Source organism: Lissotriton vulgaris, chromosome 3_1 (assembly GCF_964263255.1).
Source record: "Lissotriton vulgaris chromosome 3_1, aLisVul1.2, whole genome shotgun sequence".
NCBI lineage: Eukaryota > Metazoa > Chordata > Amphibia > Caudata > Salamandridae > Lissotriton > Lissotriton vulgaris.
The window spans coordinates 921,591,445-922,168,160 of record NC_141689.1 but is presented as its reverse complement, the minus strand read 5'-3'; the positions used below and the strand labels follow the sequence as shown (position 1 = coordinate 922,168,160).

The 576,716-nt window shown below is 44.9% G+C and overlaps 2 protein-coding genes and 1 long non-coding RNA gene across 3 annotated transcripts; 2 read left to right on the top strand and 1 right to left on the bottom strand.

The window, feature by feature from the left end:
- The first annotated feature begins 60,552 nt into the window (after positions 1-60,552).
- Positions 60,553-63,669, top strand: LOC147727216 (uncharacterized). The gene is made up of 2 exons (XM_086963590.1): positions 60,553-61,454; positions 61,520-63,669. The coding sequence occupies exon 2, from the start codon at positions 61,735-61,737 to the stop codon at positions 63,667-63,669; it is 1,935 nt and encodes a 644-aa protein (XP_086819716.1). The 5' UTR covers positions 60,553-61,454; positions 61,520-61,734.
- A 208,417-nt stretch (positions 63,670-272,086) lies between these two features.
- Positions 272,087-543,171, top strand: ALDH1A1 (aldehyde dehydrogenase 1 family member A1). Its single transcript, XM_086961266.1, has 13 exons — positions 272,087-272,246; positions 310,144-310,248; positions 328,193-328,333; positions 347,826-347,955; positions 358,065-358,126; positions 367,822-367,950; positions 380,464-380,577; positions 384,977-385,079; positions 393,580-393,764; positions 432,100-432,264; positions 450,683-450,840; positions 494,512-494,586; positions 542,954-543,171. Exons 1-13 carry the CDS (start codon positions 272,160-272,162, stop codon positions 543,024-543,026), a joined length of 1,527 nt encoding a protein of 508 aa, XP_086817392.1. The 5' UTR covers positions 272,087-272,159; the 3' UTR covers positions 543,027-543,171.
- On the bottom strand, positions 336,339-341,115 carry LOC147727215 (uncharacterized). Its single transcript, XR_015309459.1, has 3 exons — positions 340,969-341,115; positions 340,460-340,527; positions 336,339-336,413 (listed from the first exon to the last, which is right to left on the bottom strand). It is a non-coding gene; the product is annotated as an uncharacterized LOC147727215 (long non-coding RNA).
- Positions 543,172-576,716: the final 33,545 nt, after the last annotated feature.

Sequence of the window (576,716 nt, the reverse complement as noted above, 5' to 3'; positions counted from 1 at the left end):
ATCTATCCCAAGGCATTGTTAGTTTGTAAATTGTACATGGAGGCTTGAGGAGCCCAGATTGAATCAGTCATGAGTATAAAAAGTAAGCCAGAGCAAAAGAATGAAAGATATAAAGTGATGTCTTCATGTAAAAATAAGTTATGTTTTAGATGTGGATTTTCATTTCCATACAATTGTAAATGTCCCGCCATTGGACAAACATATAAAGGCTATGGAAAACAGAACCCTTTTGTTACAGTTTGTAAAGTGAAGAACAAAGTAAATGCATCAAGGCGCAAAGACAAAATGCCCACCAGAACATTCCAGAATCAACATTCGGCGCACACCTACAAGACCAAGTGGCGATATCTATTGAGGCAAATCATCACTGAACGAAGTCGATCATCATCCATGTCATCGTCAAACAGTTTGTCTGAGTCAATATCGAGAGAAAGTGAGGAAGATGGTTGCGCCATGTCGATGTTTACCTCAGGGAAATTGTTGGACTGGCTGCATGAGAGGTAAAATGTAAGTCAAAGAAAGGATTACATGTCAAAGCACCCAAGTCATACAAACATTGTCCGAAGATTATATTGAAAAGAAATGATTGCACGATAACTTTCATTGGCAGTTGTGCATCAATAAACATGATGCCTGAAGAGAAATACAATGAATTATCTCCATTACCCCAACTTACACCATCAAAAAACAAATTGTACACATACATGGGCTGCATCGACACCCATAAAATGTCAATGTTCATTTAAAGCAATACTGAAACACAAGAAAATGAAGGGGCAAGCACCCATCCATGTGCTTTAAGGTACAGCGGCAAGTGCTGGTCTGCTCAATTTCAGTACCACCGCTGGTATGGGCCTGATTTCTGTGAATTACAATATGAATGCTTACCACAAAATATTAAGTACGTTTCCTAAATTGTTTCATGGGTTGAGAAAGCTTATGACTATGGGAGTAAAGTTACATATTAATAAAGATGTTGGTCCTGTTGCTCGTAGGCATAAATTAATTTCTTTTCATTTGCAACTATTGAAAAAGAACTTGAATCATTACTTAAGCATGACATTATTGAGCGTTCAACTGGTCCGACGCCATGGTTTTCTCCCATAGTGGTAGTACTCACACATTGCTGATATCATAATGCAATTAAATGGTGCAACGGTCTTCTCTCGCCTTGATTTAAATAACGGTTATCATCGGTTAGCACTCAAAGACGATTGCAGGTATATTACAACCTTTTCTACACATTCTAAAAATAGGTGGCTAAGCACTACTGTTTTCTTGTTCCAAAAATCTGAAAATCAATTCTATATGATTTAGTCAATCGTTCAATACAATGCACATGCTTCATTGTGTTTGTTCAAAAGAAGATATTTCTTTTTGAAGTATCCACCGTAAAACTTAAACTACGACAACTTATGCCCACTTCTTCACTTAGAAGAATCTCCATTAGAAGCCCTGAAAAAGTCCTTTGGGAGGAAACGTGGTGACAACATTTGAATCTAAGAAGAGGATATAAAAAAAAAAAAGATGAAAATATGAATAAAAAAATCTCTTCTTTTGGACAAACACAATGGAGTCTGTGCGTTATGTTGAACAATGGAATGAAATTGTGGAGTTAATTTTCAGATTGTCATTGCAAAGAAGCAGTAGTGTGGAGCCACCTATATTTGGAGTCTCTCTTATGTGGAAGACGAAGGGGGCTGGTCTTCTGGACTCATGCACTATGCTGATCTCTTATAATCCTTACCCACTAAAATGTTAGGTGCAATGCTCTGTAGTCTCTTTACCTAGATTATCTACTTTTTCTACACATGCCGGTCTGTTTCATTATATGAGATTCAGTTTTGGTGTGTCATCAACTGCAGAACTTTTCCAAAATGTCATTCAACGTGTCATACAGCCTGTTGTGAATGCATTCAGTTATAGAGATGACATATTGATTTTTGGAACTACTCAGAAGGAGAATGATAAAGCTCTCACCCAAGTATTTTGTTTACTTACTGATGCAGGCCTGACTTTGAATGCAGACTAGTGTGAGTTCCATAAGACACAGTTAAAGGTCCTTGGCCATATATCATCAAGCCTTACTGACTATCATTGCCAAGATGCCTTGAACAGTGTGGTCTACAATTACAAGAGTACAGTTATACCATTTTGCATCATCTAAGGAAGGATCAAAACCCTGTTGACTACCTTTTCAGAGTGCCTATACAAGGTCAAGGTACTCCATCCAAGATGGCTTAAGACTACATTAATGTCATTGTAAAATCAAATATGCCAGCTGCCATATTGTTAGCCCAGATCATCAGTGACAAGAGACATGATAGTGACATCCTGACGTTGTAAGATTTATTCACATATCAGTCATGGAGCCGACACACTTGACCTCTCAGCAGTCATGTTGAATACCAAACATCCCCAAACTTTAAAGACAAACTGTCTATAACTAAGGAAGGAGTTATACTTCTGAGGTTGAGAATCCCAATTCCGGAGAGTTTGAGTGTGAGACAGAACATAATTGGCTCATGAAGGACATTGTGATATTGTTGCCACCAAAACAGCTCTCAGAGACTTTTGGTTTCCATATTTAGAAGAGAGTGTTGAAAAAGAACTCAAGGCCTAAAATCTATGTAAGTGCCTCGCTATAATCATTACTCAACATACTCTTACCATGTTATGTTATGTTATGTTAAGTTAAAAAAATGTATAAAGCGCACGTACACCAAACGGTTTTATGGCGCTAATGTCAGAACTCCCTAAGCATGCATGGAAGACAATAGCTACTGATTTATTTAGTCCACTCTATAATGAACATCAACATCATCTGATGGTAATTGTGGATGAGTACTCATGTTTTCCATTAATAGAGCATCTCTCATCCACAACTCATAAGCAAGTCATTGAGAGTCTAGATGGTATCTTTGCGAAGTGGGGTGTTCCAGCTCTTTTGAAGTCTGATAATGGCCTGCTGTTTAACAGTCAAGAATTCAAGTGTTTCTTGGAGCATCTGAACATAAACATTGTGGCTGCAGGCTAAAAGACTCATTGAGCACTTTATGAGTAAGCTAAAGAAAGCAGTAGAGCATGCAACTCTTGAGAGGCTCAGTCTATAACTGCATTAAATTCCACCCCAAGAGCCTACCGCTAAACACCTTCCTCAACCACAGGCGAAAGTCCTGCGACTTTAATATGCAGGAGAGCAATGACAACCATGTTCCCTCAGTGGACAAACAAAAGAGAAGGGAATGAGAGTACAATTTGAACAAAGGACTTAGATTACTAGAAAAAAATGAAAGCCTATACAGACAAGAGGCTACATACAAAGTATCTATGCCTGTCCCATGCGAAGGAGGCTAGCAGATGGCCATGTTGGTCAGTGGGAGGAGGAGTTTCAACAGCAGGCTGAGGTGAGGCCATAGGGGCTACTCTGTCACACATGTCAGAGGCATTGCAGGACATGTGCCAAATCCCTCAGGTGTTGGACAGACTGACCCAGATGTTGGATAGGATGGATAAGTCTTGGCAAGGCTTGTCCAAGAACATATATGACATCATATCCATCCATAGGGAGGAGAGTGCAAAGCACCATTCCTTGGCCATGATGATGATGGACGCACGTTGAAACTGATTCCTCTTAAAGACAACTCATGGAGAGGAGCCATCACTACCACCCACCTGTACCACATCACACCCACCCACCTGTACCACAACCTGCACAGGCTACCCACAAAAGGTCAAAGCCACCACCACCCTTGCACACCCCCACTGCATATCCACCATCACCCCCTGTCCAGGCACCTCCCCACCTGAACAGCCACCATCAACCCCTGTCCAGGCACCTCCCCCACCTGTATAGGTAGATGCACAACACCAACATGCACCTCAGCACCAACACAGCAAACACACTTACTCACAGTGATCTTCACCACCACATTTGCTAAATCGCAAGCAGGATACCTCATGATCACTGTAAAATATGTTATCCACAATATATCTCAATAGAAAAATATTCCTCACAAGTCAAGACTAAGTTGCGTATTATATGTTGACGGTCAATTGTTTACCCTTGTGGTAGACTATAAATGTAATGATGAATGTGTGTGAGTGAGGCATGTAAAAGTTTAGACCATCTGTGTAACAAGATATCATGTGCAAAACATTTAACAACTCCCAAGGTATATTTCCATAATTTGAATAAAGCATTTACAATAAAGTAAATGAGATGGAGATAGTTTGATCCAAAAAATACTTTATGTATAATTAAATGTTGAAAAAAATGTAATTCCAGTTGAGAAAGGAGAACGGAAATCAAATAATGTTCTTTACTCAGAATGGACAAAGGGGCTTGGAGGGGGTTGGGCAAAATAAATATAATACGTCAGGAAGTGTCAGGGGAACCAGTCTAAATACAAGGGGCAAAGAAAATCTCAAAATTCAAAGTATTGTCCATCAGTCAAGTGTTCTCCTGGTCATCCCATTTTTGCACAATGTGGAGATCCTCTGCAGTGGAGGCAGGCTCCTGGCTGGCCGGTGTAGGAATAGACACCGCAGTGGGTTGAGACACACGAAAGGTACAGGGATAAGCAGTATGGGATGACATGCAGGGTGACACATTGAGGGTGGTTTGGAAGGGACGTTGGGCAAGGCTAGATAGCATGGCTGCACCCAAGGAAGTGATACTGGAATTGAGGGTGGCCATGGATCTTGCATGTTCCTCTTGGAAGCTCTGCACTTCATCACAGAGCTACAGTGTGATCCGAGAGGACATGTCTGGCTGACCCTCACATGCCCCCATCAGTTCCTGGGAGGGAGAGACACAGGAGTGAAAATACAGGCAGGGGTTTGGGTCTCACATGAGAAGTGTGGTGTTTCGGGATCAGAGTCTTCCCTCGGTTCTTCCTGGCAGCCACTTGGAGGGGGACTAGGGGCAGGGGATGTAGCTGGAGCCCCCCATGGAATGGGGCCTCAAGAGTCAGGGAGGGGTTGGTCGCAGGTCTAAGTGGTGATGAGGCCTGCTCCAGGGACACCTCATCAAACAAAAGGTCTTGACTGTCAAGATGAGAGTCGATTTCCTCCCCTCCCTGGCTGGAGTTGTCCAGTTTATCGCCCCCCCTATAATAGGCTCCACCCGGTCTGTAGCATCTGATCTTAGTTCTGCCTGTGTCCGGGTGGGCAATTTACCCCTGCCTTCTGATGTTATTGGTCACTCCTCCTCTTCAGTGCGTTCACTGTGATGTCCAGATTTGACTCACACATTGACATCTTTCTTGAATTTAGAAGGTAAACACTTCAGTACTGACCAACCCTCACTTTTAGCATTCTCGTAATCTGTGCTTCTTGTCATTGCTACATAGTCATCTTCCAATGCTTGTCTGCGACAGGAGATGGGAGACAGTCAGGATGGATATATACACACCTAAGCATGGTTGCGGGATGATCCTGTGATATATAGTCTCAGCAGTCTTACACTTACTAACAAATGTCATCTGCTGTGTAGCATTGCATGACACAACACAAATGCTTTTCTTGCATATTAGTGTTGCCAAGTTGTGAATCTAAGTATTTGCTATTCCCTTGCAACACCAAACACTCAACATGGCAAGTGTCACATTTAGCCTTTCAAGACAGCTTAGTTGGTGCTATACCCTGGTCAACACATGTGGCTAGTTGTAACAGCTCCCGTGACTGGACAAATTCCAAATGAGCCACTGTTTGTAAGACGTGTATATATGGACCCCCTTGCAGAAGGTGGTATCGCTTTAGAGACAAAGCTCACAAAATCAGGTGTTACTCCATGGCACATAATAATCTATCTTATTCTGAAATCAAACACACAAACGAATTCCAAGGTACATCATCCAATACCCAAAGTCCTCTAATCCACACACTGAATAGTGTCTGTGCCATTCCTTACCCAATGCATACAGCAGTTATAAGGCCCTTGGTTCCCTAGGAATGGTGCTACCAGTGCTATTTTTCATGGAAATGCAAGTGTGAGGGCCATTTTCCCACAAGGGTTCCAAACACTACAAGTCCCAAAATACATTCTGGTCAGTACATTCTATGTGCTACAATAAGGTGTTGACCTCATAATAACTACTGCATTTGCACAGAATATGTGAGAGGAGACATAGGACATCCCTCACATCATACTAACAGACACATAGTTCAGTTAATGCACTTACCAAGGTTTTGCTGCTCATGCTCCTCCAGCTGTGCATGGAGGGTCGGCCAGGCTGACCTCAGGACCCTCATGTACAGTGGTGAGAGGATGGGCTGATGCACATGGGCCAGGGAGGTCTTCCTGGGCCTTCAGCTGGGCCCGGTGTTTCAGGTCCTCCCAATGCTTACTTATGCCCTGCCCCGCCAGTCTTATACGCCCACAGCACTGCAGTGCTCTGCGATGCTGGCACAGATTCAGGTGCATGCTGCATTGCTCAGCTGGCGCTCTGCCCCCCCATTTAGCTGAGGGTACTTATCTAGTACCCCCTCAGCTAATTTGTCAAATTCCCTTTCGCTGAAAGGGGGTATCTTCTCCTCAAGTCCCTCAACCATGTTGGAGTTAGTTTGGTTTCACTGAGCAGCAGGATGGCAGAGGCTCTTATCTGGTTCTGAGGATGACTCAAAAAGAAGATAAAACGGGTCCAGCAACTTCCTGTTTTGTATGTCCTGCCTAGCATTTCCTGTCTGTCATTTCCTATTTGAAATTGTTGGGTCGTTTTTGGAATCTCCGGCCCATTTTCGGATTCTCCGGCTAGAAGTATACTCTCCGCACATGGAGCGAAGACTCTGCATATGGAGTGGAGACCCCAAAAACGACCCGGAACCCAACAATTTCAAACAGGATTATTAGAAAAAAGTGATAAATATAAGAGCAGGGCATGAAAATCAGTTCTGGAAGGTAAGAGTGTGTGGCAAAACATAAGATCACATCCCAGCAGTTTGCTCCTTTGCATCATGGTACATGCAGTCCACAATGTGTGCACCCTTCAGAGTTGACTGTAGTGTTACACCAAAGTCAGGGGAATCAGTGTTGTGTATCCCTAGACATATAGGGACTGATTCACAAAGGGGCTCATCACTCATGGTGAAGGCCTCTTAGTCATAGGGGGGGTCTTGCAGTTGGGGGCAATTCCTCCACTGTGAGAATGCAGAGTGCCTTGGGAAACAGGACCATACATGTGTTTCTGGATTTCGTCCTTCATCAGTAGGGAGCAGCACTCCAAAACTCTTTCATTAGAGAGGTGCAATCAGCAATGTTATTTTATTTCCGAGTAGTACAAACCTCCAAGCATGAATATCTCCCATCCGGCTACACGTTTGTACCCACCTCCACCAACACGTCTGCTGAACCTAAGGACAAGACCGCTACACAATCTGTGATACTAATATTTATATACTACCTGAGTGGTACCCTGTGCATTATGTCAGGCCACACAAACTGATGAGTACTGCAGCACTCAACGAGTTATGGTGTCAATTGGCTGCTTGGTGCAGGGTAGTTTGTCTTTGTACGAGTGATGAGCTTAGATGTCCCATGAACGCAGAGTGTGTGGGTTAGTACAACATTACCACCTCTGACAGTGGCAAGTACTCCATGTCATACATCACACATTGAACCTGTTGATATTACATGAGATTATAAAATATGTTCATAGGGGTACAAAACACCTGTGTGATGACAAGACGGAGCAACAAAGGGAAGCTCTTGGGTTTTAGGAACGCAATCAGCGAACATCCTTTTTGCATATTTTACTTTGGGGAGACTACTTAATATCTTACCAAATTAGACGGAGCTGCCTACAACCTCCTCGGCAATGAAATGGTCCCAGTAGTGGAGTGAGGCTGTTGCGATTGCTGGTCTGCACTGCAGGCTCCTTTTTCAGGCAAGAACTGAAGACTGATCAGCTGCGGTTCCCCGACATGACATCAAACTGCTGACCCTGTCCGGTGAGGTGAGCCAATGCTTGCAGATGCCTGTTTTTGCTGGGGGGGGGTGGGTGAGGGCTTTGTCGGAGCGGCATCCCGCTGGCCCGCCTTTACCCTTTCCCGGCGATGCAGACTTATATTGAAGTCCTGCACAGCCTTTCAGGTGGCCTGCATGTCAGCAGATCAGCATGGTGTGTGGGCTCTGCTAGGGACGAATGATTAAGGACGACTCCGATGAGTGTGGACGGGACCATTGTGCCTGTCGCCTAGGGAGGCTGTTTGGAGATCAGAATGAGCCCTGCCTGTTTGCTCGGAATCCCACGCCACTCTGAATTACACTCTGGCTTGTGGGCTTGCCCTCCCTCATACACATGAGAGAATGGAGTGCACAGAAGGGTAAGGCAAAGTACAGAATGGATTGCAGGATACTGGCTATGCTTGACGCGATCACAGTTATTGATTCACTGTAGAGGAGTTTATCTGGATTAGAGGATTCACATTGCACGGCTTCCTGTGGGCCCATTTCTCCAGATCAAACAGCCAGCCTGGTGGCAAGAAGGCTTTCTGCCAGATTACTCTACATAGACAAAGGACTACTGTTGTTGCCCAAGAAAGTCACAGAAATTAAAGGAAGACTCTGGCCCACCTGAATTTTCATGTAAAGAAAGGTAGGACTTTAACCCAAGGAAGTCATAGAAGTCAAAGGAGGACTCTGAGCCATTTGACGTGCATGAAAGTAAAGTAGGACTTAAGTCCAGCTATGTATGGAAGAGGCCATCTTAGAAGGGTGTCTCTATAATTCATTGGCAAGCCTTATTCAGATCTCACTTTGCACCTTCTTTTGGCGATCGGGCACACTTATCACCAATTAGTCACTACCAATTTTACCTACTATTCATCATTAGAAATTCAACAGTGGAAGCCGATGCCTGTTATCCCTAGACTACATAATGCCCCTTGATTAGTGCCCATAATTTGCCCTGTTTGAACTCTCTGCTTGGTCTCCCTTCCCGCCATGGCTCCAACTATCACCGGTCCTAACGATGACCTTCTTTCACGGGTTGGCCACATGACCTTTAAGATTACTTACCCTCCAAACCTATTGAAAAACATTGCTAAGAACTTTAAATATAATCTTCTCAAAAGGCACCAGGAAATACTTATCTCTGATGCATATATCAACACGTCTAAAGTCATTGTTGTTAACAAGCTATTCTTCTTTACGAAAAGAAGAGCTCAAAGGAGAAAAGCCTTAACGTCCATGCTCAGTGTCAAATAAATAAAGAAAACACCTCATGGTTTTAGACTATCTATTATTCCCCCTCCAATCTTCAGAACTGACCTTGCCATTTCCTTATGCAAAAATAGATCATTCTTATTTAATCATCGGATCAAAACCTAGAACAATTTGACAAACTTTTTATGAGGATTAAAAATTCAATGGCTAACAATATAAATCCTCTGCTACAAGATCAATCTCTATCATCTTCATTGAAACCCCAATGCATTGCTACCAATGCTACTTCCTACACGCCATCTTCATCTCCTACCAGAGATTTGGCGGACCCTACACAATGCTCCATCAGGGAATCCTCTGGGGTTGAACCAAGGCTGCATATAGATTCGACAATATGCCCATACCACAAAGTGAATTGCCCTGATCCCTCTAAACATTTGACAGTGAAACACACCACTATAGTTTGCAATAACAACAATTTAGGGAACTCGAGGGCTACTACCCTCTCTCCTTCTAATATAAAATCGCTCATAGGTGATACCCTCTCCTGTAACTCGGCCTCCAACCCATGTGTCTCATCAGACCTACAACCCAAGTCACCCAGTGAAGGTCTCAATTTGACACCTCTTACTAACCATCTCTCACACCCACCTCAAATACACCTTCCATGATTCAAATACACCTCCCAAGATCCATCAATTGCATGTCAACTCCCCAATACATATTCCCTCTCGTAAAAGGATTCCTCTATTCCTTCTTCCTCTCTAACTTCAGATGGACCACATTCTCTACCTGCCACCATACCTCCCATAAACACGATAAACCCTCTATACAGTGAGGATAATCTCTTTGGCATCAAGAATGATCTAAAACTAGTTAAAGAGAGCCTCCAGATCTTATTGCACTTCTTTTTAAAACTAGAGAAGTTGGGGATCTCAGATCGACTTCAGAGATCAATCATCTGAAGCTCTATGCTCAATTGCTTCCAAAGGGAAATCTTGGCCAGGGATAACATAAGGAATCCTCACTGGAATTCTCGACCATATCCTTACAATCACTCCAGACCTAATTGGGTTACAGATCACCTGACTGATGCAGACATTTATACCCTATTACTATCCGAAAAATCAGTTCATATTGAATCTGCTCCCTCTTCTTTCAATATACAAACTATTACCTGCAATCCGTTTAGAGAACCCAGTGTCAACCTCAGATCTATGAGCAAGAAAAACTTACTACAGGTCCAAACATTACCCCACAAAAGCGTTGTGACCAAATCTCACATCAAATTGATGCTTAATAATTGCGGATCAGCGGTAAGACATGCAGCTGGTATTGCAGACCACATACTTTCACCTGATCTAGACCTAATGATCCTAACTGAAACTTGGCTCAAGGAGACCCTAACACCAATCTTGGACATTCTAGTTTCCCCAGTCTACGACATAATTAGAATGGACAGAATAGTTAAAACTGGAGTTGGCATTGCCTGCATCCATTGATCTAGTCTCTGCTTGAGACAGATGCACTCGGCTCCGATGTCCTCCTACGAACACCTGAAACTCAAAATCTTGAACGATGACAAAATAGTAGGTACCTTCCACACTATGTCCCCCCCCCCCTGAAGATAACCCTCTGTTCACTGAACAAATGACGGAGATCATATCAGTGAATGCGGATAAATCTCACAACCATATCTTGGGGATTTCAACCTGCATTGTAACAATGATAATAATCCATTATTATGCACCTTCAAGACCTTCCTAAAGGACCTGAATCTCACCCAATTTTATAACAAGCCTACACATATCAAAGGTTCCACCCTAGATCTTGCAATGCACTGGTGATGACGTCACATATTACATGGTCAGTGAATTTCATAGGTTTTTTAAATGCTAATTCCTAACTATAACTGGTGATGAAAACTATGGTTTTTTCAGTGAATTTCATAGGTTTTTTAAATGCTAATTCCTAACTATATATAAGGCCCCAAACCTATGTTTTTATCTTTGAATTTCAAAATGTTGTTAATAGCAAATGTCTATAGCTATGAGATGTAATATTTTTGAAAATGAATGAATCCTATATTTTATTTGTATTTAAAACAATTTTTTAATGTATATATATATATATATATATATTTTTTTTTTTTACCCTGGAGCGCTCCCGGGGCGCGCCCCGGGAAAGCGTAGTCTTTTGAAGCGCCCCAGGGCGCGCTCCGGAGAGCGTCCCCTTAGCGCTATTGCCGCGAACGAAAACATCATTGTGACGTATCGCGTAGCCGCGTCCACGTGATACGCACGGCGTAAGCGCCCCCGGAAGCACTCAAGCGAATACGATCGTGCAACGTAAACATCCGACGGGCTTACGTGACGCGACCCGGGGCGCGCCGCGTAAGCGGGTCGGTCATGTGACCTGAAAATAACACTTTTTATTGGTGCAGAACAGTTTTGGTTTCATAATGATGAAATCCCTGGTCTTGTGACCTGAAAATAACACTTCTCATTGGTTCAGGCCTTTTTTTTCCCAAATTATGAAAGACCCCACCTTTTTTCCTTATTCTGGCTTTGTCCTTTGACTTAGGAAGACCTGTTTTGCAATCTTTGAGGTATATTTTGTACTTTGAAATGGCTCCAGTAGCAGCAGCAGCTGGAGCATCTGCACCACCACCACAACCACCAAGAGGACCACCACAAGATTACATTGGTGGTCAACAAGAGGAGGAGGAGGAGGAGGAGGAGGAGGAGGGGAGGATAAGGTGGCTGCAAGAACACAATACCCCATACCAGTCAAGACAACACATTGTATGGGAGTTTTTTTCGATCCCAGAGGGCAAGAAAAAAGTCAATGCGGACAAGGTGACTTGCCTAATCTGTGGCATGGAACTTTCAAGGGGGAACCCTAATAAAAAATACTCTTTTGGAAGCAACACCATGATTCGCCACATGCAGCGCAGGCATCCGATCAACTATTCTGCTGCAGAGATGAGGGAACTGGCCAGTAACCCTCCCCAATCTTCAAGCACCACCTCCAAAAGAAAGCAACCCACTCCATCGGGACCAGAGGCAAGGGAGACGATCCCTTGCATTCAGCCACGGTTTGCGGATTTCCAAATAACATGTATTCATTGTGGTAAGACCATCTCCTATGGTGAACTGAGCATAAAGCTCATCGTCCTTGCTGGGGACAACCATAAATGCCCCAAAAAACCCTCATTTTTTCTTAGTTTTTTTTTTACTCCAGTTGAGCCATTTTCAATTCCCTGTTTTTTCGTTTCTCCCCATAAAAATAACAAAAAAATATAAAATAGTTCATAAAAGCCAAAAAAAGTACAAAATGTTCCAAAAACACTAAAAAAATATAAAACAACAAAAAGAAGAAAAAAAACAGTTCTTTTTAGAACTACCTCCAATTTATAAAAAAGGCTACATTTTTTAAAAACTCTGTCATTCTTCTTTCCCCATGTGCCGGGCGCTCCCCCCGCACAAATCAAAAAAAAATATATTATTTTGCACTGCAAGCCCTTTTATCAAACCTAGGGGTTCAGGGGGGTCTACCCTGCCCCCTTATGGTCATTTCCCCTTTTTTTTCCACCTCTTGTGTCTCTATCCTACCGAGACACAAGATGGCGGCCGGTCCGGACTGTTTCGAATGTTTACAGACACCCGAGAGCCAATCAGCTTTCCATGCGCACCTCGCGTGTCGCGCTCGCTGCGCTCCCTGGTGCGCGTACCGGGGCGCGGCCATAGATATATATATTTTTTTTAACCTAAATTACTCAAAATCCACTGGAGCACATATCTTGAGACATAGCAAAGGCACATTGGGATACCAGTCCCTACAATTTTGCCAAGTTTGGTGGAAATCCATTCAGCCGTTCGGGCTAAAAGTGAGTTTGACCGCCCTATGGAAATTAACATGGAGAAAACACGTTTTGGGACCCCCCTTTTATCTCGGCCCCCGCTTGACGAATTCCCCCCAAACTTTCAGGCAAGGACCGGAGCGCCACGAGGCAAATTTGAGGAAATTTTCAGGCAGATTCCTCAACCGGCGCCAGCAATAATTATTTCTTGCCCGACGCGTTTCCAGGATTCATTCCTTTCGTCAGGGGCTTGCTTCACAATGTCAGGAGGATCTGGCCAGTCCTTCTTTTATGTTGACTGGCATGTGCACGTCATTTTCACTGCTAAGTGCAGAACGGCATGCTGGGATGTGTAGTCATATTGTCTTTACCCTAAGTGGGTTCAGTAACTCCTGATCTATTTTAATAGCGTAATTGATTTCTTTCGTAGGATCGTGGCATTTCTGGCAAGCCACCTTTAATTGAGGTCATCTGTACTGCATGGCGCCAAAACTCATTTTCAGCAGCAGTCTCCATTCACTTTGTTTGGATGGTGCTCCTCCGCAGGACAGGGCTGCCCTGCTCGAAATGTTTCACCAAAATGCCCGAAGCGTTTTTAGAGGGCACACACAGAGTTCCAACCATCCGGCTTTCTCACTACTTGACCTACCTTTTACATCACGCAATAATTATTTCTTGCCCGACGCGTTTCCAGGATTCATTCCTTTCATCAGGGGCTTGCTTCACAATGTCAGGAGGATCTGGCCAGTCCTTCTTTTATGTTGACTGGCATGTGCAAGTCATTTTCACTGCTAAGTGCAGAACTGCATGCTGGGATGTGTAGTCCTATTGTCTTTAGGGCAAGAAATAATCATTGCGTGATGTAAAAGGCAAGTCAAACAGTGAGAAAGCCGGATGGTTGGAACTCTGTGTGTGCCCTCTAAAAAACACCTCGGGCACTTTGGTGAAACATATATATATATATATGTATAAATATATATATATATATATATCGCCAGTAGTTATATATAGTTAGGATTTTTTTGAATGGGGATTTCTGAAAATTCTATGTTGAATAACTTTGACGTTGATGGATGGAATTGGCTGAAAATTTCAGGGAAATGGCACATTTTGTTTCTGAGCGTCCCCTGAAAGTTTGGGGGGGGTTCGTCAAGCGGGGGCCGAGAAAAAAGGGGGGTCCCAAAACATGTTTTTAACATTGAGTTTTCCATAGGGCGGTTGGACTCACTTTTAGCTCGAACGGCTGAATGGATTTCCACAAAACTTGGCAAAATTGTAGGGACTGGTATCCCAATGTGCTTTTGCTATGTCTCAAGATATATGCTCCAGTGGTTTTTACGAAAATTAACTTTGAAAAATATATATTGGGCTACATTGGGCTATATATATGTTAGAGCCCAAATGTAGCCCAATGTAGCCCAATGTAGCCCAAAGATGGCCACCAGAGACAAAAAAAAACAAATGTAGCCCAAATATCAGCCAGATGTAGCCCAACTATAGCCCAGTGACAGAATGTCCCAGAGTGTTCTAAAGAACAACTAGAGCGCTAACAGTCTTACTTATGACAAAAGTATGGCACACCTGAAGTCATCTTGATTAGAATAAAGTGTTAACACTTAAAACATTTAATTTGCAAAGGAACAAAATGAGCGGTTTCATTTTGCCATAGAAATGTTTATATATATATATATATATTACCTACTGGCGGTCGCCAGTAGGTATATATAGTTAGGATTTTTTTGAATAGGGATTTCTGAAAATTCTATGTTGAATAACTTTGGCGTTGATGGACGGAATTGGCTGAAATTTTCAGGAAAATGGCACATTTTGTTTCTGAGCGTCCACTGAAAGTTTGGGGGGGTTTCGTCAAGTGGGGGCGGAGAAAAAAGGGGGGTCCCAAAACGTGTTTTTAAAATTGAGTTTTCTAAAGGGTAGTTGGACTCACTTTTAGCTCGAACGGCTGAATGGATTTCTATGAAACTTGCCAAAATTGTAGAGACTGTTTGCCCGATGTGCCTTTGCTAGGTCTCAAGATATGTGCTCCAGTGGATTTTGAGAATTTAACGTTCAAAAAAATATATATATCTGTGACAGCGTCCCGGTTAGCGCCCCGGTTTGCGTACCAGACGCGTAACGGAACTTCGCGAGGAGAAGCAGATTGGCTCTCCGGTGACTCTCAACATTCTAACCAGTCCGGAGCGGCCGCCATCTTGTCTCTCGGTAGGATCGAGAGACAAGAGGTGGAAATAAACAAAGGGGGAAATGAATGAAAGGGGCAAGGTAGACCCCTCCTGACCCCCTAGGATTGATGTGGGGGCTATTAAAGGGCCCCACGGGGCAAAAAATAAAATACATTTTTTTTCGATTTTTCGCGGTGGAAGCGCTACCCGGTACGCGAACCGGGTAGCTCACCGGTAGCGTAACGGGAGTCCGCCATCTTGTGTTTCGGACGAATTTAGTCACAAGATGGAGGATAAGCAATGTTGGGAATGGGTATAAGGGGGCACGGGAGACATATCCTGACCCCCTAGGTTTTCTGAGGGTGGCTGAGGAGGCCCATATATGTAAAAAAAAACCTTTTTTTTTCAAATTTTCGCACGGTTAGCGCCCGGTCCGCGCACCGGGTAGCGTTCCGGAAAGCGTAACAAGGGGAAAACCAAGGGAAACAGTAAAATAATATTTTAGAGTGCTTTGAGGTAGGGTAGCTCTGAATAGAGCTGTTGTGTTGTGTGGGTGATGTAAGTACCAACATGTAGGTACCAATGAAGAGTCTAAAATTCAATGTACACCTCTGTAGATATTTTGTATGTTCTAATATGGGTTATTTAAATGTAAATGTGTGGAAAACCACTTCATGCTTTAAAGCAATTGTATTTTTGAACTGATTGTTCTTTCCTCTTAGTCCTCCTCTTTGGTTTTTTTTCCCCACACTCTTCTTCAGCATGATAGTTGATAAATTTGTTCCCTCAAAAAAATTGTATACATAAAAAAATTATATTAAATACATATAAAATATATTTTTCCTTTAAAAGAAGAATACATTTTACAGCTTTTGATATTTGCTATTAAAAAAACCATTGAAATTCACTGAAAAAACCATTGGTTATAGACCATGTATAGTTAGGAATTAGCATTTACAAAACCTTGAAAATTCACTGACAAAACCATAGGTTATAGACCATATATAGTTAGGAATTAGCATTTACAAAACCTTATTTTACTCACACAAAACCATTGAAATTTGCATATATAGTTAGTTGCACTAACTATATATCGTGCACCCGCAATCCACTGCTGATCATGTCACATATTACATCATTCATGACATGGTCAGTGACATCACTGATGACATCACTGATGACATCTCAAATGACATCACTGATGACATCTCAAATGACTGATGACATCTCAAATGACATCACTGATGACATCACTGATGACATCTCAAATGACATCACTAATGACATCACTGATGACATCTCAAATGACATCACTGATGACATCACTGATGACCTGCTGTGAGAAGCAGTGGGCACCTTCCACAACCTGGGTCAGGCTGTTAATAAATCCAACCCTTGCAGAGCCCAACTTCGGAAGGAACCACACGGAAGAACATTCCAGCTCAAACATGATTTATTGACAGCATGCCAGCAGAGAGTATTTCACGAAGGCAGTCCTTCTTTCCATCTTGCCAGACGTGTTTCAGGAGATTCCTCCTTTCTTCAGTGGCTTTTCGGAATTGACGAGGGGAAAGCATTTTTTGGCGCAGACTGTTAATAAATAATCACTCCCGTCCCACTGGGCGTGGCCGCACGGCATTCTGGGTGATGTAGTGTGCACCATTTGAAACCCCAGTGGGTGCATATTCCCCAGTCACAAATGTCCTTAATTGAATTTTGCAAACATTCATGAAAGTCTCTGCCCCGCTATGTTTGCTGCCAATAGAGCTGTAAACAGACTCCCATCTGCAAAGGAGCCAGTTTAAATCCGTTCTTGTGAAAGGCAGCACTTGTAAATACCACCACGGACCTGCTGTGAGAAGCAATGGGCACCTTCCACGACCTGGGTCAGGCCGTTAATAAATCCAACCCTTGCAGAGCCCAACTTCGGAAGGAACCACACGGAAGAAAATTCCAGCTCAAACATGATTTATTGACAGCATGCCAGCAGCGAGTATTTCACGAAGGCAGTCCTTTTTTTCATCTTGCCAGACGCGTTTCAGGAGATTCCTCCTTTCTTCAGTGGCTTTTCGGAATTGACGAGGGGAAAGCATTTTTTGGCGCAGACTGTTAAAAAATAATCACTCCCGCCCCACTGGGCGTGGCCGCACGGCATTCTGGGTGATGTAGTGTGCACCATTTGAAACCCCAGTGGGTGCATGTTCCCCAGTCAAAAATGTCCTTAATTGAATTTTGCAAACATTCATGAAAGTCTCCGCCCCGCTTTGTTTGCTGCCAATAGAGCTGTAAACAGACTCCCATCTGCAAAGGAGCCAGTTTAAATCCGTTCTTGTGAAAGGCAGCACTTGTAAATACCACCACGGACCTGCTGTGAGAAGCAGTGGGCACCTTCCATGACCTGGGTCAGGCCGTTAATAAATCCAACCCTTGCAGAGCCCAACTTCGGAAGGAATCACACGGAAGAAAATTCCAGCTCAAACATGATTTATTGACAGCATGCCAGCAGAGAGTATTTCACGAAGGCAGTCCTTCTTTCCATCTTGCCAGACACGTTTCAAGAGATTCCTCCTTTCTTCAGTTGCTTTTCGGAATTGACGAGGAGAAAGCATTTTTTGGCGCAGACTGTTAATAAATAATCACTCCCCGCCCCACTGGGCGTGGCCGCACGGCATTCTGGGTGATGTAGTGTGCACCATTTGAAACCCCAGTGGGTGCATGTTCCCCAGTCAAAAATGTCCTTAATTGAATTTTGCAAACATTCATGAAAGTCTTTGCCCCGCTTTGTTTGCTGCCAATAGAGCTGTAAACAGACTCCCATCTGCAAAAGAGCCAGTTTAAATCCGTTCTTGTGAAAGGCAGCACTTGTAAATACCACCACAGACCTGCTGTGAGAAGCAGTGGGCACCTTCCACGACCTGGGTCAGGCCGTTAATAAATCCAACCCTTGCAGAGCCCAACTTCGGAAGGAACCACATGGAAGAAAATTCCAGCTCAAACATGATTTATTGACAGCATGCCAGCAGAGATGGAAAGAAGGACTGCCTTCGTGAAATACTCTCTGCTGGCATGCTGTCAATAAATCATGTTTGAGCTGGAATTTACTTCCGTGTGGTTCCTTCCGAAGTTGGGCTCTGCAAGGGTTGGATATATATATGATGATAATGATCATGAAAAAAGTGTATTTTAAATGTTATTTTGGCAGACATAGCATTAGAATACTACAGATGGTTGTAAATTGTTGCCACAGTATGATTAAAATTATTAACATCTAGCAATGGACTAAAACATAATGTCTAAATTTCCTTTCCAACATGTCCGCTGCACTTATTTCACTTGGGGGTGTGCACAGGAAGTACTTCGTTTATGATTATTCATTGAGAATGTAAAAGGACTATTGTTTTGAGTTCAAAACAAACGTGAGCAAGCCGTGAGGTGAAACGCGTTGTTTGTTTTTTGCTGCCGATTAAATTCTTGAAGCACAGCAACTCCTGGCGTGTCGTTGTACGTTTCTTCATATGGGAGAATCCTTGGATACATATATATATATATGTCAATATTTGCACGCTTGTCCTTTTTCCTTCTCACTTAACAGGAAGTGAAATGTATATATGGTGCCGGGTAGAATGGCACACACTAACACTGACGAAGGACTAGAGGTCCGAAACGCGTCTGTTTGTTTTGGTCAGAACGCCGTATTAAATTTCCTTTGCAACATACCCCCGTGAGTGCGTTTTTCGTCTCAGGAGAATGGGTCGAATGGAGCTACAATATATATATATATATATATATATTCGGCTCCACGGGGTGTCCATACTTCAAGCAGCACTCAGACGCGGTTCAGCTCTTTCCCCGTAAAGCTTTATTGGTATGCAGGCAGCTTTCCTCGGTATTTCAAAGCACTCGACCAAAGCCTGACGCGTTTCGTTTTCAAACTTCCTCAGAGGCACGGTCGAAGGAAGCATAGCGGGGCCACACCCCCCTCCCTCCTTTTCACCATGTCATGCGCTGATATGCAGCAGATGAGCAGACATGTAGGTTTTGTGGGAGGTGTAGTCCATTTCAGTCCACAAATGGATGCCTCGTGTGATGGTGCCAAATAAAGCTCACCAGGAGCCCCAAGGAAAGGAGCACCGCTCATCCAGGAACCGCCCTCCACACAATGAGTCCCAGGTAGGACCCGTGGCCCCCTCAGGTTCGGGGGTGGTGCCCGCTTCGCGGCTGGACCGCCGCGTCTTATATTCGGCTCCACGGGGTGTCCATACTTCAAGCAGCACTCAGACGCGGTTCAGCTCTTTCCCCATAAAGCTTTATTGGTATGCAGGCAGCTTTCCTCTGTATTTCAAAGCACTCGACCAAAGCCTGACGCGTTTCGTTTTCAAACTTCCTCAGAGGCACGGTCGAAGGAAGCATAGCGGGGCCACACCCCCCTCCCTCCTTTTCACCATGTCATGCGCTGATATGCAGCAGATGAGCAGACATGTAGGTTTTGTGGGAGGTGTAGTCCATTTCAGTCCACAAATGGATGCCTCGTGTGATGGTGCCAAATAAAGCTCACCAGGAGCCCCAAGGAAAGGAGCACCGCTCATCCAGGAACCGCCCTCCACACAATGAGTCCCAGGTAGGACCCGTGGCCCCCTCAGGTTCGGGGGTGGTGCCCGCTTCGCGGCTGGACCGCCGCGTCTTATATTCGGCTCCACGGGGTGTCCATACTTCAAGCAGCACTCAGACGCGGTTCAGCTCTTTCCCCATAAAGCTTTATTGGTATGCAGGCAGCTTTCCTCGGTATTTCAAAGCACTCGACCAAAGCCTGACGCGTTTCGTTTTCAAACTTCCTCAGAGGCACGGTCGAAGGAAGCATAGCGGGGCCACACCCCCTCCCTTCTTTTCACCATGTCATGCGCTGATATGCAGCAGATGAGCAGACATGTAGGTTTTGTGGGAGGTGTAGTCCATTTCAGTCCACAAATGGATGCCTCGTGTGATGGTGCCAAATAAAGCTCACCAGGAGCCCCAAGGAAAGGAGCACCGCTCATCCAGGAACCGCCCTCCACACAATGAGTCCCAGGTAGGACCCGTGGCCCCCTCAGGTTCGGGGGTGGTGCCCGCTTCGCGGCTGGACCGCCGCGTCTTATATTCGGCTCCACGGGGTGTCCATACTTCAAGCAGCACTCAGACGCGGTTCAGCTCTTTCCCCATAAAGCTTTATTGGTATGCAGGCAGCTTTCCTCGGTATTTCAAAGCACTCGACCAAAGCCTGACGCGTTTCGTTTTCAAACTTCCTCAGAGGCACGGTTGAAGGAAGCATAGCGGGGCCACACCCCCCTCCCTCCTTTTCACCATGTCATGCGCTGATATGCAGCAGATGAGCAGACATGTAGGTTTTGTGGGAGGTGTAGTCCATTTCAGTCCACAAATGGATGCCTCGTGTGATGGTGCCAAATAAAGCTCACCAGGAGCCCCAAGGAAAGGAGCACCGCTCATCCAGGAACCGCCCTCCACACAATGAGTCCCAGGTAGGACCCGTGGCCCCCTCAGGTTCGGGGGTGGTGCCCGCTTCGCGGCTGGACCGCCGCGTCTTATATTCGGCTCCACGGGGTGTCCATACTTCAAGCAGCACTCAGACGCGGTTCAGCTCTTTCCCCATAAAGCTTTATTGGTATGCAGGCAGCTTTCCTCGGTATTTCAAAGCACTCGACCAAAGCCTGACGCGTTTCGTTTTCAAACTTCCTCAGAGGCACGGTCGAAGGAAGCATAGCGGGGCCACACCCCCCTCCCTCCTTTTCACCATGTCATGCGCTGATATGCAGCAGATGAGCAGACATGTAGGTTTTGTGGGAGGTGTAGTCCATTTCAGTCCACAAATGGATGCCTCGTGTGATGGTGCCAAATAAAGCTCACCAGGAGCCCCAAGGAAAGGAGCACCGCTCATCCAGGAACCGCCCTCCACACAATGAGTCCCAGGTAGGACCCGTGGCCCCCTCAGGTTCGGGGGTGGTGCCCGCTTCGCGGCTGGACCGCCGCGTCTTATATTCGGCTCCACGGGGTGTCCATACTTCAAGCAGCACTCAGACGCGGTTCAGCTCTTTCCCCATAAAGCTTTATTGGTATGCAGGCAGCTTTCCTCGGTATTTCAAAGCACTCGACCAAAACCTGACGCGTTTCGTTTTCAAACTTCCTCAGAGGCACGGTCGAAGGAAGCATAGCGGGGCCACACCCCCCTCCCTCCTTTTCACCATGTCATGCGCTGATATGCAGCAGATGAGCAGACATGTAGGTTTTGTGGGAGGTGTAGTCCATTTCAGTCCACAAATGGATGCCTCGTGTGATGGTGCCAAATAAAGCTCACCAGGAGCCCCAAGGAAAGGAGCACCGCTCATCCAGGAACCGCCCTCCACACAATGAGTCCCAGGTAGGACCCGTGGCCCCCTCAGGTTCGGGGGTGGTGCCCGCTTCGCGGCTGGACCGCCGCGTCTTATATTCGGCTCCACGGGGTGTCCATACTTCAAGCAGCACTCAGACGCGGTTCAGCTCTTTCCCCATAAAGCTTTATTGGTATGCAGGCAGCTTTCCTCGGTATTTCAAAGCACTCGACCAAAGCCTGACGCGTTTCGTTTTCAAACTTCCTCAGAGGCACGGTCGAAGGAAGCATAGCGGGGCCACACCCCCCTCCCTCCTTTTCACCATGTCATGCGCTGATATGCAGCAGATGAGCAGACATGTAGGTTTTGTGGGAGGTGTAGTCCTTTTCAGTCCACAAATGGATGCCTCGTGTGATGGTGCCAAATAAAGCTCACCAGGAGCCCCAAGGAAAGGAGCACCGCTCATCCAGGAACCGCCCTCCACACAATGAGTCCCAGGTAGGACCCGTTGCCCCCTCAGGTTCGGGGGTGGTGCCCGCTTCACGGCTGGACCGCCGCGTCTTATATTCGGCTCCACGGGGTGTCCATACTTCAAGCAGCACTCAGACGCGGTTCAGCTCTTTCCCCATAAAGCTTTATTGGTATGCAGGCAGCTTTCCTCGGTATTTCAAAGCACTCGACCAAAGCCTGACGCGTTTCGTTTTCAAACTTCCTCAGAGGCACGGTCGAAGGAAGCATAGCGGGGCCACACCCCCCTCCCTCCTTTTCACCATGTCATGCGCTGATATGCAGCAGATGAGCAGACATGTAGGTTTTGTGGGAGGTGTAGTCCATTTCAGTCCACAAATGGATGCCTCGTGTGATGGTCCCAAATAAAGCTCACCAGGAGCCCCAAGGAAAGGAGCACCGCTCATCCAGGAACCGCCCTCCACACAATGAGTCCCAGGTAGGACCCGTGGCCCCCTCAGGTTCGGGGGTGGTGCCCGCTTCGCGGCTGGACCGCCGCGTCTTATATTCGGCTCCACGGGGTGTCCATACTTCAAGCAGCACTCAGACGCGGTTCAGCTCTTTCCCCATAAAGCTTTATTGGTATGCAGGCAGCTTTCCTCTGTATTTCAAAGCACTCGACCAAAGCCTGACGCTTTTCATTTTCAAACTTCCTCGAGGCACGGTCGAAGGAAGCATAGCGGGGCCACACCCCCCTCCCTCCTTTTCACCATGTCATGCGCTGATATGCAGCAGATGAGCAGACATGTAGGTTTTGTGGGAGGTGTAGTCCATTTCAGTCCACAAATGGATGCCTCGTGTGATGGTGCCAAATAAAGCTCACCAGGAGCCCCAAGGAAAGGAGCACCGCTCATCCAGGAACCGCCCTCCACACAATGAGTCCCAGGTAGGACCCGTTGCCCCCTCAGGTTCGGGGGTGGTGCCCGCTTCACGGCTGGACCGCCGCGTCTTATATTCGGCTCCACGGGGTGTCCATACTTCAAGCAGCACTCAGACGCGGTTCAGCTCTTTCCCCATAAAGCTTTATTGGTATGCAGGCAGCTTTCCTCGGTATTTCAAAGCACTCGACCAAAGCCTGACGCGTTTCGTTTTCAAACTTCCTCAGAGGCACGGTCGAAGGAAGCATAGCGGGGCCACACCCCCCTCCCTCCTTTTCACCATGTCATGCGCTGATATGCAGCAGATGAGCAGACATGTAGGTTTTGTGGGAGGTGTAGTCCATTTCAGTCCACAAATGGATGCCTCGTGTGATGGTGCCAAATAAAGCTCACCAGGAGCCCCAAGGAAAGGAGCACCGCTCATCCAGGAACCGCCCTCCACACAATGAGTCCCAGGTAGGACCCGTGGCCCCCTCAGGTTCGGGGGTGGTGCCCGCTTCGCGGCTGGACCGCCGCGTCTTATATTCGGCTCCACGGGGTGTCCATACTTCAAGCAGCACTCAGACGCGGTTCAGCTCTTTCCCCATAAAGCTTTATTGGTATGCAGGCAGCTTTCCTCGGTATTTCAAAGCACTCGACCAAAGCCTGACGCGTTTCGTTTTCAAACTTCCTCAGAGGCACGGTCGAAGGAAGCATAGCGGGGCCACACCCCCCTCCCTCCTTTTCACCATGTCATGCGCTGATATGCAGCAGATGAGCAGACATGTAGGTTTTGTGGGAGGTGTAGTCCATTTCAGTCCACAAATGGATGCCTCGTGTGATGGTGCCAAATAAAGCTCACCAGGAGCCCCAAGGAAAGGAGCACCGCTCATCCAGGAACCGCCCTCCACACAATGAGTCCCAGGTAGGACCCGTGGCCCCCTCAGGTTCGGGGGTGGTGCCCGCTTCGCGGCTGGACCGCCGCGTCTTATATTCGGCTCCACGGGGTGTCCATACTTCAAGCAGCACTCAGACGCGGTTCAGCTCTTTCCCCATAAAGCTTTATTGGTATGCAGGCAGCTTTCCTCGGTATTTCAAAGCACTCGACCAAAGCCTGACGCGTTTCGTTTTCAAACTTCCTCAGAGGCACGGTCGAAGGAAGCATAGCGGGGCCACACCCCCCTCCCTCCTTTTCACCATGTCATGCACTGATATGCAGCAGATGAGCAGACATGTAGGTTTTGTGGGAGGTGTAGTCCATTTCAGTCCACAAATGGATGCCTCGTGTGATGGTGCCAAATAAAGCTCACCAGGAGCCCCAAGGAAAGGAGCACCGCTCATCCAGGAACCGCCCTCCACACAATGAGTCCCAGGTAGGACCCGTGGCCCCCTCAGGTTCGGGGGTGGTGCCCGCTTCGCGGCTGGACCGCCGCGTCTTATATTCGGCTCCACGGGGTGTCCATACTTCAAGCAGCACTCAGACGCGGTTCAGCTCTTTCCCCATAAAGCTTTATTGGTATGCAGGCAGCTTTCCTCGGTATTTCAAAGCACTCGACCAAAGCCTGACGCGTTTCGTTTTCAAACTTCCTCAGAGGCACGGTCGAAGGAAGCATAGCGGGGCCACACCCCCCTCCCTCCTTTTCACCATGTCATGCGCTGATATGCAGCAGATGAGCAGACATGTAGGTTTTGTGGGAGGTGTAGTCCATTTCAGTCCACAAATGGATGCCTCGTGTGATGGTGCCAAATAAAGCTCACCAGGAGCCCCAAGGAAAGGAGCACCGCTCATCCAGGAACCGCCCTCCACACAATGAGTCCCAGGTAGGACCCGTTGCCCCCTCAGGTTCGGGGGTGGTGCCCGCTTCACGGCTGGACCGCCGCGTCTTATATTCGGCTCCACGGGGTGTCCATACTTCAAGCAGCACTCAGACGCGGTTCAGCTCTTTCCCCATAAAGCTTTATTGGTATGCAGGCAGCTTTCCTCAGTATTTCAAAGCACTCGACCAAAGCCTGACGCGTTTCGTTTTCAAACTTCCTCAGAGGCACGGTCGAAGGAAGCATAGCGGGGCCACACCCCCCTCCCTCCTTTTCACCATGTCATGCGCTGATATGCAGCAGATGAGCAGACATGTAGGTTTTGTGGGAGGTGTAGTCCATTTCAGTCCACAAATGGATGCCTCGTGTGATGGTGCCAAATAAAGCTCACCAGGAGCCCCAAGGAAAGGAGCACCGCTCATCCAGGAACCGCCCTCCACACAATGAGTCCCAGGTAGGACCCGTGGCCCCCTCAGGTTCGGGGGTGGTGCCCGCTTCGCGGCTGGACCGCCGCGTCTTATATTCGGCTCCACGGGGTGTCCATACTTCAAGCAGCACTCAGACGCGGTTCAGCTCTTTCCCCATAAAGCTTTATTGGTATGCAGGCAGCTTTCCTCGGTATTTCAAAGCACTCGACCAAAGCCTGACGCGTTTCGTTTTCAAACTTCCTCAGAGGCACGGTCGAAGGAAGCATAGCGGGGCCACACCCCCTCCCTTCTTTTCACCATGTCATGCGCTGATATGCAGCAGATGAGCAGACATGTAGGTTTTGTGGGAGGTGTAGTCCATTTCAGTCCACAAATGGATGCCTCGTGTGATGGTGCCAAATAAAGCTCACCAGGAGCCCCAAGGAAAGGAGCACCGCTCATCCAGGAACCGCCCTCCACACAATGAGTCCCAGGTAGGACCCGTGGCCCCCTCAGGTTCGGGGGTGGTGCCCGCTTCGCGGCTGGACCGCCGCGTCTTATATTCGGCTCCACGGGGTGTCCATACTTCAAGCAGCACTCAGACGCGGTTCAGCTCTTTCCCCATAAAGCTTTATTGGTATGCAGGCAGCTTTCCTCGGTATTTCAAAGCACTCGACCAAAGCCTGACGCGTTTCGTTTTCAAACTTCCTCAGAGGCACGGTCGAAGGAAGCATAGCGGGGCCACACCCCCCTCCCTCCTTTTCACCATGTCATGCGCTGATATGCAGCAGATGAGCAGACATGTAGGTTTTGTGGGAGGTGTAGTCCATTTCAGTCCACAAATGGATGCCTCGTGTGATGGTGCCAAATAAAGCTCACCAGGAGCCCCAAGGAAAGGAGCACCGCTCATCCAGGAACCGCCCTCCACACAATGAGTCCCAGGTAGGACCCGTGGCCCCCTCAGGTTCGGGGGTGGTGCCCGCTTCGCGGCTGGACCGCCGCGTCTTATATTCGGCTCCACGGGGTGTCCATACTTCAAGCAGCACTCAGACGCCGTTCAGCTCTTTCCCCATAAAGCTTTATTGGTATGCAGGCAGCTTTCCTCGGTATTTCAAAGCACTCGACCAAAGCCTGACGCGTTTCGTTTTCAAACTTCCTCAGAGGCACGGTCGAAGGAAGCATAGCGGGGCCACACCCCCCTCCCTCCTTTTCACCATGTCATGCGCTGATATGCAGCAGATGAGCAGACATGTAGGTTTTGTGGGAGGTGTAGTCCATTTCAGTCCACAAATGGATGCCTCGTGTGATGGTGCCAAATAAAGCTCACCAGGAGCCCCAAGGAAAGGAGCACCGCTCATCCAGGAACCGCCCTCCACACAATGAGTCCCAGGTAGGACCCGTGGCCCCCTCAGGTTCGGGGGTGGTGCCCGCTTCGCGGCTGGACCGCCGCGTCTTATATTCGGCTCCACGGGGTGTCCATACTTCAAGCAGCACTCAGACGCGGTTCAGCTCTTTCCCCATAAAGCTTTATTGGTATGCAGGCAGCTTTCCTCGGTATTTCAAAGCACTCGACCAAAGCCTGACGCGTTTCGTTTTCAAACTTCCTCAGAGGCACGGTCGAAGGAAGCATAGCGGGGCCACACCCCCCTCCCTCCTTTTCACCATGTCATGCGCTGATATGCAGCAGATGAGCAGACATGTAGGTTTTGTGGGAGGTGTAGTCCATTTCAGTCCACAAATGGATGCCTCGTGTGATGGTGCCAAATAAAGCTCACCAGGAGCCCCAAGGAAAGGAGCACCGCTCATCCAGGAACCGCCCTCCACACAATGAGTCCCAGGTAGGACCCGTGGCCCCCTCAGGTTCGGGGGTGGTGCCCGCTTCGCGGCTGGACCGCCGCGTCTTATATTCGGCTCCACGGGGTGTCCATACTTCAAGCAGCACTCAGACGCGGTTCAGCTCTTTCCCCATAAAGCTTTATTGGTATGCAGGCAGCTTTCCTCGGTATTTCAAAGCACTCGACCAAAGCCTGACGCGTTTCGTTTTCAAACTTCCTCAGAGGCACGGTCGAAGGAAGCATAGCGGGGCCACACCCCCCTCCCTCCTTTTCACCATGTCATGCGCTGATATGCAGCAGATGAGCAGACATGTAGGTTTTGTGGGAGGTGTAGTCCATTTCAGTCCACAAATGGATGCCTCGTGTGATGGTGCCAAATAAAGCTCACCAGGAGCCCCAAGGAAAGGAGCACCGCTCATCCAGGAACCGCCCTCCACACAATGAGTCCCAGGTAGGACCCGTTGCCCCCTCAGGTTCGGGGGTGGTGCCCGCTTCACGGCTGGACCGCCGCGTCTTATATTCGGCTCCACGGGGTGTCCATACTTCAAGCAGCACTCAGACGCGGTTCAGCTCTTTCCCCATAAAGCTTTATTGGTATGCAGGCAGCTTTCCTCGGTATTTCAAAGCACTCGACCAAAGCCTGACGCGTTTCGTTTTCAAACTTCCTCAGAGGCACGGTCGAAGGAAGCATAGCGGGGCCACACCCCCCTCCCTCCTTTTCACCATGTCATGCGCTGATATGCAGCAGATGAGCAGACATGTAGGTTTTGTGGGAGGTGTAGTCCATTTCAGTCCACAAATGGATGCCTCGTGTGATGGTGCCAAATAAAGCTCACCAGGAGCCCCAAGGAAAGGAGCACCGCTCATCCAGGAACCGCCCTCCACACAATGATGCTGCTTGAAGTATGGACACCCCGTGGAGCCGAATATAAGACGCGGCGGTCCAGCCGCAAAGCTTTATTTGGCACCATCACACGAGGCATCCATTTGTGGACTGAAATGGACTACACCTCCCACAAAACCTACATGTCTGCTCATCTGCTGCATATCAGCGCATGACATGGTGAAAAGGAGGGAGGGGGGTGTGGCCCCGCTATGCTTCCTTCGACCGTGCCTCTGAGGAAGTTTGAAAACGAAACGCGTCAGGCTTTGGTCGAGTGCTTTGAAATACCGAGGAAAGCTGCCTGCATACCAATAAAGCTTTATGGGGAAAGAGCTGAACCGCGTCTGAGTGCTGCTTGAAGTATGGACACCCCGTGGAGCCGAATATGAGACGCGGCGGTCCAGCCGCGAAGCGGGCACCACCCCCGAACCTGAGGGGGCCACGGGTCCTACCTGGGACTCATTGTGTGGAGGGCGGTTCCTGGATGAGCGGTGCTCCTTTCCTTGGGGCTCCTGGTGAGCTTTATTTGGCACCATCACACGAGGCATCCATTTGTGGACTGAAATGGACTACACCTCCCACAAAACCTACATGTCTGCTCATCTGCTGCATATCAGCGCATGACATGGTGAAAAGGAGGGAGGGGGGTGTGGCCCCGCTATGCTTCCTTCGACCGTGCCTCTGAGGAAGTTTGAAAACGAAACGCGTCAGGCTTTGGTCGAGTGCTTTGAAATACCGAGGAAAGCTGCCTGCATACCAATAAAGCTTTATGGGGAAAGAGCTGAACCGCGTCTGAGTGCTGCTTGAAGTATGGACACCCCGTGGAGCCGAATATAAGACGCGGCGGTCCAGCCGCGAAGCGGGCACCACCCCCGAACCTGAGGGGGCCACGGGTCCTACCTGGGACTCATTGTGTGGAGGGCGGTTCCTGGATGAGTGGTGCTCCTTTCCTTGGGGCTCCTGGTGAGCTTTATTTGGCACCATCACACGAGGCATCCATTTGTGGACTGAAATGGACTACACCTCCCACAAAACCTACATGTCTGCTCATCTGCTGCATATCAGCGCATGACATGGTGAAAAGGAGGGAGGGGGGTGTGGCCCGCTATGCTTTCTTCGACCGTGCCTCTGAGGAAGTTTGAAAACGAAACGCGTCAGGCTTTGGTCGAGTGCTTTGAAATACCGAGGAAAGCTGCCTGCATACCAATAAAGCTTTATGGGGAAAGAGCTGAACCGCGTCTGAGTGCTGCTTGAAGTATGGACACCCCGTGGAGCCGAATATAAGACGCGGCGGTCCAGCCGCGAAGCGGGCACCACCCCCGAACCTGAGGGGGCCACGGGTCCTACCTGGGACTCATTGTGTGGAGGGCGGTTCCTGGATGAGCGGTGCTCCTTTCCTTGGGGCTCCTGGTGAGCTTTATTTGGCACCATCACACGAGGCATCCATTTGTGGACTGAAATGGACTACACCTCCCACAAAACCTACATGTCTGCTCATCTGCTGCATATCAGCGCATGACATGGTGAAAAGGAGGGAGGGGGTGTGGCCCGCTATGCTTCCTTCGACCGTGCCTCTGAGGAAGTTTGAAAACGAAACGCGTCAGGCTTTGGTCGAGTGCTTTGAAATACCGAGGAAAGCTGCCTGCATACCAATAAAGCTTTATGGGGAAAGAGCTGAACCGCGTCTGAGTGCTGCTTGAAGTATGGACACCCCGTGGAGCCGAATATAAGACGCGGCGGTCCAGCCGCGAAGCGGGCACCACCCCCGAACCTGAGGGGGCCACGGGTCCTACCTGGGACTCATTGCGTGGAGGGCGGTTCCTGGATGAGCGGTGCTCCTTTCCTTGGGGCTCCTGGTGAGCTTTATTTGGCACCATCACACGAGGCATCCATTTGTGGACTGAAATGGACTACACCTCCCACAAAACCTACATGTCTGCTCATCTGCTGCATATCAGCGCATGACATGGTGAAAAGGAGGGAGGGGGGTGTGGCCCCGCTATGCTTCCTTCGACCGTGCCTCTGAGGAAGTTTGAAAACGAAACGCGTCAGGCTTTGGTCGAGTGCTTTGAAATACCGAGGAAAGCTGCCTGCATACCAATAAAGCTTTATGGGGAAAGAGCTGAACCGCGTCTGAGTGCTGCTTGAAGTATGGACACCCCGTGGAGCCGAATATATATATATATATATATATATATATATACCAATAATCAGTTGCAACGTATAAAGGTACTCTTTTATTCACATTTTACATTCATTCTTCAGTTTCTTATATAAGTACACTCATGTATTGGTAGTGCATTTTAACTGCTAACTTACCTTAGCCTGACTAAAAGCCTCAGCTGGACTGCATTTTGCCCTGCCAGCACATTCTCTCTTTCTTTGAAGGTGTACTATCATGATTCTCGTTAGTTAGGGAAAGCCTCATTGTTTATATTAGAATGCCGATAATGAGGACTGGAGGTAAGAACTTGGCAGTGAACTTTGAGAGTTAATGATCAAAATAGGCCTTGTGTTCATTATGTACCAGAACCGAAAGATTCCCCAGGTTGAGAAATACTGTTCAAGTATTGATGCGATGGGAAAATGAAGGGATGTTGCAAATGCACACAAGTGCAACCTTAGAATTCAAATTCAAATTTTGTTTCATAGAAAGTTAAATACCTGGTTCCTCAGGCAATCAATAGTAATCTAATTGAAATGACTGGCTCTCTAATTGCTATTAGGAGAAAACCTGGCGCAGGGACACTCTGTATTGAAGTAACCAGGCGTTTTACAAATTTCTAACATAACACATTACATAATGATTTTTTGGTTCCTGGTAGTATGAAATGAGATAATGATGTTTCTGGATGCCTGTTACTTTTAAATTGGTGTTTTCACAGTTGAAAGAGAGAAATTCCCTTTAGACTTCGAGGGGTACAGAACTCTGCTTGCCTTTTTCTTGCAAGTGGGAAGCTTTATGCTAAACACATATTTCCTTTTCCCAAAACTTCTATTGAAGTCTGAATATGATAACACCTTCTATGCTCTCTAATTAGACACTCTTGTTAGATTATCCTATTTTTGATTTATATTAAGACAAGAGAAAAAAAGTTGCTTTGTGGAACAACTGTTTGCTTTAATTTGTTTCTTTATTGTTGTGGCTATCACAATTCTGTAGGCTATCACAATTCTGTATCTCATTTTATTGGGTCTCCATCTACTAAGATATATCAGCGTATCTGCTGTATTGTTATATTTTTTGAATGTGTAAATTTATCTTCTGGAATCAGGTCCCTAGTGGTGACTGCCAGTGGATAACATATGCATACATATGTGTATGTATGTATGTGAATATTTAGTCATAGTATATGTAGTATATGAGGTAATAGCATCCCAGTATATGGCTTCTAGCTGTAGAAGAAAAAAAACTAGTAACTGCATAGACATGCATTTGCTTGTTAAGTGCTGCCTCACTTGCATGTTTTACATTTTTTCTCAGATGTCACTTGTCTTATAATGGAGCTGCTATGGTCACAACATGTCTTTTTAGCAGCATTGTTTCCCATGACTTACTTAATTTGAGGATTCATATTTAATTCAATGACTTTATCTATATTAGATGACTGGTTCTTCGGATACTTACACATACATTTGAGATACTTGGTGAATAAGTCCCAAGGAAGTAATGTTATATATGTGGCTGAATTATCCAGGTTCCTTGGCTATACAAGGCTGTCCTGGGTTATTACTACTAGTGTCCTACAGTCACAACAGTTATGACATTTGCAGTTAAATTGAAGAAATGTATGCTGTCTTCGAAAGCAGTGTTCTGGAACATGCATATCGATCATTGCATGCATTAGCTATTCTCAAGAGGTAAAGTAGAATTTAAATGCAATCTTTACTACTATGAAAATATAACATGGACAGTTGTGGGGCTTGTCATTATGACCTGTGCACAATGGAAACCCAGCATTAGACTTTTGAAAAAAGATAACAAACACCACTGTGAGGCCATAGTGGGGTAATCGAAAGCAGTTGGCACCTCATATTCTGCGAAAAAACATTCTGGGCGACAATGAAAAAGAGGATATAAACATATACCATAAATACCTGTTCCTTTCTTCAAGTAGACATACTTTTCCAGGGACTCCTAATCCTGGTACAAAATGCAAACCCTCAACAACTAAGTCATCAACCAAGATCCAAATAGATCCATGGACTTAATTCACCACTGGGATGTTATCAGATTAAACATCTGGCAGCCTAATCATCATTTTCTTGCATCTCGAAGATAACTTGGTTTGAATCCTGTCATCATATTTAACAGTCTAAAAATTCCACTCTCACATACACATATCCAAACAGCTTTTGTTAGCTCCAGTAAGATAAAATACTGAATATAATAATGGCTCCTTTGATGACTACTAATTTGTATATGGTCTGTAGGTCTGCCTGGTCTCTGGTCCCTGGTCCCTGGTCCCTTTTTGTCTTCCCAGAACTGATATTATCATGACAGATTATTGTATACTTTGTGGAGAGCAGGAGGAGCCTGACGTCGGTCTCATTCATTGATTGGTGCTCTGAGGTCAGCAAGGTGTTTATTCACATTCTGATCCTCCCAAAACATAATTATAGTAATATGGTTGTCCAGATAAGTCTTTCCACAAACCAGTAGGACAATGGAAATATTGTTGAAATATGGCTGATGACGCAAAACTCAAAATTAACTAATCCTTAATTATTGCAAATAAACTAACAGCTGGGAAAACAGAAGAGCAAACATGACAAGGATATGCTTACATTTCAGGTATTAACAAATTTAATGCAACAACCTGGATCACTTGACATGACTAGTGTGAGTGACTTGGCTGACTTGTACATCTTATGCGCTGCAGAGAATTTTAACCCAATGGACTCCAAAGCAATGGCACTACCTACCAACAGTGCAAGTCACACATTTATTGTCACTATCCCACTCAAATTATTCTTAGATTATCAGTTTTAGGTTCATGAAGCCTTGAGTCCTTTTTCTTCCTGCCTCACCGAGGATCTCCTGGATGCTAAGCACTCATGAGGATCCTCCTTATGTTTTCCTGAATCCTATGTGCAATTAAGATATCTGTGCTTTTCCATTTCCTTCATATTTTCTCTAGATTTCTACATAGGGGACATTACTGATTCTTTGGCCTCCTGAGCCAAAGGTACATTGGGCACATTTGGGTAAGTAATGTGCCATGTCACTGAGAGACATATGACGTGACCGGTGTCTTTCTTCATTTGACCACTTTCCTTCTGCTGTCACCAAATGTTTACCAATTCACACCGGGATGTCTGTATAGCATCCAAATATATCACTCAGTGTCCCCTTGTCACAAAAAATACTGTGCTATTCAATGCCCTCATATGACAATCACCAACAATTGATTAAAGAGCCCATACTGTCTACTAATTGCAAATACCAAATACATCAAGTCAAAAGCCTAATTTAGGTATACCTACCTTAGCGCCCCAAATCCAAGGTCCGATACATAAATCACATGATCCATTAATATCTTGTTACTCCGAAACATTCATAAAAATACAGACCCAAACCATGCCAGGTACTCATCTGTGTTTGAACAGTAACAAAAGAAGATGGCTGTGGTTTTATAAATGTTCTGCATTTTTAGTTTTATTAACATATCAAAGTGTTATGCTTGTTCCTCCTATATATAAGGATATTAAAGGACGTCTGCCCTTTTATAACTCTCAGTTTCTTGCCATAAAATCCATACTTCACATGACTCTTCCTATCTTTTTTGGAATGTAATGGTCTCTTTCCATTACATCTATTAAGACATCTAAACATTCTCATGTGCCCAACCACAGATGCATGTGTTTTCGTTTACAGGGTATCTAGCCCTTGCTTTGTTAATCGATAGTTCTATTTAAACATTCTATCAACCAAATGTATGTCTGAGACATCACACAATGATACTGTCTTGAAAAGTTATTAGGTACACTCTTTACATTTGTAAACCTGTTACCATTGGCGAAGCAGCAAGGTCTGTGCATCAAAGCCTAAATTGGATGTGTGGAAGCTGTCTAATCTTGCCATCTCAATCAAACTAGACAAACGCTGTGTTTTTCTAATGGTTTGTGCAGGAATTTATTACCCGTTGAGGCCTGGAGGAACTATCCAGCCATCTGCAATTCTATAGTATCTCTGTACCAGTACATTACTCCATCACAAAATTATGGTTGATAATTGACAAGATCACGCCTCTTAATTGTTATTTATGCTAAAGATAAATTATGCTCAAAAAGTCAAGAACTTCTAAAGTAATTTGTTCAATTGCTTACATTTCTACAATTCCAAATTACTTCTATTCAATCCAGATGTCTTTCTAGTTGATTTTAACAACATTCTGCTCTCGGGGAGCATGGACATCAATTTACCAAAATACCAGGAGGAGCAGAAGTGACATCACATACTCTTTGACCTTAATTGTATCAAAGGAAGTGACATCATATGACCTTTAACCCAGAATTTTCCCTGGAAGAGATGTCATGACCTTAAGCCAGATGACATCACAATAATCGACATTGTTAAAGTTCCATAACAAACGAGTAATTAATATAACACTAAACAAGTGTCTGTTTCAGAAACACCTACATGAGGGTGCTGACATGGTCTTTGAAAGTGATGGAGTATAATGCAATGCTTGCCCTAAATTGCAGCGAGCAAAGGAAGTTCTGGGGGATAGTCAGGCGGGGTTTTCTCTGATAATTGTTTTTTAAAAAAATAGATGGGGTCAAACACGGCATTTTACAGCTGCTTTCTCACATATATTCTCTAAAAAGTCATGGGCACTTGTTAAACATACAAGTACTTTCATAGTGTGCCAAGCCAAAGAAACCTCATGCACTCCAGGAGTTGATCCCCCATTGCTTTTCAAAATATGCTATTCTCCCCTTGTCTGTCAAAATATACCTCTATTGTGCAAGGGGTAGCATTCTTTCATGGGTGCCACCTTAAACCATCGGTGCCCCCAGCTGCCAAAAATTACAGACAATCTGCTTGTCCCAGAAGATGTCTTTAAAATGTAGGGGTGAATGGTTAATTTCGCTCCTCCAGCGGAGATCACAGAGTTTTGCCCACTCTGTGCTCTGCTTGGAGCACAGAAAGTGGCAAAAATTCCTGCAGTTTTTCCTCCACGCAGCTTGCTAACGTTAAGTTGGCAAGCACAAGTGGGAAAAAACAAACGCTTGATCACCTCCCGGTGGGATTTCTCAACACGGGCAGTTGCGGCAAGTTGATACCACTCGCATTGTGAAAGTTGCTGCTCATGTTGCAAAGGCTGCTGCTCAAGGATAAAAGCTACTTGAGCAGCAGAAAGAATCAGCAACCTCTGTGTGCTACTATTTGCAATGATTTGCAGTACCTGCCGCTTTGTGCATGCATATGCAGGCGGGTACCATAGGTACCCCCCATGTGCACCCCTCACCCCACAAAACCCTGGGGGCCCGCACAAGGGCCCCCAGAAGCATTGGTCCACATGCTATTCCACGGCCGAAAATCCGCCGCAGAAAAGCATGTTTCCTCACACTTCGTAATTTGGTTGGCGGTGTCTTGCAGACACAGCCACCAAATTGCGGACAACATCCCGCGGATCAGCGGCGGACAGACTTGCCATCCGCTGCTGATCCCACATCCATCCTAATGTGGCTGGTGGTGTTTTGGAGGTCCGCAGCAGTGAATCCGCCGGCCCGGAGGATGCGGATTCACCACCATCCTAATCAACCCCTAAGTCCCAGAATTTGCCCAGAAGCGTTTGACAGTGGGCAGCATCATCCAGCCAGCCAGTGATTGTGGGCACCGGTTTACCACCCCAGTGAAGAGACACTCTTCACCTGCCAAGGACCAGAAGCATGGCAGTGAGTTTGCAATTGGCGTTGGACACATGATTGACATAACCAAGGAGACACACCAACGGATCCAGAGAAAGGTACTCTAGTGTAATGGTCTCATACACAGCCAGCCAGTAGGCAGAGACCCTAGGACACAGCCAAGCCAAATGTGAGAAATCAGCAACGGGGGGAACAACGTATGAATCTATCACTGTTGAGGAGTGAAACAGGAGTGTGGTATAACCTATGCATATATTTAAAATGTATGAGCCGCAGGCGATAGTTAGGAGACAAGCGCTTGATTTGATTACAGCAATACAACCAGACAACCTGGGGTACATCACGACCAAGGTTCGCGCTCCAAGCGGTGCGAGCCCTGTCAGTGCTGTCAGGGGAGGCGGGAGCGATAAAGCATAGAGGCGGATAACCATTTTGTAAAATGAGCTAGAGGTAGGAACTTCCTCAAGGGCAGTCAGCACCGGGGGGCCCGAGGGAATGTGGGGTGAATATCCCAACAAGTAGCACAAATCTGAAAGTAAAGAAGCCGATCCAGCGGCCCCGCTGGTAAGGCCTTCCGCTTCCAGAGTCCATCCCAAGCCCAACCAGGCACTCCACTGTATAAACCTTGCCGCACAGGGGCTTAGGTGCTATGAAAAGCACAGTTTGGAGAGGTCAAAGAAAGGCAAAGTCAGCTTCGACAGCAACATGGGGTCGTGAGGGGGTGGGGTGCAGTCAGAAGTGGAGAAAACTGGCTTTCGCTCACAGCGCATACAATCTAAAGTCGGTAGTGCCCATGCCTCCCAGGGACAGGGGAAGCATAAGGACATTAAAAGCAATTCTGGGTTGATGGCCAGCCCAGACCAAAGCAATGATGTGTGACTGTAATTTGTGAAAGAAAAATGAGGTAAGTAGCAGAGGGACATTTAAAAAGAGCTATAAACATTTTGAAAGAACTACCATTTTTGCAATAGCAATTCGTCCTACAAGGCGACAAGGTAAGTTTTTGCCATACAGGTAATTTGGACTCCAGCCAGACGACGGCACGGACATAATTCGGTCGCCAGAGTTCGTCCACGTCCCAACTTAGCCAGATACCGAGGTACCTGATGGGGCCCGACGTCCAGACAAATGGGAAGCCGGGAGTAAAAGGCTTAGTAGCATCAGTGAGGGGAAAAAGAACTGACTTATTCCAGTTAACTTGGATGCTGGAAAGCCAACCAAACCGCACAACATCCCTCGTCATAGGGCTGAGATTGTCCTGTGGATTGCAAATATAGAGGGTGACATCGTACATGGATACAACTAGCGTGCGGGCTGCGAAGCCAAAGCCACATTGAGTGTGATGTTGTCAAAGTCGGGCGGCGAGGGGTTCCATAGCAATAGTAAAAAGCAAGGGAGAAAGGGGACACCCCTGCTGGTGCCTCTCGAAATGGACAATGGCTCCATCACTTGCCCATTGATTCTGAAGCGGGCTGTGGGGAGGGTAAATAAAAGCTGGACTTTACGAACAAAATCTGGACTGAAGCCCAGACACTGGACTGAAGAGGACTGAAGAAGATAGAAGAAAAAAGGCCATTCTAAGGTGTCAAAGGCCTTAGTGGCATCGAGGAGGGCCGCGACTGCAGGAAGCGAGGGGTTGATCTGATGAAGAATGGCAAAGATGGTGCACAGATTACAGGACGTGGCGCGTCCGGGAATAAAGCCGGATTGGTCCAGACATGCTATCAGCAGCATTAAAGGAAGAAGGCGAGTAGCGAGTAGTTTGGTATAGATTTTATTATCAATATTAATGAGGGACAACGGGCGATACGAATCACACAGCTCGGGGGATTTGTCAGGCTTAAGTAGTAGAGTGAGCATGGCTTCCCGTAAGAGAAGAAGGGAAGCACCTTTGCTCGAGGGAATCATTATACATAGCGGCAAGATGTGGGACCAGGAGAGGGGCATATTGTTTATAAAAGGCCAGGGTGAGGCCATCGGAACCGGGGGCCTAATCCCCAGGGAGCCCGGAGATAACGGGAGCAATCTCCTCTTGGGTGAACAGCTCGTCCAGGTACTCCTGGTGCTTATAATCCAGCCATAGGAGCTCAATGGTGTCAAAATATTTATCAGGAGTCACACGAGAGGGCGCCACGCCAGCAGAGTATAGTTGGCTACAAAAGGCAGAAAAACGGACAGTGATTTCTGAAGGGGAAGTGGTTCTAGTGGAAGGCCAATCCTGTAGAGCGGCAATCTAAAAGGATGCATGCGGGGGTTGGAGCAGGTTGGCCAGAGTCTTGCCAGTGCGATCGCCCTCACCATATCACTGAGTCTTCACCATCTTACCTAAAAACGTGAGTTCTCTGTCCGCCTCCCCGTGGAATTCAGAGATTTTCCCTCAGATCTGTGCCAGGGTTTCAGATTGCGAATCGAGGGATTGTTGAAGGTCAAGAGCTTTAATTTCAGTTTCAAGGCACTCAAGTGTACCACAAAGAAAGGGCAGCACACCGGACTGTTTAGAGATACACTCATCCCAGATAACAACCTTAAAACCCTCCCAGAGGGTAGAGGGGGACTCCACCGAGCCAACATTGAGCTTGAAATAATTAACTATGGAGGTACGGATATCTTCACGGAAGATGGCATCACGGAGCACCTTCTGGGATAGTCTCCAAGCAAACAAACGGTGTATAGTCGATGAGGGCTGCAAGAGCAATTGCACAGGAACGTGATCCAAAAGGGTGCGCGCCATATGATCGACGGAGGTGACCCATGAGGAGACGTCACAAGTGGCGAACCAAAGGTTCAATCGGAACAGGCACCCCCGAGAGCCAGATATCCAAGTGCCCTCATGCAGATCCGGATTGGCATGTCTCCACATGTCAAGCAATGAATAGTCAGAGATAATAGAGTGAAGGAGAGCAGTAGCCAGATGATGCTGTGCGTGCAGTCCAGAGCAGTCTAATCTAGGGGAGGGTGCAATGTTAAAGCCCCCCCTCCAGGAGGAGAGGGCAAGGTCCCAAGGAGGATATGAGTTGTCAGACGTTAACAGAAAATTCATGGTTGTTGATGTTGGGGCCATAAATCACAGCTAGTATTAAGGGTTGAGAGTGGAGGGTTCCCTGTAAAATAACATATCTACTCTCGGGGTCAATGAAGGATTGGGTAGTGTGCCATGGGAGCTCCCTGCGAAGGAGGATGGAAACACCACGAGAGTAGTTGGAATAGAAGGACGAGTGGATCTCACCCCAATGTCGCGCCTGCAATCTGGAGGAGGTGACCAAAAGAGGGTGGGTTTCCTGGAGGAAACAAATGTCCACGTGGTGGCGTGTGAGGTGAGCGTGCATAAGGCGTGCCTTGCGGAAATCATTGAGACCCTTGATGTTTCAGGTCCAGAATGTAGTGTCAGACATTAAAGAAGAAATTGGCGTGTGAAATAAGCGATACAAGAAGTACCAGTGAAAGCTAAACGGCGAGTGCCAGGTTCTGCAGAGTATCATATGCTGCATTAAATAATAAACAACGAGAATCAAAACAAAAAAGCAAAAGTAATCCACCTATAAGAAGAGGCAACATCAAAGAACACAAAACCCTACCCAATCCACCACCCACTCCAACCCCCCAATCAGGTTGAGTACCTAATCCACCCTCTCAGGGAATCCCCAACTGGGAAGGGAAGAATCACAAGTATGACACTGCCAGGCGTACACCCCCGCCACTAGGACAGGGTGGCCAAGCCACAGATAAGGGCTGACGTCAATTGTTGTAATAAGAACAAACAGTGAAACGCTCCTGCACCAGGGGTATAGCGCAACAGAGCAAACCAGGAATCGAACGTCAAATAACAGAGGCCCTCAATAAATGCCCAGAGCAGGGGCAAGGTCGGCCAATGCCAAAAGAGGCCGAAAGTGCCCCACAATCCTGACATGGACCACAGGCTTGTGGGCATACGGTAGCAGAGGCAATGAATTGCTGGAGCGGCCCTATCAATACATAACAATCAGGTTGCAATAAAGAAGAACATCTGATCAAGCAAAGTACAGAATAATATTATTGGCATTGAAGACCAAATGTATTCATTGTCACTTGCACCACGGCCGTCAACTGCCTGGGAGCTGGAGGAGGAAGAGCGCTGCTTGTCCAGTTTCTCTGCATAGGCCAGGGCGTCCTTAGGCTCAGTGAAAACATGCAGGTGAGAGCCATCCTTGACTTGCAGTTTGGCTGGATAGGCCAGGGAGTATGAGAATTTATGTTTCAGGAGTAGCCGCTTGGCCGGGTCGAACTCACATCCGGGGGACTGTACCACCAAAGTATAGTTGGGATAGAAGGCGAGGGTGTTCCCCTGATTGTGAATTTCACCCTTATCTCTGGCAGCTCGAAGGAAAGCATCGCAATCCCAAATTTCAACAATTTGACGATGGTAGGACGAACCAGCAGATCAGGAGCTGGTCACAGACCCAGTGATCGGTGGGCCCGCTCCACAATGAAGACATCGCCAAAAAGATCAAGAAGGAGCTGCTCAACAAAATCCTCCATTTCGGTGATGTTGGATGATTCGGGCACACCCATGATGCAGAGGTTGCTCCTACGAGAGCGCGCCTCCAAATCCTCAATTTAATTTTTGATGAGTTCCAAGACCTTGTCCATCTGCAGGAACCTCTGGCGATTTCCAGTCAAGTAGTCCTCCACATCCGAGACCCTCGCCTCCACATGGGCAAGTCATGTGAGTCCACCCTGGCCTTAACAGTGTCCAGATGGGCTGATAGTGAGTCAAACTGAGTAGCAATGCCAGAGACGGCGGCCTTTACATCTAACATGATGGCCTCGAGATCATCCTCTCATGTCTGACCGACGTCAGCATGGGTGGCCGGGTCATTAACGTCCAGACCAGCGCCTTCTTGTCGAATCTGCCTACGCTGGTCGAAGGCCAGTTTAGGCTGTTTGGGGTCCGTCTGCGCAAATGGTCGGGCCACCGCAACAAGCCAAGCCCGTCACAGGAACCGCTGGGAGTCGGATGTAAAGAGGCACTTATGGGGAAGTAAAGCCGCCAGCAGGGCAGCAGCCACAGATGGAGCAGTGGATGAGCAAGGCCTGAGCAGGCCGCAGGCAGGGGGTGGCAGAATATGCTGGGACAGCCGGATTTGTAAGCCAACGGGAGGAAGGCCGCAAAGAGTGGCCCCGCCCAGTACGGCTACAGGTCCGCAGGCACCCCCGGAGAAGTAGGGCAATGCAGCGCTGCAGGCAGGCGTCTCCAAGGCAGGACAGTCAGCAGGAGATGAGAGGAGACGTAATCACTGACCCTGTGTAAGGCAAAACAGCAGGGGGCCAAGCCACTGGGCTGCAGGGGCAGCAGGAGAGAGCCAATAGAAGTAGGTAGCCACAGTCCACCGGTGAGGAGAAGCCAGTTCAGGTTGGGCTGATGCAGATAGCAAGGAGGCCGGGGTGTGCCTTAAGACTGGTGGGCGAGCCGGTGTTGCTGCAGGGAGGACTCACAGCTAGTGGGGACAGATAGCAGCTGGAAAACGTGGGGGGCACCCCGCCTGTGTTGCCCTAAACGGGCGAGAAGGAGCGGTGAGGTAGTTGCAGCATATGTAGGCGCTCACCGGTGGGGAGCAAGACCACATGACCCGCGGTGCGGCTCGCGTGCCTCCAGCCCCACCACAATCTACCATACACCCGGCGCCATCCTACCAGGTCAGTAGGCCAACAGGGAGCAGCAATGAGGCACGCCGGCCTCAGCAGCGTCTTGTGAGCCGTCCCTCAGCCCCCAGCAGCTCGATGTGGGCCTCGAACCTCACGCAGTCTGGGAAGCCCGGGGACAGTACCCAAGGTCGTAGACACCTTCTCCGTGATCCAACTGGTTCAGACATCCGCGAAAGAGGCAAGCAGATCCTCACAATGTAGGGGGCATGATCGCCGAGTGTGGAGGAACAGCACCACTCAGGTCCGCAGTATAATGGTGGACAATTAGGCTTGGCCGGAAGAGCCCACTTAGAGTGCGGCCATCCTGCAGCTGGCTAAGCCACGCCCCCGGAGCCAGAATTTCTTTGACAGAGAGCTAGTTCGAGAGAGTGAGCACTCTCGACTATCCTGGGATCACTCTCTCTGAGGATATGTCTTAGAAGCCCCAAGTATCAAAGTGCACTCTCCATCATAGACAGATAATTGGGGCTTTGATCAAAGAGCACAGGACTTCCCGTAGCAAACCAGTAGTAGCCCCACTCCACATATAGGACTGCAAGGCAGTAGGTTCACCACAGTATGGTGCATAACTGTGGGGATTCAAGAAGAAGGAAGGCCTCTTGACCACCGAGAACAAATTCCTGAGGGCCCTGATTTCACTCCCACAGAGTGCCCCTCTTCATCCGCTAAGGCTGGATATGGGAAGAGCCGCCATCATCTAGAGGTCCAAGTTACGTCCCATTTTGTTCTGGCTGCGCTTAAAATCTACCCCCGAGTTGCTTCTATATGCTGCCAGCCTCTATGAAGTGAGTGCACTATATCATTAGAAGAAAATTGGCTGGATTAGCTAAGTAAAATCTTTGCTCACAGCAATAGGGCTAGAAGGATTGTGGGATGTCAAGGACCCAATACTGCTGCCCAGCAAGGATCTGCTCAAGAAACAATATTGGAATTGGGTGACCCAGTCTTCTCTATCTTACCCGTCCTGGGGCCGCCTAATAATGGAGATCATGGAATTTGTATTGTCTTGTTCATATGAACCAGACCAGGAGGCTATTGCGATTCCTCAGGATAGGAAGTTTTATATGCAATTTAGATTTGGCTCTCTTCCTGTGAACTCCTTCACAGCTTCCTGGCGACAGTCTTCTATTCCATCACGGTCTTGTCCATGTTGTCCACTTGTTGTCGAGCGAATTGGTCACTCATTTTTTGCCTGCCCAATGTATTAGTGCCCCAGAGGCAAATGACTTGCTCCCATCTGCAAACGATTTGAAATTTGTTGCCATCACGAGGCACTGCACATTTTAAAATCTGACTCTAGCCTGTTGGTAGTCTGCGCAGTTGGCAAGTTTCTCAGCAATATGTGGGCAATTAGAAGGTCTGTGTTGAAAATGTAATATCATCACATTTGTTAATAAGTAGCTCTTTCAAGTACTTTTTATGGTGTTTTAATTTTTTATTTAATCTTTGTGTAGTTGTGTAACTGGTGATTTTTAAATGGTCCTGACAATACCGCTATCTTTACAACTAGGCCAGCATGGCAGGCCATACCGTTTACAGCTATTTAAGGATAGGCTCTTGCTGACCTAGACTTAAGGCGCTTCTATGCTAATTTTATTCTCTTAACACATTATTAGAATAAGGTATGGAGCAACATTTTTAACTGACTACTAATGTATTCTTGTATGTATCTATAATCTTTTTATGAATTGTACGCATTTGCACTGTTATGGTCTGAGGACCGAAATAAAGTTTATGATGATGCTGATAACAATTGGGACTGAAATAATATTATCCACTTTTTGCTTTATGCCCATCGATAAACATGTGGTTCCCTTATTATAAAAACAATGCTAGACTTTATCAAGCCAAAGTTTATTAGTGTTGCTAATATTTGTTTATAGAATGGCCTCCATTGGAGTAGCAGACTGTATGGTAATGCCTGAACCCATAAACAGGAGAGCTGATATATTCTGCAAGAAATAGGACTTTCGTCAAATGGTATCATGGAAAGATAAGCAGCGAAGGGACAAATGTTTTGGTCTGAGCCTACATTGTATTCTCACCACCCAGCACTGAAACTAAGGAAGTTTTCAATTGTACACAATATTGGCTACTCGGTTATTTAAAAAAAAAAAGCGACAGAGAAACACATCAGAAGTTTGTATTGAAATGGCTGTAAAATGGATTATAAATTATTGTCTAACTTTATATTCTAATGTGCAGCATATACACAGATCCACAATTTTAACTTTAACCGCATATGCCATTCATTTCTCATACAGTGTTGGGAAATATAACTAACTTCTGACGAATAAACTTTCATTTAGTAAGTTGTGCAGTCCATCACAGGCCTGTGTATACTTTTTAAAACGTTTCTTTTCAGCTGTAAATTATCCTACCTTCACAATGAATTAATCAGTGCTCAGACAGCCCCCGGCCTGCCGTGTTTTGAAACAGAATTATCGTGAGCATAAAAGCACAGACATAGCTATGTGGTTTAATTGTCTGGGGGAAGACAGCGACACAGTGGGACTTCCCTTATCCAAGCCGGCATCCTTATGCGCCTTAATCTGCCTAGCCCTGCTACGCAAAAGCCACTCTCCGCCAGGCAGCCCATTCTGCATGCTTTCCCCTCCTTTCATCATTTACAAGAATAAGTTAATTGCGCTGACGTGGAGGTGATGGAAGAAGAGCAGTGGTGCACATGTCAAAATGACAATGTGCATTACATGGGAGGCAGAATGAGAGACCGGAGCGGGGCTGTGGGTAGTGTCTTTCTCCTCGGCACAATGAGCTCTTTTCTTCCCCCAGTGAGTCACGAAGAGCAGTCCCCAATCTGCGCAGATTGAGCGTTTATTTCAAGGGCCTCTTCCTGCGAGCAGGACCACTCGGTGCCAGTGGGAGTGAGTGGAGAATGTGCGCACTCCCCGGCAGCCATTGCTGCTTTCCGTATAAATAGACAGCCGGGACAAGCTGAAGGCCCATGGTGTAGACCTGACCATAGATTCTATATCGCGAGATCTGCGGCGGATGTGAAGTAGCAAAGATTCGGGAAGACAAGCTGTGACGTAGAGGTAAGGCCCTAATGTGTCCACTGTATGTGCCGCCATTCTCTCTCGTTTAGCCTTCTAAGACTTTCAAAAGTGCATGTTATACCTTGGAAATCCTATAAATTAATAGTGTCTAACACGAGAGAGATGATAATGCAAATCATTGGTGCAAATTATGTTTTAAAGTTTATATTACAAAGGCTACAATCTTAATGCTACACTATTTAGGACTTAATGAGGATTCTGTTTATCTAGATTCACACAAAGTTATTTTCCAAACATGCTGTTGGGTTAAGCAAAGTAAAATACGCCAACTTCAATGGAAACAATCAAAGCACAGAAACACAAACCTGCGGCAATCTAAAATAATATTGTCATGAGGTGCACTGATATGAACATCAGAAATGTGAATATATGTATTAACGACAGGCAATATGATATCATTGGATTATAGGCCATCACCACCAAAACAGCCAAAGCATGACTATCATTCATCATTGCAATGCAAGCAGGGGTGTTAAAGAAGCATTGGCAAAATGCAAATTATGCACTGTAAACTGCTCAGGGTTTTGAAATGTTTCTCATCTAGGTTCTCTAACCCAATTATTATTTTCATTCACATATTATTGTAGCGTTGGATTTGTTGCCACTGTAGTTAATGTTCGAAATAATGGTTGAACATTAACAAGTGCACTGATATTATTATCATAATAATAATAATAATAATAATAATAATAAATACTATTATTTTTATTATTGTTATTATTAACAACAAACAATAAAAGTAATAAATACAACAATAATAATTGCAATAATAATAATAATACTAATAATAATAATAATAAAACATTACAACAGTAATTAATATTATAGTACAAACAATAATAATATGAATAACACTAATACAAACAATAATAATTATGATTATAATAATAATGATAATATTAATACCACATCACTACTTGTAGTAATCATAATAATAAAAATTATAAACAAAATATGAATAGTAATCATAATAATAATAATAATAATACATTTGGGTCATTTAAGTAGTAATAATAAGAGTTACAATAATACAAAATCTGAGCATACTACCAAAGAAAGAATTTCATTTTTGAAAATGGTCATGTTTTCACTGGCATATTTATGCTTCAATGCAGACTAATCTTAAATATGACACAAATTTCAGTCATAAATCTTTTGAGCATCTTTACGTTGAACATATTTGATCCTAGCACTAATGACATAAAACACACGGTTGCATGGGAAAGGGGCAGGCAAACGTCTCCCTATTTTTTTTCACTTAAGGTAAACAATGCATTGTTCATCGAGACTTGCAGAGGTAATGAATCCTGATTTTTAGTCCGACCTGGTTATCGACGATATCTGTAGTGTCACTTGTCGTTGGTAATGGGGAACCCCTCACCCATTAATTTAGCAGACGCACCGATGTACCAACACAAGTGGATGAATTCCTGATTAATCATAAAAATGCTTGTAGTGTATACATCTAGTATTTATTTGCACTAGGTTGAAGATACTCTAATCTAGTGCAAAAAAATACCACATTTATACACTACAAGGGTTTTTATGATTTATCAGGAATTCTTCCACTTATCCTGGTACATGGTTGCAAACAGTGCAGTGTAGAGTTCAGAAGTTGTAAGTCTGCATACTATTCCACCAGAGGGGCGTGGGTGCTTGCACTGTTGCTGAGCAGGATTTGTGTTTTTAGTTGCACATCATATCACATACCGTACACTTACCCAATCTTGCTTTACCTACAATGTACACGTGAACTGATGTATAGCCAATATTTTGTATTGAGTTCTGTATATAAAGCCAACAAAAACAAAACAATCTGCTTATGGTCAGCAATCAAATAAAGTTGTTGGTGTCAGTTGTGCATTCAGAATATGCCTGCTTTAGTTGCGACTTGTCTGATGCAAACAATTACATATTTCAAGACAAAACAATCTGCTTATGAACAGCAATCAAATAAAGTTTTTGGTGTCAGTTGTGCATTCAGAATATGCCTGTTTTAGTCGCGACTTGTCTGAGACAAACAATTACATATTTCAATCATGCAATGTGCTTTATATTGGAAATGTGTGCATTTAAAGATTACTACAAATCTACGAATGTATTGGTGGCAATGGAAATGGTTTGCGTAACAGATACCGGATATATGCATATGTAACCCCTGCAAACTGGTAGATTATGACCCAAAAATCTTAATTTGTTTAGTAGATTCGAGCATAGTGGAAACTAATGATTTTGCTACCGGTAAGTAAAGTTGAGCACGTCTAACTACAGTAGTTTAGGTATCCCAGATGCTCAGTCATTAAAAAGGCAGACTTAATGGTTCGAGTAGATTGGAGTCGATTGTGCCATATATAAAAAAAATCATAATTAGGCAAAATGTTATCACATATAAACCCTGCGTACACACTACATAATATTGATATTTCGAAAAATATCTCCCAAAAACAGAGATTACTTATCCGGTTTCCGAAAACATGTTGGCTTGTACAGCATTTATTTTGAGGTAGGGTACGTCTTCATCAACTGAATTGTTGACACCAGGGGCATTTGCATCGCCTTCATGCAAGCATTTCCCTCACTTTAAAAAAATTAGGCTACCCTATATACTTTCTGCAATGCATTTCTGATTTAGAGTCTATTATATTTCTAGCCTCAAATGTAAGTTGGAGTGCAAGGGCTTTTCTAGAATATTATAATGTATTTTAGCTTTAAAAAAAAAAAGTAATTTCTACAGTTATAGAGCAACCCGTAATCTATATATAAAATAGTGATGCACAATATCATGTACCTAACCAGGTTTTGTATTTGCTACCATATTTAGTAAGAAATGCAAGAAAGACTGTAGAGGCTTTTTGTTTAATAATAATTGCCTGTAACACGTACTGGTTATGAGTTTATATGGACATATAAAAATTAGCTTTAATTATTTCATGTGTCTACACTTGTGACAAACACAGGAATTACCAACAATTAATAGCGCAATTAAAAATGTATCTAGATGATGTATTTGGTTATCACCCGGTATAATTACATTGCTTGATCAAGCAAAAATACACGTCATGTACAACATTGTGTATAACAAATTAAAGGGTGGGGCAAACGTGACATCAATTGTTGAGGATTGTGACATTTAAATTATATACATGGAGAGAAGAGGTAAAACAGAAATATCAAACAAAACCATTATTGATGTCATGCTGATCATATGTCTCCAAATAGTCAGTCCATATTCAAATGGGCGGAGGGGGAATTGGGAGAAAAAGTCATAGGCTTTGCACTTATGATTCTCTAATGATTTGAACAAGTTGTGGTAGCTTCGAGGTCCACATGGTGAGTGGCTGTAACTGCAAATGTAGTCCGTACCCTCCTAGAATTTTCTAGTTGTACTTCGGGCATGCATTCCCCCAAATTAGAGTGTTCATGCGTTTCAACCCCATGGACTCATTACAATGGTCTCATCAGGACAGGGGCTAACAGATGGCATCCTTAAAAACTATAAAATATATTGATTCCGGTGTAAAAAAGACTTGACAATATTTTTGATATTTTGGAGGTCTACAGTTGGTGCTTATGGCAGCCAGTCTCAGTTCTTGCATGACCGGAGCATGTACGGGATCGCAACATGCCTAGTGCAGAAATTTCTTGGTCTTCTCCCTCTCCTAGTATGCACTTTGTAATTTCCTGTTATGTAGCATAGGGTCTTAGAAGGGGTGGTGGTGATTGCTGCACAGACGCATAGCGTTAAACCAAGCCATCTCTCCATATGTGTATGCCACAACTTAACAGCATGTCTGTTGGCAAGTGGTTCCAGTTGCCCCAGTGTTTGCGGATATATTTTAACTTCAACGTCTCTAAATAAACATCCGTAAAGGTTTGTGGAACCAGCCTACTCCACTGTAAAATACCCCCACTGAGAAGCAAAACATATAGGCAGTGACTGCAGGGGGTGGATCCTTTCCTTTTGCATGGCGAGTGCTACATCTGCATCAGCTACCTCCCCTCCAATAATGCTGTCACACTCAATATTGCAAAATGGACAAAGGGTCCCTTGTGCCATACCACCAGGCATGAAACGGGCCAGTGTTGCTTTTCAGCGCAGCACCCAGTGCGACTTACGTGATCTAACAAAAGTGTTGAAAAACCTAAACATGAAGTGCCACGGCAAACACATTTGTAAACATAGTTCTCTACACAGATCCATAACAGGATGTAGACAGTGTATGTCGAAAGGTAATCTGTTACCAAACCTTAAATTTGTCTAACCTGAAATTGTGGAAACCCATCCATCTTTAGGCCCCCTTAAAAATGTGAAGCACAACCAAATACAAAAACACTATTTAGAGTTGCCCCCGACATGCATTTCTATCCGGCCATTACGACATGTATCACCTCCTGTTCCAGTAGTCTGACCCAGGTGAGGATGTGTATTGATGGCACAGACCAGCTACCTTAGGTAATGTACACTGAGACACAGAAGGTAAAAATCCTTGTGGTGACATGAGCAATACTATTGAACTTTGGCTTGCAAAAGTCTAGCAATGCTTTTTTGCAGTAGTATGCAAATGCATGTTTCAAGATGCATTCACATGTATGACCAGCAATGCTGGAATTGGTTTTCTACTGGTGTGTGCAATGGGTTTTCACCTAAAGAAGAGCCATTCCTAGATTGCCACCAATGCTCACACATACATTGTGATGCATACGTGTGGATGTGTCATAGTGCATGATGGCCATTTTATTTAATTTTTTTACATTTATTTTCGATTTGTGAACGTTAACAATTATCTATAATGCAAACTAGTATTTTATACAAAGCTACACAGGTAATTTTCCATGCGAAGCGAAATAGTCGTGTTTTTGGAAGCTTGTGAACCATAGATTAGTTGTAGTTCTAAGTTTATGCAGCAAAGAATTCCACTCTTTTGCAGCTAGCACAGAAAAGGGTCAACCACCGCAACACGTTGTAATATAGAGTCTGCTAAGCTGTAGATGAACGTCTTGTAATTTTGGAAGATCTTGGTGGGGCGTAATGCTTAAAATGACTTTGGATGTAGTCAGCTAAATAATATAGATAGGTGACATTTTATGATACAGTATAAGACCTTGAATTGACACCTTTTACTAATGTGGAGCCAATGAAGAGACTTTAGATAGAACGACATGTGTGATCTTTTGGCGAGACACAGGATGCAGTGGGCTGCAGCATATTGAATGCACCACAACCTTGACATAACATAGGAAGGCAGCTCCAAACAGAAGGAGTTACAGTAATCCACACTTAAGATCACCATCTATTGGATCATGGATTTCCTGTTGAATTCTGGTAGAAAATCTAGGATTATTTCTCTAAGTATGCCCAATATAAAGTTAGAAACTAAATAAATCAGTTGAGGGCTTGATTCTTGTCACTAATGCCCATGAGTTATTTAATAGGCACGGAATGGGACACAGGACGAAAGCCGCCAACATGTCTAATAAAAAGAGTGCAGCTGGTCCCTTATCTAAGGCCTAGGGCAATGCCATTCTCCACTGCCATTAATGAAGTTTAAGTGTGAGGTACCATAGCTTGATTGATGTTTATCTGCGATATTGTTTGATTCGATAAATTGTGTCAGCTGAGAGTTAACAATGCTTTCCACAACTTTGGCTTCAAACGGTGACAGAGATATTGGGTGACAGTTGGATAATGTGCCTTGGTTGGCATTGTTTTTTTGTTTTTTTCAATTACGGAGTGACAATGCCCCACTTTCAAGTGGAAGGTTATAGAGAGTAGTCCGTTTAAGAGTGAGAATATTTTTAAAGTAATCTGCAACATTAACAGTGTATGGGTCTCAAGGAAAACCCACCGGGGTACTTTGAACTTTTGAAAATGTTTGCTCTGATGTTACTTTGGAGACAGAAGAAAGAACAATTGATGTGCATTCTAACAGGTTAGTGATTTCATATTGTTGATTTAGCTGTTCATGAAAAATCTTTTGCTTTTCTTGTTTAACTTATAGATAGGTTATTTTTTTTAAAAATGTGATGTAAAAGTTAAAGAAACTGTGACAGAGAGTTTGAGTGGGCATGATAGTGGAAGTATCCACTTGAGGGGAAGCTGTGCTTTAGATAATGAAGAAAGACGATTTTGTAGGATTCGACAATTTATGATCTTATTAGAAAAGTATGTACTGCGAGTCTGTCTGTTAAGTCCCGTATAAGATTGTAAAACACTCTGGGGTATATGTTCAAGGAAGTGGCGGAGTGAGGTGTTAGCCGTCATAGCTTAACGCCTCACTCCGCCACATCAGAAATGCAAGGATGTACCATATTTACAAAGATATAGTGCAGCCTTCCCTTACCCTCTTCGTGCAGGGGAAAGATTGGTTATGTACAGGAAGATCCCCTTTCATGTAAATAAACAAACTTTAAATGCCATTTTGTCACTTCTTTGTGTGCTGCGTAATGCAGCACACATGGAAGTCACAAAATGGCCTTTTTTTAAAGAGATTGTTTACGTACAGGAAGGGTGACCTTCCTGTACATAAACAATCCAGTGTATTTTTGCTTTTTCTATGTGTGCTGCACAAGGCAATGCCCCTACCGCCACCACAACGTCGTAAAAAGTGATGTTATGTTGGCGATAGGGGCTTGTACATATGCCCGTCTATGTTTACATTTATCAGCAGTGGAGTGTGTTTTTTTTCCCCAACCGTGTCCAATTTTTCTTTTCTGTTTCACTTGGCTGCTGTAAATAAAAAATAAATAAAAAAGGTGTACCAATGTTTAATCATAATGGTCCTGGGCCTCATTTATGAAAAGTAACGCATTGCTGCGTGAAAACAGCGATGCGTCACTTTTCACTGCGCACCCCTTACGACATTCCTGATGCGTCATATTTAATGTATGACGCATCATGTCACAAGGAGTTACAGATACGTCAGTATTTCTGACGTATCTGTAAGCGCAAAAGTGACTCATTGCTGGAGTGTGTCACAAAAGTGACGCAACTCCAGCAATGCGTCCTTTCACATGGGGAAAGCCCCATGTGAAAGGGCTTGCGTCAGTCTTACGCCTGCTGTGAGGCAGGCGCAAGATTTTGACGCAACAGCTTCCTAAAAGTGACGCAGTGAAATCTCATAGATTTCACTGCGTCACTATTATGAGGCTTTTTGCGGTGGAACGCCCCCTCTGCATACATTATACCTGATGCAGGTATAATGTGGCGCAGGGGTTGTAAAAAGTGATTCATCTTCATAGATGCGTCACTTTTTAAATATGGCGCAACGAGGCGCATTTTTTACACCGCTGGTGCGTCACAAAAAGTGACGCACCGGCGGCGCAAAACTGACGCAAGGCCTTCATAAATAAGGCCCCCTGTGTTTATGGGTATCTTATAATAACTCGGTCGCATCACATCAAGTCTAGAGAAAATCCAATTGTCATCTGCTGTCACTTCACTCTTAATATGATTAATGAGTACTGCTAAGGAGACTTTCAAAATTGTTTCTGTCTGCTCTTTTTTAAACTTGACCCAAGGTCTATGCAGGCAAGCAGATTTCCCTGACTTTCTGGTACCACAGGTACACCCCTGTAGAGCATATAAGGACAAAAATATTGCCTTGTGATCAGAGCATGGAAGGTTGAAGGTGCTCAATAAACAGCTTTAGTGGCTCAAGAGGTCTATAAATTAAAATAGCATTATAAAGCACTGTTGCATAATATATATTGCTGAGATAAAACGTTAATCCAACAGTATGGGGTGGATGGCAAATATAGACACGTAGAGTTCCAAATAAATTAGTGGTACATCACTACCTTGTCAATCTTGGTGGCCAGTATGAATGTTTTCATAAATAGTTGGAGCTGCTGCCTCAGTGCCAAGGCCAGCTGTTTCCCTGATCGGTTATATAAACTAATTCTAGTTTGTGTTCAGTGATGAAATCACGCACGTAAATCAAGGGGGAGGACGGCCATGTTTGAACTGTAAATTAAATTGATAAAACAAAGAAAAAAAACATAAGAAAATAGAAGCGAATGGCCCGGCAGCACTTTGCAGTTGATGGTCCCTCAAACAAAAAACCTAAGTGCACTAACGCAGGTAGCGGATTGGGTGGAGAGGGGAAAAAATGGAAGTGAGTGGCCCTGCAACACTTTGCAGCTAAGGGGCCTCCGAAAAAAAAGTGTAACAGTGGAAGTGCACCTGGGAGCATTGGAGAAGAAGGGGGTAGAAAAAGACGGATTATGGGCAAAGGGTGTCTTTTAAAGAATTTGAGGTGCGCTTTTTCAGTCAAAACTTCTTATTGCTTGGAGTGCTGAAAAGTTTTGCACCGTTTATGACAGTAGTAGGTTGATATTGTCTGAGTTGTCCCTTAACTTTAATTTGAAACGGTGTACGCACATACGTGGTAAGTGTATGCGATAAAAGCAAATGACAGTGATTTCATGTCCAAATCTTCGTTTGCTGTCCTACTGTGATCACTGTTTCAGGCATGTCTCAAGGATTCTTGAATTATATCATTGGTTTTGCCTCCACCATTCTTGTTTGAAACTAGTTGAGCATTCCAGATGTCAGGGCCGGACTGGGAACTGAAAGCAGCCCTGGCAAATTTTGCCAGACCAGCCCCCATCCGGAACACAGCAAGCCAGCCCCCGTCTGGCGCGTAGCGAGCGCAGCGAGCGAGCCCTACGGCCACTAGGGGGGTTTGGGGGGGTTCTCCCCCCACGAAATTTTTGAAAAACGACAGACCAAAATGGTGAATTTTTACAGCAAATTTTCATTACATATTCAAATTGTATCAACCTTCAAAGCACAGTAAACAGTAGATGATGACCTTAAAGAACATCAGGTTACCCATAGGTATTCTTTCAGAGAGCACCAAAAATAGACAGAAGTAGTGAATCAGAGAGAACAAAGTAAAAGTGAGACCAGCCCCCACATGGTGTGTAGCAAGCATGCGCCGTGAGCAACCACTAGGGGGAGTTTGGGGGGTTGAACTTCTCCCCCCAAGAAAATTTGGGAGACAGAAAGGCCAAAACAAAGCATTTTTCAACACATTTTTCATTACATAATAGATTGTATTAACTTTTAACTAGCAGTAGCACCTAGGGCACAGAGGCCAGTAACTATTGAAACATCACACCCATGCAGTGTAACTCTTAATAATGATTACAATTATTCCTCTGAATTTAAGCAGTTTGTGCAATATCAGTTGTTCAGGGTTCACATGTTCTGAATAGTGATGAGGCTCCCTGCCCCCTCTACCCCAACCCCCAGGCGGATCCGCCAAGAGGTCTGAACACTCATGAAAAACAAATGAAGACATCTGCATAATACATTCATTGACAAAACATATTGTATAGAAACGCTGGGAGCATTAACAAGCACTGACTCCGGGAATAGGTCTGGCTATGTTTTTATGTGGGGAGGAGAGAGAGGGGAGAAGTTAGGGGGAGAGAAAGGGAGACAGAAGAAGAGAAAGGGAGAAGTAGAGGGAGAAAAAGAGGAAGAGAGGGAGAGAGAGGAAGGAGGGGAATGAGAAAGATGGGGAGAGGGATGGAAAGAGAGAGAGGGGCGAGAGAAAGAAAGTGGGAGGGAGGGAAAGGGAGAGAGAGAGAGAGAGAGAGAGAGGAGAGAATAGAAATAGAGAGAAGGGAGAAAGAGAGGGGAGAGAGAGGGGGTGAGAAATACAGGGATAGAAAACTGAGAGAGGAAGGGATAGAGAGAGGGAAAGGGAGAGGGATCACACAGTTCCCTTTTCTGTCCCCATTTGTCTTTTCTTCTACCTTTCATCTCTACACCCCGACTGGCTCCGCTTCAGCCACCTATGGGGCAACATGCATTCCAGACAGAGCACGACTGTGGTACCTGTACGTCTCAATATTGACAGCAGGCAACACTTAAACCAAAAGGTCCATAGTCATACAGACGTTTTAAGGTTATGGACATGAGATAAATGCACATCCACCGAGTCTGAAAGTGAAATGGAACACAATACACAGTATGTGCTCATCCCAACACCAGCCAAGGAGCCAGCCCTCCTGGACCAAAATTGGACACCTCTGAGTCAGCCTTTCAAAACTTGTTGTAAGCTGCAGCAGATCCAAAGGAAGAGATAGCTTTTTTGACATTACGTTTGTCAGCCTCGCTTTCCTTTGCTCCTCAAAGTTCAAACAAATGCGTGATCACACGATTACCTCCAAGATTTAACCACAACTTGATTTTTAGTCAAAAATATGTAGATTTCACTGTTAGGAGTTATCACTAAGGCACATGATATGGCAATTTCAATGGACACCATGGGGTCAGGTTTGCAGGATACACCGCTGTGTACAGTTGTACTACAATGAGGGCCTTTCTGGCTCTGCCAGTGATTTACAACAATAAAGTCTGTCTGCATCTCACTGAATAGTTTCTCAAACTAAGAGCAAAAATAGCTTGGCGCAGCCTACAGATTCCATGCCCAATTCCTCAAAGTTGCTGATCACTAATATTAATCCAACCCATGCCTAGGCCGTGATTAAAGTAGGAGAACGAACAAAGCAGCCAGCCAGCCTGCTGCATTAGCTTAGTTCAGATCTCCTACTTACATCGCGACCTGCCGCCCTGCCGCCCGCACCATGCGCACCAAATCAAAAATTGTAATCATGATGATGATTGATTCATCATCATAATTACACATTTCTGATGTATTGCCTGCACCTGCGACGGTCCTGTCATCAGCGTGTACACGCAGAGATGTGCATATACGGAGGGGGACCCGAGCCCCTCAGCCTGAGTTGTGCGCTCAGCTCAGCCTCTCACAGAGTGCTGGCCTGCAAGACAAGGAGTGCAGTGTGCTACTAAACAGATCATACTGGATGGTGGATCGCCACTAATAAGTGAGATAGCTCCTTATTTGGCAGACAACTAGCCTGGGAGTAGTGCCCTGGGTGGTCAAATTACAAGGGGAATAGTTGACAGGCACTCCAGAAAAGTAGAGAGTTTCCCTTTGTTCTTGAAGCCAAGGAAAGTGCGATCATACTAATAATAGGCTGGTATAAATTGAGACCGAAGTAGCTGTGGGATTGTGCATTATCAAATGTTTTTGACAAGGGTATTGGGGAAAGTGGTGGCGAAATTCGGAAAGGCCACAGTGAACAGAGCCTGTATTCCAAATATCTACCGATTTGAACATTCAGGAGGAGAATCAGCAGACAAGCAGAATGGTGGTGCAGGCAAATGGTATGCTCGCGGTAGACCCAATGCAATGTGACTAACAATCTGAAAATGTTTGAACGAAGGGCTCTAGCCTACATTCTAGTGCAGAAAAGAGTAAGGTGCATACAAACATAAAGTTCATGAGGTCTTTCTTAGGGGATTGCTCACAATGGGACTACTTTGTATGCACTATTGTTGACATGCTGTTATCCTACTCAATCCAACTAACAGACTCTCATGTCCACCATTCGCCTTAACAAATTATATTTCCCACTACTAATCCAGCATAATCCTTTTTGGGTTCAGGAGTAGCGTGCTACTCACTGAAAAGCACTTCAATGCCTCGCCAGAGGCAGTAAGCGCTATATAAATACAATTACAATATCTCTAGACATATATACGCGTACTATCACAATGCAAACATGGCAGTCGAAGCTGCATCATTATTTTACCATAACATGGCCGCCATAAAGTGGCATGGATGCGAGCCGACGTGAAAGGCGGGTTCAGCTGCGGGCTGGCGCCCCCTTCCCACAGCCTGGCACTCGGCTCGACGCTATTGGTTTGTTCGACAACAAAGCGCGCACCACCGGCCTAAAAGGTATTAATCTTTGATGCGACTGACTGACCATGCATTAATAATGGAGGGAGCCGCTTTCTCTGTGAGCTGTGAGTGAGTGAGCGGTGCCCATCAGATGCCCGCGCGCTCTCTCTGCTCGCGCAGATTCAGAACACTAAAGCCGGGCATTTATAATTCACCTTATGAAAAGATTAAGAACCCGTTGAAAATTGGCGGCTCGGGCTGGATGCCACATCCAGGCGCACGCTGGCCACTCGAGGGGGAAATGGTGTGGAATTTGGAAAGTGTAGCCGGCGATTGCTTACAAGGGTCCAGGCGTCGACCCGAAGCACGAGCCAGGGGAATCTTTTCCTGGCTACTGAACACGCCCCCGTTCTGCAACACCCCCACCCAGGGCGTCCTTGCCTTGCTGCAGCCACCTTGCAAGCGTGCCGTCTGTTCACCAGTCAATCTACAGGAAGTGACCTGGAAATAACCGTGTGAGTAGGGTGACCAACTGGCATGGGTACAAATTCAGGACTGTGAGTGTAAAAATTCAGGACAAAGGGTCAAAATTCAGGACAGAAATTCAGGACGGGAGTTCGAAATTCAGGACAAAAGGTAAGTTTTAAAGACACATCAGAGGAGGTTGCGCAATAGTATATAAGTAAGTAAATAGACAACCACTTAAGTACAAGTGAAAATAAGTTTATATTAGGTTGAGAAAATCGTGCACTTCATGGTTTTTGAGTATGCATGCAGCTTTGAGCAAATGTGCAAGTCTTTTTGTGCTAAAAAAACAGCCCCCACCCTACTTTTCCAGGCTCCCAGGAAAACGCCTGATATCCAGTCATGCCAGTTCGGCCTTGCAACCACCCTCCAATGGTGCCCCTCATCTTCACAAAGACCCTCTCTCATGTGTTTTTAATTTCTTTTATAGTGCTACTCATCCCAAGTAAGTAGGACAAGGTGTTGGAGAGCGTTACATCACGCACATCTTATATAGAGACAATGACCCATATACATGTGAAAGTCAATGTATAGGAAATGTTACTTAAGATAATGGGGGTTACAAGGTGTAATCACCATTCATTCTGTCCTCTATCTGTGTACCATCCATAACAATATTCAACCATTTGCAAACCTATCCATCATCTATCCTTCCATCCATCCATCTATCATTCCACTCATCTATCCCTCCATCCACCCTTTCACTCATCCATCCCTCCATTCATTCTTTCACCCTACCCATTCATCCACTCATCCATCTACTCTTCCACTCATCCATCCATTCACTCATCCATCCAGCCATTTAACCTTTCACTGATCCAGCCAGCCTTTCACTTACTCATTCATCCACCCAGACACTCATCCTTCCACCCACTCAGTCATCCATCCTCCCTTTCACTCTCTATCCCCCTTACACTTAGTCATCCATCCTTCCATCCACCCATATACTCATCCACTCATGAATCCATCCATTGACCCTATCACTCATCCATCCTTTCACTTATCCGTCTATCCTTTCTCTCATCCATCCACCCTTTCACTCTGTCACTCAACCCTCCATCCTTTCTCTCATCCATCTACCCTTTTACTCCTTCATTCATCTATTCACCCTTTTGTCCATTTAACCTCCCTTTCACTCACTCATCCAGCCTTACATCCACCCTTTCACTCATCCATCCATACATTCATCCTTTCACTTATCAAATCATCATTCCTCCCATAAGTTCAACCATCCACGCATCCCCCCATTCACTCACGTATCATCCACCTTTTCACTCATCCACTCATCCATCCATTTACAACTGACAGCAGCAAAGCTCCGAAGGTCGGCTGGGCCTTATTTTACAGCTAAAGATGGAACAACGACAATCAAAATGAACAGACAAACAAAAAAAACAATGTTTAAAGTGGCCCAGGTCCAACTTGCATTCAGCCCCTGCAAAGCCGAGACATGGGGTTAACATCACCCCCCCCTACCTCCCAGGCAGAAGGACACCCCCCATGACTCCTACAGGCCACCGAAGTCCGTATCTGCATTTTTTCCCTACCTTCGCTTCAGAGGAGTTTTAACATGAACCAATTTTCCAGCAATTCTGTATTAATGTTTTAATCACGAAATCATCACTGATTAAAAAGGACCTGCTTTGAGAGTTGAAAGGAAGACGTGTGTGCATTTCCACAAGGTTGTGTCCTGTCTCGAATGCATTTCTCACACAGGCCTGATTTCTCAGCGGGCAGTGCTTCAGTTTTTTTTTATGCTTAATGCCCAGGCAGCTTGTGTGTGATTTTGTCTGCGAGTGCGTGCGTTGGTGCGACATTATGGAATGATCAGCTAATTGCATTGAAAGAAGCAAGCTGAAGCAGCATGACGTGAGTGACCAGGTGTACCTCTACCACCTGATAAGTTATAACCTCAGTCGCGGGCCGAGACTCGTTTATAACTTATCAGGTACATTACATAGTCAGTGTCACGTCCCCTCGACGGTCCAGAATACAGACCAGGGCCAGGCCTAGTCACGTCGCGCTGCTTGCTTCTTTCGGTGGGGGGACGGGGGGGGCAGAAAAACGGACTCACCTCACTCAGGCCTGTTGTCTAACTACTGTTGGTGGTGGGGTGGCACTCTGACTGTTGCAGACACACTACACAGGGGGTCGGTCCGGCGGCGCTAGCCACTGCCTGGCTATAAAATTATGGCCGCTTCAAGTGCGCACCTGACCTCTGCTTCTCAGTTAGATGCCCAATGCGCATGCGGGGACAGGAGGAGACAGGGCATAATTTTGCACGCTGCGCACAGGCACCTTCTCCTCCGTTTGTTTACGTTAGGTTGCACCAGCACCACTTGCTGCAGTGCTGTTGTGTCAATCATGCTTGCTGGCGGCGGCGCTAGGCTTATCCGGGGGCAGGGGCAGGGAACTGTAAATGATGTGCAAACAGTGAACTCTTAGACATGATGTGACGCACGCTGTTGAGGTTGGGGCCGGGGGCTGATTTTCAGTCCGACCATCACAGGCTGTGAAGGGCGGAAAATCGGCCCCCAGCCACAAAACCGGCCCCCTTTTCTAAAACCGGCCCCCACCCCCTCCAGCCTACCGGGGGATTGCCCGGTGCCCAGACTCACCTGTCCGGGCCTGCCAGATGTGTGTATTGATTTATTTGACATTATGGGAAGCAAAGTGCTTTCCGATAGTCCAATGTAAAACCCCTGTGATGTTCCACTATAAAATCCTGATTTCTTCAGTGTGATATGATTCTGGCTATTGTTGTCATTGAAAGGCCACTCAGTGAAAGGCAGAATGTAAATCCCTTGGGAACCTTCTTTCTTTTCACATATTTTAAAAGGTACAAGAAGCAGAAGTTGTAGTCTGAAATATTGAGTGGGAGCAATTTAGTGACCAAAATATCAACCATGTATGCTGAACTACTGCCCCTGACTTTGAGACCGTGCAACATATGGGGCCCACTACTGACATACCTGATAGAAGTCTCCTACAGTGGCACTACTGAACAGCCATAGTCCTATATTGCCCTCCAGTTTCCGGGACCAATGCCAAATTCCTATTCAGACAAGGTGGCCATACGAACGAGCTCAGCACTTCTCTTCCAATGAGGAGCGACTACCACACTGATCAACCCCAAAAAACATTGCTGGCTGGGTCGCGGGGTGTTCATCACATACCGCGCTTATGATTCCGACCTGAGGGACTGGTACCAAGAAGGGGAGGGGGGTACACATCACCATCTCCACCTTTTATGGGATGGGCAGAGAAAGGACAGATATTGATCCTGTGTGTGTAATACAGACCTATGAATGGATGTCAGAACCAGCATTTGTATGTGCACTTTTATATTTGGCTGGAAAAGCTGAATAGGGAAAGATGAAAAATAAATATCCAGGAGGTTATTCCACAGAAGAAAGTATAGATTTACTATTCTTAACTCCACGTCTTCGCACCTTGAAGATATAAATATCATCAAGGTACATATATTTGAAGTTAGACATTGAGTATCTGCAGAGGCTCCACCATCTAGGGGGAGCCGTGCCTATGGTGTGACGCTGGGGCCCAGACCTAGGGCCGTGGCGCAGGTAGCCCATGCCATTGGGCAGGGTCAGGTGCAGAACAGGTTGGCTGGGATAGAACACCCTGTAGCATAAAAAAAACTTTCAGAGTCGATCCCAGCAACGTAGTGGCCCCCAACCTTTAAAAGGTGGCGCAAGGTGTCAGGCAGGTCTCTTTTCTGCTTGTCGCCTTGGACACAACAGGACCTTGTGACCCCACCTGCCTGTCTCCAGGACATTGTAATGATGTCCACAGTGACCACAGTAGCAGGACACTAGGACCAGCCCGAGGTGGGACGAGGGCGGGCAGAAAAGGAGGAGCTGGGGGCTAGGAACGGCAGTTAGCCGTCAGCCCACGAGGAAGAAGTATGAGAAATAAAGAGCTGTGACCTGTAACCCGTGTCTGCGTATGTTTGTATGACACTACATCTGGCGACGAAGGGACCTCGAACACACACGTGTGTGAAGACGGCTAACTAGGTGCACACCCGGCGGCGATCGACTAGCCCCAGAGCTCGCCCCACGTGTGGGGTATGGAGCGTGTCACTGCGCCTGCCTACCGGGAGCCCACCCCGGCGGCGAAGAAAACCAAGCTCGCCCAGCCTATGGAGGCTTGAGCGTTTTATCTACAGTGCCCACCGAGAGCCCACCTCGGCGGCAAAAGTGACCAAAACACGAAGAAGAAGCGAAGAAACTCCCCTACCTGAAAAAGTGACTCTGGCGGTGAATCGTGGCTGAAACTGGCTTGCGGGGAGTGTGGAGTGAAAGCGCTGAGCAGTAGAGTGAATCCGGTGAAAAGAAAGACAAAAACGGCCGAAATCTCGTTGAACACGAGATTCACGCGCGGCCATCTTGGAGTCAGGCAGATTTGTCCAATCCCCTGCGAGGAACCAACGGCGGCCATTTTGAAGTCAGGCAGAAGGCCTGAATAGCAAACAGGCACTGGCGAGTGCAACTAAGACAACAAACAAGCACTGGTGAGTGCAACGGACATAGCAAACAAGCACTGGCGAGTGCAACGAAGATAGCAAACAAGCACTAGCGAGTGCAAAGGACATAACAAACAAGCACTGGCGAGTGCAACGAAGACAACAAACAAGCACTGGCGAGTGCAACGGACATAGCAAACAAGCACTGGCGAGTGCAACGAAGGTAGCAAACAAGCACTGGCGAGTGCAACAAAATTAATAAACGAGCACTGGCGAGTGCAACAAAAACAACAAACAAGCACAAGCAAATACAATACATAAATGAAGGCAATGGTAAATAACGACAAGCAAGTAATAAGGAAACACGACAAACACGAGTAAAGACAAATACCAAAGTAAACTTTCAACACTGTGTGAAGAGAAATAATTGGAAAACACGGGAAGCAAAGGAAACAGTACTGTGACCGTAGCAGATCAAAATCGTCCTCCCTCATGGCGGTGGGAAAAGCAACACAACGATCCAATCCCTGCATTGAAGTGCCACCCCCAGTGACACAGACTGATACTCAGAGTTTGGGTCCTAAATGGAACTGGTGGCTGGAATCACTGGATAATTTTCTTGACACCACCGGTGAGCGAAGAGATGGAAAATGTCTGACACTACTCCTCCAGTTGGTGGGTCATGAGGGCCGACGTTTATTCAGAACATTTTCTGAAAAGGACACAGAGACTTATGAAAGACTCCAAGAGACGCTACGTGCCTATTTCAACGCAAAGGATGACGTGGATCATGAACGCATCGCCTTCAACTCAGCACGGCAGGAACCAGGAGAATCATTGCCAAACTTCATCACCCGGTTGCAAAGTCTGGTACAATGCTGCCACTTCAACACATTCACAAATGAGGATGCAGTTCGACTCCGGGTAATCGAAGGTTGTTCAAGGTCTAATACAAAGCACAAGATTCTTCGAGGGCATTGGTCGCTAAAGGAAATAATCAGGAAGGCCGAAGTTGGAGAGCGGGTCAAAGCAAGAGAACTATCGAAAGAATTGCACCTAAGTACAAGACACCAAGATACCAGGAAAGAGACATCTTCAAGGTCTGTGGATAAAGCACAAGAAATAAACAAAACCAGAAACGGGGAGGGTGAAGACAGAGTGGAGATAAGCCAACAGGAGAGACAAAGTAACATGAAGTACTCTGAGTCAACAACACAAAAGACCAGGATGATCCAGGATTGCGACAGCTTCACTAACACGACCTCAAAGAGTTATTCAACCTCAAGGAGTCATTCAACATATAGTGCGAGCGATTTGAAAGCAGATGAAGCGTCAAGTGGGACAGATGACAGCCTGCCCAACAAATGTGCAAGAAAGGTAAACTATAGAAGACTGGACCAGTCACGTCAACACTGGAAATCGGTACATGATCACACCCGCAACACAGATATCAGTGCACAAAACAAGTGGGAAGAGGAAGCGAACCAGATAAGACGGACTGAAGAGGAAGACAAACGCATCCACGACATCCAAGACAATGAAGAAACTGAGAGAAGGCCATTATCATCACACGAGAGAGGCAGAGATAAAATACCAAGGGATCAACCACAAGAAATATATATGTGGTTATCAAACAACCTCTCCAATAAGATGATACCGAAGTCACTTCGAGAAAGGTACCCAGAGAAATATCCCAAAGAGAACTCCGACTCTAGGAGCAGCTCGCCACGGCCTACCTATTTCAGAAATTCTCCATTCAAGACACACTCAATGGAACGGTATCAAAGGAAACCGACAAAAGACTCCTCTGATTCAGAAAGCACGTCTGGTCGATCCCTCGAGTCGACCGAGTCATGGTCCCGACAATGGCCATGGCGTCAATCACCTGAACACACCCCAGAACCAAAGGACATTATTCCCATCAAGAGTAACGTATCTCACACCAATGTCCCTGAGTACTCAATCACTCCAAAAGACAACCTGTCAAGTCAGTCGCAGGTACATCAAGATAGAAACAAGATACCTTCACCCCTGATAGGGTCAGTGAGGCTGACCCAAAGGGCCTACAGAAAGAAAACTGAGATAGTGGACATTACCCACCGGATGGGAAAGGACCATCCAGTAACTTTGCAAGGAAAACCAGACGTTTTGGCAGAGACAGATCATCATCAGAGAGAGAAACATGCACATTCCCAGACAGTCAAAGGGTTCATCAGTCCCAAACATGAGTGGGAGTGGGTGAGACAACCAGAGGCCGCGAATGAGTCCCCGAACCAAACCAAGATGGTCTTTTCAGATAGCGCCTCACCGTTTGGTATACATGACTTCGAGCAGGAGGGCAGTGCTGCCCTTGACCGGACAAGACAAAAAAGAAGTAAAATCATATGCAGGTGCTCGAAAGAGAATCTGAACAACATCCCCTCATGAAGGAGATTGAGATTGAGCTGATTGAAAACCACCACGAACCTGAGCACAAGAAGACCACGCAAGACGTCTCGCAATTCCAAAGACATTGTGATGCAGTCTAGCGTTTCAACAAAACGGAACTATGATCACTACGGAGGCCGACGGAAGACGACTCACCCGCAACGTGACGTACTTCAAGAAGTGCAGCCCCAATGTCAAGGTACTACTGACTGAATGAGAGACAGTTGACGACTAGAAAGAAGAGGGTGCGAACAGTTTGCTGTGTTCTTTTTTTTGTTTGATTTTGTGGGTTTTGTTTACAGAGGGGGGAGATGTAATGATGTCCACAGTGACCACAGTAGCAGGGCACTAGGACCAGCCCGAGGTGGGACGAAGCTGGGCGGAAAAGGAGGAGCTGGGGGCTAGGAACGGCAGTTAGCCATCAGCCCACGAGGAAGAAGTATGAGAAATAAAGAGCTGTGACCTGTAACCCGTGTCTGCGTATGTTTGTATGACGCTAGACACTACGACGGCACACTCTGCTGCCGCAACTCGGCAGCCACAACCCTCTTAAATGTTTTTAGATTGATGTCCCCCAGGAGCCGCATGGGTTGGAGAGATTGTTTTCCCCGTCCACCATCCCCAAAGCACAGGTCACCAGGTTGGGGAAGGTGCTCGGTTCTTGTGGCTTAGCAGGAGGGACAAATGTAGGGGTTTTGGAAGCTTGCTTTTTGAAGTAATCTGGGCTTTTTTGAAAGTTATGGTAATGGTGTGTGTCATGGCTAACATGCCCCTTTTTCTCTTGCAGGTCATTGTAGTATGTCATATTTGTGTTTTCATTTACAGGTCAGATTTAAATGTCGTATTTATGATGGTTTGCGGGTGAGATGATTATTGGTGGGACAGTTTGGGGCCATGTAAGGCCCCCCTTTTAGAACAAAGTAACAGCAGCATCATTGGACCCTCCAAGGGGTGCTGGCAGCAAATTCAAAGAAAGTTGCAGTGGCGCAGGGGGTTGTGGGTGGTTGTTGACACATGTCCCTTACCTCACACCCACCTGCGCATGCGCAGTGGTCACAAGCTAGCACAGGCCCTTGGGGAAGGAGGATTGGTGTATGGAGGTGCCCACGGGAGGTATCCTAGCAGGTAGGTGGGCCGCCTGCACAGGCACTCCTGGTGTGGGAGATTGGTGGGTGTGGTCCTCCCAAAATGAGGGAGACTCATCAATGTCCTATTTGGTATTGGATAAGGGGTTCTAAGAGGAACCCGCCATGATCTCACTCGGGGAAGATGCTTGTGAGGGATACACAGGAAAAACCTTAGTTATGATTAGGATTAGGTCAGCCACGACCCATGGAGAGAGTTTCGGTGGGGCAGAGAGGCGGGGCGGGGGAGGGGCAGGGTGGGGATGCTAAAAACTTGAGTATGGATAATTGAAGGTAAGTAAACAATTTAATTAATAAAACGAATTTCGTAGTGCGCCCTGCATCGCAAAATGCGATGCAGGGTGCGCTATGAAATTCGTTTTATTTAATAAATTGTTTACTTACCTTCAATTATCCTTATTCCAGTTTTTAGCACTCCCCCGCCCCGCCTCTCCGCCCCACCGAAACTCCCTCCACGGGCCGTGGCTTGATTAGGTAACTCCCATGTATTAGCAAATCTGTTAAGGCTAGGATTAAGGTCAGATACAAGTAAAAATAGGCAAAATAAAGGTCAGGTGCGAGCAAAAAGACGTAAAATAATGGGCAGAATGAGCAGGAAGAGGCAAAATAGAAACGAGCAGCGAGGAAAAACAGAGCTCAGAAATTAACAGCAAGAGGCAGAATAAAGGTCAGAAATGACCAGAAAGCAAGCAAGCAGAAGAGGGCAAAATAGAGGCCAGAAACCAGCAGCAAGAGGCAGAAAAAAGGTCTGATACGAGCAGTATTAGGCAAAATAAAGTTCAGGAGCGAGCAGAAAGGGGCAAAATAGAGGTCAGAAACCAGCAGCAAGAGGCAGAATAAAGGTCAGATACGAGCAAAAATAGGCAAAATAAAGGTCAGGAGCAAGCAGAAAGACGCAAAATAATGGGCAGAATGAGCAGGCAGAGGCAAAATAGAGAGCAGAAACGAGCAGCAAGAGGAAAAACAGAACTCAGAAATGAGCAGCAAGTGGCAGATTAAAGATCAGGTGCGAGCAGAGAGAGGCAAAATAATGGACAGAACAAGCAGAATGAGGCAAAATAGAGAGCAGGAGCAAATAGACAAGTGGCAGAGATTCGAGCAGAAAGTGAGAGGTGAAGGCTCAAAACTAAAGACAGCAGAGGGTAGTGGACTGCATACAAGCTGGATAGGAGGACCGTTACAGGGAGAGCTGGCACAAGGACCTGCTCCTGTGTGCCCCCAACTTTTTAGCATGCACCCACTGACAGACTCACTCATACACTCATGCACCCGCTCCCAAATCCACTCACATACTCATGCACCCACTCACCGACCCATGTAGAGACTCACGCACCCTCTCACAAGCACACTCATGCAACAACACACAGATCCATTGAAGCTCTCATTCATCCACTCACAGACCCACTCAGAAACTCACACACACACTCACCGACCCACAGTAGCTTAATATATATCTTTAACTCTCGGAAACGTTTATGAAACACACTCACTGGATGAAGTCATCAATTATGTCATTTGTGATGTCTCCAACCACGTCATGATTGATGTGATATGTGTGGTCATAAGCAGTGCATTGCTGGGGTGTAAGTTATAGTTGGCTATGAATATATAGATAACTATAACTTACACCCAGTAGGTAAGTATAGTTAGAACCTAGTTTCCGTAGAGAGGTCTTTTTTTTACTTGGCTATAACTAAGATAATTTTTTTACTTAACTATAACTTTTGCTTCGTTTGACCAATCTTCATGAAATTTTCCAAACAAAGGGCCAGATTCACAAAAGTAATCTGAGACAAAATCCAGCTTTGCGACTTTCGGTATTCAAAAAGGGCATTTAGGAGTAGTAAAGTTAGGAAATTTAAAACTCCTAAATGCCTTTTGTTAATAACAAAAGTCATAAAGTTAGGATTTTGTCTCAGTTTAGGAGTAGTAAAGTTAAGAATCCTAATATTACTATTCCTAAATGCCTTTTGTGAATACCGAAAGTCATAAAGTTAGGATTTGTCTCAGATTACTTTTGTGAATCGGGCTCAATGTGTCAAGGTAGGTTCTGGTTGTCATGGAAAGTTTGGGGGTCATACGTGCAGTTGGGCCTGAGAATTTGGGGTACAAAATAAGGGTGCATTTGCAATGTTAATTCCCATGGGAAAATGTATCCACACCTACATCCCGAAACGCTGAACGGACTTACACCAAATTTGGCAGGGATGTAGGTGTTGGTTCGAGGAAGTGCCTTTTGTCTATTTAGTGTAAATCTGTATAGTCGTTTTTGAGAAATTTAAGCCCAACATTTTTGTGATATCTCTGATTGTGGATATTTCGTGGAGGTTTCACGATGAATCACAAATGCTCGTGCCAACATGAATGCTTTGATTGGCTGGTAGGAACCTGACCAGAAAGATGTGTCTGCTATTTTATTGATCAGGAACAGTTCCCGGGGCGGAACATTTCTGAAAAAGATAACATAAGTGGTCAGAGTAGAGGTATACTAACCCCATATTTAAGAAATGGGGGTGTTAGTGACACAAGTTATAGGTCCAGAAATGATTTTTAAATCACACGCAATGTTCATGATGATGGCCCAGCTGTCAGTGTGGCCCCCATGTGCCAGTGTGGGGACGTCATGACTATTGCGATATCTTCTCGAATATTGGTGAAAATATAAAAAAATATATATATTTGTACACACTAGCCAGTGACTGTCACACACTTGTGTACCTACTCACATATTAACTCAGACACCTATGCACCCTCGTCGCAAGGCAATCCAGCGAACCCTCCCCGAATCCAGACTGGCTGAGAGCTTCAAGAGACCCCGGGAAGAAAAGCTCCAGAAAAGTATTTAAAGTCAGAAGGTAAACACTTTGACCAAGACCTACTGCGAAGGGGAGCCACACAGGGCTCCAATGCGGGTGGCCTGAAACTTTGACCCGGTCTAATATGACCCAATGTCCTGATAAGGCGATATAAGGTTCTATGTGCTAGATAATGCTTAATCTTTGAAAATTCTTATCTCCGGTTCCCTACATTGGATTTTTCTCATTTTGGTGTCATTTTAAAGATAGAAATATGTCCTATTTTCATAAGTTGGTGTTGGATTTTTAGTGTGCATTGTGTCTTAATTATTTACTGAACTGGTGTTTTAAGGCTTTACATACCTGTCTTTGAAATTAAGCCTGCCTGCTCGAAGCCAAGCTACCAAGGGTTGAGCATAGGAATATTTTTCTAAGACCTATTCGGTGCCCTACCCGCGCTAGTGGCCTTATTGCCAGTGGCAGACATACATTTGCTCCTACTAATAGTCCACTTTACAACACATACCCACTCAGATACTGATGTACCTTATATCATAGCCATCCAGGTACTCATGCAAGCACGTTCGGAGTCACTTGGAGAGTGACACGTGCATGTACAGAACCACTCAGATACTCATACACTCACTTACAGACCCAGTGTGAGACTTTTGCTCCCACTGAGGCACTCAGACACTTATGCACCAACTCATAGATCCAGTCACAGGCTCATGTAACAATTTAGGTACGCAGTCAGAGACTCATACACCCACTCAGAGACCCTCTCAGACACTCACACACCCAGTCAGAGACTCACTCAGACATTTAGACATTTATGCATGGACTCACAAACCCACTAGGAGACTTATAAATCCACTCACACACCCACTGAGACATTGATTGACTCAGTCACAGATCCAGTCTGACAATTATGTACTGACTCACAGAGCCACTGAGAGACTTATACTTCCACTCATACATTCATTGTTCAGTACATGCACTCATTGACTTATGCAGGCAGTGGCTCACTTACTGAAAGACTCATGAGTCAACTCTGATAACCACTCATAGGCTGTCTTAATACAGTGACAGAACCTCTCATAGACGCATGCATGCACTCACATAACTGAGCAAATCATTAATACAGACTGTTATCGAGATATTGATAAATGTTTTTATAGAGTTAATTAGATAGTGATGTATCTAGTGTGATGCTTAGAATTAGTAAGATAATTATAATTATTGAAGGTGGGGATGGCTATTGAAATCCCTTTTTTGATTTAAATTTTTGCGACGAGTCTGTGGGGATCGTGATTACAACATCATCACAATCTCCGCAGTCACTGTGAAAACAGAAAAGAGGTTTTAGAGATGGTTTTTATAGAAACTCTTCAGAAGAATACTGTGCCAAACCCTTAGTGTGTAAAATAATGTAATATGCGTTTAAATGACCGCAACGAATGGCAAAAATGGAAAAAAGGTCTGAAAGATGGTTTTTAAAGAAACTTCTTACAAAAGTCTGAATTCAAACATGCTTTGAAAGAAGTATGTGCATAGTAATATGTGTAGTGCAATGTTCAGAATGGATTTTTTAACATATTATTTTTGGATGTGTTGGTGGTCATTGAATGTCTTCTTTTTTTCTGTTTTTGTGATGTGTTCATGGGGATTGCAACCCCATCACGAAGATGGTCAAAAACAAAAACAAAAACTTTTGAAAACAACTTCACAATATTTTGGGTACCAGGATGGCCATTGCATTGGTTGATTGTATATGGCTGTAACACATATGACTGGATGCAGAGTTTCAGGTTACTTAAAAACACCCTGATGCCTTCATCTGTAAAGTGCACTCCATCATTTCTATAAATTCAATGCATGTCAAAACGCAGATTGTTGTCATAGATACAACCATGTGATTGTCTCTGAGGAATGCAGAAACACTTTTATTAACATGTTTCCTGGCTTTGTCAATCTATGGACAGAATTGATTGGACCTCTTCCATTTCTGTCTTCGGCATATGTTAGAGTACACCAAGACAGTGTGAGGGAAAAGCACATTAATTCAGAAAAGTAATCCTTCATTAGGATTTCCAGTTTTATTCCAGTTAATGAGTAATGTGCCTAGGTCATTGCCACCACAGTGCAGAATCACGAGGAAGATTACAGTCAAGTTATAGTTAGGAATTAGCATTTTTTTTAAATTTAGAAATTTCACCCAAAAACAGATTACAGGGCTGTTATAGTTAAGAAATAGAATTGAAAAATCCTTAGAAATTCACTGACAGAAAACAAAGGTTACAGGGATGTTATCATTAGGCTGACATTTCACTTGTACAAAACCAGAGAAATTCAGCAGTTATAGTTAGGTGAGCTAACTATAACTCATGTCCCTGCAATGCACTGCTTATGACCTCACATATCACTTCACTCATGACATGGTCAGTGAAATCACTGATGGTATCGCTGATGAGATTTCAAATGACATCACTGATGACATCATCCACGGAATCTCTGATGTACCCACTCACACCCCAATATAACCTTTCATACACCCACTCCAACATCTAAACTAGCATTCTCAAAACCATTGACACACCCATACCAGTACTTACATACCCACTCACTGATTCATAGGTCTACACACACACACATACACTCAGTCACCCATACAGCCACTTATACACGAACTTACTCACTAATACAGCCACAGATATATACACTCATGGACCTATACAGCGATTCACATACAGTTATTCACTCATAGAGCTGCTCACATATCTAATCACTCAACTCAATTACACAGCTATTTACTCACCTATGCAGTTACACACACCCACTCATTTAATCATACAGATACTAACACATACTCGCTCACCTATACAGTCATTGACACAAGCGCACACTCACCCATGCGGCCACTCTTGCAATCACTCAGTCACAAATACAGTCACTCATATACTCCAACACTCACATATACTGCCTTTCAAATATGCAGTTACTCCACATATACCACTGGCACATCCATTCACTCACAGACACAGCCATACACAAACTTGCTCACCCATACTGCCCCTTACAAACACACTCACTAACCCATAGAGCTACTGACTCACCCATGCACCCACCCACAAAGACATTGAGACACCTATAAATGTACTCAGAAAATCAATCACCCACCCATACAGAAACTTACGTTTCCTCACACACCTGAGCAACCACTTAGACATCAACTGACAGACAGAAGCAGACATTCACACAAGTCATTCTCCCATAAATTCACTGAGACACTTAATTATTCACTTATACAGTTACTCACACACTCACTGAATCATCCAGTCAGGCACTCATACACCCACTGATTCATCCAAACACCTTGTTATGTATACATTTGAAAAAACACTAACAGTCAGTGGATGATGTCATCAGCGATGCCATTTGAGTTGTCATATGTGATGTCATGAGTGATGTCATTGACCATGGCTTGAGCGATGTAATATGTGAGGTCATAACCTTGCATTGCGGGGGCGCAAGTTAAAGTGAGTTACGGATGATTTCACACAGAGAGTGCAGCACACACGTTGCTAGCAATGGAATTGAAAATATGACATTTAAGTTTTTGAACTGTATATTGCAAGAGCTGCTGAGCATATTGCAGATGGTTTTAAGTGTACTTTACCACAGTTGATCGCGAAACAATAATACTGTGACATTTAAATGCTGGAAAGATCACGAAAATGGGACTAACTTTTCTATGTTGATGAAATGAGAAACACCTGTGGGGAGTATATAAATGTGTAAAAAATGTTGCACTTCAATGCTGATAAAGACCGCAAGCACAGCCGAAATTCTTTCCCGTTAACGTTTGCGACCAGTAAATAAAATGGTAAGTCATACAGGATTAGAATGCAGGCTTTCTCTGATAGAGGAGATATGTGATATGTGTCTTTTGAACATATGTATGTGTGTATTTAAGTTATATAAAATTTGAATTCTTTTTATTAAATATGTTTATTTTTATATTAGAGTTGGTATATTTTTTGTTATACATGTATTTTAAAATGCATATTTTTACATTATTTGTAAGGTAATAAGTTAGTCTCAACAGTTTCTTTCCTATATATTAATTTTATTTTTAACTCTAGATTTTCTGAACTTATAATGTAAATCGCATTTAGATTTATCTACTTCCTTATGTAATGTCAATGCTTCTGTCAACTATATTTTCTTAGTTGGTATTTTTGTACTACTATTCAAAATGATATACTCTTAGGGGGGTGGGAGCACACCAGACACGCCCCAACGTAATTACCTCTTGCATGATGGTTCATGTAGTTCATTATTTCTCGCTCAATTCAATTCAAAGTGTTCATAGCCAGTGCTGTATTATTAGTTTCGATTCGTATCCCTAGACACGTGTTTCATGATTCCTCAATCCTCAGTAGGGGAAAAAAAGCAAAGTTCATAGGTTGCAGGGCGTGCTGCCTCATCTCTCAGGACCAGTTCCACTCACAGCATGAAGATGCAGGCTCCCGAGCTCGTCAGCTCACAAACTTTATACTCTTAGGGGGGTGGGAGCACACCAGACACGCCCCAACGTAATTACCTCTTGCATGATGGTTCATGTAGTTCATTATTTCTCGCTCAATTCAATTAAAAGTTTTCATAGCCAGTGCTGTATTATTAGTTTCAATTCGTATCCCTAGACACGTGTTTCATGATTCCTCAATCGTCAGTAGGGAAAAAAAAGCAAAGTTCATAGGTTGCAGGGCGTGCTGCCTCATCTCTCAGGACCAGTTCCACTCACAGGATGAAGATGCAGGCTCCTGAGCTCGTCAGCTCACAAACTTTATACTCTTAGGTGGGTGGGAGCGCACCAGACACACCCCAACGTAATTAACTCTTGCATGATGGTTCCCGTTGTGCATGTCCGCGGCGTACCCCACCCTCCCTGAATGTTTAAAATGGCTCCCACGGGCCACGAGCTGACGAGCTCAAGGGTGCGCAACGCATGCTGAGAGTGGTAATATCCCTGATAAGATGACGGCAGCATGCACAAGAACCTATGAACTTTTTTCCTACTGAAGAGAGAAGAATCTCGAAACACGTGTATAGGGATATGGGCACTGGCCATGAAATTTGATAAACTGATCTGAAGCAAGCAACTTTGAAAACTACATTTACCATGATGCAATAAGGTTATCCCGTTGTGCATGTCCGCGGTGTGCCCCACCCTCCCTGAATGTTTAAAATGGCTCCCACGGGCCACAAGCTGACGGGCTCAGGGGTGCGCAACGCATGCTGAGAGGGGTAATATCCCTGATAAGATGACGGCAGCATGCACAGGAACCTATTAACTTTTTCCCTACTGAAGAGAGAAGAATCTCGAAACACGTGTATATGGATACAGGCCTGGCCATGAAATTTGATAAACCGATCTGAAGCAAGCAACTTTGAAAACTACATTTACCATGATGCAATAAGGTAATCCCATTGTGCATGTCCGCGGCGTGCCCCACCCTCCCTGAATGTTTAAAATGGCCCCCACGGGCCACGAGCTGACGAGCTCAGGGGTGAGCAATGCATGCTGAGAGTCGTAATATCCCTGATAAGATGACGGCAGCATGCACAGGAACATATGAACTTTTTCCCTACTGAAGAGAGAAGAATCTCGAAACACGTGTATAGGGATACGGGCACTGGCCATGAAATTTGATAAACCGATCTGAAGCCAAGCAACTTTGAAAACTACATACACCATGATGCAATAAGGTAATACCGTTGTGCATGTACGCGGCGTGCCCCACCCTCCCTGAATGTTTAAAATGGCTCCCACGAGCTGACGAGCTCAGGGGTGCGCAACGCATGCTGAGAGTGGTAATATCCCTGATAAGATGACGGCAGCATGCACAGGAACCTATGAACTTTTTCCCTACTGAAGAGAAAAGAATCTCGAAACACATGTATAGGGATAGGGGCACTGGCCATGAAATTTGATAAACCAATCTGAAGCAAGCAACTTTGAAAACTACATTTACCATGATGCAATAAGGTAATCCCGTTGTGCATGTCCGCGGCGTGCCCCACCCTCCCTGAATGTTTAAAATGGCTCCCACGGGCCACGAGCTGACGAGCTCAGGGGTGCGCAACGCATGCTGAGAGTGGTAATATCCCTGATAAGATGACGGCAGCATGCACAGGAAACTATGAACTTTTTCCCTACTGAAGAAAGAAAAATCTCGAAACATGTGTATAGGGATACGGGCACTGGCCATGAAATTTGATAAACCGATCTGAAGCAAGCAACTTTGAAAACGACATTTACCATGATGCAATAAGGTAATCCCGTCGTGCATGTCCGCGGCGTGCCCCACCCTCCCTGAATGCTTAAAATGGCTCCCACCGTCCACGAGCTTACGAGCTCAAGGGTGAGCAACGCATGCTGAGAGTGGTAATATCCCTGATAAGATGACGACAGCATGCACAGGAACCTATGAACTTTTTCCCTACTGAAGAGAGAAGAATTTCGAAACACGTGTATAGGGATACGGGCACTGGCCATGAAATTTAATAAACCGATCTGAAGCAAGCAACTTTGAAAACTACATTTACCATGATGCAATAAGGTAATCCCGCTGTGCATGTCCGCGGCATGTCCCACCCTCCTTGAATGTTTAAAATGGCTCCCACGGGCCACGAGCTGACGAGCTCAGGGGTGCGCAAAGCATGCTGAGAGTGGTAATATCCCTGATAAGATGACGGCAGCATGCACAGGAACCTATGAACTTTTTCCCTAAGGAAGAGAGAAGAATCTCGAAACACGTGTATATGGATACGGGCACTGGCCATGAAATTTGATAAACCGATCTGAAGCAAGCAACTTTGAATACTACATTTACCATGATGCAATAAGCTAATCCCATTGTGCATGTCCGCGGCGTGCCCCACCCTCCCTGAATGTTTAAAATGGCTCCCACGGGTCACGAGCTGACGAGCTCAGGGGTGCGCAACGCATGCTGAGAGTGGTAATATCCCTGATAAGTTGTCGGCAGCATGCACAGGAACCTATGAACTTTTTCTCTACTGAAGAAAGAAAAATCTCGAAACATGTGTATAGGGATACGGGCACTGGCCATGAAATTTGATAAACCGATCTGAAGCAAGCAACTTTGAAAACTACATTTACCATGATGCAATAAGGTAATCCCGTCGTGCATGTCCGCGGCGTGCCCCACTCTCCCTGAATGCTTAAAATGGCTCCCACCGTCCACGAGCTTACGAGCTCAAGGGTGCGCAACGCATGCTGAGAGTGGTAATATCCCTGATAAGATGACGACAGCATGCACAGGAACCTATGAACTTTTTCCCTACTGAAGAGAGAAGAATCTCGAAACACGTGTATAGGGATACGGGCACTGGCCATGAAATTTAATAAACCGATCTGAAGCAAGCAACTTTGAAAACTACATTTACCATGATGCAATAAAGTAATCCCGCTGTGCATGTCCGCGGCATGCCCCACCCTCCCTGAATGTTTAAAATGACTCCCACGGGCCACGAGCTGACGAGCTCAGGGGTGCGCAAAGCATGCTGAGAGTGGTAATATCCCTGATAAGATGACGGCAGCATGCACAGGAACCTATGAACTTTTTCCCTACTGAAGAGAGAAGAATCTCGAAACACGTGTATGGGGATACGGGCACTGGCCATGAAATTTGATAAACCGATCTGAAGCAAGCAACTTTGAAAACTACATATACCATGATGCAATAAGGTAACCCCGTTGTGCATGACCGTGGCGTGCTCCACCCTCCTTGAATGTTTAAAAAGGCTCCCACGGGCCACGAGCTGACGAGCTCAGGGGTGTGCAACACATGCTGAGAGTGGTAATATCCCTGATAAGATGACAGCAGCATGCACAGAAACGTATGAACTTTTTCCCTACTGAAGAGAGAAGAATCTCGAAACACGTGTATAGGGATACAGGCACTGGCCATGAAATTTGATAAACCGATCTGAAGCAAGCAACTTTGAAAACTAAATTTACCATGATGCAATAAGGTAATCCCATTGTGCATGTCCACGGCGTGCCCCACCCTCCCTGAATACTATTCAAAATGAATAGCTTTGCCCTCAATAATTTTTCCTCTATATTTTTTATTGTGAAAATGTAGGCCCAATATTTTGTGAAAGAACAGTGAGGACTGTGGTTTGCTCGCTTTCAACACAAACCTTGGAAGCTTGTTTCTGGTCCAGGGAAGGAATGGCTTGGCAGTTCGGGCTGGACTGTTCCCATGAGGCACAGGGTCAGACTGATTTGCATATAGCCATGTCTGAACTGGGGTGGCAGAGTGGGCTAAAGAACGGTGGTGGATTAAACCCAGATCTTTTGACTGGGTGTGAGTGTTTGATTGGTTCAGAGGATCCGTCCATTACCACCCCCTTTTGTACCGCTTTTGGCCGCCATATGTGGGGCAGGGTATGCTCAGACGTGAGTCCCTTGCTCACTTTGCAACTGGATTCAAGCAAGCCGGGCTGAAGACGGCTGGAATGCCAGAAACCGGTCCTCAGAAGCTTGATTCCGGTCCAGGGAAGGCATGGCTTGGCAGTTTGGGCTGGACTGTTCCCATGAGGCACAGGGTCAGACTGATTTGCATATAGCCATGTCTGAACTGGGGTGGCAGAGTGGGCTAAAGAACGGTGGTGGATTAAACCCAGATCTTTTGACTGGGTGTGAGTGTTTGATTGGTTCAGAGGCTCCGTCCATTACCACCCCCTTTTGTACCGGCTTTCAACACAGTTTTGTAGAGTGGACCTCCTGTGGGATAAGCGACCAGTCAATACGTGTGGCCCAGATTCTGTTTAAAAAAAGAGTCTTCGCTTCTATACCCTTCAAGCTAACGTAGCCTCCGAGAGAATTAAAACAAAGAATAAGGAACATGGTAGGCTTAGGTGTACCTCTCTGAGCTTAACACGGGAGAGATTCTAATATAGTACATCATAAAACACACTAGTTAAACTATCACTACAATAGAGAAACATGGCTTGATGGAGTATACAGGTGGAGTATACGAGGAGTAGGAAACGAGTAGCACAGAGGCAAAAGAACATGTTCATGAGTCCTTTCAGCTAAGCAGCTACTGCCCTTAAGGGGAGATCCGGACTTATCTCAGTTTCTATTAAGCTTTTAAACTCTTTTTTCGGTCGTTCCTTGTCCAACCTCTTCCTGTCTGGCCTGCTGCTTAGTAATGGGATAGGAGCTGTGCAATGACGGGATTCCGTTAGTTATGCAAGAAACCTGAGGTTTTACCCCTATGGTAGTGTGTAGTGCCAGTTTTGTCAAAATCTTAGGAGTCAAGAAAGTGTTCTAGTTAAAGAGGGGCCATAAATTCCAATGTTTTCCTTCCATACTATTTTATGTGGCTGCCCATTCTATTCACCCATATTGTATGTCCTTTTTCCTACATCAAGGAACTTCTTCTTTCTAAAGCTGGTGTCCGATGAATACTCTGCTCCAAAGGATGAGGTGTTCCTGTTCTTCATGACCACCTGTAAGATATCCTTTACTTTTGGTGGAATAGTAGATATGCGACAATCAGACGTGATCAGGGCTAGGTCAAGTCAGCTATTTAGAAGGTGAGGTAGAACTGGCATCATGTAATTGCCCTCTATTTTTTAAGCAACACTGTCAAGACTAATATTGCCGTAGTCGGTGTGGCTTTCCAACTGGGTGACTTTGTGTTTCAAGTACCAAATGGCCCGCCCCCCAGTCTGGTTCCTTATCTAGTCTTTCTTCTGAAGTCAATATTCTCAACTGATTTCAGTACTGTGTTAAAGGGAGAAAGAGCACTTCTCATTGATTTGAAGTTGGCTAATATCTATGATGTATATTATAATTTTGATATGGCAGATCCATCAAACAAGATCTCTGTCATGATGATTACTAGAGTTATGTATGCTGTTTTTAGTGGCCACCCATGATTTTGGTCTGCTGCCTGCAAGTGCTTCAGAAAATAGTAGTTGTCTCACTGTGTGAAATGAAGACGTGGTGTTTCATGTAGTGTCTAAATGTGGTGGTTAGCCCCAATATTGTAAGGGGGAAATACCAGTCTAGAGCTTTAGCCAAATACAGATCTGTCTGACATTTCTACAGTTGCCACATTTGGCATCTGTGTATGCTAAGGGTGTGTCAGACTATTGGCCCACAGAGGTTGGTAGCTTCTGGTAGTGATATAGCAATATAACTAAGTGGTTGGGGAGTGCCAGTGGCTCAGGTAGGCACAAGCCCCCTTCAGGCACATGATAATGTTTTCATTTTTTCACATTGTCTCCTTTAGATCATATAGTATTAGGTATACTATTAGGGGTTAGTCCCCCAAAAATATGTCTTCAATATGCAAAAAAATGTATTGTATCTCAAATGTTCTTTCCAACTCAATCCTGATAGTGGGTCTGGTTGATCTTAATAATGCTTCTCTGATCCTAAAAGTCGTGAATACAGAAATAGCAATGCTGTATGTGCCATGTATAGTTTTTTGCTAGGTCTCACAGTGCAGTAGGTGGTAACTGGGATGGTGTGGTGACAGTGGGAGAGCAAGTTGTCATATCCCTTCCGAGTTGACTTGTGTTTCCCCACTATTTAAGGTTTTTTACCACTAGTGTGTGGGGTGCATTGTCAGATGAAGGGATCGCTTTGTGGCGGGTCTGCGAGTTCATATTGCTGCTTATCAAATGTACCCTCTATTAAACAGTATATTGTAATACGTAGCCCTGGAGGTAGATATTTCCTAATCATGTCTCCACTCTGCAATAAATCTTAGATTACTCACCAGTAGTTGTTTTCTTGTTTTGAACAAAGGAGCATGCCAGGATCTGGTACATAGTCCGAGATCATTTCCAGCACATGTTATAACCTCTTTGGTCTCTCTTTTGTGGCACTGCTATTCTCTGAGAAGAAACAAGTCAAGGATGTCATCCTACCTCTCCTCTTTGGGCCAGCCTCATGCCACAACTCCACTGTTGGAGGGTGCCTTTCGGTTCTTAGGGCCCTCATATTCTCTTTCTCCGGTGTGGCCTCCTCTGTATTGCAGATTCTTTGCTATCGCGAAGGGTTCCAGGACAATCAATAGAACAGGGAGATGAGGCCTATCAGTGGTACTGGGCTGCCAATCAGTAGTTCAAGGCACATTGAACCACCAAGCCCTGCATCATACCATCTCCTTTACAAGGCAAAGGTTTCAGGTCACACTACTGTCTCTGAGGCTCATGAAGAAGTTTTGAACTTTGATTTCCCCAGATATCCATGCAGTACGATTAGGAGTTGCTGAGGCCCTAGATGATGTTAAAGGATGCCCAAGTTGGTTGTCGGCCACAATGTTCTTTCACCTGGTAGCCATTTTCCAAGCAGGCAAGGTCCACCTCTTTTAAACAAACATATCTAGGTGAACAAAACTTACATTTAAGATTGTCCTGAAATGGATCAATGGATTGTAGACTTAATTTCTAGTCTGCAGAATCAAAAAGGTGGAAGAAGCCACAGCACTCCAGAGTAATTAAAAGTAGTCGATCGGTAGATGCAGGTAATCAGGGTAGGGGTTATCGAGATGATCACCTCCTGACCATGAGGCGCTGGAACTCAAATCATTACGAAAGATCTTACGCAGTCTAAGATAGAACTCTCGAACCCTCCAGGCGCATGGACACGCGTTGTTGAAGTTCAATTCAAAGTCAATAATCACAGAGTATTCCACTTTGAGAAGGTTTATTTTGAACCAATCTTCAGAATATTACTTAATATGCCGAATGGTTTGCCACAAATATGTATGTTCCATAAGAATGGTATCAGAAGTAAATTTCCAACAAGGTATCTTCGTACAAATCAGTCATAAATGCATCCCCTATGCATTTCAAGCGATGCTCTTCGTCAGGGGAAATGTCTGCGAGGAAATAAAAAGTAACAGAAGACATAACACAAGGCAGGAGCAAAAGAAATCTAAAATGCACGTTCAAAATAGTATCAGCGATAGTGCACATGAACCAAAGTACAGTGGAGCTTAACGAGAATGTCAGCCAGAGAAATCTAGAGTTAAAGCAGAAAAAAAAACGTACTTCTGCCAGTAAAAATAGAAGAGCAACGTGATTTCAAACAAATAGAAGGGAGAACCATTAGAGTGAAAAAGAAAGAGAAAGAATCAATATGATGAGCGTAATACCAGCGGAGAAAACGGGATAAACCAACTGTAACTAAAAAGCTTCAAAGAGCGGAGCAGGTGCATTAAGGGAAATGCGTCGCGTGTGGCATGCAAGTGAACGAATCACAAAGTGAGTTGTGCCCGTTAGCCGAGCTGATCCCCAGAGTTTAAGGTTCAAAACCTAATGGCAGCGTAAAACAAATCCGAGTGATCTTACCGCATGATATGACTTAGACGTACACCTCGGTGAAACCGCGAAGTCGGGTCTGTCGTACGCTGATGCCGCCGGAAACACAGGCGGCGTTATCAACGTACGAGGAATGAACATGGAAAGTGGACAAACAGTGGTATCGTGGAGTGAGTGTACGGGGAATGCCGGGATAAAAAAGTTGAATGTTAAGGAAGGAAAAAAATGAATTAATAAAAAATGAAGAAAGGGCAGCCGGATAAAACACCGGGCAACAAAGTGCGGGGAAAGTAATACAGAACAAGAATTTACAATGCAACGGTCTCGCCTTTGCCAAAGTTAGAGCTATTAGTATTGTAAATGACAAAATTTGTATTTATGTGTTGGTTTTGAAAACATAAATAAATGGCATTTTCATTTACAATGTCAATAGGTTAATCTCTCGCAAATGCAAGACCTATTGCATTTGCACCCACAGAGAGCCACAAACACACACACAGAGCCCCCCCCACACACACACATCTCTACACACACACACACACACACACACAGAGCCCCCCCACACACACACAGAGCCCCCCACACACACACAGAAAGCCCCCCCACACACACAGAAAGCCCCCCCCCACACACACACACAGAGCCCCATGCACACACACCCCCCACACACACAGAGAGCCCCCACACACACACACACCCACACACACACACACCCACACACACACATAGAGCCCCACGCACACACACAGAGCCCCACGCACACACACAGAGCCCCACTCAAACACACAGAGCCCCCCCCACACACACAGAGCCCCCCCACACACACAGAGCCCCCCCACACACACAGAGCCCCCCCACACACACAGAGCCCCCACATACACACACAGAGCCCACCACACACAGCCCCCCCACACACACCGAGTCCCCCACACACACAGATCCCCCCCACACACACAGAGCCCGTCACACACACACAGAGCCCCCCACATACACAGAGCCCCCCACATACAGAGCCCCACACACATCCGAGTTTCGTTTTCTTCCTTTCGTGGCCGATTCCCGCTCCGTGCAGAGTTTTGTTTCTTCTTCTTCTCCCTGTTGTCACTGGGGTGGGAGCGGTGCACTCCTGCAGCCTTCTACCTCTTTACTCTGTCGGAGGTGCTGTGTGTGTACTCTACTGTGTTCCTAGATCTGCCATAGTGTTTACTACACACCCTGCGTTTTCCAAACACGGGTTTTTATCAGCCCCGCCATACAAATGTACTTATTTGTGCTACACTACGCTAACTTCTGTTGCAATGAATGTACGCAACGAGAGTCAGTTAGAACTGCGCAGCACAGAAAGGCAATGAACAAGGGCCTGTGTGTGTAAATGTTTTTGGGCTCAAATTTATAACAAGTGAAACAAACAGCAATATATTTAAGTCTTCTTTGCGACGCTGAGGCGACAGCCGCCCATTTGGGAGCCAAGTGCCCTGCTAGGTAGCGCAGACACTGCAGTTCACCTACACTATCACACAATTGTATCACAGCTTGCATCTCAATAACCAAAGCAAGGTGTCACTGCGTGGAGCTATTATTGGGACAGGAGTGTTTATTACAGCCCGTTACCTGATGAGATGATTGCGCAAAATGCTCTTAAGTAACCCCGCAGAAATGGCACAGGGGAGACAAAACGACAAAACACGAGGGAGATCTTACGCTTTCTGGACAGGCTTCCGCCTCTTGCGGCTTGCATAGATGGCATTGGTGTTCATCGTGAGTCCCTCCTGCAACGACGGCGCCCACTCCATGGTCAAGATGCACTGTCACGGTGCTTCCCTCTCTCCCTTCATCGGTGCTAGCCCCAGCTTGGTTTACTCTGCTTTTCGGCCCACAGCGGTTGCGGTGATCTTCCTGACAGCGATCCTGATGTGCTTTCCATCCATCAATTGAGTACTGCGTACTCCGCCCTCGTAGGCTGCCATTATCCCTCTAGCCAGGCACTTGAGTTTACTCCTCCAGGATTCCGCAACTGGAACAAATGAAAGAGATCAGAGCTGCCGGAGATCAGATGGTGCGAGGAGCGCACGGGCTGAGCTGGGATCCACCACAGATCAGAGGGTGCAAGCAGCATAAGGGGTTGAGCCGGGATCCACCGCAGATCAGAGGGTGCGAGCAGCATAAGGGGTTGAGCCGGGATCCGCCGCAGATCAGAGGGTGCGAGGAGCATAAGGGGTTGAGCCGGGAACTGCCGCAGATCAGAGGGTGCAAGGAGCACACGGGGCTGAGCCGGGATCCGCCGCAGATCAGAGGGTGCGAGAAGCATAAGGGGTTGAGCCAGAATCCGTCGCAGATCAGAGGGTGCGAGCAGCATAAGGGGTTGAGCCGGGATCCTCCACAGATCAGAGGGTGCTAGGAGTGCACGGGGCTGAGCCGGGATCCGCAGCAGATCAGAGGGTGCGAGTCATACAGAGCTGGGGTAGATCCCCCTTGTTTCCTTTATCCGGCTTTTAACTCTTCCTCCAAGTCTGAAAAGTATCTGGAGCAGACTAGGCAGACCAGGACGAGGAACTGGGGGGTTGGGGGGGGTGAAAAGCGAGCGGGACGTTGAACAGGGGGGTTGGGGGCTGAAACGAGGAACAGGGGGGGCAGAAAAGCAAGCACTCACCGGCTGGGGCGGAGGACTCTGCGACTTCTTCTGGCGGCGGTCGGGCTGAAATGGCATAACAAAAGTGCCACCATTTTTGCATTCGGGCGTGGTTTTGAAGTTGAGTGACGGATGATGTCACAGAGTTAAAAACTGCAAAAAACACGCCCTGAATCGGAAAAAGACGGGACTTGAACTGAGTGATGCTCCTCTCCTCCAATGGCTGGCCAGCATTTACAAGGCCAGACAATGGAGAAGAGGGGCGGGTTCAAGCACCATTCTCTGAAAACATGAGTTTCTCCCAGCGGAGACTGCGCAAGCGCAGCCTTCGCTAGGCTAAACCTAAAATGTAATAAGTAAGGAGTGTCAGGAATAGAGTACATAAACAACAACAAAAGACAAAATACTGGCTGAAATAAACAGATGAAATTAGAACGGAAAACATAAATGCAGTTGGGTGAATAATATTCTAGACGAACAATGGGGTAACTGAGAAAGGCTAAAACTCGGGAAAACAATGTAGAAGGCAAGATGTTGCACATCAAATGCGTAGAAACAGTGATGTATATTGGAACAAATGAAAAAAAGTTGGAGTGAAACAGAATCAAGAGAATGGTTGCGGAATAAGACTAGGGTATGGAAGAAAAAGGTGGCTAAATTAAGGCACATCAGAAAAGGAACAAAGTTAGATAAATAGAAATGGGGTCAAGGAAGGGTAAGGAAATGAGAATAAAGGCAGGTATAATAAGCGGTGAAAAGTAAGATTAAAGAGTCTAAAATAACGTAGATAATAGAGGGGTCATAACACTGGTGCAGAAGCAGCAGCAAGCACTGAAGTTCTTCATAGATAACAACTATATTCGAGTCTCTCATTGAGGCCCTTTGGGTGTATAGAGTTCAGTTTGTGCATCCAGTAAAGTTCCCTTTGTAAAAGAAACTTCTTGTTGTCTCTTCTCACAACTTTATTCACGACTTCCAAAATCAGGAAACGTAACTGACTGACATTGTGAGATTGATTGGTGAAATGGGCCGCTACACAAGATTTAAAAGTTTTAGTCCGAATATTACTCCGATGTTCAGTGAGTCTGGGTTTAATTTTTCTCTCCGTCTTGCCCACATAGGGGAAACCACATGGGCATTTAGGAAGATATACCACATTTGTGGTGTCACATGTGGCGTTGACCTTAAGGTTGATAGGTGTACCTTGTGTAGGATGTTGGATAACGGTGCCTTTAATAATACTGTTGTAATTGCCACAGTTGTGGCAAGGTATAGTTCAATTGTAGATTGCACCTGTTAGAGTCTTATGGGGTTTTAACATTTGTTGAATGTTCTTAGTATGTTGATTGGCAAAGATAGGCTGCATTTGGAAAATTTTATTAAAGTCTGGTTCCAATTGGAGTAATTGTCAGTGTTTTTTATTGGAAGCTTTGATTTGAGTGCTGGTAGTAGAATATTTAGAAACAAAGCAAGGGCGACTGTCTGTGTTCTATGGAGGCTTTTTAATTGTCAATAGTTCCGCTCTTTCTTTGTTCTCTACTCGATGCTCTGCTAATTGAGTAATACTATTAGGATAACCTCTTTGATGGAATCTTTGCACGATGGTTAAACTATCAGTTTTGAAAAGATCTGTAGTGGATGTGATGCGCTTAGCTCTGAGAAGTTGTGAATATGGCAAATGTTTTTGAGGCTCATGTAAATAGTTGTTGCGGTCAGTAGGCTTGGTGTAAATGGAAGTTTGAAGAGTATTGTTCTGGATCCTGATTTTCACATCCAAAAATGAAATATGAGTTTGGCTGATGGTATATGTAAATTGTATCCTGGTATCTACTGTATTGAGATTGTTGATAGATGTCACTAATTGCCGGTCTGATCCTTTCCACAACAGCAAAATGTCATCAATATATCTGTGATAGCAGGTTAAGTGGTGTTGCCATTCTTGATTAGATGTGATGTGGTCAGATTCAAATTGATGCATGAAAAGATTTGCATATGACGGCACGGCACAGTTGCCCATTGCCACGCCGGATAACTGGATGAAAATTTTTTCAAGACAGGTGAAATAGCTGTGGTGAAGAGTGAACTGCGTCAGTTCCATGAGAAATACCTGTAGATCCAAAGGTTTGTCTGTAGCGAGTAATGCTGATTCCATAGCTTGTAATCCTAAGTTGTGTGGGATGGAGGTATACAGCGAACTGACATCGATGGTGCATAGATGGATAGGTTCATTAGGGTCTATGATGATGTTATTGATTTCAGTCAAGAAATCTTTTGTGTCTTGTATGTAACTTGGCATGTTTCTTACACTTGGTTGGAGGTGTCTATCATTATATATACCGATAAGTTCATGGATAGAGTTACGTGTACTGACTATGGGCCAGAACGATGGTCTGGTAGCATGTTTATGAATCTTAGGACCAATATAAAGATATGGCACTTGAGGATGATCCTTCATAAGGAAACATTTATCTCTTTCAGTGATGGTCCCCGCTATAACAGCTTTATCAATATTGATGCGTAGGACTTGAGTGAAGTCCAAAGTGGGATTGGACTGTACTTCCATGTACAAGGTGTTGTCATTTAAATGTTCTGTGATGTTGTCTCGGTAAAAGCTGGTGTCTAATATAACGAGTGCACCTCCTTTATCTGCTTTGCAAATAGTTATGTTCGGTTGTCTGCCAGTTGTGTCAGATCTTGGCGCTCATGACGAGATAAGTTATAAACGATGGTGGGTCAATCCTTGGTAAATTGCATGTAGCTCTTGTTGTACTAGCAACTTGAAGGTGTCCAGTATTTTATGGCTCACTGGAGCTTGGAAAGTACTCTTAGGTCGAAGATCCAATAATGTTCCCGTATCTCCTTGTGACTGTGAGTTGCACAAAGACCTCATGAACTTGTAGAAGCAAACTTGTGTCTCTAATTCTTTGGAATGATAGGTGGGGACGAAGGAAATGCCCTTCCCAAGCACTTGCTCCTGTTGTGCAGTTGTCTGTTGTTGTTGTCCTCTTTGTCCCGATTTGCAGGATGAATCATCCGAAGAGGAAGTGTCTCCATCTGTGGATTTGTTGGTGTAAGGGCGTTGTTGTCTCCTGGCTGCATAAAATTCGGCCCAATTATAAACTTCGCCGAGTTTATAGTCGACTGTATCCCTCTTAAACTTCGTAGTTTCCTTTCGTTAATTTCTTTAGTATATTTTTTAAGTTGGGAATTAACATCCTCAAGTGTTTTATCAAGCTATTCCGGTGTGAGTTTGCTACTCAATTCCTGTTTTAATTGGGTGACTTCCCCATCTAATTCTTCAAGCAGTTTGGAAAGTTCTTCTACTATTAGAAGGATCAAGACAAGTGAACACTTATTTAAAATTCCATACCATTTTTCAGTAAATCGTGGATTGTTTTTGCAAAGAGTTGAATTGAGTGGGATGCGCAAATCCCTGGGTATGCACTGAACTTTATGGTATCTAATTAATGTGCAAACGCTGGTTAATTTCCCTCTTGGCTGCATAAAGTAGCTGTCGGATATTGGACTGTTCTGATCCAGTGCTTGATGAAATACATTCGGGCTCCTGAACAAGCAAATATATTCTGTCTGTATCTTCTGAAGAAAATTCAAATGTATCTGCTTTGTTAGCTGTGAGGTTAGCTATATCAGTGTAAGACATGTTAATATCTTGGGTGCCTGTGGTGTAGTCAGAACTTGAAACAAAAAGGTGGAAGAAGCCACAGCACTCCAGAGTAATTAAAAGTAGTCGATTAGTAGATGCAGGTAATCAGGGTAGGGGATATCTAGATGATCACCTACTGACCATGAGGTGCTGGAACTCAAATCATTACGAAAGATCTTACGCAGTGTAAGACAGAAATCTCAAACCCTCCAGACGCGTGGACACGCGTTGTTGAAGTTAAATTCAAAGTCAATAATCAATGATTATTGACTTTGAATTTAACTTCAACAACGCGTGTCCATGCGCCTGGAGGGTTCGAGATTTCTATCTTAGTCTGCAGAATCAACATACCCAAAAGGGTGCCCACTTGTTCTTGAACTCAGTACTGAGTCAGTGGACAATAGAAGGGTCTCAATATGGGTCCACAACTGTCATAGTTTGCAGAATCGGTCAGTTGTCATGAAGTTCCTAATAATGTATAAGATCTGCGCATTTAGTCAACATAAACTGAGGGATAGGTGTGCAGACTGATTCCAGACCCCCGCAAAGGATATATCAGCAAGCTCACAGTGCCACCTTAAGCCCCCTAACTTTACCAAGGAGCGAATAGTTTCTGGCAACTATCGAACATGACAAACCTTGATCCTTCAGAGATCGTGGTAACAGAAAAGCACATTTCGCTCAGTCAATCGTGCATACTTAGTCTCAGAGAGATAAGCAGAATAAACGATGTGGACATTTTCGATAAGTATTTATTGAATAAGCGCCATTCTAGTATAAAACAGGTTTGCAGCAACAATCATTAGACAGAAACAGATATAAAAGATTACAAGCGCAGACAGAGTACATAAAGGCAGATTTCTCCCATGGTGCTAAAAAAGTGAATATATACACATATATCGATACATGGCAGTAATTGAGAGTACTAATAAAAATCAAACCCTATCTAAGTATACCTAGCATGTATGTGTGTGTAAAGCTAAGAATCCTCCTAAGAAAGAACCAACCCCATTACCTGATGGTAGAGAATGACGGTCTTGGACTCGAGTTGGACACCCCGCCAGGTGTGCTGGAGTTTCTGCAGGCCCGGTCCTCAGAGTCTACTGTCAGTGTGAAAGCTTCTCTTCTCCTTCCCCAGAGAAGATGTGGTTCTTTTATACCCACAATATGCCATCAGGGGTTCTACCTAGATATGAAATGGCTTGCCATTATGTATAGTGGACCTGTCATCCAAGGATGAGGTTAACTGTGACTTTTGTACAGAAGATGGTAATCCTACTGTGTACGTCCTGGGCAGGGGATTAAGATATGATACTAGGAATCCTCATGCATAATAAACAAGGATAGTTTTTGAGGAAGCTGATCAACATTTATTTAGCACATAACTAGGTAAAAGGTGATGTAGAGCAAGGAATGAATGTAGGTACGTAGGCCTAAATTGGAGTACATTGGAGCTCATAACACAATGTTTGAAGACTTCGATTATAAACAAAGAGGCCTATACCTGTCTGGTTTCACAAACTCTACTGGGAGTTTGTGCATCCTGTGCACAAAATAATGTTTTTCTTTAATTCACAAACTGTAGGAATAAGGCTCTTTAGGGTTCCAGCAACCTAGACCTGTGGGTCAGGATACGCCTACCCTACCCCATGTGTGGCCTTTCATTTTTACTTTTCAGTTAATGTGGTTCGCACCTTGCATCATGTAATGGCAGCCACAAAAAACAGAATCTCATGCCACTACCTATAAGAGCCTTTGGTTCCACGACCTCAGCTTAGAGTTTGTGGATCTGACATAAACAATGTGAAAAAGTCACAGGGTGGGAAGGGGTTATTTCCTAAATGTGCATACTATATCTCGATTTGCTGACAATATGCCACCTAGTGGCGTGCATATCTCTAAATGTTGAACCCTTCCAAGCCCACCTGACAGAGTGTAAGGATAATCCATCAAAAACGACAAACCTGATTTACAATTAACAATTTAAAGACACTCCCTTGCGTTAAGTTCTAGTTCCCTGCCAAGTTTGGTGTAATTTCATTCAGGGCGTTTTTTTTTTTTTTTTATGATGGAAAGCAAATCTTTCGACGGGAGTTCAAATGGAAAATTTCTATTTTTTTGAACCACTCCTCTTGATTTCGCCCATCCCCTTTGACAAATCTACACAAATATTGCCATGCTGAACCCAAGTTGGACACTTTTTACATTTTTTTAATTTAATAAGCGTAACATTTTTATTAATAAATCTTAAAAATAAGTAATCAAAAAAATAAAACTAAGGGCCTTATTTAGACTGATTGCCCGATTCTGATATCGGACGAACTCCGGTTTGGAACAGAAACCGAATGACCTCCTGTCGTCTGTTCCAGCCCAGGAAGTAGGATGCAACTGAACCCTGTACGGTTGCATGCCTATTCTTTACAATGGGAGCATACATTCTGAATGGAAGGCATGCTCTTGTTGCATAGAGAAGAGGTGCAGTTCATCCCTGCTCCCCATGGCAGCCAGCTTAAGGTGCCTGCCACTGGGTGCAGGGATCAACAGGGGGGCACCATAGGTGACCCTTAGGCCATTATTTGGCAGCCTTGCACCCAGGGGGGCCCTTCTGGGAGCCTCCAAAGACAGATTCCCAAGGCCTTTCTGTTTCAGAAAGGCCGGCACAGAAAGGCCGTAGGTAGCTGCCATCTGGGCTTCATCTGGGCTTTCCGAATGGCAGTCGGGCTCTGTGAGCCCGTCGAAGGCCATTGGAAAAACCGATTTGGATTCCCTTCCAACCGAGCCCATCGAAATGGCTTGGTCGGAAAGGAATCCAGACGAGAAAGTCCGTTGCGGTCGGAACGGCTCCAACCTATGGTCGAAGCTGTTCCCCACCGTATCGGAATTATTATTATTATTATTATTATTATTAAAAAATTTTATAAAGCGCGTAGTCACCCTGAGGTATCCCAGCGCTGCAACCTTAGACTTTTATGGATGGGGTGGTTAAGCTCCTGTCTGCCAAATTTCATGTGTATTATAAGCTTTAGCACTTGGAGTACAGCAGACATTGGATATCCACCATGTTTTGTTTGGGTACCCCATTTCCTAAAATTTAAATAAGGCCCGAAGCCTTTCCTGCAATGTAATGACTCTGGTGATGTAATGGTATTTCTGATGCTATAATTATCAATGTAGTGGCATACACCCTGCATATATTACACCGACATAATTACCTTATGGAAGAAAGCCCAGTATACTGTGTCAAAGGCATTTTGCACGTCTATAGTGAAAATCATTGCGTTTGGGTAAAGTCCCAGATGTATCTCATCAGGTACCCGAAACAATTTCCTGATGTTTAAAGAGGTGTTGCAGGTGAGTATAAATCCATTCTGGTCCTCATGGACTAGGACCTGTATGTGTGGGTACAAGTGGCAGGCTAGAATCTTGCTAGGGATCATGTATCCTAAATTAAACATAGACAATGGCCTATAAGATGCCACCAATGAAGGGTCTTTAAAGCGCTTAGAGATTGAAATCATTAGTGCTTCTCTGCTCATCTCTGGAAGTGATTTTCTCTCAAATGCCTCTGCGTACATGACAGCCAGGTGTGACGCCAGCAATCAAGCATACGTTTAGAAAAACTCTGCCAGAAGACCATCCATTCCTGGTGTCTGAACCACTTACCATTTCCATTAAAGTATCTTGGATACTATAGCTACCGACCAGGCTCACACTGCAGGTGTCAGGGCTGCGCTATGTTGGGGCGGCAGTTTGGGGTCTTCTTGCCACATTTGTCTTGATGCACCACAAGCACGTCACTTCTTCAGATGTATTTGATCATCGCGGCCTTCCCAGCATGGTGGGCCGTGTCTGTCAGGGATAGCGATTGCCGATGGCTGCTACGCACGCCAATCTACTCTCCCCACCCTCTCTTGCGGGTGATGGGCTATGTTGTGTGGATGCCATAGGGGGTCAACGTCAGGGGCGGATTGGCACTGCGGGCATTCGGGAATCGGCCGAAGGGCCGCTGTTTCAGTGCCCTCTGTGGGCCGTTTTTTTTTCTCCCCTTTCCCAGTCCACAGAGAGGGCTCTCTGCTGTCTGCTCTCTGTCGACTGGGAAATGGGAGAAAAAAAACGGCCCACAGCACGGAGACAGAGACAGAAATGAAAGCGCTTCACTGTGCAGGCCATACAGCGATTATCAGCTGTGGCCTCTACTGCACCCCCTGCCCTGCAAAGCAATCGCGCTGAGGGTGGCTGGGGAGGGGGTGATTGTTCACAAGAATCGGCCTCCCTGGGGGCCAGGTGTTTCTCAGGCTTTTTGAGCCATTTTCACCATGGCCCCCCTGGGGCCCACGCCGCCAGGGAAACAGTGATAGTCTTAACACCTCGCCCACAGCCCCTCACATTCAGAGCACAGTGGGCGAGGAAGAATGGGTCTGGCTGTGGGGGCCAGGTGATGTTTTGAAAGCGCACAATCTTCACCTTAGCCGCCCCCCCCGTGCAAGAAGTTTAAAAAAAAGGGTTATAGTTCTTTCTCGGTGTCATCATTTTAGAACTGATGCATTTTCAATATTACATTCAAGGAAGTCATGTTTGCAGCTTTTCTATTTTATGCAACTAACAACCATTGACAAAACCTATAGTTCTGGCTTTTTGTAGGTGTAACATTACTTGCTGTATTATATATCTGAACGCAATGACAGAAGCAGCAAAATACCAGTCGGGCGGCATACTATGCTAAGCACAGATTTGTAGCTTAGGTGTTTTAAGCTACGCCCATAATTACATTGAACACCCCCTTTGGAGAGACCCCTCAGTTTTGTCATCCCACTTAAAGCCCTGGAAACAACACCATGTCACAGACACTTCAAGGCCTGGCACTGTGCATCATGCATGACTCATGACTTCCAAGGTTTCAGATTGACTATGTGCAGAGGCATCTTGAACACCTCACTTTGCTTTGGGAACTACAGCAAGGGGTGAGTTCCTGATGAGTTTCGTCTGTCTGCAACTCTGCGTACAAAGGCTCAGCTCACAATTATTGTGAAAAGTAAGCATGGGCGAATTTTGCAAATCTCGCGTTAGCGAATTTTGCGGATTTGCGAACTCGCAATCCGCAAAATCCGCGAATTCTCGCGAATTTGCGGATTTTTTTGTGTTCGCGCGGGTTTCTGCCAGTTCGCGAGGGTTTTTGTACAATTTTGCAAACGCGAACCTACCTGTCGGGTCGCAAGTTTTGCGAACTTGTTGTTTCTACGTGTCCAGCCTGTTTGGGACACTCTTCTTCATGACTGCCACCCTCTGTCACCACTGCCACTCTCTGACTACTCATGCCACCCTCTGGCCCACCCATGCCACCCTCTGTTTAATCACAGCACCCTCTGGTTGTCCAGTGTACATTATTGTGGCAAAGCAAAGCACACCTTCCCTGCCTCAAGTGACCTGAATTAATTTGGGGCTGATTAATGTGTCACAGAATATTTTTTTAGCTGGCACCTGCTTCCTTAGTGCTTCCTGATTAGTGATCTTTTGCACTTGCTAAGTGCTTTCATTGTTGCAAAATTAGTTACAACACCTGCCCTGCCCCAACTGACAATAATGAATTAGGGGCTGATTAATGTGTCACTGGATTTGAACTTCCAGCCTGGCTCCTGCTTGTCTCCCTTAGCTGTAATTCAGGACCTTTGTGGCATATGTGTAACTATTCTGAGGGTCAGAGCAGGGTCACATAATAGTTGCAAGTAGGCAACTGAACTCTGGAGGGGCCCCTCAGGAAGCACTACAGGAAATGGCTACTAATGATGAGCTTGAACTTTTGAACCTGGTAAGTAGTTTCAGTTTTGCTAAGATCGTATTTCTGCAATTTAGCGCTTATTCGCGGGGCGCGAAGTTGAACTGGGAAGCCGCGAACTCACGCGAACAGTGCGAGCAAGCCATAAAATCCGCTGCTCGCGGATTTGCGGATTTTGCGGGAAATTCGCGAATCTCGCGGATTGCGAATTTACCGAAAATCCGCAAAATCAGCGAGCGGAACGGATTTTCCGCCCATACTTAGTGAAAAGGTGGGTGAGAGAGTAGTGAAGGGATGGCTGGATGGATCAGTGAAAGGGTGAATGGATGAATGAAAGGGTGAATGGATGGATGATGAGAGAGAATGGGTGGATGGATGAGTGAAATGATGGATGGATTGATTAATTGATAAGTGAAAGTGTGAATGGAGTAACAGATGTGTGAAAGGGTGGCCCTAAGGATAGATGAGTGAGTGAAAGGGAGGGTACATGGGCAAAAGATTGGATAGATGAGTGAAGGAGTGAAAGGATGGATGAGAGAAAAGATGGATGGATGATTGAAAGGATGGATGAGTGATAGGGTCAATGGATGGATGCATGAGTGTATGAGTAGATGGATAGTTGGGTGGATGGAAGGAAGGATGGATGGCTAAGTAAAAGGGTCGATGGAGAGAGAAAGGGAGAATGGATGGCTGAAACGGTGAATAGGTGGAAGGATGAGTGACTGGGTGGATGGATAAGAAAGTGAAAGGATGGCTGGATGTGTGAGAGGGCAAATGGCTAGATGGATGAGTGAAGAGATGGATTGGGTGAAAGGGTGGATGGAGAGAAAAAGTGAGGATGGATGTGTGGATGACTGAAAGGGTGAATGTGTCTAAGGGTGAGTGACTGAGTGGATGGATGAGTAAGTGAAATGGTGGCTGGATGGGTGAAAGGGTAAATGAATGGATGAGTGAATGGATGGATGGGTGGAAGAGTGGATGAATGGGTGCATAATGGGTGGATGAGTAGAAAGGTGGATGGAGGGATGGATGAGTGAAATGATGGATGGAAGAATACATGATGGATAGGTTTGCAAATGGTTGAATATGTTTGGATCTGGATTAGCGGCATCTTAAGTTTGCCACTTTACATCTCACAATGACTATCCAAGCAGATCTTCCCGACCATTTCTCTCACCAAACATGCCTGCTCAGAACCATGAATTGTAAACAAAATATCAGACTGGACAACCCAGTGCTGTAACCATATATATAGATTATTATCATATGAAATATCACAAAAAGACCTGCACAGTTGATCAAAGCTGCGTGCATACTGAAAAACTGTGAAGTACACGATTGGTTCAACCTGATATAAACTTATTTTGACTAGTGCTTAAATGGTTGTTTATTTACTTACTTACATAATAATGCGCAACCTCCTCTGATGGGTCTGTAAAACGTACCTTTTGTCCAGAAGGTTTGTTCTGAATTTTAACCCTTTGTCCTGAATTTTTACACTCACCATCCTGAATTTGCACCCATGCCAGTTGGTCACCCTAGTCCTGACACTCCCATACAGAACTACAGAGTGTTCACCCTGCCTTTTCTATTTGGTTACTCTTGTAACCAGATGCACAACACTGCCAAGCTCTAACTCAAGAAGGGCCATCTAATCCCCTTGGCATCTCACTCTCCACAGGGCTGACCAAAGTAGGCTGAGTAAAGCAGTACTCAAAGCTACATCGAGTGTGCCTCAATTGTCATCCCACCGATCCAGAAAATACTGCACTAGACTCAGTGCAGTAGGTCTTCCTCAAAGGTTTATTTGACTTGCCACATCCAGTACCCAGAAATGCAATGTGTTGCTAGCCGATCCCTTCCTCTGAAGCAAGAAAGAACCGGTAGGAACCATTTTGTTTACCATTTCTTTGCACAATTTACTGATTCATTTGTGTGCCAGTTAATAATGTAACTTTATTTTAAAGTCCTCATCCAAAATGCAGACAAGGGGCATATTTTTCTATATGCCAACAATATTAATTAGTAAGTTTTGGTTCGTTTTTGTTTGTAGTGTGTAGGTCTGACTGCACTCTATTTTAGGTCATAGGCCAGAATGTGGCAACATGTTTGTGTGTTGATTTCAGGATATGTCTAAGACTTTGTGTAATGTGATTTCTCAAAAGAGAGCTGTTTAGCCTCATTCTATGCTAGGCCTTGTTCGAGGCCTAAGCAAAATTTGCAAACTTGGCACTTCTTTCTCTGTACAGAAGAATTAACTGTTCAGGTTAGAATTCCTTTTTGCAGATTTTATATCATTTTCATGGTTAATTGAGTAATCCTCAGTCTCCTCATGGCCCAGACTTGAAGGCAGCAACAGATGTGAATAAAACTGTGTTTTTTGTATATAGACATCACTTGCTGGCTGTGAAATAAATTTATGACTAGATTGTACAGATAAATTTTTTCAGCATTCTTTACACCCCAGACTGCCTTTTCCTCATTTGTGAATTCTTACTTTTGTTATTACATGTTCTGTTCCCAGAGATTCCAGTCTTGCCCTTTCTCCTTGACTTTGTACTAGATTTCTGATTTATGTGATGATTAGCTGGTTGGGAAAAAGTATCTAACGACCTTGTGCAGGGCGTTAAGACTGCATGTAAGTATTCAGTTATCAGACCTGCAGTGCTCCTAGTCTTTACCAATGTTACTTGCTCTGTAAGCTTTAAAAGGCTTAATTTACTAAATATTTCTCTACGAATTAGACCTCAAAGAGTAACCAAATAGTGTTTCATGAAAGGGCACGCCCCTTGAATGTGGGCCATGCCCCTTAACTGTAGGCCACGCCCATTAACTGTAGGCCACGCCCCTTAAACGTATGCCACGCCCCTTGAACGTGGGCCACTTTTTTCGTCAGTGCCCGGGCCAAATTGTGATCCCAATCCGACCCTGGTCAATGTAGCTCTCATGACACTGAGTGCCTTGCATGCGTGTCTGATAGCGTGTTGTGGCACTTCTTTTTGTTTGCTGTGCCCGCTTTCTCACTCTGCACACTAACCTCCTTGCTGACTTCTCGCTTCCCATGTGGCACTACTGGAATGGTGAGGCCACTTGCAGGTGGGTCGGCAGCTCGGTGCTAGCTGTGATGCCTCTCCCTTCTGCCCGGATGTCATTCTAGCCATGTTGTCTCCTCATGCGCCCTTGTGTTGGCAGCAGGTGGGAGAGGGGGTGTGGGGGGCTTAGGAGCCAGCTGCACTCCGCTCACTCACGACCAGTAACAACAGCTGCCATGTTTCACATGGGGTGAACCCCCTTATCGCCATTGTGGTGTCTTGGGCCCTAGGCCCACATGCTGGGTATAGGACCACACAGACCCGGCGTAGTTGGGTACTGGAACCTGTCAAGGGCACATTATTAGCAGGGTCACCTGACCGGTGACACCTGTGATGGGTGGGTGTTAGTGGGTGTAATACAGGATAAAACACTAGAATGTGTCCAGCAGGACACTACACACCTCGCCACAGCAACAGTAAGATGCAGAGCACAGCAACCACAACAACTATTCTATGACCAGCCATGGCGACGGGTCCCTTATCCCCATGCACAGCGGGCACCCAAGCACCCTGTCTTCCCCGGTTGCTGCATCAGGGCAAGGTCATCTGAGTCGCAGGGGTATATTTCTGCCTTCCGTGGTTCCACTGTGTCACAGGAGTCCTCGCCAGGTAGTGTACAATGTTGTTGCCAGATGTCCTTGGGCCCCGTACTACCCGACTCGGCTCTACAGGTCCCCCATCTGTCCAGCCGCATGCGGCACTCAGCAGGCCTGCTGCCGCGCTCCAATCACTGCCATATTGCGGGAAAGGCCATTTTGGAAACACACTGCCTATGCGTTCAGGAGTCTCAAATATGGCGATCCTGCAGCTTCTCAGAGTTTTCTCTCCCCTGGGGAACCAGGAGAGTAATTTTCGTGTTCTTGCCAGTCCCAAGGTCCCTGGGATGATTTTCAATGACAGTGGGTTTGGCGGGAGCTTGGAATCAGGCAGATGTGTTTGTCCTCGACTAGGCCACATCCCCTGTATTTTGCACTGACCTAAACATGATGAATTGCACTTGTGAGACATCAAATTGCTTGGACAGCATGTTTATTTATTTATTTTATTTATTTTACTGATTTGTAGAGCGCATGGCTGCCCGTGAGCGTCCCAAATGTAACATTTCAAAATGGCTGTGGCAGCTACGTTCAGTGTAAGTAGCATTTGCCCTGCTCCCCCTTCCCTTTCCCTGTGACACATCTGTCCAACACGAGTGACTATTGCATTTGTAGCCTGCATATGTGAGAGTATGCCATTGTATCCTGACCCAAGATCACATTGATGCATCTGACAACATCAGCTCTTAGTTATGCTCTGCTTGCTATCTGTTGCATTGTTTACCTAAGGTTTGCTCTGCTTCAAGGTCAGAGCTTCTGGCCTTGGAATGCACACACCAACTCTGTGGTGATTACTCCAGTCACCTTTTCCTCTGCTACTACTGCCAGTGCTGCCTCTTGGTGTCTGTGCCAGGATTTCTTCGGTGCACTGCTTCATATCATGACAGCACTCACTCACTCCATACACACGCATCTTCATGGATGTTAGCACATTTATCTCCCCAGTGTGTTGTTACACCGGCCAGCTTATTTTGTTAGGAGATGATTTTAATGTGGAAAATAATTTTCCTGATGTTTTATGTCTCACTTTCGGCAATTTTAACTCCCTCAACAATAAATTTCACTTATTTCTTTCTTACATCGCTAGTCTGATGTTCTTGGCTCCTGGGATTTCTTGTTCCATGTTTTCGCGGTAAGCCACATTTGTGTGTTTTGGCCTCTTCCAGCCTTCCATGCAATTTTGCACTTTTCCTGCAGGTGGTACCGTTGCAGAATAGTCATTCCACATGCTGTAGAACACATTTGGTGCTGCGCAGCAACGAAAGTCTGATTTCCATGCAATAAATACAACTCTGCTGCTATTCACGACGAGTAGACTCTGAGAATCGAGAGTGGATGACGAGAAGTCTGGCAGGGGTCACCCGAGTTTTACTGTCGGGTCACTCGAGTTTCTTTTTATGTTTACTATTGTAATCGTGGCACAAAGGTTAAGGTTCACCTGATACAATTAACAGCCTCTGCCAGTCCAAAAGCAAATAAATTGTGCAACCACATCGCCACATTGTTTTTCAGAAAGTTCAGCAACAGCAAAAACGAGCGCTGGAAATCAAAATCTCTCCAGAACGTTACCTCCCCCATCTTAAAAATCTTCTTTAAACTCAGTAGAACTAAACAATTTCTATGGAATGCTGCGCAAGTCTGTTACCAGTCGCATAATACAAAATTATAGTGCTGCACCCAAGAGCTTTTATTTTCAAACTTTTTTGGTAAATTAACAGGAGGAAGGACTATGTCACAAAACACATCTGAAGAAATGTACCTTCAAGATATCATGCCTGACACACATTCATATGAAACCCTAGTTGAGCAGAGGACGGATTAGGGCGGATTACGCACAAAAAGTGCGTGTAATGTGCGCGCAATGAAGCATTAATTCAGTTGCTACGGCCTTTGCAGGGTTGTTTAACCTGTTAATGCCGCAACTTTTACTGTTAAACAAACATGCCTCGTGTACAAAAGCAAAACCAATCTAGCGTATTTAATTTGACTGAAGGTAACGTGCTGGTTCACATGGAAGTTTGAGGTAAGAAAGTGATAGCCTTCAATTTTTAATCTGAACATTCTTTTTAAAAGGACGGAAGTCTCCGGTATAAAGTTACTGAAGGTTTGTAAATGAACAAAAAGGCTCATTATTCCACTTGTCACGTGAACAAAAGACAATCAAAAGCAGGGGTGCAGCAGGACTAAAAGTGAATTTACTCCTGAAAGGTCTTTTTCTTATTACATATAGTTCGCGTCTTGGAGGCTGGACGAGGGCTCCATTGGTTTTGGTGGAAAACTAGTAACAAGCATTTGCAATGCATTCGGTCTCGCCTTTGGGCAGGGCCGGCCTTAGGCATGTGCAAGTTGTCCACCTGCACAGGGCCGCCAAACCCCAGGGGCCGGTCCGAGGAATCGAATACATACATGCCAGGGATTTGGCGGCCTCCCCGGCTTCCACTATTACTAACTTCCAAAGCCCTGAGCAGGGCCGGCCTTAGGCACGTGCAAGGTGTGCACCTGCACAGGGCCGCCAAACCCCAGGGGCCGCCACGAGGAATCGAATACATAAATATTCGTGGCTGCCCCTGGCAGGGATTTGGTGGCCTCCCCGGCTTCCACTATTACTAACTTCCAAAGCCCTGAGTCACCACCTCCCCCTCCTCCCTTTCACTGCCTGGCCTCTGGCTCCGCAACGACCTGTGTTCCTCGTTCCTGATTGGCAGTCAGCGGCGCCGGGGTGTTTCAATCAATCAATGTCACCAAGGGCAGCGGTTGCGGCTGACAGACGCCGGAATCCAAGGATAGAGTAATCTGCGCACTGCAGACTCAACCTCCTCATACTGCTTTCCGCGTGCGTAGTGGTGGCGTATGCCAGTCTGCATTTCTGGTGGTGGTCGGACGAAGCTGAGCTGTCCTGCTTCAGAAACAAGGTAAAGCCTGAACTCACCTGGCGTCAGTTACAGAGGCAGATCTGAATGTAGATTCTGCTGTAGTCACACAATGTGTCACTCTGGCCCTGGGTGGGAGTAGTACTGTCCTTTCCGGCGCGTGCCTGCCCTGGGTCTGATGGAAGGCCGAGGGAAGGCCCCCCGCATAATAGATCATGTCCAATGCCTATGCCTTCCAGTGTTCATAGCGGCGCAATAGTATAGGGTGGTGTGTCTTTAGTTTCAAATATTATACTGCAGCAGGTTACCAGCGAAGGCCTCAAACAGGCGTCGCTGTTTGAGAGCAGGAGACCGAAGACCGGAGGGCTGTGACGTCGAGCGAGAGCAGGATGCCTGCTGGTTCATCTGGATGAAAAGATGGCACGCTATTTTTATTTTATTGATTGTGTTTTAGCCCTGCTTTATCTCCATAAGACACGTATAACCAGGGGGTGATATTTTTTTTTATAATGATAGTTGTTCGATTACAGGTTCATTTCAATACGGCACACCCTTAAAACAACGCTATTAGAAAGTATACATTTATAAAGGCTATTAACTCTCCTAAAAATACACTTACTCTCGGTTAGCTGAAATAAAATAATAAAATAACATCACATGCCAGTAACATTATAGGAATCAATCACTCTGCAATAGTCTAACACCAGTAACATAGTCCAGTTACAAAATGTATTTGTATAGCGCTTCATATCTCTTGCGAGGAGCCAGGGCGAATTGCTTCTCGAGCACCACGCTAAACCGTGAGAGAGTGCTTGGTTGGAAGGGTGATGTTTTTGCAGTGGCTTTTCTGATCTCAGAAAGCCCTGGCATTCTTGTTTCTGGTGGTCCAATCTGGGTAGGGGATGTTGTTGGTTTGCTCAGATTACAGGTTGTCTCAGTATTAGTATCCGGCACCTGCTCTCGTATCATTAATAATAGGGGCTTCAGGGGGCTGGCCGCATGTTGTATGTGGGTGTGTGTGTGCAAGAGCTCATTTGTGTTCCTTTCCTTTGCATGCTTATTGTTGTATGTGTGTATGAGTGAACTGGGTGCTTGCTTGGTGTGTGCGTTCGTGTATGTTCAGTGCGTTTTTTGATTATATCTGTGCGTGTTTGCTTTGAGCGCGTGCCCCTGTTTGTCCCATGCGTGTTTGTGGCTATATATCTATAGGTGTCTGTGATATGTCCATGTTTTCTTGATGTGTTTGCGTTTGTGTAGGAGGGCATGTGCGACAGAGAGAGTGTGTCTAGGTGAAAATGCAGCCCCATTGCCCCATGTGTAGGACTGGAAGAACGTTTGTCTGACATTAAAATGTCCACGGACAAGCGGCTAACATCAATGTAGGAAGTGCCAATCGGCATCTTCCTGTTTAGTGTATATTTATGTTTCGATAGGACGAATAAAGCATTTCACCAGGTGCGTAATATGCAGAAAATCTATAAAGGACATCTTCCAAGTGAGTTCCCAAAGGCACTGCTGGACAGAGGGCTGCTGACCAATGAACTCCAAGTGAAATGTCGGGCAGACTGTGGCGACTTTTCCCTATGAAGAGATGAAAACACATTACCGGCGTGTCACCCCAGTGCCTCAGTGCTCGCCGTCTTCCGCGCACTCCCACTCCATCTGACAGCCGGGCGCCCTGAAGCCCCCACTAGGACCTCTCAGAGAAGTATTATTCCAAGACCACTTAGAGTAGGCCAATGTGGTGCATAATGGTGGTAATTTCTGAAGCTTTTCCTGGAACTGGCCTCATTCTTGTTTTTTACGTGGATCGTTTTTAAGCAGTTTGTTTTGTTCTGACTTCACATTTGTTTGGGTTTGCAGAGATAAGATGCAAGGTCAGTTCTGTATCCTTATTTTGGAAATAATTTTAGATAGTCATTCATGATTTGTATCTCACTTGGCAAGGTGTTCCAGAGCTTTTCCACCTACACTAAAAATGTTTTTATCTCAAAAGATGTTTTCTTGTTGGATGGAATTATTACACAAGATGATAGTCTTGAGAGGAGTGTTCTACTCTGCTTATCTGTGGAATTTAACCAGCACATACAACAGATGTTTCACTTAGATGGCTTTGTGGGAGATACCAATGCTTTCAAGGCACAATATCTTGCTACAAGTAGCTAGTGCATAATAGATCATGTCCAATGCCTTCCAGTGTTCATAGCGGCCGGCGCAATAGTATAGCGTGGTGTGTCTTTCAAATATTATACAGCAGCAGCTTAAAATGCGGGAGAGAAATCAATTATCGTATATGTGCAGTGTCTCTTCTAACAAAGTCGTCAAAGTTAAACTATGCCCAGAATGTTATAAAGGTACTAATTTTAAGATTGCTACATACTCTGCCCCGCCCGGACCCCCTCTTCTGGGGCCCTCTACCTACGCTCCCTGCACAGGGCCACCATGAGCCTAGAGCCGCCCCTGCTTTGGGAACTTATATGTATTTAGCTATGCAGCACATTAGCCTGGTTGCTGAAACATCTACTGTTCTTTAACATGGAGGGAAAGTAAGCACCACACTGTGTGACACGCAAGGTATGGGAACACATGGCGAGGAATATTGCCTTTCAGCAGAAAATGGTATAGTCTAAAGCTCTGTTTTTAATGTAAAATCAGGGCCTTCGGTGGTCAAGTCACTGAAAATACAAAATTTGAAAAAAATATTATTGTCTACGGGTGCTCGATGAAGACAATTTCTATGGACTGGAATCTAGCAAATGCTAAAGGGTTTCTGATATTTTACTGACCTCTGCTGGTCGTTTTCTATCAAGGAAGTTAAATAGAGGCAGTTGCCACAAAAACTAAAAAAAAATAAAGTCCCTCAGCAGAAAGCAATTCTTATATTTTACTGACCTCTGCTGTTTATTTTCGATTAAGACAGTTAAATAGAGGCAGTTGAACACAAAAAAAGTCCCAAAGCGGAAGCAGACAAGTCCTAGGGCTGATCTCCAGAGCCTACAAAGTGCATACACATATAAGTATATACTAAAGTATATACAAGCGGTCTCGAATGCTCGACCTGAAAAAGAAAAGAATTGCCTTATTTTTGCAAAGGCAAGCATGCATCTCTAAAACGAGTAGGCACTTTCCTTCATTTTGTTGGGCATGCCCTTTTCGGTTAACTGTTAAGATCCATGTCACATTTCTGTATGAGTATATACAAGGATTCATTAAAATGCTAAGTTAAAGCCAAGCATTGAATGCTGCAGAAAACAATTGACAGAGAATGTATCCTCTGGATTCGCCTCTGTGTCTCACAAACCGGTTGTCTTGTATTTGAAAGCCTTAGATTTTCTGTAGGTTTGATCATTGTCTTTATTGGTTTCGGACTGCTTTGTTCAAGACCTGTGAAAGCATCACCAGCCACACAAAGACTGGGCGAGCTAGTAGCTATTTGCTAGAATACGTATATTACAACTTGACTTTTATATTTAGGATTGTAGTGCAGAATATTTTATGAGGAAATCGTTCTACTTTGTGCTCCCAATTTTATTTATTACATACTCTCAAATTGTGCCCCCCATTGTGGGCTGCGGCCTGTCAAACAAGTCATTTGCCATGTGCTCTTTAAAAGCTGTATTAATCTGTTCTTTTAGTATTAATCCTATGATTGTAGGCCTTTTCTGACTTTATTAGGGCTCCCGACACTGAGACCTATCAAAATGGAAATAATGAACTGCGGGCAAGTGAGTACTATTAGTACCTGAAGGGCCGGCTTTAGCGCTGATGGCGCCTGGTGCAACAATCCCTTTTGGCGCCCCCACGGCCTATGAACGCCTCCTCGGATTCTCTCCCTACCACCTTCAAAAGTGCCCCTCATCCCTCCTATTATAAGATATTGGAACAGGGGTGGGAGCACACTGCTTCACCTCCCAGCAAGGTTCGCCCCTGGCATTGTGGTAAATGCAGTTTCAGTTACTTGCTTGCTTCAAGAGTGTTCAAGTGTTTCACCACAGTTGGCGAAGATAGTGCTGATCTCTAGACATGTGTTTCTGGTTCTTTAACCATCATCAGTATAGATTACAGTCTTTCAAATTTGGGGTTTGCTGAGTAGGCTGCCAACATCTTTCTCAGGACAAGTACCTCTCACAGGCATGCAGGTGCTTCATCCACGAGCTCGTCAGCTCAATGACTCACAGGAGTACTATTAACCAGGAACAGGGGTGAGAGCACACCGCTTCATCTCCCAGCAAGGTTCGCCCCTGGCATTGTGGTAAATGCACTTTCAGTTACTTGGGTGCTTCAAGAGTGTTCGAGTGTTTCGCCACAGTTGGCGCAGATAGTGTAGATCTCTAGACACGTGTTTCTGGTACTTTAACCGTCATCAGTAGAGATTACAGTCATTCAAATTTATGGTTTGCTGAGTAGGCTGCCAACATCTTTCTCAGGTCAGGTATCTCTCACAGGCATGCGGGTGCTTCATCCACAAGCTCTTCAGCTCAGTGACTCACCGGAGTAATATAAAACTGGAACAGGGGTGGGAGAACACCGCTTCAGCTCCCAGCAAGGTTGCCTGAGAGGTCAGCAGTGTGCTCCCACATCCTGTTGTCTATTATAAGATATTGTTAAACACAGCGCTCCCCCTGAGGTCACTGTGTCCACCTCAACAGGTCAGCACCCAGTGCAGCTGCACCAGTCGCAGTGTCCTAAAGCTGGCTATGAGTACCTGGTACATTGTGAAAACTGTGGCGAAGAACACATTATTCCCAACATTACCTACTTTCAATCAGCTTCTTTGCTACATCGAGGATATAACAACTTTTATGGAAGCTCCCATGCCATGATGAATTTGGATCTCTGATTTGGTAAATGCAATCAGCACCAAAATTATATTGTAATGGAATTTGGTCTGGGACACTGATATTTTTGTCAAATTAGAGACAAGTGTGATTTTTGAGTCTCTGGATATTGTGTGCCTAATCCAAATACAGGGGTCAAATGCAAAGTTTCCTTTATCTGAGGAACACTAACACCTGTATCACACCTCTGTCTAGAAAGCTCTGTTTCACATTACACCTGTTAGAAACTGTGTTTTTGGTTGAGTTTGGTGTGAGCCCTTCTCATGCAGCAACCACAATACCTGTCAGGGTGAACCACAAATATCACTAAATTAACCTGTGCTTAACCCTCTGGTAGCCTGGCACAAAATCAGTTATCCCTAGCTTAGAGGCAATGTATAATTAATTAAAGCAATGCTTAAACTGTAATAAAGAGAAAACACAGCACAAGAAAAATCCCACACCAATTAAAAAAAATATAGTACATTTATTAAATTATTTTTCAATAAAGCAAGAAAATTTAATCAGCGGAACCAGAGTGATAATCTTTTAATAAAGTTTTAGTAAAAACTAACACCTAAAAGACCAAAGTGCAAACCTTGGACATTTATTTTCGCAAGGCCTGGGCAAAGTCGACAGTTATGACAGGCCACAATGCAGCACTGTTCAGATACACAAAGTGAATTTGGCCTAGTCTCAGCTTACCTTCCAATTTGGAAGAAAAATGCCTGAGAAGGTGAGCCTCAGCGGGACAAGGCATCTGGGTGTGCCTGAGGAGGAAGAGGTGTCATCATCAGGGAGTTGATGGATGAAGTAATAGTGGGGATATTGATATTTGGATTTAAGGGATTATGTATATATTGCTACATGGTGAGGGTGATGGAGTAAATTATTCTGTCTCTTTGATGGTGATGCGACCCGCCAAATTAAGAGATGAGCACCAAGCTGCTGGTTATTTCTAAAGCATTGGCAGGATCAGCTTTCACAGCGGTTCCTGTAAGTGCTTTTCGCAGTTTGGTTCACAACTCCATCAACATGATGCGAGTGGGGCATCTTGTGTTTTTTACTGTCCCTTACCACCAGGGTTTGCCTACCAAAGAACAACTGAAAAAACCAACTATATGGTTGCCATCCTAATTGGGCGGACGGACATGCATCCAGTTCTCAGACAGCGCTTACTCCGTCAGGCCATCGGAGAAATTTGGTTATTGCGGTCAAAGAGTAGACACAACTGTAGCCAAACCTTTGGTCCACCCATATTTAAATTGGGTGGGTGGACAGGTGTGTTGACAGGAAGGGAACACCGTTCCCAATGTGAGAAAGTTTATTCTCCACCAACATCTAAATTGGCCCCTTTGTCTCTTTTTTGGAAATTGAACATCTCCAATGGGACGAAGCTGAAGGCAATAGCTGACGAGGGCTCCACGAGGCCGGATACCCCTTCTGCAAGGAGCTGCTGAATAGGATTCACTGCTGAAGAGAAGAATGTAGCAGGCACTCCTGTGAAGTCTGGCTGACCAGTGATGCACCTTGGGCGGATTAGCGAGTCTGTAGGTTCCAGTCTCCTCTTGGTTTTCACAGCACTTTTTGGCAGAAAATATTTGGTTTTAAGCTATTTGGGATGGTTCAGCACCACTTCCAAGGACCCAGCACTGAGTAGGCACTACATGGTTGGAAGGAATACCTTCAGACAGGGTCCAGGTGCAGGGTTCGAGTTGTTAGAGCTTATTGTGTCCAGGTAGCTCAAAACAGGAGGCCAGCCAACTAGTCCTTGGAGTCAATCTGATAGTACTGAGTTCAAGCAGCAAGGTAGCCCTACAGCAGCAGAGCAGTCATCTGAGAGTTCAAGGAAGGCTTCCAGTAGCAGGGCAGTCCTCTGAAGTATGAAGAAAACCTCAAACAGCAAGGCATTCCTCTGGAGTGTAGGGCAGGTCTTCTGAGTGTCGTCCACAGGATGAGGAGTGAACTGAAGAGTGGGTCTGAGGGTCCTATTTTTATACCTGGAGCTTTGATGCGGACGAAACTTCTAGAGTTTCCCCCAACTGGATGACAAATGGTTCTCAAATTTCCTTCCTTCCTGCATAGGATCCAAGGAGTATGGGTTGACAAACGGCTAGTGCTCTGTGCTTGTGCTAGGGCTACTCTTTTGAAGTATAGGTGGGGCAGGGTACAGCTCCACTCCACACATCCAAGTAGGATGTCCTATCCTACAAAAATCTAGTCCTCTTTACTCTCATTGTCTGGGAGGAATACTCCTAGGATACAGGCTGCAGGTCCCAAATAGTTAGGACAAGAAAATGCCAACTTCCTAAAAGTAAAATGGACAATTGATGGACGGAATGCTGAACAATGCAAGCTTCACCCTCAGTCACAAAGATCTGGGTTTAACCCATCGTTCTTTTGCTCATCATGCCACTCAAGTTTGGACACAGCCATATGCAAATCAGTCTTGACCCTGTTCCTCATGTGAACAGTTCAGCCCGAACTGCCAACTCCGGTCCATATTATTATGGCGGTTCCATGGTGGTACTGGTGCGGCGGAGGGCCTCCCTATACCTGATATGGCGGAGTTGCCTACCAAGCATCGCTGTAGGGATTACAATAGTCCCTCCCCACCCGCCTTTCCTTGGGTGTTCACCCACCATAGAAAGGGTGTTGGGATGGACAATGCGGGCCCCCCTTCATCCCTGGCCCATTCCTTTGGGAGTTGGGGGGATATCCCCATACCAAGTGACAGGCACCACATGGTGCCTGTTGCATAGTACAGGGATATGTAAAACATCACTTTTTTTCCATTGCGGGGGGTGCTGCAGCCAGCAGCACCCACCGCAATAGAAAACATGTACAATGCGACCGCCACTGTCACGGTAACATTGTAATATGGCCTGTGGGACCCCCGACACTATGTCAGGCGGTCTCCATCTCTGTCCGCCCACCATCCTAATCAGGCCCTAAATTCTCTATTCATCACATCACACAAGATCAATGGAAGAACCATTTTCAGTCAGTCTATAACTATGGGGAGGAAGTTTACAGTAATAATGCATGGGAGCCCCTCCCATGTGATTCCCAGATTCAATTTCAGCTACATGAGGTAATCCCAGGTATAGAGGGTGTGACTAGGCTCTGGGCCCAGACAGGATTCCCCCAGACCAGTTTAGAAGTAACATCGAGGTGTTGTCTCCTATTTTAACCAGGGTTCTAAATGCGGCAGTGTCGACTGTCATGCCCTAGTCTTGATCACCTGCTACTATCGTCCCTATCTACAAAAAGGGGGATAGGGATAACCTCAGTTCTTATAGACCCATTTCACTGATGGACTCAACCGTTAAGGTTATGGGGTGGGTCATACTTAACAGGCTGGTGGAATGGTCAGACAAAAATCTAATTATCTCTGAGGTCCAATATGGCTTCAGGAGCAGGCAAATCTACAGTGGGTCAAGGTCTGAATCTCTACTTAGTGACAGCCAAGTACACAATTGCTAAAGCGGGATCCATTTATTTAGGTTTCATGGATCTCACTGCAGCATTTGACAGGATGAACTGTAGTAAATTATGGGCCCTGTCAGATGATTTGGGAGTAGAGCGCTCATTAATAAATGCCCTGATGTCTTTATATGCACATACCTCAGCTGCAGTACATTTTACTCAAGAGGGGGATCACACCGATAGATTCAAATGCTCAAGAGGGGTGTTTTAAGGCTGTATTCTAGCCCCTTTTTTGTTCACGCTGTATATTATTGGGCTGGAATCTGCCATGATATTTCTGCATGTCGATACCCTGAGAATAGGTACTTGACCAGTGACAGTTCTGCTGTAAGCAGATGATGAATTGCTTATAGCATGCACCCCAAGAGCATTGCAAATTTTAATTAATGATTTGTCTCCTTTATGAAGGGACTGGACTTGTCTTCCAATTACGCCAAGTCGTTTGTGATGGAAGTAGACTGTCGAGGGAAGAGTAAAACATCTTATAAGGCAGGCTCCTATATTATAGCCAAAGTTTCAGCTTTAAATATCTCCGGGTCCTATTTGACGCTAAATTGAACTGGAATACCATGAAAGAAGATAAGGTGATGGACACGAAAAAAGTAATGGGAGCTATAGTGAATTTTGCACATAGCTTAGGTACATGGTCGCCTGGGGTGATTTTAAAATTATATCAATCAATTTGCATCTTCAAGGCCTTATATGGGAGTGAGATTTGGGGCTACAAGGCAGTGAGGGACCTACAGACGATGCACAATAAATATCTGAGACAGCTATTAAAGGTCCCTCAAGGTACCCACGTCCACTAAGTCCACGAAGAACTCGGGATGCGGCACCTGGCAGATTTAGTGGCAGTTAAGCCTCTGCACTGCTGGGTTAATATTTGGTGGAATGAGGAGGCCTCCTTTAACAAAGCGATAATTTTGGATTGCCTTTCATTCGACCATGCCCATAAAATACTGTGGAAGATTAGATATTTTCACAAATTGTAGTTCAGTGAAGAAAGAGGATAAAAAACGAATCAATGATCTATTCTTTAAAAAGGTTGGCGCGGAGCGAGAAGGAAAGGAATTCTTAAAACGGACAGTCAGAGCACATGATCTAGTGAAATCAGTGCAAGGAATAGAACATTATCTTACTATTTTAACTAGTGCCTATGATCGTTTTTTTAATTACCTGTTTTAGATTTAATATGGTTCATCACTTAGTTGCCTCCCCTATCGGATTTGTAGCACGAACAGACGACAAAGGGGCCTATGGCTGCGACAATAGGTCCCCACAGGATATTTTTCATTTTATTATTTTATGCAAATATTTTACATATCCCCGGCGACTGCATCTTAAACCGTATTTAAAAGACATGAGTGTTAGACAGGCTCGAGTTGCGCTTTTCCATATGCAACTCTTGTAGAATGAACGCATTCTACCTAACTGGCTTTAGGCTGGGTACAGCTCACTTCCTGGTTGCTTTTCCACAACAAGGCAGCTGGTTTTCTTCCCTGCCCGGTTGTCCTTGCAATAACGTCAGCCAGCATTCTTTTCTCCACTTTATGTGTTTCTGCAGTTTTTACACTACCCCCAGAGCCCAATTTTTATGCCCCATCTTAAACATCAATAATTTCAGATCGGCTAGATTGAGTCTTAAATTCCTACAGTGTCTGGACACTAAGTTTATCTCTCTTGTTTCAATTAGCTACTGATGGATCGGAAGAGACATAAGGGCTGGTAAATTGTCAGTTATTTACAGTTTTATGGTGTCTCTTGTTTTATTGATGTATTGCTTGTATTGCTCATGTTGTGGTAGCTTGTTTTTACTGTGTTTGTTGTTTTGTTATGGCTATGTTAGCCGAATAAAGTTTTTTGACTGACTAACTGACTTGATATCTAGAAATGCAACCTATTCAACTCCTGATTCTTTTGCAATAATTCCACTTTCAGCATTGCTTTGCTTGACATTGTTTTTTGAAAGGGCATAGTTTCTGAATTTAGCATATTTTATCCTTTTCTTCCTGGCATCAGTGGATACATTTGGGGAGGATAATGTTGCATCTAAACATTGAGTAGTATTGTAATTAGCACTAAAATATGTATAAAGCATCCTGTAAGCCTAACTCTAATTCTCTTCTGATTCAATCAATCAATCATAGGCATTTATAGAGCGCTCTACTTACCTGGAGGGTCTCAAGGCGCTAGGTGGGGGGGGGGTGCTGCTGCTACCCGAACAGCCAGGTCTTGAGCTTCTTCCTGAAGGCGAGGTGGTCTTGGGTCAGGCGCAGGTCGGTCGGGAGGGAGTTCCAGGTCTTGGCGGCCAGGTAGGAGAAGGACCTTCCTCCTGTTGTCGTTCTTCGGATGCGGGGGACGGCGGCGAGGGCGTGACTGGCTGATCGGAGGTGTCGTTTGGGAGCGTAGAAGTTGATGCGGTTGTTGAGGTAGCTTGGGCCTTGGTCGTGAAGAGCTTTGTGTGCGTGGGTAAGGAGCCGGAAGGTGATTCTCTTGTTGACCGGGAGCCAGTGCAGGTCTTTTAGGTGTCCGGAGATGTGGCTGTGTCGTGGGATGTCGAGGATGAGTCTGGCTGAGGCGTTCTGGATCCGTTGGAGTGTCTTCTGGAGCTTGGCGGTGGTTCCGGCGTAGAGGGCGTTGCTGTAGTCCAGACGGCTGGTGACGAGTGCCTGGGTGACAGTCTTCCTGGTCTCGGTGGGGATCCACCGGAAGATCTTCCGTAGCATGCGCAGGGTGTTGAATCATGACGAGGAGACGGCGTTGACTTGCTTGGTCATGGAGAGGGAGGAGTCCAGGATGAAGCCCAGGTTGCGTGCGTGGTCTGTCGGTTTGGGTGCGGTGCCCAGGGCGGGGGGCCACCAGGAGTCGTCCCAGGCGGAGAGCGAGGATCCCAGGATGAGGACTTCCGTCTTGTCCGAGTTCAGCTTCAGGCGGCTGGTCGACATCCACTCGGCTACCTCTTTCATCCCTTCGTGCAGGTTGGCTTTGGCGGCGGCGGGGTCGTTGGTCAGGGAGAGGATCAGCTGGGTGTCGTCGGCGTAGGAGATTATGTTGAGGTTGTGTTGGTGTGCGATGGCCGCGAGGGGGCTCATGTAGACGTTGAAGAGGGTTGGGCTCAGCGAGGATCCTTGAGGGACGCCGCAGGTGACTTTGGTGGCCTCTGACTTGTACGGTGGTAGACGGACTCTCTGTGTTCTTCCGTCGAGGAAGGAGATGATCCATTCCAGCGCCTTCTCCTGGATTCCGACGTTGCTGAGGCGCTGCACTAGGGTGCGGTGGCAGACGGTGTCGAAGGCCGCGGAGAGGTCTAGTAGGATGAGGGCCGCTGTTTCTCCGTTGTCCATCAGGGTTCGGATGTCATCGGTGGCAGCGATGAGGGCGGTCTCGGTGCTGTGGTTGGCTCGGAAGCCAGACTGTGAGGGGTCGAGGGATCCGTTCGTCTCGAGGAAGGCGGCCAGCTGCTTGTTGACGGTCTTCTCGATGACTTTGGCTGGGAACGGGAGCAGCGAGATGGGGCTGTAATTCTTGAGTTCGGTGGGGTCCGCTGTTGGTTTCTTGAGTAGAGCGCTGAGTTCGGCATGCTTCCAGCTCTCAGGGAAGGTGGCGGTGGTGAAGGAGAGGTTGATGATGTCCCGCAGGTGGGGTGCGATGACGGCGTCGGCCTTGTTGAAGACGTGGTGAGGGCAGGGGTCGGTCGGAGATCCGGAGTGGATGGAGTTCATCATGCGGACGGTTTCTTCGGTGCAGATCGGAGTCCAGGCGCGGAGGGTGGTGGTGGGGGGCGGTGGTTCGGTCGAGTTGGACGTGGCGTTCGTCGGTTGGGTGTTGAAGCTGTTGTGTATGTCCGCGATCTTGTTGTGGAAGTAGGAGGCGAGGGAGTTGCAGAGTTCTTGCGATGGGGTGATGTCGTTTGCTTGGATTAGTGCTGATTTATCTAAATAAATTAAGTTTTTAGGATCTTGGGGCCAGATGTACGACCATTGCATTGTGCGCCTCGCAATTCGCGACTAAATGTGAGTTGAAAATTGTAAGGTACAAAATAAAATGTACAACAGGGTGTTTAGAACTGTTTGCGATTCCCAATGGGGTCACAAATTGCGGGGCTCATTAATATTAATGAGCCTCTCACAATTTGCGAGCCCATTGGGAATGGCAGGCCCTCCCAGGGATGGTGACATGCTGGGCTCAGCAGACCACCATGTCTGGGATTGCTTTTAAATAAACTCAAATTATTTTTACTTGATATAACAAAAATTATATCATTAAAATATCTCAAAACAGGGCAAACAGGAGGGAGGGGCGGGTGCAGGAACAAAAATTTTAAACATGTAAAAAAATATAAATCAAATTAAATTACATTCTAAAAATATGTTTAATATTACAAATAAATTAGAAATTATTAAGAAAAGATAAGAAATATTTTTTAAATACACTTCCCTCCCTACTACCCAAAAAACAAGCATCAACAGTATATATTGATTAAAAACAACAAATATAAAATAATAATTACCCAATTAATTAATTTACATAATTAATTATCAATTAATTCATTAAATTACATTAACATGTTTATACATTTGAAAGAATATTGTGCATTTTAAAGACATTTTCACCCTCCTCTCCGACAAATTCAGTAATAGAATACTAAATTAAAAGTTTCTAATTAATTAGGGACATTAATTCACATTTAAAATTACAAGCTATACTAAAAATATTAAACACAAATATTATTATAATACTAACACTTTATAATAACATCAAAACTAATATTTACCGAAATTGTTTTTTAATTATATTATGTACCTGCCAAACGGTCTTACCTCCGATATTCTGTTCCACTATATTTTAGAGTTGATATTTTTGAGACAATATTTGTGTTTCACCATATTTTTTAGACAATATTTTGGCGGAATACTTTTTAACTAATAACATTTTCCTTTCAAGCAAAGTAGAGTTAAAAAATAATCGCTAAATCATTCACGGGAAGAAGGGGGCCCTCAAGCATAATTACTGCAGTAGCCATACATATATCCTAAATCGATTCGGAATAATCCTTCATCTGATTGTATTCCCGAAAAGTGGCTGCTGGGGTTCCAGTAATTTGATATGCCCCTGTGACAGGAGATCCACTCAGTCGACGTTGTGCTTAGCACTTTTTTGCAAATTGTATCTTGCTTGTAGGGATTTTGTTTTTAAACCGAGGCATTTCAGTACCAGATGGATGTAAATGATGTTACTGTATACAACCCTGTTGCAAAGTTTTAATTAATGCTATATTAAGGCTTGACATTTGGAAATGGGGTGTTTTTTAGTAGTTATAATTTTTGTATTTATATGTATTTGAGTCTTAGAAAACGTTATCATGCCATTATGCAGTTATGATATATGTATCAATGCATTATTTGTGGTAACGCAGTTGTTAATAATTTCAGATTTGGATAATTTTATTTTGATTTTATGTTTGTATGACATGGTGCTTTTATGGTTTACTTTGTTGTAAACTGAACAGAGATTGATTGAATGATTCAAGTGAAAGGAAATCTATTGCAGTAGCTTTTCACATGGCATTTAGTGCAGAATTATAACTTTTGTGAATTTCACAGATAATTCCGGATTAACTCTTGGTTCTATGGCACTGTTAGAATTCTAATGGTACTCCAGCTTTCCAAATTTACTCATGCAGATACATTGAAAAGGTGCATAAGGAAATGATCTGAAAATGTGCATTTTCACATTACTTTTTATCTTCACGAGAAAAATAGTTGTCCCATTGGAGAAAGTTGTTCCTCTACATATTATTAATGAATAAATGGAAATAGCTCCCTTCCCTTTCATGCCCAAGAAGTCTTTAAGTCTCTCTTTCACATGGGTAAATTTACATGTATTACCAAGATGTGAAATGGTCTTCCAAATGTTTGTGAATGCCGCAAATGTATACAATACACTTACGGTTGTTCATTGTATTTTTCCGGGTCACATACCACTAATACTTTTTCCTGATGCCAACCATAAATGTTAGTGCAAAATCAACCATGTTGCCGGTATTTCTATGCTGCAAATGCGATTTATTATTGTAAAGTTCCACAAATCCTAATTTCATAATACAGGATTGTGAAATGTATTGCAGATTGTTTATTACGCTCTGAAGAAATCCTTAGCCGTGCAAAGTATTTTCTGGAAATGGGCCAACAGTTTTCAGTCTGAAGAGCAGACACCGAAATAAAAGATCGATCCCAAATATTTTCTTCTGCCTCTCATTAGAAAAGGAAAATAAATCAGTAAAACTGGCATTTGTGATATATAAATGTACTATGTACTGACACAGGGTTTGTTAATGACGTTGTTTAAAATGTGTGGTATCTTCACATGCCATCCAGGTTTTGTCTATACTGCTGCCCTAATGAATGCGTTTAAAGTCATGTTGTGCTATTTTACTGTTTAATGTACTAAGGCTACGCCTTTTATTTGATTGCCATAATAACTCAAGAGATTATATCAGTGGAGTATGCATTTATGAACATTATTATTAAGTATTTGTAACAATTACACGTCGAAACTGTAAGCTGTCATATTTGCATTGCAGATTAATTTATTCTCTGGCTGTAACATGTTTAGGAAACATAACACAAAATGTAAAGCCTGACTCAGACTTGGGGCTGGTTTCAGAGCTGCACACGTTTCTTAATGTTGCTAAATTTGCTCTGCATTTGGGCGTTAGATATTTGACATAGATAGATAGCGTGGTGTTACCCATATTAACTTATTGTATTTGTAGATACTGCCTAGACAGCATACCTATGCAAACACAAGGAGATGATGGACGGAGCGCTGAACCTTTTCAGACACTCACCCCCAGTCACAGATCTGGGTTGAATCCATCATCGTTCTTTAGCTCACTTCACGACCCCAGCTCGTATGCAGCCATATGCAAATCAGGCTTGATCCTTCTCCTCTTGGGAACCATCTAGCCCGAACTGGCAAGCCAGTTCTTCCCTGGATTGGAAACAAGCATCCTGGGACTGATTTCGGAGTAACACTCTTCATCAGTAAAGCTAGCTTGAATCCAGTGGCAAAGTGAGCAAGGGACCCACTTCTGGTCATACCCTGCCAAATCAGGGTAGACAAAGCAAACACAAGGAGAAGACTAGGCATGATGTGAGTGGAGTCATGGCATTTCAAAGATTACTTTTTCAGCTGTTTTCGCAGATACAAAACATTCAAAGTAATTTAAATGGCTGAACATCTTTTTGAATTCAAATAATTTTATTGGGTGTTTCAGTGTCAAATAAAAATGCATTGAACATACATTGGAACAAACAGCAATACAATGGAAACAGTACAATAATGCAAAAGGATAATAAGTAACGTAGGGTACAAAGAAAGAAATACATATTACATTCTTCGGCGTACGTGGTTGGTTGTATTGCGGTCGCATATATAACAGTCTTCATCAGTAGAATTTGAAATAGTACAGAGTAAGAAGCGATAAAGTTATGCGGTTGTAGCTCTGGGTCTCAGGGTGAAAAAAGCTAAATGGGTAACTCAACCCACCCGGGTTCGGGTTCAGTGTGTAGGGGGGTGGAGACCCCAAGGCGGTTTATGGGTGGTAAAGTAACTGTCAAGGGTAGACCACATCCTTCTCATAGGGGGGCGCCAAGGTGATTGTTGGAGGGCTATGTTATCCGCTCCTCGGAGGCTAATTACCCAGTTGAGCCAGCAGGCAAAGTTAGCTTTGCTAGTGTCCTTCCAATTAGTAATGACTACCTTAACAGCTGTAGTGAGCAGGAGATCAAGTAATGCTCTGTCATCGGCATTGAGAGAGGGATCTTGGGTGAAGCTGAAGGCCAGATACAGTAGCTCTCTGGACGGGGAAATGGGGAGAACTTTGCTAATAAATTCGAATATATTATCCCAGAAGGGGGTTACACAGTCGCATTGTAGGATAATGTGTGTTAAATCACCTTCCGCCCGCTTGCAGTTCCAGCAAAAGGCGTCTGGCTGATGTTATGAGCATAGAGAAGTGCTGGAGTCCAAAAGGCTTTATGTAGGACCCAATATTTGGTCTGGGATAAGGTAGCGCTAATTTTGTGTTGCATGCAAGATTCCCAGGTATTGGTCCAGTCCTTTTCTGAGATCGGCCTGGACGAAAGTGCGGACCAGAACTGTGTGAGCGGTGTGGTCAGATTGGATTGTTGGGGGCGAATGAGTTTGTAGATATAGGACACCTGGTGGCCTAATCTATTTAACTTAGTTAGGTACATTGGGAGGGAGGGGGGTGTCAGAGACAGTTTTGCTTTAGAGAGTGCAGCTTTTATGTTTAAGAAGGAGTAGAACTCTAGTGGCGCAAGACTATAAGTAGCTTGTATGTCTCAGAACGGAATGGGGTATAAACCCTCGAATAGTTGGTGCTGGAAGAGGATGCCTTTTTTTATCCAGAAATATAATAGTTTGCCTTTGTATAGTATAGAACGATTACTCCATAAGGATTCCCAGCCTGAACGGCGGATGCTATGTTCTAGAAATTTATCAATTTTAAGAAGTGCCGATTTCGTATTACGGAAAATTGGTTTTGAATGGGTTAGCATGTTTAAGTTGGTAGAAAGGGCAGCAGCAGGGGCGATGCAGTCTAGGAACGCTCGTTCGACTTCCAGCCAGACAGGGGTGTAGTTTTACATGGGGGCTAGCCAGTGGGCTCCTTGTTTTGCTAGGAAAGCGATCTCATAGCGCCTAAAGTCTGGTAGGTTGACCCCTCCTAGTGACTTGTCTAAGCGTAATTTTTTAATGCGGATCCTCGCCTTTTTCCCTTTCCACAGGAAGTTGGTAAGTGCCTGGTTGAGTTTGTGGTAGAAATCTTGGCTAAGAGTTAGAGGAAGCATGGAAATGAGATAATTCACCAGGGGCGAGGTCATCACTTGATGGTCTCAACCCAGCCCCACCAAGTGATGAAGCGAGGGGACCATCCTTCCAGTTGGTTTTTGATTTTGGTTAAGGTTGCCTTCTCGTTTTGCAGCAGAGTTTCCATAAGAGAGTCTCCAAATTCAATCCCCAGGTATTTTACAAACCCTGATTGCCAGCAGAGACCAGAGTTCCCGAGCATGTCTATGGTGGCTAGGATGTTCAATGGTTTGACCTCCGATTTTTCCCGATTGAGTTTATACCCGGAATGGGTGGAATACGTTTCAATGGTGGACATCAAGGCAGCGATGGAGGTCTCCGGGGACTCAGATACTATTAGGACATCATCCGCATAGGCGGCTAATTTAACGCATGTATCTTCAAAACTCACACCTTTAAATTTCTCATTCTTTTTAATGTCGGCAAGTAGGGGTTCCATCGCCAGGAGGAAGAGTGATGGGGAGAGGGGGCAGCCCTGTCTGGTTCCCTGTTCCAGATTAAATGGTTCCGACAGTGAGCCATTTATGGCAATACGAGCGGATGGGTAGAGGTATAAAGCCATTACCATATCTATAAAGGTGTTCCCTAGGTTGAAGTTGGACATGCAATGTTTAAGAAAGAGCCAAGAGACTCTATCGAATGCTTTCTCCGCGTCTAGTGTAATAGCCACAGAGGGAGTAGCAAACGTCTCAGCCTTTTCTATAAAATGGCAGAGACGTCTTGTGTTATCATTCGACATGCGATGTTTGAGGAAGCCAACCTGTCATGTACTAGTCAGTCAAAATACTCTTTATTCGATTTTTGTTAAAATCATAAAAGGCATAAAGCAAACACAATACAGTATTTAAAAACATCACTTAATTACATTAAAAAGAGTGGTTTTCTACATAGTGATTACATTTCATCAGATTGTTGCATGCAATAGTACAAATCTATTTACAAATGTTAAAAATGTTTCCTTTAAAAACAAATTTGAATTAAAACAGGTCAATCTGGGGTAGCCTTTTTTTCCTAGTTCTAAAAGCCGCAGTTAGATAGCAAGCAACACTAAACATGGTGTAAGTGTCTGCTAACGTTTGAAGGAAGATTAGGGCTGGCCTTATTTGAGTAAAGCCCGCTGCCTTCAGAACAGGGAATAGATATTTCTTCCTTTCGCTGCTATAAAAATCACAAAAAAATATAAAATGAAGGGTGTCTTGAACTGAAAAGTTATCACAACCGCATGGCGGGCCATCATCAGGTTTTGACCACACCGGAAAATTTCCTAAGGTATAATGAATTAAATTCATCCTAAATTTGGTCAGTAGGAGTCTATGAAGAGGATTAGTCACGGTTTTTAGATAAGGTTCCAAGGTGGGTGAAGTAGTTAAGACAATATGTGCCCTCACCATGGGTTTCCTCAGTTCCAGATCTTCTCTATCCATACGGGCCCTATCCATAAACATCTGCTTAATCCACCTAACATCCTCCCTCCTAATGTTAGTTGGGTCATTAAAAAGTTCCGGTCTCCCCAGCGTTAGTAAGGTAGATTTAATAAATTTTAGCCAGGGGATTCTCATGGCGTTATCCCTTGCGATGACGTCCTTAAGGATGGCATGGTTTAATGTCAGCTCGGGATTCAACCACGTTTTGACCCAAAAAAGGAGGGGTGCCAATTTAAGTTTATCAGAGATGTATGGTAGGCCTATTTCCTCATGAATAGAGAAGGTAGGTGTGGAGTCTGGGACAGATAGGATATTCCTGATGATACCGTTTTCTACCCTCTGAATTTTTGCCGTCTCTACGTAGCCCCAAATCGCAGATCCATACATAGCGATTGGAACGCACTTGCTATTATATATTTTGATCACAGCCTCCATTGGTTTTGCTCCCAATCGTTTTGTGAAGGCTAGCAAGGCTGATGAGGATCGTGCTAAGCTAAGACTTTTAGCTGTGACCTGTGGAACCCAAGACCCTCTTTGATCAAAAAGGACTCCCAGGTAAGGAAAGACTGGGACCCTAGAAAGGGTCTCCCCTTTACAGATAAAAGATTTTTTCTGCAGCATATTAACTTTACGGCCAATGATCATGGTGTGGGACTTGGAGACATTAATTTTCAAGTCTAGGTTCTCCATAAAGGAACCAAAACGGTCCAGAAGAATCTGTAGGCTAATCCCTGTTCGTGCTATCAGGACGGCATCGTCCGCGTATAGGAGGGCAGGGATCTGAGCACCTCCTACACGTGGAACATCCGCCGATCCTGTTTCAAGGTATTTCCCGAGACCATTTATATAAATAGTAAAAAGAAGGGGGGCCAGGATACAACCCTGTCGCACCCCTTTTTCAGAATTAAAACTTTCTGTGCACCTACCGTCCCTGGTGACTCTTATTTTTGCCTTGAGATCTTGATGTAGCCTTGCCATAAATGCCACCAAGGGTTCCTCTATACCTAAATCTAATAGGGTAGTCCATAGCTTACTTCTATTCACCAGGTCGAAAGCCGAGGAGAGGTCCATAAAGGCCAGATAAACTGTCCCCTCCCCGGCCACCGTATACCTGGAGACTAGAAGGTGGAGGTTGGAACATTGTTCCAATGTCCCCCTATTCTCACGAAAGCCGTATTGGATATTCGAGAGTCCCCCAATCAGTTCAATATTTTCCCTTAGTTGATTCAAAAGGACTCTACCTAAGATTTTAAAAGTAGAGTCGATGAGGGAAATAGGGCGATAGCACCCAGGGTCCTCCCGATTTCCCTTCTTAAATATGGGAACTATTATGGATGTTGCCCAGGTTTGAGGTAGGCATCCTTCGGCTGCTGCTCTGAACACTCTGGTCAAGACTTTACTCCAAAGTACTGGGCAATATTTAAAAAAGTCTGCCGGGACACCATCCGGGCCTGGGGCCTTATTTTTTGTGGTATCCGCAATGGCTTTAAGGACCTGCTCTTCCGTAACTACCACTGTGGCTGCACAGGAAGTCGCCACAGTAGTACTTGGACAAACTGACGGTTCACCCCCGTAAATCTTGCTAAAATGCTGTACCCATCTTTCATCGGGAATTACACAATCTGTGTTCAGATTGTTCTCTCCTGAAAAAAAGGAGTGGTTAATAATTTCCCAAAACTGTTTACTATTTTTTAAGACATCTACATTGAGAAGATCAGTCCAAGCATTATTCTTAATTTCGTTTTTCCTTGCCCTCACGATGGTTTTATAGGCCCGTCTTAAATTTGAGATTAATTCTTTATCCCTTTTTTTGGCCTTAAGAGCCGTTTTCAATTCTCTATGTGCCCTTGAACATTTGCTATCGAACCATTTGTGGGGCTTTGTGGGGTACTTAGATTTAGGTTTTATAAGATCCCTAACGGTTTGTGCACAGATGCAATTAAAAGCTGCAACAACCTGAGGGTTCGAGGCAGTTTGGTCTAGACAAGTTTCTATTGGTCCCTCAATTTTGGGAAGTAGGGTTTCCATGAACCGTTCCTCCATGGCCATACCCCATCTAAGTCGTCTGCCCTGATCACTGGGCACCGTCAAGGCGAAAAACCGGGGCTGATCCACCTGCCTGCGCCATAAGTCACTCCAGTGTATTGCAGTTGACAGAGGGTTATGATCACTATGGTGTGAGACAGTGACTTTATAGTCACTTGCCTTTGAATTTAAGCCTGCGGACATAAATATGTAATCAATTATTGTCCCTTTGGTTGTGCCTTTGTACGTGGGGACCTTCTCATTATTAGCTGTTTTAAAAGATTCATATAAATTGGAATTGGCGCACAATAAGTCAAGTGTCTCCCCCATTTTGGTGTGTTCAAAGTGAGGAATGCAGGCTCCGTCAGGAGAATCTGCATCTAATGATTGGCAAGGCAAGTGACATTTGTGGCTATTAAAATCGCCCATTAAAAAAATTTCGAAAGGAGTATGTGAATTTTGACTGTAATTATTTATCAAGTTCGCCAAACAATGCACATGTTCATATTCATTTGGTCCACCCCAGGCATTGTAAAAGTTAATTACTAGTATGATACAGCTTGGGGAGACTGTCCATTCTATTGCTAGGATGTTTGGGGAACCTGAATTCAATAAGTTAAAAGATCCTACTAGATCTAAAGAAAAAAGTGTAATGAGCCCCCCTTTTGCTCTCCCCGCGTTACTGGTACTGGCAGGTATTGTGTAACTTAGGAATCCATCTAAATAAAAGGAAAGTGAAGTGTCCCACGTTTCTTGCAGAGCTATGACCTTATGTTTAGAAATATATTGGGTCCAAGTAGGGTCAGATGTTTTAGCTCTTATTCCTGCCACGTTCCAAGTCATGAATGTACATGGTAGGGAGGGTACCCTCTCAGGCATAACTATTGTAGGTGATGTTAGGGATAAAGGTAGTCAATCGTTGGTGTTCAGATCACTTAAAGGATTAAAACGATTTACCAAATCCATAATAGGGCCTGTGTTATGGGGCGTTGGTCGGTTTCGTCTCACATTCCTAGTTACAGTTTGCCACCCATTCACTGATGGGACCGTAATTGGGGGGGGCATCCTATGTGGATAAAAATGGGGCTGTGGGGGATAAAAGAAACCTAATGGGACTGCCCTGAGGCTATCACTTTCCTTAATATCTGATCCATCCCAGAACAAAGTGCTCGGGCAATGGTCGTTGTTAAAGTTTATCACCACACAGTCACCTTTCACATTTTTAGCCCGTTTTCCCACCCATCCTACCCTTCTAGCGGCTATGATACTAGAGGATGTATTTGAATCACCACTGCTTAAATCATCACACCATTTTTTTGCTTTTCCAATAAGTACAGGAGTTGACTCCTCCTCGCCTTCCCTTAGCGGGGGCACCCCTAGGAAAACAGCTACATAGGGTACTACCGCTGGGGGCAAATTTAGATGGATCTTGCTTCCCGGGAAATTAGTAGCCCCTGGTGTTGAGTGGTTCTCCTGTGGGATAATAGGTGTGGGAGATTGGGCAACCTGTAAGCCTGCTATATCTGATTCCATGGGCTCGGAGATGGTCTCAGGTGGTGGTAAAGGTAGGTGTTGTGCTCTGTGACAATCTACGACCTTTTTCTCGCCAAGATGCAAGCTATCAAGTTTTTTCGCTATATCGTCAATCAGGACACATTTTTTTAACAAGCCTTCGAGACATGTGGTCATTGTGTCTACTATGTCCTTTGCAATTCCCACTAAAAGGGGTTCAATCCGTTCCTCAAAAAGAGCCTCGATAAGGTCCTTTAGAGACTCCTCCATCCCATGAGTGACTCGGGGGGGGGCCTCCCTCTTCTTGCGTTTTTTCGAGGGTGATTTTAAAGTTCCCAAAGTGTCCGGAATCACAGTAGGGAGAAAAGTTTGGGATGCGCAAGATTGAGGTAAAGTGGAAACAGTAGCAATTGTGGGTTTTGTTATAATGATGTCAGGCTCTAAGGGGATGGCTTGTGTTTCAAATGATGTAGCTGGGGGGGGAGATTTAGCAATTAAGCCCAGTTCTTGTTGTGCTGTAGCAATTTCCTTGGTTAAAGCCCCCACCGCAGAAGTAAGATAGGACAGAATAGAGTCAGATTGTTTTGCCACTTTAGCTTTTTTTCCGCCCTCTTCTGCGGTAGCACCGCATTTCCGCTTACCCATATTTGCAGGAGATGTACGATGGGTGGCCCAGCCCTGCCTGGTCTTGCCGTGGACTGCCGTAGACTGTCCCGCCCTTGTCCCGGGCTTCTCCCGGGCTGCTCCCGCGCGCTCCCGCGTCGCGGGGGGAGACGCTGATGTTTATGCGCCGCCTGGCGCCAAATCGCGGTATGCGGCTTCCGGCCGCACTGGTTGCTGGGGCTTGTAGTTTCAGCTCCTGCTGCCCCCGGTGGAGTGTGCACGGCGGCGGCGGCGCTCGAAGGCACAGAGCGCCGCGGCTCCAAGCTAGTGGCTGTTGTCCCTCGCGGACCCCTCACGCCAACACCACCACAACGCTGCGTCCCTGGTAGGTGCGCTGAGTCCCCCGCTCTGCCGGGGGGGACGCTGATGTTTATGCGCCGCCTGGCGCCAAATCGCGGTATGCGGCTTCCGGCCGCACTGGTTGCTGGGGCTTGTAGTTTCAGCTCCTGCTGCCCCCGGTGGAGTGTGCACGGCGGCGGCGGCGCTCGAAGGCACAGAGCGCCGCGGCTCCAAGCTAGTGGCTGTTGTCCCTCGCGGACCCCTCACGCCAACACCACCACAACGCTGCGTCCCTGGTAGGTGCGCTGAGTCCCCCGCTCTGCCGGGGGGGACGCTGATGTTTATGCGCCGCCTGGCGCCAAATCGCGGTATGCGGCTTCCGGCCGCACTGGTTGCTGGGGCTTGTAGTTTCAGCTCCTGCTGCCCCCGGTGGAGTGTGCACGGCGGCGGCGGCGCTCGAAGGCACAGAGCGCCGCGGCTCCAAGCTAGTGGCTGTTGTCCCTCGCGGACCCCTCACGCCAACACCACCACAACGCTGCGTCCCTGGTAGGTGCGCTGAGTCCCCCGCTCTGCCGGGGGGGACGCTGATGTTTATGCGCCGCCTGGCGCCAAATCGCGGTATGCGGCTTCCGGCCGCACTGGTTGCTGGGGCTTGTAGTTTCAGCTCCTGCTGCCCCCGGTGGAGTGTGCACGGCGGCGGCGGCGCTGGAAGGCACAGAGCGCCGCGGCTCCAAGCTAGTGGCTGTTGTCCCTCGCGGACCCCTCACGCCAACACCACCACAACGCTGCGTCCCTGGTAGGTGCGCTGAGTCCCCCGCTCTGCCGGGGGGGACGCTGATGTTTATGCGCCGCCTGGCGCCAAATCGCGGTATGCGGCTTCCGGCCGCACTGGTTGCTGGGGCTTGTAGTTTCAGCTCCTGCTGCCACCGGTGGAGTGTGCACGGCGGCGGCGGCGCTCGAAGGCACAGAGCGCCGCGGCTCCAAGCTAGTGGCTGTTGTCCCTCGCGGACCCCTCACGCCAACACCACCACAACGCTGCGTCCCTGGTAGGTGCGCTGAGTCCCCCGCTCTGCCGGGGGGGACGCTGATGTTTATGCGCCGCCTGGCGCCAAATCGCGGTATGCGGCTTCCGGCCGCACTGGTTGCTGGGGCTTGTAGTTTCGGCTCCTGCTGCCCCCGGTGGAGTGTGCACGGCGGCGGCGGCGCTCGAAGGCACAGAGCGCCGCGGCTCCAAGCTAGTGGCTGTTGTCCCTCGCGGACCCCTCACGCCAACACCACCACAACGCTGCGTCCCTGGTAGGTGCGCTGAGTCCCCCGCTCTGCCGGGGGGGACGCTGATGTTTATGCGCCGCCTGGCGCCAAATCGCGGTATGCGGCTTCCGGCCGCACTGGTTGCTGGGGCTTGTAGTTTCAGCTCCTGCTGCCCCCGGTGGAGTGTGCACGGCGGCGGCGGCGCTCGAAGGCACAGAGCGCCGCGGCTCCAAGCTAGTGGCTGTTGTCCCTCGCGGACCCCTCACGCCAACACCACCACAACGCTGCGTCCCTGGTAGGTGCGCTGAGTCCCCCGCTCTGCCGGGGGGGACGCTGATGTTTATGCGCCGCCTGGCGCCAAATCGCGGTATGCGGCTTCCGGCCGCACTGGTTGCTGGGGCTTGTAGTTTCAGCTCCTGCTGCCCCCGGTGGAGTGTGCACGGCGGCGGCGGCGCTCGAAGGCACAGAGCGCCGCGGCTCCAAGCTAGTGGCTGTTGTCCCTCGCGGACCCCTCACGCCAACACCACCACAACGCTGCGTCCCTGGTAGGTGCGCTGAGTCCCCCCGTGTCATGTACTAATTAATTTAGGGAGGAGTGAGTTCAGTCTGTTTGCCAGAATTTTGGCATAGATCTTACAGTCCAGATTTATTAAAGATATCGGTCGGTAGTTTTTTGTCAGAAGAGGATCTTTCCCTTCTTTAGGTATGATAATAATGGTGGCCTCACTCATTGATTTAGTAACCCCTTTTTTTGAGGCGAAAGATTGGAACAATTTTAGTAGGGTTGGGCTGATAGGGGTATTGAGTTCCTTATAGAATCCGGCTGAGAAGCCGTCAGGGCCTGGTGCTTTGTTGCTTTTGAGGGTTTTAATGGAATTCGAGACTTCCTTCAGTTTCGACTTATCAGCATCATTGAGTTTTGGGAGACTTAATGAGCTCAGGTATTCAGAGCACGCCTGCTTGTCAAAGTCTAATTTATTCTTGTAGAGGTCTTCATAGAAGAATCTGAAGGTGTGAAGGATGTGGTTTTGTTTAGTTTGGACGGGATTGTTTCGATCTTTGATTGAGGCAAAATTAAATTGTAGTTTTTTATGTTTTAGTAAGGATGCCAGTAATTTCCCAGCTTTGTTGCCCTCGCACATCTTCAGGGCCTTAAATTTATTAACCCAAACTCCAGCTCTTCTGCTAAGAATCGCGTTGTATTCGTATTTCCTTTTAGTGAGGTCGTTTAGAATGGACGTGTTGAGGAGGTCAGCTGCATGGGAAAGTTCTAGGGTCTTAATGTCTTTCTCTAGTTTAACGAGCCCTAAATTTAGTTTTTTGTTAGTTTGCGCCCGGATGCCAATAACCACTCCCCTTATGGTGGTCGCTATATCCGAACCCGGAGTATCGTTTAAGGTGAGGTATTCATGTATGGCAGTCGCTATCTTTTTTTTGTTTTCTGGATCGGAGAAAATATCATCATTATAGCGCCATCTCTTCAGCAGGAGAATGCATCTGGAGCCAGCTAGTTTTGTTTGTATGCTGGAGTGGTCAGAGACCAGTTTCGGAGCAATATTGGTTTCTTCAATAAGGTGTGTGAAAGGGCTGTTGATGAGGATATAATCGATTCTGGAGTAGTAATTGTGGGGAGTCGAGTAAAATGTGTAGTCACGACCGTCTGGGTGCTGCAATTGCCACGAATCTTGTAGGTCAAATTTGGAGCATAGGCGCTTCAGACTATCATGTGAACGAGTGGGGTGATAGGTGCAATTTGATTGGCAATCAATAGCTGGGTCTAATGGTAAGTTAAAGTCCCCTTCAACGATTAGTAGTTCATCTTGTGGGATGTTTTCCAGTATGGGCAAGAGTGAGTCCCAAAAGACTGGGTCATCGCCATTTGGGCCATAAATATTCAGTACATGGATGTGGTTGTCGTTCTTCAGAAGGTGTGCCATGATTAGCCTACCATCGGTATCTTGAGTGTGTGATACTATGGAAATGTTGGACTTCTTTGCAATGAGGGTGAGGACCCCCCTCTTTTTGTGCACTGCCAGGGAGCATAGAGTGTGTGAAATCCAGTGTTGTTTGATAAATTCAGCGTCATCGTTTGACAGTTTGGTCTCCTGGAGTAGGAAGATGTCGCCCTTGGATTTGGCTAGGTATTGTAGGATTTTCCTCCGTTTAACCGGATGGTTGAGCCCTTTGACGTTTAGGGAGACAACGTTAAGGCCTTCCGAAATGGATTTGGTATGGCTCATGGGGCAATAGTATGTCGCTTACGAATTGGTAAACCTACTACGGTGAGCATTACAGCGAGTTTGGATTTGTGGATTGGCCTGGTGCGGCGATAAGGTTTGTGAGATTCACAAAGTGGCTGTGAGAGCACGAGGCGAGCAACCAACGGGTGACATTGCAGCTGTGTAGGAATCTGTACTATTGTGAATACAAGAACATCAGAAAAGAAAATAAGAAAGCACAAAAGACATACTGAAACAATCTAAGAATGTAACCCCTCCCCTCTCCCCCCCTCTCTTCCTACCCCCCCCCCCCCACCTCCCATCCTGCCCTCCCCCCTCCCTCCTCCCCCAGAGCTGGAACTTAGGAGCAGCGACGGCAGTACCGTCCGAGCTCAACCTAGGATGGATTTTTTTTTCTTTTTTTTTGTATAATAGGAGATATCAACAGTTCTAGTCAGTATACTCTAACAAAGCATAGTAAAGCAGTTGGTATTATAGCTGTACAAGCACTAACTGATACAAGCACTAACTGGTCAGGAATACTGGGCTACTATTTTACAGGACTATGCAATTATAGGCAGTGTATCAGAACACATTAACAATGCAAGATCCATAAGCGTGAGTATTTTCTTCTCCAGAGCGGAGATAACAACAGTGTCAGTGAATGTCTCTACTATAATGGTCTTACCAGTTCCGACGTGAACGGAGAAGTAACAAACGAATGTCGTGCTGCGAGGCACAAATGAGGGCAAGAATTGCTCCTACCTGCAAGATATGTACAACTTGAGTACTGAAACGAGCTTATACAACAGAAACGTGATTTTACATGGAATAATTAGATGAACAGACGAATGTAGGTGCCACACACAAGTGGCTTAATTCTTCAGACAAGTGGGTGATCGTCTCAACCATGCCCTGTGCTTGTATGTGCAGTTTCATGGACATCAGTCTTTCGTTTGTTTGACACGCCGTTAGAGGAGTCCATTGCTTGTTGAGGGGAATCTTCCAGGAGTTGTGCTAAGTCTTTAGGATCAGAAAAGAAGCGAGGCTTGCCATGGGTGATGATTTTGAATTTTGCCGGACCTGCAAAGGAGGACTATATGCCTTTTGATTTCAGTTTTTCTCTTTGGGCTAGGAAGCCTTTTCAGATCTCCACTGTGTCTTTCGAATAGTCCTGATTGAAGGTGATTTTGTGGCCTTCCCAGGTGACGGAGTGGTTGTGTCTAGCGAATTTCAGGATGGCTTCTGCGTGTTGGAAGCGTAGTGACTTACAGATCAGCGGACGAGGGCCCTTGTAACCATGAGGGATGAAGGTTGGTATTCTGTGAGTCCCGGTCAAGCTCAAGATCATGATTGAAAGAAATACCAGTTACCGCCGGGATCCATGCTTCCAAGAAAGCTACGCAGGATTCAGCATCCTTCTCTGCGTTCTCAGGCACTCCAAAGATGCGAACGTTTCCCCTCCTGTTCCTATCTTCCAATTCTGTATTCTGGCGTTTGAGGAAGTCGGTCGATCTTCGAAGCTGTAGAATAGTTGTGGCTGAGAGGTTGGTCTTGTCCTCCGCGTCACTTATTCTTTGTTCTGCCTCATCTATGCTTTTGTGTACAGAGTTCATGTCTGCCCTAATCGCAGTAAGTTCAGACTGCATGGTGTCTGTATTGCTTTTCCTAGATTTGGCAAGGTCATGTACCTCTGCCAGTTTTTTGCGGATCATTTCCAGAGTGCTGTTGAGGTCCGCTCTAGCTTTGATGGGTGATTCCGATGAAGGTGGTTCAGGCCGCACTTTCTTGTTGTTCTTTTTGTCATTTCTCTCCGCCATTTTGTTGGTTTTCTGTTGTGGGCTAGCGATGGGGCGGAGAACTTCCAGTTTTACGGTAAGGCCAGGTCCAGAGAGAGCGGATAGCGGATAGTGTGAAGCGGGAGATGGAATTGATCACTGTTCTGGGTGAAAGTACTGGGTGTGACGCGGATTGGGTATTGGGAGATTCTATCCCAAGGATTGCGTCTCTTATTTATGTATCGCTTCCCGATTCTCCATTGGCCGGGGTAGGTGCAGGGTACACACCTGAATGGCCCCCTGATCCTCTATTGCGGAGGCGCGGGAGGTGATCGTGGTGGTTGTGGCGCTCCCCTTGGAATAAGACGGTGCTTCCTGATATCCCAGGGGTTTTCACTGATTACCCTGGGGTGGCGTAGTTCTATTTAGTCGGTGATCCGGTGTCAGGAGTCAGAGATGGGCACTCAGTAGTTACAGTAGGCACTGCGATGAAAATGGAGCACTTGAGCAGTCAGAATAGTGGTGTAGTGGTGTAGGTAGTGGTGTAGTGGTGTAGATCGGCTGACAGGAGCTGAAAGGTACCTTTAGCACCACTGTTGGTTTTGGTGACTCACGTGCATCATAGACGTATCATTGGCAGTGCTGGCAACATTGGTGGTAGTAGCTAGGCTTGGCCGAGTGCAGGTGTGCCTGAATGAATCCCCATGTTGTGTTCAGCAGTTTTTCGCGCTAGAATTGTGTCTTTTCCGCTGCCATTTTGGGGTCAGGCAAGCCCCCTTGGGAGGTCCGATCACTGTTGCTCGATGTGGTACATAGGAACTGCTCTGCCTCAGGGACGCAGGAATGTAGGCGCATTTCAGGACAGCATTTGAGCAGTGAGGCTGGGGTAGCCCATCTGCACTGCTAACAGCCCCCAGGACGTCTTTATCGCGCGCAGGCATGAAGGCGGGTCGCCATTTTGAGAGTAGGCATTGCGGCTCGGGAGCACGGGAGCCGGTAAAACTTTTAATTCTGTTTTTGTGTGCGGCCGGGCACTTGCGGTGGACTGTGCAGCGAGCGGCTCACCTCAGAGGCTTCATTGGGCCGGTAGGTGCAGTCCGCAGTGTAGGGCAGCTGTAGGGAAGCATTTCTCCGGTTCCCTTCTCATTTGACCATGAGCTGGCCGGCGCAGAGACATGGGCGCTGAAAGGGGCACTTTTCATCCAATTCCGTCTCTGACCTTGTCACCGAATGTGCTCCATGATGACAGGAGCTCGAATCGGTGTCTGGTAGTCTGGTGGCTCGATGGTTCTCTCCTGATGAAAGGAAATCGCTCTCCTACGCAGGCAGGAATGAGGTTAGGCGGCCATTACCACTGCCGTCCAAGCCATCTTTGTAAGGGTTCGTACTGTGAAAGCTTGTTATTACTTCTTTGGAAAAATGTCTAGAATTGTGCTGTCTTTTCTGTATTTCAAGCAGAAACGTGTTGACCTAATTCAGTTGATCATATATTACCAGGGATGAAGCATAGTGAATCAGATTAGGGAGGTGTGCATATCAGGGGCAGCTCCCCCTCAATGGTGCTATGGCTACTGCATGCAGAAGCAAACGAAAAATAAAATTATCTAAGTGCTGATCATTTTATTTTTCATCCTGCGGCTGTCTTTGGGGTGGGGCCACAGCCCTGCAGCAGGGCGAGGAGGAATGGAGGGCCCTGCTGTCAGTGCACCTGACGCTTTAGCCAGCCGTTTGAGGCCGACCAAACCGTCAATGGCACTAACATCTCTCCAATCCAGCTGTTTTGCTGGGTGGAGAGATCAGCAGGCACAGGGTCCCATGTCCCAATAGATGGCTAAACCAGTGTGCCTTGCCCAATCCCTACGCTGCCTGCATGGCGAGAGCAGGATTGGGATTGGCCGTAGGGGAAGCTGGGAGCTTCAACCTGTGACAGAGGAGAAGCCCAGGGAGCTGCGCAGTGAGCAGAAGACTGGCAGGTAGTTTCTTTTTTTAATTTGTTATTTCAACTCCCTTGCGCTGCCCTGCACTTGCGCTGCCCCCTCTCCTCGCGCTGTCACTCCTGCCCTTGATGCCCTTCCTGCACTGCCCCACCCCACCACATTTCCCTTGCATCAGCCAGTATTGGTGACTATCGCATTTCCCTACTGAAAAAGCAGCGGGCTGCAGGGTGAAGGGTTGAGATTCCAAGGTTAAGGATGGGCTGTTCCCAAGAGGAGCTGGGTCAGTTTCTGTTTGCATTAGGTGGGCCTCCGGGGCTGATTTATAGTTTGGTGGGCAGGGTACTCCATCTGCTCTATTCAAAGTGGACAGTTGGATGGCTTTTTTACTGTCCTTTACTGCCAGTTATATTCTGCGGTGAGAGACAGAAAAAAAAGGAAAATGCTTCTCACAACATAGGATGTGCCTCCAATAGTGAGGGGGTTAATCATTTTTCAGTTTTTTATAAACAAACTCACTCTTCAGGGGTTTGTTTTTGAAAAATAAAATACTTTGAAAACATTTGCTGATTGACTGGCATGTTTGATGGAGTAATCCGTCAAACTTTTCCGACATAGACAGCAACTGTCATGATGGCGGTTCTTAACAATGTATTGAGAGGTCTATGGGGCCAGCAGACATCTATAAATTTTATGAGCAGAGTAACAACTGACATAAGGTCCTCCCCACCCTGTCTGCTTTGATTCATGCCAACAAGAACTATGTCAGGCCCTCGGACCAGAGAATCACAGTGGTTGAAAAACAATGATTTGGAATGCTACCCCAAATGATTGCCAATGCTAAGACTATTCTTAAGCATTTCTCCCTAAACATTGTTGGTGTTTGATTGCCATTAGCATCCCTGGAAACCAGGCACAACTTTCCAAGCTTACTACTGCCAATGTTTGTGACATCAGAAAAGTAGTACATTTGCCTCCATTCAGGAACTAGTTATATGGGTGCAGATTTTGTGGGTACACAAATCACTATATATTTAAGTTCCTGATTCAAAAATTAACAAGTTAGACCTCTTAGAGAAATCAGAATGATGAGAGAAACCAGCCCAAACATAGCAGACCCAACTCAGGGCCCCAGACCCAACTAGCAAGCCAAGAATGCATTTACTTGGGGTTTGCCATACCCCAAACACCCCCTTCTGAAGCTACTTCCTCTGAATTGGACAGAGCACTGCTTGACATCAGCAAGAAATTAAGTTTTTAATTCAGAGGGTCAGTGGTGGCCAGCACAGGTAAGAGTGGTGGAGCAGTGGGGTAGCATTGCAGGGCAGCATGGGGGGGGTGGCGGGGAACTCAAAATAGGACGGCATAAGTTAAATGAAATTTAAAAAAAATAAAACCACTTACCCTGCGCTCGTTGCATCACTGAATCTGCGATGCGGCGAGGGCAAGGAAAGTGGCTTTATTTTTTTATTTAATTCAACTTACCCCATTGTATGTCTACTGCCTCGACCCCCGCCTCACCCCACCTCTCTTACCTGTGCCAACTGCGACTGCAGAGAGTTAAGAGCCCCACTCAAGTAATAATTACAGTCCTTATTAGGGTGAACCACAAAATTCACTAAATAAACCTATGCTTAACTTTCTGGTAGCTTGGCACAAAAGCAGTCATGCTGAGGTAATGTGTAAAGCATTTATGTAGCACTCAACCAGTAATAAAGTGAAAGCACATGAGAAGAAAAATCACAAACTAATTTACAACAATAGCGTGAATTTTAATAAAGAAACTGACACCAAAATGACAAAAATCTAATAAGTATAACTCGGGATATGAATTTTCAAAAGTTTCAGTAGATATAGTGCCAAAAAGCACAAAGCGTCACTCGTGTTTATCTGGTCATGTTGGACCATGTCAAAGTCAAAAGTTAAAATCTAACACTATTGAGTGTGGGTGAGATACAGGGACCCGATTTGAGTCTTTGGAAAGTTTACCTTCTAACTTAGTCTAGTTTTCATACAATAAGCACTCATTGATGAGGTCACTGGTGGTCGGGCTGCATCCTGGATCTGGAGACGGTATCGCCAGCGAAGGGTTGCTGAAGTCTCAGACCTCAATCGGAACTTCACGTCAGTGGTGCCACCATTATTGATGCCAATAACGATCTGAAATTTATTTGCATGGAAACGCTGGTAGGTCATGGACGATGCATAGAGTTCCGGGTGGTCCAGTTCGGGATCTGTATCTGGAAAGGTCAGCTGCATGACCTCAATGAAGTCCACTCATGTTTGCAAGGAGACCAAGGGTAGTTCTTCTCAAAGCAAGGAGCTCAGAACCTCAAACTTCAAGCTTATTGTGCCCCTGTAACTCAAACTAGGGATCAGCCAACTGACCAATGGAGTTACTTCTGGGATTCTGGGTTCAAGGAATCCAGGTCCAGTCTTCCCTCAGGCTTCAGGGCCGTCCTTCCTTGGAGTTTCCACAGGTCCAGGGGTATTCTGATCAGAGGTTCTGACACGCCCTTTGTCTAACCCCAAACTGGATCTGGTCAGTTGTTCCCTTTTCCCTGGATTTGGCTCCAACCTGGCAAGGGGGACAAAGACCAGGGCAGGCAGGATGTCAGGTTACTTTGTGTGTGCTGTAGGAAAGTTCCTTTGAAGTGTAATCAGGGTAATTCACAACTCCTCCCCAGCCATTCTGTCAGGAAGACAAATCGCATCACAGGACAGCCATTAACAGTCATTTGAAATTGGGACAATGGCAGAAAGGCACATTTGGTTTACACAAAGTAAAAGGAATGTGTAGGCCTAGCTAAAGGTTTATTTTGCGAAATGGCAGTTTTAAATCTTCACACAGACTGAAAGGCAGGCCTACTCATGTTTTAAAATGCCACTTTAGTGGGGAGCATAAAGACTGCGACAGCCCACTTGTAACATTTAACTTACAGGCCCTGGGCACATGTCTACCATATATTAGGGGCTTGCAGTAAATGTATTTGCCAATCAGGAAATGCCAAATTGACCACGTTTAAAGGAGAGAGCACGCACACTTTACCCCTGATTGGCAGGGGTAAAGCGCACAGAGTCCTAATGCCAACAAAACATGTTAAAGTACAGAAGGGAAAAATCTGTGGGAATAGCCTGCAGAAAGGGAAATTTCCAACAATATAATTTTGTGTTTGGTGAAGGAAGAGCGGTAGCATGTTTTGCAAATAAATATAGGGTGTGTGGAGCCTTGGGATTTACTGCCAGGGAGGAGTATGAATTTGTTACTCCCATAAAATAAGTAATCAAGAGTTTCACTGGGAGGTGCTGCACCTTGTAGCATGGCTTCAATACATTGCTGGCAAGGATTTGTCTGGCCTCTACTTCATGCCTATTTGGACGTTTCCAGGGCTGTTGAGTATTATTTTTTTTCAAAGTGTATTTGTTTGTGTTCTTGATGGACTTCCCATTGTGTGTAAACAATGACATTAGTTGTCTCATTGGATTATTTTTTTTCTCCACGACATTGCTCTTTGTTATAATTTCAGTTAATTTCTGTTAAGGCTTTTTTGCAACCCTTGCTCTGCCACTGATGTGAGGAGCAGCTAAACCGCAAAGATCAAACATCTAATGTTGTATACAGTAGTAGAAATCTAGGTACTTGTGATTCTTCTATGCTGCAAAGCGGTGCTAAATGTGCAAAATGATTAGTGCTTGGGCCAAAGTTTTTGCTAAGAAATCCACAGTTTGTTCTAAAGAATATCAGTGGTGTCAAATACCAAAGCTACTTATTCTTGATTCTGCTCATGCCTCTTTCCCTGACACTTTACCTCACTCTTGCACATTCTTCTTCACCCTTGCAATTTCCCTTTGCCACTGTTTTTCTGTCTGTGCTTGTCTCCTCCTTTCGCCCTTTGAATATTACTTCCTTTTGCTCTGGACCAAAGCCAGAAAACGAAAAATACGTTGTGGTCCTCAAACATGAGTGCCGGTGGGCCCCACCAGCATCCACAGCTTCAAAGTAAACACTTCTGTAAATTGAGGTAGATATAAGACGACATTACTGTGTTGTAAAGTATTGCTTTTTCACTGCGACTAATATGACAGTGTTTATTTTCACACTGCAATTTGTCTGTCAATAGATTAATTTGCTTATATATAAAGAGTTCCCCAGGCTGTTTTGTAGAACTCTTAGGAAGGAGTACATGGAATTGCAACTTTTATTTTTTACTGAAGTAAGAAACATATGCTAAGATGTCGAGGTTTTATATGATCTGGACTTCCTTATGAGAATCAGGAGTTTCGCAATGCTCTTCTATCTCCAACTTTGCCAATTTAATGGGGCAGATTTACTACTTCTTATTGCTAATTAGCAGGGATGTGCCAGAAGAGTTGCGATGCATCTGCCCACCCGTGCGCCACCACTGATGCGCCGCATTTACAATGTGGTGGACAGTGGCGCACGGATCGGCAGATACGTGCCGCATTCCTCGTCAGAAAGGCAGCGCATTGCTAGAGTGGCGTTGCAAGCGCAACGCAGCTCCAGCAAGGCTCGGGGGTGCCCTATCCCTAGCATGCTGCGTCAATCCTTACCCCTGCTTCAAGCAGGCGCAGGGTTTTGATGCAGCATGGCCTTAAAAGTGACTGAGTGAAATCTTATAGATTTCACTCAGCCACTTTTAGGAGGCGTTCCAGCGCCGGACGCCCCGCCTGCGCCGGAACGCCTACAAGTGGCGCAGGGCTTTACAACGTGATGCATCTCCCAGATGCGTCACGTTGTAAATACCCCACAGCATGGCGCTGGCTTTGCACTGCCGCAATGGCGGCGTAAAAGAGGCCCAAGGGGCTTATAACTCTGCCCCGATGTTTTTAAGTGAGGGAAATTTGACATAGTTTCCCTTGAGTGCGTCAAGTCTCCTGTGAGGGAGATATGCAAAGTATGCATGGGTGCATAAAACTTCAGAGGGGATGATTTAGAGCTTGGTGGATGGGTCGCTGGCTCTCCAATTCACAGGTCAGCTGAATGCTACTGTGGGACATTTTGATGCACCCAGTTTGACCTCTCTGCTCTTGCAACGTTGATGAAGATGACACAACATTTATTTTAGCCCTACATTTTGCAGGCTTTTTATTTCATGTACAGTCCAGTTCCCATAGAGCACCCTATTCTGAAAAAGAAATTAAAGGTTCGTCACATGGATCTAGAATATTTGCATTGATGGGAGGAGGCAAGATGGTGGCCTCCAGGGTCTCTCAAACCCTTGCTCTCCTTTTATAGCTGAAACAGTTGAGCCCCTTATCATGCTTATATTATCACTGGTTGTCTGATTTCCACGTTGCTTTCCTGCTGCTCGTGCTGCCAGCTCCAAAGCAGACCTCTATCCCTGCTGCTTGTGCTGTCACTGCTGAAGCACAAGGGGTCACAGAAGATAGAAAACCTCAGAAACAAACAGCAGCTAAGCAAACCCAATCACTGTCACACTATGCCCATGGATCAGGCATGAATTAGAAAAAACATAAAGAAACGCTGATGGAGAATGTAACCTGCAAAGAAGCGCAACAAACCAGGCAGGAAAATCAGGCCCTGGGACAGCCTGATATTACAAAGGACAGATTCCTCCAAGCAGATGTCCAAGCAGAACATAAACAGCAGAGCGGACCACTGATAAAACAAGACTTCACTGCACCCGGCCTCATGGGCTGTTCAGGGCCTACCTTAGGGATGACTTGTATGGATGAGAATTTGAGTTTTAGACCCAGCAAGGGGTTAATTTTGCCAAGTCAATTTGGAAGTTTAAAACTGCTCACAGGCTGTAATGTCAGGCCCGAGGCATGTTTTACAGGGCTATTTAAGTAGGTGGCACAATAAATGCTGCAGACCCACTAGTAGCATTTAATCTACCAGCCTTGGGTTTATTGTATATCACTTTTCCAGGGACTTCCAAGTAAAATTAATGTGCCAATCAGGTGTAAGCCAATATTACCATGTTTTAGAGAGAGAGAGATAGAGAGAGCAAGAGCACCTTAGCACTGGTTAGCTGTGGTAAAGTCCACAGAGTCCTAAATCCAACAAAACAAATTCAGTAAAGCAGGAGGAGTGAAGGCAAAGTTTGGGGACTACCAATCAAGGGTGTCAGATCTAGCAACCATGTGCACTCATTATTCTTGGTGCTTGGCATGCACCTAAGGCAGGTTTAATAAGATCACCTTTTAATAGGCCATAGCCAAAAAATCACAGGTTCAAAATTATGCTAAATGACAATCAGAGAAGCTAATACAACTTTGTCAAGTATTTCAGAATAACAATCCATGTGAGGGAGCTATATGTCAACAATACATTTTAGCACACACCTTACTTGGTGGGTATAGGAAGAAAGTAGTCAATAATATCTATAACAGAAGAGTAGCTGTACATGAAAATAGCAAGTAAACAGGAAGAGTACTGGTTGGTGTAGTGTTGTGTGAGTTGGCAATGACGGAACCCTTGTGGCTCCCTATTGACTGGGTTGAACTGTGAGGTAAATGTTAGAGTGTAGTGGAGTAAATGCAGAATTAGAATGTTGAGTTTGTGGGTACACACAGAAGAATAAAGGCATTCTGGCCCACATGCATCAAGGGTTTTTGGAGTCGCAAACGGTGCGATTCCTTAAAATCGGCCGTTTGCGATTCCAAAATCCCTTTTTGGAATGCATCATACATTTTCAGAAATCGCAACATTTTTGCGATTTCTAAAAATGCGATTGCTTTTAAGAAATCGCAAATTTGCTGTTTCTTAAAAGCAATGCATGATTAGTTTTAAAATTGCGAATTCGCAATTAGGGTGTCAAATTTACCGAGTGGTTGAACCACTCGGTATATTTGCAAAAAGTGTTAAAAACGCAGCAAATGCATTTTTTAAACATTCATGTTACGGACACACATATCCTTAGGACATGTGTGTGTGCAACATGATGTGAAAACAACATTTCATGGGTGCAGGGGGGGTTCATTTGAACCCCCCTCACCACCCTTGAAATGCAATCAGGATTTGCGATTTTCAAAGTGCGAATTCGCAATTCCCATTGATCCCTATGGGCCTTTTGGCCAATAGGATCAATGTGAATTGCGAATTCGCACTTTGAAAATCGCAAAATATTTGCGATTTGGTAGAAATTGCGATTTCTACCGAATCGCAAATAATTTGCGAAAATATACATGCATCCCGTTTTGCGAATTCTAAAATGCGAATCGCTATTTTTCGCACTTTAGAACTCGCAAAATCCCGCGATGATGCATGTGGGCTGTTATACTAAGCTCCGTGAGTGCCAAAGTCTTTGGGGACTAACCAGGCTGAGGAGGACACGACAACTGGCGACGAGATAGGGAATAAGTAACACAAATATCGACAGTGGTCTTCCAGAGAGTTTGCCATGGTCACGCGAACTGCTCGTGTGTGCCCGTGTGCCTTCATTGAAGTGCAGGATCAATGTTTGCTAAATGTGGAATCAAAGCATAGCTCCCGTACACATGAATCACTTGACGGTAAAGAAAGCTACACTTAGAAATTTACACATTGTTGGTCAAGAAACTGATGACACGGCTGTAAAGAAATGCACAACCCTGATATGCTCCATTGGGCTAAACATCATACGGAGAAATCAAGCTAATGGTGAATGAGAACAGATACAAAAAGAAGCGCTAAAGACTGTAATAGTCAAATACAAGTAGAATACATAAAAGCACTACCCTACAGAGCAATTGGTAATAAAACATATTGTTGTTGCACTTACCAGAGCTCCACAGCCTCAGTGGTGGTGAAGAAATCTAGCAGAAGAATGGAGATGTGGTTCCTGAGCTGTCCGTTACATTAAGTGACACCACCAAAGCTCAGTAAAACTCCACAAGTCTCCAGAAAGGTGAAGAGCTCCAATAGAGACCAAGAAGGAAGTCAAGGTTCCACAGATTGATCAAGATGACCCAGAAGTCAGCATAGCACAGGGCCTTACAGATGGTATGGGTGAAACAGGTCCTTGTGGACAGCAGACAGCATCGGAGAGAACTCTACCCTCAATATTAGCCAATTCTGTAAAGAGATACACTGCCACTGCTTTCTGGAAGCTACTACCACCATTTAATACCGCCAAAAAGAAAAATATTTGACATAGATGGACTGTTTGGATAGAGACATTTGATGATTTCATTGGTGCGCTAGAGAAAGAAGATAACAAGAAAATGATCAAATACTTTATTAATCTGGCTGGTGAAGGTGTGGAAGAAGTAATAAAGGAAATGCTGCGTTCTGACAAAATACATACTGTCAAATACAAGCAGCCTCGAATCTCTAGGTCAATCCAATGCCAAATTTAGCTTACAAAGGATATACTTTCAGTCAAGAACAAAGAAACGTAGGTGAAACCATCAACAAATTTATTAAGAGACGAGATACGCTTATCAAGCACAGCAAGTTCATTGAATTTAATGATGAGGGAGCTATACACCTCAGAGTGATTGACGGATGCATTGCCAGTCAGATTCATTCCCACAACAAATAGTGAGAGAAACTCTTACTCAGGAGCAAGTTCTCATGGCTGCCAGAGATGAAGAACGTGCTGACCGAAAAGCTGCTGACATGGAGGCCGGCGGTGCTCAGAGCGAGTCAGTCATGAACATGAAAATTAAGCCAAAGCACAAGGCTGAAGGATACTAAGTGATGTCTTCACAGAAAAAGAAGTTGTGCTTCAGGTGTGGATTTTCGTTTCCACACAAAGGTAAATGTCTCGCCATTTGACAGATCTTCAAAGGCTGTGGGAAGGAGTATCATTTTGTATCGGTCTGTAAGGTAAAGGAAAAAGTAAGTGCGTCACGGCATGAAGACAAAATGGACCGAACATTTCAGAAGCAACGTTAGACGCAAGCCCACAAAGCCAAGCAGCAGCCGAGGCCAGTCAACACCAAACAAACTCTCATCATCTAAATCACTGTCAAAGAGTTATTCAGTATCAATGTCAAGTGAAAGTGAAGAAGATGGTTGTGCCATGTCGATGTTTACCTCAGAGCAATATGTGCATGTTGAATTGGCCGCATGTGTAGGATGAGAGAAAGGTTGGCTGACAACGCACCAAAGTTGTTCAAACAATTTCCGTGAATCACATCAAGAGTCTGTGGTCACTCAATGCCTTTTAATATTGACAGTGGTGCGTTGATAAACATTATGCCTGAGGAGAAATCCAATGAACTATCTCCATTGCCCCGGCCCACATAATCGAAAACGAAAGTGTATATATGGGCTGCATCTACGTCATGATAAAGTCAGGGTTAATTTGGTGCAACAATGAAATACAAGAAAACAAAAGACCAAGCACCCATTTATGAACTTGAAGGTAAGGCATCAAGTGCCTGCTCCAGCTTTAGCATGGCTGCTAACCTGTAACATGAGTGCTCACCACGAAATAGTAAGTAAATTCCCTTTGTTGTTTTATGGTTGGGAAAACTCAAGACTATGAAAGTGCAATTACATATTAATCAATCAATCAATCAATCAGGATTCGTATAAAGCATGACTGCTCACCCAAGAGTGTTTCAAGGCACTGAGTGGGGGGAGGGGCTGGATCTGTGGTTCAGTCGAAGAGCTAGGTCTTGAGGTCCTTCCTGAATTGTGGCAGCGATGGTGATTGCCTGAGGTGAAAAGACAGGGAGTTCCAGGTCTTTGCAATGAGGTGGGGAAAGAATTTTCCTCCAGCTGTGGTCTTGCGGGTCCGTGGGATGGTGGCCAAGGCCTGTTGGGTGGAGCTGAGATGTATGATGGGAGTGTAGAAGGAGAGGCGGTGGTTGAGGCATGCAGGTCCAGCGGTGTGGAGGGCTTTGTAGGCTTGCGTAATGAGCTTGAAGGTAATTCTTTTGTTGATAGGTGGGAGTAAATGTCTTTCAGGTGGCGGGTGATGTGTCTCAGGATTGGAATGTTCAGGATGAGTCTGGTAGAGGAGTTGTGGATGTTCTGCAGGTTCTTTTGGAGTTTCTGGGTGAAGTCAACATAGAGTGTGCTGCACGTAGTCGAGTCTGCTGCTGACGAGCACATGGGTGACCATTTTCCTGGACTCTGTGATCCACATGAAGATCTATCAAAGCAGGCGGAGTGTGTGGAAGCAGGAGGACATAACGATGGTTCATTGAGAGCGAGGAGTCCAGGATGATGCAGAGGATATGTGTGTGGTCCGTACATGTGGGGGATTCTGAGCACTGCAGGTCACCAGGAGTCATCCTAGGTAGAGGGGTGAAGCCCAGGATGAGGACTTCAGTCTTGCCTGAGTTGAGCTTGTGCCAGCTATACTTCATCCGGGTGGCAGATGCCTTCATCCCATAGTGGAAGTTGCTGTTGGCAGCTGTGGGTTCTTCTGTGAGGGAGAGGATCAGCTGGATGTTGTCGGCATAGGAGACAATGTTTAGTCTGTGGCTTCTGACGATGGCTGTAAGCGGGCCATGTAGATGTTGATGAGGGTGGAGCTCAGGGAGGCTCCCTGAGGCATGCCACAGCTGATTTCTATGGATTGTGAGTTGAAATGTGAAAGTCTGACTCACTGTGTTCTGCCGATGAGTAAGGATCGGATCTATTCTAGGGTTTTGTCGCATTTGCCGGCATTGTGGAGTCTGCTGCATAGGGTGTGATGGGAGACGGTGTCAAAGGAAGCTGAGAGGTCCAGGAGGATGAGGGCAGAGGTTTTGCTTCATTAGAATGGGATGTGGTTCATTTCGATGAACTTGAAGAGCTGGGCGTTGATTGCTTTTTTAAGCAGAGAGAATGGTCTGAAGTTCTTGAGGTCCTTTGTGTTGGCAGAGGGTTTCTTGAGCAGGGGATTGAACTCTGTGTGCTTCCAGTCTTTTAGGAAGGTGGCAGACTCAATAGAGCAGTTGATGGTGACATGGAGATGCCGGCTCTGTTGAAGATGTGGTGAGGAGAGGGATCCAAGGAGGCTCCAATTGTTCATGATTCTTAGGGTGTTGTCAGAGGTGAGGGTGGTCCAGTATAATGGGGTCTAGAGCCATTCAGTGCTGTGGTTGCGGGCGGGCTAGGCGGGTATTGGGTTGCGAAGCTGTCATAGATCTCCTTGGTCATGTGGCGGGAGAAGGTGGCAAGTTTGTCACTGAGGTCTTGAGAGGGGAGAATGTCTGACGTCAGTGTGCTGTGTTTGGCAAATTCTTTGACCACAATGAAGAGTTCTCTGCTTTAGTTTGCATTGGTGTTGATGTGTTAATGGATGGCTGCTTTTTTTGTTGTTCTGATGAGGTATTGGGATGCAGTGATGGTGGTTTTGACGGCTCCGTGGTCTGTCATACTCCTGCTGCTCTTTCATCTTTGCTTGTGCTTTCTAGCAGCTGGCTTTCTAGGAGGACTGCTCACTGAAGGGTTTCCTGAGGGTTTCCCTAGGGGAGCCAGTGTTTTGTCGCAGTCGGAGAGCCAGAGGTGGAGGCTGAGTGCTGAGGTGTTGACATCCATGGATGTCAGCGGTGGGGGTTTGCTGAGGGTGGTGGTGATCTGGTCTTCTGTGACCTTGTTCCTGCTTCTGCGAGGATCATGGTGGGAGTGGTGGCGTACGATGGGTTTCGTGAAGGTGAAGTGGGCCCAGAAGTGGTCGTTCCAGTGTGGCTCGGAGCTGTGGCTGACAGAGATGTTGCTTGTGGAGAAGATGGGTTTGAGTGTGTGTCCTGATGAGTGGCTTGGTATTGTGACCAGTTGTTTCAGTCCGATGATGGCAAGGTTCTCCAGTAGGGATGCGGTGTTGTGGTAGTCAAGGTTGTCCAGCTGGAAACTGAGGTCTCTGCGAAGGATGTAGTCTATTGAGGTGAGAGTGTGGTGAGCGATGAAGTCAGCCATGGCCTCACTGAAGGGGGAGGAGTCTGGGAGGTCTGTAGATGAAGCTGCTGCTGCAGAGGGTGGTGTTCAGGTTGGTATGGATATTGAAGTGGATGTGCTCCATGTTGGGTGAGTGGTCATCTTAGCTGGTTATGAGAAGGAGGGTGTTTTTGTGCAGAATGGCGATGCCTACTCCAGGTCTGTTGACTCAGCCCTTGTGGAAGATTTTGTAGCCATCGGGGATGGCGGTTGTAATGTCCAAGGCTGAGTTAGGTTTCGTCCAGGTTTCCGGAAAGAATGTGACATTGGGGAAGATGGAGTTTACCAGGTCCCAGATCTCCATTGCGTGTCTTTTGAGGGAGCGGGTGTTGCGTAGGATGAATCTGAGGTGGTTGGGTCCAGTTCTTGAAGATCTTGAAGTTTGTGGGTCTGCTGTGTGGAGACAGGAAAAGGTGCAGTTGCAGCAGGTGAATGGTCCTTGGGTGTTCTTTGATGATGCAAGGTGGCAGGCGTTTTGTGCTATAGGTTCGTATGATATTCTGGGTTTGCATCAATCTTATTTTGCAAATCTTCTATACCTTTTGTCTCTTAGCCTATCCACTCTCTCACGACACGATTTTGAGATGTTTTTATAAATTACTGTAGAGTTGATTCTCTTGTGTGATAATCTATGATTCGAGCTGTATTGTACTTGATGAGCATTCAGATTAATGTAGATAAAGAGCATATTGATAAGTAATCAGAGTCTGTCTTTATTAATGTCATTTGGTTATATTGAATGATTATTTCTTTATTTAAGTTGTTAGAATTCTGTCACTCCTTTGCCAATCCCTGTCAACTATACAAGATTCATTGGAGGAGATAGGACCATTATAGAAATAGAATTTTGTAATATGTTTTAAACTCATCCAGCGCAAAATGGACTGTTAGGTATTAAATTGAGTATTGATGGTAAAATTTGGCAAAAAGCACTTTCCGCTGCATTACCACCATTAAACAACAAGGGGAGAAACAAAAGAAAAAGGCTTAGCATAAATGACGTATCAGCTTCCCCTGGTGCAAGCAGAAAAATCAGAACGTGCCTTGATCTAGTGCAGAGGTCTTCAAATTGGGGAGCATCACCTGGGGGGGTGTCAGGCTTGAATTTTCTCAAGGAGGGCACAAAACTATCACTAAGAGAAGCATCATGCTGATAATAGTGCTTTAACCAGAATAGTATGTTTGGCATTCAAGTATTTGACTGCATTTATAAAATGGGGTAGCTGCAACGTTTTATTATGTTAAAACATATTTAAAAATGTCCACTTTAATCGAATAATTGTGAGAATTTCTGGGGGCCTTATGATGTACTTGTTTTGTACATGAGGGGAACAACATTAAAAAGTTTGAGGACCACTGGGCTAGTGGAAGGGGCGGGCCTCAGTATAGGAAAGGAAGAAAGGTATATTACATAGTGTATACATGGAAAAGACAATCTTTCCAGTTACAGTAGATAGGCTTATCTTTTGTAAGGTAAGGAATCGCATCATAATTGTAAAGACTGGTGGAAAGATGGACAAGGTGTTAATGAAATCTCATGGGCTCATTGCACAACTTAAAATATATTTGAGCTGTCCAAGTTATTTATCGCAACAGTTGCATTTTTAATGTTTTTAGATAAGGAAAAAGGTACTAGTATCAGAGGCAAACAGAGTAATAAATGTCAAAATTGCTGTAAAGAAATAATAGCTATTAGAACCTACTAATTTGAACGAAAGGAAGAGAAAGAGTATGAATCAGAAAGCGACAATTTTTGAAGGGTTGATTCAGTGACAAAATGACTGACACACCCAATTGTGTGCTAATACATATGTGTTCTTTTTTAAAACCGCTGACCTTAAATAACAACTATAAATGTATCAATACTAACAAGCACAGGCAAGATGGCAGACATGCTCTGAGTGAGCCTCACCAAGAAAAACCCATTTATCTATTGTCATCCTGCTTCCAGCTGTCTACTGGAAGCACAGTGTGACCCTCTCGCCTTTCAGTTGCCCTGAGCCGCCGGCGCTAGCTGTTTTGCGGAAAGGTTGCCTCTGCCCCCCTGGCCTCCATCATCGTGCTGTTGTTATCCTCATTTAAAACGAGGCTGACCTTATGGTGGATCGCGGCCCAGTGGCTGGGGGACTAACGCTAAGGTGCAGGCCCCTATTTATGAGAGTGGATGCTGAGTGGTCTGCACTGTGAATCGGGATGCCATGAAGCTGGCCTGTGAAGTAGTGTGGCTCACCGGTTAGAGGCGGCAGACCCGAGAGCAGAGGACGGCCCGGGACCAGGGTTCGATTCCCGGCGCGGCAGGTTTCTGGACCAGGGTCAGCGGACTCGATAATTCTCTCACCTCGGTGCCCACTCTGATCAGCGATCACACTCGGCAACTCTGGGCATTAGCTTGCCTCATCTTCACTAACGGCCCCACCAGACCACCGGGGATGCCTGGTCTCACCCTGGAGATACCCATTAAGGGACCATCTCTCAGGGAAGCCAGGAAGGGTTTCGCAGCGGTCGAAGCGCGGAGATACTCCCCCGGGAGTTATTCTAGCGCTATATAAACACGCAAAATTAAATTAAATTAAATTAGGGTCCATGCGACTGAGGGAGGTGCCTTGGGCTGCTGCTGCCTGGGTTTTAGCCTACCTGGACCTTGGTGGGGACCCGAAGGCAGATCGCTGGTCCCAAGGAAGGCAACAAGGCCTTCCTCTGCCCGCGCCCCTCCCCCGCTGGGCCAATGTCACCGGCTGCCCTATTGGACATTTGGTGACCCACCTGGCAGAGTGACCTTATCTCCTGGCTGCCACTGGTGGGGACGCTGGTGGACCCCCTCCAGAGTAACCTCTATCGGGCCTGTTGCACAATTGCTTTAGACAGGAAATAGTCATTGCTTTTCCCTGCAAGACAACGTGTCATGGTTGATGGCAAGGCAAACTTTTTTGACTCTCCTGATGCTGAACGGGAATGACTGGTAATGTCGGGACTCACTTTGCCTCGCCGGGCTGTGGGAGCAAAGCCTGCTTCTGGTGTCAGTGGGCCACGCCGGGGGCACCACTGGTGGTGTGGTGCTCTTCTAGGACTGCTGCAATCCCAGACCTGGAGAAGGTTATACAGGAAAGAGGGTGGGCTACAATCAGTGGGAGCAATAAGCGATACCCACCATGACGCCAGCCCTGATGGACATTCTGCGTAGTCCTCATCACCATTTGGCCTACAGATGATGACTCAGTGTCTCCACCAGATGTCACTCAACAGGTGGCTGATGACATTATCTGAACCGCTCCCAACCATACATGTCCCTCTCCCAGTTTTTTTCATTTAGCCGATCATGTCATACTCTGTTGCCTTTCCTTGCTGTCACGTGGCTCCTCTACCAATGGCCAGCTAATGTATGGCTAGTTCCTGCATTATGTGCATGAGCAACACATGGCCACCTTTTTCTACACACCATTGTGGCTGAAACGCACACGCTCGCAACGCATGGTGTCCCTCGCCCTTGGCCGCAGCAGTTTCCAATAGAAAACCCCCTTTCGCAGGATTTGCTGCTGTCTCTTTTATAATTGTTTAAACAGTTCAGGCTGAAAACCTGTTGTTCCTCTGGCCTACTATTATTCAATGGTTGTGCCTATTCCCCCCCACCCCCAATTTGACTTTGCTGCTATGCCCTATGAAGACCTATCCAAGAGCTCGATCACCTATGTCACCAATACCATAATCTGAATAATCTCCTTCGCCACTCATGATGGATACCATCCTCCTATACGTAGACCCCTGAGATGACACACAATAATTTCATTACCTAGAATGTGCAGGTAATGCGCACACACTCCCACCGCTGCGCCATTTATGCCTATCTCAAGCTCCGCTCCACAGAGTGGCTATGCTCCAGGGAACACGCTTAACATTGGCTGAAGGGAACAAGCACCAGCATTGCTAGTGTGGCCAGGTCTACGCTACCAATTTCTCCTACTTCACAAGAGAAGTGTTAATTTGAATCAGACCTGGGGTTTCCTCATTCGCCGAGAAGGTGGTAACAGACACAGAGGGATGCTATGTGTGAGAAATTGTACTCTTTCTGCATGATTGCCCCCACTTTTTGCTGAACTGCTGATGTACTTTGACTGAGTGTGCCCTGGACTCCTGCCAATCAGGTACCCAGGGCCTATGTTCTTTCCCCAAAAATGCTTAGAAGACCAAATCCAATTGGCACTCTCTGACCATAGGTCAGTCCCTGGTAAATGGTGCCACAGTTACCCAGGGCACTGTGACCAGGGAAAGCCTCTAAGGGCAGCAGCACTTATTGTGCCACCATTCGAGGCCCTGTCCCTTTATCCTCACACACTGCCTTTGCTGGCTGCGTGTTTTGGTGCAGAACAAAGTGAAGAGTCAACATGGCACACATCCCTGTGTAAAACCAAAGGGGATGATGGACGGAGTGTTGAACATTGTAGGCACTCACCCCCAGTCAACTGGTCTGGGTTTAATCCATCATCATTCTTTAGCTCACTCCGCCACCCCAGATCAGACATGGCATATGCAAATCTGTCTGCCCCTGTGCCTCATGGGAACAGTCCAGCCCGAACTGCCAAGCCATGTCTTCCCTGGACCGGAAACAAGCATCCTGGTGCTGATTTCTGGCTAATCAGCTGTCATCCGCAAAGGCTAGCTTGAATCCAGTGGCAAAGTGAGCAAGGGACCCATGTCTGGGCATACCCTGGCATCTAAGGGCGAACAAAGCAAAACCAAAAGGGATGATGGACGCAGTGTTAAACATTGCAAGCACTCACCCCCAGTCAACTGATCTGAGTTTAAACCATCAGCATTCTTTAGCTCACTCCGCCACCCCAGTTCAGACATGGCCTTATGCAAATCAGTCTGACCCTTTGCCTCATGGGAACAGTCCAGCCCGAACAACCAAGCCATGTCTTTCCTGCACCGGAAACAAGCATCCTGGGACCGGTTTCTAGCTAATCAGCTTCCAGGTATATGAAGGAAATACCATCTCCTCCAGTAAACCCCTGGGCTGTGGAGTCCCACAGGGTTCATCCCTGAGCCCGAAGTTATTTAACATCTATATGAGACCGCTGGCTGAGATCGTCCGCCCATATGGTATTAAGATCGTCACCTATGCGGACGATACTCAGCTGGTGGCCTCTCTGGCATAGGAAGATGGCTCTTCAGTCAAGGTGGACTTGGCAGGTTGTCTAGAGAAAGTAAAAACCTTAATGACCCTGTCTTGTCTCAAACTTAATGGAGACAAGACAGAGCTTATGCTGCTGGGCCGACCGGCTCCAGCCTCAATAAATTCAATTTGGCCCTCCTGTCTAGGCCCGCCACCAACACATAAGAACACCATAAAGAGTCTGGGTATCTGGCTAGACAGATCTCTGACGTTTGACTGTCAGGCTACTAAGCAGTCCGCCACCTGTTTCGGCCTCCTCAGAGTCCTTAGGAAGATTCTTCCTTTGCTACCTTTTGAGGTCAAACAAACGGTGATACAGGGCCTGATCCAATCTTGTTTGGATTTTGGTAATGCTCTCTATCTGGGAGCCCCTGACTTCACTCTGCGTATACTGCAGGTAATTCAAAATTGCAAATCCCTTGCAGGCTGTCTGCTAAGCCCGGCCTGAAAAGCCTCCATTGGCTTCCTGTTAAGGACAGAATCAGTTTCAAGTCCTTATGTATTGCCCATCAGGCATTCTGGGAAACTGGTCCGGCAATCAACCTTACTCTAATTACTCTGTATCATCCCAGCAGACAACTGCGTTCAGCCAATGCCTTTCTGGCCGCAGTGCCCAAGGTTAGAAGAACAAGAGCAGGAGGTCGTTCTTTCTCCTTCAATGTGGCCAGGTTATGGAATACTCTCCCCTTCCATCTAAGGTCCAATCCGGAACTGACCCTCTTCCGAAAACAACTGAAAACGTTCCTGTTTAATAAGTAGAGCTTCCCCTGGCCCTTATGCCTCGCTAGACAGCATCCTTAGTCTCAGCGCTTGGACGCCTTCGGGCAGCTATGTGCGCTTTACAAGAATCATTTTCATTTCATTCATTTCACCAGCCAGGCTAGCTTGAATCCAGTGGCAAAGTGAGCAAGGGACCCATGTCTGGGCATACCCTCCCAACTTAGGGCGAACAAAGCAAAACCAAAGGGGATGATGGACGGAGTGATGAACATTGCAAGTACTCACCCCTAGTCAACTGATCTGGGTTTAATCCATAATCATTCTTTAGCTCACTCTGCCACCCCAGTTCAGACATGGCCATGTGCAAATCAGTCTGACCCTGTGCCTCATGGGAACAGTCTAGCCCGAACTGCCAAGCGATGTCTTCCCTGTGTGCCATACCTACAACCAACTGCCCTGGCATAGATCAGCACCCTCTTTAGCTGGGTGCACTATACCAGTGGTGAGGGTTTGGGTGCACAAACCCTGAACCCCTTCAGTATCTAGGACAATTCTTAGATATTGTAATTGCAGTAATGCCATTAAGAGTATATGGTGCCAGGAGTTTGTCATTGCGAACTCCACAGTACCATAATGGCTTTACTGAAAACTGAGAAATTTGGTATCAAACTTCTCAGCACATTAAACCCACACTGATGCCAGTGTGGGATTTAATGAAAAATGCACACAGAGGGCATCTTAGAGATGCCCCCTGAAAAACGACCTTCCACTAGTGTCCAGGCTGAGTGGCTGCTCGCCATCTGCCACCACCAGACATGTTTCTGGACCCCTGGGTCAAGAGTCTGCTGCTCTCGGGGGGTCTTCTTAATCAATGCACATCCTGGGATGAGGTGCCAAGCCTCTGCCCCAAAATGGGCAGGGTACATGAAGGGGAAGCTTCAAAGACTTGCCGTCTTTGTGAGCTTCCCCAGGCCTGTTGCGGATTTCAGGAACTGGCCCCTCACCGGTTCTGACCCCCACTTTGGGCGGGTGAATCGGCAGGAAAAGCAAGAGAGGAAGAGAGGTGTGCCCACCTTTGCCAATGCCACCCCTCAGGTGTTGGAGATGAGGTGAAGCACAACTCTCAGTTGCCTCCATCTTGAAGATGGGGAGACCCAGCCAACCAGAGTGAAGCATATAACCCATTCCCACTGGAGGGTGGCATAATAGGGGGTGTACTCACCCCAGGAAAGGAACCCATTGGTCCCAACCTTTGACTTACCTGTAATGCCCCAAAATCTAGTATTTAGGAGCACCCCCAAATGTTACCTCCTCAGACAAGCAATGTCCAAGGAGTAAAGAAGAAGAAGGACCGACCAGCTGTGCCGAAGCTAAGAAGAGGAGGATGCCCACTGACTTGGCCCCAGCCCGAATGGCCTGTTCCCACCTCAAACCTGCATAAGCGAAACTCAGGTGTGTCCTACAGTCAGCAACCTCAAGATCCCAGAGGACCTGCCCTGCCTGCCAAGGAAAAGAATTTATCTCCCATGAACACTTGATTTGTTCACCCACAGACTCCAGCTCTGGCAAAATCTGTGTGTCTGCACCACTCTGCACCCGTCGCCCAAGGCCCATGTTTGAGTGGTTCAACACCACAAGGAGGTCTTCCCGGCGATCCTGACCCGAGATCCAGTGATCCCTGACCTGCCTCAAGCCTCCACCTGACACCTGCAGTCTCAATCCGGAAGGTCCCCCCAAACACGACCCGGTAAGAAGATCCGACCCTAAAAGACACCTCTGCACCAGATGCCTCAAGGCCTTGGGTGGACCAACCGATGGTGTCTAGCCAATCCCCAGCATCCCAAATTACCTCTGCAAGTGGTGGTCAGACCCAGAAGACAAAGCCTGCAGTGTGTTTGCAAACCAGAGAATCCCTATTGAAAGTTATAGGGCACCCTATGGCAAAACAGCACTGTGTTCCCGGCCGCCCTACTGCAGCTGAGGCTGTACCTTTGGTGCTAACTTGAATCGCCATTCGCCCTGAGCTGAAGTCCAGGAGCTTTGCTCCCACAACCTTGAGGCCTGTTGGTAAGCCGCCACCAATGGGAGGACCCTGTCCCCCGTTGGCTAGCATTGGGCCTCAGCACTCTGCACCCGGCCGCCCTAGTGTTGGTTGCTGAGGGTGCTTTGAGAGTGCATTGTCGATCCTGGGGGACCCCTGAGTCTAACCCCAGAAACCCAACTCCCACAACAAAGTACTTACCTCTAAGCTGATAACACTATTTTCTCCTGTAGGATAACATAGACTGTTTTTGATGAAAAAGATTCCAAGTGTGGCGTTGGAAAATCTATAAAAGTCTCTAAAACTGTAACCAAATAACCGAAACGTGTTTACTTACCTGTTTACAGGAAATGTCCTAGTGCAGTATCCAGTTATACTGTACTTTGTAAGAAAAGTACCTGTCAAGTAATTTACTTGACCACCTATAGAAAAGTCAATACAAAGTATATGAACAATATTTCAAAGTATTTCATTACCAGTAATACTACTGTAATCAAACCAAAATATATATATACAACTGCAAATCAAACTGTATTATTACTGCAAAGTATAACTCACTTACCTGTGCCAGACTTGCTTGGTTCGAGGAAATAAAATAACTAAAAGAATATTTTTATACAAAACCAATTGGTCTGAAGTTCAGTCTTTGAGTGTGTACAAGCATTTGCTGATTGAGTGTGCAAAACAAATGCTTAACACTACCCTCTGATAAAGCCTTACTGCTCACCCACACTACCATGAATAGAGAGTAAGGTGCTATCTCCTTTGACCTCAGCCAAGCTTTATGGTTCCACTGGACTCTGTGCACACTATACCTCACTTTGGTATAGAATATATAGAGCCAGCTTTCTTCATTTACTGTCATATTACTTCTACCAAAAGCTCCTGCTATTACAATATGCGTCTCTTGCACAGAATATTTCCCCTCCTCCCCACAGACGCCCGTAGAACCCTGGTCCAGGCTAGGGTGATGAGTAGAATGGACAATGGGAATGCCTTGCTAGCTGAAGTAGGTGATACCCTGCTCACGAAGCTACAGGTGGTCCAGAACACCGCGGCAAGATTGATGCTGAACCGCCCGGAGGATACTCCTTCTGCGCCACTTCTGAAGGAATGGCACTGGCTCCCGGTGAAGAAGCGTTCCCATTTTAAAATCTGCTGCCTCACGTATAAAGCCCTCAGAGGCAAAGGGCCCATGATATCTTTAAAAAAACGACCCACTTACGTCCCCAGCTGAAGTCTTTCGATCAAGTACCCAATCCCTTCTGTGCGTCCCTCAAATCCACCAATACCGCACCGGGGACTAGGCTTTCTCATATTTTGCCTGACGGTACTGGAACAAACTACTTATAGTACTCCGAGAGACCTCCACATACAGTAAATTTAGGAAATAATTAAAAGCCTATCTATTCTAAATTTCTGGTCTGCTTTTCTGGTCACAATCTGCAACAGTGCCAAGATGCCCCTGGGTGAGACGTGTTCTATAGCAAGTAACGCTAACATAACATTGGTGGATCAGCGATGGTATAAACAACTTTGCATTTGGTGGACGAACTTGGTTACCACCTGATCACACAACAGAACTCTTACTTGTCTTTAGAATTCTGATTTTTGAATTGACAAATGTTTCCAAATTTCTAAAAGTCTTGTTGGAGCCTTGGTTAAGTCCCTTTAGAATTTTAGAAAAATAAAAGTTCACTTTAGCTAGGGATAAGAGGGGTTAGAAGTTTTTTAACAGTGTCTCTTAACAAGAACCCAGCTGTTAGTGAAGATAACCACAATGCCATAGAGGGGTAGGTTAAAGGAGCTCAGCCTCACCCTCTACCTCCACTTGTCTTTCAAGGAGTTAAGATCCCTATGCAAAATAGGAAATTTAACCATGGGCTCTCATCCCGACAAACAAAAGCTCCAGGAGCTGTTGGCTGGGTATGCTAAGGACCATCTCTCTGAAAATGGTGAAGACCACTCAGATGTGGAAGAAGGGGGAGGGGCTGAGGAGACCTATTAACCTCCCTCACAGGGAGAGAAGGGCCTCAATGGTCTTGAATCCAAGAATAAACCTCTCAGTACCTAGAGTCCATACAGGTGAACCTGGTACCATTGAGGACATTGAGGACAGCCTCAAGGAGGAGGACCACCTGCTAGCAAGGTTGACCAAAAGATTGAATCTAGAGACCCGACTCCTGGCTTTAGAGAGAGCGAGGGCAGAGATGGAACTAGCACCCATCAATGGTGGCAGTAATTTATTTAACAAGTAAAAAGAGCAATCTTACGATCCTAAAATCCCCAAAGGTATTATCCCCAAATATGAAGAGAGCGATGATATCACAAAATAGTTCACGGCCTTTGAGAGGGCCTGTGAAATTAGAAAAGTGAAGAAGTCACACTGGGGAGCACCCCTTTGGGAATTGTTCTCTGGCAGAGACAGACTCCTGACCCTTTCAGGGGCAGATGCTGGGTCTTATGACCTCATGAAGAGAACTCTGATAGAGGGCTTTGGGCTCAAAACTGAGGAATGCAGAATTAGTTTCAGTGGGGCTCACAAAACCCAAACCCAATCCTGGATTGACTTCACTGACTACTCAGGTAAGACAATAGATGGTTGGTTAACTGGACACAATGTGCACAATTTCAATAGACTGTACAATTTGTTTATGAAAGAACATATTTTACGTGATTGCAGTAATGAAAAGATACATCAGCATTTGGTAGACCTAGGTCTTATTTCTCTCCAAGAATTGGGAATGAAGGCAGACCACTGGCTCAAAACAAGGGTGGCAAAAATAACCACTGGGGGTGACCAAAAGAAAAGGGTTATAAAACCTCCCAGGGGAAAGGTGGGGAGAATCCACAAGATAAAACACCTGACTCTTCAAAAGGGCCCTCAAAAACCTGCACAGGCGTCTGGGTCACAAAAACTCTTCCCAGTCCAATAATAGGTACAGGGAAAAGAACTTTGATCCTGCAAAGGCCTGGTGTAACAACTGTAAGACGTTGGGACACTTAACTGGAGATAGTACTTGTCCTAACAAGAAGCCCCCTAGTCCTCCTACAGCTACTCCTGGAGTAGCAGGTTTCCAGGTGGGGTCAACAGTGTGACATGAGCAAATTGGGCTGCCCACTGAAGCAGTTCTAGTCACAGAAGGGGAAGCGGAATTTGCCACTTTAGCTGTGGGGCCACCCAACTTAAAGAAGTACGTGCAATACCCTTGGATCAATGGGAGTAGAATAGAAGCCCTGAGGAATACAGGTGTAAGTTTCACTATGGTGAGAGATACACTTCTTTCCCCAGGTCAATACTTGGATAGGAGAACTTACCCAGTCACCAATGCTGACAGTGTTACCACTAACTACGCAATGGCAACATTAGACTCTGGGGGAGGTTGCTGGCCTGAAACAGGTAGTGGTCTCTACAAAGCTTCCATCTGCATGTCTGCTTGGTAAGGACCTTTAAACCTCAGCATGGGCTGAGGTAGAATTAAAAACCCATGCAGCAATGCTGGATATCCCTAAGATTTTGTGTGTGATAACAAGAGCACAGAGCTGAAAGCAGGGTAAACAAGATGTGTTGAAGCCTGAAAGTATGACCCAACCTTCCGAGAGAAAAGGTAAGAAGAATGGGAAACCAGCTCCTGTACAGCAAGAGGATCAGGACCCCTGTCCTCAGGGTGAGGACTTGGACACCCCAGAGGGACCTGAGGTCATGCAGCTTGACCCTTACCAGGTTGAATTTTTAGGCCCATGGGGACCCTCAAGGGAAGAGCTGTGCCTTGGACAGCAGGATTGTCCAACTCTTGAAAGCCTGGGGCAGAAAGCTGCTACCCAGGAAAAATGAGATGTCAGTGGTACCCACAGAGTCTATTAGGAGGCATGGCTACCGTACACTGAGCCCAGAGACCCCAACCCTGGAGCCACTAGGAGAGTGGTAGTGCCTCGGAAGTACAGGGAATTCCTACTAACTTTAGCTCATGACATCCCCCTAGCTGGACATCTGGGACAAACCAAAACCTAGAAAAGGCTAGTTAGCCACTTTTACTGTCCCCAGATGTCTCATAAAGTAAAGGGGTTTGTCAGCTCCTGTGTCACCTGCCAACCCAGTGGCAAAATAGGTGAACACCCAAAAGCCCACTTGATACCACTACGTGTGGGTGGGGTTCCCTTTGAGAGGGTAGGTGTGGATATATGTGGAGTGCAGTACATGTTTACTACACCCTATCACCCACAAATCAATTGTCATGTTGAAAGGTTTAACAAGACATTGAAAGGCATGATTATAGGGCTCCCTGAAAAACTCAAAAGGAGATGGCATGTCCTCTTACCATGCTTGATTTTCGCTTACAGAGAAGTGCCTCAGAAGGGAGCAGGGTTTTCCCACTTTGAACTTCTGTTTCGCCATCCTGTGAGGGGATCACTCTGTCTTGTAAAAGAGGGTTGGGAGAAGCCTCTACAAGAACCCAAACAAGACACTGTGGACTATGTACTAGGCCTAAGGTCCAGAATGGCAGAGTACATGGAAAAAGCTTCCAAAAATCTTGAGGCCAAACAGGAGTTTAAGAAACACTGGTCTAATCAAAAAGCTGCACTGGTAGAAGTTCAACCAGGGCAAAATGTGTGGGTTTTGGAGCCAGTGGCACAAAGGGCTCTCCAGGACAGATGGAGTGGCCCTTATCCAATATTAAAAAAGAAAAGTGAGGTCCCCTTTTTGGTTGACCTGGGCACAAGCAGGACACCCAAAAGGGTGATCCATGTGAACCGCCTTAAGCTTTTGACAGGGCTACCATCACCATGCTGATGGGGACTGATGAGGATCAGAAGACAGAGAGTGGACCTCTCCCTGACCTCCTCTCATACATCCCAAAAGATGAGTCATTGATGGAGTTGTCTTTTCAGACACCCTCGCTGTCCAACAGCTGTCTGATTGCAAGCAAGTCTTGGAGCAGCATGCTAAGCTCTTTTCCTTGACCCCTCATCAGTCAAACTGATGTACCCATGATGTGGACACTGGTGCCAGTGCACCTGTCAAGAACAAAATCTATTGACAGTCTGATCAAGTCAAGGAAAGCATCAGAGCTGAAGTCTGCAAGATGCTGGAGTTGGGGGTTATTGAACCCTGTGAGAGCCCCTGGGCCAGCCCAGTGGTTCTGGTCCCCACACCTCATCCACAGGGTAGAAAGAGAGAAATAAGGTTCTGTGTGGACTATAGAGGGCTCAACTCTGTCACCAAGACAGATGCTCACCCTATCCCAAGAGCAGGTGAGTGGATACATAAATTGGGTGCAGCCACATTTCTAAGTACCCTTGACTTAACTGCAGGGTACTGGAAGATTGACATGCCACCAGGAGCAAAAAAAAGACAGCATTCACCACACCTGATGGGCATTTATCAGTTCACTGTTATGCTTTTTGGTTTAGAGAATGCTCCAAACATCTTCCAAAGGTTGGTGAATCAAGTCCTTGCTGGATTTGAGTCCTTTAGTGAGGCATATCTAGATGATATTGCTGTCTTTAGCTCCACCTGGCAGGATAACCGGACCCACCTGGGAAAGGTGTTAAAAGCCTTAAAATTGCAGGCCTAACTATCAAGGCATCCAAATGCCAGATAGGGCAGAGAACTGTGATATACTTGAGCCACCTTGTTGGTGGAGGCCAAGTGCAACCCTTAAAGCCCAGGATTCAGGCCGTCAGGAACAGACTAATTTGCATACAGCCAGGTTCTGAAACTGGGATGGTGCAGTGAGCTAAAAAACGGTGTTGGATCTAGCCCTGATCTCTTGACTGGGTGAGAGCTTTCTGCTTAATTCAGAGACTCTGTTCCTCACCACCCCTTGTTGTAAATATTTTTGTCCACCCTAAGCGTGGAAGGGTATTCTCAGATGTGAGACCCTTGCTCATTGCACCATCAGGATTCAAGCAAACCGGGCCGAAGACGGCTGTAATGCCAGAAACCGGTCCCCGGGAGCTTGTTTCCTTCCCAGTGTAAGAATTGGCTTTTGTAGTTTGGTTTGCCCTGTTCCCATCATGCACTGGGACAGGAACAGACTAATTTGCATACAGCCAGGTTCTGAAACTGGGATGGTGCAGTGAGCTAAAAAACAGTGTTGGATCTAGCCCTGATCTCTTGACTGGGTGAGAGCTTTCTGCTTAATTCAGAGACTCTGTTCCTCACCACCCCTTGTTGTAAATATTTTTGTCCACCCTAAGCGTGGAAGGGTATTCTCAGATGTGAGACCCTTGCTCATTGCACCATCAGGATTCAAGCAAACCGGGCCGAAGACGGCTGTAATGCCAGAAACCGGTCCCCGGGAGCTTGTTTCCTTCCCAGTGTAAGAATTGGCTTTTGTAGTTTGGTTTGCCTTGTTCCCATCATGCACTGGGACAGGAACAGACTAATTTGCATACAGCCAGGTTCTGAAACTGGGATGGTGCAGTGAGCTAAAAAACGGTGTCGGATCTAGCCCTGATCTCTTGACTGGGTGAGAGCTTTCTGCTTAATTCAGAGACTCTGTTCCTCACCACCCCTTGTTGTAAATATTTTTGTCCACCCTAAGCGTGGAAGGGTATTCTCAGATGTGAGACCCTTGCTCATTGCACCATCAGGATTCAAGCAAACCGGGCCGAAGACGGCTGTAATGCCAGAAACCGGTCCCCGGGAGCTTGTTTCCTTCCCAGTGTAAGAATTGGCTTTTGTAGTTTGGTTTGCCCTGTTCCCATCATGCACTGGGACAGGAACAGACTAATTTGCATACAGCCAGGTTCTGAAACTGGGATGGTGCAGTGAGCTAAAAAACGGTGTTGGATCTAGCCCTGATCTCTTGACTGGGTGAGAGCTTTCTGCTTAATTCAGAGACTCTGTTCCTCACCACCCCTTGTTGTAAATATTTTTGTCCACCCTAAGCGTGGAAGGGTATTCTCAGATGTGAGACCCTTGCTCATTGCACCATCAGGATTCAAGCAAACCGGGCCGAAGACGGCTGTAATGCCAGAAACCGGTCCCCGGGAGCTTGTTTCCTTCCCAGTGTAAGAATTGGCTTTTGTAGTTTGGTTTGCCCTGTTCCCATCATGCACTGGGACAGGAACAGACTAATTTGCATACAGCCAGGTTCTGAAACTGGGATGGTGCAGTGAGCTAAAAAACGGTGTTGGATCTAGCCCTGATCTCTTGACTGGGTGAGAGCTTTCTGCTTAATTCAGAGACTCTGTTCCTCACCACCCCTTGTTGTAAATATTTTTGTCCACCCTAAGCGTGGAAGGGTATTCTCAGATGTGAGACCCTTGCTCATTGCACCATCAGGATTCAAGCAAACCGGGCCGAAGACGGCTGTAATGCCAGAAACCGGTCCCCGGGAGCTTGTTTCCTTCCCAGTGTAAGAATTGGCTTTTGTAGTTTGGTTTGCCCTGTTCCCATCATGCACTGGGACAGGAACAGACTAATTTGCATACAGCCAGGTTCTGAAACTGGGATGGTGCAGTGAGCTAAAAAACGGTGTTGGATCTAGCCCTGATCTCTTGACTGGGTGAGAGCTTTCTGCTTAATTCAGAGACTCTGTTCCTCACCACCCCTTGTTGTAAATATTTTTGTCCACCCTAAGCGTGGAAGGGTATTCTCAGATGTGAGACCCTTGCTCATTGCACCATCAGGATTCAAGCAAACCGGGCCGAAGACGGCTGTAATGCCAGAAACCGGTCCCCGGGAGCTTGTTTCCTTCCCAGTGTAAGAATTGGCTTTTGTAGTTTGGTTTGCCCTGTTCCCATCATGCACTGGGACAGGAACAGACTAATTTGCATACAGCCAGGTTCTGAAACTGGGATGGTGCAGTGAGCTAAAAAGCGGTGTTGGATCTAGCCCTGATCTCTTGACTGGGTGAGAGCTTTCTGCTTAATTCAGAGACTCTGTTCCTCACCACCCCTTGTTGTAAATATGTCCTGGACTGGGCAGCTCCAACAACTCAGACCCAAGTGAGGGCATTCCTTGATACTGGATACTACAGGACATTTGTGAAGGTATATGGGTCCATTGTGAGTCCCCTCACAGAACTTACCTCCAAGAAGATGCCCAAAATGGTAAACTGAACAGTTAGCTGTCAAGAGGCGTTTGACACTCTGAAAGAGTCGATGTGCTCAGCACCAATTCTCAAAGCTCCAGACTATACCAAGCAGTTCATTGTGCAGACTGATGCCGCTGAGCTAGGGATAGGAGTGGTCCTATCCCAGACCATTGATGAAGGCCAAGACCAACCTATTGCTTTTATAAGCAGAAGGCTTCTACCCAGAGAGCAGCTTTGGAGTGCCATTGAGAGGGAGGCCTTTGCTGTGGTTTGGTCCCTGAAGAAGCTGTTGTTTGTTACTCACTTCCTAGTTCCATCTGATCACAGACCTCTCAAGTGGCTAATGCAGATGAAAGGTGAAAGTCCTAAACTGTTGAGGTGGTCCATCTCCCTACAGGGAATGGAGTTTATAGTGAAACACAGACCGGGGACTGCCAAAGTGATGGACTTTCCAGCTTCTTCCAATTAGACATTGAAGATTCTCTAGGAAAAGTTAGTCTCATCCTCGTTCGTTTCAGGGGAGGGTTGTGTGAGAAGGCCCTCTTTCTGCATAGTTGCCCCCACTTTTTGCTGAAATGATGATGTGATTTGACTAAGTGTGCTCTGGGCTCCTGCCAATAAGGTAGCCAGGGCCTATGTTCTTTTCCTAAAATGTATTGAAGACCAAACCCAATTGGCACTCTTTAGCTACAGGTCAGTCTCTGGTAAATGGTACCACAGGTACCAGGGCACTGTGACCAGAGAAGGCCTCTAAGGGCTGCAGCGCATATTGCGCCACCCTTAGAGGCCCTGTCCCATTATCCCCACACACTGCCTTTGCAGGCTGCGTGTTTTGGTGCATACCAAAGTTAAGAGTGAACATGGGACACACCCCTGTGTGCCATGCCTACAACCCACTGCCTTGGCATACATCAGTCACCCCTCTAGCTGGGTACACTATACCAGTGGTGAGGGTACAGGTGCATGAGCCCTGTACCCTTACAGTGTCTACGCCAATTCTTAGACATTGTAAGTGCCGTAATGCCATTAAGAATATATAGTGCTGGGAGTTTGTCATTACGAACTCCACAGTATCATAAGGGCTTTACTGATCACTGAGAAGTTTGGTATTAAACTTCTCAGCACATTTAACCCACACTGATGCCAGTGTGGGATTTAATTGAAAATGCACACAAGCGGCATCTGAGAGATGCCCCTTGAAAAACGTCCTGCCACTAGTGTCCAGGCTGATTGACTGCTTGCCAGCTGCCACCACCAGACATGTTTCTGGAACCCTGAGTCGAGAGCCTGCTGCTCTCAGGAGTTTGAAACAATGCACATCCTAAGACGAGGTGCCAAGTCTCCTCCCCATGATAGGCAGGGTCCACGATGGGGAAGCTTCAAAGGCTTGTCACCTTTGTGAGCTTCCCCAGGCCTGTTGCTGCTTTTAGGACTGCCCTCACCACTTCTGACCCCCACTTTGGGCAGGAGAATCGGTGGGAAAAACAAGTGAGGAATAGAGGTGTGCCAACCTTTGCCACCCCCCCCTCAGGTGGGGGAGGCGAGGTGAAGCGCAACTCTTAGTCCCTGCCATCTTGGAGATGGGGGACTCAGCCTCCCAGAGTGACACATATGCCCGCCTCCCACTGGAGGGTGGCATAATAGGGGGTGTACCTACCCCAAGGAAGGGACCCATTGATCCCAACCTTTTACTTACCTGAAATATCTCTAAATCAAGTGTTTAGGGGCACCCCCAAACCTTGAATCCTCAGACAAGCAATGACCAAGAAGAAAAGAAGAAGAAGGACCGAATAGCCGTGCCGAAGCTAAGAAGAGGAGGAGGCCCACTGACTTGTCCCCAGCCCTACCTGCCTGTCCCCACCTCTAACCTACTGAAGCAAAACTTCAGTGTGTCCTGCAGCCAGCAACCCCAGGAATCCAGAGGACCTGCCATGCCTTCCAAGGCAAAGACTTTGTCTCCTGTAAAACACCGGATTTGTTCACCAACAGACTCCAGCTCCGGCAAAATCTGCGAGTCGGCACCACTCTGCATCCATCGCCCATGGCCCGAGTTCAAGTGGCCCAACACCACAAAGAGCTCTCCCCGGTGATCCTGACCCAAGATCCAGTGATCCCTAACCTTGCCTCAAGCCTCCAGCCAACGCCTGCAGCCTCAATCTGAAAGGTCCCCCCAACCCCGACCAGGAGCTGGTAAGAAGATCTGACCCTAAAAGAAACCCCTGCACCCAACGCCCCACAGACTTGGGTGGCCCAACCAACGGTGTCTAGCCAATACCCAGCACTTCAACTTACCTCTCCAAGTGGTGGTAGCACCCAGAAGACCTTCTTCCCGAGCCTGCAGTGTGTTTGCAAACTGGAGAATCACCATTGAAAGTAACTGGACACCCGACGACAAAACAGCACCCTGCACCCGGCCACCCTTGTGCCTCTGAGAGTGTATCTTTGATGCCAACTTGAACCTCCATTTGCCCTGAGCTTACATCCAGGAGCTTTGCTCTCACAACCTTGTGGCCTGCTCGTAAGCAGCCACCAAGCAGAGTACCCCTATCCAAAACAAAGTACTTACATCTGAACCAATAACACTATTTTCTCCCATAGGATAACATTGACTGTTTTCTATGAAAAAAGTTCTGAGTGTGGAGTTGGCAAATCTATAAAAGTGTCTAAAACTGTAACCAAATAACCAAAACGTGTTTACTTACCTGTTCACAGGAAATGTCCTAGTGCAGTATCCAGTTATACTGTACTTTGTAAGAAAAGTAATCTGTCAAGTAATTTACTTGACCACCTATAGAAAAGTCAAAACAAAGTATATGAACAATATTTCAAAGTATTTCATTACCAGTAACACTACTGTACTCAAACCAAAATATATATATACAACTGCAAATCAAACTGTATTATTACTGCAAAGTATAACTCACTTACCTGTGCCAGACTTGCTTGGTTCGAGGAAATAAAATAACTAAAAGAATACTTTTATACGAAACCAATTGATCTGAAGTTCAGTCTTTGAGTGCGTGCAATCATTTGCTGATTGAGTGTGTACAACAAATGCTTAACACTACCCTCTGATAAAGCCTTACTGCTTGCCCACACTACCAAAAATACAGAGTAAGGTGCTCTCTACTTTTACCTTTGCCTACCTTTGGGGTTCCACTGGACTCTGTGCACACTATACCTCACTTTGGTATAGTATACACAGAGCAAGCTTCCTACACTATGTAATTATCAAGGGTTGTTTATACGGCTGACACATCCTTAGAGGTGGCATATATGCACCTAATACAAAGCAACCTCTATTCATTTGACAGCTGTCAGAAGTGCTCTCCCGCATAGGTGGAGTTCCATGGCTCCTGGGTGGGGACTTTAACTGTGTGTTTAGCACAGTCCTTGACAAATCCTTCACTCCACTACCTAGTACCACAGCCACCTCTAACACTCAGGCTTTATATGACTGGCTCCAGCACTGGCACATGGTAAACATTTGGTGTCAGTGCAATGCTCTTACCAAAGTGTATTCCTTCTACTCCTCACCAAACGACCTACATGTGAGACCTGATTGATTTGTTGGCACGTCTTCCCTACTGCCCTCCATAATACACACTGAATACCTCAACTGCACCCACTCTGAATTTAACCCCCAATGCCTTGCAACTCACATGGGACATTGCCCCCCTACCATCCCAACAGGGCTCCTGCAAATTGCTCACTATGTTCAAGACCCCCCATTTTGTTCTTCAATACACACAGCCATTGATGACAACTTTGAACATAATCACGGGTCAGCAACGTCTAGACTGATCAAGTCGGATGCCTTTAAAGTAGCAACCAGGAGCCACTGCCTGGGGGGTGTCTTGAAACAACCCTGGCAACTTAACCAAGACATATCGGCATAGAACGCACATTTCTGTAACATGAGACTAACACTGTATGGAACCCAGGGGACTTTTGTCATCTACTAGCAGAGCACTGTGAACATTTCTCCCTACTATAACTACTGCATTGCCTGAACACATGTCACTGTAGATAGATTCAGCACGCTATTGGCTTGGCTGAAACGGCCGGAACGGCCCTGGCTCCCTATCATGGCGCTACGAAGTGGTGCTGGCGATCTGCTCTATACTCAGCAGGACATACATCTAGAACTAACCAACCACTATGCCCCACCATACCAATCAAGAAACGATGCCCTCCGCAAGAAAGTTAAGTCTTCTTTTCTAAGATTCCCCTGCCCTGCCTCGCATCTGACCAAAGAGTGGAGCTGGACAACCCCATAAGGTTTTCTGAAACACAGGAGGCAATCAAGGCCCTGGCCAGGGGCATAACCCCCAGCCCAGACGGCTTGCTTGTTAAATTTTACTAGACATATGCTGCACTCCTTGCACCCTGGTTGCTCATTCCACATGAAGAGGTGCTGGCGGCCTCATGGCCTCCCACCTTGCTTCGCGAAGTGCTACTCATTTCCTTTCCTAAACCAGACAAAGACCCCACTGACCTGGGCTCCTATCGGCCTCTGGCTGTACTCAACTTGGATTACAAAGTGCCAGCAAAATCCTGGATACTCTGCTGGCACTGCTAGTACAGTACCTGTGCTGGTTCACCCAGGCCAGAATAAATTTGTGTCATCCCGCAGTACATCCCTGAACTTGTGATATTTTTTGCGTGTCTTGAGGTATGCACCAGGCTCATGGCCTCAGGGGGCTGTTTTGGTGCTGGGCCATGCCAAGGCCTTTGATGAGTTGGAATGGGCCTTTCTATTTGAAGGCTTATCGCATTACAGTATTGGGGATCACTTTTTGCGACTGTTCAAGTTACACTCCCCCCTGGTCAGGGTCATGACTGACTTCCTGATAGCAGAATCCTTCCAGATTCACAGAGAAACTGCCCCCACTGATGTTTGGGAGGCACTGTCCTCCTCCATATGCTTTGGGGGTGCTTGTCCCCACAATATTACTGACAGGGAGTTACTACTCAGCTGTCCACCTGTACAGGGCATTTTGAGCGAAATACCTGGGAGATATGCATCTGAGGTTTCTATCGCAGGACCAAGAAAAATAAGTTCACATATTGCTTCCTTGACCTAGAACTAGTAATGGCCAAACGTCTCATCACCCAACGATGCAAGGCACAGGAGCCCCCAGTGCTTGTGGCTTGGACACAATCCCTCACGACTTGGGCCCAGGCGGGAAGTGTTGCCTTCCACAGGGAAAACCCTTTAGGGCTACGCAAATACCCCATAGCGACCAACTGGGACACAATCCCAGCTGACCTACAAGTCCCCATCCAACTAACCACATACACTTGCGTGAACTTGCCACCACAACAGACATAGGACACAGCTTACTAATTGGTCAGATGATGGCTAGATCAACTTGGGGAGTGCACTACCTGCCACACACAGGGCCCTAGGATAATCTTCGATTGCTGCGCCCCTGTGCGCGCATTTATTAATTGTCTACCAAATGACATGCTGCTTTTTGCAGAGAGGGCTGCAACGTGAGAAGGGAATGTTGATATTTTGCTACATTTTCTTTTTTGCTTGGTTTATCTGTTCATTGCTGGGCACATGGATGGCCTCCCTACTGGGACCTTGTGGTTGTTGCATACCGATTACCCATAATAACACATCATCACTTGACATCTTTACACAAGCTATTACCTAAACACCTCCTTTGATGCAGCCAACATCTGTTAAGCATACCTTACTATACACCATGTATCAGACTCTTTAAGTTATATACTAATAGTTGCTATGTAAGTCTTTCTGTCAGTTGTGCGAACCACATAAATTTGTTGTAAAACGAATAAAAACTCAATAAACAGATTCAAACAAAAAAATACTAACATGTGTACGCTTTCCCATTTGAATGGTACTCAAATTGCTAACATCGCAAGTTTGGAAAGCTTAGACTGTCTTGCTTGGATTTGAACTTGTGGCATGTGGTCACAGACTATATAAATCTCAAGTGCTTAACTCACTGATCAATCCTGTGAAACATATCTTGCGACATCATTTATGCACCACAAACAGCCGACTTTTTAGGTCGAGCCTAGAGTCAACGCTCAAGAGCTGCACTGGTGAAGATCTGCTGTAGTTCAGTACATGAGGGAAGCCCCGCCGACTCCCCTGGCCATATTTTTCATTGGCTTGTGTATTTGTCCTTCGTAAATGCTGCTTTTTGGATTCGTTTATAGGCTTGTTAGTCCCTCCTTATTACGGCCATGGCGTCATTTGTATCTTCCCTTGCCTACTGGCCCCTTTACTTTTGAGTGTTACACGGTACGTGTTATTTCAACTGTGAGCACTATTTTCTTTAATGAGGTTCCCCTACTCCCATCTCTAGTGCCCCCTCCATCCCGTTGTCCATGCCTTCTCACCCCCTCCCCCTGCCCGCACTCCTGTTGTCCGTGCCTTCTCCGCCCTCCCCTCCCCACACTCCTGTTGTCATTGCATTCTCCCCCTTCACTCCCGTTGTCCGTGCCTCCCCCTTGCCCTCCCTCCCATTGTCCGTGATGACCACAGTTTGCAATGCAATAGGTCTTGCCTAAATGCAAGTCCTATTGCATTGCAAATGCTTGTTTTACCATACTGACCTCTGACTTCTTAAAAGGTTGCCTCGCTGTCTCCATTCCAGTCAGTTAGCTCCCTCAAGGCGCCTCCGTGGAGATCAAATGTGGGGTCCCCAGAGAACATATCACACACAAGCCAGCTGCGAAGCATGGTAAAAATTCCCGCTCCCACATGGCCATGAGGGGGAAAAATTCGCTAAATTCGCGCCGCGCAGGCGCGCCGAGCGGGCAATGACGGAACCGCTCCGTCATCAGCACAGCTCACCCGTAGCTGATGATGGAGCGGTTCCATCATCAGAACTTAAGGGGTTAACACATGTGTACAGAAGGAGCCCTGTATTCATGACCTCAATGTTTGAGACAAAAATAATCATGGATTTCTGAACAATGAGAGTAAAAGCATTAAGGTAACATGTTGTTCCTGCTTATATTTCACACTCTTTACATAAACCTGTATTCCCTATGAGTGTTTGCTTTTTCCTGATTTAAACCTCGAATAAACATGTTTATCCATTGTTTTAATTAAATAACGTTATAAGCTGTAACTGGTCAGTGAAATGTTAAACGTACTAAAAATTGGTATGGTTTGTTATTTCTAGCCACACCCCTGACTCCGCCGAGTGATTCAATCTTCGGTTATTCCCGCCCCCTGATTCTCCACTCACAGTTCCCCATCTTTTTTTCCCCCACTTCGACCACTGCTTACTTCCTCTTGTGTGGTGCACTGTAAGAGAGGAGGTAAGTCACTGCATTAAACTAGCCTTTCTATCATGCACAATTAAATTACCAGCCTGTACGTACATTGCTTCAGTCTTGATTAGATTTCTTGGTATTCCTTTAAGTATTTATACCTACCACTGTAGAAATAAAAGATGGACTTCAAACACACAGATGCAGGGCAATGTCTGAATGGCCTCTCTTTTCTTCCCACTTTATAATCCACCGAGTGGGGGCCCCCAGCCCCTCTGTCCTTTCCAGGCTCTCCTCCGGACTGTACAGGATCAGCATGTGGCAGCTGGGACTTCAGGCCCTCACTACTGGAAGTGGAGCGCGAGGTATGAGAATAATGGGAAAGACAAGGAGCAATGAAGACAAAGCCACATTCATTGGGCAGCACTGACAAAAATTAAACTGCTCCAGGCCCTATTTTTCTGTACTATAGCATATTGGGTCAAAACATGGTCAGCTGGCTTATTGGGCAGCATTTTTGCAAATTGGGGGGCAGTACCGCATTGAAGCATATGAACACATCTCCGTGTGGAAACCTGAGGAGAACGCAGTCCTAGTGACCAGGAACCCTAGCATAATGATCTAGCATGCTGGCATTAATGCGCTGAAAGTCCTGTCTCACTTTGCCTCACTGTCACAAGTTGATATGGCAGAACCATCGCATTTTCTGTACTATCTCAGAGATTTTAAATAGTGTTCTGATAAACTGGGTATCAACTTCGTATTTTGTGCAGCACCCCAGCCAACTTAAACACCATAGTATATGGGCCATCGTCCACAGCTTCCTGTGCATACCTTTGACTACATTCTGGCATAAACAGAAAGGCTGTCATATTGCACAGGGCCCTGATATCATTGATGTTTTTGGCAGTATGAGGATATATGATGGCAGGCCCTCTAGTACATGATGTGACCCCTTTGAAATGATGGCAGTAATTCGGAAGGCATTTTACCACCTTTTTCAGAAGATCTGCCATGACTATCTCTGGCTCGCAGACTATATGAATGGTCTGATGAAAACTATATATGTAAACACAGCAATTAAAGTGAGTGTTTTTAGGTCAAGCCTCGGAAGCGCATGTGCTGCTCTGCGAGCTATGCTGAATTGGTGACCAACGGTCCGTAAATTTCACGGACAGTCCGTAATTTGGACCTCACATCCGTTGTCCGTGAGGATCCCTTTTACGGACGCCTTTTGTCCGTAATTTTGGCCTCACAGGGAGCAGCACTGCTCCCCTGTGAGAGGCCTCAGACCCTTGATGCTGGCGCCTCACGCTCCTCTTGGAGCACAAGAGCGGCCCCTCCCCTCCCCATTGTCACTCTGTATGGCTGTGGTTCCCAAACTGTGCGCCGCGGCGCCCTGGTGCGCCGTTATCAGGTGCCAGGGGCGCCGCGCACGATCTGGGAAAGGAAGTGTGAAAGTCACACTAAAAATGTGTCACTTTCACCTCTGTGATGAATAGGTTGCTCTGCCCCTAGTCTCTGCAGAGGATCACGGCAGCTGGCGGGGTGGGTGGGGGCAATCAACTCTTTCAGCTGCTGATGAGCTGTGAAAGAGATGCTGGTCAGTGGCAGAAAGGAAGGTGTTGCAGCACAGGAGGGGGGTCATGCTCCTTGTGGAGTCTTGAGCACCTTCGGTTATTTAGATGCAAATAGCATTGAAAGAGTAAATTAAACTATTTTTTTCATTTTTTCCCCTCAATTTTTATATAGAGCAAACCCAAACATATTGGAGTGCTTTACATGAGCACCAATGACATTTCATAAGGACATGTTCCTTTTTTAGATACGGAGTGATTAAGTGATTTGCCCAGGATCACAGGATGTTGAGCCAAAACCAGAATCCATCCTGATTCCTCACTTCCAAAGTGGGTAGCTCTGACCAAGCTCCATCTTCTCCCCTCCTCTACCCATGCTCAGGACCTGTCCAGGGAGTACACTCTTAATATCTATGTCATACATCTGTGGTTCCCAAAGAGTGCGCCGCGGCACCCTGGTGCGCCGTGAAGGAAAGCCAGGGGCGCCGCACCGCTGTGCAGAATGTGGGTCTGAAAAAAATATATATATTTATCCTCAAAATGTAGTGAAACTGCGAGCTGCCAATTTTGGAGCTGGGGAACCGGGTTCGACCCTCGACATCAGCTCAGAATCCGGTGTCATTCTGGGCAAATCACTTAATCTCCCAGCGCCTAAAAAAACAGAATACATGACTGTATCCTTGTGTAATGTGACTGGTGCTCTTCAGGTCGGGTGCAGGGTCAGGGGCCTGGTGGTGAGCGTTGGGTGGGTGGGTGTGGGGTCAGGGACCTGGTGGAGAATGTTGGGTGGGTGGGTGCAGGGTCAGGGTCCTGGTGGAGAGCGTTGGGTGGGTGGGTGCAGGGTTAGGAGCCTGGTGGAGAGCGTAGGGTGGGTGCAGGGTCAGGGGTCTGGTGGAGAGTGTTGGGTGGGTGGGTGCGGGGTCAGGGGCCTGGTGGAGAGCGGTGGGTGGGTGCAGGGTGGGGGGCCTGGTGGAGAGCGTTGGGTGGGTGCAGGTTCAGGGGCCTGGTAGAGAGCATTGGGTGCGTGCAGGGTGAGAGGCCTGTTGGAGGGTGTTGGGTGGGCGCCTTATGCCCTGATGCAGCCGCACTCTGCCAGCTTCTGTCTTTGCCTCACTCCGCGTTGAGGGGTCGTCACCCGTGACTGCTGCATGTTGGAGAGTGTGAGGGGAGAAGGGTGCAAGGCAGAGGGGAGAAGGGTGCAAGGCAGAGGGGAGAAGGGTGCAAGGCAGAGGGGAGAAGGGTTCAAGGCAGAGGGGAGAAGGGTTCAAGGCAGAGGGGAGAAGGGTGCAACGAGGAGGGGGAGAAGGGTGCAAGACAGGGGAGAAGGGTGCAAGGTAGAGAAGGGTGTAAGGCAGAGGGGAGAAGGGTTCAAGGCCACGGCAGAGAAGGGTTCAATGCAGCGGGAGAAGGGTTCAAGGCAGAGGGGATAAGCGTTCAAGGCAGAGGCGAGAAGGGTTCAAGGCAGAGACAAGAAGGGTGCAAGGCAGAGAAGGGTGCAAGGCAGAGGGGTGCAAGGCAGAGGGCAGAAGGGTGCAAGGCAGAGGGCAGAAGGGTGCAAAGCAGAGGGCAGAAGGGTGCAAGGCAGAGGGGAGAAGGGTTCAAGGCAGAGGGGAGAAGGGTGCAACGAGGAGGGGGAGAAGGGTGCAAGACAGGGGAGAAGGGTGCAAGGTAGAGGGCAGAAGGGTGCAAGGCAAAGGGCAGAAGGGTACAAGGCAGAGGGCAGAAGGGTGCAAGGCAGAGGGGAGAAGGGTGCAAGGCAGAGGGGAGAAGGGTGCAAGGCAGAGGGGAGAAGGGTGCAAGGCAGAGGGGAGAAGGGTGCAAGGCAGAGGGGAAAAGGGTTCAAGGCAGAGGGGAGAAGGGTTCAAGGCAGAGGGGAGAAGGGTTCAAGGCAGAGGGGAGAAGGGTTCAAGGCAGAGGCGAGAAGGGTGCAAGGCAGAGAAGGGTGCAAGGCAGAGGGGTGCAAGGCAGAGGGCAGAAGGGTGCAAGGCAGAGGGCAGAAGGGTGCAAGGCAGAGGGCAGAAGGGTGCAAGGCAGAGGGGGAAAGGGTGCAAGGCAGAGGGGAGAAGGGTGCAAGGCAGAGGGGAGAAGGGTGCAAGGCAGAGGGGGAAAGGGTGCAAGGCAGAGGGGGAAAGGGTGCAAGGCAGAGGGGGAAAGGGTGCAAGGCAGAGGGGGAAAGGGTGCAAGGCAGAGGGGAGAAGGTGCAAGGCAGAGGGGCGAAGGTGCAAGGCAGAGGGGAGAAGGTGCAAGGCAGAGGGGAGAAGGTGCAAGGCAGAGGGGAGAGGGTGTAAGGCAGAGGGGGAAAGGGTGCACGGCAGAGGGGAAAGGGTGCAAGGCAGAGGGGAGAAGGTGCAAGGCAGAGGGGAGAAGGTGCAAGGCAGAGGGGAGAAGGTGCAAGGCAGAGGGGAGAAGGTGCAAGGCAGAGGGGAGAAGGTGCAAGGCAGAGTGGAGAAGGGTGCAAGGGGGATGGTGATGAAGTAACATTTCTGCTGATACCCATGGTCAGAGCCCACCTCACGTAAACTTCTTGTAACGCCACAGAGCTCCTTGAGCCTTTCTCTAGCCTGGTTACTTTTAGTGGAAGTGCTTTATACTACTCTATGTATGCATTGAGATGTACTTTATAAGATCTTTGTGATTGCAAATAAAGTTTTATGACAGTGATGGCTACTCTCTGAATCCTTCATCACGTCTAGGCTTGATTCTTCATGTAGACCAGTGGTTCCCAAATGGTGCGCCGCGGCACCCCGGTGTGCGGGTAAAAAAATTGTGGGGAGCCACGGCTAACTGCCAATTAGGTCAAGGGAGCCACGGGTCAAAAAAATGTGGGAACCACTGCTGTATGGGAATGATGATTGCCACATACAGAATGGCAATGGGGCAGTCTGGGGTGTGAGAGCATGTGGCGGCCTCCTCCTGCCTCAGTGTACAGCAGGGCAATCTGATAGATAAAATGCAAAACGCTAATGCTGCAACTTTAGCAGCGTTGGAAAACATTTCATACAAAGAAGACTGTAAAATACGTTAAAAAGAACGGGTTATCGTTCTTGCACTGCCTCCTCATTTTTGAACTGAAGTATTTTCAATATTATAATCAACAAAGCCATGGTTGCTGCTTTTTTATTTTAAGCAACTAACAACTATTGACAAAGCCAATAGTCCTGGCTTCTTGTTGGTGTAATGATACTTTCTGTATTATATATCTGGATACAATGACATAAACAACATAATACCAGTCGGGCGGAACACTATGCTAAGCACAGTTTTTTACGCCTAGGTGTTTTAAACCACCCCCTCAATTACATCGAATACCCACTTTGAAGAGCCCCCCCGTTTTTTTAAGCCACTTAAAGCCCTCGAAACACCATGTCACAGTCACCTCACATCCTGGCACTGTGCATCATGCACGACTCATGACTTCTGCGTTTTCAGACTGCCTATGTGCAGGGGCATAGTTCCCCACCCCACCCCTTGCTTTAGGAACTACAGCGGGGTTGAAGTTCTTCATGGGCCTCTTCTGTCTGCAACTCTGCAGACAAAGGCTCAGCTCATAATGTGAAAAGATGGGTGAGTAAATAAGTGAAGGATTGTGTGAATGGCTGGATGGATGACTGAAAGGATGAATGAAAGGGTGAATATATAGATAATAAATGAAAGGATGGATGGATGAGTGAATTAGTGGAAGTATTGATGAGAGAGAAGGTAAATAGATGGATGTATGGGTGGAAGGGTTGACGGATGGGTGGAAGGGTTGACGGATGGGTAAAAGGGTGGATGGGTGTGTGAAAGGATGGATGGATGAGTGAAAGCTTACATGATGGGCGAGTGAATGGGTGGATAGTTGAGTGAAAGGATGGATGGATTAAATTGATAAGTGAAAGGGTGAATGTATGGATGGATGAGTGAAAGGGGTAGATGGAAAAAAAGGATGGATAGATGAGTGAAGAAGTGAAAGGTTGGGTGGATGACAGAATGGATGGATGGATGAGTGAAAGGATGGATGAGTAATAGGATCAATGGATGGAATTAATGAATCGATGAGTAGGTGGATGGACGGATAAGTGACTGGGTGGATGGATGAGTAAGTGAATAGATGGCTGGATGGGTGAAAGGGTAAATGGCTGGATGGATGAGTGAATAGATGGATGGGTGGAAGAGTGGATGGATGACTACAGATGGATGGGGGAAAGGGTGGGTAGATGAATAATGGATGGATGAGTGAAAGGGTGAATGAGGGATGGATGAGTGAAATGATGGATGGAAGGATATATGGTGGATAGGTTTGCAAATGGTTGAATATGTTTGGATATAAATGGGCACATAAATGGAAGGACAGAATGAACAGTGAAAGACTGAATGATAGATAAAAGAATGATTACACCTTGTAGCACCCATTGCCTTAAGTAACATTTCCTAAACATTGACTTTCACGTTAATATGAGTCATTGTCTCTATATAATGTGTGTGATGTAACACACTCCGACACCCTGCCCTACATACTTGGGATGAGTAACACTATAAGAGAAATTAAATAACACATGAGAGACGGTCTAAGTGAAGAGGAGGGACACCATTGGAGGGTGGTAGCAAGGCCGAACTGGCCTGACCGGGCATCGGGTGTTTCCCTGGGAGGCTGGAAGGGGGGGGGGAGCGGTTTTGTTACTGGGGGCTGGCACTGCAAAGTTCCTTGTATATCCAGTAGTTTTCAATCAACAATAAAAGCGGCTTCATTTATATTCAGGTGTGGTTCACCATTGTCTGGTGACTAATGTACCTGCTGGAGAGAGATGCAAATTTTTAATCGTCTAAGGTAGCAAGCTGCTGCCATACTGAAAAAATGTGAAGTGCACGATTTTCTCAACCTAATATAAACTTATTTAGACTTGTACTTAGATGGTTGTCTATTTACTTACTTATATGCTATTGCGCTACCACCTCTGACGTGTCTGTAAAACTTACCTTTTGGCCCGAAGTTTTGTCCTGAATTTTTGTCCTGAATTTTGTCACTTTGTCTTGAATTTTTACACTCACCGTCCTGAATTTGCACCTATTCCAGTTGGCCACCCTAATTGGAGTATGGACTCGAAGCCCCAACCACTCTCAGCCCATATTTGTCATTGGCTTGTATCATTGGCCTTCGTAAATACTGGCTTCTGATTCGTTAAAATAGGCTTGTTTGTCCTTCCTTATTCCCGCCTTTCCTTCATTTGTAACCTCCAATGAGGACTAGCCCTTTTACTTGGTTGTTACACAGTCGTCTTATTTGCTCTGTAAGCACTATTTTCTTTAATAGTTTCTAATACTGCAGACACTATAGGTTTTCTTGCTACTTTCATCGCATTCAGCGGACCACGCGTGTTTTCATGGGGCGCTTTGACAAAATAAAGCATTTGTTTGTCAACTCAACAAATACTTTTTTTTGGTAAAAGCGCCCCATATTGCATTTTCACTTTAATAGCGGACGCCGACTTTAGACACAGGTCATCTAAAGAAAGGAACATGGCCTCTAGGGAACGCGCAGCATGAGATGCTTGTAAACAACAAGCATTGCAATGCAATAGGTCACGCATTTTAGAAACTTTTACCTATTGGTATGGTAAATGATAATGTCTTTTATTATTGCAGGTTTTTTAAACATAAATAAAAGGCATTGTCATTTACCATGCCAATAGGTCAAAATCTCGCATTTGCGAGACCTATTGCAGGGCTAATGCTTGTTAACACAGTATTTGGTGTTCATGCACCTGCTGCAGTAATCAGTAGATCCAGCTATAATACTACATCATAGCTCAAGTGGTTAATGCGGTTGCTACAGAGATTTGTGTAGCTTGATTTCCAAAAGGGTTGCATTTTTCCAATCCAGGTAGAGCTCGGTGTGTTCGACGGTCACTCCCTATAACCCCAACAGCAACACGTTTATTACTTTTAGGTTTCAACTATTTCATTGATTCTTTTAATGTTTATGAAATGTGTGCGAATTTGTTGGGTAATAATAAACGGCCATAAACGATTCCGTTTCCAAGCTTTCCTATATAATTGATCTTTCTAAATGTTATTGTACACTTTGGCCTAATTACATACAGAGGGTAAGTAAATGAAAATGCTTTATTTCTCGTTTTATCTTGGCAAACATATAAAGTGACAAGGCCTGTTGCCTCTGATGAACTTCTGAGCCTGGAGCTGAGGTGCGGCCATGTCCAGCGGGACTTCTTTTTCACTTGCAGCAGCCGCTTCCAGCCATTTCACAAGTCAAACAAAAGCAGTGCTCGAAATCAGATATTAGGACCCGAGTGCACTGCGGAGCCTCCCACTTCTCCCAGTCTGCTCAGAAAGGGTACAGGGCACGCGGAATGCGGAATGCGTGCACGTGGCAACGCACGTGTCCTGCCCAGCCGGACACGCCGACAATCCAGCAATGACGATAGTCTATCAAAAAGTAACACTTTTAACAGAAAAAAGAAACATGCTCCCTCAGCATAACTGCCCAGAGCGACCAGTGTGTGCAATATTCGTTCCGCAGTTCCACCAGGAGTTATGGAAACAGAACATTCAGAACCTCGTGACAGCGAGTACAAGCGAGGCACACATATATTGTCACTGACGGTTTAGTCGCCAGGGACCTGGAGTATGTCCACGCGGTAGCTTATGAATGATGCTCTTCTTCGGGAATCTTTCATTTCTTGCTGCCCTCGTCCAGAATGGCTCTTTCATAGAAGCTGAATTAATGAAATAGACTCAGGTCGCTCTGCCTTCTTTATCAGGCGTATAAACAAATCGTGTGAAATCAGAAGAGATTGTCTCATTCTTGACCGGGACATAAAAGCTCGTGCTAAGACTGTCTGGTCAGCGAATTGCAAATTACTGTGGCTTAATCATTGCCAGCATATTTCTTATCGGTGGGAGTTGCCTTTAAAGTTAATATTGGGCGTAGTTCTGGATAATCATTAGCTGCTATCAGGGTGCACAAACGTTTACGATACAGTACTCCTTTCCAGGAACATTCCCTCAGACGTAAAATATTCATTGTCACACTCGAGGTGGTTTCAACACAAATAAATTATTAACTCTGCAAAGTTCAGACGTATGCCTGCGATTGGTGCAAAGTTGCTAATTTCATGCGACTAATTAAAAAAAAAGCTCAGTTTATGCGTGGAAAGCTAAGCACATCGTATATTTCATACACACACCTAAGGTAAATTGGTGGATGCTTAACATCAACATCTTCCTATTTTTTTTCTCCTTTTGGAAAATATTTTTCCAGATAGAGAAGCCTGTTTTCACCCGTCTTTAGTGTTTCAACTCTGTTTGCACTCTCTCTCTCACACAAAAACTTTCCACCAGCAGGAAGTCCTCTTCTCTACTGTCCCGCACCAGGGAAGATTATCCATAGGGCATCTCAGTAAGGTAAGGGTTTAACAATTTAAAGAAGTACATGTTGACTGGCTTCACTATAGCAGGCCACTATCCACACATTGCTGCTGCCTATGTCCTCCCTTGCCTGCTTCAGCATTGGCTGGGACACTTTTAGAGCAGGAGCATGCTGCCATGGAGCACAGTGCTGTACCAGGAGGACTTGCTTTCTCTGAGACACAAACCTCAAGTTGAGTGATCACATTTTCTCACCCAGAAAGAGTAAGCCTGCTGTTCCAGGGGTATTTTATAAATGTTATTCTCGCGAGTGCCAATTCCCTGTGTTCTATTTATGACTCTTTGCTAAGCATCACATAACACAGAGACACAGTAGCTGATTGAATAGGTACAGTTCAGCTTTGTTAGTACCTACTCTGAGAACTTCTTTGTCTACCCTATGCTATCTACCTACTCGGAATCTGGGCCATTCCAAGAATTGGATGAGGTGGGCTCACTCACGGAATGTGAATTGCTTCCTCATAAGACACCTCATTAGACCGTGGTAGGATGGTACTACCCGGGCAGACTCAACCTCAAGGGGAACTGTCTTGAGGGAGTTCTTTGAAATTATTTTTCTGGAGATATATCTGGAATCCAGTTTTCCTAACTGAAAATAGCTTTGGATAAACCACAAGAATTATTTTATTAGGTGGTACCCTTGGTATGAGTAAAAAATACTAGGAGAGTATGTTCAGAGAACGTTATTGGGTGCCGTGGTACTTACTTACCTCTATGGTGCCAACATGTTTCTTTCCATACTTTTACCTAAATAAAGGTCTCAGGCATTCATTATGGCTTTTAGGATCCCTATGTTATTCTATTTTTGAATATGCAGGAAAGGGCCCATCTTACATTGTTAAGTCAAAGGTAAGATAACACAATCCAGGGAGGCCCTTTGACTCATGGTCTGTGCATGGGTGGGCGACTCCTAGTGTTACATTCTCATCAAGGAGTTTTGCTCTCCGTAGTCTTACCATGCCCCCAGGTACAGCCGTCTGGTAAGCAGAGCATCCATGTTGTTCTCAAAGACGTAATGGCGCTAATGCACTTAGAAAGAATACCAAAGTGTGGAGCAAAAGGCTACTTCCTCTACAATAGCTTTAGCCCCAAAGGTGGTACTAAATATAGTAGGCAAGGCAGTGACTACAGCTTTACACTCTCAGGCTAAACTTTCACTCTTAGGAAAAGAACCTCATGATGATTTGGAATGTGATCATGAACGACAAAGGATACCATTGAGTCAAGGAGTACAGCTTTCTGAAATCATGTATCAAATGAGAGAACATATGAGGTTTCAGTCTCCTGAGGTGGACATTGAGTTTTATTTTCAATTCTTATGGTCCTGCTGCTATAGATTCATTACTGTTATACAAGGGTGCACACATCACTTTTGAAAAATAGTGGAAAGAGATCGACTATATTAGGTTTTTAGTGTTCTTGAATTGGCAATACCTCTTGGATGTGTTAAGGGCTTTCTGAAGTGAGCTTATGCCACCTCTAACTTTATGTTAAGATCTTCCGTGTACGGAGCATATGCTACCCATATGTTATTAGGACATTTTCAGGCACTATATTTAGTACTGCAAAATGAAGAGGACTAAAGAAGTACTATTCTTCATGGAGTTAATGCTGCAGTACATTTCTGACACCACGTTTGATGGGCTGTGTTCTGCTGGATCTTCATCAGGTGTAACTCTTGCAGTCAGAAAACACATTTGGATGCATCCATGGAAGCTTAATGCATCTCAGAAGACTCTATTAGCTCACCTTCCATTTCTGGGACCGGTCCACAGTTTGATGATTTGCTAAAAAGATCATCTGAATAAAATAACCTAATACACCCTTTTCTATTGGAAACATCAAGAAAACCAACAAAACCGGATACAACAGCAACAACAGTCTTTTACGCGACAGCCCTTTTGAGGAAGGGCCTGAGATTGGGATACCGCAGTCATTTAAAAATAACAACCAAATTCTGTGGCCTCCCATCAAACACATCAAGTACTAACAATGACAGAAAACCTCAGAATCCAGTAGGAGATTGACTATTATTGTTTGAAAACAAATAGAGACTTCACATATTAGATCAATAGGTGTTACAGAATGTATCAAAAGGATGGTAGCTAGGGTTTCTGGAGCCTCCTCTGTTTCACTTTACAAGACGACCTCTCTTCCAAGGACAGGCGAACAGAGGAAATCCCTTCTGGAAAGTGTTGCTGCCCTTTTTTATGGAGCAATAACCAATGTTCTGCCTCTAGAGAAAGGTCAAGTACTTTACTCAATTCTGTTTCTGGTAATGAAACTCCAAGGGGGAGTTTGCCTAATTTTAAATCTCCAAGAAGTGCACAAATACTTAACAAAAACTACAGGAAATCATTCCCTAATAACACCCGGTGATCTTCTCTGAGCTATATATTGTCATAACACTTATTTTCATATCTGATCCATGCTTCATCTAAAAAATATCTTCATTTTGCCCTTGGAGAAGAACATTGTCCTCAGACTTTCATCAGCAGCCAGAATATTCACAAAGGTGCTTGCTCCAGTGGGTGTCCTCTGGCAAATTTAGTGTATTAAACTATTTCTCCATTTAGATATTTGGCTAATTTGTGCTTCTTCTTTTGGCAAAGGCTTAGGAGGACATGGAGAGGGAGTGCCAGTCTGTTCAAGAATTCACTCTTCTACTGAATTGAAAAAACAATCTCAGATCACTCCTGAACAGGATTGGATTTATATAGATGCCAATTTTCAGACATACCTAGAAAAAGTCTTCCTTCCTAGGACCAGGATTTTGGGGAAACCTTTCAATTGACATATGCTCTGCAAAGAGGTTCCTACAAGTGTTAGGGTTCATGTAGGCCAGGGCAGCAGTGTTGCTCAACAGGCTCGGTGTCATCTTAAACAGATATGACAGCATATTCTATTTTATTGCGATCCAACGAGGCAAAACCTAAAGCTGTTAATCCCAGTGCCACCTCAACTCTAGGAGAAGATGTCTTTGTGTCTAGTGAATCTTGACCTTCTGAAAAGGGCCTTCCAGGATCCTTCCCTTCCCAAAATTGTAACAACAGATGCCAGTGTAATGCGATGGAGAGCAATGCTTGAGAACAATTCTGTCCAAGGAAAATAGTTTCAGACAGAATCAGATTAGTCACCCAACTGGAGGGGGCTTGCAGCACCTGTCACAAATATGAAATCCTTTACTTCCCTTCTTGGGCATCATTCAGTGTTATTAAAGACAGATAATAAGGTTGTAAAGGCATACAGGGGTGGTGTGGAGGTATCACATATTGAGCCTACCTTAGGTTATTCATTTGTTGATGTCATGGCCAGAACTGAATGTGTTATTCTTACAGTTTCGTATGTAGCGGGAGTGGCAAAGTAAGTGCAGATTTACTGATCAGGGTTTTTCCTTGATCAACATGGAATGCTTTGCGGATTTGGCAGTTTTTTGCTGTTGAATGATAGATAGGAATTTCACATCAGTTCACTGATTGCAAATAAAACAAGGGTGTAGCAACATGTTTTTGTTAATTCTAGATCTCAGCAATATTCTTTGTAAAATTTGTTTTGACTAAATACAATTTTTGGTTCTAAAAAATATACTTTATGCCCATAAGAGATTGCTATTGGGTACAATGGTTCAAGAAAGATAAAAAAAGTGTTGGCACACAAGCATGCAAAGTTGTTTTAAAAAAACCTAAAAATATTAATTTTACAAATATAAACTTATTTTAAGCTTGTTTTAAAAACCTTTAAAGAAGCACATGCAATGTTTAGAAACTCCCCATTTAACGGTGATGTTTCTTAAATAACATACAAAGATTTTTAGAAAGTTCCTTAAAAAATGAATGTTCATTTTCATACAAAACAATTCTGCACCAGGCTATTAACTGTATCAAACCATCAATTGTAATGATCAGTTTGCATAGTATATCACTGTTAGACCTGGCATCCACCCTGTGCCTGTTTTCTTTTGCCTCTACCACCTGTATTTTTGACTGTGTGCTGGATTTCGTTTTTGCTGGTTTAGGTACTCTGGGCACTTTGCCACTGCTGATCAGTGCTAACGTTTAAGTGCTCTCTGTGTAAATTGTGATTTTGATTGGATATCCATGCTTGGCCTATTTGATTACCTGGTAAGTCCCTAGTAAAGGGCACTGTGTGTGCCCATGGCCTGTAAACCAAATGTTACTAGTGGGCCTCCAAAATATCGACTGGGCATAATATTGAGTTTTAAATATAGACTGGACAAAATATCGACTGGACATAATATCGACTACAAAAATATTGTTTTTCAGGTAAGTGAAGTAATATCGACTGTATAAAATATAGATAGCAAAAATATCGAATTTTTAATAATATATAATATTTTATAGTGTATTTTTATGTAATAATATGTGTGAAAAGTGTGTATTAATGTTATAAAATATTTTATTAAATGAATTTTGTTTTTATAATAATTGCGTAATGTAATTCTGTAGCGGGTTGTGGGTTTATAGGGGAATAGGGTGGGAAGTAATTTAATAATAATTAATTAATTAATTAATATATGTTTGTAAATATTTTTAATTAATAATTAATTGATAATTAATTAATATTAATTAGTTAATTAATTAATATAATTTCGTACATATTTTGTATTAGTAATTAATTGGTAATAAATTAATTGTAATTAGTTAATTACATTAATTAGAGTACATTTTTAATATATATAATTTTGTGTTATTGTTAAGTAATTAATTTGGAAAAAATAATATTAATTATTAAAATAATTACAGCTAATGTGCTAATATATTTACTTTATTGTTATTGTTAATTAATAATTAATTGGTAATTAAATAATATTGATACATTTTGGGTAAAGGAGTATTTTTAGGGTTCAGGGTCAGTTTTCAGTTTTTGGGTAAAGGGGCATTTTTAGGGTTTTGGGTCAGTTTTCAGTTTTAGGGTAAAGGGGTATTTTTAGGGTTCAGGGTCAGTTTTCAGTTTTTGAGTAAAGGGGCATTTTTAGGGTTCAGGGTCAGTTTTCAGTTTTAGGGTAAAGGGGTATTTTTAGGGTTCAGGGTCAGTTTTCAGTTTTTGGGTAAAGGGGTATTTTTAGGGTTCAGGGTCAGTTTTCAGTTCATGGGTAAAGGGGTATTTTTAGGGTTCAGGGTCAGTTTTCAGTTCTTGGGTAAAGGGGTATTTTTAGGGTTCAGGGTCAGTTTTCAGTTTTTGGGTAAAGGGGCATTTTTAGGGTTCAGGGTCAGTTTTCAGTTTTTGGGTAAAGGGGTATTTTTAGGGTTCAGGGTCAGTTTTGGGTTTTTGGGTAAAGGGGTATTTTTAGGGTTCAGGGTCAGTTTTCAGTTTTTAAACGATATTTTTGCAAGTCGATAATGTGAACGTCGATACTCTTTGGAGTGGGAATAGTATTTTTTACACTTCTGGTATTGTACGGTAATATAATAGTATCTTATTTAATTATAGTATGTTTATATATATATATGTTTTTACAAATATGATTGTAAAAAATTATTTTGATTAATTTCATTTATTATTTAATTATTATAATTTAATTTAAGTATTTTTAAGTATATTTTAGTAATTACATTTTAATATTAATTTAATTTAACACTGTTTTTAACAAAGTCGATATTTTTTATAACTATATTATTGTAAACGATATTTTGTACTCGATATTTTTGTACTTACCTGTTTGTAGATACAAACTCGATATTTTGACTGTCGATATTTTGTCCACGATATTTTTGCAAGTCGATATTTTGACCCTCGATATTATTTCAGTGATCCTGTGCCACCCACACTAGTAGCCTTCCATATGTTTCTCAGACCTGCCACTGCAGTGTCTGCATGCACAGTTTTTAACTGCGATGCCTACCTGGCAAGTGCACCCTCTTGCCAGGCCCTAACCTTACCTTTTCTAAGATGTAAGTCTCCTTTAAGGGAGACTCAAGGAACACCCATGGGCAGGGTGTAGTGTATGTCACAGGTAGGACATGTAGCGGTGTGTTTTATATGCCCTGATAGTGAAATACTGTGCATTTTGTTTTTCACTATTGAAAGGCTATCCCTCCCATAGCCTATTATTTGAGCTCCCTTGTAACAATCTTACAAGTGTAACTTTCAATTGGGAAGTGATAGAGATTTGAAGTTTAGATTCCCTGAACTCAGAATTGAAAAACATATTTTATTGAAGTTGTTTTTTAAATTGTTTGTATGAAAATTCCACTGTTAGAAAGCTGGCCTTTTCTTATTTAACGATCCTGGTCTTCTGCCATGTCTGGTTTGTAGCTGAAAGTGGCTGGTTTGCTCATTCACTGACAGGGGCTGCTTTGCACATTATCTCTAGACACAAAGGGGAGCTGAGGTGTGTCCTGCATATCCTGATGAGTCTTCCGGGGCTAGAGTGGTGGGAGGATTTGTCACTAATACCTGAATAGGGTGTGGGTACCTTTCCCAATGCTGTCTCCTATTTAGCCAATATCAGAAAACACGCAAATAATATTATATCTGCATGTTTAGAGGGTAGATACTTTATTAGTGAAAGTGCTCGTCAAAAACCAAAGGTCGGGATTATGGAATTGCAAAAACGTCCTTTGAATAGAGCGCAATCAGGTGTCATATCGAGTCAGAGAGGGTAAACTCACTTTAAAAAGTCCGTTGTCGAACATCATGGGCTGGCGGAGGGGGGAAACCTTCACGCTCGGTCAATCTGTCAGCATAACACAGTGGTATTATAAAACTCCTCTACTGGCGTGTATTTAGAGTCACAAAGGTTACGAGCGGTAAATGGAGTAAAATTCATAGACCTACTTGCTCCGATGCGACTCCCCGCCGGTAAACCTGTTTGGACCACAACCGCCCCCGCAACAACCAAGGGGCAATGCGGTCGCGGGTTTGTTTTGTAAGAGAACGCGGAAGTTCAGGAAGGGCGCGGCTCGCGTTGGTAGCGGTCACATGCTCCTGTAACTTCTCATTTTGCTTAAAGGGACCTCACTGTTTCCTTGTTTGCTATGCCGCGTTCACAAACTCTCGGCATAATGGACCGAAAGGATCCCATTATTTTAGAAAAATAAATTGTGTTGTTGATATTACATTAGTAAAAGAGGCATATTTCACCAGTGTAATCACGGGATACAAGGATGTCAAGACGCATCCTGGGAATAGTAATTTAAGATGACAGACGATTAAGCGCTCTATCAACCTAACCCCAACAATATTGTCCAATTACATACTTCTGTATTTTAGTTTAGCTGGAAGCAATAAAAAACATAAAGCAGATGGTGGTTTGTAGAGGAAAAAAGTATAAGTGACTCTTATAGCAATTACATCAGACAAAGAGCCACTGACAGAGAAACCCACAATGTCTAAGGAGAATAGTGGTGCAGTTATCTCCGCATTATCGTGCCCCACGGAATATCATCGTTGAGGCCATGGAGGTGTGTGGAAAGGCGATATATCCACCTTTGCTCCTTTTCAAAAAGAGTGCCTTCATTGTCTGAATTGATTTGCTCTATTACCACCCATTTCACATCATTGGGGCCATGACCGTTTTCCAAGAAATGGGTAGTTAGTTTGGTAGTGTTCCTGCCACATCTAACATTACTGCGGTGTTCACCAATACGTGTCTTTATCCTCCTGGTGGTCATGCCCACGTACCTCAGATCGCAGGGGCAAGTAATCAAGTAGATGACATTACTTGAATTACAATTGGTATGGCTTCTCAATTGCCATTCTTTTCCTTCTTCCAAATGTAAGACCTTGGTAGTGGTGGTAAGATGGCACACACTGCATCCCCCGCAAGGGAAATGGCCCATGACAGGTGGTAAGCCCCAAGCATTGAGGACAGTTTGACGGTGGAGGGTCTGATTGATTCTAGGGCGAGTATGTACAAGGGCGTCATGTAAGCTTCTTTCTCTTTTATAGGAGAATAAAGGTTTTTGCCAATTGCGACCATTACTCGTCAGTATTCTCCAATGTTTGCGGAATACAGCGACTGACGGCATTGGAGATATTACTGTAGGTAGTCACGCACGTTAGGGGGACATCAGGTTCTATCTCCTTGTCTTGGTCTTCCAAAAGGGCCTCCCTATTATTATTCCTCGCCCTCTTACGGCTTTTCTGTAGTATTTTCTTGGGATAACCCCTCTGTGATAATTTCACAGTAAGGTCATCAGCCTGGATGTTAAAATCCTTGAGGCTACTACAATTTCTACATATACGTAGATATTGGCCGAAAGGGAGGTTTTCCCTTAAGGGGCGCGGGTGAAAACCTGTGAAATGAAGGAGATTGTTGGTGCTGGTAGGTTTGTAATAGGTTTTACTTACAAGTCGGTTACCTGCTCTGGTGAGGGTCACATCTAAGAAGACAATAGATTCAGAATTGTATTGGTGAGTGAATCTAAGGTGGGGGTCGCAAGTGTTCACCCAGTCAAAGAACGCTAGAAGACTTTCTTCCGACCCTTTCCAAATTAAAAGTACATCATCAATGTACCTCTGCCACAGGATAACATTGAGAGTGTAAGGGTTGTTTGCGTTCAGAATATGTGTCTTCTCGAAGTTATATACGTACAGCCCCGCAATGCTGGGGGCAAAAGTACTGCCCATTGAAGTGCCAGTCTTCTGTAAATAGATAGTGTCTTGGTACTGGAAGAAATTGCGTTTAAGTGCTAGGGTAGCACAATCAATGATGAAAGTCTTGGAGGTGTTATATGTCCAAGTTGTCTGTTCCAGTACATCTGCAAGGACCTTCAGGGTTGCATCCTGCGGGATGCAGGTATATAGACTTTCGATGTCTAGGGAAACCAGATAGCATGGTTCTTCTGGTAGTTTTACAGTTAGCAGCATTGAAAGGAGACTTTTAGTGTCCTTAATATAGGTACTGGTGGATTGTACCAAGGGTTTGAAGAAGAAATCGCAATATTTGGAGAGTGGCTCCAATTGGGAGCCAATCCCAGACACAATGGGTCTTCCCGGAGGTGGAACCCGATTTTTATGGGTTTTTGGGAGGGTGTAAAAGTAAGGTATTTTCTCTTCAGAACGGGTCAAAAAGTCAGCCTCTTGTTTGCTGATGTAGCCATCCCTCTCTGCAGTACTGACTAAATCTAAAATTTCATCCTTTAAGTAAGGGGAAGGGTCCTGTTGGAGGATGGTGTAGCTATTGGTTTCACCCAGGAGGCGTTTACATTCATTGTCATAGGCAATGGCATCCTGGATGACAATGCCACCCCCCTTGTCCGCACTTTTGATTACAATCTCTGTATTCTTCTGTAAATTTTGTATGGCCTTGTATTCTCCCGCTGTTAGGTTCTTAAAAGGGGTCGGCTCTGTCAGTGTCTCTACCTCAAGGGACACAGCGTGTTCAAACGCTATGATATCTGCTGGTATCAGATGAGTAGGAGGATTAAAGTGTGATTTGATTTTGAAATTGGTGTCACTAGAGGATGCTTGAGTGGTATGTTCCTGTTGTTCGAAGAAAGTCTTTAACCTGAGTTTTATAAAGAACTCACCAAGTTCACATTTTAATTTGAAACGGTCCAGGCGGGGGGTAGGTATAAAACCTAAACCCCTTTCTAAGACGGAAACTTCATCAGGGGTCAGGGTGGTGTTTGATAAGTTTGTTATTAAACTCTTTGGTTGCTCGGGCCAGCTCTCTGTTCCTGTGTTTTGCTCCGCGTGTAGTCCCCTACGGATTCTGTTGGCCCCCAGTGAACTTGGTTCCCTGTTCTCCTCTCCCCCCTGCCTCTCCGGCCAAACCCTAAAAAAGGTTGTGGATACATGTTTTGATGGAAATGTTGTGGTGGAGGGGGAACAAAATGTGGATTCCATCCAAAATTAGGTGGAAATGGCGGCTGGTTGTAGGGGTTAGGCTGATAAGCACCCTGTCCTTGGTGTGGGTAGGGAAACCAGTGTGGATTGTATTGGTTTTGATGTAGATTCCCTCTGCCCCTACCACGCGGTCTATTCCCTCTACTACCACTACTCGAATTACTAGAATCCGAGTCGTCAGTGGTGTTGAGGTCATGATTAGTACGGTCTGGCGGAGTGTAATCCTCGCTGGCATATGGGTAGGTTTTGTCATAGGACCACCTTTGAAGGTCTTTCTGGAACTTAGTGATTTTAGACTGTGCAAGGTTTTCCTTGTATTCATTGAGTTCTTTATTAAACTCCTCTAGTTTCTTTTTAAAGCCCGTAATCGTGGTCTTAATATGAGTTTCTGTGGCCTGTATGTCAATCAGTAGGGCTTCTGATAGACGCATTGCTGTTTTTATGATTAGTAGGGCCCAATCATGCGTACAGTGCCAAGCAATTTGGGCCCACTCTTTCCTGAATACGCTATCCTCTAGAAATATTCGTGGGGCATTGGATACAAGTAGACCCTTGGGGGCCATCTTGTTCGTGAGGTATTCCTTCATCATTGTCCCATGTAGGATAGCTCTAATTCTGCTTTTCTTTAATTCCCCCAGCTTGTCCCAATCGGACGTTTGTGAGATGGTTTGGGCCACCAAGGGATCCGCAAACAATGAGGGATCACTAAGTATGGCATCCGCCTCCTCTCTGGTAAACGACAGACCTGATGCCTCCATTCTCAGGGCATAGACGTAGCACTTTCTAAAAAGATATTGTATCACCCAATGAGCTAAATTAAAAATAGACTCTTTTTTTTTTTACCCCATGTAGTTAGCCTGGAATTAGGACACTCTAAAAGCTTGTCTTTGAAGTCTCCTCCACTTCAAAGGTACTACTGGGATAAGTAATGGATCTTAGACACCACCACTTCAGTACACTTCTGGACCTGGGGATACTCTATTAGGAAGAAGGGCTGCTTTGCTGCTGCATATCTGCCACTCAGTCAGACTTCTGACCTGGAAGAATTGCTGCCCTTCTGTGCTTACCTGCTGCCCTTCTTACCTGAGTGAGAAGGAATAGACCTGCATCTCCTGAATCCAGAACCCAGAGTAACTCCAAGGACTAGCTTGCGGACCTCATTATCTGAAGCCTCAGGGACACAACATGCTTCCAACCACCTTGCATCTGCACCTGGACTCTGCCAGCTGTGAGTCTACCCTGCCACATGGTGTCACCCCAGTCCTGGACCCTTGAGAGTGGGCATAAAGTGCTTACCAGAGAAACCGATGTATCATCTCTGCTGAATGGCACTTTCTTGAGCAGAACCGATGCATTTCCCATCTGAGAGATGCATCTTGGATCAGAACCGACGCATCAACACTGCTGCATGGATTAGGCATAGCTTCAACTGTGCAACACTTCTTCACCTCAGATCCATGCAACACTTAGCTGCCAGGATTTAAGGTACTTTGTTCAATGGGCCTAACCTGTCCCTGTAGCCAATCTGTGCTCCATCAGTGCTGCAGGCCCACTCATAGCAGTTACATTACAGGTCACCCGCACAAGGGGTACCACTTTAGTACGGACATACAAGTAAAGTAAATGTGTCAATTGGGTTCAAGCCAATACTACCATGTTTAGTGGAGAGAGCACAAGAGCACTTTAGTACTTGTGAGAAGTGTAAAGTATGCAGAGTCCCAAGGCCAACAGAAAGGAGATCTGCAAAAAAAGGAAGGGAGCAGACAAAAAGATTGGGGAAAGACTACCCTACAGCTGATCGGTCTAACATAGCCATACCAAGAAAACAAAATTTCTGTCCGTTTCGGTCTCTATGGCAAAATAACACAACACATTAGGAACAGATCTTTAACAAGTGTACATCCCTCAAAAGCTCAAAGTCAATAAGGTTCTTACAGGGCCAAAGTTGAGGAAGCTCTGTAAGTAGTCACCTCAGCTGTTAGGTCAAAGAACCAAAAGGGTAGAGAGCATCCTTCAACCATAGTTTCAGTTGTGGAGGTATTAGTAAGAAGGCACCAACATTGGAGGAACACCAAATGATAAGTATCACAGAACTCCAGAGGAACAGACGGCAGTGGGAAATCTGGTAGAGCCCTGCCTAAAAGGGAGCTAGCAGACAAGGGACCTGTGGGAAGGGAAAACACAAAAAATGTGAGGAAAGCCAAATGAGTGCAAACTGTGCCAAAAAGCTTATAAAGCCCAACAACCGCTCATGACAAGAACAGTTGTCATTTTAACTGGCCCTGCCTCTCCTATTCCAGAAGTAAGACCAATAGCAGATCCAGAATAAAGGGTATTCCTAATTTTCATCTACACCTTCTGCAGAGATTCCAAGCGTGTATAGCTTTATGCCACTGATGTAACTTGTTAGGGCTTTGGGAAAACATTCACATTTCCTAACTGCATGATGTAGAGTTGGTGGGGTGAGAGATTCGTTCAAGCATGAGGTTGTTTATGGAGACATCTTTGAAGGATCTGAAGATACGGTCCTCTGCTTTAGGTTGTACTTAGTTTGTTGGTGGAACACTGAGCAGGGAGATAGGGATGGCAAAGAGGTAACTCCATACTAGGGATATTGGTGGTTTCCTATCTGTTACTGGTAATATTGAGAAGACAAGGTTAAGGGTGTGTCCTTTGGAGTCTGTTGGTTATGTGACGTGCTGTACCACATTGAGTATATCAATAAGGTTGAAGAGGGTTTCTCCGTTTTTTAGATTGTGTTGTCCAGGAGGTTGAACTTGACCAAGAGGGTGACGTGGGCATGTCTAATGGAAGAGGTGAGGAGGAGATCAGAGAATTCATCAATGAATTCCATGTTCTGCCCAGGAATCCAGTAGATGAGATTGAAGGTAGTAGTCTAAGGTGCAGAGAGTGGGAAATTGTTTGCCAGAAGCTCCTTGCAGTAAGGTGGTACTTGCTTGCTTGGGGTGCAGGACTTGGAAGACTTTTGAATAACAGCAGAGCCTCCCCAGTTCTCATGTTTGTAGTTTACATAACGGCTGCTGTAGCCTGTGTGTAGAAGGATGTCTAGGATGTGTAAAGTTGAAGTATTATATGTTTCTGTGATAAAGAGGGCATCACATTTATGATAGGTGATGAGGGGAGAGATGTCAGGTGTGTGGGGTACTACACTGCTAGTGTTAATGAACATGAGTTAGAATGAGAGTTCTGTGGTTTGAGTGTGTGTGGCAGTTAGTGGGATGCACGCAATGTTAGGTCTATGTGCGGGGCGACTGCTATATGAATGATTTGGTCATCTGGTCTTGGTGTGATTGTGGGGATTGACCTTATGGGGTGCGGGGTATGGCACATACGTATATTCTATCTTACATGTTTCAGCGAAACTGGGGTTATGGCCCAACAAGCTCTAACAGGTTCAACCAGCCAATTATCTTGTCTGTGACATCCTATGCTGGGGATAGTCTGGTGATGGAATGCCCTGAAGAGTTGACGGACACAGGTAAAAGACAGGAAGCAATGTTACTTCTTGTGCAGGTGGATTGTGGGAATTCCAGTGATATCACTTCCTGTGCAGGCAGATCATGAGAGTTTTGGTGATGTAATTTACTTTGCAGATAGATAACGGGAAATACAGTGATGTAGATTTCTGAGCAAATGAATGATGGGGAAATGTGGCAATGTAACTTCCGGTGCAGATGGTTGATGGGAAATCTGGTGATGTCAATTGCTGTGCAGATGAATGATGAGGGATTACAACAGTTTTCCATTAGTTTTTCAAATCATAGACAAGTTTGTACACTCAAATAGTAATGGCTATTGGCTATTTTACATATACGCCCAGTCATAAACTACACATTCTAGTACATTAATTAGCTCTACAAAAGTACTGCTCATGTGCTATAGAATGCTATTCACTAGCTTAAGTGCAGAAATCTACCCATCCGCCTCTCTTATCTTTTATGTGCAGAGATCTATGCCACAACTGTGGAGATCTCTGCACATGCATGTGTACATTTTATAAGTAAATGTTCGATAGAAAAATGTGTGTGGCTGAGAATGGACACTACTTAGCTACAAAATTGGGGGGGTTGGAAAGGAATTAAGAGGGGTTTATAGAGGTAGAGGTAGAGGCATTCACCCTTAAAAATAAGCCCAATTCCTTTTCACCACCTGCTCTTCTGAAGTTACCACAGCCAAAAAGGACCTGAAACTGCTGCAAATGTTCTCCAGCTCAGACGGCATCACACATAGTGAACCGTTTTTACTCCAACATCCTCCGAAAGAGAATAATGCCGGGAAGGACTTACAATAATGCCCTGAAGGAAATTATGATAAAATTGATTAATTTAATTTGGCTTTTTAAATAAATATATTTAACTTGCTGTTAGGAAAAATATAGCTATATACGAAAAAAATATAATTTCAATAGAAAATATTTTATAACGTTTAAAAAATTTATTAATTTATACTCATTCTGTACATAACGTTTAGTATTTTGTAGTGCACAATAAATACAAAAAAAAGTTTTTTTTAAGTGGAATTTTTTTAATACATTTAAAAAAAATAAATGTCATATAATATATTCAAATTATTTAAAAATGTAATTCTATATTAAGTATAAACACAATTCAATGCTGTGGCATTTTTTTTACTTTGTTCTACATGTAAAATAAATAAATAACATGTATTTGTATTAATATGTAACAAAAACATTACTTTTTAAAAGTTTAATAAAGTTTGTAAAATTTTACTATACTTTACCTCTGCCCTGGCAATGCAGACCTCCATTTTTGTTAAAAGTTACTAGTAGTAACTTTACACTTAGAGGCTTATTATGATGTCAGTCGGAGTTGCCTCCGATCAACACCGTTTTGGACTTGGGACCAGCCGACCTGAGGTCAGCAGTTCTGACCACCTGATTACGATGCTATTAAACACTTGTCGGTCGGATTCCCACTTTTCTCCATGGTAGCTTGTGTTACAGCCATAAAGCAGTCATAATACACGCTCCTATTGAGAAATGGTGGTGTGTGTAAAACCCTGCACCCTGTGGCTGCCACACAGAGCATGGTTTTACAGTGGGGTACCCTAGGTACCCCCTCGTCCACTGACCATAGACTGCAGACCGACTGAGTTGGTTGGAAAGCCTCTGTGTCTGACATCGGAATCCCAAAAGCAGAAACTCTGTCCATAGGGCATTATGTCCCAGTTCCAATCGACAGGAAGACTCTGAGAGCCGGTTGGAACTCAGTTGGAATGACCGTCCGGTTTCCGTTCCGACCACCAATATCGTAATGGGTCGTAATGATGAATATGGGAAATTGACATTTGCAATTTACTTTTGTGAATTGGCCTAATAACTTCAACCGTTTGAATTCTGATATAAGCAGCCCCGGACTCTAGCAAAGACAAATAGAAAGAAAGGCATAAGGGAACTAAGGGTGATGCTACAAAAAAAGCTTCTGTCACCCAGGTGACGCTTGACAGTGGTCTAAATGCCACAGCATGGTATTCTGCCACCTCTGGAGCTACATCCTGGGATATTTCGATGGACATAATATTGACCCATATTGACACTCTGTTAAGACGTTAAGACTTAAACTAGTTATATGTATGAAATACAGGGTAGACGGCATTATGAACAAATTATCATCTTTTGAGAAAAAATGGGCAGGTGGGGTCTGCAGGAATACCACTATACATAATGAGAGAGCTGAGGGTTGGAAAAGTCAGTGTGAATAACTTTATAGAAATAGTAACCCAAATAGCTCAAATATGGGTAGTGGGCACCATGGAGAAATAGACTGTCCTATTATTTCTGGCTCTGGTACTGATCCCCGGAAATCTGTCCCTCATATTAAGGAAGGTAGCACTAGTGGTAAGTTAATTCAGCAGGGTAATATTGAATCTTGTGGAAGAGAGGATATAAACACGAAGGGTAATTTGCCTAGGTTGTGTAGTGCGATGAGCCAGACTAGAATTAATTTGCCCCCGGAAGCAACCCCACTAGTTGCAGTTCTCACTAGGGTCCCACAGCTTAAGGCAAATAGTAAAGAAAGAAACTACAGAAGAACTGATACGCAAAGTAAGAGGGTCCCACAGCTTAAGGCAAATAGTAAAGAAAGAAACTACAGAAGAACTGATACGCAAAGTAAGATTCTGGTGCTCGAGACACTCCGAGGGAGATTTATTGGCATCTAACCACAGTATAATGGCGAGACGTGTTGGTTGGGTTGGCTATGGCCCTACGAGTATTGAGGGAGATTGTGTGGTGATCAATTTTAACAAGAACAATGTAGCAGTTTGGCTCATTGAAGATAATAAGCTTGGTGATTTGGAGAGAATCAGAGCTCTTCCGCTGGGAGCATTTTATCTACCGAGGATACCTGAAAGATCCAGTAACTTAGTAATACCTACTGGTCTATATTTGGATGCGAATAGACAAAATATAGCAACTGGATCTACTCCCGTAGAGGACCATCGCTTATGGGATGGTATCCCCATAATCCCCCCACCCTTGAGAGACACTACTGGAGCTACTATGATCATTAGTGGTGTGGAAACATCAAACAGGTATGATGTGCTTTCTCAGTTAGATAAAAATAATTGACTAACCACCATCTCATCTTTTCAGGGGCAAGAGATGGACATATTAAACACACAGATTATTGATCCACCATTATTATCGCCTCAAGGGGGTCTAATTAAAATACTTAGTTGGAATATTGCGGGAATGAGAAACAAAATGGAGGATGTAAATTGGATTACCTTCTTAAAAAATTATGATATTATTGGGCTCCAGGAATCTTGGGTAGCCGAAAACTCACTATGGATAGATTGCTTTACCTCTTATTTTGAACCTGCTAGACCATCCACTATGGGAAGGCTGGAAGGGGGTTTGATTACTTTGATTTCTCTAAAGGTTGCTTGGAATTATCGTAAGTTACAAACAGGTTTGACAAACTGTCTAGTCGTAGAGGTTACATCTACAAATTATACTAGAGTTTTAATTGTGAATTTTTATAATTCTTTTGATAGATTCACAGTCACTGAACACTTGGTTCATTTAAAGACCTACTTAGAGGGTTATAAGGAGACCTATTCTTCGCTCGAGGAGATTTCTACTCGAGCAGCAGCTTTCTCAACGCGGACTGGTAGTTTCTCATTGCGAGTGGTCGCAAGCATACGTGACTACTCGCAATGAGAAACCTGGCCTCCCAGCATTTAGAATCTCGCCGGGAGGTTTCTTTTCCACGCTCGTGATCGGCAACTTGATGTTGCTGATTGTGAACGAGAAAAAAGTCTTGACGGGATGTCATTTTGCTTGCTCGCGGCCGGCAACTTGACGGCAACAGTGAAGTAGTGTGGCTCACTGGTTAGAGGCGGCAGACCCGAGAGCAGAGGACGGCCCGGGACCAGGGTTCGATTCCCGCCGCGGCAGGTTTCTGGACCAGGGTCAGCGGACTCGATAATTCTCTCGCCTCGGTGCCCACTCTGATCAGTGATCACACTCGGCAACTCTGGGCATTAGCTTGCCTTATCTTCACTAACGGCCCCACCAGACCGCCGGGGATGCCTGGTCTCACCCTGGAGATACCCATTAAGGGACCATCTCTCAGGGAAGCCAGGAAGGGTTTCGCAGCGGTCGAAGCGCCTTGGGACCCTACGGGTAAGTAGTGCGCTATATAAATGCCAATACATTTACATTTACATTTACACATTTACGTTTAGGACCACCAGCAAGCAAAAAAGGACCGCTGCACTACGCTACATGCGTTTCCACTGTGCTACGTGCAATTCGTGTAGTGTTAAGTAGCGCAAACTTCTCAAACTACATGAGCATAGCGTAGTGCTTTGCCCAGGTTTATTCTTTACCCATCTAATTCAAGTGAGACACCAGCTATCCCAACCTTTAAAGGGAGAGGAAACCACACAACTTTTGACTACATTTTTATAAACACTGCCCATGAAGTATATGTTAAGGATTATTCAGCACTATGGTCTCAGTTTAGTGACCATAATCCCATACATTTGATTTGGGGGGGGGGGGGGGGGACATTACTCTTAAGTCCGAAGTTAATATATGGGTTTCCTCAGCAGCAATCAAGAACACAGATCAGGGCCATAGACTAAAATGGAGTATGATCATTCCAGAAGATTTCTGTAATGAATTAGTCAACCAAGTTGGTCCTGAATTGGAGCTGTGTTGTGATAGTGGGGTAGGAGACAATATGGTCTTTAGAGCCTATGATAAGATCAGTAAGCGGGTAGCAAAAGATCTCTCGTTTCCCTGTAAAGAATACACACATGGAGGAGAAAGATGGTTTGATCACAGGTGCTCAGTGGCACCCCAAAAATTGATGGGTGTTTTAAAAGCAACACCACAAGATAAGATCAAGATTGCCGCCTACAGGAAAGAGTATAAATTGGCAATAAAGACTCAGAAAAGTGATAAAAAAAATTATGCTTTTAACAAATTAACATCCATTGATGTGTTAAAAAATAATTCAAAATTTTGGAGTATTGTTAATAGACCTTTTTTTTAGAGGATAAAGGAACCACATTGGAATGTAATATAAGTGAAAAGGATTGGGTTGACCATTTTAAAATATATATGGGGACCAGGAAGATACTGAATCCAGTGATCCTATTTATGTGGGCAAATAAACTCGCTGACTTTTACAGACAGTGAAATAGCAAATGCTATAGCCCAAATGTTGAAAAAAAAAGCCTCAGGACCGGATGGGGTTATTGTTGACCTCTTTAAAATGAATATACCTCTATGGTCCAAACTGTTGGCCAACGTTTTTAATAGTGCCTGTAAAGTTGGCTTACCGCAGTCCTGGTCATTATCAGTAATAGTACCAGTTTTCAAAAAGGGACTAAGAAGTGATCTGTGCTGTTATCGGCCTATTTCTTTGATTGATTCTGCTGTGAAGGATTTAGGCAGAGTGGTCCTGGCAAAGCTTACAGATTGGCTGGATCACGCTAATATTCTCTCTAATCTACAGTGCGGCTTTAGGAAGGGGACAGGTACAACTCATCAGTGCTTCAATCTGCTTCTGTTGACCAGGAAATAAACTCTTGCGAAGACGGGTACACTACATCTAGCATTTATGGAACTCTCCTCGGCCTTTGACAGAGTAAATAGATCTAAATTATGGCACTTATTGCTGAAACTTGGAGTAGACAAGAATATTGTAAATTGCTTAGCGGATCTTCATCAAGATCTTGGAGCAACAGTAAGATTTGATCAAAAAGGTAACTTATCACACAACATTAATTTAATTAAAGGTGTGAGACAGGGTTGCGTTTTAGCACCACTTTTATTTACTTTATATATTAATAATCTTGATGAAATTTTATCGCGTGCTAGTATGGCTATTCCTCGTGTAGGGCACAGATGAATTCCGGCCCTCCTATATGCGGATGACACTGCCCTTTTAGCCAGAATGCCGAATGGTTTACAGAATCTTTTAACCACCTTTGCCACCTTCATGACGTCCCTGGATTTGGATGTAAATTTTTTTAAATCTCACATTATGAACATGGGGTCTAAGCCCAAGAAATAGAAGACTCATTATTGCGAGAGGAGTAAATTCACTCGGGTAACGTCATTCCCATATCTAGGAGTGTTAGTTGATGAAAGGGGGTCTTGGATCCCACAAATGCACGCTAAAAGAAATATAATGGGAAGGTCAACTATTGCCGGTTTAGATTTTGCACGTAGATTGGGCTCTAGACCCATTCAAGCCATGTTAAGCATTTATGAGACCAAATGTCTTGCTATTGCGAGTTATGGATCTGACCTTTGGGGCTATAGAAATACTAAAGATATTCAAATTAAGGAAAACAAATGTTTACGAAACGTTATCTGTTCTGTCTTCGACTTCCACTTATATCACTCATCAAGAGCTGAGCATTGGTTTTATTTCAGATACCATAGAGGTGGCTCCTCTGCTCAAATGGATTAGTATTTGGATTAACCCTGATCTTGTGATGAATCGTGATATTATCCGTGATTGTTTATTTCTTGATTTGGTTTGTAGTATCCCATGGTTGAACTATGTAAAAGGAACTGCTACATATTTAGGGAGACCTAAGTTGTTTAGTTCTCCGGAAAAAATAGGTAAGGCAGACATATCGTGGGTTAAAAACATGTATGTCCAAATATCCCAAAGTGAAAGAGAGCGGAAAGAACTAAATAAACCTCTTGTGCAAGCACACCAGTTGATATGCACAACGTTAACGATTGAGCCGTATTTGACAATAGTGTCAAATCAGCAGCATTGTTTTCTTCTGGTTCATTTTAGATTAAATCAATGGCACTTGCTCCTCGCTGAACCTAAGGGATGGAAAAAGTTGGATGATTTAACCGCATGTACTTGTGACAATTTATCTATTCAGGATTCCATGCACTTTGTTTTATTTTGTGAACACTTTTTACATATTCGAAATCAGTTTATAATTTCTTTTAAAAGGCAAAGGTTTTATTCAGGCAAGACCGGCCTTTATTTATCTTCAAATGTTAAATAATGCGTGGGAAATTTTTTAGTATTGCTAGCTTTTTAACTGCTGCGGTTAGAATAAAGAGGAAATTAGATTATGATAATAATATGTGCCCACTATTACAAACTTGACGAGACTTCTTTTTAATGTGCTCATTGATGAATTAGATTGTATTTAATAACATTTTTGGATATTTTTATTGATGAATTAGATTGTATTTTATAACATTTTTAGTTATTTTTATTGTACATTTGTAGTATGCTTTTATGGTTTAAATTAACCAAATAAAGAGAGTTTGACTGACTGATATTGTCCTTACCCAGCTCATAACAAGTAAACATATAGTGGGCATTTGTGAAATACAAATTAAAAGAAAATTCGATTTAACCTTTTGTAATTTGAATCAGAGGAGCCTATAGAAGTCTGTAATGCATTGTGGAAATAGTTAATAACATGTTTTAATAGTCTCGGTCTATCTTTAGAATGACTGAGGCAAAGGATAGATTTACATAGTGCAAGTGTATGGCGTCATATAGGGTTTGGAGTGTGAGGGCCCAATTTAAGGAAATATTTTAATGGCCCATTGATAATGTACAAACGTGTTGGAGAATAAAGTATTTTATTTTATTTATTTTAAAGGTTTTCTATAGCTCTGGCTAGACCCGGAGGTATCAAAGCGCTTTACATGAGCATCAGATCATAGTTACAGGTTACATTGTTACAAAGGTTACACAGTTATTAGAGCATGGCAACATAGTTACTTGTAAGGTCAAGATAAACAATAAGCACAAATACATAAGGTCGAAAAGCAGGCAAGGGGAATGATTCAGGGGAGGGGGAAGGAGCTGGGAAAGTAGACAGGTAATAAAGGCGGGAAAGAGGAGGGGAGGGTGAAGAACACCGCATGGAAAGAGGAGGGGAAGGGTGACCGGGACACAAACTGGTAGACGAGTCAAAGCAACGTCCAAAGTCCAGTAAGCTGTGATCCCAGGGGAAGTGGTATCCCTTACCTATCTCTGTTGGTGGAGGCTCCCTTTACGCAGTGGACTCTCTCAGAGGGGTCTCTGAGACTCCAAGGCCTACAAATTGGATCCTTTCCCAAAAAGGGGAGAGTGAGTGCTTTGGCAAGGGGTGCCATACCATACCTCAGCTGTGAGTGGCTCCCTTGGCGCAGTGGACTCTCTCAGCGTGCACGCTGAGACTCCAGATTATAAATATTGGATCTTTCCCCAACAAGCGGAGAAGGAGTGCTTAGTCAAAGGGCACAAAGGACAGGGGGCTAGGCAGACTAGCAGGCAAGGTGAGAGATTCAGGAGAGAGTGGATAGGAGCTAGGGAGGTAGACAAAGAGAGAAAGAGTACTAAATGGGAACAAATTTAATTAATGAGTTATTATATAGCGCTGGCTAGACCTGATGGAATCAGAGTGCTTTAGATGAGGGACAATAATGTTGCAATTTACATCAGTTACATAAGTATCAAGAAAAGCATTTAAAGAACATAGGGCACAAGGTGAATGGAGCAAGGAAGGGTAAGGGGATAGGGTAAAGGAGTAGGAGGAAGATAGGACGTAGAGACGAGGGGAAAATCTGCCCAAGGTCCGGCTGGGTAGATGACGGCAGGGAGGGGGAGTCTACAACCCATCTCCTATTTAGCTATATGGTAGCTCCACCGGGCATCAGCCAAATCGCTAGGTCTCAACAGTCTGGGGTAAGTTCCGCAGGTTCCAAGTCCTGATGTATAGGCAGGTTAAGGGATAGGCTCAAGGTCTGGTCAATGTTCAATTGTTGTCCGAGGGAAGTAAAACAACGTGTAGGGGACCACTATGGGAGCCATCTCGGGGTCAAGCAGGGAAGTGTACTGTACACTGGTACACTGGTGGCCATCCTAAGGTCAGGCATCAGGCAGTTAAAGTCAATATCCAGGACAGCGGCCGCCAGAAAATAATAAATCCAGCGTGCACACACCATCACACGCACAGACATGCACAAGCACACGCCAATGTGAGCACACACTCTCATATGCACACTGACGCACACAGACAAGTACATAGACAGAAATATCCAAGAACACAAGCAGGTTAAATCCATGGAATTAGAACACGTATCTTCACATGCAGTATGTACTGAAACTTATGGCAGGCAGTGCTTAATTTGAGCCAGTGGTTTCCGGTGCTCAGGACGGGCACTTAATTGTCAACACCAGCGCTTATAGCACGAGCTCGAAGCGAAGGGGCGCACCAGTTAAGGACACATTCATACTTTATATGTCCGTAGAGATTTGGGGGCAGACTTACAAGAAACTAACCCAGCACTGTGATCCAAGTCATTTTGCTGTGCCGCGATGCGTTAGTTTCGAAGCACAGGGATGCAATTAATTTAAAACATTATGGGGCCGATTCCAATCCAGGAAAAAAAACGTCCGTACGATTTTCATCCGGAGCCATCGCCGTACGATTCGTACCCGTCTGTCCGAGTCGCGTAGTACGATCCGTATTCTGTCAACCCGTCCGAATCGTCGCGATCCGTATGTATTGCAAGGCTGAAACAGTGAACCGTACGACTTGTACACATGCCGTACGACCTGACGAGTACGATCCGGACCGGGGTATGAGGACGCGATTCGTACGGTCCTCGGCAGGTAAGGGCGATTCGTACGGAAAAACACACAATCACTTACACACCGTACGGTGCATACACCCCATGATAGCAGGGGTACGGTGCATAACCCTGCAATCTTGGGGTGTATGCACCCTACCCTGCAATTGCAGGGTGTACGCACCGTACACCTAGTGAACATGGGGTATGGTGCGTACACCCCAGGATCGCGGGGTACAGTGCGTACACCCCATGATCGTAGGGCTACGCACTGTATCCCTGCTATCATGGGGTGTACGCACCGTAACCGGGGGGGGCGTTTCATACCTGTTTCGGGGCAAACTCTGCTTTTATGGCTGTTTTCAGCTCCCATAGAAAAAGGGTCGTACGGTGCGAACCCGACACAAATCGTACTTGCCGGGTCGGAAAAAGCAGCCGCGAACTGTACAGATGTCGCGTACAGCGGGTTCCGAGGGAGATTTGTACGGGGATTTGATTTGTACGGCCTCTGTACGATTCGTACGGAGTCCAGCTCCTGGTATGAATCGTACTTCGTCGTACGTACGGGGGACGTTGCAGGGTACGATTCGTATGGGAAAAACGCTCGGAATGGCTATTCGGAGCAGTTTTCCCCGAATCGGAATCTACCCCTATGTTGCATCTTTGTCCTTCCCTCTGTGCTGGCGCACAAACTGCTGCCAAGCCTCGGCGCAGTTACCCTTGCACCGTGGTGCAAGGATGCCTGCGTAGTTGGGAGATTGTGTTTGTGCAGGTAGGGGCACAATCAACGGAGGTGATTTCGTCTTCCAATGTGTGCTGTAGAATGCCTTACGCATTGAAAGAGGGAAAAGAAAGAGAACTTAAAACATTTCTCCACGTTGCACCTCTACATAGTATTCTGGTGCATTTCCAGATTTACGATTGCTCGTAAATCTGGAAATGCATCAGTGGACATGTGTGTTGTGTGGGAACACCCACAGCAACCCCCATGTCATGCCCCTAATACGCAAAGTATTGCGTAAAAAGGGACAATATTTACAAGCACAGGTGAAGTCATGCAGGGTGGCTTTACCTGTGCTTGTAAATATCATTCAGCAGGATGCGCTGCGGGCGTGCCACGCAACATGATGCATCAGCAGCTCAAGGGGCTTATAAATATGCTCCTAAGTGATTTGCCCAGAATCACAGGATGTTGAACCTATGCCGAGACTTGAACCTGGCTCCCCAGCTCCAAAGTCGGCAGCTCTGGCTCTTATTCCACATCCTTTTTTTCCACTTCTGGGTTTTGGTTCGTTCTGTTATAAGCGGCGCTAATAGGAGCAATGGTCTGCCACAAGCTGCCTCCTGACGAGAGCCCCAACACAATTCTTTTCACAATTTAACCCATCTGCACCGAGGATCAACATCAACATCCTGCTTCAGCATTTGATGACGCTTCTGCCATTTCAGTAGCAGTCATCTCGGGTGGAGGTGGATCTGATGAAGAACAGTTAAAACTGCATCTGTGGGAGGTGGTGCTCAGTGGCACACAATGAAAGTGATGTCATTGGATACAGAGGTCAGCTTCCGTTGGTAGTTCTTGTTGGAACTCATGGAGCTTAAAACATTTCAGTTGGCAATCACTAAGGCTGGGCAGTATTTGTGACATAAACACATTCAGTGGGCAAACGGTACGGGCTGAGTTCTGATATTTTACAAGGTAATTATTAAAATCTTGCTCTTGGGTTTCTTGCAAATTCTGGTTCTTACAATATTGTTGCTTCTGTATGTCATATAAACCACCCCTAATCTGTTGGGGATTCTGACAATTAGAAACTTCTCATAGATAGTAAGCCTAAGACCAAGAATCCACACAACACCTGACCTCTTTTTATTTTAGCTTAGCACAAAATAAGGCAGGCATTAGGCCACAAAGAACTGCCTCTGTCCTTTGGCTTTGACTTTGCAACTACTATCACTTGACAATTGATTGGGGGCACCATCAACAGACAAATAAGTCACAAATCTTTCAAGCTGAGGTCTCCACTCTGTCATACATGTTCAGTGCACGGAGAAGACCGGTGCACATGACTAGTTCTCAGAGAGGGGGATTCCGTTTCTCTTCTAGAAGTAGTTGGACCAGTAGAAACCTTTGGACATCTTTAGGGGTAGCTATAACACTGTGGCTGTATTTTACTAGCATTGAAAACTCTAATCTTAGCAGATCACTAAGCTTATTGGCTACATTGTGACACAACTTTTGAGGGGATTTGGGAACAAATGCACAAATCTATTGTGCAGTTGCAAACACTTTGATTCCCCAAACCGGAGTGTTTGTGACAGTAAATTAGGTTTTTCCTAGGTACGAATCCTATTTTAGGAGAAGGTAAACTTTTACCAACTACTACAATGGGATTCCAAATGGATAACGAATTTCAATTTGGAAGGGGCATGTTGTAGACGCACGTTAGAAATTATTTTTAGATAACCTATGTATCAATGGGTTGCTAACGGAATTCTGATAACAACCCATTGAAAATCACTTATTCTTAATTCTGCTTGGTAACCTATTCACAAAAGAGTAAGGGGTCTCCTTTAGACTATTCCCCCTTTGTGAATGACAAAGAGCAGGCAGTTGTCTGAGTGACCACTACCAACTCTCAGAGAGAAAAAAAATAATATATATGTTTTACAAAGCAGTGCCGTTTCCTTCAAGGAATTTAGGCTGTGTACTAGTGAAGTAGTGTGGCTCACTGGTTAGAGGCGGCAGACCCGAGAGCAGAGGACGGCCCGGGACCAGGGTTCGATTCCCAACGCGGCAGGTTTCTGGACCAGGGTCAGCGGACTCGATAATTCTCTCGCCTCGGTGCCCACTCTGATCAGCGATCACACTCGGCAACTCTGGGCATTAGCTTGCCTCATCTTCACTAACGGCCCCACCAGACCACCGGGGATGCCTGGTCTCACCCGGGAGATACCCATTAAGGGACCATCTCTCAGGGAAGCCAGGAAGGGTTTTGCAGCGGTCGAAGCGCGGAGATACTCCTCCGGGAGTCGATCCTAGCGCTATATAAACCTGCAATTAATTAATTAATTAAAAATAAAAATGTAGTTTCTTTATTTAAAAGCTGTCACAGACATGGCGGTCTGTTGATCGTTACAGACCACCATCCCTGAGATTATCCAATCACAGTGAGTTGTAATTTGTTACTTAATTAATAATAATAATTAGGTAGGCCACATTGCAACCCCTTCTGATTACGAATTTTGCAAACTGACCTATTAGTACATCGATTGGTTTGCAAAATTGTGTACCGCTTACAGAAATATTGGTCCCATTTGCAACCCGTTTTTGTGACCTGTACGATGACACATCTCGACCTTGGTATCTATATGCCAAATATTCACTGCAGATTTTTCTTCCATGTTACTATGTTGCTCTCTTTAGTTTCCTGTCTGGAGTTCAACTCTCTTCTTCTGCATCAATGGTAGAGGTCATCTGTAAGTTACGGCAGGATGAGGTATCATCGAATCTGCTTGGAGAGAGCAGTATGATTTTTTTATTGAGAGAAAGTCTCTTGTTATCTGGGCCAAGGAGATTCTTTAATGGAGCTTCCCAGGTGTTACACATTCCATTAAGCCACTGGCATATGCCTGGACTTGCTGATTAATCTGAATTATAAAGTCGGATATCTGACTTGAAGAAAAGGTAGGCTACAGGAATCAAATCTATATAAATAGATTTTGATTCTTGTTTCTTAATGCGTTAGATAAAGCTTTTGCATTACGTGTAAGTCAGTGCGGCAACCATGAAAATTCGAAATATACTTTATGTCCTCAATAGAGGTTATAAAAGCCTCTGGACAGTATGCCCCACATCCCTCACAGGCTAGTTAGTCAATCACAGTAGCAAATTGAGGCACATAGAGTGAAACAAGCATTAGGCTTCTGGACCTGTTCAGCTCAGGTTCCTCTTCTATAATACAAACAGTATCCACATGTATATACTACCAGACTAGACCTGCCCCTTGGCTGTCACCGGTGGGATTGCATGAACATGAATTATTTTCCTATTAACAGTATGGAATACAGTGACAATATTGGTGGGTTGCATTCAAGCAGCGTCTGACTGCAAAGCAAAGGATGCTTGTGAAAGCTTTCAACACTAGCCCCTTACGTTACTATTAGACCTGTCATCCTTATTTCTGCCTGCTTACCTCCACTTTTTGCTGTATCTGTTTGTTGGCCTTAGGACACTGTGCACTTTACCACTGGTAACCAACGCTAAAGTGCATGTGCTTCTGCCCTAAAACATGGTGACATTATTATATACCTGCTTGATAGATGTAGTTTACCTGCAAGGCCCTGGTAGAGTGTTATACCATATAACTAGGGCATGGAATCTAAATGATACTAGTGGGTGTGCAACACTGATTGTACCACCCACACAAGTAGCCTTTCAAACCTGTCTCAGGCCTGCCATTGCAGGGCCTGTGTGTGCGGTAAACTGCCACTTTGACTAGGCATTTAAAGCCACTTGCCAAGCCACAAACCCCCCTTTTCTTACACATGGGTCACCCCTAATGTACGCCCTAGGAAGCCTTAGGGAAGGGTGATGTGTAAGTATAAGGTAGGACATGTACTTTTAAGTTTTACATGTCCTGGTAGTGACAAACAGCTACATTCATTTTTCACTAATGTAAGGCTACTCCTCTCATAGGCTAGCATTTGGAATTCCTCAAAACACTTTAAAGTTGTAATTCCAGATGAGAAAGGAGTAGCTATATCATGTTATATAGCTTTGGAATGGTAATGATAAATCCTCTTTAGTGGTAAAGTTGGATTACACATTACTGCTTTAGAACTGCCACTTTTAGGAAGTGGGCATTTCTGTGCCCTTAACATTTCCCTGTGTGTCTGCAGCCTGTCTCCAATACACGTCCTCGCTACACTTTGTGCATTCCCTCTAGACAAGCAAAGGAAGGGCAGGTGTGACAGAGGACTAATCTTCATTTATCTGCATTCTGATAGCCTTCCTGGGCAGAAAAGGGGAGAGAGAGTTCACACTTACATCTGAATAGGTTGTGTTCTGTCCCCACACAAAGGAATGAGGACCTGTGCACTTCAAGGAGCTGCTTTGAAGTCACCCTCACTTGAAAGGCACAGTTGGATATAAGTACTGGGCTCTAACACTACCAAATCAGTACACTTCTAGAACTGGGAAGAACTCTGTTGGAGTAAAGACTGCTGTGCACTTTGGCTTGTCTGACTTTTCTGAGGAACTGCTTCTCTGCTTCACTGAGCTGACCTACTGCCTGCTGATCTCTGCCCTGCTGATCGGTTGTATGTTGGAACGAGTTTCTCAACCCAATAAACCACGCGATCTGAACTATGACCGCATCTCAACAACAATTTAATTTATCTTACATTCTTTTACCACAAATTTTCGCGATAAAGGAAAGCATGGTAAACCACCCCCTAAAATCTATTCTGAACCCCTCCCACACCCTAAAACCTACCTCGTTACCCCCACCTCCCACCCCCTAATAACTTAGGCAAGCCCCCCAACCTCCTAATAACTAACACTAACACCTCCCACCCCCTGAAAACTAACACTAACTCCTCCCACCCCTAAAATCTAACTCAAACCCCTCCCACCCCCTAAAAACTGTCAGTAACGCCCACCCCCTAAAAAACGAATACAAACCCCCTCACTCCCTTTAAATTAACACCAACCCCTCCCCCCCTAAAAACTTACATAAACTCCTCCCAACCAGTGAAAACGTTAATTAACTCCCAACCCCTAAAAACGAATGCGTACCCCATCCCCTTAAAACTAAATCAAACCCCTCCCACCACCTAAAACCTAACACTAACCCCTCCCACCCCCTAAAAACGATCAGGACCTCCCCAACCCCTTAAAATGAATACAACCCCCACCCCCTAAAAAGTAACACAAACCTCCCATTCCTTAAAGTCTACCCCAAACCCCTCACACCCCCTTAAAACTAACAACCAACCCTCCCTCCCCACCCTCAAACCCCTCTTACCTCTTCTATTCCTCCCACGCTCCTTCGGACTGCCCATCCGGAACACTAGACTGTCTTAGCCTGAACCACGCACAGTTGTTGTTCGGCTTGCGTGACTCTGAAACTCGTTGTTTCAGAGTCGTTGTTAAGGATGTCCACCCAGCTGATCTCTACTGTGCTAATAACAAGGTCTGGGCCCATCTAACCTGAACCCAGAATGACTCCAACGGTTTGCTCCTGGTGTCTGAAGTCTCAGGGACACAAGAGAGTTCCTACAATCCTGCTGGTGCTGCTGGACTCTGCTATTTGTGAGTACTACCCTTGCCTGAGTAGCCCCCTCTAGTCCTGGGTCTCAGAAGTGGGTTCTGTAGGTATTTTGCTGCAAAACCTACGCATCATCACCACTGCACCGGTAGGAATCGATGAATCGCCCTTCAATGCTGATGCAGAGGCTGTTTGACAACAACGGTTTTACAGCTGCATGGCCCAATGACGATGCCCTGTATGGCTTGATGACGAGGCTTTGCCTGCGTTTCAGTGTAGCTCAACAACAACACAGTGACCAGACTGCAAAAGATCGATACATCTTACCCTCAGCATCGACTCCATCCATGGTTCTGTTTTAGCTTGACTGTCTCATAGTCAGCCTGCCCTCCATCACAGTCGGCCTGCACTTTAGAATTTACCCAGTCCCTTGCAACCTCAAGTAACCGTTTATCACTATTAACTTCTAAGCACTTTTTTTTCATTTATTCGTTTAAAATTCATATCTCAACTTCTACTCATTGTATTTTTGTCATTTTGGTCTTGTTTCACTCAGATACATATTTTCTATTGTTCTAAACTAGTGTGAAGTCTTTTTTAGGTGTATACTGTGTACTACTTTGTGTGTGTGTTGCACAAATAGTTTACACATTGCCTCTGAAGTTAAGCTTGCCTGCTCTGTGTCAAGCTACTAGAGAGTGATCACAAGTTAATTTAAAGTGTGTACTAGTTTACCCTGACAAGGATTGTGATCCCAACTAGGACAGGGTGCAAACTTCTGCCAGCTAGAGACCCAATTTCTAACAGTTATTTATCACACAAGCATGGCAGTTCAGTTGACTATTTCCACTCTTTGTTTACGTTTTGAATAAGATCACATGGCGCCTTCTTTTGCTTTTAATCCCAAAGGGATTTCAAACTAATGGTGCGTGCATGAGTTCAAAAGATTAATGAAAGTATTGTGGGCAGTGACGTTTCCCAGTGCTTGATTAGATTTAAATGGCCGGTTAGCACTGGCAATGGAGAATCACAGTGGTATTCTAAGCAGTTGTTATGAATGAATTGCCTGTGCCCAGTTACAGTGCTCTTACCAGTGTGACTTCATTGAGCTCACCAATGTTTTCAGTTACATGGAAGTGCAAGATGGCCGACCAAAAAATATATTTTTGATCCTTAAGTGAAGGTCTAAATTTAGGAAACAAAAAGTAAAATGCATGGTGGTTCACAGGCAGGATCTATAGATTTACTATTTAAAACCCACAAATTCAGAAAGCACTTGAGGCAATCAGGATTGAATTTGTAATGTTGACATTTTACACATCAACATGAGTGTCAGTTAGGGCTATCCTGGAAGGTGCAATAATAAACATAAGGGCATCCCTCTGCTTAACCCTTCGCATGCGTTGGACGTCCGCTGGTCATCCGACGTCATGGTGGGCATGTGCGGAGGACGGCCCTGGGCTGTCCGAACCACGCCCAGTCATAAATCACCCGCACTGCAGCAGAATTCGTGCCGCGGTCAATGAGTTTTAAGAAACTAGCTGAGGGTTATACGTATGTGCCAGTCCTATACATCACCTCAAAAGGAGGCAGGAAAAAGGAAAAATTATCTTTTTTTATAAGTAACTTCCAGATGTTTTACCAAAGATTTGGTTCAAATAGAGGTACGCTTTGTATTTCAAGTCTCATTGGTTTACTAATACAGCATTTAATAACTAGCACTTCAAATGGATGTACCCAGCAGTGGCGTAGCTAGGCCTTTTGGGGGCGGTCCCAGCCTTTGCCTCTCCGCGGCAGCCGTGAGAGGAGGGGGGGCTGGCGAACAAATCCTGCACTTGCTGCCCCCCCTCGCGGTTACAGGTAGAGCAAGGGGGAGTGGGGTAGAGTTGGCCGCTCCCCACTTGCTACGCCACTGGTACCCAGGGTTCTTTCTTCTCAACTCCCAAAGCATTCTTGGAAATTAGAATATTTTAAGTCACATTTGAGTGGAATGTGTTTTATACGCAGTCCCACAGGGGTGCTTGAGTAATTGCAGGCTTTTCCAAAAACATTATTTATACAACATTTGTTTGCCGCCAAAGTGATTTTTATATATTTCACGTGCCCAGTAAACACTTGAAATACCATAGTCCTTGTTCCCAGTCCATAATCCTCGTTGCCAGTAAGGGCATTGACAGTTTAACATGTCCAGTAAAATAAAGGTCTTGTTCCCACCTGCAATTCAAGTTCCAAATGCACAGTAACAAGTGTTGCAAGTGACAACATTCTGAACTATTACTTCCTCCATGACTCAAGTGTTGTTTTGGAGAAATATAGGTAGGCCCCTAGCTTGCCATAGAATTGGGAGAAACGTGCATAAACTCAATGGAAAAGAAAGTTCTCACAACCCTTGAGTACAAACCATAACCACATGTATAATAAATCACAGGAAAGGATACACCAAGACGAAAAACAATTACAAATCATATATAGAAAAATTGTACAATTTATTTAGAGAATAATACATTCATAAGACAATTTTTTCTTAAAAACAGTTTAGTGCCATAGAAAACAGTTAGAAATTGTGTCATTCCACATGAAGAACATTTAAAAACATGTTTGTTACAAAAGTTGTTGACGCAGCGTTTCGGTTTCACGATAGGACCTTCATCAGGACAAGGTTCTTGCAATATTAGTGTTGTGTGGATGGTACCAAATCACCACCACATTAATCAATCATAAATCCAACCTCTTCCTTTGGTTTGGGGTTTTAGGACCCTATTATTTTCATGAATAGTGTGCAGGTCTTCTCAATCAGGAGTGTTCTTTTAGAGTCAAGGGAGCCACTGAATTTGTATAAATAGTTAAAAATTAACATATCCTTGAATACGAAGAGACACAAGAGGAGTAGGGAGGCCGACTTTATGTGTTAAGAGCACGATAAAGCACAAAACTCGACTTGTGGTGAGCTGGACAGAGGTCACGCCAATTAATTAAAGCGAATGACAAACGGCACAAGTATCAATGCACCCAGCCATGCTCTGTATCTATTAGCCTATTTTCCAAATCTGTGGGTTAATTTTTTACTATTTATACAATTATTCAATAATTTAAAACATTAAACTATTAGAAAATATTTAAACTTAAATTTCCCAATACAACCAGTGCAACAGTAGGGAAAGTGTTGGATAGCAAAATAATTACGTTTTCTATTCCAACGCCAGTGAGTGCAACAATAGGGAAAGTGTTGGATAGTGGAGGGGTAAAAATTAGTATTCTCACTCGAAATAGTGCAACAGTAGGGAAAGTGTTGGATAGCGGCGTGGAAAAAAATACTGTTCCCCCTTGAAAGAGTGCAACAGTAGAGAAAGTGTTGTATAGAGGAGGGGTCAACATTACTATTACCACTCCGCTGAATGCAACAGTAGAAGAACTGTTGGATAGGAGAGGGGTAAAAATGATCCTTCCCACTCCAGTGAATGCAACAGTAGGGAAATTGTTGGATAGCGGAGAGATAAAAATTATTATTCCCACTCCAGTAAGTGCAACAATAGGGAAAGTGTTGGATAGAAGAGGGGTACAAGTTGCTATTTCCACTCCAGTGAGTGCAACAGTAGGGAAAGTTTTGGATAACAGAGACAAAAATTAGTATTCAAACTCAAACAGTTAAAACAAAAATAAAAAGCATTACAAATTACTATTCCCACTCCAGTGAGTACAACAGTAGGGAAAGTGTGAGATAGCAGAGGGGTAAACATTACTATCACCACTCCTGTGAGTGCAACAGTGGAGAAAGTGTTAGATAACAGAGACATACATTTGTATTCAAACTCAAACAGTTAAAACTAAAATAAAAACATTAAAAATGATAAAAAATCATAAAATATAAACAATATTTAGAAATTAAAAATCAAATATATTAAATATATAAAATTATTTTAACTAGAAAATATTTAAGAATAAACACATTAAATAATATATAAATGTATTAATTGTGTTTTCTACCCTATAACAACACACTAATAACAAAACACTCCAACATTTCTTATTACATCTTTTCCAAAATCAATAAAATTAATAATGAATTAAATAAAATATTAATTTAAAAAAAAATAGTAAACATTAATTGACTGCCGGCACTTTAACACTATGATATCCACAAAACACACCTAAATTAAACTCTAAAATAATAAATGAAAATTGCGATTCTCCTATTAACATGCCTAGAGAATCTAGATTTCATTAATGACACGGAGGCTCACATTATGCAATGACTTTTAATTGCAGATGCAAGCCAGTCGCATCACAATAAGAAAGGTTCCAAAAAGAACACTGAGATACAGTAAGACATTACACATAGCAACCAATAGCCTCTTTTAAATCTGGCAAAAGTAGATCCAGTAGATTCCAGGAGATTCCAAGTAAACAGAAGTGAAATTGAAGAAGAAGAAGATAATTGAACGACCTTCTGATGATGAAACGTCAAAAGTAGATTAAGTAGAAGGTTTATCTGAAAGAAAGAGGACAATGAAAATTGTATCCTAAAAAACAATGTGAAATGATTCAACAGGTGAACAATTGAACAATAAATTCTAAACAATTCAAAAAACATAACATTAAGATTATGAATAACATCATGTTAAATTAAACCCAAAACCAAACAGGGATGGGTTGGGAGGGATAATGTGAACCTCCGTGTCTTTAATGAAATCTAGATTCTCTAGGGATGTTAATAGGAGAATCACAATTTCATTACAAGAACGGAGGCTACATTATGCATGTTGGTAGCCCTGTAAAACTACATTAGACATATAAATGATAATTACGCACTTATATAGCGCACGACTACCCGGAGGCATCTCGGCGCTTGTACGAATACCGCAGAGGAACCCTTCCTGGCCTTTCCCTGTGAGGAGCCCACTCCTGGGCACCCCCAAGGTGAAGTCAGGCATCATCAGCGTTGTTGGGGCCGTTGTAGAGATTAAGCAAGCTATTGCCCAGAGGTGCAGAGTGGGGCTCATGATCAGAATAGGCACCAAGGCGAGAATTATCAGGTCCGGGGAAATTGAGCCCAAGACCCGCCGAGGCGGGAATTGAACCCTGGTCCTGGCCAGACTACTGCATCAGAGTCTGCCGCTCTAACCATTGAGCCACACTCTGCCGCTCTAACCATTGAGCCACACTCATGTTCAATTGGTTTAAAATAATGTCTTGCGAAGGTACTTGCATTAGACCAGTCTGCAGCTTTAAGGATATCATCCAACTTACCTCCGGACCAAGGAGATTTACTTGCCATGGCACCTCTAAGAGAATGAGCTTGAAATTTTGAAATATCAATACCAGCTAAAGACATAGCAGACTTAACCCATCTGGCAATGGAAGTGGAGGAAATAGCCTTATGAGACTTAACAAAGGAAATTAGAAGTTGGTTCTCATTAAGCGGTCGAAGATTAGACATTGTCATAGGCTTTCATACAATCAACCACACAAAGTTTCGGTGAAGGATCAAAACGAAGATAGAAGATTGAATCAGACATGGTCTTGGTTCTTCTTTAGACTTCAAATTTAACTCTGAATAAATTATAAGATCTATTAGAAATCTCCAGGGCTTTAACATCAGAAACTCCACGACAGGAGATAAGGCAAAGAAGAGTTGCGAGTTTAAAAGAAAGAAACTTTCTGCTCAAAAATGAATTATCTGGCCAGGAGGTGAAGAGATCTAGATCTAGATAATGTATTTATAAATTTAAAACTATTACTATTAACAACTTATAATAAAGTAATTAAAATGTATTTAATACCCACCTTTACCACTTTAAAAGTAAAAACAACAGACAAAAATTAAACAATTACCTAAAATACATATCAAATAATTAACATTAATTAACAACTATATATTAAATAATTAAATACAAATTACTTCACATCCGTTTCTCCTATATTTATCAAAACAAACACCTAAAATTAATTTCACAATTACCATAATAAATGGCCAATTAATTATTTAAAATTAAGAGCCAATTATTAATTAATCAATTAAAAAATTACTTCTCACCCTTAACATCTATGAACACCACAACACACACCTACAATTAATGACCCAATCACCATAATGAATTATCAATTGATTAAATGAAATTAATTAACAACCAATTATTCATTAATTAATAATAAATTACTTTACACAATTAACACTATAACATCGCAATTAAACAAATAGTTATAAATAAAAATAATCAATAAATGTAATATAATTAAATTATTTCACACCCTATTCCCCTGTAAACCCACAAACCGCTACGGAACTAAAAATGTAAAATTCAAATAAGTAAAATTTAATAACTACTAAAAAATTAACACATATTTTACAAATACAAATAATTCGTATACAAAAAACATACAACACATACATACCAAAATACGTAATTTTAATAAACATATGATATTTAACAACTATATTTTCAAATGATATTAAACACTTCGATATTTTTAACATCAATATTACTTACCTAAAATCGATATTCTTGACCACGAGAATTTTTATGTTGATTTTTCTGACCCACGATATTTGCAACTTGATATTTGTGCAACTAGATATTTTTGATTCAATATTTTGTCTCTGCACCCCAAACATCACATTCCGACCTGTTCCCAATGAAACATTATCAGTTATTAAATGAAATGTTGTAACGCAATGTTGTCCTGTGCGAGAAGTAAGCCTAATGATAGTGAAAACGAATTCATGAGTTTTTCAGTACCAGGACATATAAAACCTGAAAGTCCATGAAAGTCCTGAAAGTCCATCTTCTACTTTTTAAATACAATGCTCCCTGCCCGGGGGGCTCTTTAGGGCCTACCTTAGGGGTGAATAGTATGTATTGAAATTGACGGTTTAGGCCTTGAAAAAAGTTTATTTTACCTGTTGAAATGGCAGTGTAAAACTACCCACACAGGCTGAAAGTTAGACCTGAGACATGTTTTCAATTAATCAATTAATCAGGCGTTTGTTAAGCGCAACTACTCACCCATAAGGTGGTGGGGGGAGGTTAGCAGGCTCCAGTCCACCAAGGGGGGGGTTGGTCTGTCGAAGAGCCAGGTTATGAGGTTTCTTGCGAAAATGGGGAGCTAAGTCTGTCTGAGGTGGAGCGGCAGGGCGTTCCAGGCTCGGGCCACGAGGAAGGAGAAGTTGTGGCCTCCTGATCTGGTCTTTCTCGAGTGGGGAACCACAGCGTAGGAGAGCTGGGCAAATTGTAGGGTCCTCTGGGGTTCGTGGAATTTGAGCCGGCTGTTCAGGTATGCTGGTCCGGTGTCCTGGAGGACCTTGTGGGCGTGGGTGAGCACCTTGAAGGTGACTCTAGCTTCGATGGGAGCCAGTGGAGTGTGCGCAGGTGCTGGGAGATGAGGCAGTGTCTTGGCATGTCAAGGACCAGTCTAGCTGTGGTGTTCTGGACGTTCTGTAGCTTGCGGGTGAGTTTTTTTTTTAAAGGGCTATTAGCATACTTACTACAGTAGCACAATCAGTGCTGCAGCACCACTAGCAGGATTTCATTTATGGACCCTGGGTACATGTAGTACCACTTTACTAGGGATTCATAAGTAAATTAATTGTTTATTAGGTGTAATCCAATTTAACCATGTTTACAGGAGTGAGCACAATCCCTTTGGCACAAGTTAACAGTAGCAAAGTTTGCAGAGTCCTAAAGCCTTCAAAAACAAACTCAACAAAACGGTCCTGGGTGAAGGCAAAACCATTAGGGGTGAACATGCAGGGAGAACCAGGTCCATCACAAGCCAATTTAAAATTCTGATAAAAATATTGAAAGAGCACTACACATGTCCGTTTTAGTAATATTGATACATTGTGAGGAAACACAAGAAATGCTAGGTGTAAAACACCATCCATAGTGAACTTGGCTGTGGGTAAACTGATTTATCAGAGTCTGTGGCATAGTTTAAGGGATGGCATTACTAGCGAATCTACAAAAACCATTGGATTCCTTGTCCGCATCCGTGGAAGTACAGTCACCTACCTATTCAAAAAACACTTTCTTCTGTACCATTGGTCGCAATTTAGAGATAACTGTACTTAACATGGTGATGGATCAGATACCCATTCTAGGCTGACTGCTCCGTTTCCATTTCTTGAAATTTTTTATGCAAGCTGTGGCAAGTGTTCTTAGAGAGGTGATCATGGTGTCACTAACATGCTCTGAAAAACTCAAGTTATTGCTAGGAAGACACAATATGTTGGTACTGATAATGTACATTCAGTAGTAGATATTCCACCATCAGTGGCTGGCACTGGCAGATTTTTCTCCAGTGGTCCTCTCCATTAAGAGGATTCTCCCATCCTTAATGCAACCATTTGGGGAGAAACCTCCACAACCATGGATGAACTCTCAGTGAATCAGGTCAATAGACCTAATAGCGATGCCAAAGCTCAAGTAGAGTTAGTTATGCCGTGACAGGTAGCCCACTAGCTTGCATGTTAACAGTCACCCTTCCCTCTTCTTATCTGGGGAAGAACCACCCCCCTGTCATTTTTTTGTGTACACATAAGTGCAGAGTCAACAGTATGCTGAGGTGGATCCATGTATGCTTAACCCCATTCAGTATACTTTTTAGTTTTTGAAAAACTCCTAAAATGAAAATCTATTTTAGAAAAACAAAAATCAATATCACTGATGCGCAGGAAGTTTTTCTGTAGGGATCAACTACATTGTGGTGTTTCCCTGCCCGAGAGAGAGTCCTTGCATGGAAAATCCCCTACCTTCAAATAAAACACAAGTTTTACAGGCTGGGTATCTGACAACATTAAATGACACCCTACTTTCTCTTTCTTTTGGTACCTTGGAGCAAATTATTTTTTAAATTAATGATGTACAACCAAAAGCTTTAGTTACTCCAAGCTATCACAATAAAATGGTGAACTCCACCTACGCTTTTCATAATTTTCATCTTTGAAAATTAAAATTTTAGATTGGCATGTTTTCTCACTCCCTGTGTGATACATTGCTCACCAGACAATAGCTATACCTTTTGGGGACAATGGGTTAAATAAGTGGCTGAAGTTTTAAGTCTTGCAGGTCCTGATACTGTCTGACAGTAGGCATTTGCATCTGCCAGGAATTCACAAAAGAAATCCTGGTGGGTGTAAATGGTTGTAAAACTGAATATTTCTCCACTACATTTGTGAGCATTCCCAAACGTCAAAATAGCTACTTTCCACCTAGTAGTAAAAGTATACCGAGGGATGTTATGCTTCATCATCAGGCAGCTCCTTGTTGGGCTGGTGCAGCAATGCCCAACGGGCCCTAGGAGGGAGCTCTTTGCCGGAGGTCTTCTCTTTTTACTTATGTAAAATGTTGGTGGGGCATATGTGTCCTCAGTAGAAAGTAGAAGGGGGGAGTGTGGATTAATAAAAGCTGTTGGAGTTCAACAAAATATTGTTATTAGTTGGGTTCCTATGCTATACTAAAAACAAAGGACTATAAAGTTGTGGCTTGAGAGGGGGAATTTTCCCAGCCATAACTTTATTGTTCTCTGTTTTGAGTATAGCATAGGAATCCAGCTACTAAAATTATTTTGTGGGACTCCGACAACTATTTTTAATCCACACTCCCCCTACCACTTTTTACTCTTGACACATACGCCCCACCAACATCTCACAAAAAGAGAAGTTTTGGGGGTTTAAGATTCTGACCAAGCAAGCATCTGCCAAAAACAGGTGCTATCGAACACATTTACTAGCTTCCCAATAAACACCCCTACCCTCTCACTGCTCAGTGACCTAGGAAGGCATTGGCTGGTTGACTTAGCTAGGCTTCGTCCCATATTATACTGGAGCAAAATATGAAGCACCCTCGAATTAATTTCTTCCGCAAGTGGTCTTAGGTATGTTATCGAGGCAGATCATTTCGAGAAAAAAGGCTTTCTCAGAGGCATCAAAGGGGCACTGACAGCAATGGGCCTGTTTAACCTCTGGGATAAACCATCTAGCAAGCAGTCTGTATCCAAAGACGTGATAAAGGAAAGGTATTGGGAAGTGGTGGGGCAAAATATTATCAGATCGAGTGACAGCACTACATTGACTGGGAGGTTAATTTTAACAAAACCCTGTCCTCGTCTTGAACTCTACTGGGATATTATTACTAAACCACTTGATCATAAACTTTACTTTCAATTTAGAGTTGGTACCCGGCCCCTAAAAACCTTTACCGTAAAATGGTCATAACTGGGACATAACTAGTGTCCCCATTGCATTGAAAGGGCACTCACTTACTTACATATTCTGTTTGTCTGTCCTGCTTATGCAGCTCCCCATAAGAGCTGGCTAGCACAGACTTGCAAGAATATGGGTACCAGACAAAGTAGCGCTGCCCTGAGAATTTTGATGACGGACCCCTCTTCCTGTTATGCAATCCCCCCAGCTAAATTTCTAAGGTGGATGTGGTGCATAAGATCAAAATCCATTGCAAACAAGTGCAATTAAGCATGCAAATTCAAAAACGATTAACATTGGCATCACATTGGTATGTTAAGGGTTGTCAGAAGACTGTCCCTTCCAAGCATAAGTCTTGCATACCCATTGGAATTTGCACAATAATAATTTCACGCTGCTACAATTGTACTAATGACCTGATTCACTTTTTCCATTAGCCGGAGTAATCACTAGGTACTTAACGCGCTGGGATGCCTCCCGGTAGCCATGCGCTATATAAATGCGTAATCATTGATTGATTGATTGATTGATTCATTCATTCATTCATTCATTCTGTATATCTTGAAATTCCTTATAGTAGGCTATGGCTTTGACTGCCACATGTGGTGCTACCTATACGCTTTTGTTTATGCCAAACCTTTATTTATTTGTTTAAAAAGTTTAATATAACGTGATCATGACCACCGAGGGTATCAGAGTGCTTTCAGTTTATGCAACAAGAGGGGTACAATCAAACAAAACAGAATCAACAATGGGAAAAATTCAGTCTTATAAAGTCCGACATTCTCGTTACCAGGCAGCTGGGCCACAAATCAACGTCTTTGTCCCAGAATCAAATGGAGAGGCTTGATTGAGGCAGAAATTTCTTCATCAGGAGCCCTTTGACTTCTTTTTAGAAGAGGACGGTGGAAGGGTTCACACCCTGACTTCGGGGGGAAGGGAGTTCAAAATCCTCTGAGCCATACCTGAGAACGCTTGATCATAGGTCTTTTTACTTCTTGAATTTTTGTGGTTTGAGCAAAAGGATGCTGGCGCTTCATGATGCTCTTCAACCTCATGAGAGCTCAAGTTTCTGAGCGAGGTACAGCAGGGTCTTGAAGTGGGTGGGTTTGTGTGCCATGCATGCAATTTATTTCTGTATCTGAGCTGCATATGGCAGCCAATTCAGGGCCAGCAAGTCCGGGAAAATGTGGTTGTATTTTTTCGTTAGAGTAATGAGCCTAGCTGCAGAATTGAGGGCTGTTGGACCTAGAATTGCTAAGCCACCTAGGGTAGCCTGGCCTAGGGTAAGACAGTCACTAAGTAGAGGCACATGTGTAAAGGTTGCACACCACCCTGCAGTAACTCACGGCAATTCCACTCAAAAAGAAACACTACACCAGATTTTGTATGAAAATACGTGCTGCTTTATAAAAATAATACTTTTCTCTCTTTCTCTAAATAGCCATTGTCAGTTCAGAAATACACATATAAACTTCGTTTCTGTAAATTACCAGGTGTTGAAGTTAATATCTCAATTCTCCATTTCACAACAAAAGAATGCAATGCAAAGAAACGTAGTGAGTAACAGTGATACACGTCTGTGGGAATTCAGGTAACCTCAGTTTATCATAAGCATAGGCTACTGTCTAGTCTCTGGCAACACCATAGTACAACAGCTGTTACCTCTGCTTTACTGTCCCACGAACGCTCTTCTCTAAACCTGGACACTCAGAAGTATTCAATATTAGGTCAATTACCAGCCTCCCATCCCTGCATGGGGTTGAACAGGCCAATGGTGGAAGTCTTGATGGCTTCTAGCCTTAATCACCCTCTCTTACTTAGGCCCCTGGAAGAAAGCTCCTCTTTAGCCCCTTGATCGGTAGTACACCAAGCTTTAACTCCCCCAACACTCTCCTTACTTCTCAGGGTTGGGCCCTCTGCTCATTGTCTTGGATCGCCTGGGGTGAGTAGGTCCTCACCATTAATCTCTGTCAGCGTAGGCTGTCTCACTCGCCTCACTCGCCGACCCAGCTAGTTGGAGACCAAGCTGGCGCGAGGTGAAGAGAGCCACACAGGTTGAGGAGGGCCGAGACTCGCCACCCCCGTCTTTCCCGCCTAACCAGCTGCCTGGAGGCAGAGCTGGCGCGGGTTAACAGAATACACACGGGCTGAAGAGAGCCGAGGCTTGACTCGCACCGCTTCCTTGTTGTCGAAGACTCCGCCTCTCTCGGGGAAAACGGCCTGACTGGGCAGGCGCAAAGGAATAGCGGCTCCCAGGCTGAGGCTGCTCCGTGGCGGCGATTCCTCTTCCTTCGCTCCGCCCCCCTCTTCCTTTTGAGGGAAACGACCCAAATGGCAGGCGCAAGGGATAAGCGGCTCCACGACCGGAGCTCACACTACCACACCTGCGCAGATGAGAGACGAGGCTTCCCCTCACAAGTCTCCGTTTCTCCCCGTTGGACCAGGGAAGATTGAGGTTTCCTGTCCCATACGCTCGCTCCACCAGTGAGCCCTGCCCCAGTCACTCGATCCCTTCCTTCCCTCCAGGTGAAGGCAGTCCACAAACCCAGGTACAGGGGGGAGGGGGGGGGGGCAAATCCAATGGAAGTATCAGCAGGTTGGCAACCAGTTACCCAGCTCACATGGAGGGCTGAATAGGGGGTAGGTCAGAGGAATTACCCCACAGTCTCAAACTTCAGGTCTTCCTGGGAACAGACCTTCAGAAACTCAGCGAGGGCGTCCTTACTGGGCAATTGACTGAACTTCTTGGTAGATCAGTCACCCTCAACCACTCATAACCCTTACTCCTAGGCTAGGTGTTGCTCAGGCGCCCAGGGTCTACAGGAATCCCACGAAGCGGGGTCAAGTCAGTAACAACAAGGGAGGAAGGGTGGTGAATCAATAAGGAAGCGTCCCTAATCTGGGAGGTCAACCCTTTGGTTATCCTACCCCCACCTTATGCTACAGCTTGTCCTCCAGCTGACTCTCTCTGGCAAGACAAAATGGCTGCCCAGCATTCCGCCTTATATAGGCTGACCCTCAGAGGTCCAGAAGGGACCAGAAGGTTCTGGAATGCCCTATTCTATCCTATGGGTCAGATCTCAGGTGTGACAGTTGTGACGGTCGAAAACCCCCATTTTATAGATCTGCATGAATTCCTGTCAGGAAAGGCACCTAGGCCTGAGGTGAAAAACTATGAGGGCAAAAGAGCATCTATCCCCCAGGCCAACACCATAAAAATCTAGTGGACACAAAAATATGAGAAGGGTATGAGGGAAAAAAAGTGGACAAAATAAATAAATAATAGGAGGGGCTACGCAAAAGGCCAGACAGGTCTAACACGCGTCACCCCCAGCTGAAAGTGGGGAGAGCTACCCAACCCCTTGGGAGTCCTCATCACTAAGGCGGAAATACCTAGAGAGACCGTCTGCATTTGCGTGGTCCACTACAGGCCGGTGTTCCACCCGGAAGTCCATTCCCTGTAGGGAGATGGACCATCTCAACAACTTGGGATTTTCCCCCTTCATCTACATCAGCCAACGAAGGGGTCGGTGGTCAGTCTGAACCAGGAAATGCGAGCCAAACAGGTATGGCCGCAACTTCTTCAGAGCCCACACCACCGCAAAAGCTTCCCTCTCAATTGCACTCCACTTCCGTTCCCGGGGAAGCAGTCTCCTGGATAGGAAAACTACAGGCTGATCCAGGCCCTCTTCATTCAGTTGCGATAACACTGCCCCAAAGCCATGTTCTGATGCATCTGTCTGGACAATGAACTCCTTGGAGAAGTCTGGGGCCCTCAGGACCGGTGCTGCACACATTGCCCGCTTCAACTTTTCAAAGGCTTGCTGACAAGCCTCCGTCCAAACTACCCGTCGAGGTTGTTTCTTTGAGGTGAGCTCCGTGAGGTGCGCTACAATAGTGCCATACCCCTTCACAAAGGGACGGTAGTAGTCTGTGAGGCCCAGGAAAGCTCGGACCTCAGTCTGGGTCTTGGGCGGTTCCCAGGCCATGATTGCCTCAATCTTTGCCTGAAGGGGCTGCACTGTTCCCCTACCCACCAAATGTCCAAGGTACACAACCGACCCCTGCCCAATCTGACATTTGCTGGCCTTGATTGTCAATCCAGCTTGCTTCAGGCCCTGGAAAACTGCTTGCAAATGTTGCAAATGGTCCTCCCAACTGCTGCTGAAGACAGCAATGTCATCCAGATAAGCAGCGGAGAAACCCTCCATTCCGGAGAGGACCTGATTCACCAGCCGCTGAAAAGTGACAGGGGCATTTTTGAGCCCAAAGGGCATCACACAAAATTGGAAGTGTCCCTCAGGCGTGGAGAAGGCTGACCTTTCCTTTGCTCCTTCTGTCAGAGAGATCTGCCAGTACCCCGAGGTGAGGTCAAAGGTACTTAGGTATTGGGCACCTCCTAGCCGGTCAATTAATTCATCCGCCCTAGGGATCGGATGAGCATCAGTTTCTGTAACTGAGTTCAGTCCCCGGTAATCCACACAGAACCTCAGTTCTGGAGTGGTGCCTGGTGGAGCGGCTTTTGGCACTAGAACCACCGGACTGGACCAGGGGCTGCTGGAAGGTTCTATAACTCCTAGCTCCAGCATCTTGGTAACCTCACCATGGATGCTAGCCTTCACCTTGTCAGACAGCCGGTAGGTCTTTGACTTCACTGGTGGGCTGTCCCCTGTGTCCACATCATGGGTACACAGGTGAGTCCTTCCCGGGACAAGGGAGAATAGCATAGAGTACTGCTCCAGTATCTGGCGGCAGTCCTCCCGCTGTTCAGGAGTTAGGGATGGGGAGAGAATCACTCCCTCCACTGACCCATCCTTTTCTTGAGACGAGAACAAGTCTGGGAGAGGTTCGCTTTCCGCTTCCTCTCCCCCATCAGTCACCATCATTAAGATGACCTCGGGCCTCTCATGGTGGGGTTTGAGACGGTTAGCATGTAGCACCCGTAGGGGCTGCCGAGGGGTCTTAAGGTCCACCAGATATGTGGCCTTACCCTTCTTTTCTAACACCTCAAAGGGGCCTGTCCAGCGATCCTGGAGGGCACTTAGCTCTCCAGGCTCCATCACCCACACTTTCTGGCCAGGCTCCAACTCCACCGGGTGAGCGTTGTGGTCATACCACTCCTTCATTACTGTCTGGCTGGCCTCCAAGTTGTCAGAAGCTTGCTTCCACAACTTCGCCATTTGGCTCCTGAAGGCCAGCGTGTAGCTCACCACATCCTGGAGGGGTTTCCTGGGAGACTTTTCCCATCCATCCTTTACCAGGCTGAGAGGACCGCGTACAGGGTGCCCATACAGAAGCTCAAAGGGGCTGAAGCCCACTCCCTTCTGTGGCACTTCCCTGTAGGAAAATAGCAAACAGGGCAGGAGGACGTCCCATTTCCTCCGCAGGCTTTCAGGCAGACTTCTGATCATGCCCTTCAAGGTCTTGTTGAACCTTTCTACCAGTCCATTTGACTAGGGGTGATAGGGAGTGGTGAACCAGTAGGTCACTCCACACTCCTTCCACATTGCCCGCATGTATGCTGACATAAAGTTGGTCCCCCTGTCGGACACAACTTCTTTGGGGAAACCCACTCGGGTAAAGATCCCCATTAGGGCCCTAGCCACCACAGGTGCAGTGACGGTCCTCAGAGGAATTGCCTCTGGGTACCGTGTGGCATGATCCACCAGAACCAGGATAAACCTGTGACCAGCTGTTGTTGGTGGATCCAATGGCCCTACAATGTCGATGCCACCCTTTCAAAGGGGGTGCTAACGACAGAAATTGGTTCCAGGGGAGCTTTCAGCTTCACCCCTGTTTTCCCACTGGCTTGGCAGGATACACATGTCCGACAGTAGGTGTTAGACGCCACTTTCATCTGAGGCCAGTAAAAGTGGGGGACAAGCCGAGCAAAGGTCTTGTCCTGACCTAAGTGTCCTGCAAAGGGTATTTCGTGAGCCAATTCCAGCAGAAAGGCTCGGTACCGTTGCGGGACTACCAAGGCCCTTGATGAACCAGGTAAGGGTACCTTGGGTTCACTGTAGAGGAGTCCATCCTCCCAGTAAATGTGGTAGTGTCCCGCAACGTACCCTGCTGCCTGGGCTTCAGCCTGTCGCCTCAGTCCCTCAAGGGTAGGGCACTCCTTCTGGCCCTTACAGAATTCTTCTCTGGTAGGCCCTCCCTCCACATGCCACTCAGCAGGGATGGGCAGGTCCTCCATAGAAACTACTTCCCCCTCCACGGACTCCTGGTCCACCACCGCAGGTGGCCGATCTGTCACATGGGGTGTGGAAGCCGAAGCAGGCTTCTCCTGTCTTCGGTTCTGTCCCTTTGTGGCAGCGGGTTGGGCCATTGTTCCAGGCTCCAACCCAGGCGAACTCCCTTTCCGGGCAGTCGGAGACCTTGTGCTTACACAAGCCCAGTCAGTTGTACCCAGCATCGCTGAATGCGTCCGGTATTCCACCTCTCTCCAAGCATTGTGCTCCATGTCATTCCCCAGCAGACAATCAACTGGCACGGCAGGGCTTACGGCAACTCGAAGTGAACCTGCATCCCCTTCCCACTCAAAGGGAACCTCGGCTACGGGGTAGTGTCCCATTCTGCCGTCGCGGCGGGGTGGAGTACATTGGGAATCACCTGCTCTGGAGACACCAGTTGACTTCTCACCATAGTCATACTGGCTCCTGTATCTCTCAGAGCCTCCCCTCTCTGGCCATTGATGGTGATCCACTGCCCATACTTGGTAGTATTTGGGGGCACCTGGATCTTGGGAACCATCTTCCGTTCTCCCAGGGACAATAAGGTGACACCCGCCCACTCACCCCCCTTATCTAAGGGCAACTCCTCCCGGAGCGCTACACTGGCTACTCCTGGGGCTTTTCCTCCGGTGGGAGGGGGTGGTCTCTTTGGGCATCTGACATCTCCCTTATAATGTCCAACACCACCACACTCGAAGCAATAGACAACCCTTGCCTGCTGGCTTTGGCCAGGATGAGGGTTTCTGGGCGGGTTTGCCTTAGGGGTGAAACCTGTTCCCTTTCCCTGGAAACTGTTTTGGGGACCTTTAGAGAACTCCCGCTTTTTATCTCCCCCCTCCTTCTTATGAGGGGCGCCCTGTCTGGCCTTTTGGGAATCCCCTCCAGTCCCCTTTGAGGACACCCGGGTACTTGTCCAGATGTCCGCCTCCTCTGCAAGCTTCCGGGGGTTGGTCAGCTTGCTGTCCACCAGGTGTTGGCGCAGCTCGGGAAAACATTTCTCGAGTAGATGCTCTTTCAAAAAAAGATCATACAACCCCTCATAATCCTTCACCTCACTGCCCTGTACCCAGCCCTCCAATGACTTCCTCGCATAATCCAGGAAATCCACCGAGTTTTGGGTGCTCAACTTGTGGCTCCCCCTGAACTTTTGGCGATACTTTTCTGGGGTTAGCCCAAACTTTCTGATCAATGCTAACTTCATGGTGGGGTAGTTGGTCTGCTCCTCCGGATCTAAGGCTAACAAGGTGTCCCGACCAGTAGGAGGCATATACTTGTACAACCCACCCCCCCAGTGCTTTTCCTGGATCCCATGGGCTCTTAAGGAGACCTCATAGGCAGCCAGCCATTTGGCTACATCGTCCCCCTGACTATAGCTGGCCACTATATCCTTAGGCAGGTAGGGTCTGGACTCCCTGGTTGGTTCTCTGGATTCGCTGCCACCATTTGGAGTAGAAGAGGGTCCTAATTGCAGGGCCTGGAGTTCTAACTCTTTTAGTTTGAATTCATGAGCCATCCTCCGCTCTTCCCTCTCCTGTTCCAGCCTGGCCAACTCCCATTTCAGTTGCCTCTTTTCCCTCCTGTCTGTGAGTTCCGCTTCAGTCAAGCTTCCTCCGGAGACACAACTGCCCCTCCTAGAGTAGGTCATTGGTCCTGGGAGTAGGTTTCCCACCTCAGGGTGAAATAATCCCTCCACCCCTATGACCGTGTCCCGGTCGGTCCCCTCATCCTCCTCCTTCCCTTCTCTGTGTGCTTCCACCCAAGCCCTCAAACTGGTCTGGAGTTCCCCCTTCTTGGCGCCACGCTTAAAGAACACTCCCATTTGTTGACAGAAATCCTTTAGCTGGGCCACAGAATAAGTGTCCAGTTCTTCCAGTGCAAATTCCATTTTTGCTAATGGCAATTCAAGGTCAAGCACACAAAAAGAATAGAGTACAAGGGCCAACTGAAGCTACCTCCACCCCACCACCAGGAATAAATTTGGAAAAAGCAAAAGTAAAAATTAGGAAGTCCGCCAGGAGAAAACTCCAGGTGTAGGTTAGTGGATTACACTTAGTTACTGCAGAGTAGTCGCAACCACAGTTTTCATCCCACCGCTAGACACCAATATGTTGGACCTAGAATTGCTAAGCCACCTAGGGTAGCCTGGCCTAGGGTAAGACAGTCACTAAGTAGAGGCACATGTGTAAAGGTTGCACACCACCCAGCAGTAACTCACGGCAATTCCACTCAAAAAGAAACCCTACACCAGATTTTGTATGAAAATAAGTGCTGCTTTATAAAAATAATACTTTTCTCTCTTTCTCTAAATAGCCATTGACAGTTCAGAAATACACATTTAAACTTTGTTTCTGTAAATTACCAGGTGTTGAAGTTAATATCTCAATTCTCCATTTCACAACAAAAGAATGCAATGCAAAGACACGTAGTGAGTAACAGTGATACATGTCTGTGGGAATTCAGGTAACCTCAGTTTATCATAAGCATAGGCTACTGTCTAGTCTCTGGCAACACCAAAGTACAACAACTGTTACCTCTGCTTTACTGTCTCACAAACGCTCTTCTCTAAACCTGGACACTGAGAAGTATTCAATAATAGGTCAATTACCAGCCTCCCATCCCTGCATGGGGTTGAACAGGCCAATGGTGGAAGTCTTGAAGGCTTCTAGCCTTAATCACCTTCTCTTACTTAGGCCCCTGGAAGAAAGCTCCTCTTTAGCCCCTTGATCGGTAGTATACCAAGCTTTAACTCCCCCAACACTCTCCTTACTTCTCAGGGTTGGGCCCTCTGGTCATTGTCTCGGATCGCCAGGGGTGAGTAGGTCCTCACCATTAATCTCTGTCAGCGTAGGCTGTCTCACTCGCCTCACTCGCCGACCCAGCTAGTTGGAGACCGAGCTGGCGCGAGGTGAAGAGAGCCACACAGGTTGAGGAGGGGCGAGACTCGCCACCCCGTCTTTCCCGCCTAACCAGCTGCCTGGAGGCAGAGCTGGTGCGGGTTAACGGAAGACACACGGGCTGAAGAGAGCCGAGGCTTGACTTGCACCCGCTTCCTTGTTGTCGAAGACTCCGCCTCTCTCGGGGAAAATGGCCTGACTGGGCAGGCGCAAAGGAATAGCGGCTCCCAGGCTGAGGCTGCTCCGTGGCGGCGATTCCTCTTCCTTCGCTCCACCCCCCCCCCTTCCTTTTGAGGGAAACGATCCAAATGGCAGGCGCAAGGGATAAGCGGCTCCACGACCGGAGCTCACACTACCACACCTGCGCAGATGAGAGACGAGGCTTCCCCTCACAAGTCTCTGTTTCTCCCCGTTGGACCAGGGAAGATTGAGGTTTCCTGTCCCATACGCTCGCTCCACCAGTGAGCCCTGCCCCAGTCACTCGATCCCTTCCTTCCCTCCAGGTGTGCCGCTACTCTCACGAAGGCAGTCCACGAACCCAGGTACAGGGGGGGGGGGAAATCCGATGGAAGTATCAGCAGGTTGGCAACCAGTTACCCAGCTCACATGGAGGGCTGAATAGGGGGTAGGTCAGAGGAATTACCCCACAGTCTCAAACTTCAGGTCTTCCTGGGAACACACCTTCAGAAACTCAGCGAGGGCGTCCTTACTGGGCAATGGACTGAACTCCTTGGTAGATCAGTCACCCTCAACCACTCATAACCCTTACTCCTAGGCTAGGGGTTGGTCAGGCGCCCAGGGTCTCCAGGAATCCCACGAAGCGGGGTCAAATCAGTAACAACAAGGGAGGAAGGGTGGTGAATCAACAAGGAAGCATCCCTAATCTGGGAGGTCAACCCTTTAGTTATCCTACCCCCACCTTATGCTACAGCTTGTCCTCCAGCTGACTCTCTCTGGCAAGACAAAGTGGCTGCCCAGCATTCCGCCTTATATGGCTGACCCTCAGAGGTCCAGAAGGGACCAGAAGGTTCTGGAATGCCCTATTCTATCCTATGGGTCAGATCTCAGGTGTGACAGTTGTGACAGTTGAAAACCACCATTTTGTAGATCTGCATGAATTCCTGTCAGGAAAGGCACCTAGGCCTGAGGTGAAAAACTATGAGGGCAAAAGAGCATCTATCCCCCAGGCCAACACCATAAAAATCTAGTGGACACAAAAGATGAGAAGGGTATGAGGGAAAAAAAGGGGACAAAATAAATAAATAATAGGAGGGGCTACGCAAAAGGTCAGACAGGTCTAACAAGGGCCACCCTAAGAGGAGACATCTTCACTCTGGGCAAGCTGCAAAGCGTTGTGCTACCGTAGTCCAGCTTTGAGATCACTAATGCTTGCACTGCAACATTTAGGTCATGAGCAGGTAGAAAGGGTTTGAGCTTCCTTAGGATGCTGAGTTGGAAGTTCGCTCCTTTGGTGAGGGAACTGATGTACTTCTGAATGTTCAGACTTTTGTCTAATATAATACCCAGAGAGTATGCCGAATCAACGAGGTTAGGTCTACAGTTAAGAGCAGTAAGCTGATTCAGCCATTGTTCCATGACCGGAGATTATTTGTGGGGTGAGATTAGGAGGAATTCCGTTTTTGGAGCATTTAACTTCATGTTGTTACGTGTCAGCCAGCTTTGTGTTTCCAGCAGGACTTAGTTGAGGGACTGAATGTTCTCCGGGGAGGCGATCTTCAAGTATAGTTGGGAATCGTCCACATACATGTGATAGTGTATGCTGGATGACTTCAGAATTTCTTTCAAAGGCTCCATGAACATGTTAAAGAGCGTAGCGTAGCCTTGGCACCACTCATTCATCTAAAATGTCTACAGCTCTTATTTTTGCTGGTGTTTTAATTATATGTTTTGATTTTAATCAGTTGCTCTCTGCTAAAAATGTTACTGTCATTTGCATGACTGACTTGCCGTTCCCCTCTGAGTTGTGGTGCACAATTTATTTTAATGTTTTAACATGTGCATTCACTGTTCTCCAGTGTTTTAATAATACAATTCAACTTTTAAGCTCCATTCCTGATGAATTGATAACTTTTAAAATGAACGTTCCTGTTTGATGGCTAAATCTTTTATTGTTAACTTGTATTTTACGCTGCAAACACTTTTTATGACAAATCTGTTGAAATAAAGCTTTTTGATGATGATGATGAAGACCTCCGGCAAAGAGCTCTATTGCGGGGCCCGTTGGGCATTGCAGCACCAGCCCAACGAGGAGCTGCCCAATGATGAAGCATGACACTCTTTAGGGTGTGTGAGGGCCCTTGCTCCTAATTGGAGCTACTCCATGATCACCATCTGTTTGGCTTTGGACACCTGGCATCCTTCCCTCCCTCCCCCCCTTGTCCTTTTAGGAACTGCATACTCGTACTTTTACTTCTATAACCCAGGGACTGTATGTTGACCCTTCCAAGCCCCAGTCCCTCCCTATGTTTATAATCCTTTCCAACTAGGAAATGATCAGAGATTTTTTTCCAGTAAAGAGTTGCGTAACTTTCCTTCCAGGATGCAAAGGGAAAGGGATCACCTTCAGATTTGCTGTTGGGGTAAAGGGGAAGAGTTTGCACTGGGGGGAATTTATTCCTCATTGGAAAAAAATTGTGTTTGCACAGAGGGCTTAATTCCTCCTGTGCAGAATTCACACAATGCAGAATGCTGCCCAGGGAGTACAGAAGCCCTTGGTACATATCATTTGACATGCTGGAAAACCGCACTTAAGGCACATTTCCAGGTGTACTTCTATGAGTATTTTTTAAATAGAAAGAAGCTAAAGGTGTGCACTTGTAGAGATGCAGATCGCTGCACATATATTTACATTTTTTGTGGCAAGGACCCTAAGTTATCAAATCCTGAGATTTTTCCATTGTGAGACATAAATCAAGACCGGGCTCGGATATGTGTTCCATAGGATACAGTGTAGGAAAAGTTAGAAGCATGCGTTTTAAGGGTTTTGTAAGCGAAAATGGGGCCTGTTGAATGTACCCGTACATTATTTATCAGTTTCTAGTACCAACAATTCAGACTTATTAGAATTGCTGATGCTTTGTATAAAGATTCTGGTGACTTAGTCGTCTACATAGTATACAGGAAACGTTATGGTGCATATTTACAATAAACTGGCAGAGAGATGTGTTACTCCAAAATTGCTAATGCCATGCTCTAACAGTTACAAAAATACGGCACAACCCTGCATTTCTCCTAGCGCTGGTGCTAAAAAGCTGCCCAGCACCAGGGTAGGCACCCTAGTGCCCTTTTACTAAGGAGCCTGTGTTGCAGGGGTGATTGTTTATGTGTAGGAAGGAATACCTTCCTGCACATAGGCAATCTCAACAGGCTATTTGCTCTGTCCATGTGTGCTACGGAAAGCAGCACACGTGGAAAGAACAATATATGAGGAGAAATAAAACATTTCTCTTCATATTGCCTGTTTAAGACAAGGTATTTCCTGGTCTAATTTTTGGTGTTGCCCCATACCTTGTAAATCTGGGGCGGTATAAAAGGGGGTGGTGATGGACGGAGCATCTGAACCAATCAAACACTCACACCCAGTCAACAGATCTGGGTTTAATTCATCACCGTTCTTTAGCCCACTCTGCCACCCCAGTTCAGACATAGCCATATGCAAATCAGTCTGACCCTGTGCCTCATGGGAACAGTCCAGCCCGAACAGCCAAGCCATGCCTTCCCTGGACCGGAAACAAGCTTCCTAGGACCCGTTTCTGTCATTACAGCCGTCTTCAGCCAGGCTTGCTTGAAACCAATGGCAAAGTGAGCAAGGGACTCACGTCTGAGCATACCATGCCAATTTATGGCGAACAAAGCGGTACAAAAGGGGGTGGTGATGGACGGAGCATCTGAACCAAACACTCACACCCAGTCAACAGATCTGGGTTTATTCCATCACCGTTCTTTAGCCCACTCTGCCACCCCAGTTCAGACATGGCCATATGCAAATCAGTCTGATCCTGTGCCTCATGGGAACAGTAGAGTAAATCTGGGGCAGCATCAAAACATATTGAGTGTTGTGGTGGAATGACCACTGCAACACCCATTGCACACCCCTTTCACACTAAGTGCTGCCTTGTAAATAAGGCGAAGAAGTTAATGCCACCAGAACGTTAAAATAAGTGGCGTTCTGATGACGTTAGCTCCTTGTACATATGCCCCTATGTTTGTAACATGATAGCGGTGGCTTTGACACTGGCGCATTATACAAACCCCTCGGCCAGCATACTTTCTTGGATCTGTTTGGCACCCGGTTAACATAGCTGCATAAGTTCAAGTTCAAAACCTGGTGTGGTGTGCAACATATACGACAGTGACTTATAATATCACAATCAAAAATCTATGTTACCTCCATCCCGATTGGGGGACCAAGGCCAATGCCACCATGTGTCTTAAATGATTAAAATCATGCATCCAATACTTCCTGGAAAGTTCATTTATAAACCCTGTGTCACAGGAAGGCAGATATATATTTGAAACACACGGTTCTCCGGAAACCTGTCTGCGGTAGTTCTTTCTTAGGCCCTAAAGGGAACAATCCTTCTCCACTTCCAACATGATTAGGGCAACCTTTTCCCTCCCTGACATAGTACACTCATAGATGTCCTACACATACTCAAGGTTGGTAGCTCAGTAATTGGTGAACCGAAAGCTACGTTTTGAGAGCAGCGGTAAGGTCAATTGTCACAAATTCTCCAGGGTTCCATTTGAGCGTTAGTCTAGGACTGAAGTTTGTGTCAACGAAAGAGGCAAGGATGGTGGCCAAAAGTCAGTGAGCATGTCCTGTTCTCTCTTACATGGTATCTTGAGGTGATCCCACCTGGAGCCCTGAACGTGGCCATGGACTTTGTAGTATTGTGTTTAGGTACTAAGCACGTCACCCACTTACTGTCAACTCAAGGAATGAGAGTATCTTATCCTCTGTGTCTCAGTGCATCTTGCAAAAATGAGCTGCCACTTGGAATCAGCTAGCCAATGACTCAATGAGGCTGAGTGGCTGGGCATTTAGTTTGTATTTCTCTTCAGGTCCGGTCCTTCCTCTAAGTGGAGGCCCTGGGTCAATCCAGGTCCTACTTAAGAAATGAAGGCAGTTCCCTGCCATCCATGACAGGCTTGATAGTGTTGAGGCCCATCAACGCTGACCCTGGCCACTTTATCATCATCAAATAACAGCTCTTAGCTTCATGTGCCTTACTCTGTAACATTCAACTACTCACTCTTCACATTCTGCTAGCCATAAAAATTGGAAATCAGGCAACAGCACCCCTCACCAAACATCTACTCAGTTATACTACCACAGTTTGCATAATTTTACCTCCAGTGCCTTTTTCCTCCAAGACTTTCAAACACATGGCTCATGCTTCACTCTACTGAACATTGCATCTACTGCAGTCACACACATGCGCAAGTGGACATGTCTCTACAGAAAGTTATCTTGCACATGTACCAAACGGGGGCTCTCTGAAAATTCTTTGCAATGTGTTTTTTACAGTGCTATGAGCATCTTCTAGGGAACGTTTTATTGTCATTCTGGCAGGTGTGCTGCTCCACACTTCGACCTCCCCCTGAATCACATATAAGGACCTGGGTCCCTGGTGCCAGCCTTTATCATAATGAAAACAAAAAAGAGATAAGTAGAATTCTTGAATTAATCTCAGCCACTGGTAACATTTTTCAGTCAGGTTCCGGTCCGTTTTTTTTTGTTCATCATACTAGCTCTGAGAGGAACCAGCCATTTGCAAAAAAGCCTTGGTCCTGTTCCAATAGGGACAGTCTAACCTGAATTAAAGGCCTTCATATAGAAAATAAACAATCCCAGACCAGTTTCTGTCTAATTGAGCTTTGTCAGTGAGGTACTGCTTGAGTCTTGTGTCACTGTGAGACCGAGAACCACATCTGTGCATAAGTGTCACATTTTAGAAGGTTTAGCTCCCTGCTGATTAACAACTGGGATGTAGAATGGACGTGGGTTCCTCAGTTATCTGTTAATTTTATGACTAACCTTTTCCAGTATGCCTATATGCGTGGACAAGACCAAATAGTATGTATGTATGAAAGTTCCCATGTCAGCGTCACATCGTAGACAGATGGAGGATTGTGCCCATACCATTGGGATCTAGTGTAGAAGACCATGTGAAGGATCCTAATTTGTATGAGCCTCAAACTTGCTTTTACACCAGCCTCTCAAGGGTGCATCAATGCTGCCTCTCAGTCTTTGTCCTTCAGAGGGCCTTAGTTCTTATTAAATGGAAGTTATCCGGCCTATTGTTAAAAAGATTGCGATATATTAGGGAGATAGCTTTTGAGGGAATGTCATCCAGTATTATTCTCCTTTTTAGGGGGCTGCTATCCTCCATTGGGTCCCATGGTATTTTTTCTGCGGCAGGGCATAATGTAGCTGAATGTATTGGAATATTTGTGTATTGTGCAGGTGGTACTCTGCCTGTAGGTACCAGAAGGAATCGATCCCACCTTTCATTCCCAAATCTCCTCATTTCAAAATCCTAATCAGTTCCCAAGGTGTCTTCCTTAACATTCCTCTAAACTCTTTTAGCATGTCTCCAATCCACACTGGTGTCCCCAGTGAGAACTTGTCCCTTTAATCCACATAGGCCATAGTTTTATTTCAGGCCTCCAGGGTACTTTTGGTGGGTCTATGCACGTCTAATCAAAATATCTTGCAGCATATATAGTTCGTGTGGGATTTGTCTTCCATAACTGACCTCTCCAGTCTTGTTGCTGGGTCTGACCTGGGTGTGAAGCACCACTCATTGACCACCTGTAGTTGGAAGGCCAATTAGTGTGCCCTAAGGTCTAAACTGAGATGCCCCCATTACTTAGGTTTCTCTGTAAGGTTCAAAAGGTGATATGCAGGAATCTCATGTCCCAGAGGAGGATATGCAGCGTGCAATCAACGTTATTTAAGAATACTTTGGGTACTGGCCACAGGGTATTTTGAAAGACATACAAGAACTTGTAGTGAGGTGATCATTTTAAAGAGGGCTCACCTCATGATCGAAGGAGGCAGCCACCTTCAGTGGCCTACATCCTGCTGGAAGGTTTGATTGACCGTCTCTAAGTTCCCGTCCAGAAACTAATGTTGGGAGGGTGCTATTTCTAGCCCAAGGTAGTGCAAGCCCTCTCTGATAGTCATCACCTGGGGTGGGATCAAAATCTCCCTAGGCCCTGTGTCCATTTGGCACAGCACTGATGTATCCCAATTAATTTTATATTTTGAGTATCTCTTGAAGTTCTGAAATACCAAGTGGACTGCTGGGATCAAAACGGCCAGGTCAGCAAGGTGCAATATTATGTCATCTGTGTTCTCTTGTGACCTATAAGAGGGAAACCACATTTCCTCTGAACCTCAACCAGTGAGCCAGGCCAACAGAAACAGAGCAAACAGGAGTGGTGAAAGGGGGTATCCCTGGTGTGTCCCTCTCTCTAGACCAAACTCCTCAGAGAAGGTTGCGTTCACTTTGACCCTCACCACCAGGTAGTGGTATAGGACCTGTGCCCATCAACAAAAGCTCAAGAAAAATCCCATCCTCACCAGGCCCTGAAGGAGGTAATCCTATTGCATGGAATCAAATGCCTGCGTCATGTCTAGGGATAAAATCACCAGGGGTAGTTGTATATCCTGTTAGTAGTCTAGCCAACAATGGAGATGGTAAAGGTTTTGCCATATGTCTGATTTTATTTAGTTTAGAGCAGATCCACCATCGTGGACAAAGATAAATGGGCACCAATGACATTTTCAATCACTAATACATTCTGAGCTGTTAGATGCATCTTCATTAAATTTGAAAGCTAGCCATTTAATCCCCGTTCAAGGCCAGGCAAGTCCTATGATCAACCCTGCTGGGCACAGTTGAAGCTGGTTGGACGCAGTCTTTGGCTCAAGGCAGTGTATAATGCAGAATTGGTACATGGCAGATGAATTGAGTACATCATGATAAAAACATGGAGGTTACTGAAAACGCACATTTTAAGGTCAGTTATAGTTTAGCACAAAATTGCCAAATCCCTAAAATTTGCCAGTTATGGTGTACAATGTACACCATAATTCGCGCTTCTGTTATGCTCATTAAACTCCTATAAGGTAAAGCATGATGTGAAAACAGAGATAAAGAAATCAGACAGTTGGAATCACTTTATACATTTAAACTCTGCACTAAATATCCAGAAGGACTCAAAAGGGATGAGGAGTTGTCTGTACATGAAGGATGAAATCGGAATGTGATGATGTTTGCTGGATGCTGATTTACTTTTCCTAATGTATTTTCTGTGACATACACTCTTTTCACAAAAGTGACAGATGTTTCATCTGCGGTATTACAAGTGCTGTAGGAAATAATGCAATTGTAATAGGCAGCTGGGATAGCCATCATGTTTACGACCGAGTACCTCATCCACCAAACTCTAATTCAGGCCCTAAGTCCAAAGGTAAAACCTATGAAAGGGCTTAACGTGGTTGGTGTAGCTGCCCCAATCTCCATCATGGTTATCCTGAAGTCATGAATATGTCCCGGCCTACCTCCTCCATTGTCTACCATTGACATATAGTGCTTTTTGGAGCTGTTTTTAATTACATTTTTAAAAATTCATATCTCCATTTTCCCTCCTTGGAGTTTTGTTGTTTGGGTGACATTTTTCTAAAATCCATTTTGTTCTATTTGTAAAATTGGAGAAACATTTAAATTGTCTTGAGGTTTTTGACTTTTTAGCTGTTTTCAAACTTCTAAATGTTTTACACATTTTCACTAAGTTAAGCCTGTCTGCTCAGTGCATAAGGCTACCAGGAGTTTAGCTCAGATCTAAATTACTGAAACCTTTGACTGGACCTAACAAGCTAGTGACTCTACTGCTAGTTATAGTACATGTATCTTACAATGTTAAGTGCCAAGATGCATTACATAACCACATACATAAGATTTAATTTGGTAGCTTGCCGTAAGCAAACTTGGCATGGAAAGATCATCAAAGATGTACTAGCAAAATTCAGAGTTGCAATCAATTTACAGATGAGATATGTGAAAACTTTGTCAGACCTTTGGAACCAATAAACTTTTTATAATGCCAAATCTTAAGCTATGTCTCCAAAAGTGATGTAAAAAAGCATTACGTTGATACTTACGGCACAGATTAAATACAACTAAATAATGTGTGTTAGGGTGGCTTTGGGTGTATAATTCAGAATGTAGGTGATGAGTATGGAAATAATTCTGATTTACAAATGGGCCATTGAATATGTTTAAAGGTCAAGAGAATGGCAAGGACTGAAGGGAAGTAGGTGTGAGCACATCTGCAATATTTGTCTTAAAGTTGCCTGATAATGAAATATTAGTAATTTGCCAAATAGACACAATGTAAACAGCATAAAGAGAATGATCTTTTCAAAATTTGAAAACGTTGTGCAAATGAATCCCTCAGTGGTAGTACAAATAGAAAGGCCTTCAGGGATTATGAGCTTCGATTTCAATCATGAAGACAAACAGACTCAGTTTGGCAGATATCCAAATGTCTACGTATGATTTCCATTAACAAAGAAAAAAGATATCAAAGCCAGTTGTTTGTTTCCCACCAGCTATGTTTGACTGGGCTCGGAAATGATTTCAATTTTTTTTCTGATCAGGAGCCAATAGCACAGCATTGTGAACTTTCATGAAGCCGGCATGTCAGCATGCAACATAGAATGTACATAAAAAATAACTCGTGCAATGCCTTTATTAATAGGTCTGGCTACAAAAGGTACAATGATGAGAAGTATGAAGAGTGTGGGCTTTGGTCAGCCTCCTTCAGCCAATAGAGTTAATTTGCCTTGCAATATTTTGTATGGGATGTCAATTAAGGCTATGTTAGTTTGTGGCTAACTACATTGTCCCTTTTGTGTACACATTAGCTTTTGGGTTGGGGTATCAAGTAGTCCTTTTGTTGGATAGCAGGGATTACATGAATGTAGCCTCTAATTGTAACCCAATGTTGTTCTCGGATGTATTTACTTTTCTGACAGGATGTCATTTTAACTGCTGATTCATGGATTTTGTGTTAAGGCAAACGTGTGCTGTTTGGAAGAATGCCACAAAAACAGGCCCATATTATAAGTTGGCCTGATGAGGGACCAGACTCTCTGAGTAAAGGGCAGTATCTCCGGAACCTGGAAAAACTCCAGGTTCCGGAAAAGGGAATAACTATGCAGATCCAGAAATATTGGTGATTATTCACATTTTCCACAGTTCAATTGTAGCCTCCCAGATGTCTACCCCCACTAAGATTCGGGATTCTGGATGCCCCCCCCCCTTCTTATTTAATATGTATCATAAGAACAGCTACAAAGCCACTGTACAAAAAATAATCCCATCACAGTACCCTACCAGTCCAGTATTGCTTTACTGACTATCTTCATGTCATATATTCTAGAGTCAACCCAAGTGGTGATATATTAACCATAATAATAATTTCTGTCCATAAATAAATTCACCACATTAATATGACCTCAAACATAATTATAATTTTTAGTTCTTTGTAAACCATTGATCCAGAATGGCTTGGATCCATGTGTTACTGTTTGGCTGATGATGGTTCTTCCAGTGTTTATTCAGTGTGGCAGAGCCAGTAATATTGCCTGAAGTACAAAGTAGTCACAAGTATCCATAGTAAATCCCACCATAAACCACAAAATACCATGGTTCTTATGAAGACCAATTGCCGAAAACATTCTAATAAATTCCTCATCACAATAAGGTCGAATAATAGGGGAGGTGACAAACATGTATTCCCTGTCTGCTACCAGATGATTATATTTCCAACAAGATGCACTAGAATTTCCTGTCCATCATATAGTCTTTGCTGGGGCAACAGAAAAATTGAATAAATGTTGATAAAGCAGGAGCCTTACTTTATCTATAGAAGTTGGTGCACAACGCATAGCTATTGTTAATTGTCTCTTGATTGACCTCCAGATCAAGCTAGTCATCCATTTTGAAGGCTGTTTAGTGGTAGGCCTCCACCGAACCTATTACCTCCTAATTATTAGGAACTATTTTCTATTTTTTTTTCTATTAATCATATTTTGCTAAACTGTTTTTTAAAAGAGTTTATAGCTGTATGAATGCGTAGGCATTTTTAAAGTTCCAGACAGTAAGGGCTGTATCATATAAGACTGTAGGCATGGTATTTGGGTATCTTAAAGTATTTTGAGCCTAGTATAACCTTAAATGTGACACGTCTTCGATGTTTTTTGGTATTGGAATAATGAAGTAAAAATAAGCTAGGTGTATTTTTAATATAGGGCCTCATTCACAGAGGTAAACTTACACTTTTATGTGTGTATACGGTTGTATTTTATTCACAAAGGTATTTTACTATTAGTAGCTTTATGACAGTAGAGTCTCCGCATATAAAAAGATTGGACAGTCTTATCTTGTATGTGTTGAGACTCTCCAGTCATAAAGATACTACTGGTAAAATACCTTTGTGAATAGTAAACAATCATAAACCTGCACAGAAGTCTAAATTTACTTTTGTGAATAAGGCCCTGGGTGTTTATAAATAGTAGAGTAAAGGCCACATCTTTCAATAATATCATTCATCTATTTCCCAAGGCAGCCCAACAGTTGTATTAAAAATTAGGGAGCACACATTCCTCTTTCTAAAGATAGATACATATTTCTCAAGTAGTGCCTATGCCTTTTGCCCCCATATAAAAGAGGTAATCATTGTGTCTGTATTTTTGAAGACAGATGAAGGTAAGTAGATTAAGAGAGCCCAGAACAAGCATTGTAATTTAGATAGCTAGTTTATTTTGATCAGATTAATATAGCTTAATATTGACAGTGGAAACATTTTCCACTTTCTGAGAAGTGTTGGCATTTCTTTAAACATGAGTGCATAGTTTGAATGGCTCAGAGTGTAATGTTCTTTTTTTAAATTTTTTTTTTTTTATCCTCATTTGCCGTCTTGCCGCCCATAACTTCGTTCTAATCCACCATTGGGCTGTTATTGTCTCTTAGGCTGGATTAGAGTAATGAGGCGTAGACAACACATATTTTTGGGTCTGGCCTTCCTCTAAACTATCCTTCTTGACCACCTGACCCAGCATGTGTGTCCTCCACCATCTCTATTCATCGTCCTAGGATAGTCCATATACCAGCGAGACAGGCACGGGCTTAATCATCGGACTTTAACATAAATATAACTTAACCAAAATTTAACAGGAAGGGTATCCAAAAACCTCTATTTCTTTTAGAGCGGTCTAACATATCAAGCTTAGCCATGTACCTCATGGCTAAGATCCAGTCCAGTAAGATAGGACTACGTGGTGAGACCCATAATTTACATATCTCTCGACGTGCTAACAACATAGCATAAAAAATAAGTCTAACATTGTTACTCAAAAATCTGTTTTGTAAATCATATCTCCCAGTAATAATTAATTCAGGGCTTACCTCAATGGATTGGTTCAAGGATTTGGAAAGAGAATTACTCACGTCAATCCAGAATTGCTTGATATTTGGACAAGATACAAACATGTGTAAGTCATCAACATTTGGAGCTTTACATTTTGGGCATCCGACAATCCCTCCATCCTTAAATTTAGAGAGTCTATACGGAGACCAGTATTCCCTGTGAATGGTAAATAAAAGATTTCGCCTTAGGTTTGCAGGTTTAACAATTCTGTATAGCATGCACATAGTTACTTGCCATTGGTCTTCTGTCGCGATCCTTGGCAAGCTATCCTTCCACAGGGTCTCTGGTAGGTCAAATGATCCATCCTCCATTTCTAGTATTCGCCAATACCAGAAAGCTACTTCCTTCTTGAAAGCCCTTGTCTCCAACTTTAACTCAAAATCATTTTCCATTCCGATCTCCAATTCTAAATGATTTGCCCAGCTTTGAATCTGTAAGCATTTGTATTTTGAAAAAACTGGGCCCCACTTTTGCTGACAACAACTCCAAGAAATTAAATTGCCGTCTTGAAACAAATCTTTCCACCTTTGCAAGGCAGGCTCCTTTATCAAGTTTAGAGCTAGCGCATCTCTTGTCCAGGAAGGAGCTCCCGGAGATTCCCATATTGGAGCCATATAGCTAAGATAAGGGATCTTAGATATTTTCCTGATTTTATACCATATCTCGGCCAAGTCCCTCAGAGTCTTGAGTTTCACCTTTTTAAAAAATTTAGGGTCTGCAAACTTATATAAAAAACCAAACTCGTGATATCCTGATCTCTTCAGCATTATCCCAAAAAGTCCGCCGATCTGAGAACTAAAAAGGGTACCCAACAACATCCTGCAGTTTTTTAAACAAAAAGCCCATGCATATATTTGTGTATCTGGAGCCGCCAACCCTCCTTTATTTACACTCCTCCTTATTTTCTTCCATGAAATTCGAGAGGCCTTTGACGCCCAAATAAATGATATTATCATGCTTTGTAGTTTCGCCAGCCATTCCTTTTTAAAACCCAACGGAATAGTCTCAAACAAAAAAGTAATTTTTGGTACAATCACCATCTTTACAAGGTTAGATCTTCCATATATTAACAGAGGTATATTCATCCAGCCTTTTAGCGTGTCACCAACCTCTTTTTTCACTCTATCAAAATTAGTTTTAGCCAAATCCTCAATCTTCTGAGTAATCCTAACTCCAAGGTATCTCATTTCTGTTGTAGTTTTTACCCCTCTCGTATTAAGATTCCAAGTCATTATCTCAGTTTTATCTTGATTTAACTGATATCCAGAAATCTTACCAAAGTCTTTTGTTGTCTTTACTAAATTTTCCAAAGACCCAACTAAATTAGTAGAATAAACAATAATATCATCCGCATATAAGCCAAGTTTCTTTGACCAGTCCATCACAACAAAGGGGGGTATCTCTTCTGAGGCTCTAATTTTACATGCAAGAGGCTCTATATATATATTAAAGAGCAAAGGTGATAAGGGACATCCTTTTCGGGTGCCCCGCATTACTCTAATAGGAAGTGTAAGAGTTCCGTTTACAAGTACTCGCGATGTCGGTGCACAATACAAAGAAAAAATGGATTGCGTAAATTTATCTCCTAGGTTGAGATAGTGCAGGAGAGTTTTTAAATATACAAAATTAACTCGGTCAAAGGCCTTGGCAGCGTCTAATGCTATCACTGCCAAGGGATATTCATACTTAGAGGCTAAATCTATCATACCTGTAATGTTCGGTTACAAGCTAGACTCCCAGTTATCTCTAAACTTTCACTACATAGTTGATGCAGAGCTCATAGACCTACATTTAGAATTGGAGTTTTTGCTACATTTAACATTTAGCCTGACATGGAAATGAACATATTAGATTCATTTTCTATGGTTTACTAATCAGTAATTTATACCAACCCATACTTTAACTTCTGCTCTGAGAATATTAATGGTGGAATGTTTGGTTGTCTAAGAAGACGACCCTGAAAGTTGCAAGTCTTGGTAACTCATCGGTGGCACTGCCATCAGTTGCTGTTTTAGCTTATTTTTGGCCACTTTCCTTGCTGCACATGGCAAAAGAGAAGTGTTTTTTTGTTAGTTATCATTTGTCACACACAAAGTTTTGAGTCAGAATTGCAGCACTTTTAAAGTCTTGGGCGTGGTTTTCCCCGTAGCATTTTGCCTTTACTGTTTTGCAACTTCATTTTTGCCTTAGGACATTTATAGTGCCTATGGGTACGGAGAGAGAAGGCAGTCCTGTTGAGTCCTGTGGGTAATATTTAAAGGGATGGCTAAATAGCCATTGAAAGTAACCATTAATGATGGGTACTAAGACATACATTATATCCATTTTGGTTACTTGCTCTGGAAACCTACATTGCTGCATACCTGCCCAGTGAAATGGCAACTTCACCTGATCAAAACATTTCTTGGAGAGGGCTCAAAGGACCGGCTTTAGTTCTGGTGGAACCCTGTGCAACAGTCCCATTGGCACCCTCCACTCCACGACCTCCTCCTCGGATTCCATCACTACCTCCCGGCAAAAGTGCCCCTTATCTCTCCATTGACCCTCTCTCTTATACATTTAATTTGTTCTAAGCGCTGGTAAAAGGCTGGTTCTACTGATCCGATCAGCTAGCCACATAAAATGCAGATCTGCTCTTTTCAACAGGCATATTAACCCTCTGCACTACTTTACGGCAAGTCAAAGCTGCCACTAGACAAAACCACAATCTCTCTTCCTAGCAGGAACATTAATCACAAGAGTAATTTTGACATTTTTATTGCTGCCTGAAAACTGGACACACAAGGAACTCTGCAGCAGGTGCTTTTAAATTGTAAGTATTGCTAAAGACAGCCCCTCTTCTGAGGTCAATGATGCCCAACCCCGCCCCCCCTCCTCCCCCCCCCCTCCCGGGTCACCGGCCAGTGCGGCAACACCCGGCCGCAACACTCTAAAGCTGAATTTGGGGATCCCAGCTAATGGGCGTATGAAGTTGGACCTTCTGCCAACAGCTTTGAGCAGGAGCTTCAACATCAGCAACTATTTGGCTGGGGAGACATCTCCAGGCTCCGATCAGATAGGGCAAGACTCATGCAGTGAGTTTGGAGATAATCAGGCATGAAAGCTCGAGATACCTCTTTTCCATCATGAAAATGCTCACAGTTCTACAGAGCCTAGGATAAGTTCCACAGAGGCATTATGGGTGTATTAGCACAGCCTACTGACCGTGCTCCAGAATGCCATGTGAGAAGGGGCCCCTCTTTTTAACCAGGATTTTACATGGTATGGACTCACATGTGGTAAAGCACAACCTAGTGTTTCCAGACCCAGTCATCGCAAGACCTGCAACACCAGACCATGCATAGTATGGCAGAGCAGTATCCCCCAGGGTACACCACTCCTTCATTCTTGTAATGAGGTCAGCAGTGTTATCCTCTAATCACCACTGTGCAGTCATTTGTTTTACATTGCTGTTGTTGAAATTCTGGTGTATTTGTTCACAGAGGAAAAACTTAGAAGCACATAGGTTTTCTTACCGAGGCAGCAAGACTGTAGATCCTTTGTTAAACATATTTGCCATTCATTATTTTATTGTGCACGCCTTTTAGGTAATCATCACTTTCAAGGCAGATTTCACCTCCTGACTCCTTTTCATACCAGTCTTCTTTAAGGAAGCAGATTCACTCTGATAGAACAGTCTGCTCAGCAAAGTGGTCTGTTGTATCTGGTTTCCAGTGCAATGCATCTTTCCTGCTTCCCTTCCCTTGCTACTCAGCCAGTGAGGTTGTGCTGTGGAATGTTGGAGTGCATGGTGAGGTAATAGAATGTTGGTACACCTGGTTGTGGAGTGTCAGTTGAGAGTATGGGCTGAGCAGCAAAGAAGCTTCTCCTGGTGGGGCTCGCTTTATTATCTACATCTATCTTCAATACCATCCATGAACTATATCAATAAACCTTCTTCATTCATCTACACCTCGGCTACTGGACTAATTTGCCTTCATTACATTTGGCGTCGATCTGGAAAGAATCTACGAGTAACATTCTATGTGAGGGTGTGCTGTGGAATGTTGGAGTGCATGATGAGGTAATAGAATGTTGGGATGCCTGGTTGTGGAGTGTCAGTTGAGAGTATGGGCTGAGCAGCAAGGAAGGTGCCCCTGGTGGGGCTCGCTTTATTATCTACATCTATCTTCAATACCATCCATGAACAATACCAATAATCCTTCTTCATTCATCTACACCTCGGCTACTGGACTAATTTACCTTAATTACACGGTCCTATTCCCTGCTCCCATATTGTTGAAGACTAAGATGTTGGTTCATTCTGATATTTATGTCTAGGACACCTAAGACCAACAAAGACAGTCTTCCAACTGTCACCAAACACCACCCCTAACAAAACGCCAGACCTATTGGTTTTTGCAAAGCTATTTGTGTTCTATAATGAGTCTTTCTTTAAAGACAGACAGTCAAATGTTCACCATTCTTTTCTTGCAGCGAACTGAAAACATTGTCTTCAGTGCTTTGAGCAAAAATGGTCTGCATGTTACATGGTTTCATAATAGTGCAGTTAAGTACAGTAGTTGATTAAGAAGTAGTACAAGGTAAAATTATAAGTGTTAGAAATATGTAAATTCCCTGGTGAGATAGGTCACAAAGGCTTTCATTATTTAACTCCATTGTAAAGTTTGAGTCCACTCATATGTAGTTTGATTAAGTTTAATCGTACTGGAACACCAGGGAAGGTGCAAGAAGTCAACTTTAACCTCCTACCTCTGCCTGCTCCTCTGTAACTGTTAAACAATCTAGATTCCCCCGATTACAAGGGAGCTAGGCATGACCTTTACAATATTAACCCCTTGCATGCTGATGACGGCCCCCAGCCGTCATGCACTACGGCGCTCGTGTGCTGATGACGGCTGGGGGCCGTCATAAACCCGCCCACATGCGATTTTGCCGCACAGGCGCAGAATCACGGCCGCATGCAAGGGGTTAAAAGACAACAATGGAGACATGCTTGACATAACATTCATGTTCTTATGATACAGTGAACTTTTTACATGCGCTGTCCTATGGCCGTTTGTGCTTTTTATTTATTTATTTAAAACATATTTTATTGGCTTTTAAACTATATCAATATACATGCTCATTCTGAGGCTCTTATCTAGCGCACAGTGTACATGACATGCCATTTACGTTCTCTGGTACATTGCTTCAACATTCCCTTTGAAACAAAACTAACCCCATCACCCCCTTGAGTTGCGCTTATGTAAACAGGCAAGTGTTTCTACGTGCTACTTGGTTCTCGTGTGTTAGTCCCTCAGATTCTGTGCATTATCGTGCTATACCTTCCGATGTCATTAGTCTGAATGTCCCTTCTGTCCATCCTCTCGTTCCGGCTCTGGCACTCTCGGAGTGCTCGCTCACCAACTCACACACTAGGCTTTCCCATGCTCTAGTCCTCTCCATTTTGCCTATTCCCCAGCTGGCCGCTCTGTGTAACAATCTGCCTTCCGCTCCTGCCCACCTCTGTAGCTCTTTTTTCCATGTAATAATCTGCGGCCTTCCCGGCGCTTTCCAATTCCGGGCAATCTCCCTTTTGGCCAGGACATAGGCAAAGTCCTGAAACTTTCTTGTCACTTTATTTTTGGCCGTATGGGGGAACCAATGGCCTTTGTGCTTTTGTAATTTTAAACATATGGGGCAGATTTACTAAGCTCTTATGCCGTATTTACATCACAAAAGTGACGCAAAATGGCGCAAAATCTTTTTGCTTCTAATTTACTTTCCAGCGCTAAACTTGTTCAGCGCTGGAAATAACATAAATGTAATGCGAAGCAGCGCATAGCGCTGTTCGCATTACTTTGTGGGGGCATACCAAGGGTGGTGCATGGACGTTCCCATGCAGCCACCCAAGGTTTCTCTCGCTAAACCAAATTTACTAAACACAGTGGATTGGGTTACGCGTGAAAAAACGGCACCATTTTAAACTAGGCGCAAGTAAGGAGAACCAATTTCATGTCTCCATCTTTTTCGACTTTGGATGCGTTCTGCAATGTGCAGCACACATACAAAGTGGGATAAGCTTTCTTTTGTGTCTAGGCATAGAATTTTGTACAGTAAGGATATCCTTCCTGTACAAAACCTATGCTGGACTCACAAACATACACACCCTAGCACTATAGCGCAAAGGTATGTTGGTGGCGCAATGCAGCTGTAATCAGCGCCGGCACAAGGGAAAGGGGAGGAGACAGCCATATATCTGAAGATATGGCGCTTTCCTGCCTATCCGATCATGAATGTGACTTGCTCTTGTCATAGTCCTGGATCACTCCAGAGTTGAAGGACACTTTCTAGCTTGCTCCTGGTTACATGAGTAAATCATTACACGATATTTCCTACTATTGTCCTATATCTTTATTTTGATTCTGGGAGTGTCAGTTTCTGTTATTATATGATGTGGTATTGGGAACGATTTGCAGTGAAGTTGAAATTCTCGGTTTACCTGAACTTTTTTCCGGTTGATTTTGCTAATACTTATTGTGGTTATTTGAGGACAAGCACAGGTGCTTTACGATTGTTTCCCCTGAAAATCTTCTCTTTGTTATTTATTCTCAGCATCGGAGGCTGTTCATTGATGCTGGCACTGAAACGTATAAGTGTGTTCAGCGGGATTCGAAACCGCAGGGTTATTTGTTCTGTTGATTTAATTTCTTTACATTTGTAATGCTTTTGTTTCATTATTTACAATAGGAGGTCAGAATATATTGTTCTCCAGCAGAGTTCCTGTTGCAGAATTGCAGCGCCTGAAGTACAGTATTAGTTCATTGACTACCAGCATGTCTTATATTCTCGAGCCTACCCAAGTTATTGTATATTAATCATTGTAATTATTTTTGACTTTAAAAAAATTCATCACATTTACATGACCCCAAACACAATTGTAGTTCTTTATAAAGCATTGATCCATTCTTCAAAATTCGAGAATAGCTTAGATAACATGTGCTACCGTTTGGTTGATTGTGGTTGTTTCAGCCCAGCGAACCGTATTGCCGGAAGCAGAAAGTAGTCAAAAGTAACCTTAGTAAATCCAGTCATGAAAAATAAAATATCATAGTTCTTTGAAAGATCAGTTGATGAAAAAAAAGATGAAATCCCTTGTCCGAATAAGTAAAACCAGAAGGCAGCTGTCAAAAATATATCACTTGTCTGCTGTCCGATGACTACATCGTGGAGAAGATGAACTAGAATTCCCTGCCAATTGTGTAGTCTTTGCTAGTGGAACATAAACATTAAATAAATGTTGATAATGCTGGAGCCTTACTTTAGCTATAGTCGTTGCTGACAAGCCTATAGCTATTGGTAATTGTCCTCCAATATAAGTCAGCCCACCCATTTCAAAGACATGTTTGGAAGTTCAGGCTTCCACTGAATCTGTGACGATCTTATAATGAAAATCAATTTTCTAGGGGTGTGTTCTATCAAACATCTTTGGGAAACCATTTGGTACTAAAAACATTTGGTGCTACCATGGTACTAACAGAGTTTATAGGGGCATATTACCAAGCAATAGCGATAATTATCGCTATTGCTTGGTTAGAGACAAAAATTTACCGCTGAGCTGCGGCGATTGTTACCGCAAATAAACATTGGTATTACCAAGGTTTAACGCAAATGCGATAAAAATTGCCGCAAAGCATGAATATCGCTGAAAAGTCAGCGATATTCATGCATTACAGAGCTAATGCTCTTAGCCATGTTATCCACCTCCCATTGGATAACATGGCTAAGAACTGCTCAGGGCAGGTGTTAGCTTTTGGAGATATTTGCGCTCAGCGCGAATATCTCCAAAAGTTGGTAATAGGAGATAGCGATGTTAGCGACTGTTTTCAGTCGGTAATATCTTGGCACGCCCACTTTGCATGTCATTAGTGATAAATATCACTGACATGCAAAGCGGGGCCCAAGATGGTCGCTATCTCCTACTAGCTGTCACTAACTGGTGTTAGCGACAGCTAGGTAATAGGGAGATCATTTTATCTCTGCTTTCTTGGCTTTTAAAGCCAAAAACGGCGGAGATAAACCCCCTTGATAATATGCCCCATAGTTTCTTAAATCTGTCGGTATCTGATGATTCTCAGATTTGGTTTCCAAACTCGTCAACAAGCTCAGTGAACATTGTATTTCCTATTATTTCCAGCAGAGATACTCTGCATGTCCAGGTTCTTTTATCTCGCTAAAAACAAGACAAGGCACCAAGCATCCGATCCCCAAGGGAGGAATAGAGTGTAAGAAGGTGCAGAAAAGATGGGTCACTGCTGGAATGAGCACACTAGACCTCCAACTCCTGACTCCCAAGCTGTGCACAAAAAGCTGGAACTCTTGCAAGCGGCACGGGAACAGGATCTTCAGTAACTCTCTTCCTCAATTAGAATACTCACAGTTCTCCAGGATTGAGTGTTCATGTGCAGGAGAAGAGCTGCAGAGGGTTACGGGACCTTAGACAGAGCACTGCCAACTGCCTTCCTCCCAACTGCTATGTCAGATGGGATGGCCCTTTTTGCCTAGGATTTTACATGGTGTGGACTCACAGCTGGTAAAACTGGATCTAGTGTTTTCAGACCCAGGAACTTCAGGACCGGAAGCACCAGACCACTCATAGTAAGGGAGAGCAGTATCGCCCAGGGAATACCACTCATTTTCCTGATGAGGTCAAGAGTGCTATCCACTAATCACTGCTGTGCTTTTTATTGTTTTACTTTCCTGTTGTTTATTTTCTGTCGTTTTTGGAAACAGAGGACAGACTTGAAAGCAAATAGGCTTTCTTACCAATGCAGCAAACATTTTCACAATTTGTTTAAAAAAAAAACTGCATTTCAGAATTTTGCGGTGTATGCTCAGTTATTATAATTTTATTTTTTTCCTTTTTCGTGCAGGCAGCTTTGCGAGGCGAGGTGGGAGGGTGGGGCTGACAGTAGCCCTGGGCGTAGTGGGCGTAGTGGGGATTCGCGGAGCTACGCGAAGTGGGCGAGAAACTACGCCCACCTCCGCACTCCGCGTAGCCCCACTACGCAAACACCACTGGCCGCCAGCCCCGCCACCCGCCTCCCTCCCGCCCTCCCTAAATACTTTCAACTACACTGCCCGCCGCGTCCCCGGGGCTCGCTATCTGCAGTCTTCCGTCTTGTTTACTAATGCGCATGCACGGGCGGCCGCGCATGCGCATTTCTCACGAGAAAATGCGCATGCGCGGCCATCCGCGCATGCGCATTAAATAAACAAGACGGAAGACTGCAGATAGCGAGCCCCGGGGACGCGGCGGGCAGCGGCGGGCAAGGTAAGTGCGTTTTAATTATTTTACTTGTGTAATTGAAAGTATTTAGGGAGGGCGGGAGGGAGGCGGGTGGCGGCCAGCTACGCTCCGTCTGCGGAGCGTGAGTAGTGCCACCTGGCTACGCCCGCTCCGCAAAATGCGGAGTAGGCGGCACTACGCACACTCCGTGCACGGAGAGTAGCTGGCCGCCCACCCATAGCTGACAGTGCAGCCGTGGAGTGGTTTGCACCCACTCTCCAGTGTGCAAAACTGTTTGGCAGGCCCTCTCGGGATGATCATAACAGCCATGCACACATTCCCTCTTCCCCACTCAGGCTGCATTACAGCCTGGGTGGAGAACATGCCTAGGCCCCCATGCCCTATCTGATCGCTGAGCCACGGTGCTCGGACCAATCACAACGCTGCATTAAAGCGTTGTGATTAGCTCAGAGTAGGCTGGGTGGTCCAGGCTACTTCCTGTTCCTGCCGATGTGAAGAGAGACGCGACCAGGAGGAGCAGCTAGCAGGACGCATCATGGAGGTAAGTTAAATCATTTTTTTTAGTTAACCTCACTATCCCTCCTTCCCGCCACCGCCAACCCCCCACCTTGATTGGTGCCGGCCGCCACTCCTGTTTAGAAAAGTGGTCCTCCTGCCTTCTCCCATATTGTTATAGCCTAAGATGCTGGTGAATGAAAAGGAATTACCGAATCTGTAAAATTTACCGAATTTTTACCTACATACTATTTACTGATTCTTAAATACCGAATGGGGAAAAAAAATCGGTATTTAAGAATCGGTAAATAGAGAATACCTACATATGGCCCTTAGTGCCTGAAGTAACTGAGTGTACAACTTTGGGGGTGATTTTTGCGGCAGTCTATACTAGGTGCTTTGGCACCCCGTCGATGACTGTTTTGCCCACTGTGATCAAGCATGCTCAGGATGAGCATGGACCAGAGGCAGCAGTGGAGTTGGGTATGTGCCTCGTGGGAGAGTTTGATGTGGTTCGTGATCTTGTCCTTGCTAATGTCAAGGGGGATGCTGTAAGTTTCCAGGTCGCTAATGCTCTTCGCGAGGTCCCCGATGCGATAAACCCCTGTCAGTTGCCGAAAATTATTACGGAGGCTTATAAGACCGTAGGCCGTAATAGTTTAGGTGTTAAGCCTTTCGCGAAGAAAGAAAAGCAACAGCAAACTCAGCAAGGGTCGTCCGATAAAGATGACCACCCAAAAGTTCAGAAAAAAATTTGGAGTAAGAACAAAAAACAGAAAAACAGGGAAAGCAGCAGCAGCAGAAACAGGGTTCCCGTCCCGCTTCGCCTACACCTGCCCCTGTTGAGCGTAAATATGATTTGCGCGACCGCAGTACTATTAAGTCACCTGATAGGTTTCCGGTACCTGAACAAGTTCTCCTCGCTCTTTGCAGGAAACATCGGTAACAGCCACCGGTGGAGGAGGCGGCGGCGGCAGAGGTCAAGGTGCCAAACAGAGCCGTGAGCAGCCTCGTAAGGCTGACGGAAATGGCAAGCAGGACGAGTCACCACATCAAAGGCCCCAGTTTCAAACAAAGAAAGTTGGTGCAGAAACAGCGAGATATGCCACAGATAGTGAGAACGCAGCTTCGGAATCTGACATGGGCTCTGACCCTGCTGGACAGCGAGGCAGAGATTACCATCATTAAAGAGGAGCTGCGTCCACTACTAAAGGTGACAGCTACTGACACCTTCGTTGTAGTTGAAACAGCAGACACTAGAGTGGCTTCAGCTGAAAGACTTTATGAAATAGTCCTTGTAATTGAAGGTGACATAGAAAGTACCATAAAAGGGTTTTTGGGGAAAATCTAATTACTACTTATGATATTTTGTTGGCGGAGGTCGACTAGCCCCCACCGTTTGTCTTGGCCACTCCACAAGGGGAGGAGGTGATCCTCCCCACTTTCGCGCACACTGTGCCGAAAGAGCAGGCGCTGCAATTTGCAGAAGATTGAGCTAAGGCGCTTGGGCCGGCATTGCACCGTACTCACTATGGATAGGACAAATTTTCCCCTCAACATGAGATCCCTTTGCGGTCCATGCCACACCCACAACCCCAATACCCCATACGGCGTGAGGCGATAGCCTCTCTAGCCGAAATCCTTGAACAATTGGAATATCAGGGTGTAATTGAAACGTCTGTGTCTCCGATGAATAACCCGCTTTTTACTATGACCAAGCCAGATGGCTCATACCATTTGGTATTGGATTACTGCCACTTAAACTCACATTGTCATAAGTGTGCGGTGCAGAATACTCACAACTCTGCTCCAGTGGATAGTCTTGTGTGTAAAAGGTTCAAAACCACGCTTGACATTTCCATTGGCTTCTTTGCCCATAACTTGTCCCCACTTAGTAGTCAGTGGACGAGTTTTACCTGTGGAGAGAAACGCCAATTTCTTCGTTTGGCCATGGGCTACAAGAACAGTCCAGGCATTTTTGCTGCCCGAATATTCTCTCTGCTTGAGAGGCTCGACGCATATGCATGTTCATATGTGAATGACAGTTATCTCACAGATGATAAATTATGGCTGCATCTGTGTCGTGTTGACCGCATAATTTGCTGTTTTGCGGACTTTGGCTACAAATTTAACTTTGCAAATCACACATTGCAGAATACACAGTGTTGTTCCTGGGCTACAAGCTCAACAATGAAGGTAGAGGGTTGGCTCCTCACTTCTTGGAGAAATGTGCATTTTTGCGCGCTCCCACAACGCTGAAGAAGCTACAATCCTTACTGTGCTTTCTAAATTTTGGACGAACATACATTCCAGAATATGCCCAGCGTATCAAGCCGCTCTATGCGTTGATACAACCAACTTTTTCCAAATCGTGTTGGCTGCCAGAACACTCAGCGATCTTGCAATCCTTGCAGGCTGACCTACTTGAATCTAAGTTCATTGTGGTTGTTACTCCGTATCCTGCCTTTTAGGCAGTGACGAAGGTCAGTGTACCAAATTCCAAGGCTTTGCACCCTCGGTGGATACAATGGGCTCCATCCTTGACATCTCCGGATGTAATGTTTATTTTTGATTCCTCTTTGCAGACTCAAGAGTTTTGCAGTATGAGTTTGTTCATCCTGCTCCTCTGACTATGCTCCCACTTGAGGATTGTCGTTGTATTATTTACAATGATGGAAGTGCGCAAGCGGCTACGGTTTGTAGACAAGCGTATTCAGTGGCCTGTGCAATCGTGGTTGGTACGATGGTGGATGGTGAATTCAAGTCGGATGTCGTGCATACACAGACGTTGGGTGACTGTACCACCCAATTAGCAGAACTACGTTCTCTGAGGCTTGCATTGGAGTACGCAGATCCCAGTGTGACTACTCTTATTGTGGGTGATTCTTACTACAGTGTACAGTCTTTCAATGACAATCTACCCTTTTGGACTCAAAATGATTATCGAGTGGGGGAGCTTAAAGAACGTCTCCTGCTCGTTTTTGTAATTCATACTCTAGGTCATTAGCGCTTGGGAATTCATGCTGTTGGCAACTGCCTCGCGGACGAGGCTACAAAGACAGCAGTAGAAAAATTAGCAGTGGCAGCAGTTACATATTCCAAAAGTAAAATTGATGATGACATCTTGGCAGCTATTGCCGCAACTGAGAAGGGAGGTAATTATCCTATGGGTTTCCCTTCCAAGTACTCTTATCACTTAAGTCCTGATAAAGTTCCTTATGTGAGAATTAACAACGTTGGTGACAAACTGATTCCCAACGCGGACCACAGACAGGCTTTGATTACAGCATCCCACGCCGGGATGGTTCCGGCGCATGCCGGCGTGTCAGCCACTGTGATTGTGTCCTTCAATGTGGCATTTGTCAGCAAATTAAGCCTTCTTAGTTGTACATATCTAATAAGCCACTTGCATGTGTTTATTTGGATCACTGCAGTCCTTTCTCCTCTGCTACTGCATATAAGTACATCTTAGTATCAGTTGACTCTTGCACGCACTTTGTGTGGATGTGGCCTCAAAGGAGCGCTGATGCTAGAACTGTCATAAGAGATTTGCGTGCCTTTGTGGGAAGTTTTGCATGTGGCACCTTCCATTCGGACCAGGGTCCAGCATTCACCTCTAAGGCGTACAAGGATGCCATGGGTTCATTGGGGGAACAAGTCAAATTTTCGTCTTAATACAGGCCTGAGGGCAATAGTGTTGTGGAGTGGATGAACAGTGATTTAAAGCAATCATTGACAGCAAAGGTGTTAGGTGCTGGCAGAGAATGGCTCACCCACTTGAATAGCCTACAATGTGCACTTAATAATCTCCCTAGAAGGTCTCTGAGTGGGCGGACCCCATACGAAATGCTCTTTGGCATCAAGATGTTTGTCCCGGACCTTGACGGTCTAGACATGGCGGTGGGAGCCGGATCCTTTGACGTAGATGAACATTCTAATGTTTTGCAGAACCTACAAAAGACCAGAGACAGTCTTTCAAAGGAACACTTGCCCTCCATGTCTGAAGCTGCGTTGCAGATTCCGGTAGTTGGCTGGCTACCCCAAGTTGGAGAACTGGTCCGGGAGAAGATCAACAACAAAAAAGAATTTGGTCCTTCCTATCGAGCTCCGGTTGCCGTGCTTGGTGTGCAGGGTACAAGAACAGTCATTTTACCTCCTCTTCCTTGGCGAAAGGGGAACAGGTACATTTCAATTGACCATGTCAAACCACACAGGGTAGCTGATACTGTATAGTATGACGCCTGCGGTTTCGTGTCCAGCGATGGCGAGACACTCTGTTTTGGCCCCGGATCTTGCCATCAGGCCTGATGTTGCTATTAAAATGAGTCCACTTGTGAATCCTATATTGAATCTACCTGCTGGTTATCCTCTTAATGACACTGAATATACTTACCCGACTGATTTGTCTATGCCTGATTTGGAGACCCGTTTGGCTAATCAATCCCGTTTTTCATTTGACACTGGCTCATCCACATCAAAGACCCCTTCAAAAGTTTAAATTTTTGTTACCTGGTTTAAAAAACATTTTCTGATCCCACCTTGGATTTACATTTGGCTGGTGCTGATAGCAATTTTTTTGTTCATGTCCATAGGATTTGTGGTATATTTTTTTTCATTTTATCAATGGACACTATGTTGAAGAAAGAACGTCAATTTGAGTGATTGATGGAACTTTGTCTCCTCACTCCTCTTCGCACATCATGAAGATGGACCAGACTTTTGTTAATATAACTGCTTGGCCCGTTTTAGATGGGATTGTATGGGATACTGTATGGATGCTGTAAAGTTCCGGATTCATGGTCCCACAGAGGTTAGTAATGTTCCCAATGTGCACCGTGTTTCTATGGGGGATGTAGTTAAACAAAATATTCGCTCTAATGACTGGGATGTAAAAGCGGTTGAGGCTTTGTTTACTGATCTGAAATATTATGCTGCCTTCGATGCTGAAGATTTATATTTAGAGTATGCAAATTATGGTGATTTGTGCTGTTACCAACATTTTGGCAATCACTTTCTGCATAAGACTAACTCATTCAGAAGCATGGTTAACTTCACACAGTGGGAATATTGTGCCGCACCAGTTGAAGGCAGCTCCAAACCATTTCTCAAAAAGTTTTCCTATTTCACGGATTTTGATCAATCCAACCCTAATACATTTTATTTTAAATTGACTGGAGAGTCATTTTCCAAGTTTAGACTTACCCACACCAGATTACTTTATTCGAAGTCATTTATTGACCAGTTGGCTGTTGAGGGCTATGAACAGTGGAGAGATACTTTTGATCTTAAATTGGTTTGGGGTTCTAAGAGTTGGCAAGTGCAAGGCATTGAGGCTTTGCATCGTGCATGTCTCATCCCAAACCATATGTTGCTTCTGAATGATACTATTTCACAGACCACATGCTTTGGATAGGCTACTTCTAAAAAATTAAATGCCCCTTCATTTCCTGATTTGGGTGAATTCCCTTATTGGAGTAATTTTACCAGTACACCCCTGAGTGAAATACAGGCACTGTTTAGTAATTCCTCTTTTAATGTTTCCAGCATTAATCCCCAAGGCTGGTTGCTATGACACAAAAGTACAGATTCCTGCCAGCACCACTTTCTGGGTCAGACCCCTGGCTATACGAAGGTTAGAGTTGATCCCCGTTTTCAGACTCACCATACAGTCACCACCTATTCTGTAGGCAAGTTGTGCCAGAGTTGGCTCAGACATTCATTCTTAGCGTCTATTAAGTCTCATTTGTCCAAACTCACTGACACTGTTGATTTAAATGATTTTTTGTAAGGCCCTGCGGGTGGCAGATTGAAAAGATGGATATATGCTGCTTACAATGAAGTTTGGAAACTGTCTCAAATTAAAGCAGCTTCTAGGCTTAGGGCTATAGATCAAGCCAATTTAGAAAAAGTGCTTGCTGTTGTAGACAATAGCATTAACACCTTTTCATCCCGAATTTACACTTTAGATAATATTGTGTCACCTGTGGTTGATATTGTACAAGAAGATGTTGCAGTGTTTAATCATGGTGAGAATCAATTGCATTATGTTTTGCAGTTTGCCTGGACTTTGCAGACATTAAGCAATGGTCTCGTTCCATGGGATTACATGAACACAAGCTTGTTATTTCTGCCTTTTAATTTGACTTTGAAACAGCAATTTATGTCAATGAAAGATGCCACGTTTGCCTTTTTCTGTAGCAGAGGCAAATTCGGCTGTTTGGCTTATCCACGAGTTAATAACCTTACTATTCTCTCTTTTCAAATTCGAGAATTGCATGAAGCACTATGCTATAGGCAGATTTGAGCCCCTGAGTGGAGCATATCTTCATGAGGTTTGGAACCTCCCATTCACTTACAGATGTTTAAGGGATGGTAAGGAAGTGTTTTTGAATGGCGAAGATTGCGTCTCTACACCAGATCATTCATTAACATGCTGAAATCTTCAGTTGCACGGCTCGTGTAATTTGCTTGCACCAAACTTAGCGTGTGTTTTGAAAGGCACTCCAGTACCGGCCATTACACCTACATTCACACTGCTTGCTGATGGTAGTTATTTATTATCAAATAATGAAGAGTGTTTTGGGATGCATGCCAGTATTGCTTACATTGTTACCCTTTCCCAGCGTGTTACTTGTTGCAAGAATTTGTTGTTCCCTCCTCCGCATGGCAGACTTGATGTTTCCATCTGGCCCTCGATTCCGACCTTGAAAGCAGAGTTCAACAAGATGAGCAGAATAAGAGCTCTTTTGTCCCAGAAGGAAGTTCCCCTTACATCTGTGCGTGAGACGTTCGTCCTTCACGTTGCAAATACTCGTACAGAAGTAAATGCCTTATTAAACACGGACCTGCCCTTGCACTTCAGTGCTTTGATCCACACAATCTTGAATGCCTCGTCGACTACTGGCTTGGCTCATTTTTTTAAAGTAGTATGCTCTGGCCTTGTTACCTCGTTTCAGACTATATTCGGTGTGATTAGGATTTTTCTCAATTTAGTAGTAGTAACGTTAAGACTTTACTACTAATAATTGAGAAAAATCCTAATTTTAAGACTTTTGGTATTCACAGAAGGCATTTAGGAGTCCTAAAGTTAGTAGTCCTAACTTTACTACTACTAAATTGCGAAAAATCGTAATTTTAGGACTTTCGGTATTCACAGAAGGCATTTAGGCTTCCTAAAGTTAGTAGTCCTAACTTTACTACTACTAAATTGAGAAAAATCCTAATTTTAAGACTTTCGGTATTCACAGAAGGAATTTAGGAGTCCTAAAGTTAGGAGTCCTAACTTCTGTGAATACCGAAATGAGTAAGTTCATTCTGTGAGTACCAAAAGTAGTAAGTGCATTCTGTGAATGCCAAAAGTAGTAAGTTCATTCTGTGAATACCATAAGTAGTAAGTGCAATCTGTGAATACCAAAACAGTAGTAAGTTTAGGATTGAGTCTTAAGTTCATTCTGTGAATCGGGCCTTTAGTGTCTGCAGATGGGGGCATAACAAATTCAAGGCTTCTCGCAATCAATGAACAAAACAAAATTGAGAAGTGATACAAATCCTCTCCGAGCATACAAAAAGTAATAGTCGGTCAATAACAGTCTCGGAGTCTCAAAGAATCATTCCACTTTTAATCCTTCGGCATCCGTTCAGGGACATAATTCACTCCATATTTGGTTTACATTAATACAGTTTCATCAGCAGTATGGCTTTCGTTCATTAATAGTTCAGCTTGAAATTGTTGATTTGTAAACAAAGCAGTTTAATACAACATGTTTGGTTGTGTGTTATCTCACACCTCAGCTTCTTCAGGACTGAGAACCAAACAGTAATGTTATAATCCAAAGATATCCTTTTATGGCATCCAATAAAGTCTGTATCAACTAGAGGTAATGACATTCTGAAACCCCTCAGGAATGAACCCATGGAGTCGGTCCACTCGTAATGTTAGTCCACATAAATACTCACGAGGAAAGTGTGTAGTGGAAAAATATAGTGTGGTGTGTCTGGAGAGTAATCCGTGGTGTGCATGGCCGACCCCTTCCTCATTTGGTAGCACCGTCATCACCTCAGCATAATTACTGCCAGATACGTTTGCTGACAGCCCATTGTTTGTTTCCATGCCTGGTTGCCAATTGTTTGCCTTTTAACATTAAGAAATGGATGAAGAGAGGTCTGAGAAAGGATCAGATTGAGACCCCACAGAGGATATTGATATGCCGATCTGTTGAGGGAGGAAACCATTTTCTCACAGGACTGGTAGTCCGTTCTAGAGCAGGCAGCAGTGTGTTTTCAAAGAGCCTACCCCCAGAGGAGCTGGAGGACAGGAGTAAGGAAAGGAAATTAAGATTGGAGCTTGCCGAGATGAATAAGGAGCATGTTCTTGCTAGAGTAGAGAAGAATAAAGCTTTAGAAGAGAAAAGGATGGCTATGGAGGAGAGGAAACTTGCCCATAAGCCCAGCTGGAAGGAGCTGGATATCAGTGCCCAGCAAGTAGGGTCCGACAATATAAAGGGTGGCAGCATACTTACAGAATCTTCAAGAGAGTCCAAAGTCCATATACCCAAATATGTGGTGCCCAGTTTCACTAAGGGGGGTGATGTGGATAAATGGCCTGCAGCCTATGAAGTGGCTTTAAGAGTGCACAGGGTCCCAGTGGGGCTGGTTGTCTTTGGAAGTACATAGAGACAGCATGGAGGGACACACACCTTACACTAAAGGTGGTGGATCAGAGCAACGACCCTTCCATGAAGGCCATTTCCAACATGGGTGATCAACGGTGAAGATAGGACTTGTGTTTGTGCAGTACATAGAATGATTGGTATACACTACTATCCATATATCAGATCAGTTGGTGACTTTATAAATTTTACTTGATTGGCAATCCTTTTTTTTCAAAAATCATGTTTCTGTCCAGAGAAGCAGCAGCTGCACCTGCAAACATTGATTTTCAGCTGTCCAGGCTGTAGACCTACACCGTTGTCCATCTCAAGGATCTCTGCAAGTGGGTTGAGATGTCTACTAAGAGCTTCAACAGAAGGGGAAGCTGCAAATGGTGCTGAGGGCCTGTGCAAAAGCTCTCAATGCAGGGCCTGTGACCCCTGAAAAGGATGAGCAGGAGATTGAGGATTATGAGGAGCTGCCCCAGGATTCACGGGAGAATCTGGGACTGTCTGTGAGGCAAAGAGTCAACAGCATGCAAGGAGCAGTGGTTCCCCCAGGTCAGGGAGCAGTATATAATATAGAGGCCTGTCCCCAGAGGAGCTGGAGGACAGGAGAGTAGAAAGGAAATTAAACTTGGAGCTAGCTAAGCTCAAGTTGGAATAGGAGCTAGTTTTGAAAGAAAAAATTCTGGCCATACAGAAAAGAAAAACAATGCTGTCTCAGGAGCTGAGCCTGAAGGAGCTGGGCATGAAGGCCAGGAAAGGTAAGTCTAGCCAAGTTGGTAACCGCATTTAATCAGTGTCCTCTGACAAGACAGTCCACATACCCAAGGGTCTGTTGCTTGATTGTGAAGTAGGAGATAACATTGACGGATGGATTGAGGCTCATGAGTTTGCTTTTTAGATGCACAAGATCCCTGATGGTTATCGGGGTTAGTCTGTGAAACTATATCCTTACTGAGGGGACGGACACTCAACTGGTTGTAGATGGAAGTGACAAGATGAGGTATCCCACCATGAAGGAAGCCCTATTCAGGAAGAATGGTTTGACTACAGAGAAGTATAGGCAGAAGATTAGGGACAGTGTGAAACTGTCCCCACAGACCTGGGTGGATGGTGTATATTCTTTTTGCAAGGCACTGGGTGGTTGGGTGAAGGCAGTGATGTTAAAGGTTTTGAGGGACTGTATAACTTCATTGGAAAAGTGCACATGTTTAGTCTCTCTTTTACAGATCTGCACCAGCACTTAATTGATAGTAAACACTCTGAACCCAGGGAGCTTGAAAGGGGGGTGGACTACTGGGTCAGCACCAGGGTCCATATGATGGAAGGTATCAGGGGGATTTCCACAAGGGTAGTCTCACCAGAGGAAGGAAGGGGGGCAAAAACAAAATCACTGAGTTCTCTAAAGGGCCTCAAACTATTTCCAGGGATAAGGATTCTCATCCCCACTGAAAAAAAGACATTGTTTCATGACAGTTAGTGCGCAGGGATGGCACCCCTTAAATGTTTTGAATACCATCAGGAAGGGCACTACAACGGAGATTCCAAGTGTCCAAAGCAAGCACAGTCCCCCACTGGTGGGCAGTCACTTGGATGGCTAGTTTAGTGCTTAGGGAGGAGTTTGTTCCAGCTAGTGGCAGTGACAGAGTTGAGGGTACCCTTGTGTCCTTGGGTGGGGGAGGGGTAGTGCAGAGTACCCACTTGCCTTGCAAGTTGTTACTGCTGACAACCATGAGAGCTACTACCCCGCGGCTCTGATTGCCATTGAATGAGGTGGACTCCGGTTCCTTGAGGGTAGATGTGAGCGCATCCATGCCTGTGGATTGTCTGCTAGGCAATGACCTGGAGCATACCACCTGGAAGGTGGTGAAGCTCAGGTCACACTTGGAGATTTTGGGGTTGACTGAGTGGGTGTACATGACCACACGGTCCATGGCAACTCGAGAAGGCAGTCAGGAGGACCTGGAGCCTGTAAGTCTAGGTGTCTGCCAAGAAGAGGAAGGGCAAGGGGTATGGGAAACCCATTCCTGAAACTCCCCCGGTCCGTGAGGAGGCTGACCCTGAGCAGATGCCCCAGAACATATAGGAGAGGATGTGGCCAAACTGAAGAACCTGCCTGAGCTGTCCAACTTATTAAACGAGAACAATGGCCAGACAGGCTTTATTTAAATGCACTATGCCACACCTAGCCGAATATTCCTAAGCGGGACGACTTTATTCATTTCGTCATTTGTACTTTATAAATATTTTATCAAAATCTTTCAGTATATCCCAGACAGAACAATATTGTCACACAATAACATCATTAGTACACGAAAACATTCAAAAAACAAAACAAAATACACTGAATCAATGTGATACATTCATATAAACAACGTATCAACAAATGTGCAATGCCTCAAATGAATTCATTATGGGGCACCAGTGAACAATATTGTTCTGTCTGGGATATACTGAAAAATGTTGATAAAATATTTATAAAGTACAAATGACAAAATGAATAAAGTCGTCCTGCTTAGGATTATTCGGCTTGGTGTGGTATAGTGCATTTAAATAAAACCTGTCTGGCCATTGTTCTTCTTTAATAAGTTTGAGTGGTCTAGGCCAGACAGTGACAAGACCCAAGCCTCCTCCTGTGCCTCTGAGCTGTCCAACTGGCAGCAGGAAGGAGGTCCCACCAGGGAGGATATCTGCTAAGTGCAGAAGGAGTGCACTACTCTTGTGGGTTTACAGCAGCAGGCCGAGACCCAGGTTGCTGGTGATGTCTCTGGCAAACACCAGATTTACTGGGAGAACAATCTCCTTTATAGTGAGCCTAAGGCTCCTGAGCCTGGTGCAAAGTGTGTTGGTGGTACCCCAGTGCTTCAGGGCCTACCTACTGTATTTGGCTCATGATATGCCACTGACAGGTCATGTGGGGTAAGACAAGATCATTGACAGGCTTGTCACCCACTTCTATTGGCCTCAAATGAGGAAGGCCCCACATGCATTCTGTAGGTCCTATACTACCTGCCAGGCAAGTGGCAAGTCAGGGGGTTGTGCAAGCACCCCCTGCCACCTTTCCCTGTCATTTGCACCCCTTTTGAGTGGGGTGATATCAACAGTGTGGGGAATCTGTATCCCAAGACATCAATTGGCAACAGATTTGTTCTGGTTGGTTGACCATGACACGAGGTACCTGGAGGCCATCCTTTTGAGGAGTATTAGTGTGTCCGCCAGGGCACTGATTGGATTCTTTATCCGAGTGGGTTTCCCAAAGGAGGTGGTATCTAACCGGGATACCAACTTCATGTCTGGGTACATGAAGGCCAAGTGGAAGGAGTGTGGGGTAACATACACGTTTTCCACTCCTTATCACCACAAACCAATGTGTTAGTTGAAAGATTCAACAGTACCCTCAAAGGCATGATTATGGGTCTACCCAAACCCATGAGGTGTAAGTGGGACATCCTCCTGGCATGTCTATTGTTCTCCTTCAGGGAGGTACCACAGAAGGGGGTTGTCTTCAGCCATTTTGAACTTCTTTATGGGCACCCTGTGAGATACCGACTGCATGATGTAGGCGGCAGTGTTTACTTTGCGACAAGGTTCAATGCAAGCCTGTACACTACCACTATCTAGTGCGAGCATCTTTCACGCACTTACCAGATTTCAATGCATTTTTGATTCTCTCTCTCCCTTACACGATAACACTTGATGAGGTCAGTATCTAGGCAAAGCCATTCACTGGTCACGCATGTTTTGGATAGCATGCACACAAACACAGATGAAATGTCACTAACAAGTTAAAGCAAAAGAGCCATTTTCTGTGTCTACATTGTTGTCTCTCTTTTCTTTTCTTTTTCAGTTCCAGAAGGTCCCCTCTGTGGAACCATTACGATACGACACTACCTCAGGTCGTATACTGGTGTCCTGCTAAATTTACAGGACCCAAGTAATTTATGAGCACCCAGGTCCTGATGAATCGCCCTTAGGGCGTGAAACATGTTGACCATTTCTTGCACGTTAAGGGTCGAATAAGGGTTGGTTCCATTACTTACCACCCCTCAATACCCCTTTATCCTTTTACTGAAGCAGGAAGCCTGACTATTAAAATACTCACCAACAGGACTTCCCTGACTTCTTTTAACTTCACTACCACGCTCACGATTACACTCCCTTAGGCCCCTCACACGCACACACCCGCTGGCCCAGAATAAAAGATCTCCATCAAAAGTGCAGCTTTCATCGCTGCCCGACGGGCATTGCACCGCCAGCCTGCCGAAGGAGCAGGGTACCGATGATGAGGCTGGACGACTGTCGACTGGGGCTACAGCTGTAGTCCTGTCGGTAGCCTGTGTGAGGTACCTTTTCATTCTGGAATATGGGTCTACACCGCACACTTGAGACCCTCACTTCACCCCGTGTCTAGATTCAGTGAGAGAGAATTACTGGTTGAGCTAAATTTGTAGAGCTCTCCCGGGGGAACTCTGTACATTTCTTATTGTTTATTGTTGTCGGGACAAGTACATTGGACCCCCTTAAAAATTGTCCAACCCCCCTCCCCCTATTTGAGATCACCCTGTGAGAGGACCACGCAGTTTGGAAAAGTAAGGCTGGGAGCATGCTTCCAAGAAGCCACTCCAGGATGAAGTTAACTACATGCTGGTGTTATGCAAGCACACTGCCCACTTCCAGAAACTTGCACAGGCAAATCTGGAACCTGGACAAGAGGACATGAAATGCTGGTATGACCAGAACACCACTCTGGTTGAGTTTCGGCCTGGTCAAAAGTGTGAGAAATGAAGCTTGTGTAGCCCCAGGCCCTGCAAGACTGTTAGTCTGGGGCTTATGAGGTAAAGGAGCGCAAGAGTGATGCCACCTACTTGGTGAACCTCAAGACACCCAGGATCCCTTTAATGGTCCTTCATGTCAATTGTCTCAAGCCCCACTTCGAGAGGCCAGAGCTTACCATGCCCTTGGTTGCACATGATGGCATGGAAAAGGAAAGTGAACCCCTCCTCGACCTTCTTCCTTCCAAGGAGCAGGATGGGTCAGTGGAGACTGTGAACCTCTCTTCTACCTTGACCCTAGATCAACAGAGAGACTTCCACTAGTTGCTAGGACAGTGTGCATCTTCGTCCTCACTTACCCCAGGAGTCACTACATGGTGCACCCATGATATTGATATGATGCACTGTTTGGCGCCCAAACATTGTGGCCAGAGAGGACCTGCAATCCCGGTATACATTTCCCTGATCTCCCTGAGGTGAAATTAAGATTATGGGTGAGCTGCAGCATCCCCTTCTACTGAGGATGGGTGCAGGATCACTTATTCGATTACCACCTACCCCCCAAAAAAAGCCCTAAACTAAGCAGTTGCATGTCCCCGGTGCCGTTTATTGTGCCTTTCTTGATGTAACACAACCGGCGAGTTGTGGAGGTTTCCTTTGTGCCCCAAGTCCTGATGAGGCCCAGACGAATCGGGCTGAAACGCATCGACCTGATAGAGAAGAGAAGCCCTTACCTTACAAATGGGATTCTTACACAAAAGAAATTGACAGCAACTTCTAATATAGAAAGGGGTTGAGACGTATTATTCCCCCGATAAGTGTTGACACAAGGGTTATCTTTTCGATATGGGTTGCGAACAATAGTTGGCAATAAAGATTTTGTTTGTTTGTGTGACAGAAGATATTGTTTGATTGTTTTTGTATGTTAAATGTATATGTATATATTATATTTTTTGTATCACTTTATTGTATGTACATGTAGACATTTTGTGTTTTGTTAACAAATATATACACTGAGACAAACCATCTGGACCACGGACCGTTGTGAGGGCTTTTCTAATAAGATGTATGGCTTGATGAGAATATTTTTCGCTTGAGCGATTAATTAAGGTTTCCTTCAGTTTTAGAAATTATTATTATTTTTGATTGATTCCGCCGCTTCAAGTTCTGTTTTTGCTGCTGATATTGCCCAGATGCGTGTGGAGTACTAGGGCAAACCCCCACTTTTTTGTAACAATTGATATTGGGGACAGCATACTTTTACAGAACAAAATTTACAGGTTATCTGACAACGTTCGAACCAGAATCAAAGAAGAGGTCTCTAAGGTGCTAGTGTTAGGGGCTATTGAGCCCTCAAGCAGCCCTTTGTCCAGTCAGGTGATGTTGGTCCCCAAGGCTGCCCTGCTAGGTGCCACACCTGAACTCTGAACTCTGAACTTTGGTTCTGTGTGGACTATGGGGAGCTCAATGTGGTCACCAAGACTAATGCACACCCCATCCCTGAGCTAATGAGCTCATAGATTGGCTTGGAGCTGCCAAGTTACTCAGTACATTTGACTTAACGTCTGGGTACTGGCAGATTACCTTGACCAAGAGGGCCAAAGAGAGGACAGTGTTCTCAACACCAGAAGGGCACTTCCAGTTCTAGATCATGCCTTTTGGGTTGAATAATGTCCTTGCCACCTTCCAGAGGTTGGTCCTCCAAGTCCTGTCTGGGTTGGAGAACTTCAGTGCTGCCTACTTTGATGACATTACTATCTTCATTTCTAGTTGGAAGGACCACATTCACCACCTCCAGGAAGTAGTTCAGGCTCTGCAGAGTACAGGCCTGACTATCAAGGCCAGTGCCAGATAGGACAGGGTTTTGTGGTCTACTTGGGATACCAAGTAAGGGACATCAAGGAGCAGCATCTTCAGCCAAATATTTTTGTTTTTTTATGATTCTTTTTATTGAACAACATAAATTGGTATGGTTACATGAATCAGTCTGAAACAATACATACATGGAGGAATTCACTAGCTGACATAATGACAAGCACAGTGGCTACTGGAATGGAGTAGTGAGACATCACGGGTTACATGTTTTATGGTGAGGACAAGTCATCTAGTATAGGACGGCGTAGAGGACTACAGATTTCCCCCTGGTATGAGTTCCATGTCCCCCAGATTTGGGACCACTTCATAGGGCAGCCCTTCGCCGTGTACACTGTTTTCTCCCAGAACATACATCAGTCCATGTGTTTCTTCCATTCTGTTATAGTGGGCAGGTTTGTGGCTTCCCATAACTGAGCAATATTTATTTTTGCCACCATGAGGCCGAGCATTACCCATTCTGCTCAGATCTGTAGGTTCCCACACATTCAGTAAGCACCTTTTTGCTTCTGGGCGGATGGTCAGGCCCATTCCCTCACCAAGAACTGCGTGGATTTGACACCAGTATCTCTGAATAAGGTCACATTCCCATAGGATGTGCATAAACGTTCCCTCACAACCACATTGTCTACTACATTCCCCCTTCTGTCCCTCCCATTTGAATCAGGCAAGGACCAGTGACGTGTACCCTGTTCAAGATTTTTTACTGTACAAGCCGTAGCCTGGTCGAGATAGCCACCTCTCTTGGGGAAGTCAAAGCCTCCTGCCATTCTTCATCATCTAGTTCGAGACTATCTTACTCCACTTCACCCTGGTGGCACAGAGAGGATCCACAGCATTGTTTATCAGTTTTTTGTATGTGAGGGAGATTGCTCTTTCTGGTAGATACCCATCAAGCAGTCTATCTTCCTATTTTTTATGAACTTTATTTTTCAGTTTACACATTACAGTACAAATATCAAACCAACAAATCTGCATCAAATCAGCATATGTAGACATAATGTTGACTGACATGCAGGACAGAGGGCAGCAGCCAGGAGGGGAAGGTACCATGGGGCGAAACAAAAGAAAAAGGAATCATTGTCACTGATCTCATAGTGAGGGAAGGACCTGGCATGGCGCTGATTTCCAATGCAGACATTACTGGGGTCTACCCTCCTGCTCCTCATCGGATCTGGTCCCACCAGCTACATCTAATCCACTCTTCCCGCTGCCGGAGGTATCCTGCGAAGAGGGCTCCCTCTCCGCCAACCCAGAGGTACACATGTCGCACCAAGCTAGTAGGTCACCTTGCAACTTCTCGTCCCTGCGGGTGAGCTTCATGTGGGCCTCTTCGGCCAGGGACCATTCACGGATGTCTTTGAGCCAGATGGGCTCTTCTGGGGCCCCTTGCCCCATCCAGGCTATGGCTACACTAGCCTAGCAAGCACAAGCATTAATTGTAGAAGCTTGTAGAGGAGTTTATTTTTCTTGGGCTTTCGGACTAGTGCAAGCAAACAATGTAAAGTTTCAGGCGTTATCCAGAGACCTGTGGCTGTAACAATCCTTCCTGCCACCTCCACCCAGAACTGTCGGACCATTGGACAATCCCATGCGAAATGCAGAAAGCCTGCTTTTTCCTTTGCACATCTAGGGCATCTATCTCCCCTGTCACTAGAGTTTTGTTTCAGGGATACCGGAGTTAAATAAGTGCGGTGCAGGAAGTTGAAGTGCGTATGCTTAAACCTGGCATTGCATGAGACTATGCAGGTGAGGGAGCCTATGTGTGCCCACTGTTTCTCCTGCAGTTGGATATCAAGATCCTTCTCCCAGGCAGCCCGGAACGGCGGTGCTGAATGGGAGGAATACTGTTTCATAGACTTGTACAGAAGAGAAATCAATTTACGACCTGTGCCGCATGAGAAAAGGACATCCAACTCATCGTCTAAATCTAAAGATGTTTTCTCTATCGTTAATGAGCTCACACACCCAGATCGGGTACTGGCCAAACCGGTCCCCTCACAGACTCTGTGCGGCTCATTGAATGCTTTCTTTATTGACAAAATTATTACAATTAAAAACAATATCTCTTCCCCCTCTCTGTCTATGACTCCCATCATAATCTTAAAACCCCAGATTAACGCAGTCACTTCCTCATGTTTCTTACATCTCGGGAGAATCATAAAAATTTGCAGATTCCTGACCACTGAGGCCCTCATATTAGTCATCATGGCATTGGTTACCTGCCGCCTTGACTATGCCAACGTTCTCTACTTTGGCATTCCAGCCTACCAGCTTCGCCAGCTTCAACTGGTTAAGAATCAAGCGGCGAGACTTATTTTACATCAACCTAAACATCAACATGTCACCCCTTTGATGGAGAGGCTTCATTGGCTCCCGGTGGCAAAACGCTGTATTTTCAAACTTGGCTGTACCATCTTTAAGTCACTAACTGGTCATGGCCCTGCTTTTATTGCATCTAGGATTCATTGTTACGCTCCATCTCGCAATCTCCGTTCCTCACACCACAACCTTCTTTCCGTCCTTTCTTTTAAACGGAAAAAACATGGTGGCCTCAGGTTTTCATTTCTAGCACCCAAACTATGGAATTCTCTTCCACTTGGACTCAGGTCTATCTCCTGTTACTCCTCTTTTAGGAAAACTTTAAAAACTCATCTGTTCCGTCAAGCCTATGAATAACTTCTGCATACTGTCTCCCTCGTTTGCTCATCCGTTCACAGCGCCATGAAACCGTTTGGTGTCCGTGCGCTATATAAGTAATTTTTACATTACATTACATTACATCCAAAGTGTGCGTCAGTGGTGGGATACTCGGGTACTGGGGCCAGGTGATTTTCACTACATCCTGGATTCCCCAGTAGTGTAGGAATTGGCCACGTCCAAGATCAAAGTTCTCGTCCGCCTGCTCGTAGGTAATGAAGGTCTCGTTAGGAAAGAGGTCAGCCAGGACTTCACACCCACCCTCCCTCCAAGGTTGAAAGGACATATATCGTCCCATGTCTATGAAGGGGGCCAGTATCCAAATAGGGAGTTCCCTGTGAAAGGGTGCCCACCGCAAGTCCCTCTCAAGAACGTGCTGCCATATACCAGCTGTGTGTTGCACAATATAGGGAAGAGATGTGTTGGACCCCTACCCTGCATCAGTGCTTCCTGCAGCGTCTGGGTATCTACCCTGTCAGATAGAAGGTGTTTCTCCCAATTGTCTGCATCTGTGAGCCAGCGTGCCGTCTGTTGTAAATGGGCCGCATAATAATATAAGTCAAAGCGTGAGCATCCACACCACCCTCCTCGTAACTTGAATAACAGTGTTAAGAGCTACCCTGCTGCGTCGGCCCGCCCAGAGCAGAGACGTGAGTAACATATTGAGAGTTTTAAAAATCTGTGGAGGTAGCGGGCATAATGAGTTCTGAAGCACGTATAATGTCCTAGGGAGCATCACCATCTTAGAGATGGCCAGCCTGCACGTCAACGAAAGTGGCAGAGTGTTCCTAGAAGGGCACCGACTGCTGTTGCGAGGCAATTATGTTGTCCACATTCCGGGCTGACACCTGTGTATCCGTTGGAGTCACCTGTATCCCAAGGTAATGGAACCCTGTCTGCTCCCAGCGCAGCCCAAGGTCCGGTAAGTCCTCCAGGGGCACTGAAGCCAGACCCGCTAACGGAAAGATCAGGGATATACCTCAATTAAGCCGTAGTCCTGAGGCCTCACCAAACCAGTCCAGCTGGCATAGCAATTCTGGTAGGGCGTCCCGGGGAGCGGCCAAATAAAACAGGGCATCGTCAGCATATAGGGAAACTATATGAGTTGTGTCCCCCACTCTAATTCCCCATCGTTCCATTTCAGTCCTGATCCGAAGCGCGAAGGGCTCCATGGTCAGGGTGAACAATAATGGTGAAAGGGGGCATCCCTGGTGTGTTCCCCTACCCAGTTGCCACTCTCCAGATCTCATGCCTCCAAGTTTAACCCTAGTGCAAGGAGCGGTATACAGCATGCAAATCCTGCGACAACATTTGAGACCCAGCCCCACAGCGCGCAAGACCTCAAAGAGGTATCCCCAGTCCACTGTGTCGAACGCCTTGGTGAGGTCAATGGACCCAGCACCATTTGTCCTCCCTATCCCGCACCTCATGTATAATGTGATTAAGCCGCCGCGGATTCATAGCTGTGTTTCGTCCCGGTATGAAACTACACTGGTCCTCATGGACCAGGTGAGTCATGTATGGTGCTAAGCGGGAGGCCAGGAGTTTACATAGGATTTTAACATCTTTGTTGATCATCGTGATCGGACTGTATGACGAGAGCTCATGAGCATCCCCTCCCGTCTTCAGAATCATGCATATTTCCCCTTGTGTCATGCTCGGTGGGAGAACTCCGCATTCAAATGCATCGGTATAAACCCGCAACAGCCGTCGGAGAAGCGTATACATGAATGCTTGATAGAGTTCGGGAGGGAACCCGTCACTACCCAGGGATTTGGCTTGTGGCAGATGCTGCAGGGTGGATTGTATCTCGCCCAGCGTTAGGGGTTTGTCTAGTTCCTTCTGCGCTTGTTTAGGGAGATACCGTAGGGGCAGATCCTGGAGATAAGGGAGGAACGAGGCCTCACTGATCGTTGGGTCTGCAGTATATACTAATATGAGATGTGATTTGAGTACCCGCAACAATCCCATCTCAGAGTGCACTAGGTTCCCCGTGGGCTCCTGCAAAGCAACAATCTTAGCAGGGGTGTGTTCCCGGCGGAGATTCCAGGCCACAAGACGGCCTGATTTATCCCCTTCCCCATGAAGGCGTTGTCTGTACTGTGTAAGGGTATATTTGCCTAGCCTGCCCCAAATATCATGAATGCGTTCCCAGAGGCCACGCTCCCCATCCCTCCCTGACGAATCAGGGGTCACAGAGATCTGAACTTCCAAGAGGTGGCGTTCCTCCTCCTGCAGCTCTTGTTGGAGTTGCTTCCAAACTCCACATGTAAGGCTTATACATGCCCCTCTCATTACCGCCTTCAGGGCGTCCCATTTCGTGGCCCACGATAGGTCCGACCCAGTTTAGGTCAACGTAGTCGGTCATGGCAGTTTCCAGGTGGTGCCTTCCTACCTGATCCTCAAGGACCTCCGCTGGCAGTCTCCAGTTCCGTGGGTGACGTATCAGACCCTCCCAGTTGACCACACACGCTACTGGGGAATGATCAGAGAGGGATCACGCGTGGTGTGTGACCTCAATGGACATAGCAACATCAGGGATAGCGAGTAAAACTCTATTTAAGCGACTATATGTACAGTGAGTGGATGAATAACAAGTGTACACTTTCTGGGTCGGGTGTCTCTGGCACCATACATCTTGGGCTCCGATATTCCCCATAAGCTCCCGGAGTTTCATTGTCATCCTTGGTTTTGTGCCAGTGCGGGCGGGAACCTCTCAAGGGCGGGATCGAGGACACAATGAAAATCCCCCATCCAAAGTAGCGGCACCTCCAGCTCCGATACCAACACCTCTTGCAGGGCCTGAAAGAAGTCCAGGTCATCTGTATTTGAGGCATGTGTTCATTATAGCAACATCCCTACCATCTAGCTTAGCTCTAAGAAGCAAGTATCACTATCTCCTATTAATTTCAGCTTCCACATATTGGATGGCGAACGGGACCCCTGAGGCCACGCACACAAAGACTCCCCTAGCATAGGTAGAGAATGAAGAGTGGAAGACCTGTCCCCCCACCTCTTTGCCAGTTTCTGAGCCCCTTCTTCCGTGAGGTGAGTTTCTTGGAGGCATGCTACCGTGACTCGATGTCTGCGGAGAGAAGACAGGACCCTATATCTATTGGTGCATGTGCCCAGCCCCCTCACATTTCAGCCTAAAAGTTTAAACCCCATGTACTATTGAGTAACCAATCCCCATGTGACCCATGTCCCATATACCTACCTTAGCCCTGTGCCCTAAAAGTGATACATTCAGTGCCTAAGAAAAAACAACAACACCCACCAGGAAACACCCTCCCACGAGCAATTTGCTGACAACACATGCAGAAATGCACTTCCCATGCTGGTGCCACAACCATTAGCTCAAACGGGGCTAAAACTAGTCCACAAAAGGAAGAAGAAAACCCCCTCCCCAAATCCAGCTCCAGATGCACCAAGCCAGCCCTTGGCGCAATACAATGTCCCAAACTGTCCCATTGTGAGACCATTAGACACACATGGGGAATTGCGTAGCTAATCCCATCAAATGTATAGAACTTCTGCTCTAATTCGACATTAACTCTCCGAAGATCCTGCCAGCCAGCAGTCACTAGGCCTCTGAGAGCCCGCCCCCACCACCCCAGCAACAGAAAGAGAGAAAAAAGTATATCATCTTCAGGGCGGTGCTATATGAGGAGTAAATGGGTCCATGACCGTTTCTGGAACCACGTGAGCAGACGACAGGAGAGTCTCCTGCACCAGATTCTCTTCAGGAGTCTCTGTCACAGGCATTGGGGGCGGGGGGGTCGTCTGAATCTGACAACTCCACACGTAAGGTGCCATCGTCCCCCACCGTGATTCGCGACCTCTCTGCTTAGGAGTCGTCCACCGGCTGACCCCTGCGGGCCCCAGACGGTTTGGTCCCCTCGGACTCCGAGATCCCCTCCACTCACATTGGGGGAGGGCCTTTCCCCTGATCTTGAGCTATTCCCATACTTCCTCCAGAGAATCGAAAAAATGGGCCTTTCCATTCGTTATCACCCTTATTTTTGCTGGGTACAGTAATATGTACTGTAGGTGGAGATCACGTAGTTTCTGCTTAACACCAAGAAAGGATTTCCTTTGTTCCTGCACCTGGCGGGTGTAATCTGGACAAATGGATACCATGGCATTATCGAAAGTGAGGTCCACCGCTTCTCTTGCTGCTTTCAAAATACAGTCTCTGTCCCGATAGTTCAAAATTTTGGCTATGATAGCCCTGGGAGGCGCCCCCGGGGCGGCGCAGGAACAAGCGTCCTGCGGGCACTCTCCACCACAAAGACCTCCGACAGACCTATGGGACATAGTTTACTACGTATCCAGTTTTCCAGGAAGCGCTCCACATTACCCTGTTCCGAGCGCTCCAGAATGCCCAGGACCCTGATGTGGCTTCGCCGGGCCCACCCCTCCGCCTCCTCTGCCCATCGTTCTAGCGCTCCGGTAGTGTTGGTGAGTTGCGAGACCTGTTGCTTCAGAGAGGCCACTTCTCATTGGGTTTGGACGATGTCACCCTCGGCCGTAGAGCCCTAATCCGCCACCTTCCACAGGTCCGCCCGCAGTAGATTCACATCAATGGAGACTGTCTCAATTTGTTTCTCCAAAGCTGTGCGGGACCCCTGGATCGCCTCTAGGAGCTCAGCCCGGGATGGCTTGTTAGCGGCATTTTCCTTGCCATCCTGGCCTGTTTGGCGAGTAATTTGTTGCGTGGCTAGGCGCTGCGTGGTATACTGCGTGGTTTGGGTTGGAGGTGCGAGGCCGCTTGTCCTTACCCATGGTGGAAGTCTCATTAAAGAGCACCAGGTTACGCATGTATCTCAATCCCCAAACTTAGGTCCCCTGTACAGGGCTAGTGGTGGCATACTTATGTCCCTCCTGCAGGTGGCACCAATAGAGCAGAGGATAGGCAAGCGCGAGCGGGCCCCGAGGCCGGGTCCCAAGGAGGGCCTCCCATGCAAGCAGCCCAGCAGTGGTTGTATAACTTCTCACCTCAGGGCTGCCTTCAGTGCGATGGTGCCCATACAGTCACGCACCATCAAGGGCCCCCACAGGGCTCCAGCACACTGAAATCTGCCCTGTGCTAGCCCCCAACCAGACAGTCTTTTGGAGGATGTCTGAGGGGGGCCTGGGGACCCCACTCGCAGCCTGAGAAAGAACCCCACGTCCAGGCAGCCACCCCTCTGGAAGACCGCAAACAATAAAATGAAATATCTCAGGGACCCCCCAGGCACCAGCAGGAGTATCCAGGAATGCCCCACCAAGGAGGATGAAGCAGGTCAAGGCTCCACGCCCCAGGAGTGCAGGCCCACCAGTCTGGCCCAGCCGATTGCGATCGCGCAGCCCCAGCAGCTTCCTCGCCGGTCAGGGAGAGAGATCACAGCCATCCGCCACTTCCAGGGGCCCGCAGCCGATCACTGCGCTCCCCAAGGCCACCACTCGGGGCTATATCGCGGCTCAGTGCGCACCTCGCAGGACACTCCGGGTTCAACGGGTGGGGGAAGGGACTGGGAAAGGGGCAGCGCACCCGCACTTCAACCAAAGGACTCCCAATGTCAGCAAGCAGCCCTGCATCAGGTGCCCGTATCTCCGGGTTAATCAATAGCATGCCCAACCTCTCACCGTCCAACCACAGAGTCCGGGCGGCCCCCGATGACCAAGGGCGCCTCCACTGTGGCCAGGCAAGCCGGGACAGGATCCCCGCACTCAATGTCGTCAGGAATCTCCGGCGGTTGCAGGCCTTGTCCCCGGCCTCGCGTGATTCCAGGCAGGGAGGCCGCCAGGCAGACAGTCGCCGCAGCAGATTACTTGCTTCTCCCGGGGAGACCCCCGCAACATACACAAGCTCTGCTGTGCAGGGGGAGCTGTCATGGGCATCTGTGGACAGGATTATGTAGGATTAAGTGGTTGGGCGCTCGAGAGCCGAAGGAGCTCACGTCCTGTCGGCCATGCTGCTTGGCCACGCCCCCAAGCAGTCTATCTTCAAGAGGTGTCGATTCTGGGGGGGAAGTGTCTTTGGTCAGGTGGGACTACTGTGAGTGTCTGACTTGTAGTTAACGAAAATATTCTGAATTAGCAGGCTTGTGTTTCTTTTGCAGGGAGGCAAATGTCACTACGTCGCCCTTCACCCACATGTCCCCAATAGTTGCGATCCTGATGAGGTCCCATTTATCAAACCCCTTTGACTTCCATAAGTCACCTAGTCTCTTCGAGTCCCAGAGGGGTGTCGCTAATGTCAATTTCCGTTCCCATCCCAGACTTTTGGTTGCTGCGTGTCAGACCTGAACTAAGTGTTTTGTTGGCGCGGTGAGGGGAAATCTCTTTGGCTTAGAACACAGAGCTCTGTTATAGTTCCCCCCTGGGAGGAGCCATCGGTCCATGGTGTAACCCGGGTCGTCTATTCGGCGGTATGTGCCATGGTTAATGGCTGCAAGGTGTGCCGCCCAATAATCTTTCTTGAGGTCTGGCAGACTGATCCCGCCGTCGTACCAGTTGAGGGCGAGTTTGTTTAGCGCTATGCAAGGTTTTCCTTCCCACAGCAAGTCTCTCTGCAGGCCTTCGATTTCTGTAAAGTAACAGGTAAGCACAGAGTCAGGGTAGTTTTGTAATACATAGAGGAAGCGGGGCAAGGACATCATCTTAAAAAGCGCTGCTCTACCCAGCAGAGAGAGAGGAAGCATCTTCCATGCGGCGATATCTTGCTTCAATCTCTGCAGTGGGAGAAGTAGGTTACGATCGTAAGGGACCTGTGGGTTTGATGTCACATAGATCCCTAGATATTTAAAGCCCACTGTAGTGACTTGAATAGGACAGCCTTTTGGTACGGGTGTGGGACTCCGTGGAGGACATAAATAAGAAATGTATTCCAGTTGATAGTGTATCCGGAGAATCTTCAGAAGCTGGCAAAGATGTCAAACACTGCTATCAGTGACGCCTTCGGAGAAGCTAGGAACAGGAGTATGTCATCTGCATATAGTAAGATTCGGTCTTCCGTTGTTTCTGTCCAACTCAGTCCGTGCATGACCGGGTCACCACGGACTAATGCCACCAATGGCTAGAGGGCTAGAGCAAATAAGAGGGGGGAAAGCGGACAACCCCGGTGGGTTCCCCGGCCCAGTGCAAAGATTTCAGATTTTTTGTTATTCACTACTACCTGCGCTGGGGGCTCCAAGAAGAGGAGTTTCACCCATTGGATGAATCCAATCCCAAACCCCATCTTCACCAGCACCCCAAAAAGGTAGGACCAGTTGATGGTGTTGAACGCCATGGATGCATCTAGCGAGACTATTATTGCTGGTTCTTGCATCGTGCCAAGAAGTCCCATCATGCCATGCACTCTACGGAGATTTAGCGTAGTGTTGCGCTGGGGCATGAAGCCTCACTGGTCTGGGTGTACTAGCCGCTAATCACCTTAACAACACGGTTGGCTAGCAACTTGGCAAGGTTTTTGGGTTCGGCATTGAGAAGGGAAATAGGCTTATACTAGGCGCCATTTGCCTTAGGTTTGCCCTCTTTATGGATGGTGATAAGCCTGGCCACCCTTTGGTCCAGTGGTAGTGTCCCTTGCTTTCTGCTCTTTGGTCCAGTGGTAGTGTCCCTTGCTTTCTGCTCTCAGCAAACATGAACCTCAAGTGTGGGGCTCGTTTGTCTGGCACCAGTTTACAGAGTTCGATTGGTAGGCCGTTTGGGCCCAGTTCCTTGCCAGATTGGAGGCTTCTAATCGCAAGTGCAATTTTGTCATTAGTGAAGTCGCTGTCCAATAGATTCCAGTTTTCAACTTGTAGGGTTGGAAGGGTAATGTCTCTGAGAAGGGATTGGGTATCTTCTTCCCTATAGGACATGTGCGTGCGGTAAATGTCGCTATAGTGGACAGCAAACATGTTGGCGATAGCCTGGGGGTCTGTGATGGATTGGCCATCTTTGTCCAACAGTTCTGGGACCAGTCGAGACGCCAGTTCTTTCCTGTCTAGCCATGCTATGAGTTTTCCCGCCTTATCCCCAAGGTCATACACTCTGCCCACAATCTCCCTCCCCATGGATTTGGCCTGTCCGTGACAATCGCATTATATTCATCCTTTTTAAGTTGCAGGGAATGGCGCTTTTCCTGCGCCACCTCTTCCTCCAGTTCCCTTCCTAGTCTGAGGACTGTGTTTTCCACCGCCACCAGCTCCTTCATCTTATCTTTGCGCGCTCCGGCTATCAGGGAGAGTGCCTGCCGTCGTATCACCAATTTAAATGCTTCCCACAATGTCTGGGGGGAGTCAACTGTCCTTTGATTTTCTTGGAAGTTCAAGTCCATGGCTTTCAGTGGGGCCTTACGTACGCCTGGGCCGCAAAGGTGCCACGGATTTATGGGGGTTATCCTACCATCCCTCCCTGTCCCAGTGCCAGCTGAGCCCATAGTGGGGAGTGGTCGGAGATACCTCTCGCCATGTGTCGGATTTCTCGGATTTGTGTTATTTGGGATGCAGGGACAACAATATAGTCTATACTGGAAAGGCTATTGTGAACTCCGGAGTGAAATGTGTGCTGGACACCATCTGGATGGTAAGCCCTCCAAACGTCCGCCAGGCCATGAGCGTCTAAAAAGTCTGGCAACCACCTGGCTGATGTCCCAGTGTCTCGTGGGGGATACCGGTCTTGTGTGCTTGAAAACGGAGTTGAAATCCCCACCCATCAGTAGCAGGCCCTCCGGTAGTGCTAGTAAGTGTAATGTGATTTTGTATATTGTATTTATCTATAAGTTTGTCTTGAATTTTGGAAAAAAACATTAATTATGTTAAAAACAAAAAAGAATTCGAAAATCAATTGAAGAATTCAAGGATTAATTCAGGCTGTCGTAGATTCATTTCTATGGACTGCCTAAACAATAATTAATTGATTATCAGTATTAGCATTGTTGTTTGGTTTGGTTATAAGGGCACAGCCTTACTGATTGGAGCCATGACCCATTGTTGTTTTTTGAGTCATGTAAGTAGCATGCATTTTTCATTTTAGACCGGTGTGCCTAATTTATGAAATCACCATACATTGCCTTATAAAATGTACTTCTTGCACAATTTGTGTATCAGTCAAATGGAAAAGTTAGTGAATCATTTCTATTGCAACTATTGGTCCTACTCACATAAAGTGTTTAAAATGTATTCAATAGGCATGAGTTCGAATATATATCTGTTTTTTTCGAATTCCCACAAAAATCTAAGAGTACTACTGAGAACCAGTGAAAATTATAGATTCCTAGGAACAGTCATATGTATTGATATATTGCATGGCAAATTGTACATTTTGTGGAAAAGTCACTCAGAAATGCATTTGTCATTTTAAACCTTTCTTGGTGCTCCAGGAAAAAAAATATTATGTTGTATTATGTGTCTAGACTCATACGATTTTTTTTTTAATTCCCTTTACTGTCCCACCACGAAAATGGATTTACTGTAGACATTGAATGAAGTAGATATAGGTTTGATTTTAAGGTTCTAATCCTCGCTCAAAAATGTTGGTGAATAACTATAAAACTGAGACTTTTTGGTTGTTTACCAACTTTTGCGGGTGTCCACGCTTTGGAACATTTTTAGCCTCCACCCCCACTCTACAAGCACATTTGCTGATATAGAGCGACCACCACACTGTTGGTATTATTTGTTTAGGTAAATCCACCCACCATTGCACATTTCTCTAAATCAGCCCTATGGATTTACAATTGTAATCAAAGTTGTCAGCACAGCTACATGAGAAAAAAAACATTGTGAATTGGGTCCTGCTCTTTTGTTACTGTTTAAAGGCGCAAATTTCATATTTTGCTACTTCCACCGGACACGTCTTTTGTTTGTTAATCTGTATAGAAAAGCAGATAGTGTCTGGCCTCATCAAGTTTCAAAATGTTTCTCCTAAGCATTCATACGAGTGTATATCAAGTCATAGATCCCCTTTCTTTTCTCTCTAATTGACATATAATGTATATGAAGTATCCACGTTGGTTTCCTGACACTAATATGTGCGATGATTAGTCGTTTTCTGTGTTCCCAACAAATATTAAATCAGAATTCGCCTTACCACATTCAAAGCGGCCTCCATGACGACAAATCACATACCAGAGATACGGTAAGTGGAGACAAAGTTGAAGGATTGCAGCGGGAGGTGTCAACATCAGATACTGCTGCTCTCTTTCCCCTGGCTATGAGTGTTTTCCTCCAATCATAAGTGCGTATGCAAATGTAGTGTAACCGGTCTGAAGTAAAAGGCAAAGGGAAAAAGGCAGTGCTCAGTCAGGCCAAAAATTCCCGGGCTTGTCTAACACAAGGCTGTGTTTATCTGTGTTCCAGGCGAAAGGCTAAACATGTCAACTGAAAGTAAGAAAAAACAAAGCCCGGACCAGAAAGGGCCGCCTGTGCCCCTCAGCGACCTGAAGATCAAATACACAAAGGTGAGTTCGTTTTGCATATTCATGACTCACGAGACACCTGCCTCGTTTGCTTTACAGCTGAAAAGACTCGTGCGCGAGCTTTCCAGTCATGTTTAGACTGTTCCAATGCAAATGTATTGCTTCCTGGGTTTTATGACTTTTCAGCATTTTGACGAACCGGTACACCCCTTATAGATATTTCTGGAGAAATCAGCGAGAACACGTTATCATTGTGTTTTCAAGTATTGCGCTTTGTTCTCGTAGGACCCACGGCTCTTGTTATAAGCATACTCCACTGTGTACACAACATTTACGTACTAAGAGAGAAGCTGTTTCGTCTGTCATTACGTCACTGCTCACTCATCACTCATGTTTGCGAAAATAAAATTGAAGAAACTATGCGGTGCACTGATACTTTAAATACACCAGTGTAATGGCTCTACCACATGTTAAATGCCAGCTGCATAATCACCATGGCCTCACATGAACTGCCCTCCTCTGCAGCCCAGTAAGTACAGTGCGTGAACTGCCGTATAAATCCACGACCAAGGGGCACAGTGGTAACTAAAATGCATTGCGTAGAGGTCAAAAGCCAGTGTAAAGCACTGACGCCAACAGCAAGCAGATAAAAAACATAACAGTCACAAAGAAATGCTATCTCAAGAACAGTCACTGCCCGGTTGTTTGCTCTTTGCTTTGCAGCAGTCCAGTCGCATAACAAGAGAATTTACGGGAACTTTGCCCAAACCGGGCAGCGCGTGACTAGCCTCTGGGCTTTAGACTTGTGACTTTGGACTTGTGGAGCAAAGGGAACCACATGTTGATTAGATGGAAATCAGGAGTGCACATTCCATGAGAACGGACTACTAGGGTTTAGTGTATATTATCAGAGTCAATAACACGCTATGGCCCACCCTGAGCGCGCAGTAACCCGGGGCTTGTCATGGCGCTGCCAGAACGCGGCAGCTGTGAGGAGTCGCTTTGCCAAAGATGAAGCTCAAACGCGAAATCCTGCTAGATATGCTGCCCCGCTGGGCAGTGACTTCAGAGAAACTCTGCGATTTTGAAAGAATATATATGTGTGTTTTGTTAATCTGTAGACACACGCTGACAACACATGCAGATGTTTCCTGCTATTTCCATGCAGCCCAGGAGTGTGGCAGGGCGTTTTGCCACTTGGCCCCTCCTTCCATGCTCTGCTCGATTTGGGCATTCATAATTAGGGTTCTCGGTTTTATGGTATTTATTTTTTGCCATTTCCGTCTATATTCATCCGTATTTATTTTTTGCGAATTTTATCTGTATTTATCTATATTTATTTTGGGTTTTGTGGAAAAATGTAACTGAAATTAGTTTATGTCCACATTTATTTAACCAATAAATATGCGCTCATGCTTGAGTGTCTGCCAGGTTTCAGTGCTGTGAACACCCACATAATATAAATCAGTGCACTTATATGAAAATGTGCACATTTCAGTATCAACCTTGTGCATATGTGCTGCTGTTAAAGCTTCTTTACGAAAATTCCTTTTTTTAACCCACTTATCTATCAATCCACACATGTATTGGCCTGGCAGTCATGGTAGGCAGTATTTAAAATTACTCAAAAGCAACCCAATATCCATTTTTTATCCACATTTAAAAATAGATACAGACAAGAAAATGAATGTTTCCTGTCGGTATATATCTGTACAAATCAGTAACAAAAGAAAACAGGTAGCCTTATTCATAATCCACCAACCTGACCAGTTTGAATGTCAGCAGACCCCATCCTCTTTGAACTGCAGAGCAGGGCTTCTTTGAGTGGGCCTGGTATCACCGGTGCTGAGCACCCCCAGGTTTTAGGTCTCGCCTGAGCCAGCGCGTTCATGCTGTGCTCTGGCGAGACTTACAGTAAGGGCTTCAGAAAATGCTACCACTGTGGCCTAGAGACTGAGTGCATGTGCGCGGGCTCGCGCTTAAGAGCAGAGGCGCCATATGGCTCTCCTCTCTCGTCATGGGCGATCAGCTTTCAAGATACGAGAGCTTTCTTTCACATTCCTGAAGCCGATAGCTTCCTTGTTCTGTTTCATATGAGGGTGAAACCGTCCAAATGATGCCGTTGTGGGGCTGCAGAAATGTACAAGATCTGTGAATAACTTGTAATGTGCCTTTAATCTTTCACTTTTGAGTGCGGTCTGATCAAAGTTGTGTTTTCGAAATTATAGTGGATTTACTTCAGAGGCACGCATTACTGAAGCCCCAGACCGACTGAAATGTATTGCATTCAAAGTGATATAGAACATAATGCTTATACATTGATACGTTAAGCCCATTTAACCGCATCGCTGCTGCGGCGATTTTTGCGCTGTGCGGCTTTTTTCATTCTCCCGCTTTACATGACGAGCTCAGCTCGTCATCAGCACACGCCACCCGTGGCTGATGACGAGCTGAGCTCGTCATCAGCAGCGAAGGGGTTAAAGTGTTGAAATCTAGCTAAAATGTGTTTGTTTGGGTTCTTTATTTGCTTGAGGGACAGTTATGGTCCAATGTGATTTATGATGCAGTATCACGCTATGGTTTAGATTGGCGACGTGTTTGGTGAGTAGACTAGCTGTAATCCTAATTATCACACATGAAACGTGACGTTGTTTGATTTTGCTGCAGCAGTAGGAGTTGCATAGGACTGTTAAGTAGATATTCTAGAAGTCAAGAGACTGTTCCCCAGTGTTCCTGTTTGTCACCTAAATTATTCACCTCTTTGAAAGAAACCCCTAAGCAAGAACCCCCTAATAATCAAGCTCAGTTACACAATATATAGTTTTAGATCTGGCTTTAGCCCAGAACGTTTCATTTTAGTGAAATTATTACACAGCAGCGCTTGCTACTGTTTCGATAGGAAAAGTGCTTTTTTCTTCACTAATAACTGTGGCGCCATTTGATAAATCTGCTCAAAACTAACCCCAAAAAACTTCATCCACCATTGCTCCATCATGGAAAGTTTTTTGTGCCGACCCCTCAACCGTGGCCAGGAAAACAAGCATTGGAATAGCCAATAGGTCTTGCCTTTGGGACCTTATAAGTGTTTAGTTATACAGCACAATATCCTTGGTGCAACAAAATCAACTGTTGCATGGCTAAACACTTAAAAGGTCCCATAAACGACACCTATTGGCTATGCCAATGCTTGTTTAAAGGGGTGCACAAAATGGGTCTCTATCGGGCTCTGTTTTGTGCCCTGTCACACACGGTCCGTTTTTTTCCGGAATGCAGTGACAGCAGGCACATCAATGTGCGCATGCTCATACTTCTCACTAGTGGAGAAGTTACGGCATGACGTCATGCCAGGTGAGCAGTGTAGGGGAAAGGAAATCCTTTGAAGAGAGCCATTTTCTCTCTGGATTTCCCTTCTCTTTTTGAATCTCAGGTGCAGCAACATTGTCGTAGTGTCACCTTGGCTTTTTCAATATTATATACAAGCTTGGAGTATTGAGCATTTGGGAGGCCACTGACCTAACGGAAATTGAACAACAGTTCACGTCACTGGGTTACACGCTGGCAAAAAGAGAAGTGGCTAAGAGCTGGGGGAACATTAACCCACCTCGTGTCACCCTATGGGTCAAAGAAATGGACAGATGTATGCTGGCAGAGACTGAGGTTTACAAGGCAAGGGGATGCCCTAAGAAATGGGATAAGAAGTGGTCACAGTGGAACAAACACAGAGGAGACCTATGTGTGTCACCCACGATCGAAATGGAAATACGTAGGCAAGAGGGACTGGTAGGAGATATGTACTGAATAATCTTGATTGATGTTGAGCTGGAATATTTTGATGGTAACATGCAATATGTCGTTCAATCGTGTAATGTATTACTGTGATTTCAATCAATAAACAAAATTATAAAAAAAAAATATTATATACAAGCCATAGTTGCTGCTTATTTATCTTAGGCAACTAACAACCATTGACAAAGCCAATAGTCCTAACTTCTTGTAGGTATGATGTTACTTGTTGTATCATTTATCTGGATGCAATGATAGAAACATCAATATACAAGTCGGGCGGCACACTATGCTAAACACAGATTTTTAGCTGACGTGTTCTTTAAGCCACACCCTTAATTACATTGGCCACACCCTTTTGAAAGATCACCCAGTTTTTCATCCCACTTGAAGCCCTGCAGCACCGTTTTTTTGCTTAAAAATAGTATGTCACCAAGTAAAGGGGAGCTTCAATGGACAGCTTTTCCCCACACCCCCATTTAACACCTGGCCGGAAAGTGAGTGTGCTTCTCTGTCTTGTTAACGAACCTCAAATTTTTCCCAATACCCTTGACTGTTAGCATGCATAATCATAACCTACTATCGAATACACTTCTAAGCCTGTCTTACACGGTTCTTCTTAACTCGTTCACTCAATTTTGTCCCACAGAGATAATTGACTGATTAGCAAGTAGGGTGATTTATTAAGTGACGATATGACCTCTGCGATGGGTGTAATGTAGATTAAATAATGGTCTAAAATATGGCATTTCAAGAAACCTCAGTGTTATATTTTCAAGGCACATACATTGATTTACTGCTGTAGCGTTTTAAAATGTATTCTTGATATCGCAATTTTATCTGTATCTTTTTACAGAAAATATTTTGATGGCCAAAAGTATCAAGTCTACTTTATTGAAAATGCCAGATTTGAAAAGAAATTTCCCTAAGTTAAAGATTATGGAAATTAGCCCCAGAAATATGTGAACAAAGTTTATGAGAATTCCCAAAGCTGTAATTGAAAACATTTACAATTTTCCCATTCAGTAATTTTAAATGATACAAGTTCAAGACATCCATCAGACTAAAGGCCTGATTTAGATCTTGGTGCGCAGGTTATTATGTCACAACTGTCACTGGCATCCCATCTGCAGAAATATAAATCCCATAGGATATGATGGGATTTATATTTCAGCGGACAAGATATCCGTCACCATTGGGGTAAAGACTCCGCTCAATGGTTTAATGATGATCTAAAAACTTTAAAATTGGAATGTAAACAAGCTGAGAGAAAGTGGAGACGCGACTACAGCGAAATCTCCAAAGCTGCTTGGAAGACTAAGATTCTGGCGTATAAAAATCTCATTAAAAAGTCTAAAGCGGACTATTACTCCACTCTGATCTGCAACGCCACCTCTAACTCGAGGAGCATTTTTAATATCTTAAATAGCGTCACCAATCCGGAGTCTTGCAAGAATGTGATTGTCCCGTCCCAAGAACTCTGTGACAATCTTGCCACCTTCTTTAAAGAGAAAATAGATCTGATCCTGAAAGACTTGGACACCCCTCTTGACACGGATTCCCCTTCTGACCCGGGTTTGGTTCCCTTAGTTGACCAATTACCCGATTCGGCTTTGGCGCCAGAGGTGTCACTGTGCAGGTTTCTGCCACTTACATTTGATTTATTTACCAAGATAGCTAGAGGGATTGTGTCTGGCTCTCCCCTGGACCCGGTGCCCCCTAAAATTTGGAAGGAATTTGAAGATGAGTTTTTCCCCACACTCCATCTCATTTGCAATCAATCCCTGGTGACTGGCACCGTCCCTGCCCATTGGAAACGGGCATTAGTCTCCCCTTTGTTAAAAAAACCTTCCTTAGATCCCGACTGCTCTAAAAACTATCGGCCCATTTCACTGCTGCCGTTCCCCGCCAAGATAGTTGAGCGGGTGGTTAGTAACACTCTTTCCACCCACCTGGAACATCATCTCCTACTTGACGAGGACCAATTCGGCTTTCGGCCCGCTCATGGAACCGAAACAGCTCTTATCTCCGCCATGGATGAACTGCAAAGGCGTGCAGACAGAAGACAGGCTTCATTTTTGATCCTGCTCGATATGTCTGCCGCCTTTGACACAGTAAACCATAAGATCCTACTAAGGCGGTTGGCGGAGGTAGGAGTGAGAGACTCTGCACTGCAATGGTTCCACTCTTTTTTGACTGATAGGCAGCAGGCAGTTTCTATGCCACCTTACCAATCATGCCTTTCTCCGGTGCTGCACGGAGTCCCCCAGGGCTCTGCTATTAGCCCAATTCTTTTTAATGTGTACCTTAGGCCGCTAATTAGGCTTATTAAAGGATTCAGCATTAGAACTGTTAATTATGCCGATGACACGCAGTTGATCCTTTCATTGGAAGGAGAGGACTCCGTCTCCATGGAGGTCTTTCATAATTGTCTACGGAATACGTCAAGTTGGTTAAAGACTAACTCACTTCAGTTTAATGTCGGGAAAACCGAAGTGCTTTATAGCGCTGGAACGAGGATCCCCCGCCCATTTCCTAACAACTTCTGGCCCCCAGAAACAGGCTCTAACGTACAGCCTGCAGAATCTGTCCGCAACCTTGGGGTCATGTTAAACCAAGGACTCAACATGGACACCCATGTGCAGAAAACATCGGCTTGTTGCCTCGCTATCCTTCGCTCACTTAGGAAGGTTTTGCCCCTCTTACCCACTTACACGCGCGCCCAAGTGGTCAGATGTACTATCCTGAGCAGGTTGGACTATTGCAATGCCCTCCTGCTTGGGGCCCCTGAATATCTACTGGACAGGCTTCAAAGGGTTCAATCCGCGGCCGCGAAACTGGCCTTGGGGTGGCCTAGAAGATCTCATGGACCATTGGCCTTGGCAAAGCTACATTGGCTCCCTCTTAGACAAAGAATCCAATTTAAAGCCCTCTGTACAGTTTTTAAGGCTCTTCATGGCTGCGGGTCCAGCCCCTCTACAATCCAAGTTTGTTTGGTATACCCCTACCAGACAACTTCGTTCATCTGATGCTAGACTGGTAGTGGTTCCTAGATTTAAGAAGGTCAGAGCTGGAGGTAGATCCTTTGAGGTGGCTGCCGCCAGACTCTGGAACTCCCTCCCCATCGAGCTTAGGTCCACAAATGGACTCTTGCAGTTCAGAAAAAAGGTGAAAACCTGGCTCTTTCCTTGCTAGCCTTCCTACGCTGTCTGATCTTTACCCCTCGTTGGTCTCTGTCAGCGCCAGGATGCCTGTAATGGTGACGGTTGCGCTTTATAAATTCTCAAAATAAAATAAATAAATTGTGACAGAGTAACCCATCTGCTGAGATCTAAAGGAAGCCCTATGTTAGCTCTGGCAAGTAGAATTATGGGGGTGGGGTATTTGTAATTGATGTGAGGTGAAATATGTAGAGGCTATGGGAGAAACATATCAGGCAGTTGGTTCCAATACTTTTGTAGCAGGGATTTGGGGTCTATATCAACTATTTCCCGCTGCAGGTGGAAGAAAACAAATTCTTGGTAAGAATGTTCGGGCATCCGCAGACATCTTATGAATTCGCAGCTCATTAAGATCTCTGCAGCCCTATGTTGAGGATAGCAATAAGCTAGTCCACTGGGCCCTTTTGGTCTTACTTTGGTGAAAGCTCAAGGTAACCTCCCAAGATTGTTTTGATGGATGGGTTTGGTTTATAGAAAGCTGGTTTACTTCCCTGATTCAAGTACATCACTGATACATTTGCCAAACTGGGTGACTCAGGTAATACCGGGTTGAGAAATGTAGGGGGCAAGGGCATGCTTAATCTCAAATGTAGTAGTAGAAAAGCTTTATTCGAGTTATAGACTCATAAAAGCACAACATACATATTTATAAAAACATCACACTTAATCAAGGCATTTCATCCAATACATTAAAACAGTTGCGCAAGCTTAATCATTGTAAAACAAAACAATATACAAGTAAAACATAGTCAAGAAACATTAGGAGAAACAGAAAGAGCTCTCCGCCTAATGGACCAAGCCCACCCCAGGTACTTTGCTATTCCCATGACAATAGGCTCCTCAAAAGTAGTACAAATAATTCTCTGCGCCTCCGCTGCACTAGATGTCCCAAGGTTCTTGCAGGTAGGGGTTAACCAGACCCTTCTTGGGGAGGCATAAGCCTTACAAGCAAATAGGAAGTGTCCCACACTTTCTTTAGTTGCGCCGCACGCTGGGCAGCACTGGGTATTCAAACTCTTCCACCTGCCTGTTAGATCTCTCAACGGGAGGGAACCAGATCTTAATTGGAAGAACAACTTTCTGTCCATAGGAACAGTTATACTGTCCCAGTAATTTTCTAGTACAGGACACATTTTACTTTCCAGAAAGCGACCTCCCATTGAGTCAGATTTAACCCTTCTCCAAAGCCTCTCGTCTATCCATTCCCAATATAGTGCTTTAAGTGTATTTTTACTTGGGAACACTTCCCCCGACGGATTGTCCCAAAGGTTGGAAAGACCTAGTTCACCTAGCAATACCCTTAGGTTTTTCAGCCATGGTATTTTATGGAATGTATCAATCTTGATTATTGCCAGGAAGCCTTCCCCATAATGCCTAATTTCAGGGGTGGACCAAAGTCGCCTCCAAAATAAGATGGGACGCAGTCTGGCTCGGTCGGTTACCGATCTTCTTCCCAGGTCAAGGCTAAGAGGGACTAAGGGTGTACTCTGGGGCAGTCCCGTAATACCCCTAAGAAACCTGTTCTCAGCTATCTGTAATGAAGTTAAATTGTCAAAACCAAACAGCTCCGCCCCATATAAGGCCGATCCTATTGCCTTGGCATCATATACAGCGAGGACAGGTTTTATGGGTTTAGTTTTGGATCTATTGTGCTCCACCCGTAAGGCCCCCGATATTTGCTGATGTTTCAAGACCGACTTTTCTATGTGGTGGGACCAACCATAATTACTTGCGATTTGTACTCCTAGGTAGGTGAACTCCCTTACGACCTCAAGCCCAATATTATTCAAATGTATCCTAGGGCGAGGCTTCTGTCCTCGGGAAAAAGCCATCAGCTTGGTCTTGCCTATGTTTACTTCCAGGCCATGCTCCTGGCAAAAGTCGTCAAAAATATTCAGGGCCCGTTGCAATCCAGCTGGGGTTTTGGACATTATCAAAGTGTCGTCAGCGAACATCAGGATCGGAACCCTGATGCCCGCCAACGAAGGCGCATCCACACTAGCGTCCTGCATCCTGCTGACTATCCCATTGATATATAATGTGAAGAGCAAGGGCGCCATTGCACAACCTTGGCGCACCCCACGCTCCACAGGAAAGTCAATTGAGGATTGGCCATTTGTCCCCCACTGTACTTTGGCAAAATTGCATTCGTGCAACCTCATAATCAAAGTAAGCAATTCTGCGGGAATGCCTATCTTACTTAACACTGCCCAGAGCTTACCCCTTGGGACTAGGTCGAAGGCAGCCCGCAGGTCGACAAAAGCGACATACAGGCTGCCCCCACCAAGAAGAACCGTCCCCCACCGTAACATAGTAAACCGAAACACCTGGTCGATGGTACTGGTAGCCCTCCGAAAGCCTGCCTGAAAAGGGGAAAGAGAATCATTTTCGTCCACCCAGTCCATAAGTTTGTTTACCACCATCTTCCCAATTACTTTTTGGACGGTGGCAATCAAACTTATGGGCCTGTAATTAGCTGGAAGGGATCGATCTCCTTTTTTGTGGACGGGTATAATAATGGCTCCCTTCCACTGTTCTGGGACTTGCGCACCTTTTGCAATTGCGTTCCCCAATAGGAGCACATATCTGCCCCACCTATTTTTATCATTTTTAAAAACGTCCGAGGGTATCCCATCTAATCCGGGGGCCCTTCCCCCTTGAACGGAGCTAATTACAAGTTCAACTTCCTTGGCGGAAAACAAATCATCCTTGGGAAATACAGCCAAGATTACATCCCCACCACCCCACTCCTTTGTCTCAGCATATTGGGGCCTAAAGTAATTCACCCAGTCGGATTCAGCGACATTATTATCTGGTTTTTTTGGGGTACCGCCTCTGCCCCACTTTACTATCTTCCAGAAAAGCCTGGAATCCTTTGCTCCAGAGGCCTCCTTTAGTTCCTCCCAATACTTCTCATCCCAGTCTTTTTTGGCCAAGGAAATGCTAGTGTTATATTGCTTCCTGGCAGTTTTGATTGCTACCCTGTCCCTGCTTCTGATAGCATTACCCAGTGTTAATCTGGCTGCCCTGCACTGTTGGTTAAACCACCCTGCTGGTTTAGAGGAAGCTGTGCGATTACCCTTACATGTTCTCATAAAGTATGGCTTTAAGGTGGCGAAAAGATTATTGTGGATTTCAGTGATCGCCCTAGATCCTGGCAGTGTGGCACTAGCTAATTCCATGGAAACAATTGCTTTGTCCACTTCAGACCCAATAAAATCCATGGAGGCTGCATTCGCCAACACCGAGGGCCATTTCAATCTACGCATATTATTCGCCATGTCTGGGAGCAACCCATTACTAGCTTGTAGATTAGGCTGAGTGTGCTTCCACCAGGTATGGGTCACACAAAGAGGGTTGTGATCACTTTCTATCCTGCCCTTGACTTCCATGTCACAAACCCCCTGCCAAAGATTAAGACTACAAATAACGTAGTCTATCCTGCTTCTATTGTGACCATTATCATATGTGCACACACCTTCCTTATCTCCCTTTGTTCTACCATTGAGGGCACGCATCCCATATTCTAAACACATAGCATTTAAGGAAAGAATATCTTTTGACCAATGTTTGACAGGGGCAAGATTCAGGGAGGGAACACCCCATAGATTGTCCTCTTCCTGCCCTAATGGGTTTTCGGTACTGTCTAGGGGTTCAAAAGTCCTATTTAAATCCCCAGCTATTACTATTCTGTTCCCAAGGGACTTTGATTGCAGAAAATTAGATAGAGCCTCTAAAGTGGGGGAACTCCCATTATAGCAACCTCTGGCATAGACATTATATAAATCTATCACACCCCACTCTACTGAGGAAATTCGTAGCATTTGAATATCTCTACAGCCCAAGTCCCACATTTTCACAGTAAGTTCGGAACTCTGTCTAATCCAGACTGTGAGGCCTCCTTTGGGTCTGCCCCTAGGACCTCGACATGCCGGAATCGAAAAATTTAGGTAGCCGTGGAGGTAAATAGGATCACAGGCCCAAGTCTCCTGAAAGAGACACAGTTCAAACCCATTAATGAAGTCGGCCCATGATTGTAACATCAACTTACTCCCCAATCCTGCAATGTTCCAAGATACAAAACTTCCTAGAGCAGGGCTATCACTACCCATTATATCAACAATGTGCAATCCCATGGAACTCAATTGTCCACCATCCTCATCTCCCAAGTTGTGATCATTGTCCACAATATTTTGTTCCGTTAACACCTCACCACTCATGTTTTGCATTAAATCCCCGGTATTTTCCTCTACAGATGCAACCTTTTCATCATCCTCTGCCACCTTCAACACAACATCAGCACTCAATGCCGGGGCTTCAGGGACCCAACATGGCTTCCGGTGTGAAATCGATTTACAAAAGGGGGTGGTGATGAACAGAGTGTCTGAATTGAGCAGACCACTCTTACCCAGTCCAAAGATCAGGGCTTGATCCATCACCGTTATTTATCTCACTGCCCCATCCCAGCTCAGAACCTGGCTATATGCAAATCAGTCTGTCCCTGGCCCAGTGCATCATGGGAACAGGGCAGACTAAACTACCAAGCCAATTCTTTACCAGAAAGGAGACAAGCTACCGGGGACCGGTTTCTGGCATTTCAGCCGTCTTCGGCCCGGCTTGCTTGAATCCTGATGGAGCAGTGAGAAAGGGACTCAAATCTGAGTATACCCTGCCACACCTATAGTGGCCAAAATCGATTTACAAAAGGGGGTGGTGATGAACAGAGTGTCTGAATTGAGCAGACCACTCTTACCCAGTCCAAAGATCAGGGCTTGATCCATCACCGTTATTTATCTCACTGCCCCATCCCAGCTCAGAACCTGGCTATATGCAAATCAGTCTGTCCCTGGCCCAGTGCATCATGGGAACAGGGCAGACTAAACTACCAAGCCAATTCTTTACCAGAAAGGAGACAAGCTACCGGGGACCGGTTTCTGGCATTTCAGCCGTCTTCGGCCCGGCTTGCTTGAATCCTGATGGAGCAGTGAGAAAGGGACTCATGTCTGAGTATACCCTGCCACACCTATAGTGGCCAAAATCGATTTACAAAAGGGGGTGGTGATGAACAGAGTGTCTGAATTGAGCAGACCACTCTTACCCAGTCCAAAGATCAGGGCTTGATCCATCACCGTTATTTATCTCACTGCCCCATCCCAGCTCAGAACCTGGCTATATGCAAATCAGTCTGTCCCTGGCCCAGTGCATCATGGGAACAGGGCAGACTAAACTACCAAGCCAATTCTTTACCAGAAAGGAGACAAGCTACCGGGGACCGGTTTCTGGCATTTCAGCCGTCTTCGGCCCGGCTTGCTTGAATCCTGATGGAGCAGTGAGAAAGGGACTCATGTCTGAGTATACCCTGCCACACCTATAGTGGCCAAAATCGATTTACAAAAGGGGGTGGTGATGAACAGAGTGTCTGAATTGAGCAGACCACTCTTACCCAGTCCAAAGATCAGGGCTTGATCCATCACCGTTATTTATCTCACTGCCCCATCCCAGCTCAGAACCTGGCTATATGCAAATCAGTCTGTCCCTGGCCCAGTGCATCATGGGAACAGGGCAGACTAAACTACCAAGCCAATTCTTTACCAGAAAGGAGGCAAGCTACCGGGGACCGGTTTCTGGCATTTCAGCCGTCTTCGGCCCGGCTTGCTTGAATCCTGATGGAGCAGTGAGAAAGGGACTCATGTCTGAGTATACCCTGCCACACCTATAGTGGCCAAAATCGATTTACAAAAGGGCCCTGATCTCTTGACTGGGTGAGAGCTTTCTGCTTAATTCAGAGACTCTGTCCCTCACCACCCCTTGTTGTAAATATTTTTGTCCACCCTAAGCGTGGAAGGGTATTCTCAGATGTGAGACCCTTGCTCATTGCACCATCAGGATTCAAGCAAACCGGGCCGAAGACGGCTGTAATGCCAGAAACCGGTCCCCGGGAGCTTGTTTCCTTCCCAGTGTAAGAATTGGCTTTTGTAGTTTGGTTTGCCCTGTTCCCATCATGCACTGGGACAGGAACAGACTAATTTGCATACAGCCAGGTTCTGAAACTGGGATGGTGCAGTGAGCTAAAAAACGGTGTTGGATCTAGCCCTGATCTCTTGACTGGGTGAGAGCTTTCTGCTTAATTCAGAGACTCTGTCCCTCACCACCCCTTGTTGTAAATATTTTTGTCCACCCTAAGCGTGGAAGGGTATTCTCAGATGTGAGACCCTTGCTCATTGCACCATCAGGATTCAAGCAAACCGGGCCGAAGACGGCTGTAATGCCAGAAACCGGTCCCCGGGAGCTTGTTTCCTTCCCAGTGTAAGAATTGGCTTTTGTAGTTTGGTTTGCCCTGTTCCCATCATGCACTGGGACAGGAACAGACTAATTTGTATACAGCCAGGTTCTGAAACTGGGATGGTGCAGTGAGCTAAAAAACGGTGTTGGATCTAGCCCTGATCTCTTGACTGGGTGAGAGCTTTCTGCTTAATTCAGAGACTCTGTCCCTCACCACCCCTTGTTGTAAATATTTTTGTCCACCCTAAGCGTGGAAGGGTATTCTCAGATGTGAGACCCTTGCTCATTGCACCATCAGGATTCAAGCAAACCGGGCCGAAGACGGCTGTAATGCCAGAAACCGGTCCCCGGGAGCTTGTTTCCTTCCCAGTGTAAGAATTGGCTTTTGTAGTTTAGTTTGCCCTGTTCCCATCATGCACTGGGACAGGAACAGACTAATTTGCATACAGCCAGGTTCTGAAACTGGGATGGTGCAGTGAGCTAAAAAACGGTGTTGGATCTAGCCCTGATCTCTTGACTGGGTGAGAGCTTTCTGCTTAATTCAGAGACTCTGTCCCTCACCACCCCTTGTTGTAAATATTTTTGTCCACCCTAAGCGTGGAAGGGTATTCTCAGATGTGAGACCCTTGCTCATTGCACCATCAGGATTCAAGCAAACCGGGCCGAAGACGGCTGTAATGCCAGAAACCGGTCCCCGGGAGCTTGTTTCCTTCCCAGTGTAAGAATTGGCTTTTGTAGTTTGGTTTGCCTTGTTCCCATCATGCACTGGGACAGGAACAGACTAATTTGCATACAGCCAGGTTCTGAAACTGGGATGGTGCAGTGAGCTAAAAAACGGTGTTGGATCTAGCCCTGATCTCTTGACTGGGTGAGAGCTTTCTGCTTAATTCAGAGACTCTGTCCCTCACCACCCCTTGTTGTAAATATTTTTGTCCACCCTAAGCGTGGAAGGGTATTCTCAGATGTGAGACCCTTGCTCATTGCACCATCAGGATTCAAGCAAACCGGGCCGAAGACGGCTGTAATGCCAGAAACCGGTCCCCGGGAGCTTGTTTCCTTCCCAGTGTAAGAATTGGCTTTTGTAGTTTGGTTTGCCCTGTTCCCATCATGCACTGGGACAGGAACAGACTAATTTGCATACAGCCAGGTTCTGAAACTGGGATGGTGCAGTGAGCTAAAAAACGGTGTTGGATCTAGCCCTGATCTCTTGACTGGGTGAGAGCTTTCTGCTTAATTCAGAGACTCTGTCCCTCACCACCCCTTGTTGTAAATATTTTTGTCCACCCTAAGCGTGGAAGGGTATTCTCAGATGTGAGACCCTTGCTCATTGCACCATCAGGATTCAAGCAAACCGGGCCGAAGACGGCTGTAATGCCAGAAACCGGTCCCCGGGAGCTTGTTTCCTTCCCAGTGTAAGAATTGGCTTTTGTAGTTTGGTTTGCCCTGTTCCCATCATGCACTGGGACAGGAACAGACTAATTTGCATACAGCCAGGTTCTGAAACTGGGATGGTGCAGTGAGCTAAAAAACGGTGTTGGATCTAGCCCTGATCTCTTGACTGGGTGAGAGCTTTCTGCTTAATTCAGAGACTCTGTCCCTCACCACCCCTTGTTGTAAATATTTTTGTCCACCCTAAGCGTGGAAGGGTATTCTCAGATGTGAGACCCTTGCTCATTGCACCATCAGGATTCAAGCAAACCGGGCCGAAGACGGCTGTAATGCCAGAAACCGGTCCCCGGGAGCTTGTTTCCTTCCCAGTGTAAGAATTGGCTTTTGTAGTTTGGTTTGCCCTGTTCCCATCATGCACTGGGACAGGAACAGACTAATTTGCATACAGCCAGGTTCTGAAACTGGGATGGTGCAGTGAGCTAAAAAACGGTGTTGGATCTAGCCCTGATCTCTTGACTGGGTGAGAGCTTTCTGCTTAATTCAGAGACTCTGTCCCTCACCACCCCTTGTTGTAAATATTTGTGTCCACCCTAAGCGTGGAAGGGTATTCTCAGATGTGAGACCCTTGCTCATTGCACCATCAGGATTCAAGCAAACCGGGCCGAAGACGGCTGTAATGCCAGAAACCGGTCCCCGGGAGCTTGTTTCCTTCCCAGTGTAAGAATTGGCTTTTGTAGTTTGGTTTGCCCTGTTCCCATCATGCACTGGGACAGGAACAGACTAATTTGCATACAGCCAGGTTCTGAAACTGGGATGGTGCAGTGAGCTAAAAAACGGTGTTGGATCTAGCCCTGATCTCTTGACTGGGTGAGAGCTTTCTGCTTAATTCAGAGACTCTGTCCCTCACCACCCCTTGTTGTAAATATTCCGGTGTGAAAGGCATCCCCTTATGTTAAGCCTTGGTCAGTATCCCCAGTTCAAACATTGAGTGTCTTCCAGATTATTATAATTTAAACCAATATTTTGGGGTTGCCATTGCAGTAGGGTGGAGGGTGGGGGTGCAATCCTTACCAACGGGGGATTGGTGGAACCATTTAGATTCATGGGCCCACCTTTTAATAAGCATGTTTGCCTTGGGTAAAAAAAAGAAAGATCCACAATGCCAATTCCACCACTACTTGTACCCCAACCCTTCCTTGTTATCCAACCAGCCACCCTGGGGTCTTGAAAATTGATGATAATACAGTCTCCCCCCAAGTTTTTACTGGTGTACCCAATCCAGTCGATCCTCCTTGCCCCTATTATCAACCCGTCCAGCCCCCCCGGTAGTGGTCTGTTTTCCTTCAACCAGTGCATTACTTTGTTTTTGAGCATCTGGAAGGTTTCTCTTTGACCGACTAAAAGAGGTGGAACATTAGTAAGAACCGCCACGAAAGGGTGGGAATCCGGGGTAAGATTCACAGGAGGAATCTTTCGGGGTTGTTTCTCCAAATAAGTCGGTGGTGGTCTATTACCCGGGGCACTAGAACAAGGGTTAGGGATATTTGATTTTTGTTGAGGATTTGTGGATAAAGCTTTGGTTGTCCTGTGGCCATTAAGGCCCTCTGCTCCAATGTTTGTGTGGGGATTGGAAATACTTGGCGTTGGCCGGTGGTTACTTGCAACGGTGTCGCTGTTTTGTAGACCCTTCTTATTCTTGTCCTTTACCATAGGGTTTTGGACCTTAGATACTTCTTCCCTTGCACTAGTGCTCGGGCAGACCTGCTCTGGTGAAATAAGCGGTTGACTTGGTCCCTTTGCCTGGGTCTTACTTATAGTGCAGCCTGCTTGGGGGAATGTTACGACAACAGGCAGATTTTGTGCTTTTTCCGGAATTTCCTGAGCCCTACTAGACTCAGTTATCTTGGGCTGCAATTTAATTAGGGACTTAGTATGGAAAAAATTGTCCAAGGTAGCCTGCTCAAAGTGGTCTAGTCGGCCCATTAACTTATTTACTTTGGCCTCAATGGGTGTCAAAAGCGACCTTAGTAATTTTTCCAACTCAGGTATCAATGAGTCTATTAGAGGAATGTTCACAGCCAACCCGTTCCCCAGGGGGTCACTAAATGGTGGATTAGAACTCTCTAAAACTGCATTGTCCCCCTCATTTAATAAGTCGCCACTTCCACTTACCCCACCATTTGCCTTTTGTGTAAATAAAGGATTTTTTACCACTTTTCTAACCTTGTTAGGAGGTTTGGAAGGATGGGATTTCCTTGGGGCAGTAATCCTTTTCCTTTTTACACATGGTTTTGGGTCTGACATACTAGTTTTAACTATGGTTTTCACTGTAGATGGATGAACAATGGGGTTTATAGGTTGAGATGTGGACAAAGTGGCATTGTCCGATGTATGTAGTGAGCCGTCCTCAATCTCCAAAGTTGGGGGAGAAGTGTTTTGTATTTCAATCACCCCAGGCAAAGTTATAGAGGACAGAGGGGTTACCAATGCCGGATAAGCTTGCGGCAAACGTTTTTCCATGGAACTTTTAAGAAGCTCAATGGACAGCCTACGGTCTGCACGTTTTTCTGCCAGTGAGATCTCTTTGTCTATATCTTGGTTGGGACGATTAAAAAAGAATTTGTCCAAGGGACCTAGAATGGTCGTGCCACCCTCAGTATGGGGAGGTGGTAAGCTAGTGGTATTTAACATGTGGGACATTATTGGTAGGTTTTACAAGTATATAAACACAGTGGGGCACACAATAAAATGAATCAATAGAGTCCCGGAAATCGATGGAAAATAGATCTCAAATCCTACTCGTCAGTGGGGTGGCCCAGCCCGGCCTCCCTCGGCCCCGGACGGCCACAGACGGTCCCGCCCTTGTCCCGCGCTTCTCCCGGGACGCTCCCGCGCGCTCCCGCGCAGCGGCAACAGCTAGTCCTTATGTAGAAGGAAGGTGCTCGTGGGCGGGGCGAACAGGGAGAGCGACCAGGTGGAGGTGATTGCAGCGCAGGGACTCCTGGGCAATGGAGTCCCTGTCCCTCGCCTGGCGCTCGCAGCCCTGTGCTTCCTCCTTCTCCTTCGGTTCCCGTTGTAGCGCTTCGCCAGTTAAAGCGCCTTGTCACGCTAGCGAAGCGGGACCCGCACCGCGGTACCTCGATGTGTCACCAGCAATGCAAACAGTCTTGCAGGGAACGCAGTTAATCCAAGTGGGATGGCAACACGCAAAGGTCTCTCCTCGATCCTATTCAAACGGCGTCTCCCGCTGGGCCAGCAGCTCTCAGGCGCCTTTCACACGGCGCTCAGGGCGGGGCGAACAGGGAGAGCGACCAGGTGGAGGTGATTGCAGCGCAGGGACTCCTGGGCAATGGAGTCCCTGTCCCTCGCTTGGCGCTCGCAGCCCTGTGCTTCCTCCTTCTCCTTCGGTTCCCGTTGTAGCGCTTCGCCAGTTAAAGCGCCTTGTCACGCTAGCGAAGCGGGACCCGCGCAGCGGGTACCGCGAGGTGTCACCAGGAATGCAAACAGTCTTGCAGGGAACGCAGTTAATCCAAGTGGGATGGCAACACGCAAAGGTCTCTCCTCGATCCTATTCAAACGGCGTCTCCCGCTGGGCCAGCAGCTCTCAGGCGCCTTTCACACGGCGCTTAGGGCGGGGCGAACAGGGAGAGCGACCAGGTGGAGGTGATTGCAGCGCAGGGACTCCTGGGCAATGGAGTCCCTGTCCCTCGCCTGGCGCTCGCAGCCCTGTGCTTCCTCCTTCTCCTTTGGTTCCCGTTGTAGCGCTTCGCCAGTTAAAGCGCCTTGTCACGCTAGCGAAGCGGGACCCGCGCAGCGGGTACCGCGAGGTGTCACCAGGAATGCAAACAGTCTTGCAGGGAACGCAGTTAATCCAAGTGGGATGGCAACACGCAAAGGTCTCTCCTCGATCCTATTCAAACGGCGTCTCCCGCTGGGCCAGCAGCTCTCAGGCGCCTTTCACACGGTGCTTAGGGCGGGGCAAACAGGGAGAGCGACCAGGTGGAGGTGATTGCAGCGCAGGGACTCCTGGGCAATGGAGTCACTGTCCCTCGCCTGGCGCTCGCAGCCCTGTGCTTCCTCCTTCTCCTTCGGTTCCCGTTGTAGCGCTTCGCCAGTTAAAGCGCCTTGTCACGCTAGCGAAGCGGGACCCGCGCAGCGGGTATCGCGAGGTGTCACCAGGAATGCAAACAGTCTTGCAGGGAACGCAGTTAATCCAAGTGGGATGGCAACACGCAAATGTCTCTCCTCGATCCTATTCAAACGGCGTCTCCCTTGATTTTTCGACTTAATACACGGGGGTTATGACCAATTAAACTCCAATTTCAATACCCAGAAGACACCGTTCTTATTAGTCTAATGATTTTCCATGTCTCTGAAGTGTCTCCTCTCTCCCGCAAGATACTTTCCGTCTCGTAAACCAGAATACCAGAATTGGAGTTGGAAGCATTGCCTATAGTCACAATGAGGGTTCTACATTATAATAGCATGTTTCCCAGATCCGGAGGCATATTTTGTAGGTGTGAAGAATCTCTTGACTAAATCACTTAACTAAATCATGTAGTGCGTACTAGCCTCTTTTGAATCCCAAACTATGTCCCCTGTTCACAAAGGTACATTTACACACATAGATTTGCTCACATGTGAATTTGCTCATACTTTTTGTTTTTACTACTACTTTTGGCTATTCAACATTTCAGAGTATAACGCTTACTCCAAAGCATAGACTTACATATCACCACCCCTCGAAACTAGGGAATTGAGATAATTTATGAATGTAAAGTTACTGCTAGCAACTTTCCACACACAGAAAATTGTTTCTTTGACATAATAGCTGTGTCATTGTAAACATTTTTTTCGTGTTTAGGTTCGTGAATTATTGCATTAATATGTCAGTGATATAACATTGTTTTTATGCTTTCTAGTTTTTACCTAAAAAGTCTACTTGTTCTTCTGATTTTTACCCATTTAAACACTGTAATAGTAAGAGCTCAAGTGGAGAAAATTGGAATGTCAGAGGGCCAATAAAGGCTGATATACACTTCTGCTCATACATTCCAATGCTCATCTTTCTATTTCTACCTGGTTAATTCGAGCATTTTACACTCAATCGGTGGAATCTTCTAATAGCATTATTTCATTTGTGCCTAAGCATTTATCAATTATTAAGCATATAACTTGACCAGACGACCTTCGACTGGTGCAGCCATTAGCACCAGACTATCTAACCTGGCATTCATTTCATTGACTTTGGACATCTGACAGAATGGAATGACTGTGCAAAAATCCGACTGCCTAACCTTTGCTTCACACAACGATCTCAGCAATTAATGGTTAACTCACTGAGCTCGAGTAGAGCATGCAGTGTTTCAATATTAATATGCAAGTAAGAAATATGTGTCTCAGCTAGTGGAACTGAGCTGCTGACATGTGGTGTGATGGCTTTGATTCCTGGTGAGACAAAGTAAGAACGTTATCTTACTTTGGTCCTTAAACTGGTTTCCATTGGATTAGGTAATGATAAAAAGTGCTATTTATGTTAAGTTATGTTAGTTTTTTAAAGCTCTCAGATTACTCCAGCTGGAGCATCACTGCACTAGGTTTGCTATCCTCCCGGAACAGGAAAGAACACACAAACACAATGCAAAAAGCTAGCAGAGATCCTCAAAGAAGTACAGCATTCAAGACACAGACCAGGGTCAAATCCACTTCTGTCTAGACAGCCAAGTTTTTAGGTTTTTCCCTAAAAATTGCCTCCGCAGGTTCTAGCCTCATTTACAAGGGAAGGGTGCTCCAGTGCTTGGAGGCTGGAAAACCAAATGAACGGCCACCCATCCGAGCTTTCTTAGCACGTGGAATCACAGCAAGTGCTGTACCTGAGGATCAGAGGCTGCGTCCAGGTGAATAGGGTGTCACCTAGTCGAACAGATAGTGAGCCCTGTGTTGCTAAAGATGTTTTGTCAAAGGCACAAAGCCTTAAAGATGATATGTTTATCCAGTGGGAGCTAGGGAAGTTCAGTCAGTGCCGGGGACACAGGTGCTCATCTCAGGATCTTCAAAAGAAGTCAGGCAGCTGCATTTTGCACTCTATGAAGCTTCTGGATCCTGCTCTGGGTGGCTCTGATATAAAGGCTGCTTCAGTAGTCGAGTCTTGAGACCCAAGGGCATGCACTACCAACTTCGTAGTGGCCGACAGAAGCAGGTCAGAGATCTTAGCTAACATTTTAAGCATCGCAAAACCTTTGCCAGCCAGACAGGCTATTTGGTTGTTGAAAGAGAGATCAGCATTGAACCATACTCCAAGGTTTTTCACCTCAGGCTTTGGGATAGGAGTATGGTCTAGCCTCCTCGGACTCCAAGCTGAGGACCACACAGATGGTTGCTTTCAAACTATAAACATCTCTGTTTTGTTGCCATTACGTTTTAGGCAACTAGAGTTCATCCACTGAGCCAGTTCTACCAAGCAGGACCTGAAATGTGTGGCAGTACCTCCTTCGTCCTGAGCAATAGTGATAATCAATTTTGTGTCACAGGCATATGACACCATGGTGACATTGTGTTTGCTGATGTGTTCTGCATGGGGGCTCATATAGATGTTGAATAGCGTGGGGCTTAACTTAGAGCCCTGGGCACCTACTGGGACAGATTTTTCATTATCTTTTCATCAATAAGTAGGGTACAGCCTGGAACAAATACAGCACTTTGGGAAACATTGACATTTTTAATGCGTTTACCCTCCCTATCACTGAAAGATGTGGCACATCTATTCTTTTTAGCTCAACTTCAGTAACCTTAATAAGGGGGGATAATTTTCCTCTACGATTCTATCAACTGAAGCATACATTTTTACCCCTAAATAAATGGCAGAGTCCACAAATCTTGGATCAGACTTAACAATATTTTTAGAACTAATTATCTTTGCCGTCTGGGTCACAGCTGGCAGTGCCTGCTGGGGATTGGAAGTGATAACTGCCAAATCGTCTGCATATACCAAAATTTTATTCACGCGGCCATTACAAACTACAGGGCTTATCCTAGGGCACCCCAATATTTCCTGAATAAGGGGGTCGATATAAAGAGAGAAGAGAATAGGGGAGCACGGGCAACCTTGCCGCGTCCCTCTTTTAATGTTAATTTTGTCCGATCTCTCGCCCATGACCACTACTCGAGCTACTGGGTCCAAATACATAGCCTTAAGAGCTCTAAGGATTTTTTCACCAAACCCTCTCCCTGCAAGAATACCCCAAAGAAAGCTCCAAACAACGCAGTCAAACGCTTTCTCTGCGTCGAGCAGGATCATGGCCATCTCCCCCCGTGGCAGTCTGGGCGTCAAACAGGGCTATTGCTCTACTTGTATGGTCTGTCGTGCCGCGACCAGGGACAAACACATGCTGCCAAGGGGAGACGAGACTGCCAATGATCCTGCCCAACCTCTTAGCCCATATTTTTGAGTAAAGCTTAGTATCCGCGTTAATCAACGAAATCGGGCGGTAGGACCCAGGTTTCTCACTCGGTTTCCCCTTCTTGTGAAAAGTTATTATATTGGTTTCCCTCCATGACTCTGGGACCACCCCAGAACACAACACCCCATTAAATAAATCCACAAACAACGGGATGATCTCGGATTCAATAGACTTGTATACCTCCAGGGGAATCCCGTCTGGGCCTGCAGCCTTACCTGATGCTAATTCCCACAGTGCGGCTATAACCTCACTCTCAGTAATATCCCTATCCAGGTCTCCTCTTGCGGCATCATCCAGGCGGGGACCCTTATCCACACACTCCTCCCCATGATTTCTATCCCGATCTTCCTCATATAGAGCCTTTGATAGAAGTTCTCAAAAACCTTTAGTATATCCTTGGCCTTGGTGTATTCAACCCCATCCGCTCTTATGCAGGAGATTATATTCTTGGCTTTTTCCTGTCTTAGTCGTAGTGCTAGGGCGCTACCAGCTTTCTCCCCTGTTTCATAGCGTTTGGCCCTTGAAGTTTGAAATTCACCGATAGCCTTCTGAGTTATCTCCTTCTGCAACGCAGATTTGACCGTCAGGAGTGCATTTTGGCTATTGCTACTATCACCCCCTGAGGCAATTTCCTTGATGTGTTGTTCTTCTACGAAAGCTAGTTTCCCCATTAATCTCTCCACCTTACACCTATCCTCTCTTCTCAGCCTGGCAGAGCAGCTAATAGATTCCCCCCTTAAGGCTGCTTTAAATGCCTCCCAAACCTCATTGCGGGAGTTGCTGTATTAATTAGCTGCAACAAATTCACCTGACCATTTATTGAGGTGCTCTACAAACCTATTACCACTAGTAATCTCCTTTCGAAGGTCCAGCTTGTCCTTTTCCTTTCTACTTTGCTTCGCTCATACGATAATACCAGAGGATTGTGATCCGAGATTTTATAATACCTACCCTATTAATTTCGGAGGAAGAGATAAAAAAGTAATCCAGCTTAGTATACTTCTGATGAGGGTTTGAAAAGTATGTAAAGCCAGAGTTTTGGGGCTCTTTATCGCTCCAAACATCTTTCAACCCATGTGAGCTGAGAAGAGCCTGTAATGACCTGAAAACTCTGGGTTTTCGCCCAGCATACAGTGCTCCATTCAGCAAATCCACTGAGATATTTACATCTCCACATAATACTGTGGGGGTTGGCCAACTAACTAGTTCTACTTCTAGAAGATCAAAGATCTCAGGGTCATCCATGTTGGACCCATAAACAACACTTAGGGTGAAACCCATTTCCATTTCCGCTATAACCCATCTTCCATAGCTATCCCCTTTGACACGTCTAGCCCCTCCCAAAGATGTCAGGGGTTTAACGATGGAGAACAGTTCCCTGGATGAGTTGTGGGCAGATTCAATTTTATTTGCATTGAAAAGCCTTCAAGAGAGACAGAGTCTTTTATGATAGATTTTCAAGGCCACATAGTAGTCCTCTTTACTGCTGACACTACGGACTTTGCTTCATATGCACTCCAGCCGTTTGCAGTTTTTTTAAAGATAAAAGCTCAGCATTAAACCATTTGGCGGGAGCTTATTTCTATATGCTACATGATCCTCTAATGGGGCAACCTTAATCCACTTATCCAGGAACTGATTGGTCGATTCACTGTCCTTGCCAAACATAAGTTCTTTGGTCTGCAATGCTGCAGTGAAATGCTCTGGGGTATCCTTCACCCACTTCCTGATCTACTTACAATGGTTAAAACAGTAATACTGTGTTGTGAAATACTATGAAAGAAGAAACATGGGCACATTATATGTTTACACATATTCCACCAGAGGTCCCTTAATCATCCCTTAACAATCAGTGGTGTGATTGTGATTTTTAAGACCTGGACCTTGATATACAATATTAACATTGCAGCATGGGAAAGACATGGCCCAGTCAGCAAGGCGTCTGCCATGGAGGCAGAAGCAATGAGGACTTCAAGTCTATGCTACACTCGTGATGCACTGTGTAATTTTGTGTGCGTTTTGCTTACTTTTGTTTCACTAACTAGCATTACGCTACTTGTTACTTTTATACAGAAATAGTGCTAACAGCGAAGGGCAGAACTTTTCTAAGCAATATCAATATTTCATCCAGGTACATTTATACATATGTTTAAATTAAATGAACATTAAATAATGAAGACATCAACATATCTTTAGTTAATAAATACATAATACTTCTTAACAATTCTTTAAAAAAATTCTACCAGCAGTAACCTTTTTTATTTTATGTAATATGTATTGCATCTTGATAAAAGTTATGTATTCTATTAATTTAAATTATTTATATTTTTTGACAAATGCAAACACTTTAATTTCATTTTAAATTAAGTATTGTTTTAAATGTGCAGTAAATGAGAGGAAATGGTGCAAAGAATAGGTACAAAGAATGAGTCCCATGAGGACTGTGTGACTACAGGAGTATCCCCCTCGTTCTCCTAAGATAAATTCTGACAATAGGGAAGCAAATTATCCTCACATTAAATATCTAAATTCAACTATGCCTAACAACCAAACGTTCACGTTTTTAACCATAACAAGGGTACCCTATATTAAAGGAAAACCTAGGTAACCCTAGGTATTTTATTCTAGAAGAGCCTTGTTATGATATATCAAACATGCTCCGTGAGACATGGTTGAGCCCATCCTGGTTTATGGAAACTAGGATGAGGATTTGAAAAAAAACATCAACAATTTCTCTTGGTTTGTTCTCTGTGGGTAGGTTCAAATTGAGGATAAGGATTGCAAAATACCTATTGGTGTGATATATTGACTAGTGAGATGTTATCTTGTATTCAACAAAAAATCTCTTTTCGCTTCCCAAAAATAAAAATCTATTTTTTGATGTGGGATATTTGTTCTATAAATATTCAGAATACATTTTAGTGCCAGCCCTCACACACTAACACTAGGCACAGCTTTCTGAAGCTGTTAAAGAAATACATTAGGCCAAATAAAAAAAAACAAGACATGATCTATCATCAAGAAAGAATCAGCAGTTGCCTATTTTATTCCTCAAATGTTATCAGCAAATGGCCCTTACTCTTCCTGCTAGCCTAGAGAACGTAGGCAGAACTCTTCTCCATGTTCTGTAAGGACCACCGCACTGTCCGCACAGTTCTGATTTAGCGTTGGTTATCCACAGTTGGAAGGGGGCCCACGCGTATGTTTGCCCTTCATTTACCCTCCTCTGCAGATAGGCAGTAACTTGCTAATCAGCAACAGTGAATCTCTAAAGTTCTAAATCCCAACCAACCAGGTTGGGACAGACTTTCCTATATAGAGAGGTTTCTGGGAATGGAATCCCTCTGACAAGTTTGCACCTTCTAGCTTGGTGCCTTCTTGACACCATAAAAGTCAAACTTTCAGGGGCCTCCTCTACAGGACACCTTGTGTATTCCCTTCGGACAAGACATGAAATCTAAGGAATAAGGACAGGAAGTAGAATGGAAAAGTCCTTGTTTGTTTTTCCATTGGTAGCAGCTATCCTCCATCTTTCACTCCCTGTCTCATACCAGAAGATGTTCATGATAATTCAAGGTTACCCATAACAACTGGCACACTGAAGGTGGTATCTACCCATCATTTGTTCGTGCATATTTTTATCTTCATAATCTTAATTGCAAAAACCAGGCACATAATGTTGGCAAGCATTCACAATAACCAAACAAGCACTGGCCAAACTATAAGCTCTGGCCTGGGCAAGCTTTTAATGTTGTTTTTATTTATTATTTTCCAAATCTATGCAATATGCAAATAAAAAGTTAGCAAACATAAAGAAAAGAAAAGAAAGTAGTAGAACAGCAGCACTGACACACCAGCCTTAGCACTGAAGTGCACTGATATATAGTGGACTTAGTGCATGTGAGAAGGCGAAATGGCATTACTTAGTGCACAAAAAGCAATGGATGATGAGGTGTGACCCATTTATTCACGCTGTATGCCGCGGAGGTTGCGAACAAAATGTGAGTGGTACTTGAACGGATCAGTGGACAAAGACAGTTGGCGAAAGCATGAATGTCATTTTATTGGGAATTTTTGAAAATATGAGGAAAAAGCTAAAGCTATTCTATTGCCAAAACGTGGGCGTAGGAAGGCATTTGTTTTCTTCCTGAATACATGAAGGTTACCACATTGTTAAGATCCATTGGTATTTCTTGGTCATAGAAGAGAAGAAATAACAAAAACACCTTTAAGTACAAATTCATTTTTAATTTCAAAACGTTTGATTGAGTTTTAGCATAAATAAAGAAATACATAGAATCCAATCATACCTAAGAGTCTACATAAAATCAGATAGTCATATCATATACAGAGAACAAATGCCCCAACAAAATAAATAAAAGGGGTAAGATCAGTTAGGGAGTTGAATATACAGATTCATTTAAAGTACACATTTAATGTGAGGATGGGCAAAGTTGAAAACTTTGCTGTGGCATATGCAATATAAAAACATGATTTGGCAAACATAAAAACATTCAAAATAAAGAATGAGCGAACAGCCTTGCCACACCGGCATTGGGACTGAAGTGTACTACATTTCTGGCAGCTTTGCACATGTGATCAGGAAAATTGCCATTGCTCACGGTGCATGTTCGACAGTGGATGAAGTGGGTTGAAAGCTGTGGTAACCAGAAGGCACAAGCATTTGCGAGAGTTTGAGCTATTGTAAATCCACAATGCCTTTGATTTATGTGTTTTGAAAGTCTGCAAGCGGTGCAAAAACACGCACTTTGTACTTATAGTTCTTGCTTTCAAAAAGCAATTCTGTTAGTAAAACAAGCACAGTTACTGCCAGCCTTGCTTCTTGTAAACAACAACATGAGTACAAAGTGCGTGTTTACGCACTGCTTGCAGGTTTTCAAAATACATAAATAAAAGGCATTGTAATTTACAATGCCAATAGCTCATACTTTTGCAAATGTGATACCTTAGACTAGCCAAGTCTAAAGAAAAGGGCGAAGCCGCCATTAAAGTGAAAGTGTGACATGGGGCAGTTTGAAAAGAAAGTTACTGAATAGTATATGAAAATATGCAGCTGCGTTTGGCGCTGAAAATAAACCAATGACGCAGCAGCCACTGTATCAGCATGGTATACTATGCTATGAAAAAAAAAAGCGATGGGGAGAGCGTGTCCTGCCTGGAGAAAATTATTTAAGCAAATGGTGCTCGGAGGCTGTAATTAAAGCATACTGAGTATTAACACATGTAACAGGGCATGTCCTCATGGGAGGTTACGAAATGAGACAAGGCGGTACTAAGGAGGGACTACTTAACCTATTGACCAATGAAAAGCCACAGTTTCCCAAAAACAAAGACAAATGCGAAGAAAAAATATGGGCGCAGAGTGGGTGGAGCTCCAACTTCAAACCTGCATACAGCATGCCCCGCAGAGCAGCGCATGCGCCGCCCAGGCTCAATCTAGAAAGTAGTTCCCTAAAAGTGAGCAGTAGAAGGATACAAGTCATCCTACCAAACGGATGGCAAAAAGGCTATGCTCCATGGGGGGACAAACACAAGGTTGAACACGATTGACAAGGAAAGCCATTGAATAATAAGGAAGCACATGAGAGTGATAATAGAGGCAACCAATTGTAACCAATAGGCGGACTGCAAGAAAACAGCCAGCTCTTGCTTAGCCCACAAGAAGCCTTTCCAATCATTCACCTTGCCCTGTCTGATAGGCGACATCTAAAAAGGCTGGCAGGTAGATTCAAGAGTCCACAGAAGATGTGTCTCATCGGCTGCCAGCCTAGGCAAACCACATATATGAAAATATATCTAGGTTACAGATTACTTTCTTAAATAACTGTAAAAGCATATACATAGGAAACCCAAACTTCTACCATGGTGATAGCTGTTGAAATTGAAATAAGATTTATTGAGCACAACTTATGCTCAAGACAGATCTTCAAAGTACTAAAATCCCAAGAAAACGAAGGAAAAGAACCCACGCTGAAATAAGTATGGGTGTGGAATGAATCAGTGTTCCGCAAACAAAAATAACATGCTAGCTCTTGTTATGTCAGGTGCTAATACTTTTTTGTGATTATGAACTGTAACAATCTGTTAAGCCATGTCCTTAATTACATATGTCTTCCCGCCATGCCAGTGCTCACTGTTTTCATCAAAGACATCTGAGGACAGGGCCTGGTGGACGTATGGAGCTTGCTTGTTCAGGGCTCCAACGTTCTCAGGCATGCGTTATTCTGTAGCACTCTGATACAGATGAATGTTCCCTCTAAACGGCTGATAGAGTGCAGCTGGAGCAGAACTGGAGAAAGGCATGTGGACCTGGAAGTGGGAGTGGGGGTGAAATCGGAAGTGGGCCTTGGGTAAGGTTAAGGAAGAGCGTCCAGGAAAAGCAATGTTTTCATACGGGTACCAAATCACTACTGTGTGAGATATATGTATACCCACAATTCTTTACACTATAAAGCATACTTATTTTATATCATTTCATTACATGTTTCCAGTTTTCAATTATAGAGAAATGCACACCGGCCTGCATACTCTTCCACATTGCGTTCGTTTTACATAACTAAACCTAATATTCCTAAGAAAAAATTAAAGATGAAGCCTTGTGTAAAAACTAATAAAATAACAAGCAGGAAATACCAGCGTCAATTGTGTATTTCCTTCTCTCTCGCTGAGCCGCAAATTAAACAATGACCCAGCTGCTCTATGTTTCTGCATCCTGATGTTGAAATCATTGAGTGTGTGGCAAAGCATCTTTAGCACAACCTGCCCCGGTGATTGACAGCTTCAAGCTAACTCAAGCTAACTCTGCACCAGGACCTGCCGAGCAAGGTAGAAGAAATCCGGCTGTTGACCTCAAAGTCCTCTACTCTCCGTGGGTAGAGTGGAACTCCATCTCCATGTGTGGTTTTGCCAAGTGTTGCAAGTTTAACAGCTCCTGCTGATTCCGTTTTTTACCAAGGACAGCCAAGTCACCTCTGCCCTCGGACTCCCTGAGCAAGGTAACAAAGTAACGACTGTTCGAATTTGGTCTAGGGACCCGCATGACCTTATCCACAGGAGGGTTTATTTGAACTCACCCTAAAAGTGACCTAGTGTCACCTGTCTTTTTTCCCATTGACTTCAATGGTACCAGTTTGACAGATTAACTGTATCTATTTTGACCGCTTGAAAAAACCACGACTGCGGTTGTATGTAGAATACAAAGTTTGTTTTGGTATCAATATTTATATAGAAAAAATAATCTATTTTTCATAAATTGGTGTCAAGGTTTCTTTTGAGTCATGTCACTTACTTATTGTTGGTACTGTGAAATGTTTATCACATATTCCTCTGAATATGCCCGACTGCTCTGTCCCACACTACCAGGACTGAGCTAGGGCTGTTAAGGTCGAATCCGAGGTCCTGTGTACAGTGAGAATATTGCATGGTAAGGCACCCCCCATTCATACCGCATAATATTCCACCTGGCAACACCTAGGATTAACCTGTGACCTTTAAATGAATATTGTTTTAGTGGCAAGTGATGAACTCGCTAATCTTTCTTGACTGTGAAGTGCAATCATGCAGGAGTCTTGAAGAGGAGGCCCATGTAACATATGTTTCACTCTGGATTATTTTAATTGTATTAATTGTTAAGTTTTCATGTTTTATCGCACAGATGTATCTGATTTTATGTGCTTTTATGGCAATACTCAGAAATAAAGTTTGATATTATGATGATAATATTAACCCTTTCCGTGCTGCGAACGTCCAACGGTCGTCGCGTGCACTACCTCGCTGGTGCTGCGCACGACCGTTGGACGTCCGAATCCCGTTAGCGCGATCGAACGTCCGCACTGGGGCGGAATGTTCGACGCGCTAAACAGGTTAAAAGTAATAATCATCATCGTCATCATAATATTACTAATTTATTTGTCCTATAGCAAATGGCACTGCAGTTTCATGTTTTCTAAGAAATATAAAAGCGCTCTGGTATTATTACCAAATGTAATTCTAGTCAACTGACAAACCTCACACAAAGAAGGCTAAGTTATCCTTACTATCATAGAAACTTGAACCATATAGATCACAACGGATGTTAGCAGTCAGCGTTGAACTTGTTGCATAGTCTTGCCAGCAAAAAATACAGATAGGTCTGTGGCAGTGCCAACCTAGATGAGGTGTTCCTAACTCAAGCTATCTTTTTGCTGACATCAATACAAAGACCCAAGGCAGACTAACTCCTCCCGAGTCTAAACTACATCCTAAAGGCTAGTGCCTCTCACAACTAGTAAGGATAGGACAGAGTAGCGTACGAGTTCACCACTTCCACTTTTGGTCTTTAAGCTGCTAAAAGACATTGATATGTTATTTTGACTACTGAAGATATCCTTCTGTAATTAATTCTTAGCTCCATTCTTGATAGTTGCTTTTTAATATGCCAAGCATCTTCCAGCCAGGATTCATCTTTCTGCTCAGAGGCAATGCCCAAGACTGCAGGAAATCTGCTCACATTCTGTGCTACCAGTTTGCAGCTCAAAGACATGCATATGCACTCAGTTGCAGGTAAGCTCACAAAGACATTCACACATAAATACACATGCATTCCCCAGCACATAGACATACACAAACTCAATATTTTAAACACATACCTTACCTGGGCCGGTCCACGATTCCTGACTCCACACATCTGTCTGCAGCCAGAGATAGACACATGAGCTTCCACCCAAGCGTAAACTGGAAAAGGGTTAAGGATAAAGAGGTAGACCTTTTTTCTGTATTAAGCTTGTGTTACAAATGGGATTTCTGTTTGGCTAGGGCTTGCACCTAAGCCAGGCAGAAACCACCACTCTAGTCAGGGCAATGGAGTTACTCACTGATGAAAACCCCTGCTCACCCCCTTGGTAGCTTGGCACGAGCAGTCAGGCTTATCTCAGAGGCAATGAGTAAAAGCGTTTGCGCAACACACACACATAGCAGCAACACACTAGGCACACTACCACTACAAAAGAAACTCCACCCAAGTAAAGATAACAAAACAGCCTTTGTATTATCATAAACACATTATAAACATAATCACACATTTACACTGCGCCAACAAGCACTAGGCAATTTTTTACAGGGGATTATATACAGGACCAGGCCAATCGGGCCACGGTCAGAACCATCAGAACAGGTAAGTAAATGTAAAGCACAACCAGTAACTACTGGTACCATAATGACCTAAGCATTATCACATTAGCATTAGACCCCATCCTGAAGTATCATAACATGACATTAGGCAATAAATCACATAAGGCCCAAACCTCATTAGCATAAACACATTATGCACTAGGCCTTATGAGCATGAACACAGTATGCCTAAACATCCTAAACATAAACACATTATGTCATAGGCATCGCAAGTATAAGTCACATTAGGCATAACTCACAGTGCATGAATCACATTTCCTGCGCACCACATAAATCACATTAGGGCCTGGCGCCCTATCCATCTAACAGCCCCCTAGCCAATTGGCCTTTTCAGAGGGTTCAAATGCCCTGTGTCCCAAATTTCAGGGCTTGGGCTGCCAATGCATCAACATCAAAATAAACGCAATTGTGCAGGCCTATACGTTGCAGCTGTCACTAATTGACGTACAGCTGTGAGGTACTGGGGACACTGGCACAAATTGAAAAGGAGCACTGGCACCTCTGCGTCCACTGGACCCCCACTGGGGCCCTGCAGACAATGTGCCCCCCAAACATGAAGCTGCCTGCGCTCTCACAGGGCAGCTGGGATCAGTAATGCAAACAGAGGCACCACTGTGCCTCTGGACCCCCACTGGGGCCTTTAGAATATATTATGGCCACCGTTGCAGCTGCCCGCTACGGCTGTGCAGTTGTGAGCAAACAAAGAGCAGACACGGGCAACTCTGCGCCCTCTGGACCCCCACTGGGGCCCTAGGAACAAATATGCCCATGTTGCAGCTGTCCGCTACGGCGTCGCAGCTGTGACAACATCCATAAAGGGGCCTGACACCACTGTCACCTCTGGACCCCCAGGGTGCTCTAAAAACAAATATGCACCCATCGTTGGGGCAGCCCGCTCTCTCGCGGGATCTCCCAGACACTAGAACTGGCAATGTGCCTTGCATCAATTCAAGCCCCACTCACTGGCTCTCAGTGGGACTTTGTGCTCCTCTACGCCCGGTCTGCACCCAGGGTTGCAGGTTGCGCACGAGGTTCTCTCCTCTAGTACAGGAGCCTGCCTCGAGTCAGGCACTGAGTTGCTAGTCTTCCGCTCTGGCAGTGCAGCAGTTGGAGCAGCTTCCTATCCTGGCCCCTTTCAATTGGTGGGCCAGGACTTAGCCCTACGCACAATCAGGCAGCGGTGCCTGTCTTCCGGGTTGCGCCAGCAGTGGCCCGTGGCTCCCTCAGGCAGCGGTGCAATGCGGGGTGGGCAACCGCTACAAACCAAAGATTGCGGGGTGGGCACCCGCCATCAGAAAGGCACAACACACATGGTAGGCTCCCGCTAATCTCAAAATAAAATTACCAATGCGGGGTGGGCACCCGCTCATCGGGGCCATAAGCGGGGTGGGCTCCCGCTCAGTTTCAGGAGCACAAGGGGGAATCCCCCACGCCGGGATTCCCTCACCACACAGAGCTGCAGGGGTCACCTCCTGGAAATATAGAGCTGGGGGCAACATAAAAAAGTCCTTAGGTATCAAGGGGTATGGTGGGCCCCAGGGAGGCCAGCACAAGGGCCCTCCAGCAGGGAGGCAAGCCCAAGTAGTGGTTCCTCCTGGGCCCCCAGCTGCAGCAATCCCCCCAGCAGGACCAGGAATAGCACATTTTCATGGGGTCACAACCCCAGTATTTATTCCTCTTTGTCTGCAGGGCAGGACTTTTGGGGAAACCAGATACAACTGGTTTAGGAGGGATTTGGAGCACTCTGTTGACAGGGCTCCTCTTCTCCATTGTTAGATGGGGGCTCGTCATCAGACACAGCACAGTGGGCGGAGCTAGCATTCACTAGGACAGACACACTCCTATTCAGGGACCAGGGACTTCTCCTCCCACCACTCCAAATGCAGATTTCCCATTCAGCCTAGCGCTGACTCACCCTGCCCCTCCTGGAGCCACACACACCTCCAAGCCCCTGCCACTCAAAAGCCAGACATGCAATTCACAAAAGGCAGGCAGACACACAGCACACAGAAATGCCAACTTCTAAAAGTAGGATTCCTAAATGAGTCATATTAAATCCGCTCTCCCCATTGCGTAGCATTTAATATTACTATTTCAAACATACCAAACTTGACCACGCTGCTCCTTTCGTATCAGGAATTACCACTGAAACACTTATCAGGGAATCCCCAATGCATTCCTATGGCAGGGCAGCCCCACAGTAGTGAGAAACTAAAATGGCAGTTTGTCACTACCAGGACATGTCACACACTTAAGGTACATGTCCTATCTTTTACCTACAATAAACCCTGCCCATAGCGCTAGCTAGGGCCTATCTTAGGGGTGACTGACATGTAGTAAAAGGGGGGTCACGGACATGGCACACAATTTAGGTGCCACGTCGCAGCTGCAGTGACACTGCGTGCACAGGTCCTGCAATGGCAGAGCCTGAGACAGGTTTGAAAGGCTACTTTGGTGGGTGGCGCAATCAGCAAGTAGCATTTAACTTACCAGCCCTGGGTATGAGATAACACTTTACAAGGAACTGACAGTTAAATGAAATAGGCCAAACGGGTGTAGACCAATCTAACCATATTTAACACAGAGAGCACACACACTTTACAATGAATAGCAGTGCTATATTGCCCAGAGGCCTAAAACAACCAACACCATGTCAGAAAAAAGGCTAAGAGAAAGGCAAAAAGTTTAGGGATGACCCCGCAAAAAGGGCCACGTCTAACAGCTTGTGATTGGGCAAGAGGGTGTGTGATTTGACAAAACCTTCAGCTCTATTATCTGACATGGTGCATTGCGTGATGCTAGTGCGGCATGTCAGCTATGTATTGTGTGTGTGAGGTAGAGCAGTAACAGCCCCCACCAGGCACATGCGTAATACATCTTGTGGAGTCCCCTTCTGCTGGCAAAGTAATATTACAGCTTTTCCATGCAAACAAATGATCCGTGAGATCGTTTGTTTTCATATAAAAGTTGTAATATGCCAAGCAGTACTGACAGAGGCAGTGGGTCGACGCCCAGGCGACTCCATAGGGGCAGTCAGTGTTGAAACCTAGACATCTTTTGGTTCCTATGGAGGTTGAATGGCCCAGATTACAGTTACTATAAGGAAAAGCAAGCCATTCCAAATATCATATTTCTGTCTTTAGTGTACCAATTAATACAAACGCACGTTAAACCTTTAACTATTGCCTTTGTCACTACTTCTTCACAAAACTATTCGTTTAGCTACTGCTTGGAAAATAAGAACAAGATTCATGTTGTAATAAATATCTGGAATAATATTCTAAATTCAAAAGCATTTCAATTTTGACTTGATGCAACCATTTCAGTGATATCAAAACGAGCATTCGAATATATGAGGGCTATTCATTTAGCTAATATCATATCTGTAACATAGAAGTAAAAATATATTCTTTTTTAATTTACTCAGTTATATTTCTTTATAAGAGGTTACACTCTAGGGGTTAAAAACAATCCTAGGTTTATAAATGTAGCTTTTAAAGCCCACTATGACAATTTGTCCAATAAAGGTGAAATACACCTTTATAGAACCACTGAAAATGTGACATCATAATAGCAGATAATTGGAAGTCTCCTATTCTTGTATTGCTATATACAATAGAGAATGCATCTCATTCAGATAAATACGAAAGGAAAAACAGACAAAGAGTAAACATTGAAAAAGATTCATCAACAATACACTTCTGGTTTTATCATTCCTAAAAGATTATTCAATGTATACGACCTTCTATGTTTACTCAATAGTTAGCCGAAGGATCATGAAAAGAAAATGGTGAAACCAATATTACTGCGAGTATACCAAACAAGTCAGAAGGTAACAACTGATCTATATAGCTATGAATTGATTTAGAATGGTGATTCATTAGATTTTTAATTCTCCCGATTCGAAAACTAAGCAGGATAATGCTATTATTTTTATTTTTTATTTATTAACGTACACATTTGTAATTTTGTTCATCAAAGACCACGCCTTAGAGGGAGTGAGAGCAGTTTACATATCTCAGTCAAGGAATGCAAATTACATATACCTGTTATCCTTAACTTAGTATGTACAACATTGCTAGTATTGGCACATTATGAGGGTAGCTTACAGCAGAGGTTATGCAAAAAGAAATACATACAGCGATTGCCGTTGACCATCAATTGTGGGACCTAGGAGCAAAGCATACAAGAAAATTAGCTAAGGCATTGAGGGGCATATTACCAACAGTTAGCGATATTTATCGCTAACTGAGCTTAGTGTTAGTTTTTTTAACGCCGCGCTTCACCCAATATTATCACTGAGATAACGTCCTATTACCAACGTTTATCTCCAAAGAGATAATATTGCAGGCGTTAGCGTGAATATCGCTGGAAAACCAGCGGTGTTCACGCATTAGCGTGCAAATGCTGTTAGCCATGTTATCCACCTCCCATTGGATAACATGGCTAAGAACTGGTATTTGCAGGCGTTAGAGTTTGGAGATATTCACGCTTAGTGCGAATATTTGCATCGCTTCGCCTTTCTTGGTAATAGGCGATAGCAATGTTAGCCACTGCTGTCACAATTGCTAACGGGTTGGGTACACCCACTTTGCATGTCTTTAGCGATAAATATCGCTGACATGCAAAGCGGGCCCCAAACCATTCGCTATCGCCTACAAGCTGTCGCTAACTGGTGTTAGAGACAGCTTGGTAATATGGCGATGGAATTATCGTCGCTTAGCGGACGAAAACGTCCGCTAAAGCAGCCATAATTCTATATCGCCACCATTGGTAATATGCCCCAGAGTTCCCAGATATCTTTTTTAAGCCAGTATGGGAACAGGATACCAGCGGTTTCTACAGACGGGCGCTCCAGATTCTCAGGGCATACCCTGAGAAGGAATCACCGTGGTACGGTGTTTCTTAAGGTCCTATGGTTCCATACTAATTGTCTTTGACATTTATTTTGAAGTGAACCAATCCGACCTGAGAGGTTCCGTTTTTGTGAACTGTACTAGCAAGATAGCAGTCTGCATATTCCCTGCACCAATTCGGGTATTTTTTAAAAGCACCAGGCATCAATGGGTGGCTATTTCATCCAAGACAGTACTATTTGTTTAGGATTAGGGTTGGGCCAAATGTAACCTTCACTGATGAAGTCAGTAAACTTTGCACTCAAGGAAGATGAGCCTGACCTCATAGGAATTCGCCCACGTCAAAACTCAACTTTATCCGGTCCCTCATTATTGAAGCTGAATGTCCTGCAAAGATAGAACTCCCAGTGGCAGGAGACTAGTTTAACCCATGCCGCACCTGGTTGACCGTAGCTGCAAGGGTCAGGGGAACACACAAAGGCCACTGCTGGGCTGCAGCAAGCATCCCATTCTCTGCTGCCTGGCATATCTGGTAGCAGCGGATCCGATGTATGGTCGTTTGGATATAATAAACAGCAGCCGAGTTGAGAGCCTGCAAATCTGAGCCCTCCGCCCCTTTTTTGCTTCTTTTTGTAAAGACGTGACCATCTTTAAACATTTTAAAGCTATGGACTTTTTTTTACAAAAAGACACTGATTTGAAAAACATTTGAATTTACAACATGACACACCACTATTTAAAACTAAGCATTGGAGAACATGGTCAGAAATTCTAGCCATGATCAGACAGGGAGATTTGCTGGGTAGGGGCACGCTGTAACTGTTTTCTGAGGGTTTAACTTTAGATGGTGCTGAGTGATTCACACATGTTTTTTCTTCAGATAGAAAATCCTATGGGTGGGTCTCAAGTGGCAAGATAGCAAAGGCCCAAGGCATACACCAGGACACTAAGCGCTATAAAAGACAATTCCACGAGGATGTGCTTAGATGGGAGACCTTGGTACATTTGTCTGTGGCAACAGGCAGAGTGACGGAATTGTTCTGCTGACCTCCTTCCTCAATTTTCACCCAACCGCCCAATAATGTCACCACCCGAACTTTCCTTGTATGGATTCACCCCATAGCTGGTCCACCACACCACTATCCCGCAAGCAGTGCAGTGGCCAGAGCGGCTGACTCTGGAGCGCAGGCTTCATGGTTCGGTCCCCGGTGCCCAGGCAGTTCTGCTCAGCACCGTGTGACTCTGGGCAAGAGCTCCCTGCATCTCACTGACGGCCCCCAGTGCCTTGAGGCCCTTAGGGGTGGTTAGCTCGCACTTAACAAATGCCAGATTTATTAATGTTGCTTTTATTACCATGTATTGCACCATACCACTACTTTGTAAAAATAATTTCCATTAACTTATCTGAGGGGATGAAAATGTTAATAAAATTAATTTCCTTCCCAAAACCAGCGCATAATCAGCCTCATAAACCATTTAATAATTATAATTGTTTTCCAACATTCTTGCATGTTCTAATTTGGCAGATCCACAATCAGAAACATAAATCTTTATGTATTAGCCAACACATTTGAACGCACTTGTGTCTAATGGCAAATGAACCGTTTGTATTTTAGTTGTTGACATTGTACATGAAAGGGGCTCAAATAATGCGTCTCTGACACCCCCCACTGCAACTACAGACAAATGTACTGCTGTTTCATTAAAATTAAGATGTTTACTGTAGCTCCAAAATCACAAACTTTGCTGTCCTTTGCAGATATTTATAAACAACGAGTGGCATGATTCAGGCAGTGGGAAGACGTTTCCAGTCTACAACCCAGCCAATGGAGAAAAGATTTGTGACGTGGAAGAAGGTGATAAGGTAAATCGAGTTTTGGAAAAATGCATGATTATTGTGTCATTACTGTTGTGCCTTGGCTTTTAGTGTTTTATGATATCATAGGGTTTTTGAAAATTTCAAATCACTGGCACAAAGGATATTACTCTTTTGTTCTATAAAATTAAAGCTACACAGGGTTAAATGATAGCTTGGCTTCTAGACTATTCAATTAAGAGGATGCCGAACCTTTACCCACTCAAGGATGTCATACTTAATCATGGTGCCCTCTCCTCACGAATGAGGAAACTTTCCCCTTAACAAGCGGGCTCACCGATGTGCCAGGAAGTTCTTATGTCTCAGAATGTATCTGTGAGAGGAACTATCCAACAACAATGACTTTGTTCTGGTAGCAGTGGCACAAAAATAAAACTACAGGAGGATAACTCAACCCTGCTAGGAAGTAGACATGTTTCGGCCCACAATAACAAGCATAAACAAGATTCTGGCGATTGGGGTCCGTAGATAGACATTCCAGAAGCTAATAAACTGCCTGCTTCTCTGCTGATCCTATGTAATCATTTCAATAATAAAATGAGCTAACGTTATAGCCACACTGGATGGCCTTCACCGACTATGTCCACAAGTGTGGATTATTTAAGAAACCTAATGTATCACATGCAAATTAGCAATAACCAGCACAGCAGCACAAAAGGGACTGTAATAGAAACAGTGGCCACTTTTTGCACCCTTGGAGAAATTTGGTATTGCAGTAGGGGCAGTAGACATGTGTTCGGCCCCTTCTGTAATAGGACAGCATTGTCTTCAGAGGGCATTCCCAAATTTGCATGGAAGTGTAGCACACAGATTCATGATAATAGGACCGCACCATTTAAAAGGTGAGCATTGGCTTCAACTGACACTGTGTGCCCTGTGTATAGTTGCTAATCTGAATCGCTAATATCCTTAGCAGTCTGCCTAATACATGAAACAAAGATATGACCAGACTCAAAATGTGCAAAAGAAAAGAAAAAAATGAAGTCAAAACTTTGTTCTCTTTGCTTGGAGGATATGGGACACATAGTGGGTCCTCTATATAGCTAATGACCTTAAACAAGCATCTCAATACACGGAGCAAAGACATGACCGAACTCAAAACTGCAAAAAAAGGAAAACATATAAGGGCATATGTACAAGCCCCTATCGCCATCACAATGTCACTTTTACCGATGTTGTTGTGGCAATAGGTGCTGCGCTTTATGTACAAGGCAGGGTTTAACACTGCCTTATACATAAGGCCCCCTGTCACGCTATGGTTAGCATGAAAGGGGTGGGCAGTGGGTGTTGCAGTGGGCGTTCCATGACAACACTCATTCATTGTGACGCTGTCCCCTATGTACATGGGTGGCATACATAGGAGGCAGCGCCAAAATTAAGACCAGTTAAATTCTGGTCTTACGTTGCTGAAATGAGGAGAAAAGCTTTATTTCGACTCGTTTTTGCTTTTTCCATGTGTGCTGCCTTGTGCAGCACACATGGACAAAAAGCAAAATGCCATGGTTTGTTTATGTACAGGAAGGTGTCTCTTCCTGTACATAAACAGACCTTTATAATATTACCATTTTGTCACTTTCATGCGTGCTGCATGAAGCATCACACATGAAAGTGACAGAATGGCATTTTAGGATTGTTTATGTGCAGGAAAGGACACCTTCCTACACATAAACAATCCTCCCCTGCACGCAGACACCTTTGTACTATGGTGCAAGGGTACCTGCGTTATCACTAAGTTGCTAAACTTAGCACCATTGCAGGGGGAAACGCAAGGCTGCACCACATTCTCGTAAATATGGCGCAGCCCTGCTTTTTAGAAGTGGCTGAGTACGGCGGGAAGCCAAGGAGACTGACATCGCGCTCCGCCACTTCCTTGTACATACCCCATGTGAGAGCTACTCTTCTCATACCAGGCTTTCATAACACTCCTGAAAGTCATAAAAAAAACAAAGAGCCTACCTGAGAATTGACAGCTCATTAACTGTCGATTACGAGCCCTTTGGTTCTCTATAGTTTCGGCCTGTCTTCTTGTTCTATTGCTTCCTAGCTATGTACGTACAAGAGACATACCTACAGGTTCACATATACATTCCAAGAAGTACAAGGTTGCTCCTGGGCAGGTACAGTACGTCTTTCTTTTCTGCAGCCACGCCCACACAGTCACTCCAGACAACAGCAGTCAGCCTTCAAGGAAAACCTGGGAGATTTGGTTCCAAGAAAGTAATTGAACCTCTTGCTAAACAGGACCACAACCGGGCACGTTTTCTGCTCAGTGAGCTGTAAAATCATCTCTGAAGAGGGCTGGTATTAGCTGAACTGCCCTCAGAACTTCTAAAATGTGATTCATTATTCAGGAGTTGTAAACATGGTATGGAACATCAACGCCGTCACATAATAGGCCACAAGGTTTCTGGAAGTAATCTAGCTGTACTGTAGGTTAAGGACACTTACTTTACTTCTTCTTCTTACATTTATTTTGACGTCACTGAAAGTACAAAAGCTCACGCAGCATGTTCGATGGCTTTTTTCTATAGTACAAATAAAATAGTAGCGATCATTGAAAGAGCCTTTAATTTTGGCGTAAATAATTGGTTTTATATGAAAGGAACACCGAAAACCTTAACATTATTTAAAACGTGTACATTGCACTTAATTGTGAGGAGAAATATGTTAGCACATGTACTGTGCATCGCAGGCATGTCACAGCTCAGGATGTTTCTATATCAGAAAATCGAGTCAGAGAGAAGACTAAAAGTTACATGAGTATGTATTATTGTTTTCAAATAATGACATAGGAATTGCGTACATAAGCAATACGTCGCTTTCATGAGGTGAAAAAATAAAATTAAAAAATGTTGTAGACATTAGGTGATTAACTTGTCTTTGATATTCCGCTTTCTGTAACTCCAAAGGTATCTAGAACTGTGAATGGTTTAATGCAGAAGCTGCTATCAATCAATTACAACTATTACTTTCAACACAATTGAAGACAGTTTACTGACAATTTAATAGTGAGTATTGTCCCTATTGCTTGCCATTAATCTTCATCACCTCAAGACCTAGTCCTTCTCATCACAGTTTGTTGTGACAGAAATGTCCTACATGGTTGTTCCTCTGCTCCTCTGTGTAGATCAGGCATCCTGGCTTTTGATTTTGGCCATAGACTCACACAAATCTAGTGCGCATAATGGCGTCTGGGCCTGACGCTTGACAAGAGTGAGGTTCGGAAACGCCCTGTGACCTGGGGCGCACCAAGTGCACCCTCATTGTATGGACCATAGACGCTGAAAGTAGGGGTGCTGCAGCACCCCCTAAATAACCATGCTAGAGTTACCAAGATGAAAGAGAAATATATATGCCTTTAACTTTTTTTTATCTTGTCACATTTGCTGTGCAGTCAAAGACAAAGGTCAAATGTCAGACTATGTCTTTGGACAAATTAATGCCTATTGTTTTAATTTGGGAATTGGTGTTTACCTCTGCAAAGTGAAAGGATTTTGTAAAGTGAACTATCTGAAAATGTTGCTGCAGTGTTGCAAGAGTAAAAGGAAAGACTAAATGTAGGATGTCATTTTTTTCTAGCACAGCAAAATGTGAATACCTATGAATGAAGTTTACAAATATTTCAAAATAGATCAGTTGTTGAGGAAGCACAAATTATGCACTTTTTTTGTAATTCTGAATTGTGAAGCAAACGAGGATTTTAAAATGATCAAAACAAATAAAGAGACATTACTTGGTGATGTGAAAATGTTAAGTACTTGCAGAAATATAGTTGTACCAGTAAAACTGCATGGTAATAGTAATTTTGCAGCCATTTTAATGGAAACGAGCTGTCTGTAAATGATAGTGTGCTTCAATACCATGTTTAAGAAAAATATGTGCAACAGTGTACTCATAAATATGCCACTGGCTTCATACCACCTCTTTATAGCTCACTGAATTGGTGTGGCTCATTGCTATACTTTAATATGTCAAACCATTGGATTTTTCACATTCCCTGTCTCTTCAGGCATGAAACACTGATGACGATGCCCCCACTCTGAAAATTGTCCACCACTATTGGTACAAATATGAAGTAATGATGCCAAAGCACATTGTGTTGTATATCCAAAGTTTTGGCCAGACTTTGTAACTGTGCACTGGAGTGGAGGCCTATTTGCCAACCCGTTTAAAAGTCTGGTTCTATGCGCTAACCCCGATTCTAGCACTATCATCCCAAGTCTATGTCATACACATTGGTGTTTAAAGCCTGCATGGTGCATGTATGGTGTGAATGAGTGAACACAAGTAACAGAGGCCTGTAGGATCCATTTTGGATAACCCCAAACCTGGCCTTTCTGAATAATATGGAGGTGAGTTTCTTTTTTCCAGACAGTGGAAGTGTATTGCTGTCATTTGCTGAAGCTGGTGGGAGGAGCTCAGCACATAACATGGGGAAAGAGGAAAATACTTCTTTAGAATTTCTGATGAGAGGAGCTGCTCATTATTTTCCCTGTAGCACTGCCATTTTGAAGGTGGTGGAGTGAATGGTGGGACTATATGCCCTGTTGTTCAATGTGACCACTTAGTTGAGGCCAGCTTTTTCTCTTCTCCTGATTACTCCTCAGTGTGGCTGATGACATCCAGGTGCCAGAAGCTCAAATGTCCATGTGCATTTGTTACAGTTGTTCCAGGCTGGAGACTACATTGCTGTGGGACACATCACCATGCATATGCTGTGTTTGGAGATCAGCCTGAAGAGGACATTTAAAAGGAGAACCATCCTAAACCGGTTCTGAAAATGCAGCCTGTTAATCTGCACCTCCCTTCTGAATTGAAAACATAAATGTTGAACCAATGACCCACTTGTGTGTAAGAAATTGGATTATTGGTTGAGATAGGTCAAGGCCCCACTTAAGCAACAGCCACAATCCCTTTCATGGTGAACCACAAAAGCCAATAAATTAACTTATGCTTAACCCTCTAGCGTCTTGGTACAAACCCAGTCAGGAATTATTTACACACAATCCGTAAACAAACCATAATTTTTGTAAAAATACAACACAAGAAAAATCGGAAATTACAGTAGAAAAAATAGTCAATTTTGATAAACAAAGTGATACCAGAACAACAAAAATCCAATCAGCAGAACCAGTGTTATAGAACTTTAAAGTTTTTAGTGCAAATAGTGCCAAGAAGCAAAAAGCATCATTCGTAGATATCTCGACGTGCTAGACCGGAGAAAGTCACAAGTTCAGGCTGACAGCAATGAAGCGCTGGCTGGATACAGGGACCAGGTTGGTCCGGCTCAAAAGTTACCTTCTTTAAGTGGGGCTCGAAGAGTTCCATTATTGTTGGCGGGTCTGCGTGGAGGAGGCTTTTGGTGCAGAGCAGGTCGAGTGCCACAGATGGTTATCACTGTATTGCGCAGATCTGCCTGTCTCTGAATCGTTACGCAGATGGTCAATGTCAGTACGAATTATAGGACCCATGTTGCCGGTCATCATGGACGATCACAGTCTGCGCGAAGAGCAAGCCCTGCTTAAACTTCTCTTTGGTGGTCATTGTGGGTCGCAGACACTTGACACAAACGGGCCCGTTCATGATCTCTAGCAGCCCAAACCTCAGGATTTCCACCTATTCTTTTAAGAGGAGTTGTCACTGATGTCAGCCATGACCTCAGGGGCTCTTCTTGGGGATCAGAATGCACTCCAGCAGAGGCCAGCAACAGGACTTCGGCCTGACTGGAAGATCCACTTGCACTTACATCCGGGTCCCGTCGTTGACTGTCTGGGCCCAATACACATCCTTTATGGGGGAACAATTAAAAGGCCCAGGCAACTGGACACTACTAGAAAGGCCCCATAAACTTTAGACAAGAAAATGCCAACTTTCCAAAAGTGGAATTTTCTAAATTTTAATCTAAAATCCGACTTTATCATTAAAGAGGATCTTAAACTACAATTTGTTGAGTGTAAACATAATTTCTCTATCTACTCAAAATGTGAAGTTAGCTCTATTAAACGTAATAGAGTAACCCCGTATTAGGCTATGGTAAAGATAGGCCTTATGACAGTAAAAAGCGACTTTAGGAATTTTTCACAACCAGGACATGTAAAACTTAAACACATATTTCCTACTTTTTAAATACCACACATGAGCCTTTGGAGCCTCCCTTAGGGGTGACTTTTAATTATAAATCAGGAAGGTTCAGTCCAGGCAAAAGGTATATTTTTCAGGATGAAATGGCAACATAAAACTGCACTACAGGCTGCAGTGGTAGGTTATAAACATATTTTAAAAGGATACTTTATGGGGGGGGGGCACAATGAGTGCTGAAGGTCCACAAGTTGCATTTAATTTACAGGGTCTGTGTACATGTAGTATCATTTACTAGGGACTTACAAGTAAGTTAAGTGCCGCATCAGGAGGCAATAAGGAGAAATAGTTGGTAGTAAGAAGAGAAGTTGTGAATTTCAGCTAATACTGGTGATAATATTGGGGATAAGTGTCACTGGTGCCTTCATTGTTTTCCCTTTTATTGACCAATACAATGTCCCATACCGAGGGCCATATTATCAAGAATGTGCGCAACATTATCGCCGATTTAGCGACAGGAAAGTGCCACTAAAGCGGCGATAAGGGGCTTGATAATATGCCTTAGAGAATTCCAATAGAAGCCCAGTTCTGGTGTCCTTCCCACCGGAACCTGGGCTTCCTTTGGAATTCTCTAATGCATATTATCAAGCCTCTTATCGCCGCTTTAGCTGCTTTTTCCTGCCGCTAATGCGCCTAAAATGTTAAAGTCTGTTCTTCATAATATGGCCCCATGTGTTTAGTTAAGGATGACCTTTCAAGTGTGATGTATTCAAGAAGATTTAATAAGATAATAAAGAAAAGCAGAGCACCAACAAAAGGATCCTGGTAACAGCAGTAAGATAGAGCAACTGACCAAGAACCCACAAGGTTCAATAGAGCACTCAAGATGCATTCCAAAGACTACAAAGTATTCCACAGCCTAGGTCTGGCACTCCTTCTATAAAGTCTCATGTACAGTACAATAAATTCACACTCTCTAAGAGGGTTTATGGAAGAACCAGAAACAAAGGGCCTGAGTCATAAAGGTAAACTTAACACTTTGTGTAAGAAGATTACTATTTTTTTTGGTATTCCCAAACTACGAGTTAAAGTAAGTTTACAACGGTCGGAGTCGCAGATGGAGCAGAGAACTCCACACATAAAAAGATACGCCTGTCCTGTCTTTTTAATTTCTCTCCCTGACTGTGGAGTTTTTGCAGTCGTAAACTTACTATTAATTTGTAATTTGTGAATACCCAACAAAAAGTAAACTTAAAAGTGAATGTTTGCCTTTGTGAAACAGGCCCAAAGTTCTCACCGAGGTTTTTTAATTGCAGAATTACCCACACACTAGGAATATATCCTATTGAAAGAAGTGAATATCAGAACAGGGATCAAGCAATAGGTTAATAAACAGGGCGCTGCCCCTGAAAGTTGCCCTGTGGACAAACGCAATGTATTTCAGGTTGAAAAAGATTCAAACCACATAGGTAGCACTTTTTGGGTGGTGTGCCCTTCGCTTTCACCTAACTTAAGAGATCAATTAAAACTGTGGCATATTTCAGGTGCTCCCACTGACCCATCGTGGGCTGCACAGCGGCCACAGTCTCACCTGCAGCTGAGGTGGCCGCTGTAAAATGAGTGCCGCCAGCACCGTCTTTTGTAATCAGATTGTTATTACAATGTCACTAATTGTCAGACTGATTTACTTGGAAGGCATTGCTTACTTGGCATCAAAAGATAAAGAAACAATGTACGCAGGTGACTGACAAGGGATAATGCCTTCATGATGAGGAAATTAAAGTTTACATAATTGCTACCGCAAGATTTAATATTTCAAAAGATTTCCGTGTGAATAGAGCCCTTTTCCATGCACGTTCCTATATGTTCACATGTTTTCACAATTTAGATAAGAGGAAGGGCTTAATGTTAAAATTTAGCTGCAAAATGCGTAGAATGTTAATGTTGTATACTTGTAAAGCGCACAGCTGCCCCAGCAAAGGGTTGTCCCGGCGCTGTATACTGCTGGGGAACCCATCCTGGCTTTCCCTGTGAGATGGTCCCTCCTGGGCATCTCCAAGGTGAAGACAAGCATCCCCGGGACTGTTGGGGCCGTTAGTAGAGATTAAGCAAGCTATTGCCCAGAGTTGCTGAGTGGGACCCATGGTTAGAATAGGCACCGAGGCGAGAATTATCGAGTCTGCTGACCACGGCCCTAGACCCTGCCGCGTCGGGAATCAAACCCTGGTCCCGGGCCGACCTCTGCTTCTGGGTCTGCCGCCTCTAACCAGTGAGCCACACCACTCCATGTATGTATGTTTTTCTTCAATGCATGGGGGAGGATCTAAGAGCCAGTCTGCAGATGTTTGTGTGTTTTGTGGTCTTATATTTGATAAGAAAAAGTTTATTTTGACAACATGAGCGAAAGAATGCAGGTTCCTAGAAAATAGCTATAATAAGGTGCTTACAGTTCTGCTGAAAGTGGAGTCATTTCTGTTAGAAGTCTCGCGATTTGCTTCGGCCTTTACTTGATCCTAGTTTGCAAAATGTGTCTTTTTTTCTGGAAGCTTATTCATGACACTATCTGCATTTTTTTTCACAATTTCCGGAATCTGCTGATCAGCTACGCTCCTCGCACTGTAATATTTTTTTTAACTTCTCGGTAGTGGCTTAGAAGAAGCAATGCTAGCTCTGTACATTTTAGTGCCATGGACTGCTTTGTCCTGTTCTAGAGAATAAGGGACATTTTGTTCGAGACTTATTTTTGATCATCAGACTTTGGCCCTGAACAAGGGAGAGAAAGGCACAAAAGGATGAAAGAAACATGGAAAGAGGAAACAAAACATGGAAAGCAGTGACAAAGGGAGAAAGCAAGAAAGAAAAAGAGTCAGCTTGATGTGGAATTAGGATCAGACAGTCTAGGTACTTGGCACCCCTGACAATCAGTAGCACCGGCCGAAGGCTTCAGAGGAAACCTTTGGGCACCAGCACTTATAACTAAGCACTGCAAATGGCAAATGTGAGACCAAATTTAAAATCCCGACCTCCCTTCTGTAAAAGTATTTAGGGATCATGGAAGAGTATAGTTAGTGGGTAATAAGGAATTTTTAGGGTTCAGGAAAGATTAACATTAAGGGGTAGTAAGGGGTTGTTGGGTTTCAAGGATGATTAGTGTTAAATGGTAGAAAGGTTTTTTGGGTTCAAGGAATGGTATTGTTGAGTGGTGGTTAGGGTTTTCAAGGTACAGGGATCAGTAGCATTAATGGTTAGTAAAGGGTTGGTAGGGTTCGGGGAATGGTAGTGTGAAGTGGTTTATAGTGGTTATGTAAGGGAAGCGATTAAGTGGGAGTAAGGTTTTCTTTTAATATTTTTAACATTTTCTGTTATAAACATTGATGCATTATCACTCATAGTCACTTTTGCATACATTATAGTTCTGGACAATAGTTTAGCCGTAGTATTTTGTTAGGTCCAATAGTACAGATATAGGGTTTTCTTTTGCACCCTCAACTTTTCCCATGTTCATATCCTTTTCATTATTAAATGCTCTTATCTCAATAGCTAGTCACTTTCTTCTAATAGCGATTCCTCTTGTGGGGGTTTACAAATATTGCCCCGATATGTATACCACTTTCCCTTCACCCGGGTCCACTTTTTTGGGCATCTCCTATGTAAATACTGAAAAACACCATGCCGCGGCACTCCTAATTTCCTTATTTTAGTCTCAGCCATTAAGCAAAAATCCCCAAAATAGTCTTAAAACTGCTCGCAAACATATGTCAATCTTAATAAATCATTACAAATAATTTCCTTGAAAAAAGTATTAATTGTCCGATATCAGTGCTTCACTTAGCAATCAGAGATTATATTTCAATTATTAAATATATCAGTCCAGCATAGTAACAGAAGTAATATTTGAACAGATGGAAATCGTGTTCCTGATGTTTCCTCGGTGTCAAGAGATGATGGCAGCCGACACATGTTTTGTTACTTACTGCAACTTCTTCAAGGCTGCAAGCAATTTCAAAATATACATAAGTGTTACAGCCAATATAAAACTTGCTATATAAAACTTTATAAACAAACAAATAAATAAATGTCTCCTTAATCACCCCTGAGACAAGGAAGTTTTATTGTGCAAAGTAAAAAAGGACGAGGAGATAAGTGAAGCAGACATCTTTCTGGTTCCTGTTGAATCGTTAGCCCTGTTACTTGTGACACTGTGTGCATGATCGCTTCCCAGTATGTTGTGATTTGTGCACATTGTCAGATTATATGCCAAAATGTGCTCAGTGCATCGCATGTGGTGTATCTGTCTTGCCTAATTTGTGCAACAGTGTTCTTGTATAATATGTGCGGTGTAGAACCTTCAGTTGTACTAGCTTTATTCCAGAGGGGATCGCTACCTCCTTGGGCGACGCAAGTGCTTCTTTCCAGTCTGCCTCGTCTAATTCTCCTAGGTCAGACTCCCATCTGGTTTTTAGGAGAGCTGTGGGTTCTGGCTGGTTATTTATTATTTTCTTATATGTTAGCGATATGACTTTTTTGTCATGTGGTCAGTGAGCAGCCTATCTTCTAGTGGTGATGACTCTGGAAGTTGAGTGCCAGGTGGGATCAGTGCTTTGAGTACATTTCTAATATGTATGTATCTGTAGCCTTCCGTTGTCTCTAAGTCATAAGTATGTTGCAGTTGTGTGAATGGGATAACCTCACCCATTTTCCATAGGTTCCCCACCTTGGAGATGCCTATAAGGTCCCATTGCCTGAAACCTTTGGTATTTTGTTGCTTGCCTAACTTTTGTGTGTCCCATAGTGGTGTTGCCTGCGTCGTGACCCCTTCCCATCCTAGTGCCCGTTGTGCCTCATGCCATGCCTTGACTGTATGTGCCGTTGGCCCTGTCAGAGTCCTTGTTCGATTATTATTATATAATTCCCTCCTCGTCCCATCTAGTCCCAAGAGATGTCTATCCATGCAATAGGCTGGTTTATCCTGTGCTGCGTGTAACCATTGATTCAGCACCGTGAGTTGGGATGCCCAGTAGTATGTTTTGATATGAGTGAGGGTGATACCTCCTTCGTACCAGCTTTTTACCAGTTTATGCATGGCTATACGGGTTGTTCTGCCATCCTACAGTAGCTTATTCACTTCAGTATTGATTGCTGTGGAGTATGCCGGGGGGACCGGAAATGGCCTGTTTTGCAAGGCATAGAGGAATCTGGGGTGCGCCATCATCTTAAAGAGGGCTGCCCTACCCAGTAGTGTGAGTTACAGGGATCGCCAGTGGTGGACATCGCTTTGAAAACGCGCTAGGGGCTGCATGAGGTTGTATATCGTAAAATGGGTATCTTGATATGTTATATAGATACCGAGATATTTAAACCCCTTGTCAGCTATTTGTATGTCGCAATTTCGCGGGAGTCGTGGGGGGCCATGAAGTATAAAAATGAGTGACTTCGCCCAGTTTATGGTATAGCCTGACACTCGCCCGTATGTCACACATATATCTAGGAGGCAGTTAAGTGAACATGCGGGTGAAGCCAAGTATAGCAACACATCATCTGCGTACAGCGAGATGCGATCTTCCCATCTAATAGCCCAATTGAGTCCACGGATTACCGTATCTTGCCGTATCCATGCCCCCAGTGGTTCCAACACTATTGCGAACAAGAGCGGTGACTGAGGGCAGCCCTGCCTTGTCCCCTTACCCAGGGAGAAGTCAGATGAAATGAGTCCGTTTGCCACCACCTGCGCCATGTGTTTAGTATAGAGCAATTTCACCCAATGACAACATTTAGGCCCGAATACTATGTGGTGAAGGACTGCGAAAAGAAAGGGCCATTCAACCATGTTGAAAGCCATTTGTGCATCCAGGTACAGAATGATTGCCTCTTCATCTATAGTGGATCTACACGCCAAGACATTATGGACCCTCCTAAGATTTAATGCCGTATTAAGGTTTGTCATGAATCTGGATTGATCCAGGTGAATCACTGTTTCTAAATATGGTTGTAATCGCAATGCTAACCCTTTTGCAAGTATCTTTGCTTCTGCATTTATGAGGCATATCGGTATGTATGACATGCACTCCTGCGTGTGGTTTGCCCGGTTTATGTATTGCGACTAACGTTGCCAGGCGCTGATCCCTAGGGAGTTCCCCTTTTTCCAAACTGTCTTTGTACGTGTTAAGTAGGTGTGGCATGAGAGTATGGCTGTCTGTTTATAGAATTTTACTGGAATACCATTTGGCACCTGTATGCAGGGCATTTATTGCTTGTATAACTTCATCTTGGGTCAGATCCGCCTCCAAGGATTGGGTTGCCGTATGGTCTAGTGTTGGCATTTTTAAGTCTTTTAAGGAGGCAACATTTCCATCTACTGTAGTTGTGGCTAATGGTGTGTATATGTTCTCATAATGGGTCGCTAATATGTTAACTATTTGTTGGGGGTCTGAGGTCATGACTCCCTGTTTTACTTGAAGATGAGCTATCCATCTATTACCTCTTTCCTTTTTATCTAGCCACGCTAGGAGCTTTACTGCCTTATTGCCCTGTTCATAATGGTATGTTGCGTGGTGGTGAGTCTAGATTTTGTCTCCTCGCATGCAAAGGCTTTATATTCCTTTTGAGCTAGATGAAGCCTAAGTGTTGTATCATCAGTGATATCTGTGGTGTGGTCTGTTTCTGCACTTGCCATCTGTTGCTCTAGTGTCTGGATCTGCTGTTGCTGCATCTTTTTTGTGATTTGTCACTAATGAAATAGCCTGGCAGCTTAGGACTTTTTTGTTTGCCTCCAATAGCGTTGTGTTCACTTTCCGCAAAATATTGTTTCGTGGTTGTGATCAGGCCATTCCTGATCGCTTTGTTTCTTAGATAGCCTGGGTATAATGGAAAAAATCTGCACCTCCTGGGATGTAGGAGGCGCAGGTGATCAGTACTGGTGAGTGGTCTGATATACCTCTGGGCAAATGCGTTCTATCTAGTACTCTCTCCATCCCTGCTGCAAATGTAAATATATAGTCTATTCTTGAAAGACTGTTGTGTGCCCCTGAGTGAAAGGTATATTTAAATTCTTGCGGGTGTCTGGCTCTCCAGACATCCGTTAGTCCAATCGCATAACAAAGTCATTTAGCTTGAGATTGGAGCTGCTGGAATCTCTACGGGGTTTTCTGTCTATGGTTGCATCAATTGTAGCGTTAAAATCTCCCCCTATAATGAGTTATCCCTGCGGGAGTGAAAGCAAGAATTTCCCCAGAGCCGGGACGGTTGATTGGTGTAAGGCAGGAGGGACATAAACCAAGATTATATTATAGTGTCTCTCTTCCCATTGACATGAGATCACAGCAAACCTCCCTTGGTCGTCTGTCCAAGACCCAGCCAGTATTAAGGGGCAGCGTTAACTGAACCCAACCCCCCACCCTCCTCCCTGCTTCCCTGCACGGCAGACTTTGAACTGCCCGCCACCCAACTTAGCAGAGTGTTTAGTCCCAAGAACTTTGTACTTGTGCGAGGGGGAAGAGCTGTTTGCGATCCTTCATGGTTCCTCCCATCGTCCTGCATTGTGCCCAAGGCCTAACATGTACAGTTCAGTGAAACAGGCACCACAGTCTATTGGTACAGGTGAAATCAGTGCATATGTTCAGCGGGTTTGGGTGCACTTTGTTTCCACCGCAAAATATGGTGTTGTCAGGTATTCAGGCATCTGTTCCTGTGGGGAAAGCTCATTTTCTTACTTCACTGACCTGGCAGATTCGGTGTTAATCGGAGTCTACGGTCATGTTTTGCGTCATCATTCCCCCCTTTCCGGTGTTTCCAATTCTTTCGATCTCTCAGTGGACTGTCTGTTTCTCTGTCCTGGTCTTCTGGGCCCCGTGGCCTTGTGCCATCCTTCTAACCAGTTGTTAGCCTCCTGTGGTGATGTAAAAAATCAAGTATTTCCTTCGGCCTCTACACTCAGCTTTGCAGGGAAGAGCATTGCATACTTGAGTTCTTGTTTGCACAGTTCTTTTTTCACATCCATGAATTCCCGTTTTTGCTTTGTTACCAGCGCTGTGTAGTCCGGGTATATCGTTACCTAGCTGTTGTCCATCTGTATGGGGGGTGCAATACGTGCTGCTTCCAGACTTGCGTCTTGGTCACGAAAGTTAAATATACGTGCAAGTATAGATCTGGGTGGGGCGCCCGGCTGGGGTCTCCCGCCAGGAACTTGATGGGCCCGAAGAAACTGGACAGTCCACATGGTTGCAGTTTGGTTTTGATGAGCTCTTCCACAAAGAGGTCGAGAGCCGGTCCCTTCACACTTTCGGGTACTCCCACAAGGCAAACATTAGTGTGTCGAGAGCGGTCTTCCTGGTCATCCAGTTTAGCCTCCATTTGTTTATGTGCTCTTTCCAGATTTTGGACTTGCTGCTGTAATGTTGCTGTGTCAGTGGACAGAGCCGCCATTGTTATTCTAACCTCTGTCACTCTCGTACTCATTTTGGAAACATCTGCTCGCAGCATTGAGATGCCAGTGGATATAGCGCCAATTGACGTTTGCATCTGGTTCAGGGTAATCATTATGTTCAGTAGGGTTATCTCTTTAGGTTTTGCGGACTGAGATCCATCATCGCTGCCCATTTGTGTCTCTGGGGCAGGTGGTTTATCCCCTCGGTAGGCATATTTTTCTAATTTATTCAGTTGCGTCGCATGCTGACCTCTTCCTCCCATAGCTTCAGGATCGGCTGGTGGTTCTACCAACACTGCCTCATTTAGACAGCAATCACTGCTGCCTGACTGCGTGAATAACTTCTACGCATGGCCTTTCGGTTTTCCCGCTCCCCACCACCGTCGGTGCTGAATGTTTATAGCGCATATGTCCCACCTATAAACTCTAGGGCAATAATGTGTTTCTTCGAGTGTTGGTTTACTTTTGGCGAGTTGTGGTCGTCTTTTCCAGTCAATCTGTATTTTCTCACAGCTCTTATTTGCGCCCCTTAGCGAGGGTTTCAGTCGCGTTGTGCCCCTGCGCGTGGACGTTTCGCCCCAGTGAGTGCCTGTGGTCGCCTCCGAAGTTAGTAGGCCGCCTTTAGTTGCTTGTCTCTTACCTTCGGTCTGTTGCTGGACGGCGCGGTGTGCTGCGCACACACCTATGTGGGTCTCTGTGGGCCTTCACTGGTTCTTCATTTGTCTTCGGTGAGGCACCGATTATGGATGTTGTCTTTATTTTTGGGTTTGTGATGATGTGTGTCTATCAGCTAAGGTCTTCTTCATTTGGCTCTCATTAACAGTGCACCTGGTTTTGCGGCACTCAGCCCGCACCGACACCCCATAACGCAGCTTTCTGTCTCTTGCCACTAGCCTCTGTGTCAGCTGCGCCATGTTACGTGAGGCCCAGCCCGCAATGGCTGCGTAGGCCACGTCCCCTCACACGGTGTTGTTCTTTTCCGGGCGTTCGTAGCGCCCCCCAAATCAGCATCGATGAATGCTGCGACATGCCGGTGCCTGCTCCCGGGTCCAGATTTTACTGTGTCATCGGATTTATGCCAGGATTGTTGGGGAGAGACGCTGTTGATCATGGAACTCTCCTAGGCTGCGGCCATCTTCGTCGGCTGCTAGCCACTCCCCCGGGAGTAAGGGTTTTTACACTTCATGAAACGGCTCCATTAAGCAGTAGTAACAAGAAAATTCTGCTCAAGCTCAATAACATACCTTGTTTCCTTAGCAGTTAGCAGTTCCAAAGAGGCCATACTTCTTACATATTTTGTTATTTTATTGAAGTATTAAAGGTTTTTTGTTACATTGAAGCCTGTGAGGTGGTGGTCACATGACTGTGTTTCCCCTGACACAGCCAGAGCCAATTTCTCACCGAAGGATAAGTTAAAAATAGCATCCTTCCCCCCTCCCCCCCCCCACTAAAAAAGACACAGGAGCTCCTCTGCAGTCAGTTCTGCAGTGATCACTGCCTTCTGACCAATTTTCAGGCAGTCTTTGATTTCACTCCACTTTTCTGCAATCTCTTCATTTGAAGGGTCCGTGACCCAGAGTGAGATCTCAACACCAGAAAACTGAAGATTCAGTAGATTGGGAACTGAAATGCCAGTCCTGAAGATCTGCATAAACGATTGGGTTAAGTAAAACAACCCATCCTTTTTAAAGCACAATCTTCAAATTTTCATGACGAAAGACGTTTGCCACATTATAAGTTCTGGTTAGTTCAGCCGGAACAGTAGGACGTCACACAATGAGTACAGAAAGAGAGAGCAACCTCACTGACTGCCCACATTTGGCTTATCCCGCTAATCACATTTATGCTCCAGAAATATTTCTCAGTCCTAGTGTGGACAAACCGGCTTCTGAAAACTGTCTGCATGCACAAGCAGGTCAGCTTCATCTTGCAACCATGTACCGGATGTTTGCGCTTGACAGAAAGCTTGCAGTGCTCCCCTCTCTCTGATAGAGCTTCCAGGTTCATTGCACTATAGTTATTTTTTTCCTACACCTGTCTTAATGTCAAAGGTAAATTTTGTCATAGTCACAAGCCCCCAATCTTGTATTTGACTGTGAGCGATCAAAAGGCTCTTTGAAAGATGCTTAACTTACGTATACCTCTTTTTGCCTTGGATGCCATTCATTTTACCATAACCCTTTCATACGCTCTCTTCATGCTTATTTTAATTTTTTTCCACCCAGTTCATATAGGTGAGCTTGGTGTCGACTGTTCAGTTTATTTCTTTCACCTGTAGTGTTGTGATGTTATTTACGCATCATACCTTACATATCTTCTTTGGGGATTTATCTCTGCTGTGGCCTCGCTAATAATGGTGTGCCAAACATTTTACCTCTGTGTACGGTGATGAGACACACATAACAAAAATTTAGTTTCTTACAGCCAAAGTAAAAAAAACAATTCAAACAATTTCCCAAAAGTTACAATTGTTAACTAAAATGTTATAATTCGTGTTTAGGAATTCAAACTGTTATTGTTATGACATGAGGAAATATTAGGATTCAGTGTTGTTTGATGGGAGAAAATCTGTACTTTTTCACAATAAAAAAATGAAAGACAACAAATACAGAGTTTACAATCATTTTGGTCTTCAAGAAAGTTTGTGGGGGGTGGGGGGGGGCGGTACTCGTGAGGTATCACTCCGCAGAATTCAGCGGTGTTCACAGAATTCCGTCAATGGGAGGAAAATATGTAGCTCATGCTTCAATTTAGTGCCGGTAGTATGAACGGCACCATGCGATCATTCAATTTGAAAATCTAGCCTGGCAGACACAAATCTACTCGAACAGCAAACCTCTGACCCTGACCGCTTGTGAACGCTGGCAACTGCCCATGCTAGAATATTGAGCCGAGATCGGATGGACGGCTGCCGGCTGGTGGACGGACGGATGGATGGATAGAACACTGTCACTGAAGTGATCTAGTTTGTATGCGGATATATTCCTTGTGAAAGAGCATTATGCACTCACTCGAAGTAAAGTTAGCCAGTGGTTGAAGTAGTAGTATGCTATAAAGGGCAGAAGCAAAACGTGAATGGCGCAATAACAGGACAGGGCTTGCTGAAAGCCCATAAGTAAGTATATTTTCCATATAATTGTAGCAAACTTCAAACGTCTTGGCTGGCACCAGAGCTAAACAGTGTAACTGTAAGGGACCGAGGACAAGTGGTAGAGATTAAACAGTTGCACAGTTTGTACAGGACTTTTTGTTGCTGCACATATATTTTTCATGCTGCGTCTCTGAATTTGCAGATATAGATTTTAATAACCTACATGTTATTTTCATTTGTTGCATTAGTTTCTTAACTCAAAGCTGTCAGGTGAAATGCATTCTAACTTCTTTAAATTCATAAATCAAATATCTTGAACTCTTCTTTTCTTTGCTTTGTAGGAAGATGTTGACAAGGCTGTTAGGGCAGCAAGAGAAGCATTTCAGCTTGGTTCACCCTGGCGCAGGATGGATGCCTCAGAAAGGGGAAGGATATTAAATAAACTTGCTGACTTAATAGAGAGGGACCGCCTGATTTTAAGCGTGAGTAATCTCTAATCACTTTTCACACACTTTATAAAACCAATATGCAAAGACGTAGTGCACTGATTCTAAAATTCCACATTAATTTTTTCTGGATGATTGCATGTTCCTGAAACGGGTCTTGATTGGGTACTCTAGTAACATGAAATTGACATACATTGTACATAATGTTGCAACATATGGATTACAGATGGCACATTTTTCTCACACAAATCTCAATTCTGTACCATTTCACGATTTTGGAAGCAGCAGTATCTTTGTATGATGAACTTGACTCACGTATCAGAGGGTCTTGCCCAGAGCTCCTCCTCCTGCATTTGTTACCCTACTCATGTATTCCCGATTAACAATGCAACATAACATGTGGCAGAAGTTAGCACATTTAAGAAAACTATCGTAGTCCAAAGAGCCCAGGTGTTTTTTGTGTGTGTGTGTTTTATTTCAGTTCCTTTATTATTATACAAATCATACTCATTCTCATCAGTTCTTATCACAGTTATTATCCGGAATCTCATAAAATAGTGCTTAATTTGTGCCCGTGATTTCGGGTGCTCCGCACTGGCACTAAATAGTCAATACCGGCTCTTATAGCAGTGGACCCCATGGGGGCGCTGTTTGTTACTCTTGAAATGAGCACGACGACAGTTATCTAATAATTTAATAGACATTCAAAAAGACAAATACCTGCTGCCTGGGCCATTCCTGTAGCTTTTAGAAGCCTGGAATAGTCTTTACTGCAGGCTTTTAGGAGTAAGATGGTTAGTAGGTGTGCTGGTACAGTCATTAGCAGCACCGGCAGGGGCACTGGGCAATGCATGCTGCTTAATAATGGAACTGAATGAAGAAAAAACAAAATAAAACTACAACCTCTCTTTGGACTTTGAAAGTTACTTTGTTGAGTGTATTATTACCTCCTGACACAGTATTTTGTATTTTCGGTAGACTGCAACAATAAGGAGGACTTGTCCTCTGCAGTGGGGAGAATGGGCCTAGTCAGACATATTAAGGACACCCCCAGAAGTTGGGTCACTAGCCTTTGTTGCATGTGCTAAGCAGAGGATTCTAAATGGATTCATGTCCATGCAGTGCACCTGATTCATACACCTATGAGACAACACGACCAAGACCAACATAAACAAGTCAGCAGATCAGCATATACATTATTTATGAGCTCTGCTAGTTTCAGTACCTATATTTGTGGTAGCATGTCCACGCCTGTGTATGACTATGATTCATATATAATGCATACATTTAATCTAATCTGATGTAAATTATAGACAGATCGTATTATCTGATAGGTAATGGTTAGCATAAAAAACCATTAAACTAAAGAACATAAAGAAACCAGCTTTTGCTTACAAATGTTAAGCACGGACATTTTTCCTTATACATGTGGCTATATGACAGTGGCGTCACTAGGGTTGGTGTCACCCGGTGCGGGTAACTCATGGTGTCACCCCCTCACGACTTACCGCATGGACCTCCTCCGCTCCGAGTCCGCCAGTGAACACAAATGGCAAATAACGGGACTTACTTAGTAACGTTTCTAAATTTAGGTCCCATATTTGGTAATGACTTAACAGCCGCATAGTGTCTACTCTAGATAGTAGAGCGAGACAGAGACCATGTAGGCCTACGCAAGATGCCTACGACTTACCCACCTGCATGGACATATAACCGGCACATGCACACTCGGAGAGAAGTCATTGTATCCCTTGGGCCTATTCACAAATGCATTTGGAATGCATAAAGTACTAGTTAAGGGAGAGTCTAGCATATTTTACAGAGTGGATGTCAATTGACTCCTCTCCTGAAGATACCAAGGATACCAGTAAAAACCCTGGGGCTTATTTTATTTACTAGCCCCTTGCGCCGCCAGTCCGCCACTTTTTTCCATATTAAAAGTGATGCACTGGTCGCGCAAGGGGCTTGTAAATAAGCCCCCCTGTTCCACTCACTAGCATAGCTGCCACCAGCTATATGCCTGTCTCCCGTAGACTGGTGAGGGGGCACTGTACTAATACCCCTGCGGGCTTCAAAAACAAAAAGGAGCACGTCCAGTGATATCCAAGATAGGAAGCCTTTCGCCCTTACAAAAAATCTGCTCTGCCTCTAAACCCCCCCCCAAAAAGACTTAATCCAGTTGGCTCTGAAATGTTATGTGTTTTGGCGAAGGAACTATGCCAGCAGTCCCTTCCAGTTCAAGGCCTTCATTTTCGTCCACTGATTTATAAGGCTATGCCTCAAGTGCATAACTGCAGCACACAGGTTTCGACAAAAACAGACCCATTTCTAAAGAGTTCTGGAAATCTTACAATTTTGAATATTGACTTAACCTACTAGCATAATCGGCACTCAAAGGGACTTGTGCACTGACTGATTCGATACCAAACCACCCAGGGCATACCAACACAACTGGTCAAAGCGGACGCGTACAGATCTTTGTGGGGTCCTCGTTTTGGGACAGAGGGCTCGCTCTCATGGATTATCCTTGCTGTACTGCTGACGCCATTCTTTTTGCCAAGAGTGATACACAAACATGCAGAAACCTGTACCTCAAGGGCCCACATGCTTTGAAATTAGTCCGGCATTGAACTAGCTGCATGCATGGGTAGTACCAAGAACAGAGCTGTGTTTACGCCACTATTGTTTGTCCAAAAGCCATACTTAACTGTGCTCTAATCCCTCTGTAAATGGACAAAGACTGGGGTGTAAACAGAGAGGGAGCCCTGGCAATGGGGTTGGAAGCTGCGATAACACTTCAATGCACAGCTGTTTTTATCAAGAATAACCTCAAAGAGTGGAAGCCTGTAAAGATGAAAGATCTCAAAGTACGGCCCCGGGGCCACATGAGGCCCTCCTGACCTTTATATGTGGCTCCCTGTTTCAAAGAAGCAATGGGATGCTGTTTACTCGACTCCACTAACCTTAAAAATACGTTAAGTAAAAAGGCAATCATTTATTTTAATGTTGGTTGAATCTTGCAGCAAATTATGATCAGTAAATTCAAAAAGTGTATTCTGTTAACTTGCTATGCCATTTCATCTTAGTACATACGGTTATATCAGTTCATTGAGAAGTAATTTTTAAAAGTGATAGTTTTCAAACATGAATTTAGAAACATTCACGCTTCCACCCACCCTGACAACAATGCCAGCAGAGAACTAAGAGGCAAGTCAGTTGTTATGTGCATCCTTTGGGCAGCCTGCGTTGCTATTACACAGAAACAACATTATAGGTTATTAAATTAAACACAGGTTTTGTACAGCGCAAATCCCAAGTCTTGTATTTGGAGGTCCTCTTATATGTGATAATGAAGTAAAAGGAGGGAAAATGAAATAAAACCATTGCCTAGGATCACACAGTTTGATCAGGTGGGGAAGCCAGGCTTGATCCAAATGTTCTGGTTTTACATAGTGCAATTCAGCCACTAGATGGATGTTTCACCTCCCCTACACCCACCCTACCTACACCTGCCCCTCAACTGACACCATGCTGGTTTCAATGCGGCCCTCTGCCACATACACTACAAGTTTGCTCCCTGGGAAAATGTTTGCGACTGCGAGTACAAATGCAATGGATCATAAGTAGTTTAAATGTAGTACACAGGTAGACACCCAAAGCAATCCTCGCTGCAGCATTTAAAGCCATCCTTAAGTCACAAAACAGTATCGACCGCAATCACAGCACATTCCCTGGAAGATAGAAATGAAAGAAGGACTCACCGCAGCAAGGTGTTTTATTTCTGCAAATGTGTGTACCCTCTCGGGACAGCCGGCAATGGCATACCAGTGCCCGAGGTGCGGAAAGAACTCTCCTCAGCCTGGACACTTCCCTAGCTGCCAAGGTTTCAGATTGCTATGTGTGACACTGTCATAATTTTAGACCAATTATGAGTGACATTACGAGGACTATGAGTGACACTTTATTGCGAGCAAAATCAAGCAATGAAGACAAGGAAAACATTTAAATATCAGAAATTACCCCGATTTGAACAACGAGAAACTCTGAGATCATCTTAAAACTTCTGTAAAACACCAGAAATGGAAGGGCACTAAACAGACAGACAGTGACTACAGTTTTCAGTATCAGAGGGCTGGCAGGCACAGCAGCTGTTAATAAGATGATATCATTGATCTGCTCATTCATGACCTGTGCTAGCCTAAAAAAGAGAAATTAATAGCATAGCAAGTGCAACTAGGTTGGTTATACAATCACTCAGTCTTAGGCATTATTGGTTGCTAGTGCAATAAGATCAAAAAGAATGCTGGGATGTGTCAGCGCAAAACCCGGTGGTGTTTTGCTCTTAACATGCGATCGTGCAAATAAATGAATAAATACAAATTGCACTATCACAAAGGTGTAAAGTGAAGTCCTAAAAAAAGTTATACTTTATACTGGTTTTGCACATATTCATAGAAAGAATGTTTAGATGTATGACACGTTGTGCTCACCTAAGTACTGAGCCCTTTCAAAAGAGAAAACAATTTTTGGGGGGAAAATAAAGATTTGTTTAAGATCGGTTATGTAAATCTGTCAGTGTAAACGGATTAGCTGCTACTTTCATTATTTTAACAATATATAGATGCAGAATATATTGCAAGCAAGGCTCGTGGATGGTGAAAGTGTAAGTATGCTTGTGTGGTGAAGAACTTCATTCCAGTGTTGCCAGGAGAAAGCTAAAATTTCGGGGGCCGGGCACAGCTGAGGCAGGAAAAACACCTGTGTTGCAGGGCAAACGGAATAAAAACAATTAACAAATCATTCTGCCTCAGCCAGCCTGCGCCGACTCCTGTCACAGAGCTAGGCGGGCCGGCTCTGCTTAAGTGAGGCAGGCGTTCGGGTCAGAACTGAGAGAAAGTAAGAGTTCAGACCGGAGGCGAGGGCAAGGACTGCCAGGAGAGGCCGAAACTCAGGCCTTTACATATTATAGAGAGCGAGTGCAACCAGGGATGACTTAGTTGCGAGACGTAGAGAAGCACTAGAAAGAAGGCTCTGCACGAGTTGAGGCGTAAGTCGGCATTTCTGTGTTATTATATTAACACATACACACACAGGCACTTACTTGGGCCGAGGCCGCAGATGACTACATTCCCTGCTTCTTCTCTGGCGCTGCAGGACTGCGTGAGGTCACATCCGGATTTATGGGCAGGCCCGCCTTAAGAGTGTGGGCTGGAAGACAGCCTGGCGCTAGGCGTAGCGGGCGGCCCGGGAAATACTGAATTAATGCAGCCAGGCTATCAGGCGACTGCGGCCGCAAATGTAATATTGTAGCACTACCACGCGCGCGGCGCACACACTCTGTGACTCACTCTGCCAGAGTTGAGGAGCACAACAATTTAACCATCTAAGAACCACACTGCCAGAGGTGGTGGCGGCAATCTGGAGCAGCACAGCCGGCGCGCTAGGTTTAATTGGCATTGAAAATGCGTGACAAAACATTCATCAAATCACCACTATAGTAGGTGGTGCATGCGTGCGTGGCGACGTGCACTGCACTACACTGACTGCAGTGTTTTAATTTGTATTATAAGCAGGTGCGCACCGTGCGCTTGCACTAAAATAAAGTGTAAAGTAGACTCGTACTCCAACACCAGATAAAGCAGCAGAGCAGAGCTGTGTTTGTGTTACACAGCGAGGCGAGCCAGCGTGCGTAACCAGATTGGTGTCACCCCATGATGGGGTGACACCCGGTGCGGTCCGCACCCCCCTAGTGACGCCGCTGCTATATGATAAGATGTGGATATGTAAATGTAAAGATATGGCTCTAGTCGCTTAATACAATTTGGCCCTTTGTTTTTGTGCTAATGATTTTGCAAGAGCAGAACCCCATAGATAAGGTATGTATAGGAAAACAATCAGCAACAAAACCTTAGTATTAGATTTTGAAACAAATTCTCCTTTAGTTCATGAGTTTGGGTAAAGGGTGCGTGAGATCTACAAACGCTGACTATCCAATTGCCTTACCTCAGAGAAGTATCTGTCAAAACTACCATACGCTGGCCCCTGGAGTTCACTGTATGACATTTTATGGGTCACTGATGTTATAATTACCCAGTACAACCAAAACAGTCATTATGACGGAAAATGATTTCCTAAACATTTTCTATTTATGTTACCATTGCTTCTCATCTTCTCCTGGCCATGATGGAAAGGCAAATCATTGAGCTTCTGTTCATGATTCTTACAGAAACTGACTGGAGGGCGCCATTGAGCTAAATAGGGACTCAATGAGAAACAGGTATTTCAGACAAGGTATGTGCAGGCGCCTATAAAGATGAGTGTATTCTCTGCTCACTAGAGTTCAAACCATCTTCTTCTGATTAATGATCTGATTTTCTTTAAACACTTTGATACAGTTTGCAGACTTGATCTATGAGATTTGCTGAAATCTTCATTGGCTTAAAGTCCCTAGCCGAATCAAATTTAAAGCCCTGTGTCATTTATTTAAAATCAAACAAGGCTTAGCTCCTAAATATCTACAGGGCCTAGTTCAGGCTTATAAGCCCAGCTGAAAATTACTATCTTCAGGAAATGGCGATTTCACCGTTCCCAGATTTAGGCTGGTTAAAATGGGAGGCCGTTCTTTTTCCCATTTGGGTCCAAAGATGTGGAATGCCCTACCCGTGACCCTGAAAACAGAATGTAATCTTCTCCGTTTTCGCAAGGGACTTAAAACCTGGCTTTTTCAGCAGTCATGTCGGAGGTTCTTCTCACTGCAATATCACTCTGCTAGTTCTTCTCTGGTCTGTCCCTAGCACCGGGAAACCCACTATGGGTAGCTGTGCGCATTATAAGTTTAATAATAATAATAATAATGCCAAACACACACTGCTGTCCTTCGGAATGATTATGCCCCCCCCATAACAATGAAGATCATTGGGTCACTAGAATTACTTAACACCTTTGGACAAACTAACAAGCGAAACTCATGATCTGCTCAGATATGAAGCTCCACGCACAAATGATTTCCTGCTCCACAAGGTAATTACATTCAATGAACACAATTTTCTTCATGTTGATCTCATATACAAAAGAGGTTGTATGAGTGGGTGACATATTTAGGGGTACTTCACCCGCGTGGGAGCAGGAGTGGCATGGAAAGGGACACAAATCCTATTTTAACAAGTGTTAGCAAAGCAAAGCCAAACAATCTCAATTTGCTGATGCTGGTTTGCTGCTGGTATTAGCTTTGCCAAGGCTTCTTGAACGGCAGCACTAACATCGCAAAAGCCAATTGCAGAAGACATCTATTTTGAAGTGTTATTTTGAATACTTCCAAGATAGCCATTAGACACAACGTTTGGCCATCTAGAAAACATATAGCAATAAGCATACAAAATAACGTTGGGTAGAGCCTAGACGGTGTTGGAACACATTATTTTGCGGCGGAGGACAGCGGAGAGCAGAGACAACAAGCGTTTGAAATGCAATAGGTCTCGCATTTGCAAGATTGAGCTATTTACATTGCGAATGACAATGCTTTTGTATTAATGCGTTGAAAAATTCTGCAATAATAAAAGGCCAAAAGATCAGAGTTTCGAAAATGCAAGACCTATTGCATTGCAAATGCTTGTTGTGTTTGTAGTGCCGTCCTGGGCAATGAACCGACCGGCAGCACCAGTGTCTCTTTCTGGTCAAGAAAGTACGACAGTGGTGGACAGCCTACGGAAAACGTGTATACACCGGGAGCTCGCTTAAGGGCCAGAGCTGCTGACTTTGGAATTGGCAAACTCGGTTTGAGTCTCGGCACCGGTCAAATTACTTATCTCCATGTGCTTACAAAAATGATTGTGGTCCTATGCTAAGTGACCGGTACTATTGTAAAGCGCTCCAATAATACCTTTGTGTGATATTTTGCTATAGGGGTGAAAAACACCAACACCGGTTACCCATCCCCACCAGCCATTGGCGACTAGACACAAAAACCGTGTCTAATACATACCCGGGTTAAACTAAACCATGCTTAAAAAAAAACAAAGAGAAAAAAAGTCACAAATGCCTGCCTTCTGGCCTACCGTAGCTGTCGTAGGATTCTGGTGTCTCACCGTGAGCGTAGTCACAGTATTCTGCTGTATCTCTACGAGCAAGAAAGGGGACTAGTCAGATTTCAGTTTACACTAAGGATAGTGTATTGCAAAATCAATCAATCAATCAATCATAACACTTGTATAGCGCACTACTCACCCGGAAGGGTCTCAAGGCGCTTGGGGGAAGGGGTCCGCTACTGCTTGAACAGCCAGGTCTTGAGTTGTCTCCTGAAGGCGAGATGGTCCTGGGTCAGCCGAAGGTGGATGGGGAGGGAGTTCCATGTCTTGGCCGCCAGGTAGGAGAAGGGTCTGCCTCCGGTGGTGGCTCTTTGGATGCTTGGTACGGCGGCGAGGGCGTGGCTAGTAGACCCGGAAGGGTCTCAAGGCGCTTGGGGGAAGGGGTCCGCTACTGCTTGAACAGCCAGGTCTTGAGTTGTCTCCTGAAGGCGAGATGGTCCTGGGCCAGCCGAAGGTGGATGGGGAGGGAGTTCCATGTCTTGGCCGCCAGGTAGGAGAAGGATCTGCCTCCGGCAGTGGCTCTTCGTATGCGTGGTATGGCGGCGAGGGCGAGGCTAGTAGACCGTAGCTGGCGGGTGAGCATGTAGAGGGTCAGGCGGTCGTTGAGGTACTTGGGGCCCAGGTCGTGGAGAGACTAGTGTGCTTGAGTCAGGAGCCTGAACGTGATCCTCTTGTTGACGGGGAGCCAGTGCAGGTCCCTCAGGTGGCCGGAGATGTGGCTGCATCGGGGAATGTCCAGGATGAGTCAGGCGGAGGCGTTCTGGATGCGTTGGAGTCTTTTCTGTAGCTTGGATGTGGTTCCAGCGTAGAGGGTGTTTCCGTAGTCCAGTCGGCTGGTGACGAGGGCCTGGGAGACCGTCTTCCTGGTTTCGGTCGGGATCCATCGGAAGATCTTGCGAAGCATGCGAAGGGTGTGAAAGCATGATGAGGAGACAGCGTTGACTTGTCTGGTCATCGAGAGGGAGGAGTCCAGGATGAAGCCCAGGTTGCGTGCGTGGTCTGTTGGCTTGGGAGCGGTGCCCAGGGCTGGGGGCCACCAGGAGTCGTCCCAGGCGGAGGGAGATGGTCCGAGGATGAGGACTTCTGTCTTGTCTGAGTTCAGTTTCAGACGGCTGATTTTCATCCATTCCGCAACGTCTTTCATCCCTTCGTGTAGGCTGGTTCTGGCGGTGTTGGAGTCTCTGGTGAGGGAGAGGATCAGCTGGGTGTCTTCGGCGTAGGAGATGATGTTGAGGTTGTGTTGGCGTGCGATGGCAGCAAGAGGTCTCATGTAGACATTGAAGAGGGTGGGGCTGAGTGATGATCCTTGCGGAACGCCGCAGATGACTTCGGTGGCCTCGGATCGAAACGGGGGGAGGCGGACTCTGTGTTCTTCTGGTGAGGAACGAGATGATCCACTCCAGTGCCTTCTCTTGGATGCTGATGTTGCTGAGGCGTTGGACTAGGGTGCGGTGGCAGACAGTGTCGAACGCAGCAGAGAGGTCCAGGAGGATGAGTGCCGCTGTTTCCCCGTTGTCGAGCAGGGCTGGATGTCATCGGTGGCTGCGATGAGGGCGGTCTCGGTGCTGTGGTTGGCTCTGAAACCGGACTGCGAGTGGTCGAGGGATCCGTTCGTCTCGAGGAAGGCGGCAAGCTACCTGTTGACGATCTTCTCGATGACTTTGGCAGGAAAAGGGAGGAGCGAGATGGGGCGGAAGTTTTTGAGGTCGGTGGGGTCCGCTGTTGGTTTCTTCAGTAGGGCGCTGAGCTCGGCATACTTCCAGCTCTCCGGGAAGGTGGCGGTGTTGAGGGAGGTGTTGATGACGTCCCGGAGTTGGGGTGCGATGGTGGAGTCGGCCTTGTTGAAGACGTGGTGGGGCAGGGGTCGGTTGGAGATCCGGAGTGGATGGTGTTCATCGTGCGGGCTGTGTCTTCGGTGGTCACCGTGGTCCAGGAGCGGAGGGTGGCGGTGGGGTGCGTTGGTTCGACGGTTGGGTGCGTGGATGATGCGTCGAAACTGTTGTGGATGTCGGCAATCTTGCGGTGGAAGAACGAGGCGAGAGAGTCGCAGAGATTTTGTGAGGGAGTGATGTTGTTGTTGCCGGTGCTGGGGTTAGAGAACTCCTTGACGATGCTGAAGAGTTCCTTGCTGTCGTGGGCGTTGTTGTCCAGTCGTTCCTTCAGTGATTTCTTCTTGGTGGTGCGGATGAGCTGGTGGTGTTTGCGGGTGGCGTGTTTGAGGGCGGTCATGTTGTCAGTGGTCTGGTCGAGGAGCCAGGCTTTCTCGAGGGTGCGGCAGGTCTTCTTGGAGTCTTTGAGTTCGTCGGTGAACCAGGAGGCCTTCTTGCTTCTGGGTCTGCTGGGAGGGTTCTTCAGTGGTGCGAGGTCGTCAGCGCAGGCGGTCAGCCACTGCGTGAAGTTGCGGGCTGCTTCGTTGGGGTCCGTTGTGCTGGCGGGTGGGTTCTGGCTGAGGGAGGTGGTGAGCTGGTCGGCAGTGATCTTGCTCCAGCTCCTGTGAGGAACCTGTTGCGGGTGGTGGTGGGTTGTGGTTCTTCTGAAGCTGAAGTGGACGCAGCTGTGGTTGGTCCAGTGGAGTCCGGTGGAGTGGCTGAAGGTGATGTGCTTGCTGGATGAGAAGACGGGATCAAGCGTGGGGCCGGCGTAGTGGGTGGGGGTGTTGACCAGTTGCTTGAGTCCGAGGTTGGCGAGGTTGTCCAGCAGGGCGGCGGTGTTGCGGTCCTTGTAGTTCTCCAGGTGGAAGTTGAGGTCCCCTAGGAGGATGTAGTCGGTGGAGGGGAGGGCGTGTGGACTGATGGAGTCTGTGATGTCTTCGCTGAATTGTGTGCGTGGTCCTGGGGGGTCTGTAGATGAGGGTGCCTCTGAGGGTCGTCTTTGGGTCAGTGTGAATCTGGAAGTGGAGGTGCTCGGCGGCGGCGAAGGTGTCGTTGGAGTCGGTCGTGATGCGGATGGTGTTCTTGTGGACAATGGCGATGACTCCTCCGGTCTGGTTGACGCGGTCCCTCCTGATGATCGTGTACCCGTCCGGGATGGCGATGGCGATGTCGGGGGCTGAGGAGACGTTCATCCAGGTTTCCGTGAGGAAGGCGATGTCTGGTGATGTTTTGTCGAGGAGGTTCCAGAGTTCCACGGCGTGTCTGTGGACGGAGCTGGTGTTGAGCAGGATGCACTTGAGGTTGCTGCTGGTGCTTGGCTTGGCGGGTGCGGTGCAAGTTTCGGAGGCAGGTGAACTTGCAGGTTGTGCAGGTGAAGGGTCCGTGAATGCGTTTCGGGGCGGCCCGGCAGCAGGCGGGGTTCCGGCCGGCATTGAGTGCGTTGAGGGCGGCTGCGTCGTAGGTCTGTCGGGTCGTCTTGCAGCGGTGGGGGCCAGGGGTCCTGGCACTGGGCGCGGTCCAGGCGCAGACGGGCTTTCCTTTGGCGCGCCTTCGGCGCACAATCGGCTCACCCGCTGCGCGTATGCATGGGCATCATAAGAAGAAGCCGGGAGGGAGGAGCAGCTGGGTGGCGGGAGCGGGGCGGCGAATGGGCAGGAGGGGGGTGGGGCCGCAGGGAGGCAGTGGCGGGAAGGAGGGCAGGGGGCGGCTCAGCGGCGGCTGGGTCGCCCTGTGGAAACGAAGCGAAGAAAAACGAAGGCAGCAAAGAAGGGAAAATGAGGGCACAGCAGAAGGAAAAACGAGGGCACAGCAGAAGGAAAAACGAAGGCAGCAAAGAAGGGAGAATGAGGGCACAGCAGATGGCAAAAAAGGCAAGTGAGGCCGTAGCAGGGGTGTGTGGGGGTGACCTCGCCTGGTTACAGGCTCAGCGGTCAAAAGGGAAAAACATTCAGTAACACAAACATCTACATCCAGCATTTAACTGGTGTCTCTATTTACAGCATAAAGGCTGTAGAATTCACTTTTGTAAAACGTATTAAAGTCTTAAAACAGAAGCACACAAGCATCAAACTATAAAATGCGCTTGTATACAAGGTTGTGGCTGGTACTACTTTCTAAAATCATAGGACATTGTTCATCAAGAGAGGCCAGGGGAAGGTATGAATACTGCATGGAGTATGGGACTCAAGCCCTGCGAGTTCACTCACCCCTGACCCTGGCTGTAGTAGCCTTCGTACCCCTCGTAACTCTGCTCAGCATAGGTATCCTCATAGCCCTGTAATGGAAAGGACTGTGAGATGTAAGCTAACACAGCCAGGAAGTGTGCAGGCACTGGAGGGATAAAGCATTTCTACTTCTACCAATACATGAATGGACCTAGGCCTTCCTACGTGCAAGATAAGCACCAGGAGTTTAGCGAGCAATAGCTGCCTAATGGGGCAAGCGTTGTGCCCCAGAATACAGAGAGCACGGCCTTGTATTAACACTGTACAATACAGACTAGACTAAGTTGCACCAACTATTTTAGGTCTGTCCAAGGTTATATGGTTACTTAGGGAACATGTATTATGTGAAAGCAAACCAGAACCGCCTCTGCTCCCACTCCCTTCCCTGCCAATTATTGTGTCCAGACTAAACAACAGCGATGACACTACTTGTAGGGCTAGAAAACTGAAGCAGCATTTCACACAAAAAGTTGTCCATGTAAAGCACGCACATAATCGTTGTAGGGTTCTGCGGCTGGTGGTGGTGGGAGCGGTATCCTCTGGATTCCTGGTGGTCTGGAACGGGTTGAAGGCATGCCTCTGCCAGAAGGTGAAGGGGGGACACCCCGACCCACGCTACCACCTCTTGGGAGTGGACCTCCTCTACCTGGTGGTGCCCCACAGGGTCCTATTGATACACGTGGCGGTGGAACACCATGGCCCCTAAAAGATTAAACAAATAGAAAAACATTAAGACCAGCCTCTATTTGGGAGAGCTAATACCTAAATACAACACAAACAGAAAATTTGCATCCACCGTAAGCAACTAACTTGCAAAGCTTCCAACATTAAAGTGAACAAAGATCTGATTACCTCGCAACAGGTGCAGGCGGTGGGGGAGGGAGGGCTCCTCTTCCACAGGCAGGTGGACCATCACGACCACGCAAAGCGTCTGGTGGGCTCCATTCAGGTTAAGACAGCTCCAAAAACTGGTCCTGGCAGATGTCATCCATCATATCCTGATGAGAGAAAAGAAAACCTGGAAGCTAGAAAATAAGTCACTGCAACACAGCCCCATCAGTTCATGCCATCAAAGGACACATTTAAAGCTCCTTCCCAATTTAAATCTGCATTCCACCCAAGACAATCTTAACTCCAAAACATGGTGCAATATTAGCTCAAATGTACCCCTGCAGCATGACGACACGCTACAGGGCAAGCACTGGTACGAACTAAGTAGAGTGGCAGGGCTCAGGGCACAGTAAAGTATGGTGCACAATTTTTTTGGGTCAGGTTTATTACTTATGCATGAGCCATTTATACTCAAGAGAGTCCTTACGCCCATAAGTTAATGCGGAGTGTACTCGGGCCACCAAAATATGCCCATGACATTCAATTTGTCATTAGATATTGAAAAGGTACCCCAACAGAAGCTTCATGTTTTTGCTCACTTATGCTACATCGGTTATCAGTTGCTCTAAGATCTTCGGACTCACTCTCCCATAACATTACGGTACAGATCCATCAAAATATGTGGACCAACAGCTGCCAAAATTCAAAGGAAACGCGCTTTAGATGTTTATAAAACAACATGCCTGATATCATGCCATTGTACATCCTCTTTTTACCTAAATATCATAATAAACAAACAATATAACAATGCAAACAATGCGGGTGTGCAAATCGTGATGCACACATGCAACCTTAAAAAGCAGTAAACCTTATATTTCAAAGCCCGATAACGCAGACTCTCGGTTGTCAAATTTAATCTACTGTCCTCATACCTCTACCAGTGCTCTCCCCACGTATAGATTTTTTTACATACAAGCACCCATCAAGCTCAATGGGTCGAGCATATACAACGTGAGCCACGAATTTGCCAGCACATGGGTAATGAGGAGATTATGGGGTAGCTAAATGGCCAAAAAAGGCTGCCGTACCAGACGTGTTGTGGAATTATTTGTATTCAGTCGTAAGGTAGACCATAGATGAGCAATGCAGCACACAGCGAGAGGGCTTGAATTTGAAGTGGTATAAAGTACGGATGAGGGTTCAACAGCGACACCAAGGGGCTGATTCCGATCTGGGTCAGAAAGCTCTCCGACCGAGCCGGATCCAGAGTGTATTCTGACCGAGCCGGAGTCCTGCAGTCCGAACGAGCGAGTACAATGCGGCCGTATGCTGCCGGACTCGGTTAGCCCGGACTCCCATAGAAGTCAAGAGGAGCCGGTCGTACGACACATAGATGGGCTCCCATTGACTGAATGGGTACGTCTTGCACAAGGGCGCCCACTATAGTGGGTACGCGTCAGTGCCATCCACACCCTACATGCCTGTGTTGGGGAGACCCAATACCCCTGTGTCCGAGTCCTAGCACTGCGGGTGATAGGGGGTCCGAAGCGGACACCCAAAGGCAACTTCCCAGACGTTTTGCGAGCCGTACACTTCGGCTCGCACCGGCTGTCGACTCGTGCATCCTACTGGCTCGGTCGTAAATCTCATCCATTGCACGCCACGGGTAGCTTACCGCCGAGACGTACGGAGGGGTTCTGACCCGAAAACAACTCGGTCAGTGAATTTCACGTAGCTCTCATTGTACTTGCTCGCTCGTACAGCTGTACGAGTTGGGCAGAAACCATGCGTACGGCTCGTAGTTTTTCCGGCCCGGATTGCGTTTGATACCCTTCCGACCCGGATTGGAATCGGCCCCTAAGTGTTGCCTTTAATTAGTGACCACCGCGACATGGTCAAATGAGACACTGCTTCTAAGTATGCCGAGGTCTTGGGCAGTACACATCACTCACTAGTAGCTCGCACAAAAACTAGGTTTGGCTGGGTGGACCCACGGAGAGCAATGACACAAGTCATTTTAAAAGGGCCCTAGGAACATTGTGTCAAAATTATGTACGAATACTGACGCTGAGGCTCAATACGCCGATAAGTAAGAGGCAGTGTTTCGTTCGTGTTTATGTTTACTTACTTGGGAGCTCTGTGACTGACAACCCTCTCCACTGGACCATGCCTTCCTAGAACAAGGCAATATATTACTATTGCCCTCCTGCTGGAGCAGCCCAACTCAGTAACTTAACTACCTGAGCCACGTCCTGCCCTCCACCCCATTTTACTGTACTTTCAGATTCACCGCCCCAATAGCTACTTCACTAGGAACGACCCTACAACAGGATACAAATACTTCCACAACGTTGGATTACACAGGTTTCTTGCAGTCAGTCACATCACCCGACCCACTCCTGGGTTCAGGCACATATACAGTACACAAGCAGGCAGATCACGAGAAGCCTACTCTAGGGAACTGCAACTATAAATGTACACTAGCATTCAGCACTTGCAAAAGCCCCATTGCATTCATGAACAGAAGGGATAACAAGCGCCGCAGCGAAGCAGCAAAAGTAAAAGCATTTGTAACATGACCCAAAACAGATGGCAGGCTGCGCACTCTTCTGAAGCTACTGACTTTGGAGCTGGAGAATAGGGTTCAAGCCTTGGCGTGGGCTGCATTATTTAATTATTGAAATACAAACAGCAAACTCGGAGGGGGGGTGGGGAGAGACAAATTAAAAAATATAATACACATGGAGGGGGAGACAGATACAATAAAAAAAACACGGTTGAGACAGACAAACGCAGCATCTGAAACCAAGTGCAACAAATGGTGCGAGCAGGTGACTCAACAAATAATGCTGTTGGTTTTGGAGCAGGAAAACAGGGTTCGATCCTCGGCATGGGCTGCATCATTTAAGCATGATTTAATTATAAATAAATTAAATGTAAATAAATAAACAGGGCCAGGTAAGTGCAGGAAGATGCCAGATGTGGAAATGCGAGCAGCGATGAAAACATGTAGTCCCTAAATAAAAAGGTAACAGCCAGCAGCATAAGTTAACTGTAGTTGGTCGATGCTGCTTCCTGCAGAAACAGAAGAAAAAGGAAGTGATGCTTCGGACCACAAGCCAACAATGAGCAAGATAAGAACAGCAATGCCAGATTCCAGCAATGGCAAGCGACAAAACAAAGACAAATGCCATGGGTGCAGTTTCAATAGTAATACTGATTACTTGATGCCACGTGGGGGCAGGGCATGCGCTGCCTCTGTGTGACCTAAAAAGCAGGGGGTGAAAAGTGTGAACGAGTAAAGGGGGGTTACAGTGTTTGTATTTGTATTTGTATTTGTATTTGTATTTGGTATTTGTAAAGCGCATATACCACCAGAGGGTCTCATAGCGCTAGCCAGTGTTCACTGCAGAACAGGACAGGAAATGGTTTTGATTTACTTGACTGAGCTAAACAGCCAAGTTTTGAGTTGTTTACGAAACTTCTTGTGATCCATCTCCAGACGGAGGGGTAAAGGCAAGGTGTTCCAGGTTTCTGGTGCCACCCGGGAGAAGGATCTACCCCCATTTCTGGCGGTCCGGATCTTCGGCACTGTCAGAAGAAATTTGCTGTTGGACCTGAGAGATCTAGTCCGTTGGTATATAGTGAGTTTTTAGCTAGGTAGAGGGGTCCTTTATTATTGAGTGTCTTATGCACCAGGCAGCACAATTTAAAATGGATTCTTTTTTCATTGGGAGAAAGTGTAGTGTCTTCAGACTAGGTCCTTATTGGGAGCGCGCGGGCAGGTTGAGGACCAGCCTGGCCACCGTATTTTGCACGACTTGGAGCGTAGCTAGGAGTCCTACATTTATGGAGGCAAGTAAAGAATTGCCGTAGTCCATATGGTTAATAATCAGTCCCTGCAAGAGGGGCATCCTGGAGGAGAGAGGGATCCATTTGAATATTTTTTGGAGACTACGCATGAGTCAGTAACAGATGCGGACCAGATTGTTAATTTGATTTAACAGCGACAGTTTGGAGTCCAGAATTATGCCTAGATTACTTGCAGCTGTCATAGGTAAGGGACAAGGACCTAATATGGGGGGCCACCAATCGCTGTTCCATAGTTTGTCTGCATCCCCAAAAAGCACAATCTCTGTTTTGTTAGCATTTAGGAGAAGGTGGTTGTTTGTCATCCAGTTGTTTATAGCTATCATTCAGAGTTTAAAGCGTTTCTTGGTTTCGGTGACGTCTGAACCCATGGTGATTAGCAGCTGAGTATCATCTGCGTATGACACTGTTTGAAACCCAAAAGACTTTATGAGTTTGGCCAGGGGGGGCACGTATAAATAAAATAACGTGGGGCTCAAAATTGAGCCCTGAGGGACCCCTTTATTAATGATTTGGCTTTCTGAGGAGAAGTCCCCTATTTGGACTTTAGATGAGCGATCTGCCAGATAGCTCCTGAACCAATTAAGGGCTGCTCATTCGACACCAGATGCACACAGGCGATCAAGGAGGATGCCGTGCGAAATGGTGTCGAAGGCAGCCGACAAGTCAAGCAGGACCAGTGTAGCTGATTGCCTAGCATCCAAGGAAAGTCTGATGTTGTCGACTATTTCAAGCAGGCCGTTTCGGTGCTACGGAAGGCCCTGAATCCTGATTGAGAAGGGTCCAGCAGTTTATTGTTTTCCAAATGTTGGGTAAGTTGGCCATTAACCATGGATTCTAAGATTTCGCCGAAGAGTGGTAGAAGCGATATTGGCCTATAATTAGATAGTTGCTTGGGGTCAGCAGAGGGTTTTTTTCAGAATGGGTTTAATAGTGGTTGAATAAAACAGTAAGTTGGGGGAGAAAAACCGGGCCCATTTTAGATAAAACTTGAGCTGAGGCTGGGTCTGTGGGGGAACCTGATTTTATGTGGATAAGGGCTAGCAATACTTTCTCCTCTGTGACTGTGTGGAAGTTAGTAAGGGGGGCAGTTTAAGAGATACGGAGTCAGGATTACTCCCACCAGGTATGATGTCAGAGGATTGTGGAAATGTTTGATGAATATCATTGATCTTTTCGACGAAATAAGTGGAGAGCGAGTTCACCCACTCCTGGGAAGTAGGCAGCGGGGTTGACAGGAGGGAGGGTTGGTAAATTCCTTAACAATGTTATACAATTCTCTCTGTGAATTAGCTGCAAGGGTTATTCTATTGCTTTAGTATTCATTTTTAGCCTCGGCTATATGATTCATATATAGCCGGTGAGTGGTCTTATAATGCTGTTTATCCTTGCTGTCCTTGGAACTCCTCCACTTACGTTCCATCTTCCTAACGACAAGTTTGTCTATTTTGAGCTTGGGGGTAAACCAATGGGAGAGTTTTGAGGGACATTTGGTTAATTTTTTGGAGCAATGTAGTCCAGAGCGGTAGTTATGGCGAGGTCAAGGCCTCTGGCTCCATGGTTGGGATTGGTTAGTTCAGACAAGGGAATGGGGGAAAAATGTGCGGAAAAAGAGTCTGGATTGATCTTGCTCCAGGGTCGACTTAGTTTGCTTATATTCGAAAGTGAAGGTATACTTAGAGAGTCTTGAAGGTGGAACCTTTTCAATAATGGTCCGACCATAAAATAGGAAATGGTGGGTCAATTTCCACTAGAGGGGAGTTGGTCAGGAGGAGGTCCAGGGTGTGCCCTGCCGAGTGGGTAGGCCCGGTAATGCGTTGGGAGAGTCCTAAGGTGTTAAGACTGTTTATAAGATCACTTTTGTGGGGATCAGATAGAAGCTCCGCATGAAAATTAAAATCCCCTACTAAAAGAGTAAAGGAGTAACTATGGAGGCAGGTTCGGGGGGAGGGAGAATGTATGCAGAATGAATAGAAGAGAGAGGAGCTAAATGAAAGGGCAGCAAAAATTGAAAATACTGGTGTAAAGAGGTAGGAGTAGAGTAAGGAATGCCATGCGTAAGGAAAAGTAGCTTACGGATGTCAGCAAAGAAAGAATACAACTGATCCAATGAAGAGGTGATAAAAACAAAATGCTCCTCATGGCAGGATAAATTCACATACTTTGCTTTTGCTTAATCACGCAAATGTTTGACAAAATGATGCGTTATTACGCTAAATCCAAATCTGTTATTTCTTGCTATATTTTAAGACAAAATGCATCCTAGTGTCAATTTTAGTTTACCAAAACCACTCTGAAGAACCGTTCATGTACAGTGTATTTGTAGAAAATGTGTACAGTGAATGCTACATAAATACGAGAAATGGCGTAATGGCATAATTCGGGATTTCGTATAACAAGCGGAAAAAGAAATTCCTAAAATGACACAAATTAAACCAACCTAATTTAAATTTCGCCCAGGCATAAAAAGGAGCAGGAAGCCGAAACAGACGATGATGCTATCCAGTCACGAGCAACGGGCATTTGTTAAGATGCTGTCTGCGCCATTTTTATAGCAAGATCACAAAAAGGAGTTGCAAGCCTTCCTGGGGCTGTTGTTTGTGAACATCCAGATCTTGTATTTGCTAATTGTATTTTCGTTTTTCAGACCTTAGAATGCCTTGATGCTGGGAAACCTTTTGATGCTGCCTACTTCGCTGATTTGCCTGGCGCCATAAAATCGTTCCGGTACTGTGCAGGCTGGGCTGATAAAAATCATGGTCGCACTATACCTTCAGGTGAGTAGCTCTAAGATGAGGTAGCAGGCCACTTCAAAGAAAAGACTGTTCACTGGGGTGAAATGAAAAGGTTTCAGCGATAGGGAAGCTGAATGGCAAGGTTTTATGCAGGTTTTGTGTGCTTTTTCAAAGTTATCCAGGTCAGTTTTCATTTTTATTTAAGAATTATTTTCTAATGGGTACACAAAACGTTCTGTGCTCTTTGACTGAGAGGCGTATAATAAGAGACAGCAGTTTGTGACACAGATCTCAATACAGCTCTGTACAACATTGGTTCTATGTTTGTTGGAGGGACTGCTGTCTCTTATTATACATTGCTCACCCAAGGTCCCTCTCGACTTATAGGGTTCCCTTGTCTACAAATACTTTAACTGAGCAACATTGTCTTCTAAACTGTATCCAATCGGGACTAATTCTGTCAACAAAGTGCATCATTTAATCTAAGGTAAATCTTTTTTATTCAGTTTGGCTACCAAAACAATTATTTGCATTGTAAGAATTGCAGTATACAAGGCCTGGGGATTCTGATTCCCGAATCGTGCACATACTGAGTTTTGAGCTAGGTTTACATGTTGTTTGCCTTTCTCACTTGGTCATTCCCAAAACTCCCAAGAGTAACTGATGTGGACAATGGTTTCAATGAAATTAACTTTCTTCCTCACTGTAGGTATTCAGCTTTCTGTGCCTTGTGGGTCATCACATTTAGGCCATGTCATCACATTTAGGCCATTCACTTGTACATATTTCTAAATCTAGAGCCAGATGTATAAAGCACAAGCAGCAAAATGCTAGTTGCAATTTGCAACCAGTATTTTGGCAACCAGTGCAGTAGATTATGAACTGACCTATCTATTATTAGGTCGGTTCACAAAATACCGATTCCTAGTGGGTCGCAAACCAACCTATTTTATAAATTTTGATGAGGTACATTACATTTTGAAACCGACTAGGAATCATGGCCTTTTCAAGGATAGCGGCCTGCTGGAGTCAGCAGACCGCCATGTCTGTGATTGCTTTAAAATAAAGCAATGTTTTTCTCAAAAGGTAGCCTGTTTTCCTTAAAAGTAAGCGGGATGCATTAAAATACATAAAAACGACACTAAACAAAAAGGTAACTAACATTTCTTAAGAGTAATAAAAATATTTTTTTCATCATTGTAATCATTCCAAATTGCGAATGGCTTACCACTACAGTCAGTAAAGTATTAACGTTTTGTGATTTTCAGTCGCAAATCATCAATAAATACCATTCAGATTTAATGTGTGTAGGAGGGGCACTCTAAACATGCTTCTTCCAAATACCACCCTGTTATTGGGTCAGAAATGCAGAATGCGTTTTGCTACTGAATGACAGTTTGGTTTGTATATACCAAAGGGCACTGTTGCGATCTCAAATTGCAAATCGGGCCATTTACTACCACAAAAAGCCTTCGTACAACTGAGTGTTTGGATCATACTGTTAGAGCTGTTTTAAATATTGCACAGCTTGGGCCAGATCACAGCACATTTTTGACTGGTGTTGGTACATAACTTAGATGGTAATTAATGCAGTGCTTGGAGCAAACACCTTTTCCGCCATATGATGAAGCAGATTTCTGATAAGAGTATTTATGCATATGTGTGATAATGGCGATATGGTTTGTTTTTTGTGCTGTTTAGTTCTTGAGCTACACCATTTCATTGTGTTCTTTTTGTGCTGCACTGTGACTGTGTTGCATTCTGGTTTGACTATTTCTTTGCACTGTGCCCCATTATGCTTTAACCCCTTTGCTGCGGCGGCAATTCCGCCACAGCGCTTTAAATCAAATCAAAAGATTTTATATATCAAATAAAGCAAAAATAACTGTCACACAATAGGATCCCCATTCTTCGGATGTGTCAGCATTTTGTAATAGCAATAGAAAGCAGTAGAGGATTGCCTTCCCTTTACTTTGCAATAATCTTTTTGTGATTGCTCCATACATTGTTAAGCATCTTCACTATTAAGAAAACACCAATGACTTCACCTATTTGGTGGCGGCGTACAGGAGAGAGCATATGGATCATTGTCATTGCCAAATACATGGTTTATAATTTAAGATTTAAAAATAAGGAGAAAATAGATTTTTTAAATTAAATTAAAAAACAAATTAAACAAAAGAAAGATTTACTAGATTGATTTTGTTTGTACACAAATACACATCTCAACATAAATGAGTGGTATACTGTATGTAATGTATACATGTTTTCAGGTAGGAGAATAGACCTTCTCTGTATGGAAGAATGAAGGCAATGTTTAGGAGGGACCACTGACAGATTATCGGAACCAAAAATATTGTGTGGACAGAATATTGTGTAAAAAATATTGAAGCCCAAAATATTGAGAAAGTAACTGCAAATAGGTAAGTATAGATTTACTATTCTTAACTCTACATCTATTTACCTTGAAGATATATATATTGTCATGGTACATATTTCTGGAGTTATATAAAGTAAAACTTTGCATACCTATAGAAACTTCCCATCACAATATTTTTGTCCACGATATGCTTGACACAATATTATTTCCCACAATATTTTTGTTTCTGATATTCTGTCTAAATACCATTTAAGAGTCTAGCGTTTTGAAGCTCCAGTGTATCAAGGATGCCTGGGGTATGTGCCTAAATTCATCATCAGTGCTTAACTTACAAGCAGGGTTAGCTACTCCGTTGGAGTGGAGATTCCTTGCCCCACTTCAATTCCCCCTAAAGCCCCAGAGATTAAAAATAAAATGGTAATTTATTGGTATTCTATTTTCATCATCCTATTCTGAACCGAGCACCAGGATAGACTGTGGCCTGCTGAGTGACAGCAGGGAGGGATGGTGGGCAGAACACTGCCTTTGTACTGTTCAAAGTGTGCATGTTTTTTTTGGGTGGCTGTCTTGCGACGGCCAGACAGACATGCACACTTTAAACCTTTCTACCCAGATGTCCTAGGACAGCTGGGTTGAGTTCAACTGCAGGCCTTTAGAGCACTGGGGAGCACCGAGTGTGACCACCCTCTCCAATCAGGGTACTGCTCTCATGCTGGTTAATAGCATGAGAGCAGCAATGCCAGCATTAGTCAAGGGAGCAGCAGCATACATTTCCTATCAGCAAAAGAAGTGGTTCAGAGTGGAGGACATTGTGTTCTGTAAGTTTTTCTGTGGACCCTTTAAGGTTGGTTATGAAGCCCCTTTGTGGATATCAACATTTCTGAACTAACACATCAGGGTCAGTCATGCTACTATAATGAAGTGAAGGCACAACTATGTGTCTTGGTATGCAGAGTCAAATGTAAAATGACAATTCCCTAACCGATATGTTCATATATATTCATAGTCTGTCACAAATATGGAATGTGTGTTAAGGGGGCCAGATATATTAGAAAACATCCAACTCATCTGTAATCTTCAATACCGTATGACCACCTATTGTACACCCGAGTTTTCTTAACTTTAGGGTGTCTATAAACTGTTTCACTCATGAATTATCATTCAGGTGGGGATATATGATGTCTCAGATCAACACCCAGTTGGGCTGGTGAGTGGTCAATGATCCTGCCCTCTAGTATGTCACAATAGGGAAAAGACAGCAAGGTATTCTCCCTGTCAGTCTGGTGTAGGAAGTGCTAGATGGCAATCAAGTTGTTGATTTCCTATGAAATCAGTCAATTTTTCCCTATCTTTTTCTTTACATGTGTTCGGATGACCTGACTTTTCCATCATATTTTCATAAATCAGGTTCCGATTGCTGCCAGTCACTACAAGTACATTGCCAAATTTAATGAGTAGTCAGACACTGTAGTGAAGAAGTGATGCTTGTGTACATTCTTCACTTAAATTACAACCACCACTAACATCTGACAATGTGTAGCATCCTTACTTTCACAAAAGCATTTCAACCCTCCTGGTCTCATCACTTTTTTGAGAATTTTATGAGCCAGGGATTTTGGCATACGGACAGCCTCACTGCATGTCTTCATTCAGTTATAGGCACCTTTACATACTCCCGGGTTAGTAATGGTGTGAAGGCTACCTACTAAATAAGGTGCCACCTAGTCCCTGTTCAGTATTTGTAATTCTGTGTATAACAGAGGTGTCACTTGTAGGAGTGCAATGCTTCAGTTTTAAATTTTGAGGCAGTGGAGCACTTTTTCTTTTTATATAGTGGGATATGGCTTTGAAGTTCAAAGAGTTAGCCTTCAGTACTAGGACCAAGGGACTGGGTGAGAAGGTGGTAAGGAAGGTAGCTGACAAAGGCATAAATGCACCATAGTTGTTCACACAGCAAGCCTGCTGTGAAAGGGGACCTGAAAGTGGAATTAGGAAGAAATGGATCAAGAGCTTAGTCAGGATTAAGAAATGCACTGAATCAATAAACACATGGGGAGAGAACATCACCGCCCCATTACGGGATGTTAGAGTAGTATAAAGGTTAGCAGTAAACAGGAGCAAGTGTTTTATGTGCATAGTTCACTTTGATTATGTCTCATAGGGTCATACACAGACCATGCATCTGGAGTTCATATCAATAGAAGCTCTCTATGTAAATATGAAAACAAATGTGTTAAAGAGGGCAGTTAGGTGGTAATAATTACAATCAACCTGAGAATGTTCACCTGTTCCATTATTATAAATCTAGAATAGAAGGGACTTAGGATGTATACATTACAGTAGACAAAGAGAAAATCAGTCATAAATAGCTACATGACAGAATCATAGGTATGTCAGATTGTGAATAGAGATTGTTTGGAAAAAAGACATTTAGAGGAATACTCTCAACAGTGAAAACATTGGTTATACAGCACAGATCATAGAGTATCTCCTCAATGGTGATCTAGATGTGTTTCTTGTTTTGGACAGTGTCTCTAGAATGTGTGGTGCAAAATCACTCTGTCAGATTGCCTGATGGTGAGTTCAGTTTGTTTGCTGAGGACCTATTGAGCCTTTTGAGACTGCAGACAGGGGCATGTGTCATCTTCAAATATAAAGGCTTGGAAACTAAACCAATTTCCTTATCAGTATTCTCTAATGACAGCAGAAGGATGCCAAGGTGCTCTGGCTCTGTATATTCAGTGGTTGTCATGTCTGTGATAATGATTGTGGGGTCTAGCAAGCATATTTATTGTCCCAATGTGTAAAACCAAAAGCCTCTTCCTTTCAATATTGGTTTCTGAAGAGTAATCTACTGAGATATATATAGATTGGCCTTCAAGCGGAAACAATGAATTATCGTTCCTGAATGGTGTGAGCACTGCATGGGCATGCTTGTGTCTCAGAAAATAGACCAGGATTGGGAACTTGGCAGGCTCTCTTTTACTTACGTGACTCATCTCATGGGCTGTTTGAAACTCTAGTGTTTCAGTAAAGGTTTCCTAAGAAGTCCATCCTATCATAATTTTCAGCCTTTCAGGGATGCCATAGAGATGGATATTATCCCACTTAGAGTGTTACTCTAGCTCTGTGAATTTACATCAAGGGAACCAGATATCCTGCCCCCAATCTGGAAGATTGTCCATTTGATCCCTCTAGTTCTTATGATCTATTTTCAGCCATTTTAAGGCATTGATGGAAAGTAGAATTATCAGTACATATCTATTTAATTTGTGAGGAAATGTCCACCATTTTAGTGTCCTGATTGGACAATGTTGATTCTATCATGTATATCTCCTTCATGATGGAGCGAAGTGTGACTTTGAATGCCATGTGCTTCGGTGGCATCTGTGCCCAGAAATTGTTTAATAACATAGTAATTGATGCCTTTGGCTGATGAACACATGGCCCTTTACAGGCAGAACAATGGGAGGAATTGTAAAGTTTTCATGAGCTGATGCTGCACCCATGCAATTATATGAACTTGTACCGTACTTTGGTCTTACAGACATTCAGCAGTTCATATAGGTATAATACGTTGTAAGTAGGCTGAAGTATCAGTCATGTAGCTTCCGAAATGGATATTTGTGTACCAGTCTGGAAAATCATGAAGCCTATCCCCATAGTCAATTTCAGCAAGAGTAAGGATTGATGTAGTTGCAAACAGTAACACCTTTATCCTGATCTCCCTTGGTGCCCTGTTATAGCCCATAATATTCTTTCCTCAGCAGCCTATACTAAAAAAGTGCCTCAAAGCAGTAAGAATCATGGGCATTGACCATGTACATAGAAGCTGCCCTCTTTTGGTGTACGCATAAAGGCCTTATCATCCTGTACAGTATATACTATCAATTTTAATTCAGATGGAAAGTTAAGATGATCATACAGTTGTGAGGTAATACCTTCACCTTCCTTTAGTTCAGCATAAATGTTGGAATTGATGGCTTCTCCACTCATGCTGATGTGACATTGGGGAGGTACAAGTGGCAAACAAGGGAGGGAGAGAGAAGAGATTTCTGTGGGTAGAGCCAAGCAAATCATTAGGTTATTATTATTATTATTATGTGTGTTCTTATATAGCGCTCAACTTACCCTTGGGCATCTTGGCGCTTGCATTGGGAACCCGTCCTGGCTTTTCCCTGTGAGATAACCCATACTGGGCATCCCCAAGGTGAAAGCCAGGCATCCCGCCGCGGGGGGCCGTAGTGGAGATTAAGCAAGCTATTGCCCAGAGTTGCAGAGTGTGAACCCATGATTAGGTCAGGCACCGAAGAGAGAATTATCGAGTCCGTGGACATATGAGCTCAACACCCTGCCGCGTCGGGAATCGAACCCTGGTCCCGGGTCTGACCTCTGCTTCAGGGTCTACCTGCTCTAACCAGTGAGCCACACTTCTCCACTTGTTCCATTCTCTCTATCCTCAGTGGTCACTTCATTGCAGGGCTAGTGTCCACCTCTTCATCCTGTTAGAATTGAGATAAGAGGGCCCAATTCAAACTCGCAAAGGGTGTAAAACAGGAGTGAAATTTAGCCAGACCCGAAGTACCCCATGCAAACTACCCTAAATTACTGAAAGAGGGACCAGTACTGATTTTCAGTGTTGGAATTCCGTGTTTATGTTCTGAATAGGAAATATTGCTGGGATAAAAATCTATTTGCTTCAGCCGGTTACGATCCCCATGCAGGACACGAATCAACAACAAGGGGATTGCAGCAAGCTCATATGGCAAAACAGAAATCCAAGAATGTCCAAGGCATTGGGGGGAGGTGAGAAAAAGGTGTCTGGGGACTCCAGATCAGGCCAAGTGTTACATAGCCTGTTAGTTGAGGATAGTATTTGAAGGGTCCATCAGGTAAATAGAAAATTAATGTCCACATATGGTAAAGGCCCTGAAGGGGAGACCCCAGTGGGACGCACTCTGGTTACCAAAACAGTCCAGACCCAAAGCTGAATATATATCCAACATTACAAGCCACTTTTAGAGATGTGAGAGAAATTAAGAAAAAATTATAGGAAATCATCATTTCTAACCTCCTTCATACCTATTCACAATAATACCAGCTTCATTTTGCACTCACTGTTCTGCACTTCCTAAAATGGCACCTAGTGAGACATAATTTAGAATCAGGTCATTAAATCATTTGAAATATGAAAAAAGATTTTGTGTTTGGAGGAAACAGAAAGGCTGTAGTATTTACATTTGTAGTATTTATACTCCACTCAGAGAGCAAAGAAGCAGGGACCAGTGAACTAACAGCAATAGAGTAGGTATCACCACACTATGAAGCAACCAATGTCCTAGTGTCAAGTATTTAAAAGGCAGACCAACCCACGCTAGAACCCCCCATGGGTCGCCCTACATGATAAATGGACTAAAATAGTATAGTAAATAAATAGTGCAATGTGCTATAAGATAATGTATAATTGGTACGTGACACTCCAGAAACTCAAATCAACAGAACCCTCAGAAGGGAAGCAAAATGCTGGAAGGGCTGCAGGTTGTGGTGCACAATAGTTCACATATGGTGGTCATGTCCCACTCTAAATATGTATTGGAAGGAAATTCTTATCCACATTAGGGAAAGAGTGGGCTTCCCAATTTTAGACCTTAAACTTTTAGTGGTACAGTGCATGAGCCCCCCACGGTGAAAATGCATGACAAAAAACGAATAGTCACTAATTACCGATATGTTACTGGTTGTCAGGGTGGTGCGATTGGTGGCACTGCACCGGGCGCTGACTTGGGGTTGTGGCGTCATTTTTGCAAGTATATTATCATTTAAAAAGCACCTGTTGGCGCGTTCCTGGCTCCAGCAATTTTCAAGCATCAATTAAAATATCAAAAAAACTCCTGTGATGAATCGTCTTCCTGGAAAGACACAGAGGTTTGTCTTGTGGAAGTTTTGACTCCTCCAAAGGTAGCGCAGAGGGTTGAAATGCCTGCCTCTAAGAACGTGTACCATGCAGATAACAAAGTGCATGTAATGTAAATAGGTCAGTGGGTTACTGCATCTGTAAGAGAGCTCCTTTTGTTACTTGTTGTTTGGAAGTCAAAATCCTAATACAGAACATTGAGCTATTAGCTGTCATCAAATTGCTGAGTGTAAACTGCAAGGTATATGTTAGAGCTATGTGTTTTTTTGCCCAGTCTTTCATTATCCTAATCTTACCAAAAGGGTTCATTTGGGTAGAAAATAACTCTTGTTATTAAAGAGAACCCCTAACAAGGGTGTACATTTTAAATTCTGAATTTGTGCTTTTCCAGAATAAGTACTCTTAAATTATATTTGCTACCAGTATCGATTACATGTGACTCCTACACTACACTTTGTAGTCTTGTCTGATGTATCATTTCCTATACACGGATTTACACACTGAGATTGTTTCTGTGCAATGTGTTGTAAAGTGCTCTGACACCTTACACTGGTGTGAGTGGTGCTATAAAACTCAATGAATCAGAGAAACAGTGGTGCTGGAGACTTGAGGGGCACTGTTAAAGGGCAGTGGTGGGGGAATCCGTGGCAGAGGTGGTCATGGGGGGGCAACAAACATTGTCGCACAGGGCGCCACCAGAGTTAAAGCTGGCCCTGCTGGTTGTTACACAAGGAACTCACTTGACAAATAGCAACGGACCAGTAGAATTTGGAAAGTGATGGCAATGGAAATCATCTTATATGACTTATGTAAAGAAAGACCCAAATTTACTGACATCTCGAAACCCGGAATGGCTGTCTTTCAGAACGAGGACCCGCACTTTGCATGTCCAAAAAAATTGGGAGCAGTCAAAATGGCCTGGGACACTGAGCCAGTTATTCATGAAATACGGTTATGATCTTCAATATGAACAGAAGGACACTCTCCAAGAGGGGAAACACAGTGCTGATATTCTCATGTAGTATATCTCAAGAGACATTATTTTAGTTGCAAGTGGTATTACTTGCGTTGGGAGTTTGGTGGGGGGTACATATTTGGTCTTATGGTGAATTTATGGGCTTAAAATCGTACAAATGTGTAATAGAGCCAGCAAGGTGTTTTTTTAATTAAATCTGTCAAATGCCTCATTTTACTGTTGAAAACTTAGAATAGGATGTATTTAGCATGTGTGGTTCCCTATTCTGCCCAACTTTTAATGAGGGCCTCTGTCTCGCCTCGCTTTGCGGAGAACTAAGTTAAGGGATAGTCCCCAGTGGAAAAATAAAAACATTCATATGACTTATATGAATTTCTGTAGTATACGACCCTGTAGGTGTTTGCATGGAACAGTGGATCTGCATGGAAATCTAGGATTTGAATGGATTCTCATTAGGAGTTTTAATGTTCTCCTGAAAATATTAAACCCACAGAAATCGTTTTAAGAAATCTTCCATGCACCCCTTACTAAGAAAACATGTGGTTACTGGAGCAGGCAGTGGTTGTTTAAAATCCTATTGATTAGTGTCACCGAGGTTCTCATGATATCCTGTGTTGATCAAAATCCACTCGAAACCAGAAGAGGAGAATCATTTTGCGGGGACAGAAAATGAATTTCTTTTGTGGTTACTTAAATGATTGAAAGTATTTTTCTTATTATTAGAAATTCTAAGCACCAATTAAGTTAGCACGTCAAGCACATGATGCGACTGATTGTATCATTTATCGAGGCTCACAGTTAAATGCCGGCATACTTTTGCATATCTAGAACCTTCTCTGAGTTTTAGAAGCGTTTCTATACTTCTCTGTTCTTTCTCGCAGATGGAGACTTCTTTACATTTACAAGACACGAGCCTGTTGGTGTGTGCGGTCAAATTATTCCAGTGAGTATAAACTATTTTCGTTGTTGACATAGCAAAATGATTGCGAACATTTTGATTAGCACATGATTGATAATACAAAACCGTGTCAAGAAAATGAGATGGAAAGAGCGAAGTGTGGAGAATTGAAAAAAAATGTGTGTTGATGTTATATTGTTTGACACTGAATACTTACCAGTGACATAAAAATTCACTGTTATATACTCATAATTTTGGTATTCTATAGTGACATCTTCCTTCAGGAACACAACTTGAAAGCACGTGCATGAGGGGCTCAGCTAATGTTAGACCATCAACACCAGAAGAGCAGTGCCTGGATTCTTTCCAAGGGCACCTATGAGGGCTTCTTAGTTGTGGGGATCCTAAGCTGCATAGTCCATAGGGTTCGACTTCCAAACTCCACTGTTTCCTCATCAACAACTTACAATCCGGGATTGCTGAAGATCTGTTACCTCCTCTCAAAAGTGACCTATCACCGGTCCTTAGCTCCTCAGCGGAACAAGAGGTTCCCGGGTCTTCGGTTACTCAGAGTAATAGGTGTGGGCACAGGCGACTCGTTAAAGATCATTTCTTCCAACTCTGGGTTGAAAGAGCATCCTTTTTATCAAAGTGATGCATGACAACATGGTAGGATAATATATAGACTTGCATCCTTTAGAGAAGGCCTGCTGAGTCCTCTTCTCCATCCAATACACTTCTATGCCTTGGGGGATATTGGAGCTAATCCCAATATCCACCAAAGCAGTTTCAATAATGAATTGAACATGATGTGCCTCTGTACCTTCTTCTATTGTAAAGGTACAGTTACTGTTAGGCAGGACTTGGAGAGGGGTTTGCATACACCTCCGGAATAATTTAATCTGTTTTGCAGTGTGAGATATGTATGCAGTGGACAATACCTCTTGTATCAGCCCAGATCTCATATGAGTGGAAACACCAAATCGTATGCCTAGTATCATTTATGTCCCCTTGCTGGGTAATATATTGTTGCACTGAGCTTTGAGCTCTTCATTTTCAAGGACAGGAGATTTCATCTTGGCATGTGGACCCTGCCTGTTACTTTGAGGCATCTTTCCTCTGCTGGTTTGTTGATCTGTGGGTGCGATCTGAGTTGAAAAGAAGACTTGGATGCACTATTATACATATGCCCCCAACTTTGTGATGCCCAATCACTGTTCCATTGACAATGGCTAGGCAGCTAGACATCTCCTACATGCAGAATTCCTGAGAAGGAACTTCTTTAAATCACTTTTCAGAGTGGCTGGAAATTGGCGGCAATCTTTCCTGCAGCTCATTTCAAAATACAATTTTTTAATTAGCCAGATCATTATATGAGTCGAATTCTGCTCTGGACACCTTCCTGAACTCAGTTAGGGCAAGAATGTCCTCTGCTTGGTAAATGAGTGTGTGCCTTTGCCCTGACCGCCTGTGGAACTGGTATCTTGCCTTTAATTGAATCAACTGTAACCAGGGGCAGAGTCAGCACAGGGACTGAAAGCTGGTCCTCGTGGCAAAGACCACTCCTAGCGACTCTTCACTCCTGTAGAAGCCTCTAAGAACGCCTATTAAGGTGGCTGTATAAGAAATTCCATAATAGTTATAGGAACCTACACAAGTTGTGTAAGTACCTTCTGTGTATGTATTTTTGTCTTTTTGTCCTCGCGAAAGCTCTACAGACCCGGCTGGGCTCATAGAGCTGAAACATGTTGACGCATCCATATATACATAGATATATGGTAATCTAGTTGCCCGATTACATATATATCGAATTTTTTAACAACAGTGCCAACCTTTTTATTAAAAATTCTTTTTTGGTGACACACTGTTTTTTATATTTTTCCCTTTCCTATTATTTCTGGACACTTCTATCTGGACCAGAGATAGCCTTGGGTGAGGCAGGCATACCGCACGTTATTTGACTACCCTATGAATATGCCATGACGCCTGACGGGCGGATAAAAGATACACCGCCTCGACTAAATCAGGCTGTCTATGAGGGTTTTCAAAGACTAACCGAAGGTTTAGTAGACACCAGTGTCCATTCCCTTTTGATTAATTCACTTTCCATAGTAACCCCAAGGGCCAAAACCAGTTCTATTCCCTGGAGAGATGCACCAAGTGTGCGCTCTTTGCTGAAATGAGATTCATGTCCATAACCTGGACTGTTGACGTGAAGTGGAGGTGGTAGATTTTTCTGAAGGGATAGAAATGAACATACCTTTTTCTTTGCTTCAGAGAGAGTGTGGCCTACTGGACCCAATCATGCAAAGTTCCACTTAAGTGTGGCACCCGACTCTTTCGCTGATATCCTATGTGTATGTTGTGTTGATGTATGTGTAATATGGCTGTTAACAAGACTCTGTGTTATGGTGCAATTTTATTTGCTGAGATCAGTGGGATCCATTACGGATAGCCCCTGTTTGACATGGCAGAAGGTACTGGGAAGAAAACAGCTTTGTCAGACAGTGGAAGTACATTTTCAGCATCCTTGAAGCTGAAGATAGGAGGCCTAGACACTAAAGTGAGGAAGGCTGGAGAAAGGACTACCCATAAACATTCTATGAGGACCTTTCAGCTGCGAATTGCTGATCAGCTTTTCTTGAGGAGGACCATTTCCTGGATATAAGGGTATAGGGGCAAGTCAGCACATTCAGTTGTTCAAGCGGAAAACGTTTCTAGGAAGAGCTTGTCCTATTTTTCTTTCACTGATTGGGGGTTCAGGAAGGCTGGGGACAGTCAGATACAGAGTTTTCACACTTCCTTGTGTCCATGTTTTAGATAGTCCTGCTTGGAGCCAACTTGATCACTACTTGCTGCGAGAGACATCACCTTGCAAAAAAGGCTGTATCTGTGATAAAGTAAAAAAAAAACACATTTTGTAATGGAACCACCTCAAACAGTTACAGGACTTTAAAGAGTGGATCAACATCCCCTGTCTAGAAAATGAGTACGTGTGATCCAAGCCATCCAAACGTTTGTCCCTCTTTCAAGTTCTTTTTGCCCAAGCAAGGGAGTGCTCCACAGAGACTTGGAGAACTGATGTGACCCAGGGGCTTGTGCCAGTCTGAAAGCTAGTCTTTCAATGATGAAGAGACATTAAAGGTAGTCCGCACACAGTGGGTCTGCTTAAAGCCTAGAAGCCTGCCTGGCTGCTAGCTTTGAGAGGGAGGGGGAGTGCCAAGGCCTGTAGGAAAAGAGACTGTCCAGGTAACGCACAGTCATGCTGCCGGTGAGTGGACCCTTCACTAGAAGCATACTTGTGCTCAGGAGTGTGCCCAAAGATGATCTAAGCTGAGAGGCATCACATGGTCTCCATACATGGTTTATTTGGCAAACTTCATGCAGTGAAAACTTCAAGTGCCAGCATGATACTTGGCATCGCCACCATTTTGAAAGGGCTCTGAGTGCTGCTACCAATGAGCTGTAGATCCAGATGTCACCACCAATATAGACAGAAGACACCCTAATGATTTGGAGGTCGCAACTGCTGAAGGACAATAAGAGGACGTACCTGCTGTCTGGTATCTGCATACCTGAGGTGCAGGCGACTAAGTAAAATCCTCAAACATGCCTACTGGAAAGTTTTCACACACTCACAAGAGCAAAAAAAGAAAGTAGATTACATTTTGTGCTGCTACTGACAATGTGCAGGCTCACAAATTTTTGGAAGGCCATTCATGCAACCGGATGGCAAACTTTGGTGACCAAGGCATTCCTACATAGGATAAAATAGGACACTGGCCAACATATTGTCCTATGCTCATGAGAACTGAAGTTGGGAAAATTCATCAAGAAATCTGACGAGAGACCACCCTGAGTCCCACAGACACGGAAGGATAGAATCCCACCCCTCCGAAGACACGCTTTGAGAAACAAGTCAACACGTACATGTAAAGGCACACCATTGAGTAGAACCTAAGGAGGAACACATTTAACAAGCTACTTAAGTAAAAGTGGAGGATCTGTACTAGAAATATAAATATGCAGACACCACCCCTCGGAAAAAGCAATATAAGACTAACCACAGAATACATACAGGAAAAGAAACACATGGCCTCAAAGCAAAGTAAATGTGCAGCTACACCTCATTGACTTCTTTCACATACACTATGCAACATTGCAATCACAACAGCACCTGAAAAATATGGACAGGCCTCCTAAGGCCACATTGTGCTCTCTATCTTCTGGCATAATGACCACATCACTATGTTTGAATGAATCTACTTTTTAACATCACATTTTGGTAAAGAATTGGACCATGGATTGTTTTTCCTCTGAGATCCTGGTTACCATGTTCACCTGCTCAAATACCCATAGTAGGGGTGGGCAAAATATTCTGTTCTGCCAGCGGATTGGTAGAATTGAAGGAATACTGCCAATTGCCACATGGCGGAATCTTTTCCTGTGCACGGCTCCAGAATGGTTTGTTTTGCCCTTTCAGCTTAGACTGCTCCAGGACAAGATGGCCTCCCAGATCTGTCAAAGACTACAGGATGATGAGCCTCATCATTCAAAGAAAGCTCCTGTCAAGGGAGTCAATGCTGAATAAAGAGTGGTTGCTTGATCTCTTGAGCTTTTATGATGCCCCCTGGGGCACACAACTGCATGTCTAACATTATAAGATCCATGATTCCCTAAGAATATGTTGTTATACACTTCCCTCTCCCTACTGAAGTGTGATACCAACACATCACTGGAACATTCAATCCCAAAGGTCCAGACATATCACTCTCAGTGGACCTATGCTCCTGTGAGAGCTTGTATCCACAGTGGCAACTTGATGATTGCTTACCCCCCTGTCAAGCAGCCTCAGATGCAAACACAATCCCTGCAGACCTAGATATGATCCCTGGCTGCCACTTCCATTTGCGACCCCATGCCTATCCCTCCCTTACACAAGTCAAGTGGGGATACCCAGGCTAGAGGGTTTTTTTCCAGGGCAGACCTGTCGGTGCATTGCCCCACATACCAATCTTCAGTCACATGAATTAAAGATCTGAATGCATATCTCATTTTTCAGCTTTTTCACTGCAATTTACCCACACCTATGGCCACAGGAGCTAGGGAGGCCAGCAGAATCCCAAACCAGGCACATAGGCGCCCAAACAGAGCAACAGTAGTTCAAAACACTGTCATCATCCTGGACATTTTTCAAGCCACCCTCCTCCCAGCTTATTCAATGCACTGCCCCCTCCTGCATTTTCTCTGTGTTATGGTTGTTCAATGCCACATTGCTAATGGGGCACCCATACATTTCTACCTTTCTTTTCATCAGTCTCCCATTTCTGACCTTTCCCCATTTCCAGGTATTAGCCCTGCACCTCCATAATGGCAAATGTCGCATGGTTTCAGTCAGCCGAAGAATGCATTTGTGCCTTAAGAAATGGAAACTCTTCTCCACTAGCTTCTGTATGAAACGCATGCAAGGAATTTAGGGCCAGATGTAGGTAATCCCAATTTACCTATTCTTAAATACTGAATTTTACTGATTCGGTATTTAAGAATAGGTAAATGGGATGTAGATACATTTTCGGTAAAAATTACTGAATCTGTAATTGTCATTCATTCCTAATGGGCCTGGAGGCCCAAAGGAATGAATGGAAATTACGCACAGCCATATGTAGGTAAATGGCATTACCGAATCGTAAATACCGAATTTTACCGATTCGGTATTTACAATTCGGTAAATGCCATGTAGGTAATAATACTTTAAATATTACCGAATCGGAAATATTCGGTAATTACCGAATCGGTATTTACCGATTCGGTAATTGCCATTTATTCCTATGGGCCTTGAGGCCCATAGGAATCAATGGCAATTACCGAATCGGTAAATACCGATTCGGTAATTTTACCGATTTGTCAAGGGGGACAGGGTGTCACTTTGACACCCTGTTGCACCCCTGATTTTGGCTTGTGTGCCATGTGACACACATACATGCCCTTAGGGCATGTATGTGTGCCACATGGCACAGGTGTACATGCACCGATGTGCATGTACACAGAAATTCGTTATTTACCATGCCATTGTATTTCATGGTAAATAACGAATTTCTCAGGGCCTGTGGCACTGTTTCCAGTACCACCTACATCCCAAATTAGCGATTCTGCACATTTACCGAATCGGTAATTTTCCGATTCGGTAAATATACAGAATCGCTACATTTCAGGCCCCCTACATCTGGAAATACAAATACCGGTCGGTAACGGCCGAAATCGGCCGTTACCGACCGGTATTTGTCCACCTACATATGGCCCAGAATCAGTAAATACCGATTCGGTAAAATGGGGGAAACATTCAAGGGTGCCAGGGTGTCACTTTGACACCCTGTTGCACCCCTGAATCGTGCTTGTGTGCAGATGTGCCACACATACATGCCCTAAGGGCATGTATGTTTTGAAAATGCACAGATTTGCATTTTCAAAGGTATTCCTTATTTACCACCAACTTATAGTTGGTGGTAAAAAACGAATCCTAAAATGGGAAAAGCACTCATTTGAGTGCTCCCTACATTGCAAATTCGGTAATTTACCGATTCCTTAAAATACCGAATCGGTAAATTACCGAATTTGCAATTTATGCCACCTACATCCCAAATGCCCAATACCGGTAGGTAACATCAGAAATTCGGTCATTTCGGCCAATACCGACCAGTATTGGGCCACCCACATCTGGCCCAAGGTGACCTATTGATTTCATTACCTTGATGTGAGAAAGATATTTTCCTGGATGTGCAGTAGCCCCAATGTATTGACTGGCACGTCTGGGGCACAGCTATGCCCATGCTATACTAAAAAGTAACTGTGAGTACGGAGCTCAAACGCTTTCTGTGTGCTGAAGCACACTCTACCCTTTATTCTACTTCTTTGGCTTTGAGCTGTTATTTCTTATAAACTCTCTCTTCTGATGTTTTTTTTCTGAAATGCACTTTTCACTGAGGAGACAACACTGAGGCCAGGCAGTCAGATATTAAGCAGACATGCCCTTCTTTATGTGATGAGATGACAGTCTACCCAGGTGTTCGCTCAATGGCGTATTATGCCAAGTGGGAAGTGGCAAAATGTGATACAACCATGCAGAGGCCTACCAAACCATAGCCACGCCATCAATCACATCCCCTATGCCACTGGGAGGCAATAGAGCTGAGTCATAGTAACTTGGACAAGAAGTGATGAGGGCAGGTGGTCAATACAAGATTATAGCTCAGCCTTTGGGACCTAGGAGACTACTCTCCCCCATCCACCATTCATTCACTTTGAGTGGGCAGGGTTGGACTAGCATGTCCTAGTATTTCCAGTTCACAGTAAGTCCTGTGAAAGTAGATTAACTACTCTAGTGTGTTCTCTCTGGTAAGCCTGGGCAAGGTTATAGGTTGATCTGAGTGGGATTGTCAATGTACATCAAGATTAGTTAATAATTCTAATCGGTCTTAATGTAGCTGTAATTACTGTGTGCCTTGTGTTTATTTTGCAATAAATATACATTCCTGCATGTATTTTTCATAAACATAGAATAGGTTTACGGAAATATGCAGTTTATTGCTTAATAAATAACATCTGTACCCACAGTATCCATAAGCAGGTGAAGAGTTAATAATGATCACACGAAAATAATTTTAAAATGACAATCTGCTGCCTGCCAGTAATTGCAAATGTTAAGTGTATGCTGATGTATGAGCAGATTCCGATAAGCATTTGAGGTATGCCAAACTTGGGAATCAAAAGCAGACCTAGCAAAAATGATCAAACCAGTCCTGCGACCGTCGTCTCTTCGTGATCGATCCATCCATCCTCTCTTCCTCCCTCTCTTCCTTCCCCCTCTCTTTGCTTTCTCTGTACATGCCCCTTCCCCCTTCTTTGTCTCTTGTGAAGCCTCCCATTTCTTCTGCAGTTCACCAAAGGGAGCTGAAGAAAGTAACAGAAGCACCAGGAGCTGCCCTATTTTTAAAACCGGTCTCCAGCTCACCGGGGAAAATGCCCGGTGTAATAAAAGGCCTGTCCAGCCCTGTATTGCCTATTCATTGGAAAAGAATGCTGACTAAAATGCATCAATTGGATAGTCCTCTTTTGAAAATGTTCTTCTTGGTTTTGGAAGCCACACACCTGCGTCCATACCTACGGTTGTGTTGTGTTATTTGTTATTTATTTACACTGTACCAATATATACTCATTTGCATCAACAAAGACATTTTTTTGGTGTCTGGGTTGTGTTTACACAAATGCTGATCATCTTTCCCTTTGTTTCTAGCCTTATTTGCTCTTCTTCTTCAACTGTTTCAATTTTTAATTTCTCATTATCACGTGTGATTAACGTTGTCAGCTTCATAATTGCTTTTATTGGATTACTTTGTCAAATATCTCGTAATAAAATGGCCGATCGTCACACTCCTTTGAGACCCATCCCCATGGTGGTGATCAATTCTTCGCTTTGAGTTTTAATATATTATAAACTGAGGGAAGGAGGTTTGCCGGACAATCATCGAAAACAAAAACTGTTATTTCCACAGGGTTATGACCCTCAATCGAGTACGCAAACAAACCTTCAGTATAACTATAATGAGGGATTCTTTCTAAAGCATTCAACAATCTGTAAAAATAATAATACAATCAATTTCACTCCACTGCGAAAATATATTTCAGCGATTGTGTCTCCATAATTATCATTCAAAGACCCTAAATATGTTGGTTGATTATGACAAGGCAATATAAATGTCGCATGTTTGCACCTTTCACCATTTCTGGGCCTCATTTACTATATTTTGATGCACGGCAGCGCAGGAATCCTTCCTGCTGCGCTGCTGTGCGTCAAAATAAAAGTTCAGGAATGTGCTGCCGTGCACCAACACAGACACCCTGGCACCATGAGGTTACCTGTGTTACAGGGATGATTGTTGTTGTGCAGGAAGGGACATTTTTCTGCACAAAAACAATAATTAATGGTGTTTTGCTCCTTCTGTGTGTGCTGCACACATAGAAAGAGCAAAAAATGAGGAGAAATAAAAGTTTTTCTCCTCAATGCGCCACTCGGATTCTGGCACATTCAGTGGTGGCCGGCACAGGTAAGAGCGGGGAGGTGGTGGGGTGGGGGTCGAGGAAGTCGCCAGACGAAGGGATAATTAACACTAAATAAAAATAAAACCTCTCACCTTTCGCTCGCCGCATCGCAGAATCAGTGATCTGGCGAGCACAAGGTAAGTGTTTTTTATATTTTTTATATAATGTTACTTATCCCATCGCATGTCGACTTCGCCAACATCTACCCCGCCCCTTCCCACCGCTCTTCACTGTGCCTGCCACTACTGGAACCATGCCCAGGTTTACAACACTTTGTATATCTGGGAATGTGTCAGGTTCCATGGATGTTGCGTGGGAACACCCACAGCAACACCCATGGAATGCCCCTTTTCACGCAAAGAAAAGCGTGAAAGGGGCCCATATTTAAAAGGCCATGAAAAGTCATGCAAGGTGACTTTACATGGCCTTGTAAATATGGGCCAGCACACAGCGCCACCGGGTCCTCTAAAAATGTGATGCACAGGAGGTGGAATTGACTTGTAAATGAGGCCCTCTGTATGTAACTTGTTTGCATTATGCTAATTAGAAACATTTTGAAATATTTTAATCTTGACATTCAGAATGCCACCTTTTTATATACAAACACAATGTATGCCATTCTTTTATTTTTTCTTGCGTTATAGTGGAACTTCCCTTTGGTGATGTTTGCTTGGAAGCTCGCACCTGCTCTCTGCTGCGGGAACACTGTTGTAATTAAACCAGCAGAGCAAACGCCACTTACCGCTCTCTACATGGGATCATTGATCCAAGAGGTGAGTTTTCATGTAGCATTAATAGGAGACCTCAGGGCCACGTCAGAATGTTGTACTATGAAGTTTTATAAAATTACATTTGCAGATACTGATTGGTTGCAAGAGAGAAAGAACAATCTATTGGGATGTGGAAATTATTTGTGCCTGTTTTAATTCATTGTCTGGATTCCCAACCCCCCTTAGCTAGCACCAAAAGGCTCTGTAGGTGATTATGTGCATTATACTTGCAAATTATCATGACATACATAGATGGGTAAATTGTGATAACCAGTGATCGAACTTCCTTCAACTGGTGTTCTTTGGTCAAGACATCCTTTTCCTCTTTAGTGTTGTGCTATCCACAAATATATATATATATATATATATATATATATATATATATATATATATATATATATATATATATATATATATATATATATATATATATATATATATATATATATATATATATTGCAACTACATGAACCAGCATGCTGTGGTTACGGTAACGCCCACTGGGGGAGGTTCATAGTTGTCAAAGTAGCTGCACATGTTGCCTGAAGTATCGAGCACCATTAGCCACTGACGAAGGGGAGACCTGAAACGCGTTTGTCAAAGGTTGCCATTTGATTTCTTTAAGCATGGTTTTCATTCCTGCGCTGCTGTTTTCCATTAAAGAAACATGCTTTAATACTGGAGGCCTTTCCTTAAGGGTATCCTTGTTGTGACTATATGTAAATATATATATATATATTTATATATATATATATATTTATATATATATATATATATATATATATATATATATATATATAGAGAGAGAGAGAGAGAGAGATAGATATTGCTCCTATATAGTTAGATGTACTAACTATATTTCGCGCACCCGCAATCGACTGCTGATGATGTCACATATTACATCATTCATGACATGGTCAGTGACATCACTGATGACATCTCAAATGACATCACTGATGACATCTCATTTGTCATCACTGATTACATCACTGATGACATCATCCAGTGACTGTGTGTTTCTGTAAAGTTTAAATATGTTTTACATATTGAAGAATGAGTGGATGTATAAGTGTCAGGATGAAGGATTTAGTAGGTGCGTGACTGACTGTATGAGTGAGGGATTAAATGTGTCTTACTAAATGCATGGGTTAGTGACTAAACTGTCTGAATGTGTGCATCAGTATGTCTGTTGTTGTGTAAGCTGCTGCATGTGTTGATCAGTAGCTATATGAGTGGCTATATGGTTATTGATTGGTTGCCCAAGTATTTGAATGGGAGACTGAGTGTGTGTGTGGGAGGCTGGGAGGTGTGTGACTCTATGCATAGATGTGTGAGCAGTTGATTCACTAGGTGTATGAGTTCAAGAGTGCATGTGGAAACAGCTATATGGGCGGTTGACTGTGTGCATGGGTGTGTTGGTGAGTGAATGGATATCTCAGTGCTACATGTGCAAGTAAGTACATATGTAAAACACAGTGCATGTGAGAGTTGGCATATATAAATGACTATACATGAAAGCCAGTGAATGTGCGAGTGGCTATATGGATCATTGTGTACTTGTATTAGTGATTGTATAAGAGAGTAAGTATGTGTTAGTATATGTTTGAATAAGTAAGGTGTTGTGTGTATAACTGTATAGTTGAGGAAATGGAAGTGTGATTGATTTTTTGCATGACTGACTAGGTGTGTGAGTAACTCCATGGATGAGTGGCAGTGTGTGAGTGTTTATATAGGTGTATGAGTGCATATGATAGTGTTGTATTGATGAGTGACTGTATGTATGAGTGATTCTATGGGTGAATGAGTGAATGTGTGTGTAGACCTAGGAATCAGTGAGTGCGTATGCAGTAACTGGTATTGGTGTGTCAATGGTTTCAAGAATGGTAGTCTGTATTTAACACTGGGCATATCAAAGGTTATATTAGAGAGTGAGGAGGTGCATCGTATTATCACATGAATGATATCATCAGTGATGTGATCAGTGATGTCAAATGAGATGTCTTCAGTGATGTCATCAGTGATGTCATTTGAGATATCATCAGTGATGTCATCAGTGATGTCACTGACCATGTCATGAATGATGTAATATGTGACATCATCAGCAGTGGATTGCGGGTGCGCGAAATATAGTTAGTACAACTAACTATATAGGAGCAATTTCAATGGTTTTTAAAATGCTAATTCCTAACTATATAAGGCCTGAAACCTATGTTTTTTAAAGTGAATTTGCAAGGTTTCTTAAATGCTAATTCCTAACTATATAAGTTTTGAAACCTATGTTTTTTTCAGTGAATTTGCAAGGTTTTTTAAATGCTAATTTCTAACTATATCAGGCGTGAAACCTATATTTTTTTTCAATAAATTTCAAAGGTTTTGTAAATGCTAATTCTATTAGCAGATAACGTTTATATATGTTATTATCCTTCTGGGACCACCTGAGCAGCCATCTTGTTTCTCAGGAGAAGTGAGGCACAAGAGAGCACAAAACAAGAGTGGAAAATGCAAAAAGGGGGCAGGGTTGAGACCCCCTGAACCCCTAGCCCTTCTCAGGGAGTCCCAGAAGGACCACCAAGTGCAAACATTTTTTTTTTTTTAAATCGCGGGGTACTCGTGGGGTACGCGTACCCTACACGTACGGTGCACGTACCCCGCAAATTTTTTATGTTGATTTTTTTTATTTGCCCTTGGGGGTCCTTTTGGGACCCCCTGAAAAGGGCTAGAGGGTTAGGGGGTCTCTACCTTGCCCCCTTTTCGTGTTTTCCACTCTTGTTTTGGGCTCTCTCCTAAAAAGCAAGATGGTGGCCAACACTTCCTGGTTTGGACAGTTTGGAATGTTGACAGTTGAATGCCAGCCAATCAGAAACTCGCTCGCGCACATAAGGGTACGCGTACGGTGCGCGCATATAGATATATAATGTGATCAAATTCAATTTTCTCAACAACTACTGGAGGGATTTTCACCAAATATAGAAAAGGCACTACTGCATACCTGTCCCTACCATTTTGCAAAGTTTGGTGTCATTCCGTTCAGCTGTTCGGGCTGTAGCCGTGTCTAAAGGTCCCATAGAAAATGCCATTTGAAAAATTTTAAATTCAATTTTCTCAAGAATTACTCAAGGGATTTTAACCAAACATAGCAAAGGCACATCTGCATACCAGGCCCTACCATTTTGCCAAGTTTGGTGTAATTCCATTCAGCCGTTCTGGCTGTAGCCGTGTCTAAAGGTCCCTATGGAAATTAACATGGGGAAAACACGTTTTGGAACCCCCCTTTCGTCCCCGCTTGACGAATCCCCCCGAAACTTTCAGAGAAGGAGCGGAGCAGAGCTGGACAAAATTCTAGAAAATTACACACAGATTCCTCAATCGGCGCCAAAGTTATTCCCAATAGAATGTTGAGCGCATATAGATATATAATTTACTCAAATTCATTTTCTCAACAATTACTGGAGGGATTTTCACCAAATATAGAAAAGGCACTACTGCATACCTGTCCCTACCATTTTGCCAAGTTTGGTGTAATTCCGTTCAGCCGTTCGGGCTGTAGCCGTGTCTAAAGGTCCCATAGAAAATACCATTTGAAAAATTTCAAATTCAATTTTCTCAAGGACTACTGGAGGGATTTACACCAAACATACAAATGGCACTGCTGCATACCAGTCCCTACCATTTTGCCAAATCTGGTATAATTCCGTTCAGCCGTTTGCGCTGTAGCCTTGTCAGAATGTCCCCATGGAAATTAACATGGGGAAAACACATTTTGGGACCCCCTTTTTTCTCGGCCCCCGCTTGACGAATCCCCCCCCAAACTTTCAGGGAAGGAGCGGAGCAGCAAGGCAAATTTAAGGAAAATTACAGGCAGATCCCTTAATCGGCACCAAAGTTATTCCCAATAGAATGTTTGGAATTTCCTATGGTAACTAGGTCCTAACTATATATACCTACTGGCGACCGCCAGTAGGTAATATATATATATATATATATATATATATATATATATATATATATATATATATATATATATATATATATATATATATATATATATATATATATATATATATATATATATATATATAGATAGATAGATAGATAGATAGATAGATAGATAGATAGATAGATAGATAGATAGATAGATAGATAGATATATATATATATATATATATATATATATATATATATATATATATATATATATATATATATATATATATATATATATATGACAGATCCATGCCAGAGGATCCACTGAAAAAAACTTGGCTATCCAAAATGGGTTTCTTCAAATGCACATATTGTCGTGCTTGCACGTTTGCGAACAATGGCACCCACTATAAAACTGCCTTTAGTAAGGAGCAGATCGCAATCCGTGAATATCTGACCTGTAGGTCAGAGTATGTAATCTACAAACTGAGATGAACTTGCGATCTTGAGTATATTGGAAGTACAAAGCTTCCAGTATACAAAAGCATATTGAAGCACGTAAGGACCATCGTCAATTCTGATAGCAACTATCCGGTGGCCAGGCACTTCAAGTCTATACATGACAATAAGCTTAGAGACTTGGAGTACACTGTTCTAGGTTCGGTCCCTAACCCCGGACGGGGCAAGAATCGTAAAAAATTACTTAGACAAATAGAAACCCATTGTATTCTTTCTTTGGACACTAGAGTTCCCAATGGATTGAATATTAATGAGGATCTGCATAATTTTATTTAATTATTGTCCCCTTTGCCTATGATAGGATGTTTATAGTGTTCCAACGTATTATTTTAAAGTACATGTTTCCACTTGGTGGCTTCTATTCTCTATTCAACCAATATTCAAAGAGTCCTATTTCTTATGCTGTTTTTCTAAATATTTACGAATTTATGGTTCCCAATCTTTGAGCCTCTGCTATGCTGCTAGTTAGCTTCATTTTTATGCTTTTCGATATTGATAACACTACACTGCACTTTTTGCACTTTAATGACTATCGCGGCACAATTCAGCGGCAGCTTGGCAATTTTTGCTACCAATATCCAGGGTGGTTGTTTACAATGCAATGTTCTCTGTATATGCAATTGCACTTTATTTGGACAGCTATTGATAAACAGTATTGTTTATCAATTAAAATGCTTTTTTTGATGTATGCACTTGCATTTTATACATATACATGCTGGGACTTGTGCAGTACGATTGTTTCCAAGTGAATGTTTGTTTACCTAAGTACCAACATTTTATTGGGGGACGTTACTGCAATAATATGGCAGACCACCTTGACATATAAGCCTTAGGTCTACAGTTTGCATTTAATAGCTAAATCAACAGTCTGACACTTTTTATGCTGGAAAGTTTCTGTTGCACGTGTTATGTTTATGTGTATTAGACTATTTTTGTTAATATCTAGGCACTTACCTAGATTGTAAACTCCCATGCATTAAGAAATAGCCAAGCTTTTCTTACAAACACAGCACATAACTCAATTCATAAAGTGACTATACAGCATATGCCTATGGTATATCACATTAGATCTGGTGTCAGCTGTTCTATCCGCTTTACAAATGTTCTGTCCCCCATATATGATTGACAATTGTACATTTAATATTTTTGGAAAGCACTTTTTCATTGTGTCTGGTATACGAGAACATTTTGCATTCAATTTTGTGTAACTTTATATATATATATATATATATATATATATTTAGAATATGTGTCATTAGGTCAAAACTGTATTATTGGTTGGCAGGTTTTTGAAAATGACCTCTCTATGTCCCAGTTTTTTATGCATGTAACAGGAACCAGATTCGGAGTCTGCTGATCCTGAATTAGAGAATCTGGATCAGTAGACATTTATGCTGCAGGACACATTTACTACTGCACACAGTTTTCGTTTTGTGGAATATCTATTGGAGTAAATGCCTATCTGGGGGAACGTGGGGAGAGCTTTGGTTATGTTCCACCTGTACACTGCCTAGGAAAATGTTGTGAAATACCTACATGCTCATGCGTTTGAATTTACAAACATGTTAGAGATCCCCTTGCCAACCTGGAATGTTTTTTCTATGAAATAAGAGGAGAATTACCTCTTCAAAATGAGATTTCTCTACCATATACTTCTCTTCCTTTCATGGCATCTGCTGTTAAAATGGTAGAGTCTTAAACCCTCTCCCTTCTAAGCATCTTGAGAAAGAATGTGTGTATTCGTTTACAATTGGTATCTCCCAACGTCTCCAAAAATGCCACCATACTCACTAAACATAGGTAACAGGATATCCTCAAGACGTCATTGTAGACAACCCTACCTTCATTGAGCACATCATGGATATTTTAGCAACAAATGTCGATCAACAGATGACCCAGATCTTCCTAGGGGACTTTAACCTCCACTGGAACGATCTAAACCACCCGGAGGGCAGAAGCCTTAAAGATTTCCTGTCTGATCTCAACCTGTCACAAATCTGCGATGGTCCCACTCATGATAAGGGCTCAACACTTGATCTTGTGATCTTCAAATCTGACTCTATTCAGCTTGAATCGATTCTCCCTTGCGACTGGTCCGACCATCACATAATCACTTTCCATATCAAGGAATTAGCGAAATTACTCTCTATCAACCTAAGAGAACAAAAATCTGGAGGAGAAACCTAGATAACATCAATCCTTCCACATTCACAGCTGCTAGCCACATCCTCTCGCCACCAATGGAAGGATTAGATAATGTACAGGAGTTAACCAATCACTACTTTAAGTCTATGAAAACGATACTTGACAACATAGCACCCCTTCAATTGAAAAGAGTCACCACTAAAGTTTCAAACCCTTGGTACGATGGTAGGCTAAACAAAGACCGAAGATCGCTGAAAGTAATTGAAAGACAATGGAGATCCGATCCATCCGCTGCCCACCTGTATTTAAGAATTTAGGAGGATGGACATAAACTTTTGGGTTTTACATGTGCTAGTAGTAAGCATGGGCGGAAAATCCGTTTCGCTCGCGGATTTTGCGGATTTTCGGGAAATTCGCAATCCGCGAGATTCGCGAATCTCCCGCAAAATCCGCAAATCCGCGAGCAGCGGATTTTGCTCGCACTGCTCGCACTGTTCGCGTGAGTTCGCGGCTTCCCAGTACAACTTCGCGCCCCGCGAATAAGTGCTAAATTGCAGAAATACGATCTTAGCAAAACTGAAACTACTTACCAGGTTCAAAAGTTCAGGCTCATCATTAGTAGCCATTTCCTGTAGTGCTTCCTGAGGGGCCCCTCCAGAGTTCAGTTGCCAGTTGCAACTATTATGTGACCCTGCTCTGAACCTCAGAATAGTTACACATATGCCACAAAGGTCCTGAATTACAGCTAAGGGAGACAAGCAGGAGCCAGGCTGGAAGTTAAAATCCATTAATCAGCCCCTAATTCATTATTGTCAGTTGGGGCAGGGCAGGTGTTGTAACTAATTTTGCAACAATGAAAGCACTTAGCAAGTGCAAAAGATCACTAATCAGGGCGCACTAAGGAAGTAGGTGCCAGCTAAAAAAATATTCTGTGACACATTAATCAGCCCCAAATTAATTCAGGTCACTTGAGGCAGGGAAGGTGTGCTTTGCTTTGCCGAAAATAATGTACACTGGACAACCAGAGGGTGTGGTGATGAAACAGAGGGTGGCATGGGTGGGCCAGAGGGTGGCATGAGTAGTCAGAGAGTGGCAGTGGTGACAGAGAGTGGCAGTGATGAAGAAGAGTGTCCCAAACAGGCTGGACACGTAGAAACAACAAGTTCGCAAAACTTGCGACCCGACAGGTAAGTTCGCAAATTGCGAAATTGTAAAAACCCTCGCGAACTGGCAGAAACACGGGCGAACACAAAAAAAAAAAAATCCGCAAATTCGCGGGAATTCGCGGATTTTGCGGATTGCGAGTTCGCAAATCCGCAAAATTCACGAACGCGAGATTCGCAAAATTCGCCCATGCTTAGCTAGTAGTGAAAAACTCACAAATACGTTTTTAATACAGTGAGGCTTACCTCTCCCATATGATAACATTATGTTGCCTTATTACACTTAATGTGATAACTTTAGCTTTGGAACAGGTAGAAATGACATGTTTCGTCTCTAATGAATGGTAATTTAAAAACCTTTTCTGATGTTAAGTTGGGTTTTAAGTCACAATTCCAAAAATTCCACTTTTAGAAAGTTGACATTTTCTTATCCTAACCATTTGGTGCCTGCAGCCTGTATCCTGGGTCACATGACTAGGTAAACTTGACAGTTGGCCTTTGAGTATTTCTCCCAGATAGAATCACAAAGGGGGACTGGGTCTTGGCAGAATGGGCCATACTGACAAGATGGGAGGGGCTCAGCTGTCACCTAACACACTTGCACTTCATAGGAGCTGCATCAATCTACACACAAAGAACTTCACACTCATCTTTTGTGCCTCAAGACATCCAGGGGCCATGGCAGGAATGGAGGGAATGCCAGAATCAGATGTGGGGGAAAAGTCGAGAGGTTTTTCTTCAGTACACTCCTGGACCTTTGGATACTACAGAAGAAGGAATGCCTTACTTCCAGATGACTCTCCTGCTGATTCTTAAGGCCTGCCTAGCTGTCTGAAAATGAAGACTGGACCTGCTCCTTTGATCCCATGCTACCTAAAGTGATTCCAATTGTCAGCTAACGGACCTCCTTTTCAGAACTACAGAGACATAACAAGCTTCAGAGGCCACATGCATCTTCCCAGCTGACCTGCTTCACTGGACCTTCCTGGACCTGCCTGAACCCTGCTGTCCTCTGCTGGAGTGGGTTCCCGATCCCCAAGAGGTGCTTTCCTGGTAGGTCCAGGGCCAGCTGAGCTCCTCTTGGAAGTAAGGGAGAAATCATGAAGTTTTTGGCTTTCTATAAGTGCGAATGGACCTGTTCACACCAAGATTGGGATGACTGCCAATGCAAAGCTTTGGTGAACCTGACTCGTTTCGGCTACATTGACTGCCAAAATTAACTGCACTTCACACTGCCCCATTGACAGCCTATGGTCACTGCCAACACGAAGTTCCAGCAGCGCCCGTCCGCACCACTAGATCGGATCTTGGTGCTACAGTGACAACCATCTGTGACACTTAGCCTGCTCTTCACACTATAATGTTGACTAACCGTGATGCTCTCCCTGCTTCTTGTAGCTTACTCCATCGTGAACTAGACTGTTCGCATTGGTCTTTGAGACAGTAACTCTTTCAGCGGGTCTAACCTGATGCATGGGTCTGGCCCGTGCTCTATCGTGGTCGGCCTGAACTTGTGACTTTCCCCCGCCTAGCATGGCCAGATTATCATGAATGGAGCTCTCTGCTTTTAGGGTCTATCCCTACTTAAATCTTTAAAACTCCAAATCCCTGGTTCTATTGATTGGTTATTTGTTGTTTTAGTGGCAAATAAAAGGTTAACTCATAGTGCATTTTTATGAATTGGTGTGGGATTTGCCTTGTGTTGTGTTTTCACTGTATTACTGTTTGTGTGCTGCATAAATACTTTGCACATTACCTCTAAGTTAAGCCTGACTACTTTTGTGCTAAGCTACCAGAGGGTTAAGCACAGGCTAATTTAGTGACTTTTTGTGGTTCGCCCTGACAAGCACTGTGGCTGTTGCTTGACGCAGGTTTTGCCCCACTCAATCAACAACTCAATTTCTCAGTTTCCTATTATTACCAAAAAGTAAAATAGAGAACACATCACATGGTCATATGACCTTTACTCTACATCTAATGAATAACTTTGGATTCAATCAATCAATCAATTTGTAAAGCGCACTACTCACCCGGAGGGTCTCAAGGAGCTAGGGGAGGGGGGGCCACTACTGCTCGAACAGCTAGGTCTTGAGCTGCTTCCTGAAGGCGAGGTGGTCCTGGGTCAGGCGGAGGTGGGTCGGGAGGGAGTTCCAATTCTTGGCGGCGAGGTAGGAGAAGGACCTCCCCCCTGTGGTGGCTCTTCGGATGCGGGGGACGGCGGCGAGGGCGAGGATTATGTCCTACAACAGAAACAAAACATGATGAGAAGAGGAATCTCCCTGACAGACTGGTGTATCACTGCATTCTTGTGAGCTGGGTGGGGACACACTGGAGGGAAAAGAAAAAGACTCCCTTTACAGTTCCAAAGACTGCTCTTTGATTCAGTAATAGAGCACAAGGAAGGACCTGGACACATCTCAGGAAGGAGATGGGGGTGACAAGGGAATCATAAAGAGTAGGGCTGGGTGGCTGGTATTAACCTTTTTGATGCACATATCACTGTAGATGACATCCAGGTGTGAACTCTGGTCAATCCAATGAATTGTGTTGTTAAAAATCAGCTCCCAAGTTGTACCTGCTGTGACAGACATCTTTCATGAAGGAAGATGAAAAAGAAAACTGCCCACTTTAAAGGAAGCAGAACTCCAACAAAAAACCTCAAAGACCCAGACCCTAAATCACACATGGTCTCTGGAAAAGGATTATTAGAAGTGGAGGTTGAATCCTCCTGCATTTGGCAACAACTAAGCAGCTAGATGGTCTGTGTGGAAAGGGAAAGCTCTGTAAGAGTTCTGCCTGTGACCAGGACAGGGGGTCAAGGCTTGCTAGCCTCCCTCCTGGGTAACGGGACATCACCCAGGGAAACCAAGACCATCTGCCCTGGAGCACTAGTGCCTGCCTGCTAGCCAAAAACAGTGTGCCTTGTGAGGAGAGGAGAGCGTTGGAGAGAGAGTGGTCCAATGGGGAGCTCTACTGTGAGGACTCCCTGTGTGAGGTGTGAGGATTTGTCGGTCCACTGATTGGGCCGCATCCCGTGAGCAAGGAGAGGGCCATTATAGAATGAGATGTGTGTGATCCCATATGCCAGAGGGAGCCACTGGTAAAGTGCCATTTTAAGGCATACTAAGACTTATGACCGCCTGGGTCGGGGTGCTGAGGCTGGAAGATCCTACGCCCATATCACCACATACTGCAACAACTTCGTATGACAGACGCTGTTGGTACCAACATTGACAAAGGACTCATGATGCCGCCTAAAGGAAAGTCTGAGGCTACGATCCTTCTGTTGGACCTGCTCTGCGAGGAAACTGCTCCTAACTAACAACTGAAGAGTGGCAGAGATTCTGTGGACCGCATCGCACCCTCGCTGACTCCAGTCAGGAGCTGAGGAAAAGATTTCTTCCCCATTTAAGCAATTGAGCAAAGTCAACGTACTATATCTTTGTGAGCAGGGAGCTGCTCTGTCATCTGGGAGACCTCCAGCATGGCCGCTCAGGAGAGAGAGCATGTGCCGCCTGTGTAGATTTAAGCACAATATTCATTGGGAACATGTGAATTTCTGAAAGTGCATACACCTGTGCAGATCCTTGGAATACATAATGATGCATAATTTTGCACACGTTCTGTGAAACTGAATCAATGGTGATTGAGACAGGATCAGGTATATCCTTCAAAATTCGAACTTCACACTCCTTGTGAAATGTACCCTTACTCCCACACCTTAATTATCTGTCTTGCTCATATACATTTAATTCTGCACATGTATTACACTAGGGCTACTTTGCTCATTCAAATGTATGCAACTTACAGGAATATGGTTTTGGCCACGTGCCCAGAGGCAAGTTTGAACAAGGAACTTGAACATGACTCACTGCAAGCTGAAAACAATGCGCTATTTCAAACGCTTACAAAATAAACATTTTACACTGAGGAAGCATGTCTATTTGATCAGGAACTAATAAAAATATACTTATGCTACAAAAGTGCTTTACTAGCAGGAAATCATGGAGAAGCTTAGTTTAATGTTTTTATTTGTCAATTCTGCTTTGAAATTGGCTCCTTTGTTGGCATAGACTATCGTTTGTATTTTACATCCCTTAGTCCGCTCATTGAATTGTGTGATAGGTTCACACACCTTCACCTGACTTACGGGTGCATAATTTATATACATGCACACCTGCATTTAGTTTGTGCTACAATCGTTATTAATGAGTCAGACATTCTTCAGGTGTGCATACATTATGCGTACGTTGATGTGATGTTTTGTGTCACGTGCATGTGGGAGACCACCTTCACCACTTAGTGAATGAAATACAGTTATTTTCATTCTGTTTTGTGAAGCTAACACAATACATATGTCTGTGACGACAAGTTAGTGCTGTACAGCCCATGAATCTTATTCCCATGAATCTGAGTAGGATCTGTGAATCTCCTGTTCTCGTTCCACAGGTTCTTTTAGATCGCTGATCTTCCCCTTCAGGTGCACTATATGGACCCACAACTTTCATTAAATGGCTTTATCTTAACGCCCTCCATAAAGATATTCGAGCAAAATCAAATGTACTAATATGCAACAGAAATGCCAGTTAATATAAGAAAAAACATTTGTGCTAAAAAGTAAAAAAGACAATTATCCTGATCTGATTCTTTCAGATTTGTTTAGAATGTTAGATAAATTGTATTTTGTTGAACATATCTACAAATTTTTCAATATTTCTATTGCAACTCTTAAGATGTATATATTATGCTATTGCTCCTTTTCTAGGCTAGAATTCCACCAGGTGTTGTAAACATTGTGCCAGGTTTCGGACCAACAGCAGGAGCAGCTATTTCTCACCACATGGATGTTGACAAAGTGGCTTTCACTGGATCAACTGAGGTATGTACATTGTAAATATGTTTTCACTATTGTATTTGCGCAAAATTGTTAGTAAAGTAGGATTTCCCATTTTTCATGTCTACTTTATAGAGGTGTAGGCACACAGTATGGAGGCTCTCCCAACCCACAATCAGAGCAGAAACAGTATTGCACAGCCGCGTCAAAACATGCAATTCACATGAATTTTGTCAGCAGGAATTGCTTTTAATGGCTCACAGGGATTATACCATTCTCATGAATTTTGGATTTCAGCCACCAGCAAGTCAGAAAAAATAGTTCATCAGTTCATTTAGTTCCTCGGTCTCATTTCCACAGAATATTCAAAATTCCACAGAATATTCAAAACACTATCCAAATTGAATCAGCTTCTTTATTCAATCGTCAGGATACTTCATTAGTCGAAAGAAAAGGCAAGCCTTCTATGCAATCACCTACCCGATGATCATTCAGGTTAGCAGCTGAGTAAACACGCCTCTCCGGCTCCAAAGCATGCATTTAACACAGCAGTTTAAAACTATCTCCAATAAAGCCCCATCTCTTTACTATCTGAAATGTTTTCTATTTCTTTTACTGAAGACTTGTACTCAGTTTTCAATATGATGTTTCAGATGAATTATGCCATCATGTCTGAAAGTAATTGACATACTTATCAACCATCGTTCTTACGTGAATATTAAAAGCTGCCAGAAAAGTTCAATCAGCGTCGTAAAATAATGTCCCCGCCTTCAGAATGTGATGACGGGCCCCTGAGTCTCTCATATAGCACACATAGTCATGGGCCTTGGACTGACAGGAGTTAGGGGTATAGAAATGTCATGAATCGTACCAGCTTTCATGAAGTGGGAAAACCGAAAAACATAGCAGTTAAATGATGCAGCAATGGACGTTATTATATATGAAGAATGGAATATGGCAGTTTTGCCACGAGTTGTGAAAGTTTTATTCCACAAAAAATATAGAAGTAGATATGATAAGATATGGAAGGAATTTATTGAGCTATACTAATGCATGTATGTTTTTCTGCAATTATATTTTTCAATTTGTCGATTTTTAGTTTTATAATCCAGTTATGTATGTATTTATTTTTCCTTTTTTTCTCCCTCTTTACCCAATTATATTGGGTATGTCTTTGAGGGGGTCTAGTTATAAGCAAAGTAACATTTTAAAATAGAATTGGATTTTTAATATTACTAACCTATGTAGGTGATGTAGTACAATTTTGCAGGTTTGAATCTGAAGTTCTACAGTTACTAAAATATTACTTACAAAATGAATGAAAAAAGAAACAAGCTTTGTGGAAGAAAAATCTACAATGGGATGTCCACCATAAGTCCCCCCACCCAATGCCAAGCCCCCCACCTTCCAATCACCCAGCAAGTCAATATCTAATATACGGTGGTAGGAACAGTTTAGTGTTCTCTCTTATAACATTGGAAGTCCCTGGGCAATGGTTGTCTCCCTAACTCTCCTCTCTTACCCCTCCCTTCTTGTTACAAACTTATTCAATCATATCGGTTAGGTCTCCCTCAGTTGACCCCTCTAGTGCCTGTGTCATAGTACTGCAGGATAACACGTCATCCGCCACCGTCTTTTCCCTGCGAGTTCTCCATATATGTACCTTCTCAGTGCCAGCCCGCTCCAGCATGTCCCTGCTCTAGTTCTTCTGTGGAAGGGCTTTAACCCTTAGCCAACCTATTGCAATCTGTCATTTGACCACTGTAAGCCTTAACATTTCAAAGCACCTACTCAGTTTCCTCTTCGGGTTATCTGGAAGAAGTCCCAACACTTCCTATTTATTCATGCACTGAACCCCCCAACCTGTTGTGTGTTTAATGAGTTGCAATGTAACCTTCCAGTAGACCTCTATGTCCTGGGAGTGCCATACTCTGTGCAGAAAATCTGCCACCAGTGCGCCACACCTGGTGCAGCTCTGGAAAACGTCTGGATAGATGGTGCGAACCCTTTTAGGGGAGAGACAACCCATGTGTACCATATAGTATTGAGCCAACTTAAGGCTCTCACTAAGTGACACGGTGCACACTCCTGTATGTATTTTAAGCCAGTCTCTGGGCGTTGAAGGGCTCTTTGCCCACAGGATGTCTGGTGTCCTCTAGTTTTATTGGAGCTAGTCATCTATCTGCTCGCAATGCTCGGAATATGTGCATTATAAATGTGCAACCACCCGCCTATATGAGCATGGTCACTAGTGTCTGTTTGGGTCAGAGGCTTCCAGAAAGGATGGCCATAACTGTCTCATCATCATTGCTATCTTGGCATATTGGAGAAACTGTCCTTTTCCCAGCCCATACTTCTCTATTGCGTTCTTCAGCACTATAAAGTGGTCTCTCGGATATAGATTTGACAGCATGATACAGCTCTCCCGCCTGCCACCTGTCAATCACCATAGGCCAAGCTCTTTGTTCGAAGGGTCTCACTATCCAAAGTAAAATGTCCGGGGCATATGGCACAAGCCAAATCACCTTCCGCACCGCTGTCTCCCCGAGATTGCCCAGCAGGCGTATCAGGTGTAGATATATCGTGGGTTTATCCCTCCCTCTTATCAGTAGGTCTCCAAGTTGGTATCCATCATGCGTACCATCCAACAGTGCCCTCTTCCAGTGAAGCTACCCATCTGGCCAATGTATGACATGTTGCAGGTGTACCGCTACATAGTAAAGTTCCAGGTCCGGAACATCTATCCCTCCCCTGTCCCATTCCCCCTTAAGGGTATGTAGGCTAATTTCTACAGCATGTCCCTGCGCAAAGAAGTTCTACCAACAAGCAGTCGAGATCAGGGAACACACTGTGTGTGATCTCGTACATGGCTCTCTGCATGACTTATACACATCAAGGAAGGACCACCATTTTTATGAATGAGCTCTTCTCATAAGTGATCACTTCATTGTGTTCCAGAAAGCAAAGCAGGGGTTCCCAACCTTTTCCATATTTAGAGCTACTTCTGATCAGTGAAAATCATTGTCAGCTACTGAAGGCCAAGCCACTCTTGCAATGTTACCAGATACCCCCATGCCCAGTTTCATTGATTAAGCCTATTGTCCTTATAGCCAAAGACTATGGTTTGAAAAAAACACCTTGACTCAGGGCTACCATTTGTGTCAGTGAGAGTGTGGCCTTTGGGGATGTATGAACATGTATGCCTATAAATGGGATATATGTACATGGGTGAATAAGAGACTGTCATATGTACTTGTGGCACAGGACATACCTTTTGGCATATGTGAAACTGTTACATGTATCAATCAATCAATCAATCAGGGAATTGTAAGCTGACTACTCATCCACGAGAGTCTCAAGGTGCGGTGGGGATATAACACAAACATACAACCATTTCTTTATTGGGAAAAATTTAAAGGGCTGTAAAGAGTTTATCAACACATTTCCATAATATGGAACATTTTTTTGCACTTAAAACGTCTGCCATTAAAGAAAACTGCTGTATTTTTCAGTTATAAATATGACACCATGTCTACCAGCCACTGGGAGCAAGTTCCCTGCTGTGTGTGAAGGCCCTGTAGACATAGAGCCATATTTTCAACAGAAAAATACAGCTATTTGTCTAAATAGGAGGAATTTAAAGTAAGTAAAGAAACATGTTTTATAAAATATTAAGACACAATTGGCTAAATTGAAAGAGGAGAAAACACTGACTGATAAATATCGCACAGTGTCTACTGGTCACTGGGAGCAGGGGGGCTGTAGTTTGCAAATTCAGCACTTTACAATGGGATAGAATTAAAATGAAAAGTTAACTTAATCATAAAGTAATTTCTTAATTTTCTCCTATTTAAAAGCATTCAGAAACATCATTTTTTCTCATGCTCCAATATTGACTGGATAGGGACTTTATTTAAGATTTAAGTACCTCACTGGTTCAGTTCTTCGCCTCTGTTGCCTAGGTCATGAACTGACTCCAGCACTGCCTGTTATCATGCCCTGCTATCACTTGTATCAAACAAGGGCTCCCTGCATAAGCAAATAAAAGCATGCACCCCTAGGTCAGGGAAAATACACAGTGGAGAAAACAACCTAGGCATTATGTAGGCAATCTAAAACTTCCGCCTAGGTTGTTTTCTCCACTGTGATCATGCCCTGCTATCTGCAGCCTGATATAGTAATGTAAAATAAACACAGACTTCCCTTAACTTTAAAAGGAACATGTGACCCTCTGCTGACTAAAAATTAAACTCAAGGCTGTGAGATACTCTGAATATGTCTGTGAGCTACAGATAGCTTGTGATTGACTTGTTAGAGGCACCTGCGCTAAAGAATCCAACATACAGAATGCTTGATCTATGGCACAGTGCACCATTGTTTTATTAATTCAGATGTAAAGATAAAACAGGTGTCAGGTCTGACTGTTCCTGTTGTGTTGTTTCAGGTTGGCAAACTGATCAAAGAAGCTGCTGGAAAAAGCAACCTGAAGAGGGTGACCCTAGAGCTTGGAGGAAAGAGCCCAATTATCATATTTGCTGATGCTGACTGTTAGTAGTTTTCATTCTAAGTGTAATCCTGATAAGGTTGATCATCATACTTTTCTTTAGTGACCTGATAACAATGGTTTATTTTGCAGGTCAAACAATGTGTACATCAACTCTTAGTTCAGTTCTCTATGATGACCCATGTATTTTATGAAGTTAAATTCTGGCTTTTTTATTGTCTTCACAGAACAACCACCTTTGCTGGACAAAATATCTGTATCAAGTCTAGGTACATACTTTCTGGGAAATGTCCACTTCAATGTATTAAAATCCATGGTGGTATTCAACGATATGAAAATAATTTTTCCTACAATGATTATTCACTAAATGCCTTGGGAAAATATTATTTCACTAGACTTGGCCTCATTATGTAGCCTATTAAGGCCAATTTAGTGTTGTAATTGAGCTTTAGAAGGATAGCTTTTGGCCTTCCAGTGAGCATCAAGACAAGCATTCCCATACCTGATGATAACAGTGTTATGGATCTACTGGTGGTGATGTACTGTATGTTCTAGTCCTACAGAGACTGGCCAGGAATTCACACCTTGGTTGTGAATAATTTATTCATGGTTTTGGAGAGATTACATCTTGAAAAGTTGTTTAAATATTTTAGCATCTTTAGTAACCCTCTTCTGCTCCATGTCGCTCCTTACATTATAAGTACTTTTGCCAAATATAAAGAAATGTTAAAGCAAACTTGTTCTAGGGCCAGAGAAGTGGGCATGGTGTGAATGTTATCATCCCCAACAAGTGATTTGGCTGTGGTATGTAGCACAACCTCAACAGGGCCAATACATGTTTTAGTGTAGCCTACCAGCACTCCATTTCTATAATTAACAGTACAGAACAGTTGCCTTAACCACTCTTCCCAAATCCACTACTGAAAGAAATTCAGCTGTTTCTTGGGTGTATTGGAACATAAATCTTTCATTACAATGTGCCTTTTTCAACAGCAATGACTTTATTGCTTTACATTGTGTCCTTTTCATTGATTGTTCAAATGTTTCCTTTTAAGTTGGATATATTCTCAATATTTCTACAATGTCTCAGGGTTTTCTGATACCTCATACAGCAGTCAAAATCTCTGCCATTTTAAAAACTTCCTGTCATTAATATTTGATCCATGACAAGGTAGTCTCCTTTGAGCTGTGAATTTTGTGTCAGCAATTTATTAGCTTGCACTTAGTAAAACATAAAATATGTTCTCCCTAAAGCAATTATCTTCTGTAAGTTGACCATCATATTTACTCTCAGTACTAATTGTCGGCTTAAATCTTATACACAACTTCCTTTCCATACAGCACATGTGAACTAGCCTTTTACCTTAATGATAGCTCATCTTTTACTGTGCTTCTCTTCCTTACCATTGTCCTATACACTTATTTTCTGGACACCTTTAAAATGTCTATCAAAGAGTGCCATTTTTAAGACTTGAAGTGTGCCTCTGCGGGCATATGCATCAAATGCTGCTTAGGTCCCAATGAAATGCCCACATTTTTTCTGAAGGTTTTTTCCACCTAAGTCAATATCTGTTACCTTGCTAAACCATAATTTTCTTTAAAACACCTTCATGTTTGGTTAGGAGAGTGTGGGGGGGGGGGGGGGGGGTTGCTTGTTTCATGAATCTAGCTTGAGGATGCAGAACCTAACCTGGGAAAGGTGAAAACATTTCCTGAATCATGGTCTGAATAGAACATGTTCAACTGACCGTACACAGTGTAAGAAATTGGATTATTGTTTGCCGTGAGTGACTATCCTTCTCACACAACAATCACAACCCTTGTGAACTGTCGAAGTCTCCAAATTAATCTTGGCCTAATCCCCTGGTAGCAATGGCATAGAGCAGACAGGCTTAAAAACATAAAGTCCAAATGCAGACGAGTTGAACGACTATGGAGAGCTGATTATATTATGGAACTTAAACAGACATATGACCTAGCCTTAGAATAATACAAGCAGGCCATTAAAAAAGCTATGATGGACTACTTCACTACCAGAATTTGGGCCGGTAAGAACTCTTCTAAGGAGCTTTTTAATTCAGTCCAAACCTTGTCCAAGCGTCAGCAGGCTAATCAGTTTAGACCTGACCAAACCTTCTGCAACAAGATGGCAAATTGTTTTCCAAACAAAGGTGCAAGTAATTTATGACGACCCCCTTAAGACAGCCTCTGATGCTGCTAAATCTAATTGTCGGACCATCGAGGAGAACTCTACCCAGGGCCAGCTAACCAACTTTCGGGCCATTACTCAAGAGAATGTAAATAATCTCCTTCTACTAACTAAGTCAGGTTCTCCTAATGATCCCTGCCCTCCTGCTACTCTGCATCTGGTCTCGGAAAAAAACAGCTCCCATTTAGCTCCTGTCCTACATGACGCAATTAAGTCTGGGACCTTCCCCCAGTCCTGGAAGAAGGTCTGTATCAGGTCGATCTTGAAAAAGCCTGCCCTTGATCCAACTGAGGTCAGTCTCTACCGACCGATATCGTGCCTGCTAATAGCGGCAAATATTCTTGAAAAATCATTAAATAATGAGCTTATACAACATCTTGACTCTAACAATCTTTTAGATGCTAGCCAGCATGGCTTCTGACCAAGCCATTCTATGGAGTCGGCCTTGATAATGGCCACAGAGGAGATTCACAGACAGGTGGATGGGGGGGCGGGGGAGGGGCAGAACAGTCCTTATCCTGTTAGACCTGTCAGCAGCATTTGACACCGTGAATTATGCAGTGTTAGAGCGACGGCTGGAGGCCATGGGGATTAAACAGATGGCTCTGGACTTCCTCTCCTTCTTCCTAGCTTGTGGAGAGCAGAGGATACATTGGGAGAATCTACAACCTGACATTTTCCATATTCCGTGAGGGGTACCACAGGGATTGGCTCTATCACCGATCCTATTAAACATCTATATTACCCAGCTGGCCAGACTCATCAGAGATCATGGATTTACTCTGGTCTCGTAGCCGATGACTCTCAGATTGTCATATCCGTATCAAAAACACCGGAGGTGACAGCCATTAGCTTCAATAACTGCCTGACTCAAACTATGATTTGGATGAATCACAACTTTCTTAAAATTAACGCCGTCAAAACAGAGTCAATGGAGTTTGGCAAGGGTCTAACCCTGTGGAATCAAACATGGTGGCCAATGGAGGCGGGTGAGTGTCGCTGCCCAACAACTAAGGCTAGGAATCTTGGAGTGATACTCGATAACCAGCTAAATTTAGCTGGCCAGATCAACCACCTGGCATCCTCTTGCTACTTTTTACTGAAGATCCTACGCAACATTTTCCCTTTCATTTCACAGGATAATAGGAAAACGGTGGTAGTAGCTCCCATTTTCTCCAAAATAGACTACTGTAATACCCTATTTAGGGGCATTGACAAGGCGCAGATGGCTAAATTACAATCTCTACAAAACGCCGCATCGCGACTACTATTGAATATTCCTAAAAGTCATCCCACGTCTGCGGGTATCAGGATAATACATTGGTTACCAACCCAACAACGAGTGGAATTCAGGGCCCTCTGTCTGGTACATAAAGTTTTGTATGGAGGAGGTGCTCTGGATATCCAGAAATTGTTTCTCTGGGACTAACCCACGAGAAACTTCAGATCTACCAATGCGGGTTTGGTACAAATTCCTAAAATCCGTATAGCATTCTGCAGCTAAATTGTGGCACAAGATGCCAGCCACCATGAGGCTGCAGCCTAACAGGCAGCTTTTTAGGAACACGCTTAAAACTTGTCTGTTTCCCCCAACTAAGTTCACATCCGAATTGAGCTGCTCCACTCACACCTCCCTAGTGCCAAGACATAGCGGCAATCGAGCGATTTATAAACCTCCTTTGCTTCCTTACTTACTAATATGTAAAGCATTTATGCTGTACCAAACCAGTAATAAGGTCAAAATATAAATTAGTAAAATTTCCAAACTGAATTAGACAAATAGAACATATTTTATAAACAAAATGTCATTAACATAATAAAAATCCATTAAGGGGAACTGGAGATATGATTTATTAAATCTTTAAATAGAAATAGAGGCAAAAAGCACAAAGCTCCAATTATACTCACAGTATATCGGGACCTTGGTGCAATTCCAGGCTGACAGCAATGGAGCGCAGGTCAGATACACCAACCTGTTTCATCCTGGTCAAAGATTTTACCTTTACACTTTGTCCTTTAAGTCACAACCACCACATGAGTATGGTTGTATGATAAAGGCAGCATGACTAAACCATTTGTGCCTCTACCACGCAGCTGAACAACGAATGTGTCTTAGCCACACATTCCTTTACCACCCAAGCCTTTACAGTGTAATTTTGTGGTAAAGGCGTGAATGGAAAAGGGGTGTGCGTGACTAAGGTCATGACCCCCTTCACCGCCCTAAGCTTCAAACTCCCTACCTGCCCCCGCCCTGAAGTCCAAATATTCGACTCCCTCCCAATCTCCATGCTGTCATTAACCCTTAACAAACACTTCCCCATACCTCTCCCACCTCCCTGTGCTGTCCCTAAAACTACCCCAACCCCTTCCACTGCCCTTAGGTCTAAAACCCGAACCTCTGTTGTAAAAAACTACTCGACCCCTGATCCCTAAAAACTGCCCTGACTACCCATTCCCCTCCTCCTGCCCTGAGGCCTACAACCCTGTCCCTTAACAAACACTATCCAAACTCCATCCCACCACACACTGTCCATAAAACTACCCCAACCCCTTCCACTTCCCTTAGGCCTATTAGCCTAACCCCTAATAAAAAAACGACCCCGATCCTCACCCAGCACTGAAAACTACCCAACCCTCCTCAGCCCTGTATACTACCCCTGAACCCTCAGTTCTGCAACCCCCACTCATGAAAACTACCCCCACCCCAGAAATCAATGCCCAACCCCCAGTCAAGAAAACTACCCGAACCCCCAGGCCAGAAAACTACACCAAAACCCCCAGTCCACGAACCCCCAGCCTAGAAAACTACCCCTGACCCCCCAGCCCGGAAAACTACTCCTGACCCCAGCCCAGAAAACTACCCTGACACCCCCAGCCCAGAAAACGACCCCACCCAGCCCCACTTACCTCACCACGGCTCTCTTCCTTGCAAGAGCTTCCTACTTCCGTGCCTGCTGCAGCCAGCAGCTACACCACACACTGCATTACCCACACATCTGCGTGATTAAGGCATATGCATGGTTAAGGCAAGCATGGTTATACGTCTCTTAGTGCCAGGATGCCTGTTTGGGTTACAGTGCGCTTTATAAGTAGCGAAAAAATTAGCATTAACATTAACTTTAATACCTGTTTCCCCATGAGTACACTTCTAAAGCCACTCCGCCTGCCCTTAGACACATATAGGCTCACAGGGTGTCCAGCAGAGGCCATCAGAGGGTCCAATACAGTACCAGTTGCCACTGGCATGCTAGTTATTTCCAGGAAAGGCCACCTGTAGCTTGTTCTAGCCCTGTAGCTTGAACAGGAGACCAGCCTTGTGGCCTTTGGAGCCTATTCATTTGTCCTGGCTAGAGGAGACAGCAGATCTAGTCCTTCAAGGCACCAGTCAGGTCTCAGACTGCACGTCCAGTTCTCTTCTGATCTTCTACAAGTCCAGGAAGTGTTCTCAATCGGTGACTGGTGATGTTACAATTATGCCTGCCACTAGCTTGTGGATGGGAATTACTCATGGGCACGCTTTAACCAATAGGGCAAAAGTTACAGGGGCATCCCTATTCACTTTGGGACTTTTTAACCCTTTCAGTGCTGCGAACGTTCGGCGGACGTCGCGTGCACTACCTCGCTAGTGCTGCGCACGTCCGCTGAACGTTCCGATCCAGTTAGCGCAATGGAACGTCCGCAATGGGGCGGAATTTGCGGCGCGCTTAACGGGTTAAGATGAAAAAAGTCTTCAGCAACGTTAAATCTGTGCTTTGAGGTCTAGGGGAGTATGCATGGGGGGTACAATATCCCTAATCTAACAATAAAATCCAGTGTGAAGCAGCCACTGCACCCTGATAGAGAGGTATGGTTGGACAAAAGCAGAGTCCTTCAGCGACCAGACAGTGGATCCACAAGAATTGTCTTGGCATCCTTTAACCTCCTCATTTAAGTGTGATCCATGAGTTATATGTAAACCCATAAATTGACTTCTAGTAAGACAAAAGCAGAGACCTTCAGCAACCAGACAGTAGAACAAGAATTGTCTTGGCATCCTATTCTGTCCCCTTTCATGTGTTCCCCATGTGTTAAATGTGAACCAGCAGACTTGTCAAGCAGGATTTGATATTGAAGTGTAAAAAAATATGCCCACAGCCACACCCTACATATTATGTGGGGTTTAAAGGAGTCCTCTCTTCCCATTCAGGTCAGCCTATTATTTTTTCCTGGAATGCAATTTGCACCAATTCACACATATTCAAGGGAAATTACTAGCTGGTAAAAGCTGAAGCGCAAATGAAAATGAACTTCTAAGAATTTCAGGCAGGGAAAAAGTAACTTTCTAAAAGTTACTTTTTCTCAGTATTTATTATAAATCTGAATCATTGAATTGGATTTTTAAGAACTATTACATTTGTCGTTTAATTATTTGTCTAGCTTGGCCATTCCAAGATATGCATTAGTGTTTTAATCTGTACTCCTCAGTGAAAATACATTTTGAATGCTAGTAACTGTAAGGACATGCTACCATTAGATTTGTACATGTCCTACCTTTAAATACCATGCATCTTGCCTTTTGGACTACAAGACCTACATAAGGTTGACTTATTGATATTTAAAAGGATGGTTTTGACCTATCAAAAGGCAATATTTTGACAGTTTGAACTGCAGTTTTTACACTACTACAGTCAGCTACAATGATAGGCCTGAAGCAATGCTTAGGCTGCCACTCTAGGGGATGACACATTGGCTGCTTCAGTCCACTAGTAACATTTGACTTACAGACCCGAGGTGCTCCTTGTACCATATGCTAGGGCCTATATACGTTGCATATGCTAATTGGGGCTATGCCAATTTGACCATGTTTAAAAAAGAGCACAGGCACTTTGCTGCAGGTTAGCAGGGGTAAAGTGCAAACATTTCCTGAAGCCAGCACAATATATGGTGAAGCAAAAGGTGAAACATCTGGGGTAACCAGGAATAAAAGGCAGCTTTCCTACATGGCCCAACCCTAGTACCAAAATGTATACTGCTGACAGGTTTTGGTCATGAGAAGCATAGATTGAATGCAGTGTCTGGAAGTTGACAAGGCCTTATACCCAGTCGTGTTATCTTTGAAAAAAATAGATTATTGACAAAATATTTCCCCATAGTTCAGCAGCAGATAGAAAGGCATATTATGCTTTCTTAGTCGATTCTAAACAGAAATAATGATTTCTAGTTTCATAACCCTGTTACCTTCAGTGTAGAGGCTTCTCTGTTGTAAACTTAATGAGCCTAGAGATGCTATCTTTGCATGAATATCTTCATTGTTCGGTATGAGCTTCACTCCCTTAGCCATCTATAGTGATGTCATCGATAATGTCAATTGAAAGTTCATTGGCGATGTAGCGCTGCCAAGTTACCTAGGTCCATATGTGATGTGTTGCTCCAGGCCAGGTTTTTTCTTTGAATTCTGAGACGTGTAGTCTTGCGTACGCCATTATAAAACCAGATTACGAGTCACAAATTTTAAATGAAAAAACATGGATTGAAGCTGCATATCAAGCTTGGACCAGAGAAACTTGACAGCTATCGGTATGTTACTGGTCATGTCCTCTCTGGTGCCTTGTGGTCTGTGAAATCAGGGTTGATGTCATGATCAATGGATTGGGTGCCAAGCAAAATGCTGAAATTCCAAGGATTTTAAAATCTTAGGGCCAGATGTTGGTCACCCAATACCGGTCGGTAACGTCCGTAATTACCGAATTTCGGCCGTTACCGACCGGTATTAGGCTACTTAGATGTAGGTGGCCTTAATTGCAGATTTGGTGATTTACCGATTCGGTATTTTAAGGAATCGGTAAATTACTGATTCCTTAAAAAATTCCGAATCGGCAAATTACCGAATTTTGCAACCGATTCGGTAATGTTTACCGATTTTTTTGCTACATAGCATTTACCGATTCTAAAATACCGAATCGGTAAAATTCAGTATTGTAGAGTCGGTAAATGTACTTTACCTACATCTGGCCCTTGGAATCATAACTACATTTTCAAATAATTAGGTTTTAAATAAATAATATTATCTTAGGAGCAATACTAACCATAACAAAGCTTTAATTGCAGATGTATAAAATCCCATATTTCAAAGGTACTTGTGAAATATTGAAATATATTGCACAGGTTTCTATGAAATATGGGTTTGATTACCACAATGACAATCCCAAACCGCCATGCAAAACTTTCCAATAATACAATCTTCATCACATTTTTTTTCATGAAACAATATAAGTCAAATTTACTGTCCTTTTCAGTCAATTGTAGTGAAATTAAATTGCTATCACTAACAAAAAAACATACTTTCTCATTTCAGTGGACAATGCACTAGAGTATGCTCACCAGGGCCTGTTCTACCACCAAGGTCAATGCTGCATTGCATGTTCCAGGATTTTTGTGGAAGAGCCTATTTATGACGAGTTTGTTCGACGGAGCGTTGAAAAAGCAAAGACGCGGGTTCTTGGTGATCCTGTTACTCCCGGAGTAAATCAGGGACCCCAGGTAAATCACTATTGGTTCTCATAGAAAGTAAAGAATATATTATTCGGAAAATTGTTTAACATTACTTATCACCATTTAACATGTCTTTATCAAGTTGGCCAAACCATTCTCTTGAACTATTTAAATACTCTGTGCACCACTCTAGCGTAAGTTTTTATTTGAAAGGAATACTTCGGACTGTAGTTTTGCCTCCATCCACACTCATTGTTGAACCATGCTGTTTAATTAATTAAAAAGGTGTGTCAAAGTCCCAATTTTTAGAATGTACTTTCTTATTTATGCCTGCTACCCATCCTGGGGTATAGGCCATCAACCAGGACTCTCCAGCCATCTCTATTCTTTCAATCTGACTCCAGGTGTAACCCATCTCCTTGCAGTTAGCCTCGGGACCTCAGTGCAAGGTCTTCTTGTCCTTCCTCTTTTCCTTTTTTCTTGAGAGTACCAGGTCAGGGCTTGCTTGGTGGTGTTTAATGCAGGCTTGCCGAGTGTGTGACCTTTCCAGCCCCAGCGTCTTTTCAAGACTTCTTCATGAGTAGGGAGTTGAAAAGTGTACTGCCATAGGTCGCTGTTGATGATGGTGTTTGGAAAGGGTGGGCGGAGCTCGTGGCAGTACATAAAAACTCTGAAGGATTTCTTGTTGCTCCGCGAGCGGGCTGAATTCAGCAAATCATGATGCTTGCGCTGAGGTTTAGCACCGGGAACTTGTTCAGCATTGATTTTACACCACACCATCCACAAGAGGGTGATGCTTCTTTCTGTACTTGAGTAGATTTTCTAATCGAGTGGCAGTTTCTCCTTGCTGGAACTCTGCTATACTCTCAAAGCGTGGAATGGGCAAAACTCCACAGGCGGTGCAGAATTTTCCACCAAATCCTTGTTGTTGCTGATGGTGTTTGGCCAGCATATTTGGAGGATTTTACTCAGACAGGTATTGATGAAGGTCTGGACTTTGTTGGTGGTGGTCACTGAGGTCTGCCAAGTTTCTGCTCCATACAGAAGGACTGATTTTACGTTGGTGTTATAAATCCTGAACTTGATTTGCAGCTTTAGGTCCTTGGAGATGCAGATCTTTAGCTGAATGAAAGCAGCCCTTGCTTTGCCATTTCTTGTCTTGGCATCAGTGTATGCGCTGCCCTGCCTGTCTATGACATTGCCCATGTAGGTGAAGGCCTCTACCTCTTCCAGTGCATTACACGCAACAGTGATTGCAGTTGTGCATTCAGTGCTAACCTTCAGGATCTTGGTTTTTCCCCCTTGGATGTTGAGACTAAGTTGTGCTGATGTGACTGTTCCATTGTCAGTCTTATCTTGCATCTGTAGATGTTTATTGAAGAGGAGGGCTAGACTCTCTACAAAGTCCAGGCCATTGAGCTGCATCCTAGGTGTCCACTGGATCCCATTTCTTCTTCTTGCTGTGGATGTCTTCATGATCCAGTCTATGGCCAACAGGAAGAGAAAATGCAAGAGAAAACAGCCCTGGCGGACTCCAGTCCTCACTTGAAAGGCTTCTATGTGTTCTCCTCAATGGACTATCTTGCAGGTCATTCCCTCATCAAGAGTTCCTGATGATTCTTACAAATTTATCTGACACACCATAGTGATGGAGAGGTTTCCAATGGGTCTCTCTGTCCACTCTGTTGAATGCCTTGTCAAATTCAGTGAAAATGTCATAGAGGGGGTAGTTCCATTCCATTGACTACTCAATGATGTTGTGCAGTGTTGCAATCTGGCCTCTGCAGGATCTCTCTTTGTGGAAGCCAACTTTGCTGGTCTCACAACTGACCATTGACTTGCTCCTTCATTAAGTTCAGGATGACTCTGTTGAACACTTTGCATTGGGTTAATGGAAGATGTATCCCTCTGTAGTTTGCATAGTTACTCAGGTCACTTTTCTTGTGGATCTTGATGGGATATCCCTGCTTATATGCATATTTCTTCCTTGGTTGGTCTGTTGCAGTCAATTGGCAAGCCATTGTCAGCTGGATGTATATCTGGTGCGGACTGCAGCTTGGACTGGTTCAGCAGTTCTTCAAAGTGCTCCATCCATCATCTCTGTTGGCCTTTGTTGCCCATTATTGTCTTCCCAGCGTTGTCATTAACAGGTCTTTTTGGCTTGCTGTATCTGTGGGAGAGTTTCCTTGTCATGTCATAGAGTTTTTAGGTCTCGCCTAGCAGTGTGCATGCGCTGCTTGGAAAAAGACCTTTAGCCATCGATGCAGTTTGTGTAACAAAAACGCGCATGCGTTCCATTGCCTTCAATGGCAATGCGTGCACATTTGGCGATTCCCTTGCGGGAGCGAGCTTTGACACCATATGTTTGTAATTAAATTGAAAACAGATGGTGCTCCTGGCTCGATCCCGCAAGGGAAACTCTGTGTGTGCTCTGGGCCAAACTCCTTCTACCCCTCCCACTTTTAGCGCGAGGCTTGTCAACTATGCAAGCTGCAGCCACAGCTGGTGCAAAAACGTCTATCTTCTTGTTAGCGTCTTTGCATGTGCAGAAGAGTGGCAAAGTCTGGCAGTAGGAGGCATCAATGAAAACCTTTGCACAAATTGCAAAAAAGATTCACAATTAAAGCGGGCAGTTGTTGCCTCAGATGAAAGTGCAAAGTTGTTTTGCGCAGCATCTTTAATCTGGCGCCCTACTCTTTCCTTGATTTAATCAATCTGGCTGACTGGACTACCTTCTTATGGCGCAGTAATCTTTTTTCATTTGCGGTGTCCCTAGTCCATCGCTTCTCTCGTCTGTTGTGAAGCATCGCCACTGACTTGACTTCTTCGTCTGTCGGGAACGCCCTTGTGTGGTGTTGCCTCCAGCTCGGCGACCTCCTAATTCTGGTAAAACGTGACTTTTTAAAATGCAACAATTTTGAATGCATAGCTCCGTCAAAGTCGGCTCAGTGCTCTGGCATTTCTGTAAAAAATAAATAAATAAATACATGTACAAACTTTCTTTAACCCTTTCGCTGCTCATGACGAGCTCAGCTCATCATGAGGCACAGTGGAGCTGTGCTTATGACGAGCTGAGCTCATCATGAACAATGGGGTTCGACGAGGCTCAGCACAGGAGGGGAAAAGCATTAGCAGCCAAGGTGTTAAATTTGTTCTTCTAGTTCTGGATTTTGGATGATAATGCCCTCTTTTTATTTAGGAAGGAAAACTCTCTACCAATGATGTGTGTTCATTAAGGTGGCTAATTCCAGTTATGGTTTTTAGGTCCTGGAATAGACTGAACTGTCACATTTGTTCGAGAATGATGGTTAGTGGTTGTTCTGATACTGTCATTGTCAGTGCTGGCATGAACAATGGGTGGTGCAAGGTGCAATGGACTCCTGACGACGGGTCCTGGCACTTTTTTTGTCCCAGTCGGAGCTGCAGAGAGTAAACTGTGCATATCACAGCAACTGTTTTCCTTCTGTTCTTGGCATTGCTTTGCCTCTACTGAGGCCGGGGGTCACAAAGGAAGTGCCTGTGGTCGTCCGGGGCAAGACAGGGGCCACTGAGGGACTGCACATGTAAAACCTTAGGCACCAAAAGGTTGCTGCCTTTAGTTCTCCAGGAGGCAGACACAAGAGTGGAGTAAGGTTGATCGAGGGTGCAGGCAATCTGTTACGGGCAGGGCCACTTGAATTATGCGGCAGTCGATCACCAAATTATACAGCAGGTTCGACTAAATTATGCAGCAAGAAAAGGCAAACTACAGGGCAAAATGTGGCACTTTTCATGGTATTGCTGCATTATTTTTAAATTTTTTACATATAGTAAAACTGTCTGGGCAAAGTTCATATAATTAGTACCAGTTACACATCCATATGCAAAAATACACAACTGAAAGATGACCAGTTAACCTTTGTAAAGGGCACTCCACTGCACGCAAACAGGTCGCCACAGTTTTTGTCACTTTTGATCTGTTTGAGCTGGAAAATATTTTTTGGGGTTAAAATCTGCAGATTGATGCAGCAGATGATGTATTATGTGGTAAATGCAGCAAACCATACCTATGGTTAAAAAAGCTGCAGCTGCAGAATCGCATATTTTCAATGGCTCTGGGTACGGGCAATGGTTAGAAGAGAAACTGAGGTGTGGGAAGGGAGTGAGAGATTCAGGAAAGGTGTGGTAATGGGTTCAGGATGGTAGAAGGGTAGACAGGATATCATGTGGCTGCAATTAGAGCTGGGATGTAGTAACAAGCATTGGCATAGCCAATAGGTCTCGCCTTTGGGACCTTATAAGTGTTTAGCCAAGCAACACTTTATGTTGTTGCACCAAGGATATTGTGCTGAATAACTAAACACTTATAAGATCCCAAAGGCGAGACCTATTGGCTCTGCCAATGCTTGTTTCACTTGTCTGCTCTTAAGCTTCTCTTTGCTTCCTTGTTTGTTTTGGAATGTATGACGTTACAACACATACATTTACAATGCGTGCCTTTACAAAGCAGTTTTTACATCACAACATCCTTTACAACGCATTCTTTTACATAGCATACCATTACATCGCATTTTCAGAAACTACTTTACCACATATTCCATTACATCGCATTATACCTTTGGAACGCATACTATTACAATGCGTACCATTACATTGCGTTTAAGGTAAGTGTTGGATAGTATAGAGGTAATAATTACTATTCTAACTTCAGTTTGTGCAACAGTAGGGTATGTGTTGGATAGTGTAGGGGTATAAATTACTATTCTAACTCCAGTGAGTGCAACAGTAGGGTAAGTGTTGGAGGATGTATGACATCACAAAGCATGCTTTTACCACGCATGCTTTTACATCACAAGTTTTACAACGCATGCCTTTACAACGCATAGTGTTGAGTGGTGCTGGATAGAGAATAGTTTAATTTACTATTCCAACTCCAGTCCCCGTGGATAGTAGGGAAGGTGTTGGATAGTAAATTAAATCTATTCCCTATCCTAAAGCGCCCCCAGCGCAATGCGTTGTAATGGTTTGCGTTGTAAAAGTTGCAATGTAAAGGCACTGCGTGGTAAAAATTACGTTGTAAAGGATGTTTCCCGTGTTGGATAGTGTAGGGGTAAAAATTACTATTCTAACTCCAGTGAGTGCAACGTTAGGGTAAGAGTCAGATAGTCTAAGGGTACAATGCGTTGTAATAGTCTGAGTTGTAATGACTTGCGATGTAATACCTGCGTTGTAGTGGCATGCATTGTAATGACATGTGTTGTAGTGACATGCAATGTAATGGCTGCATTGTAATGACATGTGATGTAAAGGATGTTATGATGTAATGACTGTTAATGTAAAGGTAGTGTGATGTAATGACTGCGTTGTAAAGGTTGTTTCCCTTGTTTTGGTGTATTCACCTTGAGCTTATGCTTTTTCTGCTCTCATTCAGCTGATGTTGATTGCAGCTTTGTTTTCCTTTCTCTCGTGAATTTTACCAAGAGTCTCCTGGAGATTCATTCTTTATGCTGGTGTTTCTTGGGACCGAGTATCTCCTGGGAGGTTGATTACATTGGTTCTATGATCTTCTCCCACTAAATTTCTACTGGGTCCCTGTTGTCATTTAGTTCTTGTAGGACTTGAAACTTGTTATTGACAGTGACTGAGTATTCACTCCATTTCAGTGTATCTTTGAGGTGGATGGTGTTATATCGCTGGTGTTGGTTTGTCTGTTCCATCCATGCTATCTTCAGCTTTAGCCTGGCCACGATAAGGTGACGGACTGATGCCACTACCGCTCCTCTCATCACTCTAATATCCGGTAGGGACCTCCGGAACTTCTTGGCAATGCAGACATGGTCGAGCTGATTCTCTGTTTTATAGGCTGGTGACACCCATTTTGCCTTGTGTATTCATTTGTGTGGGAATACACTACCGCCTATCACCAGACTGTTCAGGGCACAGAAATCGGCAAGACTTACAACATTCTCGTTCATGTCACCAAGTCTGTGGTTGCCTGTGACTTCTTCATACCTAGTGTTGTTACTTTCATTCTTGACATTGAGGTCCCCTATCAGTATGGTGATGTCTCTCTCAAGGCATTTCTTCAGGATGGACTGGAGGTTGTTGTAAAACTGTTCTTTTTCTCTTATGTGCGGTCATTTGTAGGTGCATTGCATAAAAAGGAATGGCAACCCAATATTCCCTGGCAAGATGGGTATTGACTATGACAAACGGTTAACGGCATACAAGGGAGTCATTTATATATGGTAATTTGAAGGTGATTTACTGGAATTATGTGCCCAAGTAGTTACAGAAGAAACTAAATTATAGAGAGACTAAATGATATTGATAAAGGAATTCATCCTAATGAATAGGCCTACATCAAGTTTTAAATTACAAACAGATATTTGTATTCAATATATATGATTTAGAGGTACAAATCACATAATTACACACAAACATTAAACATGTAAGTCAAGTCTCAACGTCTCAAAAAGTAATAAGACCAAAGATTAATGATTGAAGAGTCCACTCTAGGATGTTATCAGTGTCTTTACACCATAGGACAGTGATACTCAAAGTACACCCCAGGGTCTACATGAGGCCCTCCTGACCTTTACACGAGGCCCCTGGTCTCCAGCAGAAATGGGCTGCTGTTACTCAACTCAGCACAAACATTAAAAAGATGTTCAATGAACGGGCAAGACTTTTTTTTAAAGAAAAATTAAAATTAAAGAAAGAAAGTAGCAAGGGTGCCCTGCACCACTTGACTTTAGGAATACCATAATGTTTTAATACATCTTGCAGGACAAGTTTAAAAATATGACAAAGTCTCTTCAAAAATGTCATGTTTTCAACTTTCACATTGTTCAATTGAACCACTATATATATATATATATATATATATATATATATATATATGCTTTGCTTACCCTACACTCTCCTTGCCACCAATCTCCCTTGACCCTCCCTTGCCCGACCTCCACCTCAGTAGCATCAATGTGACACTCTGTCACATCACGGACCAAACTTTTTGGCCCCTGGGAAAATGTTTGTGAGTACCCATGCCATAAGATCCGGGCAATTAAATTGGTGAATACCCAGAAGATTCTTTTAGAATTTTGGACTAACGTCAATGTTTCGGTCTCTGTTGTGCTAAGTCCACGAGACCATCCTCAGGACCACAATCAATTTGAAATGTAACAATGGCCTCTCATTGATTAAAGAGGAAGCAATGATAGCCCTCATGCAGAAAAAAATAGTCTATGCTATCTACACCCTGAGTTAATTCTGTTGTAATGTTGAAGAGCCACTATACAAAGTTTGGAGAAGCAAATCCTGAATGAATCAGAATGCTTCAGAGTTGTGAACAAGGAGAAGTTTGTCTCCAAAACACATTGGGATTAGTTTTTTCTGCCAATAATGAAAACGTGTTACTCTAAAGGTTTGTGAATGTGTTGTTTTTTATAAAAACAAAATTTGGATCTTTTATATGTTACTCTCAAACCCATATCACGAACCAGCATAGAGAGAGGCCGAGAGGTACAGTAAACATTTGTGGAGAACGACCCCCAGTAGGTAGTTATACTTAGGACGTTAGGACCTACTTTCCATAGGAAAAGCTTTTTTGACTTGACTATATCTTTAGCGTCGTATGATGAATCTTCACAAAATGTTCCCAAAAAGTACCAGGTGATTCTTGTTGCACATGGAAAGTTTTGGGGTAATCATTCAAACAGGGACAAGATAAAGGGTGGGGGGTAAAAATACATGAGTTTCCCATGGTGATTTCCATAGGAATTTTAGACACAAGTACAGCCTGAACACCAAATTTGGCAGGAAGGGGAGTGTTGGTCCAGTAACCCCCTTCTTTTAATATGGTGTAAATCAGTTCAATAGTTTTGTAGCTATTAAAGGAAATTCAAATTTGTATATAGGGAGCGGATCCGCTGAGAATCCGGCACTCCCCATGCTAAAATCTGATTGGCTGCCAACATTTCAAACAAGGAAGTGTTGGCAGCCATCTTTGGACTCAACTTCTGCCCAGTCCCAACAAAAAAACTTTAAGGATACCCTGACCCTCTAGGTCTCTTGGGGGGAGGGGCCCCCAGAGGGACCCCACCAGGAAAAAAAATGTTTTAAAGAAAAAGAATTTCAGCGGGAGCAGTGCTAGAGCCACAACTCCCACCTAAAAATTTAAAAAGAGAAGTGCAGGCTCCTGTGCTTCTCTATTGTTTAGTCTCTGGTCGGGACAGTTCCTGAGGGCATGTGGGCATAAAAGTTATAATGAGATGGGAGGGTTGTGCGGACACCCCTTGCCCTGGGGACCACCATCTCCCTGGGCATATTGATAAAAATGGGGAGGGTCTCACTGTGCCCCAGGGACCGCCACCTCCCCAAGGCTATTGCTAAAATTGATGCAGGGGCCTGTACTGCCTCCCCCGCAGCTCAGGAGACCACCACCTTCCCGTGGATAATACAAAATAAATCTGTGGGGCCTCACGGACCCCCCTATGTCCCGTTGACCACCACCTTCCCGGGGCTACTCTATATGTAATGGGAGGGCCTCATGGACCTTCCCCGGAAACCACCACCTCCCTGGGGTCAAATTCTATTTTAAAATGGGCAGTGGGCACCCAGCTCCCCTCCCAGGCTGTTCCCTGCCCGGGGCCCCGCCACCTCCCTGCATCAGACTCTACTACATCAAAGGAGGTTGGCCGTGCAGCCTCCCTCCTGGAGCCATAGATTGCCCCGGGGACCGTCACTCAACAAATGTCCTGGGGTGCACACCGCCAGGACAGAGCTGTTTGCTGTAGCTTGGTGGGAGATTTTCCTCTTCCCCCAAGCCACAGCAAACACTCCACTTCCAGCAAGCGAGAGTGGAGAAATGTTCTCACTTGCTGGAAGCGGATCATTCATCTGTTTTTCTGCACACTGTCAAGCGAGCAGGGAAACAGATTAATTGCTTTCATATTCAGGAAGCTGCATGTTTAGCAGCTCCCAGTGTCTGAAAGCAATGCTGGCTTCTGCAGGAGGCGAGGGGCCTGCAGGGACTGTGAGGCCTTCAGGCTCCCCCTGCGGTTCCAGTGGAGAGTGGGTGCCATGGTTGCACCTACAGAAAGATGGCCAGGGCCTGGGGGATAAGGTCCCTCCCAAATTTGTAAATGGCAGGGCCCTTGGGGATAGGGGTCCCTGCAGCTGATATTGGCTTTGCGAGGGGGCCGCGTGGTCCCCTCCCCAAATAAAATAAATTCTTAAAAAGGTAAGTCCCTAGGGAAGTGTCGAAGCCCCACTCCCTTTCTCAACCTGAAAAGGGGACTCCTGGCGCACAACTTGTTGGTGAGGGTCTTTGCGTGCCAACAGCCCCTCCTGTTAGCTCCAATAAGTCCCACACAGCGGGATTGCTGAGAGGTCATTAGTGGCTCCTCCTTCTTTGTCCATCACTATACAAACACACCTTCTGGTTGGACCATGAAGTCCCCTTGGATAATGAGGGTCCTTGGGGGCTAAGAACCCCCACCTCTTTACCTCCGGTAACTTCCATGCAGTGGGATTGCTGTGAGCTGGTTGAAGGCTCCACCCCCTTTCTTGACTGCTCTACAAATTCTGGGAGTGCCTTCATACTATGTTTGTAGCATTCTAAGGCATGTCGCAGTTGCAGATAACAGTAAAACTGGGAGATATGAAGTCTGAAGTCATTCACTAACTCTTCAAAGGACCGCATATGGCCATCCCTCCAGACATCTCTGAATGTGGAGATGCCAATTAGGTCACACAATCGAAATCCAGCCAGGCCTGCAGTCTCAGTCAACCATGTCATATGGCAACGGGGTGTAGCCCACATGAGTGTACCGTGACATTTCATGTGGCGGAGCGCCAAGTACCAACAGCTGAAAGGCGCCCGGGTAACTTGTGGAAGAGAGCGTGAGGCCCCTGACAGTACAACAATGAGAGTAAACCGTGGGGCTGAACAAGCCTAATCTCCAGTCTATGAGCTGGATCCCCCCTATTCGCCCATAACCCCTCATCAATAGTGACCATCTGCGAGGCCCAATAATATAGACAAATAGACAAATAGTGGAAATAGTGGCTCATCATAAACCAGCATCAAAAGCATAGTAGCAACACTTCACCAAGAGATGACCTAGGAGTCTTCCCTGCCCAAATGAAGGTGGTGATATGTGACTACATATCAGTAAAGAAAGTGGGCAATTTGCCATGGTAGTGTTGCAACACATAAAGGAAGCGGGAAGAGCCACCATCTTGAACAGGGTCCAATAGTCCACGATCAACAGCGGCAGTTTGACCACTCAGTCGTATCTCTTTTTATCTCTTTGTATCTGGGCCACCAAGGGGTGAATAGTAAGGCCCCAGTACCTAGGCTGAGAGAAGACAACCAACATGCCCAGAAGGAAATAGTCAAGTCTTGAGATTTGGTTTGCGGGGGGGGGGGGTGATAAGCATATTGCCAATCGTGGCAATGCTGAAACCGCCAAGCATCTACGAAGCTTCTTGTGTCTAGCCAGGCTTTAAGCTGGGTAGTTTGGAGTGCTCCCGGAGTGGGTGTGAGCCATAGGACAGCTGCTGTCAAAAGCCCCACTACTGCCTCCAGAGTAACTCCCAGCAACTGGGGCGGCTCATACAGAATCCCCAATGTCCACGCCACTCCATCCAACATCCCATGCAACAATACAATCTCCCCTGCTGATCATAGTATACCTCGCAGACCAATAACGGGAAGGTGGGTTTCTCTAAAATGGCCATCCTCCTCGATCCTCTCATGTATTCTGATTTGTATGCTCAAATGTAACCGTAGCATCCCAAAAAGAGCACCTGATCTCTAAGAGGTGTGTCTCTTGGAAAAAGATGACAGTGGAGGTATGCCTTTTTAACATATGTCATAATGTTGAGACCATTGAAACCGCACATGACTATCTTGTATTCCCTTATGCGACCTCCCATTGTCGAAAGCCCCAGGGAACTAATAAGTGTGTGTAGACCCCTTTCAAAAGCAAGTTAGTGTGGTTCCAGACATGAAGCTCATACAAATGAACGGAAAACACCTGAACACCCCAACGTATAACTGGAAATGCTGCAAAAGGCAGCCACCAGTTCCCAAACCCTCCCTCACCCTACACTTCCCCCCTTGAAGCATCTGTCACCCTAAAAACTGTAACATAGCTCCCCAACAAAATGAAAACCGTCAGAGGGGTGAGGGCCACTGACCCTCTTCGAAAGAATATAGTAACACATCATGACCATCCAGATGAAGTCTAATTGACTCAAGGGAAGCGTTGATTCCCACCTGGTGCCAGGGACCTCTCTTTCAAGGCCAAGAGCAGCCTGTGCGGGTGGTAAGGGGTTCTGTCTTCCGACCTTTGGTGATGTCTGCTCTTCCTATGCTGCCTAGGCAATGGAATCCAGCCCCTGCCAGGTGTGGGGGACTTCACTTTGCCCTTTGGGCCTAGTACTGGGTGCTCCTCTACCCATGCCCAGGCACTCTTCAGGTGCCGAAGAAAAATGTGCATTCATTGTGAATGACCTTTACGTGCGCTAGGAATTGCAGCATGTAGGTGAACTGCTTAGCGCAGTGCTTCTCCTTGACTGCCCCGAAAGTGGGCCTCCGATGTTGTACTTCAGCGTATAAACTGGGAAAAGCACAATCTTGTGTCGCTCACAAAGCAGCTTGCCTTTCTTTTTTGACTCCTGAGAATTGCGTCTTTGTTGACAAAGTTAAGAAGCAGGGCAATCATTGGTCTGGGATTAGCCCCCAGGGGGGCCTTGCCGCCAGGGACCTGTGGGCCCTCTCCACCACAAAGCATGCCGACAGAGAGTCCTGCGCGAGCCAGAAGGGAAGGATATTGTTGCATCTAGACCTGCCCTCGAAGTCCTTAGCCCTGGATTCCAAAAAGCCCACTCGCTGCCGAAGTTTCGTAAACTCAGTCCAAAGTGATGTAGTTGTGTCTTTGACTTCAGTCAACCACCCCTGAGCTTCGGTGACTCTCTCCACTTGTATTGCAGAGATCTTGGTGGAGCAGGGTGAGGTCAACCCTTAGATTTCCTATCTTATGCTTGAGAGAGTAGCGCAAATCTTGTATTGCTTGCAGTATCGATACCTTAGGCTCAGACTGGGCTGGGCCCGGCAACAGGGTATTGTCCCCACCATCTTTCCTGGATTGGCGAGCTTGGTGAATTTATCGTTCTTCCCCTGGGCAGAGGTCGCTGCCCTATCTTTGCCTATGGTCAGTGTTGGCCCAACAGTCAAGGAGCCACGTTCCAGTGAATTAGGCAATGGAATTCACCCACTGCGTCACCCACACCGTTCATGAGACACAATATCAGGAAATTCTAGTGGTAATCACAGGATGGGCTCTCCTCTTGGGGTGGTAGCATCAATGCTCCCCGCCCCTCCTGGTGGTTCAGACCCTCAATCGTCCACACCCTTCAAGGCCAAAAGATCATTGCAGCACCTCAGGTGGGCCACAGGAGGGACCCGCATGGGTAACAAGCACACCAAGGCACAAGCTGCAGCATCCTCTGAATGGTGCAAGGAGGGATATCCCATGCACAGGTGGTTGACAGAATTGGCAGTGAGGTAGCCCAGTGCTGTGAAAGGTAGTCATATTGCAAACCCCACTTTAACCAGGGCTGCCCAAGGGCCAGGCAGATAACAGACCAGACGACTAGAGGTGAATAGAGGTGAGCCCCACGGGAGAGCGAGGATGCCTGCACCAGGCAGAGGGGATTAGCAGGCAGGGCCTCTGCCAACCTTGTACGTTGATCCCTCACGGGGAGCACAGGGCCAAGTCATAATCCGAAGGCCAGGTCTGAGAAGCATCCCCCACCTCAATACAAGCAGGACCCCTGGCACCAATGTCCTGGCGGAGACGGACACCCAGGTATATCACTCCCCCAGAGTGAATCAGGAAGATTAAGGACTGGTCACACCCATGCAGCAAGTACCAGGCTAAAGGTCAATCCTTACTAAGGCTTGTGCATGGCTCGTAGAACCTGGCATGGGGAGGCAGCCACTGAACCCCTCCAGCCACAACTCAGCTTGTAGGGCAGATCACCTTGCTGACCCCATAGCATAGCCTCACTTCCTCTGATAGCATCCACTGGAGCCCTTGGAGACTGGATGGGCTCCAATTGTGCAGCTCGTTGAGGCACAGTCACTCCTGCAGACCCTGGGGAAGTAGGCCCTGCCAGAACCGGCAATCCTTCCGCTGTCGAACCAGGCGCAACAACATTGCAGGGTGACACCCGTGACTCAGCTGTAGATTTAGGGGCAGTCTAACATGGCTAGATCTAAATGGCCGCAGCCTTGAAGGCTGAAAGAAGCCACGGGGCATTTTCCGCCAAACAGCTACCCTCCTAAGTGCCGCCAACCAGGCACAGCCATTGCTGCAGGCTCCAGCAGAAGTCCTCAAAGCACTGCATGTTGGTTGTCCACCCAGCAATCCCGATGTGGCCCTCTCCGGAGTCGCCGGATGAAATTGAGTGGAAGGCTTCAAGGCGCACCCCTTGGAACGGCAGAAGACAGCCCAGCTGAGTTGGATGAATGGCACTGGATCCCTGGCAGTACAACTCCTCTCATGGGTGCCATTGGTCCCAGTAGCTCTTCTGCGGTGTGCCACCCCAGGTGCCACTGTCACCAATGCGGACTGCAGTAAGGAAGAAGTGCAGTAAGAAAGAAGATATAAAGTAGATGCTAACATCAAGAATATAAGTGAAGCCTTGAAGAAAAACCAAACTGAATAAAATGTTATCAAAGGAAATAAAATGTAAGGAAAGAGTAAAGGAGAAAATAGTAAAAGAAGAGAGGGAGAAAAATAAAAAGGAAGAGAGAGAGAAGAGAAGAGAAGAAACTACACTCTATAATATATAGTAAAAATAACTTTCTAAAAAACAATGTATTTGTACATTGCACAATAAAAAGTGAATAATAGTGTCAATAATGAATTAAGCATAACAATGGCCTAAGCATTATATATTGGAACACAGAGATAATTAAACTGTAGTATTTGCATGTAAAGTCAAATATCGGGTCAAAGGTTCTCACAGTGTTTCACACTTACCTGCTAACAATGCAGAATGTAGCGATTCAATCGATGATTGTAAAATACCAAATTCCACCACTGTTGGAGGGTAATATTAACTGATGATTTCCAATTACCTGTAAGTCAGCTGCAATCAACAGATTAGCTAGTATGTGAAGCATTTTATTCTGTGGCCATAAATCACTCACCCCCCAAGAAGTAAACTCACAATGGAGAATGAAATGCGAACCTGAGTGACGTCCCTTATTCTTGTCAATACCTGCACTCCAAAATGGGACAGTTTAGGACATGGAAAACACATGTGAAGGCAGCTACCAGGATTAATATTACAACGCTAACAGGTGCCCTGCTTGAGTAATTTGAACTTAAACAAATGTTCTGGTGCATGATAGAGCCTGTCATAGAAGTAGTATTCAGTGAGATTGGCAGGCATGCTTTGGAATACATTTTTTCCTATTTTCTCTGCCAAAGCGATATAAGCCTAAAAGAAAGCAAATCAGATTCCTGACTTGGATTTAGGTCTGTCGAAACGAGGAGTTATCAGTTTTTATAAATTAGTGTTGCTTTGGAGGGGGAGGGGATATAGCTCTGTCCTGAGTTGAAAGATTAGGGAGAGAGACAAGAATTGGAGCCAGCAGTGATTCCAAGAGCTGATATTGATTGAGATATTTTGGAGAAAGATTTAAAGAAGAGGAGAGGATATCAGACATGCCAACTCACACAGAGCCACTGTGTGACACATGATATTGGCTCCCATAATACGGTCACCCGTTGAGGAGCGATATCACACAGTGGCAGGAAAAACGAGCTGAAACCCACAGTAAATAGTGGATTTCAGCTAGTTTTCTGAGGCATTGAACTGCTGACGTCCATCATGGGTGTGAAAACCCCAGGACATCTGCACCAGCCTCAGCAAGCTTGGGAGGAGGAGGGGGCTTGGCGACGGGGTGGTGGTAAAAGTCCCTCTTAGGTACTTCTTTCACAAGGCCCTGCCACCTCCAAGGCCCTGCCCCCTCCTCACACAGTGAGATTTTTCTTGTCGCAATTGAGAGATTGTAAATAAACCCTTAATTAAACAATTTTGCCAGAAGAAAGCTTTGCCATTGACCATGATCCTTTTATTATACCAAATAGGACTGTTTGAAATCGGGGTCCTTAGTTGGCAATCGTTTGCACCTTTGCCCAAATAGGGGCCCTTCCTTCTAGTCAGGATAAGGGGGATATACTACTGAAATAACCACTGCTCACCCCCTTGGTAGCTTGGCACGACCAGTCAGACTTATCTTAGAGGCAGTGTGTAAAGCATTTGCACATAACCAACAGTAACACAGTGAAAACACTACAAACGGACACCACACCAGTTATAGAAATATAAGCAATATTTATCTGTGCAAACAAGACCAAAATGATAAAATACCAACATACAGTAATTAGAAATAGGCACTATGCAAGTATGACTTTAAAAATGCAGTTCCTTGAAGTCGGTAGCTCAGTCCGGTGCTACGGCGGTGCTGAAAACAACAGAATCCAACAGTTCCAGCCAACCGCGTCGGTGCGGATCGGCTTTAGTGTCAGCACGCTCGTAAACCGCACCTTTGGCTCCAGCCAACCACGTCAGTGTGGGCCGGTTGTGGCAACCATTGGGGTTGTGATGTAAAGCCTAGCAGTGTGCTGCCTTCAAGTCGCAGTGCTAACAGTGGCTCGGTGATGGTCATCCAGCAGTGTGGTGAGACCAGGGCTGCAGTGCTGAGTGGGGCGGTGCCTGTGGGTGTGCTGACAGGTCACGATGCAAGCAACATTGCCATTTGATGTGAACTGGTGTCAGTCAGCAAGACTGCGGTGTGGGACGGGGCAGTGGGTTGTGTACTTACCAGCAGTGCCCCCAAACCACAGGGCGGTCATGGGTGTCACGGTCATCGGGAAGCGACGTCGTCAGTAAGACCAGGATGGCAGACTGATGCGAGGCAGCTGAGTGCAGTTTCACAGGTCGCGGTACAATCAGCGGCTCGATGGCAACAGCATTCATCATCATCAGGGAGATCAGAGGTGCTGTGCAAAGTGCGGCAGTTCCCTCTGCGGTGCCTTCAGGACACAGAGTCCACGGTGGCCATGTTGGTGACGGTGTTGGCTGCTTTCCCACTCTGTGGCAACTGAAACCGCGGTTACAGAGGCGGTACCCAGAGGTAGGTGAAGTCTTTGCTCTATTTCAAGCCCTTGGAGATACTCAGCAACAAATAAAGAAAGTTCAATCCAGTCTTTTCACTGCCCAAGGCAGAAGTAGCAATTGCAGGCCAGCCCAACAAAGCAACAACACAGCAATGGGGCAGTACTCCTCCTAGAAGTTATTCTTCACAGGCTCCTTGATCCAAGCGTGATCTAAAGTACTGGGGTCTAGGTCCCAATATTTATACTTTATGTCTTGTTGTTCTCTGGGGCAGAGAGTGTCTGTGCTTAGTCCAAACTAGTTTGGTCCACTCTGGCCCAGCTTCAAGGCACAAGGTGGAGACAGCATTGTCCAAGGCAGACCAGGTCCTTTCAAGTGCAAGGAAATCTCCTCCCACTACGTTAAATGCAGCCCAGGTCTATTCAGCCCAGCCCTACCTCATCCAGGAAAGGCAGGACACACCTCGATCCTTAGTGGCTGTCTGAAGATAATGTACATCCCCAGCCCCTGTCACTCAAAAGCCCGACAGTCAATCCACAACCCAGCAGAGGCACACAGGATGGCTAAGCAAGAAAATACCTTCTTTCTAAAAGTGGTATTTTCAAATACAGAACATAAAAATCATCATTACTAACAGATGCATTTCAACATTCTGAGTTCAGACATACTAAACTCTATTTCTCTCCCTTGTCCCAATGGTACCATATACATGTAAAATGTTAAGAATAGTCCCCATTCTATCATATGGGACAGATAGCTTTCAAACAGTGAAAAATGAATTACACTGTAGTTCACTATCAGGACATGTCACACATACCAGTACATGTCCTACCTTTCAAATACACTACACCCTGCCCATAGAGGTACCTTGGGCCTACCTTAGGGGTGACTCACATGTACTAAAGGCAAAGGTTAGGGCTTGGCAAGTGGGTGCACTTGCCAAGTCGACATGGCAGTAAAAACTGCGTGCAGACACTGCAGTGGCAGGTCTGAGAACCCTGTGAATGGCTGCTCGTGTGTGTGGCACACTCAGTGCTGCAGGCCCACTAGCAGCATTTGATTTACAGGCCCTGGCACTCTCAGTGCACTTTACTTGGGACTTACCAGTAAATCAAATATGCCAAACATGGAAACACCAATCCATAATCCAATTTACAATAGGAGCACTTGCACTTTAACACTTAACATCAGTGAGAAAGTGCACATAGACATTAAACCAGCAAACACAGAGTAAAAACCAGGAGGTCAGAAAGCAAAAAGACAGGGGAAACATGCCATTAGATGCCAGGTCTGACAAGGACTGTGAACAAATTGCCCATATGAGACCATTGAGCTACTAAATAGGGCTTGAAAAGAGCAGGAGTGTGACATGACGTCCAGTATCCAATACTTGGGGGGATGAGACTTATGTAGTATATGTGTATGAGACAATGGAAAGAGTTGATGCCACAGTTTGGAATGAGAATCAAACAAGTCAAGGAGACAATCTTGGCCATGTATAATACACAGGGCCAGATGTAGGTAAGTATATTTTACCGACTCATAAATACCGAATTTTACCGATTCGGTATTTATGAATCGGTAAAATAGAAGGGGGGAGATGTAGGTGAAATCGGTAATTGAATTACCGATTCTGTAACAATCGGTATTTACCGAATCAGTAAATACCGATTCCAGCAAGGGTGCAGGGGGTGTCACTTTGACACCCTCTAGCACCCCAAATACTGGCATGTGTGCCATGTGGCACACAGACATGCCCTAAGGGCATGTCTGTCTGTCACATGGCATAGGTGTGCATGCACACCTGGATTCGGTATTTTACCACCCAATTGGATTGGGTGGTATAATACCGAATCTGTAGGGCCATTGGGACTCAGAAGAGTCCCACCTACATCACGAAGTTACCGAATCAGTAAAAATACCAATTCGGTATTTTACCGAATAGGTAAATTTACTGATTCAGTAAATTTACCGAATAGGGCCCCTATATGCCAATTACTAAATACCGGTCGGTAACGGCCGAAATCGGCCGTTACCGACCGGTATTTCGGCTCCTACATCTGGCCCCAAATGCTTTGTTATAGTGAAAGTAGTTGGGTAACTAACTTAACCCCTCCAGAATATTTATGTAATTTTAAGTGCTGTAGGAAGATACTGGAAGGTTTCCTATTCCTCAGGCATCTGGATAAAATCTTATCAATAGCTATGAAGTATTTATTGGGGATTTTTGGGGCAACATCATGAGATAGAAATTAACAATAGGAAGTAGCATCTTTTTATTGTATCAAGGAGGCCCCATGTCTATCTCTATCTCTATATTAAGTTTATAACTAGACACCCTGAAGTATGTAACTAACACTTCAAAGAAGTGATGAAAAGAGGATTCTGGTTTGGAGGGAGAAAGAAGAAGCAATGAATTTAATGTGTACATTATTTAGCTGCAAACCAGAAAAGGCATCAGAATGGTTCAAACTATATAAGAAAGAAGCACGTTTTCTTGTTACCTCCATAATATCAGGCATTAATCTTAAGGAGCGTACCACATGCTTTCTCTGTGCTTGAGTTATCGAATTGAATCTTGGCAGTCATCAAAGCATCTCAGTCGGCTTTACTATTCTTAGACAGAAAGCACTTGTTCTCTAGTCGTTTGATTTCATTTAAAATGGAAGCAGATTCTTTCTCCAGAGCTTTTCTTTTGTTAGAAACATAGGTAATAATAACTTCTCTGGAGGCCACTTTAAGTGAATCCCAAATAAAATGAAAAGGGATCCCTCCTACATCAATATTCTCAAAATATTCATAAACAAATGCCTCACACGAAGTAATGGATGTTGTATTAGAAAGTAGATAACCTTCATATGGACCGAGGTACAGAAACGAGGAGAACATTAAGATCGGTACTGATCCGGCATGCATGATCTAAAATCAAACTTGAGCCTATCTCCAAGTTTACAAGATGTTAGGTGAGGTTTTTTGAAGAAAAAAAACATAATCAGTTTTTATTCTGGAATCTATGGGAAGCTGAGTAGAAGGAAAATTGTTGAAGAGAGGGGTGTGCTAATCTGCATGAATCCGAAAGAGCATTATGTGCGCTAGCGTACTTAAATGCATTGTGAACTTCATGAGAAAGAAACCTCGAGGAAGAGCGACGGTCTAGGAAGGGATCAATAATTTGTTTGCAGTCCCCTCTCAGGTTAATGTTTTCAGTATAATGTTGTGCAATGTTGTGTGATCTTCTGGGAATTAACCCTCCAAAATGTGGGATCAGGGTTAGTGGGACCACAAACATTGAGAATCATAAAAGGAATACCGTTGATTTTATTTTGAACCAGAACCCAGAAAAGACAATAGAGAAGGGTTGAGTAAAAGATGAAAAAATGAGAAAGAGAAAAAAGAGGTGGGAGATATACCCCCCCCCCCCCAAAAAAAAAAACATAAAGGCAACACAAGAAGAAAATACCTTAGTTGCAATAATGACGTTAGATGAAAAAGAAATACATGCCGATGGATTAGGAGGGTTTAGAGCACATAAGGATAAGATGGAGCCATACTTGGCTCCGGGAAACTCAGGAGCAGCACAGAGAACAATTTGAGAACATGTTTAAAAGAAATAAAAGACAGCTGAGAAAAAACACAGGCTAACCAGACTGTCAAACATTAATAGATTTATAGGAAGGTGGAATACAAGAGGATAAAGAGCATACCTAATAACTTACCATGAAATAGGAAAGGTAGGGTGTGGGGTGGAACGAGGTAAGACAGGAGACAGACACCATATAAGGCTCTGGGCTGTAAAACAAAGGACCGAAAAGTTGATTATACAGAGCACAAAGGCCAAGGAAACACAGTGTCTAAGTGAACCAAAATGTTATGTGAAACAAGAAGAGAAAACAACCAGGCAAAATTAACAATCATATTTTTGCTGCTGCACCAATCTCTGTGTCCTCAAGGTGATGCTGCAGAAGACAGTCCTGCAATTTGGCTGGGTCCTCAAAAGTGTAATAAGTCTCCTTAGATGTGATTTTATAAAAGCTAAGATGAACAAGACCAAATCTGTTGTTCATGAATTAAATTGTGAGCGTAGTTCAAGCAAACGTTTCCTCTATGTGGCTGTTGCGTTAGAGTTATACTGCGAGAAAAAGATCCTATGGTCAGACCATTGTAGAGGTCCGGCTTGCTTAGCCACTGAAAGGATGTGCTTTGAATCAGTGTGTGGCAAGAAAAGGATAATGATGCCTCAGGGTTTCTGACAGCGACGGCTCGTGGAGGGAGTTACGGTGGGGCAGGAGGGTGGGGAGGGGGAGGGGCAGGGTGGAGGTTGCTAAAAACCGGCATATGGATAATTGCAGGTAAGTAAACAATTTAATTAATAAAACGAATTTCGTAGCTCGCACTGCATTGCATTTTGCGATGCAAGGCGCACTACGAAATTCGTTTTATTAATTAAATTGTTTACTTACCTGCAATTATCCATATGCCGGTTTTTAGCAACCTCCACCCTGCCCCTCCCCCTCCCCACCCTCCTGCCCCACCGTAACTCCCTCCACGAGCCGTCGCTGGTTTCTGATGAGAAACTATGGGTGAAGGATTGGGACTGAGGCAATGTGCACATTGAATATTAAGCTATTTGTGTACCGGCAACGGCACAATAGTAGGGATGATCCGTTGTAAAAAAGAGATTATAATGGCACCCTCTGAATTCTCCGGATTACCGTAAAGGTGTACGTTATTTCTACAATTCCTTTTTTCCAGCTATTCTGTGGTCCTCTTCAGAAGTGCTATTGCCTTTGTCACTTGAGAAACCATGGGGAGCGAGACCCCTACATCACTAAACCTTTACTCGATAGCAGTTTCTTTTCTCTATCTATACCAACCGGGTGGAGGCAGCCCTGTCTGGCTCAAATCTCGACGCCCCTAGATTTGACGACTCCCCCTTATCATTATTGGCTTACGCCAATGATGCAGTGTTATTAGCAAGGACAGGCATAGCCCTTCAGAGTCTCTTAACTGCATATGCTGCCTTTATGGCCTCTTTGGACCTCTGTGTAAATGAGGGTAAATATTTTATCATCATAGCTGGAGGTACCGGAGGCGCAAACGTGCCTCATTTTTACTTTGCCTCCAAAAGAATCGAAGTAGTTGACTCCTTTGAGTACCTGGATGTTCTGTTTGACACAAAATAAACTCGGTCGAAATTGGTGGCTTCCAGAGCCCTGGGCATAGAAAGAAGCCTACTAGCGATAAGGGGCTTTATAAAGTAGTTGGGGGCCGGCCCCGTGGATACGGTTAAAACTATCTAGCCAAAACAAAGGCGGCAATAACCTACGGGGCTGGAGTATGGGGAATGGCTCATATTGAGAAATTGCAGTGAATGGAAGACACCTTTTTTAAGTCTAGGGTCTCATTACCACCTACAGCATCCAATTTCATCTTACACCTTGAATTAGGACTCCCTTACCGGTCCGACTCCATCAGGCTGGCACCGATCCTACTGTGGCTCTCCATCTGGCAGAGGTCGGCGGTTAATTTAACTCAACGTATTATTGGCGATTGCCTCAGGTTGGAGGGTCGCAGAGGGATCAGTTGGCTCAGTTATGTAGAAGCAGAGTTAAGAGCAATCGGGCAGGAGGAGCTGTTTAAAGATCTAGCTTCTTGCAGGATCATTTCTAAACAGAAACTGACCGATCTATACATGCAGAGGGTTGATTTTACTCGCAGGGGGAGGATTTGTCAACAACAGGCGCTTAGCACCTGTGTCCTTGTTCCGTCTAGACCTGCGGGAGACCATCATTATTTCTACCTCTCACGTATTACTGTGGCTCAACACAGATTTAACTTGGTGCGTTTTCGTATAAACTGTATCCTCCTGTTGCTCGGGTTCCCCAAGAGGAAGTTTAAGCACACTGACCTCAACCCCAAACTGATATACACTTGATATTGTTTTGTAAATTTTACCACAAAGAAAGAGAAACTTTTTGTTTTACCCATCTTAAGACTTTAAAATTTTAAACAATGCAGGGTGGCCCTGCACTTTCTGAAGTCTTTACCTAGTTTTATTTGTTTGTTTCTCAGTAGCATCTTTTCTGTGGGCTTGTATGAGAAAAAGAAAGTCGATGGGCACGCTAACTTGAATTACTGCAAAGGTTACCTAAAATGTTATGATTGTAAATTGTGTTACAGTCTTTTTAACGGTTTGATATGATGCATTTGTGCTTTTATGATTTTTTTTAACAGATCGAATAAAGATTTTAAATGAAATGAAATGATAGCAGTGATAAATTGGTAATGAGACGACCATTTCTCCTCAATGCGCAAAAGGGAGACATTCGTTTCCACAACAAAGGGTTTTAGAGCTCTTAATTCTTCTATTACATCATCCAAGGTGAACAGAGAGTGACTTGGAGGAGGAATGTGGATCCTTCTTAAGTCTCTTAACTGGAGCAGAAGATTTATTCTGCAGAGCAGCAGATACAGCGTTAGAACATCCCATCCCAAGGTCTTTTGAGATCTCCATAAGGTCTGACAAGGTCTTTGGAGCAAGAGTCTTTTGATGACCTTTACGACATGAGATGATTTTAATGGGAGATGTGTGAGGAGTAACTTTGTACTTCTGCTTCAAGGACCTACCCATAAATTAGTATTCCAAATTGTTAATAGATCAAGTCCAGTGGTGCAGCGGAGGCTGAATACCAGAACGATGCAAAGTATCCCTGCCAAAAAAGGTCTATAATCCAAAAAGTCAATTGTGATCCAGGTAATAACAGTAGCAGGTGATCTCTGCAGATTACAGTACATAAAAGAAGGTAGGTGAGGCCATTAACCCCTTCGATGCTCATGACGAGCTCAGCTCATCATGAGGTACACCTCTCGTGTGCTCATGACGAGCTGAGCTTTCTTCATCGTCAGCATAGGAGGAGAATACCATCAGCAGCGATGGTGTTAAGAAGGAAACAGAACTGAAACCTCTTTAACCTTGACCGCGGTGCGAATTCCGCCGTGCTGCGAGCATTCTAATCAGTGTAAATGTAAATGTAAATGTTTTTGTACTTGTATAGCGCACAGCTACCCGCAGTGGGTTTCCCGACGCCTGTACGAATACCGCAAGGGAACCCTTCCTGGCTTTCCCTGTGAAGTGTCCACTCCTGGGCACCCCCATGGTGCAGGCTAGGCATCCCTCGCGTTGTGGGGGCCATTGTGGAGACTAAGCAAGCTATTGCCAGAGTTGCAGCGTGGGACCCATGATCAGAATAGGCACTGAGGCGAGAATATCCGGTCAGGGGAATAAATGAGCCCGAGACCCGCCGTGGCAGGAATCGAACCCTGGTCCCTGGCCAGAGTTCTGCATCGAGGTCTGCCTGCTCTAACCACTGAGCCACACTTCTCCAGTGTGCGGGGTCACTTGGGATGGCTACGGCCATCCGCAGCTCCGAAGGGTTTAACATAGCCTAAATCCAGTCAAAAACAAAGAAGACACAGCCAACACTATAGATTGCGCGCAGGTCAGAGGACTCCAAAAGAGAATAATATTTAATGTCTTACTGTGACAGGAACACCAGCTCTCTAGTTCGCAGAGATGCAGAGTTAAGAGTCTGTAGCCAATGAGGCGTACTGGGGGAAATCCTTGCAGGGTCACAAAATGGCAGGCGCTTCTGAGGTGAGACGCACTGAAAGCAGAGTTAAAGCCAGCATAGGGCAATAGAGGCCAAATAATGGATGTAGCGGAAGGTGTCCACCTTCCAAAACCAGGATCCAGCACTTGGAGACAAAAACATCCTGAACAGTGGTGATAAGCGTTCGCCGAAGCCGACTGGGTGATTTAAGGCCCTGCGACCATCTCGTGTGGCGCTCGCAGGGCTCGGGTCAGGGTACCACGCGGGTGGACAGCGTCCCCCCACTATTTTACCGGGAGTTCGATAACTATAAACTGCAACTGAGTGCAAGCCACCTTTCGTGACGTCACTTCCTGTTGTGACTTTAGCCTCTCCCCACTTCTTTTTTTAGGACTTGTGCCCTGGGCGTTCACGACTACTTCAATGATATTCTGAGGAAGAAAATTGAATGAGAATGAATCTATCCAAAACAGAAATATTACATGCGATGCAGAAGACAAATTGAAAAACATTCCTGACTAATTTTAATGATTCTGATTTCAGTCTAAACAAACACCCTAGTTACACTGCGAAGTGTAGTGGACGCTGGACTAACCCTTTGTATGCCACGGCTGGAGCTCTTTTTCAGCTTGAACTTTCCTCCTCTCTCATATTTTGTTACTTTATGGGACTGAATTATTTATTTTCAGGGATGGAGTTATTATAGAAAGGTCAGTAGGAAAAAGACGGAAATTAATTTCAAATTTGAGGAAAGCTAACATGAATCATGTTGCCTAACGTACTTGATAACCAATGTCAGCTGAGAGGCAGTTCGAAGAGTGGCATCTCAAAGAGTACACTGAACCAATGCAGCAAAAAACTGTGAGGGATTGGTTTACTGATGGATCATTGTTTCTTCCCAATGTTCAGGGCTGTTAGGAGCAGGACTTTCCTGCCAGTTAGTGCCTTCTTTTCTGAGCGCAGCCCGAATGCTCTATTGCATGCTCTCTTGTTGGGGAGACATAAATGAATAGTTCACTGTGAAAAGGGGCATGTTAAAAAGAAAAGAATGCTAAACAGACTACCATGGGAAAATATTCAAGTTGCTAAGTGTTATAACCTGTCTTGGTTCAACCCCGGTCCCCCCCCCTTCTCCTCTGTGTATAATGGTACCACCCGAGAATGTTGAAGTGAAGGCTGCATTAGAATGTTGGCAGCCCTCACTGTACGAGAGGCACCAGCAAGCTGAGGATGCGTTTATCTTTCATGACAATAAACTACAAGTTACAGCTGTTTGTGACTGGATTTATTACTACACTAAGCTTGACAAGAGCCGAGGTCCCTGAAGTTTTAGTATTCCTGTTCTATCTCAAATAACCAAGCTATTTGGCAAAGCACCTCCTTTCAAACACAATGCCATGCAATATAAGCAAGGGGGTAGGTAGGTAACTGATGTACACATTCATTTAAAAAACATTTTGATAAATACCCTTAGTTCTGGCCCACAGGTCACTTTAGAAAACAGATCCCCGAGCTCTATTCTTGGCTTCAGTTTTATTGACCTATTAAATATTTGAGCAGGGTGAGGCTTAGTCTAAATGCATTTTTTGGCCATATTTCTACAGAGTACTTAATCCTCAATTAATCAGATATCCCCTTACATAACAAAGGAACTGGAGCGCAAAAGCTTCCAAAGCATAGAACATAAGTAACGAAAAGATATTCATTCCTATGCAGGTGCACATTCTTGTAAGAATTAGCCGCACAACAAAACGAACTAGATGAAGGAATGCAAAGTTATTGTTGTCAGAGGTTGGAGCATTGCCTGCTGTTACTATGACTCATTCAAAGTAGTCTTAATTATGTTTACCTGCAAAAGTGAGCAGTCGCATTTCTTAGATTAAGATAATCATACAGTGTATTTGCTGTGTATTAGGGCTTCTAAGGTAAATTCCAAATAACATCATTTTGAGCTAACCAATACACCGGACAGTCACAATAGAAATACGTACAAAGGGCCTAATTGAGAGTTTGGTGAACGGGTACTCCGCCACAAACATTATACATGACTAACATGATATACACTTGTCATAAAACGGACGGAATATACATCACATTTATGATGGAGTATCCATCTGCCAAACTCTAAATTGCACCCATAGTTCTTTTAGTAGACCTAATGGAACATAAGATTTACATTTCAATATATGGTCCTCATTTGAAGTGTAATGCTGAGTGAAGTTAATCACAGTGATTCATTTCTGGTGTTATTTTTCCTATTCCCATGCTCTTTTAGGTAGAACTGTATTTCGCTTTACTGTAGCGAGCTTCAATTTTCATTCTTGTTAAGTGTAACTAGGCAGTCCATCAGTTTACATGACCTAATGTTTCCAATATTCAGAGCATGGACTTTGGATAACCCCTTTCAACAATTGTGTTATTTGAGTCTGCACCCTTCCCCCATTGCATTGAGGCTTTGTTACATCTTGGCTCAGTTCAGAGCACAGTACTTACCTCTTGGTATTAGCTGTTTGGTGCATCATTTCACATTCTAGGAAGTAGTTTCATTGCAATGAATTTAGAGAATATATCACATCTGAAAATACACTCAATTATCACTTTTTGTCACAGTGAGCCATTTCCATCTCCTAAGCTTTCTATTCGGATATTAATCAATGTTGGATATTTTTCACTGTAGGTATTCCGGATATTTGTTAATTTTTTATTTGAGGACTTGCTCTTAACCCTGGCCTAACACTGATCTCCACGAGATTTATTTCTATTTCACATCGGGATAACTATCTTTGTATCTTTGTGTCCCAATATCAAAGTCGAAACCCACCACCACTAGCCAAATTGGTCACAGTTAGAACTGAAGGTCTCTAGTTGGCAGAGGTAGGTACCACTGTCCAAATAGAAACCTTGCTTCTAGTCAGGGTAAGGAGGAAACACTCTTAGATAACCTCTGCTCACCCCCTGGGTAGCTTGGAACGAGCAGTCAAGGCGTATCGAAGGCAATGTGTGAAGTATTTGTCCCAACACTTACAGTAACACAGTGAAAACACCACAAACTGACTCCACTACAGCTTAGAAAAATAAAGGTATTTATTCTAAACTACACAAGACCAAAAAGGCAAAAATCCAACATACACAGTTCAAGAATATGGTTTCAAAAAGTGTTCTCAAGGTTGCGTTAAAATAATCCACAGTCGCGTCACATTTTAGCCAACAGTACCTTTAGTTGCGACAAACGTTCCGAGTGAAAGTTGTAGCGTTGAAAAGTAAGCGATGCTCCGCTCCTGAGACCCTGGGGAGGCGATGCGACAACCCCGCTGGATGTAGCGGGCGTGTTGCGGTGACTCCGGTCTGTATGGGGAGGGATGCGATACCTTGAGTGGATTCCGGTGCACAGGTTTCGTGGAAGTGGCTCGCAAAAGGGACGATGCGATGATCTTTGGGGCAGCGCCGATCTCCGGTGCGGCAACGATGCGCGGCTCAGCGACGATCTTCTACTCTCGCGGCCCCCCGATTGCATGGCTCTGCAACGATGTTCACAGCGACGTGATGCAGTCCGCAAGCAAGCGGTGAGACGATCTCAAGCAGATACTCACAGCAATGGTTATCTTCCCGCACCGGACTGGTGCATCCCGCAAACGAAGGATGCAATGACTCTGGCCGCAGCGACAGGCGCTGCGACGATGTTGGCCTTCGTAGCGGCAGGAATTTCTTCGCACTGATGGGGATGCACTCCGCAAGCGAGCGATGCGATAAAACTTGCAGAAAGGGATTACAATCTTGGTTTCCAGCTTCCCCACACAGGTACAACTTCCAGAGGCACCACAACTGGCCCAAGCACTCTAGGAAGGACAGAACTCTCTCAGCAGAGTTCAGGGAAGCTGGGTGGAAGTCCTTTTGTTCCTGGGACTTCTTAAAAGGAAGCCAGCTCTTCTCAGGCCCTTGCAGATTCCTTCAAGCAAGGGGACACAGCACAAAGCAAAGTCCTTCCCCTCTCCTTGGCAGCAAAGCAACAGCAGGTCAGTCCAGCAGATCAACAGCAGGACAGTCTTCCTTCTTCAGTTTCAGCTTTCTCCTTGGCAGAGGTTCCATTTGATTCCAGGATGATCTCATTTTCTGTAGTCTGGGGTCCTGTACTTATACCCCTAAAAGCCTTTGTTCCCGTCGTGCAGGAGGGCTTTAAGCCCGGTCCAAACCAGTTCTGGAGCACTCTGTTTACATGACTCCTTCTTTCCTTTGACAGTCCAGAGCAGAAACATCAGACGCCCCACAGGAGGTGGAGCCAGCATTGTGGAGGGAGAGCACAGCCCTCGAGCACTTTGTTGACATGATTCCTTCTCTCCTTTCACAGTGCAGGGCAGAGACATCAGACACACCACAGGGGGTGGAGCCAGCACTGTGGGGGGCAGGAACAGTCCTATTCAGTTCCCCGGTGCCACTCCTCCCTCCCATCTAGATGCAGATCTCTCTATTCACCACTGGGCGGACTCATTCTGTCTCCTGGAATCCCCCAGCCCTGTCACTCACAAACCAGACAGTCAATTCACAAACAGGCCAAGGCACACAGAAAGGTCAGACAAGAGAACAGCCACTTTCTAAAAGTGCTGTTCTCAAACACAGGATTTAAAAAACACCTTTCCTAAAAGATGTGTTATTAAATTCAGAGTTCAGGGATACCACACTTTTATGTCCTATCTTGCTCCTATGGGAAGATATGCTGGTAGCCACTGTAGCCAGCATTCCCCATGATAGCCTATGGGCAAGATAGCCTTACAATAGTGAAAAACAAAAATGGCTGTCATTCACTACCAGAGCATGTCACCTGCACTATTACCTGGTCTACCTTTCACATACACTGCACCCTGCCTAAGGGGGCACTTTGGGTCTTCCATAGGGGTGACCAATGTGTACAGTAAGGGAAGGGTTAGGCCTGGTCAGTGGGGACACTGATAAGGAGGCGATGGCAGTTCACAGACTGCACACAGGCACTGCGGTGGCAGGCCTGAGACACCCTTTTAGGTACCATTTGTATCACCAGCCCTGGCACACGTAGTGCACTTTACTAGTGACTTCTGGTGATACCAATCATAGATAACCAATTACAAAAACAATGTACACAGGGAACATATGTACTTTAGCACTGATCAGCAGTGGTAAAGTGCCCAGAGTCCTATTGCCAACGACCACAGGTCAGGAAAAACAAGTGAGGAAGAAGCAAAAAGTTTGGGGATAACCCTGCAAAAGGGCCATTTCCAACAGTCACTAATCATTTAATCAATGTGTCTGTCTCCAAGCTAAGTCATTGATGTTTATAGATAACTATTGGCCTGATTTTGAAATGTCCTCGTGGAGCTCTCGTCCACCAAATGAAGAGATTTCCACATGGACATCTCTCTACTTTGAAACTGCCATAGCAGTTCCCGCCAATGTAGGAGAAGGTTGATGGACGATGCCATCATCCATGATGGCCACCCATCAAACTGTTCAAAAGGTCATTGGTTTTTCAAATGCAATCTACCAAAGTCAGAATTGTAGAAAACTTATAAAACTTGACCCTCCACACCCTTCAAGGGTGTGGAGATTGTTATTGATGTTTATTATTAAGCAGCACATCTAGTGGTATCACATGTATAGTAATAATTGGACAGGCACACTAGTTATGTTGTATTATGTTTTTAATCATATGTTCTGATACAGCTCTGAAACGCAAATATGTTGATAAATCCTGTGGTAAATTAATGATGTTTTTATTTGACTGTAGCATCATGTATGTTCCCTCCCCCCCACCAAGTGGGCACACAAAGGCAAGTTGAAACGGATAAAAAAACATGCATCCATTTGTGACTAATATACTGCTGTAAATTGATTTGAAAAAACTTTAATGAATATTATTCCCAAAAAAACAAAGGGATTATTATTGATGTTTCCTGTCTCTTGCCGCAAGGTTTTTCCTGGCGGTGAGGGAATGGAAAAAAAGGCATTATGGCATCCTCTCTAAATAGGGTGGATGGTGTCATGTCCTTCCTCTGACGAAATCTACTCCATCAAGCCTTCAGCGGAAGTATTCCAACAGGGATTTTGTTGATAGAATGCTTATGCTTCACCTGTCTCTAAATGAAGCAAGTGGACAGAGTATTTGGTGGGCAGGGTACTCTGTCCCTGTGTGCTAAACTCTAAATCAGGCCCCATATCTCTCTGTTCATTTCTACAGTGGAGTATCTGCCCATGTGGGTAGAGCAGTCCTTGGGCAGCAGCCTTCATAGAAGTACCTCCATATAAGGTGGGATTGTATCCAACTAATTTCAGTGACTGGCAAATGAAAAGCTCTAACCAGTGCCGTCACTAGGGTTGGTGTCACCCAGTGCGGGTAAAGGTGTCACCCCCTCACGACTGGAGGGAAAGACAGGAAGAGGGGTGTGTACGGGTATATGTGTGAGGGAAAGGGAGGAGTAGCGAAATGATTTGACACTGCCACTGCCTAACTTTCCTATATTACTAAACAAAGATTACTTTGGACAGAGCTCCGAGCTCGAAGTTGCCTGCGCAGTTTGCCACTGTGTTCACGTTTCTTTTTCATCTGTTCACTTAACCCTGATGTGAAAACAGATTAGGAGTTCAGCGGCTTTCACCTGTGTCTTACCAGTTATTCATCAAAGGGATTTCCTCCTATAAAAATCCAATAAACAAGCAGATAGCCATCGCTGTGTAAGCGCAATCTAAAACAAACACTGCAGAGAGATATTATTAAAGAAAGCAATGAACAGGCTGCCTGATTTCGGCTGTAAACGCAGTGGGTGCAAAATCATGACTGAACCCGAGTGCAGTGGCATAGAAGATAGGGTCGTGGCGGGTGGGGAGGTTGTTATAATTAAAAAAAACGTACCTTACTGCCTAGTCCCGCTCCGCGCCACTTCAACGCTCCTGACGTGTCCTGGGCTGCCACGTTTTTTCGAAGCAGGCTTCAAGCAGCCTCCATCCCTTCTCTGAGCCAATCACAACACTGTAATAGCAGCGTTGTGATTGGCTAGAGCAGGGATACTACTAACTGCCCATAGGAGACCGGGGGTTGCTGCATGAAGCAATCCTCGGTCTCAGCCCAGAAAACGGAAATGCGCACTATTTACTGCTGCGCTACCCTGGGCCTGCCTGCAGGCTGTCAGTCAACTCTAGACTGCTGCCGCGTAGTCCAGCCTCGCAGCGTTAGTGAGCTGCAGCTGCGTTGTCCCACTAACCACGATCACCTGGGGTGACACCAATCAACTGGTCCGTGATTGGTGTCACCCCAGGTGATGGTGTCACCCGGTGCGGTCCGCACCCCCCGCAACCCCCTAGTGACACCACTGGCTCTAACCACATGAATGCTCTTTCTTCTTCTTTGCATGACTGGCTGATATTTGTTATCTTTGATATTGTTCACTCCTTCGCCTTATCTGCCACTCTCCTCTTTATATTAAAAGTTTGTTCTTTTAATTTTGGAATTCCTACTTTTTCTCATTCCCACGTGTTTTTATTTTTCTTTCTCCACTATGCTTTCCTTCATTCCCAGCATTAAATCATTCTACGTCTTAATTTCCTGTGCATGTTGAATTGCTTTCTTACGTACTACACCTTTTTCCAATGTCATGTGTCCGTAGTAGTTATGCAGTCCTTCCTCTTAAAGCCTACACCTTTCTTCTTTAGTCACTTTGGAATTTCAATTTATGCAAACTCATCTTTAAAAACTTAGGTGGGACAATGCACTCTACACATTCATATACTGTTGGATCTAGAATTCCAAAAAAGTACATAATTCCAGAAATGTTTTTCAACATTTTAGTGTTGTTTCCAAGGCGCCAACAATCTGTGTGGTATTTCAAAATATACCATACTCCTCTCCCTGAAGGTCTATTCCTGAGCACCAAACGTGTCTGCTGGATGATTTTGAACTTGTATAGTGAGAAAATCAACAAAAAACACAGACTTTGGAGCAAATTTTTTTGTAAATGTATATCTCTTTATGTACACTGAGTGCATTAAAGGCCTCAAGAGTCTCAATAACTTTGAGACACATTTGAAGTTGTAGTACTCGCTCATTTAAATATGAGCAGATTATTCCTATTATCTTGGAAATGCTTTAGTTACACCAAACATTTGACTAAAGTGGTTCTTTGGAAATAACAGCTATAGGATAGAGCTAAAACTGAATTTGTTTTCATATTGATATGATTATGACACACTGTGATATGAAAGGTTTATTACTAAAATTATTATTTCTCGTATTTGAAATAATTCGAATGGAACTAACACAATAGAAAACAATAAAACCATCTAAATGCCATTAAAAGAAGATGTTTTATGTTTATCTGGATAAGATATTGCTGACATGTATCAGCATGTACTCACTCTTTGCTTAAATGAGAGCTCCTTTCTTTAGATTTTATTTTGCTATGTACAATAACCATTCAGCCTGGTTCCTCATACCTGCTTCTGCTCCTCTGCACATTACCAGGTGAATATTGCCATCTCCACACTTCCTGTAGGCACTGGCCATGAGTTGACTATTTCCAACACAAACAATGCTTAATCACATGTGTGACTTATCTGTATTTGGTATTTTGTAAAGTATATAACAACAACAGAAGAGTGACTCAAGGTGCTCTAAAAAGTAACTATCCACAAGCAACCACAATTATAATCAGAAAAAGAAAATGAACCAACAAAGTGCTAAAAGAAAAAACTTTAATTGATAAAAGAACCCTCACTCACCAACCTGGTGGTGACATGCTTCATCGTAGGGTTCCCACTGGGGGAACCGAATGTGCCCCCACTGTGCTTCAATGCCTGTTTTACAGCGGAGCTGGTTTTATGATCAAGTTTTATCAAGTGCTCAAGTGTAGTGAGTGCAATGTTAAAAGATAACAGCTGTACCATCAACAATTTTATTAATTGGTCAGCTGGGACCGTTAAAAACTCGTGAACAGGACACCCAGTGGTCAAGTTATTTGAACCACTATGTCCTAAAAAGTGTAGGTCGACATGTTTCTGCAGTTAGGGCTATAGTCAGCGCAGCTTTCTTCAGGACCAAAAATAAATATCCCCGGTGGTCCACGCACGCTAAGGCGTAGCCGATCCGTGAGGATATTAATATGAAAAATTGGAAAAACTCAGTTTTACCCGTGTTGGCACGCCCAGAAATCCCATGGGGCCATTATCTGTAAAATATAAAAATATATATTAGACATAATTAGCGAATAACTCACAAATTGTGTCATTTAACTGTTCTGTAGCAGGCATTTATTTCATTTAACCGTTTTCCCACCACTCGTGATCAAAGATTACTTCTTAATAACATTATGGTCACCCTCATGTGGTCATTCAATTTTACTTCATAATCAAACATGAACTAATGTGGATGTAAAAAAGGGCATGATTGCTTCAATAAGTGAAAATGCAATTTGCATCGGCGGGGAATATAACAAATAAAAAAAATGACAGCAGGAAATAATAAGAAAGGAACTGCCACTGTAAGAGGCCTGTCCGGGCCCACGCACCTTTTAATCAATGAAGAGGCTCGGAAGGCCTCTGAAACCCTGGGCCGCGGCCGGGCGACAGGGCGTGCACACCATGTAATTAATGACGAGCTTCTGAGGCCCGGCCGGGGCCCGTGCGTGCTGTGTGCATCATTTCATTTATTAAGTGCCGGGCGCAACATTTCACTTCATGATGAAGTGAAGGGGCCCTTGGAGCGAGGGAGGCCCCCCCGCAATGCGGGGCCTGCGGGGGCCTGTGTTACGCCCATGCTAAGACCTAAGACTATAGTGTTAGGTCTCAGTTCGTGTACGTGTGCCAGGGCTGGTGATCCCTCATCATTAGGGAAAAATAGTGTGATTTAACAAAATATAGTTTCCATCTACACTCTATATGGGCACCAGGAATATACTAAGAACCTTGCTGAAAAGAATATAGGTGTAGGATAGTCGATGGAAATTTGTTAACAGTGCAAAATTCACCCCAATTAAAAATGCTCCCAAGTTTCTCTCCCAACAGTAGGGAAAGTATGAAGCGTATGTAAACAATTAAAAATTACAATTTTGGAATAAAAGGAAGATTCAAGTCTACTCACTGCACTGCACGTGGATATTCAACACGGCATGCGGAGGGGGTTACTCTTCACGTTGCCTGTAAACTCTCTCGTTGTTTAAATATATGTATTTTGTAAAGTGCCATAATTCACTTAGACAGTGGCCCCAAACATTAACAGCAAAATAACAATCAAAATAAATATAGAGCAAAATTGAAATCTATATTTTAAACTGTCCAGCCGGACACTTTACACTTGATGATTTTTGCTATTATATTGAATAGATCACGCAAAGTGTATTTTACCATCGTCTGTTTAATTCTAAAAGCACTTACAGACTGCCCTGTTTCTTTTGTTTGCCTTACTTGTATGTCATATGTGATAGTAGGACACAGGCTGTGTCCCGCTTGGATATTGTTATCTCATCTCCTCTGTAACATACAAATATTTATACTATTAAAGTGTGTCCGGCTGGACAGTTTAAAATATAGATTTCAATTTTGCTCTTTATTTATTTTGATTGTTATTTTGCTGTTAATGTTTGGGGCCACTGTCTTTTGAAACATCATATTCCCAAAGGTTCCAGACCTATTGCTACTTTTGGGTTCCCTTGTTCCTTGTAATAATAATTCACTTAGAGGCATCTTATGGGCAGTATACATTATTTACAGCTGATGTGTATTATGTATTTCTGAGAGGCTACAGCTGGGATTTAAAGCTATCCTGCATTTAAAGCTTCAACAAAGTGTCTCTTGACTTACTGCTAGAGGAAGACAGTTCAATTAAATTACTGTTGCAAGCAGAAAGCACCAGCAATATCAGACATGTTAGTGTTATGATTTTATGAAAAAATGGCCTGGTTATTAAGGAGACTAGTGCCATTTCAGTGCCATTTAAGATTTTCTGCCCAGATGTGTCTATGTTTGTGCAAAAGCCTCCTGTTGGACCTGGCCCTTTCAGTAGGGTCACAATCGTTTTTTGCCATCCTCAGCCATCTTTTGCTGAACATCTTGTGGTTGGCTATTAGGACTCTGGTCACTTTTCCCCTGCTAACCAGTAGCAAAGTGCTTGATCTCGCTCTTTAAAACATGGTAAAATTGGACTACACCTAATTGGCCCATGTAATTAATTTGTAACTCCCTTGTAGATGGCCCCACATGTACCTCAAGCATGTAAATTGAATGCTACTAATGGGCTGCAGCACTCATTGTGCCATCCACTAAAGTATGCTTTTAAAACATGGCTCATGCCTGCAACTACTGCCTGCAATTCCAAACTGCCTTTTTAACCTGGCAAAATAAACTTTTTGCCAGGCCTAAACCTTCCTTTTTAATATTTATAAACCACCCCAAAGGTAGATCCTAAAGGTGCCTCGGGCAGGGTGCATAGTATTTAAAAAGTAGGACACGTGTGTTTCGATTTTACATATCCTGGCAGTGAAACATACTAAAGTAGTTCTTCACAGTTGTAAGTCCTATCTCTTCAATAGACTAACACTGGGTTGCCTTAATTCTGTTAATAAGAGCCAAATTCAGATTGGGAGCAGATAGAGAAATTATGTTTACACTCAAATTAACTGTAATGTAAAATATTATTCAATGGTAAAGTCGCAATTTTACATTATAATTTTAAAAATGACACTTTTCGAATGTTTCCATTTTACTGCCCAAGGGATCTGAGGTGGGTTCCTTATTCTGCAGCTGCCAGGGCCTGTTAATTGTTCCTCCTTCAAGAATATGTATTGGGCCCAGACTGTGAACAATGGGAACTGGCAGAGGGCAGGGCAGGCTGGGGAGATGCTGTACCCTGTCCTGATTAGTTTTCAAAGGGCTTGCCTATAGCACTCACAAAGGAATCTGACACTAGACCGTTGATCCCCCAGACAGTTTGGAGCCAAGCCCACGGGAAAGAAAGAAGTGACCAGAACCAGTTTTGAGGCTAGGTCTGATAATTTCTCCACATAAGGGCTGTCAATGGGTGTTAGAATTAGGGTGCTGGTTGGCTAGGGTATGCACCTAAGCCAGGGAGAGCCCACCACTATAGTCTGGGCAAGGTAGTTAGACTCCAAAGATAACCTGTGCTCACCCTCTGGTAGCTTGGCGCAGAGCAGTTACGCTTGTCATCAGAGGCAATGTGTTTGCGCAACACACTCCACATAAATACAATGAACACCACAACAAGACTCCACACAAGAATATATCAAAATAAATATAGCATATTGTACATAAAACAAGACCAAGACACCATGAATCATAAATACTGTGCATATTATGAAAATACTGAGATAGTGTTTATGATCAATGACAATGCAAGAATAAAAATGACATACATCATAACATCAGTGCCTGTAATGCCAGTTTGGTTAGAGAAAGAAAACAAATAAATCACCATATATCACCATAAAACCATAAATATTTTGCAGGTAATGCAATCTTGTTTAAAGGCAACCACATGAAATGCCCATATAACCACAGAATTTAAGGCCTAACGTCTCTGCGCTCATACCAGAAGGATTATGGTAGATTTGGGAGCTCCATCAAAAACAAGAGTATTTATAATCCAGGTGTAGGCCGCAGAACACCTGCCTGCCTAATTGTTGTGATATGGTAATTCAGGTTCATCCTGAGTGACATCCGGCAGCCTCCATCGAGGCTTCCCCCCTTAATGCCACCAAAGAGAAAAGATGACTCTAAAGAACTAATACCCAAAGACAAAACCCAACGGGGTTGGGGATATGGGGTGCACCCACCATAGAATAAGTGGGGAGACCTCGCTGGGTCCCCCCGCGTGCTGAGCATTCTATTTGCAGCTGTCACTCAGCAACCATGATTTGCTGGAAGGGATGGGGGATGTTGAGGGTCATCCATGGGGCTAACGGTGATGTGGTGCACAGAGAGCGGGTGTCTCGACAGAGCACTCCCACTTCAAATTACAAGATCATGTTTCTTACAAGTTGAATGTTGCATCTATATCTACTCTGGTCAATCACCCAGTATATTTGGATCTGCCTAAGGACAGTCTGTATAGATTGTATCTGCTCAAACTTTGGCTGCCAGGGTGTCACCAGGGACGTAGTTTGGTCAGTAAGATTTCCCAGCAATCACGCTAGTCTATAATGTTAAAATACATTATACAATAAGCAGGGTGTATGAGAGGGGCTTAAGTTGCAGTTGAAAGACAAATGTGGATTGGTAGGCGGACTAAGTGAGAAAAAATACAATATTTTGCACAATAATTACATTTTTAAAGATTTTTAAAACAGAGGGAAAAAGTGTGTGCGCTTTTTTTCTGTTTGTATGTAAACATTTCTGGTGAAATCCGACAGAAACCTCACAGTGCACGACTAAAAGCCCCTGCACCCAACTATTAACCAGAAAATACATTTATTCGAGGGTGTAACACCCCAAATACCCCCTTGAAGCTACGCTCCTGGGGTTCACTGAGCCTGCTTGTATTTTGCAAGTAATATACTCAGTGTACTGCCTGCCAGTCAAACAGTGAAATGTGTTTAATTCTACCAGATCATACAGATGTCGATCTGTAAACGAAGACACATGCTCTTTCAGAAAGTTTTAAACGGATCTGTCCTACTCATCTCCTAAAATGATCTGGAAAGGTTTTGGCTCCATGCCCCTAAATTGAGCCTACGACTAGCGGAAGGGCCAAGCAGTGGACGCATGATGCTTTGATCACTGTTCCGGCTCGGCCCTCTTCCTAACAAAGAGTGAATGTATTAATGTTGCACTATTATGCAATTTCTCCCATTAATCATGTTGGCATGATTATGTGGGTCTGCTATTGTTATCAGGTTCCCACTCGCTCCCATCCCCCGTGCTTACGTCAAATATAGGAGAAGCATTGACAACTAGGGGCCTTAAAGGTCCGGTCCATGTTGAGAGTTACATTTCCACCCCTACCCATAGGAAGAGTTAGGAGTCTAACTCAGAACACCACCATTCCTGTAATATCTGAGCAGTCTAGCAGGGGGTCTGAAATATGGGGGAACAGAAAGTTACATCCCTTACGTAACCTGTGACTCCGCATACAACAGATCTGTGCTCAGCCAGGACTACAGGAGGGAAAGAGAAAGGTGTCAGGTACACATTCCTGCACATTTCTCTGTGCATTAGGAGTGTAATGAAATGTAAGTTTGTGACTCTAGGACATTTAATCCATTATACATATACTCAATGCCCTGTTTTTAAAAAAAAATCAATTTGTGCAAATAGAGGAAAGGACGGACAGATTGATAGACACTGAGCTAGATAGATAGACAGACAGACAGACAGACAGCCAGCCAGAGAGACAGATAGATAGATAGATAGATAGATAGATAGATAGATAGATAGATAGATAGATAGATAGATAGATAGATAGATAGATAGATAGATAGATAGATAGATAGATAGATAGATAGATAGATAGATAGATAGATAGATAATCCATTTTGTAGGTATTCATGATGATGTTTAAGAGGGTGTTATCTATGATGAGTTCAACCTACTAATTCATATCTGTTTTCTGTTTTTAATAGATTGATAAGGAACAGTTTGACAGAATTCTTGATTTAATTGAAAGTGGGAAAAAAGAAGGAGCAAAACTGCATTGTGGAGGCCGTGCCTGGGGAAACAAAGGTTTCTTCATTGAGCCTACTGTGTTCTCTGATGTGAAAGATGACATGCGCATTGCCAAAGAAGAGGTAAACAAACGTATCAAGTTTTTATAGACATTTCGTTATCTTGCATCTTTTTGCTTTTCTATTATATCTATTGAAATAGCTTCACATTTTTTTGAACAACAAACATCACGAGGTAAGCCCACCCTGAGAAGGTTTAAGGGGAGCATTGACTCATTAATGTTTGTTAATAGGACTGGACTGAGCTTACAGCTAGAAGCACCCTTGCACAATGTTTCAACACCTGTTCCATATTGAACGTGGAAGTCAGCCTGTCCCTGCCATCTTCAGTAGGATTTGCAGTGGGACTACACCAAACAAAATATTGCAACAAATGGACCCACCATACAGTAGAAAGTAAGATGTTTCAGAGAGTACAAGCTATAACTCTAGTAGTTTAAGAGGCAGGCCTGGATGAGAATCCTTACATATTGTAGTACTTCCAGGAATGTCAAGAGACTCCCTGCATCTCATGGGTGAGGTACGCTCCCAACATGTTAATGAGGCGTCAGTCTAGGGCCAGCTAACTCATCAGGTTGCAGACAAATATCTCAGTAGATTCAATATTACAGGGCTCCTCCTCACCTAATCAGGTTCAATTTCTACAAGACAAACTAAGAGTAGTAGATCTGGGAGCAATGGGACTAGCCAGGAATAGTAAAAGCAGGAACAAGCAAGAAACCAATCAAGATACTTCTGAGGTCCAGAGCAGCCATAAATAGCAGCATCCAGCATTGCTGGACAACTCTTTGTTTCCAAATGGCATTTTTAAAGAAATACATCTAGGTAATTCATGCTGCACTGGTTTTAACATGAAGTAATGGTTGCCATCATCTGGATTAGATAACTTTAATTGTTTTCCTCTCCACATGATATCTTAGCTTGGAAACATCATCGTGGATTGGGGCCACAATGTTAGCTTAAAATGTTCCACCACCAAGGCATGGAGCCTTCATCATTATATTGGGGCGAACGACACGAGGCTAATTTTCAATGAGTTCGACTTTTCCTGCAGCAACATCAGTCTTGGCATCTCACTCATTTCCTCCTTGCCTCCCGCCAGAGGACCCACAGCAGACAGCCACCCTGACACATACATGAATCATTGTGCCTCAGACAGGTACACAGGCCAGATAAGCATCCTTTCCATTCATCAAGCACACGTTTAAACAGTGCTGCAAACATATCTGCTCATCCAATCCAAACTACCTTATTCACATCACCACATATCACTCTTCACTATTAGCACACTTTTGAGACAATGCCCCTCTGGCTAAACCAAGGCATACTCTTTAGTATGTCATACTCTAACATGACAGATATAATCATCACATATGAATTCCATATAACATTCATATGCTCATTCACCTCCCACCCAAATACACACGTTAGATGCTCTCAGCCCAACAGGTGACTGCATACAGTGCATTAGCTCCATACTCAAGAGGGTTAATACATTAGCTGTCATCACATTCAGGGCAGACTTTAGCGCCGGTGGCGCCGGGTGCAACAATCTTTTTTGGCGCCCTCTTCCGATTCCCTCACCACCAAATGGCAAATGTGCCCCTCATCTCACTATATCCTCTCTCACATACATTTCATTTCTTTTAAAGCGCTGGCAAAGGCGGACTTTACTAATCCTCTCAACTATCCACATAAAATGCAGATCTGTTCTTTGCAGCAGGCATATTAACTCTATGCGCTACTTTACGGCAAGTCCAAACTGCCCATAGACAAAGCTCCGATCTCTGTCTCTAGCAGAAACAACAATCACAAGAGTTATCTTGACATTTTTATTGCTGCCTCAAATCTGGATGCCCAAAGAACTCTGCAGCAGGTACTTTGAAATCTTACCTACAGCGCCCTTCCAGAGGTCAATGCCCCCCACGCCCCTCCCTTCCCAGGTCAGAGCCCCGATCACATATTTTAACAAATATATGTAAATAATACTGTAGAAACGTTTACATTTTAGGGACCTGGTTTAAAGTTTGGTGGCTGAACCATTTATCCAAAGTTATACTGAGGAAACACCCTGCTACACAATTAGTGGCAGGTCTGTGGCATTAAACTTTCCACAAATTTTGGTATTTCTTCTTACACTGTAGCTTTTTCAAAAGCCCACACATCAGTGGCTGCTAGCACATCATGCCTGTGTGACTTTGTAGAATTGCCATCACCACACGTGGATACTTGAAATGTAGCCTACAACAGGGATTACCCACAAGAGTTTCTGACAAGCGGATAGTTCTTCTATTTGGCCAGAGTGCGTTTTGTGCAATTCTTCCAAAGGCCATGGAAAATGGGATTAGCCCACCATGGCTAAATTGGGCAGCTGTCCATCTGTCACTATGTTAGGCAGTGGAACGACAGAAAAAAATTGTCAGCGGCAATCCATTGAGAAGTCCATCTCCCCCACCTCAAAACAGGATGATGGACTACAGAAGTGGGAGGGTGGGACATTTGCGCCTGTTCAATGGAGTCCTGGTACCGCTTGCATTCAAGTCAGCCCATAACATAGATGTGCACTGTTACATAAGTCAAAATGAGCGAGCAGGGTCAAAGTAGATAGAATTAGTCAATCCTGCATGGAAGGACACGCTCTGCATGACAGAGGATATCTCTCTTTAGGATAACAAAGATCCGTGGGAAAAGCAAGATAACCACAGTACAAACCACCATTTTATGTAAAATCCTCTTGTGAGAGAAGATAGCCCCATGGGTAAATGCACATTTTTGTAGGACTCGTAGCACTGCATCTGAATGTTATCATTGCCCAGCCTCTGATGGTATTAACCTTAGATTCAGACCTCATAAAGATTGACTCTATTTTGATGTCATTTTCTGTGCTATTAGGCAAAAAGTAACGGTTTTGCCCTAAGCAAGCAGAAATGCTTTATCCCTGATAATGTTCTCATGGATCTGTTTATCTATCTGCCAGACTGTAATATTGTATTTAGAAGACATTTTATCCCTACATGAGTCACATATATTTTCCTTCTCATATTAGCCCTTTGCGTTCTTATCATTAAGAAAATGCATATTTAGGAATTTCATCACCTCAGGACTATAGCAATAAAGCATTTGAACACGGACCTTTAATTCATTAAATAGGATATAAGAAAATGAATATTTGACAGGTGCACGCTTTTTACTCTTCTATGAAAGATCAAACAGAGGAACTGAGCACAGTTCCATTACAAATTCTCTTCTACTTGATGGAAACGATCCAGTTGCTACTTCAACAAACGTTATGTTGTTTAGAACAACTAATTTATGGGACATTAGTCTAGATGACATCCGGTTTATCACCAGCCACAGGGAGTAGAAGTACGCCTAATATGCCTCTTTACAGAGTTTATACACTTGTCTTCTTTTCCCAACTGTTTTAAAGCAGGGGAGGCGATTTGCTTACATTAAAAATTCTTGACCCATTTCACACCCTTAAATGCTCGGGTCAAGATCAGAAAAATCTAACTCGTGACAAACAAGTCTCCAGAGCTCTGAAATTCATCCGAAAATCCCTCATGGATCTTCTATTTTCTCTAGAGGTGGTATTTAAAAACTGGGCCATTTATCTAAAATATTCTACAGATATGTTGTCAAAACTGCTAAACAGTGTGTTTGTAATAAGAAACATAAAGTCCGGGTACTCCTGAAATTGCGTTTTTCACAAATGGGAGAATAATTACATGGTTGTTATCAGCAGTCTATATCATTTACAATGGAACGGTTGTTTCTTTGTTATATTTGTTCAAGCCCTGTTTGTTGACAAACCATGAAATTAATGAGTCTTGATGTAAGCTTCTTTGGATCGCGTTACTATTTCGTAAGGAACCAAGGGCAAGATATAGGGCCGGATGTAGGTCGGTCGGTAACGGCCGAAAATCGGTATTTTCGGCCGTTACCGACCGAGATTCACAAAATGGTATGTAGGGCCACATATTTTACAGATTCGGTAAATTTACCGATCGGTAAATTTACCGAATCTGTAAAATACCGAATCGGTATGTTTACCGATTCGGTAACAATGAGATGTAGGTGGGACTCTTCTGAGTCCCACAAGCCTTACAGAATCGGTATTTTACCATGAAGTCCAACTTCATGGTAAAATACCGATTCCGGTGTGCATGCACATGTGTGCATGCACACCTGTGCCATATGACAGGCAGACCTGCCCTTAGGGCAGGTATGCCTGCCACATGGCCCCCGAATCTTTTTTGGGGGTGCTAGAGGGTGTCAAAGTGACACCCCCTGCACCCTTGTCAAAATCGGTATTTACCGATTCGGTAAATACCAACCGGTAATGCCCCATTCATTCCTATGGGCTTCAAAGCCCATAGGAATGAATGGGGCATTACCGGTCGGTATTTACCGAATCGGTAAATACAGATATTTACCGATTCGGTAAAAGGAACATCTGGATGTTCCTACATACCCACCCCTTAGATTTACCGATTTTTAATTACCGAATCGGTAGAAATCGGTAATTAAAAATCGGTAAAACTATTTTACCTACATCTGGGCCATAGGTCGCCAAATACCGGTAGGTAACGGCCGATTTCGGCCGTTACCGACCGGTATTTGGGATTTGACATGTAGGGGGCCTCATATTTATAGAATCGGTATATTTACTGATTCGGTAAATTTACAGAATCGGTAAAATACCGAATCAGTAAATTTACTGATTCTGTAAATCCATATGTAGGTGGCACTGTAATCAGTGCCACAGGCCCTTACCGAATCGTTATTTACCATGGAATACTATTCCATGGTAAATAACGAATTCCAGTGTACATGCACATCTGTGCATGTACACCTGTGCCATGTGGCACACAGACATGCCCTAAGGGCATGTATGTGTGTCACATGGCACACAAGCCAGAAACAGGGGGGAAACAGGGTGTCAAAGTGACACCCTGTCCCCCTTGTAAAATCGGTAAATTTACCGATTCTGTAATTACCGAATCGGTATTTGCTATGGAATCCTATGGGCTTAAAGGCCCTTAGGAATCAATGGCAAATACAGATTCGGTAATTACCGAATCGGTAATTACCGAATCCTACCGATTCGGTATTTTTACCGAATATTTGACCTACATAGCAATTACCGAATAGTGAATACCGAATCGGTAAAATTCGGTATTTGCCATTCGGTAATTTGCTATTACCTACATCTGGGCCCTATAATGCTGAAAAGTAGTACAAAATTTCACAAGTACCGCTGAACAAATCCTTATTTACTTACTCAATTGTTAGCCTTAAGCATGCCTGCATAAATATTATGGGGCATATTACCTAGAAATAGCGATATTTATCGCTAAGCAGGTTAGCGGGAATAATTTTATCACCGCGCTACAACGATTTTTATCGCTGAGATACCTTGCTATTATCAAGGTTTATCTAAGAAACGATAAAAATCATTCGAAATGCATGAATATCGATGGAAATACAGCGATATTCACACATTATCGTGACAATGCTCTTAGCCATGTTATCCACCTCCCATTGGATAACATGGCTAAGAACTGCTCTGGGCCTGTGTTAGCTTTTGGAGATATTCGCGCTTAGCGCGAATATTTCCAAAACTACGCCTTTGTAGGTAATAGGAGGTAGCGATGTTAGCGACTGTTTTCAGTCGCTAACATCTTGGCACGCCCACTTTGCATGCCATTAGCGATAAATATCGCTGACATGCAAAGCGGGCCCCAAGATGCTCGCTATCGCCTATTAGCTGTCGCTAACTGGTGTTAGCGACAGCTTGGTAATAGGGCGATCAAATTATCGCCGCTTTAGCGGGAAAAAGTCCAGCTAAATCGGCGATAAGGGCCCTTGGTAATATGCCCCTATGTTTCATATTTACCACGGCTCTGCATTGTAAAATCAACAAAATTCCTAGTCCTCTGCAGGAAAACAAGGGCCTTCAGGAAATGGATACGCATTCCTTTATTTAGACATGCAGAGCCTCGGTTACAATATTTTGACTCACGGCAGCGCCGCAAGACTTCCTGCTGCGCTGCCGTGCGTCAAAATAAAAGGCCAGTAATGCTCTCTACCTACAACTTACAGTGACTTCTTGTCCTTCTCCTCTGCGCCGGTGCACAAACAACAGCCATGCATTATGCAACGGTGCCTGCGCTGAGGGCACGATTCTTACACAAAAACAACCATTAAAGGAATATGGGCCGGGATGCCCGCCACCCCTCCCAACACCAATTCCCCATGGGAGGAAACAGACATGGGTTTGAACTTTTGGAAGGCGGGGGGGATTTACCCCCCGGCCGTATTTATTAAAATATGAAACAACATTTTTAACTTTAAATTAAAACGTTTCATGAATCATGTACAATTTTATCTTCCATTACATTTTGATGAAGACAAGTTCTTGGCTAACCTTAACAAATCTCTAATACAAAGGTTTCCTAGCCGAGTCTAGCATCCTGAAAATGAATAACATTCTAAAATAAAATTGTACAACCTAGCATTAAGGGCCAACGGCAAGGTCTTAACCGGTGTCCGATCCCTACTACCAAATTCCCGCCCTCACGGTGTGAGTGGCGCATGCGCAGAGGACTATACCCTCGCAGCGAACTGTAACTTCCCTTGTCGTAGGGGCCCCCTTTCACTCGACGCCATCTTAAGGTCGTCCGAGTTCTCGTGCGAGGTATCCGTAAGAAGGACAGCGTGGACTCCCCTCCTTCCCCACACTCTCTTCCGCCGGAGCGGATATCCGGCCCCCAGGAAATTCGTAGGAGGGGCATATAGCCGTCTCCCCCTGGGAGGGGCCTATGGCAGTCTCCCCCTGGGCGACCCATCCGTAGTGGGTGCCGCCCCCCCCCGTGGGAGGGGCCAATGGCCACCTTCCCCCGGGCGCTCCCATCCATACTGGGTGGCGCCCCCCCTAGGGACCTTGAAATCACTGCTCACCGATCATGACCTTACCGCCCGACCAAGATAAATACGACAGTTGTTTTACCTACTAAGGAAAGAAAATACGCCTATCTGGAACAGCTTGACAATTCACCAACTTTGACATTGCTACAAAGGGAAAAAATGTGCTAAAGCACAAGACAAATTTTATTATTTAATTCATTCCTCTACGTTTCTACAAAGGAGAAAAAGGCCTAAAAGCATCTATTCAATCAAAGGCATACATCCATGATGCAAAATTGACTGTATCTTTTTATTACATTCGAAAAATCACCAACAATGACTTTATTCCACAAACATTGCAAAAAGGGGCTGGTGGGTGGGTCAAAATTGCAGCTTGTTCCCTAGAGGGCTCACGAGCGACGAGTGGTGCAGCCTTCAGAGCACAGGAACAAGAGGAAGCTTTGTTGGATTCCCGCTCTATTTATCCATCTGCGGGAGGGCGGGGGCCCGCCTCAGGTACGCCCATCCATGCGCGGACTTCCGGGCGGGTGTTTAGGACAACCTCTTCTGGGCGGGAGGGGCGTGCTCCGGCTACGCCGCTTCGGGCATACCAGCCGAGACACGCCCCCCGCCCACAATGGTTCCCGGGGGATCGGGGCACCCATCCATACGTTCGGGGGGACCGAGTGGTCTTCCCTTTCCATATGGGCCGGGATGCCCGCCACCCCTCCCAACACCAATTCCCCATGTGAGGAGACAGACACAGGTTTGAACTTTTGGAAGGCCGGGGGGAGTTACCCCCCCGGCCGTATTTATTAAAATATGAAACAAAATTTAAAACTTTAAATTAAAACGTTTCATGAATCATGTGCAATTTTATCTTCCATTACATTTTGATGAAGACAAGTTCTTGGCTAACCTTAACAAATCTCTAATACAAAGGATTCCTAGCCGAGCCTAGCATCCTGAAAATGCATAACATTCTAAAATAAAATTGTACAACCTAGCATTAAGGGCCAACGGCAAGGTCTTAACCGGTGTCAGATCCCTACTACAAAATTCCTGCCCTCACGGTGTGAGTGGCGCATGCGCAGAGGACTTTACCCTCGCAGCCAACTGCAACTTCCCTTGTCGTAGGGGCCCCCTTTCACTCGACGCCATCTTAAGGTCGTCCGAGTTCTCGTGCGAGGTATCCGTAAGAAGGACAGCGTGGACTCCCCCCCTTCCCCACGCTCTCTTCCACCGGAGCGGATATCCGGCCCCCGGGAAATTCGTAGGAGGGGCATATAGCCGTCTCCCCCTGGGAGGGGCCTATGGCCATCTCCCCCTGGGTGACCCATCCGTAGTGGGTGCCGCCCCCCGTGGGAGGGGCCAATGGCCGCCTCCCCCCGGGCGCTCCCATCCATACTGGGTGGCGCCCCCCCTAGGGACCTTGAAATCACTGCTCACCGATCATGACCTTACCGCCCGACCAAGATAAATACGAAAGTTGTTTTACCTGCTAAGGAAAGAAAATACGCCTATCTGGAACAGCTTGACAATTCACCAACTTTGACATTGCTACAAAGGGAAAAAATGTCCTAAAGCACAAGACAAATGTTATTATTTAATTCATTCCTCTACGTTTCTACAAAGGAGAAAAAGGCCTAAAAGCATCTATTCAATCAAAGGCATACATCCATGATGCAAAATTGACTGTATCTTTTTATTACATTCGAAAAATCACCAACAATGACTTTATTCCACAAACATTGCAAAAAGGGGCTGGTGGGTGGGTCAAAATTGCAGCTTGTTCCCTAGAGGGCTCACGAGCGACGAGTGGTGCAGCCTCCAGAGCACTGGAACAAGAGGAAGCTTCATTGGATTCCCGCTCTATTTATCCATCTGCGGGAGGGCGGGGGCCCGCCTCAGGTACGCCCATCTGTGCGCGGACTTCCGGGCGGGTGTTTAGGACAACCTCTTCTGGGCGGGAGGGGCGTGCTCCGGCTACGCCGCTTTGGGCATACCAGCCGAGACACGCCTCCCGCCCACAATGGTTCCCGGGGGTTCGGGGCACCCATCCATACGTTCGGGGGGACCGAGTGGTCTTCCCTTTCCATATGGGCCGGGATGCCCGCCACCCCTCCCAACACCAATTCCCCATGGGAGGAGACAGACACAGGTTTGAACTTTTGGAAGGCGGGGGGGAGTTACCCCCCGGCCGTATTTATTAAAATATGAAACAAAATTTAAAACTTTAAATTAAAACGTTTCATGAATCATGTGCAATTTTATCTTCCATTACATTTTGATGAAGACAAGTTCTTGGCTAACCTTAACAAATCTCTAATACAAAGGTTTCCTAGCCGAGTCTAGCATCCTGAAAATGCATAACATTCTAAAATAAAATTGTACAACCTAGCATTAAGGGCCAACGGCAAGGTCTTAACCGGTGTCAGATCCCTACTACCAAATTCCTGCCCTCACGGTGTGAGTGATTCAGAAAAGGGGGTGGTGATGAACAGAGTGTCTGAATTAAGCAGACCACTCTTACCCAGTCCAAAGATCAGGGCTTGATCCATCACCGTTATTTATCTCACTGCACCATCCCAGCTCAGAACCTGGCTATATGCAAATCAGTCTGTCCCTGGCCCAGTGCATCATGGGAACAGGGAAATTTGCATACAGCCAGGTTCTGAAACTGGGATGGTGCAGTGAGCTAAAAAACGGTGTTGGATCTAGCCCTGATCTCTTGACTGGGTGAGAGCTTTCTGCTTAATTCAGAGACTCTGTCCCTCACCACCCCTTGTTGTAAATATTTTTGTCCACCCTAAGCGTGGAAGGGTATTCTCAGATGTGAGACCCTTGCTCATTGCACCATCAGGATTCAAGCAAACCGGGCCGAAGACGGCTGTAATGCCAGAAACCGGTCCCCGGGAGCTTGTTTCCTTCCCAGTGTAAGAATTGGCTTTTGTAGTTTGGTTTGCCCTGTTCCCATCATGCACTGGGACAGGAGCAGACTAATTTGCATACAGCCAGGTTCTGAAACTGGGATGGTGCAGTGAGCTAAAAAACTGTGTTGTATCTAGCCCTGATCTCTTGACTGGGTGAGAGCTTTCTGCTTAATTCAGTGACTCTGTCCCTCACCACCCCTTGTTGTAAATATTTTTGTCCACCCTAAGCGTGGAAGGGTATTCTCAGATGTGAGACCCTTGCTCATTGCACCATCAGGATTCAAGCATACCGGGCCGAAGACGGCTGTAATGCCAGAAACCGGTCCCCGGGAGCTTGTTTCCTTCCCAGTGTAAGAATTGGCTTTTGTAGTTTGGTTTGCCCTGTTCCCATCATGCACTGGGACAGGAGCAGACTAATTTGCATACAGCCAGGTTCTGAAACTGGGATGGTGCAGTGAGCTAAAAAACGGTGTTGGATCTAGCCCTGATCTCTTGACTGGGTGAGAGCTTTCTGCTTAATTCAGAGACTCTGTCCCTCACCACCCCTTGTTGTAAATATACTCACGGTGTGAGTGGCGCATGCGCAGAGGACTTTACCCTCGCAGCCAACTGTAACTTCCCTTGTTGTAGGGGCCCTCTTTCACTCGAAGCCATCTTAAGGTCATCCGAGTTCTCGTGCGAGGTATCCGTAAGAAGGACAGCGTGGACTCCCCCCCTTCCCCACACTCTCTTCCGCCGGAGCGGATATCCGGCCCCCGGGAAATCCGTAGGAGGGGCATGTAGCCGTCTCCCAGTGGGAGGGGCCTATGGCCGTCTCCCCCTGGGCGACCCATCCGTAGTGGGTGCCGCCCCCCGTGGGAGGGGCCAATGGCAGCCTCCCCCTGGGCGCTCCCATCCATACTGGGTGGCGCCCCATCTAGGAACCTTGAAATCACTGCTCACCGATCATGACCTTACTGCCACAGGCCGGATAGTTGACCGACTATCCGGCCCCCCCACACCTCCTAAAGGTCATGTCTCCTCAATGCCCTTAGCCATGCTACGAAGTCCCCTATGAGTAAGTCATTCCCAGCCCTGGACAGGTGCACCCCATCATTCAAATAATAGTGATCACCCCAAATACACCCATGAGGAATGCTTTGTAAATGAGTAGAGCGAAACAGTTTCTCAATCTTGTTGTTGACCCTCTTTACTGAGTGGTTCAACGCCGACACAGACAGACCCCCCGGCCAAACTCTTCTGGGAATCACGTGGGACCAGGCAATCGTACACCCCGGGAGCCTCTTGGCCAACCAACTGACTGCTGTCAATATGTGCTCTACCAACACCCGTCTTCCCAGCCTTACCAAGTCATTGCCTCCCAGATGCACTATGATTACAGATGGCGGTGACCTTTGCCGCCCTAAGAGTTCCTCCACAAAGCTCTGAAATTGGTCAACACAGAGGCCTCCTTTCCCATGGAAGGACACTCTGAACCCATATTCCTCAGATGCGTGGATCGCGTCACCTGCTTTGAATATGTCCCCGGCACGCCTCATGTATGAGTGGCCCACGACCCATACCACTTGATCCCCAGTCGGTGATCCTTTCTCACTGGTCCTCTGGTGATGGGCCGGTCCCAATTTTCGCCCCGCGTTACAGGCTTGCGAAACTGTAATCCAAACAAAAGACAACAAGCGTGAGTGCATTTCATCAGCCTTTTACAACATGTGCAGTCGCACATACCTCTTGAAACAGTTTGAGGACCAACGGCCTAACTGTTTCACTTCCTCTGTACCCAGACCCCGAGCCGTAGCCTCAGTAGCGGCCCCTATTCTGAATGAGTGGGTCCCAAAATCACACGGGTTCAAGCCCGCCGCAGCAATTGTAATTGCCAGCACCCCCCGAAACTGAAATCTTGTCAACGGGGTGCCGTCCTTGTGTCTAAGCAGGGTACCCCCCCATGTTGTCAACCTCTGTGCCATGTAGTCCTCCAAATACCTTACTGGACAACTGGGGCTCCCTCGGGCGCGCTGCAGCACCACACTACTCCCCAAAGCCTCCTGGTCTGTCTTTGACCTAGCTATCGAAATCAGCAGAGAATCGCCCCTTAATTGAGCGTGATCCCTGCATAGACCTCCCTCCACATCCTTCTTATTCCTTGCTACGAGTTCACTTACCCGCATGGCCCCATGGAATGCCAATGCGAAAGCCGCTCTGAACAGAATTACCTCGCTGGGCGAGGAGCATGTCTCATCCAGTTTCGCTAGTAGCAAGGACAATCTGTCTAACCCAATCGGGTGCCTTTTATCTTGTCTGCGATCCTCCAGGCGCTGCCAGCCGTGGAGCGCCTTCCTGACTAAGAAGGAACCCGTCGGGTCCCGTATCCCGTGGAGCTGTGCCATGAATGATATGGCAGCCCTATACCTGTTGGCGGTTGCCGCCGATCGGCCTTCCTTATGAAGTGCCACCAGAAACCGGAGGAAGGACTCTTCCCGCCCCCAGCTATGACCCCCTACCGGCCCTAAAAAGGCGCAGTATGAACGAAACGCTCCTTCATAAGCCTTTCTCATCCTGGGCGCTAAACTGGCTGCCACGAGGTCTTGTAGTCCGGGGCACCGATCTGCCATAGTGCTTCGGGGAAAGGTGCCGCCACTAGTTCCGCTGTGCGTAGATAACCCCTGAAAGCCTGCATGTGTGAACGAGAGAGTGCATCAGCTGCATTATTCAGTACACCCGGCACATGCCTTGCCCTGAATTGTACATTCAATCTCATGCATCGCAATACGATTTCTTTCAACAGTCTCAGATCCACTTGCAGCATGCAGCCTGGTGATTAATGCACTCGACCACTGTCATGTTGTCTGACCAAAACACCACTGAGCGGTCCCTAAAGTCTTCCGGCCATGCCATCAGAGCCACCCAAATAGGGAATAGCTCCAAGAATCCAATGTTACCTGTTAGGCCACTTGAGTGCCACCACGCCGGCCATGTTTGTGCCGACCATCGGTTTCCAAAGATCGCGCCAAATCCCACGCTCCCCGCCGAGTCGGTCCACAATCCCAGTTCGTCCGACGAGGCTGGGGGTTTGTTCCACACCACTCGACCGTTGAAATCCGCCAGGAATGCCAACCAAATGCGCATGTCCTGGCGAACCTCTGCCGACAGTCTAGTGCGGTGGTGTCCTTCCTTAAGGCCCACCATAGCTTGTGCTATGGAACGTGAGAAAGGGCGAGCCATCGGCACTACTCTTAAGTCAAAATTAAGCTGACCCACTGTTTGTTGCAACTGATGTAGGGTCACCTTATCTTTACGGAGACATTGTACCAAGGAAGCCCTGAACTTGGCCACCTTCTCAATTGGCAGACGGAAACACCCCTCCACTGAGTCCAGCTCAATCCCCAGAAACTCCAGTGAGGTAGATGGCCCCACCGTCTTACCTGGCGCCAATGGGACCCCAAACCCCCGCATGAGTGTGCAGAAGTCCTGCAGCGCTTGTGCACAGTCCCGAGTGCTAGCCGGACCTAGGAAAAGGAAATCATCCAAATAGTGCATCACCTGTCTATGCCCTGTGGCCTCGGTGAACGCCCATTCCAAAAAGGAGCTATACATTTCAAAATAGGCACATGAAATTGAACAACCCATGGGCATACATTTATCCATGTAATATTTCCCTTGAAACGTGAATCCCAGCAGGCGCTGGTCCTGAGGGTGTACCGGGAGTAACCTGAATGCCGATTCAATGTCAGATTTTGCTAACAATGCACCGGGGCCCAGGCGATTCAACAGAACGACTGCGTCATCGAACGATGCATATCTCACCGAGCATACCTCGGGGTCAATAGCCTCATTTACCGAGGCCCCCTTAGGGGCCGATAGATTGTGGATGAGTCTATACTCCCCCGGGTCTTTCTTCGGAACCACTCCTAAAGGAGAACACACAAATTCCGCAACTGGCGGGCAGACAAATGGCCCTGCTACCCGCCCCAAGCTGACTTCTTTCGCTATCTTTGTGGCGGCCACCGCCGGGTTGTGCTGAATAGACAGTTGGTTTTTACAAAAGGGGCTCCCCCGAAAATTTCCCGCCGGGATCTTGAAGCCATACAGAAAGCCATTCCTCAAAGTCCCGGCGGACACATGATCTGGGTATCGGTTCAGCCAGGGGGTCAAAGCCAAGATATCAATGGGCAAAGATGTTTGCTTCCAAGGCACCACATCAATCCTTCTTGGATCCCCCCTTTCCTCCCGCACCATTGGTCTTGGATCGGCAACTGGCTTCCGGGTGTGAGGAATTCCCACAGCCCGAACAAGCATGCGGGAACCTACACCTTCCTTGAGGCCTGGTACAGGTTCCGTTGTTGAATCCCCAACAAACCCCCCGCTTGCCTCCATTCCCGCCGGACCTGGGATGCGGATCCCCTCCGGCGTTCGCCCGAAAGGGCTGTGCCGGCTTCTGATGGAATGTCCCAGAGGAGCTCGAGCTTGGTACCGACGTACCCGCCGGTCCCGGCAAGAGCTGAGCATGCCATGACACTGTGTCCAGACAATCCCATGTCAAGGCCTCGTTAAACTCCTTCGCTTTTCTAAAGGTAACATTGTAACCCTTCCATTCATTTCCCCCGTACATTGCATGGAAATTCATGATCCTGTTCTGATAACATGCTAAGTCAGTCAACACTTCCGGTTTACGTTCACCAATAATTGCCGTAAAAATAGAAAAGGCCCTGACCCAGTTCACCATGGTCTCATCGACTCTGAATTCCGCCATCTTGGCCCGCCATACGCTGGGGTGACACAAATCTTTCTGGGTCTTTGCATATTCCAACTCACGATGGTCAGTCAAAAGTGAAAACATGTTAATGTACTTATCTTCCCATACCATCTCTTTCGTAGCCATGGGAATGTGCTGCGATAAACTTTCCCGCCTTGAAGGTACTGGACCCTCCCCCACCAATGGCAATGCTCTCTTACCGGCTTCAGCTGTCTTCCCAGCCGTGTCCGTTGTCTTCGCCCGACCGTCCGTCGTGACCCCCGTCGCTACCTGCGGGGGAATAGAAGGTACATTCGCCGTCCCCGCATCCCTTGACTGCCGCAACTGTTCAATAATTAATCTGGCTTCCTCAGCCGGGTCTCCCACAGCCACTGATCCCCCTGCTCCTTTCTTTAGCCACGGCAATACTGCCGCTAACAGAAGTGCCAGTTCAGGGGGCATTTGGTCATCCCCAATTGGCGTGATCACTACGGGGATTGGTAAACCCCCATCCGGTCCTGGGACCGGGCTATCTACCGGCGCGACTGAGTTGTCTGCGCCCGGGCTCGATGGAGTTACTTCTGGGACTGGGACCTCACTGGAACCTGCCCTCCCCTTATTCCTCTTACCCTTACCCCCTGGGGCGACATTCGGCAAGGCCGGTCCTATGACTCTTTTAGGCCGCCCGAGGGGGCATTCTGGGCTGCCATCTGTTTCTTGATGGCCGCTAAGCCACGACCGAGCTCATCCACTTTACCCAGCTTTCGGTCCATCACCGCTACTCGGTTCACCAAGGTGCATAGCATCCTCTCCATCTCGGAGCTCTTTCCCGCTTTCTTGCCAGACATGACTTTGGTTACTCCGTCCGACTTGATCCGCAAGGGTGACTCGATCTTCCACACGCCTGGCACTGAAAGAGAAATAACAAAGATTACAAGTTCTCAAAATTGCAGCTTGTTCCCTAGAGGGCTCACGAGCGACGAGTGGTGCAGCCTTCAGAGCACTGGAACAAGAAGAAGCTTCGTTGGATTCCCGCTCTATTTATCCATCTGCGGGAGGGCGGGGGCCCGCCTCAGGTACGCCCATCCGTGCGCGGACTTCCGGGCGGGTGTTTAGGACAACCTCTTCTGGGCGGGAGGGGCGTGCTCCGGCTACGCCTCTTCGGGCATACCAGCCGAGACACGCCCCCCGCCCACAATGGTTCCCGGGGGATCGGGGCACCCATCCATACGTTCGGGGGGACCGAGTGGTCTTCCCTTTCCATTTTCCTCTTTCAATGCGTGCTGCAGAATTCAGCATGCATAGAAAGAGGAATAACAGGATTGCACCTCCTTATACCAACCCTGGGGATGCATAGGATTTTGATGCATTCCCAGGTTTACAAAATGTTATAAACCTGGGAATGTGTCAAGTTCCATACTAACACCCACGGAATGCCCCTTTTAGGTAGAGTTGTGCAAGAAAGGGAAACATATTTCACGAAAAGTCATGCAGGGTGACTTTACATGGCCTTGTAACTATGGGTAAGCCCATTGTGCTGCCGATGTGTTAATAAAAGTGTTGCACCGGCGGCGCAATGGATTTGTAAATGCGCCCGCAGTTCTTAACCTTTTGACTTCTGTGGACCCACACTGAACCACTACTAGAAGACACAGACCCCGCCTAAACAATTTCTACGATTTGAACCTCACACCATTACAGAAACAAGTATACACCAAACAAATTCACAAATTATGAAATGTTTTATTTAATTCACAAGTAAAAAATATGTAAAAATCGGAATTTAATTTGCATGCAGAGGTTGGAATTTTTCAAAATTAGTTTTTGTTCTAAAAGAAATTGCAGTGTGCTAAACTGCAGTATATCATGTTTTCTTTTTTGATCCAAATACCAGCTCTTTTTGTCAGCACGTACCTGTGCTTCCATTGAAGCCACCAATTATCCATACCAGATCTTTTTGCTGTACTTGCACTGCACTCACACACCTACATGAGGATGCCAACTTACTCTTGAGTCTCCAATTTCAAATTCCGTCACATTTACAGCGTATTTTAAAATATAAAGTTTTCAAATTTGCTTTTATATATGCATACTTTATTAGTCTGCCAATATTTATTTTCTAAACAATGGCAGACCCCCAGAGCAGTGTTGCGGACTCCTCGGAATACGTGGAACCCGGATTAAGAACCACTGGCTTAGATGGCATTAGAATGATAAGGCAATGCAAAGAAGCAGTAATACTTTCCTGGCATCCGGACAGTGAAGACATTTCTATTCCTGTAGCATTCTATATTTTACCAATGTGGGACCTTGTGAGACTGAAACAGTAGTGCTAAAACAGATTTGCGGCACAAACTGCCCTGGAAGCTAGATGTAAATAATCTTCCTCTATACGTCCATATTCTCCAGCTAAAAGGGACACAACCATGAGTATTTTTATACTTCCCTATATGGGACATTACAGTTTTTAATAAGTGTGGTAACTTGCATTGTAATTGCTTTTAGCTGACAACAATAAATATTTAAGTTTATTTAACAAAACTAAGGGGCATATTTACAAGGGGACTGTGCCACTGGAGGGTCACTTTTACCGACGTTCAGGTGGCGCAATGCCCTGCACGACATTACAAAGTGGCATTAACGCCGCTTTGTAAATATATCACCCTTTTATGCAGGTATCTGTGTCAAAGGGGTGTGCAATTGGTGTTGCTGTGGGTGTTCCACCGCAACACCCATTGCTTTTTGATGCTGCCCCAGATTAACAAGGATATGTAAGTCTGAAGCAGTGCCAAAAACTAACACCATGCAATGGCAGGCATTAGAATGGTGCAATGAGTATAAATACTTTTATTTCTCCAAGTTTTTGTTTTTTCTCTATGTGCTGCACCACAGCACGAATAGAAAGAGCAAAACGCCAATAATGGTTGTTTATGTGCAGGAAGATATGGCTTCCTCCACATGAACAATCATTAAATAATGACAATTTGCTACTTGTATGTGTGCTGCAGAATGCAACACACATAGAAGTAATAAATCATCATTATTGATCGTTTATGTGCAGGAAGGGACTCCTTTCTGCACATAAACAAACATTCCCTGCAATGCATGCACCCTTGCACTATGGCACAAGGATGTCTATGTTAGCACTAGGCAGCATTTTTTAGCGCAAGGGAAAAACAGGGGTGCGCTGCATTGTTGTAAATACGGCGCATCCCTGCATTTTTGAAATGGCAAGGCACGGCGCCATAGAATTTGCTGCAGTGCCACCAGCGACGGCTCGCGGAGGGAGTTACGGTGGGGCAGGAGGGCGGGGAGGGGGAGGGGCAGGGTGGAGGTTGCTAAAAACCGGCATATGGATAATTGCAGGTAAGTAAACAATTTAATTAATAAAACGAATTTCGTAGTGCGCCTTGCATCGCAAAATGCAATGCAGTGCGAGCTACGAAATTCGTTTTATTAATTAAATTGTTTACTTACCTGCAATTATCCATATGCCGGTTTTTAGCAACCTCCACCCTGCCCCTCCCCCTCCCCGCCCTCCTGCCCCACCGTAACTCCCTCCACGAGCCGTCGCTGAGTGCCACGCTCCGCCATTTCCTTGTAAATATGCCCCTAAGTCAGGTAAAAACATGAACAATTTGTGGTAGCCATGCAGAAAAGGTGGACTGACCGTAAAATGTATATTGTTGAACGTCTTTAATAACTTCGCACAGGATTGCGCTTGTATGGTGTTTGCTACCATAAAATTCAGAAAGCCTACCAAAAGAACAGAAAGTATGCATCGGCAAGAACCAGTACACGTTTCAAAATCAAAATACCATCAATTGGAATCAAATGAATTGACCAGACTTTAAGCATTATCTCAACTGGACTTCCGCATGTTTTTCTTTCATTTTATTCATTGTAACAGATATTTGGGCCTGTCCAACAAATCATGAAATTTAAAACAGAGGATGAAGTCATTAAACGTGCAAACAACACAACCTATGGTTTGGCAGCAGGAGTATTTACCAAAGACCTGGACAAGGCCTTGACTTTTGCTACTGCTCTTCAGGCGGGCGTCGTGTGGTAAGCTGCTCTTCCTTTGTATGTACATTGGATTGTCACTGTCACAATATCCCGAATGTATTCATAGTTAGAGTCATGCATAACATGTACCTACTGCTATTTCCAAAATTAATTCTGCAGTAGTTTTCAAACTTCAAGTTACAATAAATTCTACCTGTCATGAGGTCGAGCGAGCTGTGGCATCAGCCTATATCAGAGCAGAGCAAGAAAACAAGAACAGCTAGCGTGCTTTTGTATTTTAAGTACCCAGTTGTAACTGCCAAAGGAAACATTGCTTTGATGTTTATTTACCTACTTAGTAGAATAATATTTGATGCCGGAATAGTAGTCACCCTTTCTCACATGAAAATAGGCGATGCCCAACTACAAAAGCATGAAATATCTGGGCCAATTCATTTACATGGAATCAAGTGGGCACAGGTAAAAATCACAATTTAAAAGTGATGGGATCTGTCTGTTGGTGTGAGTAGAAAGTCCACAGAAGACCAGGTTGTGGTTCCAAGAAGTAACTTTATTCAGGTTGAAGTTATAGAAGCTTTAGATTATAGCCAAGATGATAAGTAGGCCAATATGTACACCCCACCAGGAGCAGCCTCCTAGCTGCTCAGCCTGCTGACATCAACCAACTCACATCAGGCACCCAACATTCAATGACCTCATCAACATTCCATACATACTCAGGCTGAACAGCAAGGGGAAAGAGAGAGTACAGAAAGAACAGGAATATTCACACCTACTACATCTGACTGTTCCAAAATATTTAACAATGTGGTCATTTTTTGTGAGTATATAGATTTGGGAGAAAAGGGAGATGGCTTTACCCAGATGTGGACCCCATGGGTACTGTGCCACTGGTCTCAACTAATGCTTGCGAAGTCAGCCTAAACTGGTCCAATGGAACTGACCAGGCCGGGCCAAAGCTGATTTCCATATGCTAGATCTCTGTCAGAATTGGCAAATGGTTGGACAACAATGGAATTGAGTACAGCAGAGTGATTACCGCTGGCTGAGACTTTGGCATGCTTTGTACTCATCACCTATAAATTTCCATAAACATGATTTGAGCCATAGGCAGTGTTTAAAGATGGACTAATTACAGTTACATTGTCCAGAAAGGTTTTTAAAGCAGGAAGGTTTTTAGTTTTAAGTCTTCACAGTTTAGGCGATACCTGAAATCCTCAGAGGCCAGCATATTTAACTTCTCAGAGAGGGGTTTAACAGGATAGTGATCCTTTGGTTAATGAAAATCATTAAGCATTTACAGAGAGTTCACTATTTGCAGGCCATTAGAGAAGAAGAGATGTTGTTTTGGATGTGTCAGTTTTAGGGTGAATTTGTGGGCGCTGAGGTGTTATGAACAGGGGAGGATTTATTCCACGCCCTTTTGAAATGGGGTGAATGGAACCAATTCAACTGGATCAATAGAAAGTGCTGTCAGGGAAGTTATGAAAACATAATATGTGACTAAATGGAGAAAGGAAATATTGTTAGTAAAGAGCCACATTTAATTTAATGGTGGGCAGCCTTTAAAATGGTTATGACTGGGATTTCTTGTAGGGCAAAATGTGTTTTTTCATGTTCATGATGGGGACAGAAAATAATGTGATAATGGTGAAATGTGTAGGTGCTCTAAAGGGCTATCGATACAAGAGACAGCGCCGGATCTGATTTCTGCTGGCATTGAATATCTCCAGACTACCTTCTGGAAATCATGCAGCACTGAAATTTTGTTTTGAAGAAGGGAGTCTGAATTAGGCTGTGGTGTGAGATTTGTTTAATAGAAGGATACCTTAACATGCTGTGAGTCAATAATCGTAACAGATTGTGTTCATCACTGTGAGAAATTTGGTTACTGGTTGGCCAGGATATGAGTCCTGGTCAAGCAGCAACCACAATCTTAGTCAGGTTAAGTCACAAGCAAACCTCAAATTAACCCATGCTCAACTCCCTGGTAGCTTGACACAGAGCAGGCAGGCTTAACTTAGAGCCAATGTGGAAAGTATTTGTGCAACATATCAAACAGTAAAACAGGGACAACACCACACAAAAAGATTGCCACACCATGTTAGAAAAATAGAGCTTAATTTAATAAATAATACAAGGCCCAACTGGGATGGCGTAGTCAGCAAAAGAACAATAGATTTAATCCAGATCTCTTGACTGGGGTGAATGTTTAATTTGTTCTGCATTCTGTCCATCATTTGTTGCTGCAGCTATTTTCACCCTAAGTGGGATGAGTATGCCAAGATGTGGGTCCTTTGCTCACTGTGCCACTAGATTCAAGCAAGCTTGGCTGATGAGGGGATGCTTGTTTCAGGTCCAGGGAGGACCTGGCTTGGCAGTTCTGGCTGCACTGTTCCCATGAGGGGCAGGGCCAAGACTAATTTGCATATGGCTGGGTCCAAACTGGAGTGATGTAGTGAGAAAAAGAACAAAAGATTTAATCCCGATCTCTTGACTGGGAGCAAATGTTTGCTTTAATCAGCATTCCGTCCATCATTTGTTGCAGCAGCTTAACTTTCTGAAAGTGGCATTTCCAGAATTGCAATTTAAAATCTGACTTCACCATAAGTTAGAATTTTAAATTGTGATTCCAGAGACACCAAAGATGAACTGGTTATCTCTTTCCATGTGGAAATTACACTTATAGAATGCAATAAGGCAATCCCAATGTTAATCTACGAGAGAGATGGGTAAATTTAAGAGTTTTTCATGACCAGAACAAGAAATAGCTAAAAGTACATGTCCAAACTTTTAATTGCACACTGCCCTTAGGGCTGCCTAGGGCCTTAATTAGGGGTGACGTATATGTAATAAAAGGGGAGTTTAGGGTTGGCAATGGGGCTGAAATGCAAAGTCGACATTGCAGTTTAAAACTGCATTCAGACTGCAATAGCAGATCTCCGACATGTTTTAATGTGCTACTTAAGTGAGTGGCACAAGAAGTGCTCAAGGCCCACGCATTTCATTTACAGAATCTGGGTATTTGGTATGCTACCCTACAAGGGACTTACAGCTAAATTACATTTGCTAATTGGATATAAGACAATGTTACCATGTTTCAGGGAAAGGGCACACACACTTTAGCACTGGTTAGCAGTGGTAAAATGTGCAGAATCCTAAGGCCAGCAAAACAGCAGGTCTGAAGGCAAAAACTGAGGAAAAATCACACCAAGGATAGGAGGTCTAACAATCACAATTGTAACCCAATCATTCATTCATTAGGAAATGAATCAATATTGTCCGAGTCTTTACAAAGCCACAATCTGAAGTAATGTGATGGATACAGTGCTTAATTTGAACCGATGGCTGGTGGTGGGGGGCACTGGTACTTTTTTTGCAACCAGCACTTATTTTTTCACATCAGACATTGACTGATAGCCAGAGAATGCTAAACACACCAAACAGGAAAACAGAGTAAGAGAAAGACAGGAAAACCGTCACAACAGGAGAAATCTGGAACATGCACAAGTGAAATAAATGGTGAGGGAGTGTCTTATAGTAGACAAAAGAGATCTGAGGTGAATTGAAGGTTCCACAGCTTTGGTGTTCGGTGCGCTAACATTTAATTGCCATGGCCACAGCTTCTGAGCAGAGCTTTGGACACTGGCTCTTACTCATTCACAAATTAAACACTGGGTAGATATGCAGTTTTTAACTACACAACATAGGATGGCTGCATATGGGCATGTGTGTAGCTATTTGTGAAGATATCAGTGTTACTGATCCAGAATTTATTAGTACCTCTTCCTCTGTTGGGAACTGTGTAACGTATAAGCAGTTTGGCTTGTAACGAAACATCACATGACAGAATTGCTGTCACAGAATCTCATTTGAAGTTTTTTTTGACCATTTGAGTGCTTTGTATTTCTACAAATATGTTGTGAAAGTCCAAAATTCACAACATTGCTTTACACTAATTTGAAATTGGCAAAGGTTAATATAAGAGAAACTTTCACAGTAAAGTTTGCATTTCTCAACAATTGCTACCACTCCATACAATTCTATTTACACTTATATGCAGTATACGAGTATTTGCCTGATCAAAGAGTGAGGATTATGGTGAGAGAAAGACCAGTCATTGCGGCCTGCCCAGACCAGCCAACTTATACAAAAATCTCACGTGTGAGAAGGGGGCGGGGACTTGGAGGAGGCGTAGCTTTGTGCCAAAAAGTACCTCAGTGGTTCTTTTGCCCCACCCTGCCCCCGATTACTCTCCTGCCCCCCAAAAAAATGTTAAAACCTTGCTGAGTCTAGTGTGATGTCCTGTGGTTTTTTCGCACTTCTTAATTGACGTAGGCAGTTTAAAGCCTCAGAAAACAAGCTGGAAATCCACTATGTACAGTGTTTTTAAGCTAATTTTTCCTGCCACCTCACCGGGTGACCATGTAATGAGAGCAGATATCGTGTCACCCAGTAGCACCACATGTGTTGGTAGGTCTGCCTTCCCAAGAAATGAGTGAGCGTACGGTGTACCACCATCAGATGAGGAGCTGCCGTGATTGGGCAGTTCGCAGCCATCTGCAGCGTTTGCAGCTCTCGCTCAAAATAGGAGAAAGAAAAGTATTTTTAGGTTATGATTGAAAAAAAAAGTAAAATAAATTGGCATTAGCATGTAAGGCATAACAGTAGTAGTTAAGATGCCCCTGTTAGCACTATCTAAACAGATAATACAAAATGGATTTATGTGTGCGTGGAATTTTATTAGGACTGACGTCACTCCTCCCCTCAAACACCTCAGCTCTCACACCTCGTGTTTCACGTGATATTGTGCTACGCACGTCGTTTGTTTCAGGTGATGGATTTCAATATGTAATCTCTCGGGCACCATTGAAGGTCACGAGCACCAGTTTTGTGTTTCATCTCTGCAGGTTCCATTGCAGACACAGAGGCGGCCTAATGAATCCGGTCTCCCAGCGCCGCGCCCTGCCTTTAGAAAGCTCAGTGAATTAGGTTGCACCAGAGGTGTTTCCACAAAAGAAGGAGCCAATGCCTGTGTAAATAATATTCGTGTCAACGAACAGAAACCGCTGCTTCATTTGTGGATTAAAGGTCGAAGGCTCTTCGAACCAGACAACAGCCACACACACTAAAAACGAAGGGCCTTATTTATGAAGGACTTGCGCCGCCCGTGCGTCACTTTTAACATGGGAAAAAGTGACGCACCGGCGGCGCAAGTCCTTCATAAATAAGGCCCGAAAGGAAGTAGCAATTCATTCCAGTTTGCAATGTAACCATGCATAGACATAAACAACAAAATCTGATTATTTTGAAATCATTATCTGAGAATCCTTCTTAAAAATAATTCATTTAATAGAACGTTACAATAAGATATACGTGAATAGAATAATTTAAACTTTCTATAAAGCTCCCCTGATGGCAAAGAGGCTATTAAGCATCACTCAATAGCTCTAGCTTTACACAATCACATTTGTAAATGATTTACACAAGGTTACAGCACGGCCGGCGTTTTCATAGTTTGCTCAGTAATGTTTAACAGTGGCGGCTCGTGATTTCTTAGCTGCTTAAGCGAGTGTAACCGGAGAGCTTGAGCGTTCCTCAGGGGAATCAGGGAATTGGGGCAGAAAGGTCTCTCCCTGAGAAAATTTTAGAAAATGGTGCATTTCCCTATATAATTTCGTAATAGATTGACCTATTTACTTATTAACAATTGCGACGTTGTTGCTAAATATGATGATAGCCCCCATGACACTGTTCACAAACTTTTAAATGCCCCACTCATCCTCGCAAGGATGAGAGAAAGGCCCATTGGGCTTTGTCCTTTCCAAGTAAAGCGCGACTCCCAATCAGCAATGCACTAGGGAGCCCTGTTACTATTACTCTGTTGTAGTGACGCTCGAGTCCCAAACCTCGTAAGCATGAAAGGCTGAGTCGGCCACAAACTTAAAAGGAGCCTGGACCAGCAGATGTCAGTGGTGGGTGCTAACTCCTTGGGCCCCTCTACTGGCATTCAGTTGCGGCAAGCACAGGTAAGAGCAGTGGGGTAGTGGGGCAGGGCGAGGGTGGTGGATGCTGGAAGTCAACAGACAACAGGGCAAGTAATATTACATTTTAAAAAACACTTTGCGATCGCCGCCTGCAATGCGGCGAGTGCAAAGTGAGTGGTTTTATTTATTTATTTAATATTACTTATCCTGTCGTCTGTCGATTTCCACCATTTCCACGCCACTGCTCTTACTGTGTGAGCCGCTACTGCAGTGGCATTACAATACACTGTAGCCCGTATTGACATTACTTAACTGTTCTGTGGGCGCAAATAGCCCGCCCAAGCTGAGCGCCTTCTTTCAAATGCACCTCCATTTTCAAATCCCACTCGCTAACTGACATTGGTTCACAGCTCACCCATCTTACTACGGTAGTCTGGAAGATTTCTGATGACCGCCTGCAGCATGTTCCCAACAAAAGGGAGAGGTGGTTGGGTCCGGGTGAGTAGCTGCTCCAACACATCCAGCACTTCACAAAATCAAGGAAAGAAAAGCAAGGACTGTGAACAGGAATACCAGTGTTACCCGGAAGGTGTCTGTTGAGAAATGGCCCTTTTTGCAGGGTTATCCCCAAACTTTTTGCTTCTTCCTCCTTTGTTTTTCCTGACCCGTGGTTGTTGGCAATAGGACTCTAGGCATTTTACCAGTGCTGATCAATGCTAAAGTGCATATGCTCTCTAGGTAACTTGTTATTGTGATTGGTTATCCATGATTGGCATATTTGTTTGACCAGTAAGTCCCTAGTAAAGTGCACTGAGTGTCCTGGGGCTGGTGATTCAAATGCTACTAGGGGGCCTGCAGCACTGATTGTGCCACCCACATGAGTAGCCCTAGAATGGTGTCTCAGGCCTGCCACCGCAGTGCCTGTGTGCAGTTGCTAACTGCCATGCTGACCTGACCAGTGTCCCCACTGGCCAGGCCAAGCCAAACCCTTCCCTTTCTGTGCACATTGGACGCCCCTATGGAAGGCCCAAGGTACCCCCTGGGCAGAGTGAAGTGTATGTGAAAGGGAGAGAATGTACTAATGTAGGTGACATGCTCTGATAGTGAAATATTGCCAATTTCGTTGTTCACTATTGAAAGGCTATCTTGCCCGATGCTACCGGCGGATCCAAAATGTTGGAGTGAGGGTCCGTGCCGGCTGACTCACCTGTGAGCTCCGCTCACCTCTCCTTCCTAGTGCTTATGGAGGAACGGGGGACACTGATGGGACTATTCCGGAGCTGAGCTGTATAGACCCTTTGACAATGGTTTTTGTGTCTTAATTAGCCGATGCTTTTGCTTTTGGATGCCGTTTTGCTGTTACGGCAGTTGCTGGGAGGGCGAATCAGTAACTCTGGGATTGGCTGCTTTGGTCTCATTATCAGCCGGCGACTGACTGCCGGCAAGCACTGGATCCGAAGGATGTCTCCAAAGAACCCTGCACAAATGCCGCCACGCCAAACACGGAACAGCAAACAGGCTGTAGTGGCGGCGACGGCCACGGTGACGGCCACTGCGACAACGGCGTTAGAGACTGCCCCTCCCCTGGTAGCTACCTCTTCTACTGCTACTGCCATCACATCCTCAACGGCGTTATCGAAGGTAGCGGCCACCCCCTCACAGTCCTCGGAAGCACCCATCAATGGCGCCTTACCGGAGAACAGCGAGCCTCCTGTTTCTGCTCCTGCCTCAGCGGGGGAAAAGAAATCCTCAACCGGTACTGAGGCCACCCATATTTCCAACTGGGGCACAGATTAAGGGTTTGACCCCTAAAGCGGACAAAACTGGGTTAAAAATGCTAGCAAAAACGGGGGAGGTGGCAGAAGATACCGCTCCACAACACTTAAAAAAAACATCTACAAACCCCGGTGCAACTCAACAGGGGGGAGATGTAATAACGACTTTAAGCAGCCAAGATGCTGATTATAACCCTAACGCCGAAAAAATCTCTATTGATCCTTTAAGTGTACAACCTATGGCATCGGAGACCAATACCGGCCAAACTATACAAACACTTCCTAAGCCACTACCTAATTCATTTCCCAAGCTAGCCCCCGGCGATGTCACCTCAAGCAACTTAGAGGGGATACCAGAAGACCAGGGTAATGAACCCGGGGTACTAAATGAAAACGTAGCGCACACGCTGACTTCATTGGATACTGAGCAGGACTCTTATGAGGATTACGAGGCTGAATCAGAAACTGAAGATGACACGCCAACCGATCTATTAACGGGGGGGTGTATTTCTAAGAATAAAACTAAGGGCAGACAAAAGGCAAAGAAAAACAATAAGGCTGGCGCTATTTCCAAACGGCTGAAACTAAAGACAAGCAATAATTCAGCCCTGAAGAAGCATATCTCAGAGAAAAGTCCGCTCAGAAACTGGATTGTAGCAAAGGGTTTGGTTAAAACTATGACATTAAGGTTGTCAGGTGGGAGCCCCACAGATTCTTTGCCAATAATGATCTCCCCGGAAGAAAAATTTTTGACCGACCCTGATAACACATCCCTGGCGGACCAGATAGAAGAGTTACAACCTCAAGAGCGGGCCAATGGGTCACTTAATAACTTGGAGCTAACCTCATCGGATGAAGCCAACGCTTTGCCTCCTGTCACTCAACTGTCCTCCCATGCAACTTCAAGTTCTTCCTCTTTAATGGAGACACCTTTGGGCTCCGCTCCAGTCTCTCCTACAAATGTTTCAAGAAGCGCGGGAGCTGACATCCCCTCCCTGGATGAAATACTTACGATTTTGAGCAAACAACTGAGCAATCAACGGGCGGAAGCACAGGAATATTATCTCCAACTCAGGGAAGACAACAATAAGATGCAATCCTCTCTACAGGATCTTGCCGCTAAAATTGGGGGGATATCTCAAGAAACTATAGAACTTCAGGAACGGGTGGTACAGGTGGAGGAGACAAATACGAAACTGGTAGGAACAGTGGAAAAGCACGATGATCAGTTGAAGGTACTACAGCTAAAGGTCGAGGACTTGGAAAATCGCCAAAGGCGATCTAACCTAAGACTTTTCGGTATTCCGGAGAGATCAGAGGGCTCAGACCCTAGAGCCTATATTGTAGGGGTGCTTCAGAAGGCCTTCCTGGACCTGGTAGATTGGGATTGGGACTCGCAAATCCAGAGGGCCCATCGTTTGCCTCTGTTTCAGAGGAATAGAGAGAATCAGTTCCCACGTCCCTTTCTAATTCATTTCGGCAACTTTCTTCTACGCCAAGCGGTTTGGCAGAGAGCCCGCCCTAACTCTCCAATAGCTGTAGGAGAGTTTTCGTTCTTTGTACAATCTGATCTCAGTAAGGACACCATGGACAGGAGGTGGCAGTTTCGTAAACTGATGGATCCAATTAAGGCCCATGGCGGGCAGGTATTCCTCCAAGAACCTGCTCGCCTAAAGGTTACAAGAAATGGACGAACACATACCTTCAATGATGTTAAGGAAGCAGAGAATTATCTCACCAGCATTAGCTCTAGTCAGAGCTAGACATAAAAACAATTAGCACCAGCATTAAGGCTGACGAACAAGTTATTTAAAGGGAGGTTGGGGGGCACAAGCTCACAAAAATCAGAGGGGGGAAAAAGCGAAAAGGAAAAAAAAAAAGATTTATGGTGCTTTTTCTTAGCAAGTAGAAAAAGGAAGGGAGGTCTCCTTTACAATGTAATAGGGGACAAGGAGCATAAGTTGAAAGAACGAGGAAAGTCCCAGAACCATTCAACTTATAAGAAACCTAAGTGTAGTTCTCATATACCTCAAAATGCCAAACCTAACTTAAAATATATACCATATTGATGTAAACAAATGCTAAACAAAACAAGAACCCTAGATAGTGTGTTTGTTATAAAAATATACAATTTATTACAATTCAAAATAAAACAATTTATACAGTATTAGTGCCCTAAGACACATATGATATTAAAAACGTTAAAAATCACAAATAGTTTAAAACAATTAGTCCAGGAATCACAGTTGTTGTTGTTGTCGACGCAGCGTTTCGGTGAATCAGTGATAACACCTTCTTCAGGACAAACAATTCTATAACAGAACATTACAATTAGAAACATCCCTTTATTCATGGAAATCGGCATCTTGTCTCTCTTTATTTCTAAACTTTTATTGCTGTTTCTTGGGCACATTTTTAACACACACTTGAAAAAGTTTTCGATAATCACAGTTGGGTTCTATGAGGTGCATTTATGAGGGCATTTGAAATATATGGCTAAACACTTGGATCTTATGGCATGGTGACATCAAGTCACCATCTAGGTAGCTTCTAAGGAGAAAATCGTAAAGCATACCTGTGTGTAACTTTTTCAGATTCGTCTCTCTTTCAATTTAGAGGAATATTTTCGGTCGAAATCAGATATGTAGAGCTTCTGGTATCTTAAATTCCAGTTAGCAATCCCTTAGTGAAAAAATATTTGTGCTCACATCACCTGTACATAATTACAAAGGTTTACGTTTTTTACAAAAGCCACTTAGAGTTTTGGGCTTATTTACCTTATTCTATCAGTAGCTCTATGTTGGTGAGGATACCGGAGGGGGGCCACCGTGTTGTATATGGAAAACACTGTTGGAATGAAACGAAGGAAATGGTCTTATATTACAGAAAGAGACTATGTTTATTTCTTCGTTGGAGTTAATTTGTGGATTAGGCCTTGAGTTATTTCTTAGGTTCTACTCACCTATATTTGGGATTGTTTTAAAATCCTTTATTTTCGCACCACTGGATGCCTTCAATTCTGCCCGCAGCGTCAAATAGTATCAACAACGGTTGTTCATCAATCCAACCTGTGTGGGGTTATATAATAGCCGCAATGGGTACTATTATACAGTTTCAAAAACATTGCTAGATCTTATTGTGGAACTATGCATGATCGTATTATAGTATTAGTATAAAAAAACGGATAGACTTCTATGTCTTCTATGTTGTTTATAACTAGTTAACAATCCACTGGATTTGGAACATATATATATTTTTGAGGAGCTCGATGTTGGAAGGAAAGTATTTAGTTATTCTACTTTCACACTGCTATGTTTCGCGCAGTAACAAGGTTATTTAAGGATTGTGCTGGGGTTGTACAAGCATGGACAGAGTATATTACTCGCTAATGGGCCGGTTTGTTCTGCCGCTATTATCGGGTTACTGGTAAGGATGTTAAATTGAAAAATAGGCCTTTCTCGAGTCGGGTTGATATACCAAAGATTTGGGGTCACGCTCACCTTTTTGCTTGTAACCGGCCTCCCTGCTCCCCTCACGGTCCTTTTCGCATCGATTTACGTGGACGATCAGCCAAGAGTATACATCGGCGTTCGTCGACTTCTTTTTAAAAAGACAGATTTTCGCGGGAAAATGTTGATTGGATGACGCGGTAGCCCTGCGTCATCGTCCTGTTGTCATAGGTTAGACTTAGGAACTACAATTGTAGTTCTGTCTGTCATTACCGCGACGTAGTGGTGATTGTTCGCTTGTCAATACTAAAACGTATTTGTCTTTGTTAGTGGTAACGGAAGATTCTATCTACTTGATTGTTTTGCCGCTCTGTATTCCTTACCCTAACTCTATGCGGCCTCCAGGTTGAAGATACTAATTTATAAATAAGTATTTGCTTGTTAATGATCAAATATGTCGAGGGGGTGATATTTTATACAGATTGTTTACTAATGTTATTTCCTTACGCTACAGGCTAGGAGCTTTGGTCAGCAATAAATATTACTTGTCAGTGATAGGAAATGTCAATTGGATATTGGCTGGGTTCAGAATTTATTGTAGAATTCTTTCCCAGTCTTCTCTTGAGTTAAGGCCATCATTCACAGAGTTGAAACGGGACATATAAAATTGTTCACGTTTTTTCCGTTTTGTATTAATGTCACCGCCTCTCATGTTTTGGGTGATTATCTCTAATCCACACCATTTCAGTTCTTCTATTTTGTGGCCAGCTGTTTTCCAGTGGTCTGTAAGTGGGGCTCCTGGTTTGTTGCAACGTATTGCAGATTTGTGTTCATTTAATCTAAGTCTAATTTCGTGTGATGTTTCTCCAATGTACACATAGTCGCATGGGCATTGGATTAAGTATATTACATTTTTGGATCTGCAGTTTATGAACAATTTGGTGTGATGTTTTGTTTTCGTGTGCTCAATGTGGTTGCCCTTGATGACATTATTGCAGTTTGAGCATTTGCTACATGGGAATGTACCCACTGGAAGTGGGTTGTTATCCACAGTTCTTTGGGCTTGAGTTGTTTCTCTGTATGTGTGCACTAGGCTATTCCTAATTGTTTTATTTCTTCTGAAGGCAAAAATGGGTTTAGGGATTGGTTGTTTGCTGCTGTTCGTAGTCACTAGGTTCCAGTTACGGTTAATTATATTCTTAATTTTGTTGCTGACTCCACTGTAGTTTGTCACAAAAACTAACCTACTTTCTGTTTCTGTGTTTCTTGTTTTTTGTTGAAACAGATTGTCTCTATTAAAGTACTTGGCTCTTTTTAGTGCATGATTTACCATCTTTTTCGGGTATCCTCTATCTGTAAGTTTTTTCGATAGTATTCCTGCATGTTTTAAGAAGTCTTTATTGTCTGAACAGTTACGTTTCAGTCTCAGGAATTGCCCGAAAGGAATGTTATTTTTCTGGCAGGGGGGGTGGTGGCTTTGGTAATGTAACATGGTGTTTCTATCAGTTTTTTTGGTGAATAGCTCCACTAGTAGGGTACCTGCCGAATGTTTGATTATTATGTCCAAGAATTCACATCTTTCTTGGTCATATTGACATGTAAATCTGAGGTTTCTATCCCCTAGATTCAGCCAGGAGATGAACTCTTCAAGTGATTCCATGGTTCCAGTCCAGATAAAAAAAATATCGTCTATGTATCTAGACCATATAGAGATATTTTCAAAAAAAGGGGCAGCTGAGTTAAAAATATGTTTTTCCTCAAATTGTGCCACATATAGGCAGGCCAGGCTTTGTTTAGCATTTAGCATTTGTTTACATCAATATGGTATATATTTTAAGTTAGGTTTGGCATTTTGAGGTATATGAGAACTACACTTAGGTTTCTTATGAGTTGAATGGTTCTGGGACTTTCCTCGTTCTTTCAGCTTTTTCTTAGCATCCACAATGAAGTTTGCTCTAGGAGGGTGGAGGGGGGTGGAAGCGATTCAGGGTGCGTCACCACATGCGCTGCCTCACCAACGGCAGCGTTCACTGGAGGGTCGTTCTTCCCCGGCTGGGGAGAGAGCCAGGGGGGTGGGAGGGGGGAGGGACTGTATCTCCGCAAGTTGGGGGCAAGGGGAGCTAGGGGGGGGGAAATATAGTAAAAATTGTGCACAGGATGACAGGGGGAAACAAAAAGATAAAGCTCGCAAATTATTGTTTTTTGATGGTATTACTGTTTGCTATAGAGGCATGAGAGAACAAGTTTTAGTATTTGGTTATTTGAAGAGGGGCGTAGCACTTCTATTGACACTTAAATGCATTTAATAAAATGTTTAGCTTGGAACGTGGCAGGGCTCAATAGCAAAAACAAAAGATCTTTAGTATCAGAAGAACTGAAATTACATAACCCTCATTTCTGTTTATTATCAGAAACCCATATTATATGGAAAGACAGGAAAGTCCTAAATCAAATGGGGTATGAAGTCTTGGTCTGTTCTACCTTTGGAAATCCCACAAGAGGAGTTGCTATCCTCAAGGATAAGCGATTTAGGGCAGAAGTACTCCAAACTGCTCACGATAAAGATGGCAGATGGGCTATAGCACAAATTAATTATGCAAATACTAAATATGTTTTATGCGTAGTATATGGCCCAAACGTAGACGAACCAAAGCACTTTGATCAGTTAAACGTGAAACTCTTGGACTGTGAGGGGGAAATTATTATAATGGGGGATTTTAACTGCATTATGGACTATAAAATCGACACAACTAAGCCGCACGCTCATCAAAGGATGCATAGGACCAGGATATCCATTTTGGATATATGCCGGACACATAATATTAAAGATGCTTGGAGACATCTGTATCCAACTGTACCAGGTTTTACATATTACTCTGCACCCCACAAGATGTGCACCAGATTAGATATGGCCTTAGTCAGCGACAAACTACTACAGGCTGGCTCTATGATCCTTTGCCCCCGGATAACATCCGATCATAACGCACTAATAATGATATTCGATACACAAAGCGCTAGGACACCACCTAGGTTATTCTCTTTTCCTAGACATTTAATTGCAGACTTAAACTATGTGACGCAACTTAAAACTCATCTCAACGAATTTATAAATATTAATAGAAACTCAACTGGGTGCTGCATGGTATGGGACTCCTGCAAGGCAAGCATTAGGGGCTTTACTCAAGCCTATGTTTTCAGGCAAAATGCAGAACAGAAGCAACACAAGGTCAAACTATTAGATAACATAACTAAACAAGACGATTTACTAGTTAAAGCTCTACAGCTTAATTCCCCAGCAGTTATAGAAATTAACTTAAAACTTAGTGTATTGAAAACTGACATAAAATCTAACTTTATTCGGAAGAACAGTGCAAGGATCCATAAATTTAAAATAGCTCAATATGAGGGAGGAGACAACATTGGTAGAATTCTAGCCTATAAAGTAGCAGAAGACAGAGCAGATACTTTAATTTCCAATATTCGAGGACAAGGGAACAAATTATATAGCCAACCACAAGATATACTCGATCAATTTGCTGAATATTACGAAAATCTATACACTCCAGATAGTCCTGCAGATATAGACTTAATTGAGGAATATGTAGAGGAACACCCAGTGAATACAGGGAATACAAATTGGGCGCACTGTCTAATGACATATCACTGATCGAATTACAACAGGCTATATGGCCGGGATACCCGTCACCCCCTCCCAACACAATCCCCAAGGATGGGAAGACGGACACAGTTCTTGAACTTTTGGAAGGCGGGAGGGAGTTACCCTCCTGGCCGTATTTATTAAAATATGAAACAAAATTAAAACATTAAAATAACAGTTTCATATCATGTACAATTTTTCATTTATACATTACGATGTTTATTGGCTAACCTTAACAAATCTCTAATACAAAGGTTCTCCTAGCCGAGTCTAAACATCCTGCAAATGCATACTCTCTAAATAAAAATTGTACATCCTAACATTAAGGGCCAACGGCAAGGTCGTAACCGGTGTCAGATCCCTAATACCAGAACTCCCCCCTCACTTGTGAGGGGCGGGCGCACAGAGGACTGTACCTCTGTGCCAACTTCCAATTTTCCTTGTCTTAGCGGGGGCCCCTTATTTAACTCGACGCCATCTTAGTGGTCGTCCGAGGACTCGTGTGAGGTGTCTAGAAGGTAGAGTAGACCCCCCTCCCACCCCACACTTCTTACCACATCCGCCGTCGCGGATGTCCTGGCCCCGGGAAATTCGTAGGAGGGGCCGTAGCCGCCTCCTCCCCTGGGAGGGGCCTATGACCGCCTTCCCCTTTAGGCGACCCCATACTCAGAGGGTGCCGCCTCCCCGTGTGAGGGGCCAATGGCCGCCTCCCCCCGGGCGCTCCCATCCATAATGGGTGGCGCCCCACCTCTAGGGATCTTCCAATTACTGCTCACCGATCATGACCTTACCGCCCGACCAAAATAAATACGACGTTTTTGAACCTAATGACGAGCGGAAAACAGTTAAAGTGGACTTTCGCAATATAAACCTTTGCCTCGTCTACACATGTAACACATCTTTCAACTAGACTGTGATACCCTGCTTACTTTGAGTGAGAAAACATGTTATGAAGTAAATCATTTTATTGCGTTAAAAAACAATCGAACAATCCAAACTTTATTACATATAAACATCCTGGAAAAAAGAGATAATATCACCGTAGATCAACTTAATTGTCATACTAATCATTGCCATAAGGGGCTGGTGGGTGGGTCAAAATTGGCTCCTTGTTCCGTCGAGGGCTCACATGCAGCTTCCAAGCACAGGAACAAGAGGATGTTTCTTAGGGTTGTTGCTCCTTTATTCTTCCTCGGGAGGGCGTGTACCCTCCTTCGGCCTGCCTACAGGGCGTGGCCAACGGTGTAGGTGTCTAGGACAACCCCTCTTGGGTGGAAAAAGGCGCGCCCCGGCTACGCCACTTCGGGCATACCAGCCGAGACACGCCCCCCGCCCAAAATGGTTTCCCGGGGGGATCAGGGCACCCTACCATACGTTCGGGGGGACCGAATTGGTCGCCCCTTTCCATTAACTCTCTACCAACCGGGAAAGCGGCTGGAGAGGACACGATACCCCTGGAAATTTATAAAATGTGCAGCTCAGAATTAGAACAGTTACTATTAGAAGTTATACAATCGATTGGACTAAATGGAACGGCTCCCAAATCCTGGAACAGGACAAAAATAATCTTTTTTTTAAAAAAAGGCAAGCCTAAGGAGGGGAGAGGGTCATATCCGCCCATTTCCCTGATAAATACTGATGCGAAAATATTCGCTAAAATTATGGCACAAAGACTAGCCCCATATATGCCCAAAATTGTTAATCCGCAACAACACGGCTTTATCTCTGGGAGAGATACAACAATACATGTAAACATGGCGATTACGGCGTTCGATGTTGCGGAGATCGAATCCACACCACTCTGCATGATATTACTAGACGCCGAAAAGGCTTTTGACCGAGTGGGGTGGACTTATCTCTGGTGTGTGCTGTCCAAAATGGGTTTTGGGGGAAACTTTTTAAAGGGTATAAAAGCGCTTTATGAAAAACCCACCGCTTGTATTAGTTATGGGGGCTTGACCTCATTAGAATTTCCCATTATGCGTGGGACTCGGCAAGGATGTCCTCTTTCACCTCTTTTATTTGCCCTTTCACTTGAACCTTTTTTACTTGCCCTTCACTCCCAAAATGTGATTGTCCCTTTCAGCTCCAGTTCACAGGAGCTGAAAATGACAGCTTATGCTGACGACATCGCAGTATATGCCACGGACATTGCCAAAGCGCTGAAAGGAATTTATATCGAGGCTGAGAAATTCTTGAAGGTGTCAGGCTATAAGCTTAACCGCCAGAAGACGCAAGTTATAGCTAACTACTCCCCTACTGTCCCTATTCCCGAGATCTGCAAAGAGGCCACATATTTAGGGGTTAAATTAACAGCTAGATTACAGGATATTAATAATATAAACTATAATGATCTGACCAAAAAAACTACTCTTACCTTGAAAAAATGGAATAAACTACCTTTGAATATGATTAGTAGAATAAACCTTATTAAAATGAAAGTTTTACCAAAGTTTGTATACTTATTCCGATCTATTTCACTGGCATTAAATAACAAATTTTTCCAACACCTAGACGGGCTCCTGAGTAGCTTTATATGGGGCTACAAAAGGGCCAGAAGGTCACTAAAAACGCTGAAAAATAATATAAATAAAGGAGGGTTGAATGTCCCGGACTTTAAACTATATTTTTGGTCCTCGTTTTTTACACGTATACGTTCTCTATTGCATGGAGATAGAACTCTCTTTTTTCACTCTTTTATGTTGAAACAAGATTCATTATTTTTCTTGCTCAGAATAAATGACCCGAACTACTACAAAAGGGTAAGATTTAAGTCTGCTACAGATATTGCTAGGATATGGGATAATATATAAAAATTTTGCAAAACAACCTTTTATCACCCAAAACTACCTTTGTGGGGCAACCCAGGTCTCCCGGCTATCTTTACAGATTCTATCACTCATAGCTGGGCGTCTCTCGGGATTAAGACATTGGAGGATCTATACAGCTCGCATGGATTTTTAGAATTCAATATACTTAAACAGTTGTATGATCTACCAGAAGCTTCTAGATTCAAACACATGCAAATTCATGATTATCTGATTAACAAAAAAAGATACAAAATATTTCTGAATGTGACATATGGACTTGCCTTTATTCAAACAAGAATAAATCAATTATTAGTGAATCTTATAAATACTTAGCACGTTTAAAAGAAATGATAGTGATAAACTGGCCGCGAAATGGAGTACCCAACTAAATTTAAATATTACTTCTAATCAGATAGAGCACTCTCTTGTTAATATAAACAATCTTGTACGTTCATCCAGCCTCCGGCTACAACAATATAGAACGACCTGTATGCTCTACTACACACCTGAAAGAATTGCCAGATGGTCTCCGAATCCCTCCTTTAGCAGCCGCACTAAATGCCCCAAATGCTCGCTAGAAGCAGCCAATTTAGTTCATATCTTGTACTCTTGCCCCAAACTTAACCCCTTTACTGCTAAGGCATTATTTTTATTGCCATTTACTTTCCATTGAAATCAATGGAAAGTCCATGACGAGTTACCCTTGTCATTAGCGGCGAAGAGGTTAAGATCTTTTGGGGCGATATGAGTGTACTAAGACTAAAAAACATCTCGCTTCCTACCATCACGGCCGCCTCGGTCCTACTAGATCTTAATCTCTCTCCATCTTTACAACCAACCTTAACCACTATACTTTTTTCATGCGCTAAATTAATCCTGGCTAGGGCCTGGATAGACCCAGAACCACTGACGGTTTGGAAGTGGTGGACTTTAGTAACAGAGATACACGCCATGGAGCTAGCCCTAGCAAACCTTAGGGGAACACGCTCACTGACTAAATTTAATAGAATCTGGGGTACTTTTCTAGACTAAAATTTTTTATTTTGTTATAATGTTGTATGACTGTTAAGCCTCTTTGGTTTAATTCTGTAATAGGAACCCTTTTTATTGTGTTTATATATCAGAATTATTTTGCCTATAACATATATAATTTAATTGTCTCTTAGCATATACATTTGTATGAAATTATTTATGAATTTTTGTTGCTTTTGCCTTTTTCTGTCATCCTGCTAACATCAATAAAAATATTGAAAATAAAAATGAAAGGCTATCTTGCCCATAAGCTATAATGGGGAATGCTGTGTATAATGTTTACCTGCATATCTTACCAAAGGAGCAACATGGAAAATTAAAGTCTTGTATCCCTGAACTCAAAAGTTAATAACACATCTTTTAGGAAATATGTTTTTTAAATCATGTGTTTGAAAACATCACTTTTAGAAAGTGTCTGTTTTCTTGTCTGACCTTTCTGTGTGCCTTGGCCTGCTTGTGAATTGACTGTCTGGTTGTGAGTAACAGCGGCTGGGTTGGCTCCAAGGAGCTGAGTGAGTCAGCCCTAGGCTGAATAACCCCATCTGCTTCTTGAGTGGTAGAAGGGGATAGCACCTGGGCCTGAATAGGGCTGTGCCTGCCTTCCACAATGCTGGCTCTTCCTCCTGCTGACGACCCTGCCCCTCTCTCTCAAAGGAAAGGAGTCATGTAAACAGAGTGCTCCAGGACTGACCAGAACTGGTTTGGACTAGACAAAGGCCTCTCTGCCTTTAGAGAATAAAGATAATATTGGTATAAAAAGGGATACCCAGGCCCCAGAAAATTAGATCATACTGGAATCAAGAAGGAACCTCTGCCAAGGAGAAAGCTGGTAGACTGAAGAGGAAGGACTATCCTGCTGTGTATTTGTGGGCTGACCTGCAGTTGCTTTTCTGCCAAGGAGAGGGGAAGGACTTTGCTGTTGCGGTGTACCCTTGCTTGAAGAGATCTCCAAGGGCCTGAGAAGATCTGGCCTCCTGTTAAGAAGTCCCAGGAACAAAAGGACTTCACCTCCAGCTTCCCCCCTGAACTCTGCTGAGTGAGTTCTGCCCTTCCTAGAGTGCTTGATCCATTTGTGGCGCCTTTGGAGGTTGTTGCCTGCTTTTTGGGGAGCTGGACAAGAAGATAAAGAAGAAGATCTCCAATTTTCACGCATCGTTCGCTTGTGGAGCGCATCGTCAACAGTGCAAGAAAATTCAGTCGCCGCGAGGATCGTTGCAGCGCCTGATGCTGTTGCAAGAACAGACGCATTGTTCGCTTGCGGAGAACATCGCCCCGGTGTGGAAAGATTCCTGTTGCTGCGAGTATCGTCACAGAGCCTGTAATCGCTGTGAGAAACAGTCACACCGCTTGCTTGCGGACCGCATCCCGTTGCTGCGAACATTGTCGCAGAGTCAACCCATTAGGGGCCGCGAGAGAAGAAGACCAACGTTGCGCCACGCATCGCCGCCGCACCGAAGATCGTTGCTGTCCCGGAGATCGTCGCATCATACCTGTGCGAGATGCTTCCTATCGAACCTGCAACCCGGAATCCATACAAGGTATTGCATCACTCCCCATACAGATCGGATTCGACGCAACCTGCTCGCTGCGTGCAGCGGGGTTGTCGCATCGCCTCCCCAGGGTCTCAGGAGTGACACATCGCTTATTTACCAATGATGCAGCTTCCACTTGGAACTTTTGTCGCATCTACAGGTACTTTGGGCTAAGAGTGACGCAACTGTGGATTATTTTGACGCAAACCCTAGAACTCTTTTAAAATCATATTCTTGAACTGTGTATGTAGGATTTTTGTCGTTTTGGTCTTGTGTTGTTTAGATAAAGATACTTTATTTTTTTTAACTGGTGTGGAGTTCATTTGTGGTGTTTTCACTGTGTTACTGTGAGTGTTGGTACAAATACTTTACACATTGCCTTTGATAAGCCTGTCTGCTTATGCCAAGCTACCAAGGGGGTGAGCAGGGGTTATCTAAAGAGTATATCCCCCTTACCCTGACTAGAAGCAAGGTTCCCTATTTGGACATTGGTACCTACCTCTGCCAACTAGAGACCCCCAGATCTAACAGTGCCCAAGGACCGAAGGGAATAAGGTGTCAAGAACATCCGAATGCCTGCTGATTTCCACTCACTACCAAACATTCACTGCTTCCGCCCTCCAGCCTTACAGTGCAGGTACCCGCTCACAGAAGAGAAAGGTATTCCAATGCTGCCAGCAGTGGCGGATTAAACCCTGTGGAGGCCCAAGAGCTGGCGACATTTCGGCTCCCCCTTGCAAATGATCTCCTAATACGTTTTTAATTTTACCCACCAACAATTTTACCAAACTAATTTTATTACATAAAACAAAACATTAACAATTATTAATGTTATGATCGATTGTTCCATTGTTGCAGGCCCCTAAAAGGAGTGAGGCCAATAGGTTGGTGCCCACTTTGCCTGTTTGGTCATCCTGAACTGGTTGCAGTTACAAGATAACACAGCGTTACAAAACAAAAGCTCTTCCTTGCAACAGAGTACACAGACAAAGGCTGTAAAAAGGACTAAATAGCTACTTGCATTGAGAGCAACAAGTAGCTCACAGGCTACTTACTTACTCACTGGAAAAGCCTGGCCTTATCCGTACTGTTAGAAATGAGATTTCTGGTTGGCTAGACTTTGCGCCTAAGCCAGGCAGAAACCACCACTCTAGTCAGGGAAAGGGAGTTACACACTGAAGATAACCCTGCTCACCCCCTTGGTATATTGGCATGATTAGTCAGGCTTATCCCAGAGGCAATGTGTAAAGCGTTTGCACAACACACACACAGAAGCAACACACTAGGCACACCACAAAAGGAACTCCACACAAGGTTATATGTTAAAATAGACTTTGTATTATCCAAAACACATTAGAATAGTAATCACCCAAAATACACTATGCCAACTGGCACTAGGGAATATTTATTATATACACATGACAAGACCAATTGTGCCACTGTCAGAACCATCACAAAGCACAAATAGTAAATGCAAAACACACCCAGTAATTACTGGCAAAATACTGTCCTCAGCATTATATCCTGCAACATAAATATTGTGCAATCAGCATCCCATCAGGTGTAAAACACATTATGTGCCAACTTCATAAGCCTGACCTCATTAGGTAATGATATCCTCACCAGCTTAGCACATTATGTAATAACCTCGCAAGCATAAACACTGTTTGCAATAACCTCAAAAGCATAAATCACAGATTAGAGAATAATATCCTCACCAGCGTAAACACATTATGCAATAAACTCATAAGCATAAATCACACATTAGAGAATAACCTGCGAAACATAAACAACAGAGGGATAAATGAGGGCACATAAATCTTATTTCATAGGCACCACACAAATCACGTTAGGGCCTGGCGCCCAATCAACCTAACACTGTTTCCCTGGCCAACTGACCTTCTCAGGGGGCTCAAATGCCCTATGTCCATAATGTCAGGACGTGCTGCCAAAGCAGCAGAATCCAAAAGTAGGCAATTGCGCTGGCCTAAATATTGCGGCTGTCACTAATTGCTGTGCAGCTGGGATGATACTGGGGGCACTGGCACTCATTGTGCCCTCTAGGCCCCTCTGGGATTCTCAAAAAAATATGGCCAAATCTTGGCAGTTGCCCGGTACAGTGGCGCAACTGAGGGACTAATGTAGGCACTAACTGGGCCATCAGACCCCAACTCGGGGACTCCAGGAACAACTGCGCTTAATGTTGCAGCTGCCCACTGTCATGCGGGCAGCTGTGACAGTATCCCAAACGAGGCCCTGGGCACAATAATGACCTCATGAGCCCCAACACTGCAGCTGCCCGCTGTCATGCGGGGCAGCTGGGATAATATCTAAAAAAAGGGGGACTGCCACCCCTGGGCCCTTGGACCTCCATGGGGGCCCTAAAAACAATGTGGCCCACTTTGGAGCGGCCCGCTCTCCTGCTGGTCCGCTCGGGACAAAAAGGTACCAGCACTATGCCTTGGAAGTCACCAACAGGGTGAAACACTGAGCCCCTCTCACCTGGGCTCTGCTTCGCCGGTCTTGGGTGGCATGCATTGGAAGAGCCCCCACTCCTCTGGGTCTCTCTCTCCTTCTAGCGGCCGGTTGCGAAGACGACTGCGGGGCAGGGAGAGCCCTCGGGACTCCAGTTGGGCTCTTCCTTGCAATCTCCAGGTTACTAGTGGGGTTTCCCTTTCCGCTTGGGAACCCCGCCCACAGTCAGGCACGAAGGTTGCCTGGCTTCTGCGTCGCACCCGAGGTGCGGCACTCCTCCTCTCCTGGTGGTGCAGTGCGGGCTGGGCACCTGCTGGAAACCAACACCAAGCAGCAATGCGGGGTAGTCTCCTGCGTAGAACAAAGGCAATTGCAGCATGGGCACCCGCTCCTCCAAGGTGCAGAGACACGGGGTGGGCTCCCGTTTAAATTAAAGATAGTGGTGAGGTGGGCACCCGCCACAACAAACACATAAGTGGGTTGGGCACCCACCCTAAAATACCAGCATAAAGGAGAGTGAGCACCTGCTCCAAGTATGCAGAAAGTGGGTAGGCTCCCTCTCGCTCCCAGCAATTCGGGGGAATCCCTATGCTGGGGATTCCCTCAGAAGCGATGTGCATCTCAGCGCTGCAAAGCTCCTGCGCTTCTCTCTCCTGGGCAAATTAAAATATAGCGCTCAAAAGGCGCAAGGGTCCCTCAGGGTCCATTGGGCATAGCTGGGCCCAGGGAGGACAGCACAAAGGGCCCTTTGGCAGGCAGGCAAACCCCTGTGACTGCTCCTCCTGGATCCCTAGCATCAGCAAACCCCCAACAAAACCAGGAACAGCACAAAATTCATGGGGTCACAGTCCCTATATTTATACTAGACATTTGTCTTCCCTGGCACAGGGCTTGGAGGAACCGGCAATAACTGGTTCAGGGGGAATTGGAGCACTCTGTTTACCAGGCTCCTCTTCCCCTTTGTCAGATGGGGGCTCAGTGATCAGACACAACACAGGGGGCGGAGCCAGCATTGTACAGGGCATGCACAATCCTATTCAGGGTCAGGGGACAACTCCTCCTACTACTCCAAATGTAGATGTCCCATTAAGCCTAGTGCTGACTCACCCTGCCCCTCCTGGAGCCACACACACCTCCCCAGCCACTGTCACTCAAAAGCCAGACATGTAATTCACATCAGGCAGGCACACAGCACACAGAAATGCCAACTTCTATCAATCAATCATTCAATGACACTTATAGAGCGCGCTACATACCCGTAGGGTCTCAAGGCGCTGGGGGGGGGGGGGGGGGGCCGCTACTGCTCGAACAGCCAGGTCTTCAGCTTCTTCCTGAAGGAGAGGTGGTCTTGGGTCAGGTGCAGGTCGGACGGGAGGGAGTTCCAGGTCTTGGCGGCCAGGTAGGAGAAGGACCTACCTCCTGAAGTCGCTCTTCGGATGCGGGGGACGGCGGCGAGGGCGTGGTTGGCTGATCGGAGGTGGCGTTTGGGGGCGTAGAAGTTGATCCGGCTGTTGAGGTAGCTCGGGCCTTGGTCGTGTAGGGCTTTGTGTGCGTGGGTGAGGAGGCGGAAGGTGATTCTTTTGTTGACGGGGAGCCAGTGAAGGTCTCTCAGCTGTCCGGAGATGTGGCTGGTACGTGGGATGTCGAGGATGAGTCTGGCTGAGGCGTTCTGGATCCGCTGGAGTCTCTTCTGGAGCTTGGCGGTGGTACCGGCGTAGAGGGCGTTGCGTAGTCCAGTCGGCTGGTGACGAGGGCCTGGGTGACGGTCTTCCTGGTCTCGGTGGGGATCTCTAAAATAGTTATAATAAATCTGCACACACCATTGAGCAGCATTTATTATTACAATTCCAACTATACTAAATGTGACCACTCGGCTCCTCTCATATCAGGAATTACCTCTTAAACACTTATCAGGGAATCCCCAATGCATTCATATGGGAGGTCAGCCCCACGGTAGTGAGAAACCAAAATGGCTGTACGTCACTACCAGGACATGTCACGCACTCAAGGTAAATGCCCTATCTTTTATCTACAATGCACCCTGCCTATAAGGCTGCTAAGGTCTACCTTAGGGGTGACTGACATTTAGTGAAACGGGGGGTCACAGACATGTCGCACACTTTAGGTGCCACGTCACAGTGGCAGTAACACTGGGCGCACAGGCCCTGCAATAGCAGAGGACTGAGATAGGTTGGCAAGGCTACTTTGGTGGGTGCTCCAATCAGCGTTGTAAGCCCACCAGTAGCATTTAATTTACCAGCCCTGGGTATATGAGATACTACTTTACAAGGAACTGACAGGTAAATTAAATAGGCCAAACAGGTGTAGACCAATCTTACCATATGTAACACAGAGAGCGCACGCACTTTACACCGGACAGCAGTGCTAAAGTGCCAAAAGCCTAAAACCACCAACTCCATGTCAGAGAAAAGGCTAGGAGAAAGGCAAAATATGTAGAGATGACCCTGCAAAGGGGGCCAAGTCCAACACTTACCAAGCGTGATGAAACCTAATATTGGAAGCCGGCTTCCCTGTCTCGCACCACTGTCACCAAATGCGAAACCCGGGCCAAGTAAGGACACCGTTTGAGATAGCCCTGCTCACCCCCTTAGTAGCTTGGCTCTAGCAGCCAGACCGATCTCCCTGTCTCGCACCACTGTCACCAAATGCGAAACCCGGGCCAAGTAAGGACACCGTTTGAGATAGCCCTGCTTACCCCATTAGTAGCTTGGCACGAGCAGCCAGACCTATCTCCAAGGCATGAGAATATATTATGTGAAACCACACCCACAGAAATCCCCTGGTGACACTACAAATGGACTCCACACGAGTTTGATAAAAACGAGTGTAAACTTTATATAAAAAGATATACGATCAGACCACATGATACAAAGCCAACATATAATAAAGGGTAGTATTCATTCTGGCTGGCTGGTAGGTTCAAATCCCAACCACTGCTTTCAAAATGCTATGCTGGTCGCATTGCTAAAATCACACTCATTGCAATGGACAAACAATAGTGCACTGCATAACGATAAAATCCTGTGCTGGGCAAAGGAGAAATAATACAATGCATAACGATACACCCTGGTACCTTGCAATGGGAGAAATAATGCAATGCGTACCGCTACAATCATGTACTGCGCAATGAATGAATAATGCAATGCGTCACACCCCAATCACGTACTTTGCAATGAAGAAATAATGCAATCCGGGCTGCTATAATCATGTACTTTTCAATGCAGAAATAATGTCAGGCGTTATAAGACAGTCCGGCAGTTTGTTAGCAGCAATATTGGTAATGTGTATTACGACAATCAGCCTCTTCGATAACAGTTGCCCCCCACACGTATCAACGATGACATAAAGTACAGCTTCTTACTCTGGCTCCAGTGCTGCCACTCCTTTCGTCAGTACGGGCCCTAATCTGAGCCGAAGCAAAGGCTCACATCGTCAGAAGGACTGAGAGGGCGATAGAGTGTCCCTCCAAGCCTGCACCCCCCAGGAAGTTATCCACATTACCTGGGGGCGCAACCTCACTCTCCTCTCCTCCTTCAGCGAACTGGGCCTTCCGTGTAGAACTTTTTCAATGGGCCTCAGCAGCTCGGCCTGGCAGTTCAGCTCCGCCGGGGCTGCCAGTCCGGGCCGCAACTGTTAGGAAGGTCTCAGGCGGCCACAGGGCACACGTACCTAAGGCCTTTCAGATCACTTTACTCTGGGTGCACGTTCACCACAGCATCCTCTGCGTCTCCTCTGGCACATAGCTACACACACAATGCTGATGGGACTCGACGCCGACTCAGAGTGCACACTCACCAGGCACTCCTTCTTGCGGTCTCAGTTGGCACCAAGACACACACACCGCACTGCAGAGGCTCACTTTCTTTCGGTGCACACGTTGATCATCCGATCACCTCCACAGTCCCAGGTTGCAGCAAAGCATGCACACTGCTTCACTGAGAATTACTCCAACTCCGCTGCCCCGATATCCAGGTGCTCTTCACCAACTTCTTCGGCCACACCACGATACACTCACTGTGTTGGAGCCTCACTTCACCTCCGGTGCACTTGATGACCAGGCGCTCTTCACCAATGCCTCCGGTGCACCCCGACACGCACCCTTCGCATCCGAGACTCACTACACTTCTGATGCACACGTTGATCAGGTGCTCCTCACGGTAAAATATCATCACTCCGCATTTTTTATTCCGCATACTTTCACTCCTCATACCATTAGTCCGCAGGTACCTTTACTCCGCATTTTTTCATTCCGCATGCCTTCACATATTATATGCTTTTATCTCGCATGCTTTTATGACGAAAATCATTTTAAAAGCATGATTGGTAAAAGTATATGTTTTAAGGTAAGTTGTAAGGTAAGTATATGGGTTTAAGTTATGGGGTGCAGGGGTATTTAAGGGTTAAGGGGTACAGGGGTATTTGTAGGGTTCAGGGCTAGGTTTGCGTTTTGGGGTACAGGGGTATTTTTAGGGTTCAGGGGTAGGTTTCCGTTCTGGGGTACAGGGGTATTTTTAGGGTTCAGGGGTTGTTTTGTGTTTTGGGGTACAGGGCTAGGTTTGCGTTTTGGGGTACAGGGGTATTTTTAGGGTTCAGGGGTTGTTTTGGGTTTTGGGGTACAGGGTTTTTTTAGGGTTCAGGGGTTGATTTGGGTTTTGGGGTACAGGGTTTTTTTAGGGTTCAGGGGTATTTTTAGGGTTCAGGGGTTGTTTTGGGTTTTGGGGTACAGGGGTATTTTTAGGGTTCAGGGGTAGGTTTGGGTTTTGGGGTACAGGGGTATTTTTAGGGTTCAGGGGTATGTTTGGGTTTTGGGCTACAGGGGTATTTTTAGGGTTCAGGGGTAGGTTTGGGTTTTGGGGTACAGGGGTATTTTTAGGGTTCAGGGGTAGGTTTGGGTTTTGGGGTACAGGGTTTTTTTAGGGTTCAGGGGTTGATTTGGGTTTTGGGGTACAGGGGTATTTTTAGGGTTCAGGGGTTGTTTTGGGTTTTGGGGTACAGGGTTATTTTTAGGGTTCAGGGGTATGTTTGGGTTTTGGGGTACAGGGGTATTTTTAGGGTTCAGGGGTATGTTTGGGTTTTGGGGTACAGGGGTATTTTTAGGGTTCAGGGGTATGTTTGGGTTTTGGGGTACAGGGGTATTTTTAGGGTCAGGATGGGTTAGTGTTTAAGGGTGCATGGGTATTTAAAGGAACTAGGGTGGGACTAGTTTTTAGGGTGTATGGGGTAATTATTAATTTTAAAAAATTAAATATATATATATATATATATATATATATATATATATATATATATATATATATTTATATATATATGTAATATTAAAATAGTTCTAAATATAATGTAATTTAAAAGAAATAATGTTTCTTTTTAATTAAAAATATATATATGTGTATAAATATATATATATATATATATATATATATATATATATATATATATATATATATATATTTATATATATATTTTTAAAAATAAAGTACTTTACAAAGCTATGACTTCACCACACATGCATTTGTGAAGTAATTGCATGCGGAGTGAAGTCATATGCGGTATCAAAATTTGAGGAATTATGGCTTGCGGAGTGATGGTATTTGAGTCCTAAAAAATGCGGAGTGATGGTAATGGGGGATTTTTGTTTGCGGAATGGGATCACATATTCGCTCCTCACCAATGCCTCCTGTGCACCACGACACGCATCCTGCGCGTCCGACACTCACTCCACCTCCGAGGCACACACCGACGAGGCGCTCTTTACCAGTGCTTGTGGTGCACCACGACACGCACCCTGCACGTCCGAGTCTCTCTTCAGCTTCAGTGCACACGCTGACCAGGCACTCTTCACTAACGCCTGTGGTGCACCACGACACTCACCCAACACGTCCGAGACTCACTTCACCTTCGATGCAGACGTTGACCAGGCGCTCTTCACCAACGCCTCCTGTGCACCAGGACACACACTCAACGTCGCTTGAAACTTCTCCAGAAACTTTTATGTTCCTGTGTTTCCAAACAGGGAGCCAGCTCACCTTGGGCCCTTGTGGTAACGAGACACAGCATAAAGCACAGTCTTCGTCAAGCAGGGGGACCCAGCACACAAGCACAGTCCCAACAGCCTCTTCCTTGCTTAAAACAGCAAACTGCAGACCAGCCCCAGATCACGAAGCAAGGGTTGGTCCTTCACCAGCAGTCTCTTCAGTTGTTCCTTCCGGAGCAGAGCTACCTCTTGACCTTTTCAGTCTCAATCCATTTCTGTTAGATTCCAACGTTCAGGGGTCTCAGCTCTCATAGTTATACCCCTAAATGTCTTTGAATTTTGTTGTGATCTGGGGTCCCTGACCCTTGCCTAAATCAGTCCTGGATGTCTCCCTCCCAGTGCCACCTTTCTCCCTTTGATACTGGGGGTCTGGATCCCTAATCACTCAGCAGGAGATGGGTCAATTGCTTTATAGCAGCAACCCAGGCCTCTACACCTCCCGGGGCTTGTCCCCGCCTACTCTCCAGATGCAGGTCAACCTGGTGTCATCTCAACCCCTCCCTTAGGTCTAGACCTCCCCCAGCTCCTCTCACCTCTCAGATCTGGACAGTCAATCCACATGTAGCACAGAGACACAAAAATGCTTAAAGCACAAACCTCAGCCACCTTCTAAAAGAGTGGTTTCTGAACACACAGTGACAAAACCACTTTCATAAAAAGATGTGTTATGCCACTGTGAGTTCACACACACTAAACTTCACCGCTCCATTTTTTACTTTTAGGAAACTAGGCTACCAAAACACAATACCCAGCCTCCCCATCCTGTCCTATATGCAGGGTGGCCTTTCACCAGTGAAAAACTAAATGGAGTGTTTTTCACTGTTAGGAGATGACACACACCTCAGTATATGTCCTGCCTTTTACTTACACTGCACCCTGCACAGGGATTACCAGGGACCTACCACATTGGTAACCACTGTGTATGCAAAAGGGAAAGTAAGGTCTGACAAGTGGTTGCACTTGTCAGGACAACATGCTTATTTAGCAAACAGCGCACAGGCCCTACACTGCAGGCGTGAGTTCCCTTCTCCGCGCACCTTTGCATTACTAGCCCTGGCACACACAGTGCACATCACTAGGAACTTTACTAGTAAGGCAAACATACCAATTATGGCCAACCAATTACCATTACAATTTACACAGGGAACACCTGTACTTTGACACTGATCAGCAGTGGCAAAGTACCCAAAGCATCTAAATTGGCAACTCTATGTCAGGAAAACGGTCTAGGGGAAAGCAAAAAGTTTAGGGAACTTTAGCCAAAAAGGCCACGTCCTACACCCATCAAAATGGAGTCACAAAAAACCAACACAAAACTATAAATGACCTCTCACAAATTAAGAAAAGAATTGTGCATTTAATAGAAATGTCCACCTGTGCTAAAGAAAGCCTAATCCAGAAAAAACCCACCTTTCTCCACACAGGGGACCCATACCTGCTCCACGAGACACACAAGGAAGGAAACACAAAAAGCACACAAGGATGATACAACCCTGGACAGGGACGACCCACACTAAACTGGTTACAATAAATTAAATGAGGGGTTGAGAGAATGGATAGGGAGATCCGAGACATTTTGGAGGCAGCGGGCCTGAGAAGTGCTGTGTCTCGGTGAAAGCAAATGTCACAGATATACCACATGCAGCAGGCAGCCACTTACAGGTGTATTGAATCTTGAACTATATCTCTTTAGTGCTTTCTACAGATATCGTCTCCTAGAACCGTAATGCGAGGAGCCTGTATGAGCTAGAGTATGTGTGATGCCACGTTATATTCTGACTGCTCTGCCCACCTGCCCCCTCGTACACAGGCAGACTCCTGCTTCTGCGTAATCCCACCCTTTCCCAACTCTTCATAGGGTGCGATAGGATCACTGATGCCTACTGACACCACCCCATGACTACATGGGAAAGGATGAGGGTGATGAGTTGTTGATAAATGATATGCAGCCCCAGGCAGTACAGAGCCTGCCGTTTATTTAATTTTTTATTACTTTTTTTACAATATGGACGGGGGCAGCACGGCCACCTCCTAGGCCGATTTTGGCCCAGGGACCTCATCCCCTGGGTCCAGGCCACAATATTTGGTGCCCTGGTCACACCTTGGCCACCCAGATTCTCACTTTGGGGACCGCGGTGGAAACCTCAAGACCCGGCGGTCCCTGTCGGCTCCCCGCATCCTGTGCGAGCTGGCATTACTTTTTGACAGAGGGAGCTGTTGAAAATGCAGACTCCTCTGTCCAAAAGCAATTCTGCTGCGCTTTGTGCAAGCTAGAGCATTTTACATTCTCTCACTTGTACGAAGCAGAACAGAGTTTGCATAGCAACCTTCAATGCCTGGAGGTGGGTACCCCAGAACATTGCGAGGGTTGGTGGTTCCCAGTGCCATCTAGGGCTCCAGTAGGGGGGCCGTGCAGCCCACCTCCATTTTCTGATTTAGTCCCAGGGAGCGGCGGTGCCCGGGGCGTCGGATGGCTGTGTGCCCCTGTATTCTTTTAGGTCAAAGCCCAGTGGAGGTGGCAGTCCCTGGAACTGCCAGGTGATCCGTGTTGCCCCCTGCATTATTTATATTTTAAGTTCTGACTTGGGGCTTTCCTTAGAGTTGGGCAAATGCGGAACATCTGCCAAAAATTGGGGATTGCTCATTCACCCTTTTCTGAGTGTATTTATGTCAACTGCAATCTAAATATGACAGACTTGACATAGGGCAGGTTTTGGCTGTTGCCCCTCTCTGCCTCACTCTAAATAAAGCCTTCACCGCATTTGCCACTTGCTGACCTGAGGAGCAGAGGAGGAGAGACTACATCTCCCAAGGGGCACGCTGACCAAGCCCACACCTGAAAGCACTCACGGGCTGCCCGGCGCCTTTTTAACACATCATCACTCCCGCTGCGTGGACGCGCGTGGGTGCACGCCGGGCGAAGCCCGGGTCAAGGGTGGGCCCGTTTAAGCCCGTTCCAGGCCGGACAAGGGCGGGACGGGCCACCCCCTTAAGATTTCTACTAACAGCTCCATGAAAATTGAGGTCAGTGATTATTTGCAAATTGATTTATTTAGTAACGGTCTGTCCGACGTATCTTGGGTCCCATTCCACTGCATAAAGATTTATACATCAACTTATAATGGCTACATCATCACCCTCAGGAGGAAATGGTAGAAGAAGTACCGGGGGGTCTTTAATGGGCACTTTGGATAATTTATCAAGTGCCTTGGCTAAAGACATTGAACGGACTGAAAAAAGACTGTCTATGGACAATCTGTCAGATAACTTTTCAGATAAAAGGTTATCCATTGGAAGTATTGCAAGGGCAAAATCTCCAGCTGCTCAGGGGTCGGAGCACCAGGACATACAGATTTCTAGTGAAGAGGAGGATGATAGTTATATCTTACAGCCAGCAGAGCCATTTGTAGGTCGGAACTCCATAGAAAACGCAACAAAAACTGGGACACAGTAGAACAAACCCCCGAGGAAGCCCCCCTCACCCAATATATAGACAAGGTCAACCGCCAAAACAGGGGCGGCACAGTTTCCGCAAGGCCCTATAGCGCTTAAAAGGAAAAGAACAGGGGCACAAAAGCAAGCTGCAGAGAGAGGGGCAAAAAAAGCTAAGGATGCTGCTTACATAGAGAACCCCGTAATCGGTACTGCACCGCGCTCTCATGAACTGGCCCCAATAAATGAAGGAGCCAACCCACAGATAAATAAGGAAGGGGCGGTAGGGGGTAAATCACCTTCTTTTTGGAAAATCCTGGAAAATACTATTAAAAAGATAATTAAACCGATTCACGATAGACTGGACAGGATAGAATCAAGACTGGGGTGTGTGGAACTCTTGCTTGCATCAATACAAACAAGGGGTCATCAGGGCAGCGACCAACATGTCAAGGTTACAAAAGCACCAGGACAAAATATTGAGTGTAACACCACTAATAACAATATTAATGTTTTAGCGAGTTCCAATGCTGCTTTAGTAGGCTGTCAACCACCCATAGCAAACAGGCAAGGGACAGTCGAGGGTCCATCGTCTAGTTCAGTAGGGGAAGGGGGAACAAAACGAAGAAGTATGGAGTTTGGTGGGGGGTCTAGCAATCATGTAGCTAAACCTTCTGTGGTACAATCCCAGCCTGTGTTTAACCCAACCATAAGTCACCCGGTAACTACACTACAAATGATAGATTTACCCCCAGACTCAGCACCCTACATGGTAATTCTAGCAGGGGTACCATCAATTGAGCAGGGGAAGAGGGAAACATATAGAGAGTTAAAAGACAAGTGCATTTTTTGGCTTAACGAAAATCGCCCTTTGCCACTCTATATGAGTGCAGAGATACTGTTTGCTAGGCGGGTCAATTGGGTGGGAAGGCGGGCAAAGACAGTAGAAGGTGATTGCATCATCATTAATTTCAGGGACCCACGATGTGCAGAATATATTTGTAATTGGGTACAGAAAGAACGAACGGGTCGAATTCAACCACTGCCTCTAATGTATTTTTATGCCCCAGTACAGATTAGACAGTGGGGTAACCCAATTAACCCAAATAGGAATAACGGACAGAATTTTCTTGCTCCGCAGAACATACGGTTAGAGAACAGGTTTGAAGTATTCTCCGGGTTGTCCGAGTGTGACTGACAACAAATTCAGAAAGGCGGAGAATGTGAGGGTAGTTCCCCACCAATCCTAATTTCCATAGTAGAACCATGTCATAGATCTTTTCCGACCAAAGAACCACTAATAATAAACCAGTGGAATACATTGGATTTACTGTCTTGGAACCTGGCGGGTTTATCAGCCAAATTCCAAAACAAGGAATGGTTGGAGTATGCAAATAAATTTAATGTAATCTGTGCCCAAGAGGCCTGGGCAGTGGATCCAACCAATTTTAACCTGGAAGGTTATAAAATGTTCAGTGTCCCAGCAGTTAGATCCAATGTAGGAAGAGCGAGAGGAGGGCTTGTGGTGTGGGTCTGCTTGACTATAAAAGGTATATGGAAGGATTTGCATTGGAAGTCCGACTGTATGTTGGGTGTACAGCTGAAAACTAAGGAACTCAATCTAATTGTCGTTAATTTTTATAACGTCGGTGGGGGTAGAACAGAGGAATTGGAAAAATGTCTAGGCATACAGATGGAGCAAGTTACAGATATCCTAGCCCCACAAATTTTAATTGCAGGGGACTTTAATTGTCACTTATGCTCCAACTTAATATCCTTCACGGAGAATTGGTCTTCTTGCAACATGGAGGAGGGTGCCCATTTTGAGCACACCACAGTGGAGTTAATCCGACATTTAAAGGGAGAGGGTGCGGCTCCTATATAGATTTGGTATTAGTGTCACCTTCAATAAAGCGAAGATTACTAGAATTTAACCTCGAGTGTAGTGGCTTTAGTGATCACAACCCCGTCACCCTGGTAATGGTACTAGCTAGAGTGGAGATGGAAACAAGAAGGAGACTAACGGATGTCAGGGAGACAGTAACTGATCAGGGTAGACATTTAAAGTGGGCCAAATTGGATGGGGCAACTTTTTATAAAACACTAGTGGCCTAGGGCACAGAATATTTGGATTTGAGTTTTAATTTGGATGCCAATGGGACCCGGGTAGTTGAGGCGTTTGAAAATTTCGGACGGTTAATTGATAGTCTACTATATACAAAGGGGAAGGGTAAAGTAGTGTTTAAATATAAATGGTTTGATAAAGGATGCTCTCAAGCACAGACTAAGCTCAGAGCAGTGCTCAAACATAAACCAAGGGATGGACTAATGATTATGCGCTGTAGAACACGCGACAAACAAGAAGTCAAGCACCGAAAAAATGCCCTCCAAAGGGAGACCTGGGAAGATCTGAGGGAGGCATCGGAAAAAAGGGACTTCTCAATGTTTTGGTCCATAATAAACAGACCCTGCTTTCAAGAAGGAGACAGACCCTGTATAGCATCTAATGTATTGCCTGAGCAGTGGGTGGCCCACTTTTCTGGGCTATACAACCGATGCACCCAGGATGAGGGAGAACAGGATGTGGGTATGGTGACAAATGTAGAAATGAATAATTTCTCCCTACAGGAGATTGAGGGGGGCATCAAGGGCCTCACTCGTAACAAGGCACCGGGGCCAGACGGGATCCCGCCGGACCTTTTCTTAAGTAATATAGAACTGTGGGGCCCGATATTGACGAGAGGTATTAATGCCGCCATAGCTTCAGGTCTTCCGCGCTCTTGGTCGACGGCAATAATTGTTCCTATTTTCAAAAAAGGAAATAGGGACAATCCACAATGTTATAGGCCCATCTCCTTGATAGATGTAACTGTAAAGGTAATGGGCAGGGCCATCCTGAATCGCCTTATGTGCTGGGAAGAAGAGAACTGTATCCTGACAGAAGTACAATATGCCTTTAGGGCAGGCAGATCTACCACTGACCAGTGTTTAAATCTATACTTATTGGTCACAAAATATACAGTGGCAAGCAATGAAAAAGTGTATCTAGCCTTTATGGATCTGGCGGCAGCTTTCGATTTTTGTAAATCGCTCGAAGCTGTGGGCCATACTCTTGGGTTTAGGTGTTGACGTTGGTCCCATTCACATCCTGAGAACCATCCACCATAATACAACTGCAAAAGTGAAGTATAACCCAGAGGGGGGCTTGACTGAATCCTTTAAATGTATTAGCGGGGTAAGACAAGGATGTATTTTAGCACCCTTTCTGTTTTCCATATATATAAATGGGCTTGACATTTTTTTAACCAGTTTACAAGTGGACTCCCCAAGGATAGGAGATAGATCAGTGCCGGTCCTTCTCTACGCAGACGACGCGGTCCTGCTGGCACGCTCGCCATTGGGTCTGCAGCGTCTAATTGATGGGTTCATTGAGTTCATGAATGGCCTGGATCTTTCTGCCAACCTAACAAAATCATATGTTATGGAGGAGGGCTCTAAAAGTAAGGGGAAAGACTTTAACTATAGAATAGGTTCAACGATTTTGGAAAAGGTCCAGTCTTTTTTATATTTGGGCATTTTATTTGATAGGAACTTAAACTTTCAAACCTTTGATTGAGGGACACGGAAATAAACTAACAGCAAGCTCTGGTACGATCATGAACTTCGGTCGTCGCTTAGGACGCTGGTCCCCTGAGCAAATGATGACCCTTTACAACTCTGTCTCTGTCGCGAAAGAGATATATGGGGCAGAGCTGTGGGGAATAGGGAATGTAGATAGACAGCAAAGACAGGAAAACAAATACCTGAAGAGGCTTATTAAAGTTCCACAGGGCATGTCTTCCTATATAGTACATGAGGAACTAGGCTGTAAGTTTCTGGAAGACAGAGCACAAATAAGGCCTGTGGTGGCCTGGTTAAAAATATGGGCCAGTCAGGAAGCCACCCTGAGCCAACGAATAATTTCGGATTGCCTGGTAGGGAAAAAGGTAGCTCAATTCACTGGCTAAAATACGTGAAAGAGTTTCTAGAGGGAATTGGCTGTGGAACTCTATTTACAAACCCACAAATTATTACTAAACGGGATCAAGTGATAGTAAGTGAAAAGCTTTTCAAAACCAAAGAGGCAATACGGGAATCCCATTCAAAGAAACTGCAGACAGTCCAGGCATATCTGCCAGTAAAATCTTGCAGGGGGCAGGAACCATATCTAGCTCTTGTATATAACCCACATGATAGGTTTTTAATAACACGTTTTAGACTTGACATGATTCACAATGTGCTATCAAACCCCTCAGGGTTCACTGAGTCAGTTGAATCAAAAGGACCCTGCGGCTGCGATCAACGATCTCTGCAGGATTCCCTTTATTTTGTATTATTATGCCCATTTAATTTAATGCCCAGGCGCCGTTTTTTAAGAGGAATTTTAAAGAAAACTAATTTTAGGTTTAAAGTATTTTATTAAGGTACAAAAAACATGGGGAAGGGAATAGGAGGTCAAGCGAACATACAATACAAGATGCGAAACGGTGCAGCGATTTAGAAGGAAAGTAGGGAGGCAGGAAGCCCCGGAGGGTAACAAGGCATAAGTCATAAGGCAATAAGGCAATGCAAATGACCCTCCAGAAGACCCCCATTCCCCGAGCAAGGCTGAGCTAGAGTAGCGTCCCGCAACACAAAGAAAAACACACCATCCCTCCAACCCCCCGTCCCCTGAGAAAAAGAAGAAAGAAAAGCAAAGGAGAAAAAGGAAGAAAACAATACCCCAACCTCCCCGTCCGAAAGTCAGCATTAGAAGCATGTAACCCCGCCTCCTACCCCCAGCCCCAAACCCCCGATCCCGCCACATTCACTCCGCTGGAGCCGCCGGCGGCGTCAGCCTAAGGAGTCGCAGGTACCGTGGACATGTGAGCTCGCGAAATTCCGTGGACAGCAGCGCTAAAAAGGGGTGCCAGAGCTCTTCAAACTGGTCTACATTCCCAGCCACTGTTAGCGACATCTTCTCCATACCCAGTACCTGCCAGAGCCTGTGTAGCCAGCCAGTGATAGAGGGGGCAGTGGGGGTACGCCAGAGTACAAGGATGTTCTGAACCGCCGAGCCTAGCGCAATCGCAATCTGTCTACCCCTGCGGGACTTCAGCGGGTACATCAGGTCATTGGGGAGGCCTAGCAGGACATACGCAGGGAAGCGCGGGAGTTCGATCTCAAAATGCCTGTCCACCTCATCCAAGACCTCCTTCCAATAGGCCGACAGCACCGGGCACTCCCAGAGAATGTGCGTGAGGGTACCTTCCTGTCCGCAGCCGCGCCAGCAACCTTTATCGCCGATTTTGTGCATCTCGTAGAGCCTCTCCGGGGTGTAGTACCAATAGGTGGACACCTTAGTAAAGGTCTCCGTCAGCCCAGTGTGGTACGCAGAGTGCCTCTCCCGATACGCGATCCTGTCCCACTCCTTGTGGCTCAAGGTCCTGCCCAATTCCCTGTGCCAGCGCTCCCTCCCTGGGTTATGGTAATGAAACGGCGGGGGTTGGAGAAACTTATACAAGTCGGTGATAAGCTTGGCATCCGAGGTCCGGGTTACCAGCCACCGCTCATAGGGTGTAATCGAACGGGCAGCGACGTCGCGCACTGGGGGTTGAAGAGCCCAGTGGCGGACTTGCATATAACGCAGTCTGTCCCCTTCCGTCAGACCAAATTCCTGTCGGAGCTGCTGGAAGGGGAGCACACCCTCCGGCCCGTAGATCTGGAAAAGCACCCTGCAACCCGCGCTCACCCAGTGGGAAAAGGCTCCCGGTTCCAGACCCGGAGTGAAGTCTGGATTGCCAGCAATGGGAGTGAACGGTGATGGAAAAGTGGTGAGCTCACGAAGCTCGCACACCGCGTCCCACACTCGCAGCGGAACTCGGGTGATAAAGGAGGCGTAGAGATTAGGCGGGCGGTGAGTGCGCCGCAGGAACGGGACTTCCTGGAGGGTACGGCCCGCAACTGCCTGGTCCTGAAAGAGCCAGTGCTTGTCCGATTCCCACCGGCTCCACTCCACCAAATATCGGAGTTGCGCCGCCTGAAAGTACTTCCGGAGGTCCGGGACACCGAGACCCCCCGCCTCCAGGGCAAGCATGGAGAGGACCCGTTTCATTCGAGGCTTACGGCCCTGCCACACAAAGCGGGAGATGTCAGCCTGCGCCTGCCGTATCCAACCTACAGGGGGCTGGAGAGGTAGAGCGCGAAAAAGATACAAGATCTGAGGCAGTATCGTCATCTTCACCGCTGCGATACGGCCCAGCCACGAGAGCAGGCCTTTGTTCCAACGGCCAAGTTCCTCCTTAATCTTCTTGCCCAGGGAGGAGTAGTTAGCTGCGACCATTGCAGGTAGGGAGGGTGCAAGCAAAATCCCCAGGTAAGGCACCGTGGAGGAGGACCATTGCAGAGGAAAAAGACGCTGGAGGTCCCGCCTGGTGTCGACAGAGAGTGACACATCCAGGGCAGCCGATTTAGACATATTCATTTTGAAGCCCGCCACGCGGGCAAAGGAGTTCAGCTCCTGGACGCAGGCAGGGAGCGACCGCTTGGGGTCATCCAGGGTCAGCAAGACATCGTCCGCATATAAGCTGACAGTATGTGTGTATTGCCCCATCTTCACCCCAATAGCGTCCGGGTTATCGCGAATCCTCTGGGCAAACGGCTCCATATAGAGGGCAAACAGGAGCGGCGAGAGGGGGCAGCCCTGTCTCGTGCCGCGCTCAATGGCAAAGCTGCTGGAGCTGTGTCCATTGACACGCACCGATGCTGACGGCCTCCTATAACAATTAAAAACCATAGTGCGGAACTTCTCGCCGATCCCCAGTTTCCCGAGAACCAGTTCGAGGTACGGCCAATGGACCCTATCAAAGGCCTTCTCCGCGTCGACCGACAGCAGCATCCGCTCACCCGGGACGCGTGAGGCCTTCTCTAGCACGTGCGTCACCCTCTTGGTGTTGTCGACCGTCTGCCTACCGGGTACAAAACCGGCCTGGTCTGCCTCCACCAGACCTGGTAGGTGCAGACCCAGTCTGGCCGCCAAGATCCCCGTGTAAAGCTTGAGGTCCACATTTAGAAGCGAGATGGGCCGATACGAGCCGCACAGAGTCCGGTCCTTCCCCGGTTTCGGAATAACCGACACAGTCGCCGAGAGAAGGTCCGGTGGGATAGCTCCCGGTTCAGAGAAGGAATTGAATAAGCGAGCCAGGAGAGGCGCGACAGTGGGACAGAAGGTCTTGTAAAATAAGGCCGTGTAGCCATCTGGGCCCGGGGCCTTGCCGTGCTTTAACCGTGCAATAGCGGAGATGACTTCCTCCACATGAATGTCCCTCTCCAGGTGGTCCGCCTGGGCGGGATCCAGGGCAGGGAGGGTTACTGATTCCAAGTAGGCCTCAGCCTCTCCCGGTGGGGAGGGCTCTGCAGCGTACAGCGCCTCGTAGAAGGCACGGAAGGAATCCGCCACCTCCACGTCACCGGAAACCGGGACCCCATCCGCTCCCACCAGCTCCTTTACCACGTTGCGTTGCTGCGCAGCCCTGAGCCGGTGGGCCAGGAGCTTACCGCATCTGTCTCCGCCGGTGTAAAAGGCATGCTTCAAGCGCAACGCCGCATACTCCGCCCGGTCCAGGTCCAACGCAGAGAGGAGTTTCCGCGCCGCCTTCAGCTGCCTCCAGACTCGAGGAGCTCCCGTCCGGCGGTGAACCTGTTCAAGTTCCCTGACCTGCGCCGTTAGTTCCTCCCTCTTACGTTGCCGCTCCCTGTTCTCCGCCGAGGAAATGGAGATAAACTCCCCTCTGACAACCGCCTTCAAAGCCGCCCACTGCGTGGCTAGGGACGTGTCGGAGTTGTTATTGTGGGTCAGGTACTCATGAATGACCTCCTCCACTCGCTTCACCACCGATTTCTTATGGAGAAGCGTGTCCCGAAGCCGCCACATCCCTCTGGAGGGGGGGGCCGCCGGCCAAGCAAAAACTCCGGAAACCGGCGCATGGTCGGACAGGGACAAAACCCCGATGTCTGCTGCCGTGGCGGCCGAGCGAAGCGGTCCGCTCACCAAGAGGTAGTCCAACTGCGAATAAGTGCGGTGTGCGTGGGAGAAATATGAGTAGTCCCTATCGGCGGGCTGCATGGTGCGCCAGAGGTCATGCAGATCCATCTCTGCAATCTGGTCCTGTACCGCTCTGGAGAGCTCCCCCGTCTGCGGAAAGCGCTGGGCAGACCTATCCAAGGTGGAGTCGAAGACCATGTTCAGGTCTCCCCCCAAAATGACGTGGCGATCGGGCGAGGCAGTAACGTCTACCAACACAGATTCCAGGAAGCGATCCTGGTGGTCATTTGGGCTGTACACGGAGCCAACCGTGAAGGCAACACCCCCCAGACGCATGCGATACGCTAGAAGCCTCCCCTTCTGCTCGGCATGTTTATACAACACCTCACCCCTGAAGGAGCTGGCTAGAAGAATGGCTACCCCCGCAGTCTTAGTCGCAGCCGAGGAAAAGAGTTGTGTGGGGAACTTGGCAGAGCGCAACCTATGGCAATCTTTAGAGAGTAAATGGGTTTCCTGCAGGAGGCAGATATCCGCCTGCGACCCTTCTAGCAGGGAAAGGATCGCCCTACGCTTCACAGGATTATTCAGACCCTTAACGTTAAGGGTCACTACTTTCAGGGACGGCATCGCTCCCGGGGACGCAAAGCGCTATGCAGCAAGCGAGGGATCAGTGGAAGGGGCGCGCGGGGCAAGGGTGCAGGGAAGGCCAGAGTCGGCTTCGCATGTGTTCGGACAGTATCGGACGGGGCCCCCCCCAACACCAAACCAGCTCTTGAACCCCCCCAAAACCAACCCATGGCAACCAGCCAAAACCAAAAACAAGAAAAAACACCCCATTGTCTCAGTTTAGCCCTAGTGGGCGAGTCTGTAGAAACCAGTCAGGTGGACGTCCAGCCACACACCTCCAACCTCTCCCCCCCAACCCCCAGCCCCAGCTCAGCATCGCAGAAGCTAAGAGTCTCTCCCCCCGGAGAAAAGTTAGGCCGTCTGGGCCACGCCATTAGATTCAGGCAAGTTCCTGGCCGCAGTCCTCAGGGCCTCCGCCATATCCGCCCTGATGGTGGGGGAGTCAGGGCGACTCACCGTCGCCGGCGATTGGCGCCTTCTCGACCTCCGTCGGCCCCGCCGCTCGGGGCGCCTCCATGCATGTGTCGCCCCTTCTTCCTCCGTAGCTGTGAGTCCCAGCACCCCACAGACATCTTGTAAGGAGCGCAGCTGATGTAGCACCCCATTCCATCGGAAGATAAGACGGAAGGGGTGACCCCAGGAGTAGGCCGTCTCATGCTCCCGCAGAAAGTCCGTAGCGATGCGGAAAGACCTGCGCTTCTGCAGTGTGATGGCGGACAGGTCTTGATAGAGCGCCACGGGTCGTTCTCGGAAGGACAGCGGCTGCTTCCTGCGGGCCTCTGTCATAATGCGCTCCTTTAGGGGGAAATCCGGCAGGAATGCCAGGATATCAGGTGGGGGTGCCGATGACTGGCGCTGGCGGCCCACCCTGTGTGCTCTGTCGATACGGATCGGGAAGTCCGCTCCTTCTCCCAAGATGTCGCGAAACAGGTCCTGCAGGTAGGCCACTAGGTCCGCACCCTCATCCGCGGACGGAACGCCTCGCACCCGGATGTTATTCCGCCTGGACCTGTTCTCGAGGTCCTCATGGTGGGCCTGGAGCTCGACACATTGCTCCCGTAGGCGGAGAACGTCCTGCTGGAGATGAGCTATCTCTTCATCACGACGCTGGGCCGCCGTTTCCACAGTGTCGACCCGCTCGCCCAGGCCCTTGATTTCTCTGCGCACTTCACGGACCTCTCCGGCCACCTCGGTCTTGAGAGTCTGGAATTCCTCCTTGAGGGAGCTGAATAAGTCCTCCATGAAGGACCTCGTGACTGGTGGTTCGCCTCCGGTGGCATCCGTTGAGGCCCGGGAGGACCCCGGGGACGGCTGCGTCCTGTCTCGCAGTTGCTGGGCCCTGCCGAGCATGTCCGTCAGAGTGCGATCTCCCCGTGCCGCGCCCCGTCTCCCAGCCATCTTGACCTCAGCGGTGGGTGAAGCCTAGAGCTGGCCGCTGTAGATGCGCCCAGCCGCTTGCGGGCACCAGATGTGAAGACCACACCGAGGACAAGGGTAGTGCGTCACAGGCGACAAAATGGCGGCACGGGCCAGGGCGATACGACCATCGAGCCAGTCAGGGCGATAATCAAGGTTCAGGTCGGAGGCTTTCAGCCGCGTGCTTCCAGGGAGGACGGCAGATGTGTAGGCACCAGGATGAGCCGAGGCGCCCGTATGACAAGGGCGCGGGCGAGGGTCACCAATACCAGCTCCTCAACGACAAGATGGCGGGAGGGCGGAACCATGGAGGGCAGCCCAGGCCAGCAAGTCTATGGGCGACCCTCAAACATCAACGGGTCGGGAAAGTGCGATGCCAGTGACCCCCAGTTTCACCAACTAGTACGCCCAGTTCGGTCACCGCTCAAACTCCACCGTCCCTCTCTTCCAGGCTCGGGGTCCGCCAGGCGTCACACCCCGACACCCATGGCAGGGGGATAGATCGCCGGCGCAAGTCTGGGGTCTGTCGTCCAGCGATGACTCTGGTCACAAGGGCGCCGTCCAGGAAGCCTCCGCACTCCGCGGAGTCCGTCGAGTCCGCTCCCTCGGGATCCCTTGCTTTCAGCACTCGGCCCAGCCGAGGCGCGCGGACAGCGCCGCGATACGCTCCGCCTCCAGGCCCTTCTCCTCGGGGCGATCCAGGCTCCACTCCTCGAATCGATCGTTGATCAAACTTTTCGGGGACTTCCCCCGGGGCACCAGAAGTCAAAGTGGCATCAAAATGTGCCCCAAGAACTCCGGCACAGTTCTCTCGCCCGCAGTGCAGCCGCGGGGGGAGAGAAGCGCAGGAATGGGGGTCGAGCTGAGCTGGGCCGGAGGAGCTACGGGAGGAAGCGTCCGCTCACCCCGCCATCTTGGCCACGCCCCCCAGAAAGCTAATTTTAGATCCGCAAGAGACGCGCTGGTCTTTTTAAAAGTATCAAAAGATACCCTGACCTTATTGTGTGTTACTAATTTTGTAAGAACTTCTGTTAGATTGAGGTCCAGTATTGAAATATGACGACTGTTATTGAATTGAGGGGAGGGAAAATTGTTTTGCTCCCAAACAGTTTTTATGAACTATGTGAATTATTGCATTGCTGACTGTGATTTTCTCTTTTGTGGTCTCACTGGATGAAAGGTCAGCACATTTTATTAATCGAATTTTTAATGTTGTACTTTTATGGTGTTAATTAAATGCCGAATAAAGTTATTGATGATGATGATGATTTTGTCCAAAAAGTACAGAGCTTGTACGAATTTTATATTTTAACAGTATTTAAGTTTGAACTATTTGCAAAGTGAAGACTTGTTGTTGGGAAATCCATTAAAGTGATTACTTAACACATTTTATTTCTTACCAGGGTTAACTGCTATAGCGCCTTGTCATCTCAGTGTCCCTTTGGAGGATTTAAAATGTCAGGAAATGGAAGAGAAATGTAAGTAAAATATTACAATGCAACTAATTCTGCTGAAATTTTTAGAACAATTTGAGAGACATGCCCACTTCGTTATGCTTCAATGCACGAGCTTTTGCTGTGGATCTGTTTCCTTAGAGTATGTCGACACAGATATATTTTTCTTTACTAGGACATACTGTTGACAGTGGAAGTCTGGCTGATGGCTCGCATTGTTCCTTATGCTTTCTTATGAGCATCATTCATGCTTTCTCAGTGCCCGCTTGCCAACATACCACAAGTGAGCTTCAGGATAATGTATGGAATATGATCAATAAAATAAACTTGTCAAACACAAAAAGGGCAGCTGATATTTTGAAGAAGTGTCCTGAGGTTACTAGAGGAATGTAAGGCAGTTGGAAAGTGACAGAAAGGGAACTATCTCACAAATGTAAAATCCTCATAAGTGGCCCATTTCCGTATATGAGTTCCTACAGAATATTAATCCCCATTATTTCCCTCCTCTGGAATTACTGGGATTCCTAATAACAGGAAATCCAGGGGATGGGTAATGGAAATAGCAGGGTTTTTTGTAAGGGCAACTCAAACTGAGAGCCTAAGTCGTTAATTCTGATAGCCACGGGACTCCCACTGCCATATTGCTGCACCTGGTAATTCTGATACCTTGGAGAGAGGTCATTTCCAGGTGTGGTAATTCTGCGCAGTTCAGAGATTTTCCCTGGGAAATGGGAAACAACTGTGAGTATTGGTGTTTCTGCAGGGATTTCAACACGTTTTCTCCTCATTCAGGGCTATTTTCTTCTCATGCACATTTTGTCAGTATTTGTCTGTTAAAATGGACATGGGAAAATAAATCGGGATGGAGTAATACTTAGGGGTGGGTGGTAAACTCCACTCTGCCTGCGGAGTTCCCTGAGTTGTGTCTGCTCTGCTTAGAACATAGAGTTCGGCCAAAACTCCAAAACTTTAAGTTGGCGAGCAAGAAAAAAATAAGTTCTAGAACTGCCTCCTTGCGAAATATCTCAATACGGGGTGGGTGTCATGGCAGGTTACTACCGCGTGCATTGGTAAAGTTGTGGTCCTATTGCGAAAGCTGCTGCTAAGAAGAAAATCTACTAGAGCGTCAGAAAGAAGCAGCACCCTCTGGCACGCCACATGGTGTAGTTTGTGCTGATCGTACAGGGCGGGAAAAGCTCCCAGTGCTAATAATCAGCATGCGCACTCCGATGGACCGGAATTCCTCCACTCGCGGATCTCCACAGAGTCTCACAGAGGTTTTAGGTAACGCTACAGAATTCCAACGAGGAAAATTCGGTGAGTTCCGTCCACCCCTCGTAATACTCACACTATTGATCCGTGACAGATTTTAGAAAGTCAAACATGGCAAAATGTATCAGCAGAAAAATCCCAGAAAAAGGCAAAGCAATCTGAGGTTCAGTGTGTTAAATACAGATTCTACATGGTATGACGTATTATCAAGTTGAAAACTCAGAATAGGAGGTATTTACCACACTTGGTAAATACCTCAACCTGGGGAAATAGTATTTACTGAGTGTAGTAGTAAATAACCCAGGCTATTCTCTACAACTTGTAAGTGGGGACTAAGAGTGGGAGAGTGATAGCTTAGAAAAATATATTATTTATGGGGACAGACAAACACAATTTGGATCGAGAGGAAACACCACACATCAATGTAATAAATGTGAGGAAATCAGCATGTTGCAGATGACATCAGGTCCCTGAATCTCCACTCAGTGTCCCACAAAAGAGAGATGATTTACAAAGATATTTTCAGCAGTAAACATATGTTTATAGCCAAAAACAAACTTTTACATCTTTGAGGAATTCACAAAGGGATTCCTGGCAGATAGATACATGTATTTACTACTGCCAATATCTCAGCGGAGATATCCGCAGCAGTAAATCCTACTCAGGGATAGGAAGAGGACATTCCAAGATACGGTCTGCCGTAAAAGTTTGGGAATGCCGACAAATATGAAAATGTGTGGGTGCTCACAAACTCCATCGCGTGTGCCTTCCACTTGGGAAATGGTTAAAGATTTACTTCAGCCAGGATGGGAAGGGAAACTTATCACCCCAAGATTTAGAGGGATGTGAGTGAAGAGCTTTCTCCATGGGCCAACATATTTTGTCCCCACAAAGGGAAAAAAATGTTATTTTACATAGGAGGCTCCATTTGCCCCTGTGCATATTTTCTGTAGTATTTTAAAACATTGCACAGTGGGAATAGCAGCCCACTGAAATTGGTACACGGCATTCTCGGAAGTACATCTGCAAAAATGCACCTGCCACAACTTTTCCACTTCACAGGTATTCTACTTGGATTGCTTGTGAAAAGTAGTAGTTCTAAGGATGCAGATGTACTGCCTTTTTAGTGAGCAATTCCCGATGTGACAACATTTAATGAGTTCTCCCATTTCATTGGCTTTTGGTAGCTCTATACAGTAGTGCAAATAGCATTGACTAATCAAGAACAAATAATGCCCATGGTGATGGATAGAGTTGTTTTAGACATCAGGCTTATTCCAACTTTGTTGTCGTAAACAACATGGCTTCAGCAGGTACAGAATCTTGTTAACAATCATCATATTTACAGACAATACATCTATATGCAAAGAGTCACTTGAACCAATATGTACAGCTTTAAACTATAATGGTTGAAAATAGCCCACTTCATGGAGGATTGCCCATGAGAGAAAAACGATGTATTTCTTTTAACTTGATAAAATAGAAGCAAACAATGCTAAACATGATATTCTGCAAGAGGGTGTGTCCAATGGTTCTAGCTCGTCTAGATCAAAACTAAACTAGTATTGACAAAACGTCACACTGTTGTAAAGTCAATTGATTCTCCATGGAAGGGCGAGTTTGCGTCGTTGATTGTGCAGTCAGGTGAGTGGGAGAATGTGAAATTAAGTAACAGGCTGGAAGACTAGATGGCCTGATGACTTCATAGGTGTAGGAGGGCAAGGAGAGGGTGGGTGTCGGGATGGATGAGTTTATGGATGGATGAATGGGTGAGCGAGAGGAAGAACAGATGCTATGAGAGTGAGCATGGCTGAAGGATTGGCCAAGCTGATGAAAGTAGATTGACGGATGACTTGATCTTGAATTGTTGACAAAGTCTTATAATAGTTAGGGATATATAAGATGCAAGTGGCCTCTGTTCCTCGCTCGCAAAATGTTGTCCACAATATGCCATGAATTTCCACGATGTCACAAGGGCCAAAATGATGGCAGAAGTAGATACCATCATACTAGATCCAGCATTACCCCTCGTATGATCACGGTTGTCCGCATTATGCCAATAACTAACACCATTATCCCATAGTCCAAATTATACTGAGGTGGGCATCATTCAGATGTGAACACAGACATTATGCAAATAATACTATCACATGGTTGTAATAATTTCATGCTGTCGATGGTATTTCAAGAATTTCTACCATAATACCAGGCCAGAGCTGTGATAGAGCTCATTAAGCCCTGTTAACCACAATGAGAAAAATTCCATCATTTTGCAAGGACAGGAATTTTTCCTGAGATAGGAACATCATTTTAGACCCAGTAAGTGGTGAGGAGAGTTCACGAAATGCAGTGGGTGGTTTGGATCCTTCACTCACAGTCTCTATCACATTTGCTGTATACACACACACAAACACACATATGCAGATATGCACACATATGTATACACTAATATAAACCCATGCACCAATTGTTTTTTTTAGCTTTTATCTGTATCTTCAACATTGCAGGCCTCATTTCTGATCCAGCTGCTTCTTTTCAGGGCCCACATATCAGCCATGCATTTGGAGAGCCCCATTAGCATGGAAGTCCACAAAACTGGTGGTCTTTACAAGAAGCAATAAGGAAAACAATCCCCTGGCAGTTTCAGTGCCGGTGTCTAACATGCCCTTTCCTATCATAAATCCGTAGTGCCATGGAAGGTTTAAATTTCAGTTATAACAAAACTGGTCAACATATATATTGTTTCTCTGGTTTTAATTGTTTGCAAATGCACAAAATATGTAAGTGAGATTCCGTAAGATGTGAACACAATCTGCAAACCCCAATTTTAGGTCAACGACTACCAGACAGCTTGGTTGTCTGGTTTGCTTACATCTTCTTTTTGGCATTCTGAAAGCTTCCCTGAGAATGCATTTCACCCATTACTTACCATTGGCTTTGTGGTTTGCAATTCACAGTTGCTTGCTTTAAATTCGCTGGCTTTATTTGCTTTAGGTTGTACAGCTTGAGTTCATCCCTACCGTGAGCATCACTTGTTTACTGTATTCTTCTGCGTTCCCGCATTCTGAAATCAGGCCTTTAGTTCTTCTTCTTATCTTGTTACATTTATTGTGAATTCAAATACAGAAGCAAAATGTCAGTCTCTGTCTTCCAAATGAGCTTGGTGTTTGCTTTTCTTTCTCTGACTTCAAAGTGAGAGAATTTATGTGACAATCCTGCATACTCCACACAATGCCACTCCTCTTAACAATACTCCACTCAATCAATCAATCAATCAGCAAATTTGTAAAGCGCGCTACTCACCCGCTAGGGTCTCAAGACGCTGGGGGGAGGGGGAGTCGCTACGGCTCGAACAGCCAGGTCTTGAGTTGTTTCCTGAAGGAGAGATGATGATCCTGGGTCAGCCGTAGGTGGGTGGGGAGGAAGTTCCATGTCTTGGCCACCAGGTAGGAGAAGGATCTTCCTCCGGCGGTGGATCTGCGGTGGCGAGGGCGAGGCTGGCAGATCGGAGCTGGCGGGTGGGTGTGTAGAATGCGAGGCGGCTGTTGAGGTATTTGGGGCTCATGTCGTGGAGAGCCTTGTGTGCGTGGGTGAGGGGTCTGAACGTGATCCTCTTGCTGACGGGGAGCCGGTGCAGGTCTCTCAGGTGGTCAGAGATATGTCCGTGAAGGGGGATGTCCAGAATGAGTCGTGCAGAAGCGTTCTGTATGCGCTGGGGCCTTTTCTGGAGTTTGGCTGTGGTTCCAGCGTAGAGGAGGTTCCCGTAGTCCAGTCGGCTGGTGACGAGGGCCTGGGTGACCGTCTTCCTGGTTTCAGTGGGGATCCACCGGAAGTTCTTTCGGAGCATGCGCAGGGTGTTGAAACAGGATGACGAGACGGCGTTGACTTGCTTGGACATCGTGAGGGAGGAGTCCAGGATGAAGCCCAGGTTGCGTGCATGGTCCGTTGGCTTGGGGGCGGTGCCCAGGGCAGGGGGCCGCCAGGAATCGTCCCAGGCAGAGGGGGATGGTCCCAGGATGAGGACTTCCGTCTTGTCTGAGTTCAGTTTCAGACGGCTGAGCTTCATCATTCCGCGACGTCTTTTATTCCTTCCTGGAGGCTGGCTCTGGCGGTGGCGGTGTCATTGGAGAGGGAGAGGATCAGCTGGGTGTCGTCGGCGTAGGAGATGATGTTTAGGTTGTGTTGACGTGCAATGGCTTCAAGGGGGCTCATGTAGATGTTGAAGAGGGTGGGGCTGAGCGAGGATCCTTGCGGAACGCCGCAGATGACTTCGGTGGCCGCGGATCGGAACGGGGGGAGGCGGACTCTCTGGGTTCTTCCGGCGAGGAACGAGATGATCCACTCCAAGGCCGTTTCTTGGATTCCAGTGTTGCTGAGCCGTTGTATCAGAGTGCAGTGACATACGGTGTCGAAGGCTGCTGAGAGGTCCTGGAGGATGAGTGCAGCTGTTTCCCCGTTGTCGAGCAGGGACCTGATGTCGTCGGTAGCTGCGATGAGGGCGGTCTCGGTGCTGTGGTTAGCTCGGAAACCGGACTGCCAGGGGTCGAGGGATCCGTTTGTCTCGAGGAAGGCGGAGAGTTGTTTGTTGACAGTCTTCTCAATGACTTTAGCAGGAAAAGGGAGGAGCGAGATGGGGCGGAAGTTCTTGAGGTCCGTGGGGTCTGCAGTGGGTTTATTCAGGTGGGCTCTGAGCTCGGCATGTTTCCAACTCTCCGGGAGGTGGCGGATGCGAAGGAGCTGTTAATGATGTCCCGGAGATGGAGTGCGATGATTGAGTCGGCTTTGTTGAAGATGTGGTGTTGACAGGGGTCGGTTGGGGAGCTGGAGTGGATGGTGTTCATCGTGCAGGTGGTGTCTTCGGTGCTGACCGGGGTCTAGTTGCAGAGGGTGGTGGTGGGGGTGTGCTTGTTCGGTGGTTGGCTGCGTGGTCTGTGCGCCGAAGCTGTTGTGTATGTCGGCGATCTTGCGGCGAAAGAACGAGGGGAGTGAGTCGCAGAGGTCTTGCGAGGGTGTGATGTCTTTGTTGCAGGCGCTGGGGTTGGAGAGCTCTTTAACAATGCTGAAGAGTTCCTTGCTGTTGTGCGTGTTGTTGTCCAGACGTTCTTTGAATGTTGTCCTTTTGGTGGTGCGGATCAACTGGTGGTGTTTGCGGGTGGCGTTCTTGAGGGCTGTCATGTTCTCTGTTGTCTGGTCGTGGCGCCAGGCTTTCTCGAGGGTGCTGCAGGTTTTCTTGGAGTTTTTGAGGTCGTTGGTGAACTACGAGGCTTTCTTGCTGCCGGGTCTGCTGGGAGGGTTCTTCAGTGGCGCGAGGTCATCTGCGCAGTTGGTGAGCCACTGTGTGAGGTTGAGGGCTGCTTCGTTGGTCCCTCGTGTTGGTGGGAGGGTTCTGGCTGAGGGAGGTGGTGAGTTGGTTGGCCGTGATCTTGCTCCAGCTTCTGCGGGGAAACTGTTGCGGGTGGTGGTGGTTCTCCTGAAGTTGAAGTGGACGCAGCTGTGATCTGTCCAGTGTAGTCCGGTGGAGTGGCTGAAGGAGATGTGCTTGCTGGAGGAGAAGGTGGGGTCTAGCGTGTGACCGGAGTAGTGGGTGGGGGTGTTCACCAGTTGCTTGAGTCCGAGGTTGGCGAGTTTGTCCAGGAGGGCTGCGGTGTTGCTGTCATTGTTGTTCTCCAGGTGGAAGTTGAGGTCCCCTAGGAGGATGTAGTCTGAGGAGGTAAGGGCGTCCTGGCTGATGAAGTCTGCGATGGTTTCGCTGAATTGTGTGCATGGTCCCGGGGGTCTGTAGATGAGGGTGCCTCTGAGAGTGGTCTTGGGGTCGGTGTGTATCTGAAAGTGGAGGTGCTCGGCGGCGGTGATGGTGTCATCGGAATTGGTCGTGATTCGGATGGTGTTTCTGTGGATGATGGCAATGCCTCCTCCGGTTTGGTTGACGCGGTCCCTCTGGGTGATCTTGTAGCCCTCCGGAATGGCTATGGCGAAGTTCGGGGCTGAGGAGGCATTCATCCAAGTTTCTGTGAGGAAGGCGACGTCTGGTGATGTTGTGTCGAGGAGGTTTCAGAGTTCGACGGCGTGTCTGTGGACGGAGCAGGTGTTGAGCAGGATGCACTTGAGGTGAGTGTTGCTGGTGTCTGGCTTGGCGGGAGCGGGGCAGGTTCGGAGGCAGGTGAATTTGCAGGCTTGGCAGGTGAAGGGTCCGTGGGTGCATTTCGGGATGGCTCGGTAGCAGGCGTGGTTCCGGGCGGCATTGAGTGCATGGAGGGTGGCGGCATCGTAAGTCCGTCGTGTGGGCAGGCATCGTCAGGGGCCAGGGGTCCTGGCACTGGGCATGGTCCAGGCGCGGATGGGCGCAGACGGGCTTGCCTTAGGCGCGCCTTCGGGGCGCCATCGGCGCGCCCGCTGCACGTGTCTGCTGCACAGCCGCTTCGCGGCCTCCATAAGAGGGCAGGGAGGGAGGAGCAGCTGGGAGGTGGGAGCGGGGCGGCCAATGGGAGTGAAGGGGGCGGGGCTGCAGGGGCTGAGCGGCGGGGGAGAACACAGGGAAAAAAACAGCGGGAAAAGACGGCGGGAGAGGGACAATAGAACGCAGGGGTACAGAAAGCAAAAACACAGGGGCACAGAATGAAAAAAGGAACAAAGTGGCACAGAGGCCAGGCGCAGGGGTACAGAATAAAAAAGGGAGTGAGCAGGCAGGCGGCAAAAGCAGCAACGGAGGTTCAATCCACTGGGGGCTGCGTGGCGGATGGGGGGAGCGACCTGCCTGGTGTCACTCCACTCTATGCCCTTCCTCTGTAAGCCACACCATTCCAATGCTACGACATTCCACTACATTCTACTATACCCCCTTCAATCTAAGACATTTGATGGCAAACCGTCCCACTCAACTCAACAGCACTCTTACTCTATGCCATTAACTGCACAACACAACACACCATTCTTCTCCATGCTCCTCCACTCTAGGCCACTCATCACCACTTACCCCACTCCATTCCCATCTATCCCTCTGCACTGCAATCTACCCCAATATACCGAACTCCACTTTATCACAATCTACACCAATCTACCCCTGTACAATCTACTCCACTCCTCTAAATCTACCCCACTCCACCCAATCTACCCACACCAATCCAATCTACCCTAATCTACCCCACTCAAATCTATTTCATTCTAAAATACCCCAGTCCACGCCAGTCTAACCTAATAAACCCAAACACACCCCAATCCACCAACTCCAATCTACCCCACCCCACTGTACCCCACCCCATCCAGCTCATTCCAATCTATCCAACCCCAATCCAATCTACCCCAATCCACTTTACCCCATTACAGTACCATTCAATCTACCCCAATCTAGCATACTCCACTCTACCACAATCTACCCTAATCCATTACACTCAACTCTACTGCAATCTACCCCACTCCACTCCACCTCAATCTACCCTCTCCACTTCATTACAATTCAATCTACCCCGCTGCACTGCAATCTACCTCCATCTACCTTATGCCAATCTACACCACTCTACTACAATCTACCCCACTCCAATCCACCTCAGTCTACCCCATTCCACTCCAATTCAATCTACTCCACTCAACTCCAATCACCCCACCCCACTGTAGTCCAATATACCCAGTAGCTGCTGGTGTCAGAGAAATGTAGTGAGGTAGTTCGGGGGGACCTGTAACATAACAAACAATACAAAAAAACATACCTGCCTGTCTTCTGTCCACCGCTCTCCTCACCTATCTTCTGGGCACAGTATGAAGTTCCCAGACTCCCCTACGGCCAATCCAGATGCTGGTCTCATACCTATGAGAGCAGTGTCGGAATTGGACGGAGCGCACCTGTTTTGCGCTCCATCAGGCACTGGGAGCCTGTGCCTGCTGGTTTCTCCATGTCAAAGTGCATGACGGTTTGGCCATCCTAAAACGGCCAGCCAAACCGTCATGCGTACTGACAGCAGTGCCCATCACTCCTCCTCCCCCTGCTGCAGTGCTGTGGCCCCGTGCCCCAGACTTGGCTACAGGACAAAACAAAAATGATCATCATTTTATTTTTCGTTTGCCTCTGCGGGCAACACTCCTCAATCACAGCAGAGAAGCTGCCACCGAATGTATCCCTCTCCAACTCAAATCTCCACACTCTACTCCATTATACTCCATTCTTTCCCAGACTACCCCAATCTACCCCACTCCACTCCACTCTATTCCTTTCCACTTCAATCTACCTCAATCCACCCAGTTTACCACACTCCACTTTACACTACCTCAATTCACTTCACTCCAATGTACCACACTCTACTCAAATCTACAAATCTCTAGTCCAATCTAATTGAATCCATCCCAATCCACCCACTCCAGTCTATCTGACCTCACTTTAACACAATCTACCCTACTCCAATATACTCCATCCGAATCTACCCCAATTTATTCCACGCCAATCTACTCCCTCCACTCCAATATACCCCACTTGATCCCAATCTATCTTATTCTACACACTCTAAACCCCACCCATCCCAATCCACCCATACTACTCTACCGCACTTCATTCTAATCCGTCTGTCTACTCCACTCCACCCCAATCTACCCCACACCACCCCACTGCATCATATCACAATCTACCCCACTCCAAACTACACCAGTCCACTCTATCCCACTCCAATCTACCCCACTCCAATCCAATCTACCCCACTCCATTCCAATCTACCCCACTGCACCCTAATCTACTTCACTCCACTGCTCCCAAATCTACCCAATTCTACTGGAATCCAGCCCACTCAACTCTACTTCAAACTACCCCAATCAACCTCACTCCACTCTTCCCCAATCAACCCTAAAATACCCCGCTCCACTCTACCCTGTTCTACCCTAATCTACCAGACTTCAATCTACCCCAATGTAACCCACTCCAATCCACTCCACTCCACTCAGTCAACCCCAAATCACCACAATATATCCCAATTCAATCTACCCCACTCCAATCTACCACACCAATTTACCCCACTCCTCACCCCAATCTACCCCACATCAATCTACTCAAAACAATCTACCACACTCCAACCCACCACACTCAATTCTAATCTACCCCACTCCTTTTCACTCCACTCCAAATTACCACTCTCCAATGTACCCCACTCTAAAACAATACAATTTAGCCTAGTCTACCCTACTCCAGTTTGCCTAATCTAGGCAAGTCTACCCCAGTGTATCCCACCCCACTCTAATGCCCTAAGCTTTTTTGTTAGCACATATAAATCACCCCTAGGGTAGGCCATAAACAGCCCATAGGGCAGGGTGTAGTGTATTTAAAAATGTGGATAAGTACTTTTAAGTTTTACCATTTGTGGTAATGAAAAACTCTTAAATTCGTTTTAAGTCTCTGATGATGAAGGGTGTTGAAGGCTTTGTGTTTAGGTCCAGAGGTTATAGTGTTATATAAATATTTCCATTTGATGAGTTTCACATAATTGCAGGTGGTTATCAGTACTATCCCACACCTCTGAATGGGTGGAATGCAGACTATTCATCTGATAGAACATTATTCCCTCCCCCCCGCCCCCCCCACAGAAGTGGAGAGCTGGAAAAAGTGTTCTTTCAAATTTCCTGCAAAAGGGCCATTGGTGATCGGCCTATAGATGTCAGGGTTTGATGGAGAAAGGTTATTTTTTTGTGGGGAGGAAAGAACTTGTCATTGAAAACAGATGTTTGCTTTCTTTAAGAAATAAATGTGTGTGTTGGTAGAAGTGAGGATGGGTCTCTTTCTTGGGCTGGATAAGCTGTTACTGTAGCATGTTAGGGTACTTTAGTTGCTTCTGTAATATTATTAGGGTAGGTAAAATGTTGACAACTTTTCCGTTGTGAAGAAACTCATTCCCTGCAGCCAAAAGGTTCTGAGTAACATCCACACTGTGCACACTGTCACTTGGGATGCAAGCATCGACTTCCAGCATCCTAGAAGTGTACGGCTTCTCGAAACATGATAAGCATGCACATAGAAAGTGTAACACTCTTGGTCGTACAGTGATGGCTGAAAGTTGCAATTACAGGACAAGGCCCATTTCTTGTATTTTTGTTGCACTTTGCTGGGAAGCACATCGAAACAATTGCCAATGCCCTCTCTCATATTTAAAAGTTGAACAATTGAAGTTTAGTTTTTGTGACGATAGCCCTCTGACTCCTCCTAAAAACCTGTTTGTTTTTTTCACTATGTAATATTATTGCTTAAACAGTTGAAACATTTTCGTATCTGCCACATTCAAAGCGTAAAATTAAATCTGATAACTGGTTAATAGAAGCAACTTAAGTTACAGTATTTTGAAACATAAGCGCAGTAGAAAGCACTGTGTTAAAATAACTGAAGTAATATTGAATATTATTCATTTTATTTGCGCTGCTTTTGAATGTCAGTAATCTTGAGTTTATATTATATATGTATTACAAGAGTGCAGTTTAAATTATATCTCGCTCACAACTGCATCTGGCAAGATATTACGAGATCACCAGGGTTTTCCAGAAACAGGTTTCCCAGTTGTTTATCATGTTCATAATTAGCATGCCTCATCTTGTTATTTGTCTCAGCTATAATTGCTTTTCATAATAATTTCATATTACTAATACGACATACTAATTCTCGTATGGAATATATTTACACATTTTGTTTTCTGTTTTATGAGTATTTGAAATCTTCTAGAGTCTATAATATAAAAGGAGTATATGAGGGGGAGTAAAAAGAACTTAAAAAAAAAGCAAGAAATGAATTATTCAACCAAGTTTTAGGATGTCATATGAAAATTGCGTGACTGGCTGTGGGGAACACCTGCCTAAATATTACACTGCTGGTTGCAGTTCAGTTATGCTTACAAATAAGCTTAACAAGTGGAATTACTTGAGTCGGCCAACAACACAATTACAGCCTGTGGGGTTGTAAGAGCTGGCTCACAAAGGATAATAGTTGAAGCTCCGTGACAGCATCAAGTGGTTCTAATGACGTCACTGGGCAAATACAACAATGCTTGAATGATTGAGTCATTGCAACCACTTAAACCTTAAGTCAAACGTGCAAAGGTCTCCTAATCTGGTCTCCTCTCTGCCATGTAATTTTCTATCCACACACAGAAGTCTATGCGGTAGGTGAAAACATCCCGGTGTGTTGTTAGAATTCCAGCTGATTTTTTTCAGGCAGTCGTGCATCTTGCAATTAATTGCTCATACATTTTGCACATACCGAAAAAACTTAAATTGCTTGGAATTGTCCAAGACTTTAACAAGAAGCCACAAAGAATAGAACATTGTCAACTTTTTTTATCACTTATGTAGGGATAATTATTTTGCTGCCAAGGATGTGTATATCGACTTGGGACACATGTTACCACTGACTACTATTTAAGCATTAAACAGTTTTTGGTATTGACAAAATAGTTGAAGAGGGTACATTTTAGTTAAATAACAGACCCCCTTGTAGAAATATGCAAAGCAGTACCCACTCACATATGATTCACATGATTCAGTAATGCAAGCAATTAAAACCAAATTCAGATTCAAATACAATTATAGCAACGCAAGATTTATAGTAATTTAAAATATTACAATGCAGTGACTTACATACAAAAAGCAAAAATACACAAACCAATTAGCCAAGCTGGCTTCCTTAACCAAATGTAATCCAACCTATCTTTTGACATAACATCTGTTAGTAAAGGAGGTGTTTCTAAATAATAGCAATAAAAGACCAAAATATGCGCAAGATTATCTTTGACAAATTATTGTACTGTGATGTACCACTTTATACCTGTTGCCTAGTGCTGTCATAGGGTCCAGGGGTCCAACAATGTTGATGTCCACCCTTTCAAAGGGGTTTCCAATGACTGGAAGGGGGAAGAGGAGCTTTGCGCTTCCCTCCTGACTTCCCACTGGCCTTGCAGGTGGGACATGACCTAAGAAAGCAGCTCAGGTCACCTTCATCTGTGGCCAATACAAGTGGATGACAACCCATCCAAAGTTCTTGCCTTGCCCTAGATGACCTGCCAGGGGAATATCATGATCTAGCTCCAGTAGGAAGGTCCTGTGGCACTGGGTGCCACGAACACATGGGTTGCACCAGGCTCCGGTACCCTAGGCTCACTGTATAGGAGACCATACTCCCAGTAACTAGGTGGTCACCAAAGGTGTCGCCACCTGCCTGGGCCAGGGCTTGCTGCCATAGGCCCTCCAGAGTAGGAAACTCCTTCTGGGCTCTACAGAACTCCTCCTTGCTGGGTCCTCCTTCCTCCTTCTGTCAATTGGTAAGGTTTCCCAGGGTGGCAACATCCTCGCCTTTAGATTATAGGGCATCATCCTCAGGATCAGTCTCTTGCTGGACCAGGGGAGTTTCAAGGGCAGGTTTCCCGCTCCCCTTGCCCTTCCTTACTTTTGCAAGTACCTGGGCAATTCTTCCAGGCTCTAGGTTCTCCTGACTACCCTCTTGGGCGGTCATGGACTGTGATGTCAGGCATGCCTGCTCATTGCACCATCAGGATTCAAGCAAACCGGGCCGAAGACGGCTGTAATGCCAGAAACCGGTCCCCGGGAGCTTGTTTCCTTCCCAGTGTAAGAATTGGCTTTTGTAGTTTGGTTTGCCCTGTTCCCATCATGCACTGGGACAGGAACAGACTAATTTGCATACAGCCAGGTTCTGAAACTGGGATGGTGCAGTGAGCTAAAAAACGGTGTTGGATCTAGCCCTGATCTCTTGACTGGGTGAGAGCTTTCTGCTTAATTCAGAGACTCTGTCCCTCACCACCCCTTGTTGTAAATATTTTTGTCCACCCTAAGCGTGGAAGGGTATTCTCAGATGTGAGACCCTTGCTCATTGCACCATCAGGATTCAAGCAAACCGGGCCGAAGACGGCTGTAATGCCAGAAACCGGTCCCCGGGAGCTTGTTTCCTTCCCAGTGTAAGAATTGGCTTTTGTAGTTTGGTTTGCCCTGTTCCCATCATGCACTGGGACAGGAACAGACTAATTTGCATACAGCCAGGTTCTGAAACTGGGATGGTGCAGTGAGCTAAAAAACAGTGTTGGATCTAGCCCTGATCTCTTGACTGGGTGAGAGCTTTCTGCTTAATTCAGAGACTCTGTCCCTCACCACCCCTTGTTGTAAATATTTTTGTCCACCCTAAGCGTGGAAGGGTATTCTCAGATGTGAGACCCTTGCTCATTGCACCATCAGGATTCAAGCAAACCGGGCCGAAGACGGCTGTATTGCCAGAAACCGGTCCCCGGGGGCTTGTTTCCTTCCCAGTGTAAGAATTGGCTTTTGTAGTTTGGTTTGCCCTGTTCCCATCATGCACTGGGACAGGAACAGACTAATTTGCATACAGCCAGGTTCTGAAACTGGGATGGTGCAGTGAGCTAAAAAACGGTGTTGGATCTAGCCCTGATCTCTTGACTGGGTGAGAGCTTTCTGCTTAATTCAGAGACTCTGTCCCTCACCACCCCTTGTTGTAAATATTTTTGTCCACCCTAAGCGTGGAAGGGTATTCTCAGATGTGAGACCCTTGCTCATTGCACCATCAGGATTCAAGCAAACCGGGCCGAAGACGGCTGTAATGCCAGAAACCGGTCCCCGGGAGCTTGTTTCCTTCCCAGTGTAAGAATTGGCTTTTGTAGTTTGGTTTGCCCTGTTCCCATCATGCACTGGGACAGGAACAGACTAATTTGCATACAGCCAGGTTCTGAAACTGGGATGGTGCAGTGAGCTAAAAAACGGTGTTGGATCTAGCCCTGATCTCTTGACTGGGTGAGAGCTTTCTGCTTAATTCAGAGACTCTGTCCCTCACCACCCCTTGTTGTAAATATTTTTGTCCACCCTAAGCGTGGAAGGGTATTCTCAGATGTGAGACCCTTGCTCATTGCACCATCAGGATTCAAGCAAACCGGGCCGAAGACGGCTGTAATGCCAGAAACCGGTCCCCGGGAGCTTGTTTCCTTCCCAGTGTAAGAATTGGCTTTTGTAGTTTGGTTTGCCCTGTTCCCATCATGCACTGGGACAGGAACAGACTAATTTGCATACAGCCAGGTTCTGAAACTGGGATGGTGCAGTGAGCTAAAAAACGGTGTTGGATCTAGCCCTGATCTCTTGACTGGGTGAGAGCTTTCTGCTTAATTCAGAGACTCTGTCCCTCACCACCCCTTGTTGTAAATATTTTTGTCCACCCTAAGCGTGGAAGGGTATTCTCAGATGTGAGACCCTTGCTCATTGCACCATCAGGATTCAAGCAAACCGGGCCGAAGACGGCTGTAATGCCAGAAACCGGTCCCCGGGAGCTTGTTTCCTTCCCAGTGTAAGAATTGGCTTTTGTAGTTTGGTTTGCCCTGTTCCCATCATGCACTGGGACAGGAACAGACTAATTTGCATACAGCCAGGTTCTGAAACTGGGATGGTGCAGTGAGCTAAAAAACGGTGTTGGATCTAGCCCTGATCTCTTGACTGGGTGAGAGCTTTCTGCTTAATTCAGAGACTCTGTCCCTCACCACCCCTTGTTGTAAATATTTTTGTCCACCCTAAGCGTGGAAGGGTATTCTCAGATGTGAGACCCTTGCTCATTGCACCATCAGGATTCAAGCAAACCGGGCCGAAGACGGCTGTAATGCCAGAAACCGGTCCCCGGGAGCTTGTTTCCTTCCCAGTGTAAGAATTGGCTTTTGTAGTTTGGTTTGCCCTGTTCCCATCATGCACTGGGACAGGAACAGACTAATTTGCATACAGCCAGGTTCTGAAACTGGGATGGTGCAGTGAGCTAAAAAACGGTGTTGGATCTAGCCCTGATCTCTTGACTGGGTGAGAGCTTTCTGCTTAATTCAGAGACTCTGTCCCTCACCACCCCTTGTTGTAAATATTTTTGTCCACCCTAAGCGTGGAAGGGTATTCTCAGATGTGAGACCCTTGCTCATTGCACCATCAGGATTCAAGCAAACCGGGCCGAAGACGGCTGTAATGCCAGAAACCGGTCCCCGGGAGCTTGTTTCCTTCCCAGTGTAAGAATTGGCTTTTGTAGTTTGGTTTGCCCTGTTCCCATCATGCACTGGGACAGGAACAGACTAATTTGCATACAGCCAGGTTCTGAAACTGGGATGGTGCAGTGAGCTAAAAAACGGTGTTGGATCTAGCCCTGATCTCTTGACTGGGTGAGAGCTTTCTGCTTAATTCAGAGACTCTGTCCCTCACCACCCCTTGTTGTAAATATTTTTGTCCACCCTAAGCGTGGAAGGGTATTCTCAGATGTGAGACCCTTGCTCATTGCACCATCAGGATTCAAGCAAACCGGGCCGAAGACGGCTGTAATGCCAGAAACCGGTCCCCGGGAGCTTGTTTCCTTCCCAGTGTAAGAATTGGCTTTTGTAGTTTGGTTTGCCCTGTTCCCATCATGCACTGGGACAGGAACAGACTAATTTGCATACAGCCAGGTTCTGAAACTGGGATGGTGCAGTGAGCTAAAAAACGGTGTTGGATCTAGCCCTGATCTCTTGACTGGGTGAGAGCTTTCTGCTTAATTCAGAGACTCTGTCCCTCACCACCCCTTGTTGTAAATATTTTTGTCCACCCTAAGCGTGGAAGGGTATTCTCAGATGTGAGACCCTTGCTCATTGCACCATCAGGATTCAAGCAAACCGGGCCGAAGACGGCTGTAATGCCAGAAACCGGTCCCCGGGAGCTTGTTTCCTTCCCAGTGTAAGAATTGGCTTTTGTAGTTTGGTTTGCCCTGTTCCCATCATGCACTGGGACAGGAACAGACTAATTTGCATACAGCCAGGTTCTGAAACTGGGATGGTGCAGTGAGCTAAAAAACGGTGTTGGATCTAGCCCTGATCTCTTGACTGGGTGAGAGCTTTCTGCTTAATTCAGAGACTCTGTCCCTCACCACCCCTTGTTGTAAATATTTTTGTCCACCCTAAGCGTGGAAGGGTATTCTCAGATGTGAGACCCTTGCTCATTGCACCATCAGGATTCAAGCAAACCGGGCCGAAGACGGCTGTAATGCCAGAAACCGGTCCCCGGGAGCTTGTTTCCTTCCCAGTGTAAGAATTGGCTTTTGTAGTTTGGTTTGCCCTGTTCCCATCATGCACTGGGACAGGAACAGACTAATTTGCATACAGCCAGGTTCTGAAACTGGGATGGTGCAGTGAGCTAAAAAACGGTGTTGGATCTAGCCCTGATCTCTTGACTGGGTGAGAGCTTTCTGCTTAATTCAGAGACTCTGTCCCTCACCACCCCTTGTTGTAAATATTTTTGTCCACCCTAAGCGTGGAAGGGTATTCTCAGATGTGAGACCCTTGCTCATTGCACCATCAGGATTCAAGCAAACCGGGCCGAAGACGGCTGTAATGCCAGAAACCGGTCCCCGGGAGCTTGTTTCCTTCCCAGTGTAAGAATTGGCTTTTGTAGTTTGGTTTGCCCTGTTCCCATCATGCACTGGGACAGGAACAGACTAATTTGCATACAGCCAGGTTCTGAAACTGGGATGGTGCAGTGAGCTAAAAAACGGTGTTGGATCTAGCCCTGATCTCTTGACTGGGTGAGAGCTTTCTGCTTAATTCAGAGACTCTGTCCCTCACCACCCCTTGTTGTAAATATTTTTGTCCACCCTAAGCGTGGAAGGGTATTCTCAGATGTGAGACCCTTGCTCATTGCACCATCAGGATTCAAGCAAACCGGGCCGAAGACGGCTGTAATGCCAGAAACCGGTCCCCGGGAGCTTGTTTCCTTCCCAGTGTAAGAATTGGCTTTTGTAGTTTGGTTTGCCCTGTTCCCATCATGCACTGGGACAGGAACAGACTAATTTGCATACAGTCAGGTTCTGAAACTGGGATGGTGCAGTGAGCTAAAAAACGGTGTTGGATCTAGCCCTGATCTCTTGACTGGGTTAGAGCTTTCTGCTTAATTCAGAGACTCTGTCCCTCACCACCCCTTGTTGTAAATACTCAGGCAACCCCAACATCTTCAGGTGGGACTGGAGCTCCACCTCTTTTCCGATGGTGTGCTCCCGATGATTACCGAGCAGACAATCCACAGACATGGATCGACTCCCAACTACCTTCAAGAAATCTCAGACCAGCTCCCCCCCCCCCCCTCACCCCCATTCAAAAGGAACCAGAGCCACTGGATAATGTCTCTATTGGTTGTCAGCTCCTACAACCTGATGAACTACCTAAGGGATTATCTGTTCTGAGGACAGCGGATGATTCCCTAATGGTAGTCAGTGTGCTGTATGTGTTGTCCAGGATATTCCTCTGATGTCCGCTCATAAAGCACTGATTTTGAAGTGTGAGACAATTTTAACTCACTGAAAAACTCTTTGTGCTACACACCTACTGGGTCCAGTGACATGTCTGCCAAAAGCCTGCCGCTCATGAGTCACTGAAACCTCATATGACGGCTATGACTAACATAGCTTTTTCCTTCAGCAATTATCATATAAGTATCAAAAGTGGACATTAGACTCTGGTTCCACTTCTTTAATCTTTTGGCGTACATGTTGTGTGTAATGATAGTAATCCAATCCAGTTGAGTGAACGCTTTAGTCCAATTCCTCAGAGGATTTTCTCCGATTTCAAGTGGTCAAACCTGTTCTTTTTGCAAGTAAGGTCTATGCACATCCAGTATTTTCTTGAGAAAACTGAGGGTGGTTGGAAAGTTAATAGCATCATTCTCCTCTCCGGGAAAGCTCTGATTTCTCCCTCCTTTGAGCTTCTTTTAATTATAACGAATCAATCAATCACATTTAATGTTTAATACCTTTTACAATACATTTTTATTTCACTCTGGTTTAATTGTAATTTCGTTACCCCTTCATGATTTCTTTTCTTTACGGGCTATGGACCTCATTAAGAGTTGCCCATTAATAAATGCAGTGCCGAAATGTCTTGGGTATAATACTCCTTAAATGTATTGTGAATTAAGCATGTATCAATAAAAAGAGTTTCACAAAACAAAAAAGAAAAGATTGCCCATTGGAATCCTTGCTATTTCTGCTCCCCGAATTACCAATACTGGGGGAGGGGAAATAACAGGAAGTACCACATTTTTGGAAATAACATACAGGAATCGGTGTTGTGGCAAAGGAGTCTCACGCTTGTCTTCTTCTGAAATTTTGCTGTGAAAAACCAAAACGAATAATTTTGTTGAGCCTGACAACAACTGCTACCCGGCCCTGTTGAGTTACAGGCCATTTGTAACGAGGGCTTATATGCTTCAAGGTGACCTAATTCTAGGACACCCCCGTGCCGCACGGCCACCAGCTGCTGCGTGTGCCTCCCCGCCTGACTGCCTCGCTGCCCTGGCTGCCGCCGCGTGACCACGCCCCCTGCCTTCGAGCGGCGTGGTCCGTGCTCGCCTGACCTGCAGGCTCCTGGGCGCCGCTTCTCACCCTGTGCCCCTGTTGTCATTGCTGTATTTGAATTGTAATCTTTCTTTCTGTATTGCCTGTTTTCCTGTTAATTGTATTTTTCTTTCTGTATTGCCTGTTTATTAGTTGCCCTTCGTCTTCCCTCCCCGCTCCCCGCTTCCCGCCACCGCCGCTAACCCCGCCCCTTTTTTCCTTCTGTACCCTCCCCGCTCCCGCCTCCCAGCTGCTCCGCCCCCCGCGCACTTCGCCATATATGGCGACCGTGCGAACGTGCAGCGGTCACGCGCGCCGATTGTGCGCCGAAGGCGCGCCAAAGGTAAGCCTGTCTACGCCCGTCCGCGCCTGGACCGCGCCCAGCGCCAGGACCCCTGGCCCTCGAGGACCCCCGTACACCCGCCTGACGTACACCGCCACCACCCTCATCGCACTCAACACCGGCCGAGTCCCAGGATGCTACCGAGCCACCCCACGACGCTCCCACGGACCCTTCAGCTGCCTCGCCTGCAAGTTCACCTGCATCCGGACCTGCCCGGCACCAGCACCTGCCAAGCCGAACACCAGCAGCAACCACCTCAAGTGCATCCTGCTCAACACCCGCTCCGTCCACAGACACGCCATCGAACTCTGGAACCTCCTCGACACCACAGCCCCTGACATTGCCTTCCTCATGGAGACCTGGATGAACGCCTCTTCAGCTCCCGACATCGCCATCGCCATCCCAGAAGGCTACAAGATCACCCGGAGGGACCGCACCGCCAACCAGATGGGAGGAGGCATCGCCATCATCCACAGGAACACCATCCGCATCACGACCAGCACCGACGACACCCTAACCACCGCCGAACACCTGCACTTCCAGATCCACACCGACCCGAAGACCACCCTCAGAGGCACCCTGATCTACCGACCCCCGGGACCACGCACTCAATTCAGCGAGGACATCGCCGACTTCGTCAGCCCGCATGCCCTCCCCTCCGCTGACTACATCCTCCTGGGGGACCTCAACTTCCACCTGGAGAACAACAACGACCCCAACACCATCACCCTGCTCGACAACCTCGCCAACCTTGGACTCAAGCAACTGGTGAGCACCCCCACCCACCTCGCCGGACACACACTCGACGCCGTCTTCTCATCCAGCAAAGACATCGCCTTCAGCCACGCCACAGAACTCCACTGGACGGACCACAGCTGTGTCCACTTCACCTTCGATAGAACGACGATCCACCACCACCAGCAACAGGTTGCCCGTAGAAGCTGGAACAAGATCACGGCCGACCAGCTCGCCGCCTCCCTGAGCCAGCACCCTCCTGCCAGCTCAGCGAACCCCAGCCAGGCCGCCGACAACCTCGCGAAGTGGATCAGCAACTGCGCGGACGAACTCGCCCCTCTGAGGACCCCGCCCAGCAGACCCGGCAGCAAGAAAGCCCCAGGGTTCACCAACGAACGCACGAGCTCCAAGAAGAACTGCCGAGCCCTCGAGAAAGTCTGGAGAAGGGAACCAACACCGGACAACATGACCACCCTCAAGCTCGCCACCCGGAAGCACCACCAACTGATCCGCACCGCCAAGAAAACTGCATTCAAGGACCGGCTGGACAACAACGCACACAACTGCAAGGAACTCTTCAACATCGTGAAAGAGCTCTCCAACCCCAACGCAGGAAACAACGACATCACCCCATTGCAAGACCTCTGCAACTCCCTCACCTCCTACTTCCACAACAAGATCGCGGACATACACAACAGCTTCAGCATTCAACCGACGCACGCCACGACCGCAGCAACGCCGCCCACCACCACCCTCCGCACCTGGACTCCGGTCAGCACCGAAGACACCGTCCGCATGATGAACTCCGTCCACTCCGGATCTCCGACCGACCCCTGCCCTCACCACGTCTTCAACAAGGCGGACGCTGTCATCGCACCCCACCTGCGGGACATTATCAACACCTCCTTCGACACCGCCACCTTACCTGAGAGCTGGAAGCACGCCGAACTCAGCGCTCTACTCAAGAAACCCACAGCGGACCCCACCGAACTCAAGAATTACCGCCCCATCTCGCTCCTCCCGTTTCCAGCCAAAGTCATCGAGAAGACCGTCAACAAACAGCTGGCCGCCTTCCTCGAGACGAATGGATCCCTCGACCCCTCACAGTCTGGTTTCCGAGCCAACCATAGCACCAAGACCGCCCTCATCGCTGCCACCGACGACATCCGAGCCCTGATGGACAACGGAGATACAGCGGCCCTCATCCTCCTAGACCTCTCCGCGGCATTCGACACTGTCTGCCACCGCACCCTAGTGCAGCGCCTCAGCAACGTCGGAATCCAGGAGAAGGCACTGGAATGGATCATCTCCTTCCTCGACGGAAGAACACAGAGAGTCCGCCTACCACCGTTCAAGTCAGAGGCCACCGAAGTCATCTGCGGCGTCCCTCAAGGATCCTCGCTGAGCCCCACCCTCTTCAACGTCTACATGAGCCCCCTCGTGGCCATCGCACGCCAACACAACCTCAACATAATCTCCTACGCCGACGACACCCAGCTGATTCTCTCCCTGACCAACGACCCCGCCGCCGCCAGAGCCAATCTGCACGAAGGGATGAAAGATGTAGCCGAGTGGATGACTACCAGCCGCCTGAAACTGAACTCAGACAAGACGGAGGTCCTCATCCTGGGCTCCTCGCCTGGGCACCGCACCCAAACCGACGGACCACGCACGCAACCTGGGCTTCATCCTGGACTCCTCCCTCTCCATGACCAGGCAAGTCAACGCCGTCTCCTCGTCGTGCTTCAACATCCTACGCATGCTACGAAAGATCTTCTGGTGGATCCCCACCGAGACCAGGGACCGTCACCCAGGCCCTCGTCACCAGCCGACTGGACTACGGCAACGCCCTCTACGCCGGTACCACCGACAAGCTCCAGAAGAGACTCCAGCGGATCCAGAACACCTCAGCCAGACTCATCCTCGACATCCCACGACACAGCCACATCTCCGGACATCTGAGAGACCTGCACTGGCTCCCCGTCAACAAAAGAATCACCTTCCGTCTCCTCACCCACGCACACAAAGCCCTACACGATCAAGGCCCGAGCTACCTCAACAACGGAATCAACTTCTACGCTCCCAAACGCCACCTCCGATCAGCCAACCACGCCCTCGCCGCCGTCCCCCGCATCCGAAGAGCGACAACAGGAGGAAGGTCCTTCTCCTACCTGGCCGCCAAGACCTGGAACTCCCTCCCTCCCGACCTGCGCCTGACCCAAGACCACCTCTCCTTCAGGAAGAAGCTCAAGACCTGGCTGTTCGAGCAGTAACGGCACCCCCCCAAGCGCCTTGAGACCCTCGGGGTAAGTAGTGTGCTCTATAAATGTCTTTGATTGATTGATTGATTTCAATGATCAATGTAACTTTTATAGCTTGGGCTTTCAGTGTATTGCTGTGTATTTCATTTCTACTTGCGTCTATCGCTGCAGTTATGTTTAAAGCATCAGGACATTTTTTTAACAATACAACTCATGGGTCATTTCAAGTCACCATACAGTGTGTTCAAATTCTTTCATTTGTTCGCATTTTACACATGGCCAGTCCCTTTCAATTAGTCGTGGACTGGCACTTTCATGCTCTATTTATGTGAGTCCGTCGGAACCTGCATGTAAAAAATATTCAGGTCTTAATCATTCATCCTCAAACATAAACACACCAACGTGATAGTCCTCTCGTGTGATCTTGGCAATCGGGTTTCTAAGTATGTCCCCCTCGTCATCTCTGCGGCCAGTATTAGCGAGGAGGCAGAAGGCAGTATCTTTTATTTTTGTTCCATGCCATTGCAGCTACCTTGCTCTGGAAGTGTTTACTCTGCTCGCGAATTTCCACTTGGGTTCCATGTGCATTCCTTCACACTTCAGTGTTTCTCATCAGTGTGGGACTAATTCCCATTCCCATTTTCAAATATTGTATATTTCTATTTTTATTGTTGCAGTATTTTTTTCGAATAAACCAAAAATGAAATATGCGGAAGAAAGTGAAAGAAAGTGGAGAAGATATTAAGCTACTTGAGGAACACTAATCATGCAATTATTTCTTTATTTAGTCATTATTTCTTTTAGTTTTGCAAAGCCATACCGAAGAGGTGGCGGTGCACATTAAAACATTAAGACTATGGTGTAATTGCAAAAGAATCAAGAATTGTTAAAGTTTTGGAAGTAGAGCTCGATGTTTCAATAACAGTAGAAGGGCATTAACATGCGTATAATGTTAATACATTGAATACAGGTTTTATAGTCCTGCAAATGGCAACAACAAATCAGAAAGCTAGTAGAAACACAATTCTTAGGTGATATTAGAATAAAAAACCTTTCCGCTTCCTTTTGAGCAGGAAATAAGACGGGTAAATTATGATCTCTGGTGGTCCAGCCACTGCCTCTCCGGCCTCAAAGCGGACTTCGACTCCAACTTTGTGAGTCTTGCCTAGACCCTGCTCCCTGCCGAACTACACCTCCCAGCAGCTTCTGCTGCTAGGAAGAGAGCCCAGATTGGCTACTACTGGTCCTGCCCCTTCCCCTCTAGCCTCATAGCCGGACATTAACTCCTGCTTTGGGGGACGTGTGTGGGTGGCACCATCAGAGCCCAGAGAAGGCCGGGCAGCCCACCCCATTTCTGCCTGATCCCGAGCTTCAGGTCCTGTTTCCCCAGCCCTTGCCCTGCTCTGCCTGCAGCCCTTGCTCCTGCGCTATTCCCTGCACTGCCTGCAGCCCCTTTGCGGCCTGCTGTCCATACGCTGCCTGCGGTCCCTGCACTGCCTGATGTCCATGCCCTGTGCTCCTCACTGCCCCTGTCTCGGAGCTGCCTGCTGCCTCGTGTTGCCGGCACTAGAACATCCCATCAGGATCACTAATGGAGGCTGTCACACAACCGCACAGTGGATGTGCGCAATGGGTGCGCTACAATCACACCGCTGATGGACAATGGGCAGCACCAGGACCACTTGCCCTCCTGCCGCCCAACGAAACAATGGCAAAGAGCTCCTGGACCTGGACCAAAACAACTGCACCTCCTCCTCACCACAATCCACCAAAGGACCCTTCACCTGCAGACAGTGCCACTTCTTCTGTGACATGACCTATGAAAGATCCTGCACCCTTTCTGCCCACAAGACTAAGAACACCTCGCCACCGCTCCATGTTATCCTGCTCAATGCCCGCTCACTTTGCAAACATGCCAAGGAAATCTGGAACACCATCACGACCCTCTAAATTGGATGTGAAGATCGCAATAAGAGGCACCTTCATCTACAGACCCCAGGGACCCTGAGCAACATTCTGCAAAGCTATCCCCAACCTAATTGCCCCATAGCCATCCACTCTCACCACTACATCCAACTTGGTGACCTCAACTTCCAAATCGATGACCCCAAGTATACCAACTTCATCGCACTTCTGGAGAACCTGAACAACATCTGCCTCACCCAACTGGTTACTGAACCCACACACATAGCTGGAGACACACTCGACCCCATTTTCACTCTGGGAACAGAATTACATTTAGCCATACCACATAACTCATGAGGACTGACCACACCATAGTAAACTTCACCATCAATGACCCCCATCACACCATCACCAGGCATCAGATATCCTCCCACTGCAGCTGCAGCAAGGTCACCGAAACTTAGTGAGCCCAGAACTTTACCACCTTACAACTCGAGGCCTTAACTGACCTCAACTAGGCGTCCAGCCTACTGAAACCTTCAAAATCTAACAAGAGCCTCAAACAAGCCTGCTGGCACAAACCTAGAACTTAGGACCACTAAGGGCATCTGCCATCAACTGAAGAAACGATAGTGCCCCAGCAATGAACCCTCTGACAGAGCAGCTCACAAAACAGCCATCAGCAACTATCACATGCATATCAAAGAAGCCAAGAAAGCAGCCATCACCACCACAAAAAGGAACTATTCAAAATAATCCAATAATTCTCCAACCTGATAGCCATAGACAACAGCATCTACCCCTCTCAAGAACTCTGAGACACCCTTGCAGACTACTTCACAGAAAGATCACCAACATCTACAACAATTTCAACATCAACCCCGCCACCCTCCTCCCCGACAGCCTCAATCAACTAGCGAACATCAGCCAAAGCATCACCACCTGGTCATTGGTCACTGTCCTCCCCATTTCAGTCATCATGTCTTAGATCCATTCCGGAGTGCCCACCGACCCCTGCCCCCACCACCTCTACAATCTTGCAACAAGCCCTATTAGCACACAACAACACCAGCATCCTCAGCACCTCTGTCTCCACAGCAACCTTCCCCGAAACACTCAGTCAAACCTATCATCCGATCTCTCTGCGCCACTTCCCTAACCGGCCAAAGTTCTCGAGAAAGTCATCAACCAGCAGCTCACCAAATTCCTGGAACACAATCAACTACTAGATGCTTCTCAATAAGGATTTCGTACCAACCACAGCACTGAGACCACACTGATTGCCACCACTGACAATATCAGGATACTCCTCGACTGCGGAGAAAACGTGGCCCTGAACCTCCTCCACCTCTCCACGGCGTTCAACACCGTCTCCCACAACACCCTCATCAATAGACTCCACAACATAAGCATATAGTAAGACATCCTTAAATGGCTCGCCTCCTTCCACTCAGGATGCACACAGAGCATCCAACTATCTCGCTCCACCTCCGCACCCAAAGACATCATATGTGGCATACCACAAGGATTATCCCTCAGCCCAACCCTGCTCAACATCAATATGACCCCCCTAGCTGAAGTCATCAGATCCCACTGACTCAACATAATCTTCTACACAGATGACACCTGAATAATCCTCTTGCTAACCGAGGACACCCCCAACACCAAAACCAACTTCTGCAACGTCATGCCCAATATAGACGAATGGATGAGAGACAACTGCCTCCAACTCAGCTCTGACAAAACCGTTTTTTGATCTTCAGGAAGAACTCCTCCGCATGGGAACACACCTGGTGGTCTGCAGTACTAAGACTCACACCCACAGCACCCAACCATGTAGGCAATCTTGGCATCATCTTTGACAGCCAATTGACCATAAGACTACAAGTTAAAGCAGTTGCATTCTCCTGATTCCACACATTTCGCATGCTGCGCAGAATCTCCAGATGGATTCCAACAAACCCCAGAATAACCGTCACCCAGGCCCTTGACACCAGCCGCCTCAACTACGGCAACACCCTCTATGCCGCCATCTCCACCCACCTCCTCAGAAGACTCCAGACCATACAGAACACTGCAGCCAGACTCATACTGGACCTTCCCAAACAAACACACATCACCCCCCACCTCGGAGACCTCCTCTGGCTCCCCATCCAGAACAGATGCCAGTTCAAAATCCTCATGCACACCTACAAAGCCCTCCACGACCTAGGGCCTGCCTCAACCACCAACTGAACTTTAACCAACTCACTAGACACCGGCGCTCCTCTTCGCTCACCCTCGCAAACACTCCCCATATCTGTTGAAGCTGCATTGGTGGCCTGTCCTACATCGGTGCTAAGACCTGGAACGACCTTCCCCTCCAGGTCCGTACAGCCCTCTTGCTGTCAGACTTCAGAAAGAGACTTAAGACCTGGCTCTTCGATGGAGACACAATGCAAAGATAACCCTAGGAGTGATAGTGTTGTGCTTTACAAATGTTATTTCATTGATTGATTGAATAGAATCAGAAATCCTTAACCCCTCCCCTGCTGATGATGGAACCGCTCCGTCATCAGCTACAGTTGGGCTGTGCTGATGACGGAGCGGTTCCGTCATGGCCCGGCCGCCGCGCCTGCGCGGCGCTGATTTCGCGCCTGCGCGGCAGTATTAATGAGCGGGGCGGGTCATGACGGAACCGCTCCGTCACCAGCATAGCTGAACCGCAGCTGGTGACGGAGAGGTTCTGTCACCAGCATGCGGCGGCCGCAGCGAAAGGGTTAAAGACACACCCAGAAAAGGATTGCCATAGGCTACTTAGCTTTTGTAAACCAGCCTTTTCAGAAGCATGGTGTTCCAAATTCATATTGAATGCTTTCCTCATGGGATAGTTAGTTTTTTGCGGGTAAATTAGAAGTTTCCAAATTTATAACTTAGTGCATGATGTAAGACATATTGAAAAATCTCCCAGGTTTAATGGATAGTGACTGGAGAGAATATGGAATAGGAGAAATGTGCTCCAAAAGCTTAGAATCTGATATCAGTCTTGCAAGCAACATATAAAATAGTCTTCAGAAGAGCCTGGGTTAAATTACGTGTCTCAGAGTATGGAGAATGACCTTAGTTCAACTTGAAAAGCACTAACAAGTGTGCTGTGTTTTTGAAAATCAGAGTGAGGAATGATGGACTTAATCCCCTAAACTTAGGTTGGGCACTCTTTGCTTTGGCTTTAGTATGTGTTTATAAATGTAACTTTTTTTATAAACGGAAACCCAGGGAGTCAGAATATTCAATGATTGAAAGTTTATAGCCTAGAATATCAGAGACATCTAGCCATCATTGCACTACAAGATTGCTGGTGGGTGTGAGGGAAACAGAAAAAAACAATATTTTAAGATGATTTCGTTTGAGATAATGATTTAACACTTGTGAAATAATAGGCCTAATCATAAACAAAGTAGCAAAGCTGCATTTGGATTTTAACTTCTACATTTGATTGTAATTTTACAATTTTCTGGAATGTACAATTTCCAATTGGACTTCATGTGGAAAGCTGCACCTGGCAGAGTTCTCCTTGCGAATTACATTGACATCATATGATTTCCATTTGGAATTCAATTCTCTCTGTAAGGGTGTTCTCTGCGGTGGCAAATTCTAAACATTGGGAGTGAAATCCCCGTGCAAATGCACAATTTAAAAACATTTTTTTCCTGTGGTGAAAACATTTTTCCACATGGAGAAACCCTTTTAACTACACCCACTCGAAATTTGGGTTTGCTAAATTCTTTTTTCCACCCCGGAACGGGATTTTCACCAGCTCTTGGTCAGAGTACATTTCCAACCTTTTCCAAGGAGAATGTGAGGAGTTTGTGAATGCCCACAAATGAAGTAGTTTGGGGTATTCACAAACTTCCATGGCTAACCACACTTGAAACACCCTCAATCCCACCCCTTAACTGGGATTTATGGGTAAAGAGATCTCCACATTTGTAGTGAAGATCTCTGCACAAGTAAATGGGCTAATGCCTATCGGGAATCACTATGTGAATTCCTTGCAGGCGTCACTAATGTAAATTCGCTTGTAAATGTAAGTTTAAAGCTGAACTTTTATTTGCCAATAGTCTATATCTTTAAGTGTCTTAATCAGAGGATCGGTTTGTAAGAGCAGAGGCCCTCACGTATGTTATCAGCATACACATTGTAAGAAATATTGTAAAATCTTAACAGAGTTCACTTTGAAATGGGGATTTGCCATCCATGCGTGTATATCTTTAAGTATTTGAGTGATAGGACATATGTCTTTCGAGATGGAATATCATCAGCATACAACTGGTGAGAAATATTGAAAAGTTTAAGAAGAGATCCAAGAAATTTCATATAGTAATAGAAAAGGATGGACATGAGATTGAACCTTTGGTGTACCTCATGTCAAAAGTAGGTATCGCTTGAGAGTTACTGATTTTTAGTTGTTGAACTAAGCTACCTAAGTATGAGGACTATTCTATATAATCTCATTCATTCTTTGAGAATTGTTGAGGATGGGTTGTTGTCTGCATCAAATTCAGCTGATATGACCAGGAGGATACTGAGGGAAGAATCTCCATTGCCAAAGATGCTTAGACAATCATCCACTATTTTGAACATGGCAATGACAATCAAGTTTTAGAGCCTGATTTAAAGTTTGGCAGATAAAACCCCAATAAAACCGAGTATCCTACCCTTCAAACCATCCGCCCATTCTCCTCATTTAGAGAAGAGTGAACCTTAAATATTCCATCAACAGAGCACCCGTTGGTCAGCCAAATACTTTCCCTGATTGCCTGAAGCAGTAAGGGCCATCAGAGGATGGCAGTTACACAGCCTGCCCTATTTAAGCTGCACTATGTAATGCCTTGGTTTTCCTGTACGTCACTGCAGGAAAAACCTGACTGTGAAGGACAGGAACAAATAAAGACACCCACGCCCACAGAGGATACTCCCTCATTGTGGGATTTATTAATGTTTTTGTTTTCTGAAAAAACAAACAAATTGATAAACTGGCAGTGGCCATTCACCAAACTTTTTGTACATTAAAAGTAACCAATGTGAAGGACAACCCAACCAGTGGTTATCTCTATGTTTGACAGACTGTTGTCAGTCAGGGTGGTGGAGGCAATGTCTGGATACAGTGTACTAGGTTTATGTTACAAGGATCAGATTACTGAAAATGGGGAGAGTCAAGAATAATAGATACCTTATAGACTGACCAAGTTGGTATACTGCTCCACAGAATATGGAGTTTCTTGCAAATTCAACACTTTTGGAGGGAGATTGGTAGCCTAGTGAGAAAAGCAGCCAACAAGTACATAGACCTAAAATCACACCTAGCTTTCTTGGGGATATATTGGGACACAGCCTCATCTAAATATACTGATGTTTTCTGCAGCATTGTACTAATGATGGAATAGATTGGGCATAGTTAGACTTTGGGGAAGCCTCAATTGAAATGGTGTATGAATATGGACAGGTGCATGCATGCCGAGAATAAAGTTTATAAGAAGTGCAGATGTCCTCAGAAATATATTAAAATCTGGGTTCCCGGGGAGAATTAGAAACAATATATATGAGGGAATGGTAATCCAGAGGCAAGACTCAAATGTTATTAAAATAGAGGTTGTGCCTAAGGTACCTGTCAAATGAAAGACAAGAAGGTGAAGACTGGAAAAAGGTCCAATAAATTGATGTTCTTTTTACTTTCAGTAACATGAAGCATGTGTACTTGTAACATGTTCTTTCATCTGCTAGGTAGTAAATCAATAGAAGGTTAAAGAAAGAAATATGGGGTCACTTCTTACAAGCCCTGTTGAATCTCAAAATGGAATAGTTAATAGATTAAATCATCACCACAATGACTGTGTTCACCTTCTGAATACATTGGACTGAAAGGATGTACTTCATTTTAGCCTTGATGATGCTACATGAACAATACTTTGTCAAGTGTAACTATAAAATGATCTTATTTAAGGTTTAGTCTTGTACAACAAAATATCTTAAAAAGATGATATCAGACAACAGTCACAAAGACTAATTAAGGAAGTTTGTAATTGTTGGAGACTCCACAAGGAAAAACCTCTGTGTACCTAATTTCCTTTTGGTGTCAAAATGAAAACACTTGTTTTTCTGATCACAGCAGTATGATTGTAGCCTTCAAATTATTTATTAATACTGAACATATTCCCCATGAGCAATGTAGTTCTTAGACAATTGACATAGTTTTATGGATGGAAAATTGTAAAGACTACAATGTAGACAATGGTAAGGAATATATCAGGGATAGAGGCAACTCTAGAGGCCAGAGAAGAAGCTTGGGAGTACATCACAAATGATTCAACTGTAGCCCATATGAGTCAGAACCTACTCCTAATCTCAACCTCCCTTGTATATATATATATATTTACAGGCCTCCTTTTCTACTTCACCAATATTATGTTGCAATTGAAATGTAATGGACTCAAGCGAATTTGGGCTCTTGCTAAGAAATATCCTATTTAACAACAGTTGATGGACAGTCTGGCTTGGCAGTTCGGGCTGGACTGTTCCCATGAGGCACAGGGTCAAGACTGATTTGCATATGGCCATGTCTGAATTAGGGTGGTGTGGTGAGCAAAAAACAATGGATTTAGGCCCAGATCTCTGGACTGGGGTGAATGTATGACATTGTTCTGCATTTTGTCCGTCAACGGTTGTTTTTGCATTTGTCACCCCGAGTGGGATGGGTATGCTCAGACGTGAGTCCCGTGCTCTCCTCGCCACTGGAGTCAAGCTATCCTGGCTGAAGACGGCTGATAGCCAGAAACCGGTCATAGGATACATGATTCCGGTTCAGGGAAGACATGGCTTGGCAGTTCGGGCTGGACTGTTCCCATGAGGCACAGGGTCAAGGCTGATTTGCATATGGCCATGTCTGAACTGGGGTGGTGTGGTGAGCAAACAACGATGGATTTAGGCCCAGATCTCTGTACTGGGGTGAATGTATGACATTGTTCTTTATTCTGTCCATCAACTGTTGTTTTTGCATTTGTCACCCCGAGTGGGATGGGTATGCTCAGACGTGAGTCCCGTGCTCTCCACGCCACTGGAGTCAAGCTATCCTGGATGAAGACGGCTGATAGCCAGAAACCGGTCCTAGGATGCTTGATTCCGGTCCAGGGAAGACATGGCTTGGCAGTTCGGGCTGGACTGTTCCCATGAGGCACAGGGTCAAGGCTGATTTGCATATTGCCATGTCTGAAGTGGGGTGGTGTGGTGAGCAAAAAACGATGGATTTAGGCCCAGATTTCTGTACTGGGGTGAATTTATAACATTGTTCTGCATTCTGTCCATCAACTGTTGTTTTTGCATTGAATTTAATGGCATGAATCCCGATTGATCCACTTTTAATAGTTAGTCAGTTAACAGGTATTTCGAGGTACAGTCATATGCTAACACTTTAGGTAGGATTTTGGATTTTGGTCTCCAGATTGAGAAGCAAAATAGGTCTATATGAGTAGCATTCTTTTGATAGTTTGTCCTTTTTGTGAATGATATGTAGAAAGGTCAGGGTGTGACCCTCCCCATCACTGATTTCCACAGGCATTTGCGGCACCCAATGCTTTAGGATGTTCTAACTTTGGGCCTGTTTCACAATGGACCTCAGCACGCGAATGCAGAGGTGGTTTGTGAAACAGGTCCTAAATTCTTGGCCTTTGAGATCTGATGTGATCCTTTCTGTTGTTCCCCAACAGTCCTATTGTCCTCTTGGCCCTTAATCGGCTCTGTCTGGTCTTTGTCACTTGCCCCTCTACGGGATTGGTTGCTTTCTGAATTTTGTGATGGTTGATGGGTTCTGCTGCTGGACACTGTGTGGAATTTATTCCCCAAAGTATTTCTGAACTCCCTGGTATCACATGCAATTTTGGACTTGTGTCTTCTTATTCTTTCCATTCTCCTTAATCAAGTTCTGTGAGTGGCTTTGTTCTGTCCTTTGTGACTCTCTCCCTCCTGAAAAAAGTATTTTTGTAACTTGCTTTATTGTGCCATATTGCCTTCTGTAGCTCTCACCATTCTGTGCGAGTGAACTGGTTTATGTTGTTGTGCTGCCTTTGTTTTCTAGTACCAGTAACTGTTTTGTTCTAAAGTTGGGGGAGGTGATTACCACCTTCTCTTACCACTCTGTTATTTATGTAGCATGACTTTTATGGGTGATTCTGGTGTCGTTCACTACACTCTGCTCCTTTTCTTTTTTTTAAGTGATGGGCTCGAGGCCTAATTACTTCCGCCCCACCTCGCCTCCTATTACCTGGTGCCAGTGGTAGTAGTAAAACTCTTTATTCAGTTAGATAAATAGCTATAAAGGGTATAAAAACAAGATAAAACAATAAAAACTGATAAGGACATGATGACATAAGTTAAAGTGCACAGTGCATAAAGTCCAGAAAACGGATCAAACTGTAAATATATACAGACATATACAGTATGTACAAACTTTATGAGACAGATACATTATGACCAAGCACCTTGAATCTTGAGTACACCGCTTAAAAAATGGCTCATACTAACACATATCGAACATCTCCCAATATGGCAAGAAAGGGCATAGCAGGGCTCACTTGAACAAGCTAGGTCTCTGTCAAAATCGGAACCAAATACTTTTTCCTTGGCCGAGTATAAATACTACAAAATATGATAAGGTGAAGCATGGGTTGTCCTGAAATACTATTGCACTCACAGAGATTTAAATGGCCTTCTGTGGCCCAACCTTTAGGGAAGCTTACCAATGGGAACAAAATTTTCAACCAAAACCTGGACAAAAGCTGATGTTGATAAATATTGTTCACCCAGGTCAAGTATGGTTCCAAAGAGGTAGTGTGGCTCACTGGTTAGAGGCGGCAGACCCGAGAGCAGAGGACGGCCCGGGACCAGAGTTCGATTCCCGGCGCGGCAGGTTTCTGGACCAGGGCCAGCGGACTTGATAATTCTCTCGCCTCGGTGCCCACTCTGATCAGCGATCACACTCGGCAACTCTGGGCATTAGCTTGCCTCATCCTCACTAACGGCCCCACCAGACCGCCGGGGATGCCTGGTCTCACCCTGGAGATACCCATTAAGGGACCATCTCTCAGGGAAGCCAGGAAGGGTTTCGCAGCGGTCGAAGCGCCTTGGGACCCTCCGGGTAAGTAGTGCGCTATATAAATGCCTATACATTTACATAGAGCTTACTGTGGTATTCAAACAATGAGCCCAGATGGATGATTTACAATGCTCAATATTTTCTCTGGTGGCCGATAGATGCATTAGGAAATTATGTTTAAACCCATTAATAGTCATCTTTATTGATGTCCACAGGATGTGTGAAAAGTCTGGGATGTCCAAAGCTGAAAATGCATACCTAATATAGCTTAGCCATGTTATAACTGTATGATTATCTGTGGAAATGCAGTCCTGGATAATCAATCTATTAATATGGGTTCACTTTCAAGCCAGATTGAGATCCAACCTAATAAAGGCCAGAGATTACTAAGGCCTGAGATGTAACTGATACCCACTTCCTCATGCACGGCGAATGTAGGAGATCTAGGCAGAACACCCCGCAGCTGCCTTTGAAACTTGTTTTCCTCCAACTGTATTAAGCAATAATCCTGATACCCCCAAAGGTCACAGCCAGAACAAATCGGGAAGAGCATGTGAATCAGTGCTTTAACTGGTTTCCTGCCTACCCTAGAACTAAAGTCCATGTCCGCACATTCTTCCAAGAGATAGCTTCCTTAACTGAAAGGAAGGACCCAAGGAGGATTTATCACCAAAAAGGATGCCCTATTAGTTAAAAAAAAACACCTGGGCAATTATGGCTTTGTGACAAAAATGACTCCTTAACTCGTAAATGATTTTGAGGTGTTTACGTACAAATCCAGACCCTCCACAAAGTTCAAATAAGAATCTAAAAGACAGTGGAGACTTAGTGCTGCTGTTGACATAATTGCAGCATCCTACGCATATAGGAGAACTGATAGTGCTTACGATCCCACCCTGGGAGGGTCTCCTTTGGCCTCCAGCCCATTATTATAGATAGTAAACAGGAATAGGGCCAAAATACATCCCTGTCTCACACCTCTGGTGGTAGGTAAGCTCTTTGTACAGGTGCCCTCCTTTGTAAATCTAGCAGATGCGGACATATCCCTATGAAGGTCCGCCCTAAGGGATACAAATGCTGACTCAACCCCCAGGGACAATAATATTAACCACAGCTTTGATTGGTTCTCCGATCAAACCCAGAAAGAGGGTCCCCTTTTTGTCCACAGTGTATTTTTGGATCAAAAGATGCAAATGCAGGCATTGGCCTAAACTGGCAGTTATAGAAGATGTCCTTTTCGTAGGCCGAATCCATCAACCTTTTTAAAACAACCTGACCCAAAACCTTCACTGTGGTGTCAATAAGTGAGATTGGTCTATAACATTTTGGGTTCCACCAGTCACCTTTCTTAAATACTGGAACTATGATGGATTGGGACAAAGAGGACAGAGGACCAGAAACAACCACCATGTTCACAGTATTTGTCAGCAAGGGTGCCCATATGGCTTTATCTCCTTTAGAAAGATCATCTAGAATGTCGCCTGGGCCAGGGACATTATGTCAATAGAAACGACTGATGGCATCAGAAAATTCTGGGATGGTACACGAAAGACAGGGAATATTAGCCCCCTGTAAGCCAGGGTTATGTGTTAACAGACCCTTGCTATCATCTACTCAAACCAGTGAACTTCTGATATAACCAGAGCTAACTAGATAAGGAATCCAAAGTCAGACAGAAATGATTTAAAATATTCCAAAATGGTACTAAATTGCTAATGTCACTGGCAGACGCCAACTCATCCCAGATTTAATCCGTGAGGGACTGCTTTCTCTCTTTAAGGACCCTCTTGTATAGAGATTTTAAGCGTGTACCTCTACCCTAATTCTTGGCTGAGATTTATGTGCTGTCCTTAACGCTCCTAAGGCTTTGGAACAATCTTGATTAAACCACAGTGGGTTATTGTCAGTAGGACATCCTGAGTTTGGCGCAGTGAGAGCAAGCTTGACCCCTGCACAAATTGCCCAAAAAGCTATAAGGATGTATTTCAGGCATGAATCAGGGTTAAGACAATTCCCCACCTCAGTGCTAAATTGCTCAAAAGAGACTAAAAAAATCATGATATGCAATTTTAGCCAACCTAATCTGCCTCCCCTTATCTGAAACAGTCAGGGATTCAGACACACTGAGTAATGAGGAAGAGAACTGGCTCTGATATGAGAGAACTAACCCAAGTGCCTTATGATCACTCCAACTAGCCCATTTAACACAATAGTCCACCATAGCAGAGACAAGCGACTTAGAAATTAAATGGTGCCAGTAATGTCTGTAATTAATGTAGGGGAACCTGCCTTGTTGACGTATAGCTCCTTGATCAGTGCTCCCTTTTCTGGCATTCTGTGAGCCTTAAGGCTGCTTTACTCTGTCTTGTTTTTGATTCACTGTCTGTGTTCCATCACAGCCCCCACTCACTGGATCCCTCCTGATCAGACTCACCCCTCGGTCTGCTATTGTTTCACTCCATTGTGCCACTGTCTGGTCGGTGTCTATAGGCCCCTCCTCCTAATTCACTGAGTGTCGACAGTTGCTCTTCTCTTGACATGACCTCCTCTCTCTGCCTCTCACCAGCAAGTACATCTATTTCTTCAAAAAGTATGTTATTCCAATAATCATTCGCAGAACATTTGCACTTTTAACATAAATGCTGAACAATAATATCCTGGCCTCCACATAAACTTGATCAAGGCGGACAATTTCTGCCAATCGACAATGTTCCCAATTTGATCAGCTTACCAAAACTAATATTTTATATAAACCCCTGTTTTATGTAAAGAACACTCAGAAGAATCCTGAATGTCATTTTAACTAGCCAATGTACATTCTCACTTGAAAGAGGACTGATAAGGAATACTTGCCAAGAGTGGAATGTTTTATCTGTCTCCAGTTAGCAGGACCCAATGAGACCTTTTACATTACGGATCCGGGAACTGCCGCTGCCCCTAATGTAAGACATATTTCATATGGTTTACAAGAAAAAACAAATCTGTCTTCAGCTGCTTAATTGAAGGTTCTGGAGTGAGAATATTTTGACCTAATCCTTTTAGTCAATAGTGAATAGTACCTTTGCATTTAAATGGTTGCATGCAAATCAATTTGCTTTCAAATCTCTTTAATGGAAATGCAATGTGAAGGGAATAGGGAACTAGTAGTTGACTACTAATTACATGATAATAAAAGGTTTGCTTTTTTCGCATGCCTTGAAAAGTGGGAAATAAATTGGGTAAGCTAACATTTTATATGCCTTTCAACAGTCACTACATCATATGTGTATGAAGGTACAACTTTTTTCATGTTCTTCCCAGATTAATTTACATTGATGGGACTGGTTTTTAAAGCACTTTTTATCTCAGGGCACTGAGAGACTCCTAAACCAACTCCCTGCGTATGTGCTCTAGCCTCTAATCATGGTGAATAATTAACTACCCTTGGGGGCATATTATCAAGAAAGGCGTTAAGATTATCGACGCTTTAGAGGCAGGAAATGCAGCTAAGGCGGCGATAATGGGCTTGATAATATGCCGTAGAGAATTATCATAGAAGTCCATGTCCACACCAGAACATGGGCTTCTATTGGAATTCAGAAGGGCATATTATCAAGCCCATTATCGCCGCCTTAGCGTCAGTTTCCTGCCGCTAAAGCGGCGATAATTTTAACGCCGTTCCTTGATAATATGCCCCTTAGTTCGCAGATGTTACCTGTAGGTACGACCCTGGTAACATCTGCAGAAATGTATCGCTGACGTAAATTTCAGATATCATTTGTGGCTTTCACCATCTATTTACACCCTAGAGGCAGCCGCCTCAGCTGCTAGATGCTGTCTCATTCACATGTTAAGGTAATGCTTTTACATGATTAAAAGCCTGCATTACTTATAAGTACTTCCTTGTAGCCCACAAGCCCTGGGTGCAAAATGCAAATAATGTCATATATTAGGATTGGCATCTCAACACAGCAACAGCATTTACAGTGGTATTTTACCATATTGGTGTGATATTCTTACAGCATTCGATAGAAGAACTACACAGGAACCAGTGGTTAGATTTGAAGAAGATGTAATCCAGAACAGGAAACCGTGACCCAGCAAGACCGGCCAGCTCACAGGCATCCAGAAAATGCCTCCGTGATGCTTAGATGTTCTGGAACCCATGCTGTATTCTTACCAGAATTAACAGTTCATATCAAATACAAGCATAGTGTAAAATAAATGCAGCCTACAATTAAACACCATTCTACAACAGGCCTTTAAAATAAAACACAACAGTTCGGCGTACCCTAAAAGTCTAACATGTGTTTAATGCAAAAATATAAAGTATGCAAGCTAAATAGTGATCGGCAATTGTCATTTCAATTGACCAGAGCTTCCGTCCAAAATTCAGTTGGAGCATAAAGTGCTAAAATCAATACATTTTAAGCACACTTTTACTAAGGTTTTTTCTCAATACATTCCCATGGAAATGTGAACTTGTCATAACATACTTTTTGAAGAAATAGATGTACTTGCTGGCTGGTGAGAGGCAGAGGGTGAAACTCTTACTTGAAAGAAAGTAACTAATAAACAAATGGAAGAATCTTCTCATGATAAATAATGCGAAAAGTCCTTGAAGACTAGATACAGACTCCATTACTTTTTACAATTTAGCTTTATGCTGCCAGTCCTCGAAATGTTGCTACACTTACTACTAAGTAAAGAAAATGTGCAATTGTACAACACAGAATAAAAGGGCTTCTGGGGCACAGTTATTCATGAAACCTAGCAGCCATATTGTTGATGGGAGCTTCAGATTAGTATAAAAATTATTTTCAATTCATTCATGAAACGGGTCAGTATATGTTAAGGCACACTTAAGCAGTGGCGTGTTAATGAAAAAAAGCACTGGACTTAAGGCACAGAAATAAATGATTCTTCTTTCTCAAGGTGCATGGAGCCTTCCCCATTGGAAAAGCCTACTAAACAATAAAAGTCATATTTGATGTTGGAAACATCAAGAAAATCATACCCATAAACACTCAATAAATAAGTTCCAAAGATGATTTGCAGAAAAGTTGTATATCTCTGCCTAAAGTCTGGACAAGCCCTATACTAGTGCTGTCTTGTCTCCAGTGGCGTAAAAAAACTTGAGGGGGCCCCCCTGCAAGATCCGTGAAGGGGCCCCCTCCTATAGTGACGGCTGGTCAAAATGAGTTTTGCAGCGAGTGACCCCAAACAACCTAAGGGGGGTCGGGAGTTGGTCCCCGAGATTTTAAAAAAAAAAGAGTGGGCAAATGGTGCATTTTCAAGCAAACTTGAGAAAGCAAGAAGATTCATAAAGTAATTCTAGAAGTGAAGTTATTACATTAATAAAGAGATATCATATAATAACATAGGTAGCTGCTTATGCAGTATAACCACAGAGCTTCATAACAGACTTCGAGATAAATGCTGAGAACCTCACAGATTTTTTAAATTTAACAAACAACCAACTAAACAGGTCACAAACTAGGAGCATTCAAGAAGAAATTTTTGGATTAACGTATTGCCTGGTGATTATGGTGATATGATATTCTACCTAGCAAATCCCATGCCATGGGGGTGGTAGAATAAGAGAAGATATGCATATTGTGAACTCATTTAGTTCACCATTCAAATGACCACAGCAGGAGTCACACATCCAGACAAGAAATATAAAAGTGTAGAAAACTGATGCAATGACTTGAACATGTAAGCATTGAAACAATTGTTGTGGGCTTTTAGAGTCGGGGTATTGTAATGATTGTGACAGCAGGATATACATAAATTAACGTACCATCGGTCTTTACCTTTACTTCACTTTCAAATATATAATGCCTTAGCAGTCGCCTTAGCCTACACTACAACTACAGTGCACAGACTACACACAGCATTATAAAACAGAATTGCATTAGAGAAGGGCTATGGAGAGATAAGGGGCAATGTTTGAGTGTCAGTGTGGTAGTGGGGGGGAATCTGTGGACAACATTTTTTTGTGCCAACAAACAACATTGCCCCAAGCACCATCAGTGCTAAAGAAGGCACTGTCCCTGATTTTGTCTCGTCACTCGTGCCCAATGCCCAGTTGATTCATACCAGAAAAATCTAAAATCCCTTCATAAAGCGCCAAGCTGGCTTGAAATTTTACAGTAACTTTACAGGCAGAAAAATGTGCATATAACATTTTCCATTGACCTAATGTTACAAATGGATTCCATAACTTCCGCTTATATTGCTTCACATGTGGATTTGTGAAAGCAGCAGTTAAAATCAACAAGCATTTGCAATACGATAAGTCTCGCATTTGCGAGAGTTAGAGCTATTGACGTTGTAAATTACAATGTCTTTACCTGTCTGTTTTGGCAGGGCGCGTGATGGGTGCATGTAAAGTTGTGACTAAGTAAGTTACCTATAAAATAGTTGAGTTATAAACAACCAGTTAGGGTGAAGCAGACAGTGGTAAAGGTCAAACATGACTGTGTCAGCAAGAATAGTTAACCATGTGTTAGATGTTAATGGTAGGCTGATAGATGATGGGCTTGGTTGGGGGAGATAATAATACATGCGACTGCAGCGTAAGAGCCTTATTTGTGTTAATATACTTAGTGAAAAACCAAAAAATAAAGTGGATGCTGGATGGGAAGGGTGACTGGGATTCAGAGTGGGCAAAAAAGCAGATGTGTGGATGCAGGATCAAAGAAAAAACGTTTTAAGAATATTCAAGGAAGACTGGTTTTTAGATTAAACAAAAGGCATGCATGTAGTCAAAAGTTGAAGGTGGCTGGAGAAGAAAGTAGATAGAATTGAAAGATGAAAGCATGTAGGATGATTGGCATGGAGAACCACGTACGATGGTCGAGAACTGACATGGTTGTTAATGTATTCTTAACAAAGGGAGCATAATAAAAATGCCCACAATGTGCCTTGCCTTTAAAATGTGCGTTTCCAGTTTGGGTCATTGCGGATGAGACTGCACAGTAGAGGTTTGCGTCAGCTTCACCTCATCTATTTATTTAACAAAGCTATATGAAACAGTGTAGTGCTGTTGCCTGCCATGTACACAGGTCTTTTCTAGTGTCCTGGTCCTGGCTTTGCCACATGTAGTGGTTGGTTTCATAGCTGTAAAGAAAGCAGACAGCATGAAGCTTTGGATGCAAACCTCACATTCGCTGCTCATGGAGCACCATGGAGGAGTCCACTCTCATAGACCATTGTGTGACATGTAGCTCTTTATACCAAATGCTATTGGAACGCAACATTTGTTACCTTTGCACACACAGGACACTAATTTTATCACTCTTGGGAGGATGAAGGTCTAAGTCTGTCCTGAAGGAATTCAGACCATAGCCTGTAGGTTTAATGCAGTGTTCTACTGATACTTTAACCCACTAAGTTACCCTACAAGAAAAGCAAGGGACACCTGGAGTTCTGGTGATACCTAATTCAAAATGGAGCCAATGTGTCTGTAGCGTTACACAAGCATGCCCCATGGAAGGAAATCATTAAGTGTTACATGACACCACCTAAAACACAAGCACAAGTATCAGAACTAGAAGAAATGTGCCATTGCAGGGATTTTCAGTTTTAGTATGAAATGGAGCACTGCCTCCCAAATCACTTCAGTCCAGGAGCAATTTTTAACACTGTGAGTGGTTTGGCAGATGGGAGTAGGAGGTTTGCCAGGGCATAGATTGAGGGTGAAAGGTAATGGAAAATGGGACAGGAGGGATACCTGTGAGGCTGTGACTCATGAATTTCCATATCTGAAGTCAAGGCTTTTTTTTCTGAAATGCACAGGTGTGCACACTAAGCATATGTGCCTGGGTGTGAGTTTAGGAAAGGCCCGAGTGTAGCTGCAACATGTATTTAAAAAACTCTGGGCCTTCACAGATTTTTTTAATTCACAAACTCCACAAAACTATAAGAAACTTTTAATTGTGATCCTTCGATGTGCCCTACAGTTCTAAATTTGAGCTCCAAAGCCCCATACAGTGAGGAGGCCCTTTCTGAATCAGGCCCAGAGTACTAATACCGGCTTCAGCCTGCCACCCTTTTTGCACCCAGGATGTGATGTTACGGCCAGAGCTGCCTATTTAGGAACTAGGGAACCATGTGGAATTCTTACTTGAATTGTCTGCATTTCTGGGCATATCAGTCACGTGTCTATAAAAAATAAATGTGACCTTGTGTAATGTAACTGGTGCTCATAAAGCGCTCTATTACTTTGGGTCGAGCTAGCGGTATATAAAAGCTGCAAAAAGAGATTGAAAACAAAGCCTTAACATAATGAATGACAAATAGATACTCATTTAGTGGCATTTTTGTACAAAGCGAAAGCAGAAAATATTGATAAATCACAGCTACCCCATTTAAATAGTGTGATCTTAGGCAAATATTTTATTTTACCAAAACTCAATTTTCTTCGTTATCACGTATGCATGCACTTTTTAATATGTGAGTTCAGAATATCAGTTGTACAAAAGGTGAGGCTAAAAAATCCAAAATATTTTGCAAGCATTACCGTCAGGCAGCTACACATAAACTAACTTGCAACTTAATTTTTGTTTTTCTAAATGATAGTGGCAAATGCACTGTAGTACATTATGAAAGTCTATTAGTTAATACACTGCAGAGGTCTGTGTGTAACCAGAGAGCCACAGAATTACATCTTAGTGCAGCTGAGAATAGTTACATGTGTATTTCTAGTGTCACGAGGTCAGTCTGTGACAGAAAGCACTGAGATTATGTAATTCACTTTTTTAAACTTGCAGTACACACAGTAGAAGATATACTGCTACAAAATGCTTAAAAGGTTAAGATAAAATGGTGTTTCCAAAATATATATTTTAATAATACTGAGACTGTACCAATTCTTTTTTTACATTACTATCCCTTCAACACCATGCCAATTAAAAATACTCACTGCACAACTCACTTGTTAACTCCTTCCACTACCGATCAAAAAGAATGTCTTTGCTATGCCAAACCTTTGATCAATTAAAGCCAGTACACATACTAACTCCCAAGCATCCTTTAAATTTACAGATTAACTAGTAGGCCCCATTTACATTTCTTTCAGGCAGAAGACACACTGTCTGCCCGGCTTTGGGGTTACAGCACAGGAGACGTGCTCAATGGCACTTCAGTTAAAGCACTTAATTTAAACTAGTTGAATAAATCATACCCACTGCTGCTACTCGAGAGGAAATAGAGGTTAACGGGTTAACCTCTATTTGTTCAAGTCATGGCATCAGTGTTGTTCACTTTTATATTTCTTGTCTTGATGTGTGACTCCTGCTGTGGTCTTTTGAATGATATAGAAACACAGTGGTCCTCAAACCAAAGATTCACAATATCTGAATTAATCACAGATTAAATTTCATGTGAAAACAACTAATTTTGAAAAGAAAGAGATGTGCAAGAGAATAAACTTCATATATATCGACTTTTTATTTTCACAAATGTTTTTTTTCTTAAAAATTATCTTTTCTACATTCCTTGGTTGCTGCGATAGTGAGTAAGGGAAATAGAGAACGTGCAAGAAAAAGTAGTGCTAGAATTGAAATAAGTGAGGAAAAAATATTTCCGACAGTGAAGGCTAGAGAGAAAAATTAGAAATATTTTGTTATGATTGATCTTAAAGTATCAATCTAATGTCCTGTCCCAAAACGCTATTTTACATGGTCTATTTCCAATTTAAGATACAATCACAGATTGTATTCATCTGTGGCATGCAATAGTAGTACAAATGGGGGGCAAAAAAGGGGTCCAGGCTCTTGGAATGTTTTCACCGTTTCGACTCGACTTGTGGCATGTAAGGTGTTTTTTGGCCTTGCCTGCGAGTCTTCCTCAGGACGAGAAGGGTAGGGGGCGGGGCTACCCAGGTCCCCAAATCTGTAACAGGTTTTCCCCTTACCTATAATGGTGGTCTTTTGAATGGTCAACTAAATGAGTCCACAATATGCATATCTTCTCTTATTCTACCCCCCCCCCCCATGGCATGGGATTTGCCAGGTAGAATATCATACCACCATCATCACCAGACAGGCCTAACATTTCTTCTTGAATGTTCCTAGTTTGTGACCTGTTTATTTGGTTGTTTGTTAAATTTAAAAAATCTGTAAGGTACTCAGCATTGTATCTCGAAGTCTGTTGTGGAGCGCTGTGGTTATACTGCATAAGCAGCTACCTATGTTATTATATGATATCTCTTTATTTATGTAATAACTACACTTTTACAATTGCTTCATGAACCTTCATGCTTTCTCAAGTTTGCTTGAAAATGCACCATTTGCCCACTCTTTTTAAAAACAAATTGTCAGGGGCGAACCCCCCCACCCCCGGGCCCCCCTTAGGTTCTTTGGGGTCACTCGCTGCAAAACAAATTTTACGGCCACCACTTTCAAACGTCACCAGCCACCACTATAGGAGGGGACCCCTTCACGTATCTTGCAGGGGGGTCCCCTCAAGTTTCGCTACATCACTGGCAGAGCACAGATGTGAATTGACTCTTATTGGAAATCAAAGGTCCTTGGTAATTAGTAGGCATACTAATGTCTTTTTTTCAGGAAGGCTGGGAAATGTTAATTGCAGAATACGGGAAGTAAACAGGTACACGAGCTGGGCACTACAAAAGGCTTTTGAGACCTCTCAGTTTAGCATGTTCATAGTAAATAGGGATCTACTTTGAAGCTTGGTCTGTTGTTGGTGGCCTGTTCCCAGCTAAGCTAGCTCCTTATCCACCAGGCTGTGACCTGGGCCCAGAACTAGCCTAAGTTAGATTTCCAAGGTCAGGTAGAGTAGTTTACTCATTGTAATGGGATGGTCACTCTGAGTTACCTCAGAGCTCTAAAAAGTGGCAATGTGGTCTTACCAATATGAAATGCCCCGCAGAATAGTGCCTGCTTGAGTACATTTACTCTGAATCGGGGGGGGGGGGTGGATATCAGTAAAACTGGATAGTGTCTAGTGTAGAAACCTATCAGGGATATAATTTGTCTCTCCACCAAACATTGTTTGAGTACTATTATCTCTTGGAGCAAGAAATCGTCCTTTTCCCTTTAGGGAGTTTGGGTGTAACCAGGAGGAAGAACTTGAATACCCAATATGGTGGGACTTAGAAAGAATTGGCCTTCCGGAGTACTGGAGTGTGAGGAGTCAAGGTTACTTTAGAAAGGTGCTATTTCAATACTCAATGGAGTTCCATGTACCTGTGCCTATAGACTTAAATTGCCGCTTTGCTGTTTTGTATTCATTTTTATATTTTAACTTTAAACATTCATATCACTAATACGAATATGACAATTTTTTTGCTTTAATCCATGATTTTTTTAAAAAAAATTGCTAAATTGTTTTGAACTTTTATTATTTGGGTTTCTTAACTTTCCTGTTATTTGAAGCTGCTTGAAAATGTTAGATGCTGCCCTTAAAGTAGACCTAACGCTTGAGCTGTAAGCTTATACATTTCTACTTTTACCTAAGTAGACACCGGTTAACTAATTTGGTGGGGATTCTCTCCTATTCATAATACAATTTCTCTTAATATTTCCACATAACAACAAACTTAGGTTTATTTCTAATCAATATGTCAAAAGCAGTTTGTTATCTGCACGTTGTATTACAAATCAAATTAATAATAACTTTGTCCTCTGAATTTATAGTGAGATACAACATTCCCTAGATACAGTATGATCCAGAAATTGTTGCAGGGGAGTGTGCCCTACACTGAGTTTTAAAAAGATTGACAATTCTTTGATGGAAAGCAGGTAATTCATTAAGAGTTCTGTAGTTGCTTTTTTGGCACCTTGCAGCAGTGGTGGGAAGTAAGGGGACCCACTTGAACCGGGTTCAAGCAGCTATTACTGGACCTTATTCCCAGGGAAACATGCTGAATTTGTCCTGGTGTCATTGACGGACAGCAAGTCATAATTTAGCAGCACCTGCATGTTGTCAGCATTCTGTTCAGGGAAGCAACCTGTAGGAAGAGAGGGAGGCTTTTTTATTTGTACATCCAACTGGCTCTAAAATAAAGGCCTGATTTAAGGATTTATCAGGCATTCTTTTGTCCAACCATTCTCTTCGCTGTGAGCCAACTGGAGCCTAATACTGAGATGCCAAGAAAACAAAGGCACACAGCTTACCACTTCACAAGTATTTAACACCATGCACGCTACTCGTTTTCCCGCTGTGCGCTGACTTTTGCAAAAACCCGCGGTTCATGACAAGCTCAGCTCGTCATGAGCGTACGACAGGCGTAACTCATGATGAGCTGAGCTTGTCATGAGCGTCGAAGGTGTTAAGAGAAACTATGACTTGGAGACATGATTTTGACTTTGCTCAACCCCTTATGTACGAGATGTGCATGCAGTGTATGAATGAAAAATGTATCTGTGAGTAATTACACAAATAATAATTTAAAAGGCATCAAGTTGTTTGATTACTTATTTTATAGTGCTACTAATTCCACTGTAGGGTGTCAGAGAGCTTTACATCATACACAGAGATAATAAATCGTACAAATGTGTAAATGAATGTCCCAAAAAAGTAACATAACACAATGAGAGTTATATGGTGTAGAAATCACATATCTTCCATACATATAAACATTATATATTAAGAGTAAATGGTCGGGAGAAATACAATATCAGGATATGACGCTTAGCACAGTGATTGAGGTTGTCTGTACTAAAAGGACTGCATTACTTCCCAAATTAACATTTCTTTACAATCTTACAGTAGCAATGGATTGAGACGGAAACCAGTAGATATCTATACCCATGACTTACAGCTCCTTTAATGTCTGTAAATGGATCATTGTGCTAGGTTAGAAGAATTGCAATTTTTGAACTGGAACTAAGAAACTGATCTGTGTCCAAAACATTAGCCCACTTGTCTATCTACATGAATATCACATTTTTGATTTACATGTTACACAATGTGCTTTGCAGCAAGCACATTAAACCTCTATGCTACTTTATGAATCAAAACTGTGACTGGAAAAAAACGGAACTCTTCAAGAACTTTGGTAACCATTAGAGTTCTCTTACCGCTATTTCAGTCTCCTCAAAATTGCTGGGCACACAAAGATCGCAGCAGCAGGTGTCTTAACCCTGTAGGATATTTTAAAATGCAGTCTATCTGATCAATTAAGTAAGCTATAATAGATTTACTGTCAAATACACTCTCATTGTCAATTTATTTGTAGCAGTTTAAAAAAAAAAATGTATAAGTTGATGGTCTGACTCTGCTTTTCAAGTTCCGCCCCTCGTGACTCCACCCCCTTTCTTCTGCCACACCGTAACCCTCAATTTATGGGCTCCTGGAGTAAATGTTTTTTTAATTCCAGACTGCTGTGCAGGTATGCCCTGCACATATATGCTTTTATAATAGTAAATATATTGAAATAACGCTTTAGGTCATTTTGTAACATTTCTCTCTGTGCCCGGTGTTCTACTTTCACCCGGGTACAGTGACAAAACAGTGAGGACTTGCAATCTGTTCTTCATTTGCAAGTTTGTTAAGTACTAAGTTTAAAGGTGCGAAGATTTGTTTACACATAATTTTGATTTGTACTTTTTAAAACTATCACTGTCAATGTCTTTCCATTCTACTCAAGTGTTTTATAATACATGGGGTTCTGTAATCCCTGTATAGGTGACCTGTTACACACCAAGACACAGATATAAAAAAAAGATAATGCCTTATACCAGACCTAGCAGCTGAGATGAAAGTCAGGTCAGGTCATGGAGCATAATTAAAGCAGCTATTTAAACTAACAAGCACCGTTTTGATGGATTACAATGACAAGCAATGAGAATATGTTTATTATTGAACTCCTTAGATCAAGAAAAGCTAGAATCTTTCTGCATGTTACTACACTTTCCAACCTACCGCAGCTTTTCTTTCTTTTAAACTAACTTGAATTGAACCGTTTCTAATATCTGTTAGCTACAAATATCTAACAGGTTTTAGATGTTTTTCATTTTGCAATTGAGGCTTCACTTTTATTATTCATGTTTGCAAACATACTCACTCTTTCATATGACTTTCATATGAAGGAGTTGCACACCAAGGTTGTAAGTGTTTGTCGGAAAGGTGATGATGTGACCAATATTATATGGGATAAAGTACCCCCTGGCATACATGATAAGGATATTGCAAGTCACCTCAGAGTTCCATAACCATATAAAGGAACCTGGTCTTCTGCCTTGTTTCTCTACTTGGTTATGGAACTCCTCATTTGCAGTATCCTTATCATTTACGGCAAAGGGGACTTTATTCCTATTATAATTCAGATTTGTGTAAATAATAAACCAGAGCCTTTTTACATCATATACCTTTTGTTAAATTAATTTGAGCACACCTTCATAAATGTAAATATTAACCGTTCTTTCTGCTTTCTTCTATCTTCCTCGCAGGGGAGAATATGGCCTTCATGAGTATACAGAAGTGAAAACTGTCACAATCAAAGTACCAACGAAGAATTCCTAAACATACCGCACTTTCGAACCAACGCGAACTCATATGAACGCAGCAGATCTTTAAAGAATCCATTCATTTACAAAACTCAAGAGTTGTTAGACATTGGCATGAAGTCTTACATGTGCCTATAATAAAGTAGAGTTTTGAAAACGTATGCTTTTGTGTTTGCATTTGTTTTATACATGTGTGGTTTGTTTATTTTGTAGATACTTCCTAAAATTTGAATTTGTTCCTCACCCCTCTAGCTTCCTGTTAGTTGCTCCATAAATACTAACATAGGATGCAGCGGAAAGTAGGCTTTGCCAAATTTTACCATCAGGAACCAATTTCAACCCGCACCAGTCCCTTCCGCTGCGTCATTTAAAATATGTTACCAATTTTCATAATCTCCATGTGGTCCTCACTCTCCGATGGACCTTTAAGAGTAGAAAGGGATTGTCAAAGAATAGATGGAATACTAACCATATAAGAACCTCAATAAAGAAAATAATCCCATACTCTATAACAAAATGACATTAATAATGACGGAATCTGGTTACTCATCAACTTGCTTTTATCTAAATTTAAGTTATGTGAATGCTCATCACGTACAATACAGCTTGAATCATAGATCATCACACAAGAGAAATAACAACACAGTAATTCATAATAACATCTCCGAACGAGCCATGAGTGGATGGAAAGGTAAAGAGGCATAAGAGCATTTGCCAATAGGATCAATCAATTTCAGATCAGCATACTGACCTAGAAATAACTATAGCACGAAATGTTAATAGTTAGGAAAGCTACCCTCAGTCCAGAAGAGTAGGCTGTGTCACCATCACAAAGGTATGAGGAGCAAAGTTGAAGAGTCAGGATCAGCAGAATATCAGCCAGCCAGTTAAGTAAGGAAACAGCAACATGACTCTCTCCTTTCACAAAGACAAAATCTCTCTTTTCAAGCCTGCCTTGCTTAGTCTAACTATAAATTCTAACAGTAATAGTTATACCCTAATTCACTAAAGATCCAGCCCCCCATGTATCAAAACTCAAAAATCTATAGCTCCAATTGGTCTAGGCTAGGGTGTGTCTGATTGCTCCACTTCCAGTGAACCTGACTCTCAACAGTTCCTTTGTTTTCAGGAAAACATTGTCATCGTCCTTTAGCAGAGGAAACTTCGATAATCAATTCCGCAGCTTTCACATGGCACTCAGTAGAAGTGTTGCTAATTTTTTCAGCACGATTGTCCACAAGAACATTTTCTCTGGTCAGCAAGGAAATTCCATTAATAACATTCATTACTTCCTCCACACAACCATGGCCATCATCAGGATCTCTCGAAGGACAAAATACATTACTTTGCAGCCTATGTTTTAGAAAGCAAATTAAACCTAAAAAGATGGCCTTCTCTGCAGAACAGTAAAGTGTGTTTTTTCTCTAGGAAAAACAAATACACAGTAAATTATCAAGTCAGTTACAAACTTCATTATTAATTCACTTATTAATGCTTTGTACTTCACTAAACATTTATATACATACGTAATTCTCTTGTTGACGGGGAGCCAGTGGAGATCCTTCAGGTGACTGGAGATGTGAGCATGACGGGGAATGTCCAGTATTAGTCTTGCTGAGGCGTTTTGGAATGCCTTGGAGTTTTTTCTGTAGTTTGGCTGTGGTCCCGGCGTAGAGGGTATTTCCATAGTCCAGTCGGCTGGTGATCAGAGCGTGGGTGACAGTCTTTCTTGTTTCGGTAGGGATCCAGCAGAAGATTTTTTTGAGCATGCGTAGGATGTTGAAGCATGAAGATGAGACGGTGTTGACTTGTTTGGTCATCGAGAGGGAGGAGTCTAGGATGAAGCCCAGGTTGCGTGCGTGATCTGTAGGTATGGGTGCTGTACCCAGGGCCCGTGGCCACCATGAGTCGTCCCAGGCTGAGGGGGATGATCCTAAGATGAGGACTTCCGTTTTGTCTGAGTTAAGTTTTAATCGGCTGTTCTTCATCCATTCAGCTACTTCTTTCATTCCTTCGTGTAGATTGGTTTTGGCGGTGTTTGGATCTTTGGTGAGGGAGAGGATCAGCTGGGTGTCGTCTGCGTATGAGATGATATTGAGGTTGTGTTGGCGCACAATGGATGCTAGGGGACTCATGTATACATTGAAGAGGGTGGGGCTGAGTGAAGATCCTTGTGGTACACCACAAATGACTTCGGTGGCCTCTAATTTAAATGGGGGGAGGCGGACTCTCTGGGTTCTTCCAGCGAGGAACGAGATGATCCAATCCAAAGCTTTACCTTGTATTCCGATGTTGTTGAGGCGTTGTATGAGTGTGCTATGACATACTGTGTCGAAGGCGGCGGAGAGGTTGAGTAGGATGAGGGCAACTGTTTCTCCGTTGTCCAGTAGCGTTCGGATGTCGTCTGTAGCTGAGATGTGGGCGGTTTCGTGCTGTGTTTGGCTCGGAAGCCGGACTGTGGAGGGTCGAGGGAATTGTTGGATTCAAGGAAGGCGGCGAGCTGACTATTGACGGCTTTCTCAATGACTTTGGCAGGGAATGGGAGGAGTGAGATGGGGCGGTAGTTCTTAAGTTCAGAGGGGTCTGCTGTGGGTTTCTTCAGAAGGGCGCTGAGTTCGGCATGTTTCCAGCTTTATGGGAAGGTAGCGGAGTTGAAGGAACAGTTAATGACATCTCGGAGATGGGGTGCGATGATGGAGTCTGCTTTGTTGAAGATGTGGTGGGGACATGGGTCGGTTGGCGATCCTGAGTGAATGGAGTTCATCAGGCGGATGGTGTCTTCAGTGGTGATTGGGTTCCAGGCGAGAAGGTCGTGAGATTGCTGTTTTGGTTCGGAGGTGGGTGGAGTGGGCTGTTCATCGGACTGGTTTTCAAAGCTGTTATGAATGTCGGCGATTTTGTTGTGGAAGAAAGAGGATAAAGAGTCGCAGAGGTCTTAGGAGGGAGTGATGTCGTTGGTGCCGGCGGTGGGGTTGGTAAATTCTTTGACGATGTTGAATAGTTCCTTGCTGTTGTGGGCGCTGTTGTCGAGTCGATCCATGAATGCTGATTTCTTGGTGGATCGAATCAGTTGGTGGTGTTTGCGGGTGGCGTCCTTGAAGGTGGTCAGGTTGTCAGAGGTTGGGTTTTTTCTCCAGGTTTTCTCAAGGGTACGACATAACTTTTTGGATTTTTTAAGGTCGTCGTTGAACCAGGGGGCCTTTTTGCTACCTTGTTTGATCTGATGATTTTTAAGTAGCGATTTTGTTTCCCACTGTTCTACTAAAGTTGTCTCATTTTGTCCAGCTCTAGCAGAGTCATCTTATTCTGTTACTGTAACCTCTTGACCCTGATTCTAATCTTATGGCTACTCAGATAGTGCTAACCATATTTTTGTCTGCTTTTGCTCCTACAGGTCTAATTAATTTGCCTCCTCTTTCCCTCTGATGTGACCCTGACAATCAGGCAATCATCAAGTTTTTCATTTCACTGCTTTGCTTATCTCCTTGCCTGCCTCCCCGTGGACATATTTGACGTCATTTGCTCTGTGACCTACGACACATTTGTATCATGGATGACTTACGTTTTTGATCACTTGGCATTGCACACTGGACAGATTTTTGGGATTGGCAGCAAATATGCTCCTCAGCTTTCTTAGTCACTATTTCTTACCAAAACTATTAGATATGAGTTAGTTTTGAGGGGAGTGAGTGAACGCTTTAGTGATTTCCTTTCCAATGGGCAGGTAGACACAAATCTATTCTTACAGTGAGCATTGCTGATGTACGTTTATTTAAAAGAAAGGCCTTGGCATTAGAAGCGTCATTGTTAATCTAGCTGTGACCCCAAAACCCTGCAAACAGAGTAACAGTTATTCACAGTTCCCTTTCCCTCCTTTCCTAAATTGTCTGCCATCACTGACTTTCTACTTTACTTTTAGTCAAAGGATACTGACGATTGTGATTTCTCAAATAAAGATAGAGCTTCTACCAATCTTAAACCGGGCTAATGGAAATGAATTACTTCATGTTTTTAAGCATTCTCCCCATTGTTGAAAACCTTCCCTGAAACCCATTGTCCTTTGAACATTTGCTTGAGTTCATCCCTTGCAACAGCCAGTAAAATCCTTTCATATCTTGTGCCCACCCTGGTCCATAGCTAACTAGAATCCTTGTACACCTGCATGTATATCAAGATGGATTTCTACATGGCAGGGTATGGAATCAGTTCTACTTGCCATCTTGAAGGACCACAGACAGACCTTTGAAGAGCATATCAGTGCATTCGCCTTTTTCATCCTTTTTGACATTGTAGACTGCGTAATTTTTTTGGGCAGTGCAAGAAATTGGGTTACTGGATGAGGGGTGTCAAACACTACTCAAGCAGCATCTGCAGTCCTTGTCATGGTGTTACAATCAAACCCCAAATTAACCCCTGCTCAACTCTCTGGTAGCTTGGCACAGAGCAGGAAGGCTTAACTAGAGGCAATGTGTAAAGTATTTATGCAGCACAATAAAGTAAAAAAACAACACAAGCAAATCCTACACCAATTTAGAGAATTGCAGTAACATTGAATAAATTATTTTACACCAAAACAACAAAAATCCAGTCAGTAAAAACAGAGATATTACATTTTAAAGATTTAAGTAAAAAAAGCACCAAAAATCCCAAAGCGCCAACTGCAACAATCTGGTTGTGCCAGAAAGGGTGAAAGTTACAAGTTCAGGCCTGCGGGATGGAACGTGGGCCAGATACAGGGATCAGGTCAGTCCCGCTGAAAGAGTTATCGTCAAGTCCAGTGTTACGAGTTCTGTTCATGGGGAAAGTTGCAGCGAAGTAGCTCGAAGAGCAGGTTGGGCGTTGCAAATGGTCGTCGATGAGGAGCGAAGTTCCTGTCAGTGTTGCACATGATCCTTACTGGCGGTTCGTGTTGGCAGTCTCCGCAAGGATTGATGCTGTAGCATGAAGAGTTGGTTCACCAGAAGGTACCCTTGGTTGTCGCAGAAGTCAATGTTTTGGTGCCAATGGGCCAGATTGCTTTTGCGAAGATACACTAACTTCAAGGGAGCTCCGTTGAGGCCACTCCCACTGTCCAGGACCTAAGGGGCACCACTTGGGGGTCAGGAACTCCCTACAGCAGAGGACAGAAGGGTTTAGGCAGGTTCAGTTGCAGGTCCAGGCATAGGTCCAGGAAGCAGATCAGCTGGGCAGTTGCAGGAAGCCTCTATAGCTTATTATGTGTCTGTAGTTCAGAACAGGAGGTCAGCTGGCTGACCCTTGGTGTCACTTCAGGCTAGGATGATGGTTGCAGATCCAATCTTCCTTTGCAGTAAGCAGGGTAGCAGGCAGCAGAGTAGCAGGGCATCTGAGTGCAACCTTTTCGCTGCAAAGTAGGACAGCACAGCAGTCTGTAGTAATCATGCAGGCTATTAAAGTAATTTTCATTTACTTTATTCTCAGTACATCCTCTTTCAGTAGTAACCTCCAGCAGACTGACCAAGTAAACTGCAGTTCACAGAACCTCAGCAAAGTATTGTTCTAAAAGAACATCAATGCCATGAAATGGCTAAGGCATAAAAATGACAACCTTCCAAAAGGCGTGTGTGCATCATAGTCTACAAAAATAATATTCTCAGGCATTATTCTGTAATGTCCTGATGATGATCCTGAATTTTTATAGGATCAAAACATACTTGACTCTTGCACACTGACCATGTATCCTGTACAAATATTTAATATTGGGGGATTTGCTACCATATATTTATTTGTGACTGAAGGGTTTTCTGATTTGCGTTAGACATCATTGCCTGAGTTTGTCTATATGGCTTTTTGTCTTCTGTTTTTTTTCTGTGTTTACCAATCATTTTCATTTATTTGTTAAATACATGTGATCTTAGTTGCTTTCATGGACAATGTGTCTGGTTCTAACTTTTATTTTTAGTAAATGTACAACTATTGGTCATAGGGACCCTTGTTCCTTTATGCCAACTTTCCAGAAGTGGTATTTTCAAAATTGAAAAATAGAATCTGACTTTACCTTAAAGGAGGACTTTTCATTACAGTTTCAATGACACCAAACATGAACTGTTTACCTGTTCCCACTTGGAAGCTATATCCTCTTTAATGTAATAATGTAACTCCAATGTAATCCTAAAAGAGAAGCAGGCATGGGAGTAGTGAAACATGAATTTAAGAGTTTTTCACTACCAGTACCATGTAAAGCTTGCACTTACATGTCCTACATTTTAAATACATTGCACAATGCCATGTGGGCTGTTTATGGCCTACCCTGAGGTTTAATTACTTGTATTAAAAGGGTAGGTTTGAGCGTAGCAAGAAGTTTATTTTGCAATGTCGAAAGGCATTTTAAGGCTAAACACACAGGCTGCAATGGCAGGCCTGAGACTGGTTTGCAAGGCTACTTAAATGGGTGGCACAACAAGAGTGGCAGGCCTACTGGTAGCATTTAATTTACACGCCCGGGTACATGTAGTGCCAATTTATTAGGTACTTATCAGCAAATTAAATATGCCAATTGAGGTCCAGCCAATGCTACCCTGTTTTAAGGAGTGAGCACATGCACTTTAGCTCTGGTTACAAGTGGTAAGTGCACAGTTTCCTAAGGCCAACAAAAACAAGATCAGAATAAATAGAGAGGAGTAAGGCAAAAATGTTTGGGAAAAGACCACCCCAGGCAGTGTATGAAATATAAAGTTGGGGGGCACAGTACTTTTGTGGCTTCATTGGCTTCTAACTGGTCAGACTCAGGGGGTTCAATACCTCCATTTACCTCCATAGTCCCTCACATTTCTATGTGTTTACTCAGGCACTTCATTGGCATCGGGTCTTTTCAATATGTACGTTGATCCTTTGCCTGGTGTCTTATGGTTCTAGGGGTACCATTTTGATAAATATATTAAGAATAATTGGGAGACAGCTGCATCAAATTTCTCACAGTGTATGTTGCAGATCCAAGGCTGGATGAGCTGACACTGTGTCAAGGACAAAACCGGTCATACTGGACATGGCAGTGAGTATGTCTGGTATCACTACCTTTTGGCTTATGAATTGGGGATTTGCCCAGCTCCTTAGGAAGCAGTGAAGCACCTCATTTTCAAAACGGAGTCTTTGATATCTTTAACGACAAGTCACCTCAATCCTATTCTGGTTCTACTATCTCAACCTCCTTTGTTGATTAATTCCCTAGCTTAATCTTGAAGGCAGGATAGTCACTGCTCTGGTACGTCCTTTTCTTAACAATAGGAATGCCTAATACTTTAGCCTCAGACATCTTATCTCTAGTACCTGCATATTTCACTCAGCATTCAATTGCTGCATAAACAACTTTGAGTGACTGTGCATTGCGATAGCAGGAGACCAAGACCCTTAGATTCATCCAGAAGAAACTTTTATTTAAAAAAAATGTATTCTTAAATAGAGCTTAAGTGTAACAGAACATGAGCTGGGCCACATTGGGATAATAGCAACGGAGGGCTCTGTTAAAGTTACACCATGTCACAAATCCATTTTATGCCTCTAGTACATCATGAATCCTGACAAGTTGAATTACAGACGAAGCGATAGGCAATGAAAGTCCCAGTCATCTGGTACAGTCAAATCTCACAGTCACAGAAAGCCCCTAGCCCATAAAGGTCAAATCCATTAATCCCATATGTTGTTAAACCACCTGGCGCTGCCTCCAGTAATATAAATTGACCCTTACACTGATAAGCATGCAAGACTATACCAGAGCTCTAGGGCCCTACCCATGGTGACTTTAGAATCTAGTAACACATCTTTGTGCTACAACTAGTCCCAGGTTACATAGGATTCTGGTATATTTGGGTAGGCCAGGAGGAGTCTGGTCATATATTCAGGGGCATATGTTTCTCCCCAGGGGGACATGGAAACCAGAGGCAACCTCAGGTCTTGCAGTAAATACTTCAGGAAGCACACGATTCATAGGCAAGTCCAGAGCATATTGTAAAACGGGCCTATCCGATTACACCCACTAAGGCATAAGTTGTCATCTGCCCTTCCAAATTACTGTCTCATTTAATAGATTCCCTCAGAATGTTGTATTTCACCATCCTGTAGCCAGATTTGATGGAAGCTTTACTTGAACTGCCTAAGACCTCCTTCTAATCAGGATTCTTTTCTGGGCCTATGGGTGAGCACGTGTCTGAAATAACGTGAAGCACTGCAGATCAAAGGCATGTATTTGGAAAACCTACTTTTGACTCAGAGGGTGGCTAAGGAGTTTATGTTTGATCGCCAAACTATCTTTATATCCACAGTACCTCTACAAATCTATGTGAGGTGTGTTTAAATTGCACGCAAAGAGTAAATCCATAGGGAGAAGAGACACTGTCTAGAGAAGGCTTTTCCAACTAGTGGATCGCAAACTACCAGTAGCTTCCAGACACCTTGAGAGTAGCTCACAGCCTTGAGTTCATTTTTAAATAAATACAAGGTCATATTTTCCTTTTAAAGTTAAGTGAAGGCTGTGTTTATTTTACATTACTATCACCAGGCAGTAGATAGCAGGGGGTGATAATTAGCAGTTCAGTCAGATTTATGACCCAGGCTGGGGCCAGAGCTGTGGCACAGAGGTGAGCAACTAAAGCACTGAGGTATTTAACTCTTAAATAAAATTCCTTGTTAACTCAATATTGGAGCTGTGAACAAAATTGTGTTTCTGAAGGATTTTCAATGGGAGATAATTAAAATGAAAAGTTACCTTAAAGTTAACTCTTCATTTTAATTTTCTCCCATTTCAAAGTGTAGAATTTGCAAACAGCAGGCCTCTTGCTCCTAATGGCCAGTAGAAGGGGGGACCCAGGGAGAGCCAGGCGCGAGCTGGTCTCTCCCTGGGCGTGTTCGCGCGAGAATCAGGCAAGCAGGTGGGGTTGATTGGGGGAAGGTATTAAAGGGAAGTCGGGCTGGCGGTTGGGCACGGCGTTAGAGGGAGGCAAGGGAAGGGAGGTTCTTTTTGCCCCGCCCGCTTACTGTTATCCGTCAGGGGGCCATGGAGGAGGCGGCGGAGGTCGGGCGGGCTGTCCGGACGCTTTGCGACGCCGGGTGCTAGGACCTCAAGCAGCCTGGGAGTGCCGGCGGTAGGCGTGGGTTGGTTCGGCCGGCCCTTCCCCCCCCCCCCCCCTCTCGCAAGGCTGCTGAGTGCGGGCCGCGGGCGGCGGCTGCTGGTGTCGCCTGACACGGACGACGAGGGCAACGGTGAGGCCGCCATGCCGGCGGCTTTCCAGGCGCCGGCCCAGGTTCCTGCAGACTCGGGGACCCCCGCCGGCGACCCGGGCGCCCACCAGCAGGTAGGCCTTTGCCTTTGTGAGTTGCTGGATTGTGTGGGCGGGGTCGCTCCGTGGGCCGGCAGGCCCCGCGTATGTTTGGGTCATCTCCTGGCAAGACCAGGAAGTCTGCTGTTGTTGATGGGGGCTCGGCGAGGGCGGAGTTTTCGACCCTAAGTGCCTCACCAGGACACACGTTCCTGCTCCTTTCGCCGGGGGCCCCTCACCCTTCAGTGCCTGGTTTGTCAGGCGGGGCTTTGCCCCATTTGGGTGATTGGGCGGCGCTACCTGCCGCCTCGCTCCACCCCTGTGCTTGGGCCAAGCCCTCCAACATTTTACCCCAGCTATTTGGCCCAGGGCTGCCCAGAATTGCCCCCCCCCCCCACTGGCCCCTTGTCTCATGGTTTCTGGTTCCGCTGCCCCCCCCCCCTTGTTTTCCCACCAGCCTCTGGCCATGGTGGGCGTCCCCTGTCACCAGCCAGGTGTTGTTTCCGGCTCGCCGCGGATGCCTGCCGCCCCCCGGGGTGGGTCCGGCGCCCGGGTTGGGTGGTGCCTCTGGGTTGGCGCCGGTTGCTGGGTCCTCTTGGGGTGTTTTCCCTTGCCTCTGTGGGGGGGAGGTAGTTTTTGCGGATTCTTCAGTATGGTTTGAGCGGCCGCAGTTTTCGAGCTGTTCCTCCGGCTGAGCGGCTGAGGACTGGTTCTTCGGGCTTGGGAGCTGTCCCTACGGCTGTTTCCAGTGGCGGGATCACGGGAGAGGGATCTGGAGCGGATCTCTCTTCTGGAAGTTTTTGCGCGCGCGGAGCTTTCATGATGTTGACTGGCAGTTTTCTGATGGGGGAATTGTTGATGGGGCGCTGCCAAGTGGCAGGGCAAAAGTTTCATTTTCTGGGAAGATTTCTATTTGGATGTACAAGATGATGAATTGGTAGGAGGGGAGTTTGCGGGATAAGGGACTTTGGCTTTTGGCAGCACGGGCCCAGAGGGGTGGGCTGGGGCAACCCCCTGTTTCTCGTATTGTTGCAGGAGTCATGTGGGACCACGCGGCGGTACGTGAGACAGGGGGAGTGGGCTAGCTAAAATGGATGGTTTAGCAGAAGTCGGCACAGTTGCCGGGAGGTAAAGATGGTCCGTGTGGAAACCTAGGGAGAGTCTCCCTGTTAAGAGTACCAGATCGATCGGTACAGGGGATGGGGTTCTTGGTGAGCGAGTCGCTCTGGCACCGAGGCTTGAGCGGCCTGTGAGTTTTTGAATGTTTCTGATGTGCAATCTACAAGGGATGTTTCTACAGTTGGGGATGGGGTGGCTGTTACAAAAAAAAAAAAAACTTGTCACGCAGCAAGGGAGAGTCTCCCTGTTAAGAGTATAAGATTAATTGGTGTGGGGGATGGGATTGTTGGTGAGCGAGTCGCTCTGACACTGCGGCTTGAGCGGCCCGTGGTTTTGAATGTTTCTACTATGCAACCTACGGGGGAAGATTTTCTACAGTTTGGGGATGGCGTGGCTGTTCCAAACATGGTTACGGAGGATAGTATCCTGCCAAACGATTGCCACGAGTGTGTGCAGTGTGGGGGGGGGGGCGGCATGCTCTCACACAGTGTTTTCACGGACTGCGGGTTGCAGGACAGGGGAGGGGTTCAGGGGGTAGGTGACAACCTCCGCACTTTGCACATGAGGGCTCCTACTCCTATTGAGCAGCACATTCTGATTTTGCGGTTGGTGGACTATCCTGCCTTTGAGGCTGCTGCGCTTTTGTTCTGGGGTTTTTTCAGGGTTGGGTTTCGGATTGGTTATCAGGGTCCCCGGGTGGGGTGGTGGTCTGACAATATGAGGTCTGCGAGGGAGTGCTCTCAGGTTTGTGCAGAAGAAGTTGGATTGCTGAGGGATCGGTTTGCGGGTCCTTTTTCTGAGTTGTCCTCTCCCTGATTGGATCGTCTCTCCACTGGGGGGTGGTCCCCAAATGGCGATGGGGGAGTTTTCACCTCCTCCATCGTCGGTCCTGGCCTGAGGGTGCATCCGTCACCGATTTCATTGACCCAGCTGCCTCAACCGTGCCATATGCTTCAGTGGATGACGCCTTACGGCTCGTTCGCGGGGCAGGCGTTGGGGGGTTTTTGCTGGCAAAGAGTGACATTCAGTCGGCTTTCCGGCTCTTTCCTATCCCTCAGTGGTTTTTGTTGGGTCTCTTTGGCAGGCATTTTGGGGGATGTTTTTATGTTCATAAAGTATTACCCATGGGCTGCTCGGTGTCCTGTTCCCTCTTTGAGACCCTCAGTACCCTTCTGCAGTGGCGCTTCAATTTTGTCAGCAGCTGCGTCTTGGTCTGCCATTACCTTGATTACTTTCTTTTAAGGGGGGGTGGGGGGTCAGTCCGGGCAGTATCAGGCGGCTTTGGTAATCTTTCAGGCTATGACCAGGGTTTGGGCTTTCCTCTGGCGCCGGTTACGGCCGAAGGTCCCTGTACTTTACTGAATTTCTTCGGGATTGAGATTGATACCGCGACTATGATGATGCGCTTGCCTGCTGCTACCATGCGGGAGACGACTGATTTAATACGCTTGGTGTTGGGAGTCCACAAAGTGGGGCTGCGGAAAGTACAGACACTTTTGGGGTGCCTCAATTTTTGCTTGTTGGGTTGTTCGGGCGGGTAGGACGTTTTTTGTCGACATCTGGGCCTCTCGATGCCTGGCGCCGGCATTCCTCATCATTCGTGTGCGCCTTACAACTGCTGTCCGTGCTGATTTGAATATCTGGTTGCGTTTCCTGCAAGATGTCAGTGGCGTGTCCTTGTTTTTTGCGGATGAGGACATGGTGTGGCAGGTGGCAGCTTTTCACGGATGCATGAGGAGCTCATGGCTTCGGCATATTGGGAAGGTCATTGGTGCGCGGCTGGCTGGCCAGTGCGCGGGAAAGAATAAGGTCGCAGCATTGCGTTTTTTGGAACTCTTCCCGTTGTGGGTTGCTCTGTGTATCTGGGGGGGGAATTCAGATTCGCGCCGTATTGTTTCATGGGGCCAATATAGCGGTAGTTGATCTTGTTAACACACAAAGGGCCCGCGATTTGCGGGTGCTAAAGCTCCTGTGCGGCTTCGTGTTGCGGTGTTTCTAAACTGAATCTTGCCTTTAAGCTCGGCATGCCCCGGGAGCCATTAGTTGTATTGCTGATTCTTTGTCTCGCTTTCAAGGGTCCGTATTCCGCGAGTGGGCTCCCGGGGCGGACCTGGAACTAACGGCAATTCCACGGTACGTATGGGACTTTGGGGATTGAGGGTCCACCATTTGGTAGCACATTCCGTAGCTGCACGGCGGAGTTCTTTGAAGACCTGGCATGAGTTTTTTGCAGTGGTGGAGATGATAGGTCCGGTCAGGGCTGGGTTAGATGATGAACACTTTTTATTGCAGTTTGTTTACATTTAGCGAACACAGGCCTTTCCCTCACGATCATTTCAGGTTGGCAGGGGTGTCTTTTTATGGTCAGCTTTGGTGGGGGAGGGATTTCGGTTGGGGGGGGTATTGTTTTGTACAGTTCTGAAAGGGTGGGTAGGCTCCGGGCTGGTGGTTAGAAGCTACGGCAGCCGGTGCCCTTTGATTTGCTTCAGTTGCTTTTATCGCACTGGGAGGTGTGCTGCTATGATGCTTTGGAGTGCCACAAAAATTTCGTTTGTGCTTTGTGTGGGTATTCTTTGGGGCATTTCGGGCCTCTGATCTGCTGGGTTTGAGGGGTGGAGTGGGGAAGGGTCAGCGGCGAGGTGGTGGGGGGACCATGTCAGGGTACGCCTGTGGCTGAGGATGTCCACCACTGATCAGATGGGGAGGGGTAGGTGGGGTGTTTCTGGGTAGCAGCGGTGTGTGTGCATGCTGCCCTGTGGGGGACTGGGAGGTTTATGTGTCTTCTCCTCGTCGTATCTCGGGGGACAAATTTTTGTCATACTGATGGTGGTCCCATCCTTGTTTCTCAGTGTTAGCTGTCCTCCGCAAGGTTTTGTTGGAGAAAGTAGTCCGCCTTTGCTTTGCCGGACATCTTTTTTGCCCCTAGGTCTTTGGCCCCAGTCGCTGGATAAATAAGGAGGGTGTGGATCCTGGGCACTTTTTTGTTAAACTGGCTGCTGTAGTCGCTGCGCGTCAGCTTTGTGGGAGATCTCTTGGTTTCAGCAGTCTGACACATGAAGTCTCCTGGCATGGCGCAGGGGGCATGCGTTTGGGCGGTATTTTTCTTGCTTTGGCTTCTATGGTTTCAAAGGGTTGGGGGGGGCCCTTCGGGTCTACTGGTGCTGCATGTTGGTGAACAAGACTTAGTTTCTCTATCAGGTTTGACCTTGCTAAAGTTCATGTATCATGATCTCGTAGTCATCAAGAGCACATGGGTGAGCACCATGGTAACATGGACGGAGTTCGTGCCTCGATTGCGATGGACTGGGGCAAGGAGCTATTCCGCCATGGAGTAGGCAGGACGCAATGTGAAGAGAACAATACGACGTTTTGTAATCATTTATGTATATACAGTTTGGCTCATCATAATTGGAATATTTCAGAGAAGTATGTATTCTGTGAGGACGGGGTCCATCTATCTACATTAGGCAGTTCTTTTTCCTTCTGGAGCTTAGAGATTTAATTGCCACAGTTCTTCAGGTGCGGTTGTGGGGTGCTCCTTCCCTTCCTTCTTTGGGTGGGGCAGGAAAACGCTAAAGGTTTTCCTGGGTGGCGGTTTTGGCTAGTGGGGTGGGCAGCCTGGAGCGGGTTGGCCATCCTGAAGGGTAGCTCGTTGGGTAATCCTGGGGGTATTAGTCAAGAGTTAGTTTCGGGTTCTGTTAGGTAGGGAGTTTAGGCATAATGTGTAGATTGGAATTTTATGATATAAATAAATAATGAATGTGTTCAAGAAATGTATTATGCACCTGTCTTAAAATAAAGTGGCCTTTCTTGCTCCTTGAAGAAGTGTGGACAGTGATTTCTTGCGCGAGGGGGGACCCAGGGAGAGCCAGGCGCGAGCTGGTCTCTCCCTGGGCGTGTTCGCGCGAGAATCAGGCAAGCAGGTGGGGTTGATTGGGGGAAGGTATTAAAGGGAAGTCAGGCTGGCGGTTGGGCATGGCGTTAGAGGGAGGCAAGGGAAGGGAGGTTCTTTTTGCCCCACCCACCCTCCCTTTATTCCTTAGTTAGGTTTTACTTGACGGTGCTCTAGGCGCTGCTCTGGTCTTCGGGCCTTGCCACTTTTAGGACAGGTGTCTTTGTTTTTTTTTAGGAGGCGGTTTTGGCTAGTGGGGTGGGCAGCCTGGAGCGGGTTGGCCATCCTGAAGGGTAGCTCTTTGGGTAATCCTGGGGGTATTAGTCAAGAGTTAGTTTCGGGTTCTGTTAGGTAGGGAGTTTAGGCATAATGTGTAGATTGGAATTTTATGATATAAATAAATAATGAATGTGTTCAAGAAATGTATTATGCACCTGTCTTAAAATAAAGTGGCCTTTCTTGCTCCTTGAAGAAGTGTGGACAGTGATTTCTTGCGCGAACTGTACCACAAGTATAACTGGAAAATACAGCCATTGTTTTTTAAATGAGAGAAATTTAAAGTACAGAAAAATGTTCCATATTATAAACATTTTTGCAGAACATTTTTCTGAACTTTAAATTTCTCACATAAAAAACGATTGTATGTTTGTGTTATACATGTAACAGTGCCAAATATGGCAAAAGGTATGTCCTGTGCTGTAAGTGGATACAACACAGGTTCTCAGTCACCCATACAAATATATCCCATTCACACACACACATTTTCATACATCCCAAAATACCTCACTCTCACTGACACACATGTCAGCACTGTCATAGTGCCCATGTCAAGTATTTTGTTCAAACCATAGTATTAGGCTTTATGGACATTAGGCTTAAAGTCAATAAAGATGGGCAAGGGGTTGTATAGTAACAATGCACAAGTTATTTAGCCCTCAGTAGCTCATGACGATTTTCACTGGTCAGAAGAAGCTCTCACAAGAGAAAATGTTGGGGATACAATTCTGTCATAGGGTTTGAAGCCCTGTAGGGAGTTAAGATCAGATAGGATTTTACTACACCACAGTATGGTTTTCCTCTTGAGGTCATTCTCCTATATCAATAGGCAAATATTAATAGCTGTATCACCAATTTTGTCATTGTCAGAAAATTTAAAATCAAGCATTCCTATTATAAAGGGGCCTTGTAGAGACTTTCACAGTCATGGCATATTTATCTATGGCTCCTGGGAAAAACAATTGTTCATTTGTTAAACATTACTAGCTGGGATGCACAGTAATATTACTGAATGTCCTGCAGGACAATTCCACCATCATAAACTCCTGTTTGTTATAGAGACAAACAACTCAGCTTCCACTTTCTTTAAAAGAAAAAGCATAATTGACCTGATAAAGGGTATTCTGGAGCTCAAGCAGTGTGATCATCGTTTATGGGGATGACCTGCCCAATAGAGTGATAGGAAGTGTTGCCAGTGCTTTATATTAGTTTGGACTTCTTTAAGGAATCTTTCTAGTTGTATTCCATAACTATATTTCTGTCCTTTGAGAAATGCACCCCAAGATACTTAATACATCTACGTTTGTTAGATATTGGTTTCTGGTTGGCAGAGGTAGCACCCCATCCAAGCAGGAACCACAATGCTAGTCAGGGCAAAGCAGAAACACACTTTAAATTAACCTGTGCTCACCCCTTGGTAGCTTTGCACTGAGCAGTCAAGCTTAACTTAAGAAGCAATGTGTAAAATATTTGTTCACACAACACACAGTAACACTGTGAACAAAACCCACAAAAAGACTTGAAACTAGTTTAGGGACATAGAGAATATGCTTATAAATACAACAAGACCAAAACAGCAACAATCTAATCAGTAGAAGTTGAGATATTAAGTTTTAAAGATTAAATGCAAAAATATTGCTTAGAAGCAAATATCACTCCAAGAGTTAATTGGTCATGCAGGACCGGGACAAAGTCAAGAGTTTAGGTTGCCCATGATGGAGTGCAGGCCAGCTATAGGACCCACACAGGGTCCGCTGAGCAGACGTATAAGGTACTGCAGCGCGAGCTGCATCGATGATCTCCACACAGTTGGAGTGTTAAGCTGGATTTCTCCAAGCAAGTACGGCAATACGTTGGTTCCATTGAGCAAAACTCCGGTTACTGAGTTTAGTGGTTCCAAATACAATGCACCAGGTTAAACCAAGCTGGAGGGACGATGTGTTGATCTTTTCCACACAGTGGTGGTGATGCGTTGATTTCAAAGCGGTGGTTCCCAGGAGGCGATGCAGCGGTTCTGAGTGTGATGCACCAGTTTGGTCCTGCCAAAATTGGTGATGTGTTGAGCAGCAGGAGATGCCTTGATTCTGATTGGCGCAATGGCTTTGATGCACACGGTTGGGCAATACAGCCCTTTAAACTCACTTCCGATGGCCCTGAACTGGATTGGCACTTGACAGAGCAAGACATACTGCAAGTAAAATCCAGGTGCTGAGGTGAAGATGAAGTTTAAGTCTTTGATATCTGTGAGACTTCAGAAACAGGAGTCAAGCCAACAAGCCCTTGGAGAGTACTTAAGTTCTCGGATGTAGAGGTAAAGGTCCAGTCCTTCCCACTCTCAGGCAAGAAGCAGCTGGCAGCAGACCAACACAGCAAAGTAGTTCAACAAAGTGTCAGTCCCTAAAACAGCCCAGCAGTCCTTCTTCCTGTCAGAATGTCTTCAGTTCCAGCAGTGTTCTGATTTGATGGTGTCTGAGGTCCAGTACTTCTACTCAGTTGGTCCTTTAAAGTGAGGAGCCTTCAAAAAGATGGTTTGAAGTGCACAAGACTTTGCCTTTCCTGCCCTGGCTCCAGACTCACTACAGTGTGGTATGCAATGTGTTGTAATCTTCCTCTTTTACCCCTTGGAACATTCCTCCCTTCCCTGCCTCCTCCTCCCTCTTGGAACGTTCCTAGATAGTTCACTGTAGAATGTTGGTGTTGTGATTACAACATGAGGCGGAGACTCAGTTCAGTTACAAGACATCAGTGCGGCCGCCGTCTTCAGCCAGCTGGTAAGAACTGACAGGTCAGCGTGCGGTGGCGCTCAACTTAGAACTTTTGGACTCCCAACATTCTACTGTGGCGCGCGGAGCGGAGCCACGGTGTCAATCAAGTCACAACACACCTCCCTTTCCTCTACACGAAGGTAGAGTATAAACAGAAGAAAGGACAATAGTAGGTAAAGCAACAAGAAGTAGGAATAAGGAACCTAACTAGAAGTTATCCCACAATGAAATCATGCAAATGTTGTGGTGGTCTCCTGGCCCATAAGGGTCTTTGATAAGGTTGAACTCTATGATGATCGTGAGACTCATTATTAATGTCAAAAGCTCTTTGCCCAGTGCTCAAGTTATTCCCGCCAGGACCTGGTGCCCACACTTCTGCACCTGTACGAGCACTGTTGAGCAATTGTCGATCAGGGGTTAACATGTAACCAGAACATGAATTCTTGGAGTCAGCATTACTTATGAATGTTCTAGGAACACTGTCGCGTGAGCAATACTTTGCTACCCTACGTCGGTTCCATTTTTCTCCATTTTCTAACACCACATAAAGGGGTAAACCTCCTTCACCTTGAAGGGTCCTCGAAATTTACACAAGCCTCTGACCCATCGTCCAGAACGGACTTTGACCAAGTCACCAACAATTATATTCGGCGAGGTCTTTTCCTCGACGCATGCACACCTGGACGCATTCACAGGAACGCTCACCTCACAACCACCACCATTCTTTCCATTCACTAATTCTCTGATCCACGGAGGCACCAGTTTAGAAGCTGGTTTTCTGCCTCGCATAGCAATCGTTGTGCGATAGGCCCATACTAACTCACTCAAAGTTTCTTCTATGTCAAGGTCATTGCTGAGTGCCAGACTAATCGCGCCTTTAATCATGCGATTTGCTCTCTCAACAATCCCATTGGATTGTGGGTTGTACAAAGTGGTGAACGAATGTTTAATGCCACACTCACTCTAAAACTCTCTCATCTCAGTGGAAGTCAATTGAGTCCCCTTATCTGTAATGAGGACCGTGGGGTGACCCTCCTCTTTGAAAATCATGCACAAAACTTTAATGGTAACTCGAGTTGTTATTTCGGGGAGTAGGTGAACGATGAGCTAGCGAGTATGGACATCCATAACCACTAAACCAAATCTTTTGCTGGGGTGAACACCCGGCATAGGCCCGATAAAATCGAGGCATATGCTGTGCCACACTACACCTGGGTCATGGATGGAACTTGGGACAGATTGAGGTCCCACCTTGAGTCTCTTTTCACATTCACGGCACTCACTGCACCTCTCCACCCAACTGACCACCTCACCATCCATTCCAGGCCACCAAAATTCATTTCTCACCCGTCTTCTTGGGACCGTTTGGCCTAGGTGCCCTTCGTGCGCTAAGTCAAAGAGTCGCTTGCGAATTTCAAATGGGGGAACAATCTTATCACCAAGCATGATGAACTGATCAGCGACAATAGACAATTCGTCAATGACAGCATTAAAAGGCCTAACGCTGATTGGCAATGTGCTTTCTCTACGTCTACCCTTAGAGATGAGGTTCATAACATTGCTTCTCCCCAATCTTTCTTACTGACTGCTCCACAACTCCACTGAATCACATCCTCAACACAAGAGATCACTCTCTTTTTCCGACACTCCTGCCTTGTCTACATCCTCCCATTTCAAGGATAAACGTGACATACAATCGGCCTGTACATTAGGCCAGTCCCAAATGAGTTCACAATCAAAATTGTACTCCTGTATCCTGGAGGCTAGCCTAGCCAGTCTAGCTGACCCCTTTCCTGTTCCACCTGGTGGGAGTATTTTCAACAAAGGCTTATGGTCAGTGCAAAGCTTAAACCTACGCCCCCACACATACATCCTGAAATCTTCTACACCCCATGCGGCTGCCAGGGTTTCTTTTTCAATAACAGAGTAACAGCGTTCAGTGGCAGTTAAAGTGCGAGATGAAAATGCCACCGTTTTCTCATTAGTGCCATCGCTCTGTGATAACACAGCTCCTATGCCAGTTTCGCTCGCATCCACAGTGATAACAGTTTTCTCATGTACATCAAATGGAACCAAAATTCCTGCATTGCATATTTCCCTCTTAATATTGACAAAGCACGTTTCTTGCTCCTCCCCCCAACAGAACTTGACTCCTTTCCTCAAGAGCATCTTAAGGGGCTCTGTCTTGCTTGCAAAGTTTTTCACAAATTTTGCGTAATATTCAATTAGCCCAATGAATTAGCGTACTTTGTCTCTGTTGTTTGGTACGGGAGCCAATTTTATGGATGCCAATTAGTCTCTTTTTGGTCTAACACCCTCGGACGACATAGAATGTCCCAAGTATTCCACCTCTGTTGCTAAAAAGGAACACTTTTCCCTGCGCAATGTCAAACCTGATTCTAATATTCTCGCAAGGGCATTTTTCAGGGCAGAGTTATGGTCACTTACACTCTCACCAAAAACCAAAATATCGTCCTGGAAATAAATTACATTTTTCATCCCCTTGAAAACCTCTGTGACCATCCTTTGGAACACACTTGCAGCTGAACATAACCCAAAGGGCATTCTTGTAAATTGGAATATCCCTTCATTGGTGATAAGGCTGTCAAGTGTTTAGAAGATTCATGCAAACGAATCTGATGGTAAGCATGACGAAGGTCAAGTTTTGAGAAGTATTTCGCCCCTTTAAGCAACACCATCATTTCGTTTATGTTTGGCAGGGAAAAAGTGTCAGGGATCAAATTCTGGTTTAAACTTCTTAGATCAACACAGAAGCGAAGGTTACCGTCAGCTTTCTGTAAAATTACAACTGGAGAAATCCATGATGAGCATTCGATAGGTTCTATGACTCCATTGGACAACATCTTGTTCAACATTTTCTTAACCTCCCCCCTTACCATGAAGGGAACCTTTCTTAGTTTGTGTTGTACAGGGACGGCATTACTCCTGAGCTTTATCTTGTGTACATATCCCTCTAGGTTGCCCAGTTGATCTCTAAAAACACCTTTACCTCCCTCAAAGATGTCTTCCACTGAGAGATCATCTACCACCATGACCTGTTCAACAGCGTGTGGGTCAATTTTGATGTGGAATTTGTGATACCATCCCAAAATAGGGGATCCTGATTCTGCCATGTACACTTTGCCCCTCACAGATCTTCCCTTAAATACAATGTCAGTCGCCATAAAACCAAGAATATCTATTTGTTCACCTTGATACCCCCCTGGATTTATATCTTTAGGCATCAGTTTCTTGCTAGGCCACTCCTGCTTGAAAATCCTCTTGGGTATGATGGTATATAGTGACCCTGAGTCAACCATCAAATCTACACTTTTTCCCCCAATCACAAATTCAGCCTTAGGTCTGTTTTTCTGCCTGTCATGTGATTTATGTGATTCGGTGAGAAGAATTTCTCTCTCCTCACTACCATCAACCAACGAAGGTTCAACACACAAGATTCTATCAGGTCGGTAGGGGTATTCATGCACAGTAGATTCATCAGATAACATTGCTACCTTACCCTTGTTTGTATCCCTACACATTCTTTCAAAATGACCTTTGTGGCCACACTTTCTACATTCCTTACCAATGGCCCAACACCGCTTTGAGTCAGTCGTGTGGTAAGCGCTGCCACACTTCCCACAAACTTTGTTTGCATATCTACTGGGATAGACTCTACCCCCAGAATTATTCTTCACACCCTTAAACCTAGTATATGCAGCTACCTCCCCTTTGCAACCCTCTACAACAGAAGCTTCACCCTCACTAGACATGTTGGCCTTAGCATCCCTACGACCCATCTCCTTCATGCAAGAGTCTGACTCCTCTATTATTTTTGCAATGTCAATAGCATCCTTAAGAGAAGGGTCTTTGGCAGCCCATAAAGGTTCTTGGGTTTTCCTACTTCTGCATTGAACAATGAGTTGGTCTCTGATCATTTCCTCAGTCATAGGACCAAATTTACACTTTAATGAGAGTTCGCGAAGTCTAGTTACAAAATCATCAATTGACTCCTCAACCTTCTGCGACTGGGTATAAAACTTGTATCTCCTTAATGCTATGTTTGTCTCTTTAGCAAATCTTAATTCTAACCTTTTGCGTGCCTCCTCAAAAACATCTCCAATAGGCTGACCACGCTCGTCGTTGGCAACAGGCAAATATTTAAAAATATGCTGTCCTTCCTTGCCTAAACTGATAAGTAAAATCGCTTTTTTTGTTGCTAGTGAAGTCTTGTGCATCCAAGGCTTCCAAATAATTGTCAAACATCTCAATCCATTCATCCCATTCTATGTTTGGATTCCCGGGTTGACTAAGGAAGTGAGGAGGACTGGACACAGCAGATACATCAAGTGCACTTATATCCATATTGATTCAAAGTATACATCCAGCCAGCTTAATGTTAACTTGCAAGTAATGCCTGCAATGTTAGTCTAACTCAAACTTTCCTGTATGATCATATAAACGTGAACATTAATCTTGCATAGATACACACTCTGGCCTCAGGTTTATCCCCGTTATCAGGCTGGGATATGGACGCCGTCGACAGAGTACGTTACCAGTCACGTCCTTGAGGTGTACTTTAAGACCTTGGGTTCATAGTGATATATAGAAAAGAGCGTTTTTAAATACGTGCCTCGCTCTGGAATTGATACACATTCTTATGGGTATATTTTGCCTTACATTGGATTGCCGTTATTATCAAGTACTCTGTTCTTGACCCATCGTCATATGATACCCTCTACTGCATGTTGATATCCATGTTTTGGCCCACCATACGCCAACATTTTTTTACATTTGCCCTGACGAAGTTACATATTGTAACGAAACGCGTTGGCTGTTTCTATCTGGTCTAATTGACCGAAATAAAGAAGAAGTTATTTGGAACATTAAACCCCGTCTCCCTAATCTATTTGAGTGCGCCTCCTACCTTCATCATACACTCTGGCCTCAAGTCTTATATTTGTATACTTCGCAACAGCGCTAGTTGTAGCCTTCCTAGATGATGTGCTTTTACAAAACAGAGAATAAAATATATTTTCGCTTTGTACCCTTAGATGGCATTGTTGCTTCATGAGCCACCACAAGTTCAGTAAGATAATGGGATTCTACGATGGATTGTAGCATTACACTAAGAACTAAGGCAGGCTTCTATTGAATATGCAACTTTACGCTTTGCTTTCCATGAATGTCAAACACATCCATCGAGTAACTATCTTTCCTCACAAAACTTTCACTTAGGCCATACAGATCCTGATAAGAAAAAAAATGACTATTTCTCCCAGTCCCGTTCAGGAACATTCCGATTATGTAATGCCACTTTTCCTCACAAAATCGGGTTATGCGCTGCAGTTCTTTTTTCCCGAAATATGTTAAACACGCATTTCCTCCTCAGTGCATCTATTTCAGATGGGGTGCAAGTATTTCTCCTCACAATTTTGACATGTGCCTCACTTTGCCCACGCTCTTAATGTTCTTTCCGTTGCTAAGCGCAGACTTCAAATTGCCGTCACGAACCACATTTCACGTGGCACTTTTCTCACCAGTCAAGTTTATATATTTTTCACAGTTAGCACACCTGTCACTTCCGGCGAATTTCTGTAACTTCGTCAATTGCCTTGCTCGCCGCCTCACACTGCTGACACCCCTTTCGCAACTCTCATGCGTTCCAATCTCGTCAGTCTCTTCATTAAGACACCGCTATTGGTACGCTTTTCCTCACCGGCATTCGCTTTTGCGCTCCAATCATCTGCCTTAATCAGCTGTCACTTCATCTTCTTCCCGGCAGTCACTTCAGCGCTCTGCATCTAAGCGCCAGACAATTGTTATTTCACTGCTCGTTGCAGAGTCTCACTCATTCTCTTGCCCCATATTCCACATCGCAAATGCCATAGATGCAATTTCTTACTTTATAGATTTCTGCGACGGGGTATCAGTCACTTCTTAGGCGTGCCGAATCTTACTCGGTATTCGCGCTGTCCCAGTATTCATTCTCTTGCTACGTAGAAGTTCACTGGCCACACATCCTCTCGCGTAGATTCCTCGCTGTATGTCCTGCTGCCCGCTGACAGAAGACCACCTTGTCGCCAAGAACATGTTGTGATTACAACATGAGGTGGAGACTCAGTTCAGTTACAAGCTTTATTATATGAACAACAAGACATCAGTGCGCCCGCCGTCTTCAGCCAGCTGGTAAGAACTGACAGGTCAGCGTGCGGCGGCGCTCAACTTAGAACGTTTGGACTCCCAACATTCTACTGTGGCGCGCGGAGCAGAGCCACGGTGTCAATGAAGTCACAACAGTTGGACAGCCCTTTCAGTTCCGGAGAGTGGATGACAGAATAAAGAAGTTTGAACTTACCTTGCCCAAGAGTTCATTCTGCTTTACAACACTGGTGATGATTTGGCGAAGGGGGCCATTCCTGTCATCTCCCCTTTCATTGCTCTCTCCTTCCTGCACTTCTACTTGGTGATTTTTTTCAGTTCTGATTACCAGAGAGGCGTTTATCCTGAGGGTGAAGAAGACTCCAGCCTGCCCCCGAGGTTTTCTTCCTGATGTAACCGTATATATGAGAAAGAAGAGTTGCACCTTTGCCGTAGGCTTTTCCGACATGACTGAAGAGGTACCTCTGTGGGGAGTAGGAAGATATATGACACCTTACCTGAACCGGAGCTAGAAAAGGATGAGGAGGATACGGATGAGTTTAAAGTCACCCATTTAAAATTAGAAGCACATTTTGGTGACAGGGTAAACGTAGTCTTGGAGTGGCATAAGTTCTTTACCCGTATCCAAGGTAAACACAAATCTGTCATCAATTACATAGCAGCACTCAGAGGCCTGATTCAACTTTGTGACTTTGGCGAACTCACCAACTCACTTATCAGGGACCAACTAGTCAGGTGTACGAATAATAGCCGTATTCAAGTAAAGCTCCTGGCAAAAAATCCTACCTTGAAAGAAGCTGATAGCATAGCCGTCTCTGTAGAACACACTGCTAAGTGTATCAAAGAGATGAAGACTCCAAATGAGCTTGTTGCAAATGTGCGTAACAGCAGTTAAGCGCAGGACAATTGCATTGAAAATGAGGTATTCAAGGTTAAACCCAGAGAAGTCAAGGATAACCATTCGGTCAGAGCAAAGGAACGGTTAAAGTACTATTGACGTGGCAGCAGCAATCATCTTGCCAATGATATGCGTTGCACTGCCTGCAATGTCACATGTATAAAATGTAACAAGAAGGGGCACCTGGGTAGAGTTTGCAAAAACATTGAGAACAGTCAAGTGAAAGTAGTGCACAGTGAAGGGGACTTGGCCCCTAAGTACATTTTTCAAATAAGAGCTAGGGACTGCCAATCTTCTCAAATTTCCCTTGGGCACTTCAAAGACCGCAGGTCTATTGAATATCCTAAATGTACCATCTTTGTGAATTATAAGCCCATAGATGTGTTTGCTGATTCGTGTGCCCCGGTTACCTTATTTAACATTGATGTCATAAATGACTTATTTGACAGCTCAAGTCTCAATATGCTGGACCCTGACATTTCAGCGGTAGAGTATGCTGATGAGGACATTCCATTAGTGAGGATAATGATGGTGTGTATTAAATTCAAAGGGAGAATTACATTGGGGAAAGTGTACATGGTAAGCATTGGGGCCAATCTGTTGGGTTGGCATCATCAAAGAAAAGTTGAGGATTGTGCTTGAGCCAAACAATAAATATCAAATCCTCCTAGCTGAGCGGGAGGAGGAAACCAGCAGTGATTTAAACATTCATTCTGATTTGCTCTCCGGAATAGGCCACAATGTAAATAGTACTGCCTGCAGTGTAACTCCCACGGGAGTGAACACCATTACAAACCCAAATGCTAAAACCCCAGTAGAAGGGGGGATGCCTGAGATGTTTCAGGATGTATCAGGAACTGATGGTGATAAAACTTAGCCTGCAGAGAAAATTTGTACATGGCCAGATAATCCCACAGCAGTTCCTAAGACACCATGGACTAAATTGGCATTGGAAATAATCGGGCCCACAGGACAATTGGGGTTCCTGAACAGATTTTTGATTGTACTCATGGACTACACTTCTCACTGGACCAAATATAAGTTGGTTCCATATGTCTCGACAAAAACCCTCATCGACTATTTAAGAGACTTATTGGCATGTGAAGGTGTGCCAGCTTGCATAGTCACCAACAATGGTATCAAATTCTTTTCTATGGAAATGATGGCATTCCTTAATGAGCTGGGCCTAAAACATGAGGAATCCACTTTACATGCCACAGGGACAATGACCCCATTCGGATGTCAATTCTCTGAAAAATCTCACACATCTAGCTAGTACCAACAATATGGATGCAGATAAAATGCTAAGAGAAAGCATTTGGGCATATCACACCTCTTCTGACTTGTTAACGGGAGTAACCCCTTTTGCTTTCATCAGGGGAAGAGATCCGATTGCTAAATCTATTATCCCCTGATATAGGTGCATAACGCCCTCTGTTGTTATCTTTCTCCATTTGGCAGCAGTTTATTCCTCGCATCCCTAGGCCTTAAGTGTTTCCCTGTTACAGATATTGTTAATGCTTGCTTCCTTGCACAGTATCCTTTTTTTACACCCCTCCTTTCCTGCTTCCTCCTGCTTCCCTTTCCTTCCCCTTCCCTAGGGAGATGTTTTGTAAAATCCTCTTTTACTTCTTGGAACCTTCCTCCCTCCCCTGCCTCCTCCTCCCTCTTGGAACGTTCCTAGAGAGTTCACTGTAGAATGTTGGACAGCCTCAGTTGCGGAGAGTGGATGACAGAATAAAGACGTTTGAACTTACCTTGCCTCGGAGTTCATTCTTCTTTACAACACAGGGGCATATTATCAAGGGGGTTTATCTCCGCTTTTTTGGCTTTAAAAGCCAAGAAAGCGGAGATAAAATTATCTCCCTATTACCTAGCTGTCGCTAACACCAGTTAGCGACAGCTAGTAGGAGATAGCGACCATCTTGGGCCCCACTTTGCATGTCAATGATATTTATCACTAATGACATGCAAAGTGGGCGTGCCAAGATGTAAAGCGACTGGAAACAGTCGCTAACATCGCTATCTCCTATTACCAACTTTTGGGTATATTCGCGCTAAGCGCGAATATCTCCAAAAGCTAACACCTGCCCTGAGCAGTTCTTAGCCATGTTATCCAATGGAAGGTGGATAACATGGCTAAGAGCATTAGCTCGGTAATGCATGAATATCGCTGACTTTTCAGCAATATTCATGCATTGCGGCCGATTTTTGTCGCATTTGCGATAAACCTTGGTAATACCAAGGTTTATCTGCGATAAAAATCGCAGCAGCTCTGCAGTAAATTTTTGTCTCTAACCAAGTAATAGCGATAATCATCGCTATTGCTTGGTAATATGCCCCACAATTCTTTGTGTGGGGATTGGACGCAGCCCTTTCAGGTGTAAAGTGCCAGCTTGCTCAAGCAGATGGCTATTCAGTCATGCAGATGGCTATTCAGTCACACCTACCCTTCCTTTGTTTGTGGCTATCTAGAGGGAGTGCAGGACGCCTGCGGTCACCGGCCACAGATGTGTATTCCAGACACAGGCAGAAGGCACTTAATGGTTTAAGTAAGAAAATGGCTATTTTAAAAAACCAGCATTTTCAGAACAGCAATTTAAAAACCACCTTCACCAGAGTTGTGTTTTTAAATTGTAAGTTCAGAGACGTTATTAGGCACTAATGTGCTGCCCCTTTGCCTAATTGCTTGATATTGCTATGCACAAAAATCCTAATAATTGCTTGATCTCTCAGCTGGACTAAATCTTTGTCTCACTGCAATTCCAGCTCAACAAATATTCTTAAATAAAATAGCATCACATTATATAACACAGTGACAAAGCATATGCTAATCACAGCTCCTTGAAAAGGTCTATAGCTTGCTTTCCATGTGGGCAAAACAACGCACCTTCACAAGAATTTTGTGGAGTGTATGCCCAACTTTGGCAATGGTGAAGAGTGGAGGCAGATAGTCCCCAGCACATTGCACCATTGCAAAATATATGTGTATGGGTCCTCATGCATTCTTATTAGAATGAACTTTTCTCTACCTTTTGCAGCATCAAAAGAACTGTTTTGATACTAAACAAAATGCAAAGCTTGTCTGCTGCAGCGAATCACATTGCCCCTGTAGGAAATTGGATTATTGGTTGAGTGAGGTGGAACTCTACTCAAGCAGCAAGCATAATTCTTGTCAGGGTGAAACAAAAGCAAACCTCAAAATGACCTGTGCTTAACCCTCCAATACCTTTGCACAAAGCAGTAAGGCTTAATGTAGAGGCAATATGCAAAGTATTTATGCATCACTTCAGACAGCAGTAAAGTGAAACACAACTCAAGAAAAATACCACACGAATTTAGAGAAATAGAGTTAAATGTAATAATTTATTTGGGACCTAAATGACAAAAGTCTAATTAGTAAAACCAGAGATATCCCATTTTAAAAATGTAAATGAAAACAGTGCTAAAAACCACAACCCGCAACTGTGGTTATCTGGTCGTTATGGACCAGAACAACGTCACAAGTTCAGGCCAACCAAACGCAGCATGGGTCAGATACATGGACCACGTTAGGCCCACTGTACAAAGTACCTTAAATGATAATGCCCGGTCTACGTGCCTTCACTTTGCGGACCTATGCATCGTCTGCCATTGGATCTAAGGAGCTCCAAGGTCCACAATGCATGGTCCTTCCTTTGGTTGCATCGCTCTGTGTTGCTTCCAGAGAAGGCATTGCGTTGAGACACATAGGTTCTGACGGGCCGGCAACAGGGCAGTGAAGCTTGGCGAGGCTTTGTGTCACTTGCTGCCAATTCCATTGTAGCTGGGAACTTTTAGGCAAGGTTCTGTGGGGTTCAGAATTGCTTAGCAAGGGTTCCAATGAAGCCTGTAGCTGTACAGCAAGGCTTTTCTGGACTTTGTGTTGCTTCACGCTGGATTTGGAAAAGACCACAGCTGGGCTGACAAGGCACCTCTATCCCCACTTCCAGATCCTTCTCACTATAGCAGCAGGGTAGCAAGGCAACAGAGTAGCAGTCCTCTCTTGCAGCAGAACAGCACAGCAGACCTTTTTCTGAGTATTGCACACGTCCAAATGTGTACTCAAGAGTTGGGTCAAAGGGTCAAATATATTTTCTTGGTACCAACTTTGAAATAGGCAAAGGAGGTGTTTGGAATTTCCTGCCTCCCTGCCCTGGCAGCAGCTTGTCTGGGGCACAAAAGACTAGTTTCAAACCCTTTGTAAGTATGCTCAAGCAGCGCCTTTGTGATGTGTAAGTGTTGTGATGGCACATCCAGCCAGCACCTAAGCACAAAGACTAAAAGCCAAACGGACCTAGTCATATCATCCAACGTACAGGGTGCTGGTACCAAATGGTTGTGGCAAGAAGTGGCATTTTCAGTATTGTGATGTAAAATCCAAATTTACCATTAAATATCATTTTGAATTACAACTTTTTAGACAACAAACCCAACATTACACATTACCAATTGCTCCCAATCGAAGGTTATCACGTATTAAATGTAATCGGGTATCCCAGTGTCATCCTATGGTAGAGGTATACATTTATGAGTTTTTGACTACCAGGACACGTAAAGCTTAAAAGTACATGTCCAACTTTTTAAATACACTGTAACCTGCCTCTGGTGTGTGTCTTACCAAGGCCTACCCAAGGGGTGACTGAAATGTACTAGAAGGAAGGTTGAAACCTGGCAAATGGTTTCTTTTGTCAGGTCAAAGTGGCAGTCTAAGACTGCACACACAAGCTGCAATGGCAGGCCTGAAACATGTTTAAAAGAGCTACTTATCGGGATGGCTCAATCAGTGCTGCAGGTCCACTACTAGCATTTAATTTCTATGCACTGTGTACATGTGGTACCATTTACTAAGGACCAATGGAGTATAAATCGATTCTACCATGTTAAAGGGAGAGCGCACAAGTTCTTTAGCACTGTTTAGCAGTGGTAAAGTGCGCAGTCCTAAAAGTCAGCTGAACGGGTTAAGAAAACTGGAGGGTGAAGGCAAAATGTTTTGGGATAAGCATGCAGAGAAGGCCAGGTCCAACAGCTCCTGACTACAACTTTATGATCAGTGTGCTAATTTCTTATGCTCTACAGTGGTCAATATCAGGTAGCTTTTAACAGCATCTCTTCTACTTCTCAAGGTTCAATTTGAACTGTGAAATGTGATTCTTACTGATGATGTCCCAGAGACCGCAGTCACACACTGACTTGTTATAACAATTCTTCCAAAGTCATGTCGTCTTTAAGTAGGTATAATTCTGGATGCTGTTAAGCAGCACATGGCCATATTTCAGCAAGTCACAGCGGGCTAGTTGCCAATCAACTTACCTGGGTCCCTTTTATGGAAAACTGCCAAAGTGAATGGCAAAATTCCAATGTGAGCCAAATGTCCACACTGTAGTTGTGATAAGCGAAGGCAACTGTGCTGCTCCAACCTATGCAAATGTATTCATTCATAAATTTGAACTAGATCACATCCTTTCAAACCCCCAGTGGCAAGACAACCTGATCACATACTACAGATACATCGACAACATTTTCCTGATTTGGAACGGTCCGCAAACTCAACTACTCTCAGCCATAAGTAATCCCAACCAGGTTAATGAGAGAATTCAATTCACCTACAACATGAGCAGGACTCAAATAGCTTTCCTAGACTTCAAGATACAAATTACTGACAATGGTTTAGAGACCTCAGTTTACACCAAGCCGACAGATCGCAACAACTACTTGCACTTCCACAGTTTCCATCAAATTAGTTTAAAGAAACATTTACCATACTCACAACTTCTCAGAGCTAAACGCATTGCATCGTCCGACGTGCTGTTTGAATAAGATAGCCGGATAATTCCCAACAAATTCACACAAAGAGGTTAATCCAATTTCATTATACAAACAGCAGAAAACAGAGTGAAACTAAAGGACAGACTGCAATTACTAGCTATCAAACCTCAACCTGAAGCCACAGAGGAACGAGCTGCGTTTGTGTCTAAATACTCCATCCAAACCACTAAAATCAAACAAACGATCCGTAAACACTGGCAACTGCTCCAAACTGAACAGGACTTCAATAACATTTTTCAAGCCTATCCCATAGTTGCATACCAATGTACCAAGAATTTAAAACAACTACTCAATCAACAGATGAAAACCGCAGACACCACCTTTAAGGGGTCAGTCCCATGCTATAACTGTGGCAATTGCAAAAGCATTATTAAAGGGAACACAATAACTCATCCCACCCAAGGCACTACCATCAAACTGAAAGTGAATGCGACATGTGACACTACCAAGGTTGTCTACTTACTCAAATACCCGTGCGGATTACCGTATGTGGGTAAAACGGAACGCAAGATTAAAATTAGATTAACTGAACACAGAAGTAACATTCGTACTAAGAACCTGAAAACTTGTGTAGCCGTGCACTTTGTCAACATGTCACATAACGTCAGCCAAATACGGTTCATGGTGTTGGAAACTATCACTAACATTGAAGGCAGAGATAATAAGAAGTTCCTATTACCGCGTGAACTTTACTGGATACATAGATTGAATGCCCTCCTTCCAAAAGGGCTCAATGAATTCAGCTGTTTTTTATAATGTTACTCCCACATATCCGCACAATCATTCTGCCTGCATCTCTGGTTTTTCCCTCACTTTTCCTGTGATTCTCAAATCGCCTTTCCCTCTGCTTCCATTGTGATTCTTAATGTTTTTTCCATGTCCTTGAGTTTATTTCATGTCTTTGAGTTTATTTCTTTATTCTCCCCTCGTTTTTTTTTCTTTTCTCTTTTTCTCCTTTCCTTTTCTTCAGCTGATCATTTTACCCTTTACTGTTCATACAGTTAGGATTTTCCATCTTTTTGCCACCTACTCCTAAATTCCTCCTAATTTCTTGTATTGTTTCGCACTTGTGTATTCCTAATCTCGCTGGCTTCATTAGTTCGCTTTCCGCACTAGACACTTACAGATCTGCATCTGTTTTCTACTGTAGACTTCGCACTAGCGTGTCGTTTTTCTTCTATATCCTCAGCCCTAAGGGCGGCACTTCCTGGTTCCTGGTTTTTCTTGTTATTAGCACTGCACTGGTTTTACTCCTGGTGGCGTTCACTGCACACCGATACGTTTTCTTTGGCGACGTGAGTTAAAAACGCTGAGGTATGTCTGAACATGACTTGCTATGAACGGAGTAACTTCGTTAACACTTTTCCTAGGATACCACATGTCTACCGCTTTCCGTCATAGACGTATTGCTTCACTTGCCACCGCATGCTCGATCCTGCACGTTGTTGTTTTTTACGCTGGGCACCATCACTCTAGACTTAACACTGCTCCTGAGATCCTCGCATGCCCACCTATTTACCAGTGTAACTCTTCTCTCATTTTTCTTTGAATGCACGTTTCGCTTTCTTTCAGCTCGTTTTCCTAGCACGCTCACAGCTTCTGTTGACACGAGAGTTCATCTATGTACCAGTGCCCTTGTTTCACTCGGGTCTCTTACATTCAGTTTAGTGTTTTTAGAAACACATTTGCTCCTTGACTCTCACGCCCGATATCTACATTAACCCACTCGGGTATTTAAACTTGCACACCCTTTTTTTATGGCATGCACCACTCTGCTTGGTTTTGCTTTTATTTTTGTAAGAGTCACCCTCTAAACTTAGAGTACACAGCTTCTTTAAGCCTAGTCACTCTCCTCATCTCATATTTAGCAGTCTGTTGGTCGCTACAGCTTGAGCATTCTGTTCGCTTGGATTTCGATACATCCTTTTTCTATCTCTTTTTATTTCTCAGAAAATGTCCCCTGAAGAAGAGCAACAGCTCGAAATGCATCGGGTTATATTCTCAACGTGTTAACCTGTCAACCATTTTAAAGATATGTCGAGCTCTTCTATTGGACTGGATTAACATGAATTGAACCATGACATTTCATAACTTTCATATGAAGTAATATAGAAAAAGAAACATATGACTAAATCTTGGATTTTTCTGAAAAATTAGACTCAGTTACATTGAATTTTTTGAAAAAGCGATCAATGATCAATATCGCTACAGGAGTGCTTCAGATTTCATCCTTTCCAGGCGAACGGTTTCCTGCTGACACACTGTAGTTGTTCCAGGTCCAGGAAAGAAAATTGCCAATCATTAGGTCTCAACCACATTTTTAGATCATTTACAAATCAGCTGCCTATGGCATCAAAAGAGATCTATCCATGCACCATTTCTTTATTCTTGCTTTCACTCAAATTCATTCTGACGTTATCCAAAATGTTACGTGGATTATACCAAACATCACGTGCAAAACTGAAGATGATTATTATGTCTGTGAGGTCCATGTGGACAATTTTGAAAAATTTACATTTTAGCAAGGGCTGTCACAAACAGCACACACACACACACACACACACACACACACACACACACACACACACACACACACACACACACACACACACACACACACACACACATATGCATCTAATATGCATGTCATGAGTTCACATGGCTGGGTTTCTACTAATGAAGTTCGACTGTATCTTGTTCTATCTTCTCATAGTTTAAAGCCATGTACCAATCCCTAAGGACAAAATGGAAATCTACACTAAAGAAGAAGACATTGACACAGAGATGCCAATTATAGATGGTGAAGCACCTACTTCTACACTAGTCATGTAAGCATCAACAACACCATCTCCCTTGAATACCAGAGTCATGCCAGCCTTAAAAGCAGCATTGGCAAGCTCACCTACACTCACTTAGACTTTACATCCTCAAGTCCTGTCAATCCGCCAACAGTAACTGATGCTGAAGGTGGAATACCAAGTATTAGACAATCCAGGCATCAAGAATGTATGTTGGTGACCCTCTAGCAGAGACACGTGAGGGTTGCTCAGCTCATGTGCAGAGGAGTGTGGGATTTCAGAACAAATATCAGTGGTAGGTTTAACACACTAGCACATTCAGTCAGTGAGGTGTCAATGGCATTTACCCATTCTGTCAGTAAAATGTTAGAAGCTGGCACTGCTATATCTGGGGTGTTCTTGAGGATAACACAGTGCAGCGCATCTCAAACTCCATGTTGAAAATCATCTTGAGATCTTTGGTTGATAAATAGAGAGCATAGCAAGTTACATGGCTAAATTGTTCAGACACATGGGTAATATTCACTCTCAGATTGTCCCCTGCACTGAAGAAGTATTTTGTGTTTAAATGATTTTATTGATTTTTAAAAAGTACATGAACATTGAGACAGAAGTAAAGTTGTTAGGTAACAAAAGTCTAATACATATGATAAATAACCTTATGATAACGACGAAGTGAA

Coding starts and splice junctions, on each gene's coding strand:
- LOC147727216 (XM_086963590.1), top strand. CDS start 61,735: ATGGCGGTGGGAAAAGCAACACAACGATCCAATCCCTGCATTGAAGTG.
- ALDH1A1 (XM_086961266.1), top strand. CDS start 272,160: ATGTCAACTGAAAGTAAGAAAAAACAAAGCCCGGACCAGAAAGGGCCG. Junction 272,247..310,143: donor TGAAGATCAAATACACAAAG/GTGAGTTCGTTT, acceptor TGTCCTTTGCAG/ATATTTATAAACAACGAGTG. Junction 450,841..494,511: donor CTTCAGGCGGGCGTCGTGTG/GTAAGCTGCTCT, acceptor ATTTCTTACCAG/GGTTAACTGCTATAGCGCCT.